The sequence below is a fragment of the Schistocerca piceifrons genome, chromosome 1 (assembly GCF_021461385.2).
Source record: "Schistocerca piceifrons isolate TAMUIC-IGC-003096 chromosome 1, iqSchPice1.1, whole genome shotgun sequence".
Taxonomy (NCBI): Eukaryota; Metazoa; Arthropoda; class Insecta; order Orthoptera; family Acrididae; genus Schistocerca; species Schistocerca piceifrons.
In genome coordinates, this window is record NC_060138.1 from 852,219,148 (window position 1) to 852,795,863 (window position 576,716).

The following is a 576,716-nucleotide window of genomic DNA, read 5'->3' on the forward strand; positions in this document are numbered from 1 at the left end:
ATCTCCAACGTCTGTTTGCGGGTAGCCTCGTTGGCTAACTTGTCGGCGAGCTCGTTTCCCGCTATCCCAACGTGTCCCGGGGTCCATATGAACACCACCGAACGACCACGCTGTTCAAGAGCGTGAATGGACCCCTGGATGGCACCAACAATGGGATGGCGTGGGTAGCACTGGTCAAGAGCCTGCAGACTACTGAGCAAGTAACTGCAAATGACGAAGGACTCTCCAGTGCTGGTACGAATACGCTCAAGGGCACGAAAAATAGCTGTCAGTTCTGCGGTGTAAACACTGCAGCCTTCCGGCAAGGAGCGCTGGTCGACATAGTCCGCATGAGCATAAGCGTACCCCACACGGCCATCAACCATCGAGCCATCTGCTGGCTTTAGCGAAGATTAGCAAAGAATTTATGAACTGTATCATGATTGTTCAGAAAACGCACGATGAATCCAGTAAACTTACGATGAATCTGAGGATACTTTACATGTGAAATAAACCTAAAATAAGAATGAAATACTGTAATTCAGAGTATTACTTGGGGTAAATTTTTAAAGTTACTCACAAGGGCAGCACATAATAATAAAGCTACATCTTGATCTTGTACTGGAATTTCAATGTGATTCTGTAAAAGAAAAGAACCTGAACCCAAACATTTGCTATACAAAAGAAGGAATATTCCAAGTAACATTGCTTGAAGAAACAGTTCAACGAAAAAATGAACTTAACAAAAGTTTTTTTTTTTTTACTTAGGATTTAACGACCACCTTGAGCAATTCAATGGGCTATAATGTTTCCCGTCCCTTATTTAATGCCCCGACCCCAAGGAAGGTAAAAAGCCAGTGTCCTTCGACAAACACAACATCCTTGCGTCACTGGGCCCCGAACCCGGATCCATCTCCGACAAGTGAACAGAGGCCAATCGCTTAGACCACTGTGGCACCGGGGGTGGTTAATAAAAGTTGCAGCACTCTCAACAGAAAATGCAAACAAGGCGTCATTTATTTATTTACTTGCAATAAAGTGGATGCTGAAAAAGATTAAATTTATTTCTCATTCCAAAAATATTTCAAATAAAACAGAAACGAAATAACGCCAAGCTTATCCAGTTGATCTACTTTGGTGTTTCGGTATGTCTTCCATCAGTGTAGCATAATTTCTAAGTTCAAAGAAAAATTCTTTCGCGTCACGTTTAATAATCCATTACCTTACAAAAAATAAAGTTAGATATCAAGGCCAAATTTGATTGCACTGGTATATTAAGTTGAGTTCAAGTTTAAAATGTCCGGTACATTCTTCCTATTTCAATTATTATGGGAAATTCCAAAAATTGAGGGAAAAAAATAAGAAATTGAGGACATTTGTAGTCCTCTATCAGTTTTAAAGGAACTGAGGACAATGCATAAAAACTGAGGACTGTTTCCAGAAAATAACGACGTCTGGTCACCTTAGTTTAGTGGTTCTGGAGCGGGGGATATCGGGGACCGATGATACTAAAAAAAGAGGGGCCGTCACTTTTCAGTTCTCACCTAGGGCGGCGAAACACCTAGCAACGGCTCTGTGACGGATTTTGTACAAGCGTAATTGTTTTTAGTTGCAGCATCTGTCACTTGGAGACAGTTGCTTGAGTGAAAGTTATTGTCATTATAACAGCTTTCGGTGATCCTATGATGATGTTCTTTAGCCACAAAAGAGTGTAGCAAATCAGTCTGCCTCTTTCTTGGAGAAGGTAAAGGGGGAAAATCTCTGCACGCTATAATACACTAACGGGGAAAAAATCGCAACACGAAAAAATAGTTAATGTAGAGTAACTAAATTTCGGAAATACAACTGTCTAGATAATATATTTAAGTGATTAACATTGCAAATTCACAGGTTAATATAAGCGCGAGGTAAATTTGAAATACTGGTACATTAATAACCGGTGTAGCTGCCAGAATGTAGAATACAAGCATACAAATGTGCCTGCATTGTATTGTGCAGGTGCCGGATATCAGTTTGTGGGATGGAGTTCCATGCCTGTTGCACAATACAGGGACGGTTAATGCTGTTTGTGGATGACGCTGGAATTGTCGTCCGATGATATCCCATACGTGCTCGATTGGAGACAGATCTGGAGATCGAGCAGCCCAAGTTAACATGTTGACTCTCTGAAGAGCATGTTGAGTTACAACAGCACTAAGTGGATGAGCGTTGTCTTGTTGGATAACACCCAACCGAATGCTGTCCACGAATGGCTGCACAACAGGTCGAATCACCATTATGGCGTACAATTTTGCAGTCAGGGTGCGTGGAACAACCACGAGAGGGCTCCCGCTGTCATACGAAATCGCACACCGGATCATAACTCCAGGTGTAGGTCCAGTGTGTGTAACACGTAGACACGTTGATTGCAGGCCTGCAACTGACCTCGTTCTAACGAATACACTGCCATTACTGGCAAGGAAGCAGAATCAACCGCCATCAGAAAACACAACAGACTGCCCTCCAGTGAGCTCTCGCTTGACACCACTGAAGTCACTAATGGCGGCGGTTTGTGGTCAGTGAAATGCACGCTGCAGGGCATCGGAGCTGACACTGAAGTAACCAGTTTGTAACAATTCATTGTGTCACTGTAGTGTCAACTGCTGCTCAAACTGCTGCTGCAGATGCAGTACGATGCGCTGGAGCCCCACGCCGAACACAATGGTCGTTTCTCTCGGTAGTGCCACTTAGCCGTCCGGAGCCAAGTCTTCTTGCGACTGTACAATTCTCGTAACCACTGCTGCCAGCAATCATGTACAGTGGCTACATTTCTGCCAAGTCTTTCTGCAATATCGCAGAAGGAACATCCAACTTCTCGTAGCCCCATTACATGACCTCGTTCAAACTCGGTGGGGTGCTGATAATGGCGTCTTTCTCGCCCAACAGGTATTCTTGAGTTACGCAACTCATCACGTCCAATCTCAAACACTGTTACAGTGCTTATTTAAAGCAAATCTGATATGCATTCTCATAGTGGCGCTGCAAGCGTCACTCTTATGCGACTGATGCGAAATCTGAATAGGCATCACCGTTCAGATATAGAAAGATGCCTGCCACCTTTCGTGTACGTCACGCAAGTCCTCCTTGGTGTTGCAATTTTTTCCCCGTCGTTGTTGTTGTTGTTGTCTTCAGTCCTGAGACTGGTTTGATGCAGCTCTCCATGCTACTCTATCCTGTGCAAGCTTCTTCATCTCCCAGTACTTACTGCGACCTACATCCTTCTGAATCTGCTTAGTGTATTCATCTCTTGGTCTCCCTCTACGATTTTTACCTTCCACGCTGCCCTCCAATGCTAAATTTGTGATCCCTTGATGCCTCAGAACATGTCCTACCAACCGGTCCCTTCTTCTTGTCAAGTTGCGCCCCAAACTCCTCTTCTCCCCAATTCTGTTCAATACCTCCTCATTAGTTATGTGATCTACCCATTTAATCTTCAGCATTCTTCTGTAGCACCACATGTGAAAAGCTTCTATTCTCTTCTTGTCCAAACTATTTATCGTCCATGTTTCATTTCCATACATGGCTACACTCCATACGAATACTTTCAGAAACGACTTCCTGACACTTAAATCTATACTCGATGTTAACAAATTTTTCTTCTTCAGGAACGCTTTCCTTGCCATTGCCAGTCTACATTTTATATCTGCTCTACTTTGACCATCATCAGTTATTTTGCTTCCCAAATGGCAAAACTCCTTTACTACTTTAAGCGTCTCATTTCCTAATCTAATTCCCTCAGCATCACCCGACTTAATTAGACTACATTCCATTATCCTCGTTTTGCTTTTGTTGATGTTCATCTTATATCCTCCTTTCAAGACACTGTCCATTCCGTTCAACTGCTCTTCCAAGTCCTTTGCTGTCTCTGACAGAATTACAATGTCATCGGCGAACCTCAAAGTTTTTATTTCTTCTCCCTGGACTTTAATATCCACTCCGAATTTTTCTTTTGTTTCCTTTACTGCTTGCTCAATATACAGATTGAATAACATCGGGGACAGGCTACAGCCCTGTCTCACTCCCTTCCCAACCGCTGCTTCCATTTCATGCCCCTCGACTCTTATAACTGCCATCTGGTTTCTGTATAAATTGTAAATAGCCTTTCGCTCCCTGTATTTTACCCCTGCCACCTTCAGAATTTGAAATAGAGCATTCCAGTCAACACTGTCAAAAGCTTTCTCTAAGTCTATAAATGCTAGAAATGTAGGTTTGCCTTTCCTTAATCTATTTTCTAAGATAAGTCGTAGGGTCAGTATTGCCTCACGTGTTCCAACATTTCTGCGGAATCCAAACTGATCTTCGCCGAGGTCGGCTTCTACCAGTTTTTCCATTCGTCTGTAAAGAATACGCGATAGTATTTTGCAGCTGTGACTTATTAAACTGATAGTAGTAATTTTCACATCTGTCAACACCTGCTTTCTTTGGGATTGGAATTATTATATTCTTCTTGAAGTCTGAGGGTATTTCGCCTGTCTCATACATCTTGCTCACCAGATGGTAGAGTTTTGTCAGGACTGGCTCTCCCAAGGCCGTCAGTAGTTCCAATGGCATGTTGTCTACTCCCGGGGCCTTGTTTCGACTCAGGTCTTTCAGTGCTCTGTCAAACTCTTCACGCAGTATCGTATCTCCCATTTCATCTTCTTCTACATCCTCTTCCATTTCCATAATATTGCCCTCAAGTACATCGCCCTTGTATAGACCCTCTATATACTCCTTCCATCTTTCTGCTTTCCCTTCTTTGCTTAGAACTGAGCTCTTGATATTCGTACAAGTGGCTCTCTTTTCTCCAAAGGTCTCTTTAATTTTCCTGTAGGCAGTGTATTACAAATCCTATTTTCGCTATCACCACAGCCACGGTATGCGGGAGGTAGAAGAATTAGTGTAGATTGCGCACTCAAAACCTGTTTTTGCAATTTTTCCTACAAATATAAAAATTTATAGCGCTATACTTTATTGTTTTCGATGTTGTTGTGGCCTCCAGAGTGGTTCGATAGAGCTCTCTATATTATTCTTTTCTGGTCAAACCTCTTCATGTCCGCTCAACTACCGTATCTGAGGCTGTGCATCCTCCTGAACTTGTGCCTCGGGCATGGATGTGTGTGATGTCCTTAGGTTAGTTAGGTTTAAGTAGTTCTAAGTTCTAGGGGACTGATGACCACAGCAGTTCAGTCCCATTGTGCTCAGAGCCTCCTGAACTTGCTTACTTGATATTTCTGTACAATTTTTACCCCTCCACGCTTTCCTCCATAACGAAGTCGACTATTCTTTGATGACTCAGGATATATCCTATCAACCAGTCCCTTCTTTTGGTCGAGTTGAGTCGTAATGCTGTTCTCTTTCCAATTCTGTCTACTACCTCTTCATGAGTTACTCGCTCTACACTTCTAGTCTTTAGTAGCATTCTGTAACAGCACATTTCAAAAACTTTTATCCTCTTCTTGCCTATACCGTTTATCATCCATTTTTCACTTCCATACAAGCTTTTGCATCACATAAATAACTTCTGTAAAGATGTAACATTAAATTTATATTAGATGTTTCAATATTTCTTTTTTTGAGAAACACTTTTCTTGCTATTATCGGTCTCCATTGTATTTACTATTTAATTCGGCCGTAGATAGTTATTTTGCTGCCCAAATAATAAAACTCGTCTACGAAACAGTGTGTCCGTTCCGTACGTAGCTCCCGTAGAAATGCCTGATTTGATTCAACTGCATTACATTACTTTCTGTTGACATTCATCTTATAATTTCGTTTAAGGCCACAATCCATCCCGTTCAGTTTTCTTTGAAGTCCTTTACCATCTGACGGAATTACACTGTTACCGGCAAACCTTAAACTTTTCATTTCTTCTCCTTTAATACTTGCTCAGCGTAGGAATTGAAAAACATGGAAAATAGGGAACGACCTTGTCAACCTTCGTTATGAACTACTTTCACGTCTTTGGACTCTTGCAACTTCTGTCTTGTTCCTGTAAAACAAATCGATACTTTTCGCTCTGTATGTTTCATCACTGCTACCCTCAGAATTACACTAAAATTGTAATATCTTAACAATCGACAACTTTTGTTGGAGCTGCTCAGTTCACACAGGCGAAACTAATCCGTTAACATGACAATATTAGATTACTTTTGGAAATACAGCAATCATACACTTTTTATGTGACGTTATTTATCCAAAGAAATGTTTCCAGTTTTCATCGATGTTTAATTGGCATAATACATTCACTTGCTCCTCAGTACAATGTTTCCGTCGAGTGCAGTTTGAATGCCGCAGCTGCCCTGTGTAAAATAACAATTCGTGTATCTAGAAGCTTCCCGAGTTTTATATTTGGTTGTAATTATTAATTAGACGCAGTTACTTTTATTCTTTAACTTCATCTTGGTTTTAACTCAAAAGAACTTTTTATTTGTGTATTAAATTAGTCGTAATGTATTTTAGTGTGATATTTGAGTCATCTAGTCTTTTCCACTTCAACATAATAAAAATTATTCAGTTTTTGCGAGTGATTTGTAATATGTGTCACTTTTAAGAGATTATTGTGCAGATCCCAAAAATGGTCTGATATTTTGTGAGTCTGCAATATTTACAAAGTTATGGAGAATTTAACAAAAGGGGCGCTGAGAAAGTTGCTGTTTGAGGGCGTTCCTGCAGCTTATATCCAACATAGCGCGACTCCGATACAGATACATAAGCACCGACATGTAGGCAAGCAATCAGTGTGGCAGTAGTGCCTTTCCGACGCACGTGCTGTAAATTCGGAAACGTAAACTTATACGACTTTATTATCAAATGGTCCAAACAGGACCAACGTGCTGTTATTCTTTTCTTGATTACCGAAGGAAAAACACTGCTAGACATCCATTGGAGAACGAAGAATGAGTATGGGGCAGCTTGTCTGTCGAAAACCCCCTAGTGGAATGGTGCGCCAAGTTCGACGCTGGTCGCGTTTCGACGTGTGATATCAATCGATCTGTGTCGGCAGCAGAAGTTACGCCAACTCGAATGGGAGACACGCGATCGCCCGCCCTATAGTCTTGATACGTCGCCATGTGATTATCATGCCTTCAGACCTTGAAGGGTCTACGATTCCTGTCGGATGAGGATGTGCAGCAGGCAGTTAAGGACTTCCTCACACAGCAGGAGACAGTGTTTCACCAAACTAGTATCTTCAACCTGAATGATTGCCTCAATGCTCATGGTAATCTTGCCTAATTGCTATTTTATTAATATTGATGCATCTAATCCGTTTGGGTTACAGTTCTACGTGTGAAACATGATGTTTTGGTCGTCCAGCATTAGTTGAATGAGCTTTTATTTTGAAAAGTCTTTTCACCGAATTTCTGTATTGCGTCCCAGCTTTTGAAATTAGCTAATGACTAGGTCCCGCCTGATCAGACCGATGCAGCACCTCACATATCGAGAACATGTGACGTCCCTTCCCTCCCTCTCCACTCTTCGGGAGGAGGCGCGACTCGTAATGATGTTCGTCCCCGTCAGTATGACGTGGAACAGCATCTGTAACTCTTGTAAAACACAGCTCCTCGCGTAGTTAAGAAATATTCTATTGTTCGTCCGTAACAGGCTTATCAGTTTGTGTTAACTGATCAAATGTTTATCTTTTATCTTATGCTCGGTTAGTTTCGTTGAGCAGTGAAATCTTAGTTCTTAATCCTATCATTACGGTCGTTTTTCACATCATCCTAACCGAGGATTCATAATTTCTGTTCGTAATTCTTTTGGTGTGCCGTTGCTACGTCAACAACGGTCCAACGTAACTCCAGAGGTCACTTATGTTGAATTAACGTCCTTGTAACACGCCGTAATGCTGATTTTTATATTATTCACCTTTCGCTGTCTGTTATTCCTTTCTTCACACAGTCACTTAAAATGTTTAAAAGACTCAATCACTAGCATAAACATTCATAATATTATTCCTTGAATCATGTAGGCGACACATCTGTTTTATCTCTTGACTAATAGTTTATTAATCTTTTTGTAATTAATTGTTTGCCCCTACCACGCACACACACCGATATGTCATTCAAGATTAACTTCTCATCAGTTCAGTAATCGTGACGTTTGATTGAATGGCGTATTGGTTTTTCTTCATAACTTTGTAATATTGTGTCCTATTCAAGACTACGAATAGCTTTCGTGTCACTGATCCATTACTATAAAGTTCGCAACTGTTCTATAATCTGAAGGTTAAGTCCAGTAAATCAGTATCACTCAATTAAAATCACCGTCGTGTTGATAACGGTAAAGCTTACTTTATTCGGTCGAATGACTGTGTGTGGCTTTAGCCTCTCTCTCCCGAACTATCGAACTTTCACAACTGAAACAATCTAATAGCGTTTGCTTCCAGAAGACTATCGCAATAGTACTCTAGAGCGACTCAAGAGCAAATAACTAAACATTTCCATATCCGAGTTGCATTATAGGCGCATTTAATTTCCTTTGCGACGCGGCTACAACTCTCTTTCATGGTAAATGTAATCTTTGACCGAATTACTTCCTTGGATTTAACCTTCGTTCATATGAATTTAAATTTATTCTATAGATGTTTAAAAGATAATGCATGACAACCCTTCCCTTTTATGTCCTCTTTTGTATGTTACTCTCAGTATTTAAGTGTTATAGTTGTTAATCAAAACATTATCAGTGTAATTAATTTTTTTATCAGTATTGTATAGTATTGTATGTTAAACGGGGACCTAGAAACGACGGAGAGGCTCCGTCCCCGCCGCAGTCGCAGTGGTCCGCAGCCCCACGACGACTACCGCAGTCCACTTCACCCGTCCGCCGCCCCACACCGAACCCAGGGTTATTGTGCGGATTGGCCCCCAGTGGACCCCCCAGGGAACGTCTCACACCAGACGAGTGTAACACCTATGTTTGCGTGGTAGAGTAATGGTGGCGTACGCGAACGTGGGGAACTTGTTTGCGCAGCAGTCGCCGACATAGTGTAACTGAGGCGCAATAAGGGGAACCAGCCCGCATTCGCCGAGGCAGGGGAAAACCGCCTAAAAACCATCCACAGACTGGCCGGTTCACCGGACCTCAACACAAATCCGCCGGCGGATTCGTGCCGGGGGCCAGGCGCTGCTTCCCGCCCGGAAAGCCGTGCGTCAGACCGCACGGCCAACCGGGCGGGCCTTTATCACCATTAGTTGCTGTCACTTTCAAGATGACTCACTTCCCTACTTTAAGTTTTCACAAAATTTGTTAATTGGGGTTTTCTGTCTTTGGAACGTTAGAAACATCAGGAATAAATGTCATACTACACAAAAATCGCTGAAATGGGAATTATTTATTGACATATGCTGTGCAAAACATAAATAATAAAATTGTGACTGGCAGCAAAACACATTAATTTTTCAGGTTTCACCAACCATTGCTAATGGACAGAAGAAAAAATTGTATACAAGGTGCAATGGGTAAAATGCAGATATTTTTACATGTGGTGCCTTAATACATGCACACATATGTGTTGGTTGTTTTTTTCTCTGTGTCGAAGAGTCTTCCCACAAGCACTTCCCATAATTAACTACCTCATGTTTCCTGCACTACTAGATGGACTACACGTTTTGCGACCGTGCATCCACATTTCAACACATGGCTTCCTGCCCATGGCAAAATAAACACTAATGGTGTGGTCTCGTCACAGGTACTTTGAGCTACAACCTAACCTAGAAACAAACGACTTGTAGTAGCTGTAATTATTAGTCTGCAGATGCAAATACTGGTGTAACGTTCAGTACACCGTCCTTAGTCACCAATAGCAGTATCTGCACTTACACCATTTACACGCTGTGTCGGGGCTGAGTATGGATTAGATTACTTTTTCGTTCCATAGATCCGTGCTGAGGAGATCCTCGTGGATGTGTAACATGTCAATTTTTTTAAGCTGAAATAACAGTACTAATAGTATGAATATATACAATACATCATTTGTTTCTATTAAAAAATTCGTCAATGGAGTAGAAGGAGTTGGCCATTAGTAAGTCTTTCAGGCTCCTTTTAAACTGGTCTTTATTTGTAACTAAACTTTTTATGTTTGCTGGCAAATTATTGAAAATAAGTGTTCCTGAGTAGTGGATCCCTTTCTGAACTAAAGTAAGTGCTTTTAAGTCCTTGTGCAGATCATTTTTGTTCCTGGTATTGTATGTATGAACTGAGCTGTTTGTTGGAAAAAGAGATATATTATTTAGGACACATTTCATTAAGGAGTAAATATACTGAGAGGCAGTAGTTAGTATACCCAGTTCTTTGAAGAGATTTCTACAGGACATCCGTGAATTTACTCCACAATTAATACGTATTACACGCTTTTGGACTCTGAAAACTTTTGTTTGACTTGAAGAGTTACCCCAAAATATTATACCATATGACATTACGGAATGAAAGTAGGAAAATTATGCAAGCTTTTTCATTTTTATGTCTCCTATGTCTGCTAACACTCGAATTGCAAATACAGATTCGTTAAGACGCTTCTGCAGTTCTGTGGTGTGCTCCACCCAACTTGAATCAAGTTGTAATCCCAGGAATTTAAGACTGTCATCCTCTTCCATCTGCTCTTCTTCATACTTTATGCATAAGCTGGGTGGAAACCTCTTACAGGTGCTGAATTGCATATAGCGAGGCTTTTCGAAGTTTAATGTCAGCGAGTTGGCTTTAAACCATTTATTAATATCCATGAAAATATCATTAGCAGATCTTTCTAGAACTACACTCTACATACTATTTATTGCAATACTTGTGTCATCTGCAAACAAAACGAACTCTGCTTCTGGCAGTGTAACTGATGAGAGATCATTAATGTACACAAGAAAAAGCAATGGCCCTAAGATGGATCCTTGTGGGACACCACTTGTAATTTCTTCCCATTCTGATGATGACTTAATTCACTAGTCCCTTGCACTGACACCCTTTGTTTCCTATTAGTGAGGTATGACTTGAACCATTTTGCAGCACTGCCCGTCACACCATAGAATTCTAATTCATTTAAAAGGATGTTGTGGTTCACACAATCGATTGCCTTTGACAAATCACGGAAAATACCTGCTTCTTGGAACTTGTTATTTAATGAATTAAGTACATTTTCACTGTAGGCGTAAATAGCCTTCTCGATATCAGAACCCTTCAGAAATCCAAACTGTGTTCTTGATAATATGCTATTTGTAGTCAGATGGTTGAGAAGCTGCCAGTACATTACTTTTTCTAAAAATTTTGAGAATGCTGGCAAAGGTGAAATAGGCCTGTAGTTTGATGGTATCTCTTTATCCCCTTTCTTGAATAGAGGCTTAACATCTGCATATTTTAGCCAGTCAGGAAATGTCCCAGTTATAATTGACTGGTTACACAAGTAACTCAGAATTGTACCAAACTCACAAGAACATGCCTTAATTAACATTGTTGATATTTCATCATAACCACTAGAATGCTTTGTTTTTAAAGATTTTATTATGGAAGTTATTTTTTTTGGTGAAGTGAGTGACATATTCATGTACCTGAAGCTATTTGTAAAGGCTAGTTTCAGATATTCAAGAGCATTATTTACTGATCCTGACAATCCCAGTCTATCAGTAACGGATATAAAGTACTTGTTAAATAGATTTGCCACACTGTGCCCATCGGTTACTAATGTGTCATCTACCCGTAATGCTATTTGCTCCTGTTCCTTGCTGGTTCTACCAGTCTCCTCTTTCACTATATCCCATATTCTTTTTATTTTGTTCCCTGACATTGATATCTTCTTCTCGTAGTGCATTTGTTTAGATGTCTGAATTACTTTTTTTAATGTTTTACAGTATTCCTTGTATTTAGCTAAATCATCAGCATTGGAGCAATTCTTGGTCGACAGATACATTTTCCTTTTTGTCTTACAGGAAATCTTTATTTCTTGTGTAATCCATGGTTTTATTAAAGACTTCTGTTTAATTTGTGTAACTTTTACAGTAAAACAGTTCTCAAACATGGTACTGACATTGTTCATGAATGTGTTACATTTTTCATTCATGTCATGAGCACTATAAACATCTTTCCAGTTCATATTGAGCAGTTTTCTAAAACACATTTTTTTTTTGTTAAACATCGCCCTATGTGTTTGTATTGTCATTCCGTGTGGCCACGTAGCACCCCGTGTATGTGTACGAGTTGTCTGGGCGGTGGTAACATTAGGCTGCGTGTCGCGTGCTGCAGGATGCGGCGGGCGTCGTACGCGCCGGCGACGACGGCGCAGGGCCCCGGCGAGCCGCTGATCGTCGTGGAGGAGTCGGGAGGCACCGACGACGAGGGCAGCCCCGGCCCGCCGTCGCCGCCGCCCGGCTTCAACCCCGACTCGCCGCTGCTCAACCCGGGCCTGCTGTCGCCGTTCCGCGACATGCGCAAGCGCTCGCTGCCCACGCCCGCCTGCACCTCCGGCATCACCGCCTCCCAGGTAGAACACACCACGCCTTGTCCCTCTCTAAATCACGTCCACTGTCTGCCTCCACGACGCCCACAAGATGTACGACGGGTGTTCAAAAACTAATGCAACACATTTTTTCCTGAAAGCAGGTTGGCTTCATTCAGGATTCCAAAACACCATATTATACTACTGGCCATTAAAATTTCTACACCACGTAGATGACGTGCTACACACGCGAAATTTAACCGACAAGAAGAAGATGCTGTGATATGCAAATTATTAGATTTTCAGAGCATTCACACAAAGTTGGCGCCGGTGGCGACACCTACAACGTGCTGACATGAGAAAAGTTTCCAACCGATTTCTCACACAGCAGTTGACCGGCGTTGCCTGGTGAAACGTTGTTGTGATGCCTCGTGTAAGGAGGAGAAATGCGTACCATCACGTTTCCGACTTAGATAAAGGTCGGGTTGTAGCCTACCGCGATTGCGGTTTATCGTATCGCGACAATGCTGCTCGCGTTGATCGAGATCCAATGACTTTTAGCACAACATGGAATCGGTGGGTTCAGGAGGGTAATACGGAACGCCGTGATGGATCCCAACGGCCTCTTATGACTAGTAGTCGAGATGACAGGCATCTTATCCGCATGGTTGTAACGGATCGTGCAGCCGCGTCTCCATTCTTCAGTCAACAGATGGGGACGTTTGCTAGACAACAACCATCTGCACGAACAGTTCGACGACGTTTGCAGCAGCACGGACTATCAACCCGGAGACCATGACTGCGGTTACCTTGACAGGAGCGCGTTGCGATGGTGTACTCAACGACGAACCTGGGTGTACGAACGGCAAAACGTCATTTTTTCGGATGAATCCAGGTTCTGTTTAGAGCATCATGATGGTCGCATCCGTGTTTGGCGACATTGCGGTGAACGCACATTGGAGCGTGTATTCGTCATCGCCATACTAGCGTATCACCCGGCGTGATGGTATGGGGTGCAATTGGTTACACGTCTCGGTCACCTCTTGTTCACATTGACGGCACTTTGAACAGTGGACGTTACATTTCAGATACGACCCGTGGCTCTACCCTTCATCCGATCCCTGCGAAACCCTATATTTCAGCAAGATAATGCACGACCGCATGTTGCAGGTCCTGTACGGGCCTTTCTGGATACAGAAAATGTTCGACTGCTGCCCAGGCCAGCACATTCTGTAGATCTCTCACCAATTGAAAATGTCTGGTCAATGGTGACCGAGCAACTGGCTCGTCACAATACGCCAGTCACTACTCTTGATGAACTGTGGGATCTTGTTGAAGCTGCATGGGCAGCTGTACCTGTACACGCCATCCAAGCTCTGTTTGACTCAATGTCCAGGCGTCTCAAGGCCGTTATTACGGCCACAGGTGGTTGTTCTTGGTACTGATTTCTCAGGATCTATGCACCCAAATTGCGTAAAAATGTAATCACATGTCAGTTCTAGTATAATATATTTGTGCAATGAATACCCGTTTATCATCGGCATTTCTTCTTAGTGTAGCAATTTTAATGGCCAGTAGTGTATTCCCCTCAATTTTGGCTACAAATACAGCTTTTGAAAATAATCTCGGTTTAGTGAGAAGGCTTTACGCAGGTTTACTCTGAAGGCTTGTTTTCCCGCATGGTACTACTGTAATGGTCGACGTCAGTGTCTTGCTGCGCCAGCCGGGGTGGCCAAGCGGTTCTAGGCGCTACAGTCTGGAACCACGCGACTGCTACGGTCACAGGCTCGAATCCTGCCTCGGGCATGGATGTGTGTGAAGTCCTTAGGTTAGTTAGGTTTAAGTAGTTCTAAGTTTTAGGGGACTGATGACCTCAGAAGTTAAGTCCCATAGTGCTCAGAGCCATTTGAACCATTTTTTTTTTTTTTTTTGCCTTGCTGCCTCAGTAACCTCCCAGTCATCCACATACTGCTTCCTATGGTGTGCATCCTTCATTGGCAGAAAAGATGGAAGTCGGAAGAGGCGAGATTCGGGCTGTAGGGTGTACGAGGCAGAACGGCCCAAGGAAGTTTTCTGAACTCTTCTCGGGTCCGTGGACTTGTTCAAAAATGGCTCTGAGCACTATGGGACTTAACATCTGTGGTCATCAGTCCCCTAGAACTTAGAACTACTTAAACCTAACTAACCTAAAGACATCACAAACACCCATGCCCGAGGCAGGATTCGAACCTGCGACCGTAGCGGTCACGCGGATCCAGACTGTAGCGCCTAGAACCGCACGGCCACACCGGCCGGCTCCGTGGACTTGTGTGGGGCCTTGCGTTGTAATGGAGAATGAGCATTTCGTTTATATTTTTGTGGCTACGAACACGCAACACGCTAAAGTCGTTTCTTTCGTTTCCTGTGGGCAGCACAATACATAACAGAGTTGGTCGTTGCGCCATGAGAATCGACAGCAAACGGAATAACTGCTTCAGAGTCCCAGAAGACGGTCGCCATGACTTTACCGGTTGAAGATGCGGCTTTAAACGTTTGCTATGTAGGAGAGGTGATGTCGCGCCATTCCATGGAATGCCGTTTGATTCCGGTTCAAAGTGGTGAACCCATCTTTTCTCGCCTGTGACGATGTTCGACAAAAAGCTGTCACTATCATCCTCTTAAGTCACAAGCAATTCCACACAGATGGCCCTTCGTTGCTCCTTGTGGCCTACAACAGGGTGGGACAAATAAAAGTGGCCTGAAGAACAGAGTTCCATTGTACCAAGAAACACAGCAGAGGAAAGGAAATACAGTACTAATCCGACAATAGCAGATGATGGAAATGACAACTATTCATCTTTCGGTGCATTTGGGGCCTGATCAGCAAGTTACTGAAGGCGGATCGAAGCAGGACTGCTGGAATTGTTGTAGTCTCAACCAAAATGTTCTGTTGCAGTTCTTGAAGACTATGAGGTTCTTAGGCTAGAGGGCTCCTCACACAAGGTAATTGCACGCTGACAGATCAGGTGACCTGGCTGGCCAGCTGAACCGCGGCCAGACAGATCTCTGCTAACAACTCTGCCGTACGTGAAGAATGTGTAAATGCACTCCAAGGTTCGGCGGGCTGTATGGGCAATTGCTCCAGCCTGTTGGAAGTAACTGTAGGTCTTTTCCACCACGATTAACTCTGGCAAAAATGATTTGTAAAATGTTGGCAATGTAACGCATAGAAGTCAGCGTCTGATGAAAGAAGGTGGACCAATAATGTGGCGTGCAGACACTGTACATCATATCCCAACCCTCTGATCATGCAATGGTGTTTCGTGGAAGTTATATGCACTCTTCGGTGCTCAGAACCTGTGACTCTGTCAGTTGACATGACCACTCAGGTTATACCAGACATAACGAACAGATCCAATCCAAGCCATTCATTGTTGTCTCAGTGAACAGCCACTCAGGAAACTGAAGACACTGAGGAGCATCTGCTGGTTTTAATGGATGAACAAGAGACACTCGGTAGGGATGCATGTGCAGGTCCAGATGAAGTGTTCGTCCGCCGGTCTCTTGCGACAGGCGTCGGGTTGATCTGGCAAGACTCTGAGGCATTTTCTGGTGAACTGCAGCCACATTCTATTGTGTGCGTGCACGTTTCGCAATATTTTTTGACTTTTCGTACTAAGCGCCGAGTGGCACTCTTTGCTGGAACTTAGATACCATTAAAATTCTTAGCAAAGAACTAAGCACACTCTTTCCACCACTTTGTTGTCACGTAAGTTTCTTCAACGAAGGTCCACTGCTCCGCTGTGAGCACCATCGTCCCCTTTGCACTGCTCCACTCGCATTGACACTCCCGCACTATGCTCTGAACAGGTGTGGATCACTTGGCGGGCTTACACGTGATATGTGAGTCACAAGGTGTGGTTATATGCGTACATTCACTTCCAATCGTACCCACTCGCACAGGCCACTTTTATTTGCCTCGTCCTGTATTAGACGGCGAGGTACCCAGTGAGTTCAAAAATGGTTCAAATGGCTTTGAGCACTATGGGACTTAACTTCTGAGGTCATCAGTCCCCTAGAACTTAGAACTACTTAAACCTAACCAACCTAAGGACATCACACACATCCATGCCCGAAGCAGGATTCGAACCTGTGACCGTAGCGATCGCGCGGTTCCAGACTGTAGCGCCTAGAGCCGCTCGGCCACTCTGGCCGGCTACCCAGTGAGCACGCACCTTTGAGTGTCCCAACTGGTGGACGAGTGTGTCAGCACTACCATCAGAGGAGGAGGAGATTAGTGTTTAACGTCCCGTCGACAACGAGGTCATTAGAGACGGAGCGCAAGCTCGGATGGGGGAAGGAAATCGGCCGTGCCCTTTCGAAGGAACCATCCCGGCATTTGCTTGAAGCGATTTAGGGAAATCACGGAAAACCTAAATCAGGATGGCCGGAGACGGGATTGAACCGTCGTCCTCCCGAATGCGAGTCCAGTGTGCTAACCACTGCGCCACCTCGCTCGGTGCACTACCATCAGAGACACTCAGTTGAGTAGCGAGGTGTTTCATTGTGATCCATCGATCACCTCGAATGAGAGTGCCCGCACATCCCAACGCTGCAGGAATTACAGTTAAGTGCGGCCAGTTGGTATGCGGGAGATGGGACAGGTTTGCGCGACCTTGCGATGACGACATGCGGCTCGCCTTGTGATCACCGTGCTCTTGTTCACTGCCAGGTCTCCATAGACGTTCTGCAAGCTCCTATGAATATCTGCAATGCTGTGGGGTTCGGCCAAAAGAAACTCAATGACAGCTCTCTGCTTGGAATGCACGTCCGGTACAGACACCATTTTGAATGTTATGTATAGCACCGGAATGTATAAGGCCTGAAGCGAGAATATTCCACGGTGTCCCACAGCAAATTCCGCTTGTTTTCAACATAAATAGGCCAGGAAAGAAATGTGTTGCATTACTTGTCGAAATCCCTTCACATGTAGTAGTAGTAGTAGTAGTAGTAGGAATAGTGGTGAGCTTCTCAGCAAGTATATGACCACATGGGCTTGCTCTAGTGACCCACAGGACAGCAGTAACGTGTGGACAAAGGAGTGTACTCCTGAGAAAGTAGGTGGCATTCCGCACTATCTAAACAGAGGAGCTGTGTGTGCTGTTCGGTCCCTTCCCAAGCGATGTAACGATCAGATATCGGGTCGCATGCTACTGGATTAGGAGGGAAAGACACGGTAAGGTCAGTGAAATAACAGGGGAAGACATAGGACACAAACGTCAGCTAACTTTTGCAGACTGAATGTCTGGCAACGGGAGTGAAACGATAAGTACAAAGGCCATAGTGTGTACAACTTTTTCTCGAGTATCAGGGAACAGGGAACGGTCACGGATGAATAATGCTAATCCCGGCCGTGGCATGGTTCATTTCCTGACTGACCACGGCCTATACCCAGCGCACCCACAGCGCTTCTCACTATCTGCGGACGGCAACGGCACAATCCAGACATGGCGACTGAGACCAAATGTTTCTAAAACCGAGGTAAGCCTGTTCCACCTTTCTAATCGCCTTTCATGAGCAAAGATCAGTCCACAGTTCTGCCCTCTTGGCACAGTCAGATTCAACGAAAGCCCAAAATGCCTGGGAGTCACTCTGGACAGAACTTTAACACACAAAAAACAGCTTTCCAACTTGGCCAAGAAGAGACAAACAAGAGTATACCTTGTGAGAAAGCTGGCAGGCAGTAACGGGGAGCAACCACATCAGTCCTCCGAGGAGCATCCCTTGCACTGGTATACTCTGCAGCAGAATACTGTGCACCAGTTTGGCTCCGAAGCGCCCACGTAGTGAAAGTAGACGTCCAAGTGAACTCAGTCATGAGAGTAATTAGTGGTACAGTCCGGTCTACACCTACTTGCTGGCTACCAGTTCTTTCAAACATCTGTCCACCAGACCTCCGTCGAAAGGCTGCTCTTAACAACCTCTGTCAGCAAGTTTCTGAAAGCAACTCGATCCTTCTTCATGACGATTTGCTATCACTGCCCAGGAAACGCCTCAAATCTGGAAGACCAGCATATGAAATGGGAGTCCAAATGCTATCCACAGTATTCGACCAGGACGCAGAGTGGAAACGTGAGTGGCAAGCTACAAGAACCCGAAACCACGAACTTGTGGACAATCCAACAGTTCCATTTCCAGGCTTCCATGAACCAAGGGAGGTGTGGGTGCAGTTAAACAGGTATCGGACTGAAGAGGGTAGGTGCAAATACAACACGCACAAGTGGCGCTTTTCAAGTGACAGTGTGTGTGACTGAGGTGACACCCAAACAATGAGCCACATTGTGAATGAATGTCCACTCAGACGCTTCCCTGGTGGCACTGAGAAGCTCCATCAAGCATCCCACGAGGCACTCCGCTGGATCGAGTCCATCAGTATCCGAGCGTAGCCTCACCCGTTTTAAAACTTGTGTACTGTATATAATTTCACATGTTCATTTATATACAGGGTGAGTCACCTAACATTACCGCTGGATATATTTCGTAAACCACATCAAATACTGACGAATCGATTCCACAGACCGAACGTGAGGAGAGGGGCTAGTGTAATTGGTTAATACAAACCATAAAAAAATGCACGGAAATATGTCTTTTAACACAAACCTACGTTTTTTAAATGGAACCCCGTTAGTTTTGTTAGCACATCTGAACATATAAACAAATACGTAATCAGTGCCGTTTGTTGCGTTGTAAAATGTTAATTACGTCCGGAGATATTGTAACCTAAAGTTGACGCTTGAGTACCACTCCTCCGCTGTTCGATCGTGTGTATCGGAGAGCACCGGATTACGTAGGGATCCAAAGGGAACGGTGATGGACCTTAGGTACAGAAGAGACTGGAACAGCACATTACGTCCACATGCTAACAACTTTTTATTGGTCTTTTTCACTGACGCACATGTACATTACCATGAGGGGTGAGGTATACGTTCGACGGGCGTTTGTAGGACGTGGAGGACGCATAAATTGGCCAGCCCGTTCTCCTGATCTTACACCTCTGGACTTATTTCTGTGGGGTACGTTAAAGGAGAATGTGTACCGTGATGTGCCTACAACCCCAGAGGATATGAGACAACGTATTGTGGGAGCCTGCGGCGACATTACACCAGATGTACTGCGGCGTGTACGACATTCATTACGCCAGAGATTGTAATTGTGTACAGCAAATGATGGCCACCACATTGAACATCTATTGGCCTGACATGTCGGGACACACTCTATTCCACTCCGTAATTGAAAACGGAAACCACGAGTGTACGTGTACCTCACCCCTCATGGTAGGAAACCACGAGTGTACGTGTACCTCACCCCTCATGGTAATGTACATGTGCGTCAGTGAAAAAGACCAATAAAAAGGTGTTAGCATGTGGACGTAATGCGCTGTTTCAGTCTCTTCTGTACCTAAGGTCCATCACCGTTCCCTTTGGATCCCTACGTAATTCGGTGCTCTCCGATACACACGATCGAACAGCGGAGGAGTGGTACTCAAGCGTCAACGTTAGGTTACAATATCTCCGGATGTAACTAACATTTTACAATGCAACAAACGGCACTGATTACGTATTTGTTTATATGTTCAGATGTGCTAACAAAACTAACGGGGTTCCATTTAAAAAAACGTAGGTTTTTGTTAAAAACATACTTCCGTGCACTTTTTTATGGTTTGTATTAACCAATCACACTAGCCCCTCTCCTCACGTTCGGTCTGTGGAATCGATTCGTCAGTATTTGATGTGGTTTACGAAATATATCCAGCGGTAACGTTAGGTGACTCACCCCGTATATATATACAGGGTGTTTCAAAAATGTCCGGTATATTTGAAACGGCAATAAAAACTAAACGAGCAGCGATAGAAATACACCGTTTGTTGCAATATGCTTGGGACAACAGTACATTTTCAGGTGGATAAACTTTCGAAATTACAGTAGTTACAATTTTCAACAACAGATGGCGCTGCAAGTGATGTGAAAGATACAGAAGACAACGCAGTCTGTGGGTGCGCCATTCTGTACGTCGTCTTTCTGCTGTAAGCGTGTGCTGTTCACAACGTGCAAGTGTGCTGTAGACAACATGGTTTATTCCTTAGAACAGAGGATTTTTCTGGTGTTGGAATTCCACCGCCTAGAACATAGTGTTGTTGCAACAAGACGAAGTTTCCAACGGAGGTTAAATGTAACCAAAGGACCGAAAAGCGATACAATAAAGGATCTGTTTGAAAAATTTCAACGGACTGGGAACGGGACGGATGAACGTGCTGGAAAGGTGGGGCGACGGCGTACGGCAACCACAGAGGGCAACGCGCAGCTAGTGCAGCAGGTGATCCAACAGCGGCCTCGGGTTTCCGTTCGCCGTGTTGCAGCTGCGGTCCAAATGACGCCAACGTCCACGTATCGTCTCATGCGCCAGAGTTTACACCTCTATCCATACAAAATTCAAACGCGGCAACCCCTCAGCGCCGCTACCATTGCTGCACGAGAGACATTCGCTAACGATATAGTGCACAGGATTGATGACGGCGATATGCATGTGGGCAGTATTTGGTTTACTGACGAAGCTTATTTTTATCTGGACGGCTTCGTCAATAAACAGAACTGGCGCATATGGGGAACCGAAAAGCCCCATGTTGCAGTCCCATCGTCCCTGCATCCTCAAATAGTACTGGTCTGGGCCGCCATTTCTTCCAAAGGAATCATTGGCCCATCTTTCAGATCCGAAACGATTACTGCATCACGCTATCTGGACATTCTTCGTGAATTTGTGGCGGTACAAACTGCCTTAGACGACACTGCGAACACCTCGTGGTTTATGCAAGATGGTGTCCGGCCACATCGTACGGCCGACGTCTTTAATTTCCTGAATGAATATTTCGATGATCGTGTGATTGCTTTGGGCTATCCGAAACATACAGGAGGCGGCGTGGATTGGCCTCCCTATTCGCCAGACATGAACCCCTGTGACTTCTTTCTGTGGGGACACTTGAAAGACCAGGCGTACCGCCAGAATCCAGAAACAATTGAACAGCTGAAGCAGTACATCTCATCTGCATGTGAAGCCATTCCGCCAGACACGTTGACAAAGGTTTCGGGTAATTTCATTCAGAGACTACGCCATATTATTGCTACGCATGGTGGATATGTGGAAAATATCGTACTATAGAGTTTCCCAGACCACAGCGCCATCTGTTGTTGAAAATTGTAACTACTGTAATTTCGAAAGTTTGTCTGCCTGAAAATGTACTGTTGTCCCAAGCATATTGCAACAAACGGTGTGTTTCTATCGCTGCTCGTTTAGTTTTTATTGCCGTTTCAAATATACCGGTCATTTTTGAAACACCCTGTGTGTGTCTATATATATATATATATATATATATATATATATATATATATATATATATATTTCTTTGTTTTGTTAAATGTGTATTACTGTAATTGATGCATACGATAATAATAACGGACGATGCACTTCGTGCTGTACTGTGGGTACCGCACAGGGTGAAACATATCAACAATCACAACAGAAACAGTGCAACACACACTCAGGACCTCACACATATGGCGACAACTAAATAAGGTAACAGACCATACCACCAAGACAGAACACACCATCTACACTGAAGCGCCAAAGTAATTAGTAAAGGCATGCGTATTCAAATACAGGCAGAATACGGCGCTGTGGTCGGTAACGCATATATAAGACAAATGTCTGACGCAGCTGTTAGATCGGTTACTGCTACTACAATGGCAAGTTAGTAAGATTTAAATGAGTTTGAACGTGGTGTTATAATCGGCGCACGAGCGATGGGACACGGCATCTCCGAAGTAGCGATGAAGTGGGGATTTTCCCGTACGATCTTTTCACGAGTGTATTGTGAATATTAGGATCCGGTAAAACATCAAACTCCGACATCGCTGCGGCCGGAAAAAGATCCTGCAAGAACGGGACCAACAACGACTGAAGAGAATCGCTCAACGTGACAGAAGTGCAACCCTTCCGCAAATTGCTGCAGATTTCAATGCTGGGCCGAAAGCCCATTCGTGTACCCTTGATGACTGCACGACACAAAGCTTTACGCCTCACCTGGGCCCGTCAACACCGACATTGGACTGTTGATGACTGAAAACATGTTGTTGGTCGTACGAGTCTGATTCAAATTGTATCGGCGGATTGACGTGTACGGGTATAGAGACAACCTCATGAATCCATGGGCCTGCATGTCAACAGGGGACTGTTGAAGCTGGTGGAGGCTCTGTAATGGTATGAATCGTGTGCAGCTGGAGTGATATCGAACTCCTAATACGTCTAGATACGACTCTGACAGGTGACACGCACGTAAGCATCCTGTTTGATCACCTGCACCTATTCGTGTCCATTGTGCATTCCGCCGGACTTGGGCAATTCCAGCAGGACAATGCGACACCCAACACGCCTAGAATTACTACAGTGTGGCTCCAGTACCACTCTTCTAAGTTTAAACACTTCCGATGGCCACCAAACTCCCCAAACATAAACATTATTGAGCTATCTGGGATGCCTTGCAAAGTGCTATTCACAAGAGATCTCCACCCCCTCATACGCTTACAGATTTATGGATAGCCGTGCAGGATTCTTGGAGTCATTTCCCTCGAACACTACTTCAGTCATTAATCGAGTCAATGCCACGTCGTGTTGCGGCACTTCTGCGTGCTCGCGGTGGCCCTACACGATATTAGGCAGGCATGCCAGTTTCTTTGGCTCTTCAGTGTATAAACAAATGAGATCACACAGGCATCGTATCAGACGTCAAAGGGACGGCTGGGTTAGTTGAGATCAGGACTTCAGTCCTAAGGACTCCTCCAACACCGACGCAGAGGATTGAAAACACGAAGAACAGCATGTAGACACCCAAAAATAGGAGCATGAAACATATGCCGAACCAGAGAGACGTAGGTTATAATCGTGGTCAATTATTGTATCAGGCGCCACGATAAACTTGTTACGATAGTAATACAGATTTTTAACGTACGACGTAAGGTAGAATAAGATTCAAATGGAGCAAATGGCTCTGAGCACTATGGGACTTAACTTCTGAGGTCATCAGTCCCCTAGAACTTAGAACTACTTAAACCTAACTAACCTAAGGACTTCACACACATCCATGCCCGAGGCAGGATTCGAACCTGCGACCGTAGCGGTCGCGCGGTTCCAGACTGCAGCGCCTAGAACCGTTCGGCCACCCCGGCCGGCGGTAGAATAAGAGTAAGGACACGATAGAACACAGGAAGAGACACAATACATAGCATACACAACACGTATCATTAGTAATCCTTTATCACTTGGTATAGAAACACTATATGTACAAAGTGTAACCTTGTTGGCAGGTTATTATACCAGGCGCCAGAGTAAACATGTAAATCATTAACCTATAATTAAGTAGACTAGCATATCAGTATAACTTATAAGTAACCTTGGGAGACACTGCATAGGGACGTCGGGCCCAAGGCCACGTTCCGAGACCTCCTTCCCTTATTGCACAGGTGATGGGATTTCCCACTACTCAGTCTATCCCATCTTTCTTTATCGCTCTCCCTAAATCAAAATTTTTTCTTTTATAATTTCATGTATCCATTTACCTATAATAGTTTCCTAAATATAATACAACTGCCAAAGAAAGAACACAAAATATCTCCACGAGGCTCCATTTCCACATGGTGCTTCATGGGCAACGGAGTCCGTGGCCTCTTTTGCGTCGCATGTGAGCTGCACAGGGGAAGGAGAGGGGAGCGTTGGTCGTCCAAATGCAGTACGAGAAATATGGTGGTGGCATTAGTCGTAGTAGAAGTAGTGGTAACAGTAGCAGCAGCAGTAGTAATTTTATTCATTTATTCATCTGTGGATCACTTTCACAATGATGTTGGAGAGTCATAGTATTACAGTTCCTGAACAAATAAATAAAAAACATTATCCACGTAAATAGGAATTTGCACACTTGTAGGTTTATTGACAATGATCGAACAGGTAGTGGGACGTGGCCTTATGCGAGGAACCATACTGGCATTTGCCCTGGCCACCGTCGTGGCCGCCGACTGATCCTGCACATTTTATCATTAAAGCAAATAATCGAAAAAAAGAAGAGAATACCTACAAGATACTGTCTATCATTATCCTCAGACAATTTCAGCTTTTCATAGAGAACGGCATACAAGAATTCGAAGCTTTCGACCAAACCGACCGACAATAGATCACATTTTTCACTATGAGACAACTGTTTGACGGTTTTCAACGCGCACGCGACGGCATCCACAGGAAAGGACTATACAATGCGTTGCGTGACTTCAGAATCTCAGAGAAGCAAGTGAGTGTGGTGCAAACTTGTAGAGATGCATCAAGTGCAGCAGTGCATTTCCGAGGGCTCACAACAGAAGCGTTAGAGATTGAGACAGGCGTCAGACGAGGGGGTGCTCTCTCACGTGTTCTGTTAAGTGCCATCTTATAGAAAGTAATAATGGCATTTAGGCAACAAGAGTGCCCTGGGGAACAGATGGATGGTAATTTCAATTGTCTCGCATATATAGACATGTAATACTACTAAGTGAATGAAACCATGAGGTGAGAGAAATGTGTCAGAAAATCGTCAACTATGCACTACGTTTGGGCTAAATATGAATGAACCAAAACGGAATCATGCAGTTAGGAAGAAGAGAGGAGCAGTAAGAATTTCTTGGGATAGATGGTTTGAGGTTCAAGTGAACTTATAGTTCACATATTTGGGGTGTTGGTTTACCTGTGGCATCAGTATAGGAATGGATATCGACGAAAGACTAGCAGTGGAAATAAAAACCATGTACTCCGTCAGGGATGCCGTCGACTAAAAATCAGTATCACCGAACACTAAGGTAAGAATCTATAACACAGTGTTACGTCCAGAAATCATGCATTTTACAGGAAGCTGGAGCTAAGCTAAACGAGGAAAGGAAAAACTGTCAATAATCGAAAGAAGTGAAGACTTTTCGAGGACCGACCTTAGATAAAGGAGAATGGAGGAGAGGAATAACGAGGAAATCTAGCACACACTGCGAGTTCTGTTCAGTAATAATGTTGTGATAAGGTTAAACAAACTCTTCCTCCTTCGGATCTTGTTATTATTAACCAATAGTGCCAAGGCGTGTGGAGGAGGCCAAGAAACCTCTCCCACTCCATGGTACAATTCTGAAGTAGACAAATAGGAAGGTTCACATGTAGACATGCACGACAAAGACCCGGGCGCTTCAGAAACTAACATTACGAATCAATGAGGAAGCCTGTCCCAAAAGTTTAAACTGAACCTTCTTCTGTAAGATGGCTGCTGAGGCAAACAGCATTTCTCACGCTGAAGCGTTTCTCAAAGGATGCACCTGGCTTACATACTTATCTGGCTTAAAGGATTCTTTCTAGACACAAATAACACAGTTTTTTGGCAGATAGCTGGACCTTTCGGGGTCTCCTGGAGACCGGGAATGGGTGAAGCGAAATCCGTTCGGGGCTGCCTATGCTGAAGCTCAGCTTTTGGCTATGACACATTTGTGGCTCTTCTATTTGCTTCTTTAAGTAAAATATCTTGTCCCAGCCAGCTTGAAAGCTTTCAGCTCTGCACAGTAATAACAAGCACTCACGGTGATAAAAGCAGGGAAGAGAAAAAGCAATTAGCTGGACAGTCACTGGTAGTACTGAATACTCTCTGCAGTTATGGTGCAGTTTAAGAGAGCCACTACTTTGAGCAAAGAGGATGAGCATATAGTAACATGAAATATGTTGAGTGTCAATTTTTGGAGAAGAGCTGCCACATAACACTAAGCGGGGTTTCTTTAGATTATCTAAACATAACTCTCTTACAAGCTTTACGAGTATTATTGCCTTTCACAACCTTTTCCATTACTCATTTCAAGAGGAGCTACTGTCTGAATCACGAGAGAAACTTACTTGAGATAGATTAGAAAAACGGATCTTATAAATTCACAGTTATTGGACATAACGACACACTTTGTATGAACAAGATGACATTGAGCACGTAATACGATCATAATGTCATTATGATAATAATGCTGGACAGAAACGATGCAAATGAAAAACCAGCTTATGAATCTTATGAGAACGTGAGGAGGAGGGTGGCCAGATACACCGAAAACTGAAAAATGATTCTCACACGACTCAAAAGAGGCATGAATCATCATATTCCTCCACCATAGGAACTACTTGGGTGGACTGAGGAGTTCACCAATTCCGAAACAAAGCCTCCCATCGACAGCCAAGGCGCACACGCAGTCGTGCTTAAAAATAAAATACCCCTCACCTCCTATTACACAAGCCAAGTCGAGTAACAGTAACGTCTAAACTCGACTGATTTCTGAGGCTACTTTACTCGCATAGGTAACCGCACATTGACTATTATTTTTCACACATGGCTCACAAGGACGAATTAAACGTTATTTAAAGACACTGTTAGTGAATGCGATTGAGATGCAACTTTTATCAGAATTAATCTGATACACGATTATCAAGAAACACGGCTCGTAATTACTCAAATGAGGGACTATTGCTGAGTGCACAAGGTCAGCTCCATTGCCAAAAAGTCAAGTGCTTGCCCACACATTTCTCTCGTAAATTAACTAAATCGATCCACTGAAAGAAAACAATACCACTCACGAACGTTCTAGAAACTTAATGCAATGAAATTCTCCTATTCAAATAACACTTGACTACACTCACCGAAATACAGTATCTCAATCTGTGTTCAAGAGGATCAAAATGTCTTACGGTTTCAGAAGTTAAGATCACGATTCCCCGTGTTAAGATGGCCAGTGTAGGGCTTAGGCGCCGGACAGCTCTTTTTTTTTTTTTTTTTTTTTTTTACAGGAATATAGGCACGACGGCTCCAAACGCCGGTTGCTTAAAAGCGGGAAGAGCTCTGATTCGTCAAGGAAAGAAACCGCCCGAATGTTCTAGAGAAAGCTACCAGTATCAGAAATCGCGAAATGCTCCTCTCGAAACGGCTAACAGAATAGATGCTACAACACGGACTACTCAGGGCAACCTTTGCTTCCCTCAGCAGTCAATTTCAAACATACAAGATCCCAGACGTAAACCAACCAGAGATTGTCTGTGCGCCTGGTGAGGAGGGGAAAAAGGAAACTTTTCGGCACATGAAATACACATGCGATCACACATTTCGCATTCCCTTCACGATACATAAGCACACAGAAAAAAATCATCTGTGGTGTTTTTATATATGAATCAGCTGATTACCCGGCTTTGCCCGGGTATGCATTTATTCCAGTCTTCTATTAGTTCTTCGTCCCCCTCTCTGTCCATCTCTTCCTCTCCTCTCTCTGTCCACCCACTTCCCCCTCTCTCTCTATCAATTTGCTCCTGCCCTCCTCTCTCTGATCATCTACTCCTCCCCCCCCTCTGCCCATCTCCTTGTTCCCCCTCTGTACATCTCCTCCGACCCCCTACGTCCATCTCCTCCTCCTCCTCCAATTTCTCCTCACCCCTTCTTAGACTATTTTTTCCTCCCCCTCTCTCTTTCCATCCTCTATCTCTGTCCATCTCCTCCTCTTTTCACTTCCTCCTCCCTCAGGCTGCTGATCTCCTCGTGTTTCTCTGTCCACGTCCTCCCCTCTGCTCTCTCTATCCATCTCCTCCTCTCTGTATCTGTATTCACTTCCTGCTTGCCCCTCTCTGTACGTCCATCTCCTCCACCCCCTTCTCTTTCCGCGTTATCACCCGCACTCTAACAAGAGAATGCTGGTTATTATGCCCAAAGAACTTCATTTCATATAGTAAGTAATACGAGTACCAAGTTTGGTTGTAATCGATCCAGGGATTTAGGAGGAACTTTTTACGGTGGCTTTGCCCGCATACGCACATATCACACATTTTTAACACACATCAAAAAAAGTTTTGCATCACCTCGGTACGGAGAGTTCCGGAACCTGTTCAGAACATTTGAATAGAGATCAACATAAACATCATTTCCGCCCTTTTTACTGCTGATGAAAATCACACATTGCGTGTTGTACCACGGTACAACGAGACCTTCAGAGGTGGTGGTACAGATTGCTGTACACACCGTTACCTCTAATACATAGTAGCACGTCCTCTTGCATCGATCCATGCCTGTATTCGTCGTGGCATACTATCCACAAGTTCATCAAGGTACTGTTGGTCTAGATTGTCCCACTCCTCAACGGCGATTCGGAGTAGATCCCTCAGAGTGGTTGGTGGGTCACGTCGTCCATAAACAGCCCTTTTCAATTTATCCCAAGTTTGTTCGATAGGGTTCGTGTCTGGAGAACATATTCGCATATGCCTTCAATCAGACGAGTGGCCGAGTGGTTCTAGGCGTTTCCCGTCCGGAACCGCGCTGTTGCTACGGTCGCAGGTTCGAATCCTGCCTCGAGCATGGATGTGTGTGATGTCCTTAGGTTAGTTATATGTCCTTAGGTTAGTTATATTTAAGTAGTTCTAAGTAGAGGGGACTGATGACCTCAGATGTTAAGTCCCATAGTGCTTAGAGCCATTTGACCCATTTTTTTGATGTCGTTATCCTGAAGGAAGTCATTTACCAGATGTGCACGATGGGGGCACGAATTTTCGTCCATGAAGACGAATGCCTCGCCAATAAGCTGCCGAAATGGTTGCACTATCGGTCGGAGGATGGCATTGACGTATCGTACAGCCGTTAAGGCACCTTCCATGACCACCAACGGCGTACATCGGCCCCACATAATGCCACGACAAAACATCCGGGAACCTCCACGTTGCTGCACTCGCTGCACAGTGTGTCTAAGGCGTTCAATCTGACCGGGTTGCCTCCAAACACGTCTCCGACCGTCTGGTTGAAGGCATCTGCGACACTCATCGGTGAAGAGAACGTGATGCAGATCCTAAGCGGTCCATTAGGCATATTTTTGGCCCCATCTGACTGCTGACAGACGCATCACAGTGAACGAATTGTCGCGCTACGTTGGGATAAGGGAAGGAAGTGTTTGCAGAATACTGAAAGTGTTGGCGTTAAAAAAGGTTTGTGCCAGATGGGTTCCCAGGATGTTGACAGTGGCTCACAAAGAAACGAGAAAAGCGGTATGCAAAAAACTTTTGGAACAGTACGAGAATGGTGGCGATGAATTTCTTGGGAGAATTGTGACAAGTGATGAAACATGGCTCCATCATTTTTCACCAGAGACGAAGAGACAATCAATGGAGTGGTATCACGCAAATTAACCCCCAAAAAAATTCAAAACCACACCTTCTGCTGGAAAAGTTATGGCTACGGTGTTTTTCGATTCCGAAGGACTCTTGCTTGTGGACATCATGCCAAGTGGAACCACCATAAATTCTAATGCATATGTGGCGACACGAAAGAAACTCCAAGCTCGACTGAGTCGTGTTCGACCACATCGGCAAAAGCAGAATGTTTTGCTGTTGCACGACAATGCACGGCTACATGTCAGTCAAAAAACCATGGTAGCGATCACAAAACTCGGATAGACAACACTGAAACGCCCGCCTTACAGTCCTGACCTGGCTCCATGTGGCTATCATCTCTTTGGGAAACTGAAAGACTCTCTTCGTGGAACAAGATTTGAAGATGATGACTCCCTTGTGCGCGCTGTAAAACAGTGGCTCCAACAGGTTAGTCCAGAATTGTACCGTGCGGGTATACAGGCACTGGTTCCAAGATGGCTTAAGGCAGTTGGATGTAAATTATGTGGAGAAATGGAAATATTGTTCCTAAAGGATGTATCTACATACTGTAAAACATTCAAACATGTAGAATAAAAGATGGATTTTAAAAATAATAGTGTGAATTTCTTTTGGAGTGACCCTCGTACATACATTCGTACATCTACTTTTATAATGTGTACGGATATTAATTAATATGAATCAATCAGCAATGACAGTCAGTTCCTACATACGTGTTTCAGGGCGGTATCATGATCCAATGGCATCCGGCCCTTCCCCCATCGATGAGCGCCTGAATGCAACATGTTTCTTTTCTCGTCCAGTTTCGGTTGACTAAATGCGGGTGTTGTTGTGGGACACCGTGGAATATTCCCGCTTCAGCCACTATTGTTTCATGAAGTTCCGAGAGAAGGCGGGGCTGTACGTAGGTTTCAAAATGGCGTCTGTAACGGAGGTGCGTTTCAAGCAGAGAGCTGTCATTGAGTTTGTTTTGGCGGAAAACAGAGCATCGCAGATATTTATATTATAGGCACTTCGAGAATGTCTACGCAGATCTGGCAGTGAAAAAAAGCACGTGAGTCGTGGGGCGATGCATCTGTTATCGTTGCAACAAGGTCGTGCAAACCTGTCCGATGTCCCGCATGCTGGCCGTCGAGATACAGGTGTGGTTTCTGCAATGCTGGAAACTGCGGACACTCTCATTTGAGGGGATCGACGGATCACATCAAACACCTCGCTGGATGTTTCTGTCGGTAGTCCAGCCGTTGGGGTACTCGTGCTGCACCGATCAACTCGGAAGTTGTGCTAGCCTAAGGAAACTGAAGAAACGATTTCAGTGTGTTCGTCACCGGGAAAACACAAACAAACTTCTCTTCCTCCATGACAATACAAGGCCTCACGTTAGTTTACGCACCCCAGAGCAGCTCACAAAACTTCATTGGACAGTTGTTCCTCGTCCAACATCAGTAACGTAGAAGTAAATATCCTCGGGGTAGTGAAGCAACTTAAATCACTTAATAAAAGCAAGTCTTCTGGTCCAGACTGTATACCAATTAGGTTTCTTTCAGAGTATGCTGATGCATTAGCTCCATACTTAACAATCATATACAACTGTTCGCTGGACGAAAGATCCGTACCCAAAGACTGGGAAGTTGCACAGGTCACACCAGTATTCAAGAAAAGTAGCAGCAGTAATCCACTAAATTACAGTCCCATATCGTTAACGTCGATATATAGCAGGATTTTGGAACATATATTGTGTTCGAACATTATGAATGACCTCGAAGAAATCGGTCTATTGACACACAGTCGACATGGGTTTAGAAAACATCGCTCCTGTGAAACACAACTAGCTCTTCATTCACATGAAGTGTTGAGTGCTATTGACAAGCGATTTCAGATCGATTCCGTATTTCTGGATTTCCGGAAGGCTTTTGACACTGTACCACACAAGCGGCTCGTAGTGAAATTGCGTGCTTATGGAATATCGTCTCGCTTATGCGACTGGATTTGTGATTTCCTGTCAGAGAGGCCACAGTTCGTAGTAATTGACGGAAAGTAATTGAGTAAAACAGAAGTGATTTCAGGCTTTCCCCAAAGTAGTGTTCTAGGCCCTTTGCTGTTCCTTATCTATATAAACGATTTGGGAGACAATTTGAGCAGCCATCTTCGGTTGTTTGCAGACGTCGCTGTCGTTTGTCGACTAATAAAGTCATCAGAAGACCAAAAGAAACTGCAAAACAATTTAGGAAAAATATCTGAATGGTATGAAAAGTGGCAGTTGACCCTAAATAACGAAAAGTGTGAGGTCATCCACATGAGTGTTAAAAGAAACCTCATTGAACTTCGGTTACACGATAAATCAGTCTAATCTAAAAGACTTAAATTGAACTAAATACCTAGGTATTACAATTACGAACAACTTAAAATTTTCTGGGGAAGGCTAACCAAAGACTGCATTTTATTGGCAAAACACTTAGAAAATGTAACAGATCTACTAAGGAGACTGCCTACATTACGCTTGTCCGTCCTCTTTTAGAATACTGCTGCTTTGTCGGCAGTTTTCTCCTCCGATTGCGAAAACATTCTGTTAGCACCCACCTACATAGAGAGACCATCGAAAAAGTTCAAAGAAAGGCAGCACGTTTTGTATTATCGCGAAATATGGGAGAGAGTGTCACAGAAATGATACAGGATTTGGGCTGGACATCATTAAGAGAAAGGCGCATTTCGTTGCGACGGAATCTTCTCACGAAATTCCAATCACCAACTTTCGCCTCCGAATGGGAAAATATTTTGTTGACACCGACCTACATAGGGAGGAACGATCACCACGATAAAATAAGGGAAATCAGAGCTCGTAAGAAAAGATACGGGTGTTCATTCTTTCCGCGCGCTATACGAGATTGGAATAACAGAGAATTGTAAAGGTGGTTCGATGAACCCTCTGCCAAGCACTTAAATGTGATTTGCAGAGTATCGATGTAGATGTAGATGTAGACACCCTACAGCCCAAAAGATGGCTCTGAGCACTATGGGACTCAACTGCTGAGGTCATAAGTCCCCTAGAACTTAGAACTAATTAAACCTAACTAACACATCCATGCCCGAGGCAGGATTCGAACCTGCGACCGTAGCGGTCGCTCGGTTCCAGACTGTAGGGCCTAGAATCGCACGGCCACTCAGGCCGGCCCTACAGCCCAGATCTCACACCTTCCCACTTCCATCTTTTTGGCCCAATGGAGGATGGACTCGGAGGAGTGAGGGGGAAGTTGCTGATGCACCAATACGTTGACTGCGACGTCGACCATTAGAAAGGTACCACATGGGCATCCAGACCCTCCCAGTGAGATGGCGTTAAGGCCGTCGCATTGAACGGAGATTACGTGTAAAAATACGGTTTTGCAGCCAAACGAGGTGGGGAATAACATGAAGTATTGGACTCCTGAATAAAACCAGCCTGATATCAGAAAAAAGTGTTGCATTACTTTCTGAGCACCTTTCGTACGCAGAGCACCCATCTACATCTACATCTACGTGATTACTCTGCTATTCACAATAAACTGACTGGCAGAGGGTTCAGTGAACCACCTTGATGCTGTCTCTCTACCGTTCCACTCTCGAACGGCACGTGGGAAAAACGAACACTTAAATTTTTCCGTGCAAGGCGTGATTTCTCTTATTTTATCGTGATGACCATTTCTCTCTATGTAGGTGGGTGCTAACAGAATGTTTTCGCAATCGGAGGAGAAAACTGCCGACAAAGCAGCCGCGTGACCAGCTACCTGCCGGTACACGCGCTCACCGCGGTTGTAGAGGAGCCGATGGTAGCCAGTGACGGCCGCGCTACAGGGAAACGTGACGCAGAGACGGGTGCGGGCGAGCGCCCCGCCTCCAGTGCTCGGCTGGCAGCCGGCCAGCGGCGGTTCCCCAGCCGCCGGACTCCCACGTCGGCGCGCGGCCTTGTGTGGGTCGCCTCCGCCTCCGCAGGGCCTCGCGGACACTGACTGCCTGCCGCCTCGTGCAGCGCTGCCACGCACACGGCATCAGCACGGCTCCACTCCACACGTTACCGCTTTCTCACCCCATCTTTAGGCAATGCACTGACATCCCATAAAACACTACGTGTTTCAAAACGATTCATCTGATTTCACAAGACTGTACGAACTAGCAGAAAAACGCTCCTATCGGAACAGACAGAAAGTGGACGTCCTCCTGTTTATATACTATTGGCCATTAAAATTGCTACACTAAGAAGAAATGTATATGTAAACGGGTATGCATTGCACAAATATATTATACTAGAACCGACATGTGATTATATTTTCACGCAATTTAGGTGCATATATCCTGAGAAATCAGTACCCAGAACAACCACCTCTGGCCGTAATAATGGCCGTGATACGCCAGGGCATTGAGTCAAACAGAGCTTGGATGGCGCGTACAGGTACAGCCGCCCATGCAGCTTCAACACGATACGACAGTTCATCTAGAGTAGTGACTGGCGTATTGTGACGAGCCAGTTGTTCGGCCACCATTGACCAGACGTTTTCAATTGGTGAGAGATCTGGAGAATGTGCCGACCAGGGCAGCATTCGAACATTTTCTGTATCCAGAAAGGCCCGTACAGGACCTGTAACATGCGGTCGTGCATTATCCTGCTGAAATGTAGGGTGCCGTCAATGAGAACAAAAGGTGACCGAGACGTGTAACCAATGGCACCCCATACCATCACGCCGGGTGAAACTCCAGTATGGCGATGACGAATACACGCTTCCAATGTGCGTTCATCGCGATGTCGCCAAACACGGATGCGACCATCATGACGCTGTAAACAGAACCTGGATTCATCCGAAAAAATGACGTTTTGCCTTTCGTGCACCCAGGTTCGTCGTTGAGTACACCATCGCAGGCGCTCCTGTATGTGATGCAGCGTCAAGGGTACTCGTAGCCATGGTCTCCGTGCTGATAGTCCGTGCTGCTGCAAACGTCGTCGAACTGTACGTGCAGATGGTTGTTGTCTTGCAAACGCCCCCATCTGTTGACTCAGGGATTGAGACGTGGCTGCACGATCCGTTACAGCCATGCGGATAACATGCCTGTCATCTCGACTGCTAGTAATACGAGGCCGTTGAGATCCAGCACGGAGTTCCGTATTACCCTCCTGAACCCACCGATTCCATATTCTGCTAACAGTCATTGGATCTCGACCAACGCGAGCAGCAATGTCGCGATACGATAAACCGCAATCGCGATAGGCCACAACCCGAACTTTATCAAAGTCGGAAACGTGATGGTACGCATTTCTCCTCCTTACACGAGGCATCACAACAACGTTTCACCAGGCAACGCCGATCAACTGCTGTTTGTGTATGAGAAATCGGATGGAAACTTCCCTCATGTCAGCACATTGTAGGTGTCGCCACCGGCGTCAGCCTTGTGTGAATCCTCTGAAAAGCTAATCATTTGCATATCACAGCATCTTCTTCCTGTCGGTTAAATTTCGCGTCTGCAGCACGTCATCTTCGTGGTGTAGCAATTTTAATGGTCAGTAGTTTAAGACTTTGATTCAAAAGTGAGGTACCGGCTGCCTAATCCTGCCCTCATCAGCACCTTTAAAATTTTTTCCAAGTTCTTCGGCATGCGAACATATTCGCGCATTTTTCAACATGCAGCGCATTTCTTGAAACTGCCTAGCAGATTAAAACAGTGTGCCGAACTGAGACTCGAACTCGGGGCCTTTGCCTTTCGGGGCCAAGTGTTCTACCATTTGGGCTACCCAAGCACAACTCACAACCCATCCTCCCAGCTCCAGTTCCGCCAGTTCACAGAAGCTCTCCTGCAAACCTTGCAGTATCCTTTCTTCCAGGAGTCTGCAGGAGAGCTTCTGTGAAGTTTGGACGGTAGGAGACGAGGTACTGGCGGAATTTCAGCTGTGAGGACGGGTCGTGAGTCATGCTTCGGTAGCTCATATGGTAGAGCACTTGCCCGCGAAAGGCAAAGGTCCCGAGTTCGAGTCTCGGTCCGGCATGCGGTTTTAAACCGCCAGGAAGTTTCACATCAGCGCACACTCCACGACAAAGTGAAAATTTCATTCAGGAAACTCATCTCTTTTTCCCACAAGCTCCCCTAACTGTAACTCGCTCATGCCCACTAGTTAGTCGCTGTAGTCACTCATGCGCATACTCCAACTTGCCCTTTCTAGTTCACTCATTCAGCCTTACTCATAACCATTATTTCTTTGTGTCTCTCTATCTGCCATTGTTTCCTGTCTCACAGCCACAGTCTCCTTCGTTCTGTCCTACAACATCTGTCTCCTCTCATTGAAACTGCCTCTCTCTTGCTGTATCCTACTGGCGCTATCCCATGGTTGCCGTCTCTTTTCTCTGTCACTGTCTCTGTCTTCTTCGTTGTCATTGTCATAGACTACGTCTCTCATTATCATTGGCTCTCAGCCACTTTCTCCTTCTCTTTATTCCTCTCCTTCACTCTTTTCCTAGAGCTGTTCTGTTACTGTCAACTAGGTTCCACTGCCACTATGTCCCTCTCTTACACTATCGCTATCTCCTGCTCTCTTTCTATATCACAACCACTGTCCAATATTCGTCCGCAGCTCGTGGTCTAGTGGCTAGCGTTGCTGTCTCTGGCTCACAGTGTCCCGGGTTCGATTCCCGGCTGGCTTGGGGATTTTCCCCGCCCGCGGACTGGGTGTTTGAGTTGTCCTCATCATTTGATCATCGTCATCATCATTCGTGACAGTGGCTAGATTGGACTGTAAAAACTGGACTGCATAAAATTTGGGACTTTGTACGGGCGCTGATGACCGCCCCACAAACCAAATATCATCATCAGGATCCAATATTTATTACTTTTTCGTACCTTTCACACTGCCACTGCCTCCTTCCCTTTCAGCATAAAAAAGCGATGATAGCGCCACTGTGAAGATGCAAATCAGGTTTACTTTAATTACACGCTGTAACTGTCCTGATCCTTAGTTAGCTCTGAGATTGAACATGGTGAGTTGATGTTAGTTAAGAATCCATTTAAGGCGACAAAATGCCGTTATCAGCACCTCATTGAGATTGAACAAGGTCGTGTAATACAGCTACGAGAAGCTCGGAGTTCCTTCTGCGATACTGCTGGCAGACGTGGTAAGGATGCAGCCACGGCACATGATTGTTGGCGACGGTGCTCACGAGAATGTACGGTCGCAAGAAGATTGGGCTCCGAAAGGCCACGTGGCTCTACCAGAGGGAAGACCATCATATTTGGCGTATGGCTCTGGCGCATCGTACTGCATCTGCAGCAGCAATCTGAGGAGCAGTCAGCACGACAGTGACTCATCGAATTGTTACAAATCGGTTACTTCGAGGACAGCCCCGAGCCAGACGGCCTGTAGCGTGTATTCCACTGACTCCCAAAACACCGCCATTTGCGATTTCACATGTGTCAAGCGAGAGCTCATTGGAGGGCAGGATGGAGGTCTCTTGTGTTTTCTGATGAAAGCCTGTTCTTCCTCTGCTCTGATAGTGATGGCCGTGTGTTGGTTAGAAAGAGGGCAGCTGACGGCCTACAACCAATCTGCCTACGTGCTAGACACGCTTGTCCTACACCTGGAGTTACGGTCTGGGGTGCTATTTTGTATAACAACAGGAGCTCTCTCTCGGTTATTCCACTCACCCTGACAGCAAATTTGTACGTCACTCTGTTGATTCAACCTGCTGAGATACCGCTCACGAACCGCATTCCAGTGGGTGTTCTCCAACAGTTTAACGCTCGCCCACATACCGCTGTTGTAACCCAACATACTCTGCAAAGTGTCGACATATTGGCTTGGCCTACCCGATCTCAAATCGAGCACATATGGGACATTATTGGACGAGAACTCAAGTGTTATCCACAAATAGCATTAACCGCCCCTATATTGACCGACCAAAGGCAACAGACATGGAACTCCATCCAGCAACTATACAACACAAAGCATGCATGTTTCCATGCTTGCATTCAACATTCTGCCGGTTACACCGGTTACGAATGTATCAGCATTTCTCGTTTGCAATGGTTTTCTCGCGATTACATTAATCACTTAGATATGTTACCTAGATAAATGTGTTCCCGAAATTTCATTACTCTACATTAATTATTTTTTGATATTACATATTTTCCGTCAGTGTATTTGAATGAAAGCGCACTTTTTGTTGTAATGTATACACTAATTGCTGGTCAGTGGCCTCATTTTTTCCACAAAGAGGCTCGCGCAGTTTTCTGTGGCGTGCTAACAGAGTGCACAGAGAAGCCCTGTGTCTGCGTTACGGAGTGCAAAGGGTTCAAGCTCACAGTCGCGTAACATTTTCCATTCTTATTAACTGCAGCTCCTCGATTTATTACACTTAGGTCCTTAACTGACTGTTCTGCTTGAGACATAGGACACACGCTCAAGGATACTTCAAGTCTATAAAGACAAGGCAATAATTACCAATCAAACACAAACTCTGCCTTGTAATTTCCAACAGATTTTATTTAACAATTAATGACAACAGCAAACTGATGTTACCCCAGAATAATATACACAATTGCCCTAGAATCTGAAACAGTACTAAACAGACAAAATATCTACGATCGTCAAAGCCCACCCCAAACAATAAATAATTTTAAAACCCTCTTCACATATATCTTAAGAACGATACAAACAATAAATAGTTTACTGAGAAAATATTACACAGAAGCAGGACCCCTTTTAAGGTATAACAGCAGAAACAACTCACAATTTCTCTTTCAGAGTAAGACATTAAAAGTCCAGTACAATGAAAGGCATCTTTCAGATATTACAAAATTTTAGTGACAAGTAATGGCACATCAGAGGTGAGCAAAAACTACAACGCAGATAGAGCCTGATTGTAAGCTGAAAGGAACGGTGGAGAAGGACAGACGTCACCAGGAACAAATAATAAAATACTCAACTTAAATTCGCGGAAGAACTGGAGTCTACTGATAAAAACAGCGACCGCGCTTTCGGTTACAACTCAAACTGGCCGCCGCCAAGGCGTCGTCCCCCAGTTAAACGACCAGCTACAGAGAACGACGCTCACCGACGATTATACCACTGAAACAACAACATAAGACCACACAGCAAATGGGAAGAATCCAGAGTAACACAATCCTTAAAACATTAGAAAAATTTCAAAACAGGAATACAATTACTCTTTGCAGCCAAATTAAATCTCTTGCAATCTCTGTCTACAACGACAGTTCACACCCCCTTTTGCACAGGAACCACGATACATAAAATTTCACCATGATAACGCTGCAGAATGTGTAGAAACCAGAACACATACTCTGTCTAGTAAATCTAAATAATAATTACATACAAGAAGAAAAACAGAGTCATAAATCTCTTAATTTTACAAAGAATGCGACACTATAGGTGGACTACTCTTAATAGCAAAAGGCAGAAAGAAGTGCCAGAAACTCGAATGTATGGTTATTTCGGAGTGCACAGACACGCAGTACCTCAAGTGCGTCTAAAACAGGCAACCTTATTCACACAGGTAACGACTGTTCAGTAAGTTGTGCACCAGTGATCAACACGAAACAAATAACATGGGCGTCCAAACACTGGGAGAGCCGTTAACGGCAAACACCACCAATTTAAACATACGAGTACATACAGGGTGGTCGGAAATTCCCGTTACAAACTTCTAGGACATGTAGAGGGTAGTGAGTACATAACATTTTGAATAGGAACCCATGTCCGGAAACGTATCGTTTCGGTTCTACGACAGTTTCAATGCAGGTGATTATCTCATCCACACCCACGTGAGGAAGGTACAATTGTTGCAATCCATTTGAAAAGAATACTGACTCATTCCGTTACGTTTACATTACAACTTACATCTTATGAACAACAAGAACCCAGCATCTACGGCACCAGCCCCAACGTACCGGTGCATTACAACAGCGTCTCGATGTGGCAACTACCAACGTTGTTACACACTTTGTACCTCCGAAGCATGTTCTGGTAGACTCTCTCCATCCCACCTTGTGTCTCTTCAGTGTCTTGTGCAGCGGCCAGAACTCGTGCTAGCAGATCTTCCTCTGTCTCTACAGGTGTCTCATAAATTAGGTTCTTCATACGTCCCCAAAAGTAGTCCATAGGGGTTAAATCCGGCGATCGTGGCGGCCACGCGGTTGGACCACCACGGCCTATCCATCTTTCACCATACCGTCTGTTGAGATGTCTCCAGACAGCCAGTGAAAAGTGAGGTGGCGCTCCATTTTGCTGAAACCACATTTCCTGACGGACATTCAGTGGCACAGCTTCCAAGAACGGATCCATTACGTGTCGTAGGAAAACTAAGTATGCCGGACCCGTGAGCTTGGATGGAAGCAGGTATGGTCCAATCACATGACCGTCCAGAATACCTGCCCACACGTTAATTCCAAACCTGTCTCAAAATGCCTGAACATGCGTCGCGTGAGGGTTTTCGTCCGCCTAGACATGGCTATTTCGAGCATTCAGAACACAATTCCTTGTGAGCCTACATTCATCTGTGAAGAGAACTCGGCGTGGAAACAGGGGCGCGTCGATGTAACGGTGCAGGAACCATGTGCAGAAGGTGGCGCGTTGTGGAAAGTCTGCTGGACCCATAGCGCGTACCCTTTGTAAGTGGTCCGGATGTAATTGTTGCTCATGCAGGACGTCCAAGACGGTATTGTGACTAACAGCCATTGCACGCGCGGTTGTTCGCGAACTCGTTGACGGGCTATCTTCAGTGCGACGCAGTACACCTTCTTCAAATTCTGGAGTGCGGCGTCGCCGTGGCGCACCACAGTCCTGCCTCCTCACGGTGAAGGTACCCGTTTTTTGTACTCGTTGTGTAACTTGGGCAAACAGTTTGTATGATGGAGTGTGACGGTGTGGAAAACGTTCGTGATACAGCCGACTAGCAGCGCTTCCGGTACCTCCAGCTTCGCCATACACAAGGAGCATGTCTGTGTATTCCGGAAACGTGTGTGTACTGGACCATGTTACCTCTATCGGTGATGCACAGGTATTGACTCGGTCTCTCAGATAAGCGGTCAATAAGTGACATCTGGGGATCGTTTGACGTACTACACGTCATCGTGTCTGCCCTGTTGTATACTAGGACAGGAAACTCTGAGACGTTTCTCTTGCCCTAAGCAGACGTTGACGAGGTACACATCTGAACTGAAACTGTCGTAGAACGGAAACGATACGATTTCAGACATGGGTTCCTATTCAAAATGTTCTCTACTCACTACCCTCTACATGTCCTAGAAGATTGTAACGGGAATTTCCATTGATAGTGAGCGGGCCAAATATCTCACGAAATAAGTATCAAAAGAAAAAACTACAAAGAACGAAACTCGTCTAGCTTCAAGGGGGAAACCAGATGGCGCTATGGTTGGCCGGCTAGATAGCGCTGCCATAGGTCAAACGGATATCAACTGCGTTTTTTTAAGATAGGAATCACCATTTTTTATTACATATTCTTGTAGTACGTAAAGAAATATGAATGTTTCAGTTGGACCACTTTTTTCGCTTTGTGGTAGATGGCGCTGTAATAGTCACAAATTTATAAGTACGTGGTATCACGTAACATTCCGCCAGTGCGGACGGTATTTGCTTCGTGATACATTACCCGTCTTAAAATGGGCCGTTTACCAATTGCGGAAAAGGTCGATATCGTATTGATGTATGGGTACTGTGATCAAAATGGCCAACGGGCGTGTGTTATGTATGCTGCTCGGTATCCTAGACGACATCATCCATGTGTCCGGACCGTTCGTCGGATAGTTACGTTATTTAACGAAACAGGAAGTGTTCAGCCACATGTGAAACGTCAACCACGACCTGCAACAAATGATTATGCCCAAGTAGGTGTTTTAGCTGCTGTCGCAGCTAATCCGCACATCAGTAGCAGACAAATTGCGCGAGAATCGGGAATCTCAAAAACGTCGGTGTTGAGAATGCTACATCAACATCGATTGCACCCGTACCATATGTCTATGCACCAGGAATTGCATGGCGACGACTTTGAACGTCGTGTACAGTTCTGCCACTGGGCGCAAGAGAAATTACGGAACGATGACAGATTTTTTGCACGCGTTCTATTTAGCGACGAAGCGTCATTCATCAACAGTGGTAACGTAAACCGGCATAATATGCACTATTGGACAACGGAAAATCCACGATGGCTGCGACAAGTGGAACATCAGCGACCTTGGCGGGTTAATGTATGGTGCGGCATTATGGGAGGAAGGAAAATTGGCCCCCATTTTATTGATGGCAATCTAAATGGTGCAATGTTTGCTGATTTCCTACGTAATGTTCTACCGATGTTACTACAAGATGTTTCACTGCATGACAGAATGGCGATGTACTTCCAACATGATGGATGTCCGACACATAGCTCGCGTGCGGTTGAAGCGGTATTGAACAGCATATTTCATGGCAGGTGGATTGGTCGTCGAAGCACCATACCATGGACCGCACGTCCATCGGATATGATGTCCCCGGATTTCTTTCTGTGGGGAAAGTTGAAGGATATTTGCTATCGTGATCCACCGACAACGCCTGACAACATGCGTCAGCGCATTGTCAATGCATGTGCGAACATTACGAAAGGCGAACTACTCGCTGTTGAAGGAATGTCGTTACACGTATTGCCAAATGCATTGAGGTTGACGGACATCATTTTGAGCATTTATTGCATTAATGAGGTATTAACAGGTAATCACGCTGTAACAGCATGCGTTCTCAGAAATGGTACATGTATCACATTGGAACCGCCGAAATAAAATGTTCAAACGTACCTACGTTCTGTATTTTAATTTAAATAACCTACCTGTTACCAACTGTTCGTCTAAAATTGTGAGCCATATGTTTGTGACTATTACAGCGTCATCTATCACAAAGCGGAAAAGTGCTCCAACTAAAACATTCATATTTCTTTACGTACTACATGAATATGTAATAAAAAATGGGGGTCCTATTTAAAAAAACGCAGTTGATATCCGGTTGACCTATGGCAGCGCCATCTAGCGGGCCAACCATAGCGCCATCTGGTTTCCCCCTTCAAGTTAGACAAGTTTCGTTCTTTGTAGTTTTTTCGTTTGACGCTAATTTCGTGAGATATTTGGCCCGGTCACGATTAATGGACCACCCTGTATACTGCAGGACTTTAAGAATCTGAATAATTTCCACCTTTTGTTTCTGTACCGTGTGCCGTTGCAACCATCGCCCTCTCGCTAGACGCAGTACACACTCCCAACCTCACTTACGTCTCCGCCCCCACTGCCCACGTGACACAAAGAGGCAGAGCATGCGCAAAGAGCGACCGCCGAAAACCAGACTACCAACTGGAGAGCCAACCAACGGAACAAAACCAGCCCTCTCCCTACAGCTTAAATAGCCGCAAAGCGACCAACGAGGAAAACCGCGGCCACGTGATACAGAGTCGATCGCAGAGATCTTAAATGAATACAGCGAAGGCCACGTATCAGTTCTATTTTGGCGTTCACGTGGTGACACGTGTAATTAACGCACCGTCACGGCGGTGGCCACGTGGCCGCCTCGCTGTGAATGGGACGGCCCTGTGCAGCGGCCACCTGTGGCTGCAGCCAGCCAGCCGTGCCGTGCTGTGCCTGCGGCTTCCCCCAACCGCACACCAGTTTGGCCTGGCCCAGCGCAGACCAGCCCTGCTATCGATCGCTCGGGTCCGTCACGCGATACCCGATGCAGGTTTCATTGTGACATCCTTTATTCAGTGCGGCCGTGGCATGCCGCAGGACCATCTGTAACAATTCCGGCACTAGGAGGGCGGCTTGTTGTCACCCGGGCCCTACCGCCGATGCCGCTTCAGACATCCGAGGGCACTTGCTGCTTGCCATCGGAAGCGATCGATGTCGTCTCTTGGCATATCTTGGAGACGTGGAGGCCAGAGGAATGGTTCGATTGTCAAGGAGTTCGCTCGTGTCCAGTGTCAGCCATTACCCAAAATGCGCTTGGAGAAAAGATGAATTGCGGAAACGGAATTTCATTCAAGGAATACAGTATTTCCAACCAGTTTGCTCAATAATGTACTAATACGGTCCCAATTCCTCTTCTTTGCTTTGACTGTTTCCAGTTCACCACTACTGATCGGTTAAAACCGTTTTATGAAAAGTCCAAGGGACTATCATTTAGCTACGTCCTCTATAATGATTTCCACAGTGTAGAATATGCAGCTGATACTGTGCCCCGCCTTTTCAACTAGTCTGTAATATCTAAAAGCTCATTACTGTGCATAACCCATAATGGTTCTGTGGCAAAACATTCACCACAACTTCTAGTGAATTTGAATGTCATGTGACTAGGGCCCCACCCCCCGTCGGGTACACCGTTCGCCCGGTGCAAGTTTTTCGATTTGACGCCACTTCGGCGACTTGCACGTCGATGAGGGTGAAATGATGATGATCAGGTCAACACAACACCCAATCTCGGGGCGGAGAAAAATCTCCGACCCAACCGGGAATCATACACGGGCCCTTAGGATTGACATTCTGTCGCGCTGACCAATCAGCTACCGGGGGTGGACACAACTCCTTGTAAACCGCTACGATTAAAGCAGCACGTGCCTGTCCATTTAATCCAACCCTAAGCAGACTGTTTCTATCCTAGACTAATATATATCTGACATTTTCTAAAAGAAAGCGTCTGTCTCTAAAAAAGACTGAGATCGAAATACGGCTCCGAGGCACACTTCAGCCACACACAAATTAAATACGTACAAGTGAGACACATATTCAGATAAAATAAACACCAGTATTGTTTATGTAGCAATAAATAACTCTGGTTTACTGTTTGCTAATGAATGCGGACATATGGGTAGGTGTAAAACTTTGTTAAACGAAAACGTTTTTCACAATGCTACTAAATTTGATGCATATTGGTTTATTACTCTTACCGACTTATAACTGTTAGTACTCAGAATGTCCTTGACGGGAAACTTTAATTATTAAGCAGTGCAATGAACAACAAGTAAATGATCCATGATTAGACCGATGTCAATGTCAGCACCAAGGAATAAGTGATGACCCGGTTCGAAATGACGCAGTATCAGTGAAGCAAAATTACTCAGTCTTTACCCACAATGTCGTCAAAATATCGTTAGTTAGATTGTAGTTATAGTATTACTACGAATTAATTCACGAATATTATCTTTAATAACGTGAGCTCACAGTTTCAGTGGAGAAGAATTGTTCAATCTTTATCCCCATTGTCTTCAAAATATCGTTAGTTATATTATGGTTTTGATATTAGCACGAATTAACCAAGTAAAGGCAATTAGTACCTTCAGCATAACGTATACGTCAACGCACTTTGTTATGTAACAATTACGCAAAGTTCTGACATTGAAATAGCCCTTAACAGCACAACTGTAATTTGATGTGTTACTAGGGGAGAACTGTGGAAAAATAAATCTAAAACTGACTTAAATTCATGTAACACACTTATTAATATTTGTTTATAGAAGCTTGTATTGATGCCCAGCAACCATGAAAAGTCGGATGACAATTGACAGTGTGATTGCAGAGATGCGCATTTTACAACTTCCTACCTGACATGAATACATGAATACTACAAGATCTCTGGTGCAGACGCTCCGTTGTCTCGTTGACCACTAATCTGTCAGAATATACCATAAATAAACTTTCACTGGTTCGAAAGCGGAAGGAGATAAGGCCAGATAAATTTAATATTTAGAACATAGATTTCCACAAGCAACAGTTGACGCCTTCCCGAATAACAGCCCTGACGTGCAGTCTGTCCCTTTATTTTTTTACACTAGCAAAATTAAACTGTTTAGGAGATCGGTCCTAAAGTTCTCTGCCCCAAATGACCACAGTCAGTTTCAGTCGTAGTACTCAGCTTTGCTGTTGCTTACCACCAACACAGTTCACAATCGCCCCTGAATTGTCTCTCTCTCTCTCTCTCTCTCTCTCTCTCTCCGTAACGCTTTTCACAGATATTAATCTTCCTAACGGACCAAAGCACCTAAAATTACAATATACAGGGTGTTCGGAAACCGCCGTTACAAAATTCTATGACTTGTAGAGGGGAGTGAGTACATGATATTTCGAATAGGAACCCATGTCCGAAAACGTCATTTAACGACATTACACAGCGTCAAAGTTATAGGCGATGGCGCCTGTAAATGTATGCATATAGAGGATGATTCAGGGACGATTTTAGAAACGTTCAAGGACAATGGAGAATGATAAATATATCAATTTGAGGTAATGGCCCGTGGTTCGGAAACGAACGAGTCGAAAGTTATAAGCGAAAAACGTTCTGACACCTTTGACAGTGGAACGCACGTACCGGCACTGCTGTTGCTGAGATTTTAGGGTATGTAACTTTTCCACGTGATAGTACAGACCAAAAGACGGAAAAAAGTCAAGTAAACATGGGCTCTAAAATGCATGTCTGAGAAGGTTCAAATGGTTCAAATGGCTCTGAGCACTATGCGACTTAACTTCTGAGGTCATCAGTCGCCTAGAACTTAGAACTACTTAAACCTAACTAACCTAAGGACATCACACACATCCATGCCCGAGGCAGGATTCGAATCTGCGATCTTAGCGGTCGCTCGGTTCCAGACTGTAGCGCCTAGAACCGCGCGGCCACTTCGGCCCGCTGCCTGAGAAGGTGTGAGCACTTGTTCATCTGCGGTAGTGTGAAACGAATCTCTTCGACTCAACAAGTGCTCATAGCTCTTAATGTATGTATTTTTGAGCCCATGTTTACTTGAGATTTTTTCTTTTTTTGGTCCATACTACCACCTGTGTGTACCCGTGGTCTAGGCCGCCGGCATGGTAGCTCAGCGTGTTCGGTCAGAGGGTTAGCAGCCCTCTGTAATAAAAAAAAAAAAACTGAGCTAATCGATCAACAACGAACTTAGACGGATGTCTTAGGACGTCCGCCCCGAGCAGATTCAACGAACGAAAACGAACAAAATGAGATTAAAAATAAAAAAAAAAAAAAAAGGGGTGGCGTCTTTGATTCATAACCAAAACGTCTTCGGTCCCGGGTTCGATCCCCGCCACTGCCTAAATTTTGATAAATAATCAGCATTGGCGGCCGAAGACTTCCGGCATAAGAAGTCAGCCTCATTCTGCCAACGGCCTTGTCAAAGAGGGCGGAGGAGCGGATAGAGGTTCAGGGCACTCTCTTGTCCTAGGTGTGGGAAATTGCCCCCAAAGGCGGAAGAATCAGCAATGATCAACGACATGAGGATGCAGAAGGCAATGGAAACCACTGCATTAAAGACACGTAACGTGTATCCACAGGACATGTGGCCTGTAATTGAAGAAGTGTCATGATGATCTCTCCATTGGCAAAAGATTCCGGAATAGTCCCCCATTCGGATCTCCGGGAGGGGACTGCCAAGGGGGAGGTTACCATGAGAAAAATATTGAATAATCAACGAAAGGATAACGTTCTACGAGTCGGGGCGTGGAATGTCAGAAGCTTAAACGTGGTAGGGAAACTAGAAAATCTGAAAATGGTAATTCAAAGGCTCAATCTAGATATAGTAGGGGTCAGTGAAGTGAATTGGAAGGAAGACAAGGATTTCTGGTCAGATGAATAGGAAGGTAGGGCAGAGGGTGTGTTACTGTGAACAGTTCAGTGACCGGGTTGTTCTAATCAGAATCGACAGCAGACCAACACCGACAACGATAGTTCAGGTATACATGCCGACGTCGCAAGCTGAAGATGAACAGATAGAGGAAGTGTATGAGGATATTGAAAGGGTAATGCAGTATGTAAAGGGGGACGAAAATCTAATAGTCATGGGCGACTGGAATGCAGTTGTAGGGGAAGGAGTAGAGGAAAAAGTTACAGGAGAATATAGGCTTGGGACAAGGAATGAAAGAGGAGAAAGACTAATTGAGTTCTGTAACAAGTTTCAGCTAGTAATAGCGAATACCCTGTTCAAGAATCACAAGAGGAGGAGGTATACTTGGAAAAGACCGGGAGATACGGGAAGATTTCAATTAGATTACATCATGGTCAGACAGAGATTCCGAAATCAGATACTGGATTGTAAGGCGTACCCAGGAGCAGATATAGACTCAGATCACAATATAGTAGTGATGAAGAGTAGGCTCAAGTTCAAGACATTAGTCAGGAAGAATCAGTACGCAAAGAAGTGGGATACGGAAGTACTAAGGAATGACGAGATACGTTTGAAGTTCTCTAACGCTATAGATATAGCAATAAGGAATAGCGCAGTAGGCAGTACAGTTGAAGAGGAATGGACATCTCTAAAAAGGGCCATCACAGAAGTTGAGAAGGAAAACATAGGTACAAAGAAGGTAACTGCGAAGAAACCATGGGTAACAGAAGAAATACTTCAGTTGATTGATGAAAGGAGGAAATACAAACATGTTCCGGGAAAATCAGGAATACAGAAATACAAGTCGCTGAGGAATGAAATAAATAGGAAGTGCAGGGAAGCTAAGACGAAATGGCTGCAGGAAAAATGTGAAGACATCGAAAAAGATATGATTGTCGGAAGGACAGACTCAGCATACAGGAAAGTCAAAACAACCTTTGGTGACATTAAAAGCAACGGTGGTAACATTAAGAGTGCAACGGGAATTCCACTGTTAAATGCAGAGGAGAGAGCAGATAGGTGGAAAGAATACATTGAAAGCCTCTATGACGGTGAAGATTTGTCTGATGTGATAGAAGAAGAAACAGGAGTCGATTTAGAAGAGATAGGGGATCCAGTATTAGAATCGGAATTTAAAAGAGCTTTGGAGGACTTACGGTCAAATAAGGCAGAAGGGATAGATAACATTCCATCAGAATTTCTAAAATCATTGGGGGAAGTGGCAAAAAAACGACTATTCACGTTGGTGTGTAGAATATATGAGTCTGGCGTTATACCATCTGACTTTCGGAAAAGCATCATCCACACAATTCCGAAGACGGCAAGAGCTGACAAGTGCAAAATTATCGCACAATCAGCTTAACAGCTCATGCATCGAAGCTGCTTACAAGAATAACATACAGAAGAATGGAAAAGAAAATTGAGAATGCCCTAGGTGACGATCAGTTTGGCTTTAGGAAACGTAAAGGGACGAGAGAGGCATTTCTGACGTTACGGCTAATAATGGAGGCAAGGCTAAAGAAAAATCAAGACACTTTCATAGGATTTGTCGACCTGGAAAAAGCGTTCGACAATATAAAATGGTGCAAGCTGTTCGAGATTCTGAAAAAAGTAGGGGTAAGCTATAGGGAGAGACGGGTCATATACAATATGTGCAACAACCAAGAGGGAATAATAAGAGTGGACGATCAAGAACGAAGTGTTCGTATTAAGAAGGGTGTAAGACAAGGCTGTAGCCTTTCGCCCCTACTCTTCAATCTGTACATCGAGGAAGCGATGATGGAAATAAAAGAAAGGTTCAGGAGTGGAATTAAAACACAAGGTGAAAGGATATCAATGATACGATTCGCTGATGACATTGCTATCCTGAGTGAAAGTGAAGAAGAATTAAATGATCTGCTGAACGGAATGAACAGTCCAATGAGTACACAGTATGGTTTGAGAGTAAATCGGAGAAAGACGAAGGTAATGAGAAGTAGTAGGAATGAGAACAGCGAGAAACTTAACATCAGGATTGATGGTCACGAAGTCAATGAAGTTAAGGAATTCTGCTACCTAGGCAGTAAAATAACCAATGACGGACGGAGCAAGGAGGACATCAAAAGCAGACTCGCAATGGCAAAAAAGGCATTTCTGGCCAAGAGAAGTCTACTGATATCAAATACCGGCCTTAATTTGAGGAAGAAAATGATAAGGAGAAGGGACAGGATGATAGTACATCTGCTAAGACATGAGGGAATGACTTCCATGGTACTAGAGGGAGCTGTAGAGGGCAAAAACTGTAGAGGAAGACAGAGATTGGAATACGTCAAGCAAATAATTGAGGACGTAGGTTGCAAGTGCTACTCTGAGATGAAGAGGTTAGCACAGGAAAGGAATTCGTGGCGGGCCGCATCAAACCAGTCAGTAGACTGATGACTAAAAAAAAAAAAAAAAAAAAAATATTACCACCTATGAATGCTGCCTGTACGACAAGCTTAGCAGCAACGGTACCAGTACACAGTACATATGTATTCCACTGCCAGAGGTATCAGATCGGTTTTCACTTATAACTATAGACTCGTTCGTTTCCGAACCAGGGACCCTTATCTCAAATTTATACATTCATCCTTCTCCATCATCCTTGAAAGATTGTAACATCATCATCGAATCACTTTGTATATACGAGGGTTGGAAGTTTAATAGTGGCAGCTATTTATTTATAGCTCGTACAAAATATATAGGTGTTTCAAAGTTTTACTGACCTTCAGAGTAGTCACCAGCATTGTGTTAACGCGTTGCCAGCGATGTGGAAGTCGTAGGATACTCTTAGCAGTGTCGGTTCTGATGACAGTTCGAGCGGAGCGGTCTGTTACCCGACGAATTTGCAGCAATTCTGAAGCGAATTCCGTGAAGTGTTTCCTTCAGTTTAGAAATAGAGTTGAACTCACGAGGGCTTAAGTCAGGGGAGTGCAGTAGGTGGTATAGGATTTAGCAGCCCCATCAGTCAAACAAATCACTAACAGCTTGCACTGTACGTCCTTGACCATTGTCCTGCAAAATGATGGTCAGGTCCTGCAAAAGCGTCATCACTTCTGTCTCTAAGATGGTCGCAGGTTGTGTTCCAAAAATGAACAGCATAGAAACAGATGTGATGACACTTTCTGCAGAACCTGACCATCATGTAGACAGTGGTCAGGGTGATAAATGTACGCTACTGATACACCTAAAAAGGCCACTTAAATCAGGAGCAGCGTCATACCAACGATGTAAATATTGGAAATTCGGTGAGGTTGCGATTTTAAATACTGTTTACGAGAAATACCTGTAAGCAAGAAGGGAACTTTAGTGTCCAGCTACGGTCATCATGCAGCGACTTGCAGTGCCCAGAGGCTGTTGATCGTAGGTGGTAGCAGAAGTTGCTGGTATCTGAGCTGCATAGGCGATGTAATCTGATGAATCCAGAGTCCTCCCTCAATGAACTGCCCATTCACTTCCTTTTTTAGAAACTCTCGGATCCCTCTTTCCTTGTAAGTTCCCAGAGAGGGCATCTTTGTCCCGCGTGCCCTCTTCAGAAGAAACGTATTTACGGGTTTTCTACCGCCAAGTACTGCGGCGATGCGAGTGGTACCCCACTAGTTTTTCGTAAGATAGTAAACACAAAACTACTGATAGCCTTAGGATAGCCATGCAGGAAAAAACTATTCCACATGCTGTGCAAGATGTAGGAAACAGGCGAAATACCATCAGACTTGAAGAAAAATGCAATAATTCCAATTCCAAAGAAAAGCAGTTGCGAACAGGTGTGAATATTACGAATAGTTAGTTTGATAATTCATTGGTGCAAAATACTAACATGAATTATTTACAGAAGAATGGAAAACTTGCAGAAGCAGACCGCTGAGCGGGATTAGCCGAGCGGTCTCACGCGCTGGGGTCATGGACTGCGCGGCTGGTCCCGGAGGAGGTTCGAGTCCTCCCTCGGGCATGGGTGTGTGTGTTTGTCTTTAGGATAATTTAGGTTAAGTAGTGTGTAAGCTTAGGGACTGATGACCTTAGAAGTTAAGTCCCATAAGATTTCACACGCATTTTGAACATTTTGAAGAAGCAGACCTCGGGGACAATCCGTTTGGATTCCGGAGAAATGAAGAAACACGCGAGGCAGTACTGACCCTACGATTTACTGACCCTACGATTTGTCTTAGAAGATAGACAAACCTACGTTTATGATTATAAGTGGCAAGGGGTATGAAAGAGAAGCAGTGGGTGAGAAGAAAGTGAGACAGAGTTGTGACCTATCCCTGATGTTATTCAGTCCGTAAGTTGAGCAAGCGGTAAAGGAAGGCAAAGAAAGATTTGGAGTAGGAATTAAAGTTCAGGGAGAAAAAATAAAAACTTTGGGGTTTACCAATGTCACTGTAATTGTCAGAAACAGCAAAGGACTTAAAAGATCAGCTGAAAGGAATGGACAGTGTCTTGAAAGAAAAATATAAGTTGAAGATCAACAAAAGCAAAACGAGGATAATGGACTGTAGTCGAATTAAATCAATCGATGCTGAAGGAAATAGATTAGAAAACGAGACACTTGAAGTAGTAGATGAATTTTTCTATTTGGGATGAATAACTGACTGTGGCCGAAATAGACAGGATATAAAGTCTTAACTGGAAATGGCCAAACAGAATTTCTGAAGAAGAGAAATTTTTAAAATCGGATACAGACTTAAGAGTGAGAAAGTTTTTTCTGGAAGTATTTGTCTGGGGTGTAGCCATGAACGGAAGTGGGACATGGACGAGAAACAGTTTAGACAAGAAGAGAGTAGAAGCTTTGGAAATGTGGCGCTACAGATGAATGCTGAAGATTAGATGGGTAGATCACGTAAATAATCAGGAGTTGCTTAATGGAATTGTGGAGGGATGAAATTTGTGACACAACTTGACTAAAAGAAGGAGGAGGAGAGTAGTGTTTAACGTCCCGTCGACAACGAGGTCATTAGAGACGGAGCAAAAGCTCGGATTAGGGAAGGATTGGGAAGGAAATCGGCAGTGCCCTTTCAAAGGAACCATCCCGGCGTTTGCGTGAAACGATTTAGGGAAATCACGGAAAACCTAAATCAAGATGGCCGGAGACGGGTTTGAACCGTCGTCCTCCCGAATACGAGTTCGGTGTGCTAACCACTGCTCCACCTCGTTTGGTGACTAAAAGAAGGGATCGGTTGATAAGACACATTCTGAGACTGAAGGGATCACCAATTCAGTACTGGAGGTTCAAATGGCTCTGAGCACTATGGGACTTAACACCTGAGCTCATTAGTCCCCTAGAACTTAGAACTACTTAAATCTAAGTAACCTAAGGACATCACACACATCCATGCCCGAGGCAGGATTCGAACCTGCGACGGTAGCGGTCAAGGCGGTTCCAGACTGAAGTGCCTAGAACCGCTCGGCCACACCGGCTGGTTTATACTGGAGGGAAGGTTGGGGGTTAAAATAGTAGAGGGAGACGAAAAGAGTAAGCAGATTAGGAAGTGTGTAGGTTGGAGTAGTTATTCGGAGAAAAAGAGCGTTGCAAAGGATAGAGTAGCGTGGAGAGCGCATGAAGCCAGCCCTCGGACTGAAGAGCATAACAACAGCAACAGCAAACACACAGGATAAAAAAAATGCTCGTCTTTAGGGACATCTCGATAATACCGTGTGACACCGTCTCTAGCCTTGACAATGGTCTCAACTCGGAGATTCTAAAAGTTTCTCGAAGCATGCAGTATCACCTGCAGGCACTCGTTGATGGTTAGATCCCGTAGATCGATTCGTTTGATCTTCTGTTCCAAACAGTCTCAGATGTGTGTATGAGACTGAGATCGGGTGATTTAGCGGGACATTAGAGTTTCGATAGATTTCCTAAGTGTTCGACAAACGACGCAGGCATGTAAACGCTGCAGTTTATGTCTCAGAAGCCGAGAGTGTCCACAGCACATGCATCTTGAAGATATAGAAGGAACGGGAACACGTTGTCACCAAGTCCTGAGTAGAGCCAAGTCATTTTACTGGAAACATCGCCAAAACATGACAGAACCACTTACGGACAGAACTACGCCCTGTAGGTTAAACGCCTCACTGGACCGGCGGTGCACCCGAAGACGTCACCTGAAAACAACCAACCTTCTGTGGTTTACAAGTAGCAAATGATTGAGGTGTGGCCTGGGCTGGTTAGGAAACGAACTGTGCCCCGGCTGTGACTGACGTGTTTCATCCTCAATCGCCACTTGATGTTAGGGAAGAGTGCATATACCCCAGGAGCTTCACAGTTGTCCCACTCCCTTCGCCGCGAACTGACTGCAGCGGTGTGGTGAGCGAGTGCCGCGGTTGCCGGCAGGTGCGGCGACTGTCGGAGCACGGCGTGGAGAGCACGGGGGCGGCGGCGGCGCGGGAGGCGGCCTTCCTGGCGACGCTGTCACAGACGGCCGCCCCCGCGCCCGGCGGCCGCCGCCACTCGGTGGTGACCATCTCGCGCGCGCCGCCCCCCTCCATCCTGTTCGGGCGCGGCCGCCGCGAGAGCATCGCCGCCTTCCCCGGCGCCGGAGGGCCGCCCCCGCGGGTTCTGCCCGGCCGCAGGGACTCCGCCTCCAGCATCCCGCCACGGCCCCCGGCCACCGGCACAGGCACCGGCTCGCAGTTCAACTTACAGCTCGACATCATGGACGACATCGCCGAGATCAAGGTAACAACGCGTACTCGTTGAAGCCTATTTTCCACGTACTCGTATCTGATCAAAAGTACCGGGTGATCAAAAAGTCAGTATAAATTTGAAAACTGAATAAATCACAGAATAATGTAGATAGAGATGTACAAATTGACACACATGCTTGGAATGACATGGGGTTTTATTAGAACCAAAAAAATACAAAAGTTCAAAAAATGTCCGACAGATGGCGCTTCATCTGATCAGAATAGCAACAATTAGCATTACAAAGTAAGACAAACCAAAGATGATGTTCTTTACAGGAAATTCTCAATATGTCCACCATCATTCCTCAACAATACCTGTAGTCGAGGAATAATGTTGTGAACAGCACTGTAAAGCATGTCCGGAGTTATGGTGAGACATTGGCGTCGGATGTTGTCTTTCAGCATCCCTAGAGATGCCGGTCGATCACGATACACTTGCGACTTCAGGTAACCCCAAAGCCAATAGTCGCACGGACTGAGGTCTGGGGACCAGGGACGCCAAGCATGACGAAAGTGGCGGCTGAGCACACGATCATCACCAAACGACGCGCGCAGGAGATATTTCACGCGTCTAGCAATATGGGGTGGAGCGCCATCCTGCATAAACATCGTACGTTCCAGCAGGTGTTTATCAGCCTGGCTGGTGATGATGCGATTGTGTAACATATCGGCGCACCTCTCACCCGTCACGGTAGCAGTTTTGCTGCCCAGTGCCATATGACGGACATTTTGCGAACTTTTCTTTTTTTTTTTTGTTCTGATAAAACCCCATGTCATTCCAAGCATTTGTGTCAATTTTTACCTCTCTATCTACATTATTCCGTGGTTTATTACGTTTTCAAATTTATACTGACTCTTTGATCACCCGGTATTTGGACACCTATTAGTACACATAAATACGGGTTTGTCCACCTTCGCTTTTGTGACGGCTTGAACCCTGCAGGAGACATTGTCTACGACGCATCTGAATGTCTATTTAGGAATGGCTGCCTATTATCCCCCAAGAGCCAGAACCAGAGAAGGTTGGATGCTGGTATCTCGAGTGAAGTCGACTTTCTAATCCGTCCCAAAGATATTCGATTGGGTTCAGTTCGGCATTCGGGGCACGACAGCCCATTTCAGGAATGTTTTCTTCCAACACTTCTTTGCTTCACAGGTGCTACCTTATGACAAGGTGCAATTCATGCCCGATACAAACAATCGACCTCTTCGAACTGTTCCTCTACTGTACGCAGTACATAATGCTGTGAAACTTTTTCATATCCTTCCGCATTCATTGTGCTCTTAAGCACAATAACAGAGCCAGTGACAACAGAAAACTCTATTATACCACAACACTACCTCCTCTGTACATCACTCTTGGCGCCAGTCGCCAACCCAAATCCTTTAAGCGAATTTCCACTCATCACTCCCAGTCACTCGTTTCCAGTCATTCGCTGTGCAGTGGCGTCGTTCTTTACACCATCTCAAGCATTGCTTGGCAGTGTCTACAGAAATATGTTTCTTCTGAGGAGCTGCTCGACCGTTCTACCCCATTCTTTTGAACTCTTTACGTACAGTTACTGTGCTAGTTGGGCGGTCCATAGCATTTTCTAACTCACGACTGATTCGATCCGTTGATTTCACGTCGTTTTCCTTTCAGTCACTCTTCGCAATATTCAACGATCCCTGTCAGTACAAGAGGTTTGCCTGATCTTGATTTAACTACGGTTGTTCCTTATCGTTTCCACTTCACAATGGCGTCACCAACAGTCGAATTGGGCCGCTTTGGAACTATTGAAATGTTCCTCATGAATTTCTTACTCAGGAGACATTCAATGATTACTCAACGTTCGAAGTCAATGAACTTTCCTGGCTGACGCGTTGTGCTGTTACTGCGTCTCTACCGGCAACACAGCACTCCTCAAAAATGGTTCAAATGGCTCTGAGCACTATGAGACTTAACATCTGACGTCATCAGTCCCCTAGAATTTATAACTACTTAAACCTAACTAACCTAGCGACATCACAGACATCCATGCCCTAGGCAGGATTCGATCCTGCGACCATAGCGGTTGCGCGGTTCCAGGATGAAGCGCCAAGAACCGCTCGGTCACAACGGCCGGCACAGCACTCCTCCCCGCCTCCTTTTACACTGGCGGGTTGCTCTCTCCTGACGTCTAGCGGTCAAGTCCGCATTACAGAGGGGTATCCAGATACTTCTGATCAGACAGTGTGGCTCTACATCGATTCACTCCAATATTTAACCATATCAGTCGTCGTAGTCGAACAGCTGTATTTTATCCAGAAGTACCCAGGCCTGGATTCGAGGTTCGCTTTTTTTGTGGAGAGAGTGTGGGAAAGGTCGCGCTCATTATTTGTTAGTCTCCCTTCCCTACCTCCAAATTTAAAACGCCGTCACTCCCACTTTTAACGCGCCACAGCGTACAGAGTGGCAGACTAGGCTGTGGGCGTCACGATAAGAGGATTTAGGGATGATTATCACACTGAATGAGTGGCGCTTCGAACTGAATCCCGATTACCAATTGGACGGAATCTGGCCCGGTATCCCTCAGGAGGGCATCTAACAACTCTATCAATCTATGCCAAGCCGAATAACTGCTTGCGTAAGGGCTAGAGGTGGACCAACGCGTTATTGGTTCAAATGGTTCAAATGGCTCTGAGCACTATGGGACTTAACATCTATGGTCATCAGTCACCTAGAACTTAGAACTACTTAAACCCAAATAACCTAAGGACATCAAACACATCCATGCCCGAGGCAGGATTCGAACCTGTGACCGTAGTTGTCGCGCGGTTCCAGAATGTAGCTCCTAGAGCCGCTCGGCCACCCCGGCCGGCGTTTTCTTTTCTTTTTTTCTTAGAGTGTAGAGTGTTCACTGTACTTTGTTTCTGATTTCGTGTGTGTTGTGAGGACAGACTGGGGACAGTAAGTAGGCAGTGATTATGTCACAGTGTAAGATTAATGTCCGCGAATTTTGCAGGTTGTGGTTATTAACATTCAAAAGTTGGCAGATTTAGCCAAGATAATGTTTTCCGTTGCAAGGGTGTCCTTAGTACTTAGTTTGAGCGCTCATTCGAGCATGGGTACACCGTTGGCGTCAGAGATGCCATTCTGACCGTCAGAAGCAGGCAGTGCTAGCCAACCTAACTTTGTGGCCTGTCTAAAATTGTTCGAATGAACACTGTTAGGTTGACCATGAAAAGCAGATGCTTCCTTGCAGTCCACCGTTTTCTTCGAACCCCGTGGTGTTAAATAGTCCAACAGCAAAAGCTGTGCCTCATTCATACCCGAGTTATGCTGTAGTCAAGACGCATTTCCGTGGCTGGTAGTCAGACCAAACTGTTAGGTCCTACCTCTTAGGTACCATTTGAAGATAGTTAACTGGGTCCTGTAGTTACCAAGAAGTCGATTTGATAATACCGGTTAGTCGGAGAATCAATCCATGACCTTGTTGCCCGCTAGTTGCGACAAATTGACTATCTGAAACTACGATGGCCACTCGTAATGGCAACTGCAGTCGAATCACCGATACATCCACGCAGCTGCTAATATAAACTGTTTCGTTCTATTGCTGAGTGCCGTCATTAGACAGTATCTCTCTTGCTCGCCCTCAACTATGTGTTTTATTTCTTGCATTTGTAAGTTTTCTTTAATAATTTATGTGCAGTTTTTCTCCACTGACCGAGCAAATTCTTCCAGTCTAGTAAGCACTGTCTTGCTTCCAGGCACTTTTGCCATCGATTTAGTGCCTTTTGAATTTAATTATTGATGTAATTGATTTTTTCTTTTTTATTACCAAATTATACATGATTTAAATAGCGTGTGGTTGACTGATATTTCTGTACAGTTATGCCAGTCCCTTCTGTCTTTAATCTGTCATCATCTCGGGTCCATTCCCTTACGATCATGCAGACGAAGTCGAATTACCCCTGTAGAAGAAATGATTTAGGTACCTTAAGCTGTCGCCACACGAACCATGGCATTTAATTGCAACGCGCAGACTTGATCTCCAACGTGCTACGGAGGGCTCAGAAACTACTCGTTACGCATAAAGTGTGTCGCAACGTGCTGCAGCAGCAGTTGTTAGATGTACCTGGCTCGCAAACGACACAATTTGTTTACGAAAGGGACGGGTGTAAAATTCCTATGTTGGCTCTATTAAAACGCACATATACTAGTCATGTTGTTTTGTCTGTAGTGTACATACATAAAAACTTCAGTATAAAATAATAAGGAAAGTCCCTTGTCCATTCGGTAAGGATAACAGCTTACAAGAGTTCCTGTACAAATTTACAATAATCTTCTCACTTTTTAGTAACATACTAATGTCATTCTGACTTGATCATTGTTTCTATTCAGTAGCATACTCTTTAGAACATGTGAAATACAAGACTAAACAAGAAACTACAGAATATCGTATTACATGTCGTACAAGCCCTCTCGTAGATAAAACCAATCGAACAAACTCACTCGTGAGAGAGAAGGCACTGACATTTACATAACATCGAGTATTAGTAAGAATGTCTCAGAACCTATTACAGATTACAGAACGTGAAGGTGAGCAAAACAAAAAAAAAAAGTTTGAGCGAATCAGCTAAACATCACACTTCACTTTTACACTTGATATTCAGCTTAGCTCTAACAGATATAGATGTACTACGTACTACGTGAACCAAAATATAAAAGTTTGTCTCGAACCTGGACACGAACCGTGTTACCCCGCCTATCGCGAGCAGTCGCTTTACCACTAAGGTTATCCAAGCAAGTTTCCCGGATTGACCCACACTTAAGTATGTCACACACCTATCTGTTTCTCCTCATAGATTATTACCTCTCTTGTTTCCCTTGCAGATTTCAAGTATTGAAATTTATACCTGTAATGTCAGGCAGGTAGTTCGTCATCAAATATAAAAATATATATAAGGTGAAGATCGGCCTGTGTCAAAAAACAAATAAATAAATAAAAATGAAAAGACAATGATTGAGTATAATTTCTCTTTGTCTAAATTCCAAAACAGCACGAGAATCACGAGAGTGCAAGTGTTGTTGTTGTTGTGGTCTTCAGTCCAGAGACTGGTTTGATGCAGGTCTCCATGCTACTCTATCCTGTGCAAGCTTCTTCATCTCCCGGTACTTACTGCAACCTACATTCTTCTGAGTCTGTTTAGTGTGTTCATCTCTTGGTCTCCCTCTACGGTTTTTACCCTCCACGCTGCCCTCCAATATTAAATTGGTGATTCCTTGGTGCCTCAGAATATGCCCTACCAACCGATCCCTTCTTCTAAGCAAGATGCGCCACAAATTTCGCTTCTCTCCAATTCTATTCAATACCTCCTCATTAGTTATGTGATCTACCCATCTAATCTTCAGCATTCTTCTGTAGCACCACATTTCGAAAGCTTCTATTCTCTTCCTGTCTAAACTATTTATCGTCCACGTTTCACTTCCATACATGGTTACACTCCATACAAATACTTTCAGAAACGACTTCCTGACACTTAAATCTATACTCGATGTTAACAAATTTCTCTTCTTCAAAAACGATTTCCTTGCCATTGCCAGTCTACATTTTATATCCTCTCTACTCCGACCATCATCAGTTATTTTGCTCCCCAAATAGCAAAACTCATTTACTACTTTAAGTGTCTCATTTCCTAATCTGATTCCCGCAGCATCACCCGATTTAACTCGACTGCAGTTCATTATCCTCGTTTTGCTTTTGTTGATGTTCATCTTATATCCTCCTTTTAAGACACTGTCCATTCCGTTCAGCTGTTCTGAGAAGAAATGGTAGGGTGTGTGACTTATGGAAGTGTGGGTTGGTCCTGTAAACTTGCTTGGATAGTCTTAATGGTAGGGCGACCTCTCGCTATAAGCGGAAAACACGAGTTCGAGTCCCGATCTGGCACAAATTTTCATATGTCGATTTAGATAACAAATCTATGTCTTTCATTAAGCTGAATTTCAGGTCTAAATTTCAACATTGGAACAGTAGTTCATCACTAAATACAAAAACGCTTCACTTTGTAGCTCTGGGTCCCTATTCTTTAGGCTACAGCCAACTTCCGTAATACACATCTACATCTACATCATACTCCGCAAGCGACCTAATGGTGTGTGGCGGAGGGTAGTTTCGGTATCACTGTCTGATCCCTCCAACCCTGTTCCACTCTCGAATAGTGCGTGAAAGAATGATTGTCGGTAAGCCTCTGTATTGGCTCCAAGTTCTCGAATTTTCTCCTCGTGGTCAATATGCGAGAGGTATGTGGGGGGAAGTAATATGTTGACTGACTCCTACTGAAAAGTGCTGTCCCGAAATTTCAACAGTAAATCTCTTCATGATGCACAGCGCCTCTCTTGTAACGCCTGCCAGTGGAGCTTGTTTAGCATCTTCATAATGATCTCTCGCCAGCTAAACAATCCCGTGACGAAACGAGCCGCTCTTCGTTGGACCTTCTCTCTCCCCTATCAGTCCTACCTGATATGGATCCCAGACAGATGTCCAACACTCAAGAATCGACAAAACCCTGTCTTGTATGTTATTGTCTTCTGAAAGCTTTAATCGCAAATATTTTATTGAGTGACGTCTAATTATAACAAATCGTACCAAGAAGAATGTGTTTTTGATGGCTATTCAGTGCCACTTTGTCTTGAAACGGCATACTTTCGCGACACGCAAGTTACAATTCGAAAATTCTTTAATCAACAATATGACCTTTCCCGTCATCTAAAACTAAGGGTTTTCGAGAAATCCACAACTTTCTGTTGTTTTGAAACGGCAAATATTCACAGGATGTAAGTTATACTATGAAACCCACCAAGTATGGGCTTCAACTGAATTACTACGTTCCCCGACTCTGTATACTGAAAAGAAATGGCTTGCATGTGGCGTAGGTGGCGCTCTGCATTGGTCTACGCTCAAACGCACGTTCAGAGTGTCATGCTTGACACTGCACATTCGGAAAGACTCCCCAACGTGCTATTTGCGTGGTATGGCGTCATAAACGCGGTACGCTCAACCTTAACGTTCGAATGCACGCTCTGTATAACGACGACACTATACCTGGCCAGGACAGAGAGGAGGGCAGTGGGTGATTTGTAACAACATTTTAGTGATAGTATTGAACCAGACTGCTGTTAGAATTGATGTTGTTTTATTGCTATAGATTGTAAAGTAGCTCTCTGACCATATTCAGGATACCTGCAGCAAAATACATTTTGTTAGCAGTTGTATAATTATAGCTAATAACAATTTCGTTTGACTGAGTGTTGGTACTGACATCCATACTGCATCGTGGTGTTGTCGCTGTCTTGTAGCTTTATTGCCGCATAAGGAACTTCAGTTCCTGCTTAGTTTCATTAAATTTTCTCTTATGATTGCTCTTGTTGGGAAATGTCAGCTTAAATCTTTTACTGGTGGTATATACTATTATAGTTTTGACAGCTACGATTGACAGCTAAGCCAGAAATGCTGTATGGTTACATTTTATTTATTTATTTGTCTGTGTATCGTAATGATCTGTGGCGTGGTAGTAGAATCTTTGTTATGTCGTCGTGGTGTGTATATCTTTGTTTTTATTTTGTTTTGATTATCCGGAATCGAGCAATATTATTTCAAAAAAGTTATCTACATAAATTTTATGTTCCAAATCCATTTGTTCATTTAATATTTCCTCAGGGTCTGTCTGTGAATGTATATAGATTTCGATTTCTTCCGAAACGTTCATTTTAAATCCCTTTTATGCTGTATGTATTGCGTTTGTTATGTGATCAGCCTCATGTTTTTTTTCTGTTTTTATGTGCTTGGAGAACGGGAATTGGTTTTTGTCGCTATTCCTTGTGAGTCCTCTGAGTATCTAATCTCAAAGTTTCTTCCTGTTTGTCCTATGTAGAATTCATCGCAGTCTTTAGAATTGATTTTAACTTGCCTGGTTGTGTGTGTAGCGGTGTTTTTGCCTTATCGGAATGGCTCAGTGTTTTGAGGTTGTGTTCAGTCCTGTACTCGAGTTTAACTGTTGTTTCCTTAATAATGTGTCAGTTCGTCGGGTATATGTCCTATGTACATTTGCGGTATACATTTGAACTTTCATTTTGTGCTTATTTATTGTGCTTCATATCGGTATTGATCTTAATGTGTTTAAGTTTATTCCATTTTTCACATAGTTTTCTCCCTGTGCATGGATCGAAGCCATTTTGTTGAGCTACATAAGTAAGGTTTGCGAGTTCTTTTTGTTTGGCTGTATATTTTAAAGGTAGATTTACGTTAATCGTTGTGTTAAATTATGTGTGTTGTGTGTTTTCGCGTGGCAAGAGTTTGCCTCAATAATACTGTCCGACACTGTGAGGTTTTCGTATATTTCAAATTTGTGCTCGTTGTTACTGTTTTTGACTGTCAGATTCAAAATATTTATGGATAACTTTATGGAAATCGTATAGTTCGAGTCTGGATAATCGAAACAAAATAAAAACAAAGATATACACAAAATGAAAACATAACAAAGATCATACTATCACCTCATAGATCATTATGATGCACAGACAAATGAATAAACAAATTGTAACCATACAGCACCGCTGGATTAATTATCAGTCTAGCTGCCAAAACTACAAAAGTATATACCACCGATAAAAGACCTAAGTTGAAACTTCGCAACAAGAGAAATCATAAGTGATGTTTGGTTTGTTTGGCGCTCAGCTGCGTGGTCAACAGCGCCCTTACAAACTTCCCATTTTTACACAGTCCAATTCTTTACACAGTCCAATCGAGTCAATGTCACGAATGATGATGATGATGACATGATGAGGACAATACAAACACCCAGTCCTCGGGCAGAGAAAATCCCCACCCGGCCGGGAATGGAACCCGGTATCCCCTGATCCAGAGTTTGGGGTTGGGTTCTTTGGGGAAGGAGACCAGACAGCGAGGTCATCGGTCTCATCGGATTAGGGAAGGACGGGGAAGGAAGTCGGCCGTGCCCTTTCAAAGGAACCATCCCGGCATCTGCCTGGAGCGATTTAGGGAAATCACGGAAAACCTAAATCAGGATGGCTGGACGCGGAATTGAACCGTCGTCCTCCCGAATGCGAGTCCAGTGTTTAACCACAACGCCACCTCGCTCGGTCCCTGATCCAGAGGCAGCAACGTTAGCCACTCGACCACTAGCTGCGGTCGGAACCACAAGTGAAAATTAAATTGCACGATTAATAAAACTAGGCTGTAACTGAAGTTCCTTATGTGGAAATAACATTATAAGACAGCGAATGCGTCATCATGCAATATAGGTATAAGTACCCACACACAATCAACAAAATTGTTATTAGCTATGAGTTTGCAACTGCTAACAAAGCGTATTTCCCTGCAGATAGCCTGAAGATGGCCATAGAGCTGAATAGGCCTATTGCAACTGTATAATCTACAGCACTAAACTAACATTAATTAAAGTATCATTCTGGTTCAATAATATTGTTACAATACAAAGACATCTAGCATGCAGCGGGTCAGAGAGAAAGTAAATAGTGGGTGTTTGTTTCCAAACAACAGAGCTGTGAACGCGGTTGGTTTCCATCTTCTCACACAGTGTCACGAAAGCCGTCGTTTCTCGAGTTCCTGAACAGGTTACCCGGATCGCTGTGCAGACGGTAAGCCGAGGAGTGCGGTGGTGTGCAGGCGGCGCGCAAGGTGCGGCTCAAGATGTGGCGCACGCCGTCGAGGGAGCGCATGTGCGAGGTGCAGCCGCTGGACGGCGCCGGCGCCGGCGCTGCGGGGGCGGCGGGGCCGTCGGGGGCGGCGGGGGGCCAGCAGCAGCGCTACGGCCGCGGGGAGCTCGGCCGCCGCCACTCAGAGTTCGTGCCCAGCCCCACCTCGCCCGCAGCCGGTGAGTCACCGTCAAACCACACCCACAGGCGTTACTGGATGCGGGTATGGAGGTGCATGTGGTCAGCACACCGATCTCCCGGCCGTATGTCAGTTTACGAGACCGGAGCCACTACTTTTCAATCGAGTAGCTCCTCGGTTTGCCTCAAAAGGGCTGAGTGCACCCCGCTTGCCAACAGCGCTCGGCAGACCGGATGGTCACCCATCCAAGTGCTCGCCCAGTCCGACAGCACTTCACTTCGGTGATCTGACGGGAACCGGTGTTACCACTGCGGCAAGGCCGTTGGCGACGCACAAACATGCTTACAACTAAAGAGGAGAACACGTCAAGTGCCATAGCGCGATTTTCCAGAAGCTTAGCTCAGTGGAAGAGGGGTCGAAGTGAGTGACACATGCCTCGACCTATCCGTAGATACCCGACCGTTCGAGAGAAGAAGCTGCCCAAAGTTTTCGAGATACTTTATGTGCCTGTTTTCGGAGTCAAAATGTAAAATCATTCAAAATAACACAAACAACATCCATTAGACATTTTATAATAACCGCAAAATGTACAACAATTTAAACAATACAAAATACCATTACATAGGAACTTGCGGAATCCATTCACAATGTATTAAATTATTAAATAAGATAAAGGCAAGAAGCAAAGAACTAACCTGACGCCCACACTCCTTTAAAGCAGTGAGAGTGCATAGCGCTCTCATAAAGTTTAAAAATCAAGTCACCGATTACACCAATTGAAGTGTAGCCGATTTACCTGTGCAAATAAACCCTCGGTAGCAACGCTTCTGTGTAATCTGTCTGGAAAGTTGGTTGTGGAGACAATATACTAGGTGGTGGTCTACACATGATCTGCGTTTCAGACACTTTACTTGAGCTCTGATTGCTGAATGAACTATTATTTATGGATAGCTTGAGTCCCATCTTTTATAATTTATGTACAAACCAACAGGTAGCCACATTTTGCACTCGGCTGATGTCCTATAACGTAACTGTTCGAGTGCAGTAACCTAACATTGAAGTGACATTAGTTTATGATTGGCAGATATTTAATTAAAACAGTCAGTTATTAACGTTTCCAAATCACTGCCCTTGAAATCAAACAATCAAATCAATCCCAAAACGACGTGCGCAGTAAGCATAATTTGGGAATAACGCAGTACATAGTCCAATACTATTGTCACAGTTTGCAGAATGTATTATCGAAGATTTACGAAGTTGCTCAGATTAATTGCAAGAGTGCAGTCAGTCATTAAAAACAGTCATTGAATTGCAAAATGATCTCCCGGATGCGAAATGTAAACAAAAATCTACATGTTGTATAAGCTGTAATTTGTGCTGACTCAACTGCGGTATATTTTTGGGCACAGATCTTACTCATTTCATATTCCTCCACAGGCTAACTGAAATGGCTCCCAACAGCCTCTCTTTTATGAGATTAAAATAATTAGCAATACATTCAGCTATTGTTGTTTGCTGTCCATTTACAAATTACAATTAAAGGTTTCTATTTCTATATAACTTAACAGTGAAACAAGATTTACTTAACTGAGAACTTTTACATGAAACAATAACTGCTATTGGATTATGTCGTCTAGTTCGCAAAATTCGGGATTCTACTTCAGTAACAATGTTTTAGACAGTAATGCTAATTACTCTGAAACTAAATTAGTGCGGAATTTACTATCATATTTTCAGCATTAGCTGTATGGACATTTCACTTATTTATCTACTTATTTTATCTACTTTACCCGGAAGTTAGCAACTGGTCACATGTTTATGTAGCATGTTTTATAGAAGGTGAACGTTAATAAAATCGACAAAACTGCAGGGACAGATTCCTGACTGGAAATGGGGGAATAAAGGTCCGAAGAACATGTGTCTGGAAATGCACCGTTGCCACCTTAGATGGTGCTAACGAATGACAGTTCCTCTGATCATGTGCTGTGTGTTCCTTGTGTGTTGCAGGCTGTGTGATTAGCGCAGAATAATGTAAGCAGCAGAATGGTCGGGGATCTATGATCTATGTCGGGAACAAGCCGAGATGGTGTCTGTCTATGGTCAGGCAGATGGCAACGGTCGAGGGGCAACATCGCTATACCAAAACAAGTACCCTCACCGACACACTAATTCACACAACATTTCAAGCTGTTTTTGGGTGTTTGTGTGATAATGGGTCATTTCAGACGGATGAACGTGCAGAGAGCCGGCGGACTGTGCTTGCACCAGATTTGGAGGACTGGTTCTCCGGGATATTGAAACGAACCCTAGTACAAGCTTCAGGCAAGTGGCCAGCCGACATGGTGTAAGCCAAAGTATGATTATGAGTTTCCTGCACAACAACCGCTACTATCTCTATCACCTGCAACGAGTGCAAGGATTATCAGCGACGGATTTACCTCTGTGGGAATTTTGTCGATGGTATTTCCACCAGACCATCTTAATTATGGGATGTCTGTCACCAGTCCTCTTTAACGACGTAGAAACCTTTACCAGAACTGGCATCACCAGTCTGCGTTATCGTCATCCGTTGGCTACAAATAATCCTCTGGGAAGGTCGTTGTTGTTGTGGTCTTCAGTCCTGAGACTGGTTTGATGCAGCTCTCCATGCTACCCTATCCCGTGCAAGTTTCTTCATCTCCCAGTACTTACTGCAACCCACATCCTTCTGAATCTGCTTAGTGTATTCATCTCTTGGTCTCCATCTATGATTTTTACCCTCCACGCTGCCCTCCAGTGCTAAATTTGTGACCCCTTGATGCCTCAGAACATGTCCTACTAACCTGTCCCTTCTTTTTGTCAAGTTGTGCCACATACTCCTCCCCGATTCTATTCAATACTTCATCATTAGTTATGTGATCTACCCATCTAATCTTCAGCATTCTTCTGTAGCACCACATTTCGAAAGGTTCTATTCTCTTCTTGTCCAAACTATTTATCGTCCATGTATCACTTCCATACATGGCTACACTCCATACAAATACTTTCAGAAACGACTTCCTGACACTTAAATCTATACTCGATGTTAACAAATTTTTCTTCTTCAGAAACGCTTTCCTTGCCAGTGCGAGTCTACATTTTATATCTTCTCTACTTCGACAATCATCAGTTATTTTGCTCCCCAAATAGCAAAACTCCTTTACTACTTTAAGTGTCTCATTTCCTAATCTAATTCCCTCAGTATCACCCGACTTCATTCGACTACATTCCATTATCCTCGTTTTGCTTTTGACACTGTCCGTTCCGTTCAACTTCTCTTCCAAGTCCTTTGCTGCCTCTGATAGAATTACAATGTCATCGGCGAATCTCAAAGTTTTTATTTCTTCTTCATGGATTTTAATACCTACTCCGAATTTTTCTTTTGTTTCCTTTACTGCTTGCTCAATATTCAGATTGAATAACATCGGGGATAGGCTACAACACTGTCTCACTCCCTTCCCAACCACTGCTTCCCTTTCATGCCCCTCGACTCTTATAACTGCCATCTGGTTTCTGTACAAATTGTAAATAGCCTTTCGCTCCCTGTATTTTACCCCTGCCACCTTTAGAATCTGAAAGAGAGTATTCCAGTCAACATTGTCCAAAGCTTTCTCTAAGTCTACAAATGCTAGAAAGGTAGGTTTGTCTTTCCTTAATCTTTCTTCTAATATAAGTCGTAAGGTCAGTGTTGCCTCACGTGTTCCAACATTTCTACGGAATCCAAACTGATCTTCCCCGCGGTCGGCTCCTACCAGTTTTTCCATTCGTCTGTAAAGAACTCGCGTTAGTATTTTGCAGCTGTGACTTATTAAACTGATAGTTCGGTAATTTTCACATCTGTCAACACCTGCTTTCTTTGGGAATGGAATTATTATATTCTTCCTGAAGTCTGAGGGTATTTCGCCTGTCTCATACATCTTGCTCACCAGATGGTAGAGTTTTGTCAGGACTGGCTCTCCCAAGGCCGTCAGTAGTTCCAATGGCATGTTGTCTACTCCCGGGGCCTTGTTTCGACTCAGGTCTTTCAGCGCTCTGTCAAACTCTTCACGCAGTATCGTATCTCCCATTTCATCTTCATCTACATCCTCTTCCATTTCCATAATATTGTCCTCAAGTACATCGCCCTTGTATAGACCCTCTATATACTCCTTCCACCTTTCTGCTTTCCCTTCTTTGCTTAGAACTGGGTTTCCATCTGAGCTCTTGATATTTATACAAGGAAGGGAAGGTTATGGAATCTTATCAACATCGGTTAAGCATCCAGTTGTGGACAGGTATTTTTGGTGACCATCTCAGCTTGTTTTCGACTTCAATACCGGATCATTCTGCTGCTTACAGTACGCTGCACCAATCACACAACATGCAACACACAAGGAACACACGGCATGTGATCAGAGACTCTGTCATTCGTAAGCGTCATCTACCGTGACAACGATGCATTTCCGGAGCCATGTTCATAGGACCTTTTTTCCTCAATTTACAGTCAGAAATCCGTCCCTACAGTTTGTCGGTTTTGTTAATGTTCACCCTGCATTACGTGTTCGTAATTAGCACGGCTTTTAGGTAAACTGATTACACCAATTCTAATTAACCAAATTAATGTAATGGATAATAAAATCAAGTTGGCCATACCATGAGTTAATATTTTAGGTTTTTGGTACTGTGTGCTTTGTCATGAAAATAACAGTACTGAAATTATCTGAAAAAAATAAAAATTTGGAGAGGGAAGAAAAACAGCTGGAAAGAATCCACTTGCTTTGTTACACGATCACTGCAAAAACGACCCCCACGGGAACTGTGACAGAGCTTCAGTTTAAATAAAAGGGCCGAACAAAATATTTAACGATCAAAATGAATCTTATACGGAATTGCTGAATGTTATCAAATTAACACACAGTGAGAGCCATCTGATAGTGAACACAAGATAACACCAATCTCTTAACGTCAACTAATGATACGTGACCACAATCCGTAATGTAGACATTCGCCTTTCGTGACTGAACACAAGTGCGAGTAAAACAGCGCAGGTTGACAGTATGGCTCAGTTTTTACAGTTTCTAACACACAATTCAACAGAACCCAACATTCTAATTTCACAGGATGGGCATATGATTAGTGAAACTGAACTGTTCAAATTTCTATATGTTCAAATAGATACTAAACTGTCGTGGAAAGCCCACGTTCAGGTTTGTTCAAAGACTGAATGCAGCCATTTTTACCATTCAAACGGTATCTGAAGTACGTGATCGTTCGACACGAAAATTAGTCTGTTTTTCTTATTTTCATTCACTTATATCGTACGGTATTATATTTTCGGGTAAATCTTCCTATTCTCAAAGGATATTTCTGGTTCAGAAAAGGCCAGTTCGGGCAATAAGTGGTATAAGTTCACGAACCTCTTGTCGACCCCTGTTCACGAGTCTGGGTAATCTGACATTGGCCTCTCAACATATATATTATTTACTGTCGTATCTTGTTAACAATATCAGCTTATTCCCAAGAGTTAGCAACTTTCACTCAGTTAATACTAGGCAGAAATGTAATTTGTGCCGGCCGGTGTGGCCGTGCGGTTAAAGGCGCTTCAGTCTGGAACCGCGTGACCGCTACGTTCGCAGGTTCGAATCCTGCCTCGGGCATGGATGTGTGTGATGTCCTTAGGTTAGTTAGGTTTAATTAGTTCTAAGTTCTAGGCGACTGATGACCTCAGAAGTTAAGTCGCATAGTGCTCAGAGCCATTTGTAATTTGCATTTGCATCGCACTTCCTTAACTCTTGAGCAGAAAGGTGTGCATCCATTTTCAATAAGCTACCACAAGAATTCAAAAATCTTAGCAGTAATCCACGCGCTTTCAAATCGAAACTGTAGAGTTTCCTCATGCGTCACTCCTTCTATTCTGTTGAGGAGTTCCTTGAAAAATTGAGCTGACTCCTACGTTATATTGATGACTGCTTATACTTAAACTTGTGGCTTCACTGTTTATGGTTTCACAAACATTTTATTTCATCCATTATTACTTCTGTGTTCTAATTTCATGGACTGACATGTTCCATGACCTTGGAGAATTGCTTCTCAATTTGGTCCTATGGACCTAGACACATAAATAAATAAAGACATAAATAAATAAACAAGACATTGTACAAGTTTCCAGCAGATATTGCATACAGACAAGAGCAACAGAGCACGCTCACATCTCGACATACAGCTACCGATTCTCGGCTCGCGCCAGCTCGACACGTCCAAGAAGGCGCGCGCCCATGTAGTCCAAGTTGTCTCCGCCATTCTCACTTGCTGGTAGCCTCACAGGAGATGAGAACACACGGGGAGACAGCAACGCCGAAGCGCACGCGGAGCGCTCTCTCGACAGGTGTGGCCGACGTGAACACTTCCCTGGCGGTGCGCGCTGGCCACGATGGCGAGCGAGCGTTCAAATCTGCTTACGTCCGCGAGAGAGCTGAACCGTCACGCGTACCTTAAGAGCTTTGACCACTTGTTCATCTTCGCTACTGTGAAACACATCTATTGAACAAGTGCCCATAGCTCTTAATCTATCAATTTCAGAACCCGTATGTATTAGACAATTTGATCTTGTTTCGGTCCACTCTACCTTCTGCACAAAAAAGGCATATATTTTAAGCCCATGTTTGCTAGACATTTTTTCTTGTTTTGGTCCGTACCTCTGAAAATTTCCTACCCTACAGTCTTCGCAACAATAGCACCAGTACACATATGCTACTGTCAGGTGTATCATAACGGTTTTCGCCTATAACTGTCGGCTCGGTCGTTTCAGGACAAGCGCCCGTTACTTCAAACTGATAAGTACATTTATCCTTGTCCATCATCCCTGAAAAATTGCAACGTCGTCACGGGATCGCCCCGTATATAAGAAAGAAGAACGTTATTGGTATTTCATGAATTGTAATGCTTGGACTGCTATATATTTCCTTATACAATTAAACCAAGATAACTAGCTTAGGGGCTGGCCGCTGTGTCCGAGCGGCTCTAGGCGCACCAGTCCGGAACTGCGCTGCTGCTACGGTCGCAGGTTCGAATCCTGCCACGGGCATGGCTGCGTGTGATGTCCTTAGGTTACTTAGGTTTAGGTAGTTCTAAGTCTAGGAGACTGATGGCTTCAGATGTTAAGTTCCATAATGCTGAGAGCCATTTGAACTATTTGAACTAGTTTAGGTTGTTTTCTTGCAATTATCTTCTCATCGTCGACACCCTAAAAATGCGGTAAACATGCAGATTAGCTCTAGTCACGCAGTTACACGTACACTACTGGCCATTAGAATTGTTACACCAAGAAGAAATGCAGATGATAAACGGGTATTCATTGGACAAATATATTATACTAGAACTGACATGTGATTACATTTTCACGCAATTTGGGTGCATAGATCCTGAGAAATCAGTACCCAGAACAACCACCTCTGGCCGTAATAACGGCCTTGATACACTTCGGCATTGAGTCAAACAGAGCTTGGATGGCGTGTACAGGTACAGGTGCCCATGCAGCTTCAACACGATACCACAGTTCATCAAGAGTAGTGACTGGCGTATGGTGAATAGCCAGTTGCTCGGCCACCATTGACCAGACGTTTTCATTTGGTGAGAGATCTGGAGAATGTGCTGGCCAGGGCAGCAGTCGAACATTTTCTGTGTCCAGAAAGGCCCGTACAGAACCTGCAACATGCGGTCGTGCATTATCCTGCTGAAATGTAGGGTTTCGCAGGGATCGAATGAAGGGTAGAGCAACGGGTCATAACACATCTGAAATGTAACGTACGCTGTTCAAAGTGCCGTCAATGCGAACAAGAGTTGACCGAGGCGTGTAACCAATGACACACCATACCATCACGCCGGGTGATACGCCAGTACGGCGATGACGAATACACGCTTCCAATGTGCGTTCACCGCGATGTCGCCAAACACGGATGCGACCATAATGATGCTGTAAACAGAACCTGGATTCATCCGAAAGAATGACATTTTGCCAGTCGTGTACCCAGGTTCGTCGTTGAGTACACCATCGCAGGCGCTCCTGTCTGTGATGCAGCGTCAAGGCTAACCGCAGCCATGGTCTCCGAGCTGAGTCCATGCTGCTGCAAACGTCGTCGAACAGTTCGTGCAGATGGTTGTTGTCTTGCAAACGTCCGTATCTGTTGACTCAGGGATCGAGACGTTACAGCCATGCGGATAAGATGCCTGTCATCTCGACTACTAGCTATACGACGAGGCCGTTGTGATCCAGCACGGCGTTCCGTATTACCCTCCTGAACCCACCGATTCCATATTCTGCTAACAGTCATTGGATCTCGACCAACGCGAGCAGCAATGCCGCGATACGATAAACCGCAATCGCGATAGGCTGCAGTCCGACCTTTATCAAAGTCGGAAACGTGATTGTACGCATTTCTCCTCCTTACAGGAGGCATCACAACAACGTTTCACCAGGCAGCGCCGGTCAACTGCTGTTTGTGTATGATAAATCGGTTGGAAACTTTCCTCATGTCAGAACGTTGTAGGTGTCGCCACCGGCGCCAACCTTGTATGAATGCTCTGTAAAGCTAATCATTTGCATATCACAGCATCTTCTTCCTGTCGGTTAAGTTTCGCGTCTGTAGCACGTCATCTTCGTGGTGTAGCAATTTTAATGGCCAGTAGTGTATTCATAAAGTGGGCTCATGGACAATCCTGCTGCAGTAGTAACACCGGTTCCCATCAGTCACTGTAGTTAAGCGCTGTCGGGCTTCGTTAACACTTAGATGTGTGACCTTCTGGGCCTACCGACCGCTGCTGGCACCGAGCTATTGTGAGGCCAGTCAAGGAGCTACTTGTTTGAGAAGCAGCGGCTCCTGTTACGAAAACTGATAATGGCTGGGAGAGCGGTGTGCTGTCCACATGGCCCTCCACATCCGCTTCAAGTTATGCCTATTGTCTTAGGTCGACACGGTGGGCGGTCGGTACGGTTGGGCCTTCCCTTGTCTGTTCAAACAGAGAGAGACTGAGTGCTGTGGGCCAGCAACACTATGCCATTACGTAGTTTCAAACTTCATCGTGAGCGTGCCGGGTTGTAAACCATAATCTCTTAAGATGATGGTAATGAAGAACTCAACTTAAACTTCCTGGCAGATTAAAACTGTGTGCCGGACCGAGGCTCGAAGTTTCGTATCAGCACATACTCCGCTGCAGGGCGAAAATCTCATTCTGAGAACTCAATTGGCCATTCACCTTGCGAGATTATGGTACAACCTACCTCACTCACAATGAAGTATCCAATGAAATGAACGTAATAGCATGACTACAGCTGACGATAGCTTTTTCTGCATATTCGCCCCTTTTTACGGTTTGGACGGTCTGAAGACGGTTGTAGAAACCAACCGTAACTGTTTATCGTGGTTTAATTGTACGAGGTGCGACAATAAAGTAATGAGACTGATGTGAAAAAAAATTTTTGCTTACCGTTTTAGTCAAGTTTAGTGTTGTCTCCTTCAAAGAAGTTCCCTTCTGATTGCACACACTTTTTGCAGCGCTTGTGCCATTGATGGTAACATTTCTGGAACTCATCTTCTGTAATATCCTCCAAGACTCCCGTCACAGCTTTTTGAACATCTTGTGTTGTTTGAAAATGGTGTCCCTTGAACGCCGTTTTGACTCTTGGAAATAGAAAAAAGTCGCACGGAGCGATATATGGTGAATAAGGTGGCTGTGGTAGTACTGAAATTTGTTTTGAGGTTAAAAATTGGTGTACTGACAGGGCAGGATGGGATGGAGCACTATCGTGATGCAGAATCCAATTATCAGAAATGTTGGCACGGACACGAAGAACTCTTTTACGAAGTCTTTCTAAAATTTCTTTGTAGTAATATTGGTTAACTGTTTGTCCAGGAGGCACCCACTCGTTATGAACAATTCCCTTGGAATCAGAGAAGGTCCGTGAGGTTGATGGTGGATCACTGCGGTCTTCACCTTCAACATTCGTTCTGCCTTCACTAAACATTTTATGCCAACGAAAAACTTGAGCTCTTGACATAACCTCCTCCCCAAAAGCCATCTGAAGCTTACGGTAAGTTGTCGTCTCGTTTTCACCCAATTTAACGCAAAAAGAAATGGCATACCGTTGCGCAATATTATGCGGTTCCATTTCCGTGACGAGAGACACAAACATGTGTTAACCTATTACAGGGCAACTCATGACTGAGGAGTTGCATCGATGTGCCGCTTGGACTAGAAGTAGCTTATAGACCGAGATCAAAGATATCGTGCCTACGCAAGCCTGCAGGGTTGCCACATCTTGCAAAGAAAATCAGCCTAATTACTTTATTGTCGCACCTCGTATAAGAAGAAAATTGCGATCTAGACATTAAGGTACTCACTCCGTCTTCAGGCCACAAGTGGCCTACCGGGACCATCCGGGACCATCCCGTGTCATCCTCAGTTGAGGATGTGGATAGGAAGGCTGTGGGGTCAGCACACCGCTCTCCCGCTGGTTATGTTGGTATTGTCAGTGGCTGCAAATAAAGGCGCTCCAGTCGATAAAAATAATAGATACTGTCTGCAAAGTGTTTTGGAAATAGAGGCAGTAGGGAAGAAGTGATATATTCAAAACGTCATGCCAGATGCTGAAGTTTTACAGCGCCCCATTTCAAGCAAAAGCTTGTTTCTCAAGTATCTCAATGTTTATGACGTCAAATCTCCTGAACTATGAGTTTGTACTCCGTTTTCAGGCCACGAGTGGCCTATCGGGACCACCCGACTGCCGTATCATCCTCCGTGGAGGATGCGGATAGGAGGGGCATGTGGTCAGCACACCGCTCTCCCGGCCATTATGCTGGTATTCTTGATCGAAGTCGCTACTATTCGGTCGAGTAGCTCCTGAATTGGCATCACGAGTCTGAGTGCACCCCGAAAAATGGCAACAGCGCATGGCGGCCTGGATGGTCAACCACCCAAGTGCCGACCACGCACGACAGCGCTTAACTTCGGTGATCTCACGGGAACCGGTGTATCCACTGCGGCAAGGCCGCTGCCCAGACATTAAGGCACATTTTATATTTAGAAACAATTATTAAAAAATTGCATTAAGACCGCCGTCTGCTTACTGACAATGTCAGGTTTCACTAACGTTACTGGTACGGTTGTGAGCAGAATGTAACCCAGCACCGGCGGTTGCTCTCGCAGGCGGTGCGCGGCGCCGCGCCTCGGAGTTGCCGCCGGTGATCAGCGCGCAGCCGTCCACGTCGTCCGGCGGCGGCTCCGGCTCCGGCTCGGGCATCGTCTGCACCAACACAGACCTCATCTCGATCCTGTCGTCGCTGGCGTCGTCGGCCCAGGAGATCAACCGCAAGGTGGACGAGGAGGAGGAAGAGGAGCGCGAGGAGGCGCGCCGCCGCCGCCGCCAGCAGCAGCAGCAGCAGCAGCCGCCGCCCGTGCCGCCGCGGCTCGGCCTGCAACAGAAGGCGTCCAGCGTGGCCGAGCACAAGCGCAGCCGCCTCAAGAGCCTGCGTTCCAACAGCTTCGACGTGTCCATGCTGCTGCCCGGCAGGGGCTCCCAGCAGCAGCCGCAGCAGCAGCAGGCCGGCAAGGGCTCTGGGCCCGCCAGCTGGTTCGTCAAGAGGCAAGTAGCCTTACCTCTCTGCATTCACCACGTATACAGGGGGAAACCCCCGTGGACCTTGCCGTTGGTGGGGGGCTCCCATGCCCCAACGATACAGATAGCCTTACTGTAGGTGCAACCACAACGGAGGGGTATCTGTTGAGAGGCCAGACAAAGATGGGCAGCAGCCTTTTCAGTAGTTGCAGTGGCAACAATCTGGATGATTGACTGATCTGGCCTTGTGACATCAACGAAAATGGCCCTGATCATACAATGTAAGCTTTCACGGCCGGTATTGTCTTCACTTAAAACTTCCGGGCTGATAGGTCATGGTCGAAGTATAAAACTCTCCCCTGACGTTTCGTCTCCGACTGCGGGAGACATCCTCGGAGGTACAGCGGCGAACTGCGAAGAGAACTCGAGGAAGCGCTGATTATATAGGCAGTACAGAGGCCGCTACTGTTGATCACGTGGCGTCGGCTATGAGACTGTCTCTGGTAATGCCAACATTCTCGATTGAAAGTAATCGATCGTCACGCTTGCGGTGCAACGCTGACATCCAAATTTTATCCAGTTTAACACCTTCGTCTTTCCTGTTAAAATTATTACGGTGTTAATCAATCTCGATAGCCTCTCTATACGTCGGCCGAAGCGGAACATGTTTACCAGGAAGGTGATCATGAAATAAAATTCAGCGAGACGAGCGTCATATCAAAAACGTCGCATTATTATGCACGCATGTATAGAGAGGCTATTGAGATTGATAAACATCGTAATAATGTTAACAGGAAAGACAAAGGTGTTAAACTGGATAAAATTTGGATGTCAGTGTTGCACCGCAAGGGTGACGATCGATTACTTTCAATCGAGAATGTTAACATTACCAGAGACAGTCTCATAGCCGACGCCACGTGATCGACAGTAGCGGCCTCTGTACTGCCTATATAATCAGCGCTTCCTCGAGTTCTCTTCGCAGTTCGCCGCTGTACCTCCGAGGATGTCTGCCTCAGTCGGAGACGAAACCTCAGGGGAGAGTTTTATACTTCGACCACGGCCTATCAGCTCGGAAGTTTTAAGTGAAAACAAAATGGCCTTGCTGTGATGGTTCTGCGAAGAACTGAAAACAAGGGGAAACTACAGCCGTAATTTTTTCCGAGGGCTTTCTGCTCTACTGTATGGTTTAATGATGATGGCGTCCTCTTGGGTAAAATATTCCGGAAGTAAAACAGCCCCCCATTCGGGTCTCCGGGTGGGGACTACTCAGGAGGACGTCGTTATCGGTAGAAACAAAACTAGCGTTCTACGGATCGGAGCGTGGAATGTCAGATCCCTTAATCGGGCAGGTAGGTTAGAAAATTTAAAAAGGGAAATGGATAGGTTGAAGTTAGATATAGTGGGAATTAGAGAAGTTGGGTGGCAGGAGGAACAAGATTTTTGGTCAGGTGAATACAGGGTTATAAATACAAAATCAAATACGCGTAATGCAGGAGTAGGCTTAACAATGATTAAAAAAGTAGTAACGCGGACAAGCTACTACGACGAGCATTGTGAACGCATTATTGTAGCCAAGATAGACACGAAACCCGCGCCTACCAGACTGGTACAAGTTTAGATGGCAACTAGCTCCGCAGATGATGAAAAGATTGAAAAATGTATGAAGAGATATAAGAAATTATTCAAATAGTTAAGCGAGACAAAAATTTAATAGTCATGGGGTCCTGGAATTCGACTGTAGGACAAGGAGGAGAAGAAAATGTAGTGCCGGCCGCTGTGGCCGAGCTGTTCTAGGCGCTTCCGTCCGGAACCGCGCTGCTGCTACGGTCGCAGGATCGAATCCTGCCTCGGGCATAGATGTGTGTGATGCCCTTAGGTTACTTAGGTTTAAGTACTTCTAAGTCTAGAGGACTGATGACCTCAAATGTTAAGTCCCATAGTGCTTAGAGCCATTTTTTGAAAAAGTAGTAGGTGAATATGGACTGGGGGCAAGGAATGAAAGACGAAGCCATCTGCTAGAATTTTGCACAGGGCATAACTTAATCACAGCGAACACTTGGTTTAAGAATCATGAAAGAAGGTTGTATACGTGGAAGAGGCCTGGAGACACTGGAAGATTTCAGATAGACTATATAACGGTAAGACAGAGATTTAGAAAGTAGATTTTAACTTGTAAGACATTTCCAGGGGAAGATGTGGAATCTGATCTCAATTTATTGGTTATGAATTGTAGATTAAAACTGAACAAACTGGAAAAAGGTAGGAATTTAAGGAGATAGGACTTCAATAAACTGAAAGAACCAGAGGTTATAGAGATTTTCAGTGAGTGGATTAGGAAACGATTTACAAGAACAGGGGAAAGAAATATAGTAGAAGAAGAATGGGTAGCTTTGAGAAATGAAATAGTGAAGGCCACACAGGATCAAGTAGGTAAAAAGACGAGGGCTAGTAGAAATCCTTGGGTAACAGAAGAGATAGTGAGTTTAATTGATGAAAGGAGAAAGTATATAAATGCAGTAAATGAAGCAGGCAAAAATGAGTACAAATGTCTCAGAAATGAGATTGACAGGAAGTGCAATATGGCCAAGCAGGGATGGCTAGAGGACAAATGTAAGGATGTAGAAGCATAAATCACTAGGGGTAAGATAGATACTGCGTACAAGAAAATTAAAGAGACCCTTGGAGAAAAGACAACCACCTGTGTGAATATCAAGAGCTCAGATGGAAAACCAGTCCTAAACAAAGAAGAGAAAGCAGAAATGTGAGAGGAGTACATAGAGAGGCTGAAATGAAATCAAATGATCGTATGGCATTGTCGGCCTGGAGGTCCCATTCAGCCGACGCCACATTGCGCGACTTGCGTGTCTATACAAGGGCGATGTACTGAGGGCAGTATTACGGAAATGAAAGACGACATAGATGAAGACGAAATGGGAGACATGATACTGAGTGAAGCATATGGCAGAGCACTGAAAGACCTAAGTCGAAACAAGGCCCTGGAAATAGACAACATTCCATTAGAACTACTGATAGCCTTGGGAGAGCCAGCCATGACAAAAGTTTTCCATCTGGTGAGCAATATGTATGAGACAGGCGAAATTTACCCCCAGATTTCAAGAAGAATATAATAATTCCAATCTCAAAGAAAGCAGGTGTTGAAAGTTGTGAAAATTACCGAACCCCCAAAAATGGTTCAAATGGCTCTGAGCACTATGGGACTCAACATCTGAGGTCATCAGCCCCTTAGAACTTAGAACTACTTAAACCTAACTGACCTAAAGACATCACACACATCCATAAAAAAAATGTTCAAATGTGTGTGAAATCTTATGAGACTTAACTGCTAAGGTCATCAGTCCCTAATCTTACACACTACTTAAGCTAAATTATCCTAAGGACAAACACACACATCCATATCCGAGGCAGGATTCGAACCTGCGACCGTAGCGGTCACGCGGTTCCTGACTGAAGCGCCTAGAACCGCTCGGCCACACCGGCCGGCCGTTTAATAAGTCACGGCTGCAAAATACTACCACGAATTCCTTATAGACGAATCGAAAAACTGGTAGAAGTCGACCTCGAGGAAGATCAGTTTGGATTCCGTAGAAATGTTGGAACACGCTAGGCAATACTGACCCTACGACTTATCTTAGAAGATAGGTTAAGGAAAGGCAAACCTGCGTTTATAGCATTTGTAGACTTAGAGAAAGCTTTTGACAATGTTAACTGGGATACTCTCTTTCAAAGTCTGAAGGTGGCAGGGATAAATACAGGCAGCGAAAGGCTATTTAAAATTTGTACAGAAACCAGATGGCAGTTGTAAAAGTCGACGGGCACGAAAGAGAAGCAATGGTTGAGAAGGGAGTGAGACAGGGTTGTAGCCTATCCCCGATGCTATTCAATGTGCATAATGAGCAAACAGTATAGCAAAGAAAAGAAAAATTTGGAGAAGGAATTAGAATCCATGGAGAAGAAATTAAGACTTTGCGGTTTGGCGAAGACATTGTAATTCTGCCAGAGACAGCAGAGGACCTGGAAGAGCACTGAACGGAATGGACAGTGTCTTGAAAGGAAGATATAAGATGAACAACAACAAAACCAAAACGAGAATAATGGAGTGTAGTCCAATTAAATCAGGTGATGCTGAGGGAACTAGTTTAGGAAATGAGACACTTAAAGTAGTTTGTGGGGCGCTCAACTGCATGGTTATCAGCGCCAGTACAATTTTCCAACCTCTGTTCAGTCCAATTTTGCCACTTCCATGAATAATGATGAAGTGATGAGAACAACACAAACACCCAGTCATATTCAGGCAGGTGAAAATCCCTGACTCCGCCGGGAATCGAACCCGGGACCCCGTGCTCGGGAAGAGAGAACGCAAGCGCGAGACCACAGTTTGGTGAGCGAAATAATTGATGATGGTCGAAGTAGAGAGGAAATAAAATGTAGATTGGCAATAGCAAGGAAAGAGTTTCTGAAGAAGAGAAATTTGTTAACGTTGAGTATAGATTTAAGTGTCAATAAGCCTTTCCTGAAAGTATTTGTACGGAGTGTAGCCATTATGGAAGTGAAACATGGACGACAAATAGTTTAGACAAGAAGAGAAGCTTTCGAAATGTGTTGCTACAGAAGAATGCTGAAGATTAGATGGATAGATCACGTAACTAATTAGGAGGTACTGAGTAGAACCGAGGAAAAGAGGAATTTGTGACACAACTTGACTAGAAGAAGGGATCGGTTGGTAGGACATGTTCTGAGGCATCAAGGGATCATCAGTGTAGTACTGGAGGGCAGCTTGGAGGGTAAAAATCGTAGAGGGAGACCGAGAGATGAATACACTAAGCAGATTCAGAAGGATGTAGGATGCAGTAGGTACTGGGAGATGAAGCTTGCACAGGACAGAGTAGCACGGTGAGCTGCATCAAACCAGTCTCAGGGCTGAAGACCACAACAACAACAACATGCCTTAGCAAAAGATTTCTGTTCAAAGTCTATATTTACCAATTGTGTTGCGTCAGTTTCTGTGCAGAATTGTATATACTGACCTGTGAGACTCCATTTGCAGAGAACCACTTAATAATTTTCTGAAAGACATTATTTACAATTTCCTCAGCTTATTTTTGTTTATTGGGTATGATTACTATACTTGTATCATCAGCAAAATGAACTAGCTTTGTATCTTCATGAATATAGAGTGGAACATCATTAATATATAGTAAGAAGAGTAAGAGACCAAAGACTTAACCCTGTGAGACGCCATTCTTGATATCTCTGCTGATTTTTGTAGATTATCTATGCTGTTAATTTCAACCTACTGCATTCTTCCAGTTAAATATGAATTAAACCATTTGTGCACAGTCTCACTCATATCACAATACTTAAGCTTATCTAGAAGAATTTCATGAATCACACAGTCAAACGCCTTTGAGAAATCACGAAATATCCCAATGGGTGATGTTCGGTTATTCAGAGTATTGAATATTTTATCAGCGAAAGTATATAAAGCATCATCTGTTGAAAATCCTTTCTGAAAACCAAACTGACATTTGTTAGTACTTCATTTTCACAAGTATGTAAAGCTACTCTTGAATACATTGCTTTTTCAAGTATTTTGGATAAATCTGTCAGAAACGGGATGAGTCAGTAGTTCTTATCATCAAACCTAACCCCTTTTTTATGCAGCTGTTTAACAACAGCGTATTTCAGTCCATCTGGAAAAATGCTCTGTTTCAGTGAGCTATTACATACGTGGCTGAGAATCTTGCTTATATTTTGGGAACAACCTTTTATGCTCTGTTGGAAATGCCATCAATTCCATGCGAGCTTTTCAGTGAATTTATTATTTTCCTAATTTCAATAGGAGAGGTAGGTTGAAAAAATGTTCAAATGTGTGTGAATTCCTAAGGGACCAAACTGTTTAGGTCATCTGTCCCTAGACTTTCACACTACTTAAACTAACTTATCCTAAGAACAACACACACATCCACGCCCAAGGGAGGACTCGAACCTCCGGCGGGACAACCCGCGCAATCCACGCATGGCGCCTCAAACCGCGCGGCCATTCCGCGCGGCGGGGTAGGCTGAATTTCATTTTTATTAAATTGCATAAGTATTGCTTCTTCCATATACAGCCTTGCATTTTCTAATGAATAGCTGGATCTCATTTTCTCTACAACACTTAAAAAATTATTATGAAAAATATTTTCTACTTCTGACTTTTTGTTAACAAACTTCTCATTGAGCCTGGTAGAAATACAGTGTTCCTGTGCCCTAAGCTGCCCTGTTTCCCTTTCAACAATATTCCAAATTGTTTTAATTTTATTATCAGATGTGCTAATCTCAGATATAATGCACATACTTCTGGACTTTTCAATATCTTTTGTTAACACATTGGAGTAGTTTTTATAATGTTTCACTCTTTCTGGATCATTACTCCTTCTAGCTAATAGATATATTTCCCTTTTTCTGTTTACAAAGTATTTTTATCCTTTGTAGGATAAAAATGATTTATCACGGCTTTTTAGATGGTTTCTTATAATTATGTTTCACTGTTTTCTTAGGGAAAGTGTTTTGAAATATTCTGACAAAGGTATCATGAAATAAGTTAAATTTTAAATTACCGTCAGGTTCCCTGTATACCTCGTCCCTGTCTTAACTGTTGCAAGCTTTCCCTGAAATTTGCAATTATTAAATCTTTGTTTTATGCACCTTTTGGAGGACTGTTTCGTATTACTGTATGAAGCTTTGTGATATAATCAGATAGACCAATCTTAACACGAAAAGTTTTTATTTGATTAAATTTACCTTGGTCTATAAAAATATTATCTGCCAGTGTGCTGCTTTCCAGTAACACACGAGTAGGAAAATCAGTAACTGACCTCAAATTGAAAGGACCAGGTAATGTCTTTCCGTCAGACTCTTTCAGAAAATCTACATTGGAATCCCCTCAAACAATTACGTGTATAGAAAAATGTTTTAAGAAGAAAGGGCTGTTGAAAAGTGTTATCTTGTGGTTAATAATTTAACACAACTTGAAACTTGACTGCTGTTGAGTAAAGATAGTTTAATTCGTCAGCAGAGCCTTGAGTAACATCATTAGGTATTTACCGTTTCTATGCCGAAGCTGTGCAGTGTTTTCCACAGTTCAGGATTTGGCATGCTGCTTACAAACATAGGGAGCATCACTGATTTTGGCATTGCGAACGTTTTGCTACGGTTTGTTTCGCAGCTTCCTGTATGCATCATAGAGGTAGTTAGGACTTGGATTTGTCTTAGATCCTCTACGTCAGAATCACGATTTTGCATCATGTTTGTGATTCTGTAGTCAACCGTGGCGTAGGAGTTCAAAAATGGCTCTGAGCACTATGGGACTTAACATCTGTGGTCATCAGTCCCCTAGAACTTAGAACTACTTAAACCCAACTAACCTAAGGACATCACACAACACCCAGCCATCACGAGGCAGAGAAAATCCCTGACCCCGCCGGGAACCGAACCCGGGAACCTGGGCGTGGGAAGCGAGAACGCTACCGCACGACCACGAGATGCGGGCGGCGTAGGAGTTCTCTGCACTTTTGAGTATCGTTTGGGAGCATGTTTGTCGTACGACGCAATAAGTCTGCGACTTAATTCCCGGAATTTACCGTCTAATGTTGGATCATAGCTTGTATCATGCCATAAAACATGAGAGCAATCCTTTTGTAGGACATGATGATCATGGTTAGCTTGTTTTAAGTTTGTGTAGGTTATTAAGTGAGATTTTTCTCTTGGACTCTACTCTGAGTACATCAAGGATATCACATCAAGAGCAGAAAGATCTGTAGCAGCAGCGTGACTGCTGGCGACAGGTGAGGCCTCGCTACCCAATGCCGAGGAGGTGGTCCGGTCCCGGGATACCGCGGCCAGTAGCATGTACTGATAACGAATGGAACAAGTTTGTTTCCGAACGGGACACACAGCATATCGACGATATTTGCACTGTTGTACAGATATTTTCCCATTCTTGATTATGGTGATGCTGTTCTCCAAGGAATTTTGTACAAAAGCTCATGCCAGCTGGAACTGACGATGAATTCTTGTCTATGTTACATTTGTGACTTACACTGCTTCGACCATATCATTCCTGTCTAAGAACAACTATCATGGCGATAAGTATAGAGACTATCATACTCTACGTTAGCAGAGTTCTCTATTCAAAGTCAGGTTTCTCGTAACAGCCACTGTAACTGTCCTCTCAATCTCTCAATCTTCACTTCTGTCTACTGATTCCGCTACGGATAACAATAGATACGACTTCAAATTTGTTAAACTAACTTACACCATTCTTAATAGCATGTATTATTATTATTAGTAGTAGTAGTAGTAGCAGTAGTAGAAGTAACGACATTTCTTCGCAGTTGCAAATATTTCTGTGTTAGATATGGACATCTTTGGTGGCACATGACGTACGGAGATTTGGATCGGTTCTGGAAGCGTGCACGGATAGGTGATATGCTTACGGCGACCGCTCGTGATAAGTGGGAAATTCAGGTTCGAGTCCCGGTACAGCACAAATTTTCATGTGTCACTAACAGGTATGATTTCCATGTCTAATACAGATGATATCCACAGCTGTTGATCGACACAAATGTCTCTTCTTCAGGCATCCATGCATGTCTGAAAGAACATACATTGTACATAAAACTTATTGATAGTGTCTGTTATTATTCTCATTTTTATTGTTGTGAATGTTTCGCAGTATCTTTGTTATGTGTTGTTCTTGGGACCTTACAGCTCTAACCTGATCAGGCTAAAAAAGCTATTAAATAAATAAAATGGGGATAAGAAATGAAATGAAATTCAGTTGCCCTGTAATGATCCTCCAGAGACCATGGGTTTCTTACACCAAAACATACAGTGAACATCCCTGAACAATGTAAGAAAATCTGTAGGTGCATCATATACAATGTACGCTTTCACGGCCAGTACTGAATTCGCTTGAAACTTCCCGGCTAGTAGGCCGTAGTCGATGTACAAAACTTTCTCCGAACTTTTCCTTTCGAACATCCTGAAACGTAAAGCGGCGAACTGCAACGAGAATTCGAAGGAACGCCGCATGTATGGGCAGTGTAGCGGACGCCACAGTCCATCAAGTGACGTCGGCTATGAGATTACCTCCGGTAAAGCCAAAATCCTCGTTTAAAAGTAATCGATCGTCATTCTTACGGTTCAACGTTGACATCCCAATTTTATCTAATTTAACGCCCTCCTCGTTTCCGTTAACATATATAACTCTCAATAACCTTTCTGTACATGAGCGCACGAAATGAAATGTTTTCGATATGACGCTCACTCACTAAATTTTATTTTGTAATCACCCTCTTGATAAAAGTGTTCCGCTAAGGCCGATTTATCCGTATGTTCCAGATGGAAATTCCTCTTGTGTTCAACCAGATGGGCGTTAACTCTTCTTTTGGTGGTACCAGTATAAATCAGTCCAGAACTACAAGGGATTTCATATATACCCATTGTATCCAAAGGGTGTCGTATATCTTCTGCCGATATTCAAAAATTCTTTTTACCTTCCTAATGGATCTGAAGATAGCTTCCACACCGTACCTGCTCAATATTTTCCCAATGCGAACTGTAATCTTACTAATGAACGAAGGGAAAACTTCCTCCTTGTGCGGCCGTTGTTCCTCGTTGGTCCCGAACGCAAGAGGAATTACTGCCTGGGACACGGTGATCAATCGAACGTAGCCGAACATGTGTACCAAGAGGTTGAGCGTAGAATAAAATTCAGTGAGAATAGCACCATGTCGAAAATATCGCATGCACAGAGAGGTATTGAGATTTATAAACAGCTTAATAAGTGTAACAGCAAAAAGGAAATTGTTCAATTGGATAAAATTTGGATGTCAACGTTGCATCGTAAGAATGACAATCCATTACTTTCAATCGAGAATGTTGTAACTACCAGAGATAATCTCGCAGCCGACGTCACGTGATGGTCTGTGGTTAGATTAGATTAGATTAGTACTTGTTCCATAGATCATGAATACGACACTTCGTAATGATGTGGAACGTGTCAGGTTAATAAAAGGTGTCTATACAAGATATTACATTAGACAAAATATTGCATGACACTCAATTTTTTTTTGGGGGGGGGGGGGGGGCGGTTCGGAAATTACCCACTTACTATATCCAAAAATTCATCTAATGAGTAGAAGGAGTTGCCATTAAAAAATTCTTTTAATTTCATTTTAAATGCTATTTGACTATCTGTCAGACTTTTGATGCTATTAGGTAAGTGACCAAAGACTTTTGTGGCACCATAATTTACCACCTTCTGAGCCAATGTTAGATTTAACCTTGAGTAGTGAAGATCATCCTTTCTCCTAGTGTTGTAGCCATGTACATTGCTATTACTTTTGAATTCGTTCGGATTGTTAATAACAAATTTCATAAGTGAATATATATATTGTGAGGCTACAGTGAAGATTTCTAGCTCTTTAAATAAGTGGTGCTCTCTACACTGCCCATATTCTTTAAGCTACCTAGAGTTATCGTTGAGATTCGCCACTTTACCTCTGAAGACGTCTCCAGCAATCAGAGAAAGTTCTACAGATCAACCACAGTCTGTTAGGCCCTAAGTTTCAAGTGAAATTTATGGGTGCAGTTCGACTTCACGCTGTATATGGACCACCAGACGTGTCCTTTACGTTTTGTGATATTAGCGAGAAGCGGCTTGAATCTTGCTGTAGATTTCGGCTTGTGATGAGATCGCCTTTCGCTCCCTGTATTTTACCCCTGCCATCTTCAGAATTTGAAAGAGAGTATTCCAGTCAACATTGTCAAAAGCTTTGTCTAAGTCTACAAATGCTAGAAACGTACGTTTGCCTTTCTCTAATCTTTCTTCTAAGATAAGTCGTAGGGTCAGTATTGCCTCACGTGTTCCAACATTTCTACGAAATCCAAACTGATCTTCCCCGAGGTCGGCTTCTACCAGCTTTTCCATTTGTCTGTAAAGACGGCAGTTATAAGAGTCGAGGGGCATGAAAGGGAAGCAGTGGTTGGGAAGGGAGTGAGACAGGGTTGTAGCCTATCCCCGATGTTATTCAATCTGTATATTGAGGAGGCAGTAAAGGAAACAAAAGAAAAATTCGGAGTAGGTATTAAAATCCATGGAGAAGAAATAAAAACTTTGAGGTTCGCCGATGATATTGTAATTCTGTCAGAGACAGCAAAGGACTTGGAAGAGCAGTGGAGCGGAATGGACAGTGTCTTGAAAGGAGGATATAAAATGAACATCAACAAAAGCAAAACGAGGAATGTAGTCGAATTAAGTCGGGTGATGCTGAGGGAATTAGATTAGGAAATGAGACACTTAACGTACTAAAGGAGTTCTGCTATTTGGGGAGCAAAATAACTGATGATGGTCGGAGGATATAAAAAGTAGACTGGCAATGGCAAAGAAAGCGTTTCTGAAGACGAGAAATTTGTTAACATCGAGTATAGATTTAAGTGTCAGGAAGTCGTTTCTGAAAGTATTTGTATGGAGTATGGCCATGTATGGAAGTGAAACATGGACGATAGATAGTTTGGACAAGAAGAGAATAGTAGCTTTCGAAATGTGGTTCTGCAGAAGAATGCTGAAGATTAGATGGGTGCGAGGTGCCGGGGCTAGCAGTGTATTTAACACTAAATTCTTCTAGAATCTTCATATGTAAATGATGCTCTAAGCCCCGCCCCCCTATTCTAACTCCGACTTTGCTGTTGTACATGGATTAAAAAGAAACGCGAACTGACTGTAATCGACCCAGCAAGTGAAGTAGAAAAGAGTTTGGCACCTGCAATAATTTAATTTGATAAATAAGTTAAATAAAGGAAAGTTTCGTTAATGTAGTGAGAAATGATAGGGTTGCTCTACCGATTTACAGAATGAAAGTTCTGTCCAAAATAACAATATGATTTATTATGACTAAACTCAAAATAATTAACAAAACACATGAAACAATTACAATAAATCAAATTGGCTCAAATTGGACACTCAAATAAATGCTGTGAAGGTGAAGTCCCTAAACTAGATTGTGACATTTATGATGAAGTGATATGTGGAGCCAATTCCTTGCAACTCAGATCTTAAGAGAAACACACAGCCAACCCAACATTAATTGCTGCTACAGTAGTGAGAACTCACACAATGAACACCCAAGACAGAACAAAGTTAGAAAAGACGAACAGGCGCGCTCTGCTGAGCTCTGATTATCACCTAGCAAAATTGCCTGTTTTGCCGGTGCTGCGGACGTACACTACCAAGCTGTCTTCTTAACTGCAAGGACACGATCTGGCGTCCCAGAGGCGATGGCTGGTTGCTTCGATTTCCCGTCGTGGTAATGATAATGTCGCGAGTATAGCCCGAAAGACATTATCCTGGTCTGGTTGTTCCAGACTAAAGGCTTCCTAGCAATACAAATGCACCTCTGAGGGAGACGAAAAAGGCTCGCCACACAATCACTGACGGTACAGTGATTGATTTTAACAAGCGAAGTCACACAGTAACTCCAATACAGTCAACTTTAGCCAAAACTGCTCAAGACAGACAACATAGGCCGCTTGTACGCAGAACGCTCAATTGCCAACTGTACTCGGAAAGTTACGTTGAAGTCGAAACTTCAGCAACTTCGTCAAACAGTTACAATTAAATAAAAGTATATTAGACAGCCAACGGAAGGCAGGCTGTCCAGAGCAGCGAGAGTCCAGTCTTGTAACCTACTCCGACCGAAAGGCGAGAGCCGACTCCCTCAAGAGCATCCGTACAAACCGAACACAGAACATTCCCGCCCCCACGACAGTGGCCGTGGTTAAACTATCCAATCAGCAACTCGAAAACCGGCGGAAAATTCCACTCTATTGCCGAAGCACTACCATTCCACCAATGGAGATACTTGGCGCCAATTTCTGCGCCGATTTTGCTACGTCACGGAGCTATGCCCTGAGCAAGTCAATCACAATTAGGATTTTGCAGAAAACGCGGGAATTTGCCCGCCAAGACTGCCTGGGAACACAAGTCATTCCCACGCTTCACTGGTAGCCCGCCAGAAACGGTTTTCACTAAGTTTCTGCGAAGTAACGGAATCTCTAGCCCAGCCGCTCCTTCTGGCCCCTTTCGGCGTGTTGCCGCCGCTCTTATGACAATGTCGGCGTCTGGAAAGCATTCACTCGACTCCCTCACACCCGTCGGCTTAACCCTATCAAGATCAGGAGATCCCGCCTGTCACCGGACCACCCGGGTGACGAGAGATGCTCTGTGGTAAGTCCACGTGTGAAGGAATAGCGACTTTTCACCGCATGCAATTAGAGAGGAAGATCGAATTACTCAGAGAAATATGAGAATGGGTTCCTGCCACCTCTCATGGGTAGATCACATAACTAATGATGAGTTATTGAAAAGAATTGGGGAGAATAGGAGTTTGTGGCACAACTTGACTAGAAGAAGGGATCGGTTGGTAGGATATGTTCTGAGGCATCAAGGGATCATCAATTTAGTACTGGAGGACAGTGTGGAGGGTAAAAATCGTAGAGGGAGACCAAGAGATGAATACACTAAGTAGATTCAGAGGGATGTAGGCTGCAGTAGGCTCTGGGAAATGAAGTTTGCACAGGATAGAGTAGCATGGAGAGCTGCATCAAACCAGTCTCAGGACTGAAGACAACAACTACAATAACAATGAGATCGCCTCCCTGGTTTCTCCATTTGCTATTTTTATCATTGATCTCGTTTGCAGACACCAGCCGAAACGTGCAGACTCGACGCTGGCGGCTGAGACGAGCCACACCGCGGCAGCAGCCAGCACAACAGCGCCGCCCCCAGCTACGACAGTGGCCGGCGGAACGGGGGCGGCGACAGCCTCGAACTCGGGGGCGGCGGGGGTGTCAGTGGCCGCGCTGCCCGAGCCGGAGCGGCAGGTGGTCTGGGACGGCCGCAGCGGCTCCGTGGTGGACGCGCAGTTGCTCGGTGGCGCCATAGAGGCCTTCCTGGCGCAGCAGCGCGGCTCTTCCAACGGCGCTGGGGGCGGCGGGGGCGGCAGCGACAAACAGCCGGAGGCGGGGGCGGCGGCGGTTATGGGGGACAGGCCAACGGCCAAAGAGGGTGCCAAGGACGAGGATGAGCCTGCGGCCTGCGACACGTCCATCTGCTCCGCTCTCAAGGACTTGTTTGTCAAGTAGGCAGCCGGCCGCCCGCGTGGGGGCCTGCGAATCTTGGTGCAGGCGCAGACAGCTTTAGCTCGTGGCGCATTTGCAATGTTCTGGGGACTGACATTAAGAAGTCATGTCAGGGGACAGCACGAGAGATGGTTGCATGCTATAGAGTGACACTCATCATCTGACTTGACCAGCTGTTCGACAGCAATTCCCATAAAATATTCTCAGAGCTTTAGTATTGCGTAACAGTTCCATGTGGACCTCGCTGAGCATTCATCGATCAGAGGGAATGTCTCAGAAAAAACTATAAATTGGTGAAAATCAGCTCTTCTGCTACTGATAAACCAGTTTAGTATGTTGTCTTGAGACTCCATGGTAACGATACAAAGCGCGTTGTTTGGGTGAGGATATTAGTGACTTCTCGAGATGAAAGTCTGGGAAGCACTGATCCATAATTCAACAAGTTTCATTTACTGCTGTTGAAGTAAACTAGAGTGCTGTAACACAAACCAGGACGGAAAAATACAGATGAGCTCTGTCAAAATTTCACTCGAATTCGTTCACTTAACTTTTGAAGCTTGATGGTACAAAGTACAGGGCAATTCAAAATGTATATAGCGATTGCAAACGGCTATAATTAGGTAAGACGTAGCGATGCACCTATAAAAATTGCAGAGAATGCGAAAGAAACTTTAATTTTTTGATGTACTTTATAGGTACAAGATCTAGGCGATAATCCATTTCATGCCATACATTCTGAAAGATATGTGGACTCACCGACGTCAGTGCATTAGAAACGCACATTTCAAATTCTGAAATTGTTTTCAGGAAATAAGACACATGCTCAAGACCCTTCACATAAACTCATTAAATAAATCTGTGGGTGTCAGATTTCGAGACCAGAATATAGCGTCGTCATTCCAGTGTGACCAATCCAATGATTTGGAAGATATTGATTTAAGACTCTGGATATCTCCATACCTCAATGTGGCATTGATCCATCTTGCTGAGCTATGTCATACATGCAGTTCTTATCAAGCTGTGACAACAACTATTGTTCGTACAGATCAAGGTAAATGTTTCTTTACACATTTGGCTCAATGAAGAAAATGAACTGCATAATTTTTTTGCATGCGCCGTTTTCCGCTTCAATGCACTATTTAAATGTTGAACCTTATTTTACATTCTCAGTCATTCTTATCTATGTATCGCTGTTCGTTCATTTTGTATTGCCCAGTATATTCTGTTCCTCTTAATAAGGAATTGCGACACTTTTCGTGTCACTTATGTTTAATTTATTTATCCCACGCAAACGCTCATATTTCCTGTGAAAGTCTTGTTGTAGAATGTACTTATAATGTGGAAATGGATAACTATGTCTGCAATGGCATACATTGGATCTGACACAATGATCCATATTACTAATTAAATGCTTTTTGCAAAAGACACTCTTATGAGCAAGTGTCTATTGTGGTTTTTGTAAGTGGCATAATACGTTTCTCCAGAAGAGTAAAACATGTTCTCGATATTCCTAAGTGATTAATTTCTGGCTTTTTCCATTGTGAAGTAAAGATGCCACACTCATCCTGAAAAGTATGATCAGAGCCCCCAGTGAGTATATATTTTTGGTGTTATATATCTGGCAATTTATCTAATGAGACTTCTGTGGACTGGACAAACGACTCCTAGTTATAAACAAATCAGTTTCTAGATTTAACCATTCTAGTCACAACCATTGTATGGTAACATGCAAAAATGTGACAGTTCCACCATATATTAAATTCCATTGTCAACTACAGACAAAAAATATTATTAGAGGACTCATAAGAGCAACATTGCAGGCAAAATATAACGCTGTTGGTGATGTTCTGTGAGAGTACTTCCATGTGGGTACTGACTTCCATTTGACACTAATGATGAAGCACTTTAACTGTTCTATGAAACTTTTATGAATTAATAGCTGAGAATGTTATGAATCGCTCACATTTCCTTATGTTTCCAGATTGCAATAAAATAAATTTAGTTGTAATCCTCTTAGCACTGATATCAGTCTGGGAATGGAATTTTTCCTCAGCCATTTCGTCTTACAGAGTAACCTAGTGAAGTAAATATTAAATTACCAAAAAATTTAAGGCCCGCTGAGACAGTTTTCTTTATATAATTGCCTTACCATTGTTGAAAAGCCTTGAAATTACAAATCCCTTGTTTCTTTTCAGTTGCTTCAACATGGAAGGTACCAACTTCACAGCAAATTAATATTCTGTCAGAAGACAAGATTTTTCATAGCCTACCCCTGTTTGTGATCCCATAAAATTCCAGTGAAATTCAGAGTAATTTCACCATAATCTGTGAAATAATTGAGTCCTATATGAAAATACAAAAGAACTTTTTCTATTTAGTTGATATTGGAAACAAAAAGGTTAACAACTCCTTCAGACACCATGGATCATTATTGATTTTCCTAATACTGTTCTACTGTTGTTAACAACACATGAGGAATCAGTCAGATTTTCTGAACAGGGACCTAGTCCCAGGATATGTTTGTCTGGAGCCTCTTTGAATGTGTACTAATGCATTTGTAAAACTCAACTTAATAACAGCTTGTCACAAACCTGAACTTTCGAATGTGTCCTACTAGATATGGAGTTCTTCAATTAAAAAGGAAGTGATGAAAAAGGCTGAGCTCTGGAATTCTGCAGCATATTAACTAACCATAATAGCATTATTGATAATGAACAGTTTACACAGAATTTGAGCTAAAACGTAGTTTGCCCTGCATGAAGCTCACATAATTGAAACACACCACAAAAAACCCATTTTGTGTTTAATATTTAAGGTCTATCAAATTCTTGACTGTGGAACACATTCACTTTGTTTCATCAAATAAAAATACTGTTATTTCTGAAATGAAATGTTTATGTAATGGTGTGAATAAAAGGTTTTCTTTCTTGGTACCAATGCGCTCCAATAAATCGTGAAACACATGATTCCACAGTAATCTTTTGATCATCAAAATAGAACTTCATAAGTCTTGGAACTGAAGGACACAAATTTCTTTCACACATTTCATTTGATAACGACACACTTATAAGAAATTGATTTTGTTTGATTTGATAATTTCTATGAAGGCTAAAATACTTTAGAGTGTGTCTAAATGTACCAAAACATATCTCAAACAATAACTTGAAATCTTACAATATTCATTATTAGTACAGTGAAAACTTCTTGACTTTTTCTATATAAGTGCATTGGTTAACACAACTGAGAAATTTGTCACTATTTTGTTGATTTGAATTGCATACAACTGCTGCTGAATATCAGTATGAGTAATTTTTTTAAATTGCATATACAGTACATTGCTCTAACTGTATGCACATGTGTACATGTATAAACAAAATTTATTTACAAACCAAAGGCAAGTAACAAAGTGTCTTAGAAAAACCACAATGTAATATAAATTATTACATTATGTTAAACCACAATGTATGGCTCCTGTACTAATCAATCATTATGAAAGTCTTTAAATTATTAGCAGGTACAGTTATACCAGGCCTTGGCATTAACTTATAAGATCCAGTCATATTCAGTAGCTATGAATTGTTAATATGATATAATGCCCCAAAGTCAGCAGGATGGTTGTATAGGCTGTACATCAATCATTTTTGTACTCACAGGTAGTCTCAACCTTCAGCTGTATATTATTTAATTACATTGCATGATTACAGAAGTTTCATCCTTTAGCTCCTATACCTGGAAGTCATGAGAGAAATTATATTTTAATCCTGAATGAAACTACAAATATTTTAAGTGGCCAATATGCTAACACTGCTGCTAGATGATGGAGACATTCCAAGAACAAGCTCTAGTGTATGACAGTATTTAGAGCTGAAGACTTAATTGGACTCTCTCACTTTGTGGATGGTCTGTATTTTATTCTATCGAACCAGTTTTGTAGAGGATGTCACTTATGGTGATTAAAGCAGTTCTACACTCATAGATATTGAAGTATGTTTTTTGCAGGAAAATTGGAAATATATAGCTATTGTCATGTTAATATGCAGTCCTTGTAAACTAGAAGAATCGAAGTCTGTTGAAAATGTAAAAGGGCCTGAAGTTCTTTAACAGTCTGGCAGTCAAACAAAAAAGCTACATTTCCTGAGTGCAAAGGTGTCAGTAAAATATTCCTATAACGAATCATTATGACGTTTTATAACCAATTTGTCTCTTTAGAACATTGGCTCCAATGTAGCAAAGGTACCCTATGTTTGCTTTCCGCTACATGCCACAACTCTTAAGTTTGTGACAGTGAACTGAAAAAGTAAATTCATTTGCAAGGCAATTTCTAAAGCCTGATTTATTTTCTTTCTTTCATGATTATTTGTAACAACGTAATCAAAATAACAATTTCTATAGAATACAAGGGTGTGTTTTATTTTGCAGCAATTATAATATTTCTTTAATTTACACTTTAAAGAAGTAATTACAGCTAGCTGTATTCCCTAAACATGTAGTCTGATAAACCTGTTTTAACAGACATACATCTGCAGACGACCTCCATACAGAATCAGAGATGTTTGCGTTTCTAGGTCTAACATTGTAATTAAATTAGAGTCAAGTCTGATTTATTATGCTTATATGAAACCATCTATAAATATGTTCAACAGATGCTGTGAGTTTTCGTTCCAAATAGAAAAACATGTATGGTTTATTGTCCTTTTAGTACTTGCTATAAGGAGTAACATCATCATACTAGGATGTATCACTAAAAACATGTTTCTAAATATTATTCTGAATATGATCAATAATAACCAGACTCTTATGTAGCACTTTGTGCCTCTTATTATCTAAAAAATATTAAAGATAATGGTATGGTTATTTTATTCATCACTATATTGGACCTTAAGTAATATACTTTTCATATAAATGATACAAAATACTATACATCAATAAATCTCTCAATGTTGTATAGAAGTAAATGTATTTTAAACAGTACTAAATTTTGATAAGTAAAAAAGCAGATAAGAAATCGTGAAACTTTCTGATATTCTCCACAATATAACTTAGAGATTTAATGATTAATGTGTTCTCTATTTTGCAGTGTTTTAGAGTTAACTGCAGAAACAGAAGAGTCTGGTTATCTTGTGTTCAGATGAACACTGATAAGCAAGTGTTGTTCAAAAGTGTAATTTTAAGTGACATTCATAGTGGAAGTATAAATGTTCATGCACTGTCTTTACTTTACACTTATAATATGAGAAGCACAATGGAAAAGTTCATAAGAATAATGTATGTTGCCGTCACACTTACTGAACATAATCAGAGGCTGTTTTATGTAATGTAACATTTTTTACATTGCGTGACATAGTGAATGAAGATATGACCACTATGTGTTATCATAAATACGGTTCAGAGATATTATAACAAGATGAACGAGTTTGCAAGAACTAAAAATCAACGAGCACTCAGCATGCAGACTGATTTTGGAGGACTTTTAAAAATTCATATGTAGGGGAAAAGAGATTATTTGGCTTACACTGATGAATAGAATACAAAATATCGTAAGCATTGTTTTCATTCTTAATGTAAATAAATCTGTAGTTATGAATTATGTAGAATATCAGGTAAATAAATTTTAATTTGTGTTAAATTTTAATTTATTTGAGAAGAATTACAATAAGCGTAAAAACTCTAAAATAAAATATAAATTTATACACAAGTGTTTTTGCTATATCTATAATGTCATATCTAAAGTTTATTGTTAATGTTGATATACCCAGCCTATATGTATATATATGTGTGTGTGTCTTATTTAGTTAAGTATTCTTGTCTACTCAAAGAATTTCTTTTAGCAAATATGTTTGTAGCTGCTACTGGAGGAAATCGAGTTACACATTTATAATAATAAATTAGTATACAAAACTTGACATAGTTGAGCCTTCATAGAATTCTTGTCCACCTGGTATAATTAATTGCTGTATTTAAAGCTTTGTTAAAACAGTGTAAATCATTTACTAGTTGTAATTTAAAATTGATTCTTGAATGACTGGCACCATTCTAAGTGTTTGAAATTCTTCAATCATAGGACGTTGTTTGCTTAGTCACTGTAAATAACTGTAAGAAATAAGAAAATCTTGCTGTTTTTCGTGGATACATTTCAAGTAACTTTTCAGCAGCAAATATTGAATTCAGAAATAAAAGAGATAGTATAATTTTTTCTTCAAGTTAGGTGAATAACTTGTCATTTACTGTCGTAATACTTGTAACCAGTTGATTCTCTCCATTTCCAACAGCATGAGGAAGAAAGAATTCAGCTTCTGAAGATCCTTGTCTGTCCTCCCAATGACTCCCCAATATGTTATATGAGATACAGACATTACTGAAACAAGAATTGTTTATAAATCAGTTTGCATTACTTCACATAATGAAATAGTTTTATTAATGTAGCGGTTTTTCAGTATTATGAGCCTCAAAATCAGTTGTGTAATTGTAATGATAAAAATTGTTTCCTCAAAACATAAGTGTTGTAGACATATGGCCTTCTAACACAAGATATTAAGTATTAGAGATACTTAAGCAACTGTTTTTAGTATGTGAACAAATGTTCTCTTCTTCTCAGAGGAACCTTGGTTAAATATGCTAATGACAAACTTCCCCAAAGGTTTGTTTTTAGCATATTCCTAAAGCAAGATACTTAAGCATTGCACAATACATCTCTATTATAAGTTAATAAACAGAAAACGTTTTCAAAATTTTATATTATGCACTCTAAAATTCAATAATTTATTTCATTACCTGAACAAGGTATGTAGACTTTCAGTAACTCATTAAAAATATATGTATACCAGAATAATCTGTGGTTTATAAACGTCACAGTCAAAAAAATCTTCCTGGATGGAGTGATGCTTCCTCTGAAAATTATTTTCTGTAACTAAATTCAGGACAATACCAAAAAGTTGTTTAAACACAAAATCATATTTGTGCCTCCAGTTTAAATGTCATATCAAATCGATATTTTAAATATTTTACTAATTTTTATCCAAATATGAATCAATTAAATAAGAAGTATAACACATTAGAGAAGTGATAGAAGGCTGTGTTTGTAAATAAGACATTTAAGTAGTACATAAACATGAATTAGAAAATGTTTCATGCGTGAACGTATTGACATTGACATTAGCATAAGGCCTCAATGGTACCACAGAAAAAAAGTTTTGCTAAATATAAAAGCTGATATAGATGTTTCCTCTTATTGTTCATGTAAAAAACCATTTACACTTGTGACAATCAATTAACTGATCTGGCTCTCTGCACTGTAACAAAAATTATATTTAAAATTATACGGAAAATGTAAAATCTAAAAATAAAAACATTATGAAATATACACCCAAACAAATTAGGCCAATTAGAGTGGTCTCTTACAAAGAATCTACAAGCAGTAAGTCTCTAAATTTTTATCAGGGCATCAGACATTAAAAAATCTACATTATTTCACTAACTAAACCAAATAAAGAAATGGTGATGAATACATTAATCATAAACAAGGGAGAGTCAGATCAGTTTAACAACTATCGTTTCATTAACAAGTAGTAACTAGAAAGAAGACTGCTTTCTGTATTACCTGGCATACTTACATTTTGTTAAAAATAAAGTTAACTATGAGGTGTCAAAACCGACATATGTAATTTTGTCATAGGTTATTATACGTTTCTGAATTCTGCTGTAGCTAAATTATTAAGTGTCTGTCAGTGCATCAATAGTGTAACATATGTGTGTGTCTACAGCAGTAGAAAATTCTAAGTACAATCTCTAAATAAAATCAGGAATGTTTGGTGTTGTATCAGAAGAACAATTTTTGTGTAGATCTTTCTGGTGTGTGGCTGGAATATAATTTAGAGCTACCCTGTAAATGCAGAATAGTAAGATCAGTCTAGGGATTAGTCATTCACTGTTAACTCGCACAATTATAACATAAAAAATACTGAGAAAAAGTCTGAGTATTATAATGTACTTAATTTAAGCTTCAGAAAACTAATCCTATAACATGCTTGTTCTGTATATATGGAAATGTAACATCAAAATTTGGTATTAATAATGTTGTTCATTATTTCAAGTTTAATTCCTTTATAATGCAACACATTAATATCACTAAGTATAAGTCCAGGTTTATTGTTTATTGTCTGTACATATAATCAAAAATTTATAATTGTTACATTGCTGTTGTTGTAATTTATACTAAAATTATAAATGTGGATTTTGGTGTTTACTTGAAACATCTTACTTTAAGCGAAATGGATGTTATTAAATAAAAATCTCCAGGGGCTAGATGTTCAGAGGATATTGCGTTGGTTGCCTATGTTCATATACTATTCTTAAAATATTTGTGGATGTATAACAGTTAGTCCTGTATAAAATTGTAAATATTTTCAGAATGTGTGTTTTAAATAAAGATTGTTGAACCGTTTCTATTTACTTGCAATCATCATATGCTGTAGGAGCCTGGCTAAACATCTGAACTGACAAATTCTTTGCAGTTGATTTATTTTAGTTTGGATCAAATCCATCCATATAGGTCCCACTACTAATTCCAGATACATGTTTGGTTACTCAAATGTTTCTAAATGTTCAGAATTATCACACAAAATATACATTTCTATTTTAATTACAATAATGACATTACAAAGTACTGTCCTTTTGACATTTTCTGCAACTTATCTCCAAACACAAATACGAGATGGACTGAAATTAAATGGTATTCATAATCTAACCTGTCCAAACTGATTCAGTTTTTTGCTGCTTTCTCTAAATCATATCAAATGAATGACAACAGAATTTTTATGAAAATCAGTCTGTATCTTATGAGTAGATTTTTCGAGTCACTAAACCTTTATGAGAAAAACGTTAGTCAGTACTAAATGATCATAAGTTTCATAAAGATAACGAAAACTGAATGCCTAAGGAAAGCATTAGAATGAGCTTCTTGTACTGCATACAGATTATTTAATATGATATAAGGTATTATTCATAAAACCCTTTCATTATAATAGTCGTCAGAACCGAATGTTTGTTGCTTCATAATAACTACAATTATACTTTTAATGGTTGAAAAAGTTACTCACAATGTGCTCTCATCATCTTGGATAGTTACAAAATTATTTTTCTACCTAAATATGCTTATCAGTGGCCACTAAGACATCGAATATTGTGGCCAATTTATGCGATTTACATAATTTAGTTACCACAGAAATATCCCCAAATTGCCATGAACAGAGATTAGTGTACTTTTTCATAACGAATGGTGGTTTATTATTCTTCTATCTATTTTTCATTGTCAAATATTTTATACATTCTAAAGGAGTCTATACTTAAAGAAGTGCCAGCATTATAAATAGAAGATCTCCACATCCATCAGCAAAACGAAAGGCATTATCCACATGAAACCGTGAGAGCTTCATATTTCACATACATAGATACAAAGGATAGAACACACTGTGAACTCCAGTATTGATACACAGTGACTGATATTACAGGAACACATTTATGATACAGGTATATTACGAATAAATTGTATTTTTATATAAATCTTCAACCAACATACATTTTCTGAAATAGATGACCAATTTCTTATTGCAGGGAGCAGTGGATGCGTAACAATTGTAGAGGGAGACCAGAGATGGATGCGGTAAGCAGATTAAGAAGAATGTAAGTTGCAGTAGTTATTAGGAGATGAAGAAGCCTGCACAGGATAGAATAGCATGGAGAGCAGCATCAAACCAGACCTAGGACTAAAGACCACAACAGCAACAACAGCCAGCCGAGGTGGCCGTGTGGTTCTAGGCACTACAGTCTGGAACTGAGCGACCGCTACAGTCGCAGGTTCGAATCCTGCCTTGGGCATGGATGTGTGTGATGTCCTTAGGTTAGTTAGGTTTAAATAGTTCTAAGTTCTAGGCGACTGATGACCTTAGAAGTTAAGTCACATAGTGCTCAGAGCGATCTGAACTATTTTTGAGCAACAACAACAACAACAACAGTGCTTCACAGATGATTCATTTAATAAGATCCATTTACTTGTTATTACTGACTGTTTTGGCCATTAAGCTATTATTTGACACACAAAATACTTATTAGTAAACAAAGCCATTTTTTTAAAGTTAGCAAACAGTAGTGTGGGAATGAATACAGTTGCATTAATTATTATAGTCCATACCAATCATGATAAGAGATTTGTGAAACACTCAAAACATATGGTTCAGAGCAATAAGAGAGACAAAAATTTTGTAAAAACATCACTGGGTTTTAGTTTTCTGATTGTGATCCACCATTTGACAACAGTTAGATGATTCAAGGCTAATTATAAGAACTGCATATGAGATAAATTCAGTGTAGGATATAAAATAACTGCAGACAGCTGTAGAAGTAACACAGAGAAAAAAAACAACCCTGACACTGACACTTAAACAGACATGAATGGAGGTAGTGGCCAAACACAAACCTTTCTTGCGCCAACACTCTTACATTACCATATCTCTACCTAATATAGAACATATGGTGACATACAATAATGTATCGACTAAAAAACAAGCTCTTGAAACCAGTTTCATGAGTCAGAAGAGTGAAACGAACTGTACTACAGACAAGTTAATGAGTGTTTACTGTACGACCTCAAATGATGCTTACTGGACTTCCCAATTAGGGAAAGGCTCAAAGAAAGGCAAGTAAACAAAAGTATGAAGGCTACTTGAAATTGAGACTAATACGAAAAAGTTAATAAAAATCGTATTTTACAACTGTGGGAAAATAAATGCGACACTGTCGATACAGGTGGAGAACATACAACTTTCATTGTAACATTCCGAGAAACAAAAAATGAGGTTTCATTTTCCATGGAGCAGACATACATTACCTAACTACTAATGCCCCATAGGTTATGTATGAATAATAGCTCCATTTTCGGCATTGCGGGCATTCCAGTGCACACATCGTAGGGCTTGGGAATCTATGAACATGCAGCAGGTAATGGTTGTCAGGAATTAAGGGCGCTGGATACTAGAGTAGCGCTGAGGAAAGAGTCGGCATGGCGCATCTTTGACCCTTTGTAGCCACTGTGTCTAGGAGGTCAAAGAGGACTTCACCAGACATTCAACCAAATGAAAAAAAAAAAAAAAAAAAAAAAAAAAAACTTGCTCTGAGCACTATGGGACTTAACATCTGAGGTCATCAGTCCCCTATAACTTAGAACTACTTCAACCTAACTAACCCAAGGTCATCACACACATCCATGCCCGAGGCAGGATTAGAACCTGCGACTGTAGCGGTCGGGCGGTTCCAGAGTATAGCGCCTAGAACCGGTCGGCCACACCGGCCTGCAACCAAATGCCAGATGCAGCCTTCTGGAGAAAGACACATCTCGTAGAGATAGAGAGAAGATAACTGACGTGGACGACCACTGAACGTTTTTAAAGACTGTCCATCACAATGGCGCAAGTGATTACAGAAATGTGGATCCTAGACGTTTATAGTGAATCATGAAATGGATTGTCATAATGGAAATGCTGCTGACATGCTACCCATTACTGAATGGCTGTTTATGAGGTTAGTTTGACAGTGCATTCACCAACAGCTAGCTAAAACTTCCTGCAGTTTAAATATACCCTAGTGAATGAATAAAAAGGTACTGATTTCAGTTTCAGAAGCGTTAGTGCCAACTGCAGTATTAGTAGATGTGTAAATGGTTAAAGAATTAATAGGTGATCTGTAGTAGTAGAAACCAGTTTCCTCCTTTTCCCTGTTTTTTGTTGTAGTATTAGTTTCTTGGTCAGCATTGTTACAGTATAACGATGTTTTCTTTGTGGTATTTGTAAGTTCCAGGTAGAAATAATGATTCTATGGAAATTTTATTACACGCAAAAAAGTGAGTTTTGTGACCTACTTTAGCTTTCCAGATAATAGGCTGCAATTGTGAGTAGATGATCAATACAGGTATGAGCACAGGTAGGCAGCAGGCAATGAATCACGCACCATGAATGCTTCTCGGGCAATTACGTGAGGTATAGTCAAGGTCATCATATTACCTGATAGCTGTCATGTGTCAAGATAACCCCTTGCAATGTCACCCATCTAATGTGTGGATTCTGGCTCAGAAATCAAGGTTATCTCCCCCTCTACCTGCCCCTCATCGTTACCTCTCTCTGGGACTATAGGATGACTTATATCAAGACTCGCCTCCTATACCTCTCAATTTCCTTTCTAGTCCAATTATATGAGTCTCTCATTCGTGCTCTGTGCTAGGAGTGTTGATATTTTTGAAAATATCAGGTATCCAATAACGCTGGTTAACAAATATAATTATCGTCCCTTATATGTTGAAAAACATCGACATATTGGCTAAAAAGAATCGGCTGCAAATTGTAAATACACTGCCAGATTTAGAGCTGTATATTTACGTACTGATATATTAAGAGATATTCTGTATATCAACAAACTAACAGCCTGCTTCCCCCCTTCGAGCAAGAACTGAAAGGAAAACGATGCACGTTCATGCTCAGCGATAACGACTTTGCTAACTATGGTAACTGCAGATAAATGACACAATATAAAGTGTCTGATGGGTCCTTCGTTCAGTTTCATCACATATCGGATTTGTCTGGAACACTTTATGTCGACTTCCTCATTTTTTCATTTCTGCAAACGCTAAAGTACTAAAGTTGTTGTGTCAAAATTGTGTGGTGAAGTTAAACGTCGCAGTTTCTGTTGATAACACCAAGAGCCGATTACGTCACCATTTCCCCACAGACGTCTTCGCCCACCGCAAAGAGCAGTCATGTTATTTACATTTTTGTTCATCAGTTTCAGCAACTGCTTTTGAAGAATGTCGATGTGAAGAAACAGTGCACTAGTTGCGATAAAAATTGCTTTATAATGCAACTGGAGTGCTGTTTCTTCACATCAGATATCTTGTTATTACACTCACATCGCCATCAGAAAATGCAGTCAGAATTCTTCTTTGTGCCATCTGTACTTGCTTCACACAGTCAAAGAGAAAAAGCTCAAAAAGTAGTAAGACTCCTTCACATGTTGTTGTTGTGGTCTCCAGTCCTGAGACTGGTTTGATGCAGCTCTCCATGCTACCCTATCCTGTGCAAGATTCTTCATCTCACAGTACTTACTGCAATCCACATCCTTCTGAATCTGCTTAGTGTATTCATCTCTTGGTCTCCCTCTACGATTTTTACCATCCACGCTGCCCTTCAATGCTAAATTTGTGATCCCTTGATGCCTCAGAACATGTCCTACCAACCGGTCCCTTCTTTTTGTGAGGTTGTGCCACATACTCCTCTTCTCCCCAATCCTATTCAATACTTCATCATTAGTTATGTGATCTACCCACCTAATCTTCAGCATTCTTCTGTAGCACCACATTTCGAAAGCTTCTATTCTCTTCTTGTCCAAACTATTTATCGTCCATGTTTCACTTCCATACATGGCTACACTCCATACAAATACTTTCAGAAACGACTTCCTGACACTTAAATCAATACTCGATGTTAACAAATTTCTCTTCTTCAGAAACGCTTTCCTTGCCATTGCCAGTCTGCATTTTATATCTTCTCTACTTCGACCATCATCAGTTATTTTGCTCCCCAAATAGCAAAACTCCTTTACTACTTTAAGTGTCCCATTTCCTAATCTAATTCCCTCAGCATCGCCAGACTTAATTCGACTACATTCCATTATCCTCGTTTTGCTTTTGTTGATGTTCATCTTATATCCTCCTTTCAAAACACTGTCCATTCCGTTCAACTGCTCTTCCAAGTCCTTTGCTGTCTCTGACAGAATTACAATGTCATCGGCGAACCTCAAAGTTTTTATTTCTTCTCCATGGATTTTAATACCTACTCCGAATTTTTCTTTTGTTTCCTTTACTGCTTGCTCAATATTCAGATTGAATAACATCGGGGATAGGCTACAACCCTGTCTCACTCCCTTCCCAACCACTGCTTCCCTTTCATGCCCCTCCACTCTTATAACTGCCATCTGGTTTCTGTAGAAATTGTAAATAGTCTTTCGATCCCTGTATTTTACCCCTGCCACCTTTAGAATTTGAAAGAGAGTATTCCAGTCAACATTGTCCAAAGCTTTCTCTAAGTCTACAAGTGCTAGAAAGGTAGGTTTGTCTTTCCTTAATCTTTCTTCTAAGACAAGTCGCAAGGTCAGTATTGCCTCACGTGTTCCAACATTTCTACAGAAACCAAACTGATCTTCCCTGAGGTCGGCTCCTACCAGTTTTTCCATTCGTCTGTAAAGAATTCGCGTTGGTATTTTGCAGCTGTGACTTATTAAACTGACAGTTCGGTAATTTTCACATCTGTCAACACCTGCTTTCCTTGAGAATGGAATAATTATATTCTTCCTGAGGTCTGAGGGTATTTCGCCTGTCTCATACATCTTGCTCACCAGATGGTAGAGTTTTGTCAGGACTGGTTCTCCCAAGGCCGTCAGTAGTTCTAATGGAATGTTGTGTACTCCCGGGGCCTTGTTTCGATTCAGGTCTTTCAGTGCTCTGTCAAACTCTTCACGCAGTATCTTATCTCCCATTTCATCTTCCTCTACATCCTCTTCCATTTCCATAATATTGTCCTCAAGTACATCGCCCTTGTATAGACCCTCTATATACTCCTTCCACCTTTCTGCTTTCCCTTCTTTGCTTAGAACTGGGTTTCCATCTGAGCTCTTGATATTCATACAAGTGGTTCTCTTTTCTCCAAAGGTCTCTTTAATTTTCCTGCAGGCAGTACCTATCTTACCCCTAGTGAGATAAGCCTCTACATCCTTACATTTGTCCTCTAGCCATCCCTGCTTAGCCATTTTGCACTTCCTGTCGATCTCATTTTTGAGATTTTTGTATTCCTTTTTGCCTGCTTCATTTACCGCATTTTTATATTTTCTCCTTTCATCAATTAAGTTCAATATTCGTTCTGTTACCCAAGGAGTTCTACTAGCCCTTGTCTTTTTACCTACTTGATCCTCTGGTGCCTTCACTACTTCATCCATCAGAGCTACCCATTCTTCTTCTACTGTACTGCTTTCTCCCATTCCTGTCAATTGTTCCCTTATGCTCTCCCTGAAACTCTGTACAACCTCTGGTTCTTTCAATTTATCCAGGTCCCATCTCCTTAAATTCCCTCCTATTCGCAGTTTCTTCAGTTTTAATCTACAATTCATAACCAATAAATTGTGGTCAGAGTCCACATCTGCCCCTTGAAATGTCTTACAATTTAAAACCTGGTTCCTAAATCTCAGTCTTACCATTATATAATCTATCTGATACCTTCTAGTGTCTCCCGGATTCTTCCATGTATACAACCTTCTTTCATGATTCTTGAACCAAGTGTTAGCTATGATTAAGTTATTCTCTGTGCAAAACTCTACCAGGCGGCTTCCTCTTTCATTTCTTAGCCCCAATCCATATTCACCTACTATGTTTCCTGTGATGTCACCGCCAGACACCACACTTGCTAGGTGGTAGCCTTTAAATCGGCCGCGGTCCGTTAGTATACGTCGGACCCGCGTGTCGCCACTGTCGGTGATTGCAGACCGAGCGCCACCACACGGCAGGTCTAGAGAGACTTACTAGCACTCGCCCCAGTTGTACAGCCGACTTAGCCAGAGATGGATCACTGACAAATACGCTCTCATTTGCCGAGACGATAGTTAGCATAGCCTTCAGCTAAGTCATTTGCTACGACCTAGCAATGCGCCATAGCATTTGATAATTAATATTGTGAAGCATGTACCGCAACGAGAGATGTTCTACAATTGTGGATTAAAGTTAAGTATTATATCAACTACATACTTTATTTGCTACTATTAATTCCCTTAACTGTTCCAGACCTCACGACAGTCAGCGTGTAATTAAACGCGTGCATTTCGGCCTCCTCTAGCAGCACAGTGTTGGCTCTTCTGCCTACACTTCATTTCCTTCTCTCCCTTTTCCTACTCTCGAACTCCAGTCACCCATGACTATTAAATTTTCGTCTCCCTTCACTACCTGAATAATTTCTTTTATCTCATCATACATTTCTTCAATTTCTTCATCATCTGCAGAGCTAGTTGGCATATAGGCTTATACTACTGTAGTAGGCGTGGTTTCGTATCTATCTTGGCCACAATAATGCATTCACTATGCTGATTGTAGTAGCTTTCCTGCACTCCTATTTTTTTATTCATTATTAAACTTACTCCTGCATTACCCCTATTTGATTTTGTGTTTATAGTCCTATATTCACCTGACCAAAAGTCTTGTTCCTCCTGCCACCGAACTTCACTAATTCCCACTATATCTATCTTTAACCTATCCATTTCCCTTTTTAAATTTTCTAACCTACCTGTCCGATTAAGGGATCTGACATTCCACGCTCCGATCCGTAGAACGCCAGTTTTCTTTCACCTGATAACGACGTCCTCTTGAGTAGTCCCCGCCCGGAGATCCAAATGGGGGACTATTTTACCTCCGGAATATTTTACCCAGGAGAACGCCATCATCATTTAACCATACAGTAAAGCTGCATGCCCTCGGGAAAAATTACGGCTGTAGTTTCCACTTGCTTTCAGCCATTCACAGTACCAGCACACCAAGGCCGTTTTGGTTAATGTTGCAAGGCCAGGTCAGTCAATCATCCAGACTGTTGCCCCTGCAACTACTGAAAAGGCTGCTGCCCCTCTTCAGGAACCACACGTTTGTCTGGCCTCTCAACAGATACCCCTCTGTTGTGGTTGCACCTATGGTAGTGCCATCTGTATCGCTGAGGCAAGGTCCATGGTTCATGGGGAAGGTCCTTCACACAGTGTAAGTAAAATTATGTTCTTCTACACTTTCAAAAGAACAATTTCAAATACTTTGACAAAACATGTAGAAAAATTGCTCAGGGCGGACTCTCTCCAGAAATAAATCTATTTGCAAGCAAAGACAGATAGAAGAGCTTCAATCTCAAAATGAAACAAACTATTACCACACACCAGCACTACAAGGAACTTGCCCCTGAATTGTCAGTCACCTCACTACAACCCTTCCCCATCGAAAGTATGTAGTTGGGTGACCTTGAAAATTAGTTGAAACTAGATAGTTGATAGTATAGTAATCCCCTTTTCTTTCCTATATGACGTGTTATCCATTGAACTCTGTACCAGATTAAGTTCCTGTTTAGCATTCAGAACAATCCATCACATCTCCTTATAGCATCCCAAGAGAAATTTTAAAGGTATACATGCAGTAAATCTCTTGCACTCTTCCACTGTTCTATCCACTGGCTCGTCAGTGAACCATCAAGCATTTTCTAAACCGTTCAAATCCGAGGGTGAAGCAGAGACAGACTTTTTTTAACACCTCTTCTTCTTCTTCTTCTTCTTCTTCTTCTTCATTGTCTTCTTCTTCTTCAGTGCACAACAAGCAGCATTCATAACTTGTTTGAATTTCATCCCCCCTAACCCCAACTTAATTTTACCACATGTTTTTATCAATACAAATGCAGGAATGTGCTGCCCTAGACCAATATCTTTTCTTCTGCATATCATCATGGCTTTATCAGCTGAAATTCGATCTGTGGCATGACGGTTAGTGTATGCAATGTTGTGTTCCATACACACTTCACCAAGCAGGTTAATCCCATTATCACCCCTGCCAAACGTTTTTGAAGCTTTGTGCCAGGTCCACAGTAGTTGTATCCCAGAATGTGCAATTCCACTAGCAGTTTGTCTAGAATACCACTACCTTCCATAATGCGTCTCCTATCATGCATGTTAGGCTACCGCGCCAGTTGTGCTCTGTGCACCCCATTATGTAGCAAATCTTCAGCGTTAATCCAGCTGTTTTGTGTTGCAGGTCAACCAAGCCATTTAACTACTGCTCTATTCCCTCAGTGTCTCATGACACACTCTACGAGAAACACATGCGGTTCTGAGCTCTTCTGCATTTCCTTGGTGCAAAAACATCCCCAAATTTCAGTGACATTGCTGTCCTTTAAGATGTAAGTTCTGGGATTTGTTCTCTGTTCTTTGGAGACAGTGAATAGCTCACTCGGCCTGTTTGGGACTTGTCAAATACTGTCTTGTGTCTTGAGGTATGTACCAATTCGCCTACATTAAATTTCCGTTTGCATGGATCCAGTATTTTAATACGACAGTACACTGTATCCATGAGTCCAAAATCATGGACATCGATTTTTCTCATTTTCATTGTGCTATGTTTGGCTCGATTATACTGCGCAGTTATTTCTGGGACGATATCTGTCCATTTGTGTGAGCTGTGAAGATTAAAACGCAACGACATTTGACGTTTTATTGTTCAGAAGTTCCATGATAGATGCCTTCAAGTGGGTGATTGTCAAGTAGTGATGTATTCCATATCGCTACATCATAGTCTTGAAATACCTATTGTAAAACTCTCCACCACGATCGGTTTGGAGCTTGTCCAGGCGCTGACTGTCTGCAACAAATACTCAAACACGTTCACAACATTTCTCCCCATTTTTGTTTTAACGGGTAATGCCCAGGCAAATTTGGAGTATGTATCAATAACCATTAAAATATATCTGAATCCATTATTCTCGTGTAAATATTCTCTCACATCTACAATATCAGCCTGCCATGAATCATCCAAACATTTAAGTCGCTACAAGGGTTTGTTTTGTGTGCTGGTTTGTGCAGTTCTCAAACTACTGTCTCTGTACTTATTCAGTTATACCTCTCTCTATAAACTCTGAAATTACCGATACAACCTCATTCAATTGAACTGTATTGCCCACAGCAGCTGATGCCATGAGCAGTCGTAGCCATTGTCTCATATAGGTAAGAAAAGGGGTTATTATATTTTCGACTACCTAGTTTCAACTACTTTTCAAGGTTACCTGACTATATTCTTTCCTCATCCGAAAGTGTATAGTCAGATGACCTTGCAAATAAGTAGAAATTAGATAGATGAAAGTATAGTAACCAACTTTTCTTACCTACATCAACATTGGAGCTGGCTGTGTATGAGGGGATGGGAGGGCTGTGTATGGATGTTCGGAAGGTGAGTCCATGGGATGTGCAATTGTTTCAGTGATCTCCAACATCAGCCAACATCTTGTACTGCTACGGACTGGGTCATGGTTTAAGTGTGTCATGTTAAATGCTTTTCAGCACATCACAGTGGACTCTGTCTTGCTCTGGTGTTTGCTGTTGTCTGTATCTTAACACACAGCAGAACTTTCCTCCTCATTTTCTTACGAATTTAGTCGAGAGAACCAGTTTAGGAATTCTATAGTGCTTTAAGAACCCAATCACGACATCAGATTCCTGACCGATAGTGACCTCTGATATCTAGCCATGACAGCTTGTTACTACAGACTGGCTCATGGTTTAAGGGTGTGTCATGTTTAGTCAATGCATCACAGTAGACTCTGCCTTGGAACAGCATTTGCTGTTGTGTCTGTTCTGTATGTAGGTAAGAAAAGGGGGTTACTGTATTTTCGACTACCTGGTTTCAACTACTTTTCAAGGTCACATGACTACACACTTTCCCCATCCAAAACTGTGTAGCTTCATGACCTTGAAAAGTAGTTGAAAGTAGGTAGTTGAAAGTACAGTAACCTTCTATTCTTACCTATATAAATTGTGAAGTGTAACTTAGACCCATACTGCTCCATTTTCATTATTTGTGTATCAGTCTTTACCAACACAGTCCTCAGCTGCGTGATTACAGCTAATACATCCATTAAACTCCTCCTCCTCTAGCATAGATATCTCATCCACTGAACACAGTAAACAATTAGGTTCGTCCTCCAAATCTGGCAGCTTGACACAGAGTCCTTTTCCCCCATAATGGGAGAGGAGAGGGCGAGGGCCGACAGTGCCCTCTGTTGGCAGTGTTGTGAACTAGGTCATATGGAATCTGGCGAACATACTGGATTAAGCTACTGTCTGTGGCAAGTCAAATTGTTTAAATAAACAATGCATACAAATCAAAGATTTATGTACATCCTACCCATCAGCCCAGCACAACTGAGTCCTTTTTCCGCCAATTTCCAGATGGAGAGGGAAGGGGAGGGAAGGGGGAGGGGAGGAATGGGGGAGGGGTGTTAGGTTAGTGGACATAGGCCAGTTGACCTACTTCTCCCACCAAATTTTGAACTTCCTACCATGATGTAACTGCTATGTTGCCACATCTACAGCCGCCATCTTGGATCCACTATTTTGAATATATTTGGCAACAGTTCAACGTGGTGTGGCATCCCCCTTGTCCCACTAATCATGTGCCCTGTTGATTCCGCTGCATTCACTTAACAGGCTGTTAGCTGCTGTGCTGGTCTCTCGCTATGTGCTATTTTGAAATAGACACAGTTTCTCGCAACATGCCTTACGAGCTAACGAGTTTGCTTGTCTCGCTTCTTTTCTTTCTCTGTCCTCTTTTCTGCTGAACGCTTATTGCTTACTCGACAGACAGTGTCGTCGATCTGACCCACTTGCGACATAATCGCTTGCTTCCGCCTCTGTCTCTGACATGACTTGTATTTGCCTGGGGTAAGTGAGTGAGTTTTAATAATTTTTTTCTAATTTCTATCCCTTACCATTCTATGCTATTACAAAACTATCTAGAGACCTACACATGTTTTGTAGAAACTTAAACAGGATTCAATGAAAGAAATACAGCAGCTTTCTGAGACGATCTGGTGTCTATACGGGGACTGTACCGAAAAATCAGATTCGTCGCACCCACATCCGCCCTTACAGTGTGCGGCCGAGAGTACACTAACAGCCATCCTGTTTCATTCGTCTGGGAAGAATGGTTGTTGGTAAACGTCCGTATTTCCTCGTTGTAGTATCTTCACGAGACGTGTGTGCGAGGAAGTAATATATCGTCTGCAAATGCGCTCCTGGATATTTTTCTCAACAGTAGAAACCTTTCTGTGGTGCGCAATGCCCACCTCGAAGCATCTACCACAGAAACTCTTTGTCAATTGTCCTGTAATATTATAGCGCTGACGAAACGATCCTATGATAAAACGATCAGCTCTTTTATTCAAAACAAGCTAGTAAGGGTCTCAGAGCGACGAACAAATACTCGTAAAAACCATCGGTCTAACAGGTATTTTGTAGCCCACTTCTTTCGGGGACTATGAAATACATTCCCTTAAGATTCTTCCAACGAACCTCAGAATGGCATCTGATTGTCTTACAAGTTGTACACTGATATACAAAACTTAAGAACGAAAAAAGCTTTCGCATGATGCGGCTTGGCAAGTAACATAGCTCGATGGAATTTGGACCATACGTGGAGAGAACTGCTCTAGAATGACACAGAAGGTAACTGAAAGAAATACTCAGCAGAAATGACACTTATCGAAAGACGACAGTAACACCGAAGTCACTGTGATTTATGATGGCCTCTGGACATTAAAGAGGCAGGAGATGGTTCTTAATAGTGTCTATGATCACAACGTACGGCATGATCACAACGCACGCCAACGTTCACCCACGCTGGCCACAAGCTTGGTAAGGGGTTCTTGTGGTAGGACGTTCCATTGCTTCACCAGCGCGTTTGACAACCGCTAGTTGGTCCTCGGTCATATTTTCCAAGAAAATTAGAGTTCCTCTTTCCAAAAATTAGTGGAATTCTGGAAACTTTTAATCACTAAGGGGCCTATGATTAAATAACCTGAGTTTGCCCCGATTTCTGTATAGACCTTCAGGCGTAATGAAAAGAAAATCATCAAAATTTAAGACTTTTTCTGTTTTTTTTTTTCAAATTCCTCTGAAAATAAGCGTTTAATTGAAAACGCCAAGATTACCAGAAATGTAGAGCATGAAATTCCGCATCGATTAGACAGCGAAACTTTACTGTTTGATTAAATTTTCCCATACAAAAGCTACGTGAGATAATGGAAATTTTTCGTACTTGTCGAAAAGCACTCGTATCGTCTTCTCAAACGTGCAGCATCTAGAAACTGGCCAGTTTGACGCAAAATTGTATGGGAGACAAGTTGTAGAGCAACAAATTGTGAAATTTCAAAGAAGGAATCGAGTCCTACGTCTAAAGTGCATGACATTTAAAATCACAGTGCACGACAAGGTTATCCCCATCAACGGCAAAGCTATTTTAGGCTGAATCGCATTCGACAGACAGTTCAAAGAAAAGCTTCAGCGCGATTTCGAATACGAGGTGGCTGTAGGGATTCAGAAAACACAAAAAGACGTAATTTACAAGTTGTTTTATGCCTTTAAAGACCCAACTGACTTCAAAAAGGCAGAGTTGGTTCTACATGGAGGATTTCTGTTGCATAGAGTGGTATAGGTTGGGGGAGGGGGGCAAATGAACTATATTCTTCTGTAAGTACGTAGTACGTAGATTACGTCAAGCGTTTGTATGGCAGAAAGGTCACAATTGTGTTTGATACATATCTTGATGTGAAAAGTAACAGGAGGACGAAATCTGCTGACCGGCTGCGCAGAGCTAAGAGAGTAACAGCACCAATTGCAGTCCTCCTACCTCGGCCCGCTGCGTCTTCCATTCCTTTGGATGATCGTGTTGACGTTTGCAGGCAGATGGTGTCACTTGGCATCAACACTGCTCGCCCCTTCACGGGAACAAGCTCTGGGTAATTAAAGCTCTCCCATTGACTTGGTCGACGTCTTCTCGGCCCTATCGCCGCTAGGAGAACATTTTAACTAGGTTGCGTATTGGCCACTGTCTTTTTAGCCATCACCATTTGTTAAGTGGTGATGCGCCACCACTTTGTTCCCACTGTCGTCAACATTTGACGGTTCGCTATTTCCTGTGCCAATGACCGTTTTTAACCGTTTACGTTCTAGTGTATGTTTGCCGTCTGAGTTATAGGCCATGGGCTGCCGACTGCGTTTTACTTTTTATTCCTCGTAGCAATATGGCGAAGGACATAAGATCCTCTGAAAGACGGGTATTGGGAGAATCCCACATACTGGATCAAACACATATGTGTGGATATCCAGATACAGCACTTACTAGAGGCTTTCCCAGAATGTCTCTCTTGGAATTCAGAGAATCCTGCCTCTATGAAACTCAGGAACCAGGTATTAAATTGTAAGACATTTCCAGGGGCAGATGTGGACTCTGACCACAATCTATTGGTTATGAGCTGTAGATTAAAAATGAAGAAACTGCAAAAAGGTGGGAATTTAAGGAGATGGGATGTGGACAAACTGATTAAACCGGAGGTTGTACAGAGTTTCAGGGAGAGCATAAGGGAACAATTGTCACAAATGGGGGAAAGAAATACAGTAGAAGAAGAATGGGCAGCTCTGGGGGGTGAAGTAGTGAAGGCACCAGAGGATCAAGTAGGTAAAAAGACGAGGGCTAGTATAAATCCCTGGGTAACAGAAGAAAAATTGAATTTAATTGATGAAAGGAGAAAATATAAAAATGCAGTAAATGAAGCAGGCAAAAAGGAATACAAAAGTCTCAAAAATGAGATCGACAGGAAGTGCAAAATGGCTAAGCAGGGATGGCTAGAGGACAAATGTAAGGATGTAGAGGCTTATCTCACTAGGGGTAAGATAGATACTGCCTACAGGAAAATTAAAGAGACCTTTGGAGAAAAGAGAACCACTTGTATGAATATCAAGACCTCAGATGGAAACCCAGTTCTAAGCAAAGAAGGGAAAGCAGAAAGGTGGAAGGAGTATATAGAGGGTCTATACAAGGGCGATGTTCTTGAGGACAATATTATGGAAATGGAAGAGGATGTAGATGAAGATGAAATGGGAGATATGATACTGCGTCAAGAGTTTGACAGAGCACTGAAAGACCTAAGTCGAAATAAGGCCCCGGGAGTAGATAACATCCCAACAGAACTAATGACGGCCTTGGGAGACCCAGTCCTGACAAACCTCTACCATCTGGTGAGCAAGATGTATGAGTCAGGCGAAATACCCTCAGACTTCAGGAAGAATATAATTATTCCATTCTCAAGGAAAGCAGGTGTTGACAGATGTGAAAATTACCGAACTGTCAGTTTAATAAGTCACAGCTGCAAAATACTAACGCGAATTCTTTACAGATGAATGGAAAAACTAGTACAAGCCGACCTCGGGGAAGATCAGTTTGGATTCCGTAGAAATATTGGAACACGTGAGGCAATACTGACCTTACGACTTATCTTAGAAGAAAGATTAAGGAAAGACAAACCTACGTTTCTAGCATTTGCAGACTTAGAGAAAGCTATGACAATGTTGATTGGAATACTCTCTTTCAGATTCTGAAGGTGGCAGGGGTAAAATACAGGGAGCGAAAGGCTATTTACAATTTGTACAGAAACCAGGTGGCAGTTATAAGAGTCGAGGGACATGAAAGGGAAGCAGTGGTTGGGAAGGAAGTGAGACAGGGTTGTAGCCTCTCCCCGATGTTATTCAATCTGTATGTTGAGCAAGCAGTAAAGGAAACAAAAGAAAAATTCGGAGTAGGTATTAAAATCCATGGAGAAGAAATAAAAACCGTGAGGTTCGCCGATGACATTGTAATTCTGTCAGAGACAGCAAAGGACTTGGAAGAGCAGTTGAATGGAATGGACAGTGCCTTGAAAGGAGGGTATAAGAAGAACATCAACAAAAGCAAAACGAGGATAATGGAATGTAGTCGAATTAAGTTGGGTGATGCTGAGGGAATTCGATTAGGAAATGAGACACTTAAAGTAGTAAAGGAGGTTTGCTATTTCGGGAGCAAAATAACTGATGATGATCGAAGTAGAGAGGACATAAAATGTAGGCTGGCAATGTCAAGACAATCGTTTCAGAAGAAGAGAAATTTGTTAACATCGAGTATAGATTTAAGTGTCAGGAAGTCGTTTCTGCAAGTATTTGTATGGAGTGCAGCCATGTATGGAAGTGAAACAGGGACGATAAATAGTTTAGACAAGAAGAGAATGGAAGCTTTCGAAACGTGGTGCTACAGAAGAATGCTGAAGATTAGATGGGTAGATCACATAACTAATGAGGAGGTATTGAATAGAATTGGAGAGAAGAGAAATTTGTGGCACAACTTGACTAGAAGAAGGGATCGGTTGGTAGGGCATATTCTGAGGCATCAAGTGATCACCAATTTAGTACTGGAGGGCAGCGTGGAGGGTAAAAATCGTAGGGGGAGACCAAGAGATGAATACACTAAACAGATTCAAAGGGATGTGGCTTGCAGTAGGTACTGGGAGATGAAGAAGCTGGTACAGCATAGAGTAGCATGGAGAGCTGCATCAAACCAGTCTCTGGACTGAAGACCACAACAACAACAACAACAACCGTTGATTAGTTTCTTTTAAAAATGGGCAGACACGCATTTTGGAAAGGGAGCAGATCATGATACCCAACCTTATCATTAATACAAGCAAACGATATCATGTCTCCAAGAGCACCTCGAACCACAGAGTCACTATCACGCGACGCACCTGATGCTTGTCGTCAGTACCAGAATGAGTGGAGGACCAGCTGCTAGTCAATACCGGCCGTTGTGGCCGAGTGGTTCTAGGCGCTACAGTCTGGAACCGCGCGACCGCTACGGTAGCAGGTCGAATCCTGCCTCGGGCATGGATGTGTGTGATGTCCTTAGGTTAGTTAGGTTTAAGTAGTTCTAAGCTCTAGGGGACTGGTAGACAATTATAGGATTTCGAAAAAGTGACCCTTTAATCGTGTTGCGCAGTGACTATCATCTTTCAAACAGCTCTCAAAACTTTCATTGGTATCAATCCTCACTCAATTGCCTTGTTTCATTGATGAAAAAATGCTGTATGATGAATAAGTCCAGCACTCTCCACATAAAGTTGTAAACTATTGTAATATCATGTCGGTTCTCACATGTGAATGATAAATATTTTGTAAATTCACAAACTCTTGTTTGAAAGCCATAATCAGGTTGTATTATCCCGTGTCAAATGCTTTGGAATCCTAGATTATGTCTGATTCGGGTAAAAAACATCAACCGTCCTAGATCAGCAAAAGGGAGAAGTATTTCCTTACTTGTTCATGATTGTCATTTCCAATATCATCAAACATAAGCACTGTAAAGGGTTTTACCCTTTCCAGTGGCGGGAAATCGCGGTTTCTGACGAATGACTTGCATATAATCCTATCAATATCTGAAAGTATCTCCTGTATATACATGCTCAAAACAAATTTCGTCTGCATGTATTAGCAGTGACATGAGGACACATGCCTAGCCACAATGTGACTGACCTACAATTATAGATCGTATAATTCCTGCAACTAGTAAACCACTCTTCTTATTCTGTTTTCCTGTATTATTTTCTGACCTATCATCTCCAACAATGCCTTTGTGAAGAGGATGTTTTGTTCATCAGCTCATGGTGTTGACTGTATGACTATATTATCATAATGGGGTTTTATAGGAAGAAAGCCGGCCAGTTCTAGGCGCTTCAGGCTGGAACTGCGCGACCGCTATAGTAGCAGATTCGAATCCTGCCTCGGGCAGGGATGTGTGTGTTGTCCTTTGGTTAGTTGGGTTTAAGTAGTTCTAAGTTCTAGGGGACTGATGACCTCAGATGTTAAGTCCCATACTGCTCAGAGCCATTTGAACCATAGGAAGAAACATTCACGTATATTGTACACATACTTTGTAAGGACTGATATATAGCCGGGTCACATTATATGTAAGTACTCAAATAAAAATGCAATTCTGTGCCTACATCTATTTCCTAAGCTTATATGTATTACAGTGTGCAGATGTGCAACACAAGATATATTAGGCTACATTATCTTCAGTGGCATTCAGAGCTTGCTATGACAGTTCTATTAAGTTTTCATAAAATCTATGTGCATGTGGCACCCACCCCAACCTCTGATCGAATGTGTATAGTGTGGCATAACTAGCAAACACTAAATTCTGAAATGTATTCTCCTGAATATGACTGCATTCTGTTCAGTAGATATAGTTTTTATGTTCTGGCCCCATTTTCAATAAAAATTAAACATTTAACGTTTTTCAGTATAAACAAATGTATTTTCTAGATTACAGTTTTCCTAATCCTCTTGCTTAAAATTTAATTTTCAACTGAATATATTTATTCGTTTAAACCAGAATTACAGCAGTGTCCAGGAAGCTGGAAAATTGAAACAAATTTTATTCTTTATTTATTATGGAATTTCAATGGGTAAATATTTGTCTTTGGGAATTGATATAAAAGTAATAAAATTTCACTTGAAATCCATCTTCAAAACCGTTTCACAAAAAGAAAGTAAACTTATTCTGTTAAAACTGCAAAATGTTTTCCATGTAATGCCTTCCTTTCTTTCCAAGTTTCAAGCCTTTGACACTGTGTACACAATGCACTGTAATTTCAGAATTAACTGACGTGCTTCATTTTCTTGGGTCGTTATTAAGTACACAGGGGAGGATAGAAAAAGTTTTGTCACATGACTAGTTCTCTCCATGCATAATGTCGTGGTTTCTTCTTACACCAAATGTAACAGTAACACCAAATGTAGCGGGAAGAGGTAGAAGGCACCATATTAAAACTCGTTCAAGCTTTCCAAGTGATTTATTGTTTCCAACTGCAGTGCCGCGTTCCCCTCGGTCTGTGTCACTGGGTCCCACAATGCTGAGGACACTACTCAGCTGTGCGCAAAATGGCTTAGCACGCACTGTTGTGTGTTGGCCTTGTACGGTCATGATGTGCAAACAGTCGACACACCGGTCCTTGCCCCTGCCACCTTAGCGCCGATCGCCGGGAGCTGCAGGCAGCCCACTGTACACTTTTTCGACATAGTCGTTCAGATCACAGGCTACAAAAAGCGCCTGCAATCCGACATATGAATCTGCACCCCTCGCCTCGGGATGCCTCCAGCGTGTGTTGGGAGCCAAAAAGTCTGCTTGCAGTAGTGAGCCGTGGCGTGGCCCACTGCTGGCTGGCTGCAGACCCCGCATCTGCCTCAGAGGGTCGAACCAGCAACCCGCTGTGGACTGGAACGCTGACGCCCCATCTGCTGCTGCGTGTAGCCAGTAGTGTGACACACCCGCCATCCAGGAGAGCTGTCAGACTTGAATGCTTTGTCAGTGAACCAGCACCTGTTTATATGCGGCCGTGCGCCTCTGTTTTGCTAAACGCGCCGCTCCGTGTCATGTACTTATAACACTTAGGTTGGCCAGTGGGCCTCTTCTGGATGCAACTTGCACCATGCAAACTGCATTGTTTACTCTTTTCAGTGAGACTACAGCCCTGTGGCTATCTATGCTGCTCCATTCTACTTGAAAACACTATAATGTCATCCAAGTAGACAAGACACTGCCATCGTTTCAAACCCCTCAAGACACTGTCTAGTAACCTCTGAAACGTCACCAGAGCGTTTTTCAAACCGAATGGCATTCTGATGTACTGGCAATGGCTTCCAGGAGTAAAGAATGTAGTTTTTGGACTATCCTCTGGAGCCACCTCTAACTGATGATAACCACTTGTCAAATCCATCGTAGAAAAGTATTGGCACTGTCCTAAGTGATCCAAAGTCTCCGATATGTTTGGCACGGGGTATGCGTCCATTACTGTTTTATTATTGAGGTACCGGTAGTCACAACAGAACCTGTATTTCTTAGTTCCATCCATAGATTTTTTAGGCACAACGACAATGCTTGCTCCCCAGCAACTATTACTATGCTCTATAATACCGTCTGCAAGCTGCTGATCAATGAAATCCTCCACGATGGGCTGCAAATACCTCGGTATTCTGCATGATTTACGGTAAACAGGTGCTTCATTGCCAATTGGTATTCTATGTTGAACTAATGGAGTTGCTGGCAACGGTCCTTGCGGAAAAAACAAATTCTTAAATTCACACAATAATTCTTCTATATGCTCTGTTTCTCCTCCTTTCAAATGCTTAATTTTGTCACGCAGTGCAGTTCTATCGGCGGTTAGTGGTTGATCACTTCGCCTACCTCTTGAGCAGCAGTCTTCATCATCTGGCACATCAACCGTGGCAACTAAAGACTCCTTTTCTCAAATTCACGTCTACAGTGCTAAAATTATCCACGTTCTCGCCCGTCATTTCCCTCTTGTATGCGTACAATAGCACGTTTCACAAAACAAGCCAATGGACCCAAAACATCATTATCCTCCAATGGTTCAATAAGACATACTGCACCCACAGGTAGACTCGACTCCACACTTACCCAAAGCGGCTTTCTGGTGCCACCAGATACACACTAGCCTTAATGCTAATGGTTCAGTTGGTTTGTTCATTACATTGAACGCCCTTCGCAACAGCTCTGTATCGACAACAGTTTCCCCCAGCTGAAGTAACATTCCACCAAGTTCCACAGTTCGTTGTCCATGGCCAATTTTGGCATGATGCTGATGCAAGAAATCTAATCCTAGGATCATGTCGTAGCCCTCGCTTACCCATGGTACTAACTCCATGAGTGGACTTCCCCTATGCAAACGTTAACTGTCACTGACCCCAAAGGTGTGACCTACTTATCCCCCACACCACACAACCTATAATGTGGTGGGTCTAAGTTCCTTCATCCCATTAAACTCTTAGTAGCTACTGACACTTGCGCCCCTGTGTCCAACAAAATCTTAAACATTTTAGTTCCTATGTATCCTACCACTGAACATTCCACCTCTGCATATGTATTAGTAGCATTGAAATTAAATGGGAGGTCCTTTACGTGGGTCTTGGGCCCCCTCTGCCGTTTAACGATTGTCCACCTCTACTAACTCCACTTCTCCATCCTCTACGCTGCTGATTTCTATTCCTTGGTGACTGGGTACATTGCTTCTGCACATGTCCCGTACTACCACACTTATAAAATTTTATACCCACTGTAAACACTGTTTGTTTATCATGTACTCCCATTCCCGCGTCTATTTCCGCACATTTCATTGCCAGTTGAATGGCTGAACACAAATATTTCGGAGTCCCTTCACGCACTTTCCGCGATATATAACCCCCTCAAAAATACATCAAGTGCCCTTTGCTCAGCCTCCTGCAACAGCACACCACCCGCTTCATTGTTCTGACCCATCTCTTAAGTGTATACGGCAATTTCTCTTAATCTGTCCGCAAATTTCTCTACCGTCTCCCACTGCCTCTTCGTCATTGTACTCAACTTCTCCCTGAACCACCGAGCGCTCTTCTGTTTCTTGTACCTCCGTAAAAGCCCTTCCTTCAACTCCTTAAACTGTCCTGCCTTCCTTAACGTCTCAGAACACCTGTTAATCTAATCTTGGCTACATGTAACAACTGTTCATCCGACCAACCATTCATCACAGCTGAAGTTTCCAAGTCCTCCACAAACGAACAAACATCCTCAGATGCCTTGCCAGAAAACGGAGTAATCAAACTCACGGCAGCTGGAAAAATCTCCTGCTGCAGCATCCTAGGCAAAAACGACTGATCCCATGAGGTTCCCCACTCACTTCTAGATGTTAATTCATTTCTCAGCTGCGTACTGTCTGCTGTCAATTGTGCTACATCAATTGTGCTAGCCTGCAAGAGTGGCCGAGTGGTTCTAGGCGCTACAGTCTGGAACCGCGTGACTGGTACGGTCGCAGGTTCGAATCCTGCCTCGGGCATGGATGTCTGTGATGTCCAACACAAAAGAAAACTGTTCAAAACTCACCACATCTCGTGACTGCACACTTCTTTGCTGTAGTGGTTGAGATCACGGGTGACAACAAGTGCCTGTGATCTGACATCTGAATCTGCAGCCCTTGCCTCGGGATGCCTCCAGCGTGTGATGGGAGCCAACAAGTCTGCCCACAGTAGCAAGCCGTGGTGTGGTCCAATGCTGGCTGGATGCAGACCCCGCGTCGGCCTCAGAGGGTCGAACCAGTGACCCGCCATGTGCTGGAATGCTGGCGCCCCATCTGCTGCTGTGTGTAGCCGGTGGTGTACACGCCCTTCCGTCCAAGAGAGATGCCACATTTGAATGCTTTGTTAGTGTACCAGCACCTATTTATATGCAGCTGGGCACCTCTGTTTTTCTTAACACAACGCTCCGCGTCACTCACTCATAACACTTAGGTTGGCCAGTGGGCCCCTTCTGCATGTGACTTGCGCCATGCAAATCGCTGCATTTACTCTTTTCAGCGGGTCTACGTCCCTGTGGCTTCCATTCTACTTTCCAACTGCTGGTAGTGTAACTCACTGTAAACAGGCCCGTGCAACTATGCTGAAATTAGAATTAAAAAAGAATTATTTACGTTTGAAATGAAACATGCTCCCGTAGCAAAGTGAATGGACATGGTTTCATTGCCATCTGCCATTTACATGGAAGTCTTGGTTTGATATCTAGATGTGATGCTTGCAATCATACTTACCCACTAACGCATACTACGTGGTGTTCAGTCAACTTAGTGATTTCACAGAAGAAAGACCTGTTATGTTCTTACATCAAACATACATCATTTAAAATTTTTGGTTGATATTCTGTGTTGGGCATAGTAAGTTATATTCTATTTTCCAAGGAAAATTACATAAGCCTAAGTATCATTCGGAATTTTATCATTAAAAGTGGTACCTAATTTCATGGTTGTTTTCTGTGTAGTCAAAATATTCATTCTTATTGACATATTTATAACATAGATCAGATGATTTTCTATAAAATTGGACAGGTTTACATTAACATCATTATTTAATTATATTACTCTTTTAAAATCAGAAATAGCATCACAAGCTTTCAAAAATTTCTGTGGTGGATCTAGCTTCCATAATTGTTGAGGAAATATTTCTTTTCTTCCATTGTTTATTTAGACTTTTGTAATTTAATATGATCAAATAAAGACGAATCAATTAACTGATTATATTTTTGATTAGTTTTGAAAATAATGAAAATAAAGTAAGGTGTATCAGATTCTGCTGAATTACAATAATTAGTAAAATCTAGTTCAAAATTTCTTTTCCTACTTCATCCTGCAGTATCTGTTGTTTGAAGTTCAGAGAAAGAAAATGGAATTTAAGGATTTTTCAATATTTCTTTTTCTAGTTTGAGTGAATATTTTGGTTCATATTTAACGACTGGAACACAAATTTAATTTCTATCGATTCTATGACAATTTTACCTTCTTTTGGAAGTGTATCTTTAGTTTCAACTCCAAGTGGTCAGTCATCGAAAAATCGAGTCATTTGAACTTGAACTTCAAGTGACTATTACAGTTAAATCTCCTTCCCACATTATTTCTCTATAATCTTTAAAAATCTGTCGAATTATTTTAACAGATAAAAAATTTCGTTTTTCTTACTTTTTATTTTCTATTATTAAGAATATGTTCTTCCATACATATTTCATCTGCTAGAGACGAAGTCAATGAAGAAATAAATGAATGTTTAATTCTCAAAAAAGTATAGTTTGTCTTTATTATAGTGAAAACATTAAACAGTATTGTCTCATAGTTGTCAATTAATTTTTTATTGGATTTTCCACTGTATGAAGGGTAATCTCTTCCTTCAGTTCCAATAATACTGAAATTCATATAAAGTTGTGGTGGATTGGATGAATTCCTCCATCTCCAGTATTAATATTTGTTTCTGTTTCTTTCTTTGCAAGATTTAATATATTTTTTGTTTTCTTATTCATAGGGAAAGAGTAAAACTAGTAATCTAGATTCTGTTCATGACTTCTAGAGAAAAATTTTATGAAGACATTCTCAAAATAACTGTTAGAGTGGCTTCGCTCAAGTCAATCAGATTGTTATTTTCATCAGTTATAGTTATTTTCAGATCATGTATAGTATCAAAAATTGGAGTACAAATTGGATAATTCAGTTCATAAATTATTGGTCACCCTAGTTCAGCATCCCATTTAAATGAAGAAATAGTATTAGTTTCTTGATAAAAATATTCAGTATGTTCAACAAACATTCCAAAATCTATATAAAAATTTATATTGGTTAATTGGTATGTTATTATTTTTGGTAAATATTTTGTAACTCTTTTTACTAACTTCACTAATCTATTTATTAAGTCTAAAACTTAACCAATACAATCTTCTTTCTCCAAATATAACTCAACATCACTATTGATAACAACTCTTTTTGAAATTTTATTTGATTTAATGAGTATATTAGGCTTTACCAAGTTTTTCGGAGTATATTGACTGTTATTTCTCCATCACAGGATAATATATTATTTATCGATGTAATATTGCAGTCAAGAAATTGAATGAAAACCAACTTATGTAACATTATTAGAAGTTTCTCTTATCAGAATTCTTAATACTTTTTTCAGAACAAACGATTAAGTGGTCAGTTGACACAGATGAGTCATTTATTATTAATAAAAGTTACATGAATAAATGAAAACTGACTGGGGACTTAAAATAAGTATTCAAGAGAAGAAATCGAAAAATAAATATTGTAAGCTTCTACCCAATTGTTCTCAGTGTACAGTAATATGACCCAAAGGTTGTGGAAATGCAAAAGCGACTGATAATTATATTCTAGCCCAGGATTGTTGAAATGGTATAAAATTAACCATATATATGTTTATTCTAAAACCTAACATCAAAACATCAAAACGTTATGAAAAGGTGTGGAAAATGGAAGATAAATTAATGAAAAAATTACTACATTTATTGAAAATATTGAAGAAATTATTCCTTTAGATGTATGTGAAGACAAGTAAGTTGCTATATTTGACGATTTTATCTTTGATAATGAGGATATAGTTACAGAATATTTTACTAGAAGTAGACACAAAAATAGATTGTTTTTGTTTGACTGATACACATTCAAAAATACCTAAACAATTAGTTAGACTAAATCTTAATTTTTTAAAATATTTTCAAACAAGATGACACATATTTAAATCATATTTACCATGAGTTCTTTGGAGGTGATTTTAAATTTGATAATCTAAAGGAACTCTGTAGTAAGTTGTAACCTCCCCCTTACTAATCGACCTACCCTGCTTACGATATATGACCATGGATGCCATGTATACCTAATAGCAGTTTTCTAATTGGATAAGGCTATCTTTCCCAAAGAAGTAATACTGATAAGTAGGGGGAAAGTGTATAACCGATCTTTCTGATAGAAAAGTCTACTAAAAATAAAAAAGTAATTAAACCAAACAGGGCCACAATTTGGAAAAATGAAAGTTATTTTCACTCACGAACAACACTGGAAGAACAAACAAAAAGGGAATAAATACGGTCGCCAGCCCACTGGGGCGATTTACATCCAAAATCCTGTACAAGATAATGGGAAACAAAAACATTTATTATCAAACACTGGCGTTGCAACTGAAGGTTGTCACGTTTTTTGACACTAATTTTAAGTGAGTATGTAATGATGAAGCAAACTGAAAAGTCACTTTTGCGTTAAGTTTGTCATTAAATTTTGAAAAAGGCAGTCGAGTAATGATTTGAAAATATCCACTTAAACTGTATGTTAGTATTAAACAATGTTACCTGAACAACGACTTTCAGAGACCTCAACATAACGTCATCAAAGAAATTTATAGAAAGGCAACCAAATTTTACTTTACAGTTACTTAATTTTCAAATTGGATTTCGTATTATTCTCTGAACAACTGAACCTTTTTTACTGGCTTGAACAGAATTAAATACTAGAATACATAACAAACCAAACATCCATGTGCTCCAAGCTATATGTAAGATAAATAAAGCTTCTGCACTCTTAATTTGTGCATTTTCTTTAGATCTGGATTTTTTCCAGTGATACATTCTCAAACTTTCGTTGCATATAAGGGAAAAAGAGAACAAGGACCCTGCTTGGTAACAAAGTCTGGGGGCAATGAGGACACAATCGCCCCTGAATTTATCTGATTATCATTTAAATAAAGATAATTAATCAAATCACATTCAATTGTGCTGCTGGGTTAATACCTTTCTACCAATGAACAGTCTTACTTGAGTGATGTGCGTGCAACGAAACTCGGAGCCGACGACGAAGCTGTGCTGCTGGAACTGCTGGTGTTGTTGAAGACAGTAGCATCTTGTGGGGCCACAGCTAATTACAGAAACAGGCAATCGTAATTAATACAACCTCTTCTGCCCATCCACAGTCCTTCCTCGTCCTTCCTCCTCCTACTAGTCATCTGGCTGGCGTGCGTACATGATACCACCAAAAATGGTACTCTCTACTGCGAGAGCGTTAACACCACACTTCTGCACAGTACAAGCGCTGGAACCCATCTCTCGCTGTCTCCGTGCGATCTGCACAACAACCCCTACCCAAAGATTTTACAATGCACAAGCACTGCAATTATTGTTGCTAGTCAATGCAAATAACAATTCCTTTGGATTTTTCCCAGAGCTTATAAGTTTCACAGTGAAACACAGGTAAATACAATGAAATGTCAACAGACTTCTACCTAAATGTACACAAAGTGTAAAACTATGTCCTTACTTATTAAAGAGGAAGCATTGAAATTACAGATATTTGCATACAATTTAAAAAATTATATGTCGGTAGTAGGTGCCATGCATCCTGCATTTTTGGTGTTATGAAGTGTTCTAATAATGACTAATTTCCTTTTATTAATATAATTATGACAAGAAAAATTAATAATGGTAAATATAGAGAAAAGATTAAGAATTTGTTACCACTGAACAAGAACTTTGAACATAAACACTGAATATAAATAGTGAACATAAACAATGAATGTAAATAATGAATGAAAACATAGGTGAACGTAAGTGTTGAACATTGAATAAACATAAAAAAGTAATAGATTATCCTTTTTTGTCGGTAAAAAAAGCTAAACAAAAAAGAAAAACAAAAGAACAGTTAAAAGATGAGTTTAAAGAATGGAAAACCAACCAAGACTGGAATTTGAGAAATTTAAAAAACAAGATCAACCAGTTATCGATGAATCGAACTAGGTAAACAAGGAATCAGAGGATTAGGTGATAATGTTCTGAAAGCAACTGCAGAAAACAGAGAAGTTGAAAAACAACTTCTTCCCCATCATCAATATTATTTAGAAGAATTTAAAGATATTCTACCAATAAAACAACATGATTATACGTTAAGTGAAACAGAAATAAATAATTAGTTAGAGAATTATGAAGTACAAATTAATCATAGAAAATTAAAAGACAAAGACTTAAAAAATAGATACAAGTGAAAGATGGTTAGAATTTATCAACCATAGCAAAGACACAGTTTTTGAGTTAAGACCCATTGGTAATTTTAAATACATTGGTAAACATCCAGTTGAATTCAGTGGTAAATTTAATAATTGGTGGAGGAGAATACATAGATGGATTAATGAATTCTTTAACAAAAAATATTACTATGGACGATTTAGGTGAAAAATTCGATTCCATTGGTTAACAAAATTATGCTAGGATTTAATTTGATTACAACATAGTAGATAATGAATACAATCCAAATTAAATCAAATCATGTAAAGGGCATAAATACAATAATTTGATAAACACAACCATTGGAGAATATTTTCTTAGTTTTTCTGAAACAAATACTAGCAATTAATTAGAAAAAATGGTGATTAATTGAAAAATATAAAGAAGAACCAATTTAATATGTTTGGGTGGCAAACTGGAAATTTGATTGATAGATTAACAGTAATTCATGGAGAAGAATTAGCTGAAAATAAAAATGATCACAGTGACAAAATTGGAATACCATCAATGTTAACAAACAGGTATTGTCATTTAATAGTGTGTAACGAATTTCTATCTGATTAGATTTTCGAATGATTTTTCTCACGCGTTTTGGAAATGGGAAAAATATGGAAAAGGTTTGTTGAATACATTAATTACCAAACTACATATTCCAAGATGTAATTACTGTGCTCCTGGAACAAGGTTAGAAGCAAGATTATCTTGAGGTGATAAAGAAATTAATCCATTAGACAAAGCTTGTAAGATACACGATAGTTTTAGTAGAGATAATAAGGATTAGGAAAAAGACATGACATGCTGATAAATAACTTCAATTAACAGCAAAAGAACGATTCTTCAGTTTGTGATAAATTGACTGTAACATACAGGAATAATGTATTAAATACGAATATTAGGAATGGGTATGGAAACTAATGATAAAGGATAAAGCTTATAAAGAAGCAGTCTTAAGACTGCTTCAGCTTTTGCAAATTCTTTATGTTTTATTTTTATAAATAAATAACTTTTCACTTGATTGTATGATACTTCCAAGTAGTGAACTTAAACAAAATTAAATTATGTTAAATTAAATAACAAACAATTAACACTATCAGTAATTTTTAACAAACACTCAAAAAAGAGAGAGACATAGAAACAAAATTTCAAGTACCTATCATGGTGATTAGAAAACTGACAGAAACATAGTTACCATAATAGATATTCCCACTGTGAAAAAATATTCAATAGCTACTGAAAAAGAAAGAAAGTTCCAGATTAACAAAACAAGAAGATTTTTTACTAATTTTACAAGCAACAATTGGTGCAATTCGTTCACTAGCCAGTTGTTCTGCAGCCATCGCAAATACAGTAATAAACAAGAAAAAAGTCAATAAAGAACAAAAACAAGAACAAAGAGATATGATCTAGGAATTAAAATAAAGAAAAGGACTGAAAACAGAAAAAAACGAAAAGAAAAAATAATCTACTATAAATAAAAAATTGGATATTAATTTTTTATTCACTCCATGGAATATACCAAAACAAGCAATAAATTATTTGAGAATAAATGACTTGTATTATAACTTCGAAATCATACAGAATTTTAACGAAATTTTTGCTCATTAGTGCTTATTTGGCTTAAAACTGTTATCAAACATTTACAACCTCAATTGAATTTTAAATTTATTAAATAGTATTTATTAATTAATATCAATATGTTATGTCCTAAACACAATGAAGAATTCCAAAAATCGAAGTTATTCCATCACTAGAACCGAAAATTAAAAAATAATTATCTAACATTATCAAGACAATAAACATATTGGAATCAAATATCAAAGATCTTCAATCACCATTAAATCTAAACTTAAAAGAGACAATAGAGTCGTTGGAATCAAAAATAGAAGATATAGAAAGTTCTCAGTCATCATTAGATCCAAAGATAAAAAGCTTCATTATACAGTTTCATAGAGAATTAGGTAAGTAGCAATTATATTGGTTTTAAAGATAAAATATTAGTTGAAATAAAAGATCTAATAAATGGTTATGACACTGTCAATAAACAGTACACAGAAAAAGAATTAAAAACATCTAGTTACTAAACCTGAATAAACAAGTATTTTAACACAATTCAATAATTATGTTGATAAAACAGTTTTTGGTGAAAAAATAATCAACTTAATAAAAGTAACCTTACTAATTACATTAATAAGAAGGAGGTTGAGGCAAGGCAGATTTAACACGATGTATACGTCAAATAAGTGATCATGAAAACAGAATGTGCTGTAAACATAACATAAAATTTCGTTTTTTAGGGGTTATGAATATATTGAAACATACATTTCATTATGATGTATACAGTAACATAATTACTCTAGTTTGGGGACAATATAGATAGTGATCTGCCATCTACTAATTTTAAAATAGACACAAAAAGACGTAATTTTGATAAATTGGAGATTTTACATCCAGCATGGTTCAATAATCCATCATTTGAAATGAGAGGGAACGATATGCTATTTATATCTCTAAATCAATCGATTAAAACTGTATCTGTTGAAGGTGAATTACTCACATTTGGTGAACTGATTTTAGAATAAAAATTAGAACAATAATTTAAAAGTTTGTAACTTGTATCTATATAAAGGAATGATTATCACATCTCTTGTTTCAAGTGTAAAAATATTACTGAAACAAATAATCCTCAGAGTAACAATTAAAAATTGAAGGCAAAGGATTCTAGGGCTTTTTCAAATTGTAAATCTAAAATGATTAACTTAGTTAAAAACATTTTTTGTGAATATAATCGAAAAGAAATTATTGACATACACAAACCGATGATAAAAAATTTTAAAAGATGAAACATCGTTTCTTTCAGAAAGGTGATTTATGACAAGCGGATTTAATCTAAATGGATTCAGGTAATTTGAAAGGAATTTCAACAATAAACAAAACAATTGTTAACTGTTAATGATTTTTTCGAAATTTCCTGCAGCTCCTCCATTACAAAAATAAAATAAATAACAATATAGCTGATTCTTTTGAAAAAATATTCAAATTGAAAAATGCTAGAAATTTACAAATAGATAATGGTAAAGAATTTTATAACAATGTCTTTGTAGAACTAGTGAAAGAATATAGAATTAATGACTATTCAAAGTTTTCTGAATTAAAAGTATCTGTTGTTGAAAGTCTTATAGAACATTATAAGAAAAGACATAGAAAAATTTTGGCTTACAAGGTAATTATGAATGGATAGATTAAGTTAATAATCTAGTTGATCAATATAATAACACAAAATATTCAACAAAAAATGAATCCAAACGATGTAAAAAAATAAACTGGAAAACTGGTTAATGTAACAAATTTGTCAGATACTGTTCCTAAATTAAAAACATGCAATAAAGTAAGAATGAGTAGATATTGTTTCTATGTATAAAATAACTAATACAGTAAGAATAAGAAAATTTAAAGGCATATTCGATAAATGATATGCTGTCAACTGGTCAATGGAAATCTATTACTCAATGTGTTAATCATTCTAATCCAGTCACTTACTAATTAACAGATTTTAATGGTCAAGAAGTAAAAGAAAACTTTTATGAACAAGAACTGTTGAAAATGAATTATCCAAACATTTATCTTGTTTTTGGAAAATGAAAGGTTATAAGAAAGGTTATAAATACTTTAGATGGTTGGAATTTAATAATCCACACAAAAGTTCGATCGATAAAAGGAAATTTGTCTTCTAAACATTTTTTACACGTAAATAGATTAAGTTACCGAAAATTTAAACACGTTTGGTACTGAACATAATACTCATTATGCTTATAGCTTTATTAAAGAAGATATAGCATATTTTGATATTAACATAAAAGTTAATAAGAATATGCTTATGCCAGAATTATTTGAGAATTTTAAATTAGAATTAATTGAATCAGGTTGCTGTAATCCAATTAGTTTATTATAACATTACAAAAATTTTAATGAGTGTTGACCTAAATTCGAATATGAAAAAAGCAGTTGTAAATTCAGTTTTATTTTGCAAGAAATGTTACTAAGACATGAACAAGTGTCTGAAGACGGTTTCTGCAGTCGTCAGTGTCAAAACAGTTTCAGCAGTCACAAAATTAACAATTCTTCTCATGAATAATTATCCCAAATATTGAAATAATTTCAGTGACAAACTTCATCTCTTCCTTTCGTTCTTTGAAATCAATTTATTGAATTAGAAACAATTAATTCTTAAAATGTCTTCACATTTGTATGTCTATTTCTAATAGTATTTATTTGATTCTACAGATTTTTAAATTATGTACGATTAATACAGTAATCATAATCAAATTTATTATCATATATCTTAAAAAACAAAAGAATGTCTTAAATTACCATCAGTTATTGAAGCAACAATATGAGGTAATAATCTATTTATTTCTTCATTTCTTTCCAGTAAAATTTCTATAGCTCCATCATACATTTCATCAGATTATTTTTGATGATTCTTACTTTTATTTAGATCTTGTAAATGATTCATTAGAGCTTCAAAGTGTTGTTTTACATTGTCTTTTATTTTATATTCAACATGTATTCTAACTGATGGAAAAACTTCATAAATCCAGTGTTTAAATTTTCTACAAAATGCATTTTGGAAATCATGATTAAAGTATATGAACTGGTTTCATTAACAAATTTGATATAAGGATGAATATTTTTAAATATTCCAATATGTGGCCTACTGAAATTTTCCCATTTTTAAAAAACATTTTTCTTTAACATGATCCGTAATTGATTTCCTAGGACGTTCATATCCAAAAATTTCATCCACATGATTTTCATAAAACCAGGGATTGTTTTTTCATCAGTAATTTCATTTGTACATCATTATACATAAATTTGTTATATTTAAAAATGAAACCAATCACCCATAATAAAAATTTCTAAATTTTTCCTTTATAAATGAAAAGCACAAATAAAGTGATTTCCCACTGTGTAAATAAGAAAACGAAATTAATAAGGAAATGAAAGTTAAACAAAATAATTCGACTTAAAAAATGGGTTGTATTGACTGTTTAAAAAAGAAACAAGGCAATGTAAAGTAAATAATCTAGAGTGCATATAACAAAATATTAAGAAATGGAATAATGAAAAATGTAGTTGACAAATATTTTAAAAAGAAATTAAAAAGTTTCTAAACTCTCCCACAGTTGTGACAAAAAACCTGAAAAAATGAGCCAGTTATCAAAAACATAAGGAAAAATATTATCAAAAAGTTGAATCTTTCTGCGAAAAGTTTGTTTGTAAAATATATTTACAAAAATATCACGAATTAAGTTATCGAAAAAAATCTTACAAATTACTCAGATGTGGATCAATTTTTTATTCCATTAATTTCGTAATTCTTTTTAGTTCATCTTATCTGTTCAAAAAGCTGTTTAATTCACATAAGAAATCATCATTTTTGTTTCGGTTTTTGGATAATCTTTCCAAAATTGTTTAATTCATGTAAGGAATCACCATCTTTCATTTCGGTTTTCGGATAATCTTTACCACAAGTGTTTAATTCATGTAATAAATCATCATCTTTCACTTCAGTCTTTGTCTGGCCCAATAGCTGAGTGGTCAGAATCATAGATTGCCACTCTACGAGCCTGGGTTCGATTCCTGGCTGAGTCGGGGATTTTCTATGCTCAGGTACTGGGAGTTGTGTTGTCATCATCATTTCATCCCCATCCAGCTCGCAGGTCGCCCAATGTGGCGTCGAATGTAATAAGACCTCCACCAAGGCGTCCAGACCTGCCTCGTAAGGAGTCTCCTGGAAAATGACACCCACGGTCATTTCCATTTCTTCCACTTCAGTATTTGGGTGATCTTTACTGCAGTTGTTTAACTCACATAAGAAATCAATATCATCATCATTATCATAATTCATGACTGTTTTCTTCATTTTGTTCACATGTAATTCCTTTATTTTATAATGGCCATATGGTAAAGTATTTATTCCATCTTTTAACATAAACCTTTTCCTGTCATAATTTAAGACAATGTTATTACATTCAGTAATATATAATTCATGTTTTAAGGCCTAATCAAGTTCATTTTCTATATTGATTTATTTTGTCATTTAAACAATTTTTAATTGTTGAAAGTAATCTCAATTTTTTAGGGATTTTTCAACTTCTAGAGATTTTTTGCATTTATTCTACTTTAGAAGCAAATACTTTCGATCATAAACTAATGCGTTCTAACAAAATTTTTGCACTGTCATTTTTTCTAAAACCTTCTTTATTTGTGGATTTTCATAAATGTAATATTTTGGATTATCAGTTGTCCTAAATTCGTTTATTATCGATTACATATCTTTACAAAAATCTTTGGTTCTCATATCGTAAATAAAAGGATCTGTATCCACATAATGTAAATAAATATTTTCATCGTATTTTCGTTTCATTATATTACAATGAAAATCATACATTTTTATTTTTTAAATATCTAAAATAGTCATTCCAATAGAAATTGGTTTATTGAAATTTACTGTTTTTTTCTGTATTAACTGCCATTAGATTTTCTGAAAATACAGTAGTATGATCATAATTTGGTTTTGAAAAATATTTTGGATATTTTTCTGGATCTTTTATTATTTTAGTATTCTATATAGTTCTAATATATTCGATTGTTTTATCGAAAACGGATTTATTCATCAGTTTATAAAAATCCGGTTCTAATTCATTAGCTACATTTTTTCTTGCTTTTATTAAAATCAGTGTATTTTTTGAACCAATTAGACTGTTCAAAAGGCAAGATTCTACGGCTTTCATTAATTTTAATCCATGTTTAAATTACTATTTAAGATTTCTGTAATGTAAAACATATTTTTCTTAGTTACTTAAAGTTGATAATCTTTTTCTCCTCCTTTGGGTGCCAATAGTAAATTCTTCTGTACAACATGTAATTCTCTAGGATATTCTAAATTGGCTTGTAAAATATAACACTAATTTATTTTCATCTGGTATTTCAAGTATTTTTCTAGATTTACAATATTTTGGCTCTAACCAACTGACATTTTATATGGTAAAAATTGACTCATAGACCAACCATATAAAATATTTGTGTGCAAATTCATGTTGTAATTTGATTGTTTTTCTGGATTAAAGTTTTTTGTATATTAATTATTAGGCTGGGCCTATCATTTAATACCTTCAGAAATTTCTCCCTGAATTCCTTTTTCGGTATATATATATAATCATATTGTAACCATTCAATAAATCCAATTCGATTTTCCCCATTTTTAACATACAATCTCAAGAAAAACCAGGTGGAGTAAAATGCCAAGCTGGATCGCATTTATAAGATTTAATACAACTGTTGAACCTTTGGTTTGGTTCTTTGGTTTGAATCTACTACAACTACTACTATACTAACAATTAATACACATCTTTATAAACTTTTATTTATTGTTTCCCTGCATATTTACTGCCTCTGGGGTTAGGCGGAACTATGGTATGTGAATCGCAATTACTCTCCTCTTTTGTTATATTTTTCTCTCTATTTATGCCTCTGCAACTTGAGTTTGTGCCTTTAACTTTTCTCTGATAACTTCCACACAAATCACAACCTCTTTCTGTATGGTATTAATTAATAATGTTGCCTCAACTTTAAATATATGTTCTGCATGGAACCTAGAACTCCAAGCAGCTGAACCTTGCAACAGGTAAGGTGAATTATACCTTGAACCCACACATTCAGCTGAGAGGGCAGTAACTGTTTAGTTTTGCCATGATCATAGTTAAGCTACCATTGACTTCTGTTCCATTTAAGCTTCAACTTATTATTCCTGTAGTCTTTTATGTCACCTTTCAAATCGTTCTTTTCAGTGACATTGATGACAATCTGCATTGAATGAGGAAAGGGACTGGTGATGTGGTTATATTGATTTCAATATGTGATTCTTTACAATTATATACTTTTATTATTCTAGAACACACCTTTCAATATGACATCGTATAACAATGATCTTGTGGTATGGTAATCACGTTTCAAATAATGACAACAGTTAAGAATTTTCTCTTATTTGGTGTCCTATGTACAAAAGAAACTTCAGTTACACTATAGGGAAGTGACATAGATTAACTACAGTGCCTTTCAGCATAGCAGAATGCAACATAATATTCACACAAGAACATGTAAACACTACAGGAGAGAGAGGAGGGATGCACATGGTTAGTACTGAGGGATTGAGACAAACTTGGATTAACAAACACACAATGCAAGAATACTTGGAGTCCATTGGCATTCACAAAGGCAACTCATCGAAAATTACCGAATTGTTGCATAAAATGTGACTAAGGGCTATCAAAACCATTATATCACTCAGAAAAAAATTAAACTCTTGATTTAGGTACCACATGAACCACTGCTACATACATGATCAGGCCTCACTCACAGAGAACCATATTAATTCAAATGGAAATCCTCATGTAGTGGGTACAAAATTTCTCAGAATCATTTTTAAAAAACATTAAGACATTTTAACACCCTCTGATACCTTATAAGGACTTACAAACTTACAAGAGGTTTCACATAAAAAATTGAGCACTGTAGTTCCAGAACAAGTCACAAAGATACTACCCAAAATTCATAAGAAAAGGGAATAAAAATACTCTTGCACAACTTATATTTTCTTTAGCAAACATTTAAGGGGGGGTAGGACATCAAATGGGCCGACTCAGAGCAGGAGAGGCACTACAGGACATTTTAATTTCCACTGTCTATACTTTTACTAATAAATTCATAAAAGTTTGTCAGTATGACCGGGAAGGATTCAGGGTTGACATACATAGCAGTGGAAGTTCAAAAACGTAACAAAACAATTTATTTCCATGTGAACTTTCATTATTTTTTTCACTTACTATTGACTGCATTTGTTACTACAGGTACACTTTATTTCGTAAGTAAGAGAATTCTTTGATGAATTTTGCACAGCATACAAGCCATACTTGCAGGTATATCAAACTCTAGAATTTATTTAATTTATGAAAAAATGAATGAGATGCTGCACTTTAAACTTCATATCTAGAAAAAACTCGAATTATCTCAGTTTTTATCACAGTTTTTAATAACTTTAGAAAATTCTAGAGTTTTGCTTTAAGGACTTTGTGTTTAATAAGCATACCAAGTTTGAAAGTAATAGGATATTTATTTTGGATATTACATGTACTTTAGTACAGAACTTTGTGTTTTGCGGAAAACGGCTGTTAAAGTTTCTGCTTATATTTGGCATTCTTTTAGAACTATGCTGCACCATAAGCATGTTCTTGTTCATTTTCTTAACCAGTTTCCCTCCTTTTCACATTCCTATGATGCACACTTCTTTGTTTTATCACCTCCAAAAATGATTTATCTGCTTTCACTACACGCTCTCTGTCTATCGCAATCAAAGCTTTGATGCAGTTCACTCTGGGCTTAGTTCCCATTTTCTATGAAACATATTTCCTGTTCTTCACACCATCGTTGAAACATGAAACTGCATCATAAAGACCAATAGCAAGAGCATCTCTTCCCACAAAAATGATTTTTGGCAATCTTTCCCATACACATTGGTTAAAACTTTCATTTGTGTTTTGGGTTCCGCCATGAAGACATTTCTTCAGTAATTTTTCATTTACAAGGCCCCTGAATGTAGGTTTGATGGCTTCCATTATAGAAGTTGGTAGAGAATTCATGTGGTGATATTCTGCACCACCAGCAATTCACCTTTAGTAGCCACACCATGATTCGCTTCTTTTGGGCACAAGTCAATGATAGGGCTATTGTCTGTGGACATTCTGTGGAAGTATAAGGCCCAAATTGCTTGTTCATATTTTTCAAATCCCTTGTGTTCCTTCTTATTGCCAAGCCCTAATATGTCTGTAGTTTGTCAATTTCTGCATCTGTAAGTCACCATCTCCCTTTTATTCCCTTCCCAACAGATAACTTTTTTCCTGACAAATCTTGTCTCAGCCTTTGAAGTCTAGTGCCATGTCTGTTTTGTACATGTCCCACACATTCTAACCTCTGCACACATCGAGCACACTTTTGAACCTCAAGGAAAGCTTTACAATCAACAACGCCTGGGTACTTCACATGTAGCAGGCCTCAGGAGGCAACAGCTGACAACTCCCTTCACTTCTATACTTCCACTTGAGCCTTTATAGATCATATTACATTCAAGATTTGTAATCCATTTCACACATTTATGACAAAATTTGCTTAACACTTCAACATCTAGTATCTTGCCAGTGTCAACAGATGTTGTAACAACCCCTTTCAATGAAGTGTGTCCACCTTTTCGCCAGGTACCATCAAAAGCAGCCACTATGTCCGTGTCACCATCATTTGCAATAGTAGATTCTCCTGCAGCACTTTTCATTGATGATTCTGCAACTTCTATTACAGCCCTAAACAGTAAGCCATAAAGTCTATCAAATTTTAGTGTAGAATGTGGAAGATTCATCACTGTACAAAGTGTTCTTGCTGCCTTCTGTCCCCTATCAATACAGTGCATGCCACATGCTACCCTCAAATTCACATCATAACCCTTGTTTATGATTTTAGATGTAACACAAGACGCGCCAACGCTGCATTTGCTGCATATCACAGATAAATTCGTAGCAAAGACTTTCCTGACACTGTCATCTTCCACCACAGAAACACACTGCACACCAAATTAATGCTTCTATATAACATTGTTCAATATTAACTGTGACAGTATGTTAACATCAGCAATAATATTGCACAAACATTCAGATTCACAGCCTTCATTTCCATTATCACCGAAAACAAGTTCCCTTCTTGAAACACTCGGCAGTGGTTTGTTTACCGGCTCTGAGAGTTTGCAGTCTTGAGCCACTGGTGTAACATTTGTTATAGCAACCTTTACTGTGTATCTGTTGCCCTGGTGATGTTGCTTACGGTTGAAGCAACGAATTCTAGGCATCTTGTTCGATAATATGCCACAAACTAAAACAAAACAACACAGCCAAATGAAAATCGTTTTGAAATTCACAACAAACACTGCAAGCCTTTCAAAACAGAGAACAAACAAAATCGGCGACCAAAACAATGCACGTCGATAGCAGCAGAGAAAGTATCGATACCAATAGTCCTTTGTTTCACATATGGCGATCTCTAGCGCAAGTACGAACATTCGAATTCTACACAGCGAAATACGCTCACATATGATAGAAGAATCCTATGCATAGGGATGTGGCGCTGCATCTCGGTGCACGTAAGACCGAATAACGTGCCTTAGAATCTCTTAAATATATATGTTTTATACATCAAACTATTCAGGAAGATGGCATATTTTTGAAAAATTGAATTTTTTTTAATTTTTGACATCCTGCCCCTCTTAACATGCTGAACGACCTACAAAACTCTGAATTTCTACTTGTTTATCTTCACTCACAGAAATGGCGCAAGTATGTGCTCATGGTCACAGAACAAAGAAAACTGCACAAGATTCAATTTTATCCCACAAAAACTATAGTAATAATGCAAAAAACCGAATCGTTCTCTCGGCTGAACAAGTTTCATCTGCAGTTATTCGCTTTCTCAATAATCATGACCGCAATTTGCCAGTTACTCTATACCATAAACATTATGACAATGAAACAGTTTTATAACACTTCACTGACTACATTGACTCTAAACGACACGTTACAAACATTATTCACGATGACATAATTCATTTTTGTACCTTTTATTCACCATAACACCAAGAGCTGCACAACAGTGTCAACACCTCAGGTCAGCTGGTCTGACAGCAGACCTCCATGGGCGGAGGGTATTTAAATCGGCCGCCGCCGCGACCGAACCCAGTTCCCTCTGAGCAGCCTTAGCGTACGGATCTCCGTGCCGGCACGTTCACAGGAGCTCAGTCCGTCAGTTCACCTGATGATGGCGACATGTATGATCACCGAAATATTGTGCCCGTTGGACACTAAAGACCGGCAGCACACCCGTGGATATTTTGAACATCTCCTTGTTCGGACTACTCGGAGAGGAACGTGTCCTACTGGCTGTAGCTCCTTGACACCCTCTTCTTTGGATTCTGTCGATCTTTTGAAACGTTCAGGCAATCTCTTTACTTAGCTTTCCCCACAAGTTATATTTTGGCAAACCCACTACACTCCAACCATCTTTGGTTAGTCCCCCATCTTTCTATATCCCATCACATTCAAACTTCAAGAGACCACACACTCTTGGAAGGGTAAAGACAGAAAATGGGGAGTGTGACACACTAAAATAAAAGAAAGACGGATCCATTTCATATCCAATACGATATTTTATGAGTATTAAAATAGAAAAATTCTTATTATGCCACAGAGTACCACAACAGCCTAGTGACACTCAAATATCACTGCCACACAAATGGTTTAAATGTAGCTTACTAACCATACCGCTTCATTCCTACTGTACAGTTATCACTGTCACATTTGTAGGTTTTCTAGCTACACCAATATCTGGAAGTTTGCTGAAGGATTATTGTCTTTGTTGATTATGTGTGAAGCTCTAGAAAAACCATGGCGCTAGAAAGTACTTCTTTACTTTCCTGGTGAGTGGTTTTTTATTTACAAATAGAACTGCGGAAGGTATGTCAGGAAGTGGGATGTTAATAGCATGGTACTACTATGTGCTTTCATACATCAAAGAGCCACATAACCGGCCGGTGGAAACATGTTTGTGTGCCATAAATACTGATGTTGCTAAATTGGGAAACTGTTACAGGTTTCATCCTGCAGTGTAACAATGTAGGGAAAGTACACTAGAAATAGCATGTTTTTACATTTGTAAGTGGTTTCCTATGTCAGAATGTCACATTCCTGCATCATGAATAGTATGTTCAGACATCTCTGTGCAGAGGAGTCACGGTAAGGTAAGGAGAAGAAATGTTTGTCCCTCAAAAATATTTTCCTATGTCAGCCACAAATAGCACAGGGAGAATCCTAGTGTCACAAATATCATACAAATATCAGACAAGTTCGGTTTCGTCTGAAAATAGTATCATACAGGTTCCACCCTATCAGCATATGTGCAGCAGTGCAGTGTGTCATGTGTTCGCCACTGGTTGATGATGCCGGCTACAGACACCTCATTCACGTGGGCTAGCGACCGTCGTGTTATGACACGAGATCTGGCGACCATATCTAGTGATCTACACGACACAGACGCTGCAGTGGGGAGGGGGAAGGGGGGGTATGCAGAGTGTGTGGTGTCCAGCCACTCATGTCCAAACTGCTGTACTGAAAGATGTGACTGGCTGCAGAGCACAGCAAGACATCTAGCCTAACCAGCTTGCAGCACAATGCCTGCAAGGGATTCAGCAGTGGCTATTTGCTAGTGAACCCACCCCCCCTCCCTCCTGGCTGTCCCCAGCAGACTGGAATGTGGACAGTGAAAGTGGGAGTGGCGGTGAGGGCAATGAGGGCAATGAGGGTGGCATGTGGCTGTGGTGCAGGCTGCAGAAGCCATCTTTGGTGTGAAATTTGTTTAAATAAGAATGCAATTCTTCCTACACAATCCTACTATACAGGGTGTAACAGAAAGATGTGTATAAACTTTCAGGAAACATTACTCATATATAAGAGAATTATACATGCTATGTGGATCAGGACCCAGAACCACCTTATATGCATGTTAGAAGTCATTTTCTACTTCTCTTCATAATCACATTACTGATGGGAAGCACACAGAAACAGAATGTACCAGCATTATATGAAAAGTTTTCTTACATCAAGTGCTCAAAGTACTTTCTTGGTTATTTTTAATTGGAATACACAGTAAGGTGTAATTTTTAGATTCACTACCAGTGACTGTTGTTGTAATTGAATGAATGTAATGTTGACATGTGGCTCACTTCACTGTTTGTGTTGAAATGTAAATAATTTCATTGCTCTGCTAGTGTCATGCACTTAGGATCAACTATTTAGTGTTCATCACAGACTTATGCAATGGAAATGTAGTCAAATGCAGAGTTGGCAGATACCCATTATCTATGTGGATTAGAATATACACTCCTGGAAATGGAAAAAAGAACACATTGACACCGGTGTGTCAGACCCACCATACTTGCTCCGGACACTGCGAGAGGGCTGTACAAGCAATGACCACACACACGGCACAGCGGACACACCAGGAACCGCGGTGTTGGCCGTCGAATGGCGCTAGCTGCACAGCATTTGTGCACCGCCGCCGTCAGTGTCAGCCAGTTTGCCGTGGCATACAGAGCTCCATCGCAGTCTTTAACACTGGTAGCATGCCGCGACAGCGTGGACGTGAACCGTATGTGCAGTTGACGGACTTTGAGCGAGGGCGTATAGTGGGCATGCGGGAGGCCGGGTGGACGTACCGCCGAATTGCTCAACACGTGGGGCGTGAGGTCTCCACAGTACATCGATGTTGTCGCCAGTGGTCGGCGGAAGGTGCACGTGCCCGTCGACTGGGACCGGACCGCAGCGACGCACGGATGCACGCCAAGACCGTAGGATCCTACGCAGTGCCGTAGGGGACCGCACCGCCACTTCCCAGCAAATTAGGGACACTGTTGCTCCTGGGGTATCGGCGAGGACCATTCGCAACCGTCTCCATGAAGCTGGGCTACAGTCCCGCACACCGTTAGGCCGTCTTCCGCTCACGCCCCAACATCGTGCAGCCCGCCTCCAGTGGTGTCGCGACAGGCGTGAATGGAGGGACGAATGGAGACGTGTCGTCTTCAGCGATGAGAGTCGCTTCTGCCTTGGTGCCAATGATGGTCGTATGCGTGTTTGGCGCCGTGCAGGTGAGCGCCACAATCAGGACTGCATACGACCGAGGCACACAGGGTCAACACCCGGCATCATGGTGTGGGGAGCGATCTCCTACACTGGCCGTACACCACTGGTGATCGTCGAGGGGACACTGAATAGTGCACGGTACATCCAAACCGTCATCGAACCCATCGTTCTACCATTCCTAGACCGGCAAGGGAACTTGCTGTTCCAACAGGACAATGCACGTCCGCATGTATCCCGTGCCACCCAACGTGCTCTAGAAGGTGTAAGTCAACTACCCTGGCCAGCAAGATCTCCGGATCTGTCCCCCATTGAGCATGTTTGGGATTGGATGAAGCGTCGTCTCACGCGGTCTGCACGTCCAGCACGAACGCTGGTCCAACCGAGGCGCCAGGTGGAAATGGCATGGCAAGCCGTTCCACAGGACTACATCCAGCATCTCTACAATCGTCTCCATGGGAGAATAGCAGCCTGCATTGCTGCGGAAGGTGGATATACACTGTACTAGTGCCGACATTGTGCATGCTCTGTTGCCTGTGTCTACGTGCCTGTGGTTCTGTCAGTGTGATCATGTGATGTATCTGACCCCAGGAATGTGTCAATAAAGTTTCCCCTTCCTGGGACAATGAATTCACGGTGTTCTTATTTCAATTTCCAGGAGTGTAATAATGATGTTGTGCTCAGTGTTTGTATTGGGAGAGATATCCAGAACAACAGTGCCCTGAAAGGAGGATGTGGTCTTCATCTTAGGGAGTAAGGGATATTTAGCCCTACTACTCACAACTATGGGAGATGTAGAAGATGAGGACACCTCAACTAGAAGAGGAAATTCTTCATGCAGTTGATGACAACCCTAGTGCCAGCACAAGACAATTATCTGCAATAAATAATGATTATCTGTCGAGTGCTACATGAGAGCCTGTTGTACCATACCATGTCCAGCATGTACAGCATGTATAGCCACTATCAGCAGTTGGTATCCTCTGCATGAGTACACTTCTGCGAATTTTTCATTCTCTCACTTTGGTGCAAAAGTATTGTTCATGAGACAGGGATTTGTTTCAGAGTAGATGATTGATGCCTTGAAGAGTTGTAAAACTGAGGTCCAAAATGGAAATAAATCGTTTTCAAGACCAGGTACATGTAACATAAAATTGCATCCACTACATAAGGTTGCCTGATACAACAACTGTATGTAGAATATATTAATTAAATATTTTAATTAAAAAGTCTTGGTTGCAACTTATTCTTTTATTAACAACACGTTTCACCTTCATGGTGTGTCTTCAGATTATCTATAGTGATAATAAAATAAGCAAAAGGTAGATTATGGTCCTGACTTGCTCGATTCTGTGAATATTAAATTTTTATGGGCCTTACAATTTTCCTTCTACAACATTTAAAAACAATAAAACAGCTCCATGCTAGACTGAAAAACACTCTGAATCAGATGGACACACTGAGACATTTTCTTTTTCCATCATTTTAAAACCAATAAAACAGCTCTGTTTTAGATTGAGGCACATATCGAATCAGGTTTTGGTTTTATTAATTCCCCAAGTGATTCATTTCTAGACATTACACTTTTAAAATAGAGTACGAACTTTCTATTTTAAGAATTTGTTTTATTGCCAGTTATTGGGATGATGCCTGTCTTTGTCTAACTGATTTACTTAGTAGTCATCAATCTACCATGTCCAGAATGAATTTTCATTCTACAGAAGAGTGTGTACTGATTTGAAGTTCTTATATTGAAGAGTAATATTTAACTTTCTTTGGCAGTAATCACTGGTATAGCAGCACAAGATTGTTTATTTGCAACTTGCTTCATTACAATATTTGCCATACTAGATGAATGTGTGTGGTGTGTAGTGTAATGTTTGTATTGTTTGATGATGATGATGAGAGAAGGGAGAGGGTGAAACCCATTGTTGGCACATAGCCTACTCCTCATGAATAGCACCAAGGAGGCCGCCAAGCTTAATGTCCCCATGTGACAGATGGATTATGATCAGCAGTGTAACAAGCCCTCACTTCAAAAGACACTGCAGAAAGGTTTGGAGTTTAAACCAGGACCTTGGTGCAAAGTCTAGTGACCAGGAAATTTATACCACATTCTCTCCTCCCATTGCTGACCATATGTTGACAGTGAAAATTTTGTCCACCATGGGGATTCGAACCAGTATACCACAGGGTCGAGCGCCACAACACAAGTGTGCATTAGTTACCTCCACTGCTTAGGCGAGTAGCTAGAGCCTTGGTTTTTCTATGGAAAGGGATGTGTACTTATTTGAAATTCATATGCTTACCCTTTCTTCAACACCTAATGAAGACTTCCATATACGCTTTGTGGGCTATCACTTTTATTATCATCTTCCCTAAAATTATGTTTCATCTTCTTATGATAGCAATCTTTTCTCTGACATACAGTGTAAACTCAATCAAATGAATTATTGCTGATCCTACAGAATTTCCAAAGAACATACCTAAATTTCACCTGAACTGTGTAATTTGGAGCTATTGGTAAAACACACTTGCAAACACACACACACACACACACACACACACACACACACACACACACACACACACACACACACACATCTGAAGAACATATTATGAACACTTCAATGACCACGAGAGAGAAAGAGACAGAGAGAGAGAGAGAGAGAGAGAGAGAGAGAGAGAGAGAGAGAGAGAGAGAGAGAGAGACCTTGCCAATTACGAGAGAGAGAAAGACCTTCTCACATCATCATCCTGAGATGTTTTATAATTCAGTTCAGTTGCAGAGGTGATGCATGTTATGCTCATCACCCTCTCTCTCTCTCTCTCTCTCTCTCTCTCTCTCTCTCTCTCTCTCTCTCTCTCTCTTTCTCTATACCCCTTTCTCTCCGTCCCTCTCTCCTACACACACTCTCTCGGTCTAGTGGAGGGGAAAAGCAATGAAATCAAAACTAATCTAGATAAAATTTATAATAAAATGGATAAAACTAGTCTTAATTGTAAAGAAACAAAATTTCAAAAATGTTGCTTATAGAGCTTGATTGACTGCCTTATAACTTCATCAATCAATTAATCAGTACATCTTCATGAGCATTATACCACAATACCATCTTTATCAATATCGTCATATTCTGTTAGATTAATAACTACAAAAGAAAGAATAAATCATGAGACAATGCATTTTCCAGTCCAACTGTAACAAAATGTGAACTCTTATATAATTCAATAAAAACAGCTTGCCTTCAATGTTTCCACTCTCATTCTTTCCACAACTACATATATGATTGGATGTTTCAATAATACTGTCATCTTCTTCTTTCTTTTTCCCCTCCTCCTCCCCCTCCTCTTCCCCCTCCATGCTATCAACTGTAAGATAGACAAATATAAAGAAAAAACAAATTATAAGATGATGCATTCTCGAATCATGATCTTAAGTCGAATGCAATATGGAGTGTAGCCATATACCGCACTGGAACATGGACGATATGCCGTTCAAGATGAGAAAAAATACTAAAAAATTGTTAGATGGACAGATGAAGTAAATAATGAGAAAAGGACTTTGTCTCATTACTCTCTTTGCAAGCTCTTCATATCACACTATATAGTACATGCTCCCTCTTTTGCCTCTTAATGGAGTCATTGTCCTTGCAGCAGGATGGCGGAGCTCAACAGCCAGGTGAGCGACATGCGGTGCAGCGATGAGATTCCGACAAACGCACAGCATTGGTTCAGCTTATCCTGGCGCATTTACGAGTTCGACTGTGACACTTAACTTTTACCACAAAATTATGGTTATTGTCAGTCAATGTAAATGTGATGCAAAAATTAAAACGAAAGATATGCATTTGAATCTGTATATCATCGAGATTGTGTTTCCCGTTACTCATGATGTGCAAGCGAAATACAATGCATGTGTTGACAAGACAGGACTTGTCGCAACTTGCTAACACTTTTTTGCCCCTTGGGACAAGTCTGAGCACAGAATGAGATTTTCACTCTGCAGCGGAGTGTGCGCTGACATGAAACTTCCTGCAGATTAAAACCGTGTGCCACACCGAGACTCGAGCACGTGACCTTCGCCTTTCTCGGACAAGTGTCCTACCTTCTGAGCTGGGAGGTAGGAGACGAGGTACTGGCAGAATTGAAGCTGTGAGGACGGGTCCTGAGTCGTGCTTGAGTAGCTCAGGTGGTAGAGCACTTGCCCGTGAAAGGCAAAGGTCCCGAGTTCGAGTCTCGATCCGGCACACAGTTTTAATCTGCCAGGAAGTTTCAAGTCTGAACACATCAGAACAAGTTTGGAACTGGTGGGTACTTGTTGATTGGCCATTTCACACTCTCGCATTCAAGCGAGATAAGACAACGTCTTGAATGTACATGGTACAGATTCTCGCTCCCCACCACCACTTTCTGATTACGATGGGTCTTAAAAGCAGAAGGCTGCCACTTGAAGCAAGGTACTAATGTCATGCCAACATTGTCGTTCAACGTTTTTGTTTCTAGGACACAGACGCAGCTCGCCAGAAAATACTAAGTCTAACATGTGTGTATTACTACTAACGATTTTACACCGAGGTGACAAAAGTCATGGGATAGCGACATGCACATATATATATATATATATGGCGGTAGTACCGCGTGCACGAGGTATAAAAGGACAGTGCGTTGGTGGAGCTGCTACTTCAACTCAAGTGATTCGTGTCAAAAGATTTCCGACGTGATTTCGGCCGCACGACGGGAATTAACAGGCGTTGAACGCGAAATAATAGTTCGAGTTAGGCGCGTGGGACATTCTATTTACGAAATCGTTAGGGAATTCAACATCGTGAGATCCACTGCATCAAGTGTGTCCCGGGAATACCAAATTTCAGGCTTTGACTCTGACCACAGACAACGCAGTATCCGATGTCCTCCATTTAACGACCGAGAGCTGCAGCGTTTGTGTAATACTGTCAGTGCTAAAAGACAAGCAACACTGCGTGAAATAACCGCAGAAATCATTGTGAGACGAACGACAGAGGTATACGTTAGGACAAGGTGGCGAAATTTGGTGTTAATGGGCTATGGCTTTAATAGCAACATGTCGCTTATAGTGCCTCCCCTGGGCTCATGACCAAATCAGTTGGATCCTAGACGACTGAAAAACCGTGGTCTGGTTAGATGAGTCCCGATTTCAGTTCGAGTGTGGCGCATATCCCAAATAATCATGGACCCAAGTTGTCAACAAGGCACTTTGCAAGCCAGTGGTGGGCTCCATAATGGTGTGGGCTATGGTTACATGTAATGGACTGTGTCCTCTGGTCCAATTGAACCAATCATTGACTGGAAATGGTTATGTTCAGCTACTTCGAGGCCATGTAACCAAACAATGATGTCATGTTATCATGCCACAATTGTTCGCAATTGGTTTGAAGAACATTCAGGATATTTCCAGATCGACTGAACATTCACGGGACATAATCGAGGAGTCAGTTCGTGCACAACATCCTGCACTGGCAAAACTTTCGGAATTGTGGACCATTATAGATGCCGCAAGGCTCAATATTTCTGTGGGGACTTCCAACGGCTTATTGAGTCCATGTCACGTCGAGTTGCTACATTACTCCTGGGTCCAACTAAATAAGAAGTATCCCATGACTTTTGTCACCTCAGTGTATATCTTCCACCTACTGATTACTTACTGTACCTCGAGCATGCTTTACTTAGTAGTCAGTGTTGCAGAATCTGCAGTGGATGCCGTCTAGTAAATTCTGCATTCCAGTAGGCTGATTATTTATGGATGGGCATAAAACTCAAGAGATATGAGAATGAATTTCGGATTGTACTGCTGTATGCTGTATTAAAAAGCACCGTTAAAATTAATCTTGCACTAGTCTGCAACTTTCTCTTGCCCAACTCAGGTAAAGTAAAACAAGGTAAGGTTCAAGCATATGCAATAGGCTCCCAGGTATGTGAGTAACAGAACCCAGTATGTTGTCCTCAACAGCGAGTGTTCATCAGAACAAGGCTACCATCAAGAGTTCCCCAGGGATGTGTGATAGGACTGCTGTTATCATCTACATACGTAAATGATCTGGCAGACAGAGTAAGCAACAGTCTGTGGCTGTTTGCTGGTGATACTGTGGTGTATGGGAAGGTGTCGTCGTTCAGTGACTGTAGGAGGATACAAGATGACGTAGACAAAATTTCTAGGTCGTGTGATGAATGGCAGATAGATATAAATGTAGAAAAATCTAAGTTAATGTAAATGAGTAGGAAAAACAGACCCATAATGTTCGAGTACAGCATTAGTAATGTGCTGCTTGACGCAGTAATGTCGATTAAATATCTGGGCGTAATGTCCCACAGCAGTATGAAATGGAATGACTATGTAAGGATTGTTGCAAGGAAGGCGAATTGTCGACTTCGGTTTATTGGGTGAATTTTAAGAAAGTATGATTCATTTGTAAAGGGGACCAGCACTCAAGTATTACAGAAATGCTTCGGGAACTCGAATGAGAATCACTGGACAGAAGGCGACGTTCTTTCCGAGGAGCACTATTGAGAAAATTTAGAGAACTGGCATTTGAGGCTGACTGCAGAACAGTTCTACTGCCACCAACGTATATTTCGCGTAAGGGCCACGAAAATGAGATTAGAGAGATTAGGGCTTTTACGGAAGCGTATACACAGTCGTTTTTTTCTCGCTGTATTTGCGGGTGGAATAGGAAAGGAAATGAATGGCAGTGGGACAGCGTACCCTCCGCCGCGCGTCATACAGTGGCTTGCAAAGTATGCATGTACATGTACATGTAGTACCTGATCGGAACAGTGGTGGAAGGACTGCAGCAGCTGTCATCTATCCCCAGATGGGGCCTTCCGGCCATCAATGCCACACGATCATTTCATCCAGTATCTGATCGTGAGGAAATTCTAACCCCTCAGACATGCATGGTAACTCTCCAAAACAATGTTGAGTCTGATGTCTTTCACCAGCTAATTCTTCTTCTTGAAACGTCCTTTTAGAGGACTGATGTGAAGCACGTTTGCTATTGTTTGATTTCAAATCCCGTCCCTTCCGTTCTGATTTTTTGTAGGACAATTCAGGTACTTTTCTCAGTTGCATTCCTCTTGACACTTTCCAGCCCATTCAGACCTTGGCATCTCTCTTCCATTATAACAGTGTCATAAGCCTTCCTTATATCTACGAATGCAACTATGATGTCTTTCCCAAATTCATCTACCGATTGCTTGCTGTAAATTAGGGATGCGTTTCTCATTCAGTGGCAGCAGCTGCCAGCTGGTACCTGATTGGAGCACAAGTAGAAGGACTGCAACAACTGTCATCGAGTACCTGATCTGGGAACAGCGATCAAAGAAGATTCGTGAAGACCATCGACAGACAAGTTTCTTGGTAGGCTGAACATCATTGACTTTGAGCCTAACCTAGCAGCATTGTTACATCAACACTATGCCATCCTGCGACACCACACTGGTGTCGCCCGCGAAATAGCTGTCAAAGGCCGGTGACACCACAGTGGTGTCGTCTGCATAGTATCGCTCAGTGGCCGGCGACACCACATTGGTGTCGTCTGCATAGTATCGCGCAGTGGCCGGCGACAGCACGTTAGTATCTTTTGCATTCTGTTGGTGTTTTGTTTAAGTAACAATAAGCTACCCACGTCAACAAGTGTTTTGTTTTTATAAGTACTTGTGCCCTTTCATCATGGCGGACGAAAGAGACAATAGGATTATTTACGATGAATGCGCGGACGTCTTGTCTGACGTTCCGGACGACTTGGCCGATTGGGAAGAAGACGTTGGATATATATTTTAAAAAAAATGAAAGCGAAGCAGAATCGTAGGATGATTGTGAAATACGTCCAAGAAGAATTCGACGAACGCTACGATTGCCAACTGATTCGGCTGAATCAGACGAAGAAGACAGTGCACAGTGGTCAGACTTTGATTTACCGAGGACCAATAATAAATTTGAAGGATCCCCGGGTCCAAACATATTTCCCAAAGATACACAGAGCGTCGAGGATATGGTACAATTATATACTGGGAACGATCTATTTGAATATATTAGCAACGAAACCAAAAAGTACTACAGTCAAAATTGCACTAGAAGGAAACTGGATTAAAAAAATGCCAAATTTGTCGACGTTACAGGACCTGTACTTAGAAAGTGGTTTGGGCTTGCTATCTTTAATGGAATTGTAAGAAAAGCAAGGATCAATGATTATTGGTCAACGAATCCGTTGATAGACACACCGATATTTCGCAAAACGATGTCCCGCAACCGATTCAGACAAAGATTATCATTTTTACATTTTTTCGACAGCAACAATAAACTGAATTGTGCCGACCGGCTTGTCAAAGTGCAAATCGTAATTGATTATTTTTCCAAAAAGTTTAAAGAAACGTTTAATCTAAGTCAAAACATGTCAATTGATGAAGGAATGATACTGTGGCGTGGACGGTTAAATTTTAAAGTTCACAATCCGTCGAAAATTGCGGAATACGGCATACTCATTCGGATGCTGTGTGATTCGAGTACGGGATACATTTCCTCATTCAAGATATATTCCGACGCTGGACAGCCTTTATCAAAAACAGTGACGGAACTACTGACACCTTCTGATGGAGAGTGACATCACCTCTGCATGGATAATTATAACAGTGTAGAACTTGCAGAGTAGTTACTTGAAAAGAAAATTAAAGCGCACAAAAGTCAATGTGTTTGAAGCTTGTCATCAACGGAAAAGTGACAAGCGGCCGGCGACAAGCCGACTTAGCGCTGCCGGCGCCAAGCTAATGAATTTGTATGAGATGTGCGGACGGCAAAGTGTTAATGAATCTGCATCTCAAGTTCACAGGATTGGATGAACTGGCATCAAAATGCATTAAATTAGTTCCAATCAACGATCTTGAATGGATTGCTGCTGAGTCTTCATTTAAAGGTCTATTATGGAATGTGAGAATTGTCTGCCTCATTTTAGTCAAAAGAAAAATCAGATACACATTCAATAGGCTACACAAGTTTATGCCAGTCAGTGTAGTATCCACAGTTTTTATTACAATAACCAAAGACACGAGAAACGCATGGCAATGTAGGGCACCAGAATTATACACGCACATGATAAGATTAACAGAAGAATAACAGCCCAGGCCGAGTCCGACAACGGGCAGAGTTCATTATAGGGCTGAGGTTAAAGAGCCTTTTATTACTTTTTGAGATCAGAGTGCATCTAATTAACTAAACTCTTAAAATTAGTGTTTCACGTCTTTCTCTTGCCCAGCTCAGGTGAAATAAACCAATATACCTCAATACAGAGAATGCAAGTTTAATGTCATTCTAAATTAATAATTACTGGTACTCGACTAATATTACTGACAAGTTGCTAAAGAAACCTGAGGCTCTTCAAGAGAGAGATTCCAAATGGGTATCGAAAGCAACAGTATAACTGCATGTTACTGTAAAAAAAAAGCAAAGGGTTTTATGCAGGACTACACACAATACTGGTCAGGGTGTTAGAAATTAAACATACAATAATAAATGTTCAGTCAAAAGACTATTCCTGTTTCAAGTCGTCAGTTTTACACAGACTATATCCTGTAATTCAGAATGCGAATGTGTATTTAAATATATCCTATACGCAAACAAATTAAACTATGGTAACATACCGTTTCCTGCAGACTTCAAGTCTGTTCACATATGTGAAAAGCAGAATGAAGACTTCTCAGTAAATGTCTATGACATCCAATATTCCGAATATGAGTGGATGGTCACAGACGAAAGGAGATACGAGGAAGAATTTTATGTTGTACTGCTGTATACTATACTACAAAGGACCATTGCTAGAAACCCATAAATCCATTAATATTGAACTTACTAATAGAAATATACACCATTTCTGTTGCATAAAACCTCGTCGAGATTAGAAAATTACAGCACTACTGCTCATCACCGGTCTATTATGGAATGTGAGAATTGTCTGCCTCATTTTAGTCAAAAGAAAAATCAGATACACATTCAATAGGCTACACAAGTTTATGCCAGTCAGTGTAGTATCCACAGTTTTTATTACAATAACCAAAGACACGAGAAACGCATGGCAATGTAGGGCACCAGAATTATACACGCACATGATAGGATTAACAGAAGCCCAGGCCGAGTCCGACAACGGGCAGAGTTCATTATAGCAAAATTACGGAACTGTGCCAGTCAGTGAGTAGATGGAGCCTTCACTGAGCACCGCTAAGGCAAGAGAGAGCAGGGCGGGCACCACTCGGCCGGCTGAGGCGCTGATAGCGAGTTGGCAGTGCCGCAGGTGTCGAAACCTATCTGTTACCATTTTGGGAAGAACTAAGTGAGCTGTTGCTGTTTGTTTCTACTAATGAGCTAATACAAGGGTCGCCAGATAAAAATGGCTCTGAACACTATGCGACTTAACTTCTGAGGTCATCAGTCGCCTAGAACTTAGAACTAATTAAACCTAACGAACCTAAGGACATCACACACATCCATGCCCGTGGCAGGATTCGAACCTGTGACAGCAGCGGTCGCTCGGCTCCAGACTGTAGCGCCTAGAACCGCACGGTCACCCCGGCCGGCGTCGCCAGATACCAGGACATCAGTGGTTAATAGAAAATGAAGGAATATATCCTATGGCCCTTAGGCTGTTCAGAAGCTATCTCTTAATTAAAAGAAGAATTGCACCACAGAACTGTCATAACAAACGATGTCCCTCACATATAAACAGCCTGATGGCCTTGCTTCACCTATTGGTTCAAATGGCTCTGAGCACTATGGGACTGAACATCTTAGGTCATCAGTCACCTAGAGCTTAGAACTACTTAAAACTAACTAACCTAAGGACGTCACACACATCCATGCCCGAGGCAGGATTCGAACCTACGACCGTAGCGGTCGAGAAGTTCCAGACTTAATCATTGATGTTCAGGCATCTGGCAGCCATTGTATTGAATCATTAGTTGAAACAAACAGCAACAGCTTACTTAGTACCTCCCCACATAGTAATAGGTTTCATTTGGTGGTCCTACCAGGATGCTGAGTTTCTCCCCATATATTCCTCGGTAACAGACATCTTTCATTAGGAAAATCCTGTTTCAGGAGTTATGAACCAGTGCTAATCTTCTGATAAGTAGTCAGGTTGCAACACACTTTATTACTTAGCCCAAGGATGTCTAATGATTCAACTTTTTCTCAGCTTCAAATTTTTATGGTCTTTCAGCATTGTTTGATACTATGCGCCTTGTTAGTCTGATGTGTTCTTTTTATAATACTTCTGATTAGGTTGCGAGTTTGAGGTTCTCATAAAATTTTGTGCGTACGGTGATTTTTAAGGGGCAAGTGTAGGGAAATTGAGAGGTGTGTGTTACACATTCTTTTTGTGGATTTTAACATGGTAATTTATTGTGCATACAACCAGCTCATCTGTAGTTTGAGGTGAGTGAAGTGTGATCTGGGGAAGGACTAGCAGAATTAGAGGATGCATTAGCAAATGTGCACATCGGGTTCAATGAAGCAAACAGTGCACAGAAAACCGCTTTCTTGTCCAGGGGGGCAAGATACTGCAACTGTAAGTGAGGAAATTGAAGCACTTAGCGATTGTACAATGATGGATATTGGTTGTACACAAGAGGAGCCACAAGATTTTGACTCCGATAACACGCAAATGCTGAAAACGGAAAACAATCACTAGCAGCTATGAGTCGAAAATGGTACCTACAGTGTTTTAACAAATTAAGCTAAACTTTAAGAGGAAAAATGGCTGAACAAAGCAACTGGAAAGTTAAACAAAAAATTGATGAGCAAGGTTAAAGGTCAAGACAAAAAGTTAAACCAGCTGAGTAAACTGCAAAAAAACATGCGCCACGAAACAGGGAGAAGGTTACTAATAAAACCGAGGAGACTGGTAACACTTTAGATGAGCGGTTCCAAACCCTTAGCCTTCAGCTCAGAGAATAATTCCGGGCCAAACAAGATCTAAAATTTATAAAGATAGAGGAAAGGGTTGAAACCATAGAAGTAGAACAGAATAAATTACGTGAAGAGGTTAAACGGCTTGTGGAAACAGTACAGCAAGATACCGAAGCAATACAAGCGCAACAGATAAATGATTAGGTACAGATTACAGTTTACAGCACTTCTATACAGACTGTGGAAGGTCACTTGGAATCCTCATGATAAATACCGAGAAAAACAATTTACCTTTGAAAGGTGAAGCAGATAAATTAACCGAGAGCCTGAGGGCATTAGCGGTTGTGAATAAAAGCAGCGATTGTACGGCACCTCTTGCGGTGGCCGACAGTGCCGGAGTTAAAGTCGTTGTTAAAGTTTAAAGGAGGACAATGTGGAATTAATCGGCGGCATCGCAGATGGACGCATGAGCTTCAAGATCGTATAACAGAGATAGATGGGAGATTACGCCACATCCACAAAAGCGAGGAACGCATGGTAAACGATAAATGTTGGGCAGTAGTCCCACTGATTCCAGACAGAAAGACGAATGAAATTAATGACCAGAAAAGTAGGGCCCATACGCGGCACGAAAAGTAACAGGATGGGAAGAAATGGATGGCTTCAATTATAAGCATTTCTTGTCCATGCTGAAGTTCGAAGTGGTCTGTAATTCCTCAAACGTTGTCCATCCCAGCGCTTGTTTAAAAGTATTCAAGTATTCGCTGCCTCCTACATGGCCTAGTGATAGAGAATCGAATTCATGGGCAGTTATTTAGAACAAGAACCGGCCCTCTGAATGAAACCAGTTCTGTGAGAACGTCGCATATACTGAGAATTTTGCCAAGCACTCTTATCAGCGTACTAGTCAGAGGCTGAGCGAGATCGCGTTAACCACAGCATCATAATGTTACCGAATTATCACCAGTTAGGATTCACAAGTTCGGCAAGATTCTTTCAGCATATGCTTCAGAGGAATCAGTTTCTGTACAGTCCATACAGGCTTCCCCAGCTGATCAGGATTTGCATCACCAAACCACCAGTACATCTGAGGCATATCATTTTAGCTGGGAGATGCAAAGATGACGCTAAAGCATTTCAAAGCCTACACCAAGAACTGAAACACAGTGCAGCAGAAAACGTGATGTGAAATGACCAATAAGGTCCGAATATTAAAATGAACCGCCACATAATAGAGGATGCAGTAGGAGCTCACAGAACGGGCACGATAGGAATCGTGGAAGTGATAGATTTGATGAGTGATAACAATTCTGCTCTTCAAATTGGTGGAATCGACAAAATAACGGGCACTACGAATACGGGGGAATCGTCACCAGCAGAGCACAGTGTCGAAATTAGATCAGCAGACAACAGGAATAATGTGCATGCCGGAGAATGTGACAGAATACTCAGAAACTGACGAACAGAAAATGAACAGGGCACCTCCACCATAAACAATGGAGAGCCAAAACAAATGCATATGGAAGACAGTGAGAGTCATAATGACAATGATGATAGTGAAGAATGAGAAGATGTGGAGAGCGATGAATCAGAAACAGGGAACAGGGTGTTCCGATCTGCAACTTGATTTGCGAAGGAGAGAATGTATCACTCAGTCAAGATTAGAGAGAATTTGTCGGTAGAGTATTCCTGGCGACATATATGAGGGGGTGGAATCCATGGTGGGCGGGGGGGTATTAGTAACAGGATGGACACAAGAGTGTGAGAATGACATTGGTTTATTCGATGAAGAAATTGGGCAAGAAAGCGACAGTGAACTGTAACAAAGTTGTGGTGAAGTAAATATTTCTCTTATTCCTTGTATATTTTGCTTACTTCGTTTTATTTTGTGTGATTGCCTTAAATACATGTATGCAGTGTGATATGTGCACAGGGTATTTTTTGATGTCTATGGGTTTCCTCAGAATGAGATTTTTCTGGAACAGTATTGTTAAGTTGTGGGATAAAGTGGGATCTGGTGCATTTTGTTTGCACAGGGCAAGTATATGTTCAGGGGCAAATTATTCCCCAACACCTCCTCTTAACCCATCTTCTGCTAAATGGTTTATGATCACCTGAGGTTTGATTTATGATCCTCTGGGGATAATCCATCCTTCTGAGAAACCCCCACCCCTTCCTCTCCCCTTCCATCTCCTCCACTGTGAGAGGGATCACTCTTTCGTCATCTCTCCCCAGTTCAGTTCCAATCCTCTTTTCATGTCCTGTAAAATCCCCCATGCCTCACCTGCCGCACTTCCCTGATCTGGAAACTTGTGGGGAAAAGACTCAATCTGTGATGAGCTGCTAGAGAGAAAGAATGAAAGTAGTGTCTTTATTTATTTACTTTACTTATTGTTTAGTGTGTTGTCCTGCTGCTGGCTTGTCCTACAGCTGCATCATCAGTTCATCACCTTGCACCCCCACTTTCTGCCAGCCTCTTCCCCTACGTGTTAAATGGCCAGAAAATGGCTAGAGTCAAAGGTACTGTCTTCATTTTTGGCTGGAGATGTAATCAATTGTTGAAATGTTGGTGTTGCACATGGAGGAGTTTAATAAGTGTATTACCTGTAAGCATACAGGTGAGGACTGCATCTATAGCCTACTACATGAGGAGTGAAAAAAGGTGATAATGGATGAGTGTAGGTGGAATACTTTACAGCAAATAATGGTGATGTAGCAGGATCAACTGAGGTTGCCTGTAATGGAGCTGTTCATATTTTTTGAAATGGCTGGTCAATCCACAGTGCAGGGGACAATTTCGTCATATTCCACTACCACAGACTGAAGGAAGCAGATGTGCTCACCTCAGTGTATGGACACAAACTGAGGATCCTTGAAACAGGTTTTGTTCCCTTTCTGAATGCCTTGCTCTATGCTCTAGTCCACACCACCACTCGAAATTGGCAGGGAACTGTCCTACTACTGCTGCTGCTGCTGGAAGAATTGCATGCTGTCAATGTACAAGCGTATAGCTGCTGAGGAACTTGTACATAGATACATGGTAAGAAGGGATATGGCAGCAAACATTTCCTTGAAGTGTAGGAAGGGGCTACCACAACTGATGGAAAGGGCTTCATTCCTCTATTTAAACATCGAAATCGTCGTGAAAAAAACACCACTCATAAAAAATGAGTCATAATGCAACACGGGCACCAGGAATAAACAAAAATCTTTGTAATAACACAACTACTGCAGAAAACTGACCCCATAAGGTCTCACCAGAAAAAGTGGCAGCAGCTCGTGTGTGTTCACCTCGACGTGCAGATACACTCTAACGAGCTTAGAAAAGATTTTACCTCTCTTCCCACCTCGCCTCCTCACACCCTCTCCTCCTCCTACAGGTAGGAACACTTGTTTTTCAGGCCTGTTCCAGCCTGCCACTGGTGGTACACAAAGAGATCAAAGAGTGATATACTGCTTCTGGTTTGCAGAAATCACAGATGGACAAAAGAATCGAGAACAGGACGCTTCCTGCATGCCGTTAAACATATTTTCTGGAATGACTGCCCCCTGGAACAACAGTGAAATACTTGCTCGAACAGTCCAAGGGAATACTGCCGGTTCATAGTGTCCAACGGGCAAAATATTTCGGCGATCAGACATGTCGCCATCGTCAGGTGCGCTGACGGACTGAGATCCTGAGGGCGGGCGGCCTATTTAAATCCCCTCCCCCCGCGGGCCGCTCTCTTCGCCGTCGCCGGCCAGTGTGGCCGAGCGGTTCTAGGAGCTTCAGCCTGGAACCGCACGACCGCTACGGTCGCAGGTTCGAATCCTGCCTCGGGCATGGATGTGTGTGATGTCCTTACGTTAGTTAGGTTTAAGTAGTTCTAAGTTCTAGGGGACTAATGACCTCAGATGTTAAGTCCCATAGTGCTCAGAGCCATTTGAACCATTTCTTCGCCGTCCGCGTCCGCGCGCCGGCGGTCGCGAAGACGTGAGCGTGAGAATCTGTCGTAGCGTCGATGTGTTTGCTACGTCCGCCCTGGTCGCTAGTTCGTACTTCTTCCTGAGAGTCTTCTTAATTACATTCAATGCCATGTCCCAAGCCTTGCTGAGATCGTAGCCGCAATCTCGGTTGATAAGATCTTCCCTGGTGCGAATTTCGATAGCCTGCCTTAAAATGCTGTCCCAATATTTAGAGGTCTGAGCCAGGACCTTAGTACGCTCATAATCCATCTCGTGTTTCTCGGACAAACAGTGCTCTGTTACCGCCGACTTATTTGGATATTTCCGTCGAGTGTGCCTTTGATGTTCTCGGCAACAATCTTCGATGGTGCGTACTGTTTGTCGGATATAAGTTTTCCCACGCTCACAGGGAATTTGGTATATGCCGGCCTTCCTCAAACTGAGGTCATCTTTCACAAGAAGTCCCATAGTGCTTAGAGCCATTCTGTACAATAACCACAACTGTAGAAGTGATAGGGGCCAGAATCAAGTAAATATGGTACGTGGAGCGGAATGATACGTCACGGCAGTCTGGTAGCAACAGGTCTGTCGGAATTAGCCAGGGAAACAACTAGCTGCGCCCGTTAGGGGCCCACCGGGAGTGGGGAGACCTTGGCGGCCCAAACGAAAACCTAGACAATACCGCAATGATAAATCCGAAAGGATAACTCAGCGTTGGGAGAATGTGCGAGAGAGTAAAGAGAGCGACGCACCTAGAGTAATGATAACTGAGCTGGAAACGGCAGTCGACGCATCTGTCACTGCTCGTAAAAGTAATAATGATATTAGTGTACCGGTAGAGGAGAAGGAAGCGGCCGCTGTTGAAGCAACAACGGTTACGCAAGTTTCAGTAGAGTATGAGTCGCCAGCGGAACTAATAGAACCGATCTCGAATAAGGTTTCCGTTACCGAGCAGGGAAATGCGGTAAGCGAGGAGGTGTGGTTAGGTCAGTTCGATCGGATGTACGACGAACTGAAAAGTTTTAGAGGATTGTATGGGAGGTGTGCTAATGGGGAGAGCGGACAGAAATTGACGCTTCTCAGCCCGCAAGAAATTAACGTTATTTGAAACGGAAAGCTCTGTACCTGAACGGCAGGCTTGTCCAAATGAAGTTTTTGAAGTAGCCAACTCCAGCGACGCTAACCCTATTGAAAACAGAGGCGGATGTTACGAGGAGTGGCGAGATGAATTTGGCGATGATGACCAGGTACAACTAATTGAAAGTCACGTAGATTACAATATTTACGAGGTCAAACCTGACGTTATACAGTCAGAAGAGAGTGATGAGCGTTGCGTGAGCACGGGTGATGAGATAGAAGAAAAAACAGAGCACTTTTCTCCAAAAATCTCTGAAGATGACAGCCATATTTCCGTAGAATACCTACCTGACCTGACAATTAGCGAACTATTGGTTAAACAAAGTTCATTAATCGATGAAATTGATAGTAAGATTACGGTGTTGAGATCGAAACAAGTTCAACTACCACAGGACAGACAAATAGCGATCAAAAACATTTAAACACAAAGAATTAGAAAACCGCCGGATAAACCGATATCGGCATCGGAACTGGACAGATTTTTCTGGGACGACCTGGAGGTAGATGAGGATTTGTTGTGGGAAGACCAAACCATTGATAATGACAGGTGTAGACAGATTGTAGTGCCCGTTAATATGCAAGGCCTACAAACGCAAATTTTGGTTGGTTGGTTGGTTGTTTGAGGTTAAAGGGACCAAACAGCAAGGTCATCAGTCCCTTGTTTCAAATAGACTCCATTCTGCTAACGGGACATCTCAGTATAGTCAGAAAAATAAAACGGATAAAGGGGAAACGTAAAAGGGCAGTCACGATGTCATTAGTAAAAACAAATGAGGGAAGTTGGCAAGAGAACGAACCCAACGCTATGCTGAAACAGCATAGGCAAGACCACCTGTGACTTAAAAGGTACAACTGCTATAATGCAGAAAGTACGTATGGGAACAGAAAAACTAACCAAGCCTTAAAAAGAAGGGGTAAAAACAGAGTAAAAGGGAAAGAAAAGAGGATTCCGGTCAGGGAGGTGAATCGGGAATCTCTGAACACTGCCTACAGTGGAAGACACCCAAACACTCACCGCCCTGCCCCAACACCAGAGGGAGATTAAAAACTTTAAAACTGAGAATAAAAACCACTCTCCCGGAGGAAACCTAGAACCAGAGAGACCATCCGGGAATCGTCAGCCAACATCAAAGGTAAAGTGTGGGGGAGTCTGTACTTAGCACGCAGAGCCAAAAGAAGGGGGCATTCAACCAAAATGTGGGCCACTGACTGGAAGGCTCCACAACCACATAGCGGGGGTGGCTCATCACGCAAAAGGAAACCATGGGTCAGCCTGGTATGGCCAATGCGGAGACGACACAGTGTGGTAGAGTCCTTGCGGGAGAGGCTAAAGGAAGAACGCCATGGGCCTTTATTCACCTTAATGGCACGAAGTTTATTAGACAGTGGAGTAGCCTCCCAAGAATTGGCCCATGACTGTGCAAAGTGGGATTCGATGGGAAGCCGTAAATCCGCTGCAGGAGGGGTTACGGAAAACGGGGGGTAAGTAACTGCTCCCCCAGCCAAACGATCAGCGAGCTCATTACCCGGGATACCCACATGGCCCGGGACCCATAAGAAGTCAATGGAACAAGCAACACGGTGAAGATCAGCGAGATGGTCATGGATGGCAGAGACCAAGGGATGGCGCGAAAAACACCGGTCAATAGCAAGAAGGCCACTCATCGAGTCCGTACATAACAAAACGCGGTTGTGTTGGGATTGTTTAATAAAGGTAAGGGCCCGGGAAATTGCCATCAATTTCGCAGTAAACACCCCACATGTGGGTGGCAGCAGATGATTTTCCGTTCCAACAGAGGACGTGAAGGCATACCCAACATGATCAGCAGATTTAGAGCCATCAGTGTAAAAAATAACAGCATCCCGAAACTCCCATAAAATTTGGCGGAAAAAGGTACGGAACACCACCGGGGGGATGGAATCTTTCGGTCCGCGGCGGAGATCCATCCGAAGTCGAGGCCGAGGAACTAACCAAGGAGGGGTGGAGGGGAGGGAGCGAGGAAGACAGGACAAAGAAGGAAGCCGAAAATCACGGGTAAGAGACGCAAGGCGCAGCCCAACCGGTAAACCCGCCCGAGGGCGGGAGTCAGGCGGGCGACGTCCATGGTCTGGGAATAGGATAGAATAGGAAGGATGAGCGGGAGAAGAACGGATAGTAAGGGCATAAGACACCAGAAGCTGGGACCGCCGAACAGAAAGGGGGGGGATCCCAGCTTCAACCAGGAGACTATCAACAGGGCTAGTAGGGAAGGCACCGGTGGCCAAACGGATACCACGATGGTGGACTGGATCCAGCACGTGCATCGTGGAAGGAGCAGCTGAACCATAAACTTGACAACCATAGTCCAAACGTGACAGAACTAGAGCACGATAAAGACGGAGGAGGAGGGAACGGTCCGCACCCCAGGAGGAGTGGGCAAGGAAGCGAAGGACATTGAGTTTACGGAAACATCCTACCTTCAGGAGTCTGATATGGGGCAGCCAAGTGAGCTTGTTGTCGAAAAGAAGACCTAGGAAACGAAACTGTGGAACCACAGGCAATCTTTGTGCAGCGAGATAGAGCTCTGGATCAGGGTGGACCGTAGTACGGCGACAGAAGTGGACCACCCGCGATTTTAAAGGAGAGAATTGAAACCCGTGGGAGAGGGTCCATGCAGAGGCACGCCGTATAGCCACCTGGAGCTGCCGTTCTGCAGATGGCATCGAGGAGGAACTAACCCAAATGCAGAAATCATCCACATACAGGGCAGGGGCGACCAAGGGACCGACAGAGGCCACAAGTCCATCGATAGCAATGAGGAAAAGAAGGACACTCAAGACAGAACCCTGTGGGATGCCCGTCTCCTGGGTCCGTGGAGAACTAAAAGCAGTACCAACTCGAACTCTGAATGACCGATGGATCAGGAACTGGCGGATAAAAATCGGGAGTGGGCCCCGAAGACCCCACTGATGAAGGGTTAGTAAGATGTGATGGCGCCAGGCCGTGTCATAGGCCTTGCGAAGGTCAAAAAACACTGCAACCAAATGGCGGCGCTGGGAAAAAGCCTGCCGAACTGCGGATTCCAAGCGAAGCAAATGATCGATTGGAGATCGTCCCTCTCGAAAGCCACACTGGTAAGGGGACAATAGATCCCGAGATTCGAGGACCCAAGTGAGCCGACGGGCTACCAGCCGTTCAAGTAACTTACAACCAACATTGGTCAAACTAATTGGCCGATAGCTGTCAACAGATAGGGGGTTCTGACCAGGCTTAAGGACAGGAACCACAATGCTATCCCTCCACTGAGAAGGGAAGTCACCCTGGAGCCAGATACGGTTAAACACCCGAAGAAGATGGTGCCGTTGTGGAGCACTGAGATGTTGAAGCAGCTGGTTATGAATGGAATCTGGGCCAGGAGCCGTATCATGAGAAGCAGATAGAGCAGAAAGAAATTCCCATTCAGTGAAAGGTTCGTTGTAAGATTCTGACTCACAAGTGGTGAAACATAAGGTGACAGCTTCAGCCTGCTGTTTTTGATGAAGGAAAGCAGCTGGATAGGAGGCCGACGCTGATGCCACTGCAAAATGGGTCGCAAGATGTTCTGCAAGAACTAATGGGTCTGTACAAATGCCATCTGGGAGGTGAAGGCCTGGGAGGGTGGACTGCCGATGGCAACCTTGGAGAGAGCGAAGTGTAGCCCATACCCGTGACAGAGGGACAGTGGAACCAAGGGAAGAAACGAATCGTTCCCAACATATCCGCTTGCTCTGTTTGATTAAATAACGGGCTTTAGCGCGAAGGCGCTTAAAGGTAGAAAGGCTGGCTACAGATGGGTGCCTCTTAAAGTGTTGCAAAGCTCGACGGCGATCACGGATGGCAATGGCAATGGCCGTACTCCACCACGGGACTTGCCGACGACGAAATTGTCCAGATGAGCGCGGGACAGCAAGGTTAGCAGCGCGAACAATCGCGTCAGACACGTCACGTAGGACGTCATCAATACAACCCGACAAAGAGGGAGAAAACTCGACCTGTGCAGTATATAGAGGCCAATCGGCGCGGTGGAAAGACCAACGAGGTAACCTCTCCATCGGGGAGCGGGAAGGGAGCGTGATAATCAACGGGAAATGGTCACTATCACAAAGGTCGTCGTGTGGCGACCAGTGTAATGAAGGGAGGAGAGAGGGAGAAGAAAGAGAAAGATCAATGGCAGAAAAGGTACCATGACCAGCACTGAAATGAGTAGGGGAGCCATCATTAAGAAGGCACAGGTCGTGGTCTGCAATAAATTGGTCGATAAGAAGACCTCGTCTAGATGGAAAGGCACTGCCCCACAAAGGATGATGAGCATTAAAATCCCCAAGGAGGAGGAAGGGAGGAGGAAGTTGCTGAAGAAGGGTGGTTAAGGCAGCAGGTGTAAGAGTCCTGTCAGGAGGGAGATAAAGATTGCATACTGTGACTGCAGAGTCTAAGTGGACCCTAACAGCAACTGCTTCCGATGTAGTTTGGAGAGGAATCCACGTGCTAGCAATGTGTGTACGGACCAACGTACAAACGCCACCAGAAGCCCGCAAGGGTCCGACCCGATTTCGACAGAAAACACGGAACCCACGGAGGGTCGGTGAGTGAGCATCAGTAAAATGAGATTCCTGGAGAACCACACAAGCTGCTGAGTAGGACGAAAGAAGGGATTTCAATTCCGGAAGGTGACGATAGTAGCCATTACAATTCCATTGGAGAACCACAGAACGATGGTTTAAATGAGGGCTGAACACGCTAAATCCAGTCATACCGCCGGGTCCCCACCCGTCACCGACAAGGAGGGGGCGACATCCATAAACGACAGGTCAGAATCCGGTTGTGAAGCCGGGGAAGGGACCTCCGGTGACACCAGAGGCTCTTTGTCCCGGGACTTATGTTTCTTCTTCTTTTCAGGCTGAGTTCGAGGAGGGCTGTGTGGCATAATGGAGCCAGCTGCAGCAAGATCAGGAACAGAAAGTGACCGGGCGACCTGGGGGCCGATAGACCGCGGCTCTCGCGGTCGCCGCGCTGCAGCAGACCTTTGACCTGGAAGGTGCCGGGAAGGGGCATCCCGGGAGAGGCGCCCTTGACCGGCAGACGCCGAAGGAGTGGGACACTTCTCCGGCTGGGGAGGGGGAGCAGCGCCCAGGGGAGAAGGTGTGGGAGCCGCAGGGGAGGGGGGAAGGAGAGGGGTCCGGGATGGGGGTAAGGAAGGGGGAGGAAGGGATGAAGATGTAACCAAGGCGTAACTAGATGTCATGGACACAGGGTGCAATCGTGCATATTTCTTACGGGCCTCTGTGTAGCTTAAACGATCAAGAGACTTATACTCCTGTATCTTTTTTTCTTTCTTATAGACTGGGCAATCTGCTGAACGTGGAGAATGACTACCATGACAATTTACACATACAGGAGGGGGAACACAGGGACTCCCCTCATGGAGTGGACGTCCACAGTCACCACAGAGAGGGTCCTGGGTACAGCGAGAAGACATGTGGCCAAAACGCAAGCACTTAAAACACCGCATAGGAGGTGGGATGTACGGCTTCACATCACAGCGATAGACCATAATCTTAACTTTCTCAGGAAGGGTATCCCCTTCAAAGGCCAGGATAAAGGCACCAGTATCAATACGATTATCTTTAGGACCCTTCTGAACACGCCGAACAAAGTGAACACCCCGCCGTCCGAGATTGTCCCAAAGTTCCTCATCAGTTTGAAGGATGAGGTCTCTTGAAAAATCACACCTTGTACCATATTTAGAGACTGGTGAGGGGTAATGGACACGGGAATTGTGCCAAGATGGGTACAGGCACGAAGGGCCGCAGATTGGGCAGCCGAAGCAGTTTTTATCAGTAACGAACCCGACCGCATCTTGCTCAGGGAGTCCACTTCGCCGAACTTGTCTTCAATGTGTTCCACAAAGAATAAAGGTTTGACACTGGTGAAAGTATCTCCATCAGTCCTGGTGCAAACTAGATAACGGGGGAAAGGTTTTGCCCCTAGACGACGGGCCTGACCCTCCTCCCAGGGGGTAGCCACGGAAGGGAAGGCCGAAGGGGCAAGAGAAGCAGCACTTGAGGAATCAGTACCACGCAGAGAGACGGCCGCAGAAGAGCGGCAAACGCAAATTTTAATTGATACAGGGGCAGAGCTAAGTGCTGTGTCGGGAAACGCTTTTGAATTACTGAAGGATAAACCAGAAGTAGTAGTAATGCCAGTAATGGGAGTCAAAATAATCAGTGCTAGCGGAAGGAATAGTAAACCGATAAGAAACCAAATATTTGTATGTTTAGAGATTCAACAAGGACCATTCGAACAGGAATTTGTCGTTGAGCCAGATCTGTGCACCGATATTATTGTGGGTTTAGATTGGTTGTTAAAATATCATGCGATTATTAACTGCAAAAATAAGACCATGAAGTGCACTTTCAAAGACGAGACCTAAGTACATGTGATTTTTGATGAAACGAGTGATGATGTGAGTAATGAATACAAACCTATTCATCTTGTTACTTGTCCTAATGAAACTGGTTTAGGCCGAAAAATGGAATACTATGGTATCTGCAATTTGAACATCGACAATTGTTTGGAAGACGAATTAGAGAGATTGTTAAACAACCCACCTGAACAAAAACGAGACCTATATGACGTAATAATGAGAAACAAGAACGTGTTTTCAAATAAACTGGAGCTTGTTACTGGGTATCAGTGCAAGTTAAATGTAATACCCCATGACCATTCTTTGTAAGACCATATGTGGTACCACTGTCCAAGAAGGCGGCTGGCCAACAAGAGAGAGATCGGATGTTAGAATGGAATGTTATAGAGAGGAGTACCAGCCCCTATAACAATCCCTTAATAATAGTAGGTTAGAGAGATGGTAGTGTCAGGATTGTGATACACACACGCATATTGAAAAAGGTAGTTCAACGTAAGACAGATAGATCATAAAGCATGGAAGAGATACTGCAAAGATTTCACAATGTACACTTTATGTCTAGCCTTGACCTCAACACCAGGTACTAGCAAATAGCCTTAGAAGAAGAGTGTAGGAAATATCGGCGCTTTTATATGCAGGCCGATGTTACCCGTACAAGGTAGTGCCATTCGGCCTAAATATATCTGCTTCTGTCTTTATCAGAGCCCTGGATAAGGTGTTAGGCGCTGCCCTGAGCTCAAAACTGACAGCGTACGTGGGCGATAGCTGTAGGGCAACCTTCGTGTCAGCCCACTCTCCATTGTTGCCAAATTTATTCAAGATGGCGGCGATGACGTCATCCAAGATGGCGGCATGTAGGCTTGACAACAGCGCATGACGTCATCCAAGATGGCGGATTTTGGCGGGAAAATAGGCCTATTGTACTATGTCCAATAACCTAACCTCCAGAAAAAGTGGCGGAAATATAGGCCAATCGTGCTATGTCCACTAACCTAACCTCCAGAAAAAGTGGCGGGAATTTTGAATTTTGGCGGGAAAATAGACCAATTGGGCTATGTCCACTAACCTATGCCTCCAGAAGAAAAAATGGCGGGAAATTTGAATTCCAGCATATTCATTATCATTCATTGTCATTTATTATTATTTATTGTTATTGACCTGCCTCCACTAGAAAATTCCCTCCAAATTCAAATTCCAGCACGATAGTTGCTGCAAAACCGTTCTGACTTTATTATTATTGATTATTATTTATTATCATTCATCATTTATTATTATTGTTGTTATTATTTAATGGTATCGTCATACCTCCACTAGGAAATTGCGCCAAATTCAAATCCCAACACGATAATGTCTCGAAAACTGTACTTCTACTTATTATTATCATTTATTATTTATTCAAGATGTCCGATTTTCTCGGCGGGAAAGCCATTTGCCTTGTATCCATAACAAAAATCTATCGCAAGTTCAAATCCCAACACCATAATCGATCACACGTACGAACTTTCGCCGTCACTTATCTTTTTTCACTGGTAAACTATCTGAATCGCGTCAAATAATAAAGTACACTTATACTAACCAAAGTCACATCCTTTGATTTTGCAGGGGGTAAAGGGACTGAAGTCTTTATTTCAAGCAGTACGGTCATCACGTGTTCTCCAACACAATCAGTACACATCGTCGAGATCCCAGTGCAGTCGACCTGACGTCCACGCTACAACTGAATTAGTTGAAATCGTCGCCGTACCCGGCCCCGTCCCCCAAGCGCCACAATCGCCGAGCGAGCGGCTGCATAGCCCCACACACCACGGGTATAAGGTAGCTATGGCCCCACTGGCCAGCACGCGTGCTGTGGCCTACGGCGGTGCGCTGGGGGCGGCCCGCGCTAGCTGCTGGACCGGCGATCGCTCCCACATCGTAAACATGTTTTCGCTGGACACGCTGGAACTGGCCGAGTTTGACATCACAGCAGTCCCTTGTCCACTCACCATGTGTATTCGTCGCCTCCGCACGTTTCCCGCCAAAATTATTTGCCTCCGAGCTCAATCACACAACGGTCAGCCATTCCTTGCCACACTTTTGGCGCCAAAGTTTGCTCGACAGTGGAATCCACCATGACTGTATAACAGCACGTTTGGTCGGCACTAGAACACTCGCTAATTGACTCTCTCTCGTGCGCGCGTTATAACTGGACACTTGCCGTGCCACCGCCTCACTTACGTCACACACCCTCCATACATGCGACAGACATTGTCTTCTGTAAATATACTAACTCCCACATCGCTCATCTATCCTATCAATTACCTAAGTACTTAATTCCATTTCAATTTTAATCATATTAAATAATTCAATTTAAAATTTCATATACGTATGCAAACGTGTTCAACTACCTAATTTCAACTACTTCTTGAGGACGAGACAGCCTCCTTTTCCTAGGAACCAGCGCCGAGTTTGAATTCTGGCTGTAAAGAATGGTCACTTCCGCTTTCTCTACCAACCTAAGAAAATTGTCGGAAAGAAAGTTCACTTGTACTAAACTTAACCACCTGACCGCCACTCCCTCCTAGGAACCAGCGCCGAGTTTGAATTCTGCCAGTAAACAAAGCTCACTTGCGCTTCCGCCACCACCCTAAGAAACTTGTTGCAAACGAAGCCACCAGGACTCAACCTCTTCCTACGCGTTTTGGGTAAAAGGACTCACCCAGCACTAAGCTCATGGATGGAGGAACGAATTTACTTTATTTAGGAATGGAGTATATGTATCACACCGACATGTCCCACACCATACAGACCTGTAAACCACTCCTACATAACTCATTTATAATGCTCTAGACACACGCTTGCTAATTGTAAACAGTTAAAAATAACGCATAGCACAGCCTACAGACATGCAAACCGCTCGTAAATAATGCAAAACGTTTACATCCAAATAGCCAAACAACTCCTAATTTTCGGAAATAATTTCAGTGCATAGGCTGACTGAAAGAGAAAGGAGTGTACTTTATTTATTTGGGACATATCTTTTTGAAACTTTTGCTTCTCATAGGTTTTGATATGTAAGGCTGACCTAAGTCAGGTTCTGAACTCCAGTAGTGCACTATACTTGGTAACACAACCACACCCATCCAGATATTCATTCCAATCCAGACCTGTAACTCCTCTACAGATAAATTAGTCCAGTTATTTGTCGACTCATTCACAGTCTGACCAGATTGCCGTTATTGCGCAAAAACCGTTCAGACTGCGCTGTGCTGCTCAGGGAAGCAAAGAAGGACTGCACTCTATTTATTTCAAACCCTTTTATTTAGTCGTGGAGAATATTTGTCACAAAACCCCCGCACTGATCCGACTGTGGTCATCTGACACAGGCCACAAACACGTAAACAACTCCTAATTTCACCACACAATAGCAAACTGCTCTTAAATAATGCAGTACACAATATCTGCAGACGAGCTCTGTACTCCTAAACTCTCCAAATAAAGCACAGCACAGTGCACAGACATGCTCGCAAAATGGTGCAACAGACGCGCCCAAACACCCCCAGCTGCCAAACCGACCAAACGTCTCTGCTCGGCCTCCCCCAAACATGACCTCAACACAGTCGCATTCGCGCCTAACACCGGAGAAATTGATATCGCCTATGCGCCTTAGATTACGCTGCAAGGCAGGCCGCTCACGCGTGCAGTGGCGGGAGAGGGGGTTTCATAGCCTCCAGCCAAGTTCAGCTTCCTAGCGCTCGTGACAGCCAACCAGAAAGGGCACTCTCCTCTGACACCTGTGAAAGCTGCGCTGTTCTTCTCATGTATACCGCCGGCGTCTCAGGTCTGGATCTGCTTTCACGTCTACTGTCAGAATAGTCCATAGCTCGTTGACACACACGATTAACGCGGCCGGGAAAAAATTTACTACTCGCATGCAACCGAGATGGTGACCGAAAACCAATCACTGATCTGCGCTGCAGGCACGTGTAATGATTGAGAACACTCTACTTATTTTTTCAAACAACTTATTTAACCATACAGTATATCTATCACACTATCACAAAACACCCACCCAGATGTGCCATGGGCCATGTTGCACAGCCCACAGACACGCACCAAATCATAATTTCAGTACACACAATAGCAAACTGTTACTAAATAATTCTTCACACAGATGTGTAGATATGCTCAGTACTCGTAAACTATCCAAATAACACATAGCAGAGCCTGCAGATCCGTTCGCAAAATAACTCAGCAGACATGTGCAGGTACCCCCCCCCCCCCCTCCGCACCCTGTCCACAGGATCGTGAAGTCACGCATACCTCGCACATCCCCTGCTCAGCTTCCACAAGCGTGAGTTGGCGCGATCGACGCGCTCGTCAGCTGTCAAAGCACACACAGACGTCCGTCCAGGGCCGCGATCCATCACAACCCCGAGCCGCGACCACTGAACACAGGTGAAAGTCAACTTTATAATTCCAAAGCGCAGCCTCCATACGCTAGACACATCATAGCAGCACATGTCTTTACCTCCTATGACACAATAGCACACTGCGCATTGTTCCTGACATGACATTAGATGGCCCTTTAACTAAACATAACTACACATCCCTGCTCTCGCCTCATCGCGTGACCAGCCATCTAAAACCTTCTCAATATTATTCTTACTTTACAACTTTTTTTTTTAATATAAGATCTAATTTTCTCCTCCCACCGCACCTAACGTCACACCTGTCCCACCATCAACATACGCAAACGTCCTCAACGCTGTCTTGAGGCTCATATATCACCCCACAAACCAAGCCCATCAATCAATTTACCATTCTCATCCCCTCTTTTCGAATTACAAACATAGCCTCTATCTAAACACTAATCAACTCATTTTTCTCGCACTCTCAACAGTAAAAGTAATTTTACACACACCCCGAAATACCAAACGCAATTAAAGAGTCAACCTTTCCTACAGAGTATCAAGCACATACAACACTAACACCACTATTCAAAGCCTGGTCCATATTTACCACCTCCACATTGACTTAAATATTATTACCATTACCGCAACATTCTGCAAGCTCTCGATTTGCACCTATTTTTCCACTCTTAACTGTTGTCACTAGCAATCGAATATCACTTTAGAGACTCCTATATCCGAACATATAGCATCATTCAGCAACTATCACTTGCTCTTACCTAATAACTCATCCATCAGGTCTGGAGGCAAGGTCACCCCTTTCTTTCTTTCTTTCTTTCAGCAGCAGACAGCTATTTTTTACAGTGGTAGCTAAATTGCGCGATCAACTTAACATCACCAATTCAGAAACATATCTTCAAATACGTAAACACTCTCACTCAATTACACAGCGTTCTCGCTGAGGGCATGACCTTCAATATTACAGTTCTTAATCTAATAACCACCAAAACAAAATAAAAGGGCTTGAAATAAATAGAGTGCAGTCCTTGCTTGCTTCCCTGAGCAGCACAGCGCAGTCTGAGCGGTTTTTGCGCAATAACGGCAATCTGGTCAGACTGTGAGTGAGTCGACAAATAACTGGACAAATTTATCTGTAGAGGAGTTACAGGTCTGGATTGGAATGAAGATCTGGATGGGTATGGTTGTGTTGGCAAGTATAGTGCACTACTGGAGTTCAGAACCTGACTTTGGTCAGCCTTACATATCAAAACCTATGAGAAGCAAAAGTTTCAAAAAGATATGTCCCAAATAAATAAAGTACACTCCTTTCTCTTTCAATCAGCCTATGCACTGAAATTATTTCCGAAAATTAGGAGTTGTTTGGCTATTTGGATGCAAATTTTTTGCATTATTTACGAGCGGTTTGCATGTCTGTAGGCTGCGCTATGCGTTATTTCTAACTGTTTACAATTAGCAAGCGTTTGTCTAGAGCATTATAAATGAGTTATGTAGGAGTGGTTTGCAGGTCTGTATGGTGTGGGACATGTCGGTGTGATACATATACTCCATTCCTAAATAAAGTAAATTCGTTCCTCCATCCATAGACCTAGTGCAGGGTGAGTCCTTCTGCCCAAAATGCGTAGGAAGAGGTTGAGTCCTGGTGGCTTAGTTTAGTGGTGATGAGCTTCTTTTGCAACAAGTTTCTTAGGTTGGTGGCGGAAGCGCAAGTGAGCTTTGTTTTCTGGTAGAAATCAAACTTGGCGCTGGTTCCTAGGAGGGAGTGGCGGTCAGGTGGTTAAGTTTAGTACAAGTGAACTTTCTTTCCAACAATTTTCTTAGGTTGGTAGAGAAAGCGGAAGTGACCATTCTTTACAGCCAGAATTCAAACTCGGCGCTGGTTCCTAGGAAGAGGTGGCTGTCAGGTCCTCAAGAAGTAGTTGAAATTAGGTAGTTGAACACATATGCATACGTATATGAAATTTTAAATTGAATTATTTAATATGATTAAAATTGAAATGGAATTAAGTACTTAGGTAATTGATAGGATAGATGAGCGATGTGGGAGTTAGTACATTTACAGAAGACTATGTCTGTCGCATGTATGGAGGGTGTGTGACGTAAGTGAGGCGGTGGTATGGCAAGTGTCCAGTTATAACGCGCGCACGAGAAAGAGTCAATTAGCGAGTGTTCTAGTGCCGACCAAACGTGCTGTTATACAGTCATGGTGGATTCCACTGTCGAGCAAACTTTGGCGCCAAAAGTGTGGCAAGGAATGGCTGACCGTTGTGATTGAGCTCGGAGGCAAATAATTTTGGCGGGAAACGTGCGGAGGCGACGAATACACATGGTGAGTGGACAAGGGACTGCTGTGATGTCAAACTCGGCCAGTTCCAGCGTGTCCAGCGAAAACATGTTTACGATGTGGGAGCGATCGCCGGTCCAGCAGCTAGCGCGGGCCGCCCCCAGCGCACCGCCGTAGGCCACAGCACGCGTGCTGGCCAGTGGGGCCATAGCTACCTTATACCCGTGGTGTGTGGGGCTATGCAGCCGCTCGCTCGGCGATTGTGGCGCTTGGGGGACGGGGCCGGGTACGGCGACGATTTCAACTAATTCAGTTGTAGCGTGGACGTCAGGTCGACTGCACTGGGATCTCGACGATGTGTACTGATTGTGTTGGAGAACACGTGATGACCGTATTGCTTGAAATAAAGACTTCAGTCCCTTTACCCCCTGCAAAATCAAAGGATGTGACTTTGGTTAGTATAAGTGTACTTTATTATTTGACGCGATTCAGATAGTTTACCAGTGAAAAAAGATAAGTGATGGCGAATGTTCGTATGTGTGATCGATTATGGTGTTGGGATTTGAACTTGCAATAGATGTTTGTTATGGATGTAAGGCAAATGGCTTTCTCGCCGAGAAAATCGGACATCTTGAATAAATAATAAATGATAATAATAAGTAGAAGTATTGTCTTCGAGACATTATCGTGTTGGAATTTGAATTTGGCACCATTTCCTAGTGGAGGTATGCCAATAACAAAAATAATAATAATAAATGATAAATGATAATGAATAATAATCAATAATAATAAAAACAAGAACTGTTTTGTAGCTATTATCGTGCTGGAATTTGAATTTAGAGGGAATTTTCTAGTGGAGGCCGGTCAATAATAATAAATAATAATAAATTACAATGAATTATAATGAATGATAATAAATGATAATGAATGTTAATAAATGACAATGAATAATAATAAAGAAAAGTAAGGTTTTGCATGCATTATGCTGTTGGAATTTGAATTTGGGGGTATTTTCTAGTGGAGTCTGGTCAATAATAATAAATAATAATAAATGATAATGAATAATAATAAAGAAAAGTAAGGTTTTGCATGCATTATCCTGCTGGAATTCAAATTTCCCGCCATATTTTCTTCTGGAGACATAGGTTATTGGACGTAGCCCAATAGGTGTATTTTCCCGCCAAAATTCAAAATTCCCACCATTTTTTTCTAGAGGTTAGGTTAGTGGACATAGTACAATTGGCCTATTTTCCCATCAAAATCCGCCATCTTGGATGACGTCATGCGCTATTGCGAAGTCTACATGCTGCCATCTTGGATGGCGTCACCGCCGTCATTTGGAATAAATTTGGCAACAATGGAGAGTGGGGTGACACGAAGGTTACCCTACTACTGGCGATTTGCTGCTGGCGAATTTGTCTTGGCCGGGTGGAGTGGCCGTGCGGTTCTAGGCGCTACAGTCTGGAACCGAGCGACCGCTACAGTCGCAGGTTCGAATCCTGCCTCGGGCATGGATGTGTGTGATGTCCTTAGGTTAGTTAGGTTTAATTACTTCTAAGTTCTAGACGACTGATGACCTCAGAAGTTAAGTCGCATAGTGCTCAGAGCCATTTGAACCATTTTTTGAACCAATTTGTCTTGGAGAGAAATTGCGAATTGTTAGATGAAGTTTTCAGTGCGTTACGCAAAAGTGGAATGAGGCTGACACTGAAGAAGTGTGAGTCTGAAGAAAGAACTGAATTTTCTTGGTCACATTGTGAAAACAGAGAGTATCACTAAAGATCCACAGAAAGTGGAGGCAATAAAGAACGCTCCTCCGCCCAAGACTAGGAAACAAAGAGTTTCCTAGCGCTCTCAGGATTCTATGGCAGGTTCGTGCAGGGACATGCCTTCAATGATCCAAACCTGAACAATTTGTTGAGAAAAAATACGCCATTTGTGTGGACTGACGAGTGTCAGGCCTCATTAGAAAGGCTGAAAAATGAATTACTACAGAATAACATATTGTACCATCCTGATCTTGCGTTGCCATTTCATATGGGAACGGACTCATCTAATTATGGCTTAGGAGTAGAATTGTTTCAAGATGTAGGAGAACGAGAAAATAAAGAACACAGAACAATCGCGTTCGCAAGCCGAAAGTTGACGAAATGTGAGCGAAACTATACGATTTCTGAGAAAGAATGTCTCGCTATCATATGGGGTTTCAGAAAATTTAAAGGTTATTTGTGGGACCGAAAGGTGGTAATTCACACGGATCACAAGGCGCTCACTTATCTAAAGGATTGTCGTTTACTGCATGAAAGATTGGCACGGTGGTCTCTTTTCTTGCAGCAGTTTTATTACGACATTTGTTACGTGAGAGGATCCGACAACTGTATAGCGGACGCGCTGTCATGTTTGCCTGAAACCGATCATCGGCCTGTGGAGGACGAGTCTGAAGGCGTACTGAAATTGTACTGTTTTCAAGATGCAGAAGGTCGTAAGAATAGAGAGCATCTGCAAACACATGCGTCGTCATCAAAACGAGAACGACTGTCTAATAACTGTTAAGAACAAGTATGACGAAAAGAGTAGAGAAGAGGAGAAACTGATAAAGTATTACAAAATATATAACCATATCTTGTACATATGTAAAGGTGAAGATAATAATAATTGGCGAGTGTGTTGGCCAGCCAAGTACGTCACAGAGATAACTGACTACTATCATTTACCTTATGGTCATTGCAGACCAAAGAAGTGTGCTGAGAAGCTAGCGGAAGTTATTAATTTTAATAATATACAAAAAAGAGTTGCTGAAAGAATAAAAACAAGTGCTAAGTGCCAGAGGGTGAAGGTAACGAATTGCACGAACCGTGGCCCTATGCAGAGCATAAGACCTAACCATGTGCTGGATTTGATTTGTACGGACCTCTATGATCGACTGCCCAAGACTTCAGGGAATTTCACGTACGTATTAGTGGTGCTAGGAAAATTTTCTAAGTTCAAGTAATATTCGATAAGAAAGGCCACAGCTAGAGCGGTTTATAACAGATTTGTTAATGATTACTTTGTGCACATCGGCAAACCAAAAGCGGTTTTGTCCGACAACGGAGCTCAATTTACTTCCAAATTATGGAATGAAGGAATGGAAAGTAATGACATTGAAGTAATATATATTTCGGTCTATTGCCTAAGCGAGAATCCCGCGGAACGGTACATGGGTGAATTACGTCGGCTTTGCCGAACGTATTGTCACCACAATCACATACCGTGGGGCAATTACGTCGGTGATTTCGAGAAAATAATGAACGCCTTGACGTATGAATCCACGGGCTACACTCTGGAAGAAATACTATTAGATCATAAGTCTGAAAGTTTGGTGGAAGAAATGATTGATTTCCCTCCGAGAGTTGATATTAACCTTGAAGTAAGGAAAGAACACCTACGAGAAATGATGAAACAGAAAGCTGAAGTGCGAATACGGCATCATGACGCTAAAGCGCGGTTTGCCAAATTTGCTACTGGCGATCTTATACTTGTTAAAGCACATGAAAAGTCAAGCGAGATCGACCATGAAATTTCAAAATTTAAATTCATTTACAATGGACCATTTGAGATTATCAATGTACCTCATACTAACACTTCCTGTTTAGCTTTTCCTAAATCAGGCAAGCTGTTATGTGTGCATAATATCGTCGACTTAAAATTGTACCAGTCAAGGGCTAACAAGTCAGAAATGAGAAAATAGAAACCAAGCCATTACGTGCAATTCTAGTATTAGTGAGTTCGTGAACTTCATGTATGTATGTATGTATGTATGTATTATGTTAAAATTTTATTGTAATCTGTATGATGTGAGTTATTACCGATGCACTTAGACGAACTGAAAGTTTCAGGTCTGTGTACACGTGTGGGTTAACGGACAGTGTTGGGTTACCCACTGTGATGAAAGTAAAAAGAGAACTCCTTGAGACTACTCGGGAGTGAGTAGCAACAATTTGAGGCAGGTGGACGTTCTGGAATGCCACTTAACAATGCTCCACATGAACTGAGTCGCTGCGGCGTTCTTTGTGAATGTGCGTGTGCAACGCGAATTGGTTTTCTTTCAGCGCCAGCTGTTAAAGGTTTTGATGTAAATGTTTACGTTTGGTATCGAAGTTATTTAAAACACACTCACTCGAGCAATGCGAAAGGACATTTGGAAAAAAATTTCATGTTCATTATAGACATTTATGTAATGAATTTTGTAATTACTATTTCTTATCCTGTACTGAAAGTTTCTTTTACTATTCTTTATGCAGCTTTAAACGATGCTTGAATTTTTCTATGCCAATATTGAGTAAGTTTTTCATAATATTTGTAGTAATTTTAAACTTGCTTATTTCTTGAAGGAAATGTTTATTTTTAAGATGTGTTGTCATACTATAATGTTTTGAGTAACAATGACAGAGTCGTCATGTAAATAACGTGCCCCCTACATAACTACAATAATTATTTGAATTGATAACCCAGCGATTATTGGATTTTAAGCAGACAAAATTGTTTAACTGTATGCACCTGCATTTCCGTTTGTTTAAATTTCAGGACATTCCCTGAATTTTTTCCCTCTGGAAAAGAAAGTCATGAAATGTGTGGCACGTAAACACCGAAAATTCAGGATGCATGGCACCTGCTACCGATATATAACTTTTTTTTTTAATTGTAGGTAAATATTTGTAATTTAAATGCTTTCTTTTAATAAGTAAGGACATTGCTTCACTGTATGTGTACATTTAGGTAGAAGTCTGTTGACGTTTCACTGTATTTATCTGTGTTTTACTGTTAAACTTACAAGCTCTGGGAAAAAGCCAAAGGAATTGTTAGCAACGATAATAGCAGTGCTTGTGCGTTGTAAAATCTTTCGGTAGGGGTTGTTGCGCAGAGAGCGCGGAGAGAGGGAAAGACGAGTTCCAGCGCTTGTAGTGTGGTGTTAACCCTCTCGCATTAGAGTACCATTTTCGGCGGCATCATGTGCGCGCGCCGGTCAGATGTCTAGAGCAGGAGTACGGACAGTGGACAGGCTGAAGAGGCTGTATTAATTACGATTGCCCGTTCCTATAATTAGCTGTGGCTCCACAATATGCTACCGTCTTCAACAACGGCAGCAGTTCCAGCAACACAATTTCGTCGTCCGCTCCGAGTTTCGTCATGTGCACAGCACTGAAGTACGACTGTTCATTGGTACAAAGTATTAACGGCTAACCCAGCAGCACAACTGAATGTGATTTGATTGATAAGATTTATTTAAATAATAATCAGTTAAACTCAGGGCGATTGTGTCCCCACTGCCCCAGTCATTTTTTCCAAGCAGGATCCTTTTTCCTTTTTTTTTCCTAATATGCTAACTGAGTGTCATAAGAAACAAATTGAATAGTTACAGCCAGTTTATTACTGAATAATTTCTCTTTTACGAATTTTAGCCTCAGTCTACTTTCAATTAACTGTTGTACAACAGATGCTTCGGTATATGACTAAAGTAACGCAATTTAATTTTTTAAGTTTGAGAATCAATCACTGGAAAAAATCCAAATCTAAAGAAATGCGCGAATTAAGAGTGCGGAAGGTTTATTTATTTTACATATAGCTTGGAGGACATGGCTGTTTGGTTTGGTACGTATTCTAGTATTTAATTATGTTCAAGTTAGTAAAAAAAAAAGGCTGAGTTGATCAGAGAATAATATGAAATCCAATTTGCAAAATAAGTAATGGCAAAGTAAAAAGTGCTTGTTTTGTTTCTAAATTTCTTTGATGACATTATGCTGAGCTCACTGAAAGTCATTGTTCACGTAATGACGTTCAGTACTAACATACAGTTTAATTGGATATTTTCAAATCAGTACTCTATTGCCTTTTTCAAAATTTAATGCCAAACATAACATAACAATTGCTTCTCAGTTTTCTTTAACATTACATACTCATTTAAAATTAGTGTAAAAAAAACGTGGCAACCTTTAGTTGCCGCCGGCCGCGGTGGTCTAGCGGTTCTAGGCGCTCAGTCCGGAACCGCGCGACTGCTGCGGTCGCAGGTTCGAATCCTGCCTCGGGCATGGATATGTGTGATGTCCTTAGGTTAGTTAGGTTTAAGTAGTTCTAAGTTCTAGGGGACTGATGACCTCAGATGTTAAGTCCCATAGTGCTCAGAGACTTTAGTTGCCACATCAGTGTTTAATAATACATGTTTTTCTTTCCCATCATCTTGTACAGGATTTTGGATGTAAATTGCCCTAGTAGGCTAGCAACGGTTAATTACTTCCTATTCGTTCATTAGTGTAACTTTTGGATTCATGATCAGTGGTACCCCATTCTGTCCAGTGTTGTTCGTGAGTGAATGCACAAAACAACTTTCATTTTCCAAATTATAGCCCTGTTCGGTTTATTTACTTTTACTTTTAATAGACTTTCCATCAGAAGGGTCAGTTGTACACTTTCCTCCTACTTATCGGTATCACTTCTTCGGGATAGATAGCCCTATACAATTCCATTAGGCATCCACACGATCCACGGTCATATTTTATATCGCAAGCAGGATAGGCCTATTAGTAAGAGGGAGGTTACACATTTCTGAACACATTCTAAGTAGATTTCTGAACGAATCGTAAGTTGATTTTTGAATGCATGCATAGTTTACATGATGTCTCTGCAAGGGAAATCCCCGCCACTTTAGAAATAAAAAACCCTTCCCGAAGGCAAAAGGGGACGAGACTATACGAGCTCACCCGAATAAATCCGGACGGGTGAATGCCAGTCTCTGTTTATGTCGTTGATTGGGGCGAGAGTGATAAGTGTTGTCAAAAAAAAAAAATGGTTCAAATGGCTCTGAGCACTATGGGACTTAACATCTATGGTCATCAGTCCCCTAGAACTTAGAACTACTTAAACCTAACGAACCTAAGGACATCACACAACACCCAGCCATCACGAGGCAGAGAAAATCCCTGACACCGCCGGGAATCGAACCCGGGGATAAGTGTTGTCATAATTATTAGCGAAATCCATAGATTCAGAGTACCAGAGTGGAAACGAAAGACGAACAGGAACAACGGGTAAGAAAAACTACACAGTATCTTCTCGATGTATCCAAGAAAATGAAATTTTGACAAAAAAATTTGGCCAGATCGCTACTCTACTAAAAGAAAGTTGTACAGTCTCTGGTTAGCAGCCGCGCAAGTTCTATTCTCGGAATAGCGCGCAAAAAACGTAATAACGCCCAACGGGAGAATAAACGCGGGAAAACTAAACTGGTGAATCCGGGGGGGGGGGGGGGGGGGGCGGTAGTGGAGTTAGCCGGAAAAATCAAGTGGTTCAAAAGGCTCTGAGCACTATGGGACTTAACATCTGAGATCATCAGTCCCAACCTACCTAATGTAAGGACATCACACACATCCATGCCCGAGGCAGGATTCGAACCTGTGGCCGTAGCAGTCGCGCGGTTCCGGACTGGTACGCCTAGAACTGCTCGGTCACAGCGGCCGGCTGCGAGGTTGAGTAATTATGGTGTACGCGTATGTGGAGACAGTGTTTGCGCAGCAATCACCGACATTATGTAACTGAGGCGGAATTAGGGGAACCAGCACGCATTCGCCGAAGCAGATGGAAAACCGTCCCCTAGGGCCTAGAACTTAGAACTACTTAAACCTAAGGACATCACACACATCCATGCCCGAGGCAAGATTGGAACCTGCGACCGTAGCGGTCGCGCGGGTCCAGGCTGAAGCGCCTAGAACCGCTCGGCCACACCGGCCGGCCTTTAAGGGTGGGGTTTGCTATCTTTGGCCCGAAAAAAGCATATTCTTTGAGATCGGTTGTAGGTATCAATGTTAAATTTGGTCAAAATGTATATTGATATTTCCTCTACAAACTGGAATTTTTTCGACCGGAAATGTCGAAAAGCAAAGGCGGAAGTGCCGTCGGAACGAAACAAAATTTCGATGTAGACCTCCACGCGCGGTATGTCACAGGTCAGCCGGCCCGTCTGAAATCAAAACTGAGTTGACGTTAGCGAAGTATCTAAGATTCTTTAGAAGTTGTACCTCGCTGAAATTATTTGGACCATAGGAAGCAAAATGGCGGCCATTTGAAAAAAAACAGGGTTTTTTCATCTATTTTTCGATTTCGTCGGCCAAGTCAAAATATTTATAGTTGATGGATCGGAATAAAAGTGCTACAACTCCTAGACAATTTAGTTAGCTTCGTCGGAAACAAAGAATCATGTCAATCGGTTCAGTAGATTTGAAGTTACCATACCACGCGATAAAAAAAAGTCAGTTCGAGAAAAACGAGTTTGAAGTTTTGGCTACATATAAATGCAATATTATATAACTTACGTTCACTTTGCTATTTCGGGTCCATAAACTAGTCCTTTCTCTTCCTCACAGAGGGCGTTGTGCTCGATCTGGGCCTTCCTGCGCTGCTCCAGAGCCGCTCTTACGGCCGGTGACAAGCGGTTTTAGGTCGCTTGAATCCTGTGGTCGTCCGAATGCTTGGCGAACTGCGTCGGATAGAGTCCCAGGGTGACGTACAACGTTGTCATGGTCTTCAGAATTGCTGAATACCCTTCGTTGAAGCTGCTCACCGCCAGGAAAGTCGCAGTCTCCACAGTCTTCGCACCAGAATGCAAATGCTTGGGGGCTAACTTCCAAACACACGCGTTCAAACTTCCATTTGAATTTTGTGTGTTTCCTCCCACGCACCGGCACAATAACTCGTCCTCCGAAAGAAAAAAACTGGTACGTGAAAAAGGCCGATTTCAGGGAGGGGCATTTTTTCTGTTCAACCGCGAATAACAAACATTTCCATTCCGTATTCGGAAAAACTGTTTCAGGGATGGATTCTAAACACATATGGATCCAAAAATGCAATTTAAAAAATCGATTTTTTTACGAAAAGACAGTAAACCTCCCATTAACAACCATCCACAGGCTGGCCGGCACATAGGACCTCGACGCTAACCCGCTGGGCGACCGGCACGCCTTCCCGCTCGTATTATTATTGTTACGATGCTCGTAACAATATTTTTACTGAGAAATTACCATGAATTACTATTATTAAAACTTCACAATCAAGTGATCACTCTCAGTCTTGACTAGTCTTCACACTTGCACTTGCTACAACTAGGACTTTTTAGTTATTCATTCTTCAGTCTTAATATTTCTGCTTCTGTACGTAAACTACCTTCCTATTCGGTAAATAGTCGGTACTAATAACGCTATGTATCGAAGGTTCTCTGTACAAGAAAACAGTAGCACATTCGCGACTTTTCTCGAACAAATGCCAGATAGAATAATGTGTAGACATCGCTAGAATGGCCGCGACTTTTCTCGTAGGTATGTGTTAGCTATCTATTTGCCAGAGCAGAAATGTATAAAATACGATGACGCGGACGCTCGATTTGCAAAGGAAAGTACAACTACTCGATAACTCGATTCAGTCGAGTCGACTGACGAATGGAACGAACGAACGAACGAACGAATAGCGTGCGGGCTGACTAGTGGGTCGGCGCGGGTGCCACAGCAAGGGGGGGGGGGGGGGGGGGGCATATGTATCCGCCACTGGTTACAATTGCTGGAATATTAGAAAGGCTTGTTTCGTTTTATCTATCAGACAAAATAGACGTAATCAGACCGAGAAACCACACCAGCCTTGGAAACAACTTGTATTAACAGCTTTTGCAGCATTAGTCAACGTCATTGATTTTTCATGTAGCAAAACGTTTGACGAACTTTGATGCGGTAATAGATTCTTTCGAAGAAAGGAAAGCACGCCGCCTGAAGCTGTAGCAAGATTAGAGAGATAAAAATGGTGGGACCTAATATTTGAAGAAATACATACTGCCTTGTTTGTCTTTTGTCTTTGCTGGTTTTCGTGTTCCTATATTTAATTTTATGTCACACAAAAGAGAAAGTTATTAGCTAATAGGCAATAAAGGGTGCAAATTTTCTTAAGAGTTCTTACTTTCCCGGTCACAAATCTCCTCACCCAGTATTAACCGTGACTTTTTTAAAGAGGGGTAGGATGTCAAACCAGCCGACTGGGAGCGGGAGAGGCACCAAAGAACATTTTAATTTCCACTGTCCTGAATACAAGTTTGACGGCTTCCATTACAAAATATACATGTTTGAATTCCACAGAGCGAAATTAAGTGATATGCGATAGAAGAATGCTGTGTGAAGAGGCGTGGCACTGCACTCTGGTACAGTTAAGACCAAATAACATGTCTTACATTTCCTCTAACATATGTGTTTTACATATCACACTCTTCAGGAGTATGTGCGCTACAAAATGACCATATTTTGAAAAATAGTTTTTATTTTTATCTTTGACGTCCCATCTCAAACGCTCGAGGAGCGGCGCCTCAATAAACTTTTTGCCCTGGTTAGAAATATCGTAGATCCGGAGCCGGTGGCCTACACAATCGTTGTAGCTTTAAAAGACCACAACCTGAAAACTGATAATCTGAATAGAATACAAACGACGGAGCGACAGTCATGACAGGAGCCAGCCAAATCTCGTAGTTGTGTCTTGCGTATGTGATTCTTTACAACTGGCAGAGAGTTACACTTCAGAAAACACTATATCCCGAAACAGAGAATGTATGGAAGGGAACCTACAACTGGTTTTGTCTTTCTCTAAGTCGTCAAGACGAATCAGAGAAATATCTAAAAAAATAAATTGCAGTACAGCACCATTGAAAATACTTAAAAGTAATGTGCGACGCGAAGGCTTTCCATACCTCCACCTGTCTGTTGCATTTGACAATAGGATGAACCGAAATTGCATTTCTCCATATTAAAACTAGAGAAAACTGTTACATAGCGGAAATGCTCCATTTTATGCTTGAAGATCCTAACAATTTGCTGCACTTAACTCAATTACAAACGTTTTTAGGTGAAGTCCAAATAACAATTAAAGCGTTTGAGAGTGAAAACTACGATCTCACAAAATTCCTGGACCCGCTTGTTTTTCTTTTGCGATCAGTCTGTAAAAAATTTATTTACTATCCTGCCATTACCGCGAACGTCCTAACTACATCTGCACAAGAAAGACATCTTAATCCCTATACTACACTCTGTTATGCTTTTGAAACCTGCTCCAGCAAGTTGTACTTACCTGAGGACAGTATCAAATTGGTAACAAAACAATGCACTGACTTCACAGTGAAGCTTTCAAAAGAAGTACTACACTTATTTCCACCCAATGCGGAAATTTTTGCCAAGACGAACAAGTTGTCTGTAAGAGAAGTTTTGTGAACTAAAACAAGTCCTAATGATGTCACTGACCCAGCAGAAGAATAGGGATATAATGATATTAATGGGCTGGAAAAATCCCACAAAAATGGATTAATATCAACTTCATTCGATGGCAAAACATCGAGAAGTCTATTTTTGGATTGAAATACGATCATGTAAAGATGCTGGAAATCTAAATACGTTCAAACAATTGTGCGCTTTAACTTTCAAATACATAGAACGAATTTTTAGTGCCATGAATATGGTCAATCAAAACTTCGCAATCGCCTTGGTCTTATTTCTTTGAATCCTATGTTGATAATCAAAAGCATCTTCGAAAGAATGAATAAAAATGTTTTGACTAGTTACCGACAAACGTAATAAGACTTATTGAAACCAAAAGATCCTACTCATTTAGGGGTAAAGATTATAGTGATGCACAGCCATCAGCTTCAGCTTTGGGGCAACTTCGATACTCGTTAATCTATCTGATAATTCCGATGAAGATGATGAATAAATTGTTTTTCTGTTCCTTCCTTCGTTTACTTTACATACGTAAAAAACCATAAATAATTATATACCTTCAGTCTAGCGACATTTGGTTCAGTTCTCAGGTAACACTGTTGATATCCTCTCAGTTCCCTGCCCTTTTCAGTGTTGCGTTAGCTGTGTGCGGACCAACACACGTATTTCCGTAGCTGAACGTGTGTTTATTCTTGCGCATTAATCCAAATGGTAATCTTTCTTAAAATGTCAGGAAGACTGTAGGCTAGCTACTCCAGAAAGGATGCCTACCCATTCAATAATTTCACGTATACTCGCGCTTTTCAGAAGAACTGGTAGAGGGCATTAATGTGGACGTTCCCGCCGACCTTCAGTGTCAAGTGGCGTCTCATTGGAAAGTACCCGCACATCCTTGCTACTTTCACCAAGAAAGTCGATATGAAAACTGTCAGCGAACTAGAATATCTTACACAAGTCACAAGGAAGCTGAAACTTCGTATCGCATCCACGCATTAGATGAGCTTCGAGAACTTTTTAGAGGGAAAAACTAAATTAATGTCAATGGATTTCTGCGTTTTATTCGCAACTATGTTCGGTCTTTTACTCTGATTAAGCATGGTTTCATCTGAGATGCTGTGTAAACATCCAGAATGACATATTGGAGTTAAGAAAATCCTCACGTCCCCACGAGAACCCATTACACGAACAGAAGGTTGGAGTTTGGTGTTCAATTTCGCGAAGAAGAATTGTAGGCCAATTTTTTTCCCCCTCTGAAACCATAACAAAATAGCGATCATCATCGTGTAATTTGTAGCATTGTTACAGGCTGATTAACGACACTACCGGCTGCAGCGCCCCTATATCCCCAGATTTAGCTGCCTAAGTTTTCCATTCGAGACGTCTGAAGGACATCTCTAAAAAGGGAAACTCCCCATCGCACCCCCCTCAGATTTAGTTACAAGTTGGCACAGTGGATAGGCCTTGAAAAACTGAACACAGATCAATCGAGAAAACAGGAAGAAGTTGTGTGGAACTGAAGAAAATAAGCAAAATATACAAACTGAGTAGTCCATGCACAAGATAGGCAACATCAAGGACAAAGTGAGCTAGGAGCACCGTGGTCCCGTCGTTAGCGTGAGCAGCTGCGGAACGAGAGGTCCTTGGTTCAAGTCTTCTCTCGTGTGAAAAGTTTAATTTTTTTATTTTCAGACAATTATTATCTGTCCGTCCGATGCGAGATAACTGCGCCGTAGTATGGAGACGCTACACCTAAACACACATCGAAACACACGACGTCACTCGACTACAACGCACGGAGGAGAGAGTATTCCTGCTAAAGAGGCTCCCTGGCTGGTAGTTGACTGTTCGCTACTTTGGACGAGAGTACATTAAATACGTGTGGTGTATTCCGTGGGCAATATGAATGCAGCAAATATAGCTCGCGACTTCAATAATAATCGCACGGTTTTGCGGTGCGGTCGCAAAACACAGACACTAAACTTATTACAGTGAACAGAGACGTCAATGAACGAACGAACAGATCATAACTCTGTGAAAATAAAGAAAGTAAACTTTTCGCTCGAAGGAAGACTTGAACCAAGGACGTCTGGTTCCGCAGCTGCTCACGCTAACCACGGCGCTCCTGAGTTCAGGCCATCTGTGATGTTGCCTATCTTGTGCATGGACTACTCAGTTTGTATATTTTGCTTATTTTTTCATAGTTCCACACGTCTTCCTGTTTTCTCGATTGACCTGTGTTCAGTTTTTCAAGGCCTATCCACTGTGCCAACTTATAACTAAATCTGAGGGGGGAGCGATGGGGAGGTTCCCTTGTAAGAATAACCCTCACACAATCGGCCAACTCAAGCACAATATCGACAAGGAAATATGCCACAAAAGTATTATCAGCTATTATGAAGAAACGTGTTGAGGCATGTTTTGCAGCACACGGAGGGTATTTCCAGAATCTGTTACGAAAAAATGTGTGTTCTGAGTGTACAGACTATAACTACATTAATAAGGATTTGCATTTTTGGAATTTAGGGTTACATAACCCCTGGCTCACCCTATACCTTAACCTTATAAATTAAGGTAGGCTTAAGAGGACTAATGCGGGTGAGTATACAACAGAGGGTCGTAACGTATGGAAGAGTGGAGTAGACTTTCATCCAGTTGTAGTTGTTGTGGCCTTCAGTCCTGAGACTGGTTTGATGCAGTTCTCCATGCTACTCTATCCTGTACAAGCGTCTTCATCTCCCAGTACCTACTGCAACATACATCCTTCTGAATCTGCTTAGTGTATTCATCTCTTTGTCTCCCTCTACGATTTTTACCCTCCACGCTGCCCTCCAATACTAAATTGGTGATCCCTTGATGCCTCAGAACATGTCCTACCAACCGATCCCTTCTTCTGGTCAAGTTGTGCCACAAACTTCTCTTCTCCCCAAGCCTATTCAATACCTCGTTATTAGTTTTGTGATTTACCCATCTAATCTTCAGCATTCTTCTGTAGCACCACATTTCGAAAGCTTCTATTCTCTTCTTGTCTAAACTATTTATCGTCCACGTTTCATTTCCATACATTGCTACACTCCATACAAATACTTTCAGAAATGATTTCCTGACATTTAAATCTATACTCGATGTTAACAAATTTTCTTCTTCAGAAACGCTTTCCTTGCCAGTCTACATTTTATATCCTCTCTACTTCGACCATCATCAGTTATTTTGCTCCCCAAATAGCAAAACTCCTTTACTACTTTAAGTGTCTCATTTTCTAATCTAATTCCCTCAGCATCACCCGACTTCATTCGACTACATTCCATTATCCTCGTTTTGATTTTGTTGATGTTCATCTTATACCCTCCTTTCAAGACACTGTCCATTCCGTTCAACTGCTCTTCCAAGTCCTTTGCTGTCTCTGACAGAATTACAATGTCATCGGCGAAACTCAAAGTTTTTATTTCTTCTACATGGATTTTAACACCTACTCCGAATTTTTCTTAGTGGGACGTGAAATCACTGTCTGTCGAACCTTATCTACATCTTCCTAGACATCCTACGAAGTGATAAACGCCATTGCAGGGAAATGGGACATATTTCTCGTAAAGAAACATTAGGAGAGCTGGAGCCATCGTGCACTCCTGCCGTGTTGCTAACACGAAAAGGCTAAATACTGAAACCCATGGATTTGGACGATTTGAAGCATTGCCAGGGGTAAGTACAAAAGGCAGAATCTCCTTAATCTTTGGGCCTAAACATACCCGAGACGGGACCGACGACTGTCGCAGTCTGGTCCCTTTAACCCGCACAAACCAACCAACCCATACCCGAGACGTTAAGACGTAAGTAGTTTCACACCTCAGTTCAGCCACTTCTGGACTGTTACTGCAACCCTTTCATGTGGAAGGCCTCGGACAAAGCCAACGGTTTTGGGAACTCGCCTGTGTACAACACAAAATGAAAAAGTATTTCGGCTCAATCCCACACTTTTAACCGGGCTCAATGTACAATTGAAAAATACAAATAAAAACGTGAATACACTTGCGAATCTAATAGGTTCTCTGCTCCCAGGCAGATATATTTGTCGCTACACCAGCAGCACTTTCATTCCACAGCTTTTACCTTATGGGTACGTAAGATAGGAGGGGCAGTCTGAAAAGTTCCCTCAATTTCTTTGTAAATTTGCATCTTCAGAATCCACGTATGGCAAAAAATACTCAGTCTTCACTCTCAATCTCATCAATGGCATGTTGTGAACTTCTGGGATGGTTTTCTCAAGTCATATTAGTCTTTCATTTTAGGCTGTACAAAAGTGACCTGCCACATCAGTTGGCCATGTCTGAAGTCTCAGTGTAACAGACTGACAAACGTCTTTTGGTAACATCAGACATGATTTTATTCTGGGGTAACTCATCTACAAGAAAACTACTTTGCACAAGAAACATACCATAAGATTAACATGGTGCTCTACCTCCATATTTTAGGCAACTGTTTCAATTGACAGAGGAACAGTTACCTAGTGTACTAGCCGACAGAGATTTGCTGTGTAGTGAGGACGAGGCATACCACGGAGATGTCATATAGAGGCTACAGAAGAATTGCAGAGTGATGATAGCGTGGAAGCACAGCTTTCGAATCTGTTTCGTGACAGTTCCGAATCTGACGATACGGATCACGGCGATTGTGTGGAAATCGACGACGAAAAAGAGCCCGACCTGTCACACGGAGATAATCTAGGTGAGTCCTGGCATAAAGAACCACATAGTATGCAGTATCACCCATTTACAAAGGAAGAAGTTTTGTAAATTCATCCTGCTGGCAATTTTCCTCTGGGTTTCTTCAGATTATTGGTAACAGACGACTTGTTGCAACTTATAGTTGACAAAACGAACGGTAACGCAGTCAACATATTGCTGAGCGAAAATACAAAATAGGGATCTAGAATCTCTAATGGAAACCTCTAAGTATAGGCGAATTACTAGTTTTCCTGGGTGTTTCGTTACATATGGGTAACGTTAAATATCCGCGATTACAAGACTACTGGAAGAAAGGACCGCTGTTTGAGAATAGAGGAATAGCGATGAGTGTAAGCAGAGACCGGTATTTGATCATATTACGCTCTCTGCATTTCGCAAAAAATCCACTTCCAGGAAACCAGACGATCGTTTATATAAGATACGACCTATATTGGATTATTTTAACACGAGAATGTCTCAAGTGTATTACCCGGGAAGAGATTTATCAATAAATGAATCAATGATTCTTTGGAGGGGAAGATTGTCATTTAGACAATACATTGCATTGTAAAGCGTTCACTTCAGTTTTTTGCGAAAGAATTTGTTGTGCTAAATTTGTTTTAATAGCACCACAATTGAAGTGATGGGGGACACGAGAGAAGCCTCCACGTAGGGTGTGTTTCGCTTAGTAATTTCAACACATCCGGGCGTCCCCGATAAATTTAGACGGCTAATTCTCTCTCATACCAGGAGCAAACATTCTACTTAGTCGACGACCTCTATCAGAGTCAATCTTAAAAATGTGCATTTGAAGTAAATATAATTTCAAATGAATCTAGTTTCCTTTTTTTCCTTCTTAAGAATTTGCGTTTTGTAATCCAAATTTTTCCTCAGTGCAGTGGATTTGTTGCTTGGTTGGATTGTATTTTTTACATTATCAGTAAATCACGAACATTTGAATGACGCATGTGACCCCTACAGGTGTCAGATAGCAAACGGACTTTAAAACATGACCACAATAGTCGAAGCTTATTTGAAGTAATGCATCGAAGGTGTTATTAAGTCAGTAAAGAACATGATTCTACAGATCTTACAAGGTCTTGACGTCAGCCTGTAGCTCAGATGTGTTTAGCAGCGTCGGCTCCGAGCTGTACCTGCCGTTTCAGTGTTACCGGCCCGCACTCTAACGTTGCCGGGCCGTACTGGAGAGCTGCATGCCTGCACCGATGCTGCAGCGAAAGTGTTAAGGAGCTACATATTTTGACGGCAGCATCACACAACAAACCTCTTGAATTGGTTGTAAGCATGCCACACAAGTTCAGAAGGAATGATTCCTATACATAAAAAACTGCCCTTCATAATAATTCAAAAGGGTGAACACTATCAAAACTGTTACCAAATTACAAAGCTAACTTCAAAGCTAAGGAAGTTCTTTCTGTATAGCTTCTATTTCGTGTAATAGTGTTATATTTGCTATGTGAACACTTCTATAAATGGTCAGTAAGCAGCCACATTTAATCTTCTGTAAAATGGCTCCTTACACATTAAAAACACAGAAAATTTAAAACTTGCAGTTTCTGTTTTTTAGCATTTTTACGAACGTAGATTCTCATGAATTTGTTTTGCTTGACAGCACATCGGTTCAGTGTGGTGTCTGCCCTAGCTATTTAGGAATTTAAATTCAATTCAGCTCTTACAGTGACAACTATAATAAGTTTGCAACAGCTGCACTAATCAATCCTCGGTTTTGTTCCATACATAGTATTTCAACTGAATCATATTCTGTGATTACTGAATTGCCCTTAGAACACTCATATGCAGCAAATTACCATCACAACAAAAATAATTATTGGTAAACAGATCCTCCTCCTGACAAGAGTTAAAGCAGCCATTGGCTCCAAAAGCTTGTAAAACTTAAATCCTTGTTTGTGTGTGTTTTTCCCCTGCCACCACTTGGCAAGTAGATCTTTGACAGCTACCCATTGACATTAAATTACCATCTCAGCCAGAGCTAGGTGCACAGTAGATGGAAATTCTTGCAAAGTGGGGGGGGGGGGGGGGCGCAATGCAACTCTTCGTAACTGAAACAACATAGTTTGAGATTGAACTATTTTATTGTAACCTTCAAATACGTGAGCAGTAAATCTTTACATTCCAAAACTGCAGCAGTCCAATCAGCTCTGATGTGGTCATCTCTATAATAAAAGTATCAGCAGTGTTGAGGTGTCCCGAGTGTGGAAGTTACATACCACACAGCATTATTGCAATGAAAATATAAAAAACTGAAGAATACCTCTAATTGCATCAATTTAAAATGGCTGCTACCCTCAAGTTCATTACAGAAATCTTGGGATTATAGTAGATGAAGTTCAACCTCAACAAAATTTTGGGATGTGTTTTATTTTCCCGATATTCTGATACAAGGAATCTGCAGTACTTGCTGGATGATAATTTTATTCAGTTATTCTAATTAACTGCATCTGTGAAAATGCCTGAACACTGAAAAAGCCTAATATGTAATCCTCAAAATGAACATCAAGGAACAGGTTAATGTGGCAACTCTGCAATGCGAAAGTACTGTGATGCAGCTGCCAACACCGCAAGAAACAGCATAGTGTTGGCAGGTCACTCACTATGCATTCAGTGACTTCATAAACAAACCTTTTGCATATTGTTGTACATCGCTACTTATGTATGATTAAAACTACCGGAGAAAGGTCAGCTGAGCAAACGCAAACTTAAGTACGAGTTATGGCATCATTCCCACAGTATAACTGCCAGCAATTTTTTTTTTTTAATCTCAGACAGCATTAAGAGCGCCTACAAATCAAATCCACATTTTAGATGAACTTTAACATTTGTCAAGAAATTGCTGCCATTTCTGAGGGAACTGAAGAGTGTAATGAGTAATTTCCTAAGCAGGCATTACAGCTTGATCAATGAAGAGAGGCAGTTCTGGCATCTCTTTGCTTAATATACTCAAGTAATTCACTTTTCTTTATAACTGGTGCATGTTGTTCACAAATGATACATCTTACTATACTTACTGCAGATTTCCTGTCATCTGCACCACAGGTACAGCAGCCTACCACAAAAGTGGTTGTGTTAATGATTGATCATGCATTACTACTCACTACAGAACTGCTTTGTTCAACCATGATGAATTATCTAATTTAACAACCAATATGCAGCCCAATTGTATAAAAATGGTATTCCAGGGTTGCCACAAGTTTCCCTAAGTGAGATTCCCTGATTTACAGACAAATTTTAGCATTTTTTCCTGACATTTTTAGATCTGAAGCATAAGTAAAGACCTAAGTTACTTCCATAATTCTTCCCTTGTGAGCAAAAATCTTAAGTACTAACATCAACATCTTTTGTAACTGTTTTTAAATGGATAAAGGAAGCAAAAATGGCATACATGTTTTGTTAAGACCACTTAGATTTCAACAAAATGAAACATTGTGACCTACACTACAGGTGATCAATAAAATGTTGCTTCTACTACGTTCATTAATGTCAGTTATTAGTCACTGTGCTATATCTTATTTCACAGGGACTGTGTGAATTTTCTTTCAAGAAATATTTGAGTACATAAGAGTACAAACAGCCAGCAACTGCCACCATTTTCTTATCTATAATTTCGAGTATATAAATTATTTTCAAAGTGCCAAAAAGTACTAAAATAAATACCTATAAAATGCGGCACACTGTATGATGTACTTGCGACGAGACAGTCGATTCCCGAAATCCATAACCCGTGGCCTCTACCTGCCGAGGAGCACCACAATCCCAGGTCCTTGGATAAATGACAAATATCTGCTCACACACACACACACACACACACACACACACACACACACACACACACACACACACACACACACACAGAGAGAGAGAGAGAGAGAGAGAGAGAGAGAGAGAGAGAGAGAGAGAGAGAGAGAGAGACCTCACCTGCAGGCAGATGAGACTAGATCCGAAGCTGCTTGGCTAGTGGCAAGAAGTGGTGGCAGCACTGACTGCAAGCAAGGGGAATGGTAGGAAGAGAAGCAGTAAGAATGAGTGACTAAGAAAACAGGACACATTCTCAGCTGCCCTATCAGCTACAATGCACGTCATCTCAGTAGACAAACCATTTTGTCTACTGAGAAAACAGATTTTCCAGTGTTTTTCGTATTTCCCCAACATTTGAAATTTCAATTTCAACTTGCGGCAACCTTTTATTCCTATAACCAAGAAAGTAATTCCATGTTGAACTGACATTTTTGAATAACTCTAGAACACACATACTGACAAGAATGCAGTGGCAAGATCTGTATATTTAAGCTTTTTGCTATCAGATTCACTTACACCCAATGTCTTTGGCAAACCCATAAATTACAAGCAGGGTCAAAACTCAACACTTCAGTGCTACAATTCATTAAATTTCAACATTAGTGTTGAATGATCATAAGAACAATTTAAACCACCAACCTACTCCATACTACCAAAATCTTTGTTAAGTATTCCTCATTTTACCATTTAATGTTACGTACTACAATGAACTCTACACACAGTTCCTATGACAAAGCATGCAAATTCCTTGGAGAAGGGTGTCAAGCATGCATGTTGGCAGTGATCTGCAGCTGGATCACAGTATTGTACGATTAAGAAAAGTAATGCAGTTCCGATCCAATGAAATAGAGCAATAGATAGCTTAATATAACGATCACACATACAAAAGATTATGTGTCACTTTACTGTATTTGGCAAATGTTATACCTGTGTAATTAGTACATTCATTTTAATTCATGGTTATGATTGCCTGACAAAAATAATCTACAGGAATGAAACTTATTGGTAAGACTAAACGTATTTGTTAACCATTACACTATCACTGCCTCTGCCCACACCAAATTGTTACGAACTACCCACAGCAAAGGAACAGCAGTTGAACGGAATGGATGGTGTCTTGAAGGGAGGATATAAGATGAACATTAACAAAAACAAAATGAGGATAATGGAATGTAGTCGAATGAAGTCGGGCGATGTTGAGGGTATTAGATTAGGAAATGACACTTAAAGTAGTAAAGGAATTTTGCTATTTGGGGAGCAAAATAACTGATGATGGTCGAAGTAGAGAGGATATAAAATGTAGACTGGCAATGGCAAGGAAAGCATTTCTGAAAAAGAGAAATTTGTTAACATCGAGTATAGATTTAAGTGTCAGGAAGTCATTTCTGAAAGTATTTGTATGGAGTGTAGCCATGTATGGAAGTGAAACATGGACCATAAATAGTTTGGACAAGAAGAGAATAGAAGCTTTCGAAATGTGGTGCTACAGAAGAATGCTGAAGATTAGATGGGTAGATCACATAACTAATGAGGAAGTATTGAATAGGATTGGGGAGAAGAGAAGTTTGTGGCACAACTTGACCAGAAGAAGGGATCAGTTGGTAGGACATGTTCTGAGGCATCAAGGGATCACCAATTTAGTATTGGAGGGCAGCGTGGAGGGTAAAAATCGTAGCAGGAGACCAAGAGATGAATACACTAAGCAGATTCAGAAGGATGTAGGTTGCGGTAGGTACTGGGAGATGAAGCTTGCACAGGATAGAGTAGCATGGAGAGCTGCATCAAACCAGTCTCAGGACTGAAGACAACAACAACAACAACAACAACAACCCTTCCTGTATAATTTCAAGCACTTCATCTTTCAATTTAATATACTGAATAACTTTAGCTACTACCTGCTGAGATGTACACTAATGAGATCTTTAAGACATCACAAAATTAAATTTGTGTGTATGCGCATACACATTTTTCCAGAGCTCACTAGGGTATCATTTCCTTGTCCAGCTATGGTACAACTTAAATCCTGCTTGTCCCAAAACAAATAAGGCTAGACTGGAAACTGACATTCAGTGCAGCCAATTAAAGTGAATACAAAATAAACACTAGCGGAATAACATGTCTGATTCCTATAAAATTGATTCTGTGTCAGATAAACAGTGAAACTTTACACAGAGCCATCAGCAAAATCTATGATGGTAGAACAGCTAAATTGTGAATCAATGTTTCTCAAATTTTTTTTAAAAAAAACATTGGGCTAAGGAGATGCATCAAGGTCAGTTTTGTTTTAACATTTGCTCTTAATCACACACAAGTGTTGCCAACCTCTGTACTTTAGTGTCATATGCACAACAAATTTCACTGCATATTATTCACTATACATCCACCATGAAAATTAAGTAACTCTTCTCTTTGTTCTGATTTTTGTTACCTTTTAGTACCTGATTTCATGGCAGTTCTGATGTCATTACTATGAGTTCAAAATGAAGTATTTTATGCAGGAAATGTGTACAACTGTACAATTTACAGCTAACTGAATTCATTTCAGAGCAAAATTTTAATTTAACAAGTATCTTAACCTGCCAATGCTAAGTATAATTATGTCTACTGAAGAGAGGAAAAAACTGTACATAGTTTAGTTTCACACACATCCCTGCTCTGCACATTAAGATATCAAATGTATTAGAGGATGTTCTGTTTGTGGGGCACTGAACAGCACAGTTATCAGCGCCCGTACAAATTCCAACCTTTGCTCAGTCCAATCTTGCCACTTTCCTGAATGATAATGAAATGATGAGGACAACATACCCATTCACCTCGAGGCAGGTGAAAATCCCTGAACCCAACAGGTCAAATGTATTAGACACCATTTACATTTCAGTAATCTTAAGACATTAAAAGGGCCACATTTTAATGCTCAAAGGTTATTACTATTTGATTATGTCACAGAGTTGCTGCAAAAGGATTTGACATGACTGTTATTGTATATTATTTATTCACCTGAACTAGTGACAAGAACATTACAGAAAAAAGCAATATGAACTTTTGGAGCAATGAACAAACAATTCAAGGAATGCGAAGTCAAATGAAAGTTCTTCACAGATTACATAAATGCCTATTAGATGAGATTCAACTGTTTGAACCTGACAGAAGCTAAGTTCACATTGCACAACTATCTACAACATTCTAACTTCCAACTGTCAAAAACATTAGCTCGATACTGAAACAGTTGTGGCATTTCATCTAAAACAGGTTACTGGAATGATAAGACAAAACGTGTCTTCCATGAATTCGAATTTGAACACAATGCTGCAGTTCAACAGTATTAGTCTTTCCAGGATATTAAATGAGCTTTTGTATAAAGTACCAGTTTTCTTTCTCAAAATGCAGCAGGTAAAAGAAATGTTCTGCATAGAAGACAACATACTTAAAGTTGACCACAGTCATTGACTACAATCTTCTTGCTTGTTTTGCCACTTTGAGAGCCAAAGGATTCAATCTGAAAAGAAATTTGGTTTTCAAGACTTGCAAAATGTTTGATAACTTAAGTATAGGTATGTATTATGCATCATCAATTTACCTTTTTAACTACATCCATGCCTTCAACGACTGATCCAAATACAACATGTCTATTGTCCAGCCAACTAGTCTTTGCTGTCGTTATGAAAAACTGGCTGCCATTTGTATTGGGGCCAGCATTAGCCATTGATAGAATTCCTAGAGAAGAGAGATTGTTAGTATCCACACACTAAAAACATATTGATAGACATTAAATTTTAATTACTCTACCTGGTCCAGTATGTTTTAGTGTGAAGTTTTCATCTTCAAATTTATTGCCATAAATAGATTTTCCACCAGTGCCATTATGGTTTGTAAAGTCACCTCCTTGGCACATGAAATTTGGGATAACTCTGTGAAATGTGCTGCCCTTATATCCAAATCCTTTTTCTCCAGTGCAAAGAGCCCTAAAATTCTCAGCAGTCTTAGGCACTACGTCCGCACGTAGCTGTAAAAAGTTTAATAGTTTCAGAAATAAAAAATATGCTACAGCAAATGTGTGCTGTATACTGCAGATTTGTCATTTTACACCAACTACTTGCGCTCAAATTACTGCTTAGTCAAGATTGGCGGAACCACCCACAGTCAACTTAATACTTCACAAATCAACAAAATGCCGACTTCGGTTCTATAATTTTCGCTACAAGATACTAAATTGCTACGCACGGAACCGAAATAAGCACTATCATCTGGCCGGGCTGTATCAGATTCTGCAACCTAACGGTCAACCCTACACGTGCACTTCCTACATTAACAGTTCCAATAAATCCAGCAAAATTTTCCCACAGTTCACCTTTCGTTAGACTTTAGCACCACATTTACATAAACATTATTCGAGGACGTTGTCGAATCACCAGCACCCCTTTAATTTCTCTTCCGGCTGTCCCACCCGATGCTGGAATTTGGTGGCAACCTTCCAATTATCAATCACGTGTCTCGTTAACATGTTAAACAGTTGCTGTAGATTTGACTGGAATGCAACAGCTCTGCACATACTAGCAAAACAGGAAGGCAACATTTCACTCAGCTCTGAATATTCCGCTTTCCTTTTTCCGCGTTCCTATTACATATAGGCACAAACAAGTTTACCGCTGACGCACGTGGGCTAACCTACGAGCAAAAAGTATTTACTTTTTTTTATTAATTCCTATTTTTTAACTTTTTTATCGCTGACCTATTATGATCCACCCATTACTTAAAAGATAGTCAAATCATGCTAATTATCACTGCAATTACTTTTTATGCACAGGGGGCTACTTTTATACACACCTAATGTTGAAATATGTCAAACGAAATTTAAATTTTGGTAACAGTAAAAGTGGAATAATACATTATTTCCACCGACCTTGAAATACGTTCATGAAGAGCAGAAAAAAAATCCTTTGGCTTAGATAAATATTGATTAGGATTTTCACGGTAAAAATCTCCCACACGACCCAGAAGACTTTATATTCACGATACATTTCACAAAGCAGCATTTCCACGCGACATGCCGGCAACCTACTAAACCACGCTGCAATGGAGAAATGCCTGGAACGAGATACTACTATAAAAGTAAATTAAATCTACTGGAAACATACCTCAATCACAATTCGTCCAATGGTCTGGCCATCAGCAGCCATATCGAAGAAAACTTTCGGACGGCTCATTTTCGTAGCAAAATAACGAGTTACGTTACTGCTTAAGCTCAACTGCAAACCTCGACTGCCACCGATTCTCTGCAAAGAGGAGCCGGATTGGCGGCATAGGTTCAACACTGCGAGAGCCATAACTACGTACTGACTGTTGACGAAGTAGTTCTAGGGAACACAATACTATCGTAAATGACACACCGAATATTTTTCAAAAAATAATTTTACAAGGAAACAGATTAATTAATTTTATAAGACAGTATACATAGTCGTGTTCATCGATAAATATATGTACTATTTCCTTGTGCGGATGAACATGGTGACTAGTAGCGTACATAGCGGAATCACATAAATGGAAATTGGGGCGTTTTTATGCGTTATATCATAAATTAATAGTTGAAACAGCTGTTATTTCGGCTGAATGTTTATGGCAACTCCAGTTATTTTTCAGAATTATCCATGGTTTTTTTTAGTTAATGATACTTGTATTCACACGCATGCGTATAGTCATCTGCACTACGTGATTCAAAATATAATCATACGTCTCGTCACTTTTCCGTTCTAAGTCATATAGATTATCAATAAACGTACGGTTTCCCTATATTTTCTATGTTCTAATGTATATTTACCATTATATAATTTATACATAAAATTAAGGAATATCAAGCTATGATTCTGTCATGACTGCCCAAATCAGCGCCTGTGTTTCCGTGTATGTTGATGGCTGAAAATTAATTACGAGAAGAATTTAACTTAGGCAGATTTTTTTTAAGGAATTAGAGATTCGCATTGGTAAGACTGGCTATTACTGCAGTTAGTTTTGCTGCTTATTTTGTAAATATCATTGTTGTTGATGTTGTTGTTAGTGCTGACGAAGTATGACTTCATACTGTTATAAACGATGTGTATTGTGTAGGCGGATTAGAGAGAAATGCGAAAGTTCAACCACAAATAATTCCATATTTATTTTGAAATATTAGGTAGCGAATTCTATTCTTATGTTGTCTCTTGTTCAAAAAGTTGTTTGCACAAACACACATCTATAATCAGCGAAATGCAGCAGACGCTCTCCTGTGGTTCTAGTACTTGACAGCGCATGTTGTTGCTAGGTAAATATTTTTCAGTAGTGGACTTCTTTATAGAAACGTCAATCTTACAGTTTAAAACTACAAAGCGGGAAAATATGGAATGCTCTAGCAACCAATCTGTCATTTAACTTGTCCAAATGTAATTGGTGTCAGGGGATAAAAGATACAAAGATAGTTTAACCATCAGAGACTGAAAGCGTAAAATATTTAGTGCGTTATTGGAATGAAATGTTAGGCTACAGGTTCGGAATATTAAATATTGACAACTTAGAAAGGCAACCACTGACTTCATCTTGTGTATTGGCAGTCTTTGCATAATTTGACAATGTGGTATACTGGAGGCAATTCCTATTCATTTTATTATTTTATTAGATCCATTTTGATTGGGATATTTAAGTGCAGAGCACAATATCTACCCCTTGCATTTTACAATGTAGCATATCAGACTAAATAAAACCATGAATAAGTAGAATGACTCACTCTGTGCCCAAGGTAGTAACCTCCAATCATTTTTGTAGGCCCATTGGTGAATCACTTGTTCACTAGTGTGTAATTGCACAGATACATGGAAAGTTAAAGATGCAAAATTTGCTTGTCATTATATAAGTTATTTTACATTCAATTATACTTGTCCACAATTGTCATCACTCTTGAACTCTGCAAGTGTAGAAGGGCTCTACTACCTCTCCCACTTGTCAGTCAGTGCTTGCAGTAAATAATCTTGCAGGAACAGACCTTTCACAGAATGGTAAAGGCATTGTATCGAAGACAGGCACACAAAAAAAGAATAGAAATTTTACTAGCTTTCGGAGGAATCCTGTAACGATCGAGGGGAACCCATAATGAAGTTTGTCAGTCTTAAATCATATGCACTGCATACTTTTACTTTACCTTGTTCATTGCATCACTGTTAAGTGTTATTAAATAACACTATATTGTGTTTTGCAGTATTACGACACATGTAAAATGAAGGTTGCAATTTTGGTATGTCATACCATTTAATTTTTTATTTTAATATGATTTTTCTGTGATTAATCCATGGTTTCTAGAAAGTCAGTAAAACAAGACAAAATAATTATCAGTAGCTAATAGAATCCACCATTCATCGTTGCTGCTGACCTGTGCTTGGCTAAGTCATTTTAAGACATTGTGCCACTTGAAACATTGTGTACACCCCAGTATTTTAGATCCAAACATAATATGAAATATCTTTTCTATTTTTAATGCTCTGAACTGTAGTTTTAATGATCATCTATATCTTTAAAAATGCAAAAACATGATTTTACATAGTTCTTAAGATCCACTGTTGTCATGTATGGGTTCTTACAAATTAATTAATTATGGAAAGCATGCATGTTGACAATTGTAGCTGAGGTTATTTTCACACTTCCTATGCGATTTTCTTATGCTGTTGTTCGCTATTTTAATAGTAATGATTTCTTCTTAGCCATTCCTAATTTATTTCATCTGTCTGCAACTGAATAGTCAAATCGAAAATTTAGCTATAACCTTCCTTCCTTCTCGTGCAAAGTATTTTGGCCAGTTTTATGTGTTTGTTTGCTCTTGTAAGGACAGTTGAAAAGTACCATAAAAAGACATCAGAGGTACTATTTTATGGAGAAAAATACAATGAGGAGGCATTAATGTTATGAGACATCATATTGCTCCTTTGCCATCCCCTATTTAATGCATACTACACAGTAACAAGTAGCAGTATCAATACAGTACTGCTTCCCACCTAAAAATATAATAGGCCTACCTCTGAACATTAGTGTCGCCTTGTATGATGGTGGAGTTTATTTAAGTATCTCCATTATTGTGAAAAATATTGACAGGAGAGCGTGAGACATCCCTAGAATACTTGTTTTTCATGATTAAATGAATGTTATGTCATAACACTTTCCCAAGTGTCTTGCCGAACTTGTATATGGCAGTTAATTGATATCATCTCTAATTCCATTTAGAGTTGGTTTTGGTACCATATTCCTAATTACTGCAGGGCACATGTTATCAGTTCTTGCCTTAATTTTAAATTTGTCTCAAATTTATAAAAAAATAAAATAATGGCGCCTAATTGGTATAGCCCAGTGAGTGCTTGTTTTTGGCCTTTAGTAATGTTTGGCTGCGTAACAACCAGGTAACATGTGGAGTATGGTTTCCCTAAATCACACACAGTTTTAATCTGCCAGAAAGTTAAAAAGTGTGAATAAATTTATGGCAGAGCCACTCTATGGATGGAGTTTGCCACTCTAAGAATAAGGAGGAGAAGAATAGGTCACTGCACGTCAGCAGTTCTATGTCACTGTCATATCTAGTCTTGAGACTCATATTAATTGTACCAAAACACTTAAAACTTTCTGCAAAAACTTTTCTATAAAGTTTTGTAACTGAATATAATTTCTTATCCAATGAAAGAAATTATTTTCTATGAATCTACTTATTAATTCCAGATAAACATGAAATAGCCACTAAAAAGTGGCATGGTAAGTTAGTTCAAATACCTTAATTAGCAGCTGTGAGTATTAATAAAGCAAAACTTACTCTCTCGTCAACAAATGTACGAGGTATTCACTAAATTTATCATCCGCCACTTAGAAAACATAAGAGATTTTTTTTTAAAAAAAAGACAGGAAGTAACTTGCTCTAGAAATGAATTAGTACAGTACAGTGAGCCATTTGCAAGATGTACTGTAGACATAATTGTTGGAGGAGTATGAATTACAAATTTATCTGGGATTTTCAGATTTTGAGAAAGATTTTGACTCAGTTCCAGCTAAACTTATGCTGACAGCTCTTGAGAAATAAATATATAAGTCAGCAGTACAACTTCTGTGATGGTTCACCAGGATAGTGAGTAATTCAGAACAAAGAGAGGAGTCAGGTAATAAGTCGACATACTGCCAAAATCTTACTTGGTAATCCTAGAGGAAGTTTCCAGGTCCTTCAACAAAGATCGAACACCTGCTAATGAAATGTGTCTGAATCACATTTGTTGAGTTTATGACTTTGTACTGTTTTTTTCTCTGGTGCAGATAAACTTCACCATGAATGGAATAACACAGTACAATAAGTGTGGAACTAGCCTTGAAAATCAATTAAACAAATTCTGGAATATGTAAAAACAACGTATCAGAAAGGAAATAGTACTAATAAATAGTGCTGCCATGGAATCAGTTGCTGGGTTTTTGTATTTAGGGAAGGGTTTTCAAAACAGATTTTCCAATGGATCTAAAAGGAGAGAGAGTAATCAGTGTGTATTACCACTTTTATTTAAAGGGAGTAGACCCTGAATGCTAAAAACATTCAAAAATTCATTAACTATCGAGTGGATGCACAACACTAGCAAGCTTGTGGCGTACTCTGTACAAATGAAATGAATACCTGCCTTTATTTTATCAAGATAAATGTGTATTAACAGAATTGAAGTTAAATGTTAGTTTAATTACACAATGTCCTCCACCAGTAGCTGAGCAGTCAGGGCAACAGAATGTCAATCCTAAGGGCCCAGGTTCTATTTCCGACTGGGTCGGAGATTTTCTCCGCTCAGGGACTGGCTGTTGTGTTGTCCTAATCATCATTTCATCTCCATTGACATGCAAGTCGCTGAAGTGGCGTCAAGTCGAAAGACTTGCACCTGGCAAACAGTCTACCCGATGGGAGGCCCTAGTCACATGACAAAAAAAAAAGATTACCCAATGAAAAAAAGGAACTTATGAGCTAAACTACTGTTTAACTAAACAATAATAAAATAAAATTTCATTGTATCACTCTGTTGCCATGTACAAATGTTCTTCCCCCTCCCACTGTCCCCCATGACCCACTCGAAGCACTAAACAGTGCAATCGCACCAGATCCATGCCAACTGCTTATTTGATTACTAATAATCTTGTAGATAACAGCCTCACTGTGGGATTGTGCTGCTAGCTCAGAATCTGGGTCATTTTCTCACACAGATCACAATTTTTGTCTCGCTTAAGTACGCTGTTTATGGTATATTACTGTTGCTCACATGGACATATGACAACATAACTTGTATTAGCTGAAGCAGTAATGAAGGAATAGGCATGGACTTGCAATTGTAAACTGTCAGTGGAATGATACAAAACGTTATTTATGATAGGTGGACTTCATATGTAGGTGTGCCCATTTGAGGGCTAGATATTATTTTGTGCCAGTCTGCTGAAAATTAGAATCCAAGCAACAGAAGTTTAGTTCCTCGGAACCACAAATGTGACAATGTTGAGAAATGATAAAATTCTACTAACTGGAAAGAAAAGTATATTAAAATTTTTGTATATGCAACCCTTAGCTGTAAATTCTAGAGATAATGAAGAATGCAATGAAAATGGATACAAGAGTATCAAAACTTGACAGTTAAATATAAATGAGTGGAAAGGGCAGGTACAAACCATAAATTGGTAGAAACTGTGAATAACTGATGAACAGAAGGCCAAGAGCATGCCCCCACCACAAATCATAAATAAATTACTGTAAGAGACTGAAGTTTGGAGGTGTAGGGTTCAGATCCCACCCAACTGGCCTGATTTAAGTTTTCCATGGTTCACCTTTATGAACTGATGTAAATGTAGTGTTGCTGCCTGTGCAAAGGAACTAATTTTCTTCCTCCTCGCTCCCAATTCTTCTTCAATCTAAGTTTCTGCTCTGTCTCCAAATACCTTATTGTCAGTGACACATTAAAGTGTGACACTCCATTTATTGACACCTGAAGTTGTCACAGTTACTGGATAATGGTGGCATCCAAAAGGATATGAGACATTAAATCATAAACATATAGTCATCATTTCAGTTGTGTCTGATGCTACTCTGCAGATCCATTGTTTGGAATTGTGAGTTACCAGGAATGAGCAAATATTGGTCTTATTTGCAGAATGTATTTGTTGCTCACTGCATAATAAAAGCCTTACCTTGAGCAATGAGGTGTGAAAAATAAAGCACCTGTGTGAGGGGAAACAATTCAACCACACTAGTAATTGATTGTCCTCGCTACCTTTAACTGGTTCATCATGTCACTGGGACTGTGAAAATACAAATTCTTGTACAGAAATATGATGATGATGATGTAAGATGTATGACCTTTTGGTCCTGACTTACTTATAAATTGAGGAGGTAGGGGGCAGTGTATTTCCTAAACATTTATATGTAAAACTGATATTGTTCAATGTACAAAGGTCTCTTTAAATAAATAATTTCTCTGTGTTGTGATTTACGCAAGTGAAGCACATTTTTTTTATTATCACTGCCTATGTCTGTAATTTTTTTTATTTTTCAGGAACAGACGTTTGAAATGTCGCAGTTTGGACAAACCACAAAAAACCCTCCATGGGTGAGGACTACAGGTAAGGCACTTTATCTGCTGCTCTTCTGTATTACTGACTTCATACAGAGAAAAAAAAATATATATATATATTTCTTTATTTATTAGAGGGAAACATTCCACGCGGGAAAAATATATTTAAAAACAAAGATGATGTGACTTACCATACCAAAGCGCTGGCAGGTCGATAGAAACACAAACAGACACATACATACACACAAAATTAAGCTTTCGCAACAAACTGTTGCCTCATCAGGAAAGAGGGAAGGAGAGGGAAAGACGAAAGAAAAACCCACTTCCTTTCGTCTTTCCCTCTCCTTCCCTCTTTCCTGATGAGGCAACAGTTTGTTGCGAAAGCTTAATTTTGTGTGTATGTATGTGTCTGTTTGTGTTTCTATCGACCTGCCAGCGCTTTCGTATGGTAAGTCACATCACCTTTGTTTTTTATATATATATATATATATATATGGTTATAATGAAAGTGCTGGCAGGTCGACAGACACACAAACATACACACAAAATTCAAGCTTTCGCAACAAACTGTTGCCTCATCAGGAAAGAGGGAAGGAGAGGGAAAGACGAAAGGATGTGGGTTTTAAGGGAGAGGGTAAGGAGTCATTCCAATCCTGGGAGCGGAAAGACTTACCTTAGGGGGAAAAAAGGACGGGTATACACTCGCACACACACACATATCCATCCACACATATACATATCCATCCACACACACACACACACACACACACACACACACACACACACACACACTGTGTGTGTGTGTGTGTGTGTGTGTGTGTGTGTAAGATTTTTTTTCCATAAAAGTAATGTAAAACTTTTCATTGTGAAGTTGATCCTATTCTGTAGTTCTACATTCACTTAATGGTAAAGCATTGCTAGTCTCGTATGTTCATAGTTGAAACTGGATCAACATTTGCATTTATACATTGAACAATGTAATTTTATAGTAACATTACATGTTCAAAATGTATAATTGTGCCAAATGATACCATGTATGACAACTAATTTGTGCAGATAATAATGCTACATGGCTACATGAATTTGATCGGGATTGACATATAGGGCTGGAGACACATATAAAGAAGTTTATAATTTAACAGAATCTTCCATCACTTCTTGGTAGAACAACATTATAATAAAAGAACAAAAGCAAACTGGTGCTTTTCATTTATTATAAGTTTATTATAATTATTCTAAAAATAACTTTTACACCTTTCATTTGTATCGCTTCACTCATCACTACCCCCCCCCCCCCCCCCCCACACACACACACACACACACACTCACACCACAGAGAGAGAGAGAGAGAGAGAGAGAGAGAGAGAGTGTTGGTGGCAGCGGTCCTCAGTATGAAGACTTGTTTCATGCGCAATACAGTTTTTGCCCTCCACACTAACTTCCATTACATAAGTGATATTTCCTTAACACTCCACACTCCAGGATGTGTCTTACCATTTGATCCTTCCTTTAGGTCAAGTTGTGCCATAAATTTGTGTTTTCCTAAGTTTATCTTCATACCTCCATATTTGTTATTTGATTTGCGCATCTGAACTTCTTTCCTCTAGAGCATCCCATTTCAGCTTCTACGCTCTATTTGTCTGAACTGCTCATTGTTCATATTTTGCTTGCGTATGAGATGACACTCCAGACAAATACTTTCAGAAAAGACTTCCTGACACTTTAATTGATATTAAATTTGAACAAATTCCTCCTTGTCAGAAATGCTTTTCTTGCTATTGCTAGTCTGCATTTTATATCTTTTTTACTTCGGCCATAATTAGTTATTTTGCTGCCCAAATAGCAAATCTAATCTACTACTTTTAGTGTCTCATTTCTCAAATTTAATCCCTCAGCATCACCTGATTTAATTCGACTACACTTCTTCACCCTAATTTTACTTGAGTTGATGTACATCTTGTGATCTCTTTTCAAGACACCATCTACACAATTCACCTGCTTTTCCAAGTCTTTTGCTGTCTCTGACAAAATTACCATTTAATTGGCAAACCTTCCATGAGCTTTAATTCCCTTTTCCAAATTTGCAACCCAATCTCATCTTTCCCGGTGTTGGCTTCTTCCTCTTTCCAGTCGCCTGTAAATAATTTGTGTCTTTTCTTTTTAGCCATGATTTATAAAACTAGTACTTTGGTAGTTTTCACAAATGCCATCTTTCGAATTTGAATTATAACATTCTTCCTGAAGTGAGAAGGTATTTTGAGTGTCTTGTACATCTTGCACATCATGTTGAATAATTTCATCATGGCTGGCACTCCACAAGATATCAGTAATTGTGATGGAATGGCATCTACTTCGTGGACTTTGTTTCCACTTAGGTCTTTCAGTGCTCTGTCAAATTTTTGACGCAGTATCATATCTGTCACCCCATCTTCAGCTACTTCATCTTCTCCTTTTGTAATATTGTCCTATGGTTTGTTTCCCTTAAATTGACCTGCTGTATATTCTTTCCAACTCTTAGCTTTCCCTTCCTTGCTTACTAATGGCTTGCCATCTGAGCTGTTGATACTCGTACAGCTGCTTCTCTTTCCTTCAAAGATCCCCATTCCTTCTTAACCATTTCACACTTTCTGTCAGTCTCTCCCTTTTAAGATGTCTCAATTCTTTTTCATCTGCTTGATTTGATATGTTTTAATATTTTCTCCTTTCTCCAATTAAACTGAATTTTCCAGTGTTATCCAGGGATTTTTACTCTGTCTTGTCTTTTTACTTATGTGATCTTCTGCTGCTTTCTGTATTTCATCTCTCAAAGCTACCCAGGTGTCATCTGTTGTATTCATTTCCTCTGTTTCAGCCCCCATTGCCTAATGCTCCCTCTGAAACTCCGTAACAACCACTTACTTGCATTTCTGAAATCTGATTAAGCTCTGCAGTCACACATCAACACTCCAGGATAGCTTGGTGGATGTTCTTTTGGACAGGTCCAAAAGAACAGCCAGTAAACAAGAATCCATAGTTGTGATACACATTATATAAATAGAAGATGGAGGGGGGGAGAAAGGAAAGGGAAGAAACTAATGATAAAAGTTGCATCGGGACTTTATGCGGAATCAGCGATGATGAGTGAAGTACCGGGCTGGGATTTGAACTTGGGATCTTCCGCTTACAAGTCATTTGCATTAACCTCTTCGCCACCAGAATATAATGTTTGTTGTCCTTGTATGGACTATCTCGGTATGCCTCTCAGCTGACCCACATTTCCACCTAGTGCCACCTATCAACTGTCCCTGTATGGGTCCTCAGTGGTTGCTACTATGAGATTCCCACAGGAGGTTGGCTGTAATTGTGCATCTGCACTGTATGTGGTGGATTCATTGCCCATTGAGACGAATCAGTTGTATGAATCGTTCGTATAATTGATTCACCTCGATGGGCAGTGACTCGATCACCTTCATTGTGAATCTCAAAGTAGCAACCACAGAGGACATGAACAGCGACTGTGGATAGATGGCACTAGGTGGGAATGTGGGTCGGCTGAGAAGCATGCCGAGATAGACCGTACAATTACAGTTAACAAAGTGTGCGGATGATGCACTGGTTAATGCAACTGCCTAGTAAGCAGGAGATCCCGCTTTCAAATCCCAGTCTGACAAACATTTTCACTCTTCACCACTGATTCTGCATAAAATGCTGATGCAACTGATATTGTTAGTTCTTTCCTTTCCTTTTGTTTCTCCTCCCCCTCCCCCCCTTCCACCTTCTGCTTACATAATCGAATAAATTATAAAAAATTGTTGAGGCTTTATATCCTCAGATTTGTTTGGTGTGCATTCATTACAACAAATATGTGAAACTACAAATGACACTCAGTGTGTGGGACTGCCACTTTACATTGACCCTGCCTACGACAATATGCAATGTGTTCTTCACTTTGCAATGATCTGTCACTCCTAGTTACAACTTTTCAGACTCCTATCATGTCAGACAAGCCATTTCACTAATATTTTCATTTTGAATAGTGTAGTGTCCTAGACTCGTTCCCCCAATGAAGTCTCATTTAGAAGACTTTTTGGGACACTACTCGAAATAATTTTAACCTCATATATATCCTCTTTCCTGATGAAGCAACCGTTGGTTGCAAAAGCTTGAATTTTGTGTGTATGTTTGTGTGTCTATCAACCTGCCAGCACTTTCGTTTGGTAAGTCACATCATCTTTGTTTTTAGATATATTTTTCCCACGTGGAATGTTTCCCTCTATTATATTCATAACCTCATATTAACTCGTAAAAAAAAAAACATAATTTTCAGGTGAGTTGCAAACACATGCAACTAAAAGACTGTTCCCCTTCCCCAACCCCTCTACATTACTGCATTCATTCAACATGACAGTTGCATTCTGGTCTGAGCTACCAGAGATGGTAGTAATTTATGCATGAGGTGTGCCTGCTTGTGTGAATGAGTGTGTGGTGTCTTCTTTCTTGAAGAAGGCTTTGGCTGGAAGCTACATGTCTAACAGTCTTTTCATTGTGCCTGTCTGCAACTCAGCATGTCATCTTTATGGTGAATGCAGTCTATCATTTTCCTTATATTGTTGATATCCCAACCTGGAATTTTTATTGTTTAGTTTTCAGATGGACTATTTTTCTTTCTCCTAGCTTCAGGTCTTAGGATGTGTCCACCACTGTGAACTGCATTTAACTTTTAGTTCTTTTCCATTGTATCCTTATGCCAGCTCTCAGAAACTTTCCAATACCACACTCCAAACCCCCTGCAATGATGACCTGGCATTTCTCAGGCACTCAGCTGCCCACTGCTTGACAATGGTTGACTTTGACTTTTGCATCTACAGAAATTCTTATTGCAGTGCTTAATCAGTATTGAAGTATCTCGTTATCATGATGCAGCTTGCACCAACCAATCTTAAATAAAAGATTGCGCGCGCACGCGCGCACACACACACACACACACACACACACACACACACACACACACGCGCGCGCGCTTTACCTTTGTTTTTAATCTTAATCATTTATTACATTTCCAGAGCATAAAAAATTGAAAGTGAGTAAGGTAATTGAGATAATATATCACTGCCACATCTCAGTCTGCTTCCTTGTGTAGGTCCCATCTCCCTAATTTCCTGCTGAAAGCCAGGTAACAAGTTCAGGGTAGAAAAGGATCAAATATCAACATGTGGAAGGAGACCCATCAGGCAGTTTTTTTTTTTTTTTTTTCACCAAATTAACATTTATTTAAGAAAAACATACTAATCAATTAAATTCCAGATTATAACAACATGGAAACCATCAGTATAATCCCTCATTAGTCGTTTTACTCATTGCTGAGTGTCGTGACCTCATTCATTCTTACGTAGTTGAAACTTCAGACAGATGTCTCCATCCACAGCGATCTTTGGCCTTTCTTAATATGATGTGAAGAGGCAGGCTGGTAATCTTGTTCGCTTGACCCAGCCATCTGTTTCCTGCTGTCCCATGTGGTCTTCTGCCCTCAATTTTTCCCTGCAAGATGGTCTTCTCTAAATTATCCCCTTTCCTTCTCAAGATGTGCCCAAGGAACTGAAGGTATCTTTGGCCGACATGTGAAGATAACCTTCTTGTGATTTTAAGTTCATCTATTATTGAAACATTTGTTCTTTTTTGTGTCCACGGTACACATAGCATCCTCCTCTAACACCACATCTCGAAGGCATCCTTTCATGGTCCAGGTCTCGCATCCGTATAAGAATACAGGAAACACCAATGCGTCTACCAAGCGCATCTTTTTTGTCTTGGTTATTGCCCAATTCTGCCATATCTGAGTGAGTTTGACCATTGCGGCTCGGCCAAGAATAATTCATCGTCTTATCTCTTTATCACACTTTCCTATGCGATTGATCAGAGAGCCTAGATATACATAATCACTCACTATCTCCAGATTACTTAAGTTTCCTGTAAGTTGGTTTTGATCAATGCCTTGGCAATTTGTAACCATTAGTTTTTTTTGTTTTTTTTTATTTTTTCGCTAGGTCAAGCTTTAGACTAATATCTTTCACTCTTGAGAACAGATTACCAAGTTCTTCATCACTTCCTGCTATGAGTGTAGCGTCATCTGTGAAGCGAAAATTGTTGATTTCCCTGCCACCACTTGAAATACCACCATCCCAGCCACCCAGTTCTTTCCTGATTACACACTGTGTATAGATATTGTAGAGCTGAGGTGACAGTATGCATCCTTGTCTGACACCATTTCTCACATCGAAAAATTCCGAGTGTTCATCATCTACTTTTATAGTTGTGGTTATAAAGACGTTTTAGTAAGGATACTAGGTGTTTTCGAACTCCAGACTCATTGAGCACGTGCCACAACTAGTCCCACATGACACGATCAAAGGCCTTGTTATAATCTAGGAGACAGAAGTAGGCAGGGACACAGAACTCATAACATTTTTCAATTATCTGCCTTAAATTTAAGACTGCCTCTCGAGTACCTTTACCTGACACGAAACCCGCTTGTTCTGCGGAAATCTGAGGCTGCAGAAAATTTTTTAGGCGTTGATTTATTATATGCAGAAGGACTTTACTAGCCTGTGATATTAATGCTATGGTCCTACAGTCAAAGCAGTCCCTAACTGATCATTTTTTGTGCAGAGGAATTAGGACAGGTGTAGTTCAGTCTTTAGGCCATTCACCTGTTTTCCACACCTTATTACGTATTAAATGTAGGGCATGCATGCCTTCCTCTCCCATCGCAGTCAGCATTTCTCTGAAAATACCATCTGTACCTGGGGATTTGTTGTTTTTCAGATGTTTGATTTCATACAAATGTTATCTTCTTCAATGTTGTTTCCTTTGCAATACAGTGTTTCACAGTGTTCTACCATCCATGTGCTCAGTTTGGACTCTTGGGTGATGCTGTTTATCTTCTTGATAGGTCATGCATTTTATTTAGTTTTTGATGATGTTCTCTGTCATCACAGATACTGTTGAGATAATGTGTCCTGTCCATTCGGCAGCTGTGCTGTATTTTGTGGCAAAGTTCTTTGTATGCTTCTTCATCTTGAGCAGTTCATCTGCCACATTGCTTTAGTGTGCTCTGTTCTTCAATTAGTAGTAGAGTGTTGTTCGAAATCCAGGGATTCTTCGCTTGAGGGGTCTTAGTAACCTGTTCAGGGAGAGATGAACTGATCATTTCTTTCATTTTGTCCCATATTTTGGGAGCTGCTACTTCCTGTGTTAATTTTTGGAGTTTGGGTCTTATTCTTTCTCCAAATTCTTTGAGATTAATTTTATCTGTCAGACGAATCTACCTTACTCTTTTCTTTTTGGTCACTTTCAGTTTTATCTTCATTTTCATATACAGCATGATATGGTCACTGCCGCAGTCTGCTCCAGGATAGGTCTTGCAATCTAGGATCGAAGTACGTCAGCGTTGTCTCACCAAAATGAAATCAATCTGATTTCTAACCCTACCCCCTGGAGAAATTCATGTGCATCAACGCCATGGATGATGTTGAAAGAGGGTAATACAGACACATAAGTTGTTATTCATGCAAAATTCCAGTAGCCACTCCCCACGTTCATTTCTCACTCCCAAGCCATGAAGTCCAACCACAGATCTCATATGTCCATCATCTACAATCTCACCTATCTTTGCATTAAAGTCACCTTGGATGACTAATATTTCCTTTTTGGGTGTTTTTCTGATAGTATTTTCTAGCACCTCATAGAATTCATCTATTTCTATGTCTGATGAAGCTGTTGTGGGAGCATAAACCTGAATGATGTTGATATTGCACAGAGTAGCTCTCATTTTAATGGAGATTATTCTGTCACAAACAGGCTCATAGCCCATAACAGCAATACAGAGGTTCTTAGAAATCACTGTAGCAATGCCATTTCTACTCATATCCTCACATCCGGAAAAAATACTGTATTCTTTGCTGGAATCATGAAGTGGCCACATCTTCTCCAGTGTGTCTTGTTGAGTCCAAATATGTCTAGCTCATGAAGATCCATTTCTCTCTCCATGATAGCAAGCTTTCATGTCTGCAAGAGACCTCGCACATTCCAGGTTGCTATCCTTTTAATGCTTCGCAAGGATGGTTTAGATTGATCTTTGCATTCTGAGGCTCCTCTCAACGCTGCCGTCAAAGTGGCTGCCCAGAAGTCATAGCTGCAAACACCAAGGCAGACTCGCGTGTTTTGCAATCAACTGTGAACGTAAATCACATGCAAGGCAGCACCCTCAAAATACAACACAATATACATTCGCAAATGATGAGACTTGCTTTAGCAAGTTAATATAAGTCACAACCTTAGATAAAACAAATAGTTAAAGCCAAACTTAAATAAATAAACTTACACACACACACACACACACACACACACACACACACACACCTTCACAAGGCTTTTAATCAGATCAGGGGAAACTCGCTAAGATTGACAGAGATAATTGGAATGGTTCCAGAATGAGATTTTCACTCTGCAACTGAGTGTGCGCTGATTTGGTAGGAGACGAGATACTGGCAAAAGTAAAGCTGTGAGGACGGGGCATGAGTCGTGCTTGGGTAGCTCAGTTGGTAGAGCACTTGCCCGCAAAAGGCAAAGGTCCCGAGTTCGAGTCTCGGTCCGGCACACAGTTTTAATCTGCCAGGAAGTTTTATAATTGGAATGGATTTGGTCGTACACAATAAATACACTACTGGCCATTAAAATTGCTACACCACGAAGATGACGTGCTACAGACGCGAAATTTAACTGGCAGGAAGAAGATGCTGCGATATGCAAATGATTAGCTTTTCAGAGCATTCACACAAGGTTGGCGCTGGTGGCAACACCTACAACGTGCTGACATGAGGAAAGTTTCCAACCGATTTCTCATACACAAACAGCAGTTGACCAGCTTTGCCTGGTGAAACGTTGTTGAGATGCCTCGTGTAAGGAGGAGAAATGCATACCATCACGTTTCCGACTTAGATAAAGGCCGGATTGTAGCCTATCGCACTGGCGGTTTATCGTATCGCGACATTGCTGCTCGCATTGGTCGGGATCCGTGCTGCTCGCATTGGTCGGGATCCGATGACTGTTAGCAGAATATGGAATCGGTGGGTTCAGGAGGGTAATACAGAGCGCCGTGCTGGATCCCAATGGCCTCGTATCACTAGCAGTCGAGATGACAGGCATCTTATCTGCGTGGCTGTAACGGATCGTGCAGCCACGTCTTGATTCCTGAGTCAACAGATGGGGACGTTTGCAAGACAACAATCATCTGCACAAACATTTCAACGACGTTTGCAGCAGCATGGACTATCAGCTCGGAGAGCATGGTTGCGGTTACCCTTGACGCTGCATCACAGACAGGAGTGCCTGCGATGGTGTACTCAACGACGAACCTGGGTGCACAGATGGCAAAACGTCATTTTTTTGATGAATCCAGGTTCTGTGTACAGCATCACGATGGTCGCATCCGTGTTCGGCGACATCGCGGTGAACGCACATTGGAAGCGTGTATTCGTCATCGCCATACTGGTGTATCACCCGGCGTGATGGTATGGGGTGCCATTGGTTACACGTCTCGTTCACCTCTTGTTTGCATTGACAGTACTTTGTACAGTGGAAGTTATATTTCAGATGTGTTACGACCCATGGCTCTACCCTTCATTCGATCCCTGCGAAACCCTACATGTCAGCAGGATAATGCACGACCACATGTTGCAGGTCCTGTACGGGTCTTTCTGCATACAGAAAATGTTCGACTGCTGCTCTGGCCAGCACATTCTCCAGATCTCTCACCAATTGAAAACATCTGGTCAATGGTGGCCGAGCAACTGGCTCGTCACAATACGCCAGTCATTACTCTTTATGAACTGTGGCATCATGGTGAAGCTGCATGGGCAGCTGTACCTGTACACACCATCCAAGCTCTATTTGACTCAATGCCCAGGCGTATCAAGGCCGTTATTATGGCTAGATGTGGTTGTTCTGGGTACTCATTTCTCAGGATCTATGCACCCAAATTGCGTGAAAATGTAATCACATGTCAGTTCTAGTTTAATATATTTGTCCAATGAATACCCGTTTATCATCTCCATTTCTTCTTGGTGTAGCAGTTTTAATGGCCAGTAGTGTACATATGCCTCTGTCTAAGTAAGATGATAAGTGAGCACACATAGCTGACAAGGTGCAGGTACAACAGAGCAGTTGCAGTCAAACCCTTAAGCAAGGCAGAAAATTTCATTCAGTAGTAGCCCTATGTAATTAAATTATGACTAAAACACATTAACATAGGCTAGAATGAATACTTTACTAAATCACAATTAGATTTCAAATTCATACGCTGTACCTGTTACAGTACCATGACATTGCCACCGGGTACAGTGCCAGTCACTGGTGTTACCACTTCAGTTCATAACATCGTACCCCAAGCAAGGGGTTTACAACGAAAAGAATCACGTGGCTTCAAAGAAGACACACTAACAACCATAGGCCACTCTCAAGCCAAGGCACACATGAATTATCCTTTTAACTCCTCTTCAAATAAAAGGATGCGGCCCACGTCACCAGAGCACGACCTTCGTCACCTTGTTTAGCGGCTGCCCAAGATTGGACAAGTCGCTCAGCGATCCGGCTGGGTACATGTGTTATCCATCCCAATTGTACCCAACCTAACCCCACCGCAAGGCACTGCTACTCCAGCCCCCCCCCCCCCCCCCCCCTTCCGTCATGTGTGGTTCACAACTCTCCCCACTGTGCTGAGCCTCCACACCTCAAGCAGGAAACCCAAAGATAAGTCACAAGGTGGGTGACTACCGACACTAGTGCCAGATGCAGTTAGACCAGCAAACCGAGCTGCCACGGCGGAACTGCCTTTTTGCAGTTTCTTCAGATTGTAATGGCACGTCGTTCTGTAAGGGGATGAGCAAGGGGCAAATCCTGTCCCACTCAGTTTGGAAGCAGTTGATTTGTTTGTTGGGTTCAGTCTATAACCTGAGATTCTGTGCCCGCATCCAGCAGATAGGTAGTGGACATTGAACCCACAATCCTCCTACATCTGCATACATACACCGCAAGCCACTGTATGGTGGAGGGTACCTTGAACCATTACCCATCATTAGTTTTGCTGTTCTATTTGCAAATGGAGCAAGGTAAAAAGACTGTCAAAACACTTCGATATGACCCCTAATTTCTCTTATCTTTCAAATTCTCATATGAAATATATGTTGGTGGCAGAAGTATCCTTCTGCAGTCATCAGCAGATGCAAATTTTCTCAATTTTCCCGATAGTGTTTCACTTTTTTAGAGCAAGCCGTGATTCATTGCGCCAAATAGAAATTCTGTCTGAATCAATCCTTCACCCTCGTACAATTACTCAATGACAACACTTCTCCATACACTACAACATCAATAGTGAACAGTTATTGATTGCTGCTCATTGTATCCGCCAGATCATTTATGTATATAAAGAGCAAGCAGTCCTGTAACATTTCTCGGGATCTCCTGATGAACACTTGCTGTCTTTTATTCTCTGTCGGACATAGATACACAGAACTGGCTTGTAGTGGATTTGCAAAATGTGTAACAGCTTGTACACCTACTACATTAAACAAGCTTTCAGCATTCAGTTGCTTCACAGGCAATATGTGTATTACCTTTTTGAAAGGAGCAAGAATACTCTGAATTGTGAATACATGTGCACTAGTTGCTATGTTGGCAGTATCCAAAGTCATTCCAGTAATATTTCCTGCCTTATAATCTATATGTTGCTTCATGTGATTCTCATCCAGCATAAAGATCACAAGCAGTTCAGGTGGTTCCAAGCATGAAACTCCATACTTCAATTTGCTTGAGAAATTAACATAACTTGGGTCACATTTATATTGCAGTTAAGCTTCCTTTATGATTTTGAGTGTGGTAGAATGAGAAAACTACATGATTGCAAAAACTTACAAGCATGTAGAGAAATAGTAAAAAATACAGAACAAAGAATGAAAAGCTTTGGATCAAATGTATGGTGAGCCTTGGATTGAATAGACAATGAAGTTTGTGACTTCAGGAATGAAACAACCTTCATCTTACCTTCTTTAATTGGTAATGTTTCAAGAAGGGAGTAAAAACAGGCATGTGTAAATCACTTTCTCTGCTTCTGGTTAAGCCTGTAAATAACTGTCACTTAAACTGCTAACGGTCTTTTTAAGTGTGTTGGCAACAATCTTGACACTCTTCATGCACTGTTTTAATACTGAGGTTTGTGCAAACCATTTTATACCCATTATCACGTGGAGTTTGAATTAAAATACAGAAGACTACATAATCTTCTTTCACAGCTTAACTCCGGAGTTCATTCACTGTAATATTTTCACTTTTTTTCACATATTCATCATGATCTTGAAATTTTTTTTCCCTTTGTGTAGAAGTGGTTTCTGTGCTTTTGGATGTAGCTGTTCTCAAACCATCTACTTTCCAGCCTCTGACATTTGTACTGACAAGGGAACCTCCCCATCGCACCCCCCTCCGATTTAGTTACAAGTTGGCACAGTGGATAGGTCTTGAGAAACTGAACACAGATCAATCGAGAAAATAGGAAGAAGTTGTATGGAACTATGAAAAAAATTAATAAAATATACAAACTGAGTAGTCTATGAGCAAGATAGGCAACATCAAGGAGTACATATACTCAGGAGCGCCGTGGTCTCGTGGATAGCGTAAATTGCTGCGGAGCGAGAGGTCCTTGGTTCAAGTCTTCCCTCAACTGAAAATTTTACTTTCTTTATTTTCGCAAAGTTATGATCTGTCCGTTCGTTCATTGACGTCTCTGTTCACTGTAATAAGTTTAGTGTCTTGTGTTTTGCAACCACACCGCAAAACCGTGCGATTAGTAGATGAAATGACGTGCCTCTCCAATGGGAACTGAAAACATTTGATCTCGAGGTCATAGGTCAACCGATTCCTTCACAGGAAAACACATCTGACATATTCTATGCGACACTGGTGATGGCATGTGCGTCACATGACAGGAATATGTTGTCGACCCACCTAACTTGTACGCTTAGAGAATGGGTAAAAAGATTCTTCTACCTTGCCCGATTTAGGTTTTCTTGTGGATGTGATAATCACTCCTAAAAAAGTGATGAAAACATAAGAGTTTGTCACATAAACTGAAAATAAAAAATTAAACTTTTCACTCGAGGAAAGACTTGAACCTAGGACCTATCGTTCCGTAGCTGCTCTCGCTAACCACGGGACCATGGCGCTCCTACACTCCCATTGTCCTTTATGTTGCCTATCTTCGCATGGACTACTCAGTTTGTATATTTTACTAATTTTTTTCATAGTTCCACACAACTTCTTCCTGTTTTCTCGATTGATCTGTGTTCAGTTTTTCAAGGCCTATCCACTGTGCCAACTTATAACTAAATCTGAGGGGGCTGCGATGGGGAGGTTCCCTTGTGAGCACCATCCTCCATGTTCACTGGTTTGCCCAATCTTTAAGAAAGGAAAGAAGATAAAAGAATAACAAGTCTATTGACCGCTTGCCACAGATGGAGGAGTAAAAAAAAATATGGATGCTTACATTCTGTTAACATGGGATACCTCTCCATAGAAACCTACAGATTATCTTAATCCGTCCCCACACCCATTGCAGATGTGCCCGTGCTAGAATCTCAGGCACCATAGGTTGCAGTCGAAGAGTAGGACGAGAATCGAGGTGAGGCTATTAGGCTATTCCAATAACTACAGAAATGCCAGAACCCCCCCCCCCCCCTCCACACACACGCACACACACACATACATACATACATTCGGATCTGAACCAATCTTCATTGATGTGGTTCCATCCACACCAGTGACAGGCAGTGATTCTGGGGTGTGACTGATCCACCTAGCCTCTTCACGTCTAACGAAGACAACCACCTCTTCCTCTTTTGCAATGTGCATTGCACTAAAAGAACCATGCTTCACTGATGACCATTCTCCAACACACAGTGGCACATTATGTTGGAACCGTGCTGGCCCCTAGAGGGCATTTTCATGGGTCTGTACATTGATTCGCATAGATGTCATCTGTGATTCGCCTTTGCGTTGCATTGGAAGCAGTAGTGGAGCACATTTAAACAATCCCAGCGATCACCATTTATAATGTTTATTTACCTCAGGCAGGCCCCTACATTGAGGAAACCCCTTAATCCAACAATTTCTTTCTCCTCACTCTCCCCCCCCCCCCCCCCCCCCATTTATCCCACTTGTGAACTTCACTGTGCATCCTCCCCCCCCTCCCCCTCTCCCCCTGTGGGAGGATTGCCAGTTCATCAGCAGGGGCCTTCTCATTGCATTGACCAGCTTCTCATCGACACTGATCTGTCTCCTCTGTAATGTTACTGTAGCCAACTTCAGTGTTGCCCATGACACCTTTTCAGCTATCATTACAATCTCTTCCTCCAATTTCATGGCTTTGCTTCATTGGTCATACATAATGATCCTCGTGATGGTGACCACTTTCTAGTGAACCTGTCACTTCCTTGTCACTGCCTGACGGACCAGTTACCATGCTGGGTGCTTCAAGGAGCCAACTGGCAACTGTATGCTTCTTCTGTTACGTTTGCTCCGTCTGTGTCAGATTGCGTTGATGAGGTTGTGCAAGACATCATAGAGACACTGCACCACTGGAACTGCAGTTCCCTTTTGTACAGCTCCCCTCTATCGCCATTTGGTGCCATGGTGAATCAAAGACATTTCCGTAGCTGTTCAGGATTGTCAAAGAGCCCTACAAGCTTTCAAGCAGCATCTTCCGCAGACCAACCTTCTCATTTTTAACTGACTTTGTGCTAGGGCTCCCTATCTAGTTAAATGCAATAACAAGAAATGCAGGAAGTGTTGTTTTTCCTCCCCAGGAACGTATGCCTTTCATCCCAGATGGGGAGCAAGCTAAAGATACACAAATTTACCGGGTCTCGTACTGCAGGGTGGTCTTTGTACTGATGCTTTGCTTTTTGCTGAACATCTTGAGACCCATTTTGTAATGACAACATTGTTGTTTTCTTAAATAGCTACCTTCTGAATGCATAAGTGACAAATTGAAGACATCCCCCTTCCCTTCATCCCTCGTTACACCATATTATATAATGAACTTTCCACTGGCTGCAAACTGCTTCAGGCTCTTGCCTCCTCTCACGATATGGCCTCAGATCCTGATTCCATTCACAATCAGATGATTGAGCATGTGAATGTTACTCAATGGCTCCATCTTACCAGTGTCTTCAACCATATTTGACTTGAAGGAATCTTCTCTTTGCAATGGAAAGATAGTATCATCATCCCCATCCTTAAGCAGAGCAAAATCCAACGTCAATCAACTGTTGCCAGCTGATTAGCCTCATCAATGTGCCCTACAAACTGTTCAAAAGGATGATTGCGTGCCGATTATGCTGGGTTCTCGAATCTTGAGGTCTTTTGTCCCCCTGTCAATGTGGTTTGAGACATGATCCACAACCGGCCGTCTGGTTAGGTTGGAAACAGCAATTTTACAGTTTCTTTCTCTGTGCAAGAACCTCATTGCAGTCTTTTTTTATGTATCCAAGGCGTGCAACTGCCTGGCGCCATCACATTTTATTTACCCCTCTATGACTGTGGCTTTTGAGCTTCTCTGCCGATCCATATTCATCATAGCTTCCTTTATTTATTTTATTTATTTATTGTTCCGTGGGACCAAATTAAGGAGAAATCTCCGTGGTCATGGAACGAGTCAATACACGAAATTATAACACGATAGTAGAAACAGATAAAATGAACTATAAGAAACATATTCAGGTGACAATTCGTAAGTTTAAATAAAGAAAATCAACAATGTAACACTGGAATTTGCCTAATTTTTCAGCTCTCCCAGGAGCTCCTCGACAGAATAGGAGGAGGGAGCCATGAGGAAACTCTTCAGTTTGGACTTCAAAGTGTTTGGGCTACTGCTAAGATTTTTGAGTTCTTGTGTAGCTTATTGAAAATGGATGCAGCAGAATTGTGCACTCCTTTCTGCACAAGAGTCAAGGAAGTGCATTCCACATGCAGATTTGATTTCTGCCTAGTATTAACTGAATGAAAGCTGCTAACTCTTGGGAATAAGCTAATATTGCTAACAACAAACGACATTAAAGAAAATATATACTGTGAGGGCAATGTCAGAATTCCCAGACTGTTGAATAGGGGTCGACAAGAGGTTCTCGAACTTACACCACACATAGCTCGAACAGCCCGTTTTTGAGCCAAAAATACCCTTTTTGAATGAGAAGAATTACCCCAAATAATAATACCATATGACATAAGTATATGAAAATATGCGAAGTAGACTACTTTTCGTGTTGAACTGTTACTTATTTCAGATACTATTCTAATGGTAAATAAAGCAGCATTTAGTTTCTGAACAAGATCCTGAACATGGGCTTTCCACAACAGCTAACTATCTATCCGAACACCTAGGAACTTGAACTGTTCCATCTCGCTTATAATATGCCCATTCTGTCTGATCAAAATATCATTTCTTGTTGAATTGTGAGTTAGAAACTGTAAAACCTGAGTCTTACTGTGATGTAGCATCAAATTATTTTCCACAAGCCATGAACTTATTTCATGAACTACATTATTCGATACTGTTTCAATATTACACACAAGATCCTTCACTACCAAGCTGGTGTCATCAGCAAACAAATATTTTTGAATCACCTGTAATACTAGAAGGCATATCAATTATATAGATAAGAAACAGCAGTGGCCCCAGTACCGACCCTTGGGGAATGCCCCACTTAACAGTGGCCCATTGGGACTGAACATCATTACCACTCTCAATATTGCGGAGAATTTCCTTCTGATTTCTGTTCTTAAAGTAAGAGGTGAACCAATTGTAAGCTACTCCATAATGGTCCAACTTTTGCAGTAATATTTTGTGGTCAACACGGTCAAAAGCCTTCATTAAATCAAAGAAAACACCTAGCGTTCGCAACCTTTCATTTAATCTGTCCAAAACCTCACAGAGAAAAGAGAATATAGCATTTTCAGTTGTTAAACCATTTCTAAAACCAAACTTACATTTGACTGCAAATTATGTGAATTTAAATGCTCCAGTAACCTCGTATATACAACCCTCTCGATAACTTTAGCAAACACCGATGGCATAGAAATAAGTCTATAATTGTCAACATTATCCCTGTCTCCCTTTTTACAAAGTGGCTTCACTACCGAGTACTTTAATCGGTCAGGAAACCAACCACTCCTAAAGGAAAAGTTACAGATATGGCAAAGTACTGGGCTAACATACATAGATCAATACTTCAGTATTCTGCTAGATACCCCGTCATACCCATGAGAGTTCTTGGTCTTTAGTGATGTAATTATTACCTCAATCTCCCTCTTGTCAGTATCATGGAGGAGCATTTCAGGCAACAGCCTCGGAACACTTATTTCTACGAGCACTATATGATTCCCTGTTGGGACTAGGTTTCTATTTAGTTCACCTGCTATATTCAGAACATGATTATTAAATACTGTACATACATGCGACTTATCAGTAACACGGACATTCCCACTATGCACTGATTCTATATCCTCGACCTGCCTCTGCAGACCAGCCACTTCCTTTACGACTGACCATATGGTTTTAATTTTATCCTGAGACTTAGCTATTCTATCTGCATACCACATACTTTTTGCCTTCCTAATAACTTTTATAAGCACCTTACAATACTGTTTGTAATGGGCTGCTGCATTTAGATTTTGACTGTTTCTAACGTTAAGATATAATTGCCACTTTGGTCTACAGGATATTCTTATCCCTCTAGTCAGCCACCAAGGCTGCCTGTTTGTGCTAGTACCCTGTTTTGAATGTTCTAATGGAAAGCAACTTTCAGAGAGCATGAGAAAAGTCTTGAGGAGAGCATTATATTTATCGTCTACTGTATCAGCACTATAAACGTCTTGCCACTCTTGTTCCTTGATAAGGTTTACAAAGGTCTCTACAGCAACTGGATCAGCTTTCCTAAGAAGTTGACAACTATATTTAACATGTGTTGCAGCACAAAAATCTTTTAGAGTTAAAATTTGTGCATCATGATCTGAAAGGCCATTCACCTTTTTGCTAACAGAATGCCCTTCTAGTAACGAGGTAGGAACATAAATGTTGTCTGTAGTTGTTGTACTGTTCCCTTGCACTCTCGTTGGAAAGAATATGGTTTGCATAAGATTATATGAATTAAGGAGGTCTACCAGCATCCTTTTCCTTGCACAATCATTTATACAATTAATATTGAAGTCACCACATATAACTAACTTTTTGTATTTCCTATAAAGTGAACCAAGAACCTCCTCTAGCTTTAGCAAAAATGTTGTGAAATTGGAGTCTGGGGATCTATAAATAACAACCGTAAGAAGTTTAGCTCCACTAAATTTAACCACACCTGCACAACATTCAAACACCTTTTCAGTGCAGTACTTTGAAACATCAATTGACTCAAATGGGATACCATTTTTCGCATATGTGGCTACTCCCCCACACCGCAGAACTCCTAGAAAAGCTGCCAGCCAACCTGTATCCTGGTAAAGGAAGCCTCTGAATTATCTCCTTCTTTAAGAAGTGTTCAGATATACCAATAATTTCAGAGTCAACATCTATAGGCAGTTCACTAACTTTATCTCTAATACCTTGTATGTTTTTATGAAATGTACTAATTCCCTCATCAATCGGCTACCTAAGCTTTGTCGAAAGTGGTTCCTTTGTTAGAGAGATTTCCCTTAAGCAGGAATACCTATCAGCTGACTTCAATCTAAAAAAGGTACAGCTCTAACACCCACTACTACACTGCTGATCTTTATCCCACTGGTTATTAAGGGGTAGAACTGGTGCTACTCTCTGCTCTCCATGGATCCAAGAGAATGGTGTCATCATACCAGGGTTCATCCAGACCCAGACCTCTACTTGGACCTTGTTGCATGTTCACGATTTTTGGGACTTCATCTTGACAAAAAATTGACTTGTCTCTTCCATATTTGTCGTCTAAAGGCTAACTGCATGTTAAAGCTTAATGCTTTCTGCTTCCTTGCCCACACCTCTTGTGGAGCGGAAAGTGCTAATTTTGTGTGCGTCTACTGGTTGCCATAGCTCAGCGGCACCTTCAGTTTTTTCAGTTGTTAGACTCAGTCCATCATTGTGGAGTTAGACTGGTCACTATCACCTTCCAGACTAGGTCCATAGAAAGTCACATTGCCGAACCAGTATCTTCCCTTTTCAGTTGTGACAGTATCAACTTTTAGTCTCTTATGCAATCGCCATTCAACAATGACATGATCATTTAACATATCCTATTGCTATTAAATGAAACAACAAGTTCACTGTTACCAGTCACCATTTTATTTTTATTTATAAAACGGTGACTCGTAACAGTGAACTTGTTTCATTTAATGTCAGTAACAGTCACGGTAAAGCCTAACCTAAAAATGTTTGCATTTAAAGTTAATCTGCCCAGTCAGGCAATCAAGGCTATTTTCGAGTACAAAAACAGTGCAGAAAAGGTCACAATGACGACACAACACGTACACTTCAATAGGAATTGTCTCAAGAATAACGTCATCCCAAATTATGTCAAGATTGACATCAAAACAAACACGACAACTGCGAAGAAAACACTGGAAATCGCACGAAAACTCTGGGTGAAAAATGAACTGAAAGAACTTTATATTAAAAAACAAATGTTCAACACTCAGCTTTATAATGCGGAATTACAGTTGGGAAAGTTGCTTCCATAACCAAAAAAGTCAAAGAGTACACCGAGTTCATCATACAGAAAACGAAAGCTACACAGAAGAAAAAACGAGCCAATCTTATGAAGCAACAATTACCTCCCAAACCGAACCAAAACAGCCAAAGGAAACACACATTCTACACTCCTTTCCTCAACAACACGAACATAATATTGACTGCAGAAGAAGAGGCACCACTCTGCAAAGACTTAAAACACAATGTTCAAGCTCCACTGGACCAAAAGAACCAAGAAAAGCTCATCACTTGTGTCACACAGATCTCGACCATCGCCTTTAAGAAGCAAACTGACAGAATATCAGCCTGCCACAAAATTAATGAAGTCATTGAAAAGGAAATTGCAAAACCATTCCCAGCATACAAGAAAAGAGAAGAAGCCCTTACACGTACTATTAAGACTAAATTAAACATGAATTATGCAATAATTGTAAAAGCTGACAAGGGCAACACAACTGTTGTAATGGACAGAACAACATACATAGAAAAATCTTTAGACTTCTTCCAAACCAGCAACATAACTGAAATACATAAAGATCCAACAGCCAGCATACAAAAGGAGATTAAACACATTTCAAACAACATTAACTTTCTACTCACCATCCAAGAAGCAAGAAACATTGTAACAATGAGCCCACAAGCACCTTGCCTTAGATCACAACCAAAGATCCACAAAAATGGGACCCCCATCAGGCCCATAGTGAACTGTAGGATCAGCCCAACATTGAAGCTCAATAAAATACTCTTCAGAATTCTCAAACAAGTATACACATTCCATAATGAGAGAACACTTAAAAACACAACAGAATTCACACAATATGTCAAAAACATACAAGTACCTGATGGAGCCACACTTGCCTCATTTGACATACAAGACCTTTATTCCTCTGTGCCAATAGGTCCCACACTACAGATAATCAGTGCCAACCTACATAAACACAAAAAAATCCCTTCAACTCACATTAATGAACTAATGGACCTGCTTGAATTCACACTTTCACACAACTATTTTAAATTTAACAATAAAATCTACAAACCAACAGATGATCTGGCAATGGGCTCAAATCTTTCCGGATTGCTAGCAGAAATATTTATAAGTAACCCATAAGACAAAATCCTGAATTCCAATCACCACGTCCTCAAAAATATCATCTACTACTACAGATATGTAGATGATACCATCATTTTAATCAAAGGCACCAAAGATGACATCAGTGAGTTGAATCAGTTTTTCAACACATACTACAATCCACAACTCCTCTTGCCACCCCGCAACACACAAAATGGCAGCATTCCGGTACATGATTATAGAGCTATCCAACTACCACTCTCAGAAGATAAATGTGATCAAGAAATTGAAATAATAAAACAAACAGCTATTGAAAATGGTTATAACAGCTCCATAGTAAACACCCTAAAACACTCAGTAATGGCAAAGCAATCACAACACAAAAAACAAAAAGAAAATAACATCTTCAATACAATCCCCTTTCTGGGTAACATTTCATACCAGATTGCCAATGTCTTCAAATGAAAAGGCATAAGCATATCCTTTACAACAGACAAGAAGATTGGACAGAAGTTACCCCACAACATCGGCACATGAAACCCACTTCATCACACGGGTGTCTACAAAATTGAATGTTTGGACTGTGACTGCTTCTACATAGGCCAGACAGGCAGATCATTTGAGATTAGGTTCAAGGAACACATGACAGCACTAAAAACAAAAAATACCACACATCAGCAATAGCTACCCACCTGCATGAAACAAAACACCATGTTAACAACACAAGTATTAGCATCCTACGCATCCAATCAAAAGGCAGAAAACTAGACATCCTTGAAACACTCCAAATATGCAAACACCAAATAAAACAACCAGAATCCATCTTAAATGACAAAAATGACAATAGTATCATCTCTGTTTTCAGCAACTGCCTACACTCTTAAAAATGCGCGCGCGCGCGCTGCGCGCGCGCGCACACACACACACACACACACACACACACACACACACACACACACACACACACACACTTCCTCTCTCTCTTCCTCTCCTTCTGCCTCCAGCCCCTCGTATCTGTTTATTAATCCCAATCAAAGAATGTCATCTATGTATGATTTTACTGCTGTAGCCAGTATGATCATTGTAATTTAAGTCTGTAACATTTCACCTAATTGTTATTAACAAGTATGAAGTTTAAGCCATTTTGACATTTCACCCGATTGTATAAACGAGTATGAATGTTTAGCTGTTTTAACTTGTCAAAATTGGATTTATATACCACCTGAAGTACACACACATATATTCGACAACTCAAAACAAACACCTCCAAATGCTTTAAACAATTATTCTGTAATAATGTTGTTACAGTGTATATTCTTTGCACTTTGCTATTATGTCTTCTCTTCGGCTATATGAACCTTGCACCCAGCTGATTCCAGACGCCATATTTGTTTACAAATGTGGCAGTATACATGTGACGTGTTACGACAGCAAAAGGAACCTGTGACCACTGGAGGTACTCTAGTTTACTTATTTAATGTTTACCATTAGAGATCAGTTAATTTTTTGTCAAACGTAATCCTAAACCATATTCTGAAATAGTGTCTTGTTTCTCCACTAGGCAGTGCCACAAGTTCCTCCAAAAATCATAACACAACACACACACAAATGTAATACTAACTAATGTAAATCCACCCGATGATGGAGGTTTAAACCTTCGAAACGTGTCGTGAAAATAAATAAAAATAAAACGGTGACTGGTAACAGTGAACTTGTTGTTTCATTTAATGTCAGTAACAGTCACGGTAAAGCCTAACCTAAAAATGTTCGCATTAAAATATCCTATTGTTTTTGATAGATAGAAGGCAGTTAAATGGTAAGTTGCTAGGATTAGTTTTGGCCAAGTTATTAGCACAGGGTTTATTTAGCTTAGTCTTTTACCAAAATGACAAACTTGCTATTCCTTGAATAACATTTAATCATGAAAGAACATTTACTCAGTTCAACAATCAGGCAGTCTCTGTGAGGTTGATGCGAATAAAGCCTCTGACACACAAATTTAACTAAACAACTTTTACTGCAAGACAACAGGACATCTTTCTGGTTCATTGATATTGACTTAAACCCACTGGAGCCTTGAATTAGGTATAACAATTAGTATAAATAAATACAGAATCATAACAGACAGAAATAAACACAATCAAAAAGGAGAATTCAGATTGTTAAAACATCAGTTTAAACAATACCTCGAAACATTTAAAGCTTACAAAAGAGAATTAATATTAATTGTGGTTAAGTGCTGCAGAAACCATGTTCTCCTTTGGCACTCCTTAGATTATCATATGTCATAAGAAACAAAAACACTGGTTATAAAAGCTGAGATAATAAGAAACGTTTGACAGTATTAACCCATTTTGATTCCACTCAGAAAGAGATGAGGTAAATGTTATGTCACAATAAATACTATTGATAAACAGGCATATGAAATTTTAACTGTGGCAAGTAGCAATAAGTAAATGTTCAGTGCCAGTTTCCAGGTGAGATCTGAAGTGACAATTTTAGCATAAAGTTCTCACCAAGTAATTTTCACTGTGAATTGTCTTGGAGTAACAGATCCATAGCCTCAAAGTTGTGTACCAAATTTCACTGACTTACACTTTCTTCTTGAGGCACTTCTCAAAGTTAAAAGAAAGACCTGGACTGCAGGAAGCACATTGGACGTAGAAGGCGCCAAGTAGAAGTTTCACACTTGACCACCAAATCAAATTATATGGCAATGTAGCACCTCTAGGTCATCAACATTGAAAATGTCCAACTAACTCTAGCAAATGGCTGATTCAACAAGTGTGACTGATCCACTTAAGACGACGTAGTGGAGGCTGCTCCTGTGTGGGCACAGAAGGTTAAACGTTTCTCAGAAGTTGTGAGAAGATACAGTAAGACCTACTATCAATCTCACACCTTCGCACTGGTGACTTTTTGCATACAAGGGGCATCGTCCACCTGACACCCCCTCTCAGGTGGAATGCATCTCACAATCCTCTGTCCAGACCTCCACCTTTTGTTTTCCTAGACACTTCTCATGTTTTCCCAGACACACTGCTAGGTTGCAGTAGGTACTGGGAGATGAAGAAGCTTGCACAGGATAGAGTAGCATGGAGAGCTGCATCAAACCAGTCTCAGGACTGAAGACCACAACAACAACTGCTTTGTTGGTACACAGGCCACGAATTAGGACCTATCTGTTTCAAGGTCCTAAAGTTTGTAACTCCATGACCTGTTGGCATATCTTCCTGTCATTTCTTCAGGAGTTTCAGCATGCTGCCATCTTTTACACTGACAGCTTTAAAACTGTGGATAATACAGGATATGCTTTTGTAATTACCTCCACTAATCAGGGACACCATTAATTGCCGGGCTGAGCTGTAAGTCATTAACAGAGCCTTCTGTTTTATTAAACAGGCTTCCCACAATTGTGTTTTAGTATGTAGTAACTTAACGAGCAGTCTCCAGGTGACTGATGTTACCCTTGCCAACCTGTGATCTTTATTCATTAGCTTCTTGTTGAACTTGGTTGTACTGCCTGGTCAGATGTCTTTCTGTGAGCATCGCAGAAAACAAGCTGGCTTACAATTTGGCTTGAGAAGTGATTATTCTTCCCCCATTAAGTTTGATGACCCCAAATGTGGATTTTCTAGTGTAAATAAGACCTCTGCTCACTCAGAAATGGAACATCGTGTGGTGGACTACCACCTCCTCTAATAAAATCCACACCATCGAGGGATGGAAGGCTGATTAAAAACCTATACCTCCTACAGAAAATAAGAGTACAGATGGGGAATACAATTGGAAGAGGAGTAAGGTAAGGCTTCTCACCCCCCCCCCCCCCCCCCTGTACTGCCTAACATATATTTGGAGCATATCATTCAGAAATGGTTGATACAAAACAGAGGAGTGCAGGTTGGTGGTATGAGCTTAGAATGTATTCAATTCGTGGACGATATGGTGCGAGCAAAAGAACTGGTATGTTAAAAGAATTAAATAAAACCTGCAAGGAATTTAGAATGAGAAGCATTATTACAGACAACATGAGATTTAATAAGGGGGTGAAAACACATACAGCAATTGCCAAGGAGGTATTTAATAAGAAGAAGCTTCTATGTGGCTGCAAGGACAAGGACCTGAGGAAGAGACTGGCGAAGTGCTTCATATGGAGTGTGACATTATACGGAGCTGAGACATAGACACTGAGGAAAGAGGAAGAAAGAAGAATAGAAGCATTTGAGATGCAGATATGGGGGAGGATGGAAGGGATAAAAAGGGTAGACAGAGTGAGAAATGAGGTGGTGTTGAGAAGAGTGGGGGAAGAGAGAGAAATTTTAAAGGTAATCGGGGAGAGAAAACACAATTGACTTGGACACTGGCTTGGGAAAGATTTTTTATTTACTAATGGATGCTATGGAAGGACCAGTGAATGGCAGAAGAGGAATAGGATGCAGAAGATACCAGATAGTGGATAGTACAAGGATAAGAAACAATTATGAGGAAACGAAGAGGGTATCAAATGACTCGACCTTATGGAGAGTTACATGTGCGGCCCTGCCCTAGAGCAGAATGAAATGATGATGGTAGTATCAAGGTGACCACTGCTACATGACCATCATCCTTCTGCTCCTCCCAGAAGGAATCCACTGTCATCTGTCACCTCCGCATATCAGACTGGTGCATGGTTTTATTTTACATAGTGAGCCATCCTCACATTGTGGTTGTGGAGCCTTGTGGACAGTTGCTCATATTGTGGTGGAATGCTCCCTCCTTCTGGTTCATAATTCCTTGCCTCTCATGTTGGCAGACAATTCACGGACAATTGACTGGTTTGCCATTTTCTTCATGACAGTGGTTTGTATTTTCAGATATGATGTTTTAAACTACTTTTAGGGCAAGGACAGTTTGGTTGGGGTTGGAGGCATCTCCTGCTACTTGTTGGGTCAGGGGACTGCTACACCCTGTTTTACATTTTAGGAGTAGTGCTCTGTTGAATAGTGGGTGTTCTCCCCCATTTTAGCACTTTGCCTATGATGGACCAGGGGTAGGATGCTGTTGGAGGACCTGCTGGCTCCGCACACAGAGTCCTGTGGGCACCCACTTGCTATTTTATTTCTGCCATCTTGTATTATTGTTTATGGTCCACCAGTTTTTCATTACAGTTTTAGCCATTTCCTTTTCACTGTTCTGGATCCCTCAACTAGAAGGCATTTTTTGCTCTGTAACTGTCTTCACTCTTAATGGGGTTGGAGGGGGTCAGATGCGGGTTGGGCTTCCGTTGCCATGCTTGAGCCATGGGAGACCATTTGTCTGCTCTAACCTGTGTACTGGTCCATTCCATATACTTGTACATTTCCGTAAGTCATTTTTCAGCTCTAGCATCAATATTGCTTTCATTGCTTCACTTTTACCGCTGTTACTTATTTTCCTCATATGATCGCATTCCTAGTGGATGAAACAACCTCCGGATGAACAAACTCGTGGTCAGGGGACTGATGACTATGCTGTTTAACATCAAAGCAATATTTTGAAAAATAAACACACACAAAACACTGTTATATAAATGTCTCATCAACTTCTTCTGAGATTACAGAAAATCATTTATTCTCTCAAAAATAAAAGCTCACTTGGATTTGATGGTGTTTCCAAAGGAGTACTAAAGACTTGTTTCCCTATAATAAGAGCTATATTTTCTTAAATATGTGGTTCAGCAATAATGCAGGTCATTTTCCCTGAGAGATTGAAATATGCCATTGTTAAACCGCTCTATAAGAAATGTGATAGGGGAGATGTCCGTAACTGCTGACCCATTTCATTACTGATACCATTATCCAAAATTTTTCAGAAGATGATGTATTCTACACAGTCCAGTCACATTAATGTGACCACTGCCTATGTTTGCACGTACAATAACCACTCACAGACACCAGTTGGCAGCACTAGTAGTGGAGGGTTATATAGCATGGGGGGGGGGGGGGGGTGCTGAAAACAGTGCATTCGTTGTTGTAATGTGGAAACAGAGCAATGTATCTGACTTTCAGAAGGGCACTACCATTGGCTTTAAGGCAAGGGTGGAAGCATTTCTGAAACGGCTAAGTTCGTAAATTGTTCATGTGCCACCATGACAGATAGCCATTGGCAAGTACGGTGTGAAACATCTGAAAGCAAATGCCGTGCAACAGTTGTCAGAAGGGTCCAGGCCAGAAGAGGAAGTGTTATAGTCTGGGGAATATCCTTTTATTATCTGGGTGATCTTGTTATTCTGGAAGGCAGAGTGGATCAACACAGGTATGCATCTACTCGTATCGTTGGTGCCAGAATGAGGCTTTTGACAGGTGGTCACATCAATGTGACTGAATAGTGTATAATAGTATCCAAACCTGAGCAACAATAGTATCCTCAGTAAATTATAGTTTGGATTTGAAAAGAGTTGCTCAACTGAGATTGCCATTTACACATTCATTCATCAGATTTTAAAAGAATTAAATGAAATAGCAGTGGGTGGTATTTTCTGTGACCAATTTAATTCATGTGACTGAGTGAATGTCAATATTCTCGTCAAAAAATTGAGGTAATACGGAATTGATGGTAAGCCAACCAGTGGAAAATGTCTTATAAGGTGCAGAAAGTTATAGTCAATCATTTAAGTAATGTAAGCAGAAGACTTTCTTCAACTGTGGAAAAATCCATTATAGGGTTCGACAAGGCTCTACCTTACATCCACTGTTGTTTCTCGTTTATGTAAACAACCTTCCTTCTAATATACAACAAACAAAATTACTTCTTTTGCGGGTGACACAACTGCTGTAATCAGTCAAACAGCAACAGAAGAAATAGTAAATAATGTTCTTAAAAGTATTATTGAGTGGTTTTCTGCAAATGGTCGTACTCTAAATTTCGAAAACACACAACATATTCAGTTCTGTACATCTAGAGATATTACACCATTAATAAGTGTAACATATAACATATTGCAAGGAAATAATAACTAGGGTGGAAACTTCAAAATTGTTTGGTGTCCATGTTGATGAGAATTTACGCTGGGGGGGGGGGGGGGGGGGGGAACCAACACATTTTAGAACTCCTAAACAGTTCAGTTCAGCCACATTTACAATTCAATTTCTCTCCTGGAGAGAGACAAATCAGACAGTGGAAAGTCCAGGTTGGAATATCAGCAGGATAGATTGCTACTCACCATAAAGATGACAGCGCATTGCAGACAGAAACTATGAAAAGACTGTTACACATTTATCTTTCAACCAAAGTCTTCTTCAGAAAAGAGTATACACACACACACACACATTCACAAATGCAAGCACACTTCACCCATACGACCCTCCCTCTCCCCCTCCCCCTCCCCCACCCTCTCGCTCCCTTCCATGCCCCTCCTCACCTCCCTTCCTTGCTCGCTCAGCGTTTGGGTGCGGGTGTACATTTTCATGTGCATGTGCACGCGCACGTGTATACAGTGATATAAAGTAAAACCTACTCAACAGAACCATGTGGGACTAAAATAATTTTGCAAATTGGACAAGTTTCCAATTACACAAAACACACTAGCCTACTTAGATTTTTTTCTAGTACTATTCACAAAAGTGTAAATTTGAAATTATGTATGTATTTATGTACCTTTTAATCCTATACAGTAGATGTTCACTTACTGTGTATTGTACTATAGAACATTTGGCTATTACATTAATTGATACATAATATAGCACGTCTGCAGTTTACTGTACCCTGTCTGAGTTTCCTGTTCAAAATTGTTTCCCCTACAAATTTTTTTGCACTGTAAAGTAGTTTGAAGAGCTTTGGAGAATTTGTATGTGCTGCAAATTGCATACATGCAATAGTTTCTTCAGTCATATTAATTTTGCTGAGGACATCATTTCGTTCCTCTTCTTCTTCCTTTGTTTCCTCCTCATTATCTTCTGTGCTGTGGATTTCTATTAGATCTGTTGCTGAAGTAAAAGTGGAGTGAGCTTACAGAAAGTCATCAGTTTGAATGAAGTCATCAGTTCAAAAATAATGATCTGGACTACATGAAATGTTGTGCATTTGAATTAATTTTTCAATTGCTGCTCCATCTACTTGAGCTCCAATGTACAGAAGTGTCTTGTTCATCACCTTTGAAACCTGCTTTGGTGAGGCACTTGGCGATAGTTTTGGGATGTATTTCTCTTACTGTCAAACCAATCCAATTTACTGTATCCAGGACAGAAACTGACCATGCAAGAGGAAATGTTCTTTCAGCTTCTTCAGTGCTAAGAATCACAAATTGCATCAATAATTGCATATAATGGAACTTCAATGTGTAAATAACCCCCTGTTTGATGAATCGTTGAAGCTGGCAGGATCAAAACCAATTTCACATTGATGACTTGACTTTTGGGTGGCAGGTTGCACTGTCTAGGAAAACAACAACTTGACCTTTTCTTATTTTGACATTCAAAGAGCCCAGCCTCTCTCCCATAAGACTACTCACCGTCCATGCCTTTCTGTTGCTTCATCATGTGACTGGAACCTTACTGACATCTTTTGTCACTGTTTGAATCACCAGTGACTTATCCATTTCGTTTAACATGTTTCCACACAGCAGTATAGTGAGTCTTTCCTCGGAAATTTTTCCACTTTAAATTGCTAGAGATTTTGAAGGAAGTGAATGATAATGTAGTCTCGTTTCATTGGCACTGAACATGTCTTTTTTTCTTCTTCCATTCTGTTACTACACGTCACTGCACATCCTTAGCTTCCCCACAGATTGCATTCCACATGATGCTGTGTCTAGCTTTGAAACTGTTCAGTCGTTCTGTGGATGCATTAAACTCCATATTACCAAGCTCTTTAGCAGCTTTCAGAACCTCACTCTACATCATGGATTTAGCCAAAGTTGCTTGCCCATGCACTTACAAACTTTTCCCACACTATCTCGTTAATTTCTTCCTTTTCCACCTTCTTAGCTCCCCATGTATCCTTGTTTATTAAAGTTCCATAAATTGTTGTTTTACCACATTTAAAATGTAACATTATTTCACACACAGAGTGTTTCTTTCTCATCCCCTTTGATTACCTTAATCTTTTTGTTAAGTGTAAGGTACGCATACTTCTGGTTCGACATCATGTTGTCATTAAAGTGCTATGGGTCAACAAAAACTGGCAGAAAATAATAAAGGTAGTGCATTTCTTTGGAATGCTTGACCTTGCTGCGTAAACCCACTGCTTAACGCAAAAACAATCACATAAAAATAACAGTATTGTCGGGGCTGTACAATGTTCATGTTAAAAGTAATGTCCATGTATAGATGTGAATATGGAAGATATGCTGTAATACAGTAGCACTGTATAAGCTTCTTTCCCACATTATACAGTGAATTATTAATTAAGTCTTAAAGTTTGAATTCCGTTTCAGCTTTAGGCACATACTGCTTTATACAAGAAATCAGCGTATAAAAGTCTATTTAATGCATCAGGACTGAAATATTTGTACAGTTTTGCCAGATTTCCAAGTTATACAAGTTCTATTTTGATCATGTTTTATATGAAACATTGTAAATAGTGAGCGTGTAGCCATATTTCCAAATTAATGTGTAATGTGAATGTAAAATAACTCATTCCACATCTTATGATTAATTGTAGAAATTATTTGTGGAACATGAACTAACTAACTGGAATGGAAAAATCAGTTAAAGTACAATTATATGCCCAAACTGTATTACATGTAAACCCATTTCACTATACACTGTATGACACATATGAGAGTGCTGAATGTATGCATAACTATAAAGATTTTTTTGACATCTTTTCCACTGTTGTCTTCCCAATTTTTATCTGCTATATGAGCTGAGAAAATTGTTGGCTGTGATAAGAGAGTCTTGTTAAAGAACTTGACAGAATGCCAGCTTCCACATAAACATTTTTAAGGAATACATTTAAGAAGAACTTTTCTCTCTTTAACTGTAACATTTAGGCTTTTGCTAGACATAATAATGTAATTATTGCATGAAGTTGTTTGTTCTTAAAGTAATATTCAGTTTATTAGATTAAAAGAAAGAAAGACTTGCCAATTGTTTCTTCTCCTAGAACAGTCTGTCATAAAAGCAATAAGGCAATAAGAATAGTTTGTTGTTTCACTGTCAGTGCCCTCACATGTGAGCCTTGCACACAGCTTCAGTTCTGCCAGTACCTGTCTTCTGTTTCACAAACTTTCCAGAACCTCCTGTGCATACCTTGCGGTATTTGCAGTGCTGGAAACACGGTTATCAGAGAAAAATGACTTCATCTCAGTAAAGGGATTGTTTCTAGAATAAATATTTCATTCTTCAGAGAAGAGTGGACTGGTTTGAAAATGCTCACTATGCTGCAGAGCAAAAGATTCAGCCTCAAGACATATTTGGCATTGAACAGTAGTTAACTAAATTACAGCTAGTACTAAATTTCTGGATCCTCTCAAATCTTTGATAGGAGTTTCTTTTTATTATGTTCCAGCACAAACACTCGCAACAGGAGTTGGACAGCAACAGCAGCAGCAAATGCAAACACAAATGATTGGCCAAAATACAATGGGAACTTTGGGAACTCCTACAATGGTGCAGTATCAGCAGCAGCAGCAACCAGTGTTTCAAACTCCAATTGGCATGCAGCAGGTGAGAAATTGTGGTGTCCACATTATAGTGGTCTCATTTTAAAGGATCAAACAATTTTTCTGATCAAGTAAGTGTTAATTGATTAGTTTCTCCTGTAGCTTTTAAAAATCTTTGCACCATAAAATAGGTTCCCTTCATAAACTGCTACACTAGCCTCATGGAGTTACAGTCATTATCAAAGTATTTGTCCATTTGTGACTAAAGATTTGTGACTCTGCCTTAGAGGCACTCACTAATCCTGTAAGTCATTGCTGAACATTTGGCCTGTGACTCCATGCTAGTGTGGGCTTCTGTTAACTGAGACACTATGCACCAAACATTCTTGGCAAATGACATGTCATGAATTCTAGTCTTGGAGAGAAGATTGTAGTATTCAGTCAGCTTCCTTAATTCATGAGAAGTTCATACGATTCATGTTTCTTTCCAAATTTCATCAAAAATTTGTTCTATGGAGGTACAAAATAGTTAACCAAATGATGTGAAGCTCAAGAAATGTGAAATTTCAAAATATCCCTGATGCTGTGGAAAAATAAAAGAAAGTAAATTTGTTTGTTAAACTTTGCTGATTGTGTTAATTCTTCCGTTTCTCCTTCAAGTTGCGTTGTATAAAGTGATTTCACCTCAAATATCACAGATAACCTGTAAAATCATTCGTTACATCTTTTATTTAACTTTCACATTTCTTTTGTGATATTCCAGTTTAAAGAATTAATTTCATGGGTTTCATCTATCAAACGGTAGGCTAGGCATCAGATCTTGGTTTATGCCAGCTTCAGAGTCAATCCAGTTCCACTACTGAAGAATGTGGACTAGACAATAAAAAATTTTAGAGGCCACATATTACCAGTACATCCGAAACGTGTTCTTGGATCAACAGCAGTGACATGAGAAGTGCAGTAAATCAGGTACCAAAGTACCAAATCTGTTTTCAGGAGTGTTTTTAAAGATCCTGGAAGGCAATCACAATATTGGGACTGTCTGATTCCTAGAGGGGTGTGCTCTTCCAGAAAGTGTGTTTTCACTGCAAACACATTGCCACAAATAAAAAAAGTATAGCACTGGAATATGCCAACCAATAAGAGGTACAGCATCTGGTAAGGGGTTAGTCTTCTGCTCTGTCTTATAACGCAAACTACTGTATGAGAAATGCATTTGTAAGATAGGGACCCCAGATTTCATCACCTCCTTAGGTTGGGACCTTTATAGGCCCTGAAAGGTTACGGAAAAGGCTAAAAGTTGGTATATATATATTCCTGAATTTATCTTCACTTGTAGACAAGTTACACTTAAATTGGGTCAGTCCATACCAAATGGTCCAGCACTGGTTGCTTGACATCTCAGAAAAATTTTATATTTGCTGGGTAAATTCCCCAATGTTTAGTAGTCATAAAAATATTTTTTTTATAAATGTACGAGGTACATTCAAGTTCTAAGGCCTCCGATTTTTTTTCTCCGGACTGGAAAGAGATAGAAACATGTGCTTTGTTTTAAAATGAGGCCGTGTTCATTGTCAATATGTCCCAGAGGAGGCAGCACTGTACGGCTGATGGAATTTTACCGCCAGCGGCGAGAATGAGAACTGTTTTAAGTACTTAAAATGGCGGCGTTTTCCTTACTTGAACAGCGTGCAATCATTCGTTTTCTGAATTTGTGCGGTGTGAAACCAATTGAAATTCATCGACAGTTGAAGGAGACATGTGGTGATGGAGTTATGGATGTGTCGAAAGTGCGTTCATGGGTGCGACAGTTTAATGAAGGCAGAACATCGTGTGACAACAAACCGAAACAACCTCGGGCTCGCACAAGCCGGTCTGACGACATGATCGAGAAAGTGGAGAGAATTGTTTTGGGGGATTGCCGAATGACTGTTGAACAGATCGCCTCCAGAGTTGGCATTTCTGTGGGTTCTGTGCACACAATCCTGCATGACGACCTGAAAATGCGAAAAGTGTCATCCAGGTGGGTGCCACGAATGCTGACGGACGACCACATGGCTGCCCGTGTGGCATGTTGTCAAGCAATGTTGACGCGCAACGACAGCATGAATGGGACTTTCTTTTCATCGGTTGTGACAATGGATGAGACGTGGATGCCATTTTTCAATCCAGAAACAAAGTGCCAGTCAGCTCAATGGAAGCAAACAGATTCACCGCCACCAAAAAAATTTCGGGTAACCGCCAGTGCTGAAAAAATGATGGTGTCCATGTTCTGGGACAGTGAGGGCATAATCCTTACCCATTGCGTTCCAAAGGGCACTACGGTAACAGGTGCATCCTACGAAAATGTTTTGAAGAACAAATTCCTTCCTGCACTGCAATAAAAACGTCCGGGAAGGGCTGCGCGTGTGCTGTTTCACCAAGGCAACGCACCCGCACATCGAGCTAATGTTACGCAACAGTTTCTTCGTGATAACAACTTTGAAGTGATTCCTCATGCTCCCTACTCACCTGACCTGGCTCCTAGTGACTTTTGGCTTTTTCCAACAATGAAAGACACTCTCCGTGGCCGCACATTCACCAGCCATGCTGCTATTGCCTCAGCGTTTTTCCAGTGGTCAAAACAGACTCCTAAAGAAGCCTTCGCCGCTGCCATGGAATCATGGCGTCAGCGTTGTGAAAAATATGTACGTCTGCAGGGCGATTACGTTGACAAGTATGGCCAGTTTCATCGATTTCGGGTGAGTAGTTAATTAGAAAAAAAATCGGAGGCCTTAGAACTTGAATGCACCTCATATTGTTTATTATTTTGAAATGGCGGCCATATTTGTTCCAGACCACATGTGTTTTTTCGTATTTGCAAGCATCTACATTTTTTACAATTATTCAGTAGTGGATTGTTCTAAGCCTTTCAGATAAAATGCATTAGTTTAACACACTCTGGGCTACAAATTAACATCATTGTCACTTATCTGAATGTATTCTTTAATATATTTTTAACAGTTCAAAGCTGTCAGCCACAAATTAAAAAACTCAATTTTTGAACAGTAGTTTTCCAAAGAAAGATTAATTTCTCAGCTTTAATATTTGTTCTGCTATTACACTGTATAGTATAGTTACTTTTTATAGAGTATCAATGGAGAGCTGCTTACACTTAAAAGAATACACTATTTTAAAAAATGGATTTTTTTTAAAAAAAGTCCATTTTGTGGCCTGCAATATTTTAAAAAATGAATTTTTAAAAAATTTTTCCATTTTGTGGCCTGCAATATCTTTGTTGGGGGGACCAGATAAAAATCTGAAAATTTCACAGTTAATAGACCTTTATGATATCAAACTTCAGTATCAATTTCAACTTTGAGATTCAGTTGGAAGTTATGGGAAAAAAAATTACAAACACTTGTCAAAAATACTTTTTTTAACATCTGCGGTATCTGGTAGGCTAATCTAATAAAGTATACCAATTGCATAATGTAACACACCACATTACACTAGCTAATGATTATTTGTCGAAACAATTCTGTGGTAATCAGCAGGCTAACAATTGCATCTGCAAGTCTATACAAGTCTGATTGTTGTCTTCCCCCTTACACCAACAGTTGTCTACTCACACTTTATTAGCTAGAAGTTCTTGAAGTGTGCAGTTGCAAAATGGTGTCTCAGTGTTCTGTTGGTGTTATTATTAATGAAGCAAGTCATAAAAGTGTGTATGGATTGTATCCTAAAGACATTACTTTAATCAAAGATTACAGTGAAGAAGAAAAAGTGTTTTACTTAAGAGTCGGCCCAGAGGTCAAATCAACATGCAAGTACCATGAAATGAAATACTTAAAAAAAATTCATCACCTTTTTGGTTAGTTCTGCATGTACCCTTTTGGGAAACCTATAACAGAAGGTCTGCAAAAATAACATTTGATCATTATTCTAAAAATAAAAGCCATTTTGTCAATTTCATACCAGGAAAATCAGTGTGTCCAACATGTTATTCGAAGATATTTGTAATTCACAAGAGAAAGGATAGTGAAATCTCTGATACAGAATTTTGTGACTTATCAGCAACCATTAAAAAATTTTGTAGATACAGCTTGTGAAATCCTGGTTGTATCGCCTGGTAGTAAAATTAGAAAACTAAGTCAAGATAAAAGACCAAGTGCCTTGAATACAAAAATTGAGAAAGTGGCAGCTACAGTCAGAAAGAATTTGGAAGTTTCATAACAGATGGAAGTTCTAAATCTTCACCAACCGATTATGATGATTTGATAGGAAAACTTAAAACTAAATGCAGTACTTCAAACAAAGAGTATAAAATTATCAGTTTACTGCCGAATTCTTGGAGTCAAGCAAAAGTTAGTGATGAATTCAATTTGTCAGAACGTCTTGTTAAATTAACAAGGCAATTAGTAAAAGAACAGGAAATTTTACCAGCGTTACAAAAGAAAAGTGCATCTAATTTGGCAGATGAAAAGACAATCAATAAAGTTATTAAGTATTATGACGATGAAAATAACAGCTGTATGATGTCTGACTAAAAAGACTGTGAAATTTCCTGGCAGATTAAAACTGTGTGCCAGACTGAGACTCGAACTTGGGACCTTTGCCTTTCATGGGCAAGTGCTCTATCAACTAAGCTACCCAAGCATGACTCACAGCCCGTCCTCACAGCTTTAGTTTTGTCAGTACCTCGTCTCCTACCTTCCAAACTTCCGGCACACAGTTTTAATCTGCCAGGAAGTTTCATATCAGCGCACACTCCGCTGTAGAGTGAAAATTTCATTATAAAAAAAGACTGTGTTTCTGTGAAAGAAAATGGTTCTACGTTTCAAAGACAAAAAAGGTTAATATTGTCTAATTTAAATGAACTAGTCACTGAATTTAAAAAAGAAAATCCTGACATTATAATTGGAAGATCAGAGTTTTGCGAGTTGAGACCAAGATGGTTTATTTTTGCAGGGGCATCTGGCACTCGTAATGTTTGTGTTTGTTTGTATCATCAGAACATAAAGTTGATGATAGGTGGGGCCAATCTTAGAGTTGACTATAAAGACCTTTTGGAAGTTATGGTATGCAATATTGACAGTTACAATTGTATGATCAATGGAAAATGTGAAGATTATCCAGGCAAAGAAGCCTTACTTGACATGTTTGAAGAATCTGAAGAAGACAATTTTATACCTGACAATATAAAACACAAACAGTGGGTGACACAAGACAGAACTGAAATGGTGACAAGTCATAAAATCACAATAAGATTTTTTCAAAGTGGTGGTGGCTAACCTTGAAAATCTGAAAATGCATCATTTTATTGCAAAAGCTTGAAGTAAATTTTTGAAAGACAAGCAAACCTTAGTTCTTGCTGACTTTTCGGAAAATTATTCCTTTGTTGTTCAAGATGAAGTACAAGGGCACCACTGGGTAAACAAACAGGCGACTGTTCATCCATTTGTATTTTATTATAAAGATGAAGATAAACTAATGAGCCACAGCTTTTGTGTTATAAGGTATTACCTTGAACACAACACTACAGCAGTGCACATTTTTCAACTAAAATTAACAAACTACATTAAACAGCACCACCCTTTCATAAAAAAACTGATTTACTTTTCACATGGGGCAGGAAGTCAATATAAAAGCAAAACAAATTATTAGCATATCCTTTCATAAAGAAGATTTTGGGTTTGATGTAGAATGGCACTTTTTCACTTCATGCCATGGGAAGAATGCTCGTGGTGGTGTGTGGGTACAACGAAGTGAGCTGTCACAAAAGCAAGTCTGCGGTGGGCCGATGACAATCAGACAATCATATCATAACACCTTAGGAAATATTTGAATTCTGTAAAAAACATATGAAAGGAATTACCTGTGTTTTTGTACAATGTGAGGAAATACAAGAAGTCTATGGCAGTGTCTTGAAGGAAAGGTACAACACTTGTCAGAAGATTAAAGGCACTCGATCTTTTCATTGTTTTGTACCCTATTCACACAACTTACTGACGTGTAAGATCACATCAACTTCGCCTGATAGTGAACTTCATCAGAGTGGAAAACTTGTGCAACTGGTTCTTCAAAATAAAGACATAGTGGCTTCTGTTTACGATAAACAGTGGTGGATTGGTGAAGTTGATAATATTGACTGTCAAAACCGAGTTATACATGTTGTATTTTATCGCCCTCCAGGACCAAGGACATCTTTTAAAAAAATTGAGAAGGATCAAGTTTGGATGCCACTTAAAAATGTAATAAGGAAGCTGTCTCCCATGGAATTTACAACTGTGACTGGGTGAACTTATAAAGCCTAGATATCGCAGATGTTAAAAAATGTATGTTTGACAAGTGTCTGTAATTTTTTTTTTCCATAACTTCCAATTGAATCTCAAAGTTGAAATTGATACTGAAGTTTGATATCATAAAGATCTATTGACTGTGAAATTTTCAGATTTTTATCTAGCCCCCCTAACAAAGATACTCCAGGTCACAAAATGGAAAAAATAAAAAAGTCCATTTTTTAAAATAGTGTATTTTTTTAAGTGTAAGCTGCTCACCATTGATACTCTATAAAAAGTAACTACATTATACAGTGTAATAGCAGAAAAAATATTAAAGCTGAGAAATTAATCTTTCTTTGAAAAACTACTGTTCAAAAATTGAGTTTTTTTTAAGTTGTGGCTGATAACTTTGAACTGTTAAAACATATTAAAGAATGCATTCAGCTAAATGATAATGATCTTAATTTGTAGCCCATAGTGTGTTGAACTAAATGCATTTTATCTTAAAGGCTTAGGACAATTCACTACTGAATAATTGTAATAAATGTAGATGCTTGCAAATACAAAAAAACGCATGCAGCCTGGAACAAATATGGCCGCCATTTCAAACTAATAAACAATAAACTTTTTAAAAATATTTTTGTGAGTACTAAACATTGGGGAATTCACCCAGCAAATATAACATTTTTCTGAGATGGTCAAGCAACCAATTACTTTTTTCTTGGACCACTTGGTATCGATTGACCCTATCCTATTCAGTTCTTGCCATCGTATCGTCAGGTGGCTCCTTTGGTCTTGAAATTTCAAAATCTTTCACTACTGTAATCAATTCTTGCCCCAGCATTGTATTATCTGGAGAGTCTTTCTTCTTTGGTTCGGTCTCTACTGCTGGATTTTGCTTTGAAAAAACTTCGTTTAGCCTTTCATATTCATTTTCGGTCAAGTTTTGCTCTGTTTCCTGTATTTCTATATATCCTTCGTCTGAATTATCACTGAGTTCTCCTTCACTATCGGATTCAATCATGAATGCAACCCTAAGACAACAAGCTAATTCATCATTTGATCTTTCATTATTTTCGGTTTTCTGATCATCTCCTAAATTCCACACTTGATTTACTGTCACAGACACATCTTCAACATTACCTTGGATGATGTCAACTCCCACCTCGTACTTGGTATAGTCATTGTTGACTTAAGCGGTTCGCATGTAATTGTCAAAATTGACATCTTCATCATTATTGCTAACAATTGTTTGTGCGAGATGTTCATCAGTCAGGATCGCATCTACACTGTTGAGGATTTCATCCTCCTCCCGGTTTTTACTTATACTGGCCATTTTACTATTTCCTATACCACTTTCCCGAATAATGGCAGCTCGCGCACTTTGCACAGTGCCTTCTTTTCTCTCACTAACTTCTTCTAAAGTTGCTGCACATACACCTTGCACGGCACTTCCTATTTCCACCTCATTTCTACCTATGGATAACATCTTTATTCCAATGTTTCCTTCTTTTATCACATTTTTGGCCCTATAACTTTCTTTAACACTTCCCTGTTCAAATTGCTTTACACTGTTAATTACATCATCCCGCTCTTTTTCGATCTTTGACAATTCCTCTCCACACAACAACATCCCCCTTTTCACTTCTGCTAATTAACACATCTGATTTTTTTATTTAATTCGGTGATATTCTCCAATTAAACAGTTCCACTGACCTCTTCACGACATCATCTCTTTTTATTGCAGCTATTTCAGTCTCACAGCGGCCAGCTGATCGCTCCACAAGGTTCAAATCACACTGAGGCCTAGTTCCCTTGCTACTGCCAGTCGCTTTGTAGCCCATGCGTGACTCATACGTGTTCGCACCTGTCATTTTGCATACACCAGCTCGTGACACGTTTCTACCATTAGCTCCAGTCTTGCATTTGTCCTCCTTAACCCAGTATGGTTTCTCCAGTTCGGGCCCAAAATAATTATCCGTGCGAATCTGCCCCTTAATACACGCAGGTCTCAGTTTTCCATGTAATTTCTATTTTTAGTTTCACGGTACAAATCCCCTACCGCAAAATGATATGTTACCGCGTCCTCTGCATCTACCTCTTTGTATTGTATTTATTTGGTAACGTTCGTTTTTGGTTTGTTCGCTCTGTTCATGATTTTCCCATGTTCGATTGCTATTATTGTTTTGACGATAGTCACGGTTTCCTCTTGTCTTCTATTCTCTCCAAAAATGATGATAAGCTTCTGTGGTTGCTTCCCATGTATCATTTAAAATCCTCTGGGGCTTTTATTCCATAGCTCCCACACAATCTCAGTTTCAGTTCATGTAGTTCTTAAATGGGTCAACTTCTGGTACCACATTTTGCAGAATTCTTTCGTAGAGTTCCTGCCTCTATTAGTGTATAGTCTGGCCGTAATAAATTCTCGCCATAAATAGTCTGGCATTTGTTTCAAACAGTATTCCAGTACTTTTGCTTAAACCCTTCAAATGACAGCCGGTTCATTTCTAGATTTAATCCCCACCTGTTTGCATCCCTGCACTAATAACCACATTAATTTTCTCTTGATCTGTCAAATAATCAGGAAAATTTCTTTCACAGTTTTTCTAAAAGTCTAAAGGATGCCATCCATTATGTCTTTTTGCCGGGTCGAAAAGTTCTTTTCCCTCCAGTAATCTGCTGTAACTTACTCTTTCAGTAGTATAATTAGGTTTTTCTCTTGTCTTTTGTTCAAGATCGCACATTTTGCCTTGAATCTACAAAGTGTGTTGTTCGCATTTGTGTTCGCATGTTGCTACTTGTTTGCTCAATTCTCTTTCGGACTCAGTCACCGATTGTCTCAATTGAGAAACTTCTTAGTTACATTTAGTTATTACTTCGGTTTTGAGACCAAACACTTTTTCTTCATCTTTAGTTATTATCAAAGTTCTACTTTATCTTGAATTTTCATTATTTCGGTGTCAAATCTATCGTTAACTTCATCAATTTGTCCTCACATAATGGCAACATTACTATTAATAATATTCATTTTACTTTTTAAATCTCTAATTACATTGCTCACTACACCTACTCTTGAATTTACTTCAACAATTTTTTACCGATCTTAACCCCTTGCATTTCAGTTTGCTTACTTTGTGTTTTCTCAAGTGTTTTAATTTGGTTGTTAATGTCACTACTCAATGCTTTCATTTAATGACCCTGTGCTGCAATTTGTTTGTTAATGTTCTGACCTTGTTCTGCAATTTGTTGGCCTTGTGCTGAAATCTGAGCAGCCAACATTTTTGACAATTCAGTCATATCTAGTGGTTTTTCACTTTCCTGTTCTGATGCGTCCTCATATTCAAATTCTGCTCCTCGCGACTCACCCGTTTCACTTTTGACCTACGATGAATTAAACATATCCATCAATTTGTTGATATAACCACTGTCTTCGATCATGTCCTCTGTCCTGCCTTTTTTCATGTGCGACAAGTTCATTATTTCAATTTGATCGTTTACGTGTGTATGATACTCCACGTAAGCCTGCCGCCAACTCGTGGCATCATCTGTGTTGGCACCTAGTGAACTACTGCCACCTAATGCACTGTGTACTTTCCCGTCCTGCTCTACTTCAGTTTTTGTATCAATTTTTACTTTGTTACTATTTTATATCTTTAACTTTCAGATCTGGGAAACATTCTGCTAACTATTTCACCTGATATATTACAAGTTCGTGCCGCTGTACATTCAATAATCTCCTTGCTATTGTTTTTTGCCCAATATTTACGTTCTGAACTATTGTTGTAATTAAAACTTAAAATAAATGTCCTGTCACGCGGTGCCAAGTGTAAGACCTGTGTACGTATGTTGTGCCAAATATGACTTTAACATACAATTAGCGCTACCTTCTGGGAGGAATTTTGAAGTCTGACCATGCGTTTACCTAAAGGACAGAGGGTATCGAACATGGATTTCGTGACTATGGCAGTTAATAGAGATCTGAAAGACTTTTATTTTGTAAGTAATGAAAGTAACAAAGTTCACATAAATGAAATACTTAAACGGTTGCCAGCCTAATTAGGCATAATACTTTGAAACATTAAGTTTAAAGAAAAATGAACATGGATTGCTGGAGACTTCCATTAATGCTCCTTTTAAACAGTGCAATGGATACACATAACTAATGAATGAACTACGTAGTGGTTAGCAGTAGATAGCTTTTTATACAAACCAGCAGACATAGAGAACTAAATAATATTTCACTCATAGTAATAAAAATTACTGTTGCAATCATTAATTAGTTCAGTACTAATTCAACATCAAGATGTTACTAAAGACACACTGGACTGAAATTGGGCATGGAAAGAGTTCTGATTTCTGCTAACACATACATACCACAAATAAAATTAAATAATCCTGCACCTATACTTATTATGCCTTCATTATTAGCAGTGAAACGTCACTCTTTAGTTTGACTTTCTCATAGTGGAAAAGAATATAGGGGGAGCCCCATAAACTGTCATTTACTCTGTAGTAAATTCTGTAACTATTTCAGAGACAATTTCATTAACTAATGTTGATTTCTAACCCCCACTTGAATTTGTTTATATTTCAACACTATATAGCAATTTACTCAATTAATATTTTCAAATAAAACTTCAGAAATTAGTTCCTAGTAGTAGTCACAACAAAGTTAAGTTTCATGAAAGTTAAAATTATGTGCCTCTTTCATTACCTGTGAAGCAGGTGGTTTAACTAGCGTTATTTATACACTCTAGCACTGAAACTTTGGTACATTCAAAGTAGAAACAAATCACTGATTATTCAGAAACAGGATACTCAGTCTTTAGCACGTTTAGGACAGGACCCTGTGTAGGTTTCATGACCAGGGCAATTTCAAAGTCCAAACACACAATTTTATCACTGAAATTATTATTGAAAAAAAAAGTGCTGGTTCATACTAAAATACATATCTGATTTCCTGAAGTTAGCAGAGCAGTGGCGCAATAGTGGTAGCAAGCACATGGCGGCTATCAGGTCTCACCTCTTGCAATTTAGGGCTCTTTTCAAATTTGTTCTTGGCAATGTATTAATCATTTCAGAGCCATTCCATAATACAACAGCACCACATTACAGCCGAAACCACATCCAAGGCAATTTCAACATAAATCGGCTTCTGACTGCCTCACTTGGCACCTACGGTATTGACTGTATAACTGCTGGCCACTGGCTGCAGAATGTGCTGTCTGTCTTGCCACTCAGATTGACCACCAAATCTACCTTTTCCCACGTGCCAAGCCCCTTCCGCAGTGGAGGGGTTTCTGCACACCTTTTCCTTTATATAATACAGTTTCCCTAAGTATGAACTAGTATTCAAAGCACAATTTCTCTTTTACGAGCATACATATTTTATGAAGTTTCATTATTTTTGAATATTATTATATCTTTACAATATATACATCATAAACTTCCACTTTCTCTCTGACAATTCAAAGATCTTAATTAGTACAGAGCAATCACTTCATAGTTAAATACACATAATAACACTGTATAAACTACATACAATCACTAATGGTGTTACAATAGCCTCTGGGATTTGTAATGATGAACTTTCAGTTGGGGTCAACCAAGTTTAGGCAGGGCATAGGAGTGGTGTCTCATGTAACGGAGGTCTAACGTATGACTTAGGATTAGACTTTTTGCATCAGAATCATTCCATAATTGATCTCCAATTATGTGTGTTGGAATTTAGTGAGAAGACATTCTGCCTGGGGGAAGCTGTTGTTAATGATGATTTATCACAGAACCGTCTATCATAGCAGACAATCCTGTTGAATATGAGCAGTGAAATTAAGGCTTAATTTGAAGGTTTTTCTCGAGAGGCACTGGGAAGTTGCTGTGTGTGAGTGTGGAGTCTGACTTGCCAGTTAGTATGTTGTGTATAGTGAAACCATTGAAGAGTAGTGATTTTTTAGATGCAGGATGTTGTTTTGTGAGAAAGTGTTGTTTGTGCACAGGAAAAGGATGGAGACAAGGTAATATCTATCAGAATGGATAATTTCGGCACCGAGGAGGTTAAGTTGTTGGAGGGAACATTAGTAGCAACATTAAGAGATTCCAGAAGAGGAAGATTGCTGCAGAGAAGGCATGAGCTAAGAAGAAGCAGAGGACACTGCTAAGTCTGCATTGTATGAGAAAGTTTAAGCATTTGAGGAACAGAGAGGGCGCATATGGAAGAACTGTTCTTGGTTTTTCAAGATTTATTTTTTTCCATGGGAGCCATTGCCTGCAAAGTCCATGACTCAACAGAGGATTCCTTTGGGGAATGAATTGCCAGTGTACTGGAAACTGTACAGAAAGAATACCACTGTATCTGTAGCTGATTGTAGAATAATTTATCAATCAGCAGTTAGCTGACAGGATAAAAGAAGAAAATAATAGCCCATGATGGGCAGAGATTGTAATTGTACTCGAAAAATCTACAGACTGTTCAAGGAGGTATTGATACTGCTGCAACTATTGCAACATCGATGATCACAGATGCTTACCCCATTCCAAACATCATGAAACAGTTGATAATCTTGGGCAGTGCTGGTGGTTCTCGATGATGGATTTAAGGAGTTGATACCATCAGTTTGCAGGTGAGTCCAAAAGACTGTTTTTTTGCCTTGAGGACAGTTTCAGTATAGAAGAATGCCATGTGGTTTGAAGAGTCCTTCAACAACATATTAGCATTTGTCATCAGATTGTTGAAAGAATTAAAGCCTCATCAATGTGTATTGTACATTGACAATGTAATTGTCTTTTCGAGAGATATGCAAGGGCATAGACAGTGACTAGAGAAATATTCAGAAGATTGCAGGCTGCGCATTTAACAGTGAGTTCTGAAAAGTGTCATTTTGTGGTGGAAGAAGTGAATTACTTGGGCTTTGTAATTAGTATGGATGGTGTGAGGACCAAACCAAGAATGATACAAATTGTGTGTCTTTTTCCAGCACCAGGGACAAGCAAAAAATTACGATCTCCTTGAGCCTCACAAGTTATTGTAAGAAATTTGTGAGAAGGGTTTGCAGGTATAATGTTGCTGCTTTAGTAATTTCTGAGTAAGTGTATGAAGTCTGTGAGGTGTGAGGAGTGTCAAAAGGGGTTTGATGAACTGAAGGAAGTGTTGATGTAGATTCCATTGCGGGTGTTCCCAGATTATCGGAAGGAATTTATACTGTTATGTGATACATCAAACCATGCTCTCAGTTCCGTTTTAGTCTGGAGGTCAGTGGGGAAGAAAACTGTATTGATTTTGCGTTGAGACAACTGAATAGATGTGAGAGAAACTATGTTACTACAGAGAGGATGATGCTTAGCATGATGTATTGAGTAAGATATGTCCAGTGTTGCCTTTACAGGAGAAAATTTAAAGTAGTGACTGGTCATGCTGCTTTGACGTGGTTACTAGATTTGAAGGACCTATCCAGTAGACTGATGAGATGAGCATTAAAACTCAACGAATTTGAGTCCGAGGTAATCCACAAACTGAGGAAGAAACACGGAAATGCAGATGCATTAAGCAGGTAGGTAGCAGTGATACAAGTACTAGGTCTAGACCTTGCTGGATGGCAAGCAGCACAGAGCACTGATAGAGAATGTAAGCAATACAGTAAAGGACAACAGCTCACCATATGCGACAGGTTGTTATGTAAGGAGACAAGATTGATACCACAAGTGGTAGTACCAGCTAAGCTGAGCGAAGAGGTGATTAAAGAGATTCAGTATCACATTTTGTCTGGCCATGGAGGATGCAGAACAATGGATTGGAGGGTAACAGAGAAGTACTGATGGAAAGGAAGCTTGACCGGATGTAGGGGAGGGGGCGGGGGGGGGGGGGGGGGACAAATTCATATTCTTTAAGAAGAAGGGGAAAAAAAACTTGTTTCAAAGAGAGCCTAGCATTCAGCACATGTTGGTCTATCGATTATTCATATGATTTTGAAATGCATCCCTGTTGGTTTTCGAACATTTTTGAACACATTCTAAGTTGATTTCTGAAAGATTCATAAGTTGATTTTTGAATGTGTACATAGTGTACGTGATTTTTTTGCCAGGTGAACCCCCGTCGCATCGAGAAATAAAAAACTTTCCCACAGCCAAAAGGGGACAGGGCTATAAAAGCTTAGCTGAATAAACCTGAATGGGTGAATACCAATCGCTGTTTGTTTATGTCGTTGACTGAGTGTGCGAATGATAAGCATTGTTATAATTATTAGCGAAATCCATAAATTCAGACTACTAGAGTGGAAATAAACAACTAACAGGAATAACAGGTAAGCAAGATTACATAGTATCTGCTCGGTGTACCATGAAAATGAAATTTTTAACAAGAAAGTTTTGCCAGATTGCTACACTGCTAAGGGCCAGTTTTAAAGCCACAAATAGCAGCTCAGAATAGCATGGAAAATGATTTGTATGAACACGTAATAATGTCTAATCAGAGAATAAATGCAGAATAACTAAACTGGTATTCTGGCATGGTTAGTGAAATTAACCGGAGAATAAGTTTTGACAATGTCAGGAATAGTTACATAATTAGCGATGATGAGATTGTTTGGTAGAATGAGGAAGGAGAAGAAATGTGGACATGATATTAATTATACAGGGTGTTACAAAAAGGTACGGCCGAACTTTCAGGAAACATTTCTCACACACAAATAAAGAAAAGATGTCACGTGGACATGTGTCTAGAAACGCTTAATTTCCATGTTAGAGCTCATTTTAGTTTCATCAGTATGTACTGTACTTCCTCGATTCACCGTCAGTTGGCCCAATTGAAGGAAGGTAATGTTGACTTCGGTGCTTGTGTTGACATGTGACTCATTGCTCTACAGTACTAGCATCAAGCACATCAGTACGTAGCATGAACAGGTTAGTGTTCATCACAAACGTGGTTTTGCAGTGAGTGCAATGTTTACAAATGCGGAGTTGGCAGATGCCCATTTGATGTATGGATTAGCACGGGGCAATAGCCGTGGCACGGTGCGTTTGTATCGAGACAGATTTCCAGAACGAAGGTGTCCAGACACGAAGACGTTCAAAGCAATTGATCAGCGTCTTAGGGAGCACAGAACATTCCAGCCTATGACTCGCGAGTGGGGAAGACCTGGAACGACGAGGGCACCTGCAATGGACGAGGCAATTCTTCGTGCAGTTGACGATAACCCTAATGTCAGCGTCAGGGATGTTGCTGCTGTACAAGGTAACGTTGACTACATCACTGTATGGAGAGTGCTACAGGAGAACCAGTTGTTTCTGTACCATGTACAGCGTGTGCAGGCACTATCAGCAGCTGATTGGCCTCCACGGGTACACTTCTGCGAATGGTTCATCCAACAATGTGTCAATCCTCATTTCAGTGCAAATGTTCTCTTTACGGATGAGGCTTCATTCCAACGTGATCAAATTGTAAATTTTCACAATCAAGATGTGTGGGCTGACGAGAATCCGCACCCAATTGTGCAATCACGTCATCAACACAGATTTTCTGTGAACGTTTGGGCAGGCATTGTTGGTGATGTCTTGATTGGGCCCCATGTTCTTCCACCTACACTCAATGGAGCACGTTATCATGATTTCATACAGGATACTCTACCTGTGATGCTAGAACATGTGCCTTTACAAGTACGAAACAACATGTGGTTCATGCACGATGGAGCTCCTGCACAATTCAGTCGAAGTGTTCGTACGCTTCTCAACAACAGATTCGGTGACCGATGGATTGGTAGAGGCGGACCAATTCCATGGCCTCCACGCTCTCCTGACCTCAACCCTCTTGACTTTCATTTATGGGGGCATTTGAAAGCTCTTGTCTACGCAACCCCGGTACCAAATGTAGAGACTCTTCGTGCTCGTATTGTGGACGGCTGTGATACAATACGACATTCTCCAGGGCTGCATCAGCGCATCAGGGATTCCATGTGATGGAGGGTGGATGCATGTATCCTCGCTAATGGAGGACGCTTTGAACATTTCCTGTAGCAAAGTGTTTGTAGTCACACTGGTACGTTCTGTTGCTGTGTGTTTCCGTTCCATGATTAATGTGATTTGAAGAGAAGTAATAAAATGAACTCTAACAAGGAAAGTAAGCGTTTCAGGACACATGTCCACATAACATATTTTCTTTCTTTGTGTGTGAGGAATGTTTCCTGAAAGTTTGGCCATACTTTTTTGTAACACCCTGTATGGTAGACTGTGACGATTCCAAATTTTTATGAAAAGTTCGTACTGCTATAACTTTTCCATCTCATGCTTGAAAAATGAACATATTAATGAAATGAGAAACTATTTCCTAACATATTACTTTTTGCTTGTAATAGGCCTAATAGGCATTTGATATTGGTACTTTGTGAATTATATGGGGTTCAACAATAAAGTAATGAGACTGATGTGAAAAAAAATGTTACTTACCGTTTTAGTCAAGTTTAGGGTTGTCTCCTGCAGAGTAGTTCCCTTCTGATTGCAAACACTTTTTCCAGTGTTTCGGCCATTGATGGTAACATTTCTGGAACTCATCTTCTGTAATATCCTCCAAGACTCTCGTCACAGCTTTTTGGGCATCTTGTGTTGTTTGAAAATGGTGTCCTTTGATTGTTGTTTTGACTCTTGGAAATAGAAAAAAGTCACACCGAGTGATATCTGGTGAATAAGGTGGCTGTGGTAGTACTGAAATTTGTTTTGAGGTTAAAAATTGCTGTACTGACAGAGCAGTATGGAATGGCGCATTATCGTGATGCAGAATCCAATTATCAACAATGTTGGCACGGACACAGTGATCTCTTTTATGAAGTCTTTCTAAAATTTCTGTGTAGTAATATGGTTAACTGTTTGTCCAGGAGGCACCCACTCGTTATGAACAATCTCCTTGGAATCAAAGAAGCACACAAGCATGCATTTCACTTTTGACTTTGACATGCGAGCTTTTTTTGGTCTGGGTGATCCTTTTGAGCACCATTGCGAACTTTGGCATTTTGTCTCTGGATCGTACTGAAAAAACCAACTTTCATCACCATTGATAACACGGCTCAACAATTCTGCATTCATTTCTGTTTGCTCTAACAGATTGGCTGCCACATTTTTCCATGTTTCTCGCTGTTGTGGTGTGAGATTTTTGGGGACCATTTTTGCACAAATCTTTCTCATACCAAGATCTTCAGTTATTACTAGACAAACCGTTTCTCGATTGATGTTCAGTTCTTCTGCAATCATTTTCACGGATACTCTTCAATCAGATCGTACGAGTTCACACACCCTGGCCAAGTTGACATCCGCCTGTGAGGTTGATGGTCATCCACTGCGGTCTTCGTCTTCAACATTTGTTCTGCCTTCACTAAACATTTTATGCCAATGAAAAACTTGAGCTCTTGACATAACCTCCTCTCCAAAAGCCTTCTGAAGCTTACCGTAAGTTGTCATCGCGTTTTCACCCAATTTAACACAAAAAGAAATGGCATACCATTGTGCAATATTATGTGGTTCCATTTCCGTGGCGAGTGATACAAACACATGTTAACTTATTACAGCACAACTCACGACTGAGCAGTTGCATCGATGTGTTGCTTGGACTAGAAGCAGCTTATAGACCAAGATCAAAGATATTGTTCCTATGCAAGCCTGCAGGGTTGACACATCTTGCAAAGAAAATCAGTCTCATTAGTTTATTGTCACACCTCGTATTCTGTTGTATTATTTATGTGAATGAGGAAGATAAAAATGACAATTTGTGCCAAAACAGCCTTGCTTATTTGGTGTGTGTTACAATTGCTGCTATATTAAAAAGGCCTATTTAATTTTATCTAGCAGACAGTGACAAAATAGATCTAATAAAATCGAGAAAACACACCAATCTCGGGCACTATTCGCATTAACAGCTTTTTTGGTATTAGACAGCAACATTTTGATTTTTCATGTAGCAAAATGTTTGACGAACTTAGATGAGGTAATAGATTCTTTTGCAGAAAGGAAAGAACGCCATGTAAACCTGTAACAAGATTAGAGAGAAAAAATGCTGGGATATAAGGATTGAAGAAGTGTGTACTGTCTTGCTTGTCACCTGTCTTTACTGGTTTTAGGTTTCCTATATTTAATTTTGTGTCACGCAAAAGAGAAAGTTATTAACTAATAGGCAATGAAGAGTGCAAATTTTCTGAAGAGTTCTGATTTTTTTATATATATATATATATATATATATATATATATCAAACACTTCAGCAAAATGATCATACTTCTGAAAAATTGATACTTTTTAAATTTTTGATATCCTGTCTCAAATGCTCAAGTGAGGACGGGGTCGGGGGGGGGACCACTATCAAGTTTTTGCCCCAGTTTGAAAATATTGTAGATCTGGAGCTGAAAGGAAGAAAAAAATGATGTTCATTAGTGTGTCAAAAATCGTGTTCAGTGTGCACAGTGTGCAGATTTGAGTTGAAAATGAGTATGTTGCAGAGATTGCCAGAAAGTACAGAACTGTTGTGGATATTTGGGGTGGATTTGTTAGGATGGTTTAACCAAACTCCAGCAGGGAATCATTTTGTGCTGACTATAATAGACCATTTCTCTTGTTATATCGAGATGATGCCAGTGCCGAGCCAGCAGGCAGTCTCAGTCATGCAAGCATTGGTGAATAAATGAGTGTTGAAGTCTGTGGTGTCAGAGGCAATAATAATTGATCAGGGGACAAACGTGATGTCGGATCTGATTAAGTTATGTCAGTTGTTGAGAGTGAAGAAATTAAGAACTAGTCCATTTCATCCGCAGTCGGATGGAAGAGTCAAGTGGGTTCATAAAACAGTTGAAAGGATGCTCAGTTATTACATCAGCTCCCACAATAGTGATGGGCATACGTATTTATCTTTTGTGGTGAGTGAGTATAATTTGAAAATATGCATCAGCACAGGACTGTCACTATTGTAGGTGGTGCTTGGTAAAAAGATGCCATCACCATTCAGTATGATAACGCAGAAAGGGAGGAGAAACAGTGAACCAGTACAAGAGCTCATGAGAAATGTGGGAGTAGTTTGGAAAACAGTTCAAAAAGCAAATACTAAAGTGTTGTAGAGGAAGGAGGAGACAGAGAAGCACTGGGAACCTTACCTCAGTACAAGGTGCCCAGTACTGCTGTTATTGAGTTCATATACTCGAAAAGGAAAACCGAAGTAGTTCATGACACAATAACAGGACCTGTACCAAGTGATTGAAAACACATCACCTGGGAATGCGAAGCTACAGTTACCAATGAGGTCAGCAATCATACATTCAAGGGTGCGCCAGGATTGGTCCCAGGAGGAGTATCAACTGAACAAAAAAAGACAGTGAAGAAGAAGGAGCAGGAAAGTGTGTAACACAAGGAGAAGGACCGTGTACCCCTTATACCAGATCCATTAAGGGCAAGAAGGTAGTTGATGTATTTTGTTTTATTGTGTTTCTTGGGGTATTTTGTGTAGTCTGTTAAAGTAGTGTTAGGTAAAAGCATTTTTGTGTGTTAGGGTAAGGATTATCTTTAGTTCTTGTGTGAGAGGTGCTGACTATCAGTAGGCCGGGGGCACTGCAAAATCACCTGGAAGTAGAAGTTTTATTTTCCAGGCAACAGGATGTGATATTGTCTAGTCACCAATGTACATCGAGTTTTATATTTAATGTCTGTGAACTACGAAAAGAAATAAGGAGATTGGAAGAGGTATTCTTGGATTTACAGCAGTTAGTGAGCAGCGTTAGAGTATTTAGCGAGGTGTCAGTGGAACACAAGAAGTTACAAGTGCATATGCGTGATTGAGGGAACAGAGGCAAGAAGTAGTAGTGGCAGCGCCATGAGAATTGTAGATGAAAGAGAGGGGATGGATAGATGCTGGAGGAAGGATACTCAAGACAGTACTTGAGACAGTGGATTGGACATTGCTTCGTTTGATTGACTTATCGTGGCATAAGCAATGATAGTCTGTAGTTCTGCTAGATGTACTGGGCACTCTTAGACTAACCTTCTGTCCAAGTAGTTCACAAAACGTTGATAATCATGTTCTTCACTTCCAAGGATTAAGGCATCTACCTGTTCCATTTGCAAAGGTTATTGTTGAGCTTATCTCATTTTGTGCCATCCAGGTTTTTGTATCTCAACAGTTGTTTCATCAGACTTTCTTATTGTGTTCTGCTCACAAGCTCTCTTCACCTTTTTTTATATTTATCTGTTATGTTGCTTATCCCTTTGGCTTTCAGTTCTTCTCTAGTTTATTCATTCTTAATCCAGCCTTAGGATGTGCAATAATTCTTAATGTGGTCTTAGGATGTGCAATCTTTCACTGTTCTTATAAATCCCCTCAGGGGCTCAGCACCCATTTTCTGAATATAAGCTTTGCGAACCCGGGGTTCCTGAGCTGGGAACTGGTAAGCGCCACCAGTCCTGTCACCATAAGCTCTGGGAATGCTTCAGCAATGACTGTATGGTGCAACAGTGGAACATTGCGTGTCACGGGGATCTTGGCTTGATTGTCCAGCTCGTAAGGATGGTACCTTCTATTAAAAACCTCAGTCTCAAGGTGTGCCGTACACTAATGAGGTGCATGGCTGTTGAGGTGGAACAGTCTGGGGACCCTGCTGCGCCTCAGTTGTGTAAAGCTTACTCGGCATGTGGGGCTCTGTCTGAGTGGACTCTTATTTCCGTAGCTGCTCATGGTATTGAAATGGAGCTCTCAAAGTTTTCTCCTTCTCCTCCCAGTGGCAAGGATGAGCCGCTGGTAGGTACTAACACCCAATCAAATAAGAGGGCTCATGTAGTCAGTCCTCCAGACTCAGGGGTGATACAGAATTTGTCCATGAACAGTAACAGAATGCATTCTGCCAGTCAGAAAGTGATTTTAATTGTGAAATGGAAAAAGGGCAGCTTTGAAAAGGTTTTTGTATTCAAAACGGTTTGGAGGGAATCACAGGTACACAGAAATCCATCAAGTGTTTGCTTAATGGCACACTGTTGGTTGAAACTGCTAGTTCCCAACAAGCAACAGACCTCCAGGAAGCTAAGTGGCTTGGAGAATATGTCATCGAAACGGAGCTCCACACCACCTTGAACTACAGCAAAGGTGTTGTGTGATGTAGAGATCTGGTAGACATTCCTAAGGAGGAATTGAAAGATGAGTTGGCTCAAGAAGAGATCGTCAGTGTGTAGAATATACTGAAAAGAGTGGATGGGGATCTGGTAAAATCTGACTCCTTCATCCGTACCTTCAATAGCACAAAACTCCCAGAGCATATCAAGGCAGGTTTCCTGTGTACAGCCCTATGCCCCCAACCCAATACACTGTTTTAAATGCCAGCACTTTGGGCACACCACCTTGGGTTTCAAGGGTGAAGTCACCTGTGCCAAATGTGGGAAGGCTGTCCATGATGGTGTTGGACTCTCATCCCCTCCAAAGTGTGTAAATTACTCTAGAGATCACCCTGTTTGGAGTAGGGATTCAGCGTCTTCCTTGAAGAACAGAAGATACAGGAGATTAAGACATCGAAACGCTTCCCTTGTGGAAAGGCCAAGAAGATCTATAAGGATATGCAGCTTATGCCCTTAAAAGGTCTTGTACTTGTCAAGCTGCAATTGTTTCAGAGTCCATAGCCCCACTGAGAACTTCAAAGAAAGCCACAGTTACCACCGTTGCAGAGTTCATAGTACCTCTTGTAAAAAATTCAGCACCATCTCTCCCACTTCTGCGGTATTTCCCGCAAAGCCCTCCCAAGCCAAGAAAACAAATGGGAAGTTTCCACCACAGGCAAAAACTGGCGGTAGAGTGTCAGACCATGTCTATGTCAAGCAAGAAAACAAATGGGAAGTTTCCACCACAGGCAAAAACTGGCGGTAGAGTGTCAGACCATGTCTATGTCATTCGACTTGACGGCTCTGCTGCTTCTGCATCAGAGCCAAGGGACTGCGAAGTCTGCCCAAGGCAACCATCTTGCCACAAGGCTAAAACTCCAACTGTTGTGGGCTCCCCACCCTGGCGGAAAAACGGGGTGAAAACACAACCCCCATTATAGGTGGCTCTCATCCTACAGTGGTACATGACTGGGTTCAGGACTCGTGTGGAGGAACAAAAACTCCTGGTAAAGGCCCACCCCCTGTGCTTGCATTTACAGGAAATGCATTTAAAGCTATTGACCTCCCAGTGCTACGGGGCTGTATCCTCCACCATAAGGTTGACCTGACCGTGACTCAAGCCAAGGAGGTATTACTGTGTTTATCAGTACCATACACATCTCCTCTCCTCTCCCCTTAGTTACTGACCAAGCAGTGGCCATTGCAGTTCATGCGAGTCAGACGATCAGTCTGCTCCTTGCACTTACCTCTACAGGATCCGATAGATTCTGAGGCTCTTGCAGGCCTCATTGAACAACTCCCCTGCCTGTTTCTCTTACTGGGTGATTTCAATGCCCGTAATGTATTATGGGGCTCAAACTATACTTGCCCCAGGGATCGAGTCTTGGAGAATCTCATTATGTCTCAGGAGCTGTGCATCCTCAGCACAAATTTCTCAGCTGCTAATGTGTCATCCTCAGCCTTTGACCTCTCATTCTGCTCTCCAGCTCTTGCACACTCCACGAAGTGGGAAGCAACTGATGACCTTCATTCCAGTGATCACTTCCCACTATGGATGACCTACTGGATGGAGGATTGTAGGAACAAAAGCCACCAAAATGGGACAATCAGCAGTGCTAACGGTGCTGTTCAGCCAGTTGGCTGTGTTTGAACATCATAGCAATGTCCAGGAATGGGTGGATCACGTCATGCGTGTGATTCTTCATGTCACTGGCTTATCAATATCACAGCCTTCAGGTCATCTTAGGAGGTGACCTGTACCTTTGTGGACAGATGAGTGCCATCCACCAATCCAGTACAGGTGTGTGGCTCTTCGACAGTTTAAGTGCCACCCAACAGCAAACAACCTCACAACCTTTCGAGTGACGAGAGCTAAGGCTCAATGCATCATTAAGGAGACCGAGAAAATGTCATGGCAACCAGTCCTAGACTCCATCAACCATTCCTCATGTTCTACAAAAGTACGGGAAACCATCCAGAGAATTTCCAGTAAACACAGTCATTTACTGTTAGCAGCAGTGCTGAAACAAGGGTTGTCTCCAAACAATGCTCAGAGATGTTGCTCAGACACTGGCTGATCATTTTGCAAAAACTACATCTGATGTAAGCCAGGATTCAGCATTTTGTTGCTCCTGTGCAACTGTAGAGAGGGGCAAGTATAACTTAAGATCCAACAGTTCTGAGGCCTACAACTCTCCTTTATCTGTGCGGGAGCTGGAATCAGCACTGTCTGAGACTTGTGGCACTGCACCCAGTCATGACCAAATCTAGTACTGCGTGCTTAGACATTTACCACCAGTGTCAACAGGAATCTTCCTCAAATATTTAATATTACATGCTACACAGGCAACTTCCCCGACTCGTGGAGGGAGACGATTCTGATCTCTCTCCTAAAGCCAGGAAACGACTGCACATCTCCCAGTAGTTACAGAGCCTTAACGAACTGTGTAGGAAAGTCCCTGGAGCGATCGGTTAACCATTGCTGGTCTCAGCGATTTTTTTTTTGAACTCGACATATTGACATGCTGTCATATTTTGGGGGGAGTGTCACGTCTGTGGTAAGGAGTTCTGTACAGTCTCCTTATTTGTGTACGATTTTGGTGGCGACTAGAGAAGTGGCCTCCAAAAATGGGTTTCCAGTTTTCTACAGATGAGAGAGAGAGAGAGAGAGAGAGAGAGAGAGAGAGAGAGAGAGAGTTTAATTTACCTGACTTGTAGCTGAGGGACACCAGACACCATCCTCCATTTTAGTGACTCAGCAAGGTTTTTCTGGGTCTCATTTTTTGCTCCAAATTGTTGTGGTTGCCTCACATGAAAGCCAGATCTCTCAAGGCATCAAACATTATCAAGTGCCTTAGACGCAGGACGTGGGGAGCAGACAGGGCACATCTCATCCAGTTTCATAGCGCTTTCGTGCATTCATAGCTGCACTATGGATGTGCAGTGTGTGGATCGGTGAGGCCTTCTTATTTGAAGGTCATTGATGCTGTCCACCATGAGGGGATTTGGCTGGCCACCTGTGCTTATTAGGACCAGTCCCATACCCAGCCTCTGTGCTGAGGCTGGGGAACTGGTACTTACCATCCAGTGGCAGCTCCTCATGGTACATCAGGCATGTAAGTTCCTCGCAACTTGGACTTAACTCGCACACTAAACTGTTGCTCGTTCACCTTTGGAGTGCCTTTTCTCCAATTGTCCACGAGTCATGATGCCATTTGGGATCCATGCGCAGCGTTTGCTGGAGTCACTCAGTGTGGAGCAAGTATGACCCCAAGTCCAGGATTTTAACCATCTGCCACGCTGGCCACTGGAGAGGCCCAGAGTAATTTTAGATTTGGTGCGTCACTGGAGAGACTGCACTCCTGCTTTCATTTTAAATACAATATTTTCTGACATTTTATCTGGGCGCCACATCTATGTAGCTGTTTTTACACATGGTTCAAAACAGGGGGACTTTGTTTGTTTGTTTGTTTGTTGTTTTCCCAGATTGTGTCCTCAAGGTCCAACTGCCTCAAGACGTTACTGACTTTGAAGCAGAATTATGTGCAATATTGCGGGCACAGAAGCAGATGAGACATTCTTCAAGTACTGAATTTCTTGTCTGTTCAGATTCTTTGAGTGCCCTTCACTCTCTGCAATGTTTGTACCCAGCAGACAAAGTAGTCCAGACTGTCCAGGTTGCTTTCCTCCAACTACGATGACTGGGGCAGGAGATACCCTTCTGCTGGGTGCCAGGGCACATGGGAATTTTGGGGAACGAAAGGGCAGATCTAGCAGCCAAGAAGGCGTCATGATCCTCAGGTATTTCATTGTGCCATCTCTCTGCATGCTATAATCTCGCTGTTTAGCTCCAGAGTCTTGCATTGGTGGGAGGATGAGTGCTTTTAAGTGACAGACAATAATGTCCATCTAATAAAGCACACAATGCAGCAGTGATGTACTTCCTTCCAACCAAGTAGCTGGAATGAGGTTCTCATCACTCTTCTTCACATGGAGCGCAGCCCTAAGACGCCTTCTTGCTCCAACGAAGGGCCCCTCCAATTTGTGGAGCTTGTGGCACACAGTTCACAGTGCGCCACATTATATTGGACTGTGTTTTGTTTCCCAACCAGTGGGCCACGGCTAATTTGCCGATGGATCTGCAGTCTATTATAGGTAATGTGCAAATAAATGTGGTTAGAGTTTAACATTTTGCGAGTTGTCCAATGTTTTTTTCCAAGATTTTAGGAAGTGGTTTTAATGTGTAAACAAGGTAACTCCCTCACCCATGTTTTACATAAGTGGCCAGCCAATGACATTTTTCTTTGCCTTCCTTGTAGCTCCCTTGTCGTTTTACTTGTATTTTAGTCTCCTGTACAGCATCTTTTATTCTTTCCCATTGACTTAACATGTGTGATCACATTGTAGTAATTTTATCCACATTCATTTCTCTTAATGTGTTTAAGGGTGCTGTTAACTTCGCCTTTGATTGCCTGTAAGCAACACACACACACACACACACACACACACACACACACACTCACTTTTTGTAAGAACCTAGTTTTCACTCCCATACAGCAGAGAAGTCACAGCCATATTTTTATAAAATTTTATTTTTGTTTCCTTTCTAACTCCATTATTTAAGGTACTATTAATAGCACCACATGTGTACTGAAATGGATAAGACTTGTTGTCTGTATCTCTGTTATGCTGTAACTTACTTAGTTTCCTAATTAAAGTGTTAACTTATTCAATTATTCTGTTATCAATAACAACTTTTGATCTGATTGGCTTAACTTCTTCAAATGTCGCTGCCCTTGTTTTAGTAATTGAGATTTCCATATTGTATTCTCTGCCCAGCATCTGTAACTTATATATGAATCATTGTATTTTCTTTTCATTGTCAAATACAATAAGCTCATCACCAACAAAAAGGCAAGTGCTAGGGTTCCTTTGTGAGGTAGCTGTGCCAGAGTGTACTTCTTGTTTCCGTCTTCATAAGGATATCATCAATATATACAGTAAATAACTTCTCAAAAATACAAATTTAGTTCTTGCAGCATGACACGTTTTTAAATTCACAGAATAAGTTGTGTGACAAAGTGAAATTTTGGAATTGTATCCACTCTTTGATAACTTTCTGTGGATACCCATGACGTAAACCTCTGCGTGACACACGTAGCCCCTCTTGTTCAGTCTGGAGTTGAATAGGCACCTCTATAATTTTATCAGGCATATATGCATTTAAAAAAAACTACCATGAAATGTGTGTCTTGTGTTAAGATTTTCTCTATATCCTCTATTAATTCTAACTGGTAAGCATCCAAGACAGACAATCAAACTCAAAAATCAAACAAGGATTTTTGTAAGAAACTTTCTTCATAGGTGGATTACATTCCTGAGTATTTTTCAGATCACTTAATGTAGCATTGAACTTTACTTCAACTATTTTCTTGATCATTCTGTTTTAAATAGCTCTGAATACATGCTTCTAGGTAATTAATAATAAATTTGTATTTAATTGTGTATGTATATTTAATGATAGATATATAAATAATAATGTACCTTATCAGATTTTGCACATTTATGTGTTGTTTCTGTCACAGACATTGAAGTAAACAAAACGATTAGTGTATATCATTTACATTTTAAATATTTATGTTTTAGCCTGGTATGGCAATGACAACAATGCCTACTGGAATGGCCACAGCTGGTGTAGCCATGCAGACAGCTCTTGGAAACACACAGGTATGACTTAAAAAAAATTTCCATGTATTTACATCTGGATGTTTCTGTTTCCTGTAGTTACTAAGCATATTTCATTTCAGTGCATTGCTTTTCAAGATTAGGAAGGTGGCTGAAATATAAATGGGCTAATATTGACAGTATTTTTATGTTTTTCATTGAAATGAAAACTCCATTTAGTTTATTTTTCAAAACAGTCACTCAACTTTTTTGTACTGTTGTTGTATTAGCCAGATAATTTCTAAAGTATTTTGCACGGAATATACAGGGAAAATTATTTGTGTCAAGACTGTTGCACTTTTCCATGGCTTTTGGACCAAAAATGTTTCAGCTGTGGAAGTGGATGTGTTAAGTCAACCCAATGCCTACCATCCAAAGGTTTTTGGGCTGTTGCTACAATATGACATATTATAGTAGCCCTCCAGATGAGTGACATGGAGGGACAAGTACTGGTATCACCTTCATAAAGAAGCTTACAGTAGCAAGGTGTACTTGCAGCTGAATATTCCTCAAAGAACTTAATTGTCAAAACATAGTGATCAAAGCCTTGACTACCAACAATAGCATCACTTATTCCACTGATTTTCCCTCAGAGCTCTTCTGGCTCTCTTTATTATTCATCTTTGACTGGGGTTGTAAACTGATGTGTGTCTTGTAAAATGTGATGATTTTCAGCAAAGTGTCCCTATTCATCAAGTATTGGATAATTTTGAACCCCATTGAGTGCCCTCTTTCTAGAGTTCTGGTACCTTTCAATCACTTCAATACTACTATAGTTGATTTGTACTTCCAGTGAGAGTGTAGGCACAACTACTCACTGATTGCTTTCAGTGCGTTCTTGAGGATCGTCAGTGTTCTGCTTTGTAGTGCTGGTGTAGGGACATACGTATCATGTTTCCAATTCACTAAAGACCTTCTTTCAACTGTTTCCACTATGCTTTTATCCAGGCCCATATCAGTTTTCTTTCATTGAACTGTGACTGTAAAAGGCAATGTCAGTTGCACTATCAATTGCGCTCACAAAGAAGTGTGTTGTGTTATGTACTCCTGTTGCACTGTAGACTTTCTTTTTTCTCGTCATAACAGGTATTTTACAGTAGTTTACATTAGATAAACATGGCATCCCTTAGATAAAGATTCTCTCCACACGGCATTACTTCTCAAAACCTGGAACCATTCGCAGACCCAAAGTACACTAAATTTAAAGACCTATCTCTGTTTGCTCTGCCCTCTTTATATTGTTGGAGTGTTGGAGAACAGGGCAGCACGGGAGGAGAGGGGAGGGGGCAGACTTAATTGCCGGTTTAGCCAGACTTACATTCTTATATGTTACTTTTATCACTTTCTCTGTCGAACTTGCTGTCATACGTCAAGACAGAAGAAGACCTTTACTTTTCATTTGGGCATGAGGTAAATTTGTATACAAATGTGATGCAGATGGGGGGAAAACAAATTCAAGAAGAATGCACAAAAAAACAGCGTCAGGCTGAAGCATTGTACATAGAGCATAGAGGAAAGAAAAGAGTGATATAATTAACTGGGAATTAACGTACATGGTGGCTTAATAATTTCATGAAGATTCTGAAGTATGCAAAAGATATAGTTGAGAAATAAGTGCCTGTTTCCTGAATAGGATGTCAAAGTTACAGAAGCTGGAAAATTGCATTCACAGGGCATTTGATTGTGTCAAGAAAAGGCACATAAAAAGGTTGTGCAACCCAAACTATACTGCTCAAGGACAAACAGCCAAATTGGGAAAATCTCTTTCATAATATCAAACTATTAATAGAGGTGAAGAATAACGTTAGCTATCATTGGGAGTGATACGGCAAACTCACAATGAGGTGGTTCACCTCGGAAAAGAGCATATGTTGTTACAGTACCTCATACTTGTGGGCATTATCAGTATTGCTACAAACACTAACAAGAATGTGAAGTTTCATAGTCTTTCAATTTTATGCATCTTCACATCGGGACTGCATCACCAACAAATTGGGCTCTTTGCATGATGTTCCTGTAACTGTGCTGGCTACTACTTTTCCACCCAGTGAATGAGCAACAAGGATTCTGTAAAGTGAACCAGGATACATCTGAAGAGCTCATTAATTTCTTCATTCATGGCAAAATCACAGCGTTGATACATTCACAAGAAGTACGCCATGAGTGAAATGTTCATGTAAACGTCGTGGTGATGTGTGTCAGAGGGTACTTCGGGTACTGCTAACAGATCTCCCCCCCCCCCCCCCCCCCTCTTTCCTTTTTCCAAACCCCCTGCGGGTCCAGGGCTTAAAATAGGCCCAAGGTATTGCTGCCTGTTGTAAGAGGTGACTAAAACGAATCTCACATGTTTCAGCCTTTAGGTGATGGACCCCTGTCGCATTTGACCTCCATCTTTTTAAATTTTCCTGAAGAGCCAGCCAGCTGGGGAAGGGCACCTTACGTGGTGCATCGTGTACATCATGCATTAAGATCCGTAGCCCACTTTCTTGTCATCACATTACAGTCCCACTCATTCTCCATCTTTTGGGCGAGGACATCTTCCTGAGTGTGTGTTCCACCATGCACTATGCAGTGTTTCTTTCTATGCGAACGATGACCATATCGCCGTTTGAGTGTCGTACAGATTCCCGTATGGAGGATATAGTGATAGACATCCCTGGGGTTGTGAAGCAGCTGAATGGGTTGAAAATAAATAAATCGCCAGGTCCTGATGGGATTCCAGTTCGGTTTTACAGAGAGTACTCTACTGCATTGGCTCCTTACTTAGCTTGCGTTTATCATGAATCTGTTGCCCAACGTAAAGTCCCGAGCGACTGGAATAAAGCTCAGGTGACGCCTGTATATAAGAAGGGTAGAAGGACGGATCGTCAAAATTACAGAACAATATCCTTAACATCGGTTTGTTGCAGGATTCTCGAACATATTCTCAGTTCGAATATAATGAATTTCCTTGAGACAGAGAAGTTGCTGTCCATGAATCAGCACAGCTTTAGAAAGCATCGCTCCTGCAAAATGCAACTCGCCCTTTTTTCACATGATATCCTGCGAACCACGGATGAAGGGTATCAGACGGATGCCATATTCCTTGACGCCCGGAAAGCATGTGACTTGGTGCCCCACTGCAGACTCCTAACTAAGGTACGAGCATATGGGATTGGTTCCCAAATATGTGAGTGGCTCGAAGACTTCTTAAGTAATAGAACCCAGTGCGTTGTCCTCGATGGTGAGTGTTCATCGGAGGTGAGGGTATCATCTGGAGTGCCCCTGGGAAGTGTGGTAGGTCCGCTGTTGTTTTCTATCTACATAAATGATCTTTTGGATAGGGTGGATAGCAATGTGCAGCTGTTTGCTGATGATGCTGTGGTGGACCAGATGGTATCGTCGTTGAGTGACTATAGGAGGATACAAGATGACTTGGACAGGAGTTGTGATTGGTGTAAAGAATGGCAGCTAACTCTAAATATAGATAAATGTAAATTAATGCAGATGAATAGGAAAAAGAATCCCGTTATGTTTGAATACTCCATTAGTAGTGTAGCGCTTGACACAGTCACGTCGATTAAATATTTGGGCGTAACACTGCAGAGCAATATGAAGTGGGACAAGCGTGTAATGGCAGTTTTGGGGAAGGCGGATAGTTGTCTTCGGTTCATTGGTAGAATTTTGGGAAGATGTGGTTCATCTGTAAAGGAGACCGCTTATAAAACACTAAGACGACCTATTCCTGAGTGCTGCTCGAGTGTTTGGGATCCCTATCAGGTCAGATTGAGGGAGGACATAGAATCAATTCAGAGGCGGTCTGCTAGATTTTTTACTGGTAGGTTTGATCATCACGCGAGTGTTACGGAAGTGCTTTAGGAACTCGGGTGGGAGTCTCTAGAGAAAAGGAGGCATTCTTTTCGTGAATCGCTACTGAGGAAATTTAGAGAACCAAAATTTGAGGCTGACTGCAGTACAGTTTTACTGCCACCAACTTACATTTCGTAGAAAGACCACAAAGATAAGATAAAGAGAGATTAGTGCTTGTACAGAGGCATATTGGCAGTCATTTTTTCCTCGTTCTGTTTGGGAGTGGAACAGGGAGAGAAGATGCTAGTTGTGGTACGAGGTACCCTCCGCCACGCACCTTATGGTGGATTGTGGAGTATGTATGTAGATGTAGTAGATGTAGATGTAGACTTCTTAGCACCTCATATCCTGCATGATAGCCAGTCCGTTGTGGTGGGGCCGCCATGTACCCTGTTGTAGCCCCCTGACAACACAGGGATCACTCTGCTGATGCCTGCACCATTAACTTCCCACATATGCCTTGGAGTAGATGCTCATCTCCCTGGGGCATCGGGACTCCTGGCAGTGGCCATCCTGCCAGATGGCCCTTGCTGATGCTGGGTGGCGCCCGTGGCGTCATCACTTGCTGGTGATCAAACACCAGCAGTCCGTACGTGTTCCAAGTCTCAGTACAATGCAAAAAAGTATGACCCTAAATCATTCCCCTCCCTAGCCACACCATGGGAGGAATGCCAGGCTAAGGATGGCAGCAAACCTTATTCACCCCAGTACCTCGTGTGTACAAGAACTGATGGGCACTCCTTTGTATCGGTTAAGACAATTTTTTGTAGAGCAAAGTTTGGGGAGTTGGAGGGCTTGTCCAAAATGCGATCTTGGTCGGTCTTGATAAAAACAGCATCCTCTGCCCAGTCACGGGCTTTATTCACTTGTTACAAGTTGGGGGATCGCCACATAAGAGCTTAAATATGGCCCAGGGTATTATATTCCACAGGGACCTTCTTTTGCAGTCTGACGACGAGCTGCATGCCAATTTAGAGCGGCAAGGTGTTCATTTCGTGTGGCGTGTCCATTGGGGTCCGAGGGATAATTAAATTGACACCGGTGCCTTCATCTTGGCCTTTGAGGGTGACACCTTACCTGAAAAGGTCAAGGTGATGATCTACCACTGTGATGTCAAGCCATATATCCCTCCCCGGATGCGGTGCTTTAAATGCTGGAAGTTCAACCATATCTCTTCTCGCTGTACTTCCAGTGTCACATGTTGAGATTGTGCACGTCCATCACATCCCAATACTCCATGTGCCCCGCCTCCCATCTGTGTCAACTGCGGAGAGCATCATTCACCTTGCTCACCAGACTGCGGGATTTTACAGAAAGAGAGGAAAATCATGGAATACAAGACCCTGGACCGACTGAGCTACACTGAGGCTAAGAGAAAATATGAGCACCTGCATCCTGTGGCTATGACCTCCTCATATGCTGCGAGAACAGTTGTAGCCCCATCAGTTCCACAAATTGCAGTCAGCTATCAGAGCCAGAAGGCTACACACCCGACCCCTTGATGGTGGGGGAGCACTCCCCCCCCCTGTTGCTCCCGCACCATCTACCCCAGTAGCACTGTCTCCCCCCCCCCCCACCCCCACCCCCACCCCCACCCCCACCCCCCACCCCAACCATTGGGGACGCCAGACTTCAGTCCTAGAAGTGTAAGTCTTCTTCAGATCCTCTCGCCAGGAAGGGAAAGATGATGCTCACCGGTGGCTGAAGTGGCCAAAGCAGCTGGTCGTAGGGCTTCACGCTCATTCTCAATTCTGGAGACTGAATTAGTGAAGCCCTCCCAGCCAGAGAAACCCAAGGAGCAGTGAGAAAAGTTCAAAAAAAAGACCCTAAGACCAAGGAAATTGCAGTGGCACCCACACCACCACTACCTACAAGCTCTGCATCTCGGGATAAGATGGAGATTCCGAGTTCACTCACCGGACGCCCAGACATAATGGATAAGTGGCAATACGTGGCTGACAGCAGGTGACCCTGAGGCGTAAACTGCCTCATTGAATGTTCCATGCCTTCCCAGTCTCATGATGACGTCATCCTCTAGTGGAATTGCGGCAGTTTTTTCCACCACCGGGCTGAGCTATGGCAGCTGTTAAGCTTTATGCCTGCTTTCTGCATTGCCTTCCTGGAAACCTGCAACCTGGTTCCTGGCAATGCGGACCCCCACCCTCTGCAGCTATAAGGGATATTACAGGAACTGTAGTGACTATAATCGAATGTCAAGTGGAGTTTGTGTTTATGTCCTAAACTCAGTCTGTAGTAAAATTGTGCCCCTTCAAACCCCTCTGGAAGCTGTGGCTGTCAGAATAAGGACGACGCAGGAAATAATGTCTGCAATGTATATCTTGCTCCCGATGGTGCAGTACCCCTGAATGTATTAGCTGCACTGATTGATCAACTCCCTAAACACTTCCTACTTTCGGGAGATTTTAATGCCCATAACCCCTTGTGAGGTGGCACTGTACTTGCTGGCTGAGGTAGAGATGCCGAAACTTTACTGTCTCAGTTCGACTTCTGCCTCTTAAATACTGGGGCCACCACACATTTCGATGTGGCTCGTGGTAGTTATTCAGCCATTGATTTATCCATTTGCAGCCCAGAACTTCTCCCATCTATCCGCTGGAGATCATATGATGACCTGTGTGGTAGTGACCACTTCCCCATCTTCCTGTCATTGCCCCGGTGTCAGGCTCATAGACGCCTGCCCAGATGAGCTTTAAACAAGGCAGACTGGGGAACTTTCATCTATACAGTCACTGTTGACTCTCTCCCACATGATAACATCGATGTGATGGTTGAGCAGGTGACTAAAACAATAAATACTGCGGCAGAAAACGTGATCCCTCGCTCTGTTGGGTGCCCCCGGCGAAAGGCGGTCCCATGGTGGTCGCCGGAAGTCACTGAGGCAATTAAGGAGTGTCGGCGAGCCTTGCAGCAGCATAAGCAGCACCCTTCCCTGCAGGACCTCACAGCCTTTAAGTGGCTCTGTGCCCGCATTAGCCAGCTTATCAAAAGATGGAAGCAGGAGTGTTGGGAGACATATGTCTCGACCATTGGGTGTCATATGTCACCTTCCCAAGTCTGGAAGAAGATCAGACGTCTTTTTGGGTACCAGACCCCAACAGATGACCCTGGCATTAACGTCAATGGCGTGTTATCTACTGACGCAAACGCGAGTGCTGAGCACTATGCTCGTGCCTCTGCATCAGAGAACTACCCCCCAAGCATTCACACCCTTAAACAGCGGATGGAAGGGAAAGTCCTCTCATTCGCTACATGCCACAGTGAACCCGGTAATGGCCCATTTACAGAGTGGGAGCTCCTCAGTGCCCTTCCACATTGCCCCAACACAGCTCCTGGGCCAGATAAGATCCACAGTCAGATGATTAAACATCTCTCATCTGATTACAAGCAACATCTCCTCATTATCTTCAACTGGATCTGGTGCGGTGGCATCTTTCGATCGCAGTGGCAGGAGAGCACCATCATTCCACCCGCTTGATGTGGATAGCTGTCAGCCCATCAGCCTTATCAACGTTCTTTGTAAGCTGCTGGAACGTATGGTGTGTCGGCAGGTGGGTTGGGTCCTGGAGTCACATCGCCTACTGGCTCCATGTCTGGACGGCTTGTGCCAGGGTCGCTCTACCCCTGATAATCTTGTGTCCCTCGAGTCTGCCATCCGAACAGCCTTTTCCAGACGCCAACTCCTGGTTGCCGTCTTCTTTCATTTATGAAAAGCGAATGACATGACCTGGATACATCATATCCTTATCACATTATAATCTTGTGTCCCTCGAGTCTGCCATCCGAACAGCCTTTTCCAGACGCCAACTCCTGGTTGCCGTCTTCTTTCATTTATGAAAAGCGAATGACATGACCTGGATACATCATATCCTTATCACATTATGCGAGTGGGGCCTCCGAGGCCTGCTCCCGATTTTTATCCAAAATTTCCTGTTGCTCCAGTGTCCAAGTTGATGCCTCCAGTAGTTCCCCCCATATACAGGAGAATGGGGTCCCACAGGGCTCCGTATTGAGTGTTTCTCTACTCTTAGTGGCCATTAATGGTGTAGCAGCAGCTGTAGGGCTGCCGGTCTCACCTTCTATGTATACATTTCGTACTGCTCCACCAGTACTGTTGTTGCTGAGCAGCGCCTACAGGTAGCCATCCACAAGGCACAGTCGTGGATGTGGTTGCCAGTTTTCGGCTGTAAAGTCGAGTGTTACGCACTCCTGTCAGTGTCGTACTGTTCATCCGGAACCAGAACTTTACCTCAGTGACGATCCACTCACTGTAGTGGAGACATATTGATTCTTAGGACTGGTTTTCGACGCCCGATTGACTTGGCTTCCTCACCTCTGTGGAGGACATACGGAACAGCACTCCTTGCCAGATGGCTGCATTGTTTTCACTGCAGAGCTGGTGGCCATATCTCTTGCTCTTGAGCACATACACTCATGCCCAGGTGAGTCATTTCTCCTGACTCCTTGAGCAGCCTACAAGCTATCGACCAGTGCTGCTCTCGTCATCCTTTGTTAGCGACCATCCAGGAGTCCATCTATGCCCTGGAACGGTCCAGTCATTCAGTGGTGTTTGTCTGGACACCAGGTCACGTCAGAATCCCAGGTAACGGAACTTTCCGACAGGCTGGCCAGTCGGGTTACGTGGAAACCGCTTATGGATATCGGCTTCTCTGCAACTGAACTGCGTTCAGTATTACACCGCTAGGTTTTGCGGCTTTGGGAGATGGAATGGAAAAACCTCAATATGCACAACAAGCTCCGTGCCATTAAGGAAACTACGAATGTGTGGAAGACCTCCGTGTGCGCCTCTCGCAGGAACTCTGTGGTTCTCTGTCAGCTCTGCATTGGCCATATGTGCCTGACATATGGTTACCTCCTCCGTCGCGAGGACCCACCTCAGTGTCGCTGTGGCTCACAAATGACGGTCGTCCATCTCTTGCTGGATTGCTCTGTGGCAGATTTTTAACTTTCCCAGCATCCTACCTTCGGTGTTAGGCAACAATGTCACAACAGCAGCTATAGTTTTATGTTTTATTCATGGGGGTGAGTTTTATTGTTTGCTCTAAGTTTTAGCACATGTCCTTTGTCCCTGTGTGCTCTCCACCCTAATGCTTTCAGGGTGGAGGTTTCAATGTGTTGCAGAGTGGCTGGCTTTTCCTTTTCATCCTCATTGTCAGCCAGCCATGGTAACCTGCTTTCTTGTTTTGACCTCTTCTACCTGTTTCTTGCATCTTTGTTGTTTTCTTGTCCCCTTTTGTCCATTTAAGTGTTTGTTGCCCTTCAGTCATTGTTGTGGGTTTTCCTTTCATTCTGTTTTGTGTTGTAAGTCTTATTCTCACTCTCACCCTTGTGACATTGTTTGCTTCGGAACAAGGGACCAATGACCTCTTAGTTTGGTCCCTTCCCCCCCACCCTGCCCACCCGCCATTGCCTCTTTTAACCCGACCAACCTTTTCCCAGTCACAAATGGTACATGGCACGAATGAGTGTCAGTAAGTGTATGTATTAGCTCTGATTTTTCAAATTTTCTCGTCATTGTCATTTCACGAAATGTTTGTGGGAGGAAGTAATATGTTGTCCAACTCTTTGTGGAACGTACTCTCTCGAAGTTTCTATAGTAAACCTTTCCATGATCCACAATGCCTCATTTGTAGTGTCTGCCACTGGAGTTTGGATGAGTTACATTTCCTTACACATGCTTTTTGTACTGTGCATTTTCTCCACTTACAGTTGCTCTGGATAGTTACTCCTAGATATTTTACGGCAGATGTTGTTTCCAATGATTTGTCATCACATGTTGTCACAGTAGTGGATTTCTTTTCCTATGTATGTGTGATACGTTACATTTATTTACATTCAGGGTCAGGTGCCAGAGCCAATACCATTCATCAGTACTCTGTAGGTGATTCTGCAAAAAGTCACTTCCAGTGCTTGTACTAAGTCATTTATATACATTATAAACAGTAAACACTACAATGGCCTTTCTTAAGGGTACTTTGGAAGTTACCTTTACATCTGTTGATTTTGTTCCATTAAGAGTAATATTTTGAGTTCTATCTGCAAGTAGGTCTTGAATCCAGTCACAAATCTGGTCGGATACTAAGTAACCTCTTATTTTTTAACCAATGGCAGTGAAATCAAGGAACCCAGCATCAACCTAAGCACTATTGTCTACCATGCAGTGGATCTCGTGAAGGAACAGAGAGAGTTGGGTTTTGCAAGATCTCTGCTTGCAGAATCCATGGTCATTTTTATAGAGAAGATTTTTGTTCTCCAAAAACCTCATAATTCTTTAGCATAAAAGTTGTTCCATAATTCTACAACAAATGAATGACTTCAACAATTTAGGCCTATAATTATGTGTATCAGTCCTGCAGTCCATCTTCAGAATGGGAATTACCTACACTTTTTTCCAGACACAACATATCCGTCATTGTTCCATCAAACTACGAAAAAGTGTTACTAGAAGGGAGTGAGTTCTTTCATATAATATTTGTAGAAACTTATAGATATCTCATCTTATCCTGAAAGGATGGTTTTAAGATCTGCTGTGAAACACTTTTGGAAGACCGAATTCAGTATTTTGGCCTTCTCTGTATTATCGTCCCTTTTGGTGTCAGTATAGTCACTGACTAAGTGAATTGATGATTTTAAACCACTTACTGATTTTATGTAGACCAAAACCTCTTAGGATTTTTGGTTAGACCAGCTGACAAAATTTTATTTTCAAAGTCACTGAATGTTTGTCTCCTTTGCCTCCATATACTCATTTTTTTTTGTTTTTGCTTCATTCAGCCTTTGTTGTCAGCTGGCTTTTGACTTCTCGTGAATCGGTGATGAAGCTGTCTTTGTTGATGTAGCTGTTTTCTAACATGGCTGTTAAATCATGGTGGGTCTTTCCCATCCCTTCAGACCTTGCTCAGAACATACCAGTACTTGTCTATGGCATATTGAACAATGCTTTTGAATTTTTTTCATTTGTACCCCACATCTTCATCCTCAACACTGAGTGTTTGATGTTGACTACTCAGATACTCTGCAATTTGTATACTATCACTCTTGCTAAGCAAAATTATTCTCGTACCTTTCTCAACATTCCTTCTAATACCTATAGTTGTGCATCACAGCCTTATGATTACTGGATACCTTCCTCTGTGTTAACTGATTTGGTAAGTCAGGTCTGTTTGTTGGTTGGTGGGTGGTCTAAGATGTTACCTTTATGAGTTGGTTTCCTGTCTGCTTGAAATAATTTTCATATGAGACATAACAAATTATTTAGGAATAAAGGAGATGACTCACTGAAAGGCAGAAGTGCTGCTTTGTCGATAGGTACAGAAACAAAAGTTACAGACTTGGCTATCATTAACAATGAAACTTCTTTTTCAAGCTAGTGGGAGAAACATGCACACATACACTCATTCACATGCACACGCACGTCTCCCTGAATTGTGGTCAGTCGTTTGTGTACCTGTCAACGACGCAGCACTTCTGCCTTTCGGTGAGTCATCTCCTTCATTCAGAATAATGTCACAGAAATCCTTAACTCTGGCACCAGTTTTGGTAGCACAACTTACACAGTCTATATATGGCAATTCGCCTCCTAATATAATGACATGTTCAGGAAAGTTATTAATGATATTCTGCAAGTTTTTGTGAAGGGCTCTACCACTACAACTCCTGACCTCTATGCTATAAAAGCATCCAGTTACCATTTTTGACTTACCTGTGATGCTTATCTTCACCAAGATTAATTCACGTTCAGAATCCATGATAACCTTGCTGATATTATCATATTCTTTACTGTAATAAATACGCTGCCACCATTGATGACTAATCTATTCTTACGATAAATATTCCAATCTGAACTTTGGATTTTGGTGCTCTTCATTTATGCTTTCAAGTAGCTTTCTGTTCGTAATACTATCTGAGTATTGTAACATTCAATAAACAGTACTGATTCTGGGACATTCCCGTGTATTCTCCTGCAGGTTACTAATATCATACAGCCATTTTCTATATCAAATCTGTGAGGATAAGCTTTCTTTGAGAACATTGTGAATAATGTTTCTTTGATTTTAGCAGGCAAGTTGTTTCTGATCATAGTGGGAGGACTTCTCCAACCTAAAAATAAAAAAAAGGAAAGAAACCATGTGTACACAACAGGTACTCCTCTACTCTAGTAGCTGCTTCCTGTGTGTAGCGTATGCACGACCTGTTAAGGGGAGCCCTACAGTTCTCTAGCCAATAACAGAGTCAAGAAATTCATATCCAATACCTGTGCAGAATCGCCCGAGTCTCTGGTTTAGACCATCCACTCTGCTCCAAAGTATAGGACAGCAATTGACCCTTAGTACTATGCTACAAATAGTGAACTTATCCTGCATGCCACGTGCAATGCTAGTTGCCTTCACCAAATCAGCCGTCCACTGAAATGAACAGAGGGTGGCCTCAGAAACCAAGCAACAGGTGTCATTCTGCTTATGTGTCACTACTTGCAGCCAGTTGCACACAACGGATTTGATAATCACCAGTAGAGCCTCCTCCACATCTTGGACAAGATCTGCCAGCAAATGTACTGAGTATATGCTGGCATTCATTCCTAAGGGCAGGGCTTGCCAACCTTTTCAGCTGGCGGACCCCTTCTTCAGTCGAAAATCCATGGCGGACCCCTATTCAGTCAAGAGCACAGTAACTTAAAATTTCAGAGCGAAACCCATGGGAACTGAAAGCTTCTTAATGCAAGTATCATGCTCCCAATTACGCCCCCCCCCCTCGAAGTATCATTAGTCTTTGGTTTAGAGATGGATGAAAACAACTTGAAATTAACGATCCAATTTGAATTCTCATTGTATCCAGACACTTACTAGTGGATTTACTTACTTTGTTCAAAACACTATAGCCTGATTAAAATTACTTGGTAGTTGAAATTTCACACGATGGAGCTGTCTTCCTCCAAGAGCAATCAATGTCATGTCCAAACTGCTCGCTGTTGACAAGCTGCCGCTTATGATCTGTTCACTTCCACTATTTGGCTACTGCTGTGTAAGGAGCATGCATATTTCGTAACAGTCGTGTGTGTGTGGGGGGGGGGGGGGGAGGGGGGGGGGGTTCGTGAAATCCGAGGAGGAAAAATGTTCAAATGTACGTAAAGTCTTCCTTTGGTCGTCCTCCCTCCTCATTCATTTTAACTGGAAACTTCCCTTGTTGTGAAGGTGATGGAGAAACTGCACCCTTCTTCAGTGATCCTACCTTCAGCCACCGATCCATGATAGAAGTAATAAACTGGTCAAAAATCGACTTATGAAATAGGTAGTGCACTGACAAAGCAAGTTTAACATTTAATAATGCCTGGGACCGCATAAATGCCAGCGAGCGCTGTGATTGGTCGACAAAGCTCGCTCCGCGCATGCGTAAAAGGTTTCAGCGCATCTAGCGCCGTGAGCCGGCGCACAAACGACCCCTGTATTGTTGCGAAACAATCAGAGAAGCCGCATTCTCCGGCACTAAACTGTGTATACGTTCTAAAAAAAAGTGATGAATTTGATTTCACATTTTTATTCAGTAATTTTACTCATTATTTTACACAATTTGGTGAAAGGTGGCTGCGGACCCCCTAGAAAGAGCTGGCGGACCCCTAAGGGGTCTGCGGACCACAGGTTGGGAAGCCCTGCCTTAGGGGCTCAATTACCTACCTAATGTTGGATCTCCCAATGACTAGCATACCTGTCCTCCACACTTGTTCAGACTGGGTAGGAAAATTGGCCACTGACCCAACAGGAGAGGTATCCAAGGCTTGCTCTGAAGTATTAGCAGCACTGGCTGGCACCTCATATCTGTTGCTAAGACATAAGGAACAAGCTGCGCTTGTCCATTCTCTCTTTCACATTCCACTCAGTGACACGCGAACCCACCACTGTCTGCCACTCACTCTCGAGTGAAGATGGACCAGTCAGGTATTCTGTATCAGAAGACGCAGTGACAACCAGGTCACCAGGGGATTCCAAGAGCACCATAAATTCAAAATATTCCATCACCAATGCCACGATGTTGCTGTAGCTTTGAGCAACAGCCAGAAGCCCGCCAACCATGGCCAATCCAGTTTCCAGCTGTTCACAGACAGCAGCCAATTGTCCTTGTGTACACTCACAACAAGCACTGCCTCTATCCACATAGCACTGTGTAAAATAATGTATAAGATTTTAAATATGAACAAAACACTCAAGAACAACTGAGAAGGCACAAGCACACCTCCGCAAAAGAAAAAATTACCCGATTCTGGCACTAGTGAGGTTGGAATGTATTCAAATTATAAAAGAGGAGAATAAACAAACACTAAAATCTGTTCTGCAGAGTTCTCAGTATAGCCTAATATCGCAAGATCCGCAAGCTCGTAAAACAGAAATAAATTTCTGCACTGAAAATAAATGCATCAGCTGTTATTTTTACTACAAACTCTTCTTTCACAAAAGCCTCCGCAGGACATAAATGTGCAAACTCTAAAGCACTGATCTAAACTATATGCTGTGTACTAACATGAGATTTAAGCAGTCATGTGACTTGATGCTTCTGGCAGCAGAAAGCTACATGAGAAAATCGCCTCACACTACTGTATGCAGTAAAATTTATGCAATAAACTTAGAGTAAGTTAGTAAACACTAGTCTACGTAGTAAAATACACAAATTCTGTTCACTCCCTTGGAGAAGTACATTGCAGAATAGCCTATGCTGAATAGTTTGCTGGGAAACAGCAATTCCTGAGACAGCTTGCACATATTGTTGACTTTCTCACACATTTAAGGGCAGATACTTGGTCCTCTTATTGGGTTGAAAAGCTTCAACCTTTGGTGATCTAGAGTAAAATTTCCTGTGTTTAGAAAACTGTCCTCCAAATCTTTAAATGGCACTCTGTAGTGCATTCAGCATTGCTGATGCTGTGATGGATGTGGATTTTCTTCAGGTATCAGAAGATTCTGCCATCCAATACAGGGTCCATATATTTGTGTCGTCATATTGTGAACTTTACCAGAACACTCTGCTCACGATGAAAGTGCAAATGCAAGTGAGACATTATATATGTCATGGTCTGCTGTTCTGTCATGCCCTAACACAGGATAGAAGGAAAACAGGGGGTTACAAGTCAGTCTGCAATTTCTGAGCAGTTACGAGCAAATGCAGAAAGACAAACTTCAAGTTAAGGCAGCTAGTTTACTGGTGCTGATTGTAAGTCTCAATAGGATGCTCACAGCAGGAGACTCAAGGATGCTCAGGGAGTCTGATTAACACTGTTTATTAGAAATCAAACTAACTATTACACAGAAGACCAATTCTAAATGTTAGAAAAAGCAGAGTGTGCAACTGGATGCACAACAGAAGTCATTGTCTGAGCTGTTGGGGTGAGTGCTAACACAAGCAGTGAACACTAGCAGCATTTTAAGTCCAGACTTTGAGAGCAGCACTCAGAGCGAGAGAAACAGACTTGTCGGAGCTTACTGAGGCTGGCAATGAGTGACACAAAGTTGGCATCTCGATGATCTGATTGAGAACTCTGTCTGAATACAAAAACATGGGTTTTTAAAGGATTGTGGTGACCCACTAGTTCTCTCTTGCTATAGTCGGGCCCCTCAGTTCACTGGCACTTTATAAGCTTCAGCCAGTCCAATGAGAAGCTCTGCACCTTCAGGGCACCTCTGGCCAGCCACTTTCAGAGTCCTCTACTTCTCCTATTTGGTAGGTAGGGATATTTCTGGACTTTTACATTAACAGACTCCATGCTTGGTAGCAACAGTGTTCAACTGACTGCCCTTCCTCTTATGGCTAGCAATAACAGTGTTTTACCCCACGTGGCTCCACCCAGAGGGCTTTTGAGAGTGGAAACTCCTTGCGTAGCACTCTGACAGTGTAAACCCACTGATGTTGCAGTTCTCAGGGGCTAGTATCAAGCTTGCTGCGTTTGCTAAGATGCGCATATTTGTGATCACCTTCTACTATGACATCTTAGAACAGTGTCTAGGTGGTGGATGGAGTTACAGTTAATTCCGTAATGTGAAATTTCCCCCCTGGGACAGCTGCTCAGTGTGTCTACCACTTTTGCCTGCTGTCTACTTTGTCACTCTGATTGCCTATCTTGAAGTGCCCTTACTGGTTTCCAGCAGCTGGACAGTGTACAAGTCATTGCATCGCCAATATGTAACATTGCATTATCTTCGAATCACATTCCTGTTTGAAGTGGAGGGAATGCAGTTACTGGTAGGGAGCACAATTCTATTTTGTGAGAAATTTTCATGATCATTTTCACCTATTCTGTTGTCGTCATATACTTTTGTTGATTAATTAATTTAGGGAAACAGATGTGAATGTAACTTTTATTTTCTTTCTACAGATTATCATTCACAGCTACTCTCCTCAATACATAGCCATTGTGTTGGTTCCCTCTTTGACATACTGAGTGAGGTGATGCAATGATAAGACCCTAGACTCATATTCAGGCGGAAATAGTTCATATACCCATTTGGCAATATAGATTTAGGTTTCTAGTGATTTCCCTAAATCACTTAATGTCGGGATGGTTCCTTTGAAAGGGTGTGGCTGATTTCCTACTCCATCCTTCCTTGATCTGAGCCTATGCTCCATGTGCGATGCCATTGTTGTGGATGGAATGTTAAATCCCAATCTTCATTCCTCCTCCTCCTCCTCTTTGATCTATAGACATGTGGGAAACACCAGTCTTATGCTCAGGACCTGAAGCATCACGTAGAGGATCTGCTGAGCAGGCAAGTGTAGAGAAGCTTATGTATGCACATTAGCCACTACCATTCTAACTTTGGGGTAGCAACTTACCAAGTACTATGCTACATTTCTTCGACACAAAACACATACAAGGAATTTAGTTGAGATACTTTGAATTATAATGGGCATTCTGAAATCTACACGGATTCCATGGTCATACACCATCAGTTATGCAGTCACATGAAAGTTATCAGCAAATAGGGCGGAGGAGGAGTGAAGTCAACTGCGGTAGTCATCGTGGGGTTGTGGACCACAGCGGCTGCGGCAGGGACGGAGCCTCTCTGTCGTTTCTAGGTGCCCGGTTAACATACAGTACAGTACAATACAATACAATATCAGCAAGTAACCACACAAGAATAGGAAGACCTACAATTCTCTCAATGTCACCAATATGTCACATTTCACTATGCTGTACAAGATTTGTATTAAACCCAAATTGTGAACTACACTGTAGTAAAATTTGATAAATTTGCAATGAAAAAAATTTTGCTTGCCTCACATAAACATTACAAAGATTTGTATCAAAGCAAAATGACAATTCAGTTATTTTTTTGCACTGATCATTACTTTTTGTTAATTAGATGCCATTTTGGCAGCTTTTTTGTCAGAGATGTATTAATAAATGTTCAGGGGTTTGCAATGAGCATAGTGTCATATTTATACTGTTGTTGTTAATCATCAGAATGAAGGGAGTGAATGAATCCTGGTGCCATCACATATCGTATGTCTCTCAAGCAACACAAAGTGGACTACTGAGCTTACCAGCCCCCTTTGATAAGTGGATCTTTATATGCAGTGTAAATCCCATCCTTCCTCCCATGAGATACTGGAAAGATTTGGAATTTAACCCAGAGCTTTGGCACAAGATCTGATAACCAGAACTTTTCCAACCCCTGTTGATAAAGTACCATTGTTAGAAATTTTGCATGCCACCAGGAATCAAACCGACTGCCTCCAAGTTGAACCCTGATTTATGCTTTGGCTATGAATGAGTTCACTGAAGCTTGTGTATTTCTTTCCTGCGGTAAATCATGTTTTATTATTGAACAAAGTGCATGTGATGCCAAGGATAATGTCAATAATTTGATGTATTGTGTTGCAGATGTTCCCACAAGTTGCTACTGTCAGCTACCCAACACCACGTTCTTTGAATCCTACTGCTTTCCAAAGTGCACCAGTGACAGCTGTTCCACCAGTGCCACCTGCAAATCCCAACCCATCACCTAAGCAGCGAGTCTTCACAGGAACAGTTACAAAAGTCCATGACAATTTTGGCTTTATAGATGAAGATGTTTTCTTCCAGACAAGGTATCTTTTCTTCAGTGAAAGTATTTTATTATAACTTCAAAATATAATGCTAATCAATGATATTTGTGTCATTTTGTTTTTAAAAAGTCTCTCTAGACAGACATGATCTCAATAAGTGCAGTATTGTGTATCAAAAATGAAGAATAGTGTTTCATCCATAAGACAGGAATTGTGTTTGAGCTTCAAAAGAAAGAAGGGAGGGAACCACTGTTGCTCATGATGAGTTTTGAGATACATACTTCAAACTAAGCCTGTTTATAAATATCTTTCTAAGCTCACACTTTGTATCTCCGAAGGGTTCCAAAAGAGACAAATACTGCCTGACTTATAAAACTAAATTAATATGATCTTGATAAAGGAGTGTGAATCAGGTACAGAGCTTTTTGGTAAAGTCAGGCTGTTCAGTCATATAAACTACATTCATAAAAAAATCTTTTATTGCCAGTTTTAGTATCCCACAAACCTACTTCACATTTCCACATCCAAGCAGTTTTCAGAACATTACACTATTTCCTTCAACCCCCTGCATAGAAGTCTCCAACTGAGAATTGAACCAGTTGACAACAACGATCTTAAGTTCTACGTTATCTCTAAATTATTGTCCAACAAATCTTATCTCCCAAAAGCGTGAATAGGTAATACTTCCTGAGTGCAACGTCGAGTATTGAGGATGGATATTTGAAATGTTTGCAACAGAAATGCTGACTAATATCCTTAGTACAGGTAGCAGCATGTGGAACCACGTTTTCGATACCTACCTTGCACACAATTTGCAGTACCAGAGGTTTCCTGTGATAATTGCTAAAATAGTGGTGTGTCCAGCATGAGGAAATTCATCAACCAGAATGAAAACCATCAGTCCTGGATCAGATTGCAGTTTTTGTCCACTTCTTGCACTGTTTCACCTTTCTGAATACTGAGACTTCCACTTTGCTTTTCACCATGCACATTTATTTGTATGGCCACTTATAGTTATCAGTCTAATATTCCCTTCACACATTACTGTGGGCTCAATTACTAGACATGGACTCCTGGAGAGTATGAGCACCTGTGTGTTCTTTCATGCACAAAAATTTAATTAAAGCATGCACTTCACATGTGCTGGGAGCAACACTTTCCAAAGTCACTGTTGTTTCTTTCCCTCATACTCAAATGACTACTCCATAAAAATGATGACTGCTGTGCCTTTGTAAACAGTGAATAGATGGTGCAGCGTATGTGCAACTTCTTGTGTCTTGCGGCCGACAGGAAAAAGAACTAACAGTTAGTTTGAACGCACTTTATTATAATTAAAGAAAAAAAAGCATTCTTAGCATATAACAAGTTTTAAATGCAAGAACAACAACAAAATCCACAGCTCTTGTGGTGACAAACCAAATAAGGAAACAAGACATTGGAAGAAAAATAGTGACCAACATCTACTCTACACAATACAAAATACAACGTGCTACTACAATGCTGCAGTAGTGGCTGGAGCTGCTCCTAGTGGTTGGTAAACACCGCTGGTCTGACGGTCATGGCATGCTTATAAAGCCAGGTCAGTGGAGTGCTACATCAGTCATATGAGTTCTGATTGGTGGAACACTGTTACATGTTGTCTGGTGAAGTAGTTCCTTGTTTATTTGGAAATTCTGTTATTGTTTCTGTCCGCTGGCAATGTTTCTCTCCACACTGCTGAAAGGGGGTTAGAAACCCATCTCGCATGTCAGTTCTGCGGGCCCTCTAACAAAATGGGACCGCTACGACATTTCTCCCCCTGGAGAAAAGAAATGCACAGCACCACAATTATCCATAGGAGTAGGGGCGTCCTGGTCGACATCCATAGGTTCGTGGCCGGCATGGACGGGAGGCGGCGATGCAGCACGGGCAGCTGGCAGCGAAGACAGCAGCTGAGGTGGAGGTGGAAGTTGAGGCTCTGCCACAGGGCAGTCGGCGATAATCACTGGCAGCTCCCCCAGGGGTCGTGGTCCACCAGTCGGGGGCAGAGCTGGTTGAGACGCCAGCAGGCAGCGGAGCCATCAGCCCACCGGAGAGACGTCACCCGACCACAGAGCTCAGTGATGACAGCGGGCACCCTATGTGCCCTCGGATCAGAGAAGGTCTGCGCCCAGACCTTCTGCCTGACGTGAAAGGAGTGCGTCGGAGGGCGGGCGGGGGAGGGTGAGAAGCCTTGGGTACCAAGGCAGATAACAGGGAGTGAATAATCGACTGTGAAGTATCTCCGCTGAACTTTTACTGGCATGGGGGCAGTATGGTACGTAGCCAAGAAAAGAAGCACGGCCTCCAACAGGTGACGGCTCGGCAGCTTATCGAGCTGGGTCTTGAATGTCCACACAAAACGTTCCACCCGGCCATTTGATGCAGGGTGAAATGGGGCGGTATGGACGAGGAAAATGCCATTGGCAGTACCATAACCTGCCAAGTTTTCTGGTTTTCCCAGAACATTTCCGGATTTTGGAGTAGTTTTCCAGTTGAACATCGTTTTTTTCCAAATTTTCAACTCCCAGGCTTGTTCCCACCCTCTGCATTCATAACGCATTTTGACTTTCGATAATAGCTGTTATTCTCAGATATCTGTGTTTGAAATTCGACTGAAAGTAGACTGATAATATTATCAATAATCCCTTCTCACAGAATATCACTGCGTTGTCATAAACTCTGTGTTTGAAACACTGCCGGCAAAAGTCAACCAAACATTCTATTGATAAACACATCTCACAGATTATTGCTGCATACTCTTTGTGCTTTGACTACATGTTAGTGACCTAGCGGGAAAGCTTTGTTTGTGCTTGGTTTTATGCGGTGCTTGCTGTGGTTCTGGTATTTGTGCAATTGTGTGATGAATTTTTGTGTGATTTGGTGTTTTCGTGATGAGTTCTTGTAAGGAGTGGTTCATCAGTCTTTCAGGGATAGATATTCTGCTGAATTTCCGTGTATTATGTGATCGTGGAAAGGCAAAACATTCGCATTCTGTTCCATTTGTTCGTGTGATACAAATATTGCTTATAGAGGAAAAACTGAATTAATAAATCATATTAAATCCATTAAACATATCTGCAGTATGAAAATGAATGATAGCAGTAGGAAAATTGATTCATTTTTTACCACTCCTGGATCTGACCTAGATGTTATAAGAGCAGAATGTTTGTTCACTTCAGTTTTATTTGAACATAATATTCTGTTAGCTGCTGCGATCGCGCTGGTGCCCTTTTCGAGAAGATATTCTCTGATTCAGAAGTAGCAAAAAAGAATACAATGGTGGTTGTACAAAGACTTCACATATTTTGAAAGAAATGGCTATAGATTCAAGAACTGAGGTCATTAGTTGTATGCAGCGGGAACCATTTACTTCGGCTACAGGTGGGAGCAATGACAGTGATGCTAAGCATTGCTTTGGTGGGTGATTCAACAGGACACAATACTGGGGATTTGTTAATTTCACTGTTGTAGTATTACAAAATACCAATTGAACACTGTGTAGTGTTCTGTTCACACAGTGCTCCTAATGGCTATGTTTCGGAAAGTGTCTGCAGAGACTGTTGGAGCAGTTGAACCCTTTAGTTGGCTTCTTTAAAGATGAGGTGCGTGTTAGTGCTCAGTGTGCATCGAGTAGCATAACATCGTTTACAATCCCAAAAGCTGAGCTTGGTGATTCTAAAGACCATGGAAAGAGGAAAGCTATCGAGTCATCAGAACTGGTTGCCCCAAGAGATTTGCATCTGCCATAAAATCTGACACTCCAGTGCTGCAGAACAACAACATTATTCAAACCCGTGAAGAGAAACTGTTTATGTTTCTCTCTTCAGATTTAAACAAGGCATACTGTGCTTTTCTGTGTGCTGTCATTCTTTTATTTGAGAATCTCAATTCTGTATTTCACAGTGCTTCCCCTTAAACTCATAAACTGTTAGAACTAATGACGAACCTATTACAGCAGCTTCTTTCCAGGTTTGTTAAACCTAAAGTTACAAAGAGTTCCTTGTTACAGGAAGTTCAGTACCATCTTGTTGAATAACAGAGAGAAAATGTTGAATTAGCTATTGGCATTCAGACAATGGATTTGGTGGAGAAACGTAATGATAAAGACAAATCAACATTCTTTTCATCTGTCAGGGCTTACTTCTGCTCTGCGTGCGATTATATCATAAACAAGTTTCGCTTCAGTGATGAAGAAGTTTCCAAAATTGAGGATGCCAAATTTTCTTCTGTAGAATTTCTTATAGAAAGGTTTCTATCACTTCTGCGAAGGAAGGGAAGTGAGTCAGCCGAGGACGCAATGAATGTGCTTCAGAGCCAATTTGTGGCCCTGCAGGTTTATGACTCTGTTACTGTGAGAGCGAGAATTTGACAGATTATACCAAATGGGCTCACTTTGATGAGCATTCGTGGAGCTAGTGGTGTTCCTAAGTACGATAGCTTATCCAGGCTAATGCTCTCTGTTTTGACTCTTCTGCACAGCACTGCTGAGTTGGAGCGTGTGTTCAGCTATGTGAAAAAGAATCGCAATCAGTTTAGGTCCTCCATTTCGAATGAAACTCTGGGATCCATTTCTGTTTTGAACACAAGAAACAGTGGTCTATGTTACATGAATAGTTTTCCTTCAGAATTTCTTCAAGAAAGCATAGAAAGCTACTCATCTTTATCTCTCCTCTGCAATCTGTGATGGGATGTGAGCGGTGTTCTTTGAATTTGAGAAAATTTTGTAAATAAATGTTCAGTATAGTAGTTTTGACAGTGTCATTCATATTGTGGCTTGCAAGATCAAGTGCAGGAAAGCTCATTTTTGTGTAATGCGTGAACTGTTCTCAATGTTAAGTGACAACAAATGAACACTCATCAGTAAATAACTTGTGTAAGTACCTAACTTCAGAGTTCGAAAATAGTGATCTTAAAATGTAGCCCACATTATTGTGTGTTAACATTACTTGTAATCTCTTTGTGTGTAGTCTTTCCTCACTATGTTTGAACACCTTGCAATGAATGAATGCATTAAATTTTTGCGATTTGGGATCTCCTGGATTTTTGTATTTGAAAGTTGGCAGGTATGCAGTACAGAACTGCTTAAACTCGGTCGAAGTAAATTGTGGACCATTATCTGTAACAATCGTTTTGGGGAGTTCCTCGACAGCAAAGAGGCGCTGGAGAAGTTAATAGTCTCAGCATAAGTGGTGTTCATCATGCAGGACATGTAAGGGTATCCCGACTCGGAGTTGATCAGTATGAGCCACTGGAAACCATGAAAAGGCCCTACGAAATCCAAATGGAGACATTCCCATGGAGCAGCTGCATCCAGCCATGAAAAATACTGGTGCGGGGGTGCTGCCTGACGTGTTTGGTACGTGGTGCAGAATGACACGAGGGAGGCAATGTCTTTATCCATACAGCACCAATAAAGGTGTCAGCGGGCCAACTGTTTGGTGAGGACGATGCCCCAATGGCCAACATGGAGGAGGTCGAGGACATGGCGGCGCAACTCATGCGGTATGACCACCTGGGGAATGTTCAGATCACTATGCAAAAGGATGACTTTGACGGTGATCCCAAAAATGCTGGACCTGTGCATTGTGAACGCTATGACGGCTGGTCGGCGAAGCTGCAGCGATTTGGCGGCAGAGAGCTTGCAGTGTCTGATCCTGAGCAGTGACCTGCTAGACCGCATCGGCATCCAACGCAAGCGCATCCAGAGCTGCGTCCACGTCCCGTCCCATATGGAAACAAACCAAGGGAGAATTGTCAAACTCACGGTCCTCCTCGGCAGGCAGTCAGGACGGGAAGTCGGCATTTGCATGCCTTTCAGAGGTATGGTAGACAATATCAAAGTCGAACATTGCCAGGAAAAGCACTCAGTGCTGGAGTGGAGCGCCATCCAGGTGAGCACTGTAGCACTTGGGTGAAACAAAGAAACAAATGTTGGTGGTCAGCCTGTAGCGTGAAACGACAGCCATACATGAAATCGTAGAATTTCATCAGGGCGAAAACCAATGCCAAAGCTTCATTTTCAGTTTGACTATATTTGGTTTGAATGTCGGTCAATTTTTTGGATACGAAAACCACTGGACTCTCAATGCCGTTGACCACTTGCAAGAGGACCGCACCCAGGCCATAGTCCGAGGCATCAGCGGCAACAATGAGGGGCAGGGAAGGATCGTAAGCGGCCAGACAAGGTGGGTGGGAGAGAGCTGACTTGAGACGTGTGAAAGCCTGTTCACACACCATGTCCCAAACCCAACGCACAGCCTTGCGCAATAACCTGCTCAGGGATATAAAACGCTGATAATAGTTGATTTGACCGAGGATGTATTGCAGTTGCTTCACGTTGGTAGGAGGAGGTAGGTTTTGAATCACCTTGACATACTTCTTAGAAGGGTGAAGGCCGTGGGCATCAGTCATGAACCCAAGATAGCTGACATCTCATGCAAAAAAGTCACACATTTATTTCCGACAACACAGGTTAGCCTCAGCAAAAACTTGAAACTGCCGATCCAGCTAGTCCGCAAGTTTCATAGCGGACGAGCCATTGACGATGACATCATCCATATAATTGGCTGCCCCCAGGCACCTGGCTTATGAGACGTTCCAAATAACGTTGGAAAATGACAGGGGCACTGGCAATGCCAAAAGGGAGGTGGTTGTACCGGAAAAGACCACACGGGATATTGATGACTACGATCTGCTGTGATTCCTCATCCAACGGCAGCTGCAAATTAGCATCACACAAATCAGTTTTGGCAAAAATGGTCAAGCTTGCAAGACTTGTGAGTATGTCATCCACCAATGGGACAGGATAGGCATCGATGATGGACTGAGAATTGACAATGAACTTAAAATCCCCACAGATGCATAAAGCGCCATTCGGCTTCTTGACTATCACGATAGGCATCGCCTAGCAACTGTGTGTGACAGGAGAAAGGATGCCTTCATCTTGTAAGCAGCGAAGTTCCACCTGGAGCCTGTTTCAGAGAGCAAAGGGATCCAGGCGGACATTAAGAAAATGAGGAACAGCAGAGGGGAGAAGTTGAACATGCACAGTGAAACCCTTCGCCTCCGGTGTGGAGGATGAGAACAATGTTTCGTATTTACTGAGCAACGGGGCGAGGCGGGTATCGGATGAGGGAATTGATACCGTGTCCTGCACTGATAAACCCGGATGACCAAAAATGTCCACACCCAGAAGGTTAGTAGCGCTGGGGGATCTGACCACCAAAAACTGAGCAGTGAAGGAACGACTGTTGTAAGAGATTTGTGTGGAAAAAAACGCCATTGACTGATATAGAGTGATTACTGAAACTGCACAAGGCGTGAGTGTACAGGGATAAAGCTGGTAAGCCCAAGCTTTGGTATATGGCACCATCCAGAATAGAAACAGACGATGCCGTGTCAATTTGGAAGACCACCAGAATATGTGTGACCTCCAAGATAAGGAGAAAACGGGTACGCAACTGCGGAATGATGGAAAATACTTGGCTTTCAATGGAATGCGAGGCATCCATGTCCTGAGGTGACAATTCGCGATGAGCCTGTGCATCCATAGGAAGCGTGCCATCTACGCTATGTTTCTGTGAAGCCTGACACACCACGGTGATGTGGCCCGCTCAGTTGCAAGCTGTGCATTTTGCTCACTGATTGGGACACTCCGACCGTTGGTGAGTCCGGAAACAGCCTGGACAGGAGGGAAGCAGGGAGAAAGACTTCCTGTCATGGGATGGACCGGCAGATTGATGAGACTCCTGCTTGGCGCTAGGCAACTGGTGAGCCACGAAAACAGCTGGAGACGTGGTGGTTGTAGCTGGTGGGACTGTTTAAACGTACGAATGATCAGCAGACAGGTATCAAGGGAAGGTCCTGTAACTTCAAAATATCAGCCTGAAGACCCTTGTCTGGTGCGTGAAAGACCACCATATCGTGAGTCAATGAAGAGGCACAAGACCGCTTGCAGGCAACGTTGGCACACCAGAATTTACAATCGCAGGAGAGACCCTGGAGTGTCGTAATCCATTCCCGATAAGTCTTACCTGATGACTTGCGACAAGAGAAGGAAGTCTAACGGGGGGAGGTGACATGTATTTGTGTGTCGAAGTACTCAAAAAGGCAGCCCATAATATGGGTAAATGAATGATGGTGACTATGCTGCTCAGGGTTCAGTTGTTGAATTAAACGATACACCTGTGGACTGACTGCTGCTAAAAAGAAAGCCCAAATTCAATTTTCGTCGTGGATACCATGTGCCAATAAAAGTTGTTCCCACCGTTCTAAATAATTTGACCGTGGTTCAACAGACCTGTCAAACTGGAAATATCAGTGGAGCCATGTGCGAAGTGTTCAATTTACCTGTGATGGAATCTACTTTATGAGCTACCTCTTGCAACTCTGTTGAGTGAGAGCAATCTTCTGATCTTGTGAGTGCTGCCTGAATCTGCTGTACAGTTTCCACCAAGAACTGAGGAAGTTCCCCTGAGGAGGCCATTCTGTTTGAAAATGAAAGTTTTACTCTTGTCGCCAGTAACTGTTGTGTCCTGCGGTCAGCAGGAAAAAGAACTAGCAGTCAATTTGAACACACTTTATTGTAATTAAAGAAAAAAATGCCTTCTTGGCATATACTAAGTTTTAAATGCAAGAACAGCAAGAAAATCCACAACTCTTGTGGTGACAAACCAAATAAGGAAACAAGACGATGGAGGAAAATTACTGACCAACATCTACTCTGCGCAATACAAAATACAACATGCTACTACAGTGCTACAGTGAGTGAATACATTGCTAGGGCCAGCATAAGTACTGGCCAGAGCTGTTCCTAGCAGTTGGTAAACACTGCTGGTCTGACGGTCTAGGCGTGCTTATAAAGCTAGGTCGGCGGAGTGGTACATCAGTCGTATGAGTTCCGGTTGGTGGAACACTGTCACATGTTGTCTGGCCAAGTAGTTCCGTGTTGATTTGGAAAGTCTGTTATTGTTTCTGTCCGCTGGCGATTTTTCTCTGCGCGCTGCTGAGAGGGGGTTAACAACCCATCTTGAGTGTCAGTTCTGCAGGCCCTCTAACAATAAGAGGTCGCTATGACACAATTTTTCTTAGCTGCCAACATTTTAGTATAAGCAGCAGCCTTTACTTTTCACAGAAGCCTTGTGAAGTCACAAAATAACTTTCTGCATTAGCTATTTACCTATAGGCTGATGACAACTCTTGAGTTGCACAGGTAGTAAGAAGACTCACATGACTAAAATAAAATTATACGTAACACATGACTAAAATAAAATTATACATAACACTGCATTATCAAACTTTAAAAAAAAAAAATAAAAAAAAAATACATCCTTGTAGATTTAGAAATCGCACTCCTTTTCTTATCAGTAATATTGCAGTTTTAAGTGTGCTTGTATTTGGATTGGCATATCCCTGCTTCCAGGTAGGTTTTTATGCTTTATTAGGCTTATCATGGTAATTCATCATAGCACTTCTAAGAGAGCACATGGTAAATCTTTGAGGTTATGTAGGAGGATACCATGATGAAGTTACAAACTCGCAGGGATGATGAAGAAGGGTAAATGCATCAATTTGAGAAAAGGGACCTTGGTCTGGAAACAACCAAGTTGAAAGTTATATTTGTTCACTAGAATAGATGGTTTCACAGCAACAAAGATGAACAAGCAGTCATAACTCTTAAGGTAAACACTTCAGAGCCCATGTTGACTGGACTTTTTTCTTATTTTTGTCGAAATTACTTCCTACCAAAATATGGAAAGCAGAGATCTACTGTCAGAAAGATCAGAATGATTTTCATGTATAACTTTAGACTCTGTCATTTCCAGACCAGAGACCCTTACTTTAAATTGATACATTTACCCTCCTGCACCATTCCTGAAAGTTTGTATCATCATCACAGAAACACCCTGTATAAACTTTATCAGTGCAGAGATTATTATGCATCAGTTGTTGTCAGTGTGTGATTTATTTTACAGAGCATGTTTCGGGACTATATTATCAAGTTCTATAAAACGAAGATAACACTATGTTCTCATTACTACAAATACTACACTTGTGTAATAGAAATCTATATACATTGCTGTGTAGTATTAGGTACGTTAAATTAATATGGCATTAGGCACAGAATTACCTCATCAGTTGGTGAGGTTATTAAATAACAAATAAGTTAAAATTGCTTTCTGAGCAGATAATTAAGTGGATCAAGGCTGAAACGTAAGATTACCAAGAGGAGAAAACTTGATCTAAAAAGTGGAAATATATGAAATAATGTCAATATTGTGAGATGAGTTGAGTCAGATAGGAAGAAACTTTAGAATAAGATCCAAAGGACATAATAAAGAGAATGGTTCATCACCAGTAATCAAGCACAGTAAGAGTGAGCAGCTTTTTTTTTGGAAGCATCATGGACAGCTTGAATGTATTACATTCAGAGGCAAAAAGTTGGTTACTGTTAGATGTAGAGGAAGTAGAAATATTTTGCACTTTAAAAGATGGATGTTATATCATTGAATATTATGCTGTCTCGGTTCTCAGTGCAAGCATTATCAATATAAGTGCAAGATTATTTTCAGAATTTTCTATGACATGATTCCTAAACATTCACCGATTTTATTGTTGACAGCAGTATCGTTGATGGATCTGATATACAGGGTTATTACAAATGATTGAAGCGATTTCACAGCTCTACAATAACTTTATTATTTGAGATATTTTCACAATGCTTTGCACACACATACAAAAACTCAAAAAGTTTTTTTAGGCATTCACAAATGTCGATATGTGCCCCTTTAGTGATTCGGCAGACATCAAGCCGATAATCAAGTTCCTCCCACACTCGGCGCAGCATGTCCCCATCAACGAGTTCGAAAGCATCGTTGATGAGAGCTCACAGTTCTGGCACGTTTCTTGGTAGAGGAGGTTTAAACACTGAATCTTTCACATAACCCCACAGAAAGAAATCGCATGGGGTTAAGTCGGGAGAGCGTGGAGGCCATGACATGAATTGCTGATCATGATCTCCACCACGACCGACCCATCAGTTTTCCAATCTTCTGTTTAAGAAATGCCAAACATCATGATGGAAGTGTGGTGGAGCACCATCCTGTTGAAAGATGAAGTCAGCGCTGTCGGTGTCCAGTTGTGGCATGAGCCAATTTTCCAGCATGTCCAGATACACGTGTCCTGTAACGTTTTTTTCGCAGAAGAAAAAGGGGCTGTAAACTTTAAACCGTGAGATTGCACAAAACACGTTGACTTTTGGTGAATTGCGAATTTGCTGCACGAATGCGTGAGGATTCTCTACCGCCCAGATTCGCACATTGTGTCTGTTCACTTCACCATTAAGAAAAAATGTTGCTTCATCACTGAAAACAAGTTTCGCACTGAACGCATCCTCTTCCATGAGCTGTTGCAACCGCGCCGAAAATTCAAAGCGTTTGGCTTTGTCATCGGGTGTCAGGGCTTGTAGCAATTGTAAACGGTAAGGCTTCTGCTTTAGCCTTTTCCGTAAGATTTTCCAAACCGTCGGCTGTGGTACGTTTAGCTCCCTGCTGGCTTTATTCGCCGACTTCCGCGGGCTACGCGTGAAACTTGCCCGCACGCGTTCAACCGTTTCTTCGCTCACTGCAGGCCGACCCGTTGATTTCCCCTTACAGAGGCATCCAGAAGCTTTAAACTGCGCATACCATCGCCGAATGGAGTTAGCAGTTGGTGGATCTTTGTTGAACTTCGTCCTGAAGTGTCGTTGCACTGTTATGACTGACTGATGTGAGTGCATTTCAAGCACGACATACGCTTTCTCGTCTCCTGTCGCCATTTTGTCTCACTGCGCTCTCGAGCGCTCTGGCGACAGAAACCCGAAGTGCGGCTTCAGCCGAACAAAACTTTATGAGTTTTTCTACATATCTGTAGTGTGTCGTGACCATATGTCAATGAATGGAGCTACAGTGAATTTATGAAATCGCTTCAATCATTTGTAATAGCCCTGTATATGTAACAAGATATTCCAGTCTTTGGTACATGATGGAGAGTTGACTTTCATTTGTAAACATTTGGTGCTATACACCACTGTGAGATGTGTAAGCAAGTGTCTTATATGTTTGATAATGCATATTCGCTGCTTGCTCATTATTTGTGACTGTGCCTAATGACATTAATATTAAGGTGTGTAATGTGGACAGATTTCCATTACTTGTTGTTAGTAGGTGTAGTAATGATTTATGTTTTCCTTGTTTTATAGAACTTAATAATGCAATAACGTAGTTCTGAAACGTGATAAATAAATTACACATTTCCAAAAATTGGTGCATAATAATCTCTGTACTGATTCTGTGATACAAATGTACAGTGGCTTCATAAGAGGTAATATATAAACTTTGTTTTGATGTTTCATAATCTTGCTTTCGTCAGTTAAATATTTAAGATGTAATATGGAATCACTCATTTGCTTGGAAAATGTTGAAAGACCTGCCAATCATTGGCTTTTATACCAGAATGCCAGATTTTTCAATTTGTAATTTTTGTAACCTAAGCAATTAGAGAGCTAATGTAGTTTGTGAGAAAAAAGTTGTTTTGCTTATGTATCTCAGAAATGTTATAAATTAAAAATTTTAAAGCACAGTTGTGTTTGTGAGACAAAAAATTTCAAATGTAATTATGATAGCAGCAAGTTTCACAACATTTTGAAATCCATAAAATGTAGTTCATTTTAATGGATTTGCATCTAGTCATTCATACAGTTACCATATAAATACTTCCAAGAATATGTAGGAAGTACATGGTGTTCCAGGATGTGATTTTAGGAAGTGTTAGTGTAGTCTAATTTGAATAAAAAAAAATTTCAATTTTTCCGTCTCAGAGTACATTATACCAATTAAATAATGTCTTCTATTTCATCCACTCACTGTTCATTTTCACGTTGAGATGAGGTATGTCTGCTGGGTTCTGCACCAGTATGACACAGTTTAGTGAAAATAGGAGTAATTATTCTTGAATGTGGTACTCTGTAATTAGAAAATTATCTACTATACCCCCTAAAACCAGCAGCAGTGTTTACCCCACTAAAATATTTACTATTCCTTGTGAAACATTCTGCTTTCCTTAGACAGTGATGATCCCAGTTTGTAGAGAAACAGTATTCCTTAAAAGCAAAGCAACAGAACTTGTTTCACAAGAAATTAAAAGGGGGAGAAAGAACTTATTAGACCAATCAACATCCTTTCTGAGGTGGACAACTTACTCACAAAAGTTTACATTATATAACCGAAAGAATAAGGGAAAAAGGTCAATAGATTTGCTTTTCATCAAAATCACAGTGTCATATTCTTCGTTTCGCGTAGGTATGAGTTCACATTTCAGCATTATGTTGTTTTTGTTGTTGTTGTCATCATCATCTTCATCTTCATCTTCTGTCTGAAAATTGGTTTGATGCGGCTCTCCACATTACTCTATCCTGTGCAAGCCTCTTCATATCTGAATAACTATTACAACCTACATCCATTTGAATGTGCTTCTTGTATTCGTCTCTTGGTTCCCTTCTACATTCCCCCCCCCCCCACACCCCCCACACCCCCCCTACCCCCACCTCCACCACCACCCTCCTTTCCCACCAGTACTAAACTAATTAATCCTTGATGTCTCAGAATGTGTTCTATCAATGGATTCCTTCTTATAGGCAAGTTGTGCCACATGTTTCTTTTGGCCCCAATTTTATTCAATACCTCTTCATTAGTAACATGATATACCCATCTAATCAGCAGCATTCTCCTGTAGCACTACATTTGAAAAGCTTCTATTTTCTTCTTGTCTGAACTGCTTATCGTCCATGTTTCACTTCCATACAAGGCTACACTCCAGACAAATACCTTCAGAAAAGACTTCCATATACATAAACCTCTATTCTGTGTTGACAAATTTCTCTTCTCCAGAAAGCTTTTCTTACCATTGCCAACCTGTATTCTATATCCTCTGAACTACATTTCATTACACATGTTTTACTTTTGTCGATAATCAAGACACTGACAGCCACGGCTTACTAAACCAATAATTTGGTAATATTCACATCTGTCAGTATCTTGCTTTTATTTCAATTGGTATTGTTACATTCTTCTTGAAGTCTGAGGGTATTTCGTCTGTCTAGTACATCTGGCACACCAGATAGAATAGTTCAGTCATGACTAGCGCTCCCTGGGATATCACTAGACCTCTGAGGAAATGTCATGTATTCCAGAGGCCTTGTTTCAACTTAGGTCTTACAGTGCTCTCTCAGAGTCTTCTTGCAGTATTGTATCTCCCATCTCGTCTTTCTCTTTCTATAATGTTGTCTTCATGTTCAGTTTCTTTGTGTAGCACCTTAATATACTTATTGCAGTTTTCCATTCTTTGCTAATACTTGTTTTCCATCTGAGTGCTTGTTATTCGTACAACTGCTTCACTTTTCTCAAAGGCCTCTTTAATTTTTATATAGGTGGTATCTATCTTTCCCTTTGTTATACATGCTTCTATAGCCTACATTTGCCCCCTAGCCATTCCTGCTTTGCCATTTTCCACATTCTGTCAGTCTCATTTTTAGACGTTCATATTCCCTTTTGCTTGTTTCATTTGTTGCATTTTTGAATCTTCACCTTACATCAACTAAATTGAATATTTCCTGTGATATGAAAGTATTTCTATGAGGCCTTGTCTATTTGATCATCCGCTTCCTACAAGAGAAGTGTTTCAAAAGAAAGTTTATCTTTGAAGAACTCTCTGTGCATGCATAGCAAATCGGAGGTGAATGGGTGGGTTTGTTCAGCGCTTGCTTGGCCTTTAGGAATTCAGTCAATATGGAGCACTTCTTGGGAGTGGATCATGCGTTTTGTATGCGAGAATGTTATAAAAGCAGTGATTCGGCAACTAGCAAGGAGAAAACTTTGCAGTAACTGTGGATTGCACAATATAAATGATGCTTCAAGTGTTCCTCATATCCGGTAATGGATCAAAACATTTGAGGAGACCATTCAACACTGGCCAAACCAAATTTGAGACAACCAAGGTCATCAAGATCAGGCAAATCCGCAGAGAGTGTAAATCAGTCTGTTCGTGACGTTCCTATCCTCTCCATTCGTAAGTTTGCAATTTCTTTAAATGTGCCTAGATCATCACTGCACCAAGTTCTGCAGAAAGACCTTAAACTGCACCCTTACAGAATCCAATTGGTGCAAGAATTAAAGCCCCAGGATGCCCAACATAGGCTGCGGTTTGTTAATGATGTGACTGAGTGGTCTTCTACATCTACATCTACATCTGCATGACTACTCTGCAATTCACATTTAAGTGCTTGGCAGAGGGTTCATCGAACCACAATCATACTATATCTCTACCATTCCACTCCCGAACAGCGCGCGGGAAAAACGAACACCTAAACCTTTCTGTTCGAGCTCTGATTTCTCTTATTTTATGTTGATGATCATTCCTACCTATGTAGGTTGGGCTTAACAAAATATTTTCGCATTCGGAAGAGAAAGTTGGTGACTGAAATTTCGTAAATAGATCTCGCCGCGACGAAAAACGTCTTTGCTTTAATGACTTCCATCCCAATTCGCGTATCATATCTGCCACACTGTCTCCCCTATTACGTGATAATACAAAACGAGCTGCCCTTTTTTGCACCCTTTCGATGTCCTCCGTCAATCCCACCTGGTAAGGATCCCACACCGCACAGCAATATTCTAACAGAGGACGAACGAGTGTAATGTAAGCTGTCTCTTTAGTGGACTTATTGCATCTTCTAAGTGTCCTGCCAATGAAACGTAACCTCGCCTTCCCCACAATATTATCTATGTGGTCTTTCCAACCGAAGTTGTTCGTAATTTTTACACCCAGGTACTTAGTTGAATTGACAGCCTTGAGAATTGTACTATTTATCGAGTAATCGAATTCCAACGGATTTCTTTTGGAACTCATGTGGATCACCTCACACTTTTCGTTATTTAGCATCAACTGCCACCTGCCACACCATACAGCAATCTTTTCTAAATCGCTTTGCAACTGATACTGGTCTTCGGATGACCTTACTAGACGGTAAATTACAGTATCATCTGCGAACAACCTAAGAGAACTGCTCAGATTGTCACCCAGGTCATTTATATAGATCAGGAACAGCAGAGGTCCCAGGACGCTTCCCTGGAGAACACCTGATATCACTTCAATTTTACTCGATGATTTGCCGTCTATTACTACGAACTGCGACCTTCCTGACAGGAAATTAAGAATCCAGTCGCACAACTGAGACGATACCCCATAGGCCCGCAGCTTGATTAGAAGTCGCTTGTGAGGAACGGTGTCAAAAGCTTTCTGGAAATCTAGAAATACGGAATCAACTTGAGATTCCCTGTCGATAGCGGCCATTACTTCGTGCGAATAAAGAGCTAGCTGCGTTGCACAAGAACGATGTTTTCTGAAACCATGCTGATTACGTATCAATAGATTGTTCCCTTCGAGGTGATTCATAATGTATGAATACAGTATATGCTCCAAAACCCTACTGCAAACCGACGTCTATGATATAGGTCTGTAGTTCAATGGATTACTTACTCCTACTACCCTTCTTAAGCACTGGTGCGACCTGCGCAATTTTCCAATCTGTAGGTACAGATCTATCGGTGAGCGAGCGGTTGTATATGATTGCTAAGTAGGGAGCTATTGTATCAGCGTAATCTGAAAGGAACCTAATCGGTATACAATCTGGACCTGAAGACTTGCCCGTATCAAGCGATTTGAGTTGCTTCGCAACCCCTAAGGTATCTACTTCTAAGAAACTCGTGGTGGCAGCTGTTCCTGTTTCAAATTCCATTCGCCTTCCCTGGTGAAGGAATTTCGGAAAACTGCATTCAATAACTCCACTTTAGCGGCACAGTTGTCGGTAACAGTACCATCGGCACTGCGCAGCGAAGGTATTGACTGCGTCTTGCCACTTGTGTACTTTACATACGACCAGAATTTCTTCGGATTTTCTACCAAATTTCGAGACAATGTTTCATTGTGGAACCTATTAAATGCATCTCGCATTGAAGTCCGTGCCAAATTTTGCGTGTCTGTAAATTTTAGCCAATCTTCGGGGTTTCTCATTCTTCTGAACTTTGCATGCTTTTTCCGTTGCCTCTGCAACAGCGTTCGGACCTGTTTTGTGTACCATGGGGGATCAGTTCCATCTCTTACCAATTTATGAGGTATGAATCTCTCAATTGCTGTTGCTACTATATCTTTGAATTTGTGCCACATCTCGTCTACATTTGCATAGTCAGTTCGCAAGGAATGGAGATTGTCTCTTAGGAAGGCTTCTAGTGACACTTTATCCGCTTTTTTAAATAAAATTATTTTGTGTTTGTTTCCAGTGGATTTGGAAGAAACGGTATTGAGCCTAGCTACAAAGACCTTGTGATCACTAATCCCTGTATCAGTCATGATGCTCTCTTTTAGCTCTGGATTGTTTGTGGCTAAGAGGTCAAGTGTGTTTTCGCAACCATTTACAATTCGCGTGGGTTCGTGGACTAACTGCTCGAAATAATTTTCAGAGAAAGCATTTAGGACAATCTTGGAAGATGTTTTCTGCCTGCCACCAGTTTTGAACAAGTATTTTTGCCAACATATTGAGGGAAGGTTGAAGTCCCAACCAACTATAACCGTATGAGTGGGGTATTTATTTGTTATGAGACTCAAATTTTCTCTGAACTGTTCAGCAACTATATCATCGGAGTCTGGGGGTCGGTAGAAGGAGCCAATTATTAACTTAGTTCGGCTTCATTTAATAACACCTTGTTTTCTGATGAGGCTAATTTTCACCTTAACAGTCACATCAATAATCGAAATTGCCACTACTGGAGTGCAACGAATCCTGAACAGAAGTGTGAGAAACCCCTTCATTCGCCAAATGTTACCGTATGGGCTGTGATGTTGGCTCAAAGAATAATTGGCCCTTACTTTCTCGAGGATTAGAGCAGTTGTGCAGTTACAGTGAATTCAGAACATTATGTGAGGATGCTGAATGGATTTTTGGTGTCTGAATTGCAAAACTTTCCCAATTATTACCAAAGAACATTGCTTCAGCATGACAGAGTGACAGCACACATGTCCAAAGCATCTATACTGCAAGTTCATGAAACTTTCTCTGGCAAATTGATCTTCAGGAGGGTTGACATAAATTGGCCCCCATGCAGTCCAGATTTAAGCCCCAAGGATTTTTTTCTTATGGAGATATGTCGAGTGTAGAGTGTATGTCAATAATCTGACATCTCTGGAGCAACAGAAAGAAAATATCCACAGTGAAGTGGCAGTCATCAATGTGTCTGCATGCGAAGTTGTCATGGGAAATTTTGTTCATCGTTTACATTAGTGCCATAGGGGTGCTGGATTGCATTTAAACGACGTTATTATTTTTAAGAAGTAAATTACTAAACTGTGTATTTCAGTAATAAATAAAGGTTTTGTCACTAGACTTTAACCTCCATTTTATTCTGACACATCAAATATAGACTTTCTTTAGAGACATGTTGTATTTCATCCAACTACATGGCTATATCCCAAACAGATATCTCCAGAAAAGATCTCCTGGCATGTAAATCTGTATTCAGTGTTAACAAATTTCTGTTCTTCAGAAACATTGCCAGTCTACATTTCATATCCTCTCTACTTCTACCATCATCATTTATTTTGCTGCCTAAACAGCAAAAGTCATCTACTATTTTTAGTGTCTCATTTTCTAAGTTAATTCCCTGAGCATCACCTAATTTAATTCAACTACAGTACATTGTCCTTGTCTTACTTTTGCTAATGTTCATCTTATATCTCCTTTCAAGACACTGCTCTTTGAAGTCTTTTGCTGTATCTGAGAGATTTACGTCAGTGGCAGAACCCAAATTTGTTATTTCTTCTCCCTCAACTTCAATTTGTACTCCAAATTTTTCATTGGTTTCCTTTACTGCTTGCTCAGTTCTTCTAAATCATGTATACACGCACTAGCTACTTTTTTGTTGCGCTTGTCTACAACTCAGTCTCTCCCTTACATGGTGAGTAGCAGTGTATCCATTTCATAATATAGTTGTTATTTCAGTCTGGATATTCCATTGTTCACAATAAAAGTGCCATACTTAAAATATTGCTATGCTCAGTGGTTTGTGTGGTTGCAATGCCGAGGACCCTGGTTTGATTCTCAGTACTGCCAGGATTCTTCCTTGGTGGAAGTACTGAAACGGGATACACTCACCTCTTTATACTAATTGAGGGGCTACGTGAGTGAATTCAGAACATTATGTGAGGATGCTGAATGGATTTTTGGTGTCTGAATTGCAAAATTTTCCCAATTATTACCAAAGAACATTGCTTCAGCATGACAGAGTGACAGCACACATGTCCAAAGCATCTATACTGCAAGTTCATGAAACTTTCTCTGGCAAATTGATCTTCAGGAGGGTTGACATAAATTGGCCCCCATGCAGTCCAGATTTAAGCCCCAAGGATTTTTTTCTTATGGAGATATGTCGAGTGTAGAGTGTATGTCAATAATCTGACATCTCTGGAGCAACAGAAAGAAAATATCCACAGTGAAGTGGCAGTCATCAATGTGTCTGCATGCGAAGTTGTCATGGGAAATTTTGTTCATCGTTTACATTAGTGCCATAGGGGTGCTGGATTGCATTTAAACGACGTTATTATTTTTAAGAAGTAAATTACTAAACTGTGTATTTCAGTAATAAATAAAGGTTTTGTCACTAGACTTTAACCTCCATTTTATTCTGACACATCAAATATAGACTTTCTTTAGAGACATGTTGTATTTCATCCAACTACATGGCTATATGGCTATGTGGCAGTTTCAAGTTCTAGAAAACTGACAATGGTCAGGAGAGTTGTATGCTGATCCCCCCCACCTCTCCACCCCATTCCCCTATACTGCATCAAAATGACACCATTGGTTGATGTGGTGGTCAGTCAGTCCTGAACTGTCTGGACCAGGATGTGGAGCTTAACTTTGCTTACTTGAAATATAGGAACTATCCTCATATGTTATTTTTATGTTGTGAATATTTTTTTAGTATGACATAAATTTTGATTCACGTATTTCATTATATTTTTAAATTTGCAGTTGCTGTGTCAAGGGATCAAATCCAGTCGTGGGGGACAGGGTTCTTGTGGAAGCATCATACAACCCAAATATGCCATTTAAGTGGAATGCAACCAGAATCCAAGTCCTGCCAATGTCTACAGCAAACACTACTCAGCGGCCCCAGAACAAGCAGAGTTTCACTACTGCTCCTAGCCAGAATACTTACAATGCAGTCCCTCCACCAGGTTAGAACACATATTTATTGTTACTGTTAAAGACCACATAATACTTTAAAATAACTTTGTCAAATATGTTTTTATAAACAGTGTTTTGTAAAATATTTGACAGTGTAATTCAGGCCTATAGATGACAATGAACCATTTTGTTTTGTTATGTTTACATGTATAGATTGTATTTGTTTAACTGTAGTTGCTTCATTTTTTAGTTTTGTTTGCTATTCATTTCAATGGCTTTTATTGATTAGTATTTGACATTCACTTTCACCTACATATTGATGTACAAAAGATATGGCTCTTAGGTTAACTTGTAACAAGTTGATTAAATAAGTAAATAAACTGTGGTTTTAGCATCAGACACAAAGTACTTTCGCATATTTTAGAAAGAAGAGTCTGATATAGCATGGAGGGGCGATGTGTATGCTAGCTCTAAAGCTTCCGAAATGAATAAAAATTTGAAATGGGCATCTTTAAAGGTTTGTACATTATAAGAGATGAATCAGAAACACAGTTAATTAGTAACGGGAATAATGGCATCCTAGAAGTAATGCAGGATAAGATGTATAAATTTATTTGAGGTAGGAAGAAAAGAAAGACAACCTGAGGTGATAGTATTTCAGTTGAAATTGTCAAAGCTAGGCGAAATTTAGTACAAAAGGAACTTGTAAAATTACTTAAAATATGTTTATGAAGAAATACATTTCCTCAAAACAAGAACAAGAACATGGTATTCATGTTTCACAAAAAAGGAGATACGGACAATTGAAAAATCTGTAGACCTGTAAATAGGTTTACCAACTTTCGTGCTTTTTCCGGACCCCCAGCTTTTTGATGCTTTTTTTAATGTCAAGCCAGATTTTTTATATATAATTCTAGCTCTTTGGTAATGAGGTCACATTTCATCATCTGACAAGTTTCAGTGTAGCATAACTTGACTTTATATTTCTGCATGAGGTTCGCTACCATTGTTGTAATCATTGGAGAAATGTTGCTACTGTAGCTGATGTACCGTATTTACTCGAATCCAAGCCGCACTCGAATCTAAGCTGCACATGAAAAATGAGACCTGAAATCAAGGAAAAGAAATTTTCCCGAATCTAAGCCGCACCTGAAATTTGAGACTCGAAATTCAAGGGGAGAGAAAAGTTATAGGCCGCATCTCGAAATAGAAACAAAGTTGGTCCATTGTAATATGAGACCAATTTAGGTTGAATGAATGACGACGCAGCTACAGCAGTTTGGTTCGAGTCGTAAGCTTAGCAGTTAAGCTTTACCAGGTAACCATTGCTATGCGTCAGGCGCTCTGTGCGTTTTTATACAGGTACCCTTCCTTTTCCACGTGCTTCATCTGGTTTGAATTGATTGCTTATTTTCCTTTGATCTGATAAGCGCAGTTTTCTTTGTTATAGGTGTTTACGTCACTCTAAGCTGAAAATGAATTACTGTACTGTATCATGCATTGTTTGTCGCATTCTGATAGTGCGTGTTTACGGCCTGTCGCCGCTTGCGGCATGGCTTGCTTTTGTGTGCGCTACTGCCGCTTACAATTTAAAAAAAAAAAGAGAGAGAGAGGAATTGCCTCATTAGCGAAACAATGACAAGAAACTGCTATTTGTTGTTACTTACACTGCTGCTTTCTTTGATAATGATCAACAAGAACCAAATAATAGACTGCGTATGATAGAAGAACTTAGAACTACTTAAACCTAACTAACCTAAGGACATCACACAACACCCAGTCATCACGTCTGAAAGAGAGTTTAGCGAAAATTTTTCTCCGTTTGAAAATCTTTGCAGGCGCCTCTTTAGTACATTACATTCTACACAGAAATTAGTCATCTTAGATTTAAAAATGTAGTCAATTGCCGTGCTTCATTTCTGACTGTACCACTATTAAGCATAAGAATAATACGAATATAAACATGACATGATATGTATATTCTTCCACGTTTGCTGTTGTCTCACTCTAGTTTAGTAGTTTATTAGGAAGACAGGATTTAAATGAGATAGCAGCAAACATGAAACAATATATAGCAAAATGTTTATATGCGTATTATTCTTATGGTGATGAGAATACTGCATGTGATTCACAATTTATAAAAGTTCCTATTAGCAGCCATCTCTTCTCACAGATATGAAAAAGTTCAGAATGTAGAGTTGGCCATATTGACAAACATCCCAAACAGTCTTGCCAGTCGGATTTTCGTAGTACATTGAAATGCTGCTACATTCAAAGATGAACAATTCGAAATTTGTATCTACTTTGTTGGATAATGTACGAAAATGCAGTGCTCAAAACTCGGGGCAGAGAAAACAGCTCGTCTTCCATCTTTTTCTTTTTTTTTTAAATTTATTTACTGACGCAGAGGTTTTGGCGCCAGTATTTATCTTTGTGCCTACAAAGCGTGCCTGTGTAGCGCTACGTATATTCGACGGCAGAAGTAAGTTGTGGCAGCACCCACCAACTTTTTTCAGATCTTCCGCTTGCTTTGCACTCGATTCCAAGCCGCAGGCGGTTTTTTGGATTACAAAAACCGGAAAAAAAGTGCGGCTTAGATTCGAGTAAATACGGTATATGATATCTTGATTCGAGATATTGTAGTTTGTCAAGCACTTTCTCAATATTTTCATAATCAAAGTATACGATATCACGATTCAAGATACTGTAATTTGTGTAGCGCTGTTCTGATATTTTCATATTCTGAAACAAAAGCTTCTTAGTTAATTTCTGATTTGAAGTATGTCATCTTCTATGTCTGAATACCTAGATAGCCGAAAAAGGCAGTGCAAGTTCTCAGATAATTAAAAGCAAAATAGCAGTGTTTTTTATTTGGACAAAATGAAAGTGAAGCTAAATGTGCAGTGTGTGATAGTTACATTGATATGGGATAAAGAGTGCCATGGATGGAAATGCCATGTGGCGAGAGCCTCTCATCAGGTAGACCGGTCGTCTGTTGCAAGTGTTTAGAGTTGACTTCACTGTGATGACTTGCGTGTTGATGGGGATGAAATGATGATAATAAGGACAACACAGCACCCAGTCCCTGAGCGGAGAAAATCTCCGACCCAGTCGAGAATTGAACCCAGGCCGTTATGTACGATATTCCATCGTGCTGACCACTCAGCTACCAGGGACGGACAGGTGCCATGGATGTGGAAAGACTACTGAAAAAAACATAAAAGGATGGTAAAGACCAGCTCCACTTGGCTTAACACTTGATTTCATACAACATTGTTTTCCACCATCATGGCTTAAAGCTTGATTTCATACAACATTGTTTTCCACCATCATGGCTTAAAGCTTGATTTCATACAACCCAGTTTTCCACCATCATTCACACAAATCAATGGATTGTACAAGCATATTAATTAAACTATTTCCAAAATATGATAGTACTCAAAATTTGTCTCGTGAAAGAACTAAAACGGAAGCCATTGTAAATAATGTCGTTGCACCTCACACTGTAAATATTTTTGTCAAAACTTTGAATGACAGAGTTCCATATTTTTGCCTGGTGACAGATACAAGTAATCATGATGCATTGGAAATATTCCCAATTATAATTCAGTATTTTGATTATGAAAACAGTGAAACATGGTATTAAAACAAAGGTCCTTGACGTATAAAATTGTCCAAATGAAACTTCATAAAATATTGCCTATTATATTGCAGATAGTTTGCTAAAGCATATCGTGCTAAATCTAAATGCACTGCTTTTGTTCATAACAATGCAAATGTTAACTTTGGTGGTCTTACACAGAGTGGAGAATAACGTGTATTCTGCTCTCAAGCATAAGTTATATGAAAGCATAACAGGAGTTGTATACATTGCACATATATTACATAATACCTTACAACATAAATTGATTCTCTACCTTTCAATATAGAATCTTTTGTAATGAAAGTGTTTTAAAATTTTTCACGTGTATGCAGTATACACGGAGGAATTGAAATATTTCTACTAATTTGTGGATAAATTACCAACAACTGCTAAATCATTCCAGGACCAGATGGCTACCATTGTATTCAGCAATAGAAATGATTCTGCAGTTGTACCCAGCACTGAAATCTTACTCCCTCTCTCAGGATAGGAAATCTAAGCTAACAACAATTAGAAATTTTCTGCAGAACGGCTTTTCGGAGCAGAATCTTCTGCTACTCTCCTCTACCATGCCCACTTTTCATTGCACTATGAAGTCTGTTGAAAAGGAAAACAATTCTATCATAGAAGTGCTTAACTTATTAAAAACTTTTTTAATTTCTCTGAAAAACAGTCTTGAGAATAATTTCATCTCTCGCAAAGTCAGTCCTTGAATACCTTTTTAGAATCTGGCTTGGGAAAAAAATGCCAGGCATATGTGACATGTGTACATTATTATTGTACATATGTACATATGTGTACATTAAACTTGCACTGAATACCTAGAAAAATTGATACAGCCAATGGAAGAATTTAAGTGCTTCAAGTGGCTTAAATTCAAAGAGTTGAAGGACCTTTGTTTTGTGGACATTCTTTCATGTACTTACAAACTAAAAGTGTGAAAACAGATGATTCAAAATATTTGATCAGTACAGCAACATCAAGAATTGTGCACAATCTATAATGCCGGACAAAAACTCTAAACTACACCAACAATGGTGTTCTTTGTTTAAAAAGTGTCAAAATGTTGAAACGTTTTTTGAAATTTCGAAAATTTGCCAATTTTTTCTTGCAATTCCTGGTAGCAATGTGAATCCATATTTCCTCTCATAATTGCTCAGTGGACAAAAGAGATGAACCATTTGTTGACAGATTCAGTCAAAGTAATGTTATTGGCCAAGTGCAAATTAAAGGATATGTCTTGTGAGGAATTTTATAGCTACATGCTTCAAGATAATAATTTACCTCTTCTCTCAGCAGTATATTCTTTCGAAAAATACACTTTCAAAGGATACATCACTGAAAAATACTGAAAATAACTTCAAGGTTATTGTATTGTGTTTGTAACAATTAAATACCATTGTTTAACAGTAGTATTATTTTCTACTCATTTTGAGATTAGAGCATGTTTATAACCCCACTATGTAAAATATAAACAATTTATTGGTGCTAAAAATAGACTGTCAGGCTTTTTCCAAAAATGTCAGGCTTTTATAAAGCACTGTCCTACTTTTGATAATTTTGAGTTTGTAACGCTACCTATAAGTCTCCTTTCTGAAATGTAAAAGAGATTTATTAAAGTTATCACAAACCTCATAAAAAAAAAAGGATTTCAGTCAGCCGAGGGAACAAGCTTGCTTTGGAGATAAGTATCGATAAATGGAATCTTCAAGCCTTAACAGATTATAGAATGAAGCAACAAGTATGAATGATCACTTTCTGTGGACTTATATATACAGGGTGTCCCAGGAGGAATGGAGTGTTTCAAGAGATATTACAGGAATGATTAGTTGAAGCAGAAAAAGTGCATAGACACACAGAATGTAACTAAATTCTCTTTACAGATGCTGAATGGGGTCCAGGACGGTTAAGTTTTCCATAGGAACTCATGTCTAGAAACATGCTGTTTTTCTGCTACACACAAAATATCATAACACACATTCAAATCTCCTGCATTTTTGGGATCACTGACTGGGGTATTATGTACGCCATTCAGTGATCACCTGATGTCGAGTGCTCAATACATGTTTGTTTACATGCCATTCAATTGAGTTTGAGATTTGCCCCCATAGGTTCATGCCTGCTGTTGTGCTTGTGGTCTTTGTTCATACTGTACCATTGTACATACCCACATAGGTTTGTAACTGCTGTTGTGGATGTGGTCTTTGTTCATACTGTGCAGTAGTAATCATTCTTTATTGTATAGAATGCAAGATATACATAATTTCGTTTTTAGTGTGTTTGTGTTGACCTTGATGAACTACATGTTTGCAGAATACACTGACCTGATGTTATTGTATAGTGAAACTCGGTGCATTGGGAGGAGTACTTGTCGTTTGTATGCCAAGCATTTTCCACACTGCCAGACACCTTCACACTCGCTATTTGCTATGATGAATCAATGGGCCTCGGAGACAGATACATTCACCACTAGCAGGGCCACCTGATGCTCCATGATGGTCCCGCATATCCCGATTTAAAGAGGCTGTGCTCCATGCAGTGGAAGAGGATGCACCAATGGGTACCATAAATGTAGCAGGTGCAGTGAATGTGTGTCACCACAGTGTCTGGCATGTTCTGCATGAGCAGCAGCTACACCTTATACCACCTCCACAAGATACAGGCAATGCAGCTACAGGATTTTGCATCATGAGCCCATTTCTGCAGGAAGTTCTTGCACCATTGTGTGGACGATCATGACTTCCAAAAGCGGATTCTTTTTACTAATGAAGTCAAGTTCTCTAGGAAACGTGTTCTCAGTTCCCACAACAGTCGTATGTGGGCTGATGAAAACACATATCCTATGTGCCCATCTGAACGTTTGAGCAAGGTTCGTGGATGGGCTTTTGGTTGGTTCATATCCTCTTCCACCAGATCTCAAGAGTGCCGCATACTTTGATGGCATACTGCATGGGCTTTTGGAACATGTGGCAGTGCATGTGCAGTAAAACATTTGGTTACGACACAATGGCACACCATCTCATTTTTCATGTGCAGTCCGAGATCATCTGGACCAATAATTTTTGCAACAGTGGATAGGTAGTGGTGGCCCAGTTGCTTGGTCTGCATGTTCTCCCAACTTGGATCTGCTAGATTACTACCTGTGCGGTCACGTGAAATCCTTGATTTACGAGACCCCTGTGGCATCCAAGGAAAACCTACTGGCATTGGTTATAACTGTGGCAGATGCTAGGAGACAAAAGATTGGTGATCATGTGTACTGTAACATGGTACGGAGGAACTATATCTGTGTTGTCATCAGTGGTTGTCATATATAGAGCCCTGCTTGTAAGTGGAGTGACAAGCAGGAGGAGTCAAAGAGAAGTATGGTGTAGTAGTATTTTGCGTTTAGCAGGAAAACAGTACATTTCCAGATGTGAGTTCATATGCTAAACTTGATCATTTTGGTCCCCACTGCAAGTCCTCAAAGTCTGTAAACAGAGTGTATATGCTCCGGCAAAACCCCAGTAATCTTTTTGGCCTGGAGAAAACTGGGGAAAACCCGAGAATTCTTTTAGAATTTTGGGAATTTTTCATTGTTTTAGTTTTTGTAGTTTGGACTGGTAAGAACCGATACACCAACAAAGAATTTTACTTTAGCCCACTATTGGAAAATAATGTTGTAGCAGTAAAACATAAACTAGGGAAAAAAATAAAGCTTAAGTTGCAAAGGAAATGTGCCATTTACAACAATAAAACACAGTGCACACACAAACGTCTGCCAATAGCAAAATGTGTCAAAGGCTTTAGGATGAAGACTATGCAATACTTCATAACAACAACTGCTTCCAATGGACATGACATCACAACGGTTTATATTACAGCTCGCATCACGTAAGACGATGCTTCTGCACGTAGAGACAGAGCAGTGAAGGGATGAGAACGGCACTTGCGGGGCAGCAGAGAGCGGGCAAATAAGGTCCACATTGCCGACAACAGGCTCATTTGCCTACGGTACATCGTATTACGTTCAAATCTATGAGGGGAGTAGTAAATATTCAAACCAATTTCGATCAGTCATCATGTGAGAAATATTAATTCACGACATTGCGTCCACTGCTCCACAGATTTACTCTGCATGACGTCAGGAGGTGAGAACAGCTCACACAGTTTTGTGAAGACGTGAAGTACAATTTTTCTCAAAATGACAATTATATTGAAACTGCTTGCAGTAATTATCATTTATTGCTATTTGAACTTACTACAAGTAAGAATTTAATACACAACAAAATTAACTTCAAGCATAAACTGAAACCATTACATTTGCTTGACAACTGCTTCTACTCAATAGAATTTTTAAAAATGTGTATTAGGTGCGCGTGTTGATGTGTTTGACTGTAGTTAAGTGTAATCAGTTATTAAGTTGTCATATTTTTCTCTGTTGACAGGCATTATCAGTGTAAACTAACTCGTTCGACTTTACAGTGAGAGACCGCATTTATAATCCATTGTACAAGCAAACAATTAATCATCATCAGTGAATAACTCCAGGGAATGATGACCTATAACATCGAAAACCACCGATATCTCGACAAGTAATGGTTACTGTCATTTTAGGGCCTTGTCCAGTTTGTGCCTTGAAAATGACATGAGTTTACATGTGGAAATATTGGACTTTTGACGAATTTATCCAGCTGCAGTCTTGCGTGTTATTAGAGCAATATGCTGAACATTATAGTCTACATAATTCAAAGGATACAAAGTTCTAATGAAAAAGGCTAGGAAGTTCTCATTATTATGTATGCAGCAGATATGTTGACAAAACACATTTTTTAAACCACAAGTCTTCAAAACTAAAAAATATACTACTTTGTTTCAAAGTCTACATTGCAATACCACCATCACTTCTATTTGAATCTGTTTCCGAACAATCTGATTGTAAATTTACAAATATAGGTTCAAGGCTTATATCCATCATCACCTACCTATCAAATTATTCTTTCCGAAGCTTCTCAGCATGCCACATAGACTGTGGCCACGCTACAGGTGGGATGTTCTCTATTGCCTCATGCCAAGCGATTCAGTGAATGTTATCTTGAATGTTAAGCCCTATCCTCTGCCCAGATTAATTCCATAGGGAACACTGACAACAACACGAACGTGGGTAAATGCAAAACTGTGTGACCCCATTCATGTGCAAGGAAGTCAAGTTTGTACGTTCTATCGCGAGACTTGTATAAATTAACAAGCTACAGGAGGTTGGCACAAATTTGGTTTATACTGTGCTTAATATTTTTGTTTTTAAGCCAGGAAAATATATCCACTTTTCTGGTGTTTACAGGTGTTCTCTATGTAACAGTTGAATTATAACTGGCAATGACCAACTTCGAAACAAGGTATAACAAGAGTTGTGGATCACATCACAAAACTGACAGCGTTCATTTCTGAATGGTAGTCACTGCTGTTTTTTTTTACATGTAAATACAAGTTTGCTCTCAGAAACAAAACCAGAAGAAGAGTCAGCATGCAGAATAATTATCTGAGGACCTTATCCTATGAAAACTTTAAAACCGCCAGTACCATCACTCAGTTTCCAGCAGATATTTCTGGAATGATTCTAATTGACCCAGGTTTCATCAAGGTAATACACTGTTGAACTCCCTCCTTCTCATGCATTGTGAAGCTTTATATGGGATGTAGTTCGTGCTGCACCTGTCACTTCTTTGAACCTAAAGCTCTCTTCTTAACATATCAGGAACCAACTTCTTTTAAAATTCCTTCACTGACGAAGCACTTACCATTGAAGCTAATTCTCACCTGCATAACTGTAATACATTTTTGTGATGTCGGCCATTCGCCATTCATGTGGAGTACTTTAGAACATCGTTGTTGAAACCATCCATTTGTTTTACAGGTTCCTTGCGATTTCGATGCTTTTCAGGCAACACGAAACCAACTTTTTCTACGGTTCCTACAGCTCTGACACTTTCATTTACAATTCTCTTTACAGTTCTCTTGCCAACACCACAAGACAGTTGAATGAATAATTCTGTTGTCGCGAAATACGGCAGCAGTGCAGCATATAGTTGTGAGATTCTCGTAAGTTCGTTTGAGCAGTTGCCAGACAGCACCAGATAACAGACTGTATTGCATATGCGCAGCTACGATGATGTAGGCAGCCCGTGCTTGGTGCTTGCTCTGCTCGCATTTCTGTGTGGAATTTCGTGCGTGGTGGGACATCACATAACCATGCGCAGGCCTGTGGCATGTTCTTTAGAGGACCTAGGGAGTTTTACCTGGTGCAGTTGTTTGATCAATTCTACCCAGATAAGGAATGCAAATAAGGAAGCAGTTCTTGGCACATTATTCATTTCAAAACTAGACTCCACAGCTCAAATACCAAAAGATTTTGCTATGTGGTGACTTTGACAGATATTTTTTTTTTTTTTTTTTAATTCGTACTCTGCAATATTGTTATGTAGCATTTCCAATCAAGTTTACATCTACACAGCACTGCAAAAAGCTAGTAAGATGGAGTACAAATTTTTTGAAGGAAAAAAAAGTTTCTTGTGTAGCTTACACCAGAATGAAGGACAATAAATTTCATAACTATTTCAAAATGTGTAAAAAATTTGCATGGTTGTCTGTGAAGCAAAGAAACTGTACAACTGACAGTTTATATTCTACTCCAGGAATAAATATAAAGCAACTTGCGGAGTTAAAATGATAAAACACGGTATGCTGCCAGTCTACAATTTACCATAGAATGTCATTCTATAAATTTAAGACGTAAACACAAATTTAAGAAATAACTTCAGGCCTAGAGGAAGTACTAGAAAAGTGCCTCGTGATCGAAAAACAGTTTCACAGAAGGCAGATTTGTAAAATTCTGCTACAGCTGTCATTATATTTGAAACAAAATATTTAGTTCAAAACTACTGACCAAATTTGCCTGCTTAGCCATCTTCAAGTCAATGTTTACATATGTTCGTACGTATACAACATCAAGAGATCTTACAGTGTCATAAAAGGAACTGGACATCAGAGAGTACTCCAGCCAGCATCGGAATTTCATAAACCATACTAAAATGCTTCATTCCGCTCTAATTGCACATTTCTGTGTCCAGATGCACTCTGAAGTACCTGATATTCAACGTGGAGATCCAGTACTGTATTCTCATGTTTGGTTCTTTATTATGGTATAATGTCATTCGTCCCAGAAAATTTTGTACTTGAAATTGAATGAAATTAGTGCAGAATGAAACACTTTATTTGAAATAAACTAACTGCCTCAGTGGAAAAAAATTAATAGAAGCAAATTTCTCTACAAAACTGACAGAAATAGCTTCAGTAAGACCTTAATGGATGATTGCTAATAACGTGGAAATAATATAAAATCAGCAAATTGAAACTACTAACTTATTTTGGTCTTTCATGTTTATGAGAAAGTATATTAATTCACTTGATGGCTCCCGACCACAGAAATCAGTTTTGATTTCATTTGACGTGGGAGCTGTAAACGAAAAGACCAGCAATATTAGGAAGACACGAAACATATACACGGGTCACGTGGGGTTGGAGCCCCCCCCCCCCCCCCCCCCCCCCTCCTCCACTATAATTCAGCTTTCTCTGCGCATGTGCGAAACTGGCAGCTTGTTCGCGCCGGAAGCTTTTTTCCGGGTAGCATCTGGCTACTTGCTGCTACTGCAAGCAGCCACGCTTCAAGTAGCCAGAAGCGAGAGGAAGGCACTGCTCATACACGAATTTATCTCAGCACATGCACATGAACCCGCTGGCAACTGCTCATATGAGCCTTAGGTTGCAGGCAACTATAGGTTCGTTTGAGCAGTTACCAGACAGCACCAGACAACAGACTACTGTGCATGCGCAGCTATGACGACGTAGGCAGCCCATGGTTGGTGCTTGCTCTGCTCATACGCTTTGCGTCACTTTTCTGGTGGAATTTCATGTATGGTGGGGCATCACGTGACCATGTGCAGCCCTGCGACATGTTGATGAGAGGACAAACAGAGTTGTATTTAGAGCAATTGTTTTATCCCACCCAGATAAATGATTCAAATAAGGAAACCGTTCTTGGCAAAATATCAATTAAAAATTACACTCCACAGCTCTAAGTACCATAATATTTTGCTATGGGGTGAATTTGACAGATTTTTTAATTCGTATTCTGCAATATTGTTATGTAGCATTTCCAACAGGTTTACATCTACACAGCACTGCAAAAAGCTAGTAGGATGAAATACAAATTTCTTGCAAAAAAAAAAAGAAAGAAAGAAAGAAAAAGATAAAGGAATAGTTTCTTGTGTAGCTTACACCGGAATAAAGGACAATAAATTTTATGACTATTTCAAAATGTGCAAAAAATTAACAAGGTTGTCTGTGAGGCAAAGAAACTGTACAACTGACAGTTTATATTCTACTCTAGGATTAAATATGAAGCCATGTGTGGAGTTAAAATGATAAAACACGGTGCGCTGTCAGTCTACAATTTACCATAGAATGGCTTTCTATAAATTTAAGACGTAAACACAAATTAAGAAATAACTTCAGGCCTAGGGGAAGTGCTAGACAAGTGCCTTGTGATCGAAAAACACTTTCACAGAAAGCAGATTTGTAAAATTCTGTCATTATATTTGAAACAAAATATTTAGTTCAAAACTACTGACCAAATTTGCCTACTTAGTCACCTTCAATAAATGTTTACATATGTTCGTATGTATATAGCATTAAGAGGTCTTACAGTGCCATAAAAGGAACAGGACATCGGAGTCTACTCCAGCCAGCATCGGAATTTCATAAACCATACTAAAATGCTTCATTCCGCTCTAATTGCACATTTCTATGTCCAGATGCACTCTGAAGTACCTGATATTCAGCTTTTCGTATAGTTTTCGTGATACCAATTTTCTCGGAGGTCCAGAACTGTATTCTCATGTTTGGTTCTTTATTATGCTATAATGTCATTTGTCCCTGAAAATGAAAATTTGCATTTGAAAGTGAATGAAGTTGAAAGTAGCCAATAGTGTGGAATGAAACACTTCGTTTCAAATAAACTAACTGCCTCAGTGGAAAAAATTAATAGAAGCAAATTTCTCTACAAAACAGACAGAAATAGCTTCATTAAGACATTAATGGTTGATTGCTAATAATGTGAAAATAATATAAAATCTGAAAATTGAAACTAACTTATTTTGGTCTTTCATGGTTATGAGAATGTATATTAATTCACTTGATGGCTCCCGGCCACAGAAATCTGTTTTGATTTCATTTGACGTAGGAGCTGTAAACGAAGAGACCAGCAACATCACGAAACATATATACACGGGTCACGTGGAGAAGGATTATGTAGCAATTCCATGCAACTGGGTTTAACTCCATCACAACTCGTGCAACGTGCAGCTGCCAAAAGTTTCATTTCAGTCACGACAGAGACCCTCAAAACGACGAAGCTTAAGTGTATACTGGTGGCGCCGTGTCTACAATCAAACATGAAACCATTTGCGTGCAACTCATTCCTCCCAACGAGTGGCGCAAACCACTTTCGTCATATAAACTAGGCTTTAGCTATATCAGCAATAGCAACAAGCAGCCAGATGCTACCCAGAAAATTTTTTCTGGCACACCCAAGCTGCCAGATTCACGCATGCGCAGAGCAGTCTGAGTTGTAGTGAGATGAGGGGTAGTCTCCACGTAAATCGTGTTTAGTGATTTTGCTGCTTCCTCTTGATTTACATCTCTCACATCAAATGAAAACAAAACGGATTTCTGTGGCCGGGAACTATAAAGTGATTTAAATTACATTCACATAATTATGGAAGGCTAAAATATGTTATTAGTTTGTTTTATTTCCAGGATTTAGCCAGTCTTGCATTAATTGCCGTGCAGAACGATGAATTTAGTTTTGTTGATTTGCTAAAAAAAATTTTGACTTTATATCATTCCCGCAGAGGCAGTCAATTTATTTGAAACGCTATTACTAGTGTCAAGCGTTCCTGGAATTTCAAGTGCACTTTATGTCCTGGGGCGTATGGCATCATACCATAATAAAGAAGTAAACATGAGATAATACAGTACTGGTAATCCAAGAAAATTTGCATCCTGAAAACCACAATGAAAAGTATAATATCAGGTTGGGGCCTACTTCTTTGTGAATCTGGAAATACGAGCCCTTTAAGTTGAATTACGCCTTTTTAGTATGGTTTACAAAATCCCAATGCTCTTGGAGTATCCTCCTATGTCCTGTTTCATTTATGTCGTAATGTAAGATAAGATCTCTTAATGCTATATACATATGAATATATGGGCTACCTGCGTCATCATAGCTGCACAGGCACAGTAACGCTGTTTCCTGGCTCTGACAACAGCTGAAACGGATTGCAACAGGTCACGGGAAAATATTGCAATTGGTGGTTTGAAAAGCATTACTTTCAAAGTACATTTCATATTATGCAATGTTCCTTGCCTGAATGTGCTTTGAATTTATTAAATCACAGAGTTATTGATCCTCAGCTTAACACGTTGAGGGCCAGTCACTTAGAAGAATTTCGAGCCCAGAACACTAGGCATTCAGGTCATTACTTAACATTTTGCTGGCACATTTGTGTGATGTATTGAAGTGCAACACATGCAAAAAGACAAATATTATATTTAAAATCTTAGCTTTTCTTGTAACAGTACTATGTAAATTTAAACCATTAACTTTCCATATTTGTTTGTTCGTGCTTCTTAACAGTCGTGTTGCTATAGGCTGACTGCATCATCTGTCCTATTCTCTAAATCACTACACATGTGACACATCTTCTGAAAGATGAAAACCGAATTTCAGAAACCGTCTTTCGCTGTCATGTTTACGTTTTAAGGTCTGAAGCGGATTTGCTAGCCCAGTTAACGACGGCGCCTGGAAAACAACTGATATAGTTCAAGTCAGCACAATTGCTATTTCCCTTCGAGGTGTAAACAGCTTCAATCTAATGCTTCTACTTATCCTTTACTGTGCAAAAAGCCACTCCGTCAATATCAGCTGAAATTTTTAAAAAAGCAAGACGAAACCTGAAAGCCCAAGCAAGTTTCAATACCGGCTGTGTTTTACATAGGAGTGAAAAACAATTGCGGAATTGGAAAACCGGCAACCAGAAGCGGATTTCCAGAATCGATTTTGAGGTGTTTACATGACCACCCAGAAGCATTATTAGGAGATCGGTTTACGAAATCCGCTTTCTGGAGCCCCATGTAAAGCGGTGAATATCTGTTATCATTGGCTGACAAGATCACATGACATGAGCTATGATTGGCTTACAAAAGCGCTTCACAATCTCGTTTTCAAAGCGTCAGAAACTTAACGTTCTGTGTTTGGTGGAATTCGAATATGTACTTTTACGAAAGTACGATTGGCTTACAAAAGTGCATTGCAATCTCGATTTCAAAGCTACAAAAACTAACGATCTGTGTTTTGTGGAAACATCAAAGATCTTTCGAAAATGCAGACCTATATCACTTTCCTAAAGTGGCGGGAGGTTCTACACCAGTTTATAAAATCTTAACCATTCAAAGGACTGATAAGTTTTACGATTCCGAGGGAAAGTATACCATCACTTAACACGGAAAAAGCATATTTTCACCCGGGAGAAAGTGTATTTTTTAACCGGGAAATCTGGGAATTTTTTTTGTCTTTGTCCGCGTATACCCCCTGGTAAAGGGAATTTAGTTACATCCTGTATGCCCTATTCTGAACGATTTCCTAGATAGAACTCATTTAATGTACGTTCTTATTTATTTTCTGTGTTCTTGAATACATTGTCCGGTTTACACGTGCACAATGATTAGTGAACATTACAACATGTGTTTTACAAAATATTGATTGAAGAACACATATTTTTAACATATTCACCTCAAAGCATTGTCGTACACGTAACATTACAACTGTAGTACAGGTCCCAATAAATGAATACTCCACTGTCAGCTTCAGTGCATTTGTGCACTCTTTGGAAAACATGTTGTGTTGCTTGTCTGAGTGCCTTTTACATGCACTGATGAGGGCAGCAGCATCTGTGATGCGACAAGTAATTCACATTTTGTTTGTACCCCTAAGATTTCATCCAACCTCGTAAAGAATAATCTAAAGGCATAAGGTCTGGCGATCTTGATGACCAGTAAGTTGCACTACCACTACCAATCCAGAGATTAGGGTAAATGAGGAGCTGAGGGGCTCTGTCATGCTGGCAGTATATTGCAGTCTTCATGGTCAAAGGAATGTCCTCTTGAAGAAGAAGAAGGGGGGGGGAAAAAAAAAAAAAAAAAAAAAAAAAAAAAAAAAAAAAAAAAAAAAAAAAAACAAGTAATTCTGTCCCATCATTCGCTCTTCTAAAATTGCTGGACCTATCAACATGTTACCAACTGTGCCATATCAAACATTGATCAAAAAAAGAACTTGGAAATTGGTTTTCATTGTTGTGTATGAATTTTCTTGTGATCATCGAAGTCATATGGCATTGTCACCAATGTGAAGATTGTGGACACACTGTAAGTGAAATGAGTACAAATTTTCCCCATGCAATGTTCATCATGTATGTTTTTGTGTGACATTGATATGTGCAGAAAGTCTCCATATGCTGATAATAGGATTACGTTTCACCATTTCGACAATGTGTTGCTGTTCCTGCAGAGATTGTTGAACTATATATTCAAACTAAAAATGGAAACTTTGAAGACTACCTTTTTCACACAGTGTGCTGAATACTTTGGTAAACACTTCACAACCAAGAATTTGGCTTTTTAGAAAGTGCCAACAGTATTCTTTGGCAATATCGGGAGCACTCCCGTTGTGGGATCATGTAAACATACATGATGTCTGCGTGTTCTTCATTAGTTTAGATGTGTGGCATTTTAGCCAGCACATGTAGAAATACAGTTAACCAATGCTTCTCCTTGATACGCTCTCAATCAGTCACACTACTTCACTTGCAACACACTGTAATCAACTATGCATCCAGCAAGCTAGTTTAATACCAGATACACAGCATAGAGTTGAAAACAATGTAGGTTGGGCTAGAGTAAAACAATAAAGAGGTTGTGCGCCACTAGCCCAAAACCAAATGTGCATTAAATATTCTGTATTTCATTAAATGTGTTCTATCACAGAAACCATTTGGCATAGGGCATATGTCCATAGAAACTTTTTGTTGTTTCAAATGAGCATTCATGTCATATCCATGAATACTGGCCATTCCTCCTGTGAAACAAATCTCTTATACTGCAAGCTCTTTGCTTTCCATGTTTTGAGAGCTGGTAGATCAAAACAAGAGAATGAAAGTCTAGTAAACTTGGGCTCTAAAGTGCAAGAGTCACACAAGAAGATACCCAGAATAAAGAAGCTTTTCAATCTAATGCCCATGGTAACCAGGAGAAGAAGGAAATAAAGAAGACCAGAATAATTTGGTCTGAAGCAAGAACACAAGCTCATAGCAAAGAATGAGAGAGATATGGGCACAAATACTTCCAACCAACATTTTTAAGTACTTTGTGCGGTTCTAAATAGGCTCATTCACTTTTTTATGTAAGAATACACTTGAGATTTATTTTTCAAATTTATGTGCACAGAATACATCTTAGAAACATTCTAAAACAACCAGACTTTTGTCCTATTGTTATGTGATGTAATGTTCTAAACTACTCCAAATAGAACATCCAAACAGTACTTCTGTATAATGTACATTTCATGATTTTAAAATACAAAATGACCATTTAGAATAGGAAAACATGCTTCCTCAAGGTAGTATTTGCTCTCACAGTTAACAACATACAGTCTGTTGACTACTCTTCTTATGACCTCACAACAACATGTCACTAGCAAATGACAGTTAGATGGCTAAAGGAATTTATGGAGATGGAAAGTTTATGTTCTCAGCCAAAAACCTTAATGCTGCAGTTTTACAGAACCTTTCTATTATTCTGACTTGATTATATACACTCGATTTGTTAGTCTGCTATACTATATTGTTGCAATGTATTAGACAAAGTCATCAATAGGGACGTAGGCTGGCCACAAGAGCATTTCAGTACCATCTCTGTTACATGATTTGGCAAATGTATAAGATCTACCATCATTGCAGACCCAGTTGCTCATCCAGTAATGAAACAGATTCCTAATACACATGTGCAAGTAACAACTCCTTTTGAGGTTGCCTTTTAGATTCGATGTGACAAATATCAGTATTTTCACTGAGTTGAAGTAGAGAACCTTCATTGGTTCATTCATTCATGTTCTGTAGATCCCATAAATAAGAAGAAACTTAAGTAATAGTGACTGAGTCAAATTATACAGAAATTGTAAATTAAAAGACAACACAGAGTAGCTAGTGTACCCTTACTTTCAGAAGGCAAATTTCCAAGTGCCGCCATAAAAATACTTAAAAGTGAAAATATTATATGAGTACCCACCTTCTGAAACTTGTACTTCAGGGGAAAGTTGGAAAGGAGGTGCATCTCACTTATACCCCATTTTGAGTGACCCATTTGTTATTAATATGATGAGAGACCAAGATAAAGCTGAAGGGGACAGATAGTACTTCGATAATCACTGTGTCAGTTTAAAGAGAGAGTGAATTGTGGATAGGGGAGCGGGGGGGGGGGGGGGGGGGGGGTGAGAGGTGAAGATAAATGTAAGTTGCCCATGGGGTGTAGCAGGCACTCAGATCCCTTGACTGAAGCTGTAGAAAATGCTCGAGAGCTGGTTACTAGGTATACCCAAGGTAGAAAGTTCTTCCGTGCCCATGCATGCACTCAGCTAATTCAGTGGTGGTCATTCCATTAAAAAAACCTGTGCCATAAACATAAGTTAGTCGGTAACAATTTCTGTGCCCTTGATGTTTTTGGCTTTACAGGTGGCGGGCATACACTAACTGGTACTAGGTGGGTGTATGGGGTAGGTTTTTCAGTGGGAATGGTTGCAGATATTTACCTTGGGGAGGAATAACGGTATGCGACTGCCACATGATTTTACAAGGATATTATGGAGTTTAGGAGAATTCTGGAAGGCAACAATGGATGGTGTGGTAAAGATATCAGGGAGTAATGGGTAATGTGTTTCTTGTGTGGGCTTTACTTCTTGACAAAGTGGGTGCTTCCTAATTTTTTTGAAAGTGAGAGATGTGTTCGTTGGAGAGTGAGGATAGGAAACAGCCCAAGAGATCCATTTTTAACAAGGTCCGTAGGGTAGTTTCATTAGTGGAAAACCTGGGAAAAGTTATTGAAAGATATGACGTTGGCACAGAAAAATTTTCCACCAATTCCTAGCCATTAATGAAGGGAGTGTTTTACAAGGAAGGGGTACCCTCTGAATACTGGAACATGGAGGAATCCCGAGAAATATGCAAGTAGATATAGCCACCACTGAAAATTGTCATGCGATTGCCAAATTGGAGAAACATCCAAGAAGCAAGTGAAAGATGGAACAGCTGGCGTTGAGGAGTTGAGGAACAAGTAGATTTGCGTGCGTGCGTGCGTGCGTGCGTGTGTGTTGCGTGCGTTCGTGTTTTGCAGATATGTTATGTTTTTATCGTGAGAAAAATATTAATGTTTTATCATTTTTAAATCTCTCTCAAATTATTTTAGTAAATGCTCTGAAGACTTCACACATCATCATGATAGAGCATTTTGTCTTTTGATATGAGTACATAAAGTTTGTTGTAAGGGTATAACTATTTTTTTGTAGATATTATGCATGCTGCATTGTATCTTGTATTCTTACTGTGTTAGCCGAAAATTCAGGAAGTGGAAGCAATTATGGAAATCGGAGCAATCAGCGCAAATCCAGCCGTCAGGATAGAAAGGACAGAGCAAGAGAAACAGATGATGAGGAAGTTGATAGAAAGAAGAGGAGGGAGGAAAGGATCAGGTATTAAAGCTGTTATATTGTTCACAATATATGTATTTTCCCTTTATTCAATACAGTTTAAAGCTGTCATTCTTATTCTTTCACCAAATAGGAGCAAATAAATGATACTTTTATTTTAGGGAGAGAGAGGAGAAAGAAAAGAGAAGCCCTTCTGTCCGACAACGGAGCAAAAGCCCTAGACCTCGCAGAAGGCAGCGAATTGTTCCACGTTACATGGTTCATATACCGAAAATGGCACTTGATCTGTAAGTTCTTTTCATTGAAACTGCTATGATGTAAAGGCGTTACTATTTTGCAGTAAGTCAATAGCATGTGAATAATATCTGTGGCTTTGTTTGAGTCGTATGTGCTTTGTGTGTTAGAGAGAGAGAGAGAGAGAGAGAGAGAGAGAGAGAGAGAGAGAGAGAGAGAGAGAGAGAGAGAAGAAATTGGTTATGATTCCTAAGCAATTAGCTCTCTTCCAACGAAAGCCGAACTTGAGTGGTAGATAAGGATGTACTGAAGGCATTGTACATTATCAGATGACTATCCTAACCAACCACCACCGTATACAGATGTGTGTTAGAAAATTTCTGAGCTATGAGCAATGGATTCTGAGGCATTTGCCATGTCATACTGCAAGTGTTCGTATTTCAGTATACTAAACAGCCATTGCATTGCAAAATGTGTTGCTAGAACATTAAAAAAATGCTTTGTCAAAGTACCTAAGTCACTTGAGATAAGCTTCAGACTGCCCTGAGGATTCTTGAAGACTAATTTCTATAAATTAACTCATACTAACTGTTACCATTGGTATTGCATGTTCCATGAATAATGATGTGGAGTAAGTCAGTTTACAGAATAAAATGGCTACATGCTGAACATTTACAGTTGATTGTCAATATCATTGAAATTCGCCACCAGCTGTGTCACTGAGATTTTATTTTATTTTGTTTTGTCCACCAGTTTTGGTATTCCACTGTGCCATATTCAGTTCCCTGAATAATAAAAGAGTATATATGTAGTGTATATCAGAGTGTACAAAGCAAACTCACAGAAAGTGACAGGTAATTATGTTGTTGTTGTTGTTGTTGTTGTTGTGGTCAGTCCAGAGACTGGTTTGATGCAGCTCTCCATGCTACTCTATCCTGTGCAAGCTTCTTCATCTCCCAGTACCTACTGCAACCTACATCCCTCTGAATCTGCTTGGTGTATTCATCTCTTGGTCTCCCTCTACGATTTTTACCCGCTGCCCTCCAATACTAAATTGGTGATCCCTTGATGCCTCAAGTAATTATAAAAAAGGTTAAAGCTACAAAATGAAAGTAGTGGGATTAAACCATATCTATGTGTACATCCAGCACAACAGAATAAAATGTGTACATATTTGTTATTCTTCAGGCAGAAGGGTTGAAGGGAAAAGGAGGGTGAAGAAAAAGGACTGGAGAGTTCTAGGAAAAGGGGTATATTTTGGGAACAATATGAATATTTACAGCCTAGGTACTGTACTGTTGATACGATTAGTTGTCACGGCATCAAAAATGCAGCTTGATGCAAAACCCAATGGCAGATGACTTATTCATAGAAAAACAGCATGCAAAGTGCACTGTAAGAATATTCATAAAATACCTTGTGGGCCTAGGTTACATAGCAAATCAAAATAAAAACATTTGATTTGGAATACTTTATATCACTTAATAGGTCAGCACTACCACAGTGAAACAAACCAACAAGGATCTCAAGTCCTACTTAACCAAGGGGAGTCCTCGAAGTTCTATTTCCCTGGGAGTGGAAGGCAATACACTAATTACCTATCTATAAATGACAAATCCATCTAAATAATAAGACATAGTGGGTTGTGTCGTGATAGATAATGTGGGTATGGAAAAGATAAAATGTAAGTTAATATCGAAGATTACCGTATCATCAAAGTTGAATCCCACTAAATGAGTAACGTATTTGCGTGCCGAAGGGGGCACCGATTGTGCACGAAAAAGAGTTTATTGACTGGAACCATATATTTAGATGGGTTGCTGATGTGTTAAGTGATATAAAGGATACCAAATCATATTGTTTTATTTTGGTTTCCTGTGTAACCTAGGCTCACAAAGTATTTGTGAATATTGTTAGCATGCTCTTTGTATGCTGTTTTTCTCTTAATATGTCATCTGCCATTGGGTTTTGCATCAAGCTGCATTTTTGGTGCCACGGCAACTAATTATATCACCAGTTGTGGTACTACCTAGGCCGTAAATATGCATATTATTGTACTTCATAGAATACAGTGTGTCATTTTACTTTAAATGAAGATAGGTCCTCATATATACCAGCGGGTTCTTCATCTATAAGAATTACATAGGATTTTATATTTTTAAAAAAATTCAGTGAAGCTCCCAATTATATACTGTCTGGCTCTGATGTTTTTAATGTTTTTGCATATTCTCTTGAAAATTCGTGGTGTTAAAGACTTTTTTGACTAACAAATATGTACATAATTTTTTTCTGTTGAGCTGTATGTACACAGAGATTTGGTTTAATGCAACTACTTTCATTTTGTAGCTTCAACCATTATTATGATTACCCGTCACTGTCTATAAGTATGCTTTGTAGCCCTGATATACACTATGTGTGTATACTCTTATCATTATGCGGGGGCCTGAAGATGGCACAGTGGAATGCCAAAAATAAAGTAATATGTCAGTTACATGGCTGTTGGTGAATTTCATTGATATTGACAATTACTTAACCATCTGATGTCCTCTGTCCGTGATGGATCAAGAGAGAATTTACAGTTGAGTTCACACAAAAGAGAACAATATGTAGTTCAATAATACAAGTATTATATACAACTTATGCATTAGATTAGCTGTTAGTTTCTAAAGAAACTTTCTTCTGTGTGACAGGAGAAGTCACCCATAAGGAACAACTTACTTTCAGATTAAATTTTGCTACTTGTCAGGTAATTAATATCCATGAAAAATGAACAAAGAGTTGGGAAACAACAGTATTCACCCCATTTGGAGCTAAAGTAAGTTTTAATCACAAATAAAGCAGGACATTTTTTTCTGTTTTTGTAGTTTTGAATGTCGTTATTTGTTCAGAACTCTGATGGATTATTTACGACGAGTTTCATGACAGAGAATTTGTACTGTGGTGCCATAATTAAAATACCTCCGTAAACAGTTGTCTGAAAGGTAATTAAGGGTGGGCACCATGTTTCATTTGTCTCTCCTCAAAACTTGCAATAATGCGAAGTGCAGAAGTGGCTGGAACTAAGTCAGAATGTCAAAAATACAGATTTGTTTCCCCAATTTAAATTCTAATCATTGTGTCAGAAATAAATGACCTTTGCTTGATGTGTATTAAATAGATTGGAATAATATATGAGAAATAAAGAGGAAGCAATACTGAACTTTGCAGTAGTCCATTGATGATTCCCCCCCTCGAATCGAAAAAATATTCCCCCATCCCACCTTCAGTTCACGAATTATGAAGTGCAAAATTTTGCTTACTTTTTGTTAGGTATGACTTGAACTGTCTGTTAGCAATATTATTAATTCCACTTCGTCATATGTGAGGATAGGGCAGACCATGCCGAGATGGGGGAGCAGGAAAGACATAACCTTTCATGCTCGCATTGCAGCGTTACACATGCCTGCTATTCTGACAATGCATCTACAGTCTTTTGCCTTTGCATCAGATGCACATCCACAGGGTCCGTAGACAGTGGCCATGTGTGCGTGAGTTCAGCTTGAATGAGTGTGTATGTGTTTCCTATTTCCAATGGAGGACGTTTTTGTCTGAAAGTTTAATGTTTAGCAGTCTTTTCACTGTGCCTGCCTGCAACTTAATGCCTTCTCGCTGTGGTAAGTAGCAATCTATCCTTTTCATAATATTATTATTGTTATTCCATCCGGGACTTTCCAGTGTTTGGGAAGACTAACAGACACAGGTTTGTTATCTAATCATTGTAAAATCTGGTGATTGAACATATTGACAGCATTAGCAGTTGAACAACCTGTCTGAAATCAAAATAGTGGTATGATTTTTAGTACCAAAATAGGTCATTATACTGAAGTATATCATTTACCCAAAAATTCTAGAAAATGATATCGTGATACAGCTCAATAATGATTGGCATCCCTCCTGTCGCATTTTTTATAAATGTGTTTAACAGATTCATATATTTTAATCTCTCTAGAAAACAGACTCAACTTAGTGTCACATTAAATGTTACCATTAAATCCATATAAACTTTTATATTTGTGAGGTTTTGTTATTGTCTTAATTTCAGATGGAGGAGTGAGTGAGAGTACGAGATCTCTAAACTTTATGGAAATTGCTTTGTGAACATACTGTCTTGATTTCTTTCTGCTGAACTCATTTACTGTACTGTCTCTATTATATTCAAGAAAATATTATCAAAAATACCTGCTACATGTGAATGAACATTTATAACCCTTCCGGAGGAAAGACTGACACAAGATGCAATCAGGAATCGAAAAAATTTTATGGTGAAAGTTGAAAATTTATGGCAGACCAGGCTTTGAACTCTGATTCTCCCGCGTAACGCGATCAGTTGCCTTAACCACCTCAGCCATCCAGACATGCTTCCTGTCCAACCCAAATTCTCAACTTGTCACACGCTAGTAATGTCCACTGGCCATTCACCTGCTTGCTAGCAAGACACTGGCCCCTGTTGTGCATCTGTACTGAAGTTATCAAGGCAGCCACAGCTGCAGAAATATATGTATTTCTGACATTGTGCCAGAACAGCGGTGACCTGCAGTGTAATAAACTCAGAAGAAAAACTTCAATAACCCAAGATTGCCAGCAAAGCATTCATTTCGATAACCTATTTCAGTAAGATTACATTATCATCTTCAGATCTTACACTCTACAAATAGAAATAATTTCCTCTTTCTGTGCTATGTATTGTGTCTCATCACGAATATGCATGTGAAGATCACAAAAATTACTAGATATCAGCATATCAAATTTAAAATAAATAATATGTACCAACATAAGGAGAGTGTGCCAAATACAAGTGCTCATGCTTGCACAACAGTTGACTACAGCCTCAGATCAGTGACTGTTTTTGAGCTGCTTCTGCATTCTTGAGATAATTGTACTTAAAGCACATTAATGGAAAGTGTCAAACAGCAACTCATCTTAGTATTACTTTTAATGCTAATTTTTTGCACCAAGAAAGCCTACAATTATACAGTATGGCATGAGCTCTGTCTTTGGGACTGCTGTGATTGCTGTGTAGTAATCCAAACCATGGCCAGTTGTATCTGAATTTGTATATACATACAAGTGTTCTGTCTCAAATTGCTTACACATTGTGATGTCTGCTAAAGTCGCAGATATACTAACCTCTCACTGACAATGATACCCACAGCCTTATTGCCATGTTTCACAGGTGCTCTGAAATAACTGTATGTGTTTTCTCATGTATGTACATAGGCCAGAAAAAATTTTCGGAGATGGTTGTTTGTGAGGTCGTGCATAGAGATAAACTATCACAGTAACTGAGGCTGCTAAGTTATGTGTGTGTGTGAGTTACACTTGGACTCGGCACAAGCCAGTTTGAATCCTGATGGAGAAAAAAAAATTCGCATCACCATTATTTAGCTGGCAATGGAAGAAGAAGATGATTATATTTGGTTTGTGGGGCACTCAACTGCGTGGTTATCAGCACCTGTACAAATTCCCAGTCTTCACACAGTCCAGTCTCGCCATTTTCATGAATGATGATGAAGTGATTGAGGACAACACAAACATCCAATCCCCAATGGAAGAAGAGATGCGGCTGTAAAATTGCTATTCACCAAACGCCAGTGTCTTGAGTTAAATTCCAAACCTCTCCCAGTGTCTCACGGGGTGGGCATGGGATATTCTTGATGGTAATCTATCCATTGGATGGGAACATAAAGTCTAAAGGCTCTGTTTGTGCGATTTGAGATAAGTAAGCTGTGTGCTGGCACCTCTCCCGTCTATCATGATCATCATCAACATCAACAACAACAACAACAACAACAACAACAACACAAAATGTCACTACACTATTCATGAACTGATCAGTCACTTATTCAAAAAAATTACAGTCGAGACGATCGATATGCTAGCCGTCCAAGTGGTATCACCTAGAAAGTCTTCTGTCATGCTGTAATCCACCTTAATGACTAAATAAATAGTGATATGCTCATGCCATATCAGCAATATAGGTACACAATGTTACTTTTTACGATAATAAAGATACCTTTCAGAATCTCTCAATGCAAGGTTTACTAATAGTTCAAATATTTCTTCCTTTCAGTCCTGAAGCAGATGTGTTGGAACTTCGCCGCAGATATTCAAACATGTATGTACCATCTGATTTCTTCTCTGCCAACTTTCGATGGGTTGATGCTTTCCCACCAAATACCCCATTCACTTTAGATCGACCATGCTCCTTTCATGTCATGCATAAGGAAGTGGATGCTGTCCTTGACAATAAGGCTGTGCTGGAACCACCAGATGCTGACTACTTGTTCTCAGCAAAGGTAAGTGTCACAGTTACAGTGGCTGTTTATGATTTTTGTTCCATTAAAATAAGGAAGTCCCTAAAAATCCATTCCCTGCATGTATTTCATTTATAAGATAGTGATGTAAGTTAGAAAAAAAAATTATGGACGTAGAATAAAATATCTCACATCTGCAGTGCCATTATTTAGAGAAACTCAAGAACCAGAGTAAAAATTACAAATTTTTAAGTGCATGTATGTCATTGTTCTCTATAGTAGTGGGCAATGACAATATACAAGATAAGAAATGAAACCAATGTGTAAAAATATTTCATTGGAATGAGAAGCTAAGGGCTTCATATTCTTTATTTCAGCTATCATCTAAATCACACCTTTAACTCACCTAATTCAAACTGCATAGCTTGTTTCATCATGCCACCATAATCAGATGCTATTAATAAATTTTACTTCAATCATAGCACAACATAAAGAGTCATGACCATGGGTATGTGGCCTCGTCAATCAAAGATGGATTGTGCATTCTGTGTAATCTGTGTTACCTTTACTATGAAAGTAATGATTTGTTTTTGACTCTTGATGTAACAGATATAACAGCTGCTATATGTTTTGTACTTTAAAGCAAAGACTTGAGTGAACAGTATCTGATGATATTTGTATGCTGAACCTTGGTAAGAATTGGAAATAAATAAGTTAAAGATAAGGTATACAAGGATATTTGAAGAAAGTTTACAAACATGATTACAGACTCGTGTGGAATTTATTTCCTTTGTTAACAAAAAAAAGCTCGTAGAGTTTAAAAGCTGAAGCAAAGAGAGTGTGGGTAGAAATTCACTAATTTTGAACGTGAGTATTTTAGTAATTATATTATTTGTCTTGTATGATGACATCTATTATGGCTTCTTCTTGTTCTTGGCACAGTGTCAGAGTATGACTTACGTTGAGCAAAATATTTTTGGACTCGTTTTGTCCTCAGTACAACTATTAATCAGAAGATGCAGGTGCTTAAATTGAAGCACAGTACTTTAACTTCACTGTTCCAAATATGATATTGCAAGTAAATATCCTCAGCAAAAACATAATACAAATAACTTTTAGTGCAACTTCCTGCTAACTGCAAGCAAAACAAGAACAACAAAGATAAAGCATGCATCAAAGACAGTTTTAACATTAACAAAAGTGTCACTTTTCAACAAGATTTTCCCTAAATTAATTTGAGAGAGTTTTTAACTAACAATCTGAATGTCATGGTCTTCAAATGTTATTGCATCAGATAGCATTTCTGGTTAAATTCTTTATATGAAAATAATAAGTTTTTTGAAAAATCATAAAATTAATATGATTAACATTAGATTCTTGTTGAAACACACATTCTGTACATAAATACACACAGCCAAATTATCTTTGTAATTCAAACTATAATACCATACATTCGTAAAAAAATTAAATTGTCAGTTGCTCTATATTGGATTCTAATGTAACTTTTTGAGATGTACCAAGTTACTCAATAAGTGACAACAGTTGTTCATTTGTTACTTCCATTACAAGCGGAATTGAATCATAAGTCAGGGTCTGTGAGTGTAAGTACATTTGGAAGCCATCAGGAAACTTGTCTAAATAATTTATATGCATTGAGATTACATGAAGAAATTACACTGGGGTTTTGTTTAGTGATGCTGTTTTCTCAAAGTAATATATCATACATTTAATACTGACACTTGGAAAGTGAGGTACTGTTTATTTATTGCTTCAGCATCGTTGTTGTCATCGTCATCATCATCATCATCATCATCAGGGAATTCTTCAGCAAGTCAGGTAGGATGTTTCGAAACGATGTACCTCGATATGTTTCAGTCATAGTAGATCTGTCATAGTAGATGTACTCCCACATCACATCATCCCATATCTCTCATTTTCTCTTGAGGTCTTCTTTAATTTGGTCCAGCTGTCTCTTGGTAGGATATCCAACTGGCCTTCATCCTGCCATGTTCCTTTTCAAGTACTGACAGGGAATTTGGTTAGGCTGCAGTCATTGCATATGATTAAACCCATCCCCATCTCACTGTACTCAGCCTTCCCTCCATGATCATTTCCACTTGCATGTATTTCCTTATGTGCAGATACCCGAATTTTATGTATTTCCTTATGTGCAGATTCCTGAACTTCTCTCTCATCTTATTTTGTAGAACAATGCTAAGGAATTTGTTTTCACAAGCTTTTAGTTCACTTAAGTGTCTTCATGGGTGGAATTTAGACTATCTAATAAGAAAATAGTGACTACAAAAATTGTCTTTCACATTCACTTCATAATGGAAAAATAATTCAGAAGAACTTTGATCAGTTGTGTAAAGAGTAGCTTAAAGTTAATGAAGCCAAGGAAATAACAGGAACATGTTCACTTTATTACACCATTTTGCTCCCTCATGTCGAAATTTTGTGTTAATGTAATTGGCCACTCGCACGGGCTTCAGATTTTACATTCAGCAGCATATAATGAATTTTATCCATAGTGGATGCTGTCGAACTCCGTGGCTGTTCCTTTATGGGCTGTAGAAAATTATCCGCTACCAGTCACAATAAAAGCTTATTTATTTGTCACACGACCGGCTTCGGGCTTGCGCCCATCTTCAGGTGTTTATACATTCATGTACATGTTTGTACTTTTGGAGATCAATAAAGATGAAGCACCATTGTTACAGTTATGCTGTGGTGATAGTTTTGCCACTTAGTTACATACTTATGGTCATTTTCATGTCCATATTTCAGTTTTACCAAGCTATATGGATGTATAAACACCTGAAGATGGGCGCAAGCAGGAAACTGGTCGTGTGACAAATAAATCACCTTTTATTTTATTGATATTTTTCTACACCCCAATTCAGCAGCATGTTTTCTAAAGCAGCTGATTAATAATGTGCCTGGCAGAGGGTTCATCAAAACTTTTACAGTATTTCTTGACTGTTCTACTCTCAAACAATGCACAGAAAAAAACAAACGTTTAAAACATTCTGTGTGAGTTCTAATTTCTCTTGTTTTATTATGAAGATCATTTTTTGCCCTGTGTAGATGATTATCACAAAATATATCTGCATTCAGAGGAGAAAGTTGGAAACTGAAATTTCATGGAAAGATCTTTCCACAGTGAATAAGGCTTTGCTATAAAGATTGCCACCTAATTTGTGTATCATCCATGACAATCTCTTCCCTACTTCATGATAATCAAAATGAGCTTCCCTTCTTTGAACTTCTTTGATGTCCTCCGACAATCCTATCTGGTAGGGATCCCATACTGCACAGCAGTACTCTGACGGAGGGCAGACAAGTGTCATGTAGGCAGTCTCTTAAGTGGAATTTTTTGCATCTTCTAAGTGTTCTGCCAATAAAACGAAATCTTTGGTTCACCTTCCCCACAACATTATCTGTATAATTTTTCCAGTTCAAGTTATTTGTAATTGTTATTTATTTGAATTGACAGTCTTTATATTTGTGTGATGTATCGTGTAACTTAAATTTAATGAATTCCTTTTAATATGCGTGTGAATGGGCTCACACTCTTCATTATTTAGAATCGCTTGCCACTTTTCACACCATACAGATATCCTGACAAAATAATTTTGCAATTGGATTTGATCTTCTGATGACTGTACTAAACGGGAAAAACATCATCATCTGCAAACAATCTAAGAGGTTTGCTCAGATTTCTCCTAAATTCATTACTTGGTTTGAATAAAAAGCTAGTTATGTTGCACAAAAAAGATATTTTCTGAAGCCGTGCTGACAATGTGTAAGTAGATCATCACCTTTGAGTTGATCCGTTATGTTCTCACGCAGTATATATTCCAAATTGTACTGCAAATTGACACCAGTGATATGGGTCTGTAATTTAGCAGATTACCCTTATTTCCTTTCTTGATTGCTGATGTGACCTGTGTAACTTTTCAGTGTGTGCATAAGGATCTTTACCCAAGCAAGCAGTTGTATATATTGTTAAGTACATAGCCTGTGATACCAGCATACACTGGAAGGAATCTATTTGGTATACAATCTGGACCAGAAGAATTGCTTTTATTAAGTGATATTAGTTGCTTTGCTGTTTTAGGCAAATCTACTTCTGTTGTTGTGGTCTTCAGTCCTGAGACTGGTTTGATACAGCTCTCCATGCTACTCTACCCTGTGCAAGCTTCTTCATCTCCCAGTACCTACTGCAGCCTACATACTTCTGAATCTGCTTAGTGTATTCATCTCTTGGTCTCCCTCTACGATTTTTACCCTCCACGCTGCCCTCCAATACTAAATTGGTGATCCCTTGATGCCTCAGAACATGTCCTACCAACCGATCCCTTCTTCTAGTCAAGTTGTGCCACAAGCTCCTATTCTCCCCAATTCTATTCAATACCTCCTCATTAGTTATGTGATCTACCCATCTAATTTTCAGCATTCTTCTGTAGCACCACATTTCGAAGGCTTCTATTCTCTTATTGTCTAAACTATTTATCGTCCATGTTTCACTTCCATACATGGCTACACTCCATACAAATACTTTCAGAAACGACTTCCTGACATTTAAATCTATACTCAATGTTAACAAATTTCTCTTCTTCAGAAATGCTTTCCTTGCCATTGCCAGTCTACGTTTTATATCCTCTCTACTTCAACCATCATCAGTTATTTTGCTCCCCAAATAGCAAAACTCCTTTACTACTTTAAGTGTCTCATTTCCTAATCTAATTCCCTCACCATCACCCGACTTAATTCGACTACATTCCATTATCCTCATTTTGCTTTTGTTGATGTTCATCTTATATCCTCCTTTCAAGACTCTATCCATTCCGTTCAACTGCTCTTCCAAGTCCTTTGCTGTCTCTGACAGAATTACAATGTCATCGGCGAACCTCAAAGTTTTTATTTCTTCTCCATGGATTTTAATACCTACTCCGAATTTTTCTTTTGTGTCCTTTACTGCTTGCTCAATATACAGATTGAATAACATCGGGGATAGGCTACAACCCTGTCTCCCTTTCGTGACCCTCGACTCTTATAACTGCCATCTGGTTTCTGTACAACTATCAGACTCCTTCAACTGAATATCGAAAGCATTAGCAGGGCAAAGTGTGACTACCTGTCAAAATTTTTGCTGGACAACAATATCGATGTCGTCGCCATTCAAGAAACTCGTGTTTCCAGCGAAGAAATATTCTGAAGCCGAGGTCGAATTCCTGGATATTCTGCACTTGGTGTAACTTACCACGAGGTGTATGGAATTGCTACGTATGTCCGTAACAACATAAACGAAGCTTCGCTGATTTCTGTAAGTGTGGAGGCAGATATACATACAGTTGTCATACAATTGCACGGCATTACTATTACAAATGTTTACAAACCACCCAAAACAACATGGCCCGATTTTGTCCTACACACAGCAGAACATCCTGCAATTTACATAGGAGACTTCAATAGTCACCATGAACTTTGGAAGTACTCTCAAAATGATGAAAATGGGAGCATGCTTGCAGAATGGATCGAAGAGAATAATCTTCATCTAGTGTTTGATGCCAAAGATCAAGGCACTTTCAGGTCAGCTGCTTGGGACAAGGATTCAAATCCTGACTTATGCTTTGTTAGCTGCAACGAAACTGGCTTTCCCATCAACACCACAAGGAAAGTGATAGATGCCTTTCCTCACAGCCAACACAGACCTGTAATAATACAAATTGGCTGCACTGTTCCTGTCATACGATCAACTCCGCATGCTCGATGGAATTTCCAGAAAGCCGACTGGATGAAGTTTTCAACGGAACTGGATAAGACCATTCGATGGATACCTCCATCACATAATAACTATCAATGCTTCATTGGTGCAGTAACAGCAACAGCTAAAAAGTGTATGCCAAGAGGATACCGAAAAGAATATGTTCCAGGATGGAATGAGGAAAGTGAAACACTGTACCAATACTTTCAGCAAAGTGGTGACCCAGAGATAGCTACGGAACTATTGTCCAGCTTGGACATGTCTCGGAGGCAGAAATGGGCAGAAACAGTCAAAACTATGGACTTTACCCACTCGAGCAGGAAAGCATGGAGTCTTCTGAGAAAACTGGGAGGAAGTGCACCAGCATGCAGAAAAAATTCCGAAGTAACACCAGACCAAATTGCTTCCCACATCATTACCACCTCAAGAGTACCTCCTGACAAGAAACATACAAGACATATCAGACGACAGCTTCGTGACCTTAAAAAGAAGGCATCTCCCTCATCTGAGTATACCCATCCCTTCACAGTTTCAGACATTGACTCTGGACTGAAGGACCTCAAACCTCTTAAGGCAGCTGGATTCGATGGTATCCACCCAGAGTTCCTGATCCATATGGGAGGAAAAGCTAAGAAATGGCTGGCAGAATTCTTCACTGACATCCTGCTGACTGGTCAACTTCCATCTGAGTTTAAAAAGGTGAAGATAATATCTGTTCTGAAACCTGGCAAACCCAGCAACAGGGTAGAAAACTATCGCCCCATTTCCCTACTCAGCTGCTGCTACAAGCTTTTTGAAAGGCTAATATATAACAGAATAAGTAGCGCTATCTTAGAGAACGTTCCAGTTGATCAGGCAGGCTTCAGACCAGGGCGTAGCTGCTGCGACCAAGTATTGTCTCTCACATCCTTCATAGAGTCAGGATACCAAATGAAGCAGAAAACATCTGTGGCATTTGTTGATCTAACTGCCGCCTTCGACACTGTGTGGAGGGAAGGCCTTATCTACAAATTTCTCCGCATCATACCCTGCAGAACAATGGCTCGACTGATTAACAGCATGCTAAGTGATCGGAAGTTCCAGGTAATCACTGGAAGCAACATAAGTAAGGAGAGGAAGCTGAACAACGGATTGCCTCAAGGATCAGTTCTCTCACCCTTACTGTTCAACCTATATCTATCTGATCTACCTTACACTTCGTCCAGAAAATACTGCTATGCCGATGATCTGGCTCTAGCCGTCAAACACCAGGAAATGAAGACAACAGAAGAGATTTTAGCCAATGACCTGTCTGCATTAGACAATTACTTCAAAATCTGGAGACTCCAACCCAGTGTGAGTAAAACAGAAGTGTGTTGCTTCCATCTAAATAACCAGTTGGCGAACGTAAAACTGGAGGTAAGTTTCAGAGGCAGAATTCTTCATCACAACTGGAACCCAAAATATCTTGGTGTCACCCTGGATTGTACACTATGCTTCAAACAACACCTTCTTAACTTAGCTCAAAAGCTGAGGACTCGAAACAACATCCTCCATAAGCTATGCGGAACTACCTGGGGATCTTCAGCAACCACCCTGCGAACTTTAGCTCTGGGCTTGGTATACTCAAGTGCTGAGTATTGTGCACCTGTTTGGATGAATAGTCATCATACAAGGCTTGTTGATACCCAGCTGAATACGACAATGCGCTTAATATCTGGCACAATCAGATCTACTCCAGTTTATTGGCTTCCACTATTAACTGGTATAATGCCTCCTGATCTACGCAGATGTACTGCCCTTATGAGAGAATTCCACAAGATCTCCAGGAATTCTAACCTACCCGTGCATAGCGACCTGCCACTTTTAAATCGCAAGAGACTGAAATCACGTCATCCAACTCTGTGCGATGCTGCTGACATGGTGGCTAAGAATTTCAAATCTCTTGAAGAATGGAAAGGTCGGTGGGAAGCAGTGACAGATGTGCACCTGCATAACATCTTCTCAGGTGCTAAACTTCCAAGTGGATTCGACTTACCACGCAAGACGTGGTCTACTCTCAACAGAATCCGTACCAGCCATGGGCGATGCAGGGATGCTCTCTTTAATCTTTAAGTGGAACAAGCTGCCTGATCCAGCTTGTGACTGCGGGGCTCCATACCAGACTGTTCACCACATCGTCAGTGAATTCAGGATTCGAGCCTATCACGGCGCCAAAGAGGACTTCCTGCTAGCAACTCCAGATGCAGTGTGCTGGATTGAAGGACTGGATATTCAGTTGTAAAAACAAACTTAAGTTTCTTGTGTGCCAATATGTACATATATATATGTAATTTCATGATATGTCTGTATTAGCCATACGCTAAATAATAAATATAAAGAGCCTTTCGCTCCCTGTATTTTTACCCCTGCCACCTTCAGAATTTGAAAAAGAGTATTCCAGTCAACATTGTCAAAAGCTTTCTCTAAGTCTACAAATGCTAGAAATGTGGGTTTGCCTTTCCTTAATCTAGCTTCTAAGATAAGTCGTAGGGTCAGTATTGCCTCACGTGTTCCAATATTTCTACGGAATCCAAACTGATCTTCCCCGAGGTCGGTTTCTACCAGTTTTTCCATTCGTCTGTAAAGAATTCGCTTTAGTATTTTGCATCCGTGACTTATTGAACTGATTGTTCGGTAATTTTCACATCTGTCAGCACCTGCTTTCTTTGGGATTGGAATTATTATATTCTTCTTGAAGCCTGCGGGTATTTCGCCTGTCTCATACATCTTGCTCACCAGATGGTAGAGTTTTGTCAGGACTGGGTCTCCCAAGGCCGTCAGTAGTTCTAATGGAATGTTGTCTACTCCCGGGGCCTTGTTTCGACTCAGGTCTTTCAGTGCTCTGTCAAACTCTTGACGCAGTATCGTATGTCCCATTTCATCTTCAACTACATCTTCATCTACATCCCCTTCCATTTCCATAATATTGTCCTCAAGTACATTGCCCTTGTATAGACCCTCTATATACTCCTTCCACCTTTCTGCTTTCCCTTCTTTGCTTAGAACTGGGTTTCCATCTGAGCTCTTGATATTCATACAAGTGGTTCTCTTTTCTCGAAGGTCTCTTTAATTTTCCTGTAGGCAGTATCTATCTTGCCCCTAGTGAGATAAGCCTCTACATCCTTACATTTGTCCTCTGGCCATCCCTGCTTAGCCATTTTGCACTTCCATTTTGCACTTCCTGTCGATCTCATTTTTGAGACGTTTCTGTTCCTTTTTGCCTGCTTCATTTACTGCATTTTTATATGTTCTCCTTTCATCAATTAAATTCATTATTTCTTCTGTTACCCAAGGATTTCTACTAGCCCTCGTCTTTATACCTACTTGATCCTCTGCTGGCTTCACTACTTCATCCCTCAAAGCTACTCATTCTTCTTCTACTGTATTTCTTTCCCCCATTCGTGTCAATTGTTCCCTTATGCTCTCCCTGAAACTCTGTACAACCTCTGGTTCTTTCAGTTTAGCCAGGTCCCATCTCCTTAAATTCCCACCTTTTTGCAGTTTCTTCAGTTTTAATCTACAGTTCATAACCAATAGATTGTGGTCAGAGTCCACATCTGCCCCTGGAAATGTCTTACAGTTTAAATCCTGGTTTCTAAATCTCTGTGTCACCATTATATAATCTATCTGAAACCTGTCAGTATCTCCAGGCTTCTTCCATGTATACAACCTTCTTTTATGATTCTTGAACCAAGTGTTAGCTATGATTAAGTTGTGCTCTGTGCAAAATTCTACCAGGTGGCTTCCTCTTTCATTTCTTACCCCCAATCCATATTCACCTACTACGTTTCCTTCTCTCCCTTTTCCTACTCTCGAATTCCAGTCACCCATGACTATTAAATTTTCATCTCCCTTCACTATCTGAATAATTTCTTTTATTTCATCATACATTTCTTCAATTTCTTCGTCATCTGCAGAGCTAGTTGGCATATAAACTTGTACTACTGTAGTAGGCGTGGGCTTCGTATCTATCTTGGCCACAATAATGCGTTCACTATGCTGTTTGTAGTAGCTTACCCACACTCCAATTGTTTTATTCATTATTAAACCTACTCCTGCATTACCCCTATTTGATTTTGTATTTATTACCCTGTATTCGCCTGACCAAAAGTCTTGTTCCTTCTGCCAGCGAACTTCACTAATTCCTACTATATCTAACTTTAACCTATCCATTTCCCTTTTAAAATTTAATAACCTACCTGCTCGATTAATGTATCTGACATTCCACGCTCATATCCGTAGAACGATAGTTTTCTTTCTTCTGATAACAACGTCCTCCTGAGTAGTCCCCGCCTGGAGATCCGAATGGGGGACTATTTTACCTGCGGAATATTTTACCCTAGAGGATGCCATCATCATTTAACCATACAGTAAAGCTGCATGCCCTCGGGAAAAATTACGGCTGTAGTTCCCCCTTGCTTTCAGCCGTTCGCAGTACCAGCACAGCAAGGCCGTTTTGGTTAGTGTTACAAGGCCAGATCAGTCAATCATCCAGACTGTTGCCCCTGCAACTACTGAAAAGGCTGCTGCCCCTCTTCAGGAACCACACGTTTGTCTGGCCTCTCAACAGATACCCCTCCGTTGTGGTTGCACCTACGGTACAGCTGTCCGTATCGCTGAGGCACGCAAGCCTCCCCACCAACGGCAAGGTCCATGGTTCTTGGGGGAAGCTTTCTCTAAGTCTACAAATGCTAGAAAAGTAGGTTTGCCTTTCTTTAATCTCTCTTCTAAGATAAGTCGTAGGGTCAGTATTGCCTCACATGTTCCAACATTTCTACGGAATCCAAACTGATCTTCCCCGAGGTCGGCTTCTATCAGTTTTTCCATTCGTCTGTAAAGAATTCGCGTTAGTACTTTGCAGCTGTGACTTATGAAACTGGTGAAGGAATTTCAGAAAAGTTTTAGTAACTTTGTTGTAGCAGCAGAGTTTAACACTGCATAATTAAGGTGTCCTCTATTGTATCCAGAATCTTAACTGTTTTAAACGTAAAACTTCACAGTTTTGGTCTCATTTAATTTATTTGAAAAGATAACCAGATTCATCTTTGTAGCCATCATTACATCTTATAAAAACAATGATGTAGATAAGGTAAAGCTGTTAACTGAACTAATTAACAATTTAATGATGCCTAAAATTCAACCCAAAAGTGGTTATCTGTTCAAATAAATTAAACTGCAAGCAAGACTGTGAGTTCAACTATTTACACGGATGTCAATGCCACAAATTTCCTCCAAAGGTCAAAATCCTCTCCTCTTATCTTTGCTGTTTTCTTGGCCTGTTTGTTCACAATCTATATCTATACTCGACAAGCTGTCTAATGAAGCATGAAGGCAGGTACTTTGTGTACTGCTGTAATTTCCTCCCTCTGATGTTCCAGTTGTGGATGATTTCTGGGGAGACCATGTTTGTTAAGCTCCTGCATGAGTTTAGATTTCTGTCATATTACTGCCATGTTCATTTTGCAAGCTTTGGAGTAAATAATATCTTGGTTTGACTCCTTTTGGAAAACATACTTTAAAAATTTGTATCAGTAGGCGTCTCTGTGATGTGCAACAACTGTCTTGTATCATCTGCTGCTGGAGTAGCTTGCTCACCCATGTGATGCTATTATGCTTACTAAATGAACCTGTTCCAAAACATGCCGCCTTTCTTTTCTCTGTTAAGTCAACCAGGGAGGAGCCCAGGAGTAGAGAATGTCAGAATATGGTTTTGTAAGTTACTACCTGTGCGAGCAAATTACGTATCCTTAACATTCTTTCAGTCCCTTTCAGATTGGCATCAGTCTTCTCTTTGTTGTCCTCCTGTAATTCAGTCTGTACACATACCTTCAGATATTTAATAGTTGTTGTTGTGTTCAGTGATTGACTGTCTATGGTGTAATCAAACAATAGTAGATCCTCCCATCTGTTCGTGTGCAATAATGTATGTTATGTTAGTTTATATCTAGTGTCAACTACTAGTGTTGCTTTATAAAATCAGTCCTTCCAGATTACCCATCAAGAAAAGTCATCTTGTGTATTGCACTTACAGTATTCCTTTTTAAAGTATTTTATCATATGCAAGTCTCGACAGTTGACCTGTTGAGCAGAAAATGAACAACTCATATGTTTTACAAAAATGAAATGCCATTCTTTGGCCCAGTTATCTGCAAACGGAAAGAATTTTTTGTTGTGTGCCTCCAGTGAACATGAAAACTAAAGAAAAGTGGTCTCGATGCTGTCTATAAACTTGAATTTGCACCATAGCTTACTGGTAATATTATATTTGTGAGAAAGCAGAAGCTATAGGTATTTAACAATGATTTACTGTGCTCACTTAACTTTACTATACTTAATGTAATTAGTTAGGCTTTCACGGCCCCCTCCCCCTTTTTTGTTGTGGAATTGCCACGGTGGATCATTCACAGGTATATTTGCCATTGTTTGGTAGCATTTCTTGTTTCCAGTGTCTTGCTAGCGTACTTGGCTTGAAACATCATGGGTGAAATGTCAGGAAGAAGAACCAATAGTGGATAACGTCTGTTATGCTTAGAATCGTGACCAGATGAATTCTGCATCACCATAATTAATAATAAATATTACAATACTGGAAATTACAGATGTAAACAGCAAACAGAACGTGAGGATAGCCAGCTGCTTGTGAGCTTCCTTCTATAATTGGTAGGTGGTGTGTTATCATATCTCCTACTGTAAACTAAAGAGGTGTTATTCATTATTTTGAGACAACCAGAGTAAAATCGAGAAAGACTAACCAAGCAAGCAACCAACCAGAAAATGGGAGCTGTAACAGAAAGGGACAAAGAAACCAAATGAGGGAAAGATGTTGCAGTTAGATGTACAGTGAAAGGGAAGAATATACTAATAAAAGGGGATACAGATGAGCGGGGAAATAGCAGTTACAAAAACTAAATAGGAAGGAACAGAAAAGAGAAAGTAACATAAAGGATTGAAGGAAATCATTGTAAAAGTGGATAGCAAAATAATGATAACCATTATGACTTTTTTTTTCTCTTCGTATTTTTCTCTTCTTTTCAAATCCATCATATGTCAAGAGCATTTTCAGCACTATGGACTTCCCCAGATGTTTCTACATAATTCTAGTCTCATCTAATAAAACCTCTCCCATGACCCACTTCATGCCTAAAATTAATAAACATTATCTTGTGCAGGTGATGTTAATGAGTATGCCATTGATGGAAGAGGTGTACCGCAAATGCTGTCAACTTGCAGAAGAAAAAGACAAGGACTCAGATGATGGGCGTGATTTTGTACACCCAACACGGCTCATCAATTTCCTTGTTGGACTTCGTGGGAAGAATGAAACTATGGCAGTAGGTGGTCCATGGAGCCCATCACTCGATGGTCCCAATCCTGACAAGGACCCTGCAGTTCTCATTCGTACAGCCATCCGTACGTGTCAGGCTCTTACTGGCGTCAATCTCAGCAGTTGCACTCAGTGGTAAGTTCTACCATTTCATTCTTTTTGTTTTGGGCACTGAACTGTGATAGTGTCAGTAAGATGTGGTACTTTTTGTAACTCCTGCAATTTAATTCATTATTGCTAACATTGCTCACAAGGGTAAGAAAAGTAAAAAAAGAAAGAAACTACTTGATTTATTCTCAGTGCAACAGACTGCAAGAGATGTACAACAGAGAGGAAAGGTATGTGCCATGAGATTGCTTTGTAGTTTTTCAGCCCTGCATCTGAATAGAGGAAAACAGCTGCAGATTGGAGGGTAAGATACAAGAACCTTTTAAAGCAAGGACTGCACCCTCCCCCCTTCCCAAAAACCACACACACACACACACACACACACACACACACACACACACACACACACATTGCAGGCTTATACGACTGGAACAAGCCTGCAAGCCTGACAAATACACTATTATATTCAGTCGTTTCTCATTTTAGTTATCTCTTAGCCCTCCACTGACTATTAAAATGTTAATTATTAAAAGTGAGGTATTGAAACAAGCACTTCTACATCTTACACATTATTTGTTTATTACCATGGATAAGAGTGATAAAGACAGCTTGAAATAATGACTTGTACACTCTCCAGATATTTCCAAAACAAAATGCTGAATGTAAGCACACATAAAAATAGTTTTTCTAGTGACACTTTGTTTCTGCCTTGGGTAGAATCTGCTGTGTAAGTCTTTGTGATGGTAAAAATTGCTTGATAAAAAGTGGTATGTGGTCATAAGCTGATGACTCCAGTGGTCCCCTTTTCTGTTGACTTGCCTTCCCTTGTCACTTTAGAGCCAGCATGATATAACAAAGATGTTACTCCAGGACCTGTCATCAGTATTTGAGGGTGTTCTGTTATTCTTGACATTTGAAGGCTTTATTTGAGTAGGATGAAGATGAGATCTTGATACTGAAATTCCAAACTGTCTCCATTCACATGACAGTCTTTTAATGTTATGTATGTTACGTCTGCTCCCCCACATGGTCATTCGGAACAGTAGCAACTTAAAACATCTACATTTTCTCATCAACTTTTAATGTGTAGTTATTTTAATAGCATCTTATGCTTGTTCCTTGTCTGAATCATCTTTAGTAAACACTTCATTAACCTGTCATACATTGATGCATGTTTAAGTGACATGAAATGCTCTTCATGTTAATCATTGAGAAATTTCAGCCTCATGTACACTGATAAGCCAAAACATTATGGCCACTACACACCACAACCTTGGACGCCACCCAGTGGCGTTGCGGGCACATTACGCGGTAAACAAAAGTATATAAGTGGAGCAGATTCAGGCAGGGGATCACCTCAGTGAGAATATGGGCTGCAAATGGGGAAATCTATTTAGTTAAATGACTTTGACAAAGATCAGATTATTATCACATAGAGCCTGTGAATGAGTATCTCAAAAATGGTGAAACTGGTCGAATGTTGCATGTGCTAGTGTCATAAGGGTCTATGGAAAGAGGCAGGAAACTACCACTAGGTGCTAAATGGGTGGGCATCCATGACTCTTCACAGAATGTGGGGTTTCGAGACATGTTTGCTCTGTGAAGTAGGATGGGTGGATGATGACCTGTGGCATCTCTACTGAATGAACTCAATGCTGGTGCACGCACAAGTGTTTCGTAGCACGCCATTCATCGCATATTGTTGAACCTGGAGCTCTGCAGCGAACCACCTCTATGTGTTCACATGTTGACCCAGCAATATCATCAGTTGTGATTGCAGCAGACACAGAACATCGGGAAATGATCATTGATCTGTGGAAATGGGATGGCTTTTTGTGTGAGTCACACTTTTGCTACCCTAGGTTGCTGGTCATGTCTCGGTGACCAAATTTACCTGATGTAAATCATATGGAACCCACTGGGGTCGCTATTGGGCACCATCACTGGGTAAGCAAATCAGCGGCCCTTTATTATTTATATGAATTACACGACCTGTATGTAAACATCTAAAACCACATACCTCCACAAACCTACCAACAAATTATCGGATCCCTAATATGCAGAATCAGTATGTATTTCATTCCAAAGGTGGCCAAACAAGCTATTAAGCAGGTGGTTATAATGTCTTGGCTCATCAGTGTATAGATGATGATAGAGTAGTGACCGTCAACAATGGTAAGAAGCTACTTGGCGTATTAGCTATTGAAAACTGTGGTAAAACACACTTAGTGTTTCACTATACTTCCGCCCATTTGTGTACTATATAATACAAATTTTGATAACTTTTTACTAACAGTCCAAAGTATTATTGTGTAGATGAAAATGATAAAATAATAGAAATTGTGGGTGATTTTTATCTTACATTCATTACATCTCTGTTGTAAAAAAATACATAGGTGAGGTGAGTAAACGCACATATTTGCACATCCCAAACAGTATTTTTGAAATTTTCCCAGCAGATAGAATATTCCATTGTTTTTCTGGCATGCATCTGGCCATCATAGCTTCCTCTTCCTTACCAAACACTACCAAAGAAAATTTGTGACTAATTCCTATTGTAATTCGAGCTATACTTCATGGGGGGGAGGGGGGGGGGGCTCGTTTGTGTCATCTAGATGTCATAATTGTTATAGCAGCACAGTAACAGATAAAACTTATGTATCAAGGAGAGAATGTTCATGTCGAGTACAAATAAACATAGAGCTGCCTGAGAAACTGAATACCCACACTGCTTTAGAGTCGAATGTTGCATCTTTCAAATTGATTATACGTGACAAAATGCCAGGCAATGAAGTGTAAGCCTTCAAGGACACACAGTACACCTTTTGGTGAGCAGGTGGTTTCATGTGGCTGGAGGTTGACAAGTTTGGAACTTGTCTGCAGAATCAACGTTCCAAAGATGTCATAGGCTTGAAATTATATCTGAATTTCCAAAAGTGGTACATTTCATAAAGCCTGCTTGCCACTTCCAACAAGATTGCAGTAAAGTAACTGCAGCACTAGTGTAAAAGAAAAAAAAATTGATACACCTAAGAGATGTACAACTTGCATTTTGTCATAGCAGCTCATCCTTTCCCATTTGCTTGGAAGTTTGGAAGTATGCTGATAATGTAATCCAATAAAAATCAGACTGTGTCCATAAAGACTCCACCACAAAACAAGTCACAAAGTTCTGCAACTGACAGTTCTTTCAAAGACAGATTTTTTAAAATTATTTATTTAAGTTCTGTTATTAACTTAGGAAATTAGAATAAAAAGCAAAATATGCTAACAGAGCTGGAAGATATCCTAGAAAGATGGAAAGAGTATTTCTCAGAAATGTTAAATTGCACCGATCCACACATAACCTTCAATTACACAATGTCTGAGAGTGATAGCATTAATAATGGTGAATGTAGAATGACAGAACAGGAAGTGATCCACACCATTCAAAAGCTCAAAAACAACAAGGCAGCAGGTGAGGACCAGATATCAGCAGAGATGTTAAAAGAGGTCAGAAGCAAACTACACAAAGAAATTTATAACCTTATCACAATGATCTGGAAAACTGAAACACTGCTGGAAAATTGGAAAACGGCAATAATTTGTCCAATACACAAGAAAGGAAACAGAATGGAATGTGGAAATTACAGAGGAATCAGTTTGCTGAACATAACATACAAAATCCTCTCAATGATCATTCTGGAAAAACTTAAACCTTACGCAGAAAACATTATTCATGGATTTCGAACAAACCATTCCACAACTGATAATTTGTTTACTATACGACAGATCTTTGAGAAATACTGGAAATTTAACAAAAACATCCACTGCCTCTTCATTGACTTTCAGCGAGCCTACGACAGCATCCACAGACGTCGCCTCTACAACACATTATGAGAATTTAATATACCCAGTAAAATCATTAGGATGATACAACCGTGCTTGGATGGCTCCCAGGCAGCAGTGAAGTTCAGAGGATCCATATCCCCCACCTTTCCAATTAAAACAGGCTTAGGACAGGGAGACGCTCTTTCATGTGTCCTCTTCAACCTTGCACTGTAGAAAGTGGTTCGAGAGAGTAATGTACATCTATACAATGGTCTCAGATTCAAACACAGTGAAGTATAACTCCTGGCTTATGCAGTAGTTATTGGGAGCTCCCACGTTAGGCGGGTGATGGAGCCCCTTAGGGAGATAGCGGAAAGATTGGGGAAGAAGGCCAGTGTTCACTCTGTCTGCTTGCCGGGGGGTCTCATCCGAGATGTGGAGGAGGCCCTGCCAGCGGCGATAGAGAGCACTGGGTGCACCCGACTGCAAATTGTTGCTCATGTCGGCACCAATGACTCCTGCCATCTGGGTTCAGAGGTCATCCTCAGTTCGTACAGGCGGTTGGCGGAATTGGTGAAGGTGGAAAGCCTCGCTCGCAGGGTGGAATCAGAGCTAACTATTTGTAGTGTCGTTCCCAGAACCGATCGCGGTCCTCTGGTTTGGAGCCGAATAGAAGGCTTAAACCAGAGGCTCAGACGATTCTGCGGAGATCTGGGGTGCAAATTTCTCAACCTCCGCTATTGGGTGGAGAAATGTAGGGTCCCCCTGAATAGGTCAGGCGTGCACTACACGCCGGAAGCGGCTACAAGGGTAGCGGAGTACATGTGGAGTGCACATGGGGGTTTTTTTAGGTTAGAGAATTCCCTCCCTAGGCCCGACAAGACTCCTCCTGAGACGCGGCAAGGTAGGAGTAGGCAAAATGCAACAGGGAATAACAGTATTAATGTGCTAATAGTAAACTGCAGGAGCATCTATAGAAAGGTCCCAGAACTGCTCTCATTAATAAACGGTCATAACACCCATGTAGTACTAGGGACAGAAAGTTGGCTGAAACCAGACGTAAACAGTAATGAAATCCTAAACTCAGATTGGAGTGTATACCGCAGAGACAGGCTGGACAGTGAAGGGGGAGGTGTGTTTATAGCGATTAGAAGTGCAATAGTATCGAAGGAAATTGACAGAGATCTGAAATGTGAAATGATTTGGGTGAAGGTCACAGTTAAAGCAGGCTCAGACATGGTAATTGGATGTCTCTATAGGCCCCCTGGCTCAGCAGCTGTTGTGACTGAGCACCTGAAGGATAATTTGGAAAATATTTCGAGTAGATTTCCACACCATGTTATAGTTCTGGGTGGAGATTTTAATTTGCCAGATATAGACTGGGAGGCTCAAACGTTCATAACGGGTGGCAGGGACAAAGAATCCAGTGAATTTTTTTTAAGTGCTTTATCTGAAACTACCTTGAGCAGTTAAACAGAGAACTGACTCGTGTCGATAACATATTAGACCTTCTGGTGACAGAGCGATCATAAAGCGGTTACGGCATCGATGATTTCAGCCGTAAATAGAAATATTAAAAAAGGTAGGAAGATTTTTCTGTTTAGCAAAAGTGACAAAAAGCAGATTACAGAGTACCTGACGGCTCAACACAAAAGTTTTGTCTCAAGTACAGATAGTGTTGAGGATCAGTGGACAAATTTCAAAACCATCGTACGGTATGCGTTAGATGAGTATGTGCCAAGCAAGATCGTAAGAGATGGAAAAGAGCCACCGTGGTACAACAACCGAGTTAGAAAACTGCTGCGGAAGCAAAGGGAACTTCACAGCAAACATAAACATAGCCAAAGCCTTGCAGACAAACAAAAATTACGCGAAGCGAAATGTAGTGTGAGGAGGGCTATGCGAGAGGCATTCAATGAATTCGAAAGTAAAGTTCTATGTACTGACTTGGCAGAAAATTCTAAGAAATTTTGGCCTTATGTCAAAGCAGTAGGTGGATCAAAACAAAATGTCCAGACACTCCGTGACCAAAATGGTACTGAAACAGAGGATGACAGACTAAAGGCCGAAATACTAAATGTCTTTCCAAAGCTGTTTCACAGAGGAAGACTGCACTGTAGTTCCTTCTCTAGATTGTCGTACAGATGACAAAATGGTAGATATAGAAATAGATGGCAGAGGGATAGAGAAACAATTAAAATCGCTCAAAAGAGGAAAGGCCGCTGGACCTGATGGGATACCAGTTCGATTTTACACAGAGTACGCGAAGGAACTTGCCCCCCTTCTTGCAGCGGTGTACCGTAGGTCTCTAGAAGAGCGTAGCATTCCAAAAGATTGGCAAAAGGGCACAGGTCATCCCCGTTTTCAAGAAGGGGCGTCGAATAGATGTGCAGAACTATAGACCTATATCTCTAATGTCGATCGGTTGTAGAATTTTGGAACATGTATTATGTTCGAGTATAATGACTTTTCTGGAGACTAGAAATCTACTCTGTAGGAATCAGCATGGGTTTCGAAAAAGATGGTCGTGTGAAACCCAGCTCGCGCTGTTCATCCACGAGACTCAGAGGGCCATAGACACGGGTTCACAGGTAGATGCCGTGTTTCTTGACTTCCGCAAGGCGTTCAATACAGTTCCCCACAGTCGTTTAATGAACAAAGTAAGAGCATATGTACTATCAGACCAATTGTGTGATTGGATTGAAGAGTTCCTAGATAACAGAACGCGGCATGTCATTCTCAATGGAGAGAAGTCTTCCGAAGTGAGAGTGATTTCAGGTGTGCTGCAGGGGAGTGTCATAGGACCATTGCTATTCACAATATACATAAACGACCTTGTGGATGACATCGGAAGTTCACGGAGGCTTTTGGCAGATGATGCTGTGGTGTATCGAGAGGTTGTAACAATGGACAATTGTACTGAAATACAGGAGGATCTGCAGCGAATTGACGCATGGTGCAGGGAATGGCAATTGAATCTCAATGTAGACAAGTGTAATGTGCTGCGAATACATAGAAAGATAGTTCCCTTATCATTTAGCTACAAAATAGCAGTTAATTCCACAAATTATCTGGCAGTACGCATTAGGAGTGATTTAAAATGGAATGATCATATAAAGTTGATCGTCGGTAAAGCAGATGCCAGACTGAGATTCATTGAAAGAATCCTAAGGAAATGCAATCCGAAAAAAATGGAAGTAGGTTACAGTACGCTTGTTCGCCCACTGCTTAAATACTGCTCAGCAGTGTGGGATCCGTACCAGATAGGGTTGATAGAAGAGATAGAGAAGATCCAACGGAGAGCAGCGCGCTTCATTACAGGATCATTTTGTAATCGCGAAAGCGTTATGGTGATGATAGATAAACTCCAGTGGAAGAATCTGCAGGAGAGACGCTTAGTAGCTCGGTACGGGCTTTTGTTAAAGTTTCGAGAACATACCTTCACCGAAGAGTCAAGCAGTATATTGCTCCCTCCTACGTATATCTCGCGAAGAGACCATGAGGATAAAATCAGAGAGATTAGAGCCCACACAGAAGCATACCGACAATCCTTTCCACGAACAATACGAGACTGGAATAGAAGGGAGAACCGATAGAGGTACTCAGGGTACCCTCCGCCACACACCGTCAGGTGGCTTGCGGAGTATGGATGTAGATGTAGATGTAGATGTAGATGATATAGTGTTGCTGAGTGAAACTGAAGAAGAACTGAAAGACATGTACAGATCTCTCAGGCACAGTGCCAGTAAAATGGGGCTTTTGATTAACCAAGAGAAAACCGAATATATGAAAATAGGTCGAGTCATAAACCCAAATCCTTACTTTGAAATTGACCAGCATTCTAAATTCGTAAAAGTTCTCCAGTTTAAATACCTTGGATCATGTTTCAACAGTAAAAATATCATAACAATGGATATCAATGAAAGAATAGCCTCAGGGTCAAGATGTCTGTACTCACTAAGCAACCCACTCAAAAGTAAGGCTTTGTCAATCACCACAAAGATGAAGATATACAACACTATCATAGTACTGTACAGCTCAGAAAGCTGGATGCTTACAAAGAATGAAAGAGGAAAACTGAATGTTTTCGAAAGAAAAGTAATGAGAAAAATCAGGGGACCTGTGTTGGAGAATGGCGTATGGAGAATTCAAGGAAACAATGAAATTTATCAGTTAATGAAGCAACCCACTATCATCCAGAAATTAAAAATTAGGAGACTGTAATGGGCTGGACATGGTGGCTAGAATGGAAAACAACAGAATCACCAAGAAAGCATTTGAAGGATCTCTCCAGGCAACAAAACCATTGGGCTGACCCCGTACAAGGTGGAAAGATGACATAGAAAAGGACATTGCAGCATTAGGAATTGCCACAGGTTGGAGAGAGGCTGCGAGAGATACAAGGCGATGGAAGCAGATTGTTGATGCAGCGCGTGGGCTACAGGGCCTGTGATCGCTGAGAAGAGAGAGAAATTAGAATATGTATGAATCAGCTCTGACATCAAAATCCTTACCATTATTCATTTTATCAGAGCCATTTTAGAAACCTGAGGAAGCTGCCTAGTGACTGGTAAGAAAATAAAATGTGACACCTTTTGAGGTGGGACTTCCATGTAGACAGTAGATGAAATGCTGGCATGTCACATTTTCACTATCACAGTAGTTTCTATTCTGAGACTTTGCCACTTGATATTCTGCTATCTGCCACAATTTTCAACAGTGAATGACAAGACTTATCATTGTGGATTTGCAGGTTCTCGAACGACTGCATTGTTACTTTATATTCCTGCTTCCTACATTTTATATTTGACAGACAAGTGTTATCCATTACTGACACTGTTGTGCCAACTATTTCGTTTGTGATCTTCGGGCTTTGTAATCCCCTGTAGAGCTTGAGTCATGAAGTTTTGTCTCTTAAAATGAAGAGACACATTTTCTCACCCAGAAGTCGATCACCAGCTTCCCTTGAGAAAGTCTGGAAGATTCTCCACCAAAATATTGGAAGGGAAAGTAATGATGAGCCAAATTTACCCTAAAAAGTAATGGTATAAAGCACTTTCTGGCTCCATCTGATGCAGTGTTGGCATATAATATTATCTTATACAAGTGGCGATGTGTCCACAGGGATCCTATAGTCCCTGGGACTTTCGCTGCATTAGGTTGTCATTGATCCGTTCTTCGTGAACAACATGATAATCTTGTGGAGTTTATTTTTGACCACTTGGAAACTCAGGACATGGCTGTTGCGTTGTATATATCCAACTGGGTATAGCATTATAAATACTCTTTTTTTTTTAAAAAAAAAAGAAAAAGAAAAGAAACATTGCTTTACTTTTAGTGTAGGTTACCACTGCATCAGAATTTGGGGTCACTGAGCACAGTACGGTATTCCACCAGTAAAACTATTATGTCTCAAGGAGTTATTTTGCTTGCATGAAATTGTTATACTTACCATATTTTATATATGCATGTTTCTTTTTTTCTGGTATCTAACTTTGTAGACTGCTTTTGGAAAGAATCTCCCCTACTTCTTTCCAGCACGCTCACTCTCTCTCTCTCTCTCACACACACACACACACACACACACACACACACACACACACACACACACACACAGAGAGAGAGAGAGAGAGAGAGAGAGAGAGAGAGAGAGAGAGAGAGAGAAGGGAAACATACAAAACTAGGAAGGTGTGATTAAGGTAGAAAATAGAGACCAGTAGAGAATAAGATCAGGGTGATTACAGAACTATATGCCTTGTAAAAAGGTCAGTTCCAACAAGTGTAGTTCAGAGAAACTTGGTTTGAAGGATAGAAGGGGTGCTTTAATTTCAGCAAAGTTGATGCATTGGATGAATGAGGTTGGTGACATAACTGGGACATGTCATGCACCGGGTCTTTTAAGGGACATGATGCACAGGAGTAGTTGTGAACAGCAATGACATAAAGATGAAATTTAATTTTTATGTATATAGACTGAAGTGGCGAGTGAAAATTTGAATCAAAGCCGGGAATCAAACTCAGGTCTCCTGCTTACTAGACAGGTGCATTAGCCACCAAGCCACCTTGGCACAGCAGTTCACAAAACTGCACAGATTACCCTGATATGTCTCCCTTCTCGATCCAGATTCTAACTGACATCCCGGTCTACTTTAAATTCCCACTTAAGGCACTGAAAATTTGGATTGAGGGGAGAGGTGTGCCAGGGTAATCTGTGCAGTTGTGTGAAATGCTATGCCGAAGTGGCTTAGAGGCTAACACACCTGCCTCGTAAGCAGGAGACCCAGGTTCGATTCCCAGACTTGGTACAAATTTTTGTACACCATTTCAGTATATATACATACAATCATGTCTTTATGAGACCAGTAAAGGCTCTGAAACTGTGTAATTTCATATGAAAATTAGTGTTGTGTGGGTTGCATGTGTAGCGGAGTACCGTTTTGAGAGATCGCAGAAGGGACTTTGAGGAAGATTCATCATTTTAGGGGTAGAAAATGGGCAATGAGGGCATTAATGGAACATATGGTTCAGTTTTTTGCAAGCTGTGACGATAGTTTGCTGCCTTGTGGACTTTTAAAGGAGTGTATTTAGTCTTAGGAATAAGGAAATTTGTGACAGTGGAGCAAAGTTGATGGACCAAGCGAGGATGACAGTGGCTGTAAAGGCAATAACAAGATCTTTTCCATGTTGAAAGTGGGACTACAATATAACCTCGCTTTTACGTTCCCGGAATTAACATTTTCCTACCGTTTACGACATATTTTTATCGTTCCCGTCAAATTTCCAATGTCCACAATGCTATTTTGCATCAACATACTGATAATTTTCCTGCGATTTATGCATTACAAAAAAATATTTCTGGAGAAAAAGATGACCGTTCAGTAGTGTTTATAAATATTACGTGGTTTCTTGACGCCAGGGCACTCAGCGAATTTGAACTGGTAAATGTATAAAAGTGGGAACAATTCATGCTGTATTTCCTGCTGCTGTCAAGCTCTACTTGGCTGATGGGAGTAGCTAGATTCGTTCAAATAAAGATTCATGACCAATCACAACTATTTCCAATCTGTCTCTACTTCGCAAATGCAGTTTCATGGTTGCTGTGATCGTCGCGACACCTTTGTCTAATCATATTTAGCGTGTTTCAATGTTTGGCCACTTGTAGCGCTAGTTGACACCGTCATTCACTTTGCATTGCTCAAATGTTTTTAGTTCAAACACAGCATGATTACGTACGTTTTTCATGTTGAGCAAAACATGTTTTGAGAATTTATTCTCGTTGTTGAGTGCAGTATTTATATATGTATTTTTTTGTGATGTTAAACTAACAAACAATATGAGTGATAGTTTGCATGTGTGTGGTTTTCCACACAACTGAGAAGGAACAGTACCTGATAAACTTAAAAAGAGAATTACAGTGCAAGAGATGCAGAATAACACGTATTCAAACACCACACAAAATATCTATGCACATATTTGCACTTGACAACGAGAAAAAATACTCGAAACACTTCATGCTAAACATGAAAAAATACGTAACTAGTGCAGTATTTCATTATTTAAATAACGAATGACAGCTGCGGGCTTTCAAAAACATTGATTATGACGTATGTTCCTAATTTCCAGACTGTTATCAGTTGCAGTTACATCAGCGGTTTTTATTAGATAATAAACCTTTATTAAATAATAAACAAGTCCCTGACAAGTCTTTTGATGCCTGTTATGTACATATATCATACGTAAAGTGCGAAAATGCAAAGGGGTATCCTATATATAAGATTATGGCTTAAAACGTTATTTCCCACATTTACTTTTTCCTGCATTTTACACCACTTTTTTTTAAGGTCCCTTAAAAGTGTAAAAGTGGGGTTTCACTGTAGCTTTTTTGTTTTTAATGAAAGAAGTTCATAGGAAGCATCACAAGTGGGGAAGGTGAAATGCAGGAAGGTAGTTTGCAGAGCAACAAGAACAAAGTGAAACAAATTTGAGAAAGATATTGAAGCTCCGAAAGAATGAGGTCAGAGTAGCTTGAGTATATGTGGAAACTGTAAAAATTACCTCATTGAATCAGTACCAGATGAGACATTTTGATATACATAAACAGCAGTGTATATCAACAAGTTAGCATCAAAATGATCCTTATAAGCATCTTCTTATGTTTATTGCGTTAGTATTTGAAGGAAAAATTGTTGTGGTAACTAAAATTTCAAGTCTCATAAGCCTTTCACTGAGCTGAAATACCCTATTTGGGCTCTGCGCTCTTTGTAGAAAGGAATTCATAATTGGGACATTATTTTGATTGTAACATGTGTCAGTAACACTTTTTGTTGCAAAATTGTTGAGAAAATAGTGTTACTCTTTCAATGTATGAATCAGCTTTGCATGAAATAGCTTGTAGAGCATGTCACTGCATATAAATTAAATCAGCAACACTCTATAATTGGTATGGCTCGTATCTTAACACAAAAACAGAAAACTTATCTCATGTTTCAAAATGAATATCAGGGTTTTATGGCTTTGCAGCATTTATTACATTCATCTTACAATTGTAAATAATACTTCAAATTAAAGAGCACCTCAAACAGCTTTTCATATAAGTGTTCAGTATGAACACCATTCCTCACACGGCACACATAGAGTTGATAGGCAAGTTCTTCCCAAACATTGTTCAGTATGTCAGGAGTAATTGTTGTAATAACTGCTTAAGTCCTGTTTCTTAAGTTGGGTAGACCACATAGTATTATAGGCGCATACACATAATCCTTTATGAATCCCCATAGGTAAAAATCGCTCAGTGTCAGATCAAATGAACTGGGGGGGCCATGCGAAACAAGTTCTGCCATCCAACTCCTTGTGGGCAATTGAGTAGTCAGGTACACCATTGTTTGCCCAACCACGTTCTGATTTATGACGATGACACGGCACGCCATCTTCCTGCCAAATAAAGTTGCTTGAGCTGACTTCTTTCAATTCAGGAAAGAGCCTTAGTTTTAATACATCAAGATAAGAAACACCAATTACAGTTGCTTCACCGAAAAAGAAAGGCTCATAAATTTTGTGCTGGGATATGGCAAGAAAACATTAAATTTAGTGGAGTCTCATTGCAACTGTATCATCTCTTGGGGATTTGCTTATCCCCAGATGCACACATCGTGTGTTTTCAATTTAGGTGAAATGTCGATTCATCGTTAGAGATGATACAATCCGGAAAATCTTTGTCATAGTCATGTAGTGACATTTCGTTTGAAAAGTTGGCACTCAAACAATAGTCCGTAGGCTTTAGTACTTGTAAGAATGTAACAGCTGTAAACAATAAGTATGTAATTGTAAGAATCTCCTTAAAAATATCCATACAGACGTCACTGGAATTGCTAATTCACAACTAGCCTTCCAAACCGATTTCTTGGGGCTATGTGTGAAAGACACTCTGACTCATTTTACATGTTCTTCGGACACTATTGGGCATCCTGTACTCTTCCCTTTACAAAGATAGCAGGTGTCTTAAACTGATGAAACCATCCGTTGTTGTTATTGTCACTTGGAAGGTTATAATGGAACTAAATATGGAACGCACATTGCACTGTAACAACAGATTCAGTCCTTGAAAACTGTAAAACAGAAAAAGCTTTCTGTTCACTAATTGCCCTCTTTGCTACTAGTGCTTTCTAATGTAGGACAAAGGAATCGGTGTTTGTGCATGCGCACAACTGTACAAACAAAACTATTTGAGTTGCCCTGTCATTTGATGTATTTTTTGTAATTGTGAGTTGAATGTAATAAATGGTTCAAAGCCTTAAAATCCTGATATCCATTTTGAAAGACACGATATTTGCCCAATTCATTATTGAAACTGTTACATATAACTGAAACAGTACCTATCTGATTACCATAGTTGACAGTGTTAGTCTTTCTTTCAGCTTAAAGGAGCCTACCACAAATTTGCAGAATTGCAATTGACTGGTAAAAGCAGATCATACACTTCATATAAAAGATGTGGACAGTCTAAAAATTATTGTAGTCTTAGAGTATTTAATCAGAGTGTAAGGAATTTTGTACCAAAGAACAATGCCTCCGTTTGCTATCAGAGTGAGAACTTATAGGGATGCATAATCCATGTGGATGTTACAGAACCACTCTGGAACAAAATTTTGTGTTTGCAAAGGGTACTCAATAGAGAAAACTATGTGCAATCTCTCTATTGAAATTCTAAGTCTGTTGAAGCAGAGAGAAATAAAGTGATGCTTTTCTGTTATCTTTCTAAATCATGCACAACCATACATCCATGGAAAAGCTTACAGGATTTGTTATTTGCTTGCTTACATTCTTCTATGAATAATTGGCTCTGCTCTGTCATAGTACGATTCCAAACCTTGTAATGCTTTATCACTACCTCGTACTATAGCAAGTGTTAACCATGAATTACCAGGAACAAGTTCTGTGGTAGTACATGAAAAGTTGATCTTGCAGTTTAACAGGTCTAATTTGAAACAGAGACTGGGCAAGCATTAAATAAAACATCAGTTGGTGGAAAATTCAGCACACAGTGTAAAGATTGATCTACAGTATGTGCTTAGATCACTACTTGCTGCAGAGAAGAGGTGTTCAACATTCAGCAGCACACTTACATGTAGGAAATGAATATTACTAGCCGAGTTTTCAATGTCCTCATTAAGAGTGCTGACAAGCACAAACATCAAAGTTCAAACAAATACAGTCACAGACTGGGACAAGTATTATTTTCAGGTCAGAGATGTATTGGTGATATCGGTGAGACACGAGGTGGAGAAAGTGAGGAGCAATAGGGAAATGAATTAGCAGGGATTGTGCCACTGTGGAGCTGACAGGACTACATAGTGGAGATGGTTTGCACCTGTGCAAGAAGTCAAGGGAGGAAACCACTAGCAGAGAAAGAAAACAGTACTGGAAGATTCAGAGTATGAGAAAGAGAAATGGAAGATAAGTGTGAGTCAGAGTGGAGGATAAAAGTAGTAGCTAAGGAGGGGTGTCAGCAATTCGAGGACAGAAGCTAATGGAGATGTGGGCTGGAGGAGGCAGGGAGGGAATAGGGGTGGAAACAAAGAATATGTTGATGGAGAGTTCCTGTCTGTATGGTCATCATTCCCCCCCCCCCCCCCCACCCCCCCCCCCCACCCCCCCAAAGTCATCCATTGACCACACAATAGCTCATAGAGATGAAACAACTGAATTTTCTCCATCAGGGTTACAAGTACCTCTCATTATGTCCTAAAGTGAAGAATGTCCATTATCCTGCTCCTTCTTGTCCATCACTAATGATTTTACCAACCACCTTCATAATGTCTTTGTGAATCTGCACTAGTCCTGCTCCCAGTTCTCTGTTGCATGAATCCTATCCATATGGAAATCCCAGTACAAGACCTTACCATACATCTACCCACCACCTCCTATCCAGCCCTACCAGTGACATTTCACGTCCATTCGGGGTAGGGACACACGTGAAAGCAGCCCTATTGCCTAGCATCTGTACTGCAACTGCTGCACAGCAGTCTTAAGGGCAAATTACAATGAACCACCTATCCACACAGATGGATGGCTATGCTTAAACTATGCTAGAGAATCAGTTGTACCGCATACTTTTTGAGCTTCCTGTGCAGTGTAATTGGGATTGATTTTAATAGCTGTGTTATGACCACCCAGCCACCGAAAAATACCCAGTGCCTCTGCTAGTCCAGATAATGGCAGTGTGGTTTGTGTCAGCACAAACACCAGCATCAGAATATGCTGCTGTGGCACCCAGGCACTCTGTCTCCATGATTGAACAGCTCTCATCCTTGCCTGGGTGTCATGGCTGAGCCAGAAACCCTGTACCTATCCTCTTAGAGTGTGGCTGGCTACGCCCTCAAGCACTAATATTGGTCACTGTGTAGAGTGCCAAAGGATAACAGCCAGTAACCATCATTGCAGTAGAGCCTCAACAGCTCCATTTGTCCACCGAGAGTGGCTTAGTTGGTGATAGAGGACTCTGTTGGACACAGCAGGCCACAAGATCGCATCCTGGCTCCACCCTTCCGGAAGGCAATGTGCTGTCTGTTGGACAACATCACCCAGAGAGCAGAGGCTGGCTGCCCCTGTGTCTACCAAAAGCCTCTGTTTTCTGCCCCTTGCCTTGCCCACTAAGTAGCATTCCATCTGTGTACTAACTGGTGCAGCAATGCGGTCTGTCCGGGACTGTCTTCTGATGGCCACAACACTCTTGTTCGTGTTTTACAGCTGCTTCCCTCGCCATTGTTTTCCACATTTCCTACTTCAACAATCAGAATCCTGGTGGCCGCCTCTGCTACATGCATAGTATGTCTATAATACCTGATTTCATAAGTCAGCACCTGATGATCCATTGTTGCTTTGTTGTAATATCCACCTCCTCTATATGTGTTGAGATCCAAGAGCTTACACTAGGTCCTCTGGTTTTTCTATTTATGCAGCTCTGTGGACATACCACACACAAAAATGCCCACAGCTGTATTTCCTCCTCTTGCAATAACACCCTATTAGCTTCTGCATTCTGGGTCTGTACATATGTATCTGCATTCTGTTTACGGATTCTATCCAAGAATGCTTCCATAGACTCATAGCACTTGCATGGCACTGCTGGCACAGTCCAGCGGCCCACTTCCGAAATGTTTGTGCTTCATTCAAGGTCTCATGGTATACAACATATGTTTTGCCATCCTCTGCCAACCACATGTTAGCAACATGCAGGATTGTATCATCTGACCACCTATGTGCTTCCTCTGCGTCCCTAACATCCTTAATAAAAATTGTCATGTTTGCCATTACCTTGCCCAAGAAGGGATTAATTAATGTCACCACTGCCTGTTCACATGGAACAGAAGGCACGCGCAATCCAGATTTATTTTTCATCTGACACCAATTGCAGCTGAACCTGACTCGCTTTCCCAGCTTCTAACTTAAGAAATTTCTCCGCCTCTCATGCTCCAGTTCCTTTATTAACCCATGCACTCACTGAGCTGAAACAGCAACTGCTTCCATGGTAGTAGTAGCACGTGTCTCCACCATTTTGCATACTTTACTTCTATCTTAATTCAGCTGTTGAAAAAACCTCCTGTTTAATTACCCACACACAAAAATCTAACCACAAATTAATTCTTCTGGCGAATCTTCACCCATCTACATGTAGTATAGCTAGTAGCCAGACAGTTCACCTCCACAGTTCGACAGCTGCTACAATTCTGGGACATAGGAAATTGTGCACAGACAAATTACAAAATGGACACCTCACTAACACTAAATTATAATGTCCACCATAACCTTTAAACAAAGATAACTCCACAGGTTCCTGTGGCTTTACAAAAGTAACTGTAAACAAATCGTACTCTAGCTCACACAGTTAACTCTGACATCTGAAAAATAACACAAATAAAACGTGACTCACTATACCACAATCTGTTAAGGTGAAACCACCAAACCCTCATCAAGTGCTGCTGCCTCACTCAACAACAACTCCCACACCAAACTGTAGTGTTAGACACAAACGAACAATTTCCTATACAACTTGTGTTGGGAAGCGAAACAACCATTCTGACACCAAATTGTTATGACCTGCTGGCCTCGGGGGATGTAACCCTCCACGATGATTGAAAGAGTTTGGAATTGACTTTCATTCTGCCGAAGAACACACAGTGCCTCTGTTGATCTAGATGACAGTGGCACGGCATGTGTACATGGGTCTGTGTAAATGCCAGCACCGGAATCTGCTGCTACAGCACTGCTGCTCCGTCTCCTTGACTTAATGTCTCCCTCCCTGCGGGTTCAGGGGTTAGAATAGGCCCGAGGTATTCCTGCCTGTCGTATGAGGTGACTAAAAGGAGTTTGACATGTTTCGGCCTTTATGTGATGGTCCCCTGTAGGGTTTGACCTCCGTCTTCAAAATTTTCCCAAAGAGGGGCCAATTGGGGAAGGGTGCCTTACAAGGTGCACCGTGTCCATCGTGCATTGAGATCTTTAGCCCACTTTCTCGTCATCACACTGCAGCCCTGCCCATTCTCCATCTCTTAGACGAGGACACCTTCCTGGTTGTGTTTTCCACCATGCACTATGCAGTGTCAATTTCTGCATCAACGATGACCGTGGATTACTTTGCACTTGATATCCAGCATGGTAGCCAGTCCGTTGTGGTGGGGCTGCCATGTACCCTGTTGGTTGTAGCCCACTGATCGCACGGGGATCGCTCTGCTGATGCCTGCACCGCTAACTCCCTACGTATGCCAAGGGGTATATGCCCATCCCCTTGGGGCATCGGGACTTGCGGCAATGGCCATCCTGCCAGGTAGCCTTTGCTGTGGCTAGGTGGCGCTCGTGGGGAGGGCCCCTGGTTGGAGTGGGTGGCATCAGGGTGGATGACATGCAGTGAAGTGTAGTCCATCATCTCTTGCTGGTGGTGAAACACCACCAGTCTCTAAGTGATATTGAGCTCAATTCAACGCACAGAAGTACGACCCTAGATCGTTCCCCTCCCTGGCCACACCATGGGAGGAACGTAAGGCTAAGGATGGCAGCGGATCTTATTCGCCCCGGTACCTTGTATGCTCAAGAGCTGAGGGGGGATCTTTCATGATGATGAAGCCTCAGCTTTTGTTGAGCATTTAGAGGACAAGTTTGGGGAGGTGGAGGGCTTGTCCAAAATGAGATCTGGGTCAGTCTTGATCAAAACAGCATCCTCTGCCCAGTCATGGGAGTTACTCGCTTGTGACAAGCTGGGGGATGTTTCTGTAACCATCACGCCCCATAAGAGCTTAAATATAGTCCAGGGTATCATATTTCACAGAGACCTTCTTTTGCAGTCTGACGATGAGCTGCGCACCAGTTTAGAGCGATGAGGTGTACATTTTGTCCGGTGTGTCCACTGGGTCCGAAGGATAGTCAGGTGCCTTCATCTTGGCCTTTGTGGGTAATACATTGCCCGAGAAGGTCAAGGTGATGCTCTACTGGCATGATGTAAAGCCCTATATCCCTCGCCCATGCGGTGCTTTAAGTGCTGGAAGTTCTACCATATGTGTTCCCACTGTACCTCCAGCATCACATGCCGAATTTGCGGACGCTCATCACATGCCAATACTCCATGTGCCCCGCCTCCCATCTGTGTCAACTGCGGAGAACACCACTCGCCTTGCTTGCCTGACTGCAGGATTCTCCAGAAAGAAAGGAAAATCATGGAGTACAAGACCCTGAACAGACTGACCTACACTGAGGCTGAGAGAAAATTTGAACACCTGCATCCTGTGTGTATGAAATTGTCTTACGCCGCCACTACAACAGTTCTGGCGCCATCAGCTCCGCCAACCCAGGTCACCTCTCAGAGCCGGAAGACTACACCTGCCCCCTTGATGGTGATTGGCATCTCCCTCCCTATTGCTCCTGCACCACCTGCTTCGGGAGCAACACCAGCCCCCCCTCCCCCCCCCCCCCCCCCCCCCCCCCTTCCAAGCATCGGGGATGTCCGTCCCCACTTCTAAGCCGGAGAAGCATAAGTCTTCTTAGACTTCTCTCACTAGGAAGGGTCCCCTTGGGTCACTCTTTTCCCAGGTTTCTTCTAGTGGGAAAGACAACACCCGGCAGTCGTTGAAGAGCCCAAAAGCAGCTGGTCATAGGGCTTCACACTCATCCTCAGTCCTGGAGACAGAGCCAATGAAATCCTCCCAGCCAGGGAAACGGAAGGAGCAGCGAGAGAAATCCAAAAAGAAAACCCTTAAACCCATGGAAATTGCTGTGGCACCCACACCACCGTTACCTACAGGCTCTGTGACTGTGGATGGGGTGGAGATTTTAGCATCCACTGAGGACCTAGATCTCGCCATACCCCGAGATACAATGGATGTAGACTGCTCAGGCAATAAATCAGTGGCAGCAGGTGACTCTGAGGCGTAAACTGCCTCATTGAATGTCCCATGCCTTCTCAGTCTCATGATACCATCCTCAAGTGAAATTGCGGCACTTTTTTCCACCGCCTGGCTGAGCTAAGTCAACTGTTAAGCTTTACACTTGCTATCTGCATTGCCCTCCAGGAAACTTGGTTCCCAGCAATGCGAACCCCTGCCCTCCACAGCTATAAGGGATATTACAGGAACCATAGTGACTATAATTGAGTGTCAGGTGGAGTTTGCGTTTATGTCCTAAACTTGGTCTGCAGTGAACATGTACTCCTTCAAACCCTTCTTGAAGCTGTGGCTGTCAGAATAAGGACAGTGCAGGAAATAACTGTCTGCAATGTATATCTTCCTCCAGATGGAGCAGTACCATTGAATGTATTAGCTGCATTGGTTGATCAACTCCCTAAACCCTTCCTACTTCTGGGAGATTTTAATGCCCATAACCCTTTGTGGGGTGGTACCAGGCTTTGATTTATCAATTTACACCCCGGGACTTCACCCATCTATCCACTGGAGAGCACATGACGACCTGTGTGGTAGTGACCACTTCCCCATCTTCCTGTCTCTGCCCCAGCGTCAAGTGCACGGACACCTGCCCAGATGGGCTTTGAACAAGGCGGACTGGGAAACTTTCACCTCTCCTGTCACCGCTTAATCTCCCCCACACAATAGCATCAATGTAATGGTTGAGCAGGTGACTAGCACAATTGTTTCTGCGGCAGAAAACGTGATCCCTCGCTCTTTAGGGAGCCCGAGGCGTAAGGCAGTCCCTTGGTGGTCACCTGAAGTCGCTGAAGCAATTAAGGAGCATCGGCGAGCTCTACAGCAGCATAAGTGGCACCCTTCCCTGGAGCTCCTCATAGTCTTTAAATGGGTCCATGCCTGTGTTTTCTGCCTTATCAAACAACAGAAGAAGGAGTGTTGGTAGAGGTACGTCTCCACCATTGGGTGCCACACGCCACCTTCCCAAGTCTGGGCAAAGATCAAACGTCTTTTTGGGTACCAGGCCCCAACATCTGTCCCTGGTGTTACCATAAATGGCAAGTTATGTACTGACGCAAACATGATTGCCGAGCACTTTGCTCGAGCCTCTGCAACGGAGAATTATCCACCAGCCTTTCGCACACTCAAACAGCTGCTGGAAGGGAACGTCCTCTCATTCACTACACGCTGCAGTGAATCCTATAACACCCCATTTACAGAGTGGGAGCTCCTCAGTGCCCTTGCAGATTGCCTCGACACAGCTTCTGGACCTGATCACATCCACAACCAGATTATTAAACATCTCTCATCTGACTACAAGTGACATCTTCTCGTTATCTTCAACCGGATCTAGTGCGATGGCGTCTTTCCATTGCAATGGCGGGAGAGCACCATCATTCCGTTGCTCAACCCAGTAAAAACCCGCTTGATGTGGATAGCTTTCGGCCCAACAGCCTCACCAACAATCTTTGTAAGCTGCTGGAATGTATGATATGTCGGCGGTTGGGTTGGGTCCTGGAGTCACGTGGCTTGCTGGCTCCATGTCAAGGTGGCTTCCGCCAGGGTCGCTCTACCACTGGTAATTTTCTGTCCATCGAGTCTGCCATCCGAACAGCCTTTTCCAGACGGTGACACCTGATTGCCGTCTTTTTTTACTTACGTAAAGCATACGACATGACTTGGTGACATCATATCCTTTCCAAATTGTATGTGTGTGGTCTCCAGGGACCACTCCCGATTTTTATCCAAAATTCCTGTCACTCCGTACTTTCGATGTCGAAGTTGGTGACTCCCATAGTTCCATCCATATCCAGGAGAATGTAAGTCCCGCAGGGCTCTGTATTGATAAGTGTCTCTCTATTTTTAGTGACCATTAACGGTCTAGCAACAGCTGTCGGGCCCTCCGTCTCACCTTCTCTATATGCAGACGACTTCTGCATTCCGTACTGCTGCTCCAGTACTGTTGTTGCTGAGCAGTGCCTCCAGGGAGCCATCCACAAGGCACAGTCATGGGCTCTAGCCCACGGCTTCCAGTTTTCAGCCGCAAAGTCGTGTGTCATGCACTTCTGTCGGTGTCGTACCATTCATCCGGAACCCGCACTTTACCTTAATAACAATCCACTCACTGTAGTGGAGACATATCAGTTCCTAGGAGTGGTTTTCAACACTTGATTGACTTGGCTTCCTCATCTTCGTCAGCTTAAGCGGAAGTGCTGGCAGCAACTCAATGCTCTCCGTTGCCTGAGACATATCAGTTCCTAGGAGTGGTTTTCGACACTTGATTGACTTGGCTTCCTCATCTTCGTCAGCTTAAGCGGAAGTGCTGGCAGCAACTCAATGCTCTCCGTTGCCGGAGCAATACCAATTGGGGTGCAGACTGCTCTACGCAGCTGCAGCTCTACAGAGCCCTTGTCCAATCTCAAATTGACTATTGGAGTGTGGTTTATGGTTCGGCAGTGCCTTTAACATTGCATTTACTTGACCCTGTGCACCACTGTGGGGTTTGATTAGGGACAGGAGCTTTTAGGACGATTCCGGTGGCCAGTGTACTGGTTGAGGCCGGTGTCCCTCCGCTGCAGATCAGGCATGCGCAACTGCTCGCCCGTTACGCAGCACACATTCATAGTTCCCCTGAGCATCTGAATTACCGTCTCCTTTTCCCGCCTGCGGCAGTCCATCTCCCGCATTGGCGGCCCAGATCGGGGCTAAAGATTGCGGCTTGCATGCGGTCCCTTCTCTCCGAACTGAAGTCCTTCTCTTTACCACCTCTACTTGTGTTCCGTTCATGTACGCATCCATGGTTTACACCTCAGCCGCAGCAAGCAGCACTCTTTGCCAGTTGGCTGCAATGTTTTCACTGCACAGCTGGCGGCCATATCTTGTGCTCTTGAGTACATCCGCTCATGCCCTGGCGAGTCATTTCTCCTGTGCACTGACTCATTGAGCAGCCTACAAGCTATCGACCAGTGCTACCCCCGCCACCCTCTGGTAGCGTTTGTTCAGGAGTCCATCTATGCCCTGGAACAGTCCTGCCGTTCTGTGGTGGTTGTGTGGATCCCAGGACAAGTCGGAATCACCGGCAACGAACTTGCCGACAGGCTGGCCAAACAGGCAATGCGGAAACCGCGTCTGGAGATAGGCATCTCTGAAGATGATCAGCATTCTGTCTTACACCGCAGGGTTTTCCAGCTTTGGGAGATGGAATGGCATTACAGCACGCACAACAAACTGTGTGTCATTAAGGAGACTGTGAATGTGTGGAAGTCTTCCATGCAGGCCTCTCGCAGGGAATCAGTTGTCCTCTGCCAGCTCCGCATTGGCCATACGTGGCTAACGCATGGTTACCTACTCCGTCACGAGGATCCTCCTCAGTGTTACTGTGGCTCCCAAATGACAGTCGTCCACCTCTTGCTGGACTGCCCACTTTTAGCTGCTCTGCGGCAGACTTTTAACTTTCCCAGCACCCTGCCTTCGGTGTTGGGCAACAATGCCTCCACAGCAGCTTTAGTTTTACATTTTATCCGTGAGAGTGGGTTTTATACTTCTATTTAGGTTTTAGCGCATGTCCTTTGTCCCTCTATGTTCTCCACCTTAGTGCTTTGAGGGTGGAGGTTTTAATGTACTGTAGAGTGGCTGGCTTTCCCTTTTTATTCTCATGCTTGGCCAGCTACAGTAATCTGCTCTCATGTTTTACTCTCTTCTGTTTATAGTGTTTCTCTGTTGTTTTCTTGTCCTCTTTTGTTCCTTTTAGTGTTTGTTGCCTTCCCTTCGTTGTTGTGGTTTTCCTTTCTTTCCGTTTTGTCTTATGTGTTTCGTTCATTTTATTCTCACACTTATGGCATTGTTTTATTAGGACCAAGGGACCGATGACCTCGTAGTTTGGTCCCTTCTCCTGCCTCTAAACCAACCAACCAACTTAATATCTCCAATCCTCACCCGGATGGCATGGCCAGCAGCCTGTGTTAGCAGAGCTGGAAGTCACTCACCTTCCCTCTGAAGTATGGACAGCTATTTCCTCGAGTGCTACTCGTGGTCACCATGAAGAGTGCTGAAAGGTAACACCCAGCAGCTGCCATTGTGGTTGAGCCTCAGCATCTCCAGTCACATGCCTTGGACAAGTTGGTAGGTTATAGAGGGTGGCCTCAGATACGGTAGGCCGCAAGATCACGACAGGGCTCCACCTTCACAGTTGGCAGCTTGTAGTCTGCCAGATGATGTCAACCAGAGAGTGGAGGCTGGCTACCCCACTGCTCCCCGCATCTGCCCAGTGCCAAGTTTCAGACCAGCCTTGCGATGGCTGTAGTGCGTCCATACCACGGAGCTTGACAGCTGATTGAGTGAGCCGGTTGGTCGCCAGAATTAATCACCAGATGATCAGCATGATTGGCCTGCAACTTAAACAATTGTCGTTCTCTCCAGTTCCAGATGCGGATTGACTGGTGACACAAACTACTTTGCCTGGTGCCTCTAGGTTCCCTTATTTATGCTCCATTTCCTATGCCTTTGACATAGTCCATCTGGAGGTTACGAGTGGTAATAATTACAATGTCAATTTCTTATAGCCTGCTTTGACCCCCACATATAGGTTGTTAGGCACCGTTGTAAAAGCAATGTAGGGGTTTTTCATAGCACATCAGTGTCGTGTGTTGCATCTGGTTATCCACATCTGTCTCCACACTTGTTTATAGTGCCCACCAGGCCGTGCATCCTCACCTGTGATCTGTGTCGTAAACCTGCCTCGCAGCTTAATAACAACATTGCCAGCTTCTGCTACCTCTATTGACACACAGACAACACGAATTTAGAAAACATCGTTCTTGTGAAACGAAACTGGATCTTTACTCACACGAAGTGTTAGTGCTATTGACAAAGAATTTCAAATTGGTTCCATATTTCTAGATTTCCGGAAGGCTTTTGTCACTGTACTAGACAAGCAGCTTGTAGTGAAATTGTGTACTTATGGAATATCATCTCAGTTGTGTGATTGGATTTGTGATTTCCTGTCAGAGAGTTCACAGTTTATAGTAACTGATAGAAAGTCATCAAGTAAAACAGAAGTTATTTATGGCATTCTGCAAGTTAGTGTTATAGGCCCTTTGCTGTTTCTTATCTTTCTAAATGATTTGGGAGACAATCTGAGCAGCTGTCTTAGGTTGTTTGCAGATGACGTTGTTTATCAACTAGTAAAGTCATCAGAAGATCAAAACAAATTGCAAAACGATTTAGAAAAGATATCTGTATGGTGTGAAAATTGGCAATTGACCAGAAATAACGAAAAGTCTGAGGTCATCCACATGAGTGCTAAAAGGAACCTGTTAAACTTCGGTTACACGATAAATCTAAAGTCCGTAAATTCAACTAAATATGTAGGAATTACAGTTGGGAACAACTTAAATGGGTGGGAACACATAGAAAATATTGTGAGGAAGGCTAACCAAAGACTGCGTTTTATTGGCAGGACACTTCAGAAATGTAACAGATCTACTAAAGAGACTCCCTACACTACACTTGTCTGTCCTCTTTTAGAATACTCTGGTGCAGTGTAGGATCCTTACCAGATGGGATTGATGGAATACATTGAAAAAGTTCAAAGAAGGGCAGCACATTTTGAATTATCGTGAAATTGGGGGGGGGGGGGGGGGGGGGGGGGGGTGTCACTGAAATGATATGGGATTTCTGGTGGACATAATTTTAAAAAAACGGTGTTCTTCGTTGCGGCAGAATCTCATCATCAAATTTCAATCACCAAGTTTCTCTCTGAATGCGAAAATCTTTTGTTGAAGCTGACCTAAAGGGGGAGAAATGATCACAATAATAAAATAAGGAAAATCAGAGCTCACACGGAAAGATACAGGTGTTCATTTTTTCTGTGTGCTATACAAGATTGTAATAATAGAGAATTGCAAAGGTAGTCCAATGAATCCTCTGCCAGGCACTTAAAAGTGATTTGCAGAATATCCATGTAGATGTAGATTTTCCAGATGTGTCCACCAGTTCCATAACTTCACATTCCATATATAGCTGTGCAAAATTTTCAAGATTTTCATACATCTATGTCTATACTTATCTGTGGCACAGCAGCTGCTTTTCAACCCATACCAATCCAAATCATCCTTTTCAGACTCAGCATGTAGGGGATTTTTTAACCCGGGGACTGGGTATTTGTGTTTGTTCGCATCATCATTCGGGTAATGGCAAAACTTGTATGGGCACTAATGGACATGATGTTGAGCATCCCACAAACCAATATCATCATCATCATCATCATCAAACTTAGCATAATGTCACAATGTTATTCTTAACATGATTATTTTGCAAGAAGTGGTGTTCAGATATCTATTCAACCGTCCAGATTTATGTTTGCTGTGGTTTTCATGTATCAAAATAAGGCATGTGCTGTGAAGTTTCTTTGGAAAAGGACACAGCTTATTTTCTTCCCCATCCTTTTCCTATCTTTAGCTTGTGCTTCACATAATAGTACCATTGCCAATAGGATCTTAAACCTTAACCTGTCTTTCTACCCCAGCATTCAGACTGTCTTAGTTGCGAACTCACTCCAAAATATACTTTGGTCCCACAACCCATCCCTGCTATCCCACTCTATAGTAGTCCCGTCCTCTGGTTGTCTGCGCACACACTTTTTTCCACCCAAATAGGTGGTCACACACACACACACACACACACCACACAGGGGAGGGGGATGGGCAACTGTGCAGAGCATAGGGCAGTGCTGTAGCTCAAAAAAGGACTAAACTGTAAGATAAAGAAGGTGTCATTGATTTTTGGGTGCCTGTCGATGACCCAGTGCTTCTACTTTTCAGTAATTTGAACTTTTACTCCTAAATTATTTAAATTTCTTTTTCACACTCTGTATCCTCCACCATCCCATGTAATAACTCCTTTCTCTGCTGATGACCTCTTTTCTCCTTATTACCTGCACAAAACTGATAATTAGTGTTCCAGACAGTGAATATCACACATTCTCAAGAAATTAAGTAAGATTCACCTTACAAGCTGGTGTTCATCATTTTTATAAAAAAGCAAACTACAAAGGGCGTTCAAAAAGTTTTGCACAGTCTTCCCTATTTTTTTTGCAGGAGGAGAATGAAATTTTTTAGGAACATACTTGGAACATTTAACTATACATTGAGCCTACTCCATGTAGCCTCCATCAGCTGTGACACATCTGGACCAATGTTCTTTCCTTGATATAAATGCACTTTGGTAACATTCTGGGGATTGACTTTTAAACCATCACTTGACACAGGAAATAAAGTCTTTCTCACTATCAAATGTTTCACCATGCAGGTGGGCCTTTAGACAACCAAAGAGGTAAAAATCAGACTGAGCCAAGTCCAGACTGTAGGGAGGATAAGGAACAATTTTCCAACCCATTTCCCTGATTTTCTCCTGCGTCATAAGGGCTGTATGGGGTTTGGCATTTTCATGGTGTAGTCTGATGAGATGACCCTGAAGCTGTGGTCTGTAGGTCTTGATGGCACGTTGCAGCTTGTCCAATGACAAACAGTAACGCTCCCGGTTAATTGTGGAGCCAGATTCCAAAAAGTCACTGAAAATGACACCACACCGATCCCAGAAGAAGAGGGTCATCACCTTTCAGCCTACTGTTTGTGAAAGTCTTGGTTTCTTTTTCCAAGGGGAACCCGGATGATGCCACTCCATGGATTGGATTTTGCTCTCAGGTTTGGACAAAAACAACCATGCTTCATACTGGGTAATGACGCTGTCAAAACACTATTTCCACTCTTCAGTACAGGTCTTCAACCTGACATCTACTTCATGGTCCATTATGGCTCATCTGTAACATTATGGCTCATCTGTAAATAAAAGAAATTACTTTTTTATACCCGCATATAGCTAAATGTTCCAAGTATGTTCACAAAAAATTTCATTCTCCACCTGCAAAAAATAAAAAAATTAGAGACAACTGTGCAAAACTTTTTAAATGCTCTTTGTACTTAAGGAGCTACCCTCCAATGTTAGACAGTAAATTAACAACAAAAAGCCTCAAAAATAAACAAAAAACTGTGCTTATTTAGATATTACTGTTTACAAATTAAGTGTGTTTTAAGGGAGATGACGCAGAACCTAACACAATCAAGATTCATGATTTATATGTTTTCTTTAAAATCACATGGAAAACACATGGTAGGCTTCCTTACCTACCCTTCCCCACTCCAAGCTAGTGCTGTTTCTCTAACCACAGCACCAACAACAAGATGACAGAAACCAATCTTCTTCCCTTTTTCTTCTTCACCTACCAGTTGGACATAGCAATTTTCATTCAGCGGTTGGTTTAGTTTAAACAAAATATCTGTTTACACTTAAAATACTCAGAGGAACTGTTATGTTACACAGTGTAATCAAATAAGTTGGGTCCAGAAGTTTTATTGGGCTACACAATTAAATACTGTCATCAGTTTGTTCTAACTAGAAAAATAATTCATGAACTTTAGTTGTTTCCCTTTCATCTTACACTATTTCACTGCAGTAGTATTAACTTTTAATTCACTAAACATTCTAGTTGTCATTTCTAATTGATTCTTTTTATTTTACACCATATACTGCAGAACTACAGTTTCATATAATTTAATTATGTGTAACCACGTGTTATAGTTTGGCCCAGTATAGATTTAAAAAGAAGGTGAAATTGTTTTTAGTCTGTAAAATAATAGAAAGATGTGTCTCACGATCTCATATAAAAGGACATACTTGTCCTAATGGTGTGCTGTTAGTAAGTTCAGATGTAGGTTAATTTATTTTGTTACTTACCTGTGGTTCACATGCAAAATAATTCATATTGTTGTGGAATATTTCGATAAACAGTAGAAGAGAGAGACACCTTTGAATGTGCCTGTGGTTGTGTGGTGGCCATTTACACATTTGTGCTTAAGATTGTTTACCCACCCATTGTGATAAATAATCTTCATTTTATGTTCAACATTATAGAGAAATCATGAATTAAAACTTCCAGGCTAAGAGGCCGTGGTTGAACAGCAGAAATTCGTCCTGCTGACATTTTGTTGCCAACTGCGGGCAACATCTTCCGAGGTGAGTCAACTACTGGCTTCTGTGTCATGGAGGTCTCGTTTATATTAGAATACATAGAGGGTGCTATAACTCATCAGTCTGTCAACAGTAAAATTATCTCTGACTAATATCATTACTCTCGATCAGAGGTAATAGATTGTCACATCATTGGTACAAAGTGGACCACCATATCTTATCTAACTTTAAACCTTCTTTTCTGTTAAATTTGTTGTGGTGTTTATAAATCTCTGTGGCTTCTCTGTGACATAAGTGTATAATAATGTGATGTCTTAGCTAGCACGCTTATCTCCCTAAATTTGATTTCATGATCACCAGCATTCAGTTGTTGACTCACCTTGGAAGATGTCGCCTGCAATTGCCAACAAAACGTCAGGGGGAAGAATTTCTACTGTTCGACCATGGCCTCTTAGCCTGAAAGTTTTAATTAGTGAAGGTGCTGGCCGTGAAAGCCTACACATTATGATTGTAGAGAAAAACACACAAACTTGTGTGCAGTACCACCCATTAAGAAAAACCCTTCATAGTGCATTGATTACATAGCTTTCCTATCTGATTTACTTTTATGGAAGAGACACTGTATTTTATGAACTATGATGATTGTTGGCAAAAAAGTTCATAATGCAGCAAAGAAATTGTAAAGCCATGGTCAACATGCTTAGCGTTCTAGAGAAATGTATACAAGGAACCAAGGTTAATAACACATATCCATATTACATGTTTTTGGTCATTTATATACTGTTTCCCAAAAAGAATTTCCCCAAATATCATGCATTAAGAAACCACTGAATGAAAATACAAATAAATGGTTTCTGTCTCTCTCTCTCTCTCTCTCTCTCTCTCTCTCTCTCTCTCTCTCTCCAAAGTGTGTTGTCATCCATAATGCAAAAGTCATTCAATTCAAGGCATTTGATAATTAGTTCTTTGTAATGTGGTCAGTTGCATACCGTACGGTGAGGTCTTGGTCAGTCAACAAGAAAAAAGATTATTAACAGCATAGCTGTGTACTATCAACTGGAAACCCATGCTGTGTTCATACAGTGGGCAAACAAAAAGAATAGCAAACATAAAAGCTACTGGTTATGTCTACTATGAATAGCTGAAACACGTTAAAAACAAAATAAATATTCAGTTGTAAAAGACATATAATATTTATTCCTAAATACGTGATAAATCTAATAGAAGTAGCGACTGAAGAAGAATGGCTGCAAATGTTAACAAACTCAATTTCATTTAGTTATCTTTGCCCTTGTTTTACTGTTAAGCATGATGCTAGGTTTGCTGCAGTACAGAATTGAAACTATTGACATTTTATCTGGTGTTAGTCGCAGTCACTTTGCGGAGCCAGTTAATGATTTCCAGGAAAATTTCATTTACCTTTTCCATGGTTAAATTACCATCATTGAACATTATTACAGCACTTGCATCATCAGCAAAACTAACTGCTTCAGCATTTTAAATGTGTAATGGAAATGTTTGTGTGCAACAATAATGAATTTTGGAGTGAGTATTTACCATTACCACATTCCAGTTGTGATATTTTCTGACTCTAAAGAAGTTTTTCATTAGGCATGATACTAAAATTTCTTAATGTTGCCGTCACTTTCTGTATAGTAAGATGAAAATCAGGTACTTCTTACGTCTCTAATAATAATATTTTAGTTAATGAACAATAATAATATTTTAGTTAAAGAACACTAAATATTGTCTTCTGTGAGATCCCATCAGCCTCAAACATAGCTGCAGTGACCTCTTCAACATGCCCTGTTTAATGAGAATGTTGTTTGGTGATGTATTGCAGAACTGCCAACAAAGACTATTCTGTGTAGATCTGTGTGGCCATTGTCGTTGAACACAAAATCTTCTAGGCTATTAGGAAGTGTCATGTTCCTCTTTCAGTTTCTTCTTACGTAATCAGCTTTTGAACCACTCTGCTGGGATCTTCTTCATGATAATTTGGTGTACCCAGTTAATTGAACACTGTGTTTAGCTAACTGAGAGCATTTAAGAACCTGAAGAAGATCCCATAGAAAGGTTGAAATGTCAATTGTGTAAAAAAAGAAACTGAAGAGGAGTGTAATGCAGTCTAACAAACTAGAAGATTTATCTTCAGAGACCTTTCTATTCAAACAAGCATTAAACAGACATGGTTGGTCATTGTTTTGTCAATTTTTAAAGTTAGTTCATTCAGGGAGATGCTTATAAGTATACTATGAACTTTATAATGTGTCGTACCACTTTCCAAAATGTTTTGTGTAATGTGATGTGTCTTCCTCCTATTATCAATCTATATTCAGATTGGTAACTTTCATTGCATTAACATAATCATATTAAAAGGCTTATCCTAGTGCATGGAAGGCTCTAACTAAATGAAAATTCTCTGATTATTTATACTCTTTGTAGATGAACCTTGTAGAACTTGACTATTTGTCCATTGTTATAATATAATTTTTTATTTCACTATACTAGAAGATATATCATACAGTATCATTACCAACTGACACTATACGTAATTTTTGAAAATATATGAATGAATATTAATGGCTCTCAGCGTCTTTTCTCTTGAAATTACTGTATGTAAAATAGATGTGTAAACATACAACACACAACAAATTTCTAAAAGTAGTTTATACAGTTATGAGTAAGCTATACAGATTGTGTACAATTTTCTATAAAATCATATGCAGACAAAATAAAACTGTTGTCATTCTCATTTCATTCCAGTGTAGAAGTTGGAAATGGTTCAAAATATCTTTCACTATCTGTGAAATTTTATAATAAAATAAAATACGGAGTGGATATAATGGACCAGATGGTTAGCAAACATTAAGTGAAATCAGTTTTATGGTGTTGAATTGTGCAAGTTCTTTACAGTATAATTCACTTTGCAAAAAAGTGCATGAATTCTTTAAAGTGCAGTTACTGAGAAATTTACCAGCCTTAGGCAGTGTGTACAACATCTCAGTGAAGAACTAATACAAATATGTATGAAAAATAGGTTCTAGAAAATACTTCCTGTAATGAACAACTGGTCAAAAAGTGAAGATGAAACTGCTAGTAAGAAACATAAATGGAAGTGCAGAGTATCAGAATGCAAGGCCAAGTCAGTTGAAACGTGACAGCTGTAAGAAATCTGGATCTGGAAAATATATGAAAGTGGTCTCAAAGCAATGTCTTGTTTGCATTCAGAACTTGCAGTTATAAGAAAACACTATTTTACTTGCTACTTTATTCTAAAATGAATCGAGGAACAATCCAATAACAGTAAAAACTATAATTATGTATGAAAATAATATAAGGCGTTAATTTCGACCTTCGAGTATCAAAGATAATAGAACTTGTAGTGGTACTAATTATTGCATAGACCACATGTTAATCGTATCAAAAATTGAAATAAAACTCAAAAGAAAGTTAAATAGAAATAGATTGGAAATTACTAGATACAATGTAGGAAATATGGGGGGGGGGGGGGGGAGATATAAGAGAAAACTTCACAAAAGAAGTAGAAAGTAACCAAACAAACACTATACTGAGTCATAGGGAACAAGATGATGTGAAAAACAGAGGGAGACACTTGATGAACGGTGTTCAAGAAGTAACTTCCAAATTTGGTTTAACATAAAATGGCAAGAAAAAGTACTGAAAAGAGGAAATGTGAGGAAATTGGGGTTACACAAAGATACTATAAAATCTTCCAGAAAACACAATTAACTCGAAAACAGGGGGTACTACAACAATATCAGGTTACCTTCCATTAGGAACATGGGTGCACTCAGTGACTGTGACATGACTTTCAGATGATAGAGCACAGCAATCAGTCATACTTTGCTTGCATGTATTATTCAGAAAATTCAGATTTTGGCTAGTGCCTAACCATTATCAATGCTAAAAATACAAGAAGTACATGGTCAGGGCATAAAAGTTTCAACTTGTGGCATAAACCTATATGGCTTATACATTATATTACACATCAGTATTCCATAGTATCAATGCATGTTCTAGTGCCTCAAACCCCTGTTGTTCAGGATTCTGTCATAGTTCTTTCAAGATTACTGTATGATTTAAGGTAGGCATTGCAGGGAACACATCAATTGGCTGTATGGTGCCCTCTATATGAACTATATAATGTGTAACACTCAAAGGAAAGCAGTTATTGTCGCTAGTAAAAAACTTCAAATGTGCATATGAATAACACAAAATAAAATGCAAGCAAAATTATTTATGTTGCTGTCCCACTGATTTCCACATTTAACAGTAAACATAGAAATTATAAAAAAAAATTCATATTCACTTCTTGTGAATCAGTTTTTTTGTTATTCTTTAAAACACATATGTAACGTCATATTACTAAAACTTAAAAAAAAAAATTTCCAAAACACTAGTAGACACAAGTTATATGCTGCAACTACTAGGATTGATTTGATTTAAATGTTTTTTTATCTTTTGAACTATAATTCTCTTTATTTAATCATCATGATGGGTATATGATTCCTTTTATTTACTGAATAGTTCATAGATGGCGCCAAATGTCAACAAGATGGAGAGTTGATGTGAATTGCCATTTCATTACAGATGTAGAGAATACTAGCCTTTGAGTCACTTCAAAGAGATTTTATTTCTAAATTAATAAAACCAATATACTGAATTGCTCTTATTAACAATGGACATGCACCTAAACTAACGTACCATGGAGAACGTTCTAAAGGTTCAATGTTATAACCATCATACTCATACAGTATTGTGTTAATGGCTGCTACATATTGGCAAGATGGCAGGTGCTACTTTGTTCCCCCTGGGCCAAACCATTCACTGTTTCCCAGCAAGAAGTTTTCAAACAATTCCCAAAATTTTTCATAATGACCTGATCATTAATCAGGTTGCAGTTGACATTTTTGTGATGACAAAAGATTTCCAACTCTTTTAAGAGGTCGAGGCACCTGCCCTTCTCACACTTGTGCAGCAACCTCACATTAGATGTCATATTCGACAAATAATGTTTTGTTGTAAGTAAATGAGCAACCATACTCAACTTCTCTGTGGTATCTTTTCTGCCCAATGCAACATGTTCACTAAATGTAATTTCCAGCCTCCTCCTGTTTGGTCAACTTAACAGGCCCCACAGTCTGGACAATCAATTTTATAAACTCCTAGATGATTGATAATTATGTCAGTGAACATTCCAGATATTGAGCTCCCCATACCTAGACTGTCTTGTTGCAAATAAGTTTAACTGTTAAATTTAAAGAAGTTAAATTTCAAAATAATGGTAAGTAGCGCAATGAATTCATCTATTTCTCTCATAGAAAGCTTGTTTTGTTCCATTAAATTACCCTGATTATCTGCACAGTTTTGTCAATAGGTATGTTTATGTGTAAATTGGCAATATCAAGAGAAGCAAGTTTCATTTCATCAGTTATTTGTGTATATCTAATTTTATTGATAATTTCAAAACTCTTTTTATTGGGAAATTGGTTATAGAATTTGTAATGAGTTTTAAGAAACCACAGGCATTTTCCAACTACTTTATAGAAAGGACTGCTCCTACCATCCACAACCAGGTATATCAGATAGCCATCTTTGTGTACCTTTGTTTGTGCCTTAAGTGTGGGTGGGAGAGTTTCTTAACCTTTAGGCTCTGTACCTCCATTTGTGATATTGCATTGTTTGTTAGTTTACCTTACTATGGGGAAATGAGTACAAGGATAGCAACTGTCTTTAGAAAGTACAATGTGACAGTGTCTTTTGAAACCAAAAATAACGTAGGATATATTTTGCAACATACTGTAGATACAAAGAACCTAATTCATGCTTCTGGAGATTATAAAATTGATAGCCCAGACTGTGGGGTCTGTTACATTGACCAAATAGGAAAGAGGCTGGAAATTAGGTTTGGGGAACATGTCGCATTGGGCAGAAAAGATACCACGGAGAAATTGAGTATGGTTGCTCATTTACTTTCAACAAAACATAAGTTGCCAACTTTGACATCTAATGTGAAGTTGCTGCGTAAGTGTGAGAAGTGCAGGTTCCTCGACCTCCTAGAAGATATGGAGATCTTTTGCTGTGACAAAAATTTCAACTGCAACCTGATTAATGATCAGGTCATTATGAAAAATTTTGGGAATTGTTTGAAAACTTCTTGCTGGGAAACAGTGAAGGGTTTGACCCAGGGGGAACAAAGTAGCACCTGCCATCTTGCCAATATTTAGCAGCCATTAACACAATACTGTATGAGTATGATGGTTATAACATTGAACCTATAGAACGTTCTCCATGGTACATTAGTTTAGGTGCATGTCCATTGTTAATAAGAGCAATTCAGTTTATTGGTTTTGTTAATTTACAATTAAAATCTCTTTGAAGTGACTCAAAGGCTAGTATTCTCTACATCTGTAATGAAATGGCAATTCACATCAACTCTCCATCTTGTTGATATTTGGCGCCATCTATGAACTATTCAGTAAATAAGAGGAGTCATATACCCATCACGATGATTAAATAAAGAGAATTATAGTTCAAAAGATAAAAAACATTCAAATCAAATCAATCCTAGTAGTTGCAGCATATAACATGTGCCTCCTTGTGTTCTGTAAATATTTTTTGAAACGTTTTACCATCTGACATTCATATGTGTTTTAAAAACTAACAAAACAATTGACTCACGAGTGAATCTCAATTTTTTTAAATTTTCTATGTTTACTGTTAAATGGGGAAATAAGTGGGACAGCAACATAAATAATTGTACTTGTATTTTATTTTGTGTTATTCATATGCAAATTTGAAGTTTTTTTTCCAGAGTCAGTAACTGCTTTCCTTCGAGTGTTATATATTACCTAGTCCATATAGAGGGCACCATACAGCCAATCGATGTGTTCTCCGCAAAGCCTACCTCCATTATACAGTAGTCTTGAAAGAACTGTGACAGAAGGCCAAACAGCAGGGGACTGAGGCACTAAAACATGCATTGATACTATGAAATGGTGGTATGTAATCTAATTTATAAACCATATAGGTTATGCAACAAGTTGAAACTTTTTATGCTAGCACCTGACCACGTACTTCTTGTATTTTTTAGCACTGATAATGGCTAGGCACTAGCCAAAATCTAGATTTGCTGAATAAAACCTGCGAAAAAAGGACGGCTGATTGCTGTGCTCTATCATTCAAAACTACAATATGATAAGAGAAGCAGAGGATGATTTTAAGCACCACAGGGCAAGACAGATGTATCACAATATTAAAAAACAGCTTTTGGTAAGTCACTAAAAGGGGACAGTTGGTAAAGGACCAACACAGCAAAATATTGGAAAAGAGTCACATACAAAAAAGATGAAAGACTGACTTTTCATGACTACTCAACTGCAGTGACCCATAGTCTACTTTAAATCTGAAGAATGTAGTACAGTTGATGTATGAATCACCACCACAACAGTAAATAAAATACAGAAATTAAATAGGAAATTGAAAATAACAAGGCTTGTGGTGAAGATCAGAAGTATGATGTGCTATTAAAAAAGTGAGGACCGCTACTAGAATTACAACTATAGTCTTTAACAGAAGCAATTTGGAATACAGAAACTAACTCCCTAGACTGAGGAACCACAATTTGTGTCCCACATTTAAGAAGAATAATCCCCTTGTGTGCAATAACTACATAAGAATTGCTTTACTGGGTGTAATGTATAAAATCCATCCATTTGCCTATTAAACAAGCTGATATGTGCAAGAAGTAGTAAATGGTGACTAGCACTGCGGCTTCCACAGAAATACACTAGATCCCTCTTAGAACATTTATTTACACTAAGACAGATTACTAAAATGGCATAAGAACTCAAGTGTAGATGTTCACATATTATTTCTAGATTTTAAAAATGCCTATGGCAGCATACACTGGCACACACTCCTCAATAGAATGCAGGAATATGAAACAGTCCCAAAGTTAATTAGATTATTTAAAATTTGTGTATACGAAACTTTGTCATATTAAGACACCTATAGGAGAAAGTGAAAAATTTAAGGTGCATACATATTGAGATAGGGGGATGCCATTTCGCATACTTTATTTATCCTCATCGTAGAGAAGATTGATAGAGAATTAACTAAAACTAATGTTCAAATGATCCAACTGCAGGGAACGAACATTATTAGACTTCTTTATGCAGATGATGTAACATTAATGAGTGGTTCTAGAACAGAATTACCCAAAATTATTACAATATTCCTGTGAAAACAGGATTAATGGTAATGAAGAAAAGACAGAATATCTGGCCATATACAAGAAAATCCAAGGCGAAGCACCTTTAGCTGTAGATGGATTTGCTTTCAAGACAGTTGAGAGTACTTCAAATAATGCCTCAGCTAGCAAGTGCAAACAAAAGACTTTTCAGTTTTCTCAGAATCTTACGGAAAAGATCACTTAGTACTAACTTCAAAATTTGCTTGTATCAGTAGCCTATTATACCAGTACCATATGGATGTGAAGCATTAAGTTGAAGAAAAAAATATTAACATTGAAAGAAAAATATTAAAGAAAGTTTTTGGACTTGTATAAGATGAAAATAATATTGAGGGTAAGAGGAAATGAAGAATTATAATAGCTGTACAAACCCTGTAACATTGTCGAAGTGTTACAAAAGAAAGGGTTGAACTGGCTTCACCATTTGACAAGAATGATGGAGAATATACTACCTACTATAGCTTTCTGCTGGACAGTAGATGAAAAGACAGGAAGACTCAGAATTAGGATAACACAGCTAGGACGAACATTAACACCAAAAAGACAAACCATCCACTTGATAGAAAGAAGAGGAAGAGGCTCATAAAGCAGGCATATGGTTGATTAAGCACTTGCCAGTGTAAAGTAAAGTAAAAATTAAAGTGGCTTTTAACTGTAAGCAGATAATTTAAGTTTTGGGAAAGTTCTACAGAATTCATTATCTGAGTATTTTAAGTGCAGTTTAATTTCAGTGTGCAAATATTGAGGTATTAAGCATGGGCTGTAGCATTGAGTTACAGAAATCTATAGCAGGAACTTAATTTAATTAATGAAAAATAATTTAAAAAATCTTTACATCAACAGGCATGATGGAGGAGGCTGGCGTGAAAACAAATGCAAAGGCAAATTAATATTTGGAAGATGGTGGATTTTATAAAATAATTTTAGGGTCATCCAACTCATTTGAATGCAAGAATTTAGCAAGAGTGAAAACATAGCAGAGGAGAAGAAACAAAAATATGTGAATTGATGGCCTGGAGGCAATGGCAGGATTAATTATTTAAATAAACAAAATTAACAGCAGCAACAACAACAACAAAAAGTGAGATGATCAGTAACATATTTATCGAGAAATTCTAGTGGAATGATGCCAGCCTTTGCCGTAGGACCTATTTTGGCTAGAATAAAAAAGATACTAAATTGATAGAAACTCACTGACATTGGTGATGTAATCAGAAAGTACAGGTTTGCATGAAAACTGCGTATGACCAAAATGGAACTAATAGTTAACGACGATTGCAGGTATCTCTCTCTCTCTCTCTCTCTCTCTCTCTCTCTCTCTCTCTCTCTCTCTCACACACACACACACACACACACACACACACACACACACACACACACACACACACAAAACGAACTTGTTTTCTAGAAAAAATGGTATTTGGGAAGGAAAAAACGATTTTTGGAGGATGTATGCAAAGTAAAAAGATAAATGAAGCAATAAACAGGGATAAGCAACTGTAGGGGAGTAAGAGCTCTGAAACAGTCACCAGTGATGAAAGAAAACACTGATAAATTCACACACAATAAAAAGGGAAGGAAGAGAGTTGTAAGTTAGAGAAGCACAAATGGAAATAAAAATAAAAGAACTGGTTGAAAATAAAAGATCTATAGTAGAAAAGGGGGAGGGGGTGAGTGCACGTCTGTGCTCTGATAAAGAATATTTACTTTCTTTTTGGATGGCTGTCATTTCATTTGCAATGACTTCATCATCAGCATGAGTGTTGATATCCCCTGAATGAGTGTTGATATTCCCTGGATGAAATTTTATTTTCTCATTGTCAATTTCCTTAGTCTTTGCTATGATCCATGACTAGAGTGTAGATTTTGTGCATGCTGTAGGAAGTATAAGAGAGAAATAAAATAATATGTGTAAAAAATGAAACTGATAATTTGAAGATAAAATAAAAATAAACAAAACAGGGTTCTCTCTCTCTCTCTCTCTCTCTCTCTCTCTCTCTCTCTCTGCCTGTGTGTGTGTGTGTGTGTGTGTGTGTGTGTGTGTGTGTGTGTGGGGGGGGGGGGGGGGGGGGAGGGGGGGCGCGTGCGGCGTGTGTGGCGTGCGGCGTGTGTGCGTGTTATGTATGTTTGAGTTGCATCTGCATGAATGTACATGTGTCTTGTATATTTGGAAGAAATGCTTAGTTGTTTACAGTCTTTGTGTTTTGACTATCTCCTGCTGAACATTTCCACTATATAGTGAGTAGAAATCTGTCCTTTTCATAATACTTTCATAGATATTCTCATCCCTGGATCTGTGGTAGGGACCTGGAAACACACGCCCTGAAAGCACTCAGTATTTTAAAATTCTTACAAGGTGGCTATCAAACTTGTTGATCAGAGATTTTGATGAATCTCAGGTATGTTGTAGAGGGACCTGTCCCAAGTACCTCCTGTATTCACAATGTGTACGTTTCGACCAAGCAAGTGTAACACAGTGAGTACAGTCCACAGCTACCACACTGGAAGTATGTGTTCACACGCTGCTCAAGTACTTCTTCTTCTTCTTCTTCTTCTTCTTCTTCTTCTTCTTTTCATCATGTAGGATATAATTAAAATAGTCATTTCTGCCATAGTGATTTAATTAATAAATCAACCATTACAGCACTCTTTCTTCAAATGTGGATCCCATTTGTAATTCAAATATTTGGACAGCTCTAAAGAATTTGCAGTGATGTACAAAGCATTAGCAGCTGCAGAAGAATCCCAGATACAGACAAAAATTCTCATCCCTAATTTTGACCTCAGCTATATAATTAATACTGAACAAAATGGCTGCCAGTACCAATCTATGTACAATAGATCTCTTGTGGAAAAAGGAGTGAAATCCATACCTGTACTCATAAAAGTTGTGAAAAAGATTAGACCATCCTTCACAGCAGAATATACTACAATTGCAACAGGAAAGATACTCTCTTGTGTTTTCATATGCATGCAAGAATCATTCAGGAAATTTGGTCAGATTGTTCAAAAAAGAATTGACAAGTTCACTCATAAATTAAACAATGTAATTGTGACCTGCACAAAATCAGGGAAGTTCATTAAAGTGCTGTACAAAGATTTTTTAAACTTTGTCTTTCTTCCATAAGTGGAACAAGAAAATCTTGTTTACCATATTGATTTGTGGGAAAGGCAGACTGATCAGGCACTGTGCGATCAAATTGTTGCAAATGGAAGAGAAATGTGCACCTGCAACGTAGAAATTATACCATCCAAATGTACTCCACTTTGCCAGCCCCTGCCAGGTTAAAATTTTCATGAAAACAATTCGAAATGTTCCTGACTTGCTGCAAACTATATAGAGAAATCTCTTTAAGGGAAGATTCCAGAAAAGTACATTCTTTAATTCTATATCAATTTAGTTCACCTGTTTTCACAGGAATTGATCAAATATGCATGGTTCGCATAAAAGTTGATCAAAGAAAGAACAATCTTCAGTAATAAACAAAATACACATTTGAGAAAGTTTGCTGTAATAATAGATTTGTTAATGAAATTAACAATGGCAAAAATTATTACTTTTAAATAACTTGGCATGATGTATGGTATTTAATGATATTATATATGATAAAAAAAGTAGGTGCTCTGGAGTTGAACATGTACTGCCAGCGTGGTAGCCATGAACCTTAGCCACTACGCTATGCTCACTTGGTCAAAACATGACAAATGTTACAGATATAGGAAGTACACAAAAAACTTTAACCTCTATTTTTCTTGAATCTGGAGGCCATCACATTAAACGCCATTGGCCAGGTACTTAGGACAGGTCCCTCTACAATATACCTAAGACTTATCAGAATTGATATGCCATATTTGTTTACAAAATATGACCATACGCATGTGATGTGTTATGGCAGTGAAAGGAACCTGTGACCACTGGAGACAGTACACAAGTTCTCCCCAAACATCGTAACACCACTCACCACACACACACACACACACACACACACACACACACACACACACACACACACACAATATTTAAAATATTGTGATGTGACTGGACTCTAGCCTAAGCTTTAGGCAAGGCGATTTCAATGTGTTGAAGAGTGGCTAGCTCAAATCCTTTTCTTTGAGCAACCAGCCACATGTCTCTGCTGTCTTCTTTCATTATTTCTACTGCTTTTTCCTTATTTTACTGTGTGTTAGATTTGACAACATGATTTTTATTGTTTATTTGTGTGTGTGTGTGTGTGTGTGTGTGTGTGTGTGTGTTTGTTCAGCTTTCCAGGATTTTTTTCATGTTTTTATTTGCAGTTCTCATTTTAGTAATTTTATGATAGTCACCCATACTCATCTCGCTACATTTTAGTACGGCCGCTGAAGACCTGTCATGGGCCCACAAAACCTCATCATAATCACTATCGTCATCATCTGTAATAAGATCATCTCTCCCTGATATCCTATCCTCACCACCCATTTCTCTTGCACCGCTAACCTCTGTAACATCCTAGTCAAACCAGATGACATTCCCAGACCATTATCCCTACCCAAAGTTTTCCTCCCCTTCAATCATTCCTGCTAACCTGGCCCTTGCACACACCCACTATTACCTGCTCCAACAGCACACTGGTAAATTCTATAATATCAAAAGCATAGCAACTTGCAGAACCAAATATGTTGTTCACCCTCAGAAAACATTTGTCAACTTCCACCGTATTATATGGGAATTGCCACTTAACTGATTACTTTGTTGAAGTGTTCTTTCCAAGAATGTCATGGTCTGCTGCATTTACGTCTGCCAGGTAGTTTTGGTTCAAACATTTTCTTTGGCCACTGATAATCTGGAATTCTCAGCAAATGTCACCACCACTTAAAACAATTTTCTTTCAATCCTATCTATATCTGTTTCATTTTCCCTTATTCTACCTCTTACTTCATCATCAGTTTTATATTGATCCTTGATATTCCAGAGCTGTCAGTCTTCTTTAGAGGTCAGCATTTAAAATTCATCGTTCTGATCCATAATATAGGACAGATCCAACTATCAGCTTATCCACTCTCATCTTATTGTTGTTAGAAATGTTCCTGTCTCACCAAAAAGAATTCATGAACTCCATTACAATTTCTGCTTTATAGTATTCTTAATTTTACTTCCGTATTAGCCAATGCACGTTTGTCAATATATGCATCTAGGTATTAGTTTTTTGTACTGTCTGATAACTGCTCCATCGTTGATGCATATTTCAAATCTAGTGTCACTATTCACCACCAGATATTCAGATTATGTTAGACTCATCTGTAGTCCACGTTTGTCATATTCCTGATTAAACATCATATCATGAACTCAAGATCACATTCATCTCATTCTAGAATGACTGATCATCAGCAGAACTCACTGAAACACGTGTACATCATTAACAGTGATTCTCATTCCTCCATAGTGTTTCTTTCATATCATCTCTAAGTTCATAATTGCACTACCTTTTTTCTTTGAAAGTTCCCACAACTTATCCCTGTCTCGTCCACGAGGAAGGAACTTGTATTATGTCATTACTAAATACTTCGTTGGCCAGCAGTTCTATCTCAAAAATTTATAAATGGATATATTCAGATGCTTTTTGGGAACAATGTGAGGTATGTTCCTAAAAATGACAAAACATTACCTGGTCCCATAACTTCTCCTTGCTTCCATGGTTGTGATCTCTGGTCATTAAGACAGAGGATAAAAAACGAATAGAAGCTCAGAGATGAGATTTTTGTCAGTACATGGTAGTGACTTTGGTATAATTTTGCAAACAACACAGTCAGGGTGAATTGTTATAAAAAGTATGTAATGGTACTCACTAGCAGAGGTAGTACTCTTCAAAAGATGAAGAATCACCATGGCAGACAGAAAAACTTGACACAAAAGTGCTCATGTAATCTCAAGTTTGATATAAGAGAATGATACACAAAAAATAATTGAGTATGTAGGGTTATGCATAGGCCATAATGCAGTCGTAAGCTGCACAGACAAGCTGTTGTGGAAGTTCTTAAGAAGGCAAAGAGCCAGCAGACAGGACTTGGAAAAGCCAAACTGATAAAGGGTAGGTATGGAGGCACTAACAGCCTTGTATTAGTTTTGGAAAACTGTCTTGTTACAGGCTTCAAAACATAACGGTGCAGTATTTAAAGCACTGGACTTGCATTTGGAAGGAACAGAGCATAGATGCGATTTTTCAGATGTTTTCTTTAATCGGTTGCACTTAAAATACTTGTACATTAGTACGGTTGCACATAATACAGAATGTGTTTTGTATTTATAAGTAAAATGCACCCGTACAGCATCGTGGATTTTGTTTGCGGTTGTGCTAGTTGTACACAGGCAGATATTGTGCTGAGCAGCACATGGTGCATGTATGAGAATGTAAATGCAAGAGGATTTTCCACCATGATTCAGTGAAAATATGACTCACATTCCAGCTTAAATGTATTGTGATTTTTTTATAGCTGTAGTTCAGCAGCTGCAGAATATTTCAACAAAGATCATAAGTCAGTTGTCAGCTGCATAAGAAAACCTTTGTATAGTTCACTTGACTGGTATAGACAGTTTAAACTCCCATCTTCAGAAGTAAAATAGACTCATATAATCTCTGTCTCTCGGTCTACACAAGATGCAAAACATGCTACTTGCATCTCAGTCAGTACACTGCTGCCCGATTCTTATTTTGACATTGTCTTTCCAATTATTTGAGCCTGTTTCACTTCTAAAGATGACTGTGTAAACTATAAAACCCAGTAAAGTGAAGTAAATAAAGCTTTTCTTGTGCAGCTGACAACTGACTTTCTATCTTTGTTGAGATATTTGTACTGTGTACAGATGTTCCCAATGCGAAACAGTGACAAATGTAATTTGGGTAATAAACTTGAATAATTACTCTGTAACAAGGCTAATGTAAAAAACTTATTAAACCATTCTGACAAACCTCTAGCAGTCCGTCAGTGGAGTTTGGGTTCCCTATGTTTACCACTTAGGGTGTTCATAAGTACCAAGAGTGGTCAAAGTAGCCGGCCGAAGTGGCCGTGCGGTTAAAGGCGCTGCAGTCTGGAACCACAGGACCGCTACGGTCGCAGGTTCGAATCCTGCCTCGGGCATGGATGTTTGTGATGTCCTTAAGTTAGTTAGGTTTAACTAGTTCTAAGATCTAGGGGACTAATGACCTCAGCAGTTGAGTCCCATAGTGCTCAGAGCCATTTGAACCATTTGGTCAAAGTAGTTCAGTATAACTGAGGGTGATAGGATAGCTAATCTGTCTGAAAGAACATATTCCATAGGAATGATGTCAGTCATTTTATGCATGTACAGTTCAGTTCAAGAACTGGTTTAATTAAAGGAAGTTTGGAAAGGTAGAAGATCCAAATGTATGTTTAAACTGGACATAAAATAGTGCAAGCCAAAATGGAACACTGAAAGAATAAGAGTTTGTATCAACTGTAATGTAGTCTACCATACAGTGGAGTACTTTGGCGATAAGTTCACTTCAAAAAGTTTGTAGTGATCTTGTTTCCATTTCTTCCCATGTCTTTAAATATTGGTTTTGCATGTTTTTATTCACAATAGAAAATCCTTCTCTAATAATTGTCGGGCGTTCATAATATTTCCTCTTTCTTTTTAAATGTTCTTTCTCCTGTTGTGTAAGTCTTTCCAACAGTAAGTTTATTTAGATGGAGACCAATCTGTGGAATGCAACCACCTTATGAAAAAGCCACTTCTCTTAGATACATTGTAAATCCCACTTGTGAATAGACTTCCTTTCCAGTAAGGCATCAACTCAGAGTTTCCTTATAGGCATGACATTTGTATTCTAGCAAGAAGTGAATTCCTACAGGGTACATTAAAACCTTTGTGAAATAGATGTTTTGCTTTCACATAATCAGTTAGGATATAATGCTGTTACTTGTTGCCATATGCAGAGAAATTTCAAAAAATAAAATAAAAATAAAAAGGTTGTAATAAAGATTCAGTCTTAGGTAGTGGATGCTTCTTATTCTAAATGGTATTATTTCATTTGTGTCATTGTTCAGAATTTAACAGTTGATAGTTATTACTTAACTTTAACAGTAGCTTTCAAGTAGTTAGGACCAAGGCAGACTGCTCAGTGTCTCATAAGAGTCACAGTACAAAATTGAGTCATTCTGCTTTATTTCATAATAGTGCATCAATGAAATTAATATATGTGCATGACATGTGTAACAGATTGAAGAACAGCTCAAAACATAGTTAAGGAATCCAGTTAAGCTACTTAACTAAGGATGTTACTTGACCCCAGTAGTATTGAGATTGTAATGTTTGACCCAGATTGCATTAGTTCATCTGAGTGAAAGAGAGCATTGTTGCACAGTACCAGAGTAACATTACCACAGTTACATGTTTGCTTTTGTGTATCCTTCGATCATTGTTATAGTCAACAAATAAAATGTGTTGCATGTACATTCATTCAGTTTTGCAGTGAAAGAGAGGATTGGGAAGGACGTTAGAAGGTAGGAGAACAATAGATAGGTGTATGTAGACAATGCAAGGCGTTAAAGGATAATGTGAAGCAAACGAGTCAGGGTTCTTTAAGACATCATGGAATTCAAGAATGAAGAATGAGATATGAACAGAACCAGTTCTGTTTCAGTTGTAAGATACAAATGATGACAAAATTTATTGCACACTAACAAATATTGTTATCAGTATGACAATGTAAAATAGTGGTTTTCCATGTGATAATGGAATAATATGTCATTTTAACACATTTGACTGTTACTATAGCACTGTATCTGTTGCCAATATGGCTGTTACTAGCAAGTGAAGGCCTGAGGGGTATTACTTATTCTAAAGATGCCTGTAACAAGTACTGTTTTCTTTGCAGCCATTTTTATTTGTAGTAAATGTTCATCAAGCGAAGTAGAGGACTTGTGTAAACACATATAAAAGCATGTATACATTGAACCTCATGTAGTTCTCAAACAGAGAAACAGAAAAACATATGGAGAATGTAAGAGTAAAATCAAATATACAGGTCCATAGTCTTCAGCATTGTCATACACAGCTTGACTTTGGCGTTGATGAACAATATAGGCTACACGTTGGCAAATGTGACCTTTAACCTGCCTGTGGTCAAGTTTTTATTTTCCTTGTCTCTTCCCCTTTCCTGTTTTTAATATACCTCTTTTCAGGACTCCTGGCTCCGTCCCTTTACAGTGTCTTATGTTTCCTCTGCTTACTTTATTATTTATGGAAGTTTCACTGAAAATAACAATTGTCAGTTATCATTAATACAGTCTTTTGGTGTAATGTTCAGTAAATCCCATCTTGAAGGAGCAGCTTTTGGGATACAAAACAGATCATTTTTAATTTGTCTTAACATTGTACTTATAACGATAATCAAGAACAAATCTTTGTTAAGAAAGATCAGATAAATTTCAAATGTAGCCAGAAACATTTAAATCTACACCTACATTTGTGCTCTGCAAGCTGCTTTAGAGAATCAGTAATTAGTTGCAAAGCACAGTAAACAGAAACAGTGCTGTATTAGCTGTGTTCTGTTTACAGAGGGTTTTTTTCATGTATGGAATCAATAATGACCTTGGCTGGTCCAAAGTAGGATGAGGTTGCTGTTCGTACTATTTACATTTAACGAAATCACACTCTTCACATTTGTTTCTTTCTTAAACAATTTCAGTTGCACTGTTCAGTGGTAATACAATTTTCTCCTTATTTTCCTGTTATTCATTGTATCTTTAATTTCTGAATAGCATCTGTAATTAAACATTTCTCTGACCTTTGCACAGATTTTGGGACTGTTGTTCTTGTGTTCCTCCCTACATTGACTGACATGATAACTGAACAGCTAATATGGCAAGTGTAGTTATGAGTCAAAGTCTTGAGGAGGAAAACAAGATGAACTGATCCACACTCATATGAAGTTTGTGAAAAGTCCTTGTGTGGATGGGTCTCAAAAGAGGTAAGGAAAAAATCTGAGTGCATATGACAGAACAAAAAAAGTTGGAAGTCTCAGGAAAACCAGTACACTAATCTAGAAAAAATGAAGTCTGTATTTAAAAGGAAATCATAGAACACATTTATTAAAGAAATAAATTGCAGCAGCACACACCTTGATAATCTCTTATATCATATTAGACTTGCAACATGAAACACTGACATTGATAGATATAATGAGAGCTATTAGTCTTTACCAGGAGATGATAAAAGGATGATAGCAAAGTTTCCAAATGATGTGTTAATACTACAGTGTAATCGTGTTGTCATCACTCTTTACATCACAGCATTATATCTGCAGGATATGGCATAACATAAAATGTCTAAGGAGTTTAAATATAAATTCTCCCTTCACTTTTCTATCTGAAACCAGTGTTTCCTCTGTTGATATATTAGAACATTAACACATCACTTTCTCATACACACAGAATATGTTCACCTTTCTTAAAGTGTTAGTTTTGATTATTTACTCTAAAATGTATTCATGCAAGACCTTTCTTTGTCTTATCTATTGTATTTGGTTTTATGGTGAGTGATACTGATTTATTTAGTCCACTTAGCATTTCAGTGTCTGAAAAGCACCTAATTTGTTCCTGCTAGTGATTACAACAAGTAAGTATTCTGTAATTGTTTTGTACTGATAAGCCATACATTGTAATCCCTCCATTTTGTCGTATTGAAACTGAATGTATTCTGGGAAAGCACGGACACTGCAGAATGTGCAACCTGAGGTAAGCTGCTGCTCAGAAATTTAACATTATTTTCTGTTTTTCCAGGCACTACTTATTTTTTTCAGAAAGCTTCCAAATTTTTGTACCGGTATCGTTTCTTCTGGCTATGTAGAAGTTATTCAGTTTCTAGCTCCAGGTGTCACAGGAAAAAAATTCTGTGAGGGATGCAAGTAACATTATTTGCTTCTTGCTATGTCAGAAATGCCATGCAAGTGTCATCTTGCTGGTATTGCCCACTATTTACGGTGATATCAGTTGGCCTGTACGGGCATTTGTTGTTTTTAATTAGAGGGTTACTTTGGCCCTCACAGGTATCGGTTCCTGGAGATTTACTACCGACGCGGAGAGACCACGCACAAGGGTCGAACGGTGGCGGCGCGGGTTGAAACAGTGGTACTATTTCTCCCAGATGTTTGGAGCTGTGTGCCAACCCGTCTTGAATGGGATGGCTTGCATCTCAACTACAAGAAGCAACTGGAACGCAAGCAGAAGGCTGACCAAGACGCGGCCAACGGCGCTACGGGCGATGAAAAGGCACAGCAATCAACCCTATATTTTCTCTCTTTCTCTTCCCCTTGTTCCTTGCCTCGAGTGTTGTGTCCATTCTGGAAACATAATGTATACCATATCTTGTTTTTCTTTATCAGGCAGCACAGTGTGGAATGAGTCATGTGACAGCGGATCGAGGTGGAGCCAGCATTTTGGGGAAACATTATGTCCAAACCTTTATGTCGTTGTTTTACAGATGATCTGCTTTTAACTCATATGTTCTTTTTTTTTATTTTTTTTTTATTTGTACTTTATAGGGACTGTCAGCTTGTAGAAAAATAATCACATTAAAATAATGTGCATTCACTATATTCTTCACACTCCTCTTCCCTTTTCATATTACACTGCTCATTTCGTTATGCTAAGAACAAAGTAAGCCATAAATTGGGTACAATTCTGTATTCAGCCCATTTGCAGGGTGTGCTCTTGTAGTGGTGACATCACAATTTTGTGGAAAGTCACATGATGGTTTTACTTATAGCTGTGAAATTAATTTGTGTTTGTTTATGTTATTCTGATAGTCAACCAATAATACTCTTAACTTCTTTGAAGGCTATGTACATTACATGAGAGGAAATTAGACGTCATTATTAATTGTGTTGTGTTATTTCATTGAGTGATCATTTCATTTGTAACCAGTTGAACAAATGCATAATGTGCATGCAGACAGTCCACATACGTATCAGCTGTTTCTGAATATGGACTAGCAAGTTTTTATTTATTTATTTAAATATTTATTTTGACTGAGTTTAACTAGATGTACATGTAGACATATAATCAAAATAGGGAAAGACCTACAGGCTTCAGACCTGCTGACAGTCTCATCCTGTTGTGACAAAACTGCAAACTATTTGACATAGTTGGTTCCCCATCACTGGTGAAGCCGTGACATTCTCATCTTCAACCACAAGATCTGTACCCCAAGGAGTTTATTGTGTGATAGACAGCCAACAGAGCGTTACAGATTGCTGCAGTTCATGTGCATAGTAGGGAAGCAACTCCTGTATGGAGGATCTGTTTTCATTGTGTGATACTCCTGGAGGTGGAGCTGTAGGTAACAGAAGATGACCAACCAATTGGCGGATTCCAGCTGTGCAGGTGCAAGAGCTTCGAGTGATGTAAGGAATTCACAGAATGTTCCAGATGTGTGTGTTCTCGTCGTAAGTTTTATTTATTAACTGCTGCCTAATTATGGTGTTGTGCCATTATTAGAGGATTAGAGCAGTTGGCTGTTCCCTTTTAACTTGTCATCTGTTTATTATTTCAAGAGATACTGAATTCTTACACAGCATTTTCTAACTACATATCGTGCAGCAGTTGTATGCTGTTTCAGTAAGGCAGTGCCATTTCTTTGAAAAATGCTGTTTTGAGAGTTCAGTCTCTCAGGTGGCAACTGACAGCATATGATAGATGCTGGCATAAGTAAACTTTTTTTTTTTTTTTTTTTTTTTTTTTTTTTTTTTTTTTTTTTTTTTAAAAAAAAAACTTGCTGACACTTCTTTTCTTCACTTTTTAAGTTTTATTCATTTGCCCAATCAGTGCTTTTTAGCTTTTTTGTTTCTCCCTGCTCACACCATTAATCCAGTCCTGCAGTAGTGCTGTGCTAGAATCCCAGATGCAAGAATGAATTAAAACATACAGTACTTAATTGCAGGAAGTTGGTGAAGAAACACAAGATGTCAAAAGAGAACCAACACATTTTTCGGAACTTGACCCAAAAACAATGAAGGTAAGTTAAAATTCATTCCCTGCATGGGATACAGATAACAGTGGTGATGATTTATTCTCTTACCGTAACATATAATGTTCCTTTACAGTTTACATTCAAGCCTAAGTGCCAATTTTTTAATTGTGAAAGTAGATACTGTCTGCATGGATTTCCAAAATTGTATCTTGTACTGTAATGTAGATAGATGTATACAGTTAATAGTTAGATAACTGGTAGTGGATTGTGACTGGGAACTTGGTTTTTAAATCTCAAAAACTTTTGCAAAATAATTTGAAACCCACTACTTTGATGTAGTTGGGAACAGTAATGAGGGTACAGGGATGGTAGAGCAATATAAAATGCCTCACAGAAAGTGTGTTGCTGTTGCAAGGTGAAATTATTCAATATCCTGTGTCAGGGGTCGAGGTCCCCAAACTTTTCCTCTGACAGAGTACTTACAGCATCCTGCTGCTCTGTTGGAACACCTTGTATGTTCTGAAGGTTAGAGAGAGAGAGAGAGAGAGAGAGAGAGAATCTCATTTTATGTACTGATTACTTCAATTTTAAGTCGTAACTAATAACACAGAAATTATAATAAAATAATTAGTATTATCAAAAGTCTTAAAAAAAGAACTGCCATGTTCTTAATAGTTTTTTGCCAAGCGAGTACTCACTTACCTCAAAACACCAGTGCTCTGTGGAACACAGTTTGGGAAACTCTGTTCTATTTTCCTTAATAACTTATTGATTCATCCTCATAAATATTAGCAAACTTCAGTTTATTTGTTATCAGTACTTCTTTGATTGCTATCTGCATATAATGACATATGACCTGCATTGCAAGTGCTAATAGTGTATATATGTGACAACCGCTGCTAAAATCAGAAACATATGTTTCAAAGTCTTCTTTGAAAATGCTTGCCACTTTTTTATGTGGTGTCACATGCTGTACTAAAAGCGTTTTGTAGGACTGCCTTGGTTCCTCTATTTGCCTCATACATAGCAGAAACATTATTTCAGAGCAGCACTTTGTCAGTTTCATGGTTTATTTTAAACTGTTGAGATTGTCCTTGATGATGTGAGATGTGTAACTATGTGCTGTCTCTTGAGGCAATTTTTATTTATTTATACGTGTCCAGAACATAACATATTAAATATGATTTATCATTCATAGCATATCATACATATATATTACAAGTATTACAGAGAATATGTGCATATTTAATATATTACAAGTATTACAGAGAATATGTGCATATTTATATTCCATGTACTGCTCAGAATTCCATTGCACAGACTGCCTTATCATTGGTGATAGTCAGATCGTCCGTGTACACAGGTTCCGACAGTTTCCTGCAGTTGAGTAGGTGGTGATGGTCTTCAGGTTCACCACACTCACATAGTTCATCCCCTGAGATGTATCCCCATTTCTTCATGTTCTCTTTACACCAAAATACTCCAGTTTCTCAGTCTATTGAGTAACTTCCATGTCGTGTATGGGAGATGATGACCTATAGCAAGTTCTTCCTTGGGGTTGTCCCAATATTTCTCTCATGATGAGCTATGCCAGAGTTGTATCCTACAGTCTGCAGGTGATGTCCTCGACTTGAGCCTTGGTGTTTGATTTTTGCATCCAAACAGGGGGTGTGTCTGATCCGTCTCGTGCTTCTTTCTTTCCGCTTCAGTTGCTGTTCTCTTTCGAATGTCTGGAGGTGCTACGCCCATGAGGTGGTAGATTTTATCAACAGGGGTTGCCCGCAAGCAGCCGGTTACTATTCATCCTGTTTCATTTAGGGCAATATTTACCTTTTTGGCATGGCTGGAGTTCTGCCATACAGAAACTGCATTTTCAGCAGTGGAGAAGCACAAAGTGAGGGCAGATGTGCGGAGGACCTGTGGGTGTGCTCCCCAGTTGTTGCCTCGCACTGACTTTCATTTTTGTATGTGTACAGTTGTTCTTGAAGGTGAGGGACTGGTCCAACTTCACTTCGAGGTACTTTCGGGTGTCACAGTGGGTTAGCTGTTGACCTCTCCAGGTTATTCTCAGTCTCCTCAGTGCCTCTCCGTTCCGTAAGTTGATTGCACACACTTGTGTTTCGGAGGGGTTTGGCTTCAGGTAGTTGCTATTGTAGTAGTTAGATAATACCTCAAGACTTATTGTGAGTTTTTCTTCCACCTCCTCATAAGTTCTACCTTGCGCGGCAAGTGCTGTGTCATCTGCATAAATGAAAGATCTTGTGACAGAATTAACTTGCTGGTCATCAGTGTAAATATTAAACAGCAGTTGGGCTAGCACACTTCCTTGGGGGATACCATTTCTCTTTGCCCTCCTCCGGCTCCTCTTGTTTTGTAGATTAACAAAGAAACATCTGTTTTGTAGCAGGCGTCTTATAAACTGTGTTAGGTGGAAGTCTTTCGTGATGGCATAGATCTTTGTTAACATTTTCCTCTCATCCTGTAATCCTGTATGGTGTCATATGCAGCAGTAAGATCCACAAAGGCGACACCGGTGATCTTCCCACATTCATATCCATCCTCTATGTGTTGTGTCAGGTTCAAGATCTGTCCACAACACGACCTCCCAGGGCAGAACCCAGATTGTTCTCTGATCAGTGTTTGATTGACTTGGTCCGAGATTCAATTGATGATCATTCTCTCTAAAACTTTGTATAGATGACATAAGAGTGATATGGGTTGGAAATTTTTGGCATCTGTTGGCTGTTTTCCCGGTTTCGGTAGGGCCATAGCATGAGGCAGTGAAAAGCAGTCTTATGGGAAGCGGTAGTGAGAGTGAGTTCCTATCTCCTTTGTGCGAAAGTAAGGACAAGGTACCCAATTGTGATTCGTGCCCATCTGGGTTTGTTGTTGCACCATTTCACCTTCCAAAAGTGTGACCAACAGCAGTAATGACAATGAAGATGGTTGCTTCCAGTGAAAAAAAGTGAAGCCTGTGCTTAATTTTCAACAGTACAGGAGAGAGCTCAGGGTTGACAATTTTGATGGAGAACATTCGTGTGTGAATCTTACACAGCAAATGCTAGTGCACTAGAAGTTTCTCTGACATTATTCACAAAGGAATTGGCTTCAATTATTGTAGGTTTTAAAGTGAAATACCTTCAACCACGGCATATAGCGCAGAATATTTTATTAATTGTGACAATTCCAGCTGTGAAAGTTAACATTTTACAAACACGTTTAACTTTTACATCAAGTATTGGTACCTAAGTTTTCAAAGTGAATTTATGTAAAGCATGTGATTTTACTTTAAGACAAAGGGAATTCCAGGAGTCAGAGTATATACATAAATGTAAGTAAATAAATGTGTGAATTGCACAGCTTTTGCCACTTATCTGATTTTGTGTCCCCTTTCACACTAGAGTGTCCAACTCATTGCAGTTGAAGCATCTCCATCCTTTGCCGTTACACATGCAGTCACTTGACCATTGGCTACTGGCTCCAGAATTGAAACACTTTCTGTTTGGACCCCATGCTGCAGTTTTAGTGTGTTTGTTACTAGAGTTTGTAGCTGTCACCTGATAGTATGCTGAGACTGCTTTCTTGGTTCTATTCTCCCATCACTACTTAGTATAGTACCAAGATATTCATAGTTGTCTGCTTTTCAAGAGGCTTTCCATTACGTAGTATATGGAGATGTTCTTTCTGTTATATCTGTTTTGAAATGCACATTACTTCGGTTTTATCTGCACTCACTGTCATTCCTTTTCTCTTCTCATCTTCTTCATACCATTCCACTATGCCCTGCTGAAATCTTTCATGTATATCAGTTAGTGGTACTATATCACTTGCATAGGACAGCATCTAATCAAATGATCAACACAGTATTATGGAAGAAAGAGATAAATATGAAAACTAAAATGCAAATTTATAATGCAATTATGGTATCAGTTACAGTGCATAGTATGAAAAGTTTAGCACTACAAGAGGAACTAATAAATGTGATTACTAACACAGAAATAAAGTGTATGAAGAAAGTGATGGGAAAGACAAAACGAGATTGAGTTAGGAATGAAAGAATTAGAGAAGAGACACGGCAGAAGAAAGCAGTGAGTCTGGTGGCAGAGCAGCCTCAGTTGAGGTGGCATGGTCATGTTACGAGAATGGGAGAGAAAAGAAAAGCTAAACAAGTATTTGAAATGTGTGTGCAGGAAGCAGCTGGTTGAGGAAGACCCCACACTGTATGGAAAAACAAGGCGGAGAAGCTGGGAAAATGGCGAGGAAATGAAGATATTGTGCGTGAATAGAAGGGAGTGGAAGAAGTGGATAGAGTGAGATTATCCTGACACTTGAAAGCATAAAGGAATTGAAGAAGAAGAAGAAGAAGAAGAAGAAGAATAGCAGTTTCAGCATGTTACTAGAATTTCCAAAATTTTTGCTGTTGTGACTTCACAGCTCTTTCATGGTACCACATTTCTTTCCTGAAACTCCTTCATATCTTCACTGTTATAAAGTAAAAATTTTGTTCCTGAATCATCTTGTATCCCATCAGGCACATAGTGGAACTAAAAGTCATTGACAGTATCAGCACAGCTGGCACTCTCTTTCGTTCTGAGACAATGTTCTTGAATACACACTTCCTGGGTCTTCTTTCATCAAGACAGCAGTTTGTGGGTCTCTGCAGCATTTGTCTTCACATCAAATTCTTCTTCCAAAACTTTCTTCAGTGCAGCCCATGATGTTAAGACCCTTCTCATGCTGTGTAAAAAGCTTAACCAATGCAAGCATTTTTTTTTTATGAAAGTAAGCATTTCAGTTGGTCCAGTTAATTACAAATGCTGTTTCCTTGAAGGCAGGGATCCACTTTTTAACTGAGTATCCGTAACTGCCACTAAATGACATCGTGAAACAACAGAGAAAATTTGCGTTGATCCTATGCATGTGATGAAAATTGTGTTTTTTTTTTTACCCCATCCTCTTTTCCAGTAAACGCATCTTTTTATTGCTATCCTTTTGGATTGCATCATCATCATCATCATCATCATCTTCATTTTCAATGTCATCATTAATTTTCAAGTCAAGCTTATCTCTTTTGGAGAAATAAGAACAAATATAGTTATTCATTTCATTTTTCATCCCATTATCTACACAATAGATTGCAGATAGCTGCCAATTCTGTTTTTGATAATGCCACTTCAACAATTGACTTCTTAGCTGCAGATTCACCAGCTACTAATTGAAAAGTAAAGCCAGAAAATTCTCAGAGGCTTTTGCATTTTTTTTCTGTCATTTAAACTTTTTTGAAAATTAACTTATATGATTTTAATCTGTGCAGAGGCTATATTTTTATTTACTTTTTTGATTTTGCTTAACATTACTATTATAGATATTTTATCTGCCTCCTTTACTTTTCACAACGTTCCAAAATACCAAACAAATCTGTTATTTATAATGGCTCAAAATTGATGCATAGATAAACCAACCATTATGAATTATAACTGAGTCTTCCACATCCGAACATGTTTTGTCAAGTAATTGAATATATTTCTCCTTTTGTCACAATGGTTAAAATTTCTACCTGCATAATTCTACTACTGCTAATCATCATTGAAATGTGCATCCTGGTTATATAACCAAAATCCATACACTCATATATTGTTACATTGTTGTGGGTAAAATGGCCCTCTGAAAATTTCATGGTAAATATTAAAGATTAGATGGCCAAATCAGCATTGCTCCTCATACTGTTGTTCATGGTGGGGCCTCCAAAATCTGTAGAAAAAGGGGTCCGATTTTCATGTAAGCAATTCATTACTCACACACTGTTACAAACACTAACAATGATGAACACAAAGAAACAACAAAGGACAGTCACATGCAACTCTTATGTTCTCTGTGTACATAGTTTCTCCATACATACACAAAACTACTCTGCAATATTCATCGTGTCTTTTGCCTCTCTTGTCTCGTTGTTGTTGTTGTTGTGGTCTTCAGTCCTGAGACTGGTCTCACTGGTTGGAAAACCTTCAAATCCTAAGCTGAAATTTCATTCTAGATACATCCCCCAGGCTGTGGCTAAGCCATGTCTTCGCAATATCCTTTCTTTCAGGAGTGCTAGTTCTGCAAGGTTCGCAGGAGAGCTTCTGTAAAGTTTGGAAGGTAGGAGATGAGGTACTGGCGGAAGTAAAGCTGTGAGGACGGGGTGTGAGTCACGCTTGGGTAGCTCAGTTGGTAGAGCACTTGCCCGCGAAAGGCAAAGGTCCCGAGTTCGAGTCTCGGTCCGGCACACAGTTTTAATCTGCCAGGAAGTTTCAATGAGTGTGCTGTTTACAATGCACTCAGTGGCAATAGGGCTAAAAATAATGTTTACTTTTATAATTCACAATACCTCACTATACACTTGGTGGTGGTGTGCTGTCACCAACATATGTTTAAGTGTGTAGAGATGCCAATTATTTTCATCTTTTATGCTAATAGTTCTGCAGCTGTTTTATTGCCTTATATTTACAGTTTTGGGTTGATGACTGAGAATCATAGCTTGGAGTGACACACTCCCAATTGTCATGTGAATAGTCGGGAGGAAGATTTTGATACAGTGGGCTGGAAGAAACCGTTCAACAGACATGCAAAAAGTCACTAAACGTATTAATGTTTCATTAACGTGTGTGGTGAACACTGCATCTTCTGTATTCATAAAATGTGGTAGGTACAGTGTTAAACATTAACAGTTCTGCTGTGTGTTAAGAAATATTCTTTTTAGGCTTGTTTTTTAGTGATATAACCGTTTTCTCACAAGATAGAGTATATGGTGTCAGGTTCAGTTATTTAGGAAAGTCATATCAGTGAACAAAAAATAAACATCAGCTATTTATGTTAGGTACCTTGCCAGAATTGTTGAAAGATAAAAGATGTGTTCATAAAGTATTGTAAGTGATTATATTGTGAAGTGAATATTTGACACAGTGTATTCACACCACTTGGGCTTTACTGCTTCAAACAATGTTTGTGTCAGTATTGTCGATTTTCTGAAACTTGACTCAAAGGCTGTATTACAGTGCCTCATGGAGCAAATGACTGAACAATGGTACACGATCATCTTCTGGACCAAAGTTATACTGATACTTATCAGCTGATCCAACAAGTCTATAGGAACTAAGCTATATAATCTTTGAAAATTTCAAGATGGTTGAAGATATTAAAGTAGAACCGGGAAGAAGTCATTGACAGTCCCTACTGCGGATGGCCACCAACCAGCCATGTTGATGAGAATGAGTGTTAAGATGATTGCTGGCACACTGAACCATCAAGTAGCCATTGTAAACAATGTATGACAAGCATCATAATATGCACAAAATGTACACCAAGTTGCTTCTAAAGCATTTGTCAGACAAGCAAATGGCCAATCAAAGGACAGTAATGAATAAATTTCCAGAAGTGTTCAAATTCAGCCTGATTTTTTGACAGTGTTATACTGGGATGAAACATGATTATTTGAGTACAATCTGAAAAAAAAGCGCCAGTGTGCTAAATGGCACACCTTGGCTTCTTTCAAACAAAAAAATTCAAGACTGAACTAGACAAACGTGAAAACAATGCTGGTTGTCTTTTTTGACAACTAAGGGTGTGATCCAGGTCCACAAGAAGTTAGTAATACCTATAGGATAGACCACTGAAGCTGCCTACTTGCCTATTACATTGAAGTTCTCAAAATACTTTGTTAAAAAAAGTGTCCTTGGCATGTGAAAGGAAATCTCACTATCATGACATGTTGCTAAACACACCGCTCATTGTGTCCATGAGTTCCTGGCCAAGCACACTTCATAACACCGCCCAGGCCCCATTACGTTCCCCAGTTGGCTCCAGCAGACCTTTTTATGTTTCTGAGGGTTTAGACTGCCTTCAAAAGACACCATTTTATCAGAGAGGCAGTCCACACTTCTTTGATGACCACTCTGAACAAATTTCCCATTGAGACCATCCAGGTTGCCTACCATGTCTGGGAAAATCTCTGGAAAAAGAACATGTATGTGCACAATGGTAGTACTACAAAGACTGTTAAACATTTGCAGCTAAAACTTTATTAATAATAAGTCTGTAAAAATGCTGTGTCTATTTGTCTGTCTTTGAAAAAGCTTATCTCCAAAACTACTAGACAAATTTTCATGGAGTGTTCGCAGGTAACTTGGGCATAGTTTGGGACACCATATAGGCTTTAGGTTATCAAAATTGGATTACAGAAAAAGATATCATAATTTACATTGAGGCGCCAAGTCATGGGATAGTGATATGCAGTTATACACATGGCGATAGTATCACATACATGAAATACAAAATGCCAGTGCTCTGTTGGAGCTACCTCAGGTGTTTCTTGCGAAAAGGCATCAGGCATGATTATGGCCACATGATCGGAATTAACAGACTTTGAACATGGGATGATAGTCGGAGCTAGATGCATAGAACTGGGAATTGTTAGGAAATTCAGTATGCTGTATTCTAAGCTCCACAGGAGTGTGACTTGAATGTCAGAATTCAGGCATTACCTGTCATCATGGACAACTCAGTGGCAGACCGCCTTCATATAACAACCAAGAGCTGTGGCGTTCATATAGACTTGTCACTGCTAACAGACAAGCAACACTGCATGAAATAACCATAGAAATCAATGTGGAATGTACGACAAACATTTCTGTTACGCTCGTGCATTAAATCTTTACATCTTTTCTCTGGAGCTATCCACCACACACACACACACACACACACACACACACACACATACACATAATGATGAAAGAAAAATATTTAATCGCTTACTACACTGTCACTGTTCATTTTTGCGTCAGGCATGATATTTTCATTTACCACTTCTTTAGTACTAACTATACTCATGGCGGATTTCACAGATAGTGTTCATATATACCACTGAATGTACCTGCAAAATTATATGTATGTAAGGCACATAGTTCAGGATATATGACATCATCAACTCTGAGATGTGTGAAAAATTGCCACATCATGCACAACATTTGGATTTATTATTGCTAACTCGCTGAACCGATTTCAGTGAAGTTTGGCAAGGAGATAGCTTGGATCCAGAGAAAGAACATTAGGCTACTTTAGAAAGTGTTTAGTACAATATACTTATTGATTTGAAGAATATTACTTGAATTAGAGAAAAATATTCTCTCTTTGAAAAATGTATTTAGGCCTTGACTTTTGAACTTTTATAATGTTGTTGAAAATTCTTTTCATGGTTCGTATGTGTTATATGATACAATGCAAAGTAACCAATAAATGATTATGCAATCTTTAATGTGTTTATTCCATATTCCACACAATTTGTTGCATAATGTGTAGATACTATGCACTTTTTCCAGTATTTCAAAATGGGAGAACTTAAAGACTTGAAACAACTCTACACATAATTTTAAACCCTTATGAAACTTTTTCTCACTAGCAGCCCCCTCAGAATGATAAGAGGGAAAAAGTTTATTACTTGCTGCATTTTTGCTGGTCATGCAGTAAAACTGTCATGTCAGCCATGGCATCATGACATTTACATTTATTGCTTCTGTGCTAGTAGCTCCATTCATGACACATTTAGCAGACAGTATCCACATATGCTGCTGAATGTACCTAAAAATATATACCATATATATCATTGTATGATGCACTGTTCAGGAGGTACAAGGGAAGGATAAGGATGAGATGGATGCCGGGGGGGGGGGGGGGGGGGGGGGATGGGCAGAGGGAAGGGCAGGAGTAGATGGACAGTGTATGGGGGGATGAAAGAGGTGGACAGAGAGAAGGGGGGAGATGGAAATGGACAGAGAGGAGGAAGGAGGAGATGAACTAATAGAATTGAAATAAATACATATCAGGGCAACACCAGCTACTCAGATAGTTTTGAGTAATTTTCTACAATAGTTATATTACTTTATTTATTTGTCTGTGAGGCTGATTATATATTTTTAACTATGATAAAGCTCTTTTCCTGTATTGGAATATTGAGAATTAAAGATAATTCTTCACTATGTCATAGTTAGTAATTAGTGTGCTATTTCTTAATTAATATACTATTTTGAAATTAATGTACTGGTCATAGTTGTCTCATTTGACCTGAACACCCAAATCTTAAGACTTCATTACTTACAGTTAAATTACTGTTTTTTGGCTGGCTGAAGAGTATGACCTGCACAAATAAAAGTAATAAAGCAAAGAACTACTTGCTCACCTAGTGAGTGCCTATCTCTCTGCAAAGATTTGCAGTGCACTTCCCTTTATGCAAGCTGCCTTCATGAATAATTTTGATGATACAGTGGTGACTCTGGGGTCCACAGTATGTTCTCTCTGAGTAATCGAATGTACTGCATATATTTTTATGGAATTTTACCTCTTATGCAGGTCTTTGATAATGTAGATTTATGCATTTTGTTCATTTGCTTTTAATTGAAAATAGCAAACTAATATATTTGAATTCCCCAAGTTCTTTCAGCTGTAACTTTTTGGCTGTTTGCTCAGACATCAGCTCGACTCCAAACATCTCCGCCTTTTTCAGCCACATTTGACATACATGCAGAAAATACTGCATCTTCATGAAATGGGGAAGGAAGGCTGAAGCTTAATAGTGTTGGGGGACAGAAATAGACTTTTGTGTATGACAGAGTGATATCAAAGTAAAGTGACAAACAAGTATCTGTCTGCTGTATCTTTCAGATTATATAGCAGATAAAAGAATGTTGCATGACATTCCTAGAGTCAGTACCACTTTTAATTGAGTAAAATATACAGGACAGATTGGCAATTTTTGTCTGTTGAAGGACATTGCATTTCACTCATGTAATATAACACCCACGTTAATAATAATAATACATTATTATTATTATTATTGTTATTATTATTATTATTATTATTATTGCTGGAGAAGTAGTAATAGGTGTGTTTGTAACATATGGTGATGCTTTCTTTGCAGGTAAGTGAGCTGAGGCAAGAGCTAGAGGCACGCACATTGAGTCCTAAGGGACTGAAATCGCAGCTAATAGCTAGGCTTACAAAGGCAATCAAAACAGAAGCTGAGAAGGCAGAAGAATTGGAAGAAGAGAAGAAGAAGGCTGAACCAGAACCTCCAAAACAGGATTCGGATAGCAGGGAAGATGAGAAGAGAAACAGAGAAGTATGTCATTCCAAAGACAGTTCCTCAGTGTATCTTGATCAAAAATAACATACAGATTACTGCTTCACTGTTTTAACTCTTTAACTCCTGAGCTACCTCTCTTATATCCACTTCAGAGCTGATAATTAAGAATTTGGCCACTGGAGAGCATCCAGTCCAACATTTAGAGCCTGGCTGGTGTATTTTAGTTTAGGTAGTTGCCACCAGATATTGCCTTTACTGTGTGCAGCTTTTGATACTCCACAACAAACCATGCACTTTCAGCCTGTGTCCTGTAATGTTGTTTAGGCAGTTCTTCCAAAAATGGACGATTATAGTGGCCCTGAGTTAGCTATTGAATTTAGTGCCTCAGAAAGTGCATTACAACATGATGTTTGAGATTGAAAGTGACGACTGTTCATCAGTTGGCTGACAGTTGCTCACCAGTGGTATAAGATAAGTATATCTACTGCACTGCAACCACCTCTTCCAATACTTCTGTTCACAAGAAATCTTGCAGCTCATTTCACGAATAACTGTGCAGATATATTGTCTTATGTGGATCAGGTCATTGACAGTGGCTTGATAAACATTAACATCACAGAGACAAACACATATGCTAAAGTACAACATATTTCTGAGTGAAAATACACTATCAGCAACAAAATAAGAGTATTTATCAGTGTTGTATTGGTTCAAAGCATTGTGATGTAGCCCAACTATCAAATGTGTATAAGAAAACACATATTGCTCGTTATTCCGATATTTGTACAGGTCTTGAGTTATTGCAGATTTCTGATGCCAAATATGTGCCTTAATTTTTCAAGCAATTTGCTGTAGAATCCTATGAACCTCCCACAGATGAAGGTAAATAAAATTTGGCTAGACTTTAAACAGTTTAACAATAAATTCAAATGTTTATGCACACCAGACAGAGGCTTGAACTCACTGTGTTCACAGTACACGAGTTTCTAAATAGGTATGTGTGGTCTCACATTGTAGGAAAAGGAATGAAATTCAATAAAATAGTGAATGATATGCAAGATTCAACTCAGATTGTAATGATGCTGAATAAAGGCTGTTGTCTTATTGTCAATGACGACAAGGGTTGTTCAGTAAATAATTCCCCACATTTTTTTTAAAAAAAAGCCATTAATATACATAGACAAACATCCTTGTTGGTGATTCCAATTTGATGTTGGTTCTGTGTGCCAGTGAAGTTTCGAACTGCTCTGACAGATGGCAGAGCCGTAGTACAGCGTCAAAGTGGCATCTACATACAACTCATGTTACAAGCAGTGTGCTATTATTGAATTCTTGTATGCAGAAAAAGAAACCGTGGTGAATGTGTATGGTGATGCTGTAGTTGATAAAGATACAGTTGTGCAATGGGCAAAGAAAGTTACAGCCTCAGGAAATGTAGAAACAGAGCTCCATGATCAGCCACACTCGGGATGTCCTATAGCAGCCACTGCTCCAGACATGCTGAATCATGCAGATACCATTATTTGTGCTGACCTGCGCATCACAACTCAACAATTGGCTCTACAGTTGTCGATCAGCATTGGAAGTGTGTCTGCGGTGATCAGGACTCTCGGGTACTCAAAGAGGTGCACATCACCAAATTGTGTTGGACATCATTTCGTCATCCACCCTACAGTCCAGACCTGGCACCCTCGGACTTCCATCTCTTTGGCCGCTTAAAGATTCTCTACCCCTTTGAAGATGACGAGAGTGTCAGCCATGCAGTGAAAACATGGCTATGCCTACAGGACAAGAGCTTTTACCAGCAGGGAATATATGCTCTTCCACAATGTTGGCGTATGGCCGTAGAACATGATGGAGACTACATAGAAAAATAGGACACATACAAGACATGTTGATGTATATTGTTACTAGATTCTGACTCTTAACAATAAATATGTTGTGAGGAAAAAATGTGGAGCATTACTTATTGAACAACCCTCGTACTACACATTTCCTAAACTTGCTGACTTTCCAGTTGCTGAAAGACCTGATATATATGGAACTGTGTGTGTGTCTAGAAGAGGCATGCCTCCATCATTTAGTCATAAAAACTATAGAAGGCAGAAATCGTTGCTTTTCAGAGGGGGAAAGTGAGAACAGTTTATGGGAAGGACAAAAGAGATGAGTCTCTCTTGGCAACAGTTCGCAGTGCTTAAATGAATGCTGTAAAGAAAAGACACAGGGAAGTGTTGAAGCCAGTAGCTATGATGGCACACAATAACACAATGGGCGGAGAAGGCAAGGTAGATCAGCACTTAGCTTGGCAATCCGCCAGTGCTTAAGAGGAAAGAAGTATTACAGGAAAATCTTTCTCCATCTCATTAAATTTGATTTGTGAAACGCATATGCCTTGATCGAAAAATATGCAAATAAGAACAATTGTCTTGAGTTTCGTATTGTTGTTATCAAGAATGCTATTTAAAAACATCAGAAAGAGGAGTTTGTGTCAAAAGTAGCATGTTGTCAAGCACCAAACCCAGGTGACTGATTTGCCAATGTTTTCCATCCACAACTACAAAACATTCAAATCCATTGTAAAAACCATGTTTTGATTTCGTATCTAAACAGAAAATAAAAAAAATTACTTTTAAGTTTCAGGATACTTTAGTCAGAGTCTAGTATATGAGTGTACTCGGGATTTTATTTATGGTTTCTTTAAAAATTTGTGAATCGTTATTAAGTTGTAAGAGCTATCTTTATACATCTGCATGTAATGTTGTTCATTAAAGTACATGTTTCATTAATTTAGAAAAAACTATTTTTGGGACATAATTTGTAAAAAAGAAAAGAAAACAATCTGTTAAGGGGTTAACATTATTTTGTTGCACTTGCACTGACATTAATAATGCATTCTTTCTCATAAAATATTTATCTCACGTATTTTAATTCCCACCTTCTTAATATATAAACAAGCAGAAAAGTTATTCCCCAAATAAGACATGTCAGGTTGCAGACAGGCACAACTAAAAGACACTCATATAAAGCTTTCAGTCACAATCTTCATCAGTAAAAGTAAGTGTCTTTTATTTGTGCCTATCTGCAACTTGATGTGTCCTATTTACCGCAAGTAGCAATCTGTCTTTTCCACATGGTTGATATTCCTACCTGGAGTACCTGGAGTTTCCATTGTTTAATTATTCCCCAAACTTATATTAATGCACTTTCATGTTCAAATCAAAGTGTTATCTTTCTTTCCTGTATATACAGGGTGGTCCATTGATCGTGACCAATAAGCGTCAAACGAAAAAATTGCAAAGAACGAAACTTGTGTAGCTTGAAGAGGGAAACCAGATGGCGCTATGGTTGGCCCACAAGATGGCGCTGCCATAGGTCAAATGGATATCAACTGTGTTTTTTTAAAATAGGAACCCCCATTTTTTATTACATATTCGTGTAGTACATAAAGAAATATGAATGTTTTAGTTGGACCACTTCTTTCGCTTTTTGTGATAGATGGTGCTATAATAGTCACAAACACATGGCTCAATTTTAGATGAACAGTTGGTAACAGGTAGGTTTTTTAAATTAAAATACAGAACATAGGTATGTTTGAACATTTTATTTCAGTTGTTCCAGTATGATACATATACCTTTGTGAACTTATCATTTCTGAGAACGCATCCTGTTACAGCATGATTACCTATAAATATCATATTAATGCAATAAATGCTCAAAATTATGTCCGTCAACCTCAGTGCATTTGGCAATACGTGTAACGACATTCCTCTCAACAGTGAGTAGTTTGCCTTCCGTAATGTTCACACATGCATTGACAATGCGCTAACGCATGTTGTCAGGTGTTGTCGGTGGATCACGATAGCAAATATCATTCAACTTTCCCCACAGAAAGAAATTCGTGGGATGTCAGATCCAGTGAACGTGCGGGCCATGGTATGGTGCTTCGGCGACCAATCCACCTGTCATGAAGTATGCTATTCAGTACTGCTTCAACCGCACGCGAGCTATGTGCTGGACATCTATCATATTGGAAGTACATCGCCATTCTGTCATGCAGTGAAACATCTTGTAGTAACATCGGTAGAACATTACGTAGGAAATCAGCATACATTGCACCATTTAGATTGCCATCAATAAAATGAGGGCCAGTTATCGTTCCTCCCATAATGCCGCACCATACATTAACCCACCAAGGTCGCTGATGTTCCACTTGTCACAGCCATTGTGGATTTTCCGTTGCCCAATAGTGCATATTATGCCGGTTTACGTTACTGCTGTTGGTGAATGACACTTCGGCACTAAATAGAAGGCGTGCAAAAAATATGTCATCGGCCCATAATTTCTCTTGTGCCCAGTGGCAGAACTGTACATGACTTTCAAAGTTGTCGCCATGCAATTCCTGGTGCATAAAAATATGGTACGGGTGCAATCAATGTTGATGCAGCATTCTCAACACCGGCGTTTTTGAGATTCCCGATTCTCACACAATTTGTCTGCTACTGATGTGCGGATTAGCCGCGACAGCAGCTGAAACACCTACTTGGGCATCATCATTTGTTGCAGGTCATGGTTGACGTTTCACATGTGGCTGAACACTTCCTGTTTCCTTAAATACCGTAACTATCCAGCGAGTGGTCCAGACACTTGGATGATGTCGTCCAGGATACCGAGCAGCATACATAGCACATGCCTGTTGGGCATTTTGATCACAATAGCCATACATCAACACGATACTGACCTTTTCTGCAGTTGGCAAACGGTCCATTTTAACATGGGTGATGTATCATGAAGCGAGTACCATCTGCACTGGCGGAGTGTTACGTGATACCACATACTTATACGTTTGTGACTATTACAGCGCCATCTATCACAAAGTGAAAAAAGTGGTCCAACTAAAACATTCACATTTCTTTATGTGCTACATGAATATGTAATAAAAAATGGGGGTTCCTTCTTAAAAAAATGCAGTTGATATCCATTTGACCTATGGCAGCGTCATCTAGCGGACCAACCATAGCGCCATCTGGTTTCCCCCTTCAAGCTTGACAAGTTTCGTTCTTTTTAGTTTTTTTCATTTGATGCTTATTTTGTGAGGTATTTGGCCCGGTCATTATCAATGGACCACCCTGTATATGTGTGTGTGCTGATATTTTGATAAGTCAATGTGTCTAGAATCTAAAACAAAGTTTGTAATGAGTGCACAGTGTGAAAGAAGGAAAAATTAACTATGAAGAGAAAGTTTCCATTCTTCATACTGGTTCTTCTCATTGTCAAATAATTTACCTTTGCATGATATTCTTAGTATCAGTGTGAAGGACACAAAGTCACTTACTGTTCTTCCCATCACCAACTAGTTGTACACACTGGAATGTTCTTAAGACTCCTTTTCTGAATGAACCATGCAGTTTAGTTACAAGTGATAGTAGAGACAACAAGCCCTTAAAAGGAAGTGTTAAAATTCCATTTTGTAATACATTACATTATGAAAAATCTCTGAAGCATTAATATCTTACAGGCACAGTAAAATCTAAAGTTATCAGATAATAAATGCAGCTAATTAGACATAAATGCATCTCATCAAATAGTAAAATCAATCACATCGTGAATAAGTTACTCACTTTCCAATAAGTATTGCAAAAACTTTGTTATGGTTCTTGCTTAGTGTCTATACTAACTCACTGTGGATTGTAGTGTGAAGGAGAAGATACATTGAATTCAAAGAGTTAATTAATAAGTTAGGGGAGCAACTGTCAAATGTTGGTAGTGGTGTCAAGCTGCTGTTAGTCAGTGGTACTTCCTACAGTCTTTCAATCTTCAGAAGAATACAGTATATATGTATGTCTTATTGCTTCATGGTTCATTCCAGATATGTACGTAAAGTCTCTATACAATATGTTACAATTTTCTCTTCACTACGTACGTCACAGTTCAACAGAAATAATTTGTATTTTTGACTGTGATGACTTTACAAACATAATCTTACTGCTCATTTTCACCAAATAAATAAATTGCAGGGATAAGATCAGAACACACTGGAACCAGAAATATAGGTGAGATAAAGATGAGTATCGATAGTGAAATGCTGCTGTTGTGGTCTTCAGTCCGAATACTGATTTGAGCCTCCAGTACTAAAACGGTGATCCCTTGATGTCTCAGAATGTGTCGTATCAACTGATCCCTTCTTCTAGTCAATTTGTGCCAAAATTTCTTGTCTCCCCCAGTTCTGTTCAGTACTTCCTCATTAGTTGCATGATCCACCCATCTAATCTTCAACATCCTTCTGTAGCACCACATTTTGAAAGCTTATAGTCTCTTTTTGTGTAAACTGTTTAAAGTCCTTGTTTCGCTTCTGCACATGGCTATATTCCAGGCAAATACTTTCAGAAAAGACTTCCTAACACTTAAATCTACCGGGTGATCAAAAGGTCAGTATAACTCTGAAAACTTGATAAACCACAGAATAATGTAGATAGAGAGGTAAAAATTGACACACGTGCTTGGAATGACATGGGGTTTTATGAGAGAAAAGAGAAGAAAAAAAAGTATTGCTAGACATGAAAAATCTCTTTCGCACGTCGTTTGGTGATGATCGTGTGCTCAGCCGCCACTTTCGTCATGCTTGGCCTCACAGATCCCCAGACCCCAGTCCGTGCAATTATTGGCTTTAGGGTTACATGAAGTCGCAAGTGTATCGTGATCGACCGACATCTCTAGGGATGCTGAAAGACAACATCTGACACCAATGCCTCACCATAAGTCCAGACATGCTTTACATTGCTGTTCACAACATTATTCCTCGACTACAGCTATTGTTGAGGAATGACGGTGGACATATTGATCATTTCTTGTAGAGATCATCATCTTTGCTTTGTCTTACTTTGTTATGCTAATTATTGCTATTCTGATCAGATGAAGCCCCATCTGTCGGACATTTTTTGAACTTTTGTATTTTTTTTGGTTCTAATAAAACCCCATGTCATTCCAAGCATGTGTGTCAATTTGTACCTCTCTATCTACATTATTCCGTGATTTATTCAGTTTTCAAATTTATACTGACTTTTTGATCACCTGGTATATTCGATATTAACAAATTTCCCTTCTTCAGAAATGCTTTGTTGTCATTGCCAGTCTACGTTTTATATCGTCTTTATTTCAGCCATCATCAGTTATTTTGCTGCCCAAATAGCAAAACTCATCTACTACTTTAAGTGTCATGTTTCCTCTAAGCATTGCCTGATTTAATTCAACTACATTCCATTGTCCTTGTTTTGCTTTTGTTGATGTTCATCTTATATCTTCCTCTCAAGGCATTGTCCATCCCATTCAACTGCTCTCCAAATTTTTTGCCGCCTCTGAGAGAATTACAATGTCATCAGCAAAGCTCAAAGTTTTTATTTCTTCTCCTTGGACTTTAATTCCTCCTACTCCAAATTTTTCTTTTGTCTCCTTTATTGCTTGCTCAGTGTACAGATTGAATAGTATCTGGAATAGGCTAAAACCCTGTCTCACTCCCTTCTCAACCACTGCTTCCCTTTCATGCCCCTCAACTCTTATTACTGATGTCTGATTTCTGCACAGGTTGTAAATAGCCTTTTGCTCCTTGTATTTAACCCTGCTTCCTTCAGATTTTCAAAGCGCATTCCAATCAACATTGTCAAAAGCTTTCTCTAAGTTTACAAAAGCTATACATATTGGTTTGCCTTTCCTTAACCTGTCTTCTATGAGAAATCGTAGGCTCAGTATTGCCTCACATGTTTCTACATTTCTCTGGAGTCCAAACTGATTTTCCCCGAGGTCGATTTCTACCAGTTGTTCCATTATTCTGTAAAGAATTTGTATTAGTGTTTTGTGACCATAACATGTTAAACTGATAGTTCAGTAATTATCATACCTGTCAGCAGCTGCTCTTTTTGAAATTGGAATTAGTACATTCTTCTTGAACTCTGAGGATATTTTACGTGTCTCATCCATCTTGCACACCGGATGGAAGAGTTTTCTCATGGTTGGTTGTCCCAAGGCTGTTCCCTGTTCTGATGGAATGTCATCTGCTCCCGGGACCTTGTTTTGACTTAGATCTTTCAGGGCTCTGTCAAATTCTTCTTGCAATATCATATCTGCCATCTCATCTACATCATCTTCCCTTTCTGTAATATTGTCATCAAGTTTATGTCCCTTGTACAGACCCTCTATATACTACTTCAAACTTTCTGCTTTTCCTTCTTTGCTTAGGACTGATTTTTCATCTGATCTCTTGATATTCATTCAGCTGCTTCTCTTTAATTGTCCTGTAAGTGGTATGTAGATATGCTTCTAAATCCGTACATTTGTCCTCAAGCCATTCCAGCTTAACCATTTTGCACTTCCTGCCAGTCTCATATCTTAAATGTATGTATTCCCTTTCACCTGCTTCACTTGCTGCATTTTTATAGTTTCTCCTTTCATCAGTTAAATTCAATATCTCTTGTGTTATCCAAGGATCTCTACTAGGTCTTGTTTTTTCATCTATTTGATCCTCTGCTGCCTTCACTATTTCATCTCATAAAGCTACACATTCGTCTTCTTCTGGATTCCTTTCCCCTGTTCTAGTCAACTGTTGCCTGGTACTCCCTTTGAAACTCTCAACAACCTCTGGTTCTTTCAACAGGCCCCATCTCCTTAATTAGCTACCTTGTTCCGATTTCTTCACTTACAATATGCAGTTCACAACCAATCATTTGTGGTCAGAGTCCACACCTGCCCTTGGAAATGCTTTACAGCTTAAGACCTGGTTCCTAAATCTCTGTCTAACCGTTATGTAATCAGTCTGAAAACTTTCGGTGTCTCCAGGTCTCTTCCATATATGCAGCCTTCTTTTAGGATTCTTGATCCAAGTGTTGGCGATAATTAAATTATTCTCTGTACAAAACTCTACCATGCACCTTCCTCTTTCATTCCTTTCCCCACAGTCCATATTCACCTATTATTTTTCCTTCTCTTCCTTTTCCTACTGTGTATCTACTAGTGAAATAGGAAGGGGTAAATAATGGAAAAGTAGTTGACAGAAAGAAGACAGAGTAATTAAACAAACAACACAAAGCATAAAACGGGAATTCAAAAGGGACAGCAAATAAATAAGCCACTGAGTAGTTGGTGGAGGCAAGAGGAGCAATAAGGGTATAGATAACAGGCGAAGACATCAGCATAAATTGTGAGACCGAAAGGGAGGCAGAAACCAATCGCATACTCCAGACATGTTTCACACTAGCGAAGTTTTAGGCTACTGGAAGACAGAATCAAAATTGGATGAGGTCATACACCCTTTGTCTGTGTCTACTCATCCTTGATAATAGATTAGTGGCCCACTGTTAACTTCATTTACCAGACATTTTTATCACCCCAAATACTTGTAGGATTATTCTTTGGATTATAGTTAAATTGATAGGTGCAAGAACTTACATTAGGTGGTTGTGTAGGATGGTGGGATGGAGATATTATCGTTATTATGGTATCTTGATCAGTTTCAGAAGAAGAATGTGAGTTTCCTGCATTTCTTGTCACTTCATAATGGTGCTATTAGTCTTGAACCAAGCCTAAATTGTGCCTTCTTATAATAATAATGGAAATTCATGGATGGAGCAATACATACCGTATTTACTCGAATCTAAGCTGCACACGAATCTAAGCCGCACCTGAAAAATGAGACTCGAAATAAAGGAAAAAAAAATTTCCCGAATCTAAGCCGCACCTGAAATCTGAGACTCGAAATTCAAGAGGAGAGAAAAGTTTTAGGCCGCACCTCCAACTCGAAACAAGGTTGGTCCATTCTAATATGAGACACAATTTAGGTATAATGAATGACGATACAGCTACAGTAGTTTGGATGGAGCCGTAAAGCTTAGCAGTTAAGCTTTACCACGTAGCCATTGCTATGCGTCAGGCGCTCCGTCCGTATTTATACGGGTACCCTTCGTTTTTCACGTGCTTCGTCTGGTTTGGATCGATTGCTTATTTTGCTTTGATCTGATAAGTGCCGTTTTCTTTGTTATAGGTGTTTACGTCACTCTAAGCTGAAAATGCATTACTTTGATGTGTCATACATTGTTTGTCGCATTCTGATAGTGCGTGTTCACGGCCTGTCGCCGCTCGCGGCATGGCTTGCTTTTGTGCGCACTACCGCCGCTTACAATAATAAAAAAGAGAGGAATTGTCTCATAACCGAAACAACGGCATGAGACTGCTATTTGTTGTTACTTACACTGCTGCTTTCTTTGATAATGATCAACAAGAACCAAATAATAGACTGCGTATGATAGAACATGTTCTGAACGAGAGTTAGGCGAAAATTTTTCCCCGTTTGAAAATCTTTGCGGCCGCTTCTTTAGTACGTCAAATTCTGCACAGAAATTAGAGTCGTCTTAGATTTAAAAGTCTAGTCAGTTGCCTTGCTTCATTTCTGACTGTATCACTATTAGGCATAAGAATAATATGTAAATATGACATGATACGTATATTCTTCCGCGTTTGCTGTTGTCTCTAGTTTCGTAGTTTATTAGGCAGACAGGATTTAAATGAGATAGCAGGAAACACGAAAGAATACTTGGTAAAATGTTTATATTCGTATTATTCTTATGGTGAAGAGAATACTGCATGTGATTCACATTTCATCAGGTTCCTATTAGCAACCATCTCTTCTCACAGGTAGGAAAAAATTCAGAACTTAGAGTTGGCCATATTGACAAACATCTCAAACAGTCTTGCCAGTCGGATTTTCGTAGTACATTGAAATTCTGCTACATTCGAAGATGAACAATTCGGAATTTGTATTATTTCCTTGGATAATGTATGAAAATGCAGTGGTCGAAACTCGGGGCGGAGAAAAAAAGCTCTCGTCTTCCATCTTTCCCCTTTTTTTTTTTTTTTTTGCTGACGCATTGGTTTGGCACCAGTATTTATCTTTGTGCCTACAAAGCATGCCTGTGTAGCGCTACATATATTCGACGGCAGAAGTTAGTTGTGGTGGCACCTACCAACATTTTTCAGAACTTCCACTTGCTTTGCACTCGATTCTAAGCCGCAGGTGGTTTTTTGGATTACAAAAACTGGAAAAAGTGCGGCTTAGATTCGAGTAAATACGGTAAAATAAGGAAAATGCAACCACTTACCTATAGCGGATCAATGCATCACACACACAAACACTCAGTAGAAAACAGCATTCAAATCGGGTTTTGAGCACTAGCTCTTTTCTAGCAAAATATTACAGAGTCATACTCGCGACCACTCAGACATCTAAAGTCACTCTTCCATGGCTATTTTTGCTAGAAAAGAGCCAGTGCTCAAACACTTGCGTGAATACTGTTTTCTGCTGTGTGTTTCTGTGTGCCACACGTATATCTGCTACAGGTCAATGGTTGCCTTTCCCTTATTTTACGTATTGTTCTGACATCTTTTTACAGCTCAATTCCAACACTTCCCTGAAAGAATGGATTCATGACACACTGAATGATTTGGTCAAATACAAGAAACTTTTCCTTGAAATATTATCTGTTTAAATGAGGAACTGCATTATTGTTAAAAAAAAAATGAATGCCATAACCTACAGACAGATATAAAAGTAAGCTCAGATGCTGCTAACAGCAGAAGTCAAAGAAGTGAGTATTGAAATGTGCAGATTATACAAGAGGAAGCAAAAATATTTACTGAAAACCACACTGCAGTAGACTAACAGTCTTAAACAAATTCAAAAAGAATTTTCTATTTCTGTCTGAAGAAACGATTTTTTCCATTGTGCTGAAGACAGAGTTTGTATTGTCAAATAGAGAAGCAGCTCTGCATGATATGTGCCTTAAGTTCAAGCAGAATAAACATTAAGTAAGAAACCTAAACTTATGTGTAAGATCAAACTATTATCATTATATTTGAACAGATAAGAGCAGGGAAGTCATAAAGGCTTCTGGCACAGATAATCACTTACTGGTCATGCCTGGTGTACAAGAAATTGAGTGTATAGCTGATACAGTGTCTTATGTGGACTGAAAATATGGTGTCTTAAAATATATTCCCAAACAGAGTCACTAAGATGAATAAGTCCACCATAAAATGTGACTGGAAAAAATTGCATCATTATTTACAAAGGTGACTGTGAGAAACTTCAGAAAGCATTGAAGAAACATGTTTGATTCAAAGGATGCCTGATAGAGCATAGAAGTTATTGTAGGTTATAATGAATGTATCAAAATGTGTGAGGGTAACATGCAAAGCAGGGTGAAACCTATTATAACATTATAATTATTTGTAGAACCTGAATTGAATATTAAATCAGTATATTTATTATTATTATTTTTCCTTATGTGGAGCCAAAATGGGCAGCAATTTAGTGATATATTATTGTCTATATTACCTTAGTGTTAATTGCCTGAACATCCAGCTTCGTGCTGAAACAGTGAAACTTACCATTTACTGTCTCATGAGACCATACTTATGAGAAAAGATAAATGTGCAGACCACACAATTTATAGGAAGCTAGCATACAGAGATCATTAATGACAGAGGCTAGAAAAGAGGCATTATCAGTCTGTTGGTGGCTCATGCAAAAACTAAATCTGGCCCACAATGTCATGGAGGCCAGCTGCAATACTTCAGCTGTGTTCGCAGAGTAAATGCCCCCCCCCCCCCCCCCCCCCCACACACACACACACACACACACACACACACACACACACACACACAGAAATTAAAGATGACTATGAGAACTTAGACTGCTTCCACAGCAAGGAAAAATAATCCACCATTAGGACAAACTTCTGGTTCTTGTATTCCTTGAGTAAGTGGCACAAGCAGTTAGATTTTGCAAAATTGCATTGTAAACATTGTGTACTTACTTTGGAAGAAAATATGTACAAAATCGAATCACAGTAGTGGGAGACTGTGATGTTTAGTGTACTAGTGGAAATTACGTGATGGGAGATTCTGTAAAAATATTAAGATTCTAAAACATAAAAGACATTGTTGACAGGGACATGCATAATATTTCCTCAAGGGCTGAATATACATTATAAGTGGTTGTGATTGTGCTGTTTAAAAAACAGTTATTTACGTAGAGACTTTTGAGAGATCCATTGAATGTCAACAACTTGCACAAAAAAATGAAAACATATGGTGCATAAATGCCAGTGTTAAGTCAGTCCTCTGCCAGATGAAAGATAAATGAAAAAGACCAGCACTGCATGTTTCCATCATTGCAGTCTGTGGCAACAGCATTAGTCTGCTAAGAGAAATTAGTGACATTGGTAAGTTGTTCCTACCCTTCTACAATGCTGGATGTGTGTGTGCCAACAAAGCATCAAACCATGTAAAAAACACATGTTGACCAGAAAAAATGTTAATAACGTTTCATTATGTTGTCATGAAAGCCCAAACAATGTGATACTCAATTTGCTTGGTGCACATGGGAGAGCTGTCGAACTCAAATTCGAGATAATACAAGGAGAGTATTGCATATCTCTTGAAAGGCTTCTTGAAAATTTCGGAACCTCGTAGAATCAAATGGAAATCACCCATATACTATATAAATAGCCTCTGGTAATGCATGTTTGTGACTTGTATCGACCATTGGTGTCTGGCCACCTCCACACCCTTCTACAATGATCATCAGGCAACAAATAAATCTTGCTCTCATCAGTGAAGAGAATGTGACACTAATTGGTCCAGATTTCATTATCAAAATTTGAAGAATCTGATACTTATTTCTGTTCGTTCTATGGCAATTTGTCATTTGCGTGTGTTCTCAGAAAGATGAACAAGAAATTTGAGAAATGCAATGCATCTATATTAAGTGTGTCTTCTTGTATTTGTTTAGTGATACAATAACTGCCCCTATAGTAAATAGCAGTAATGATATGAAATTTTGTTGTCTGAAGTTCAACAACAAGAACAGCAACAAATGATATATTGTGACAATTGAAGTATCCTTTCATAGACAAAAAAAAGTTTTTTACCAGCTACATATGTGTGAACATGTATGGTCTTCGATTCAAGGGGAGCAAGGAATGAAGAAGCAAGCTTTATGAAACTACAAAATAAGTTTGTATGAAACATTCCTTAATCAGAATGTAGGCAATCTGTTCATAAGTGGACATCTGTGAAATCAAAATAGTCCTTGGTATGTCACCTATAAGATAATGGACACATTGCTGCTCAAACCTATCCCATACTTCATTAGTGACTCTCTCAAGCTCATCCCACTCATGATGCAGCATAGGTACAGATTTCACTCCATAGTGTGACTATATGTTAACCAATCATTGCCCATGTATGAATGGAGCACATAAATGCACTACAACCTAACGCCACATCTGCACTTGCTAATCCAGTAAAGTAGCATCCCATAAATAGTTTATCTCAGGGATAGTGTAGTTATCTGCCCTTGTAATTGGAAAGACCAGGATATTTTTAAATTTAGTATAATAATTATGAGTAGTATTAAAATTAATAATGCACGGAATGTACTAGTTTGGAATAACGAATTATTTAGGAATAAAGGACAACTCATCGAAAGGCAGAAGTGCTGCGTTGTCGACAGATACACAAACACGAGGTACAGAGCTTTGCTTTAAAAGTTTTCGGAATGAAAACTGTTGGAGAAACACACACACACACACACACCTGTCTCCCAACATGGTGTTCATTTGACTGCCAACTCTTTTCTGGCTCTTCGTGAGTGTACTGGGGTGGGGTGGGGGTGCAGAGTGGGATAGGGTGAGGGATGGAGAGAGGCGGGAGACAGGAAGGGGGTTGGGAAGGGGGGGGGGGGGGGCTCGTGGGAGAGTGGGAAACAGTCCTTGGGCTAGCTAGGGGCACAGGTAAAGGGGGAAGGTGGCGAACGGCTGAGCACGCAATCTCACTGACTGAGGCATGAGATGGCAGCACACAACTAGCTGACACATATTGGGTGACGGTAAGAGGGGATGGTGTACACACACACACACACACACGCGCGCTATTGGGTGAGGGGACAGCAATTTATCTTAGGTTTAGGCCAGGGAGGTTACGGGAGCGTAGGATGTGCTGTAAGGATAGCTACATCTGCATTTACATCTACATCTACATGATTACTCAACAATTCACATTTAAGTGCTTGGCAGAGGGTTCATCGAACCACAATCATACTCTCTCTCTCTCTCTCTCTCTCTCTCTCTCGCTCTCTCTCTACCGTTCCACTCCCGAACAGCGCACGGGAAAAACGAACACCTAAACCTTTCTGTTCGAGCTCTGATTTCTCTTATTTTATTTTGATGATCATTCCTACCTATGTAGGTTGGGCTCATCAAAATATTTTCGCATTCGGAAGAGAAAGTTGGTTACTGAAATTTCATAAATAGATCTCGCTGCAACGAAAAATGTCTTTGCTTTAATGACTTCCATACCAACTCGCGTATCATATCTGCCACACTCTCCCCCTATTACGTGATAATACAAAACGAGCTGCCCTTTTCTGCCCTCTTTCGATGTCCTCCGTCAATCCCACCTGGTAAGGATCCCACACTGTGCAGCAATATTCTAACTGAGGACGAACGAGTGTAGTGTAAGCTGTCCCTTTAGTGGACTTGTTGCATCTTCTAAGTGTCCTGCCAATGAAACGCAACGTTTGGCTCACCTTCCCCACAATATTATCTATGTGGTCTTTCCAACTGAAGTTGTTCGTAATTTTAACACCCAGGTACTTAGTTGAATTGACAGCCTTGAGAATTGTACTATTTATCGAGTAATCGAATTCCAACGGATTTCTTTTGGAACTCATGTGGATCACCTCACACTTTTCGTTATTTAGCATCAACTGCCACCTGCCACACCATAGAGCAAACTTTTCTAAATCGCTTTGCAACTGATACTGGTCTTCGGATGACCTTACTAGATGGTAAATTACAGCATCATCTGCGAACGACCTAAGAGAACTGCTCAGATTGTCACCCAGGTCATTTATATAGATCAGGAACAGCAGAGGTCCCAGGATGCTTCCCTGGGGAACACCTGATATCACTTCAATTTTACTCGATGATTTGCCGTCTATTACTACGAACTGCGACGTTCCTGACAGGAAATCACAAATCCAGTCGCACAACTGAGATGATACCCCATAGGCCCGCAGCTTGATTAGAAGTCGCTTGTGAGGAACGGTGTCAAAAGCTTTCCGGAAATCTAGAAATACGGAATCAACTTGAGATCCCCTGTCGATAGCGGCCATTACTTCGTGCGAATAAAGAGCTAGCTGCGTTGCACAAGAACGATGTTTTCTGAAACCATGCTGATTACGTATCAATAGATCGTTCCCTTCGAGGTGATTCATAATGCTTGAATACAATATATGCTCCAAAACCCTACTGCAAACCGACGTCTATGATATAGGTCTGTAGTTCAATGGATTACTCCTACTACCCTTCTTAAACACTGGTGCGACCTGCGCAATTTTCCAATCTGTAGGTACAGATCTATCGGTGAGCAAGCGGTTGTATATGATTGCTAAGTAGGGAGCTATTGTATCAGCGTAATCTGAAAGGAACCTTATCGGTATACAATCTGGACCTGAAGACTTGCCCGTATCAAGCGATTTGAGTTGCTTCGCAACCCCTAAGGAATCTACTTCTAAGAAACCTATGCTAGCAGCTGTTCGTGTTTCAAATTCTGGAATATTCCATTCGTCTTCCCTGGTGAAGGAATTTCGGAAAACTGCGTTCAATAACTCCGCTTTAGCAGCACAGTCGTCGGTAACAGTACCATCGGCACTGCGCAGCAAAGGTATTGACTGCGTCTTGCCGCTTGTGTACTTAACATACGACCATAATTTCTTCAGATTTTCTATCAAATTTCGAGACAATGTTATGTTGTGGAACCTATTAAAGGCATCTCGCATTGAAGTCCGTGCCAAATTTTGCACGTCTGTAAATTTTAGCCAATCTTTGGGATTTCGCGTTCTTCTGAACTTCGCATGCTTTTTCCGTTGCCTCTGCAACAGCGTTCGGACCTGTTTTGTGTACCATGGGGGATCAGTCCCATCTCTTACCAATTTATGAGGTATGAATTTCTCAATTGCTGTTGCTACTATATCTTTGAATTTGAGCCACACCTCGTCTACATTCGCATAGTCAGTTTGGAAGGAATGGAGATTGTCTCGTAGGAAGGCTTCTAGTGACACTTTATCCGCTTTTTTAAATAAAATTATTTTGCGTTTGTTTCTGGTGGATTTGGAAGAAACGGTATTGAGCCTAGCTACAACGACCTTGTGATCACTAATCCCTGTATCAGTCATGATCCTCTCTTTTAGTTCTGGATTGTTTGTGGCTAAGAGGTCAAGTGTGTTTTCGCAACCATTTACAATTTGCGTGGGTTCGTGGACTAACTGCTCGAAATAATTTTTGGAGAAAGCATTTAGGACAATCTCGGAAGATGTTTTCTGCCTACCACCTATTTTGAACAAGTATTTTTGCCAACATATTGAGGAAAGGTTGAAGTCACCACCAACTATAACCATATGAGTGGGGTATTTATTTGTTATGAGACTCAAATTTTCTCTGAACTGTTCAGCAGCTATATCATCGGAGTCTGGGGGTCGGTAGAAGGAGCCAATTATTAACTTAGTTCGGCTGCACGGCTCAGAAAAGGTGGTGGTGGTGGTGGTGGTGGTGGTGGTGGTGGTGGTGGTGGTGGTGGTGGCGGCGGCGGTGGAGAGAATCCATACGGCACGGGTTGTGAAGCAGCCTTTGAAATCTCGCGTGTTGTGCTCTGCTGCAAGTTGTGCCATTGGGTGGTCTACCTCGTTTTTGGCAACAGTTTGATATTGGCCATTCATTCTGTTTGACAGCTGGTTGGTTGTCATACCAATGTAAAACACTGTGTATGGGTGGCAGCAGAGCTGGTATATAACATGACTGTTTTCACAGGTGGTCCGGCCTCTGATGGGGTTGAATAAGCCTGTGATGGGAATGGAACAGGAGGTGTTGGGTGGGCGGATTAGCAAGTCTTGCATTTTTTTTGTCTTCCACAAGAGTATGATCTTGTGGGAGGGGGTTGGGATGCGAGTGGCGTAGGATTGGGCTAGGATGTTGTGGAGGTTGAGTGAGTGGTGGAACAACACTTTGATATGGAATGAAAGTATCTTGGGCAGTATGTTCTCATTTCATGGAATGATGATAGATAATCAAAGCCCTGAAGAAGGATGTGGTTCAGTCATTCCAGTCCCAGGTGATATTGGGTGATAATCGGGATTATTTCTTTGTGGTTGGTTCTTGGGATGCGTGTGAGGATCAGGTGAATGTGGGGATATGCCACAGAAGATCTGTTTGTGTATTAGGTCTGGGGGAGCTTTGCATACAGCCTGGCCACCCATGGCAGACACATCTGCAGTGATGAGAACCCCCTCACACAGTATGCTGTAGGCCTATCCTACAGCTTGAGGAAGGAATTTCATTCTGAAAGTTAGCAAAGCAAAGCTCTGTACCTTTTGTTTGTGTATCTCTCGACGACGCAGTGCTTGTGCCTTTTGGTGAATCATCTCTCTGTTCTTAGTATGTAATTAGTATTAAATATAATAATTAGTATAAAAAATTATATTTTTAAGTTCAAATTTTGTGATGTTTTAAAACAGAAACATTATTTTAAAGTTGTATGCATGTACAGGTCTAAGTAGGAGATCAACATTGACCACACTATCATTGTTGCTAATTATATATTCAGGATTCTCCCCCCAAATGAATCTCCTGTCTTTGGTGTTGAATTTCATGCATACCAGAGGTAGTGGAGCAGCTGAGAAATGGTCAAGAGAAAAAGTTCCTTATCTTGAGTAGCAATCTATCCTTTTCTAATATTGTTCCAATCTCTGAAGAGCTAGCCTTTTACACAGAAAACAATACTGATCATAAATCCTTGATACCTTTTCCCAGCTTCAATAATAAGAGAAGCAGTAGCATTCCATGTGGTACCTGAGGAAAAGAAACAATTGCGAAAACAGATAGAGAGACTTGGTCAGAGCCAATCATATTATGGTGTGCCATTTCCTTGCATGCTGGTATCACGCTATTGAGGCAAAAAATGATGTGCCAATGGGAAAAGATTTGCGTAAGTAACAAGAACTTAACACTTTTTAAGCCCACAGCAAGATCATGGGCTATTTCCATCCTGCTGCAGAGAAGAGATGGAAGTTGTTCTTACACACTTTCATCATACTCCATAATGCATGGCTTCCTGCACTGATGTGTTCCGCTATTTTGGGCAATGATAGGAAGAATGTAGTGTGTATCTTACACTTGTGATTCTCACCATAGTGGCTCTCTCTCTCTCTCTCTCTCTCTCTCTCTCTCTCTCTCTCTCTCTCACTCACTCTTTTAGTGCTCAGCCAATTCCTCGTATCTAAGAAATAGTTCTAAATACTTTTAGTACTATTGGATCATCAGTTGAGAAGTATTATATCTTCTGACTGTTTCTATTGTCTTGGAAACAAATATTTTATAAGGTTTTGACTTACTTGGAGTAAACTTACGTTCATATTTCGGATCCTCTCCACACACATTCTGGACGTTGAGTATTTGGTTTCAGTCTGTGATATAAAAATAAAAGAAACCCTCCCCTGTGTAGTTCCCATCTACACAGTTGCTATGCAGTGTATCCATAGGTAATGATTGTATTGTAATTCCAAAAGGTCTAGAATATTGACTAAACTGTTTTCACATGGGTGCTGCAATATAAACTGAAAAACGGTCATGTTGTAATTCATTTCCCTCAGTGCTCAACAGGACTTCATCTCAGGGTGTGATATCTGCCGGACAGTTTTGGGGTTGTTAGGTGCACAAGTTTTGCATAAAAAATGCACAATATTCTGTGCACAATCCCCATCCCAACTTAAATGCATAAAATAACACAGGAACTCAATGTCCTTAAATTCCTTTTTTTCTTTTAAATACATTTCTTTGCGAACTTAAATATACAGAAACTGACATTCTTATTATAAATTTAACAGGAGGAAGATCGAAAAAAGCAAGATGAGCGAGAGAAACTGGCACGAGAAAAGCGTTATACATTGCCTGATGGGCCACACATCCTCGTTCACCCGTCACGTACAGCAAAATCTGGCAAATTTGATTGCACAGTAATGTCATTGTCAGTGTTACTGGACTACAGGCCTGAGGACACAAAGGTAATAATTTGTGCAACCAATTGGTGTGTTGTTGGTATTACATTATTATCGAAGTAATATAGTACTGTTTTGAAGAGACAGGCTAATGTTGTTACGAGGGATGTTCAATAAGTAATACAACATATTGTTTTTCTCAGTCAGTTTTGGATGAAAAAAAAAAAAAAACCGAATTCTTTGTGGGGCTTAGTGAAATATTCCCGCTTCATCCCCTATAGTTTTATGAAGTTCCAGTAGGTGGTGCGCTATACAGGGTGGTCCATTGAGCGTGACCAGGCCAAGTATCTCATGAAATAAGCATCAAACGAAAAAACTACAAAGAACGAAACGTGTCTAGCTTGAAGGGGGAAACCAGATGGCGCTATGGTTGACTCGCTAGATGGCGCTGCCATAGGTCAAACGGATATCAACTGTGTTTTTTTATATAGGAACCCCCATTTTTTATTACATATTCGTGTAGTACGTAAAGAAATATGAATGTTTTAGTTGGACCACTTTTTTTGCTTGGTGATAGATGGCGCTGTAATAGTCACAAACATATGGCTCACAATTTTAGACGAACAGTTGGTAACAGGTAGGTTCCAATGTGATACATGTACCTTTGTGAACTTATTATGTCTGAGAACTCATGCTGTTACAGCGTGATTATCTGTAAATACCACATTAATGCAATAAATGCTCAAAATGATGTCCGTCAACCTCAGTGCATTTGGCAATACATGTCATGTCATGTCATTCCTCTCAACAGCGAGTAGTTTGCCTTCCGTAATGTTCGCACATGCATTTACAATGTGCTGATGCATGTTGTCAGGTGTTGTCGGTGGATCACGATAGCAAATATTCTTCAACTTTCCCCATAGAAATAAATCTGGGGACATCAGAGCCGGTGGATGTGCGGGCCATGGTATGGTGCTTCGATGACCAATCCACCTGTCATGAAATATGCTATTCAATGCCGCTTCAACCGCACGCGAGCTATGTGCCGGATATCCATCATGATGGAAGTACATCGCCATTCTGTCATGCAGTGAAACATCTTGCAGTAACATCGGTAGAACATTATGTAAGAAATCAACGTACATTGCACCATTTAGATTGCCATTGATAAAATGGGGGCCAACTATCCTTCCTCCCATAATGCCCCACCATACATTAACCGGCGAAGGTCGCTGATGTTCCACTTGTCGCAGCCATCGTGGATTTCCCATTGCCCAATAGTGCATATTATGCCTGTTTATGTTACCACTGTTGGTGAATGACGCTTCGTCGCTAAATAGAACACGTGCAAAAAAATCTGTCATCGTCACATAATGTCTCTCGTGCCCAGTAGCAGAACTGTACATGACATTCAAAGTCGTCGCCATGCAATTCCTGGTGCATAGAAATATGGTACAGGTGCAATCAATGTTGATGCCGCATTCTCAACACCGACATTTTTGAGATTCCTGATGCTCGTGCAATTTGTCTGCTACTGATGTGCAGATTAGCCGCGACAGCAACTGAAACACCTACTTGGGCATCGTCATTTGTTGCAGGTCGTGGTTGACGTTTCACATATGGCTGAACACTTCCTGTTTCCGTAAATAATGTAACTATCCGGCGAGTGGTACAGACACTTGGATGATGTCCAGGATACCGAGCAGCGTACATAGCACATGCCCGTTGGGCATTTTGATCACAATAGCTATACATCAACACGATATCGACCTTTTCCGCAATTGGTAAACGGTCCATTTTAATAGGGTAATGTACCATGAAACAAATACCGTCCGCACTGGCGGAATGTTATGTGATACTACGTACTTACACGTTTGTGACTATTACAGCGCCATCTCTCACAAAGTGAAAAAAGTGGTCCAACTAAAACATTTATATTTCTTTATGTACTACACGAATATGTAATAAAAAATTGGGGTTCCTATATAAAAAAACACAGTTGATATCCGTTTGACCTACGGCAGCGCCATCTAGTGGGCCAACCATAGCGCCATCTGGTTTCACCCTTCAAGCTAGACAAGTTTCGTTCTTTGTAGTTTTTTCGTTTGATGCTTATTTCGTGAGATATTTGGCCTGGTCACGATCAATTGACCACCCTGTATATAGCCTTCGAAGTGATGTCTGTAAAACAGTGAATTCCAAGTATAGAGCTGTCATTGAGTTCCTTTTGGTGAGAAACCAGAGCACTGCAGATATTCAAAGGCACTTGTAGAATGTCTATGGAGATGTGGCAGTGAACAAAAGCATGGTGAGTCATTGGGAGATGTGTCTGTTGTCATCACAGCAAGGTCTTGCAAACCATTCCAGTCTCCTTCGTGCCGGACGACCCCCATACTGATGTGACTCCTGTAATGGTGGAATGTGCGGACACTCTCATTTGAGGCGATCAACAGATCACAAACAAACACCTTGCTGTACAACTGGATGTCTCTGTTGGTAGTGCTGCTACACACATTCACCATTTAGGCTGCTCAGAGGGGTGCGAGTGCTTGGTTCCTTACTGGAAAACAGAAGACCTTACTGCATAACAGAAGACTCTGAAGAGCAATGAAGGACCATCTGTGTGGAGTTGATTGTACATTACAAATTTTTTGTTGAACATCTTCATAGGCGAGGAGATGTGGGTTCATCACTTCGAACTAAAAACAAAACAGCAATCCATGGAGTGTTGCCACACCACCTCTCCTCTAAAAAGTTCAAAGCTGCACCGTCAGCTGGTGAAGAGGTGGTTCCAGTCTTCAGGGACTCTGAAGGGGTTACTCTGTTCGATGTCTTCCCTCGTGGTACAACTATCAACTTTGAAATGTATTGGGCTACTTCCCTCAGGAAATTTGGGAAACAGCTTCAGCTTGTTTGTCACCACAAAAATGCAAATGAACTTCTCCTTCTCCATGGCAACACAAGGCCTGAGACAAAAACATTGTTGGGCTGTTCCTCATCCACCCTACAGTCCAAATCTCTCATCTCCCAATGTCCATCCTTTTGGCCCAATGAAGGATGCACTCTGCGTGAAGCAGTACGTGAATGATGGGGAGGTTATTGATGCAACAAGACATTGGCTCCAAATGGCGACCGGTAGAGAGGTATGATGCAGGCCTAGTGGCCCTCCCAGTAAGATGGGGTAAGGCCATCACATTGAATGGAGATTATGTTGAAAAATAGTGTTTTGTAGCCAAAAGAGTGGGGAATAATATGGTCTACTGGAATACTGGATAAAACCAACTTTCTTCCAGAAAAAAATGTGTTGTATTACTTGTAGAATGCCCTTTGTATATTACTCACCTATTACTAAAGGCCTGAGGTAAAGAAGTAAAATATTAAATTAAAATTGTGTTTCATTTTTCAGGAGCATTCTTTTGAAGTATCGTTATTTGCAGAACTGTTCAATGAGATGCTTATGCGTGATTTTGGATTTAGAATCTACAGAGCTCTACATGATGCACCAGAGCGCCCAAAAGAAGAAGAGAAAGACAAGGTTTGTACTGGGCAATTTGTTTCCATCAGTGTTCCTTTTTTGTGTTGGTTGTAACTAACATTTTTTTCTGCTGAAGGACAAAAAGAAGGACAAAAAAGATGACAGAAAATCTGACAAGAAGAATGGCAAAAGAGAAGAAAGGGATGAAAAGAAAGAAGACAGACATTCAAAAGACAAAAGTAGAAATGATAAGGAGAGGAATGAAGAAAAAGATGAGGATGATGAGGATGATGAGGATGAGGTAAATAGTTGTCATATTCAATTTAAACACAATAAATATTATACACCATAGCAAACAAATCGTTTACATCTGTTGTTGCAGGATGATGATGACTTGAAAGATGACAGAAGAGATAAAGACAAAGATGATAAGGACAGAAAACGAGATAAAGACAAAAAGAAGAAAGATAAAGTGAAGCTTTATACAGAAGATCCTTTGCTACTCCTTGCTTTTCTCTATTTTGATCAATCACATTGTGGTTACATTTTTGATAAGGATATAGAAGAATTACTATATACATTGGGTTTAAATCTCTCTAGAGCTCAGGTGAGTTGTCTGACGCTAAGACACGCTACCTAAGGACAATGGTAGATTAATAATGAAAGTAACATCTTAAATATACGTATTCTAGAAATTAATGGTATGTAGAACCTGGAAAAGTATGTCAACTAGGAAAGAGGATTAATGTGTAACAACCCCAATTGTCACTTCCAGCCGGTTATTTGCATTCACATACCTTTGAACTGTAGCCTCTTATCAAAAGTTTATAATGTTGTTGAATACTGAATGTCAGCGACGGCACAGTTCACTATTATATAGTTTTACTGGTTTCCCCACATAAAGAGCCATAGTAACATAAATTACTCTCTAGCTCTACAAGTGAATATCCTGCTATGTAGTAGCATGTAGAGTAACTGGAAGTATGTACTTACTGTTCTTGGACAAAAGGGCAATTTTTTATTTATATATAAATGAAATTTGAGTATTAAAAAGCAAGGTCAAAATGAATGTTAATAGTATACGTACAACCTTTTGTTCACACAGATCATGTCAGCTCGATGGTAAGACACTGAACTCTATTCAGAAAGACCAGGGTTCAAATACCTGTCTGGCTGTATATGTTCCTTTGTTTGCATTAATTCCAAAAGATACAGCCAACTTGCTTTACTACCGTTCCACAATCCAAGCTTAAGATCTGTCCCTAATGACCCCAATTTTGACAGGACATTCAACCCTAACCTTCCTTCTTTAGTTTTTTTATGAAGACTAATGTTAATCATTAGAATTTAATTTAGAAGATTAGACCTGAAAAACTTGAATTGAAACACCAATTGTGATTCATATGGTTCTGGAAACAATTGTGAAGTACATGGTCATTTATTTGCGCCAATAATGATAAATTCAATTTATTGTGTTGTCTTTCATTGCTTGAATGTTATAATTGTATATATATCTGGAACAGTGTGTCTTTTTCTAGGTCAGAAAACTTGTTCAGAAAGTTGTGACAAGAGATTCCCTCCACTACAGAAAGTTAACGGATAAGCCAATTTCTAAGCAAGAGGAAGGAAAAGAGAAGGAACATGATAGACAGAAAGAAGAACTGGCATCAGTTCCATCTAGTGAAAACTTAATTGCCTTAGCCTACGGTAAGCAACTTTAATTGTACCTATCAAAAATGCCATAGATTGTGCTAACAATTTCATAAAGACACCAGAGAAATTCTTATAATGATGAATGGAAAATTATAACTGAGTTGAAGTTTTTACTAGTGCACTTTTGTAGAAAAGGTAATGGTATATTTAATTTGATAGCATACATTCAGAGGTGAGTCATAAGTTTAGAAAGGATTTAATATAACTGATGAATAATTTAACTTTTCATGGCCACCTTTTCAGATAATTCCTACATAAAATTCATTTAAAACTAAATCAGATCAGTAATCAGTACAGTGATACACCACAGTTCTAATAGTCATATAGTCTCAACTTTCCTGTTGGAGAAATTATTGCAGAGATGAAAGTAATTTTTATTCTTGTGTTTTGGAAATAATGTTTACACAAGGGAAATGTGCACATATTGAAACGTGTGGTAAACATGAAGCAGTATTTGAAAATACAAATAAAACAGAGTGGTAATTGTTCTGGAAAACCTGGAACTCTCAGAGAATTACATTTCACTTGGCAAAATCTGAGAAATCTCAAGGAATTTCATAAAATCTTGGGCAATTCTGCATTTTTAACCTAGCATTGAAATTGAATTTTATGAGTTTTATAAACCATAAATTTTAAAATACTTAATATCTCAAAGCATATTAATTATATGAATATTATTCCATATAAATTATAGAAGTTTAAAAGCTGCCGTTAAACTACTGCTTATGGCTGGTATATAGCTCAGCTGAGAGAAAAACAGTAATTATTGTGGTATGCTGCCCCCCCCCCCCCCCCCATCCTCCTTCCTCCTCACTCCTGCTCACCATTAATTTATCAGGAGCTTCTTGACACCATCGTCCTCCATACACCTGAAATTCTTGTAAGTTTGAGTTGCAGCCCTGTAAAACTATTACAATAGTGTCAGTATGATGGAAAGGATAGATTGCTGCTCACTATACAGAGGATACATAGAGTTGCGGATAGGCACAACAAAAAGACTACTATACATTTGAGTTTCAACACAAGGCCTTCTTCTAAAGCAGGAAACGCACACTGGCCTCAGTGGTCAGAGAAAGTGGTCATGTATGTGTGAGCTGTGCTTGTGTGAATGTGAGTGTTTTATCCTCTGTATGGTGAGTAGCAGTCTGTTCTTTTGGTTATATTGTCTTATTCCATCCTGGATTTTCCATTGTTTTATTAGAACAGTGTACACCGATGAGCCAAAATATTATGACCATGTGCTTAACAGCTTGTTTGCCCATCTTTGGAAAGAAATATGTAAAAGTTTCTCCATGTCAGGGACCTGACAGTTTGTTGGTAGGTTTGTGGAGGTATGTGGCATCAGGTGTCTATGCACAGGTCATGTAATTCATATAAATAATGGGCCGCTGATTTTCGTACGTGTTGATGGCACCTGATTCTGACCCATATGGGTTTCATAGGATTTACATCAGGCAAATTTGGTTGCTGAGACATCAACATGAGTTCACTAGGATGCTCCTCAAACCAATGTAGAACGGTTCTAGCTCTGAGGTATAGACAATTACACTACTTAAAGATGACAGCACTGTTGGGGAAGACATAAAGCATAAAGGGATGCTGGTGGTTCACAGCTGTCAGTGTGTCTCTCTGATTGCTATTACAGGTCCCATGCAAATGCAGGAGAATATCTCCCATAGCATAATACTGCCGCCACTAGCCTGCGTCTGTAGCATGCTGCACATTTCAAAGCCGCCATTCACTGCAATGACAGCATTTGTGGAGACGACCATCAACCTAGTGTAACAAAAATGTGATTCATCCGAAGAACCGACATGTTTCCATTGATTGACAGTTTAATCCCAATGAACCTGTGTCTACTGCCATCATAATTGACGGTGTCATTAGATCAGCATATGACCACCTAGGGCTGGTCTGTTGCAGAGCTCCATGTTCCACAATGTACAATGTGCTCCAAAACACTTGTGTGTGCACCAGCATTATGCTCTTTTTGCAGAGATGCCACAGATCACCGTCCATCTGACTTAACAGAGCAGACAAGCCTCCAAACCCCACATTCTGTGAACTGTCGTGGGCGTCCAACCATTTAGCGCCTAGTGGTAGTTTCACTGACTGTCTACCTCTTTCTGTAGATGCTCATGACAGTAGCACATGGACATTTGACCAGCTTCACTGTTTTCAAGATACTCATCCATAGGCTGTGCGTAATAACAATCTGCCCTTTGTCAGAGTCACTTAGCTCAATGTATTTCCCCATTTGCAGTCCATATCTTTGCTAGGGTGATCCCCCATCCATGTCTGCTCTGCTTGCATACTTTTGTTACCGTGTCATGTGCCACAATGCCATCAGGCAGCATCCAACATTGCAGTGGGTAGTGGTTGTAATGCTTTGGCTTATCAGTGTACTTGTGCATACTGAGTAAGTGGAAACTGTTTCATGGTAAATTTGTTGTTGATTGTGATTTTAAAAAGTAAACTAACAATATTATTGACCACTTACAACCCAGTATCAATGATTAAGCTCTCTAAATTGCAGTTTCATATTACAGCACATCATTTACACACCATTTTTATACATGTTAACATTACACACCTTCATTACACTTGCAAATGATGAATTAAGATAGAAATTAGTTCAACTAATTAGTGAGCCATCAGGAAGAACTTTAAAACATGTGAACATTACAGTGAGCCAAATCCTCATCTTGACAAGAGTGTCTGTGAATTTGTATCCTGATTTTAAAACAATGTTATTCAAGAAAATATGTAAATAAAATGTTCAGGGAAACCTTTAGCTTGCAATGCATCCTAATGTTTTTCAAAAGTGACAGTAAATTTATTATGCTAACACTGTGAAGTGGATGAAAATATTGGCATTAGTCCTTAGTTTAGTATGGTATAATGATAGAGAAATTTCAGAGAAAACTGTTTGAGAGGGGCAGAATTACTGCTGAAGTGAATGAGATCATCATAAATGGCATTAAACATGTAGTATAAACTGTCCGTAATCAGATTTTAAATATAGAATGTGTTAAAGTAATACATGATTAATGTAATTGTGTATATGTGACGTGTTTATTTCAAACGGTAAAGATGACGTGTTGAGTTACAGACAGGTATGGTGAAAAGATTCTTACATATGGGGGTGGTTTGATAAGTCTGGTAAAAAAACAAGCAAAAAATGTTTGTTTCATAATAAAATCTCCTTAGTTCTTGACAGCATCTCCCTTGAGGGATAACTGAGCGATGTGGCACAGTGGTTAGCACACTGAACTCGCATTCGGGAGGATTACGGTTCAATCCCGCGTCCAGCCATCCTGATTTAGGTTTTCCGTCATTTCCCTAAATCGCTCCAGGCAAATGCCAGGATGGTTCCTTTGAAAGAGCACGACCGACTTCCCCGTCCTTCCCTAAACCAATGAGACCGATGACCTCGCAGTTTGGTCTCTTCCCTCAAAACAACCCAACCCAACCCTTGAGGGATATACAGTCGGTCCGACAATCTACCCGCTTTTTCATCCCATCGGAAAAATAGGTTCTGTCAAACTCCGCAAAATACTCGTTGACTGCAATTATCACTGCCTCATTTGATGAAAATTTCTTCCCAGTAAGCCAAAGTTTCAAGTTAGGTAACAGGAATGAGTCACTTGGGGCTAAGTCTGTTGATAGGATGGATGAGGAACCCATTAAAATCTCAGTTCATGCACTTCCATTACTGTTGTCATTGATGTGTGAGATGGTGTTGCATTACCCTAGTGAAAGAGCACTTTTTTGTGTGCCAACCTTGGTCTTTCACAGAAAATGTAAGTTTCAGACAATACAATAATGAAGAATTATAGGGTCAGTTATGGTTCTGCCTTGGTCTAAGTAATCTGCATGGATTATTCTCGTGACTCACAAAAAACAATGGGTATCATTTTACCAGCTGACAGCATAGTCTTTGCCTTCTTTGGTTCACTTTCACCAGCCTTTGTCCATTATTTTGACTGCCGTTTTGACTCTGGTGTAATAATGGATCCAGGTTTCATCAACAGTCAGTCACAAATTGGCACAAAAAGCCTTGTAGATTGAGATTACACATCACCAGACATTACTTTGAAATGACGTGCCGGATGAGCTTTTAGTCAGCTGTGAGCAATTGTGGCACCCACATGGCACACAGCTTCTTCATAGCCAATTCTCTGTGCAGGATATAAAGCACTCACTCAGCTGAGATGCCCAGAGTCTCAGCAATCTCACAATTACTTTTTTTATGGTCTTGTACTATCATATCATGGATTTTGTCAGTGGTTTCCTTTGCAGCGACCTCAATTGGATGGACAGATTGCACTTTGGTGCTTGTCTGACCGCGTTTAAATTTATTATTCCAAAAGTAAGTGGTCTTCAATGATGGTGCAGAGTCTGCGTGAACTTCATCCAGTTCTGTTTTTATTTATGGAGCAGCCGAACCCTTAAGATAAAAGTGTTTTTTCCATTTTCAGTCACAGTAAACACACTGACCTGAACTATTTGCTATACAATGTTGAAATTCTATTTCAATCCTTGGAACAATCAAGCTTGTAAACCATGATAGTGCAGCAGAAATGTTCAATTCTTTTGTGGAAATTTACCATTCTTAACAAACCACACTTACTTAAGCTTTTGGCCCAAGCCTTCTTCAGAGAAGAAAAACACACACATGTTCACCCACCCAAGCACCCTGCAAATACATGTGATCACTGCCTCTGACCAGACTGTAACAGAAATGCATTAAATGGGACCAACAATCTAGAGTGGGACAGGGAAGGTGGAGGGATAGCAGGGTACACTTGGGGGAAGAGGAATCAGCACTACCTGGCAGAGCATGTTGTGACTAGAGGTGGTAGGACAAGGGTGGCAGGTGCAGCAGTGGGGGCTGTGGCAGAGGGAGAGGAGGAGAAAAATAAGAAACAGGAAGGAGAGGAGCAGATAAGTGAAAAATATCAGTGAGTGCACTGGCAGAGAGCTCTGCGCAATGAGGGTGTGGGAAGCTAAACTCTGAGGTGATAACAGGACAGAGGGGGTGAAAACAAGTTTAGCAGAGGGTGTGGGGGCAGTAGGTTATTATAGGTTGAGGCCAAGATAATTTCAGAAGCAGAGAATTTGTTGTAAGGAGAACTTACATCTGTGCAGTTTAGAAAAACTGGTGGTGGACAGGGGGATCCAGATGGTCCAGGGTGTGAAGCAGCCATTGAAATCAAATATGTTATGTACAACTGTATGTTGTGCCACAAGGTGGTCCACTTTGCTCTCGCCCACAGTTTGGTGGTGGTCATTCATCCTTGCGAGCAGCTAGTCAGTAGTCATACCAGTATAAAAAGCTGAACAATGGTTGCAACAGAGCTGTTATATAACATGGCTGCTTTCACAGGTGGCCCAGCCTCTGATGGGATTGGATAAGGCCATGACAGGAAGTGTTGTATGGGTGGATTGGGCAGGTCTTGCACCCGGGTCTTCCAGAGGAACGTGATCACTCTAGCAAGGGGTTGGGATTGGGAATGGCATAGGGAAGGACTCATGGTCTGGGGGTAGTGTTTTTGACTACTAATCAAATCTTCCTGGGTACCAGGTTCGAACCACACCACTGCAGGTACTCTCTTGGCCCTTAGGTGGGAAATGGCCACTAAAAGATGGAAGAATGAGCAATGATCAATGGCACGAGGAGACCACATGCAATGGAAACAACTGCATTAGGGAGACATAATGTGCACACACAGGACATGTAGCCTGTAATTGAAAAAGTGTCGTGATGATCTCTTCATTGACAAAAGATTCCGGACTAGTCCCCCATTTGGATTTCTGGGAATGGTCTGCCCAAAACGAAGTGACATTGGAGGTGGGGAGGGGACATTGTATAACCAAAGAAGGGATAGTATTCTATGAGCTAGAGCATGGAATATCAGAAGTTTGACCTTGGTAGGAAAGCTAGAAAATCTGAGAAGGGACGTGATAAGGCTCAGTCTAGATATAGGGGGGTCAGTGAAGTGAAATGGAAAGAAGACAAGGATTTCTGAGTAGGCGAGTGTAGGGTAGTATCAATAGCAGCTGAAAATGGTGTAACGAGAATAGGATTAATTGCAAATAGAAAGGTAGGGCAGAGAGCGAGTTACTGTAAATAGTTCAGGTATACATCCCAACATCACAAGCACAAGATGAGGAGACAGAGTGTGCAAGGATATTAAAAGGGTAATTCAGTACATCAAGGGAGATTAAAATCTAAAGTCATGTGAGACTTGAAAATGGGTGTAGGGGAAGGAGTAGAAGAAAGGGTATTGGTAGAATTGAGCTCAGCAATAAATTTCAGCTGGAAGCAGCAGATGCTCTGTTCAAGAATTACAAGAGGAGGAGGTATACTTGGAAAAGGCCAGGGGATAGAGGAAAATCCAGTTAGATTACATCGTGGTCAGACAGAGATTCCGAAATCAGATATTGGATTGTAAAGTCTACCCAGGAACAATAAGAGTGCAATGGGAATTCCTCTGTTAAAGGGCAGATAGCTGTAAAGAGGACATTGAAACTTTTTGTGAGGGGGGGACTTTTCTGATAATGCGATAGAAGAAGAAACAGGAATCAACAGGGAGGACACAGGGAATCTAGTATTAGAATCAGAATGTAAAAGAGCTTCCCATTCAGTGAAAATTTTCGGTTTAGGAAACAGGTAGAAGTCCGCAGGGGCCAAATCAGGGGAATATGGTTGTTGCGGAATTTGGTCAAAAATTCAACGATGGAGAAGGCATGATGAGACGGAGCATTGTCATGGTGTAGCACCCAACTCCTATCTTTCCACAATGCAGGCCTTTTCTTCTGCACCTTTTTGCACAAACCCTCAAGGACACATTTGTAGTATTCCTGATTAATTGTTCCTCCAGGGGTAAATTAATGCTGCGCAATACCGGTAAAATTGAAAAAAATCACGAACATTGTCTTCACTTTCAATCGATTTTTTTTTTCCGTGGTGAACCTGGAGTCTTCCACTGCGAAGACTGCACTTTGGTTTCAGTATCATATCCATATACCCATGATTCATCACCTGTAATTACCCTATTTAACAAATCTGGGTCATTTTTAGTCCAGTTAATCAGTTCTTGGCACATTTCAAGTCGGTATTGTCTCTGGTCACTTGACAACACTTTTGGAATGAATTTTGCGGACACTCGACGTATGTTCAGATCTTTCAGTTAAAATTGACTGAACTGCTTAGAAACTTGAATTAAGTTCATCAGCCATCTCCCTAATTGTAAGTCTACACTCAGAGCGCACTAAGTCGCGAACTTTCACAACATTTTCATTCATTTTTGAGCTCGAAGGACGGCCAGACCGAGGTTCATCTTCAAATGATTCGCAGCCATTTTTAAATGTGTTGAATCAAATAAAAACATTTGACTGGCTCATACAATTATCACCAAAAGCTGTTTTTAATAGTTCATAAGTCTTAGAAGCTGATTTCCCGGTTTTAAAACAAAATATCATACAAACTCATTGCTCCATTTTTATGTCCATTTTCACCCAGACAGAATCCGCCAACAAGCCTAACAGACCCGCACTCAACCAGCTGCCACAACAAACTGAATAAAGGAAACACAGTTTCCTGTCAGAGGGCATTCAAGGACAAGGCAACGACTCACTCCCCACCCACTGTGTACCTGCCTGCCAAACCAGTAAGCAGTAGCGGATCCGTCCTTAGAACTTTCCAATCACACCTCGTACATCCAGCAAATAATTGATAACATAAATAAAGACCCCTTTTTCTCAGCACCACACAGATGTAACAAGTTGAAATGTATGCCACATGTTGAAGTTCATAGTTCTTTTGTGATGTAAAAATATTAAGCTTCTAAGTCAGTGCAATCAAAAGATATGGGCATTTATGTCACTTATTTCAGTACTTGCAAACTCATTCATTAAAACTTATAGCTTACTTCCCCTTGATGTAGAATCAAGAAATTTTGCAAGCACAAATAAGGGATAAAAATCAAGAAGTTGTTAATTTGTAAACAAACAAATATTTCTTTTATCATCTTCGAACTTGAAATTCAAACATTCTCTAGTCTTGGAATCCCTGGCACCAGTATATATGAGTCCAGTCATAGTTTCCTACAGTCATCAGGAGAGATCCAAGAGGGATTCAGTGTGAGGACCTAGCTATGTCCAAGATTGCCAATAAAACATAATTGACAGTAACACATTTATTAGGCAGTAATCAGGAGTGTCCTCCAAAGTGCCATGCCACAGCTGGTCTGATGGAGCAGCACCTCATCAGCAGCAGAAGGCTCACATTTGCTCACCTTGCAACACTGCCAGTGCAAGAGGCTTCAGGTGGTGGCTGTTATTTCATGGAACAGCCGTCAACCCCTGGACTCCGGTAGCCTACAACTCTTATTTATGGATCACCAAAGGCACTGATTGACGTCAAAGATTTGCACTCAGGTGTCAGGCTTAAGTCCAGCTGAAGTACTTGCTGGCTTACAGGAGTTGGCTCTCAGCCTCCACTTAGGAGAGAGGAATCAGCTACATCAAAACCTGCCACAGCAATGGGATGAGCAAGAGCAGTGCCCCCCCCCCCTTTTCTCTCTCTCTCTCTCTCTCTCTCTCTCTCTCTCTCTCTCAAAGGTGGATGATGGACAGCACCCATGTCATGCAGATCGAGCCTCCAGCAGACCTGCAGGTTGATCACTGCCTCTGTGCCCCATCAGTATTGCCTCGGAAGTTGGCAACAGTAGTGTGTTTTCAGCTGGACTTGTGGTTACACAGACAATCGAAGACAGCTAGATGCACTGAGTGTCGACCTCCATAGCCTCTGCTCACACTGGATAACTGCAGCTCACACAAAGCTGAGACCATGCACTGGGCAGTCAGCACTAAGCAATAAGGCATTTGTTAAGAAGGGTGGGGTATTTATGTTGCCACTTCTTGTGTGCCCTGTGGCATCGTGGATGGCTATGACATCATGTGTCCTGGTTTTCCGTCACCGTTAGCTCTCCTATTGATTTCATACTTTCGCATTTTCACCCCCTCAGAGGCTCTTTTCTGCTGGTTCGGCACCTGAAAAAGTATTGTTGTGTTGTACCTAGCATTGCTAATGACACTCTCCTTTGTCACAAGTCTATCAGTATCTCTTGGCTTCCATGATGTCATTATGTTTCACTTGCAGACTTGGGCACTCGCTCATTTCCCCATGCTGCTGGATACAGTCAGAATGCTATGGTGTTGTCTGTCACAGTGTTCCTGTATGTGCTGGATTTGATCATCTGTAATTCTCCCTTTTTGTGTTGCTACTAGTTTGTGTAGTGAGCATAGAATGTCTGGGTTCAGGGTATTATTTAGGAAGATTAAATTTTGGGTAGGCAGCATCTCTAGTGGCTTCTCAGGCCAGTACAACATAGGTTGTTCCCACTTACGTGTGGTCGTACCAGTGATCATGGCTGGTAGATGAAATGTCACGCCTAGTAAGTCACAAGTCGTACTGTTTATTATTATTTCACTATCCCATAATTCCATTTAATTCATACTTGTTGGTTGCCTGTGTTCGTAACAGTTTAAATGACTACTTCTGGTGAAAAAACTGAGTAGACCCAGTGGGTGCCTACTATCTGGAAATGTGGATATGGCCTTAACACTTCCCTTTGACATTCACTTGCTTTGGCTTTTCCCAATAATAACTGGACCTTGCATGCCTATACACCAGTTTGTATCATCCTACTTGGGCAGATAGTTACGCTTTCCCCCTGTCGTCTCTTTAGGTCTTCCAGTGACATTAGAGTGCAGCCATCTCTTTGCTCTGAATTATTAATACGTCTTTGGTCCATACCTGTACCCATTTTGGTATGTGACTTGAGATAAAGGAACCTTTGTCACTATCTCCCACTCCCTTCAGAAAGCAAGATTATCAAGACAAAACTATACTCCAATATACAGAAATAACACTTTATCAATTCTCAGTCATGTGGAGGAGAGAGAACTTTAAAACATACTGTAAATAGAACAAAATAACACTGGATGACTTCCTAATAACTGACACCAGAACAGGTAAATTACAGCATAAGCAAACAACAATATTAAATCATTCCTAATGACATGGCCTCGTGGCTTAACGGCATAAGGTGTTTTAGACATCTCTGGTCATCAGTCATCTGGTTCTTCTTTGTTCCATGAGGCTTTGCATTCTATACTGTAGATGCTGCAGGTATCTGCAGCAAAGCATTGACAGCTCCCTTAAAAGGTTTAATATGTCCCAAGTGAATAATCAAAGTCTTTGTTGGTATCACCTACATTTTAACATTGACAGGTGATGTCATTTCCACTACTTGTATGGTCCATGGTATTGGGTCAGGAATTTCTTTGCTTTGTATTTTGGTGTGTACTGATTCATCACTAATATCCAATGGCCAACCTTGTATTGCGATAACTTCCCTATACATTGTCATACCTGTTCTTGTCATTGTGAGGCTTTTGTCTTTCATATTTGCACTTTTTACTTGTTGCCAAATGTCTCACAATTTCTTGCCAAACTTTTTTCCTGATTCGACATCAGAGCCAAGCTTTGGCTCAATAACTTCAAAATGTGACAGCATTTTTCCCCAAATATTACCTCATGTGGCTATAGATCAATAGCTGTATGGACTTCAGAATTGCATGCTGCTGGTACAGAATCTAAATAAATGTCCCAATTAATTTCTGTGATTCCTCCTCACGTAATAGCTCAACATATTCAAAAATATGCAATAAACTCTCTGTTCTCCCACTGGCTTGTGGGAGGAAGTGGCTTGTTCACAGCCTGCATATTTGGGCAGTATACATAATTACTTCATAAGATCAGACATGAAATTGGTACCCAGGCATGTAATTAACATATCTGGCATGCCAAATGTGAGCAACCAATTATTTATTAACGCTTGAGCAACTGTACTTGCTTTTTGGTAAAGAATTGCAGCCAGTACTATATGATGTGAGAAATGGTCAATTATAGTCAATACTTATTTGTTTTCTACTGGTGTTTTATTAAATGGGTGCAAAATGTCCCTCTCAAGTTTTTCAAACAGTTTAGATGCTTCCAGTAGACATAGCGATGGAATCAGTTGGTGACTAAGATCAGTTCATTACAGACAAAGTATGCAGTTCTTGACATATTGCTCGACATCTCATTTTCAAGTCTTCAGCAATTCACCTATCAGTTGCCCATTGCCCACCATGCCGTGACATCATGTGGTCAAGTACTTGTGCCAAGACTTCGTACTGGGAAGCTACAGGTACTACCACTCGTAATCCACTCTTTTGTTGTGCTGCACAGCAAGCTGTAGTGCATCAAAGACTGAGGTTGTGACTTTAATTGTTGACAGTCAGCATTGCTTTTTATCTGGCTTGTGCATTACCTTGTAATCAAATTCACTCAAATGGAGTACACATTTTGTTAATGTGCTACATGGGTCCTTCAATACTAATAACCATTTGAGAGTGGCGCGATGTGTCAATACATTAAAGTTTTGTCCATATTAGAACAGCAGAAGTACATAACAGCTCTGTTCAACTGTTGGAATTTGTAGGTTACTGGATGCTCTTTACCATCTGTATTCTGCCGTAGGACAACCCTCAGAACAATATTACTTGCATCGCAAAACAAAGTAAATGCTTTTTCAAAATCGAGGAATGTCAAAACTGGATTTGATGTCAGTGCTCACTTAAAAGTATCAAAAGCCATATGACATTCGGTAGGTCATTCAGATTTTGCTCCTTTCCATAACAAACAGTTCAGAGGTCTGCCAATTTCAGCAATGAATCGACAATAATAATTACAGAGACTGATGAAAGGCTTCTGTGGTGGAAAATTCTGAACTGAACTTAAAGTGTGGACCTTCCTTGCTAATTATATGTCCAAGATAATTTGCTTCAGTTGCTGCAAAATGACATTTATTAATGCTTAGCGTAGTTGTGCTGTTCTCAGTGTTTTGAATACCTCCTGTAACCACGATGTTCTTACACGTCCTTTGAAAACCCTGTTATGTCATCCAGATGGACCAAACATTGTTTTGATATCAGTCCCGTATGTATGCCATCCAGTAAGCTGTGAACATGGTGGGTGCATTCTGGAGTCTGAAAGGCTTTAGATGGTATTGGAAATGACCTCCTGAGATGGAAAAGGCTGTCTTTGGTGGATCTTCTGGTGCCACTTCTATTTGATGATATCCGATCTTTAAATTAATTGTAGAGAAATAGTTTTACTGACACAATGTGTTGAGATCTCTGTTACATTTGGTATCTGATATGCACTTGTGATTGAGCATTAAGGCATCAGTAGTCACAACAAAATATGTATTTTTTATTGCCTTCTGGTGACATTTTCAGGCCCAAAATTACGGATGTCCTCCAGGGACTATTGCTACACCCAATAATACGATCAGCTTGTTGCTGTCCATAGATTCTTCCATTATCAGTTGCACACACTTCAGAACTCAATATGGGATCTTGTACACTGGAGCATTATTCCTTACTAGTATTCTGTGTGTACATGAGTAGTGTTGCTGGTGACAAACTATTCAGATTGAACAATTCCATGAACTTCAGTAACAAAGCTTCCACTGCTTCTCTATCATTTTCCTGTAAATGTTTCACTTTCTCATGTAATACAGATGCATTGACAGTTTGCTTGTGCCAGAGGTCCTCACTTGACCTATCCGTGTCATCTTCCTCTAAAACATCCAAATTAGCAATCAGTAAACCCTTTGGTAGACTCACTGTATAATACATCATTTGGTAGGACTTTATCTTTGCTCACCCAGAAAAACTTTCCTGTACCTTGCAACATCATATCAACCAAACTGATCTTTAGTATATGTGTCCATAGTTCATTGGGTACCACCTTCATGATCATTGACTCTTGCAATAGCGTAACACTTGTAGCTGTTGCCCCTAGCAGAAACAATGTCCTGCTAACCTCAGTTGTACACCCCCTAGCAGAAACAATGTCCTGCTAACTTCAGTTGTACACTGCAAAGGTCAATTTTTGCGCGATACGTAGCAAGAAGGTACAGTCCCAGGATCACGCAGTCTCCTCACTAAACATGCTCTCACAAAAACAAGCAGCACTGCTTCTCTGCATACATTTCTGCAGTGTTGTGTTATACTGGGAATGCCACCCAATGGATGAGGCATCCCTGTTCCCGATTAACACTCGATTATTAGGATGTTGCTTTTCCCATGCTCTCTTCTGACAATCACACACTTTATGGCCCACCTTCCCACGTTTATAACATTTGAGCTGATGACAGTGTTTCCGGATGTGGCTCATGCACCCACATTTAAAACACTTCACTTCAGAACAAAAAACACCCGTGATCATTAAGTCTTCATGTAGCAATGTCAGTCTCCTCCAATTGCATAGCAATCCTAATGGCAGCAGGTAACTCACTTGGGTTCTCCATTCTCACCCTCCGTAACATATCAGCAGATATACCTCTTAGAAACACATCCAGAGCCCTACTCTTTGCCTCACTCAGAATCAGTCTATTGGTCTCCGCATTCTGTGGTAGTTCATATGTTTGCGAGTTCAGTTTCCTAATCCTGTCAGAGGAGGAATCCACTGACTCACTGTTCATCTGTGATATCGCATAGAGTTTTTCCTAAAGAACCCCATGCTGTTCTGCTTCCGATAGTGTTGTATTAGACTGTTAGCCAGATAATCTAATGTTTGGACCTCCTGAGTGCATCAGAGTACATAACATATGCTTTAGTGTCACCCACTGACCTTAATCTAGCTGTATTCAAAGACATTCCTTCTGACCATTTTCCAACTTTGGCAGCAGCCTTTATATCACTAATAAAAACTTGGTTGTCTACCCCAAAAATTGAACTATGAGGTTAGCCACTGCGGGATCGACAGGATGGATGGGTACACTCAACACGGTGTTATTTTCTCCTGAATCAAGGAGTCTTTGCCCCCAATGGCTTCCCATTGCTCTATTCCGCTCTGGTATGCTTTGTGACCAATCCTTCTACACATACTAGAGGCAACTGACACAGCTTGAACACATTGCAAGACATGTCAGATAAATTACAGTACAGATACCTCACTGACTGCAGATAAACTTTTCTAGTGTCCCCACAGAACTGAGACAAGTCTGTAGGTTCCTGCGGCCTAGCAAACGGCACTTTTAACATAATGTCCCTACAGCTCAACATGGCTATAAGGAAATACAAAACAAGAAAGCAAACAAGTATCAATCACGCACCACACTGCATTGGTACAGACTTCAACTTGTAGCTGTTGACCCCACATTGAAGCTGCGTAGATGGTCAACTGCTGTTGTCCTAGATGTGTGGATATGGCATCAGGTGTAGACATTTCTACCACTGGCAACCACTTGCCAACACAAGATCTAACAGTCCAGTCCCTGTACAGCAATCAGAAGAGAGCCAGACAGGATGCGGTGGTGAGGCCCTAGGTATGCTCAAGAGCGCCAAGAAAACATCGTTGACAATAACACACTTATGTGGCAGTAAGACAGGATTGCCTTTTGAAGTGCCACCCCACTGTGGGGCTGTCAGAGCAGTGCTTTGTCAGCAGTGGAAGGCCGGCATGCACTGCGGCATCAGTGTCTGCCATTCAAAGGTGGACGATGGACAGCATCCATGTTATGCAGGTCAAGCTTCCAGCAGACCTGCGGGCTGATGATGGCTTCCATGCCCTGTCAGTGTTGGCTCTGAAGATGTCAATGCAGCTGGCAGCATCTGAGTCCTTCCAGCCAGACTCATGCTTCCATAGACGATCAAAGACAGCTAGATGTACTGAGGTCGACCTCCATAGCCTCCCCTCATGGTGGATAGGTGCAACTGGCACAAGGTCTGAGACTATGCACTGGACAGTCTGCATTCAGCACTCAGCAGTAAGACATTTGTTAAGAAGGACGAGTTATTCATATTGACAATCCCCATGCACTCTGTGATGGTGTCGTTGGCTAGAACATCATGTGTACTGGTTTTCCCTCACTGTCAGCTCTCTAGTGACTTGAGACTTCTGCAGATTCACCTTTCAAATGCTCTTTTCTGCTGGTTCGGCACCCAAATGCATAGTGTTGCAGTGACCTAGCCTTCCTTACAAAACACTGTTATGTCCTCACACTTCACCTGCAAACCGGGTGCTCAATAGTTCTCCCATGCCATGATAGCTTCCATTTTTGCCAGAGCTTTATCAGCATTTCCCCATAGTTGTCACTGACACAGGCAGTTTGTCTTCCGCGAGCTGCCAAGCTAGAACTTGGATGAATTTTTAGTGTGTCCTGGGACGTAGCAGAGATCTTGCCATTATCAACGCCGATAAAGGCAAAAATCATCAAGAGACTTGATTCCTGGAATGATTGAACTGTCTGTATACATAATTTTGTACAGAATCCTCAGTGTGCGAGTCCTACTCGCACTTGGCCAATTTTTTGTGTGCGTGTCAATGGCTCAAGAGTTCTATTATGTAGTGAATTGTTTCCATCGCCTCTAATTTTTTACATGCCAGAATTTCCCTTGCCATACTTATTAACAAATAACTATCACTAAACTACTGTGTTCTATTTGTGCTTCCGAATATTAAAACAAATGTATTGAAATTATCAGTAAAGTCAATAGTTTTCATTCATCCATCCACCTATCCATCCACCATGTTTTGTATAGCCCATCTTGTAGTATCTTCAAAACCTACATTAGTAAAGAAAAATAACTATGAAAAAACTATGTTAATAGTGATTTATAATTACACTGTTATTTATGCTTATGCAGGTTAAATTAAATTTAATAACATTAATGATAATTCCACTGCTTGGAATTGCATCCTCAAATACAGGTAATAGCATCTGTTAACCTCCTGCTACTGTCCAATTATGTGATCACATAGAACAACAGTTAACTACATTTGAAACAACAGAGGCTTGTCTACAGTGAACATTGCTACCTGTCATACGACGAGCAGGAATTGTCAACCTTTGAATCTAGATAACCAGATAATAAGTAAAATGAGTAGTTAATAAGTTAAATTTTTTATTGTCTTTTGAATGTTTAGGGATTAATAGTTTACTCCTGCATGTTTGATGGAATCTTGTTGTGAGTTCAAAATCCCACTTCAAACTTAAGCCAAGCCGGCAAAGCTTCCATGCAAAGTATTTTTACATCTTGTATTCATAACTGCAGTTAGGAACCATTTAATGCATGCTGCTGGAGACGTCCTCTAAGCTTTACCATGTATCATCATTTTCAGCTATGTGTGTTCATGTTGGTTGTACGTGTTTTCTGGTCATCCATTCATTTACCATTAAATAATTGCATATGTCTTTTGCAAACAGAAAAGAACTTCCGTGGTCTATCTAGCATACATTGGCTTGCCTACATGTTCAACCCACCTCCTTTTCATTGTGATCATAATTATTATATCATCCTTCAAGTATGTTTTCTGGTCCATTTCATTGTTTTTCTTTCTCTCCTAGTAATTCCTAATATGTGTCTCTCCATTTAACACTGAGGAAGCCTCATTTCATTAATGGTCTTGACATTAAAAATCTATGTCTCACTCTGGTAATTCAAAATTGGTAATACAAATTGATTGTATACTTTCCTTTTTAGATACATCGTGAGCTTGGTTTTGGAAATTCTTTTTAGTTTATCAAAATCATTCTACTCCAGTTTTATTCTTCTGTTTATTTCCTTTCGACTGTCTCAGATACAACAACACATTAACAGGTTCTAAGACTGCATTGTTAATTTCTGGTATTTTCAGTGGATGATCACTTGTTTCATTCAGCCTTATTCAAAATACACTGAAGCGCCAAAGAAACTGGTATAGACATACATGTTCAAATACAGAGATATTTAAACAGGCAAAATACGGCACTGCGGTCGGCAATACCTATATAAGACAACAAGTGTCTGGCGCAGTTGTTAGATCATTACTGCTGCTACAATGGCTGGTTGTCAAGATTAAAGCGAGTCTGAATGTGGCGTTACAGTCGGCGCACGAATGATGGGACACAGCACCTCCAAAGTAGTGATGAAGTGGGGATTTTCCCATAAGACCATTTCGCGAATGTATCATGAATATCAGGAATCCGGTAAAACAGCAAATCTCCGACATCGCTGCAGCCAGAAAAAGATCCCGCAAGATCAAGACCAATGACAACTGAAGAGAATCATTCAACATGACAGAACTGCAACCCTTCCACAAATTGTTGCAGATTTCAATGCTGGGCCATCAACAAGCGTCAGCATGCGAACCATTCAATGAAACATTATCGATACCGGCTTTCGGAGCTGAAGGCCCACTCGTGTGCCCTTGATGACTGCACAACACAATGCTTTATGCCTGACCTTGGCCCGTCAACACTGACATTGGACTGCTGATCATTGTAAACATTTTGCCTGCTCAGGCGAGTCTTGTTTCAAATTGTATTGAGCAGATGGATGTGTGCATATGGAGACAACCTCATGAATCCATGGACCCTACATGTCAGCAGGGACTGTTCAAGCTGGTGGAGGCTCTGTAATGTTGTGGGGCATATGCAGTTGGAGTGATACGGGACCCCTGATACGTCTAGATACAACTCTGACATGTGACAGAGATGTAAGCATCCTGTCTGATCACCTGCATCCACTCACGTCCGTTGTACATTCCGACAGACTTGGGCAATTCCAGCAGGACAATGCGACACCCCACCTATCCAGAATTGATACAGAGGGGCTCCAGGAACATTCTTCTGAGTTTAAACACATTTCCGCTGGGCACCAAACTCTCCATACATAAACATTATTGAGCATATCTGGGATGCCTTGCAATGTGCTTGTTCAGAAGAGATCTACGCCTCCTCATACTCTTATGGATTTATGGACAGCCCTGCAGGATTCATGGTGTCATTTCCCCTCTAGCACTACTTTAGACATTAGTTGATTGCATGTCATATTGCAGCACTTCTCCAAGCTCGCAGGGTCCCTACATGATATTAGACAAGTGTACCAGTTCCTGTGGCTCTTCAGAATATATAAAAAGGGGGAAACATTATTACCAAAAAAATTTCTGACCTGATTTACTTCAGGTTTTTACATGATGCTCTAATAAATGTTCAGACAGAAATAGACTACATAATTTTTAAATACACAATGGGGAAACATAGCAAAAATTTCTTTACCAGTTTACTTCAGATTTGTACAAGGTACTTAAGCTATAAATTTTTTTTTTTAAATAACAATGTGCCAGTTGTCTTTTAAAAATGACTCCGAGAGATAAAATGCTGTGCTTTACTGTGAAAATGTGCTGTTTCATTTTCTTCCTAGCAGTCAGTTTCAACTACTATAGCAGGGCATGTAAACCGTTCCCATAAAAGTTCTTTTTTTATGTATATAATTTTTAATACAAATTGTATGCACAACAATGTGCTGTCTTGTTTTCTTTCTCATCATTGGTATTATAGAAAACAGGACAGTTGAATTTATGGCTTATGACTAGAGCACTTCTACAGACTTGAATCGAATCATCCAAAACTTTGTAATCGTATCCATTTGCAGATTAAAACTGTGAAATACTGTCACTGAAACTACTATCCTCACAGATCCAGCAGCTGGAGAGATCTCTCACACACCCCATATACCAATGATACCAACTGATTCATCAGTTTATTTTAAGCAACTTCAGTTCCCAATCAAGGTTTCATTTGCAATAACAAAAAACAAGGCTCAAGGCCAAAGAGAGAGAAGAGGAGGTGGATAGAGAGATGGGAAGGAAACAGACATAGGAGGGGAAGGAGAGATTGGGGGGGGGGGGGGAGGAGGAGATGGAGGGAGAGGGTGGGGGAGCATTATCGGGTTTGTTACTAGATTAATGAGAAAAAAATTTTAAGTGAATACAAAAAAACTGAAACTAGCTGAAGGAAAAATAATTTTTTAATCTCAAAAATCTCAAGGAATGGAAACCATGGCTCAATAACAAAGCTCAGAAAATGCTGAGAAAACAGAGACTGCTTCAACTTCAGTTAAAAGAAGACTGCAGAAATTTTGGCAGGCGAAAGTTAGTAGAAATTCTTGCATTGATAGAAAGGTTAATGTGCAAATCATACATCTGCTTTCAACGTCATACCATAACAAAAGAGCACACCGAGAACCCCAGAAAATTATGGTCCTACATAAAATTGCTAAGTGAGTTGAAGGCTTGTATCTAATTACTCCTTGACCAGTTTGGTGTGAGAAAGAAGCCAGCCAAAGGAAAGCTCTAGTTTTAAATTTTGTGTATTTAAAAAGAAAAATAATTCATGTGGGAGGCTCATACACACACACACACACACACACACACACACACACACACATAGCATTGTTTGATCATCACACAGACTCCCATATGGAAAACATAGAAATAGACATCCCTGACACTGAGAAGCAATTGAAAGAGTTGAAAACAAATAAGTCACCAAATCCAGAAAGAATCCCAATTTGGTTTTACAGAGTGTGCTCTGCAACATTTGCCCTTCACTTAGTTTGCATTTATCACAAATCACTTACCCAGTGTAAAGTCCCAAGTGACTGGCAAAAAGCACAGGTGACTCCTGTGTATAAGGAGGGTAAAAGAAAAGGGCCCACCAAGTTACAGACCAATCTTCCTAACATTGCTTTGCTGCAGAATTCTTGAACATATTCTAAGTTCCAATATAATAAATTTCCTTGAGGCAGAAAGCTTGTGTCCACAAATCAGCAAGGATTTAGAAGATATTACTCATGCTAAGCTCAGCTTGGTGTTCCCTCACATGATACCCTATGAACCATGTGAACCATGGATGAAGGGCATTACTAAGGAGTGATGGTGGAAGGTGTATGTTTCACACACTGATTTTCTTACAGACACATGAACTTCTATTAACTTTTGTCAGGCAACATTTGCATGTTCTTTTTTGAACTGAGAGTGCAACAACCTCTGTTTCGTCAGCTCTTTCCAAATTTGATTATCAAAGCTGAGAGTGTGTTTTCCATCCTTAATCCACTTAATGTGCACATACTTTTTAGTTTGTGATTTATAATCAGTTTAAACGATGCTCATAATTCCTCTACATCCATCATTTGGGAACTATATGATATCCATTTATTGTCTAAGTGGGGTGCCAGCAGCTGCTTATCTGCTTTTTCTGGCATAAGTAATCTCCTAGCCTTCTTCATGAATTTATTAGCAACATTCATCATAATGATGACCTTATTATCACTTATCCCCGTCTCTATACTGACTTTGTCACATAAGATCAAGCCCATTTATAGCTTCCATTGCATGTGGGATGTCTAACTTGTTGTTCAAGCAGTTATCCAAAAAGTGTTCCAAAGTACTTCAAAGGACTTGTGTCTGTACAACATGCAATGAATCCGCTAGACATTCCAGTCTATAGTTGGTAGATTAAAGTTGCTTCCAACTAATACTGCATGATCTAAGTTTTTCCACACTACCGAATGCAGACTTTCCTTAAACTATTCTACAACTGTTATTCCAGAATCATGTGTCTGATAAAAATATCCAATAATTAACTGGGGTTCACCTAGATATGCTACTCGTGTCCAGATAATTTCATTCATACTCAATTTTGACCATGATTGACACAATATTTTTGTCAACTGCAATGAACACTCTCCTTCCCGTGGTGTCTAACATGTCTTTTCAATATCTGTTCCTTTCCTCACTAAGTATTTGGAACTTCGTGCTTTGCATTTCTGTCAGCACTCTGGGAATAATTTGAGCACAATAACTTTCCTGGAAGGCAGTAAGTTCAGCAACTTTGTTACAAATACTAGAATGAAATTTTCACTCTGCAGCAGGGTGTGCACTGATATGAAACTTTCTGGCAGATTAAAACAGAGTGCCAGACCGAGACTCAAACAAGGGTCTTTGCCTTACACGGTCAAGTGCTCTACCAACTGAGCTGCCCAAGCAGTACGAGGTACTGGTGGAATGAAAGCTGTGAGGACGGGGCACAAGTCTTGCTTTGGTTGCTCAGTTGGTAGAGCACTTGCCTGCGAAAGGAAAAGGTCCCGAGTTCAAGTCTCAGTCCAGCACACAGTTTTAATCTGCCAGGAAGTTTCTTGTTACAAATACTTCGACAGTTTACTTCAGTTTGATAGTCAAAATGCTCTACTTCTCACAAAGTCCGCTTTCACTTTCCACGTATCAACTGGCAAGTGTTCATCAGACAACCTCAGACTACTGCCTAGCCTCAAAAAAACCCATGCCCACAAGTACTCTGCTAATTTAGAAGCTGCTTCTTTTGTTTATTGCACATGTGGCCTATCAACGGTGTTCCTACAGGACCCCGATTGCCTCTGGACATAATGCTGCAGATTATGAGCTGTGCTAGCACCTCGCAACAAGGCCAGCAGCCTTCAGCTCTTCTGCCCACTGCCCTTAGGAACTGAGGATCGTCTCAGAAACCAGGCAATAGGCATCATTGGTGCCACCATGATCAACAGCTTGCAGGCTGCAGCACCCTTGATAGCTGCAAGTAGTGCTTCCGCCACATCTCGGATGAGGCCCCGTGGCAGTCACACAGAGTACACATTGGATTTGTTTCCAATCCCGGACACTATTTTCCTAAGGGGCTCCAAAACGCAATTAACAGAGGAACTTCTAGTAATTAGCAAACATCTTCCCCCATTTGTCTGCTGGGACCGTGCAGAAGCAGTGACCACCTGTACACTTGCAGGGTAAACGGGCAAGGTCAGATGGCGGGCCTGCACATTCTCTCCCCCCCTTGAGTGAAACGACTGTGTAACAACCTGCCAGTCCCCCTGCAGTGAGCACAGATCCCCTGCATCAGGTACACTGGAAGGTGCCGCAACAGCAGAACCTGTGGGGAAATGAGCAACATCTGAAATGTCTCGTGCTCGGTGCGCCAGTTTCTCCTCCAGTGCCTGATCCTGAGGCAGCAGCCTGCAGATGGCTGACTGTGGCCATAAGTGACTTCAGTTGTTTGTGAACTGCAACCAGTTACTCCTGTATCCAAACACAGCACACACACACTCAATCTGTCCTACTGACTTAGAATTAAATTAGTAAAACAAACAGAAAAGCTAAGTATATGAATTGCTGGTCTCCTGGTGCTGACAGTGAAGGCAGACAGTTGTTTTTCCCTTGCTTGATTTGTGAATAGAACATGAAAGGCAGTGAGTGGTACAAGGTACCTTCTGCCATGCTCTGTATGATTGCTTGCAGAGTCTGTGCGTAGGTAGAGTGGTGTAAGAATTAAATTTGGGTAGTACCCTTCAATTTTCCTGTGCAAAGCAGTATATGAAAAAGTTCAGCATCTGAGCGTTTGCTTTGATATTCTCAATTTCAGTTCCAGTATTGTTCATGAGCGTGTGGACACTAAATTTGGTATCATTTTTACGTATTGCCAGATTTTCTTATGTTTTTTTGTGAGATGTCCTTTGATACCATTCTTCTATGATAGTCTGTGAAGGCTTCATGTATTGCTGTCTTTGACAGAGAAATGTCTTTCATACGACATCTATCTTATCTCTAGCCCTGTGATTTGTTTTACACCTGTTTGCAGTAGTCACTGTTCTTTTATAAGTTCCTTTACAATGACTGTCCCATGGATGGTCCCTCCCATTTTGAACTGTTTTATTAGGTACATTTCTGTCTAGTCTGTGGTCAATTATTATTCTGAGTGTGAGTCACAGTTCTTCTACATGCTCTCCTCCATAACTAAATGTTTTCCTTTTCGATATATGACACTACTGCCTCTTTATCTAGTTTACTGAACATATAAATCCTTCTACTTCTTTTAATTGCCCTTTCTGCTTTGATAATCATTGTTGCTAAAATTGCCTCATGGTCATTGATGCTGTATCGCCAAGCTACTGCCTGCAGCAGAGCAACCGACCATACAGTTGTGTAATGCAGGTTACCGAAGCTCTGGCCCACTAATAACACTACCTCTGGAGATTCAATAAAAGTAATCTGACAGCAACGCACAAGCCAAGTTGTTTTCAGCCAAACCTCCAGTAGCTGCCAGACTGCCATGCAACACCAGTCTTACCTCCAGAGGCATAAACATTGGCACAAACAGTGCTGCCATCATGGTGTTACCTAACTCCTGTGAGTCAATATGCCCTGGAACACCAAGCCAGTATCCTTCCAGCGGGTTGGTATTTAGGTCACCACCCAAATGCTCTGCTCCCATGTCACAATCCGGGTGTACACTAGCTAGGCCTAGCAGCTCATCAGTTGGAATTCACATCACGGTGCCAACAAGGAGTATTTCAACACACTTGACTGGACTCTTTATCTTCAGTTCATCCTCAAGCAATGTACCACTGTCCATCAACCATGGCCTTGTGGGCTTCATTTCTGTAGGAACATTCCAGTACAACATAAGTGATTGACTTTCAGCTTGAAACAAGTAGTGCAGACTGACACCAAAGGAAACTGCTTTATTATATTCTGTAATGTAGTCTTAATAAACATACAGTTGTACTTTGCTACCTGGACACTTCAATTGTAGTATGTTCTCCTTCATCATAAACACTACTATGGCAATGAAAATAATTGGCTTAGAGGTAAGTCCCAATAGTGACTAGTATCCAGACTGTCAAACTTTCCATGCTGTCGTGCTTGCCCAATGCAGCCTTCCAGACCTGTGCTCTGCTTTGGACTGTTGCCAGTTTCTCGCTGCATACTCGTGCTCTCGATGCCCACTGTGTCTTTTCGGTATGGCACCACAGTCTTCTGACATACCAGTGCAGCTCCTGCTGCACTTACAGTGTCTGCAACGTACAACATGACTCTGAGCTTCTACCTGGATGCTGCCCTCACCCCAGCCACTGCTACTTCAGAAATTCAGTGAAATGTTGTAGCCTGGCCCACCTTCCTCACATGGCTGGACAGTCTGATTACTTCAGGGGCCCTCTGCAATTCATAGTGATGCTGAATGATGAGCCTTTCTTCATGCCTAAACTGGTGCTCCTACCTATTGTGTTCTTCACTTACTCGATCCTGGTGCAGACATTTCTACCCTGCCCTTCGTTCATTTACAAGACCAAATCAGTGTCTGTTATGACACTTTCTGTGCTCCTGCACAGACTCCCCATTCCAAGGCACCTCCCTTTACGCTGAATTTTCGTGCTTTCAGATGTACCTTTCTTAGTGCCAAATTTTCATGCTCCTGCACACACTAACCTTTTCCGAGACACCTTCCTCGGTGCCAAATGTGCGTATTCCTGTGCGTATTCACCATTCCAAAGCACCTCCCTCGATGACACGAGACTCGTTCCTCATCCTACCTCCTCCTCCACTCCTCTGTGCTCCTGCACATACTGCACAACCTGTGTTATCCTCCACACTGCTCTTTGGCTCCTTGCCTGTCTTTAATTCTCGTCAGTACACCAACACATCTGCTGCAGGCACATCCGCAGCCAGCCCAGCCATAGCCAGCCCCATGCCACAGAAGCCACATACTTCTGTTTTAGCCCTCGGAGACCAACACCTCTGTTTATGCCTGCCCACAACTCACACTTGTTGGGTCCCTTATGCTCCATTCTACAGGATCTTGTGCTTCTCCCGTTATCCCTCTTCTTTCCTCCCAGAAAGGCCATACATCTTATTTTCTTGCACTGTTTTCAGACAAGCAACAGTGCAAGCTACTTCACACCTTCTAATGATCCACTGCCTGCACTACCCCTGCCAAGCTGCCTTCCTAGGAACCCTCGTGCCAGTGGAACCATTTGCAGCCACAGCCACCTCTTGTGCCATGCAGGGCTACAGCCTTTCCTCATCAGTACACCCTCTCTGTCTATCAGCTGGTCTTACCTCGGCCTCTGGTTGTACTCCTGGTAATTTTGACACAAGCCTATGCCAGTCCAGATATTATACCAGGCATCACTTTTGACGGCCCAATTGACATTCCACTATGATGATGATATTCTGCCTGAGGGGACAAGTTGTCTTTCCCAGATGACAACAGTGCATGTCGCTGCTACTAGTTCTGGTCCAAGCCGGACCAATCTGTCATGAGCACATCTGGGCCACCTGCCTTCGGCTAATGTTCCCTATGTCCAGGCCTCCTCTGTCACGAGCTCTCATTTGAAGGACTGCTTCCCCGACCCCGGGGCACCTCCTCCCTTTGACATCCCCAAGATAGGCTCCACCATTCCTCACTTAGGCAGCCAGGGATGCTTGCGACACAGCAGGTAACCATAAAGTCGTGAACCACGGATGGTGAAGCTCCAGCTCGCTAATAACACTGCCTTTGGAGATCAGACGAAAACAATCCAACGAAAATAAAAACATACCAGATTGTTTTCAGCTGAATCTCCAGCAGCTGCTACATTACGGTGGGGTGCCATCCTTGGCGTGAGCGGCATCACCATAAGCAATGCTGCCATTGCAACACTTTTCCATGATTCGCGTGCCCCTGGAACGCTGAGCCAGTATCCTTCTACCAGGCGGGCATTTAGCTCAGCACCCAACCAATCTACAGTCAGTTCTCACTCCAGGCTTAGTGCCAGCGGTGACTAGCAGCTTATCAATTGGAGTTCAAATCGCCGAGTCATCAAGGAGTACTTCACCGCAGCATCCATGGACTTTGACGGTCTTCAAGCTAAACCTCGTTGTACATTGTCTCAACCGCATTTGAGCTACTGCCTCGCTGGACCTCATATTGGCCATCTTATAGGTGTACTGCCTCATTGGACTCCATCCTCACCATCCTCTAGCTCACCTCCTCACTGGACCTCATCCTCACCGTCGTAGCTCACCGCCTTGTTGGACTCATATCTTCAGTCTGTCCGTAAGCAGCGTACTCCTCCCCCCAAGATGTCGACCTCACAAACTTCGTTTGTGTAAGAACATTCCAGTGGATCATAATGATTGACTTTCGGCATCAATCAAGTAGTGCGGACTGATGTCCAAGTAAATTGTCTTATTGTATTCCGTTCCTTGGAGTTAATAAACTTACAATTGTTCTGTGCTGCCTGGGCACTTCAATCATTGCGTGTATTTCATCGTAGTCACTAACGCTATAACTGATATTAGTGTCAATGTGGACATCATGAAAGGAGTTGGGTCTGTTTGTTGCCATTAGATCCGATATGTTTCCATAATGAGTGAGTTTCCAATCAATCTGTTCTAGGTAGTTCACTGAGAAGGCATTTGGTAATATTTTGCAGGACTCCTCATTCCAACATCAGAATCCTGAAACTTATTTTTCCTGTTGATTGTTGGATGATTAAAGTCTCCCCTGATGATTACAGTATGATTGAGGAACTTAAGCTCACTAGCACTTAAGCTTTGCTTATAGGTTTTGGTGACATACGAATGTGAAACTGATGCTCAATAGAAGGATCTGGTTAGAAGTTTATGCCCAGCCTTGTTACGGAGTGTTGCTCAGAAAATTTGCATTGTTTCAATTTGTGTGTGGATTTGAATTTCTAGTCTGCTACAGTAAATACAACATCTCCACTTACCATTATCCTAGTCTTTCAATAAACATTTAGATTCACCCCAAAATTTTCACTGTTATCAGTTTCAGGTTTTAACCATGTTTCTGTGCCTAGTGTTGTGTGAGCTCTATTGCTTTTTAGGAGCACTTCAAGCTTTGGCACTTTGTTGTGAATGGTATGGCAGTTAATTGCTAGAATTTTAATACTCTTGCCTGTACAGGACATTTCTTTGGATCTTCTACTGATGCATCCGGGTGCCACTATGGCTGTTGTTATCTGGGCTGGATGGAAAGTTACCTAAACTAAAAACACTTGTGTACACACACACACACACACACACACACACACACACAGTTGGCTATCTGTGTTGCTGCCTCTGATGTGTAGTGCACACATGACCCATTTAGGAGGACCCTATAGTTCTCAACTTCATAGTGCAAGTCCAGGAAATAGCAGCCTAGCTTATCACAGAAGCTTCAAAGTATCTGGTTCAATCCTTCCACCCAACCCAAAACCAGGGGTCCACAATTGGTTCTAGGGATAATGCTACAAATTGTGAGCTTCATTGAAACCTTATGAGTAAGTATGACCTTGTAATCTTCTCTGCCAAGTCACTGAATGATCCAAGTATGACTTTGGAGCCCAGATGACAAACTTTGTTTTTCCCAACATGTGCGACAGTTGGCAGTTGGTTACACCCTGTTCTATCTATGGTTGCCAGGATAGCCTCTTCAACATGTTGAACAAGGCCCTCAGGCATACACATTGAGTGCACCTGTTGTTCCTTCCCATCCCTCACTGCCTTTCCGTAAGGGGTATCATTATTTGCCATATGTTTGAAGTGCCAGTGAGTAATGGATCCTTATGCTTTTGCATTTTCCTCCTCTTCGCACAGCACACAGAAAGTTCCCCACACCTCAGAAATGTTGGTTAGGGGGGTGGGTACAACACATCTAGTTTTCTCTGGTCCCGGTCTACCCAGCAGAAGCAACTTAGCCATGTTGCTGACACACCACTCGCAGTCAAGTGAGTGAGTAGTGACAGAGCCCATTCTTCCCGTAAAGAAGACAAGATGCATGGGAGAGAAAAATACTTGATGTGTGTATTATGTGGCTCTAGCAAACAATTCTTGGAAGCTCCCGTTAAGGTTATTGTAAATGATCAAACTTGTTTGTCAAATTTGCTCGTTTATACCCAAGGTTTTGTCAAACAAGCCTGTACAGGTCAGCATTGTGTATAAAGAAGAAAAAGGAAACAAGGTGCTGTTCCTGGGAATGATTGAATTGATAGAGAAATATATCCATGAAAACGTGCTAAAGGAAATATTACACTCAGAACCTGTTGGTTACATCAACTTTCTCCAAATGAAGAGTTAAAGTTGTAAAATGAGCCACTTCACCTTCACTTTGAATAAGGTGACACAAGTATGCAAAAATTTGCTCTCCTCTACTTGGTCCACAAGGGGCATTTTATTAAAATATCACAATGTGGACATACAGCCTGCATCTTCCGTGGGAGAACTGGAGAAGTTCACTTGATGCCATGTGTAGAACACTGAGTTTCTTCTTAACCTCTTACCTGCATAATATATGGCTGGGAAAGATGTGACACATCTGTTTTGTAATTGCCTGTGCTGTTTTGTTCTTATTCTTGATTGTAGTTTCCATAATCATGGAATCTTACGACACAGTGAGATAAATTGTAATAACATTATTTTTCACTGAATACCTGCAGAAAAATGTCAACACAATGATCACCATCTTGTCTAACTTTCCATCAATCAGAATTTCTGCCAAATATATCAGACACATTCTATGTTTGACAAACATGTCAAACAGCATAGTCCACTATCAAATATTTGGCCAACATAGTATGTTAGGCTAAACACCCATAATTTCCTTAAATTCTCAAAAATATGTCTATTCGTGTTGATATACACTGAAATTCGGTGTGAAGAATCCTTAGAATAATAATACTAATGCTAAAATTCTATAAAACACAAATGGTAATTACAGCTGATGCTGTAGCAGAAAACATGTTATTCACTGTACTCTGTATACAAAAATCCATAGTATATCTTGACATGGAAAAAGAAATTTAACTTTACATTTTGTTGCCAAAACAAAGTTTTAACTATAGGAAGTATCGAAAATGGTCTTATACACATAATTGTAAGTAAACAAACATGTTTATTGCACAGGTTTTGCGTCTAGTGAGTTTCATGACACCTTGTACCCTCTGCAAGATATTTGGTTACCTGCTTCGCACAATATTTGTAGTGCTTGATTTTACTGAATAAATACATTTTTTTAAGCTGCATTGCCCCAGAAAATAATTCTATAAGTTAAACAGGAAGTGAAAGGACACACAATAAGCTGCTAGTTCTTGTATATGCCGGCTCCATTTTAATTAGATATGCAGCTCAAAATAAGGTTTTATTTTAACACTGTTTGACGGAGTTAAAATAATAGACCTTTGTTTCAGTGTTCATGAGGAAGTTTAATGTTTTCTGCCATTTGAAGGAACATTCATTAATATTGATAGCCATTGATTACAATGTTTCATCATTTCCATCACAAGTATTATCTGCAACTCAGTGTTGTTTACCTCAGAGTATGGACAAAGCCTAGATAAGCTCTATTGTGTTCAGGCCAGTCCTGCAAGTTGGTGACTGTTTTAACAAATGCCACCATTAAGGAGTATTGCTTACTGGGCAAGCTAGTTCCAAGCAAAAAGAACAGACGGGAAGTGAAACCACGAAACTTAGGGACAAAAGTAACATTTACTTGTTAAGTCACTGCCATGTGACAAGCTCAATGAAACTTTGACTGTGCATAAAAGGAACTACTACAGTATAAATCAGAAAGTATCTGGAAGAAGTACTCAGTGAGACAAACAGAATAGACACTTTTATTCAAAGACAATAATTACAGCTGTGTCATCAAATTTTATGGTGGTCCCCTGGATTATACAAAAGGCGGAACATGGTTCTTCATTGGTTCTGTGGTCACTACAGATGATAATGCATGCTCTGTAACATGCTCCCATACTGCCACATGGTTGGTAAGGAGTTATAGTGGCAGAGCATTACATTCCTCCACCAGCATGGTTGACAAGCAGGCGGGTCATTGTCACATGTGGGCATGTTGCAGTACGTCTCCCCAACACATCCCACATGTGTTCAGTGGGTCTAAGTTCAGGAGAATGGGCAGGCCATTCGATTCACAAAACATCCTCTTGTTCCAAGAGCTCCTCCACCCACGCTGTTCAATGTGGTCGCACACTGCCATCCATAAAAATTAAGTCAGGACTGAATACACCCCTGAAAAGACACAAGGGGAAGGCGTGCAGTGTCACAATGATGTTGACCACTGGGAGTACTGTGTTCAAAGATGTGGAGTTCCATGCACCTATACATTATGCCACCACACACATAACACGTGGACCACCAAAATGATCATGTTCAACAATGTTCCGGGGTGTATTACGTGTTCCTACCTGTTCCCAAATGAGGGTACATCCAGAATCACTACACAAACTAAATCTGCTGTCATCTGAGAAGAACACGTGACCCCACTCCTCGTTTGTCCAGTCCCAGTGTTCTTGGTGCCATAGCGAGTTGTGCTGCCAATATGTGTGTGTGTGTGTGTGTGTGTGTGTGTGTGTGTCAGTGGAACACAGCATACTGGTCACCAGGAAATGAGACCACCCCCATGCAATCACCAAGTGAGTGCCTTATGGTTCTGTTAAATATGGTTGCAGTTGCACCTACTGTTTGACATGGATCTACACAATGGGGCTACACTCATCACAACAAAATCAACAGCAGTTACAGTTGTAATTGGAGAGCTTTTTGTGGTTTTGTTCATATTATTCCCCTTTTGTTTGACATGTTAATATTATACCAGAAGACTTTCTTTCAAATTTCATCAAACATTTATTTAGTCCAATTCAACTTTCATGGATAGGGAATTTATAAATGTCATAAAAACAACTTTATTGCAATAATTCAAACAAAATGTTGTAGGTAATAAGAGATTCCTGCCTGTATTCACACACTTTGGTTCTGCTGGTTCACCACCTTCAAAACGTGCAAGGAGAGACATAGCTGATGAAGGAAAGGAGAGTTCATCAACTCCTGAGGGTATGTGCAAATTGCTCTTCTAATCTGTATTTAAGATAGTGCAAAATTGCCATTGGCTATTACGTGTATGTTCTACAAGAAACCTCATTTGTAGAGTGTAGTGTTCTTTAGTTATACAGGTTATACAGCATTTTGCTCCCACTCACAACAGAAAACATGAATAATGTAACAAAAATATAGTTTAATAACAATAATAGTAATAATAATAATAATAATAGTAATAATAATAATATCCTACAAGTTACTCAAGGAGCTGTTTCAAAAGTTTGTTCCAGAAATTCAGGAATTTGATCGTCAACATATCCAGTAAACATTTGTATCTGCAACCGAACATTTTGAGATAGAGTATACTTTTAAACAAAAGGCAGTAAATGAGGAATTAGTACACAATGTACATCAGTGTGGGGAAGATAGCACATGCATTTCTTATCATTACAGTTTTTGTACTACCTGAGTAGCAGTTGGATGACCTGATCAACAGAAAGTATTTGTTGATTTACTTCATTGTATGGGAAACTTAATTATTCTGGTTAGAAGTCCCTGACAAGTGGACACAAATTAGCAGCTGTTGTGAATTTCAGTCTGAAAGCCAATTGAGGAGCTACTTGAGTGTGAAGTAGTGGCTCCAAGATATGGGATGCTGACAAATGTCCAGTAGAGAGTAGTACTGAACTCATACCCTACATACTGCATCCAAATATTGCCTTTGGCATATTATAACATAGTGGCCGCACAGCACAGTGGTCTGACAGGGCCAGTGTGGGGAATTGGTAATGTTACAAAGTATTGAAAGTGACAGTTGAGGTATCAGCATTTAGCGTGTGTTCCTTGCTCACAGCCTTATGGGAAAGACATCACAAAATGTGAACTGACATGTCATCGACCGCTACGATCGCAGGTTCGAATCCTGCTTCGGGCATGCATGTGTGTGATGTCCTTAGGTTAGTTAGGTTTAAGTAGTTCTAAGTTCTAGGGGACTGATGACCACAGATGTTAAGTCCCATAGTGCTCAGAGCCATTTGAACCATTTGACATGTCATCCAGTTAGACCACAGTGACAGTAATTGGAAACCCTATTTCAAATACTGAGGGTTTTCGGACTTTTAATGATCTTTATCATTATCATCACTTTTGACAAAGCTGCAAGTTTCTGGTAAAAGGCAAACTAACTCGGCTTGCTGCTGTGTGGTAAGGAACAGCGTTTTCTATTTTTATGTGTCTGGAATTTTATACGGCAGATCATATCCCGTATTAAAAAAAAAATGTGTTCTCATAGGATTATGTACTGAAGCTCCAAGTTAGAATTTACTAGCGTTTTTAATTTATGTGTGACTTACTTCCATAGTGAGAATAAATAGCTGCTATTGCAGTGTGCTGAGATTACAACTAAATCATTGTGTGTGTCTCAAATTTCACAGGACCTGTTGTTAATAAAGTGAAGTGACAGTGTGACAAATTGGAGATAATATTACCATCTTTAGGTAAATGAAAGCCTTTCATTGTCTACACAGTATTGTATGAGTAATTTTGAGATACTTATAGAAAATGTTGAGGCTGAAAATATAGTACTCATGTAAATTGAGCTCAAAGCCATTTCCAATTTAGCACAAATAATCCATGGCTGTTCTCTTTAGACACTAACAACTAGGGATTGTTTTGTTATTAAATGTGCCAGGAGAAAATGAAGAACCATATCACACCAAAGTTGGTAGTGTACTGGAGTTTGTTTTTCTTTGTGTCAAATCCACACCATATGAAGACTCCTCATTCCAATATCAGAATCCTTAAATAACTTATCACCTTTAATGCAATTCTTCTGGATTTTCAGGTTTCATAATGTATAAAGGTTGCCTTCTGGATATAGAGAAGCTGATGCAGCAGCTTCAGAGGAGTGAGAAGGCACGCCTTGATACCGAAAACAAAATGATGAATATTAAGCGTGATCTTGGTGTGATGAAAGAACACACTAAGGTATTGACAAGCACAGCAAAGGAACTAACTCAGGAACTCCATGATTATAGAAGCAAACTAGCAGAAACTGAAGAGGAATTAACAAATGTTAAAGTAAGTTCCATGGAAAACACTTCATCTTCTTCTTATGTTTTCTTCTTCACCTTCTTCCACAAAGGTTCAGTAAAAATATCTGATTATAAAACTAATGAAATTGTTGATTTCACTTGGCTTACAATCATCAGATGTTTCATCTTGCTTTGAGTTTATGAAAGAATGTGAGTCAAGGGAGACACTCTTCAGTCATCCATAATCTTTGGTGTCTGTGTAGTTCATTGGTCATTTTATTAAGCTAAGGATACCATCACTTTTAATTTTACCTAGTAAAATCACTCACTTGATCTGTCATATAAATCTCATTTCTGGTGGTTGATTCATTCTCTTGTCTTGTTACCTTGATACCTTTGTCTCACATCAAGAAAAAACAGGAGTTCCTCATAAGCCTGTACTTGCAATTCAAACTGTACCTGGCTGTCCAGATTTAGATTTTTCCTGATACTTGAAGGTGCTTTAGGCAAATGCCATGATAGTTCTTTCGCAAGAGAACACTGCCAACTTCCCTCCCCATCTTTCCCTGTCCTGTGTTTCCCGAAGTGCCTGGTAATACAGCAATTCAGTTAGTTATATTTCTGGACATTGAAAACACTTCAGTTTTAAAACAAAAGAGCAAAATTGTTAATTAAAAGAGACTCCTCATTTTTCTAACGTAAATCTCTCATAATTGAGCTTTTTGAATTAACCTTCACATCATTGCCTCCACACCATGTTTTGTGAGGTGTGTCACTGAGCAGAGAAAATCATGATCATGACCATGATCATTAACAGTCTAAAGTTACAGTATAGTAGCGGAATTCCATTCAAGACCTCAGTGAACTTTTGGTCTCATCAAAAGCCACTTCTTATCTGAACAGGCAATATTGTCATTAACCATTCTTACCTCATTTTATGTGTTAAGCTATTACTTACAGTTCATTCATGTCTTGTTTAGATGATGGTATGCTGCAGACTTTCACAGTTGGTTTACATGTTTTTGTTATGTGCTTATTTATTTTCGTATTGATTTACTTGCTTAGTAATAGTAGTAATAAAATATCTAGCAAATGTATATCAATTTATTTAAAACATGTGTACCGTGTCCAGTGGAAAACAAAGTAAATTTATAACATTTGGTAAGCATGTTCTATTGTAGTAACATTTAAAGAATATTGGTTATTGCATTAGCTAGAACATAACTTGAGTACATTTTTAAGTCATGTTATCAGCATTTTAAATTGACTTTCTGATTTATACCTTACAGGCAAAGTCTGATGTATTTTATTCTGCCTTAAAAGATGTCCAAATAAGAATTGCACCAGTAATAGCATCAGAAAACGCAGCTGAAAATTCTGGTGCAAGACTGTCAACTGGCAATAAGACGCTGGAGAAGTCTAAAGCATGCGCCTCAACGCCAGAAGACGACGACGACGATGAAAGGAAGTTGCAGCAAGTGCTTAAGGACGAGGAGAAACCTGTTACTTGCCTAACAGTTCAAAGTGATTTGACAAGTAATTCTGTAGAATCTGACATCCCAGATGAGGCCACAGTAAAACTGGAATGTCATTCTGAGACTGAAGTCTGTATTTATTTGGATGATGAGATCACAGAATTGAATGGAAGTGAGTCAGTTAAGCAAGGACAAGAAACAGTAAGTGAAACTGCAGAAAGCACACTCAATCTAGAAACAGTAAGTGAAACTGCAGAAAGCACACTCAACCTGGAAACAGATTCTGCTGAGAAAGCAGAGGATTCAGAAAACAGCACTGCAGCTTGTATTCAAAGTTCAGAAAAAGAATCTGTGGCTACAACGCAGAGTCCTGAAAGTGAAGAAGTGGAGAGCTCAAGTCAAATAGCAGAAAGTAAACTGGAAGCTGAAGAGATTTCTGAGGCTACAAGAGTGGATGAAGATACACAGGCTGGTGAACAAAGTGAGATAGATGACAGGGCGAAAATTGAAACTACTGTAGGAGAAAGTGCACCTTGTGAACAAATGGAAACTGTAGAGAATACAGAAAATGAAACAAGCGAAACCTCAGGTAGTGCAGTTCCTATGGAATGTGACTGATCCATGTGGGAAATTTGTTTTTGGAACTGATGTAGTGTCACGTTTCATCCTGTCATCAAGAGAAACATTCCTGCAGAGGATATATTTATTTACTGTGTGTCAGTCAAGAAGTTCTATTTAATTTTCTAGATTTTACGAGTGAATGTAGTAGTGACTATGTCAAACTAATCCTCTGTGGGCTTGTTTCACGTGCATTTGGTAAAAGGTATATTACACAAATGCATAATGTGCAATGTCAAGTACAATAATTAATGCAGTGAAGGAAAATATAAATATTAGTGACTTTATGCATAAGTTGAAAGAAATGTAGTAATTGTTTAAATTTGGGTAGTAGCCTATGTGTAACTGTTATGCTTTGTGTGTACTGTGGAGAGTTTTATTACAGCAAACATTTTTATATGTAAATATCCCTGACACTATTTTGTGCATACAATTGTAATATGAGTATAGCATTACAAGTGACTTTGCTTGAAAGTACAAAGGAGGAGGAGTGTTGGTTTTGATGTATATTGCAACTTTAGAGATGTATGTATGACACAGAAGTGGTTCATGAAATCCCTATCCTCCATTTTTAGGGAAATAAAGAAAATTTTTAACTAATGTGTTGCAACAGTTATATTTACTGGACTCTCATATAGATTGGTACGCTGTTCTGTTTAGTGGTAGTGTAGAGGGGGAACGTTATGTAAAAAAATGGGATTTTGAACGGCAGTTGGGTAGTTAAATTATGGAAGAGTCTCGGATTCTGATAAACGTGGACAAGATGCAAAGAAATTCTGAATAGTATGAACTGGTTGAAACTCAAAACAATATGCATTACATATTGTGTAAAGAATAGCCATGTAAATGATCACAGGGCTTTTTAATGGGTCTTTTACATGCTCAGGTTTGTCTGGGCAGACAATGTTCACAACAACTTTCTGCTCATCCGGTGTGCAATATTCAGTTTGCATTGAGATCTTCCAATTGCAGTACAGTCCTGAATCAGTAGTCTGAAGGTGCAGAGTATTTTCTGGCCATGTCCGGATTAATTAAATGTGCTTATGTAAGCTAGTTATTCTGTCTATTGCTATTATTTCGAAAGGTGTAATGTCTTCTAAATTTGTAGTGTTTTCGCATGTTAAGATTTTGGAGGATCTAAATATTGAAAAAGAGGACTGGCTTAACTCTCTTGGACAAAGAGACATTCTTTTTGATGTTGCAGTATATTACATCATATATAAGTACAAATGATACTGTAGTGAGCAAATTAATAAGTGTTTATGAAAGGTCTTATAATTAAATTTTCCCTGAAATATTTAAGCCTCATATTTATCTATGATAATGATGGAAGCTGAAAAAATGAATTAAAATTTGTGCCACGGCTGGGACTCAAACCCAGGTCTTCTTGCATACCAGCAATGCTTACCATTACACCACTGCAGTGCTATGGTGAACATTGCTGCACAAACTACCCAAGTCAAATGCCCTCCCAGACACAAACTTCAATTTGTATCTTCAGCTTATTTTCCCCCTACATTGTTTCTATTGCCAGGGTTCTCCGGCATTGGAATAGCATCCCAACATTGGACCTAATGGGGAAGTTCTGTACCTTAGGTGATCTTATAATGCGGCATTGTTGACCATAGTGCTGTGGTGGTGTAATGGTTAGCATTTTGGCCTAGTAAGCAAGAACAGGGGTCTTCAGCTTCCGTCATTATCGTAGATAAAGTTGAGACTTAAATGTCTCGGGGGGGGATTTGCTTATAAGATCACTTATGATACAGGACTTCCCCATTACGTCCAAAGCCAGGGTGCTATTCTGGTGCCGGAGGGCACTGGCAATAGTGACAATGTAGGGGGAAAATAAGGTGAAGATATGGATTGATGTTTGTGTTGGGGAGGGCATTCAACTTGGGTAGTCTGTGCAGCAATGTTGACCATACTGCTGCGTGTTGTAATGGTTAGCATTTATGGCTAGTAAGCAAGGAGACCTGAGTTTGAGTCCTGGTCGTGGCACAAATTTTAATTAATTTCTTCAGATTTCCATAATTATCATAGCTTATGAAAGACTTAAAGTAATGCAGTTGGTGGATGCTATGCAGATCTGAAATTTTCTGCTCTTTTAGCACCTTCACCTTCATTATTCACTCAAGTATTGTGGAAACATTTGCCATATAGGAAGTATAAAGCACTTTGTCTGGTCTGCAGCAGTTCGAGAATTGCTAAACTTCACACAGGCTGAACACAGGAAGTAACATGAACGGTGCCTGTGGTGTTAAGAAAAATGAAGCAGTGTTCCTTCAGACATGCATACATTCATTGTCATCATTCCCATATACAACTGATGGTTGTTCATATTCTCAAATGCAAACACATTTCATGTAGACCAGCATACCTTAAAATAAAAAAAGGTACCCTCTGCTACTTAGCCTTCTATGATTAGCAGAGTACAGCTGTAGGGATGGATATTGAAGGAATGAGCAAGTGTGCTAGCCTGAATTTACATCTACTATTCAACCTTTATTCCCTCTCTTATAAAACTGGTTTACAATATCATTCATATTAATAAATCATTTCAGGAAATAAATGTGCACGTATCTTCTCCCAAAAATGACACAGACTATTTCTTCTCGCATATTAATAAATCATTTCAGGAAATAAATGTGCACATATCTTCTCCCAAAAATGCCACAGACTATTTCTTCTCGCATCCTTGTCAATGGAACGTTAAAGAATGCCAGAAAAGAATAAATTAATTGAAAAATGTCTCTTTCTCTTTACTTTTGTTTCAGCATTTAACCTAGCAGGTTTTGGGCAAATGATGTTGGTCCACTTGTGTCATGTTGCTGCAAAAACATTAATAACTTCCATTTTAATGTGCTACATTTCTGAAGTTTAGTAAAAGAACTATTCTGGAATTAGCCATGTAGTTGTACAATGATAATGAACACAACCAATTGTTTTTAATTTCTTTTCCTGGTGCATGAGATAGCAGTACTCGGTAGTGTTGAAGTGCATTGGTATATTATCATATTCGTACGCCTCCATTGTCTTCTGTTTTTGATGATGCTAACAAATTTTAAAAACTGCATAAAAATAACCTTTCCATACAAGCAATTTTTTGAATATGTTAGCCAGCACTTCAGTTGAAACTAACAGGAAAAATAGTGTAATATGTTATTAAACCATCGAAGGACAAATCATGTCTTGTTGATTATCTTTGTGATATGTAAATTCAGGAACTCTAAATTAAGCAAGTAAGAACTTTTTCTCACTAGTCTACTTACTTCTTAAAAGATAACAAAGTGCAGATAACACTTGAAGTCTAAAATAATAATAAATTTTATTTTCACCTTCTGTTTCAAATATTTAAAGCTACAGATAAATGGTCAAACTAATAGCTTAAGACATTCTCATTCCTGTAAGAATTACCTTACTAAGAAGTACAACGCACTGGGATAGTACTGGCACAAGTTACTACCTTCCATTTTTACATTCCTTTGTGTGGTAGTCTGCAAAAAAATGCAAGAATTGGCACTCAGTTTCATCGAGGTTTCATTGCTCATGATGATAACTGTTGAAAGCAACTTAGTTTTGTTTCTGTATTGTTACTTTTTTTTCGAAAGTAATGCTGTGAAACATCATTCATATAATTAAAGACTAAGTTTGAAACTACTATGTTTCGTTCAGCTGAGGTGTCATTTCTACAGCAAGTGACATTATATTTCCAACAGAGGCCATCCAGAAAGGTTTGATGTCCGAGGTTCTGTAAAAACAAAATACTTACAACATTTTGGGAAAAAGTGTTAAACTTGTGTATAACCTGCTGAAAATTGTAAAACCTAAAGATGATATGTGCCAGTTCTGCATTATTCCTAATCATATTTCATTCATGTATATATCAGATTTTTCAAAAGGTCTACCTTACTTTTTTATTGTGACTGTGAAATATCTGGAACTAGACAGACTTTCTGTTATTAAATAGATTACTCTCAGTAGGAATCAACAGAAATGTGGTACGAGGATGGAAGTCATTGCAGATACAATTCTTGGAATAAACAGGTTACCGGTTCCACATACTTTTTTTAGATGAAACTGCAAATGCAAAGCCCATCACTGAAGTAATTATTCATTATAACATTCCACTTGTGAGTTCCTCAGTTACTATAGCAGATCTACAATAGGCAAATACAACATTTAGAAAAAGTTGATGTTTTATTTATTCTATAAGTGACTCAAGTGTTTCAAATACTGCTCAGAAATACAAATGTATAACTTTACTATGCTGGAGTGCTGATCTAATTACAATTAAAATGGTGTAAGAGGTAAGTGACAGCCAATATTCCAGGAAATGAAAATAACAAATAGTGCACAGGTAGGTAATAGTGCTCAGTATAATGCAAATAAAGAATGAGAAATATACCTACTGTCTAAATCAGTGTGTTTGTAGTGCAGTAGAGTGAGAGAAGCAGTGCAGTGATTGATGGTAAGATGCTAAAAGTTAGAATATGAAGATCAATATCAAATGATAAAAAAAGAGAGGGAAACCTAATGGAGGCTTGTCTGCCAGGTGATAAATTTTAGAAGAATATAAAAACGATCAAAAAAGAGTGGGAAACTTAATGGAGGCGTGTTTGCAGGGTGATAAATTTTAGAAGAAAAGAAAATAACGTATCTAGAGGAGCAGTACTAATAAAGCTGAGCCAAGAAATCTCAGACATGTTGCTATTTATGGCAACAGAGCACGTATCCCCCTTGTTAAGCAGCTGCTGGTAAGCTTGAAAGCAGTATATTTGATGCTCTGATGTGGAACTGCATTTTGCACCAATTCTTGGGCCTGACTGATATGTATGCCATCATAGAAGGCATTACGAATTGCAGTTTAATATAAAATAGAGTATTTGTCTTAGATAGCTGTGCAAGTCAAACAATAAGTGATAAAAAGTTACTCACAACAATGTAGAGGAAGTATTGAGCAGTATATAGCACCATTGCCAAGGAACTGAGCTTCATAGCTCAACTGTGGCACTTGAAGTTTTATGTGGATTCGTGGGGGTGGGGGGGGGGGGGGGGAGAAAGAAAGGGAAGGGCTTACTGATGTCAGCTGCATCAGGACATTACGCAGAATCAGCAGCCGTGAGTGAAAACGTGTGCCTGGCCGGGGTATGAACCTGAGATCTCTTGCTTAAAAGGCAACTGCGTTAACTCCCTTTCTTTTCCTTTCTCCTCTTCCACCTTCAATTTACATAATGTTTCACAGCTGCAGATTCCATTTGGTGTCTGTTCTTTCAGACATGTCCAAAAGAAAAGACACCACACATTCATATGCTTAAATTTTTCTTCACAACATTCATTTATATATGACATGTACGCTCGATGCCACAAAAATTGACTGACCCTCAGACATCTGGCCATCTGCATAATCTGGCAACACTGTAGCATGCGGAAGTGTCTCGAGAAAGTGTTGTCTTCCACTCGAGCAGTTACAGTGCTGTATCTGTTAGTGGTCTAGTGGTAGACATCACGATCACACAGTGTAGATGCATAAAGTTGTGAGTTTGAGTCCACTCATTCTTTTATTTTTTAAACAGCATCCTGGTTGTCTGCTGGAGATATCAGTGGATGAAATCTCAAAGATAATTTTCTTCATTTTCTAACTCACTAATAATAACAAATCTTTCCATAAAAGAGCCCTTGGCTGTGGGAAGATTGGAACAGTTTAGGTTTGAGCATTTCCTGACCCAGCAGCAGACTATATGTGCCATTGCATTACACCTTGTTAATTCCCTTATGAATATTGTAGTAGCTAGAGGCATTGTTCATATGACACCATCAGGGACTGTGTGCCGACCAAGAGGCACTGCATAGAAAATCAGCTCCTCACTTACATTGGTCAACCCTTTACTTCAGGTTACGGCAAGTTGAAAAGCTCTTTATCAGAGGCACTCTTTTCTTTTATTGCCAAAGCACCAGCAGCAGCTACATTGTAATCATTACAAGTAGGTGATACTTGGTGTTCTTGCAGTATTTTTGGGCTGAGTAACAGTTTTGCTTAACAATGGCATATTCTAGACATTAATGTCAGCATTTTGTGTTCCTTGTTCCCTATTCTGAATTGCTTCTTCTTCTGTGGTAGTAGAAGCTGGAATCGAACTTGCGCTGCACACATTCGCTGTTTTCATTTTCTTCCTAGCTTTTTGAGCAAGGGTTTTTGGTCATTGCATGTGGTTTTCTGGCAATGTGGCACAGTAGATCTTCTTGATTTGGAACTTTATGTACAAAATCTCTCTGCGAATGTTCACATTCAATGCTGTGTTGTTGTTGGTGTTCCTCCCCCCCCCCCCCCCCCCCCCTCATTTGTGTTTGTTCAATGCTGTGTCATTCTTGCATTGTGTTCATTCGATATTCTGTTGGTTTTTTTCATTTGTGTTCCTCTGTTTTGGGGTTAGTGCTTATGACAACATTCTTAAGAAAAGTATTCTCTGTGTCCATAATGATCAAAGATATGTGACCTACTTGTAATGTTTACAGTATAACGACTGGAGATGCTCCAGAACTGTGAATGGCATCTTGTGAAAAAGCTTTTCAGTTCTCAGACAAGAAAACAAAAGTTATTGTGACAGTTGTTGATTTATGATGTTCTGTTTGTAGCCAGTGCATCTGTGAGTATTATTAACTACACTACAGTCGCTAAATCTAATTACAGAAATGGGAATAAATTCCTTGGCATATACATCTGATATTCCCACACTCAATGGCTGCATCTTTAAAATGAAAACTATGCTCACTTCTGAGTTCACTCAAAGAACAGATTGGCTTGGAAATGTATTCTATTGCTGGTAGTGTAACTGAAACTTGACAACAGTGCAGAATGTGTTCAGTAACTGTGTGATTATCAAGTTGCTCCCAGGAGGACACAGAATTATCTAGCTAAATTTATTACTTATTATTTCCGTTGAATATCCTGAGTGATTTTTCACTTCAGGTGCAACAGCAAGTTATCAGTTTGTGGTTTCGAGACCGTGAAGGTCATTCCAAGTGCAAATTTCAAATAAGCTTGTCTTTTACATTGCATTATAGCTGTCCTAGCCATCACTGCTGCAACAAGGGAGAGAAAATTGCCACAGTTCTTTGATAGCTCAGAGCTAACAGACTTGCATTATAAAATAGAGTGCATTGGCTATCAGTTCACATCTCGCTCAAAACCAGCATTTTACTTGGTCTGTGACAGAGCTGCAGGCAGCCAGATTGAAAATGAATAAGGAAGTTATAAGAAAACTTCTCCAACACATCTTCTTGTTACTCCCAGTACCCCATAGTGAAAGTGTGATAAACTTGTGATACTCCACACTTGAGAGTGCCCTTTTCTCCTTTTGCCTACATTTTATTCTATTGTGAATACACACTTTCTTTATTCATCCATTCCAGATGCCTCATTTCCATACTACTTGAATATGACAGGACAGCACATCAACACAGACCGTTTCAAAGTCCTAAATGTGTGATATGTTAATGTATAGTGCCAATATAGCCACATTTCCAGAATGAGATTTTCACTCTGCAGCGGAGTCTGCGCTGATCGCACTTGCCCGCGAAAGGCAAAGGTCCCGAGTTCGAGTCTCGGTCGGGCACACAGTTTTAATCTGCCAGGAAGTTTCATAGCCACATTTGTCTGACAATGCTTTATATTTCATTAAAATAGACTTTCATTGTGAGATTATTGTAGGAATCTATAATTAATTTGCAGTAGTGCACTGCATGTTTTAATAATGTTTAACCTTTATTTTATTGAACACAATAATAAACATAAGAGAGAAACTTAGTTCATGCCTGTAGAAAACTATTTGTCTGAAGCTGAAGATGCCATCAAGCCTGGTTTGAAGTGCATTTTCATCTGGAAAGGAATTTTCCAGACTGTTGTCGGATAAGATGTGGGAAAAGTGAATATACAAGTGCAGTGAAGTTTGCATTCTCTTGAAAATTAGTTTCATTCATACGCACTAATTTAATCTCCAAAATTATAAAAATAAAGTGTGTCATTGACTTATATTTGTTTAATTAGAACACTAATGACTACAAAAACAATTTACTACTCAGGTTATTAATTAATCATGAAATCAATTTTATAAGGTTAAGAAGTTTGAATAATTTTAATTAAACAGAATTCAGTTTCTGAGGGAGTTTTTTGTGCTCATTCTAATAACTGCCTATTTCTATAGTCTAGTTTCATGTTAATTTACTTTGAAGTGTATAAAATCTGCTTTTTTCTGATACTCGTAATACACACAAATGATTAAACCACTTAGTACAAATTTAAAGTAAAAAAGGAAGACTGCAGTCGCTTTGTTTTGCCATACCACTAATCACATTAGGGACATCAATACTTTCTGCTCCATGAACTGTCATCATTTACATGTGACTCACTATCTATTTTCCCAAGGTATGTCTTTGATTCTCTTAAGGAGCAGAAACTGATCTCATTCTTGGCTGTTGTCACTGGTAGAGTTGCCAAGAGCTCCAAAAACTGAAACACATTAGGATGGAGCTGACAGTCGCAGACAGACAAAGCTTCCATTGTGTTTTGAGGCAGCCACTCCGGTCGACTCAAACGTTGATGAAAAAGTTTCAGCTCAGCCATTGTCATTGGTAATTTGGCATCTAATAGATCTAAAGAATAGAATGAACAGTGTTTTGTAACTCCATCAGTGATATCTATGTCTTTGGTTTTTTGTGGTAGAAGACAATTAAAGCTGTTAAGAAGATTCACAGTGTGTCAAGAACTAATAGACTACTGAAGCAAAGTAAGGAAGGTATTTAGAAACCTTGCAGAACTAGCTCTCCTGGAAGAAAGGATATTGCGGAGACATGGCTTAGCCACAACTTGGGGGACGTTTCTAGAATGAAATTTTCACTCTACAGCAGAGTGTGCGTTGATATGACGGGGCATGAGTTGTGCTTGGGTAGCTCAGTTGGTAGAGCACTTGCCCACGAAAGGCAAAGGTCCAGGTTCGAGTGTCGGTCCGGCACGGTTTTAATCTGCCAGGAAGTTTCATATCAGTGCACACTCTGCTGTAGAGTGAAAATTTCAATCTAGAAACATCCCCCAGGCTGTGGCTAAGCCATGTCTCCGCAATATCCTTTCTTCCAGGAGTGCTAGTTCTGCAAGGTTCGCAGGAGAGCTTCTGTGAAGTTTGGAAGATAGGAGACGAGTTACTGGCAGAATTAGAGCTGTGAGGACGGGTCGTGAGTCATGCTTGGGTAGCTCAGTTGGTAGAGCACTTGCCCGCGAAAGGCAATGGTCCCATGTTTGAGTCTCGGTCCGGCACACAGTTTTAATCTGCCAGGAAGTTACATATGAGATACTCGCAGCCTGGTGCTGGATTTTCAAAGCTTGATGTGTCAGTGAGAGATGTTGATTTTGCTTCAAGATCCAACACAGGTGATTTTGAATTAACAATAATGCTTCAATTGTTTGAAAACTGACGTGGCAGTGCGGTGTGGCAGGGTTTGACATTCCATGTGCTGGCTGCAAATTAAAATTCACCTACCTCAGAGCGGCGACTGTTTGATGTCCCTTCACTCGGCAACATACTTACAAGATGATGTAAAAGCAACATTGATAAAAAACACCACCTAATACCTACAATTACTGAGGCCACAAAATTCTATTAATGAAATAAAGTTCTGTAGAAAAACTGTCAAAAAATTTATCAGGCGGTAAGATAATGGATTGGCTTCTGGAAAACAATGTCTGAAATTTCCACGAAAAAAAATGTTTATTTGTTCTTATAGCCAAGGAAACGGTACTATTCAGTACACATTTAAACTATTGATTATTTTCGTCAAGTTCACATTTCGTACACTCATTTCACACGCACAGCAGCCAGAAATCTGTCCAAACCCGACCTGAGTTAAACAATGTTTTCACAGTCATTAATTTCACCACTAATTTGAGTTAATACATTTGGTCCTTCTTATGGATTTCTGAAAAAAGAAAACTGCTCGCCATAAATGCTCAGTCATACCTCACTAACAGGAAACAAAAGGTGTCAGTGCAAGGGACTAGTGAATTAAATCATCAGTCATCATCAGAATGGGAAGAAATTACATGTGGTGTCCCACAAGGATCCATCTTAGGGCCATTGCTTTTTCTTGTGTACATTAATGATCTCTCATCAGTTACACTGCCAGAAGCAGAGATCGTTTTGTTTGCAGATGACTCAAGTATTGCAATAAATAGTATGTCGAGTGTAGTTATAGAAAGATCTGGTAATGATATTTTCATGGATATTAATAAATGGTTTAAAGCCAACTCACTGACATTGAACTTCAAAATGACTCACTATATGCAATTCAGAACCTGTAAGAGGTTTCCACCCAGCATATGCATAAAGTACGAAGAAGAGCAGATAGACGAAGTTGACAGTCTTAAATTCCTGGGATTACAACTTGATAATAAATTCAGTTGGGAAGAGCACACCACAGAACTGCAGAAACGCCTTAACAAATCTGTATTTGCAATTCGAGTGTTAGCTGACATAGGCGACATAAAAATGAAAAAGCTTGCATACTTTGCCTACTTTCATTCCATAATGTCACATGGTATAATATTTTGGGGTAACTCTTCAAGTCAAACAAAAGTTTTCAGAGTCCAAAAGCGTATAATATGTATTATTTGTGGAGTAAATTCACGGACGTCCTGTAGAAACCTCTTCAAAGAACTGGGTATACTAACTACTGCCTCTCAGTATATTTACTCCTTAATGAAATTTGTCCTAAGTAATATACCTCTTTTTCCAACAAACAGCTCAGTTCATACATACAATACCAGGAACAAAAATGATCTGCACAAGGACTTCAAAGCACTTACTTTAGTTCAAAAAGGGGTCCACTACTCAGGAACACCCATCTTCAATAATTTGCCAGAGAACATAAAAAATTTAGTTACAAATAAAGATCAGTTTAAAAGGAGCCTGAAAGACTTACTAGTGGCCAACTCCTTCTACTCCATTGACGATTTTTTTAATAGAAACAAATGATGTATTGTATATATTCATACTATTAGTATTGTTATTTCAGCTTAAAAAAAAAAAAAAATTGACATGCTCCACATCCACGAGGATCTCCTCAGCACGGATCTATGGAACGAAAAACTAATTTAATCTAATCTGATATGGTTGAATACTGAAACATGCCACGCGGATACTACAAAGGCCAAATTTCACATGCCAATATTTGTCCAATTAAACAGTTCTTGAATTTCCAAACTTCACAAAACTGTTCTTAACTACATCAGCATTAGTCACGACACATACCAAACACGACGAACTTAATATTCCCTCATTTTACACATAATGAGAAACATCACATTTAACATTCCTTTCCACGACCGAAGCTGGCGAGCAACTCTTTTCTTGCAGCCTCACTCCCAGTGTGACTATCAGGTAACGAGCGAGAACCGTCTCAATTCTAATTGGCTACCGAGCGAGGTGGTGCAGTGGTTAGACACTGGACTTGCATTCGGGAGGATGACGGTTCAATCCCACGTCCGGCCATCCTGATTTAGATTTTCCGTGATTTCCCTAAATCGCTCCAGGCAAATGCCGAGATGGTTCCTTTCAAAGGGCACGGCCGACTTCCTTCCCCATCCTTCCGTAATCCGATGAGACCGATGACCTCGCTGTCTGGTCTCCTTTCCCAAAACAACCAACCAACCATCTAATTGGCTAACCATTTTCGCTGCCAATCAGTATGCTTGCTCATGATCATACTCGCGCCAAAACTGGTCTGCACCATCCTTACATACAGACCCATCTTCATCATTCTGATATACCAATATTATAGTAATGTTCAATAAATGAAAAAAGGCAATAAACCTGGAAATATCCTTTAGATACAGATAATACTTCAGCTGACTTTCTGGCTGCTCTGTTACAATAGCAATCACACCTAGACATACGCCATCAGCAAAGTGGGTAAATTCCCAATGACCATTTTCCCACTACAAGTCTGTGTAACTCTTGCTGCAGCATACAACCCACTTCATTATATACTGAAGCAGAGGTGTTGTTAACCCTTGTTTTCTACCCGTATTATTATGATATTGTGTGCAGATGTGTAAAAAAAACATGTCTATAATGCCACATTTGGGGGGGATTAAGCCCAGAATCCCTCGCTCCCATAAATACGGCACTGTACGAGGGCTTAAGACCAGAAGAATAATTATGCGGGGGATTATTTCCCTAAAAAGTTTTGTCTGTAAAATCAACGGAGTGCATTATCGTGTAGTAGCAAGACTTGGTGCTGTTTTGTTACTTTGTGACTGAACGATGTTTGAGTTGTTGGCAACAAAAGCCAGCTGCAATGGCCACACCACTGGGAATAAGTTCATATTACACAAATACCCTTTCTGTGCCAAGAGATGTTTAGTATTATCTGTTCAGACTGTCCTCTGCTCAAGGAGCTGCCCTTTGTTAGGGCTCAGCCAGTAACACTTCTGCTACCAAGGGGGAGGGGGGGGGGGGATGATAATGGGATTTCCCTAGTTACCATTTTTCATGTATTTTCATACTTCCACTCTTGCTTACATTTGGAAAGTCTGTGTATATATTCATTATATATCCATTGGTGTTTTTCACTTTATGCCAGTTATCCATAAATTAAAGTTCCAGTTACTGTAGAAAAAGAATCACTGCTGTGAATGACATCAAATTTGAATAACGTATTATTGATGCAGGGTGGGAAATGTCATGAAATTAAAAGAAAAAAATAATGAAATTAAAAGAAAAACATAATGAAAATTTTATCTGTAGACGGCACTGTAAGTGTCTTAACGTAAATGAGGTCACCTACAAATGACAGATGAATCGCAATACGATAGCTATGGTGTGAGCTGCACATTACACAATCTGTGCTATTCAGTGTGTATGACTGCTCAAGACCAGCAGTCAACATTGTGGCACTGTTATGTGGGTAAGTCCACCTATCACAACAAGGTCATTCCACATCAGGTGGGAAAATCGGTTTTTAATTGCCCTGAAGCCAAACACCACAAAACAAGCAAAATGACATTAGTTTTTAATTGTCATGGAGCCAAAAGCTGTATAAAAAGGAAAATGACATCAGTTTCCAGTTGTGAGACGCGCAAGATATGTTTGATATGCTGTCTGCCGTTTTCTGCCACATGTTGAAATCGAGAAACAGCATGTTCCATAACAGATCGGACCATCTCAGATGTCACATTCAGTATACGTTGTGCAGTGCATGACTTCAACTCAGGTGTGTTTGTAATTTGAGCTCTGAACACATCTTTTAGATAACACCACAGCCAGAAATCACATGGATTAAGATCAGGTGCTATGGACAGCCAGGCTGTAGGGAAATGATGGCTGATAATTCTAGCAAACGTCTCTGCATTAGCTGCTTCATTAGCTGTGCAATGTGTGGTGGAGCAGCATCTTGGATAAAAAAAGATCCCACCCACACATCGATGCTGTCAACCCACACCATACAATCACATTTGCAGCATGAAGTGGTACCGGTTGATATGCATGCAGATTTTCCATTGAAACTTCCTGGCACTCGGGACCTTTGCCTTTTGCGGGCAAGTGCTCTACCATCAGAGCTACCGAAGCACAACTCATGCACGGTCCTCACAGCTTTATTTCTGCCAGTGTCTCGTCTCCTACCTTCCAAACTTTACAGAAGCTCTCCTGTGAATCTCATTCTAGATTTTCCATTGCTTGTATTCTACAATTCTTTGTATTGACGTATTTTTGGGGATGGAAATGGGCATTGTCTGTCTACAAAATGTTCCATGGCTATTCATTGTCCACTTCCATGCAAGCAAGAACTTGCAGAGCGAATGTTTGTCTTGCTGGCAGGTCAGCAGGAAGGGACTCCTGAACATGGGTGATTCTGTATGAATAGCAATGCAGGATGTTTAGTTGGATTTTATGCACCGTGCTTGCACACATGCCAAATGTTTGGGCAATTCCCTGTGCATTGCATGTTTACGTACCATCACTTGACCCCTTTTGTAATGCTGAGGCTATGTCTTTGACAAGCATCAGATCATCTGCTTTCCTCCCTCTCTCACATTGTATTTATTTTCCTTTTTTTTCAAAATTTGTTATCATTTTCTCCAGAATCTTATCAGATATTGGACCAGTGCCTTGTTTTATACCTTTGAGTGTCAAGAACTTCTGCAGGGCTGCTGGTGCACTGTCACCATTCTTGTAAAATAGTTTTCCCAGCAGCATGCAATCCTTCATGGAGACAGTCATGTTTGGCATCTCACGCACAAACTGACGATCAGCCATGTGCCTCATGTTTGTTGGTGTGCATATTCAGATGCTTATAGTGCCATCTATTAGTCAAATTTTTGTTAAACTCCTTTTGATCCATGACTTTTCTGCCTTCATCAATGATGTACTATGCAAATTTGATGTCATTCAGAGCAGTGGTTCTCTTTCTACAGCTCTTTGGAAATGGAACATTAATTTTGGGCACCCTGTACATCCAGCTGTCCTTACCCATGTTTTATTTATTTTCCATGATTGGTTTAGAGTGGTGTTACTACCCTTGGTAGTGCTTGCTATGAAATTTGTACCAAATAGAATTTCATTTGTAGCTTGTTACTCCTCGCAGAAGCAACGAAAGTTACATTATTAGCAATATTGTTGATATGGTGCAATGAGTTTTATAACAGTTCTTTGTTATTCTTTTGATCTGTGGCATTTTTAGCTTGCACTTCTGAGTACATGGACAAGCATTACAGTCCGAGCGAGTTTAAAGGATTGTAAATATTGCTAATCAAGATTATCTGTGTGATACAGATCAGAATATGTGGATTTGCAGTATGATGGTGATGAAAATAATGATGTTGAAATTATTGAAGAAGTTGTTGATGTCATAGGAGTGAGTGAAATGCGTCGAATGACAGTCACCAGGGACAGAACATTTATGAGAAAACATCAACTAAGATGAAGATCAACTCTTTCATGTATGTTCAGTTCACCTGAGCGAGAGGGGGGGGGAGCGCTCACTATCGATTTCATCTGCCTTGATTTTGGGCATTATTCACTATATTGGCAGTGCGAATCAATTGTAGCTTGTTGCTGATCATCTCTGGCACAGCGAGTCCTAAAGTAGGCTTTAAGCAGTGTTGGTGGGGCAGTAAGAGCAAGGCAGCGAGTGACACTGGACTAGAGGGCATCAAGGGCTGAGTTCCAGACGTAATGGGTCAGTTGGCCATTAGCTCTGTTTATGTCAAGAATTGATTTAACTGGTGAAGTCAGTGTTACGACACCTAGCTGGATATAGCATCCGTCTGTTCACGCCCGCTTATTTATTCGGCTTTGATATTCCATGCTGTGTGGGACTGTGTGCTGGGAGCTGTACTGGGTATTTCCAGGATTATCAAATATCAGGCACATTGCGCATTTATGGTCAATATTTCACACACTATGGTCGTGTGGCTAGGGCCTCCCGTCGGGTAGACCGTTCGCCTGGTGCAGGTCTTTCGATTTGACGCCACTTCAGCGACCTGCGCGTTGATGGGGATGAAATGATGATGATTAGGACAACACAACACCCAGTCCCTGAGCGGAGAAAATCTCCGACCCAGCCGGGAATCGAACCCGGGCCCTTTGGATTGACAGTCTGTCACGCTGACCACTCAGCTACCGGGGGCAGACACACACTATGGTACGTCCACCTCTATTGCCTGCGGTTTGTGGCTTCCTGAAATACACGTTTGAATGTAATTATCTGAGATAAGACTCTGTTGCTGTAGATTATTTATATTTCTGATCAGTTAAATATTTGGCTGTAATTGTAATTATGTCTATATTGGGGATCTCTGTGTACCACTGAGAGCTTCATTGTAGTGTATCTGTGTTTACTGCACACCATCTGAAAGACTAAATTCAGTGGTTAACCTCACCATTAGATTTTCCTGTTGATATGGCCATTGACTTTCTTCTGCTGTATTATTCTGGTAGTGTTCTGACAGTAATCTGTTGCAGATTAAGTTGTTATCTAACGTGTTTTTAAGGATTTTGCATTTAGTCTTATAATTATATATTTTTTTTTTACTTTAACAGAAATTTCCTGTATTTAATGTGTGTGCTAAAACTGAGTTGTAGATTTTCATGTCTGAATTCCATGGAAGGAAGCATTGCTCGTAAGATCCAATTATTAAGTACCGCCTTGTAGAGGTAAGCTTGTCATTTTCTATACACAACTGTTGGTTCACACAAGGTTCCTTGCCATGTGATGTGGCTAAATTACTGTCACATCTTATTCTTTGGGCATTTGTTAGGTTTCCCTGTATCAAGCTTCATTCAGCTAAATGATTTATGAGAGATAACCTTCGCCATTACTATGCATTCTTGATATTTTGTAAATTTGGCTAAAGATAATTTTTTGAAATTTGGTGGCATATTAAGATGCCTTGTGTTGAGCATTTCTTGAGAAAGTGGTCATTAATATTTTCTTAACCTACTTCGTTTTCTGAGATTTGTTCCCTGTATTTCAGTGGCCAGTGGCCACGGGGTCTTGTTGCTCCTACGCAATGCCTTGGTGTTTATTGGCTGCCTTTGAGGCATGTCCACTATAGCACTTAGCTCGCTGGTTCATGCTGTCTGCTCATAAATTTTTAAGTTAAGTAGTGGCTATATTACTTAATGTTCTGATCAATGTAAATTTGTTTAAGATTTTACTTAAAGCTGTACATCTCCTTTGGAATATGCTTGTATTGCCCATGTTATGAATTTCAGGTAGATAAGTTTTTTTCTTAACTTGCTTAAGCACAAGGTACTGTCTTGATTACTATTTTACGTGAATATTTCCAAAACATTAACCATAATTGCTGGTTTGAGCCTATTTTGGGATTATACTTACCTGGCGTGTGGATGACCTTAATCTGTTTTATTGTTTCGGTACTTGACAAAATTTTCAGTAGATTTTATGCTGATTTTAGCAGTGTGTTTGCCCTCTTGTGTGTTAAAGGCGTGTTTGATTTTTTTTTTTAAATTAATTATTTTTTCAATAATGTTTTTAAGGTCTTAAGCGACCTTTCCTTATATTGTCTTTAGAGATTTTTGCTGTTGCCCTTTGAACAGCTTCTGTTTTATAAGGAAAGACGCTTTTCATTTTAAAAAATTGCTGTTTTATATGTGTTCTGGCGCTGTGTCTTGTGGCTTATTGAGTTAAAATGATTTGTTAAAGCTGATTATTGCTGTAATCAACTAATTAGTGTTACCCTGTCACTCATAATTATTTGTGATTAATGTATTTATTTATTCATGCTATTATGTGGTGGTTAAATAAATGTAACCATTCAAATGACATATGATCTACATCTACTTACATACTCCGCAATCCACCATACAGTGCGTGGCGGAGGGTACCTCGTACCACAACTAGCATCTTCTCTCCCTGTTCCAGTCCCAAATGCCTATATGTCTCTGTACGAGCCCTAATCTCTCTTATCTTATCTTTGTGGTCTTTCCGCGAAATGTAAGTTGGCGGCAGTAAAATTGTACTGCAGTCAGCCTCAAATGCTGGTTCTCTAAATTTCCTCAGTAGCGATTCACGAAAAGAATGTCTCCTTTCCTCCAGAGACTCCCACCCGAGTTCCAGAAGCATTTTCGTAACACTCGCATGATGATCAAACCTACCAGTAACAAATCTAGCAGCCCGCCTCTGAATTGCTTCTTTGTCCTCCTTCAATCCGACCTGATAGGGATCCCAAATGCTCAATCAGTACTCAAGAATAGGTCGTATTAGTGTTTTATAAGTGGTCTCCTTTACAGATGAACCACATCTTCCCAAAATTCTACCAATGAACCGAAGACGACTACCTGCCTTCCCCACAACTGCCATTACATGCTTGTCCCACTTCATATCGCTCTGCAATGTTACGCCCAAATATTTAATGCTGCTGCAATGATGCTGCTACTCTAGTTACACCCTTACATGGTTTCCTTGTCTTATCCCATCCTGCGTTTAGTGAGAGCAATTTGCACATAACAAACAGATAGTGGTAGTATTGCACACACGAGGTATAAAAGGCCAGTGCATTGGCGGAGCCTTCGTTTGTGCTCAGGTGATTCGTGTGAAGAGGTTCCCAGCATGATAGGACATTCTGTTTTGGAAATCATTCAGGAATTCAGTATTCTGAGAATCACAGAGACAAGAGTGTGTTGAGAATACCAATTTTGAGGCAGTATTTCTCACCACGAGTGACCTAGTAGCCAACACCCTTCACTTAGCAACTGAGAGCAGCAGAATTTGCTTCGAATAGTTATTGCTAACAGACAAGCAACAGACCACATGAAACAATCTCAGAAATCAATGTGGGATGTACGAGGAATGTGTTCGTTATGACAGCGCAGCGAAATCTGACGTTAATGGGCTGTGGGAGCAGAAAACAGACATGATTGCCTTTGGTATTGGTACGACATCCCCTGCAGCACTACTCCTGGGCTCGTGACCATATCGGTTCGACCCCAAATGACCGGAAAACCATGGCCTGGTCAGATGTGTCCTGATCTCAGCTGGTAAGAGCTAATGGTCCATTTCGAGTGTGGCACAGACCCCATGATATCATGGACCCAAGTTGTCAACAAGACATTGTGAAAGCTTGTGCTGGCTCCATAATTGTGTGGGCTGTGTTTACATGGAATGGACTGGATCGGATCCTCTGGCCCAACTGAACCATCACTGACTGGAACTGGTTATGTTTGACTAGTAGGAGACCATCTGCAGCCATCCATGGGCTTCATTACAGTGTACCATGTCATCAGGCTACAATTTTTGCTGTTAGTTTGAAGAACATTCTGGACAATTCGAGCAAATGATTTGACCACTCAGATAGCCCAACATGAATCTTGTCGAAACATTTATGGGACATAATCGAGAGGTCAGTTCGTGCACAGAATCCTTCACCGGCAACAATTCCGTAATTATGGATAGCTACAGAGGACTTCAAACGACTTGTTGTGTCCGTGCCACTTCGAGTTACTGCACTACACCAGGCAAAAGGTCAGACACGATATTAATAGTTATCCCAAGACTTTTGTCACCTGAGTTTGTAAGGTCCTGAAATTTGCATGTGGTAGCAAGGGTTGTGACTTTTTAGTCAGCAATCATTTTCCTCTACCTTCTCAAAGAACACTAAGAAGGCGACTCCAAAATCTCAAGTTTGATTCTGGAATTTTACATCAAGTTTTTGATCTTATGATGAGCAAAGTGAAAGCAATGAGTGACTGTGTACGTGACTGTTGTTACTGCTTGACGAGATGACAATAATTCCAAATAGGGAAATTGATGTGTCAACAGGCTCTTTCTTTGCAAATGTAACTCTTCTCTCTCATGAAGGCACTGGAACGTATGCACGTGTTTTTATGTTAAAGAGGTATAACACACTTAAAATGCATTATTTGAGGATAGAAAGAGACAAATTGTTTACCAATTTCTTCAATGAATATCCGCACAGAACAGTCTGAAATGGCATCATGTACTCTGAGATACATTAAATTAAACTTCTTTTTCATATTAATCAGTTGTCAATTCTTATACAGCATCATGAAATACAAATGTTGAAATTCAGCAGTCATACACACTGCTTCACGATGCTTCCATTTGCTCACAAATTTAGTAGCCCTATATAAACATAGGCGAATGGCATTTGTTTTAATCATGTACCGAGCATTAAGCTAGAAGATCTGCTTCGGTCTCATGCGTCAAACACATGCCTTATTTTACCCGTGAAGTGGCTGGCTTTCTGCTTACATCACTACCTAATTGCATGTCTCGCACGCAATGTGGTAAAATCATGGTGGCCACGGGCTGTGACACCTAGCTCTGGCGTGCTTGGGGTTACAGTAAATAGCCTACAGACCTGCAAACTACTCATAAATCACCGAAATCATGCAGTACACTGATGCACAGACATGCAAGCAACTAGTAAATTGTTGAAATAATGCATTGCACAGCCTACAGATCTGTTCACAAAATAATGCAACAGACACGTTAACTAGTCGCAAAATTTTCATAAATAAGACATGTATTATGCTCTGTAAACACGCTTACAACGCTTTAACAGCCGAAGAAATGCACTGCACAAACACTCATTGCACTTAACAACACTTTCGAATTATCAATAAGAAATTCGACAGCGACATATCAGTGAACTGTTCCCTACAGAGTTCCAAGGTGGAATGATGACCAGATGCATTCTCCATAGTGATCCTAACAGGACAGCCCGTCCCACATGCGAAATGTATCCAGGCACGCACGTGTTTACCGTGGCTGACACAAAGTTACAGAGCTGTGAGTCCAGTGCTGAGCGAATGTTTGCATAGCAGCTCACCCTCACAGACAATGCTAAAAGGTTGTCAGTTTTATACTGACGTCATATGTCTATGTAAATAAGAGCCAAGTCTGTCGCTGAAATAGTTAAGGGTCGCTTTTGTTGTTGGTGTAGTAACTTTCGTGATGCCTCAGCTTGTCTGCTTGGACATTCTTGTCCTAACAGGACCTGCTTACGAAAATAGCCCAGAATAACGCCAAATGCATTCCTCCTGGTGGTCCTAATGAGGCACCCCATCCATCACCCTTCCTGGAAATCGTGACATCATGCCTTCAACAAATGTCTCCGAAAAGGTAAACGTCCTCACCACTATTTACAGATTTCTGTGTCTCAGCACAAATGATGTCTTTGAATGAATAGAACATTCTGATTGGCTCTTACTGAATTTTCCGCCAAATTACTGATGCTGCCTTTTTCTTTCTGCAGACGAGACTTTCAGCGGCAAAACTATTTTGTGCAGATTGTTGTATTGCACTGACAGTTAAACCTTGCAAAAGTGGTCTACAGATCGTCATATATGGAAAGACACTCTCTCAATTACACTGCTCTGCTGCTGACGACAGAAGATTGAATATTTAAGCATGAATCTGATCTCCAACTTGGCTATATCTCACCACATACTGTATCGATGTAGTAAACACACAGTTCGTATACTGCGCCATACAAAATCACCACTTCTGCATCTTGCATATAGCTATCGACCATCATACAGTCTTACATATACTGCGAAGACAGACAGCACAAGCACATGGACCGTATATAGCCCTCACAGCACTAGATATTTCCCATGAGATCGGTAGGTCATCCACCACAGCCGACAGTCACAAGTCATCTGCCCCCACACACACCCTGGCCCAACATGTGACCAGAGCACCCTCAGCCTACCGAGGTCACTCTCCGAACTGTTGTTCAAAGGCTGGGTCGCTTCCTTCATTACAAAAGTGTTACTGTTTCTGGCACCAACCTGCTTGCTTGTTTGCTTTCTACACCCATCTCCACACTCTGAGATTACAAGAACACATGTATTTTCACATGGTTTACAAGAATATCATACCATTTTCGCGATACTTCTTGATATCAAGCTCACAGCAATATTGCTTGCACAGAATGATTTCAAAGATATAGACTGGAAATTACATCTCTAGAAACCCAATACTTCAGGTAGGTGGAGCATGCTGTAAACCACTGAGTAACTAAAATCTTATCTTGTCTGTGAAGACCTTTATGTGAAAACTCAAAAAAATAGAGGAAACTAATATTTCCACTCACGAATGTCGATGTCGGTGATATAAAATATTCTAAATCATCCTTATAATTTACAAAGACAACTAATGTGTTTCTCATGTCTAGAGAAGCAGCAAACGTGTCTTCCACCCGTCTTTCACCTGCTAGATACACACACCACAGTCGGTGCTCTCTCAATGAAATAAAGATGGTAAATATGCAGAAGCAGTCAACCGGACAATTTACATGGGAGGGCATGATGGTGCAGTGCAAACATATATCCATATTCAATTTTCTCAAATTTCCACAGGGAACACACATGATCACGAAGACTGTCCAACACATACTGAGTATTAGTTCGCTATTCAGCGGTCTAAGAAGACGGTTAGGTCAGCTATTTTCCTGCATCCTAACGGGTCTTTCCATTCGGACAGCTCTTGCTGTTAGCTGTAAGTATGAATCATTCCCACCACAGGCCATCTCCGCCGCTCACCACGCACCCCTAGACAGAATCGGCCTAGGAAACTGACCACATATATATTTGATCGCTATACTTACAATTAAATACTAGCATTGCAGTCTCAATTGGACAGCATCGACAATGAGTGAAGTATCAGAAATACTCCATGCTGACGGCAGTGGCTCTGGAAATAGAAATACATGTACCATTCTTATGACTTAACATACTTTTCTAAGTAAAAAAAAAAAAAAAAAAAAATCTTCCGTTCCCTTTGCTATCGCAGAATTCCACGTCAAATCCATACCTTCCTTACGAATAGACATAGTCATTTTCTTTGCACGTGTCAGAACACACACACAAAAGTTCTTTATAAGCCTGATGCTCAAGGCGAACCTATTTCACATCCCCTACTACTAAGTATAATACTTCGCCAATAACTGATTGCTGGCAATACGGAACAATATTGAGCAAAAATCAGCGATGGGTGGACATGTCTCATAAGTTTTTCTTGCGAGTGTTACCACTGTGTCTTAGAAAGAGAGGCGTAATCGTCTCACATGTCACCAGATGTTAAAAACACGATTGCAATGACCTGTTTCTGTCTCAATCGGTCTTGGTTCTACCAGCACACACAAGTATCCATGTTAAAAACTATACTGACTTTATAAATCCAGGTATTGCATTTCCTCCTAATGAAATGGTCTTTTCCAGACAAATATCACGACACTGAATATAGATGGTGATCACAGGAGTGAATATTATCAGACCAACATTGTGGTTACACGTTGCTGACGGTGCAACCTCATAATAGAAATCACCGAATTTAGAAAGTGATTCAGATAAGGAATACGGTATGAACCTTTTATTTACAACTCCCTCACGCCAGAGCTAGATACTGTATTTCTCCAGTATTTGTAACGCGTTATGTCTTGACACTATGTCAGAGGTTCTGCATTATATCCACTGGGTTATAGGCGATGGTTGATTGAGAAGTATCACATACAGTAGATGCTGTGCTGATTGAGGTCGTAAGAAATGTAACCAAGCTTTTCAGATCTCTAGTGTTATGCTCTCCGGTAGAAATACTGTCTGCGATTTGGAATCAAGTCTTTCCATTCAACCTCATACCTGTGTTGGATCCTATGGAGTAGTCTTTTAATGATTACAGCCACTAGTGAATCATATTTCCGGCACACTCATATCTCGAAACGGGTCACGTTTTTCGAACCTATCTGCTACAGTAAAATATTAGATAGTCCCTATGCATCTTGCAACTACCCTTCAAGACTGTGCTGCCACCCTGCGGCTTTGCGCACGTGATCGTTCCAGTTTAAGTCAGAACTGAGCAGACGTTGGAGAGAGCTATATCCACCACATTCTGCAGGCTAAGCTGAGTTAGTGTGAAGGACCGTGTTTTGACCATTCGATGGAAAAAATGGTTCAAATGGCTCTGAGCACTATGGGACTTAACATCTGTGGTCATCAGTCCCCTAGAACTTAGAACTACTTAAACCTAACTAACCTAAGGACATCACACACATCCATGCCCAAGGCAGGAATCGAACCTGCGACCGTAGCGGTCACGCGGTTCCAGACTGAAGCGCCTAGAACCGCACGGCCACACTGGCCGGCCATTCGATGGAAATGGGAACATGTTGTCATAGCTCCGCCAACAGTGTACGATGTGTAGGTCAGCGCCAAAGGAAGCCCTCTCCTGGAACACGAGGCAGTATACAGACAGGACGAACAGTTATGGTGGTGTCTCTTATCAGGAAAATTAGGAAGACTCAACATCATATAGGTACTGCAGTCCAAAGCAGATCCGCATCTCTCAGGGTCCGTCCACGTCTATCCCCCCAACATTCTATAATCGTTATTCCGTACCATCCAACAAAGAAAAATCACGAACTATAAAAGCTCTGCTAACTTCATCCGATGGAGAACTTGACAATATTTTTACTGCATCTCTCACTTCCCATATAACGAAAACAAATACCATCTACTTGCTGGCATCAAGCACATCTGGTGATCCTATTAAATATACAGGTATTGAACCATTGGAGCAGGTGGCCAGTGAGCGAAGTCGCTTGCACAGACCAGTGTAAAGTGGCAACGCCCATACTGTAGTAGGATGACCGTAGCCCACAGACAACACTATCAGTCACAAGAGAGGCTCCCTGTGTCATCGTTTCAAACATTGTGGTTATTCTGCTGTAACACACTTTGTACACTGTCATACATTTTGTTTTTACCGCCACGACTTCGAGGTCTGTGTCAGGTCCTAAACTGACATTAACACGTTCCAATCCATTACTTCTCACAGAAAACAAATGTCGCACAGTGTAAATCAAGTTGTTGTTGCTGCTGCTACCAAAATACACACACACGTGCAAGTGCACACACACAAACACACACACACACACACACACACACACACACACACACACACTGTATGATTTTAAATAAAAGTCACAACATAAGGACACTGGAAGAGTTTTGCGGTCTTGTGGAGCATTTCCAAACTACTCTCACTCATAAGATGATTTACAACATCTACATTTAAACTCATCTGTCACAGTCACGGGATAGCTGATGACTCAGTGTTCCATTTCGATTGATTCTTCATATTGCAGTCATGTACGTGATCACTGTTTTGGTGCTAGCTACCCCCAGAGGGTGTTGGCCGCCAGCAACACTCTTCCTCCATCTCAAACAAGTGGTGACAGTCAGTCATTATGTGGTAATCAACAGCGTACCTGTGGACAGATGGGATGGAACAGACACCATTGATGTACTGTAATAATAAACATCACAGTTGATAGTACAAACAGTTTTAACAATTTTACAATAATTTCAGCACTGACCAATGATGCGACAGCATGCTTCCCAGTTTCAGTGTCGTCGTAAAACCACCCCTCCTCTACTTTTCAAGTACCACTGCGAATGTAGATAGATGACTGTGCAGTGTGTCCATTCATTGTTAATCCTCAAACTTATACATCATCAAAGTATATGAGACAGTGATCTACATACTTCTAACACCTCGAGCATAGTGCGTAATTTACGATCTGTCTCTACGCAGATGGCAGTCACAAGAAATTCTCGCGTTCTTAGGATAAAGTTAGAGACTGAAAGACCCCCTCACACTGTCTTTGACCAACCCGCCATGCAGCACCATTACTGATTTAATCTGCAGTTGACCAGGAGTAGACCGCTACATTCCACGTCTCATGAATGAATGGAGCTTGCCGAGTAAGCACCCATCCAAGTGCACAAGATTTCTACAGATGCACACATGTCGAGGAGGTTAGAAAGTCTTGTCGGTATACAGTAGTAGATTTGAAATTGTTGTCATGTAATAGCAGACTTTTTAGAAGAACAAGCAACTAAAGTATTGTTCTAGTGTTTTGGATCAGTACCAGGAGGGTATTGGTAAGAGAGAACATAAACACATGCACTCCTAAGGCTACACGGTTCTGCACTTAAAACAGGCTATAATGTTAGATCTTTTTAGTTTCCAAGCTTTTAGTCATGTGGAATGCAGCGCTGTTAATATTCCAAGTAAGAAATATATTTCCAGCGCATGACACACATTCTTATCGCATTTTTCTCTACGATAAACTACGGTAACAAACTGCAAAATGAAGAGACAACTTCCTTAAAACATCGGTTCTGCCTGATACATGCACAATATAGCTTTCCAGAGATGTATAACGTCCACATCTGATCATGGTTCAGGAATTATACTATGCCCACATCAGTCCTATATAAAATGATGGTTTGTAATGGAGAATACCTGTTACAAGGAAACAGATAAACACATGGAGTGGCGTTTGACATGTGAAATTAAACACCATGCCACCACTAAGCCACTAACTATGTAAATAGGACATCTATGAAGCAAATGTACACATGGGGATTGCAGTGCCTCAGAAACACCCATCGCTAACTTAGAATCATCTTAGTTAAGAAACTGAAGTCTCGATTTTATACCCAAGATGCAACAGCAGAATGGAGTACATCACATAAATCTTGGTTCGTTTAGAGGAATGCATCGAAACAGGATGGTTACATTTCATCACACATGAGATGGAAGTCCTATGATGACCATGAGGTTAGCTATTAACGATTGCAAGTGCTCTAAGACATACGTAGAACATGCAGTTGTATACGAGTCAAACACAGGGTATGTCACACAACTGAAGCATCTTGACAGAACATTGGAAAAAAATGGTCAAATGACCTGCAGCAACAACTCCCTCTCTCTCTAGAATGCATCATCAGTCTACTATTAAATCATACCTAGTTACAACTCTGTCTCGACCGATCACTCCGCCAACTCTTTGTCATCCTTTAACGCAGATGGTTCTCTGTTTTTCCAGGAAAGCATCAAAGACAGTAGTCAACTTACGTGTATCTGTATTACCTCAATAGACATACAGTAGAATGCTGCCTCAATGAAAAAAATGACTGTTTTCTTGCTTCCCGATGCTTCCATATCAACATTTTCTCGCTTCTCTCTTGCTGTCACATACTCGTTTCCAAGTACAAGAATTCTTCTGCACCATCCAGAAGGCACGCAAGTACGTTCTCAATTTCCCCACATTTCGGTGTATTTTCCTCAATTTGTACGTATTTTACGTCATTTTTCGAAACTTTGTCGATTTTTATGACACTTCGATCCATGCAATCATGACTACACATCTCGTTCTGTGTTCTAAAATTGTTTGTAAATGTAGTACACCTGCCAACACCTAGTGTAAATGCACTATTTTTCTGGTTGGGTGGCATAGTATAGCACTGTATTCGAATGCATCCAGTGCCCTCCACCCACATACCATACATTTGCAGTGCACTTGGTCTGTTTTCTGTATGTCTGTGTCTGTGCATGGGTCGTGGATGGCCACCACCCAGGTCCTGGTCTTCCTGCTGGTGGACCCAACCTCACGCATAGAACACATCTTCGGATGTACAGCGTGGTTGGTCCACCTGCGAGCCCTTGCCCAGATATGATGTGTGGTGGATCCACCTCTGAACATCACTCTGGATATATAATGCGTGGCAGATCCACACTCAGACACAAACTGAGATGTGGTATATTGTGGATCTGCATCCTAACATTGGACATTGTGCTTGGTGGATCCACCTTCAATCCCTATCTACACATGGCATATTGTCGATCCACATCCCAACATCACTCTGGATATAACGCATATCAGATCCACACTCGAATGCTAACTCAGGTCTACTGTGGGGTATTCAAACATCTCTCGCTAGGCGCTGGACACGCAGCTCTGAAAATATGCATCAGCCACAGTAAACATGTGCATGGCTAGACGCATCTTGCATGTGGGACAGGCTGTCCCGTTAGAAACGCTAGGGAGAAATCATCCAGTCATTATTCCGCCTTGTAACTCTGTAGGGAACAGTTTGCTGATACGTCACGGTCGAATTTCTTAATTGTAGTTCGAAAGCGTTTTTAAGTGCAATGAGTGTTTGTGCAGTGCATTACTTCGGCTGTTTAAGCGTTGTGAACGTGTTTACAGAACGTAATACATACAATTTTTTTACGATTTTACGCCTAGTGAACATGTCTCTTGCATTAATTTGTGAACAGTTCTGCAGGCTGCACAGTGCATTATTTCGACAGTTTATAATTAATGAGCGTGTTTGCAGAGTGTTTTAGAGGGCTATTCAGAAAGTAGGGAACATTTACGTCTGACGCCGCTAGGCGCGCGCCGATCGCGTATATTTTGGTAAGTGCGCGCTTGGCAGCTTAGTCGGCATCCATTCGTGACAGCGGGAACATCTCTGAGCGTCTGGTTTCTCCGATATTCGAATTTGAACGTGCGCTGCAATCGAAAATCCCGCCAGTTGTGAGGTGCGCTCTGTGATACGGTTTTTGTTGGCAAAAAACCTAAAACCTATAGAAATTTATCGTGAACTGTGCGAAGTGTATGGAAACAATGTAATGAGTGAATGTTCCGTCCGGAAACGGTGCATTCGGTTTTAAAATGGCCGAACCAGCGTTCATGATGAAGAGAAGAGTGGACACCCGAGCATTGTGACTGACGATCTTGTCGCTAAAGTTGATGAATCGATTCGTGAAAACGGTCGCTTCACAATAACGGAGCTTTCGCTTTCTTTTCCACAAGTTTCCATGACTTTGTTGTTTGAAATAGTCATTCAAAAGCCAGGCTACCACAAATTTTGTGCACGCTGGGTGCCCAAAATGCTTGCAGAGCACCGTAAAGAACAGCAAATGGGGGCAACGTTGATATTTCTGGATACCTACCACAAACATTCATTACTGGATCGAATCATAACCTGTGACGAGACTTGGGTGAAACATTTCAATTGCGAGACAAAATTACAGTCCATGGAGTGGGGGCACACAAGGTCCCCCCAAAAACCAAGAAAATGTTTGCAAACCTTGTCAGCAACGAAGTTGATGGTGACAGTGTTTTGGGATAGGCAAGGCGTGCTTCTTATTGATTTTCTCGAAATTGGAGCAACCATAAATTCTGCTCAGTAGTGTCAGACTTTGCACAGCCTTAGAAGAGCAGTTCAAAACAAAAGCCGGGGAGAGCTTACGTTCAAAATTTTGTTTTTGCACGACAATGCTTGATCTCACACAGCAAACTGCACTAAGGAACTTCTTAATTCATCCAAATGGAAAATCTTCCCTCATCCGCCCAACAGCCCCAATCTTGCACCAAGCGACTTCCATTTGTTTCTCAAGATGAAGAACTGGCTTGCTATGCAGCGCTTTGATGACGACGTAGAACTCCAGGCAGGCGTGACTCACTGGCTGATGTCTCAGGCGGCATAATTTTATGGCAAAGGTCTTTCAAAGCTTGTCCACTGCTATGTTAACTGCCTCAATGTGTTTGGTGTCTATGTGGAAAAGTAGTATGTCAGTCGCTCTTTCAGATGTTTATAATAAAATGTATTTAGTTTCTTTTAATGCCAAAACGTTCCCTGCTTTCTGAATAGCCCTCGTACAAGCATTATTTTGACAATTTACGAATTGTTTGTGTGTCTGTACATGAGTGTACTGCATTATTTCGGTGATTTACGAGTAGTTTGCACGTCTGTAGGTTATGTACTGTGACCCCATGCACGCCAGGGTGAGCGTTTTGTATCAGTGTAATAAATGAACTATGTGAAATCCGTCACTTAGGTTAGTGGAGGTAGCCCAAGTGACCTTTTTTACCGCCAAAGTTTTCCCGCCATTTTCTGAGGTTAGTGGAGGTAGCCCAATTGACCGTTTTTCCCACTAAAATTTGAACTTCCCGCCATTTTCGGGTGCGGGGGGGGGGGGGGATGGGCATTAGATTAGTGGTGGGACCCCAATTGACCTATTTTCCCACCAAAATTTGAACTTCCCGCCACGGCGTCATTACGATGTTGCCACATCTATCGCCGCCATCTTGGATGAGCCATCTTGAGTAAATTTGGCAACACTGCAACATGGGTGGCGCTGTTATTGCCCTACTACGTATATGCACCTGGTGTGCCAACGTCTATTTGCGCAATATGTGTTTGATTCTGTCCATAACTTTGGTAAAGTATGGTAGAAAGGCTGTACCTGACATTTCTTTTTCCGATGCGTCACTTCGCCGAGTATTTGGCCCTGTGACAATTCTTATGATACTGGTAGAGCAGCCATTACTGCGGCTCATATTTGTCTTCTCGCGTTTAAAGCGTATTAATCATGCTTCTTTACTGGCTCAGATGGTGATGTGACAGTCTGTGCAGGTATTGGTTCGTGTGTTTCGGTTTTCGACACACGCTATGTCCCAAGTTTTTCACCATTCCTCATCAGAAGTACGTCTAGAAAGGGAAGCAGCCAGCCGGGGTGGCCGAGCGGTTCTAGGCGCTACAGTCTGGAACCGCGTGTCCACTGCGGCCGCAGGTTCGAATCCTGCCTCGGGCATGGATGTGAGTGATGTCCTTAGGTTAGTTAGGTTTAAGTAGTTCTAAGTTCTGGGGGACCTATGACTAAGAAGTTAAGTCCCATAGTGCTCAGAGCCATTTGAAAGGGAAGCTGTTTGTCCTTTTCTACCTCCATGCTAAATTTTATATTGACATGGACACTGTTCAAGTGTCTTAGAAAGTTACTGAGCTGTTCTTCACCATGGCTCCACACAACAGAGGTATCATCGATGTACCTGCACCACACTTTAGGTTTATGGGGTGCCAAGTCCAGCGCTTGCACTTCAAAATGTTCCATGAAGAAGTTGTCCATAACTGGACTAAGTAGACTACCCATAGCGATGCCTTTCAGCTGGTCATAGACATTGCTGTTCCACATGAAACATCTAGTGGGAAAACATGTATGTAAGAGCTTGGTTATGTCTTGCAGGAAAGTGGAAGCGATGTGCTCCAAGGAATCAATGAGGGGCATTTTGGTAAACAAAGAAACAACATCAAAGATGACCAGGATGTCATTTGGTCAAAGTTTTTTTTTTCTTTAGCTTTTCAATTAAATGTCCTGAGTCCTTTATGTTTGTGTCAGTTTTTCCTACATGTGGCTGGAGCAGAGGGCCAAGTAATTTGCTAGTTTACACTTCATTGAGCCAGGAGGGTAACAATCGGTTTTAATGGAACATATTCTTTTTTGGATATTTATTAGTCCTTACAGCAGAGGTGGTAGTACTCCTGTGATGTGCAAATTCCTCTGTATGTCCGCCGAGAGGGAAGATGGCTTCATTAATCGATTTCTATTCCATGTGATCCTCTGCGCTGGTCATCAGATCTAATAGCTCTCCGATTTTCTCCTCATAATCTTCGGTCTTCATTACGATTGCTGCATTTCTCTTATGGGCTGCCAGCACGAATATACTCTTGTCGTTTTAACTCTTCTTTCTTCAGGTTGCAAGCTGGTGGTTTAGCTCACCAGAATACCATGGCAATTTCAATGCGTATTTCCTCAGCTCTTCCACAAGGAAGGGACTGAATGGCTGCTTTGGTATTAGCAGTTATGTCCTCCATAGGTACAGTTACTGGGATAATCCCTGTAGAGCCATGATACAAAATTGTTAAGGCTTTTGTGGCCACTTGTGTACAGACAATGGAAATGCGATCGTCGTAAAGAAGACTGAAGATTATTGATCAGTTGTCGTTCAGCAATGTTGACAACTATGCATGACATGTCGGAAATCGCCCCGTCCATTTGCTTCCCCGAGTCTGACCAAGTATTTCTTCTGTCACTCAGTGCAGTGCTCAAGTTTATTGTGCATGCTTCTGTGAGTGATGCTGTCGATTTTGTGCCAGTCGTCTTGATGCAGTCTACTACTTAGTTGATAGAAAATGTCCAAAACTTTCTTTTCTCTTCTTGTTAAGTATCTCTGCGTTGCATGAATTTGCTCACAAAGAAAAACCCATTCCACTCTGTCGTATATACGATGTACTTGGCGAGTGGTAAATAGGCGGTTACATTTCAAGAGCTTTGGTGTCGCATCTTCATCTCAGCACCACGACAAAAAGGCAAGAGAAGACACGAACCACACTTTCTTCTTCCATCATTGGTCAAGGCTTCAGTACAGTCTGCAAACCTCTTCCCTATAGAGGCATGGTACAAAACAGTTAAGGCTTTTGTGGCCATTTGTTGACAAGCAAGGATAATGCGACCGTCGCAATGAAGAACGAAGATCATGAGCGGTAGCTCTGGGACCTATTAGATCCGACGACGCACCATAAACTAAGAGCAGATGCGACGCAACGGATCACAAGGAATACAAATCGGTTAATGAAGGCGTCCTCTCTGTTGGCGGACATACAGAGAAGCCTGAGCAACACAGGAACCCTACCACCTCGGCTGTATGGATTACCAAAGATCTATAAAAATAATGTTCCATTAGGGCCGATTGTTAGCCTCTTGGCTCACCCACGTATAAAAACTGGCGAAAAACTTAGCTCCTCTGCTATAGCCACACGTGGGAAAGGCTGACACATACATAAAGGCCTCAGGACATTTCATTGAGAAGCTGAAGAAACTAATACGTGGATCAAACGTCAGTCTGGTCGCCTTTGATGTTGTTACTTTGTTTAGCAAAGTGCCACTCAGTGACACTCTGGAACATATTGGTTCCATTTTCCTGCAAGACATCACTAAGCTCTGTAGAATACCAACTTCTACGAATGGCTGGAAGGCATCGCTATGGGTAGTCCAGTGATGGTCACCTAAACTGTGGTACAGATACATCAATGATACCTTTGTTGAGTGGAGCCATGGCGAGGAACAGCTCAGTGACTTCCTAAGGCATTAGAACAGCCTCCATGCAAACATAAAATTTATCATGGAGGTAGAAAAGGACAAATAGTTACCCTTTTTAGGTGTGCTGGTCACGAGGGATGGTGAAATCGAGGGACACCATGTGTGTCGAAAACCGATACACACGAACCGATACCTGCACAGACTGTCAAATCACCACCCGAGCCAGAAAAGAGGAATGAGTAATATGCTCTAAAAGCGAGCAAGACGAATATGTGAACCACAGTACCTCATACGCAAGATGCAACACCTGGAAAGCGTTCTGAGGAACAATGGGTACTCCATCAGTTACATAAGAAGTGTCACAGAATCAAACAGTCGTCGAAGTGAGACATCAAAAAAAGAAATGTTGGGTTCGTCCTTTCTACGATACATTCCCAGACTGATGGACAGAATCGTCCATATATTGTGCAAATACGGCATAAAGAATACGTATAGACCGACAAAAAAGTTAAACAGTGTCTCAGATCGGTAAAGGAGTAAAGGACCCATTTGCAATATCAGGAATAGACCACCTACCATGTAAATGCGTAAATGTTTATGTTGGAATGACTGGACGATCCATCAACACCAAGATCACCGAACATAAGAAGCATGGCAGGTTGCTGCAGTTGGAGAAATTGGCTGTGGCAGAACAGGCACTGTGTGAGACCGACAACTCATAAAATTCGCTGACACTGAAGTTCTTGCTTCAGAGAAGAGCTATCCCACACGCTTGTTCAGAGAAGCTATAGAAATACATAAACGTGGCAGTAGCTTCAATTGGAAAGAAGAAAACCTCAAGGTAAACAGACCACGGATTCCCGTGCTGAAGCAAACGACTATTGCAGGTAACAGGGGGAGGCCTGCTCAGGTGACCATGGAAAAGCCCTTGGACGTCGGCACACCAGGTTCATACAATATGTAGCAGCGAGCTCTACTCCAATCCACCACCAGCAATGGAGGGTGAAGCTTTGACAATGCCAACCACTCGTGCTGGCGAAACGTCAGAAGAATCATCAGACGAATGTCAGCCGAAGAACCTGAGACAGAAGCCAACAGGTGGTTTGTCATTTCCTAGCCATCAGGACTTTTGAAATTACCTTCCATAAAGAGTAAATTAACAATTGTAGAACATAATAAAAGATGTCAGATTTAATTTGAGTACCAGCAGAAAATGGAGCCATTTTCAATGCACCTCCACCTTGTCGTTCTTTTTTAAGCCTGACATTCTTGCATAGCAAAACGAAATATAGTTTTTAGGTAGTTTAGAATATGGTCTTTGTAGCAAAAACTATTTTTTAGAAAAATCGTGTTTTGCCATCGATTTGTAAACTATTGCAAAGGAGTAGGAGAATGATATTTTATATTTCTAGATCTTGTAATCGTAAGTTATACATGCAAATTTTCAGGGTATTCCTTATTTATTTCTGGAGATATAAAAAGTTAAACTTCACATTTTTTTCGAGCATCTGTTTTTTCGGCTGACTTTGCTTCAAATTATCCACATGCAGATCACTCACGAAATCTTTTTTGTTATTATTATTTCGCCTAAGGGAGCGCTTAAAGTACTGCAAGGTGGAATAGATTTGTTTCTTTAAAAAAAATATTTCGGGAGACATTATGACTCAAAGTGCCATGAACTCACGTGTGCGCTGTTGATAGCTGCCTATTGGGGTCAAACAAATGACTATACCTCTGCAAATATTAAATTGGCGAAAGTAAAAATTTACCAACGTTCATTGGGAACATGTGCGAATGTTCATACAAAATATCAGCTGTTCAATACAAAATGTCGAATCAAAACACCTTCAGGTATCTAAATTTCCAATTTTGTTGTATCTGTGCCACTAGTTTCAGCATAGCAATACGCGATCTCCAGGCTCCTGACTGACTTGTAGGAAGAATTGCACCCCTTGTACATTCGAAATAGGGGCCAGCATACAGTAACTGGTATCCGAGACATCTTCTTAACACAGTGATTCCTTCGATCAGCATTTGCAGGTGATGATCGAAGGGATTGCTGCGTTCTACATCGACATGGATAGTCCGCAAATCACAGTTAAGTGCCTGACAGAGGGTTCATCGAACCACCTTCACAATAATTTTCAGGTAGTCCAATCGCTAATAGCGTGCAGGAGAAACGGACACCTATATCTTTCCATGCGAGTTCTGATTTCCCTTAGTTTGTTATGATGACCGTTTCTCCCTATGTACGTCGGCATCAACAAAATATTTTCGCCTTATGAGGAGGAAGTTGATGATTGAAATTTCGTGAGAGGATTTGTTTTAATGATGTCCACCTCAAACCCTGTATCCCGTCAGTGACACTCTCTCCCCTATTTCGCGATAATGTATTCTGTTAATCCTATTTGGTAAGGATCGCACACCGCGCAGCAGTACTGTAAAAGATGATACACAAGCGTAGCGTAATCTGTCTCTTTAGTGGATCTGTTACATTTTCTAAGTGTCCTGCCAGTAAAACGCAGTCTTTGGTTGGCCTTCCCCACAACGTTTTCTATGTGTTATTTGCAATTTACGCTTTTCGTATTTGTAATTCCTAGGTACTTAGATGAATTTACAGCACTTACGTTTGACTGATTTATCGTGTAATCCAAATTTAACGTATTCCTTTTACCAATCTTGTGTATGACCTCACACTTTTCGTTGTTTAGGGTCAACTGTCAATTTTTGAGCCATACATATATATTTTCTAAATCGTTTCGCGATTTGTTTTGATGTTCTGATGACTTTACTATACGCTAATCATCTGCAAATAACCTACGGCAGCTGCTCAGATGGTCTCCCAAATCGATTACGTAGGTAAGGAGCAGCAGAGAGCCTATAGCACTACCTTGGGGATCACCAAAAATCACTTCTGTTTTACTCGATGACTTTCCGTCAGTTACTACAAACTGTGACCTCTCTGACAGGAAATCACGAAACCAGTCACAGAACTGAGACGATATTCCACAAGCACTCAATTTCACTACAAGCCGCTTGTGTAGTACATTGTCAAAAGCATTCCCGAAATCTATAAAAATGGAATCAGTCTGAAATTTACTATCAATAGTACTGAACACTTCGCGTGAGTAAATAGCTACATGTGTTTCAGAGGGAACAGTGTTTCCTAAATCCGTGTTGAATGTGCCGGCTGCTGTGGCAAAGAGGTTCTACTTCAGAAGTAGTCCATGGATACCAGTGACTATATGCTGGTCATGTGATGCAAGTGATGATCGAAGGGATCACAAAGTTACGACGTAGTCTACGGACACCAGTGACTGTATGCTGGCCTATAATTCGATTATACAAGAGATGTGATTTTTCTTAGATGTCGGTGGGACCTGAAGATGGCGTAATGTAACGATGAAACTGGTAGCACAAATAAAATAAACTGGAATTTTTTCCAAAAATGGTCAAAGTTTTAGAGTGAAGAATCTACAATACAACAACCTTGTGTATTATATTGATACATACAACTCCAGAGGAGTAATGTACATCTCTATGTCTTCTTAACGACAAATGATCTCACAGTTAAAAGTTATAAAATAAGGTATAAAATACAGACTAACAAATAGTGGGCAGGGATGTTATTTTTATTTTGCATGTGGCGATCTGTGTAGAAGGACGACACTCATCTTCAATGTGGAACACCGGTTGCAGCAAATCCACAAGCGGAAACACATGCTCAGATCTGGAATTATACACCCCATGGATTGCTGGCCTGCCTTGAAGATATGCAGATTTCACAAGCGTAACTAACCAAATAATGGAAGTTACTCATAAAAACGTTACAAAAATTCTTGTTTCTCATTCCAGTTCTGTATATTGAATCAAAATTGTGTTAGTGTAATCTGGTTAATGTATGTATTTGTGAAGAGAACACACAAATTATTAACTGAAATTTTGCATGGTATTTTGTAGAAATGTGGTGCAGCAATACAAATTTTAACACAATAAGAGACAGAGCTGAAGTTCGAGAAACATCCAAAGGCACAACTCATAACTAAAGATAAAGAACATATCAGTTATTGGCACATTGAACATTACACGTCATTTCTGAGACCCCAGTGCAAGATGTAGATCAGGTGATAACTGTTTATTCCTGAAAGTAAAGCAAAAACTTAGACTTCATTATATAAGAGATTGATGAAAGTGAAGAATATTAAACAAATTGAAACAAATTGGTGAAGAAGGGTACTGGAAGAGAAACCTGTTTTTTTGTGAAGAATTATTGTACAACGCGTAAACCTAATACCTAAAGATAGTCATCACAAAGACATTTGTCGCTGATGACTCACATTTAAACATCACTGCATTGAATCCAACAAAGAAGATTTTTGAAAAAGACAAAGGAATGGAATCAAGACAACTGATTGCTTTGACCAACAGTGTCTGATTGCAATGAACGACTGGGGAAAATGCAGCAATTTACAGTTCAAGAAACAGCTGCGCAACCAATTCACATGCCTTTGTTTGTAAATGCGTTATGAAAGGTACTGTGGTTGCACTTCTTTCAAAGATATACTTTGGCTGTCTCCAAGGCATCGATTGATGTCTCTGTTGTCAAGGAATCATTACGACTGGCGCAGCCATTCCAGCAGACGAATTAAAGCAGCAGGTCATTACATGTTCTGTTGGTTCATTCATTGGAAATTTGCTATTTATTTTCTTTCTTTGAAAGTGAGAACCTGCCCACTCCACACTTGTTATTTACATGATAGTACATAATACAAAAGTACTTAAGAATTTCCTCCAATGCTAAATAAATGTGTCAGTTGTGTGAAGTGTGTTCTAAGTTGCACGAAAAACTGCAGTTCACTGCCAGAAAAGCAAACTGCTGAAACAACCAGAGAAAACACCAGCAGGAATACGCCTGTACCAGTACGATAACGTATTCTGTCTGCGTATGTGCTTTATTTGGAGATGTTCTTCTCTGGGAAAAAGTCTCCTAGAATAACTAGTTTTGAAATTTCTTTTTCTAGTTTATAGATGGTTAGCAGTGAGACTAAGTCAATTTATATTTCTTTCTCTCATGTGTCAGTCTTTTCTACATTTTTTGTTCTAAGCAGTAGTTTGGTTCCACCAGATAATCAGCATGTTTTGAATATTCACTCGCATTTCCATGTTTCATGGTTAACTTGTAAATTATTGACAATGATAAGTCCCAGAAGCTTCCAGAAAAGTGAAGGCGAAATATTTACCAAGGCAGTTTTTGTATTCGCAATTTCACCACTTTTCCCATAACTGAGAGGTTACCCACTACACCATAGTGACAATATACAACATATAACTTCGTCTTGTGTCATAAATCTTCTGAACCCTTTAAGACTAATTCACACTGTCTGTCATGTCCTGTTACACCTCATCAAAACATTCTGCAAAGCATTTCAAATGGTGTCATCCACAGTGGCAATCCCAACCCATCCCGTCATGTCACAGCACCATCCAGGTTTCAAGAGAAGAAAGTTTTGATGGTTGACATCTTCCATTCGTTGTTGATCATGTGATCCCTAAGCTCATTTCTGCTCTATACACAGCTATGCACACATCTCCATATTTAATTTCATTGTGGTTTTTAGGTTGCTGTTAGTTGTTTTTCGTTCATTATTTGTTATAATTTGCTTTGTTTCGTTATTTCTTTCGTTAAGATTTATGATTTGACAATAAATGACAAAAGATCAATTGAAGCAATGAGGCAGCAGTCTGAACTGCACGACGTGAGTGTACTAAATTACTTGCCCTCTGCTACGTGCATAAAGCTCATTTTTGTATGTACCAGTAACATATTTAATATTTTACAATGAGGTGGTTTTCAATATGGCTGCAAGTTGAAATGAAAAAGAAACTGTGGGTAGAACCACATTCATTAGTAAGTTGAATTTATTTAATTTATGTTCTGTCAGGCATCTGTGATATTTCATAAAGAAATGGACTAGAACTTCCAGGCACTGCAACAGTGGAATTTTTTAAAAAATATACACCAAATAATGTATTAGAGTTGTTTAAATATGGTTTGTGGCAGGCTCATTTATTGTTAAATAGCTCTGTGGTTTGTGAGTGAAACAGGTTTGCAAGCATAAGTAGTCAATATTTATGGGGTTTCACTAGCTAAACCCAGTACGAATAAGGCATCTGAACTATTAAAAACAAAATACAAGATGTAAAAAAAAACACTATAAATCTTGAAGGAAAAGGTTTTGTGGGAGATGTGGCTATTTCACAAAAATCTGCACTGGACTGGCAACTAAACCTTACACAAACCAATTTTTCACGTTATGTGATGGCAGCTCATAACACTGTGTCCTTTGTAGTAATTCTGGATGCTATTTGACGTAAAAAAAAGAAACATCTGGCGCTTCGACTTCCTAAGATATTTATAAAATGCAGATTCATCGGCCTCGAGCTTCTTGTACAGTCTGTGAAATTCCCCTTCTGTATCATGTAATGACAGTTTTTGGGCACACATTATTTCTGCATTGTTTTGCGCTTTTGTCTTTCCTCTCTAATATACAAGCTGTTTCTCCAACTGCACCTCGCACATAAAACCAGGTGAAAATCACCCTGCAAAGATCGCAATTCACGAATTGACTTGATGTTCCGTGACATGATGGACGGTGTGAATACATCTGGATGTGATGGTGACGTGACGTGAGGTAACTATGCTTTGGCGGCCAGTACAAATTGGCTTTAAAGGCCAATAACTGATTACCTGACATTTAACGTGAATAAATTGTACCCTTTCGAGAGATCCTGAATATGCTAGTTATCTGGAACAGCATTTGTCAATATCACCTCAGTTATTATGTGGTAATTATATAAAACACACCGAGTACACTCTAGATGAAATCAATATGGCCTCAGCAAGGTGTCTCAGACAAAGTATATCTTTAAAAGGAGTGCAGCCACAGCACATGTCATAACATATATACAAACAAAGGTAGGTGCGTTCAATAAATATACGTTAATGACAGAATTACACCACTTCTGTTCAGGGCCAGAGATTATTACACCACACTGATATCATCTTTGACTCGATGCAGCAGATGCCTTATTCATTTTGGTGTATTTAAATGTTTTGTATTATAACCTGCAGTATGCCATTTCAAGAACTGAAGAACTGTCGCAAACATGTCGCCCTTATCACTAAATGTCAGTTAATCACACATCAACAACACAAGGCTTACAGAGATACTGTGATGACCAAGAGAAAAATCAAAATTTGTATGATGTTGATGTAACATAATGGATTACATCGTAGACTGCGGTGTCGAAGGAAGTAGGTTTGTGTGCTGCTGTATGCAAATAGTTTTCATGTTGGCATCGTTAACTATTTGACGATTTTCTTATGAATGTAATACAATTACATTCTGCCATATTCTATGTTATTTACACTTCCACCTGATTTGAAAGCAAAGGATGAAATAAATATGATTTCTGAATGTGTAGTTAGGCTGGAACCTAAGAGGACAGCTTAAATTGCTGCAAGAAAAACAAGGAGCGATAACAGTGATAATTCTTCCTGCTCACAAATAGTTGGCTGTTTATTTCTTAGTGTATGCAAAGATCATAAAGAGACATGTTACATCCAATGGCACTTCTGATTGATATATTTCTAAACTAATGGCATGTCATTTGGTGCTGGCTAAGCGAGCTGATATCGTTTTGAGGTTCTGTCTAATGCTGAAGCCATATTGATTTCATCTAGAGTGTACTCGGTGTGTTTTATATAATTACCACATAATAACTGAGGTGATATTGACAAATGCTGTTCCAGATAACTAGCATATTCAGGATCTCTCAAAAGGGTACAATTTATTCATGTTAAACGTCAGGTAATCAGTTATTGGCCTTTAAAGCCAATTTGTACTGGCTGCCAAAGCATAGTTACCTCACGTCACGTCACCATCACATCCAGATGTATTCACACCGTCCATCATGTCCAAAGTAACAGGCACTGTAGCGACTACAGCTGTTATGAAATACATTAAATGAATTCGCTATTGCGAATACGGACAAACATCAGTTGTAGATGGAATGACGAAAATGAAGATTTGTGCTGGTCCAGAACTCGGACCCGGGTTTCCCGCTTATCACGAGTGGTCGCCTTACCATTTGTCTATCTGTGCACTATCCATGGCCCCACTCAAACTTCCATATGTCGCCAACCCTGCATCTACGACCTGTTCATGCACATCCATTATGTATAATCCTATACAGCTTATACATTGTACTTGAAAGTCGCAGGCCCGGTATCGGCAGATAAATACGATTTTGCAGTGTCCTTGTTATTCAGATTACGATGAAAAGTTCCTTTGGACATGCATGCATGTTCAGTGGACGCGTGGTTGACGACATATGGAAGTTTGGATCTAGCCGTGGGTCGTTCACGGATAGCCAAATGGTAAGGCGACTGTTCGTGATAAGTGGGAAATCCTGCTTAGAGTCACGGTCTGGCACAAATTTTCATCGTTGTAATTCCATTCTATAGCTGATTGATGTCCCTATTCGCAATTGCGAATTGATTGTAATGTCATCTGAAGTTACATCTTGTTCTTTGTTAATACTGGAAATTACTAGTTAGTTCGGTGTGTAATAGCAATTTATTACTTATCTTAATTTCAACCACAATCACAGTACAATGATGGAGACAAGACGCAGAGAGAAGGAAAAAATAGGCAAAAGCACTTACAGAAAACAAAGAGAAAATAAGTCTGAGTGTAATTATTCATTTGCTATTATTTCAACAACGATTTAATAATTTCATTAAGTATCTTCAAATTTCACTACCCTGATCTTCAGGCATAGTCTACTGATCCGTAACTCATAGCTGCTCTTGTTAAAACATTTGCCACTTGTTCTTCAGAGCTAACATATTCACATTCAAATGTCCTTTGTTATGCAGCTGACTTACGAAATGGCATTAAATATTCACGTGATTCAGTTCTTTATTTTTCCAATTCTCTAATAGATGTATCATATCTGATAAGTCCGATGCAGTACATATCAGTTATTAAGCTGATAAGAACTGATACTACTTTTGATCCTAGCCAAGAGGCATGACTGATTATTATCTTCATAAACTGTTGAAGTTTTCACAAATATTTTAAATTCTTCAAGAAGATTCCTTATTAACAAACTGTCTGCTCCAGCTGTTACCTAAGCTGCTTCTTTTGACTATAGTGAACATATGTCTGTCTCCTTGTAGACCAACAAAGAGTATTTCCAAAAACTTGGCATATGTGTCCTGTTGTTGAACTTCTTTCTTCTTCAGGTCCCTAATCAGAATCAACATAGCAGAGAAGAGCATTTATTTTTCCCTTTTTGTAACACAGATGAACATCAAGCATTCGTTTCAAACCTTTCCAGTAGAATTATGGTGGTTTATTTCTATGTATACTAAATAGTTGATTAATGCACTTATGTCAGGTGTTGTAGCTGTCATTATATACATCAGACAACCTATTAATTATCTATATGGTTTATTTACAGCCATTCACACAAGCTTTTTCACTAGGCTTGGCTTCCATTGGTGTTTTACAGGGCTTACAGTCTTCCATGTTCAATCTTTTCAACAATTTTTCAAGATAAACACGTTGACTAATAGAAACATTTTGATTTTGGTCCTGTGTATATTTGTTCCAAGGAATGGAGATTCTCCAAATTCTCACATTCCAAATTTTAATTCTCACTTCTTCTTAATATTGATTTTGTTTTTATAATTCTCAGCAATTATGATATCTACATACAGTTACAAGTAAGTAATATAACCAATAGTGCTTTCAACATGGGGATATCTTTCAACTTTGGATTGTCAAAACCCAATTTCCTACATAAAGTTGTCAAATGTAGATGTCCAAGCTCTTGGTGTCTGAGTCCATAAAAAGCTTTATTGAGTTTGCATGCAAGTCCTTCCTTAATATTTACACCTTGAGGAACTCTCATATCAAATTCTTCCATCAGTTCTTCATGTGGGAAGTCATTTTGTATATCCATTTGCTCCACAAAAGAATCATGTTGAGTCATCACACTAAGAAAGGTTTTCATTGCTGTGAGTCGAGTAACTGGAGCATATGTCTCCTCAGTAGTCATATCCCTCTACCTGAGTGCGGCCTTTAATAACCGGATGTGCCACATACCTTTTATTGATTCCAGATGCACGTCTTTTTACGTTGAATACGCGCTTTTTGTCGATGGCTCTTTTATCTACTGGAAGCTGTGCGTAAGTCCAATTCCCACTACATGAGAGGTAGTCCAATTCTTCCTTCAAGTGGCATTGTTAGCTGCAACAGGCGGGAGATGTGCTTTGTTGGTGCTGCTGCACATTTTAACGATTTTGACCGAGAGAAACTTACACTGCAATGTTCTTCTTCAGTACACCAGTGTAGAATTGTACAGAGAAACTGCTAAGCGAAAAATCCGCGCAATAGGCACGTTTATTTATATATAAAAGCCAATTTCGTAATTTTCCTTTGTGTGAGATCGCGCGTACCAGATTCATGTGTCGAATTGAAGTTCTAGATTCGCATATTTTACTGTTTGCGTTGCTTCTACATAATCTTTCATTAATTGTATTAATACCCGTTTATTTTGCGATACATTGTGAGATTTCGAACATTCGCGAGTGCCACGATAAACTCGCACCATTATCGTCAATTACATGCTTAAACAAACTTAATTGTGATCTTTTAAAATTTTTGAGAACAGTAGGTCTATCCTCGTTTGAAACAATTATCCTTTAATTTCATTGTACCATTGCATGAGAAATAAGTTATTTTTGAGAATTTTTGAAGACTTACAAAACTATTTTTTCGTAAGTTACTGGCACAAATGTTTTGGATATGTAACTTGTTTCATAGCAAATCAACATTTGTGGTTCACAGTTCTGCCAAAGAACACATCACTCATGAATGTCATTGTACACCAACGGAAATAAACGTGCGTTTTTTTATAATTTTCGGAAGTTACCATTATCCTTGCATAATCTACGAGCAGTTTGTAGTAAATTGACGTTTGTGATTTAGTTATTGTAGTAGATATACTAACTAACATATTGTGTCACATCTAGTCTTCCCTTAAAGAGGAGTAGCCCTATATATCATCTGCATTTATTGTAAATTACTCTGTTTTCGAGTTTGCTAACAACTATAACTAACCACAAAACGTTTTAGAAACTACTCATTTTTACCACGGGTTTTTGTGTTGCCTTAATAGAAATCTCGTTTAGAGTATTTGATTCATTTGTTATAGGGAATTAGCAACTTTTTAGCGCAACAGATTAAAAGATAATCAGCAGGCTTAATTCAAAGTTCTTTGATGACTGCCTTGTAATATGATGCACCAGCCAAAATTCAGCTCCACTCTGAATGCTGTTCTCAAACATGGGATGAGTTGGGTGACATTCGTAGGCAGCTGGAAATCCCCTTGACTTCTGCCAGACTATTGTCAGCTGCTCTAATCAGTGTGTTGGAAGTGCTCACAAGATTCATGTACCTGTGGTACTGGTACCAGAGGTACCTCAAGTACTACCCTCTCCTCTGGACCCTGTCTTCTCTGCACAAAGTGCAGGATCTGTCTTTTTCGTCCACTTGACTGCGAATGCCTTGTAAATGGTAGATCTAGGCGTCCTGTACATGGTGGACAGGGACCAGGAAACACTCAGGGTGTTGTATCGAGCACCCTAACCAACAAGTCTGAGGTGTTGTCTTTCACTGAAACTGAAACTGAGTCAGTGGGACTCACTTCACCTGTTTTTGGAAAACTTCTTTTGTCTGTGTCAAGAGTAGACAAACGCAAAAGGGTAAGGACCTATTAATCGTTTACAGTTCAAACATATGGCGAATGATTGTACCCCTTAGGGAAATGGCAGCAAGAGACAGGAAAGGGCCCAAGTGCAGCCACTGTGCATACCTGGAGGCCTCATTCAACATGTTGAGGAGGCTATTTCAGCAGCTGTTGAGTAAACAGGGTACAATCAACTCCACATTGTGGTGCATGTTGGAACAAACGATGTCTGTCATCTGGGCTCCAAGGTCATTCTTGATTCATTGTAGCAACTGGCAAAGAAGGTTGAGAATACCAATCTTGCAAACGTAGTTTCAATGAAGCTCACAATTTGCAGCATTGTCCAAAGAACTGATCATGGCTCTTTGGTTCTGAGTCTAGTGGAAGAACTGATCCAGAGACTTCAAAGGTTCTGTGACAAGCTAGGTCCTGATTTCCCATACTTGCGCCATAGGATTGAGAACTGTAGGGTACCCCTAAATGGGTCAGGTGTGCACTACACATCAGAGGCTGCTACTCAGGTAGCTGACCGTGAGATGGGTTCACACAAGTTTTTTTTAGATTATGCGACTTTCCATCCAGTCCACAAAAGGGTAGCTGTAGAAAAGCTAGAAGTATCAGTGTAAAATCTAAAGAAATGCCTTCCAATGGCGAGAGTATTAAAATACTAATGGTCAACTGTTGAAGCATTCACAACAAAGTGCCAGAATTTGAGGCACTCATGAAAAGGAAAAGCAGTCAAGCTCATATAATACTAGGTACAGAAAGCTGGTTGAAAACTGAAATTGACAGCCGTGAGATTATTGTGGGAAATTTAAGTGTATATCGAAAGGATGGACAAATGGGGAATGGTGGTGGTGTATTTGTCACAGTAGAGAAGAAACTCAAATCCACCATCAAATCCACTGAGATGGAAACTGAAGCTACATGTGAGATTGTTTGGGAAAGAGTCAGTATCAGGGGTGGGCATAAAATGATAATTTATTCCTTCTATCACCCACCAGACTCATCTCCTAATGTGACCAAAAACTTTAGAGAAAATCTCAGTTCACTTGTACGTAAGTTCCCCAGTCATATTAGAACCACTGATGGAGACTTTCATCATCCAGGAGACTTTAATCATACAAAAATTAATTAGAAAAACTAGTATTTTGTTAGTGGTGGGCGTGTTAAGACATCCTGTGATTACTAAATTTTTTCCTGAAAACTGCCTAGAACAGATATTTAGGAACCTTATTCATGATGGTAATATTCTGGACGTAATGGCAACAAAAAGACCTGACCTTTTTGCAGATGTCCACATTGAAACTGGTATCAGTGAACATGATGCAGTTGTGACAACAATCATTACCATAGCACAAGGGACAACTACTACAAGCAGATAGATATATATGTTTAGAAAACCACATAAAATAACAGTAGCGTCATATCTCAATGAGGAACTTGAAACTTTCAGCACAGGCCAGGAACATGTAGAGGAACTATGGCTCGTGTACAAAAGAATAGTTGACTATGCACTGGATACATAGTACATTCGGCTCAAAACATAGTTCAAATGGCTTTGAGCATTATGGGACTTAACATCTGAGGTCATCAGTCACCTAAACTTAGAATTACTTAAACCCAACTAAAATAAGGACATCACACACATCCATGCCCGAGACAGGATTCGAACCTGCGACCGTAGCAGTCTCGCGGTTCCGGACTGAAGCGCCTAGAACCGCTCGGCCACGCGGCTGGCACGTTCGGCTCAAGCAGTCGCTCTCGCTTACATGGGTTGGCAGAGAGCTGACAAGGCTCGCCTGTGATGTTACGCTTCTGAGGAGACGATTGTCGTATCTGTCGCGCCACAGTATGGGCAAGAGCAGCAGCTCACCGCACGTGAAAACCGACACTGTTAAGGATGGTTCGATCGTTCAGATTGCCAAATGCGCCTATCGGAAAGAAGTTGACCTTACACTTGCCCCGCCTCTCTACATTCAGTGCAGAGACACAGCATGGACAACACTGTATGACATCATTACTGGCTGCTGCAACCAAAAAGTAGTTGTTTCGTCCATGGGCGACAAAATCACTATCGAACTGCAGGTGACGAACATGGCCAAACACAGAGCAGAAGGACAGCGACAAGCAGGGTTGAGTGATGCGTCAGTTTAACTGCATAACAAGACCAACCGCTAGTAGCTGCAGCTCTTCATTGTCACCATGCACGCGTCCGACCATTCGGACGGCATCCTCGACCTGCAGAAGCAACTAGCTTTCCCTGCCAAGTTCGAAGCCCTCCTGCCTGACCTAGGTACAAACCCACAGTGCTTCAGGCACCAGGAAGTCGGGCATGTGGCCAAATACTACCGCAACAGCGCGAGGTGTATCAAGTGCTCCAGAAAACACGCCATTCGTGCTTGCGACAGGAGCAAGCAAGATACTCCTACGTGTGCTCAATGCTCCAGGCCTCATTGGCGAGGCTGCCTGAATTTCTCAAGCCGCAACCAGACCAGTGCAGGATGATGGCCCCAACCGTAAAATCATGCAGGAGAAGAAAAGGTTCGCGTCAGGCGACGAAGAATCCAGGGGAGCAGCAAGGAGAACTGGCGGCGGTTCCCGCCGTCCACGACTGGCCTGAATGCCCCACCAGCTGTAGGGAGGTTCGGCAGCAGGCGGGAGGAGGTGAGGCAAGAACCTAGACCAGACAAGACGACACAGCAACAGACGACCTAGAACATGCATGCAGTTATGTGTGATGTCGTCAGCCAAGCAGTCACGGTCCTTAAAGCCGCCATGGTGGCAGAGAGGGCCACATTCATGGCTGCTCTGGCTGTTGAGAAGGAGGAGGCCCTATGGCAACTTCATGCAGAGCTTTGCGGCTTCCAAGCAGTTAGATTGGTGCCTAACCCGGTGTCTGCACCAGCAGCAATTCGGACACAGGCGCCGCCAAGAAGACAGCCATTATTCGAGTGCCTGCCCCTGCAGCTTCACCAGCAGCAGTGCAACAGACAGGCGCCAACAAGAAGACGCCCATCACCCTTCTGGCTATGGCAGCAACGCCTAACGCCGTGGGGCCGACCACCGACAAAGAGAGAAGAGCAGCAGCCATCGCCAAAGCGTGAGAAGCTGGCGTGCATCTCACAGAAGTATCCGTAGCGATGCTCCGTGAGCAGAGGGGACTGCTCAAGGGCCACATGCAGAAGAACGGTGCCATGCAGTAACGAAGACGCCGAACACCAGGGAGATGCCGCTGGCTAACGTCGGCCTAATATTGCACGAAGTCACCAATGACACTGCACACCTGAATGTTCATAGCACCACACTGCATTGCTACACTGGATTGCTCTTGCTATAACAACCTTTGGCTCTGACACGGTATCAATGCATGATACCCATTACTAATATAATCTATCCTTGCATGATCTGCTGCAGGCAGCAAGAAATCCACTACTGCTCTTACTACTCATCCAGACTATCACAGAGGTTTCTTTCCCTTGGCGCTTGTCTTGGCACTTTTTCCCCTTTGCTACTGAAACAACTACCATTCAGTTCCTTTTCGTACATTATCTATCTCCTCGATGCAACCATATTAGAGAGTAACAATACCCAGACATTTGGACAACATCACAGCCCCACATCCTGTGAAATCCTCGATTAGTAGCTAATAAATACAAGGGTGACAGTAGGTCTTTTGAGATAGTCACCATGTCGATGTGGGCGTGAAGAGCGGACACCCTTTAAGAAAAAAAAGCGCTGGATAGATAGGTACCCAGCAGAACAGTTCATAATGGGAGAGAACTTCCATGGCATACACTCACCATGAAGAAACTTCTGAAGAAGCAGACATTACAGCGTAATAGGTGTAAAACAAAGCGTAGGGCTACAGATAGAGAGATGCTGAATGAAAAGTATTTGGGTGTCAAGAGAGTGATGTGCGATGCCTCCAGTGACTACCGTATCAGAATATTGCCAAATGATATTTCATAAAACTCGAAGAACTTCTGGCCATATGTAAAGACTGTTAATGGCACCAAAGTTAGTGCCCAGTCCCTAAAGAATGTCATGGGAACTGAAACTGAGTGTAGTAAAGCAAAAGCTGAAATGCTTAACTCTAATTTCAAACATTCCTTTACAAAGGAAAACTCAGAAGTGCCCAAATTCCTCATACCACTGAAAAGATGAATGAAATAAGTATTAGTGTCAGTGGTGTTGAGAAACAGCTGAAATCGTTACAACTGAACAGCGCTCCAACGCTCAGTGGAGTCTCTGCCAGATTCTGTACTAAATTTGTGGCTGAGTTACACCCTCTTCTAACTATAGTCTATCGTAGCTCCTCTGAACAAAAAACAGTGCCCAGTCCTTGGAAAGAGCCACAGATTACATCCCTCTACAAGAAGGACAGTAGAAGTTACCCACAAAACTACTGTCCAATATCCTTGACATTGATTTACTGTAGAATCCTAGAACATATTCTGAGCTCAAACATAATGAGTGAAGTATCTTGAGCAGAATGACCTCCTCAAATGCAACCAGCATGGTTGCCAAAAATATCACTCATGTGAAACTCAACTCGCACTTCTCTCAAATAACAGACTGAAAGCTTTGAATAAAGGCAACCAGGTAGATGCAGTATTTTTTTGATCTGCAGAAAGCATCAGACTCAGTACCACACCCATGCTTATTGTAAAAAGTATGATCATATGGTGTATCAAATGAAATTTATGACTGGAATGAGGCTTTTCTTCCCTTTTTATTTATTTATTATTTCTTTTTGGTGTTTTGGAGATAGAAATTCATCATCAGATGTAGAAGTAACTTCAGGTGTGATGCAGGGAAGTTTGTTGGGACCCTTGCTGTTCATGTTGTATATTAATGACCTCATAGACAATATTAATAATCTCAGACATTCGCAGATGATGCAGTTATTTATGATTAAGTACTATCTATAAGCAGCTGCTTAAATATTCAGTCAGATCTTGATAAGATTTCAAAGTGGTGCAAAGATTGACAACTTGATTCAAATATTCAGAAATGTAAGACCATGCGCTTCACAAAACGAAAAAATGTAGTATCCTATGATTATAGTATGAGTCATCACTGGAATTCGCCAACTCATACAAATACCTGTGTGTAACACTTAGTATGGATATAAAATGGAATGTCATATAAGCTCAATCATGGGAAAAGCAGGTGGTAGACTTCGGTGTATTGGTAGAATACTGGGGAAGTGCAATCATTCTATGAAGGAGATTGTTTACAAATTAATCATGGGACTGGTTATGGAATATTGCTCAAGTGTGTGGGACCTATACCAGATAGGACTAACAGGGGATATTGAATGTATACAGAGAATGGCAGGACAAATGGTTACAGACTTGTTTGATCTATGGGAGAGTGTCACAGACATACTGAAGGAACTAAACTGGAAGACATTTGAAGATAGATGTAAACTGTCCTGAGGAAGTCTATTACCAAATTTTCAGGAACCAGCTTTAAATGATGACTATGAATATACTACAGTTTCCTATGTGTCACTCGTATAGGGATCATGAGGATAAAATTAGAATAATTACAGCATTCACAGTGGCATTCAATCAATCATTCTTCCTGCACTCTGTACATGAATGGAGCAGGAGGAAACCGTAACATCTGGTACATTGGGATGTACCCTCTGCCATACATCTCACGGTTGTTTCCAGAGTATAGATGTAGATGTAGATGTTATTGCTGTTGTCCATTCTTCTTAATCATACCGACCCTTCACATTCAAAATTCTGAGGTAAATTTTCCACAAATGCTTCTGCATTCAAGGCTAACACTACATAATTCTCCGAGTATCTAGGTTTTCTTCTTGATATATTAGTTTTACGTGGAGGTTGCGCTTCCTTAATTTCTTCTGAAGTCATAGGCTCTAAATATGTTCAATAGTTTTTTTCAGTTTCCTCAAAGTTAGTTTCATTCTGATGTACTTGATTTTCTACATCGTTCTGCATTATGTTGTCCATTTGAATAACCTCTTTCAAGATCCAATCATCGCTACTTGTTCATTCAAATAGAAACTTAGCTTCTTAAAAAATTGCATACCTTCAAAATACAATCTTACGTTGTTTGGGACATCATAATCTGTAACCATTGGGACAATACCCAGTTATCAAACATTTTAATGACTTGGTGACACACTTACATGTGAATAGTTCCTTCAGAAAGTGCAAGTATGGAACACATCCAGACAGATGTGGTTTCTTCAAATTTAGCTTCCTTCCATACCATAGGGTTTGCTAGTTTCTCCTTCTAAAGGTGAAGCAGGATTACAGTCAATGATAGAAACAGTTGCCAATACCATCTCCAGCCAAAATTGCTTTCCATGTTTGCAGCCAGGAATCTTTCAATGAGTCTTTTCAATGATAGTACGATTTAGTCGTTCTGGCGCTCCATTTTACTCAACTTCAAAGAGTTTCAACATTTCCTTTGAAACGTATTCACAACCATTGTCACATCTAAATCTGCTGGTCTTCATGTTATAATGAGCTGTAGCCATTCTGCAGCATACTTTAAAATATCGAAATGCTTCTGCCTTTGATTGAAGACTATAGGCAGCTGTAAAGTGTGTATAATCAACAGTGAAAGTCACTATATATTTCTTTCCATAAAAAGGGATGGCGTTACAGCACCAAGCACATCGCTGTGTAACTGATCAAGCTGTCATTTGGTTTGAACATGGAACTGAATAAGTGGTCATTGTTTATCCTCTACGCAGGTAAAACATTTATTTACAAGTTCAGAAAACTTTATTTCAGCCAGTACCTCTGCTCGATATTTTTCTTCATATTTTCAAGGTTCAAATGTCCTAAGCATGTACGTCATAAGTCTACATCACTGTCTGAAACACAATCACTAAACATAGAACACTTGGTACGTTTGAAGAAAAGGTTATACATGCCTGAATATTTTCTTTGAGCTACAGCTATAGCTTTATCACCCTTTTGAGTTGAACCTACTGAATTTTCAAAAACAATGCAGTAGCCAGCTATCTAGTTTACACATTGACAATAAAGTATTTCGTAAATCTGACACTACAAGAGCAACTTATATATATATTTGAAATTTCTTACCACAAACAGTGTTTTTAACTTCAGCTTCTCTAACCTTTCTGGAAACAAAGATTTATGTATTTTGGCAACCTTTATTCGTATTGGATTTTCCAGTTCTTTCACATTCATGAAAGGAACAGATTCATTAACCAAGTGTTGTGTTGCCTTCGAATCTAGGTAGCACTGTACTTTATCATCTGTAAAACATCTAATAACAGCTGAGAAAGAGAACTTATCTACACTTTCATATATTTCTTGCAAATGTTCACTACATTTGCAGAATTGTCAGTTTTATGCTTTTTTTGGCGATGTAACTTTGCATTGTGCCCAAATATGACCTGGTTTTTACACCAGCAACAGGTATTTAAATAGAGCTTTGTTTTCATTATACATACATTGAGACTTAGCTGTCACTTGATATTTCCTTTAACCTTGTTGCAAGACAAATGCTGTCAGCAAAGACATTTGGTTTAATGACCTTTTGTTACGGTTTAGAATTACTGTATTAAGTTTTGCTTCTTCATCTGCATTTTACAAAACTCAGTTTCAACTACTCAGTTGATGAGGTTTCCGGAGCAGTAAAACAAATTTGTATTCTACAGGTATTGTTAGTAGCAAACTGTGCAATATATCAGTTTCTTCACTATTACCACAGAATGCTTTCAAGTCACGATAACTCAGTTGGTGAGATATCATCAAACTTCAGAAAATGATTTTCAGCAGTATCGTCATTTACATTAAACTTCATTGCCAAAAGAATCTTTCTTGATAAAAGTTGATTAGACATACCTATCCATGCAGAAGTTTGAGTTAATGAATTCTACAGATCATAGGCACTTTCCTTGTCCTTGGCATACTCCAAGTAACTGTGTGAAATTCTTTGGGTTATTAGTAACTTACACATCCCATCTTTTTGCTAACTTCTCCCATAAGAGATTCCTTCTGTACACGTTGTTCAGCTGTCATACTGAGTAGACTCCACCACTTCTATGTAGGGATTTTCCACAGAACTCAATAATTCCATCTCACATGTTTCAATCCTAAATTTTCAGTGTCTGAAGTTCGCGCCAATCATAGAATGGTATCCTGTACTTCTCTTGAGCCATGACTGTGAATTATCTATTGAATTAATAAGTTTTTCAATTTTTATTTGTTGTACTGTAAAAGATGGGCCCATAATCTGTTTGCTAAGCTAGAAATTATCAGGTATCTAGATAAATATCATCAATTTATTACTTATCGCATTTACAATTACTACCCACAGTGCAATCATGAAGAACAGGTACCGACAGAAGAAAAAACACAGAAAAAATCACGTACAGAAAACAGATGGAAAACAAATCAAAGCATAATTATGAGACCGACGTTACTTCAATCAGCACTCCCTATAGAGGTGCTGCTTCAACATGTTCCGTTGACATCTAGTGTGAATCGGCTTAAGTCATTCTGGACATCTTTCATACATTTCAGACGTGCTATTTTATGAACACCTAATCACAATATGCTCTACGAAGTTTGTGTATAAAATTACGAAAATTCAAAGGCATCATATTGTTTATTTATTGTAATAAACTATTTAAACCATGGATACATTATGCTGGCGCCAATTCATAGATATTACGTGCAACACAGTGTGCTTACATTACTGATGTGTTCTCTTTGTCGTGAGATCTTTGCCTCGATGCTATGTGACAGGTGGTCTGTTTGTATTGAGAGTTCAAGAAGGGAAAGGGTGTGTTTCAGGCGCGGTGGCGAAGTTTTGTTTCCCATGGTCAATAAAGCACGGAGCTATGTGTAATATGTTTGAAAGTCATATTTTATGTGCTCACGACTCATTAATTGCCCCATGTAAGTAAACGATGTGGAACTTTGCTTGATTAGAATTAGGCATGGATTTTCAGTTAACTTCAATAAAGTTTTTCTACGAACACCTAACTTTTACAAAGCTTTCTTCTTACAAGAATCGCCCTTACAGTTCCTGGATTTTGTCCAGGACCACATAATTTAGATAGCTAAAACAATAGGTGGAAAATTCGTATGTACAGTTTTGTTTATTATGATTTGGCAATGTATGTGGAATTTGTATCTCTAGCTGGTTGCAAAAATATTTTGTTTACAGCGTGTCATTGCCCTTCGACTCCCAAGAGTCCAATCCGAGTTACTAATTTTTCATATTTGTGAGTATTATTTCAGTTTTCAAGCCTGCTGCATCAGTGTCTGCTGCATGGTGGAGGAATGGGTGCTTGGAAGGGGCATGTGGAATTATTGATAATCGATAAATTATTAGTTGAATGTGGTGCATTTTCGATCTCGAGGAGTGTGTATTCCCTTTCAACAGAATTCTATGCCCGTGTGTACTTCGTGTGTTCATAGCTGTAGCGTTTCTGTCAAATGAATAGTTTTGTGCATTCAGTTGACAGACTTACATTGAGTGTTGTTTTCGTGCAACAAACAATATTCATGTTGCGCTGACGTAACCAAATGGACTTTTTATGGAGTGTTAGTATCTTATTGAATAGCAGGTTAAAGAGTTCCACAAGTGAAATTTACGTGTGGGCTACATCAGACATACGTGAAAAAACGAAGTTCATCCGTGCAATTGAGACCTCCCAAAGAATTGATTTGGTTTTTCATAGTTAGCAGTAAGTATCTTCTTCATTTCTAAATGCCTGGAGATCGAAAATAATACCACTAATGTCATGATAAGTGAATATTTCTTGCAGGTGCTGGGTGTTTAATTTTCTTCTGCGATGAAACTGTTTGTGTGTGTGTGTGTGTGTGTGTGTGTGTGTGTGTGTGTGTGTGTGTGTGTGTAAAATTTCCCATGTAAGCTGAGAGGAGAAGAATCATGTAGTTGTATTGTATTGGGAGAGAATTATAATTGGCACCGGAAAGAGCTGCTGCTTGGCCTTTCAGTTTGGTGCAAATATTATGCTGTCTGACCGAATACAGTTCATCTGTTTGGTTCTATTTCAATATGATATGGTATTGACTTCAGTTTTTCTAAAACTGTGTTACTTTATTTAAATTGGCATCAGGATGTGTGTTTCAGTCTAAAATAATTGTAGCAACAAACTTCATACACTGTCTGAAGTCATGTCCTCATAGTGACTTCATATTTTGCCCATCCTCTAACCTGATGTGCAGAATGGTACAATATAAATAATTGTAATATGTCTATTTAAATTTAATAATTTATTGAAAGTAAGAACTTAGCTGCAGAGAAGAAAGAAAAAGAAACTTAGTGCATTTGTGCAGTCTGACTCTTTCAAGGAGCAACAAAGATAGGAGGGATCATCAACAAAAGCATTTTACATCCCCAGTTCATATGATGCACCCAGTTAGATTTGTAATATTAGCCAAGAAATTGAATCCCAATGACTCATCACTATTTTTACTGAAGTTATCATCCACGTTTTTGTCATGTAGGTTTATAGCAATATTCTACATTTCAATAGCATCAGTGATTGTGAAAACTGAGGCATTAAGTGAATATCTTAAATCCAAAATGGGCTTTTTTAAGATTAGAAATAACTCTGGCATTACTCTAATAATTTTCTGCATCATTTTGTCGCATTTGTCATTACTATGATTACCAGTGATGTTCAAATTTTGAATGTCTTCATACTCTGTGTAACTGCAGTGAACCCTCAGTTTTATGTGCTGTGTGCAGCCTCCATATGTAACTAATGACTTCGAAGACAAATGTGATAAGACTGCAACAAAAACTATTAGAATAATAATCTGTTTTGAACATATATCCACATGACATGCCAAACTTTCATAAACTGTGGTGGTATTACAGAGGGGTCATTACTTGCATGTCTTTCATACAGGCACTTCACACGTCAATAGCCATGCATGTTACAGCACCACTTGTGGGACAGGGAGGTGCACCGGTCACAGATTGTATCTGCCTGGCAGGTTAGTGATGTGGGTCAGTGTCCCAGCCAGCCTGGATGTGGTTTTTAGGTGGTTCCTACATCCCATTAGGTTAATTTCGGGCTGTTACCTGAGTCCTGCATCAGTTACATAAGTTGCTAATATTTAAAAAACTCACTTTCACATGAATAATACCACACATAGACAGTTGCGGTACATTTACTCCATCCCGGGGATTATGGGTTGGCAATAGGAAGTGCATCCAGCCACCTCTTAAATTAACCCTGCTAAATCCGTTAAAAACCATGCCAACCCTGTGCAAATGTGAGACAAAGGCACAACAAAAAAAAAGGCTTTAACACACAGTCACTGTTACAGAGATTGTCATATGAATGAAATAATGTTTTGCACGGCCTGTTATTATTTGGTACATAACAGTTTAAATGTATAACATGCCTCATTATCAAGCTAATATGCCATTATTGTTAGTGCATCTGACAGACAGATGCCAGGTAATACAATAGTGAAACATACAGCTGTAGCATAGCCTTTTTTCGAATGCTCTTAAGCAACCTTGTATGTTTATGTGGCAGGTATTTATTATTATTATTCACATTCTCAAAGAGAGTTAGTGGTTCAGTCTCTGCCCAGAATTCCTGTCAGTAACTAAGTTCCAGTGATTGGCATTAGTGGTGCCTAATTGGGAAGAGTAATTTTTGTACAGAAATGTCGGGGTATTGGTTGCCCACATTTCAGGCTTCACTCTAGACATTTTGCTGCAGTGTGTGTTATATTGTGAAAACTGGCATAGACCTTTCCTTTCATGTAGGATAGGGTCTCACATGTGGAAGTTGATGTTCAGGTAAATGGGTGGTAGACTGTAGCTTTCAGACATTATTTCTGGTTCTGCGTCATTTATTGTCAGCATCCAGTTAGTCAGATTTTATCTTTTCCTCAACATCTATGCGTTTCCTTTGCACTAGCATTGATGTTTGTAATAAATCATTTCTTTCAAAAAAAAAAAAAAAAAAAAAAAACTGCAGCACTATGATGTTCATAAATTACACATAGAACTTCAGAGTGAATTTTGACTTGGCAGTGGAGTGTGTGCTGTTATGAACCTTCTTGGCAAATTAAAAATATGTGCCAGATCGTGACTTGAACCTGGCACCTTTGCCATTCACAGGTAAGTTCTCAACCAGCTGAGCTACCCAAGTACAACTCACAGATTTACTTCTGCCAGTATCTCATCTCCAATCTTCTAAATTTCACAAAAGTTCTCCTGGAAAACTTTCAGGACTAGTACTCCTGAAAGAAAGGATATTGCAGAGAGATGACTTAGTCACTGCCGTGTCAGATGTTTCCAGAATGAATTTTTTGCTCTGCAGCAGTGTGTGTGTACTGATATGAAAATTTTCGATGGATTAAAGTTGTGTGCCAGACTGAGACTCAAGCTCAGGACCTGAGGAGATGAGGAACTGGACATAAAGCTGTGAGGACAGATCATGAGTTGTGTTTGGGTAGCTAATGTGGTCAGCACTTGCTCGTGAAAGGAAAAGGTCCAAGGTTCAAATCCTGGTCTGGCACACATTCATCCACCAGGGAGTTTCATATCAGCACACATTCTGCTGCAGAGTGAAAATTCGTTGTGGAAACCTCTGCCAAACTGTGGCTAACCCATGTCCCCATAATATCCTTTCTTGCAGGAATGCTAATGCTATATCTTCTGGTAAACCTTGCGGGATGTAAGGTCGTGGTCCATGAAACTCTTCAGCTCCTAGCGTTTCGTCCAGTGCTTCGCTGGACATCTTCAGAGGGGTGTTTCTCCTCCGGTGAGTCTTGCCGGCAAGACTCACCGGAGGAGAAACACCCCTCTGAAGATGTCCAGCGAAGCACTGGACGAAACGTTAGGAGCTGAAGAGTTTCATGGACCACGACCTTACATCCCGCAAGGTTTACCAGAAGATATGTCATCCAGTCGTGAAAGCCTTCATACTATGAATGCTAATGCTGCCAGTTACAATGGGAAACTTCTGTGGAGTTTGACGTTAAGAAGGCAGGAGATGAGGTACTGATGGAAGTAAAGTTGTGAGGATGGGTCATGAGTCACACCTGCCCCCAAAAAGCATTGGGACCAGGTTTGAGTCCTGGTTTGGCACTCAGCTTTAAGCTGCAAGGAAGTTACATTCAGAGTTGCTTAGTGGGGACTTTCCATTTAATTTACTCTTAGTAGCTCATGTTTTTATTAAGTTCTGGTGCTGTTTTAATACAATGGTGCTGTTCATGGCTTGTATTGAGGGCAAATGTCCACCATAACTTAGATGTTTCATGGTGTCCATATTATGGCTTTAGACAAATTCTGGGATGGTCCTGTAAGCAGGCCATAATGAGTTCTGTCTGAAATCTTTTGTTCAGCTGAGCTACTGAGAGATCCCTAACCACCTCAGTGTGAATGACGTTTCACTTTTATTTGCCTTCTTTGTTGCTATTGTTTGGGTTTTAACTCCTGCATTCCCTCTCCTTTTTCAGTGGGAGAAACTTTTTTCAAGACATAAATAAAGTACTTGCAGTTGATGATAAAGTCCTTCATGGGAACTGGGGAATGTAAGAGAGAAGTATTGATAGTGAGAGATCAGCTATATTTGCTACAACAGAAAGATGTAAATATCAAGTATGAAGCTGCAGTAGAGCTGTTCAGCACATTACAGGGAAATCACATAAATGAAGTAAAGATATTTTAACCCATTAAGTAGCAGGCCTATGAGTACTGCATCTCCGTACAAGTCATCGTCACATTTAGGGAAAGATAAAGTGTTTTTAGAAATGGGAAATTAACTGAACAGTGTTTCTGATTTGAATTTGTATCTTCCAAAACTGAACATGCTTGGCAGTAAAAGAGTGATCTGCAATCTTTTTACATAGAAAAAACATATTTTCAGCCAGTCAGTCATAATTTATTATTTGAGTTTACTAGTTTCAGACACTGTCACCCAACTCCAGATCATATTCATAGTTACACAGTTACCAGCCTTACAGGTATTATTTTGTAAATATGAGTATGATTTGTGGGTGAGCAATAGTATCAGAGACAGGTAATCATGAAATAATAAAAAGCAACTGACAGACTAAAAAAGGTGTTTAAGAAAAAACCCTTTCCTTATGCTGTGTCATAGGACAACCGCTACACTGTTATCTGATTGTACTGTAAAAAACTTTGTGTCCAGATGTTTTTCGTTTAAAACACAAAGAAAAATATTCAGCAAATAATGTGTTGAAATTGTGTTTGAAAAAGTTAATAAAAATTTAAAAAAATAAACCCATGGTTAATCAGCTTTCTCTTTTTCCCAAATTTCACAACTTTGATAATTTTACCAAAATATATTTAATTTAATGAAGCTTGTTCCTGCTGATCATGGGAAATAAAAACAGTGTTTTGAAATTTGATCTTCAAGCATATGCAGGTATTTCGCAAATGAAAAAAAAACTCATACACATCCTCTGGACGTGTGGTTTTTTCCCTGGGAACCTTATTTTTTGTTTTGGGATTAAAGTGGGAAAGTTGGGCTGTATTGATATGCCTAACATGCATTGCAACTACATGGAAAGAATGGTTCTGTCTATATTCTCAGGTAATACATGTGTAATAGATGCTGAAATGTCAAGTAAATGCTACAGATCAGGTGTTGTAGTCGTAAATAAAATTGTATTTGAGGGATATTAATGTGTATTGGCGCACTTTTCCTGTGCTTCCTTGTTTCGCCCTTATATTTTATTTTTGGGTAGACCTGAAGATTGTGTAACATAAACATCGCCGAAATTTGTTTATTACAGTTAACACATTCAAATTGTACACTGGTTAGTCGCGATGTTGTCATCCAGTACACGGTAACTTATTTGCAGGTATTGTTTATGTTTCCATGTCATTTGAAGGCTTTGGATCTGTGCAAGACTTAAACACGCTTCACTGAAGACGTTTTTTTTCGTCCTATACTTGTCGCGAAATCAAAAAGTAAAGGGAATTGATACTCGGAACAAGAGTCCTGCAACCGCCTAGGAATATCTGGAGAAATGCTGTAGGTGATGCTGCAGTTAGTAGCCTAAAAAGTTTTATCCTGTTTTACCAGCAAGTCTGCTAAACATTGTGAAAGTTAGTCATACTATAACAGGTTTCTAGCCCGGGTGGCCGAGCTGTCTTCTTGAGCATTGCCCTTAAAGCAATATCACACGCTCGGATGTTACGCATGCAGCTGATTAAACGAAAGTCCATCAATTCCGCGAAAATTTCTGAAATTGACCTTTGCAGTTTATTCCTTACAGAACGTTTGAAGCACTGCGTTTGAGAAAGACACTCGATCATTTTTTATCAGATCTTTTGTTAACTGTTTCCTGATATGGGTATCTTCTTGGTCTTATTTTAGAGATAGACGAACCTTGCTAAATATCTGAACGATAACTGAGAGAAGGCTAACTTTTGGTCAAACTAACATGGCTCTGGGTTGGTGCAATCCCGAAGTCTGAACGCTACAACTCTTTAATTTGGAAAGTTGAATACGAATGTCCTCCTCTTATGGTTTACACCTAAATAATTTCTAGCGGATTTCGAAATTACACTACAGGCCATTAAAATTGCTACACCACGAAGATGATGTGCTACAGACGCGAAATTTAACCGACAGGAAGAAGATGCTGTGATATGCAAGTGATTAGCTTTTCAGATCATTCACACAAGGCTGGCGCCGGTGACGACACCTACAACGTGCTGACATGAGGAAAGTTTCCAATCGATTTCTCATACACAAACAGCAGCTGACCGGCGTTGCCTGGTGAAACGTTGTTGTGAAGCCTCGTGTAAGGAGGAGAAATACGTACCATCATGTTTACGACTTTGATACAGGTCGGATTGTAGCCTATCGCGATTGCGGTTTATCGTATCGCGACATTGCTGCTCGCGTTGGTCGAGATCCAATGACTCTTGGCTGAATATAGAATCGGTGGGTTCAGAAGGGTAATAGGGAACGCCGTGCTGGATCCCAACCGCCTCGTATCACTAACAGTCGAGATGACAGGCATCTTATCCGCATGGCTGTAACGGATCCTGCAGCCACGTCTCGATCCCTGAGTCAACAAATGGGGACGTTTGCAAGAAAACAACCATCTGCACGAACAGTTCGACGATGTTTGCAGCAGCATGGACTATCAGCTCGGAGACCATGGCTGCGGTTTTACCCTTGACGCTGCATCACAGACAGGAGCGCCTGCGATGGCGTACTCAACGACGATCCTGGGTGAACGAATGGCAAAACGTCATTTTTTCGGATGAATCCAGGTTCTGTTTACAGCATCATAATGTCGCATCTGTGTTTGGCGACATCGCGGTGAACGCACATTGGAAGCGTGTATTCGTCATCGACATACTGGCGTATCACCCAGCGTGATGGTATGGGGTGCCATTGGTTACACGTCTCGGTCATCTATTGTTCGCATTGACGGCACTTTGAACAGCGGACGTTACATTTCAGATGTTTTATGATCCGTGGCTCTACCCTTCATTCGATCCCTGCGAAACCCTACATTTCAGCAGGATAATGCACGACCACATGTTGCAGGTCCTGTACGGGCCTTCGTGGATACAGAAAATGTTCGACTGCTGCCCTGGCGAGCACATTCTCCAGATCTCTCACCAATTGGAAACGTCTGGTCAATGGTGGCCGAGTAACTGGCTCGTCATAATACGCCAGTCACTACTCTTGATGACCTGTGGTATCGTATTGAAGCTGCATGGGCAGCTGTACCTGTACACGCCATCCAAGCTCTGTTTGACTCAATGCCCAGGCGTATCAAGGCCGTTATTAGGGCCAGAGGTGGTTGTTCTGAGTACTGATTTCACAGGATCTATGCACCCAAACTGCGTAAAAATGTAATCACATGTCATTTCTAGTATAATGTATTTGTCCAATGAATACCCGTTTATCATCTGGATTTATTCTTGGTGTAGGAATTTTAGTGGCCAGTAGTGTACTTCAGTCAGATGTCGGCTTGACACGGTCATTAGGGCATCAACAGGTCCCATCCACCGCGACTGCGTCAATGCAGCGCGACAACTTGAATGGCAAATGCAGAACATTATATTCTGAAATTGATTACAGCGTACGGCAACATGCGATTGTCGTACCTCGTAAGCTGTCGCTTTTCGCGTGTGCTATTATACGGCCACAAATACTGCTAGTTGTAGTTGTATCTTCACGTTCTATTCTAAACGCTTGAGTCGTTATTACACTGTGTAATCGTGTGTACGGGTCTGGATAGAAAGACATGGGGGGAGGGGAGGAGAATCATCGGACCGAGAAACCGCAGACGCACAGCTGTGCTTGCACAAATCAAATCAATCTATAAAACTTGTGGGGGGATATCAGCACCACGGGAGAATAACAATTTTTAGTCTCATGTCGGCAATGAGTGACACTAAGATCGCTCACTAGGAATATCGTTCCACTACTTCAAGGAGGTCAACAGAAAAAGTTTGTAAAGATCAAGAAGTACTTTGAAGAAAAAGTTATACAGAACGAAACTTGTTATAGAACAACATTTAGAAGAAGATAACACAGTGTTTAGGGTTCCCACTAGGCGGAAACAGCGGCCGAGGAGGAGGGAAAAAAAGGCAGGAAAAATGAACGAGAGAAAATGAATATTGGCGCTAGAGTAGGCTGAAGAAATGAAGGCAGAAACAGCAACCAGTTGCGAGAGCTCTCTTGAAATTATCTTCCCGTGAGCTAGCTATCTCCCCATGAGCTAGCTTGCAAGCCTGTGGGAGTTCATACTCAGATGGTGATATTTTCAGAAAATTGTAGCTCGTTAGCTCTGTGAATAGTTTGTGTTGGACTACAAACCCATAGTGGGGCGGGGAGGGGGGGGGGGGTTCGATCTGCAGTGAGTCTAAGGACGTTTCTGTCTCTTATAGCTTCTTTTACGTCTGGCCGTGATTTGTCTGCGTGAAAAATGGTGTGTTACTTAGCCGGTTCTAAGTCTACAGTAAAGTTGGTTCGGAAGTGGGGGACAGGGAAGGCATACCACGTTCAAGAGGACCACGTCTACTGAAGCACTGCATTGTTCAAACCAACCTTAGCTTTTCATTTCTGGTAGAACTATGTGCATACCGTCACCGAGGTAGTGACCATGTCCTAGAAGCAAGAAATGCATGCGGAACACCCGTGGTTCACTCACTGTATAGGAAAATGGTTTCAGGCACACGACAGTGAAATCCCTTAACACTGTCCCCTCCATATCCGACGCATACCATATTATACCATATATGTCGTACACATTATAACATCATCGAGCTCCAAGTTTCAACTAATAACCCAATACTTAGTGGCTTACAGCAATTGCGTGACGTCTTCGTGAACACCTAGTCTCATCGTCCTTTAATCTTCGTACATTATAATTTGAAAAAAATGCATGTAGCGACAGTTTGCATCTACAGCTAGCTATCTGGGTGTAGAAGGTGGTGCCCCTAATGTTAGATTATATTATCACAGTATATGTTTCTAGTTAAGATCTAATAGCTGTTTTTGGCAAGGTCGGTTAGTGGCTTTATGCTTGATCAAATTTGGCTGTGGCTAGGAGGGAGGTAACTGTAACCTGTTTCAGGAACGACTCCAGCTTTAACGTTGACTGACTGAGGGGAAATGACGGGAATCTTGATCGTTATATCTGGACAGACATATGAATCAATGCCAAGGTGTAGGTGCTCGTCCGTTTGTGGGCACTGGGACTTCGGACACTGGCGATTATGCTACGTGGCCTTTGTTGTGGTCGGATGACGCCCATGGGGAGAGCCCTCAGTCGGAGTAGGCAGCATCATGATGGATACGCGGTGTTATGAAATGATCAGAGTTATCAGACAAGTGGATGCGAGACTCTGACAATTCCTTCAGACAGACCGCAATTTGGTGCAGATTGTTACAATGCTAGGAACTTCTCCCCCTTGGCCACGCCGTGGGAGGAAAACAAAACCAAATGAGTTGCAGACACTTTCTCCGCTCAATTCGTGGTTTGTATCCGAACAGATGGAGTCTCTATTAAACCAGTGTTGTTTGTGGAGACTACTGAAAATGTATTTGTTGAACTCCTTTACCTTAATAAATTACAAAATAGTTCTATCTATTCAGTCCTGGACATTACTCTCTTGTAAACAAGTTTGTGATGTACCTGTTACTATAATAAACCTAAGACGCTAAACATGGTGCAGGGTTTAATTTTTATGCGGGACATAATATGACAGATGGATGAAAAACTGCCCAAAGAATTGGAGAAGTGAGGAATCCACTTTGTCCTAGTGAGGTTCAAGACCTGTCAGATAGCAAGGTTGAGCAACCCTCCTCACTATTGAGGGATATTCGCTTCCATATAAGGTCAAAATCACGATTTATCACTGCTATGTATTTTGCAATCTAGATGGGGTCTTCCTAGTGTATGTATGACTCAATTCGTGGAGACTGTGGCCAGCCACCAAACAGAAATTAACCATTCACGGTGAGTTCAACTTTCTGCGTCGGTTGCGGGAAAGATCGCCCTCCCCGATCCCTGAACTGTGTTACCATAATTAAGGAACACAAAATACAGGAACTGAAGGTCTCTGATCACGTTTCATATTTTGAAGCTTGGAAAGAAATAGATGGTCTATATACTGTCTCCATGATATCGATTTTTTTGCCATTGCTGTGGGCACGTACCTGGTGCATTTACTCCATTGATGTCGAGCTCTGATAGTCACGCAAATAAATTACACTGTGAGGGCAATAGGTCCTTACTTCTCGTGGTTCCAGCAGAGTCATATTCAGGAACCACTCCCTGCACCCAGCTTTCCCTTTTGGGAACCCTGTCCTTGGAAATCCACAGATAAACAACCTGACGTCAGCCCGGGGATGAAGGAGCCACGGACTGTTTGTCCCAGGGCTACTCACTCCTCTTCCACTCACACATACACAGTGGATAAGCATTCAGCATTCGCAAAATCCTGGCTGCCTAAAACAGTGAAAGAGGAAAGGAAGAAATCTCGGGAGAACGCTACCCCTGAGAGGCGATATCCGCCGCCCCCCCCCCCTTTCCATCGTCAGACTCCGAACTAACGTTCGTTGATGTTTCACCCCCCCCCCCTCCCCTCCAATAACAGTTATTCTAGGCTATGACCTGCTCTCCTGACCCCTTCTTGTCTAACCAAAGCAGCCTTAACGCCATAATTCTTTGGAACTGCACTGGACAGTACTGTCACCTATCAGGTCAACTACTAATTTTCTCCTATTCTGAGATCTGTGTTGCTTTTGAAGAAAAACAGCTCTCTAGCAATCATTCTGCATTTTCTTGGAACCATACAGGTCCTGAGAGAATTTCTGGAGGGGCCTGTACATTTGTTCGTACAGAGGTCATCCACGTGTTGATTCCCTCCCCTACCATAATGGAAGCAATAGCAGTGCAAATGCAAAGCCCAGCGATCACCATTTGTAACGTTTATATATTCCCAGGTAGGGCACGTTAATCTGACAACTCCATGATTTAGTTCAGAAGTCGTATACACTGACAACCGTACAGTTGACAGATAAACTGATTTTGCCTACACAAATGAAAGTTGCAGTGAACTACACTCCCTACCAAACTGATGCAGTTTATTCATTGCAGAACTGATGGTCATTGCTCGAGGCCTAAGTCATGTTTATTTTTGCACCAGTGAGATGTCCTTAATTAGCAGTGATTCCTTGAGCAGTCTTCAGGCTATCAATCAGTGCTACCTTTGACGTCAATTGATTGTGACTGTCTAGGATCTCTCTTCCAACCTCCGTCAAGCTGGATGGTCGATTGTCTTTGTCTGGGCCCCAAGTGTCGTTGGGTCCCAGGGAATGAACATGCTGACCAGTTGGCTACCTATATTCCCCTTCAGAGCGGGAATACTGGATCCAGACTTTGTCAGCCCTATGCCCTCAGTTATTGGAAGCATGGAAGAAGGATTGATGTACACTGGTTTCTACAAACAAAAAATGCAAGCAATAAAGGGGGCCACGACCATGTGGCAGTCTTCCCTTCATGCTTCTTGCAGGGAATCTGCCATCCTGTCAGCTTCACAGTAGCCACATTTGGCTGGCTCATGGTCACGTTTTATGTTTTATGACATGAGAACCTTCCTCCTCTCTCCCCCCCCCCCCCCCCCCCCTCCCCGGTTGGTGTGGTGCCCATCTGATTATGACACCCATCTTACTGAACTGCTGCCTCCATTTGGCCACCTTAAAGCAAAATGTTAAAACTGGTGACACGCTACCTCTGGTACTAGTGGGTAATGCGAAAGTGGCTGGTCTGGTGGAGTTATATTCCACCCATGAAGGTGGTTTCTGCTCCTCTGTGAGCTAGGGCACATTGGCCTCTTCAGCCACATGATGGATTGGAAGGAGGGTCCATCACCTGCTCTGACCCAGGGGACCCATAGCTGTGCTTACTTGGTGGTCTGGCCTGGCTCCAGCACTTCCCACCTTTTTAATTCATCATATTCTGTTACCTCTGCTGTCGGTTTTCTGTCTCGTCGTCATTGTTCTCTTTCCTGATATTTCATAAAGTTACCGATGTTGTATGTTTTCTTGTGGTAACTGAGAGTGAGAAAACACTGGTCAGATGCAAGGCCACGACTCCCATTGCATAACATGTCCCAGGGTCCTCCAACTCCACCCTCTTATCCTCTCTCACTTTTGACCCTCTTATCCTCTCTCTCTTTTGACCCTCTTATCCTCTCTCACTTTTCACCCTCTTACCCTCTCTCACTTTTACTAACTTCTATCTCTTTGTTTTTTTAATTCTCAGTTACAAGGGGATTCATCAGGATTTGTCTTCTTGACCCTTCCTCTCTGGTGACTTGCCAGCTTGATGCATATAGTATGAAGGGACTGAAGGCCTAATACTTTGATTCCTTTAACCACCTCAATCCAATCCATTCTGGTGTCTGAGCTGTTACTTTCTCACACATGCCAAGTAATAGACGTCTACATTCTACGGGCATTGTGACTACAGAGAATGGCGGTTGTGTCAGATGACCTTTGCTGCGATTGAGTGGCACCCAGGGGGAGAGATCGTGAATGGAGCAAGTGGGCTTTACACATGAACCAAAATAATAGCTGTACTAATCCGGATGTCTCCACAGAGGGTCGACAGTTTGTTCAGCTGCTTTCCCTAACCCGGCTATCTTATGGGAAGAGGGACAAGCAATAACCAGAAGAATGAGAACAAAACAATTTATTCAGTACTTTGTACTAGAACAGATGGAGATACCATCTGTGAGAACAACTTATTTCCTCTAGTTCTATGATCTGCATTGCTCTCCACGAAACAAGTCACTGGTGACCATTCTCTGACTCTGCGAGGTTACTGTGCATATTTTCAGAAGCTTTCTGACCTCAAGAGGGCACTTGGAGGGGCTGTACATTGGTTCACACAGATGTCATCAGTGAGTCACTATCCTCCATACTACTGAGTCACTATCCTCCATACTACAATGGAAGTAATAGCAATAAAAGTGCAAACTGCCCCAGACCCCAGTGATCACCATTTGTAACGTTTATTAACCTCAAGGCAAGCCACATTCCTTGATTTGACCAACCCCCCCCCCCCCCCCTTCCTCCCATTTTTCTCCTACGCCTGGCTTTGTGTGCACACACCCTGTGGGAAATACTACTTGGTATGATAGGGGGCCTTCTTTTCAATCTTGATCTGTATCTCCTCAGTTATGGTACTCCTAGCATCTTCAGTGCTGTTCGTAGCACCTTTTCGGCTGACAACATTAGATCCCTTTTCACAGGCTTGTGGTTCTGCTACAGCAGTCGCTATATGACGATTTTTATGACAGTGACCACTTTCTGGTGACCCTATTACTTCTTTGGTACCACCTAACGGACTAGTTACCATTTTGGGTGCTACAAAGAGCAATGTCTCAAGCGACGTCTTTCATAGATCGCCTTCACTTTTAAGTTACTTCTCACTGTCCCCCTATCTGACTAAAGGCAGCAAAAAGGAATGCTGGGAACGCTGTGTCTCCTCCTTGAGAATGTATGCCTTTTCATCCCATGTGTGGGCGAAACTCCATGGTCTTCTGGGTCTCTCTCGCTACAGGTGAGTCCTGGGAGAGCCCTTGTCTGTCGTCTGCTGCATACCGGCACAACAAGTTTACTTTTACATTTCTTTAAATTATTTCTCCAATCTTGCTTCAGTATAGAATTCATTGCCTCGAACTTGCCGCTGCTACATACCTTCGTAATTTGATCGAATTTCTGGCCGACGTCACTAACTCCAGACGACCCATCTCTTGAGAGAGGAACTGATGGCCTCACTGTTTACTCCATTAACCTGCCAGTCAACCAACCGACGAAGTTTCCAAATGTACATTACCCTAAAAGGCAGACTAGTCTTTAAAAGTCAGAACGTGGTACGGGAGAGACAGAAGGTGAGTAGTCAGTGAAATGACCGTTACGGTTTCAGCTGTACAATCTGCAGGAGAGTAGAAGTCTTTGCTTCGCATCGACAAATCATTCACCCAGATGGCAATCAGTGCACGACACCCCAGATGTCTCAGTGGTGTTCTGGCTACCATTGTGAAGAGAGTGTAATTCTTCTGAAGTTTGCTGGTGATGGTAGAAAGACGCCATTTGTAGTCTTTCTACATGTAGGATCCCTCCTTGAAGCAGGCCACACACAGTCTTCTTAGTGCGGTAGATGCGCCACTGGATATGGCTTCAAGGCTTTTGCAACAATTTTGAAACGCAGAAAATCTTCGTAGTAGGCTAGTTCAGGGTTAGCCAAGAGTAACACCTCTACGACAGGACCTATATCTGCCCGTAATCACATGACTAGGTATACTTAGAGAACTGTTAGTGTTTTTTAAACACTCGGGATGTGATGCCTCATGCCAATAAGGTCGACTTTTTATTCAGATGCTGATGTCTGGTGCAGTTAATCTTTTCAGTACACACTGGTAATAGTGTATGTTCGTTTACTGCTTTTGGTACATAGCCTGTTGTAAGCAATTTTGTGGATTCAAACTTTGCCGCAAGTTTATTGTATCATCTGTGTGCTTTAGTAGTTTAGTTTCTTGAGTTTCTACATGTAAATTTAATATCTAATAGCCACTGTTCTCGCGTTTTCGTTTGCGTCGGAAAGTAAACCGATTTTGTGACATATTACAAGTTCCTAATCAGGGACAAATTATTTAGTTTCACCTGAGTGCTTCGGTAGTTAGGTTTTTGAATATCTGCGTATTATTAGACACAGTTCCTGCATTTTCGTCAGGGTCTGCAGTAGAGTTGCGCAGCACGTGCCGATAGTCCATTAATCTGCATAGTTAAGTTTTCCACGGTCTTTAGTATGGACGGGGACTGCGATTGTTGTGTGCGGTCGGCCGCTGTGGCCGAGCGGTTCTAGGCGCAGGTTCGAATTCTGCCTCGGGCATGTATGTGTGTGATGTCCTTTAGTTAGGTTTAAGTAGTTCTAAGTCTAGTGGACTGATGACCTCAGATGTTAAGTCCCGTAGTGCCTAGAGCCATTTGAACCATTTTTTGTTGTGTGCGGATGCGAGCCCAGTTGGTGACACTTTGTTCTCAGCTTCAGGCTGTGATGGCTTCTGTTACACAGCTTGAGGCTGCAGTGGATCGACAGCACTGTTGTGGACCGGCCGTGGGGATCCAACGGACGTCCGGCACGTCCGAGTCCTCTGATCGGTCCTCACTGACGGCCAGCCCAGTTACTGCTCGCACTGAGGCTGACCCCTCACCTGTGGTCGAGTGGGAGGTCGCCCCGGGGCGAAACAGGCGGCGAAAGACTTCCCAGGCGGCCGCACGTAAGGCCTCCACGGTTTGTCCGACAAACGGGTTCCAGGTACTGTCTGTGGCTGACACTGTCACTGAGCCAGATGATGTCGCAGAGGGTGGGATTATTGGTAGTTGGGAGCTCCAACGTTAGGCGCGTTATGGGCTCCCTTAGGGATTTGGCTGACAAAAAGGGTAAGAAAACCAATGTACACTCCGTGTGCATACCGGGTGGAGTCATTCCAGATGTGGAAAGGGTCCTCCCAGATGCCATGAAGAGCACCGGGTGCAGTCAGCTGCATGTGGCTGCTCACGTCGGTACCAATGATGCGTGTCACTTTGGATCAGAAGAGATTCTCTCTGGTTTCGAGCGGATAACAGAAGTGGTAAAGGCTGCCAGTCTTGCTTTCGACATGAAAGCAGAGCTGACCATTTGCAGCATACTCGACAGGACCGATTGCAGACCTCTGGTACAGAGCCGAGTGGAGGGTCTGAATGAGAGACTCAGACGGTTCTGCGACCGTGTTGGCTGCATATTCCTCGACTTGCGCCAAAGGGTGGTTGGGTTTCGGGTTCCGATGAATAGGTCAGGTGTCCACTATATGCAGGAGGCGGCTACACGGGTAGCAGGGGCTGTATGGCGTGAACTGGGCGGTTTTTTTAGGTTAGAGGGTCTCGGGAAAACATAAGAAGGGCTTCAGTCACAAAGGGAGCAGGCTGAACACAGGAAGAACGTAGATACAGGAAACACTGGTATAACAGTTGTAAATTGTCGTAGCTGTGTTGGGAAAGTACCAGAGCTCCAACCGCTAATAGAAGCACTGATGCTCAAATCCTTACAGGCACTGAAAGCTGGCTAAAGACGGATATAAGGTCAGCCGAAATTTTTGCGAGGAACCTAACGGTGTTCCGAAAAGATAGGCTAAACACGGTTGGCGATGGCGTGTTTGTTGCTGTCAGAAGTAGTTTAAATTGTCGCGAAATTGAAGTAGATACTTCCTGTGAGTTACTATGGGCAGAGATCAATGTTGGCAACCGGAATAAAATATTTGGCTGCTTTTACCGACCTTCCATTTCAGAGGATACAGTTGTTGAAAGGTTCAAAGGAAACTTGAGTTTGATTTCAAACACGTATCTGAATCATACGATAATAGTTGGTGGTGACTTCAATTTACCCTCGATATGTTGGCGACAATACGTGTTTAATTCCAGAGGTACGCATAAAATATCCGAAGTTGTGCTAAACGCATTCTCTGAAAATTATTTCCAGAAGTTAGTTCTTGAGCCCACGCGAATAATAAACTTGACCTCTTAGCAACAAATAATCCTGAGTTAATAACGAGCATCAAAACCGATTCAGGGATTAGTGAACACAAGGTTGTGGTAGCTAGATTGAATATTGTAATCTCCAAATCCTCGAAAAATAAGCGAAAAATATACCTATGCAAAAAAGGAGATAAAAATTCACTTGACGCCTTAACGAGACACACTCTCCACTCTTTCCAAATTAGGAATAGAAATAGTATCGGCAGCAATTGAGAGATCTATACCAAATAAATTAACAAACGACGGAGCTGATCCTTCTTGGTACACAAAACGGGTCGGAATACTGTTGCAGAAACAACGAAACAAACATGCCAAATTTAAACTGACGAAAAATCCTCAAGATTGTCGATCTTTTACAGAAGCACGAAATTTAGCGCAAACTGCAATGCGAGATGCTTATAACAGTTTCCACAACGAAACTTTGTCTCGAAACCTGGCAGAAAATCCAAAGAGATTCTGGTCGTATGTGAAGTACGTTTGCGGCAAGAAACAATCAATTCCTTCTCTGCGCGATAGCAATGGAGATACTATCGAAGACAGTGCTGCCAAAGCAGAATTACTAAACACAGCCTTCCGAAAAGGCTTCACAAAAGACGAAGTAAATATTCCAGAATTCGAATCGAGAACAAGTGCCAACATGAGTAACGTAGAAGTAGATATCCTCGGAGTAGTGAAGCAACTTAAATCACTTAATAAAAGCAAGTCTTCTGGTCCAGACTGTATACCAGTTAGGTTCTCGTCGGAGTATGCTGATGCATTAGCTCCATACTTAATCATATACAACCGTTCGCTCGACGAAAGATCCGTACCCAAAGACTGGAAAGTTGCACAAGTCACACCAATATTCAAGAAAGGTAGTAGGAGTAATCCACTGAATGACAGGCCCATATCGTTAACGTCTATATGCAGCAGGATTTTGGAACACATGTGTTCGAACATTACGAATTACCTAGAAGAAAACGGTCTATTGACAGACAGTCAACATGGATTTAGAAAACATCGTTCTTGTGAAACACAACTAGCTGTTTACTCGCATAAGTGTTGAGTGCTATTGACAAGGGATTTCAGGTCGATTCCGTATTTCTGGATTTCCGGAAGGCTTTTGACACTGTACCACACCAGCGGCTCGTAGTGAAATTGCGTGCTTATGGAATATCGTCTCAGTTATGTGACTGGATTTGTGATTTCCTGTCAGAGAGGTCACAGTTCGTAGTAATTGACGGAAAGTTATCGAGTAAAACAGAAGTGATTTCTGGCGTTCCGAAGGTAGTGTTATAGGCCGTTTGCTGTTCCTTATCGATATAAACGATTTGGGAGACAATCTGAGCAGATGACGCTGTCGTTTATCGACTAGCAATGTCATCAGAAGATCAAAACAAACTGCAAAACGATGTAGAAAAGATATCTGAATGGTGCGAAAAGTGGCAGTTGACCTAAAATAAAGTGTGATGTCATCCACACGAGTGCTATAAGGAACTGGTTAAACTTCAGTTACACGATTCGTCAGTCAAATCTAAAAGCCGTAAATTCAACTAAATACCTAGGTATTACAATTACGAACAACTTAAATGGGAAGGAGCACATAGAAAATGTTGTGGGGAAGGCTAACCAAAGACTGCGTTTGATTGGCAGGACACTTAGAAAATGTAACAGACCTACTAAGGAGACTGTCTACACTACGCGTTGTCCGTCCTCTTTTAGAATACTGCTGCACGGTTTGGGATCCTTACCAGATAGGACTGACGGAGTACATCGAAAAAGTTCAAAGAAAGGCAGCCCGTTTTGTATTATCGCGAAATTGGGAGAGAGTGTCACAAAAATGATACAGTATTTGGGATGGACATCATTAAAAGATAGGCGTTTTTCGTTGCAACGGAATCTTCTCACGAAATTCCAATCACCAACTTTCTCCTCGGGATGCGAAAATATTTTGTTGACGCCGACCTACATAGGGAGGAACGATAACCACGATAAAATAAGGGAAATCAGGGCTCGTACGGAAAGGAATAGGTGTTCATTCTTTCCGCGCGATATACGAGGTTGCAATAATAGAGAATTGTGAGGGTGGTTCGATGAACCCTGTGTCAGGCACTTAAATATGATTTGCAGAATATCCATGTAGACGTAGATGTACATTCTTTTGCTTACAAAAACCTACAGAATTTGGTTCCATGTAACATTACAGCATGTGAAAGAAGACAGCAGACTACCCTTGTCGGCAAGTGTTATCCTAACATGGTAGATTCCTTATTTTATGTATCGTCATCTAGTCTATTTGATTAGTACATGATAGTAACCATTCCAATTCGTATTTGCGAAAGAAATCTTTTTTCCATAGAATACACTGGTTGTACCTGTTCATACCTTCTGTTTGCATGTTACGTGCAATACACTGAGATGCTCCTGAATACACTAGCCCTGAACCTGTGAGGAAGAAACTAATTTTCTCCATGGAAATGTCGGAAATCAGGTCTCTTGTAGCTTTCTGACAGGCTGCAGTCACCCAGTCCCTTCTGCAGAGAAAATTTGATTGCCTGTACTTTGCGCGGACAGGACAGGACCACTGAGGCTGTTTGCGATGGGTACATTCAGATGGCATACCTCCTTTTAAAAGCAACGGCGAAACATTCGAAGTGTATCAGCATGTTTACCAGTTTTCGCTGGATCATTTACCGAAGTTCGTCATACCATACTCTACCGTGCTCATTCGACTACAATGTTGACAAGAAAAAAAATCTGTGAAAAATCCGCTTTTTGTAAGGCAGTCACTTACTTCCACTTAACTTGTGCATGTTTCAGCACCTCGTGTTCTGACCATAAAGATAATTTCTAGCGTAGAATGTTTATAATTAACCACAATCCAGTCAGTTCATCACAATAAAATGCAACAGTACTTGTGAAGAAGGATAAAGCACCGAAAACTAAGGCAAGCTGCAATCTCGTGGTAACATCGAAACATAGCAGTTGATGTAAGATAGTATAAAATGTGTTAAAACACCTATAATTAAAGTAGGTAATTCTCTTGAACAGTACAAAATTTCCATGCCAACTAAACCATTTCTCTTCGTTCCTGGGTGTGATACAAGTGTAAATTAATTTTTCTGAAGGAAGGAAGATAGGGTTTAGCGCTCCCTCGACAATTTTCTCATTAGAGACAGCAGAAGCTCGGATAGGACAGGTACGTGGATAAAAGTCGATCGCGTACCTCTTAAGTATTTGAGCTGGAGAGCGGAATGGGGATTAATAAAACCTTGCTAGTTCTGGAAGTAATTTCTTTGACTTTCAAAAGCAGACTTTCATAGCGTACGCTTAACGTGGTTGTGCAAAACGAGAGTACAGAAACGCAAATAACCAGTCCCAAATAATTTTATTAATGCTGTACGTCGCGTTTCGAGATTTACTACTTATCTTCAGGTCTTGTTTACATTTGATCTAAAGCAGCTGCTGAGATGTCCTTCGGACTCATACCGACTTGCTCTTAGTGAAAAATTCTCAGTGAGATGTTGGAACTCCAATCGCAGATAAATTATAAATATATGTTTGTCACTGCTAGATGTTTCCAGATACACGAGGACTGTTGAAAAAGTATCCGACATTTATTAATAATATTAGTCATTGTGTCTGATTTGATCCATTTTAAATGGTTTTGAAAGCCTGCGACCGTGAAAACAATAGGTTTGTTTATAAATAAATCTTCTGCTATAAGTCACAATTTTTCTTTATTTTACTTTTCGCACGACGCCTTTCGGAAAATGATTCCCATTTTCAAGTGCGTTTTTTGTGTGTATTAAGCCATTTCTGTTGAGGTTGTCAATGTGTGAGAGTCTGCTTCATTTCGTTGACTTTTAAGTTTTCTAATGGTCCATGTGTGCAGAGTCTCACACACACTAAACATCACACACAACTTGTACACATTACACATCGAAAATATCTTTGTAACTGTTTTGTTTATATATTTTCGATGTGTAAAGCGCACAACAAGTTGTGTGTGATGTTTAGTGAGTGTGGGACTCTGCACAAATGGACCATCAGAAAACTTAAAAGTCAACGAAATGATGCAGACTCTCACACATTGACAACATCAATAGAAATGGCTTAATACACAAAAACACGCACTTGAAAATGGGAATCATTTCCCGAAACGCGTCGTGCGAAAAGTAAAATAAAGAAAAATCGTGATTGGTAGCAGAAGATTTATTTATAAACAAACCTATTATATTAGTTTTTATTAATATACAATGGTTTGACACTAGTCACTGTCAAAGCCGTCCCCTTCAGCTTCTGCAAACCTCTCCCAACTGGAAGCATCGCTCGAAAGCTCCTATTTGTTTGGTGCGCAGCTGCTTCGTGGAATTCTGTGTAATGTCTTCCCTATTATGAGTCTTTTTCACTTTAGGGAAAAGCCAGACGTTAGTCGATGCTAGGCCACGGAATAACGAGGCTGACAAACCACAGCCGTGTTGTTTGGCCAAAAAACTGTGAATTAATTAAGAACAGTGAGCGGCTGCATTAGAGTAGTGAAGGTGCCAATTGCCCATTATCCACAAGTGCGGCCGTTTGCGTCTCACTGCTTCACGAAAGCGACGCATATGCCCTTGGTAGTACTCCTTATTGACACTAGTACCTTCTGGGGCGAACCCATGGTAAACACGCCACCGGAGTCAAAAAAGACGATCAGCATGACTTTTACATTGTTGTGCAGTTGTCTTGCTTTTTTGTTTCCAGAGGATGGTGGATGCTTCCATAGCGATGGCTGGAACTTTGTTCGTGAGTCGCACACACAAATCCAGGACTCACCACCAGTGATAGCTGTGTTAAGAAAGTTGGGATTACTGTTCACAGTATTCATCATGTCATGTGCTATCTCCAGACTAAGTTGATTCTGCTCGGTTGTTAGCAGCTTTGGTACAAATTTTGCTGAGAGCCTGCTGAGGTCCAAATTTACATTAAATGGAGTGAACGGATCCAGTACTAATTTTGACCTCGACTGTAAGCTGTCTGATTGTAATTAGTCTATCCTGCATCATCAGGGTCCTTACATGATCAGTAACAACCTCATTTTCAGATTCTGACGGCCTTCTCTTTTCAATGACGAGCAGCTATCTCTGAAGCAGTTGTACTACTTTATCTTTGTGGTACGCATTGCTTCGTCCCGAAACACTTGTCGAATCTTGCGGAATGTTTCAACTTGAGGATCGCAAAGCTTAAAATAAAATTTTGATGCAGTAACGTTGTTCCACTTTTTATGTCATTTTGCCCACAACACAAAATCCGACGACTACCATTTACACGTGTTAACTTGTCAACGCGTAGCCAACAACTGGTTGTTTCTGCAGTCGTGAAAAAAATTAAGCATGCGTACTAAGTGCCCTACGAACATGGAGCGCGCGCGCACGCGCCCCAATACCATTGTTAGTTTCAACAGAAAATAAGGTCGGATACTTTTTGAACAGCCTTCGTACAATAACCTCACTCCCATTCTCGCACCTCCAAGCAGATATTACATTGTGTTTTTTCTCTAAGCTGTTGGGCAAATTTAAGCTCATGTGTAACTAAGAATTTCGAAATTGCGAAGCGACACTCGCGTCACTGTAAAAGTTATATGTAAAATTATATGCACAAAATCCTATTCGGTCATAAAAAGGACATTTAGCGCCCGTGGCTGTGTACAAAATATAAGTTGACTCTTAAATAGAAGATAACAGCAACCAGCTTCTGTTTACAATGCTATTTATTTCTTTAAAAAGCGCCATTACCGGTTTCGAACCGACAGGTTTATCTTCAGACGGCTAGTTCACGTTTTACATTAGCTTTCGCCTTTTGTTTCCCCAACTGACGAAATTTCCTTGTGGTGGTGGTGCCTTTGAAAAATCCGTGTCATTGGTTCCAGTGCAGACTGCTTATGATCTTAGAGCAGCGAAAACTGTATGATGCACTTTTTTATGTATATGTATGCACATAATGTAAAACACTACTCACAAACTATCAAGTTTCATCACATGGAAGTATGTATACAATACATGTAATTCCGCCATCTTTGTATACACACCTCCATGTGCTGAAACTGCTTAGTGTGTGAGTGGTGCATTTTGTGCATAAATATACATAAAAAATTGCATCATACAGTTTTCGCTGCTGGAGGACCATAAGCAGTCTGCATTGGAATGTAATGGCGCGGATTTTTCATCGGCTGCACCACCCCATGGAAATTTAGTCAGTTAGGGAAACAAAAGGCGAAAGCTAATGTAAAACGTGAAGATGAATCTGTCTGCTCGAAACCGGTAAGGACGCTATTGAAATAAATAGTATTGTTAAAAGTGACTGACTGCCGTTATCTTCTATGTAAGAGTCAATCTATATTAGGAGCTTCAGCCTGGAACCGCGCGACCACTACGATAGCAGGTTCGAATCCTGCCTCGGGCATGGATGTGTGTGATGTCCTTAGGTTAGTTAGGTTCAAGTAGTTCTAAGTTCTAGGGGACTGATGACCTCAGATGTTAAGTCCCATAGTGCTCAGTCATTCAATCTATATTATGCACAAAATATCTTGGCGACAATATTCGTTAGTTTACAACCGTCTCTGTATTAGTTTGGTGCGCAAGTTCGTAGCGTTTTTCCGTAAGTTTAATAAGCACAACAGGTACAGATAAAAGAACTTCAGTCAGCAATAGTATGTTCTCCTTCACTATTTGCAACAGTCTGCCAATGCTGCGGTAACTTTTCGGTTCCGCGACTGTAGAAATCACTTGGTTTTGCGGCGAAGAACTCGTCGAGCCATGTTAGGTGCGCATTCTCATCCGGAGAGAAAATTCGTTGACGGTTGTTTGATAGACAACGGGGAAGGTGAAAAATCTGAGGGCACATGATCAGGTGAATAAGTTGAGTGCGGAATGACTTCTCACCCCAACTCCTGTATAGCGTTTTTGTCTGTCTAGCAGAACGCCGGCGGGCGTTGTGGAGCGGCATCACTTCACGCAGTCTTCCTAGTCGTCGTGTGCGAGACGTCTCAGTTGCTGACAATAGATGTCAGCAGCGATGTTGCATCTCGGGAAATCAATTGGTAGTACACCACACCGTTGTTTTTCCACCAGATGCATGAAGTCTCTTGAGGATTCGCTCAAGTCTGTGTACGGGGAGTTGCTACTTTGTGCTCAACCATTCCTTTCTTTTCCTTATGTTAGGTAACGATACAGGATAGAGATGATCGGTGTCGTTCACGAGCCAACTGATGACGAGCAAGCAGAGATGCACAGATGGCCATCCGCTGATCTTAGTGAAAGGGCATGCGGTACCCGTACATCCGGTTTTTGGACCTTCACCATTGTACGAAAATGTCGTACGAGAGTAGAATGATCACAGTTCATCACATTTGTCACTTTCGAGTACATACGCGTGGAGCATGGTGGATTAATTCGTTAAAACGATCTTCAACAAACCCCGAAAGTCCTTCTAACATGGAGAGTCACAAATGTCAAAAGATCCTCCTTAAAACGAGAAAACCATTTTCTTTCCATGCTCTGTCTAAAGGCATTATCTCCACACACGGCGCAAATGTTTCTGGCTGCCTCCGCTGCTGTCACGCCTGTATTGAATTCAGAGGAATCTGTCGGAAATGTTCCGATTTCTCCTCTTGGCACTCCATTTTGTAGCGTCCGCAGCTTCACTCACTATATTCAAATGACAACATGTTAACACTGATAGCAACAGTGAACTACAAATAAAAAATGACAATCGATAAATAAACCCGTAGCAACGGAGATACCAACATGCAAAACAAAAACGCCACGAACGTACGCACGAACACAATAAATCGTAACTAACTTGTTAAAGTTGTTCGCCATTAGATTTGCATTTAATATTTTAGGTTTTTCGGCCAACATATCTTACTGAAACGTGTACTTGCAGCATACAAGTCTTTGGTTGTTACTAAATGGCTTACGTTGAAATCGTTTGCAGCGTTCGCCGGTGCCACAAAACCAGTCATTTATGGGCTCATGCATGTCGTGTAAGGCTGGGAAGGAAGCATATGCATACACCACCTCTCCGGCTGCGCACAGGTTCCAGTCCTACTGCACTATGGACGACGTGCTACCCATCGCGGAAACCAAGGTAAGAGCTGCAAACAAAGCTGAGAGAGCACACTACTCGTCTGTGTTAAAGGGAACTCTGGAGGCTTTCAGAGATAAATGTTATTAAGAAATTTACACACGTAGCAGAGTGCATTCATCGTCCATCATAGCCACATAACTATTTGCCTGTGGAACAGACACCTCTACCATGAAACCTAAATTTAAAAAAATTACGAAAACAGCAATAAGTTCAGAACAATAGAGTACCTGACAGATTAAGTAGGTATGCAATTATCATAACAATGTTGCACAGAACCACCATTGCCAAACAATTTACTTTAATTTCCTCCACCCGCTTTTTAATTTCAGTGACGAATTGTAACAAGGAAGAAAAATCGTCGACATGTGTGTGATGTGTGTTGCAGGAGGAGATGTGTTTCATGACTCGTATTTTACGTGAGTAAAATTCTCCTTGATGGTGTGGCGGCTCCCACTGGCGTTTGCGGAGTATGTTTGTGAAGTGTTCGTCTTGCATCTTCTCTGTCGCATCTGATAATCCAAAGTGGTTATAGCTCTAAGTTTGCCTCCGTAGCTGAGTGGTCAGCACAGCGGGCTGCCATATGGAGGAACTGGATTCGATTGCTGGTATTGCCAGGGACTTTTCCCAGGATGGAGCACTGTTACTGGGTGCACTTAGCTTCGTGGTGCCAATTCAGGAGTTGGTTGACCGACTAGTAGCGGCTCCACGGTCTGTAAAGTGTGAACAACGGTCGGGAGAGCGGCGTACTGACCGTATGCATGATGCCTGCAAGTCGAAGGATGACACGGCGGTCGGTGGACATCCCTAGGGCCTTTACAGCCTGGCGAGGACCTCGTTAAGAGTCCCAGGTAACGATCAGTAATCCAGTACCCGTCGTGGGTCAGTCATGCTTTATTAGGTTTCTTTACCTAAAATATCGATGTCGTATTTGCTTCCTCTACTGCTAGAGTTGGTAGTTGTTCCACTATAAGTTACACTGGGGAGATACTCCTTCATACATGCAGTGATGAACCAAAGCATTATGGCCACCTGCTAAGTAGCTTGCTGGTCCACCTCTGTAACACAATACAGCAACTACTGTGATTGGTATGGACTCTGCGAGTCCTTCGTTCATTTGTGCTCACGAAGCTCGTGCCCAATCATTCCAGATACACTCTAAGGAAAAGAAGCTCCATAAAGAAACTATCTGAATGCCCATAATGCTCCATACGTTCTGAATTAAGGAGAGATCCCGTGACCTCGCTGTCCAAGGTAGGCTATGGCAAGCACGAAGACAAGCAGTAGGAACTTTGGCCATGTACGGTCGGGCATTATCTTGCTAAAATGTAAGCCCAGGATGGCGTCTTCAGGTACTTCTTCAGCCTGGAGTCTCAGTCACTGGAGTAGAAGAGTCTTCAGTGATGAGTCCCGCTTTGAATTGAGGCCCGATGATCAGCGAAGACCTCCCTGGAGACGCCCTGGACAGTGGTGGGATACCAACCTGTCTGTCACCCGCCACACAGCCCAACAATCAAGTGTGATGGTCTGAGGTGCCACTTTTTTTTTTCTTAGCGGGACCCTTACAGCACAGCGGTACGTCGACGATATTTTACGGCACGTTTTGTTGCCGTTCATAGCAATCAATTTGGGCTTACATTTCAGGAAGATAATGCCCGCCCGCACACAGCGAAAGTTTCTGCTGCTTGTCTTCGTGTTTGCCAAACCCTGCCTTGGGCAGCAGGGTCGGCGGATCTCTCCCAAGCTGAGAACGTTTGTAGCGTTATGTGCAGTGCCCTTCAACCAGCTCGAGATTCTAACTATCCAACTCACCCATTGGACAGAATTTGGCACGATATGCCTGAGGAGGACATCCAACAACTCTATCAATCAATACCAAGTCGAATAACTTCTTGATGCAATAATTTACCAACAGCCGTATGTATTGTAGGAATTTATTTTATGAACTTACATGTGCTTCCTGTTTCGACATTACATTGATGCCATCTTCAGGGCCCTGTACAATGAGTAGAAGAAATGTACTATTATAAAAAATTAATAAAAAATATAGAACATACGTTAACAATTGACAGGTATCATGTTAACTATGTAAGTGGCTTGCGTAAGGGTCAGAGGAGGACCAACACGTTATAGACGTGCTCAATTTTTAAGCTCTTTCGCGTAAATAAATCTTGAAATTGTAATCATTTGTCTATCTGTAAATGTGCATTACATCTACCGATTTCCGTCCCATTCGGATTTTCGCGATGTGCCTTTTTCTCTCTCTCAGAGTGTATTTTCCATCGGATTAAGGGGAGGCGAATTTGGTAACCAAGACGTCAATGTGAGTTCACTATCCTGCTTCTCAAACCACTGTAGCACGGGCATTGTGATGGGGACAGTTATTCTGCTAGAAGATACCAATGACGTCGGCGAACATGGAAGGATTCAGCTGGTCCACCAGAATGTTCATGTAGTCCATAGCTGCCATGGTGCCTTCGATTACTATCACACGTCCGATGAAAGCACAGGTGAGTATCACACGTATTGCCCCATCAGCCTGCTTCCATGGAACGGTGCATGTTTCGAGCTCGCGTTCGCCTGAACGACGGTGTATCCCCACACGCAATTGACTGGGTTCAACAAGAAACGTGATTAATCTTTCGAGCCGACAGGTTTCCATTGATCTACGCTCCAATCTCGGAGACCCAGCGCCCATTGAAATCGTAATTGACAGTCTCTCTCAGTCTGCATGGGAACTCGCAGGACCATTCATCTGCGGAACCCCACATACAACAATGTGCGTTGAACGGTGTACTCCAAAATACTTTGCCAATATCTGCGGCGCCGTACATGGTTTAAACAACCATTCGCCTAGATGACGGGTATCCAGATACAATCATCAACCTCGTGCGATAAGAAACGTGCTTTATCCGACCAGGTGATACGTTTTCACTCATAAACTGTCCAGTCTCCGTGATCACGTGGCCGTAGCAATCGTAACTAATAATATGTTTGGTTCAATATGAAAACACGTACGGGTCGCCTGCTGCGGAGTCGGATGTTCAGCAGTGTGCGCTGAACGGTACGCTGCTAAACACTTCCAACTGCACCAGCGTTGTACTCTGTCGTCAAATTTGCAACAAATTGCCGACTACCCTGCTTTACAGAGCGGGAAGCTTCGACATCCACTTTCTGCAAAGAGGCGAGGACATACAACCCCTTGTCACCTACTCATGGTTTCATTGTAGTACGACAACTTTCCATAGGTTTACACGACAGTATTACACGGACAGCCGACCAGCTTCGTTGATTTAGAAATGGCGGTTTTCGGGCGCCTGGCCAAAACAGTCTGACCTTTGTCCAAGTCGCTTATATAAGTGCTTTCTCTTGTCATCGCTAGAATCATTCCCCATTCTCTCTGCTCTGCTTATACACCGAGGTGACAAAATTCAAGGGATTTCGATATGCACATATGCAGATGTCGGTAGTATCGTACACATTGTATAAAAGGGCAATGCATTAGCGGAGCTGCCATTTGTACTCGGATGATTCATGTGAAAAGCTTTCCGACGTGAATATGGCGGCACGGCGGGAATTAAGACTTCGAACGCGGAATGGTAGTTGGAGCTAGACACATGGGACATTCCATTTCGGAAATCGTTAGGGAATGCAACATTTCGAGACACACGGTGTCAAGAGTATGCCGAGAATACTAAATTCCATACATTACCTCTCTTCGCGGACAACGCAGTGGCCGACGGCCTTAACGACTGGGAGGAGCATCGTTAGTGTAGACTTGTCATTGCTAACAGACAAGCAACGCTGCGTGAAATAACCGCAGAAATCAACGTTTGACGCACGACGAACGTATCCTTTAAGACAGTGCGGCGAAATTTGGCGTTAAGGGCAGGTTTACTATCATTTGGTTCAAAAAATCGATTTTTTAAAAAAATGCATTTTTGGATCCATATAACTGTTTAGAATCCACCCGTGAAACGGTTTTTCCGAATACGGAACGGAAATGTTTGTTATTCGCGGTTGAACAAAAAAATGCAGCTGCCAGAAATCGGCCTTTTTCACGCAACAGTTTTTTTTCTTTCAGAGGACGAGTTATTGTACCGGTGCTTGGGAGGAAACACAAAATTCAAATGGAAGTTTGAACGCGTGTGTTTGGAAGTTAGCCCCCAAGCATTTGCATTCTGGTGCGAAGGCTGTGGAGACTGCGACTTTCCTGGCGGTGAGCAGCTTCAGCGAAGGGTATTCAGCAATTCTGAAGACCATGACAACGTTGTACGTCACCCTGGGACTCTATCCGACGCAGTTCGCCAAGCATTCGGACGACCACTGGATTCAAGCGGCCTAAAACCGCTTGTCACCGGCCGTAAGAGCGGCTCTGGAGCAGCGCAGGATGGCCAGATCGAGCAGAACGCCCTCTGTGAGGAAGAGGAAGGACTGGTTTATCGACCCGGAATAGCAGACTGAACGTACGTTGCATAATGTTGCATTTGTGTGTGGTCAAAACTTCAAACGCGTTTTACTCGAAATGAGTTTTTTTTGTATCGCGCGGTATGGTAACTTCAAATCTACTGAACCGATTGGCATGATTCTTTGTTTACGACGAAGGTAACTAAATTGTCTAGTAGTTGTACCACTTTTATTCCGATCCATCAACTATAAATATTTTTACTAGACCGACAAAGTCGAAAATCGATGAAAAAAATCCTATCTTTTTCAAATGGTCGCCATTTTGTTTCCTATGGTCCAAATATCTTAAGCGAGGTACAACTCCTAAAGAATCTTATATACTTCGCTAATGTCAACTCAATTTTGATTTCAGACAAGCCGGCCGACCTGTGACGTACCGCGCTTGGAGGTCAACATCGAAATTTTGTTTCGTTCCGACGGCACTTCCGCCTTTGCTTTCCGACATTTCCGGTCGAAAAAAATCCACTTTGTAGAGCAAATATCAATAAACAATTTGACCAAATTTGACATTGATATCTGTAACATATACCTAAAAAATTTCCTCAAAGAACATGCTTTTTTCGGGCCAAGGATAGTAAAGCTCCCCTTAATGGGCTATGGCAGCAGACGACCCACGCGAGTGCCTTTGCTAAGAGCACGATATCGCCTGCAGGGCATCTCCTCGATTCGTGACCATATCGGTTGGACCGTAGACGACTGGAAAACCGTGGCCTCGTCAGATGAGTTCCTATAACAGTTGGTAGGAGACCCCACGAAGCCAGGGACCCAAGTTGTCAACAAAGCACTGTGTAAGCTGGTAGTGGCTCCATAATAGTGTGGGCTGTGTTTACTTGGAATGCACGGGATCCTGGTTATGTACGGCTACTTGGAGACCATTTGCAACCATTCACGGACTTCGTGTTCCCAAACAACGATGGAATTGTCACCGGGCCACAACTTTTCGCGACTGGTTTGAAGAACATTCTGAGCTGTTCGAACGAATGATATGGCCACCCACATCTCCTGACGTTAATCCTATTGGATATTTACGGGACTTAATCGAGAGGCCAGTTCGCGCACAAAATCCTGCACCAGCGACACTTTCGCAGTTATGGACGGCTATAGAAGCGGCGAGGCTCAATGTTCCTGCATGGGACTTCCAACTACTTGCTGAGTCCATGCCATGTGGAGTCGCTGCTTTACGCCGGGCAAAAGTAGGTCCGAAACGATATTGGGAGGTATCCCACGACGTTTGTCACCGCATTGTATAATTTCCTAACCGCGTCACGCGTCTGCAACGCCACCAGGCGGCATTGTGTCTCGCGGTGGGTAGTGGTCATAATGTTCTGGTCCATCAGTGTAAACGCTGCTGTGAATTATTCCAATGACTGATCGTCGATCATCTGTCAAAGAAAGTTAAGGTCTTTTGCGTGTACTTACACACGTTATGTTGGATTCATTTATGTTGAGAGACCATCATCAAATGTTCCAGCATCTCTTAACCACTTATTAACGATACGCACTCACGGCACACAACTGCGTCATCTGCTAACAGCCTGACGGCTGTTATATGTCGTGTAACGTTAAGTTGTATGCAGGATGGCTTCTCGAAGTGAACGGAAAAGGAAGCTGGGTACAGGAAATGCTGAAATCGAAAGGTTATGTAGCATGTTTCACGCAAACCAATATTTGCTGAGCTTTCTACATTCTCGTGTAGCTCACAAGCAACAAATCGAAAGAACATAAAACTAACTAATTCACGAGTAAAATGGGCGATGTTATAAACATTTCATGGAAGTTTCACAATCTCCCATGTAGTCGCGAATGAAACATTGATTCAGAAAGTGTACAATAAATATCGTTCATGTCCGTCTTTGGTCACACAGCCGGCCGGAGTGGCCGTGCGTTTCTAGGCGCTACAGTCTGGAGCCACGTGACCGCTACGGTCGCAGGTTCGAATCCTGCCTCGGGCATGGATATGTGTGATGTCCTTAGGTTAGTTAGGTTTAAGTAGTTCTAAGTCCTAGGGGACTGATGACCACAGCAGTTAAATCCCATAGAGCTCAGACCCATTTGACCCATTTTTTATGATCACACAATCTGTTAGTCCTTAGCTTACCACTTTCGGTCAGCGATGACCATCTTCTGATCCGCAGCAAAACATGGAAGAACTAAAACGACTAATGGACAGTCTACATCTTAATAAAATATGCCGTAATTACGTGTGTATAACATGTGCCTAAAACTCGACGAGGCATACCTGCTTTAAAACATGTCCTAATATAGTAAAGCCATATTGGCACCGCAAAAACTGCTTATCATCGTTGCACATATTTAAAATGACAGCAATCTGCGGTTGTTTGCTAATGATGCTGTGGAATACGGGAAGGTGTGGAGGTGAGTGAGTGTAGGAGGATACAAGATAACGTAGACAAAGTGTCTACTGTAGTTGGGGTGATGAGTGGCAACTAGCACTAAATGTAGAAAAATTGGAGTTAATGCGGATGAATAGCAAACGAACCCGTAATGTTCGTATACAGCGTTAGTAGTGTCCTTTTTGACACTCATCGTTCAAATATCTGGGCTTAACTTTGCAGAGCGATATGATTTGGAACGAACATGTGAGGACTGTGGCAGGAAAGGTGAACGGTGGACTTCGGTTCATTGGGAGAATTTTTGGGAAAGCGTGCTTCATGTGTACAGATGAGATTGCATATAGGACACTATTGCGACATATTCTTGAGATGGAGTGTTTGGGATCTGCAGGAGGTTGGGTTAAAGGAAGACATCGAAGCAGTTCAGAGGCGGGCTGCTAGAGTTATTACTGGTAGGTTCGAACAACATGTAAGTGTTACATAGACTGAACTGGGAATCCCTGAGGGGAAGGCGACGTTCTTTTCGAGGACACTGTTGACAAAACTTAGAGAACTGGCATTTGAAGCTGATTGCAGAACGGTTCCAGTGCCTTCAACGTACATATCGGGTAAGGACCACGAAGATGAGAGACGAGAAATAAGGTTCAACCAGTGGCATACAGACAGTCGTTTCTCCCTCGTTCCGTTTGTGAGTGAAACAGGAAAGAAAATGACTAGTGGTGGTACAGAGTACACTCCGCCACGCACCTTACGGTGGCTTGCGGAGTATGGATGTAGATGAAGATGACACATTTAACATATGGTGGAAACTAGGCCACAGTGCCGGCAGAGTGATCCTGTTAACAGCGCTACTGTTCATAACAAACTGAGGTACAAGGGTCTGCTTCGGCTAAACGAATCGTGTTGGTTGGAAACTGAAAAAAGTTTCAGTAGAGAACCGAACGAAAGAAGGTCGTAACATTGAACATGTCGCACTGAGTCTGACAACTGCTCGGCGAGTCCCGTCAAGAGCCTGTGGCGTATGCATCCGCCGCGTGTTGTCAACACGAACAAGGACTACCGCGTGGGTCCGGATGTGTCATCCGCACGCGGCTTCCTTTCCTAGCTACACGCGCTTTGTGAAGATAGTTCCTATAGACAAAACATCTTGGTGTTAATTTTTGACTAAACGTTGGCCAAGCGGGAAAAAAATGAAATTATCGTCTGCAAATTGCCTGTACTTTCTGCAGGTATCGTTTTCTCGCGCATGGAAGAGTGACCCTATTGTTTATAGCTCCTGCCACACTACCAGGAGGTAGAACACTTAGAAGACGCTACAAACCCACTAAAGAGACAGCCTACATTACACTTGTCCGTCCTCTGCTGGAATATTGCTGCGCGGTGTGAGATCCTTACCAGGTAGGATTGACGGATGACATCGAAAAAGTGCAAAGAAGGGCAGCTCGTTTCGTGTTATCGCGCAATGGGGATGAGAGTGTCCCTGATACGATACGCGAGTTGAGGTGGCAGTCACTGAAACAAAGGCGGTTTTCATTGCGGCGAGATCTATTTACGAAATTTCAGTCCCCAACTTTCTCTTCCGAACGCGAAAATATTTTGTTGACACCCACCTACGTAGGGAGAAATGATCATCATGATAAGAGAAATCAGAGCTCGAACGTAAAGATTTACGTGTTCCTTTTTCCCACGCGCCATTCGAGAGTGGAATGGCCGAGTAGTAGTATGAAAATGGTTCGATGAACCCTCTGCCAGGAACTTGTGTGAATTGCAGAGTAACCATGTAGATGTAGTGATGGCCCTAATGAAACCTGTACGTTAAGAACTGAATACTGAATTCTGTTTGCTTGGAAGTCGTCACCTATACCGCCTGCCTTCTCTGTTATCCTCTACGAATGGCTTGTATCTGCTGTGCGCCGCTGCGGAACTTACGGAAGTCGTTTTTGATGATGACCAAGAAGTCGAAATTGGCCGACAACAAATTTGAAAACTGTGCAGTCGTAAGAGAGAATGTTTTCATTTGAAAAACATATCGAGGCTGTTGGCACATATGCAAACAAAATTATGTTATTTGTACGCCAATTATTCATCGCACAGCAAAAAATCATATCGTCACTTCACATACCGGGTGATCAAAAAGTCTGTATCAATTTGAAAACTGAATAAATCACGGAATAATGTAGATAGGTACAAATTGACACACATGCTTCGAATGACATGGGGTTTTATTAGAACCAAAGAAATACAAACATTCAAAAAATGTCCGACAGATGGCGCTTCATCTGATCAGAATAGCAATAATTAGCATAACAAAGTAAGACAATGCAAAGATGATGTTCTTTACAGGAAATGCTCAATATGTCCACCATCATTCATCAACAATAGCTGTAGTCGAGGAATAATGTTGTCAACAGCACTGTAAAGCATGTCCGGAGTTATGGTGAGGCATTGGCGTCGGATTTTGTCTTTCAGCATCCCTAGAGATGTCGGTCGATCACGATACACTTGCGACTTCAGGTAACTCCAAAGCCAATAATCGCACGGACTGAGGTCTGGGGACCTGGGAGGCTAAGCATGACGAAAGTGGCGGCTGAGCACACGATCATCACCAAACGACGCGCGCAAGAGATCTTTCACGCGTCTAGCAATACTTTTTTTTGTTCTAATAAAACCCCATGTCATTCCAAGCATGTGTGTCAATTTTTACCTCTCTATCTACATCATTCCGTGGTTTATTAAGTTTTCAAATTTATACTGACTTTTTGATCACCCGGTACATTGATCTATAAATTATGTCCAGGCGACCGACGACGGAGTATCCTGCCGAAACACGCAGTGCCAATAAATATTGGATAAAAGTGACTGAAACTGGAAAAAAACGTATTTTGTAAACAACACATTTGTTGTGTACGTGCCAGAAATGTCTCACTTTCTAAGTTGTGTTATTTTTCTAATCTTTTTCCACGATGCATCGAATATAGAGTAAAAAGATTCAAAAAGAAATACGCCGGAAGTTTTTGACCATGTTGTGCTTCGTCTCCAAGACGAAACTTTGGAACAGTATGTGCGAAAGGCATTAATGTTCTCGTCCTTGGTGACCCGTGTTGAAGTATTGGTAAGAATGCACGGATTCGCTGGAGAAGAGCAGCAGCGAAAGTGACATTTCAGTAGAGATCTGAGAGAAAGCAAACAGTGCGGGGATAACTCACGGCTTTCAGCAATCTTCTTGCTCGCAAATAACCGTGACAAATGCCGTCGTATTGCTGTCGTATTTAACAACAGCTTTCTGCAAATGTAATACGTTCCCGAAAAATAATCCGTCAATGTTTTCCGTTGTGTGTCGAGCGTTTTTCTTACCGCCTGTTTACTTGTTTTAATTTTCCCGCTGTTCATAATAACTTCTATAGTGAAAAGTGATGCAATGACGTTTGTGCATTAATTCATCCAGTAGCATCGGCACATTTCGCCTGGAACAAGCTGGAGAGACGGTGATCCGTTGTACTTAACGAACATTAGTTCCGATCCCTTTTTGAGGACAGAGACAGTCGTATCTTGTCCGTCGCCCGCAAGCGGGCACTATCTTGGTGCTCCCAGCCGATGTTGAAGTTAGGCTGACTAGCTGTTCCAATCCTAGCATTCAAAAATTATTTAGGGTATTAATTTTATAGAATATTTATTTATTGTCAGAGATACAATACGAAAAGATATAGCCAGTCACCCAATTTCAAAAATAACAAAAATTTTAACAGCAAATTTAATTTCCGAGCTTTCGTATTCTCAAAATCCTTAACTGTGTCAGTAATATGTTCCAAAACGCAGAGCATAAAAATGGGCTCTTACCTCCGGTTCTATTGGAGATAGGTAAGGTCGAGTGTTTTGGATAGTCCTAGGGCTAGTGACCATTTGGATACCCAACCGAATGATCGTCTTGCTGTAACCATCCTACATTATAGGCTCAGTTTTTTAACATTGCACACTCCCTCCCGCATAGTAAAATGCAGTAAAATGATTGGTTCTTTTTCCACCATTAGCTCATGGCTTTTCCTGAGAAAAACCGAAAACAACGTTATTCCTTTTTTCGTCGTCAGCAGCGGCTGTCTAAATAATAACTGCAGCAAATTGCTCCAATTTTTATCGGTATATTCTCTACGCATTTATCTAGAAGTGCCATCTTCCCGCCTTCAAAAATCTTTATCCGTTATAGAAAACCCCCCAAAAACATGGTTTTTAGGTACCAAAACCAAGCCGCCGATTCAAAGATGGCTGTGCATAGCATACGGCGGTAACTTTTACGATATATTCCGAAGATTCAGATCCCAGGAACAGAGGTTCAGAGTTACCCTACTTGTGTACCAAAAAACGGCATGAGGCGAAAACAGTTTATGAAGTGACGTAACACGGGGAAATATGGTGTAAAGTGTTTCCGTTACATCAGAAGGGTTCTGGGAACCCCATGTTGAAGTGCTGAAGCTCATAAGAAATTTTGTATACGTAAAATTCGGTTTGAGGTGTAAAATTAATTTTGCTTGATTTAGGTTTCACATAAATAAACGATCAAAATTTTGCTGACCCATTAAAGTTCTTTTCGTGCAAATGACATACCCTGCTGTTGCAGAGAGAAGAAGGGAACCAGTAGAAAAATACTCGTATCGGAGCACAAAAAATGCTTATGTTCTTGTTTATCAAAAAGACTCCGAATGAAAAGTGGGGCACCAGCTGTCTCATTCTACCTTTCTCAGCTTCTTTCAAAATGTCCCAAAAATATCGGCATGCGTTCGTATGCTTGCTTCTTTATGCCGAGAGAGAAGGAAACAATGGGAGTGGGAAAGCGAAGGAAAAGTAATAAATACTGGAAGATAGTACACAGTGGTTGAGTTATAGAAAGAGCGAAGGAGACAGCGGCAGTTTGAGAGAAAGAGAGGACCCCCAGAGGCAGTGGAACATAGTGACAGAACAATGTTAGGAAAAGAGTGAAGTAGACGGTGCCAGAGGGGAGGGACAAAGAGAAAGAGAAAGTGAAAGTGTATGAGAGTCAGTGGTAATGAGAGACAGAGTATATAACAACGGCAACGAGGGAGAGAGACATAGTGACATGACAGTGGGAAGAGACTGTAGTAGTAGGACGCAACGGAGGAGACTGTGGAAGTTAGATACAAAGACATAATGTCAATGCGCTGGGATGAATGAGTGTGTGAAGACTGGCAAGTGGGAGTGGATGGGTATGAGCTACATACAGCGATTCACTTGTGTGTGAGAGAGTTACGGTTAGGGGAGCTCATGGGGGTGAGAGGTGTGCTGCATGTTAAAAAGAGCGCAAATATGTTCGCATGCCAGAATCTTTAGGAAGTTTTTTGAGGGTGCTGAGGAAGGTAATGAGGCAGCTGGTACCCCACTTTTCAGTCCGTCTTTTAAACAGGAGCATATTCGAATTTTTTGTACTTCGATAGCAGTATTTTTTCGCTGGTTACTATTCAGCGTGGAGGAGGACTCAAACATGTGAGGCACGAGTATTTATAAGCAAATCACTCGTTTGAAACGGATCTGTTGCCAATATTAATATATAAAATTAGTAATATTGGCGTTGAATATAATCGTCTTAGTGAAGAATGCTGTGCTTAGCTAGCCTTCGGTGACCCCTGGAGCCGGTGCATCTCATCTTCTGGTTGGCAGAGACGCTGTTTGGTCTGCGTTGCATGTGAGAAGTACTCATGTTACCTTCAATTGCTTTCATGCTTATTGCTGAACGAGTTGTATTGTCGTCAGAGGAATACGTCGGTTGTATCCATGGCTATTTCACTCGCAGTTTTTCGGTAATATTCTGTAAAACGAATTCAAGTGGCATCATCGCAATGTGTAGGCTGTGTCTTATCCGGGCATCAAACATTCTTAGGCAAATCCTGTCATATTTGGCGGTAGCCTTCCTTGCTCTTCACCACGAGTATCTTCGTTTTCAGAATTTAAAAATTCCACCGGCTCATGAATCGTCCATTAACTCACTACCTCGTCTACGTAATTTCAGAGTTGATGATACCTACTGTTTTCATGTTTTCGTGCAGTAGGCCTATGACATTCTTATTGTTTGAGAATATCCCGATTTAAATATTTGTTCAACAATTTTTATTTTTTGACGCAATCACTCATATATTTGTACATAACTTGTTACAATCGTATAAAAAATCTTCATTTAAATGTGAAACATGATAGTCTTACCTAGTTGAGAAACATGCATTGCTTCTCTTTCATGTTTCGTAATTGCGAAGCGGATGAGTTCCCAGTATCACTTGTAGCGATCATTTCGATTCTGTTTGTCCTTAAAATCCTCATCTCTCTCTCTCTCTCTCTCTCTCACACACACACACACACACACACACACACACACACACACACACACACACCTAAAAGCAGTCCCGAAATGACCACCATTCCGGACGCATAATCAGAATCGCAGTAGCGCTGTGATATTGGAAGTAACTAACGAAACTATCATAGCTGCCGTACCGTGTGTAATTGCGCAAACGTCTCATTTTTTTGTTTTTAGGTATAATTGTGATAAGTTTGTGTGCAATACCTCCCTTTGTGGAGGAAATGTCGTTCCACTAGCTCTTATTTTCCTCTTCCCCTCAAATAATGCTAGCGTTATGTGATAAACTATGACGTCTAATTTTCGGTTTGCTTGATATCTAGAAATTATTGATCGAAGATCAACGAGTTGTTTCTTGCGCTCCTACGTAACCTCACGAGAATAAATTTTAACACAGTTTATAGAGCGGCAACAAGTAACTAGTGAATTTCTGAAATGTTTTGAGTGTGATGCAGCGGGCATCATCGTGTAAGGAAACGCCTTACAAAGCATACAGAAATGGCATTTGAAATTAATTGCTCTGTACGATTTAGGAACACAACACAATCATTATTATGCTATATCGTATCAACGTGCTATAATGTTTGAGGTGTAAGTTGATTCAGTGATAGCCAGGAAATAAGCATATACTGTCAAATTTTTAATAATATTTCATTGCACCCCTTGCTTAGTTCTTTAAGAAAGCTCGAACCTTTCTGTATTTGAAGTTGATTTTTCCATTGTCTGTCCATTGTTTGCGATATCGTAATCTTAGAAACAAAATCAAAAACCTTGCTATAGATACACCGGGTGATTCAAAAGGGAAGAACAGATTTCAGCTTTTTATTACAAGCTGTGAAAGAAACACATTGCACCGGCCGCTGTGACAGAGCGGTTCTAGGCGCTTCAGTCCTGAGCCGCGCTGCTGCTACGGTCGCAGGCTCGAATCCTGCCTCGGGCATGGATGTGTGATGTCCTTAGTTAGGTTTAAGTCGTTCTAAGTCTAAGGGACTGCTGACCTCAGATGTTAAGTCCCATAGTGCCTGTTGTGACTCCCTGAGTGCCCTTCAGACCATGCAACACTTGTACCCAGCGGATACGGTCGTCCAGAGCATCCATGATGCCCTACTCCACCTGCAACGGCAGGGGAAGGAGGTTTCTTTCTGCTGGGTGCCGGGGCACGTGGGTATTAGGGGAAATGAACTGGCGGATGTGGATGCCAAACATGCATGTTCCCTCCCTCACGTTGTTGAATGTGCCGTCCCACTCCATGCTGTTACCTCCCTTTTGCGTTTTCGTGTTATGCGTCAATGGGAAGAGGAGTGGCTGGCAGTCGGTGAAAATAAGCTGCGTCTGGTCAGGGCCACCACGCGGCCATGGCGTACGTCCTACCAGTCATGCAGACGGGATGAGGTTCTCCTCACTCGCCTCCGCATCGGGCACAGTCCCTTAGCGCACGGTTTTTTACTCCGGCGGGAGGACCCCCCAATCTGCAGTGCTTGTGGCGTCCAGATTACTGTCCGCCATATTTTACTTGACTGTCTTTTATTCTCTGACCAGTGGGCGGTGGTTTCCTTGCCACTGGATTTGCCCTCTATTTTGCAAGACGATGTAAAGACTGTGGTTAAGGTCTTACGGTTTTGTGTCCTGTCCAATTTGTTGCCTCGGATTTTAGGGAGAGGATTTTAATGTGCTGCTGTGAGACTGGCTCACCCAGGTTTGAGGTAAGAGGTCCGCCAGTCACGATTACTTACTTGTTTCACTTCGATTTCTGTTCTCGTTTCCTTTTCTTTTTCGTGCGTTTCTTCTCTTGTTTTGCCTCTGTATTTGAGGATTTGAAACTGCGTCAGGTCTGTGTCTTTTAGCCCTTCACCGCATGTGTTCCTGTTTCTATGCGTTTGGGCGCTGATGACCATGCTGTTTAGCGCCCGAAAACCTCAAACCACACACACACACACACACACACACACACACACACACACACAGAGAGAGAGAGAGAGAGAGAGAGAGAGAGAGAGAGAGAGAGAGAGACATTTGAAACACATTGCGCATGGACATCGTTTCATTCTGCACGACATACTACACATATTGCATCACAGTTTGCAACAAAGAACCAGAAATCCGGAAAATGGGAAAATGGTAGTAAGTTCCCAATTGCATTAGTACATCCAGTTGATCGCGGCTGCGGCTGTGATAAGATATAGAGGTGTAGCGGTATCTTGGTGGAGGGTAGCTTGTTAGGCTGGTGAGGTGGGACGGAGAGGCCGCTTGCCGGCTGGCGATGGCGCCGGGCCGGGCCGGGCCTGGCCTCCGTGGGCGGCGCTGCCTGCCTATTGATCGCCGCCTCTGCCAGTAGCAGCCGTGGCCGGCAGACACTTGCCGCTGGAGCTGGAGCCGCCCGCTCCGCTCTCCACACCACTGCATCTGCTCTGCCTAAATAACTCGTCGTCGCTGTTTGTTCCAGTCACACAGTTTAATTTCGTAGTCTGTCTTCTCAGCACGGTTACGCCTTTCCATTCAACACCTGCAAGTGATAGGATGCTGCATCACAGACAAGCGTTGCCATGACGTATTTCACTTTCGAGTAGCACTCATCCACACTGACACAGTCTGTAGTCTTGTGTCGTTGCGCATGTTGCGGGTGGTGCGCCATGTTATCTGAGGACGCCTAGCCCCTTTCTAACATTAAAATACACTACTGGCCATTAAATTTGCTACACCACAAAGGTGACGTGCTCCAGACGCGAAATTTAACCGACAGGAAGATGATGTTGTGATACGCAAATGATTAGCTTTTCAGAGCATCCTCACAAGGTTGGCGCCGGTGGCAACACATACAACATGCTGACATGAGGAAAGTTTCCAACCGATGTCTCATACACAAACAGCAGTTGACCGGCGTTGCCTGGTGAAACGTTGTTGTGATGCCACGTGTAAGGAGGAGAAATGCGTAGCATCACGTTTCCCACTTTGATAAAGGTCGGATTGTAGCCTATAGCGATTGCGGTTTATCGTATCGCGACATTGCTGCTCACGTTGGTCGAGATCCAATGACTGTTAGCAGAATATGGAATCGGTTGGTTCAGGAGGGTAATACGGAACGCCGTGCTGGATGGCAACCGCCTCGTATCACTAGCAGTCGAGATGACAGGCATCTTATCCGCATGGCTGTAACGGAACGTGCGGCCACGTCTCGATCCCTGAGTCAACAGATGGGGACGTTTGCCAGACAACAACCATCTGCACGAACAGTTCGACGTTTGCAGCAGCATGGACTATCAGCTCGGAGACCATGCCTGCGGTTACCCTTGACGCTGCATCACAGACAGGAGCGCCTGCAATGGTGTACTCAACGACGAACCTGGGTGCACGAATGGCAAAACATTTTTTCGGATGAATCCAGGTTCTGTTTACAGCATCATGATGGTCGCAGCCGTGTTTGGCGACATCGCGGTGAACGCACGTTGGAAGCGTGTATTCGTCATCGCCATACTGGCGTATTACCCGGCGTGATGCAATGGGGTGCCATTGGTTACACATCTCGGTCACCTCTGGTTCACATTGACGGCACTATGAACAGAGGACGTTACGTTTGAGATGAGTTACGACCCATGGCTCTAGCCTTCATTCGATCCCTGCGAAACCCCACATTTCAGCAGGATAATGCACGACCGCATGTTGCAGGTCCTGTACGGTCCTTTCTGGATACAGAAAATGTTCGACTGCTGCCCTGGCCAGCCCATTCTCCAGATCTATCACCAACTGAAAACGTCTGGTCAATGGTGGCCGAGCAACTGGCTCGTCACAATACGCCAGTCACCACTGTTGATGAACTGTGGTATCGTGTTGAAGCTGCATGGGCAGCTGTACATGTACACGCCATCCAAGCTCGCCCTGACTCAATGCCCAATGCCGTTATTAGGGCCAGAGGTGGTTGTTCTGGGTACTGATTTCTCAGGATCTATACACCCAAATTGCGTGAACATGTAATCACATGTCAGTTCTAATATAATATATTTGTCCAATGAATACCCGTTTATCATCTGCATTTCTTCTTGGTGTAGCAATTTTAATGGCCAGTAGCGTACAAACTACAAATACGGAAGTGGAAAGCGTCACACCATTAAGCACCAGTCCGATAATTAAATAACTTTCTTGATATGTTCATCATATAACGGATAATAAGTGATTAAACTTTTATTCCATTTGGAACTAACATTCATCATCATCAGTATGATGGCAATACAGTCCTGTGTTCGTTGTGACATGGAAGCAGACAGCTCCCGAATATCACGTAAGTAATCTCTCGTCGTGGGAAGTATATTCTTTGTCACGGCATGAATGTTGCTGGCTGTAGATTGGTATGAGACCGTAAGTCTTGCCTCCACATTCTAGACATACACTTATGGGTGACAGGTGAGCACACCGAGCAGGCCAGTCAAGGTTCTGTACATTGTACGAGGCGTTTGTGCCGTGAGCTGCTGTCTGGAGTCCTGTGTTATCCCACTGGAGCATGCCATTTAGTACCGCGGTAATGAAGGGAACGACAACAACCCTTCACCTATCACTAAATCAGTCATGTTGTCATATCCTATACCTTCTCACAACAGGATTCTTGGAGTTGGAAGTTATTGGACTATAGAATCACTACTTCCTGCGATCATTCCTCAGGTCATCTAGAAACACTTCCGTGTCGATCTGAAATGCGACAGACAAAATGGTTCAAATGGCTCTGAGCACTATGGGACTCAACTGCTGAGGTCATTAGTCCCCTAGAACTTAGAATTAGTTAAACCTAACTAACTTAAGGACATCACAAACATCCATGCCCGAGGCAGGATTCGAACCTGCGACCGTAGCGGTCTTGCGGTTCCAGACTGCAGCGCCTTTAACCGCACGGCCACTTCGGCCGGCCTGCGACAGACAGAACTGAAAATAAATTATTGCAGGTAAGCTGCAAATAATTTAAGCAGTAATGCTTCTTTTTTTACTAAATGCTTGTTTCGGCCGTAGCACCATTCTCAAGCAGACCTGTAGATGTTAATTTGATGAGTCTACGTGGTTTAGACATTGAAGTGTCAAATGTCATGGTATTCCTCCCAATATCGCGTCGGACCTCCTTTTGCGTGGCATAGTGTAGGATCTCGACGTGGCATGGACTCAACAGGTCGTTGGAAGCCCCTCGCAGAAATATTGAGCCATGCTGTCTCTGTGAGCTGCCCATAATTGTGGGAGTGTTAACAGTGCAGGATTGTGTTCACGAACTGCCATCTCGATTCTGTCCCATATATGTTCGACGGGGTTCATGTCGGGCAACCTGAGTAGCCAAATAATACACTCAAATTGTCCAGAATGTTCTTCAAATCAATCGCGGACCATTGTGGCCCGATGCCATGGCGCATTGTCATCGATAAAAATTCCAACGTTTTTTTGGGAACATGACGTCCGTGGACAGCTGCAAACGGTCTCCAAGTAGCCAAATATAACCATTTCTGATCAATGATCAGTTCAGTTGTACCAGAGGACCAACTCTATTCCATGTAAACACAGCCCACACCATTATGGAGGCACCACCAGCTTGCGCAGTACCTTGTTGACAACTTGGGTCCCTGGCTTCGTGGGGTCTCCCACCAACTGTAATCGGAACTCATCCGGCAGGGCCACGGTTTTCCAGTCGTCTAGGATCCAACCGATATGGCCACGAGCCCAAGAGAAGTGCTGCAGGCGATGTCTTGCTGTTAGCAAAGGCACTCCCATCGGTCATCTGCTGATACTGCCAACTTTTGTGGCGGCGTTCGTAGCGACAAACAATTCGCTGTAGAAACGGCTTACGAAGTCACCGCCACACTTTTAATAGCGGGCCGACCGGTCCGCTGGAACAGTGAACAGAAAGGTGAAAACCCAAACACTCTGATTAAATAAAAGTCGGTACTTATCTTTATTGATGAAGATACAGAAACACAATAGTGAACTCCGTGTCTACAGAGATCTGTCTAGTTCGAGTCGGAGCGGCTAGGTCAGCGTCGGCTGACGACAAACAACAACTCTGCTGCGATGAACACACAACTGACTAGCAAGTACACAATTCGGTGGCGAGTATACAACTGAGCGGCGAATACAGAACTGTCCTAGCGCTCGCGACTCCAGCGCTTAAGAAGCCAGAAGCCAGCGGTGGCGCGCGCAGACTTGCGGCGATTTCCTGTCTCGCTGGCGCTGCTTATGCGGACGGCGTCCGGACTTTGATGCTGCCAACCTATGGACATCAAACACATCCATGCCCGAGGCAGGATTCGAACCTGCGACCGTAGCAGTCGCACGGTTCCGGACCGAAGCGCCTAGAACCGCTCGGCCACCGCGGCCGGCCGAAAAGAAGAATAGACTCTTCAATGAACACAACAGATAGCCTCTCAGTGTTTCTGTTGACTCTGACTACTAAAGCTCTGGATATTTAAAGTATGGCCATCCTTTCCCTGCCGCGTGCCGATGTTTGCAGTTCGTGATTGGCTGAATTCGAGTCACGTGGTATTTCTAGCATACTAGGGTTCATAGTTTTTTCCGGGATACGTAATGCATTTGTTTTGCGCAGTATTTTGCTTCAGTAAGATTTCCTTGTCAAAAACACACAGGTATTACTTCATACAACAGTATATGATATATTGTGGTTCTGCCCTAATAATAAATCGGAGGTTATGAAAGCTCTGTAATAATAATTAAAAAAAAAAGACAGGAGCTAAAATCTCGTCCGTTATAAAAACTTGCTGCCGGAAAAGCTTGGCTTCTGTACTAGTATATGTTTTTTTAGTGACCTTTTTTGTTACTGAAATTGCTTCAGAATTTTCTTGTAAACACGATCGTTCGCGATCTGGTTAAATTAGCTTCTGAAGATTCTATATGATCAGCTGAAAACCACAGTTATTACACAAAACATTTGAGCTTGCTGTTGTAGCAGTAACTACGAAATCTGTCGCCGTCGCTATTGACAAATGTTAATATGACGAAAACTGATGTTTGGGCTAGTCAGGAAACACACTTTTTCGGCACAGTATACTTAAATTTCTTTGTTGTCCAAATCTGGAGACGTTTAGTGTGAAGCTCGTGCTCTACCTTAGCAAAGCATATGCTATCTTAGCTGAGTTAGTTAATGTTGTTGTTGTTGTTGTTGTGGTCTTTAGTCCTGAGACTGGTTTGATGCAGCTCTCCATGCTACTCTATCCTGTGCAAGATTCTTCGTCTCCAAGTACGTACTGCAGCCTACATACTTCTGAATCTGCTTAGTGTATTCATCTCTCGGTCTCCCTCTACGATTTTTACCCTCCACGCTGCCCTCCAATACTAAATTGGTGATCCCTTGATGCCTCAGAGCATGTCCTACCAACCGATCCCTTCTTCTGGTCAAGTTGTGCCACAAGCTCCTATTCTCCCCAATTCTATTCAATACCTCCTTATTGGTTATGTGATCTACCCATCTAATCTTCAGCATTCTTCTATAGCACTACATTTCGAAAGCTTCTATTCTCTTCTTATCCAAACTATTTATCGTCCATGTTTCACTTCCATACATGGCTACACTCCATACAAATACTTTCAGAAACGACTTCCTAACACTTAAATCTATACTCGATGTTAACAAATTTCTCTTCTTCAGAAAGGCTTTCCTTTCCATTGCCAGTCTACATTTTATATCCTCTCTACTTCGACCATCATCAGTTATTTTGCTCCCCAAATAGCAAAACTCCTTTACTACTTTAAGTGTCTCATTTCCTAATCTAATTCCCTCAGCATCACCCGACTTAATTCGACTAAATTCCATTATCCTCGTTTTGCTTTTGTTGATGTTCATCTTATATCCTCCTTTCAAGACACTGTCCATTCCCTTCAACTGCTCTTCTAAGTCCTTTGCTGTCTCTGACAGAATTACAATGTCATCGGCGAACATTAAGGTTTTTATTTCTTCTCCATGGATTTTAATACCTACTCCAAATTTTTCTTTTGTTTCCTCTACTGCTTGCTAAATATACAGATTGAACAACATTGGGGAGAGGCTGCAACCCTGTCTCACTCCCTTCCCAACCACTGCTTCCCTTTCAAGCCCCTCGACTCTTATAACTGCCATCTGGTTTCTGTACAAATTGTAAATAGCCTTTCGCTCCCTGTATTTTACCCCTGCCACCTTCAGAATTTGAAAGAGAGTATTTCAGTCAACATTGTCAAAAGCTTTCTCTAAGTCTACAAATGCTAGAAATGTGGGTTTGCTTTTTCTTAATCTAGCTTCTAAAATACGTCGTAGGGTCAGTATTGCCTCACGTGTTCTGTAATTTCTACGGAATCCAAACTGATCTTCCCCGAGGTCGGCTGCGACCAGTTTTTCCATTCGTCTGTAAAGAATTCGCGTTAGTATTTTCCAGCTGTGACTTATTAAACGGATAGTTCGGCAATTTTCACATCTGTCAACGTCTGCTTTCTTTGAGATTGGAATTATTATATTCTTCTTGAAGTCTGAGGGTATTTCGCCTGTCTCATAGATCAGAGTTTTGTCAGGACTGGCTCTCCCAAGGCTGTCAGTAGTTCTAATGGAATGTTGTCTACTCCCGGGGCCTTGTTTCGACTCAGATCTGTCAGTGCTCTATCAAACTCTTCACGCAGTATCATTTCTCCCATTTCATCTTCATCTACATCCTCTTCCATTTCTATAACATTGGCCTCAAGTACATCGCCCTTGTATAGACCCTCTATATACTCCTTCTCCTTTCTACTTTCCCTTCTTTGCTTAGAACTGGGTTTCCATCTGAGCTCTTGATATTCATACAAGTGGTTCTCTTTTCTCAAAGGTCTCTTTAATTTTCCTGTAGGCAGTATCTATCTTACCCTTAGTGAGATAAGCCTCTACATCCTTACATTTGTCCTGTAGCCACGCCTGCTTAGCCATTTTGCACTTCCTGTCGATCTCATTTTTGAGACGTTTGTATTCCTTTTTGCCTGCTTCATTTACTGCATTTTTATATTATCTCCTTTCGTCAATTAAATTCAATATTTTCTGTCACCCAAGGATTTCTACTAGCTCTCGTCTTTTTACCTACTTGATCCTTTGCTGCCTTCAAGACTTCATCCCTCAAAGCTACCCATTCTTCTTCTACTGTATTTCTTTCTCCCATTCTTGTCAATTGTTCCCTTATGCTCTCCCTGAAACTCTGTACAACCTCGGGTTTAGTCAGTTTATCCAGGTCCCATCTACTTAAAGTCCCACCTATTTTGCAGTTTCTTCAGTTTTAATCTACTGTTGATAACCAATAGATTGTGGTCAGAGTCCACATCTGCCCCTGGAAATGTCTTACAATTTAAATCCTGGTTCCTAAATCTCTGTGTCACCATTACATAATCTATCTGAAACCTGTCAGTATCTTCAGGCTTCTTCCACGTATACAACATTCTTTTATGATTCTTGAACCAAGTGTTAGCTATGATTAAGTTGTGCTCTGTGTAAAATTCCACCAGGCGGCTTCCTCTTTCATTTCTTACCCCCAATCCATATTCACCTACTACATTTCCTTCTCTTCTTTCCCTACTACCGAATTCCAGTCACCCATGACTATTAAATTTTCATCTCCCTACACTATCTGAATAATTTCTTTTATCTCATCATACATTTCTTCAATTTCTTCGTGATCTGCAGAGCTAGTTGGCATATAAACTTGTACTACTGTAGTAGGCGTGGGCTTCGTATCTATCTTGGCCACAATAATGCGTTCACTATGCTGTTTGTAGTAGCTTACCCACATTCCTATTTTCCTATTCATTATTAAACCTACTCCTGCATTACCCCTATTTGATTTTGTATTTATAACCCTGTATTCACCTGACCAGAAGTCTTGTTCCTCCTGCCACCGAACTTCACTAATTCCACTATATCTAACTTCAACCTATCCATTTCCCTCTTTAAATTTTCTAACCTACCTGCCCGATTAAGGAATCTGACATTCCACGCTCCGATCCGTAGAACGCCAGTTTTCTTTCTCCTGATAACGACGTCCTCCTGAGTAGTCCCCGCCCGGAGATCCGAATGGGGGACTATTTTACCTCCGGAATATTTTACCCAAGAGGACGCCATCATCATTTATCCATACAGTAAAGCTGCATGCCCTCGGGAAAAGTTACGACCGTAGTTTCCCCTTGCTTTCAGCCGTTCGCAGTACCAGCACAGAAAGGCCGTTTTGGTTAGTGTTGCAAGGCCAGATCAGTCAATCATCCAGACTGTTGCCCCTGCAACTACTGAAAAGGCTGCTGCCCCTCTTCAGGAACCATACGTTTGTCTGGCCTCTCAACAGATACCCCTCCCTTGTGGTTGCACCTACGGTACGGCTATCTGTATTGCCGAGGCACGCAAGCCTCCCCACCAACGGCAAGGTCTATGGTTCATGGGGGGAGTTAGTTAATAAAAACAGCTAAATACACGTTAGTAGTAAATGCATAAGCGTCAGCGCGATAGGCCCAATATGGCCGCCTCCGGCAAGTTGGCCACCCTTTCTCCAGAAACAACCTTATTTGTACGTAAATACATAAAATCGCAGTCATTCACTTTTTTGAATATTTATTTATTATTTCATGAACCGGTTTTCTAACCTTTTCAGGTTCATCTTCAGATGGATTTGTGGAAGTTACATCACTGTTTCTAGCATATTGCTGGGTGATGGCTCTGTGGCAAGAAGATGGAACACGCCACAGATGCACCCAGCAGTATGCTAGAAATAGTGATGTAACTTCCAGAAAACCATCTGAAGATGAACCTGAAAAGGTTCGAAAACCGCTTCATTGATTAATAAATAAATATTCAAAAAGGGGCTGGTTACAATTTTTGTATTTGCATTCAATCAACAGTCACGTGTTCTAAAATATCCGTAATGGATAAGCTTAATAACAGCTTTACTGTTATTTTGTGGTGTGGTGTCAGCGGTAAACAATACGACACCTCTGGATCCCAATCTGGCTCCCTCTAACATGTTCCCGACGGCTCATGGGTAACACCTGTGCTCGAATTTCAGTTGCTGTCCCCCGTCTGTTCGTCAGGCCAGCTGAACAATGGTACAATTTTCTGGCGGTGTAGTCCTCCTGGAAGTATCCATGTGTACCCTTGCTGTCCTATCTAGCGGGTAGTTGTAATTAAAGTGCAGCTACTCACGGAGGTCCAGAGTGGCTGTAATTATCGTATGGCAGAGAAATTTCATAGATACGATAATGCGTACTGCGGAACCGATTTACGCCGAAAAAAAAGGTCCAAATTTTCGCCAGCAGGTGCAAATGTGGCGATATACAGCATCTCGTCGACGTCTCTGGTGCTCATCTTGAACGAATTGTGTAAGCAGCAGTTAATAATAAAACCAACGTTATGTTTTTCTCATTCGTTTGACCTTTTCTCCCCCACGTCCCGTAACTAATCCATTATATATGGAAGCATTTCTATACGTCTTTCTAGCATTCACAGAGCCGGATTTGAAACTGGTGGCAAAAATTGAAACTAATATTTTTCCAGCGTAAATCGGTTCCGCAATAACGCATTAGAATATCTACCAAGTTTCGCTCCCATACGATAATTACAGCCCTCTCTAGACGCCTGTGAGATGCCGCACTTTAATCACGGTGTGTGGTGGAGGATACTTTTTGTAACAGCGTCACTTCTCCGTTTTGCAGTTCCAGTCGCGAATGGTTCATGGGAAGAACAATTGCTGGTAAGCCTTCCTGTGGGCTCGAATATCTCTAATTTTATCTTGGTGCCTTTTTCGTGAAATATACGTAGATGAAGCTATATATTGATTGACTCTTCTAAGAACGTATTCTTACGGAACTTCAACAGTAGTCTGTAATGTGGTGCAGAAAGCCTCTCTTGCAGCGTCTGTCAGTGAGCTGGCTGAGCATCTCTGTCACACTTTCGCGTTTACTAAATGAATCTGTAACTAATCGCGCAGCTCCTATCTGGTTAGGATTCCTTACTGACGAGTAGTATTCAAATATTGGTCAAACGAGTGCCTTGTAAGCTATTTCCTTTGTTGATCTGTCTGGCATATGCCTTACCACTTATTAATTTTATGTGGTCATCCCATTTCAGATCGCTAGGGATAGTCCTAGATACTTTACGGACGTAACTGCTTCCAGTGACTGTTATGCAATTTTGTAATGGTACAATAAATGGACTTTCAGTCTATGTATTCGTGTCTTTGTTGAGGCTCAATTGCCACTCTGCACCAAGCATCGATACTTCGCAAGTCGTCCTGCATTCCGCTACAATTTTCTAGCGTTGCGACTTATCTGTATACAGGGTGGTCCATTGATCGTAACCGGGCCAAATATCTCACGACATAAGCATCAAACGAAAAAACTACAAAGAACGAAACTTTTCTAGCTTGAAGGGGGAAACCAGATGGCGCTATGGTTGGCCCGCTAAATGGCGGTGCCATAGGTCAAACGGATATCAACTGCGTTTTTTAAATAGGAACCCCCATTTTTTATTACATATTCGTGTAGTACGTAAAGAAGTATGAATGTTTTAGTTGGACCACTTTTTTCGCTTTGTGATAGAGGGCGCTGTAATAGTAACAAACATATGGCTCACAATTTCAGACGAACAGTTGGTAACAGGTAGGTTTTTTAAATTAAAATACAGAACGTAGGTACCAGAATGATATTTTCACTCTGCAGCGGAGTGTACGCTGATATGAAACTTCCTGGCAGATTAAAACTGTGTGCCAGACCGAGACTCGAACTCGGGACCTTTGCCTTTCGCGGGCAAGTGCTCTACCAACTGAGCTACCCAAGCAAGGTTCGCAGAAGAGCTTCTGTAAAGTTTGGAAGGTAGGAGGCGAGCTACTGGCAGAAGTAAAGCTGTGAGGACGGGGCGTGAGTCGTGCTTGGGTAGCTCCGTTGGTAGAGCACTTGGCCGCGAAAGGCAAAGGTCCCGAGTTCGAGTCTCGGTCCGGCACACAGTTTTAATTTGCCAGGAAGTTTCAGAACGTAAGTACGATTGAACATTTTATTTCGGTTGTTCCAATGTGATACATGTGCCTTTGTGAACTTATCATGTCTGAGAACGGATGCTATTACTGCGTGATTACCTGTAAATACCACATTAATGCAATAAATGCACAAAATGATGTCCGCCAACCTCAATGCATTTGGCAAAACGTGTAACGACATTCCTCTCAACAGCGAGTAGTTCGCCTTCCGTAATGTTCGCACATGCATTGACAATGCGCTGACGCATGTTGGAAGGCGTTGTCAGTGGATCACGATAGCAAATATCCTTCAACTTTCCCTACAGAAAGAAATCCGGGGACGTTAGATCCGGTGAACATGCGGGCCATGGTATGGTGCTTCGACGACCAATCCACCTTTCATGAAATATGCTATTCAATACCGCTTCAACTGCTTCCAACATCCATCATGTTGGAAGTACATCGCTATTCTGTCATGCAGTGAAACATCTTATAGTAACATCGATAGAACATTACGTAGGAAATCAGCATACTTTGCACCATTTAGAGTGCCATCGATGAAATGGGGGCCAATAATCCTTCCTCCCATAATGCCACTCCATACATTAACCCGCCAGGGTCGCGGACGTTCCACTTGTCGCAGCCATCGTGGATTTTCCGTTGCCCAATAGTGCTTATTATGCCAGTTTACGTAACCGCTGTTGGCGAATGACGCTTCGTCGCTAAAAAGAACGCGTGCAAAAAATGTGTCACCGTCCCGTAATTTCTCTTGTGCCCAGTGGTAGAACTGTACACGATGTTCAGAGTCGTCGACATGCAATTCCTGGTGCATAGAAATATGATACGGGCGCAATCGATGTTGATGTAGCATTCTCAACACCGATGTTTGTGAGATTCCCGATTCTCGCGCAATTTGTCTGCTACTGATGTGCGGATTAGCCGCGACAGCAGCTGAAACACCTACTTGGGCATCATCATTTGTTGCAGGTCATGGTTGACGTTTCACATGTGGCTGAACGCTTCCTGTTTCCTTACATAACGTAACTATCCGGCGAACGGACGGACACTTGGATGATGTCGTCCAGGATTCCGAGCAGCATACATAACACAGGCCCGTTGGGCATTTTGATCACAATAGTCATACATCAACACGATATCGACATTTTCCGCAATTGGTAAACGGTCCATGTTAACATGGGTAATGTATCACGAAGCAAATACCGTCCGCACTGGCGGAATGTTACGTGATACCACGTACTTATACGTCTGTGACCATTACAGCGCCATCTATCACAAAGCGGAAAAAGTGGTCCAACTAAAACATTCATATTTCTTTTTACGTACTACACGAATATGTAATTAAAATGGGGGGGGGGTTCCTATTTAAAAAAAAAACGTAGTTGATATCCGTTTGGCCTATGGCAGCGCGATGTATCGGGCCAACCATAGCGCCATCTGGTTTCCCCCTTCAAGCTAGACGAGATTCATTCTTTGTATTTTTTTCGTTTGATGCTTATTTCGTGAGATATTTGGCCCGGTCACTATCAATGGAACACCCTGTATATTCTCTAATAAATAAATTATTTTTCTGAAATTTTTGGATGACAGTTTTCTTATTCTTTCGATTCACAGGAGTGTAAAGAATTTATCAGATGACGTTTGACAAGAACCTTTACTATAAGTTCTACTTTAGACATTAATAAACTCTTTATCGTTACTTGTTCCTACATTTTGTACTATATTTCAATTTGTTTGTAAAAAGGGTAGTCCCTCATAACCTTACTTTCAACGTGCGGATGCCAAACTGCACAGCACACCGCTCGCACAACATACGCAATTTTGCGCTGACGTTTAGACAAAAAAGACCACTCGAAACAGACGAGACTCAGTTCAGGACTGAAGCACCAGGGGCGCTGCAGTAGTCACTTGTCTAGTGTAGTCAGTTGAGACAAGGGGCTTAACGTAACGTAACGGAAGCTGTGAATCAGTGCGGCTGGCCGTCGCTTTAAAAAGGAGCGCCGGTCGATGCTGCCTGCCTTCCTCAGGCCGTTGTTCTCCACAGACTCCGCGATCCCAGCGCCGGGGTCCCATGGCGGCGCATCGCCGAAGTTACCCTTCACTTGTCCAAGTAGGATAAGGAAGTTCGTCTTTTTGTAGCAGTAATAATTAAGTTAGCAAGGTGTATTGAAAATCAGCTATTAACATAACAACGACATGTAATTGTAATTATATTAGACTAGCGAACTCGGCAGAGCTTCGCAATTGCTAAATATGTTTGGGAACAGGATATACAGCCTAAACTACTCCCCCTCCCTCCCTCCCGCCCTCCCTCCCTCCCTCCCCATCTGCTCCTATCTTTGTCCGCTGCTCCTCACCTCCCTCTCTGTATCACGTCCTCCTTTCTGTGTCCATTCTCTCTTTCCCCCGCCTCTGTTCTCCTTACCCCTCTATATGACAAGACTTGTTTATTGTTATTCCAAACGAAGCGTTAACTGGGAACTGAAGTCGCTTGAAATGAATGGGTAAATCTACTGGAATCACTGCCATGCGGGATGTGAGAGTCCTCTTGAACTGCTGGCTCTGTGAGGATAGTAGCTTCAGTGGCAGTATCTCGCATAGTTGTAATCTGCGAATGGTTAGGATTGTAAAGTTTCAAGTCATATTCTGTATGTGCTGTTAGTGTTATGTCACGAAAATTTTGTAAAGGAAAAGGATTATTCTACGATGGTGTATAAGAAAATACTTATTGGCGAAACATAACTGCATGTGGTCTAATAAAATTAGAATCATTGAAGTTGCCAGAGAATATTGTTGATGTAAATGAGAAGTGAAGCTGTACAACGCTTTTTTGTCAGATTCATTCTCCTGCGTGATTCCGCATGTTCGAGATGTTCTCGTTTCCTTTTTTTGTCGCTATCATGAGAGGAGACCAATGATATATATAGTTAGTATGAAATTTATTTGTGTGTCGTGGATTTATTCATCAAATAGTAATACAGCAAGTCAATGTTAAATCAAAACAGCGTAACGTGTGTGTGTGTGTGTGTGTGTGTGTGTGTGTGGGTGTGTGTGTGAGAGAGAGAGAGAGAGAGAGAGAGAGAGAGAGAGAGAGAGAGAGTAACGGTTTATCTAACGGTGCACATGTCATGTTGTAGTTGAAACTGATTGCAAGAAAGAAAATGAACCCGCGCATTTTCACAGCACGCTTTGACGGTTTTTACTTCGCAGTCAGTTGTAACGGATAACTTGTACACTGTCGTGTAAAAAAAAGTCTGGTTGTTTATTAGTGTATCGTATAAAAATTTGAAGTAAATCGACGAAGAAATCGTCGAGATTTTTGGTAACAATGTTTTCCATTTATGTGTTGCGTATACATTTTTTTATATTAAGAAATGTAGCGTATGTCCAACCGAATGTTCATGACAGTATCGTCTAATAATTTGAAGTACCTCGAAAAAGAACTTTTCAAGATTTCTGGTAATAATATTAAGACGACGACTAGTCTTTATATGGCGATATAGACGACTATATAATTGGCTAAATAGCGGGGCAGCTAGGGCCAAATAAATACAATAAATAAAGACGGAGTAGAGCTTGCTCCCATGGCGTGATTAAAAGTCTGCACGGTTCGGATAAGGGAATTACTGAAGGAATACCTTGAGCAAACGTACGCCAGACTGGCTCTTTCCACCCTGTGCGAATTGTACGGTATAATGGAACTTTCAGACAGATTAAATCTGTGAACCTGAAACTCGCTGACAGGACCGCCCATTTTGCTCAGTCGTTTATTGCGAAAGGAGGAATACGTGTTTTACAATGCCGATCCGGCACACATTTATGATGAATCGGAGCGAGTCGAAACATGTGCGTTTTAACAACTAATGTTTTTGTCCAACAAATAATAATGTAGACCACTTAATGTTACTGAACATACCTCACGGGGAACATGAAAGTTAATCGGCTTAGATTGAAATCAAATCTTCCAAGCGGTTATTTCGCGGCAGTATATCTTTAAAGACTATGTCAAGTGCTTTGAACATAAAATAATGAACGCCGTTGCAGGGCTCCATCTCGCTCTAAAATCGCGCAACGCGACCCAACACGCCGAGGCGGCCTGCTCAATGGGTTTCAATCGATAACGAATATAATCGAATTTTACGATAACAGCTTCATGACTTGCGTAAGATAATGAGCTGGTTAATGACTGATAACATTTCTTGTTTCAGCTGAATTAATAAAATCTTTATTAATACCTCAATCGTTTCTTGGTATTGCGAGTAGTGTAAGATATTAATTTTGCTTTCGCCAGTACAGCTACTCGTTTCTTCTTTGTTTTTCTTTTCAGGTATGGAACAAATCATCCCCTTTGCATAAAATTAAGTTGTGAATATAAACCCACAGATATTAAACTGAACGCCTCTGACTCTTGAAAAGTATCGAAAAATACTAAACCTGAGAACAATTTAGTGTGTTCTGGTAGAAATTTTATTGTGGTAGAGATAGTTTTTCTCACGCTGCAGTGGAATCAATTGCGTACTGATGGCAACGCGGCGTTTGTGAGGAAAAAACTGAAATAATCTAGTCTGGCTTTTATTTTATACGTGATGACTGGGTGTTGTGTGATGTCCTTAGGTTACTTAGGTTTAAGTAGTTCTAAGTTCTAGGGGACTGATGACCATAGATGTTAAGTCCCGTAGTGCTCAGAGCCATTTTTTTTAAATTTTATAAATAACAATCAGACTAATCTTCGCCTTTTGGTTTAAATCTTTTTTCTCAATTCTTATCCCTAAAAGTGATCTTAATGGGCGTAGCATCGTTAAATAACTTTGCTTTTAAATCTCAACTTCAACGCTCAGACAAGCTTACAGTACATTTAGTGCCCACACATTCTAATTACGACGTTAGCTACTATTGTGCTAACATTTCCCACGCGAGGTTCCTTTAAAATAACGTTCAAAATTTTAATCACCGATGTAATACAACCGTGCTGTAGCGTAATAAGCGTATGGCATCATGTGCTTTTTCACCTTGCCTCGTCGTTTCCCTAGAAAGGAACAATAAAAGAAAATATCTAGTTGTAGATGCCAGTTTCTGCCTATCAAACGAAAAGAATGGGTCTACCACTTCAGGAGTGATCTGTCTAAACTGACTCTCTCCAAAAGTTCTTACCAAATAAATTACAAATGCAAATGCTCAGTAGCTACCCACCGAAAACTTAGGACAGAACAAGCTCTGCTGTTCGCCTATACTTTTCTGCAGTACGGTAATAGGTGGCGCTTACCACCAAACACGTACGATAATAAAGGCAGAAACCAAGCTTCCTCCAATTCGTTAATCTGTCAAATGAACAGCGGTTTTCCGCATTCTCAAAAATCACTAGCATTGTAGCATGACTTTTCATCAATGCATCTAATGGTTATTAATTATTTTAATTTCCTTCGACATTTACGTTATTCTTTACGGTGCTCTGCCTCAGTTGTTTCCTGCTTTAGTACCAGGTGTCTCGACCTGCGACTTTATTGCTGATGGTGGGCGCCGTGGCTCATTAAGACATGTGTTTTTGCTTTGGACGGCTAACCATTAACAAATGTGTAGATCTAACATAATGAAAAAAAATTCGAACCGTTCCTACTATTGTATCTCTACATTAAACACAGCAATTACAATAACATATGTGTACGTTTGTATTGTAAGTGTGAAATTAATCTGTCACTTGTCTATCAAGAAGACTCACTAAATATCTTTCTCTAAATTCCATATTTATCGAATATTGTTGCCCTGAGGAGTTTGCATTCACCAGTACTGCATGGCATGTCTACACTACGTAAAGACTGAAACTGCGGTTATACAGCTTGTTAGCGAAGCGATTATCTTTGGTTTTTTTGTTGCATTTTAATAAAGAAAAACGGAGTTCGCATTTCTGTGTCAGTACGGAGCACAGCATGGAGGTTGAACGGATTTGAATTATGTTTTACCATGACATGCAGTTACGATGATAATAAACTTACGCAGAACTGCAAGGAACGTGGAGAAGGGTTCTACTAACCAGTCAACTTTCACACATTCCTGCAACTTACCATGAAGAGATTAGTTATGCATAAGATATGGCCCAAAGGGTGTTAATTATCAGTTCACAATCCCAAACGACGTCCTTAGCAATTGTTACAGATACTCGGCCTCATACTATTTCATTACTTTACAATTTCTTGCATCATGGCTTTCTATAACATAACGCAGAATTAATATCGATTGCTTTAATACACTGAGTTATAATGCGTCACATGCTGAAGCTCGACTATATGCCCCTTCGAATATTCCGTCTTTTAATTCTAAGGAGTAAGACTCGTTTAATGTCCAAAGTCCATGCAGTTAACTTTCTAAAAATCATAACATCTCTGGATGCGTTCTATCGCGTAGCATAAGCTTACATAAAATATGAAAAAGCTGAGAGGTTCTGTATCCTCAATTCAATCATATTCCCAGATACATTTGAAATAAAATTTACTGGGATATGGGGATAACACACTACTCTTGATAACTTTACCTGTTGATTCTTAGATGGTACAATCCAAAAAAACTAGAGATGCTTCCTCTAAGCCAAATGAAATCTGCACGTAAGAATTTTGTCAATTCGAAACCATTAACGTTGTCTTTAAATTAAGTGAACCAAACTGCGGATGCTTGGTGCTGTTTGTCGTAAATATTCTGCAGAATAGCATGTCGGTATTTGTCAAGTTGCGTTTCTATTCCGCGAGGAAGTTCAAATGCATCATGCATTCTGCTGCAGAGTTAAAGATTGAATGAGTATCATCTATGTGGCCGTATGTAAACTATTCTCTTCGAAGTGGAAATCCAACAAGATATACTACTGAACCTCTGTGGAAAATTAGGAGACAGGTATTAGCAAATCAAGCGGTGAGTGAATCGCGAAGCGTGTCCTCATAGCTGCTGCATGTAAGCAAGTACATTGCGCGGGAAAGCGATAGTCCGGGTTCGATTCCATTCGGCACATCCAGTGCAGTCCTTAATGAAGAGTACAATGAGGTTTCTCGTTAACTGGTATGATCTTAAAGTTCACTTTCATTCTGATTCCTGCTGCTGTCCTGAAACGCACAACGCTCCGAACGTATTTTCTCTGAACTTAGTCACAGCTTGTTTGAGCCGCGGTTGTTACTGCGAATTACTGAGTTTCTAAACGACTATTACCGTTTTTGGTCTTTCAGATATTTTTGGTCCTTGGTTCACATGCAGTTTCTTTGGTACAAAGATATTTTGTTTAGGAACCTCTCCTGAAAAATGAAGATGAAAATACAATTTTATTTCATAAGTGCTTTGTGTGTAGGTATGAAGTTTGAAGAAGAGACTTGCGCAAATATATTTCACTACGATGTTGCTAGCCCGCATATGCATCCAAAGACTCTAATTGTTCACATCAATAGTTTGTTAGAGGTTATGTAGTAAAACGGTGTGTAATTTAAGGTAACAAAATAGTTAGTGATCAAAAGTATCCGGACACTTGTTGGTGGCCCTTATGACGGCTCGAGAACCGGTATCGACACTTCCAGTGACATGTCTGAATGTCTGTGGGGGAGTGGCAGGCCATTCTTCTTCAGGAATCCGAGAAGATAGTGGTGTCGGGAGCTGGGACCTGAAGCGAAGTTGAAGTTGTAACTCATCTCATAGATGCTCCACTGGGTTTAGGTGGGTACTGTGGGCAGACCAGTCGGTTTCAGGGAAGTTATTGCCCACAAACCATTGCCTCACTTTTATTAGTCGATCACTTTGTTGTTGCACCTGGGAGTGAGGGCGCTTCGGTCGGCTTATTGTGATATTTCATGAGGACAAGCTGATCCACTTGATAAAATATGCTCAATTGTCTTAGGATCATTCTCAGTGCGACGCGCTTTTCTTAAACACTACTCTCCATGTTTGCTGTAACGGCACCACATGTTTCCTATAAGGGCCACGGGAGGAAAAATGCAGTAGTCTCATGGTTGGGTAGTAATAATACTGAATGGGTGTATTGTCATGCTGATACAGTAATTATCTCTGAACTGTTCCTCTACTGCGCGCATTATACGATGCTGTACAGTGTGTTGATATCGATCTGCGTTTGACGTTCCTTAAATGCAATAAGGGAACACACTTGTTACGTAACACAACCTCTTCCATACTTCACTGCTGGAACTACGCTTGATGGTAGGTAACCATCTCCAGCCATTCGTCAAACCTCAACGCTTACACAACTGTATTTGTAGTGTGTTCAGTCTCGTATATTTTTTAAATGACCTCATATTTGCCGTCGACTGTAGTATTTGTTACAATATCCACTAGTGATGATTAGACCGTAGGTTATTTTCAAGTGGTTACAGGTGCTGAAAAAACAGTGCCTTGGAAATATTTGACTCCCGACGCCTCTGAAATCCCAGGCAGATTACGACTATGCGCTGCCGCGTCGATACTGAAATTTCTCCATTTGCGAGCATTGCGCGTACCGACTCGGCTAATCAGGTAGAACACATGATGCGCGTAAGCAGCTTCGGTTCTGTCATATCACTGTCATACTTTCTAAACTTCAGACTCTCTCCTGCAATGTACCATTTACAACCTGACATGGTGTGGCCCAGCGGTTCTAGGCGCTTCAGTCCGGAACTACGCGGCTGCTACGGTCGCAGGTTCGAATCCTGCCTCCGGCATGGATATGTGTGATGTCCTTAGGTTAGTTAGGTTTAAGTAGTTCGAAGTCTAGGGGACTGATGACCTCAGATGTTAAGTCACATAGTGCTTAGAGCCATTTGAACCATTTTGCAACTCGTCACGCTGTTATGATTACTCGCTTCAGTGAAAGCTTGTTCACAGTATCTGACTTAAGAAGTACTGTCGTACATTCACGAAATATTGTGTCGATTTTTTATTGCTGAGCTGTGGCAATAGACGAACGATTTCGCACGGAGAAACTATGCACTGGAAGTAACAGAAACCTTCGGATCGGGTTGTTTTGCTGTTAGAGCTTTTCGTCGTCTTTCGACTACACTAGCGAACATTTTACTAACTCTTTCTCGATCTACGAATATGTCTCGCCTTTCTCTGGCGGTAATGCAAGCAGAACTGGGAATTCTGGTTGTCATTTGAATGCCTTTCTTATCTTACACACAAGCGGTAGTTCAATTAACGTTTCTGATGTAACGGTCTTCAAAAACCTAAAGCAGCGCGTGTGAAACTTCACGCGTGCGGACGCGATTCATTGTTCTGCACATCAGGAAGCACTTTGTGCTAAATTTGTAGACATGGAGCACGTGGTAAATTGGTGGTACGAATAATAAAATTTTTGAAGTCAAACGCATTATTCCATTGTCAGTGGCAATAATTTTCGCTGGAAGTGAACGAAAAAGTATGGAGACTTTATGTATTACTGAAAAGTGCTTTCAGTAAATCAAAGGGCACGACTGGAACGATTTTTCATTTTAAAACCCATCATTGTTGAATTTATAAAGGAAAAAGGAGTGCGGGAACGAAAAGTAGATCATCCGGAATGGGTTGCAGACCTCGCATTTGAAGTGGACTGCACAGTGCCCACAGTAAGACACTGGAAACTGAGAAACAACTGTCCGCAGCTCGTGGTCGTGCGGTAGCGTTCTCGCTTCCCACGCCCGGGTTCCCGGGTTCGATTCCCGGCGGGGTCAGGGATTTTCTCTGCCTCGTGATGACTGGGTGTTGTGTGCTGTCCTTAGGTTAGTTAGGTTTAAGTAGTTCTAAGTTCTAGGGGACTGATGACCATAGATGTTAAGTCCCATAGTGCTCAGAGGCATTTTTGAGAAACTACTTCTTTGTGATCTGATAGGGACGCATTTAAGAATAACATCGTGTTGTAGAAGGAACGCACGAATTACAAGGTTGGTTTCCTAAGCGTTTTCAGGCCACTGCCAATCAGTCTTACATCTGTTTTAGAGACCATTTGCCATTTCAGTTGAAAGCGCACTTTGTGGATGTGCAGAAGTAACTGACTGATCTGCAGTGTAATGGCCGTTTTAAAGACAAAACCTTTCACGTTAAAACTGTCCGGGATGTCTATACTCTTTTCGTCAGGTAGAGTTTCCACATCTCCACAATGAGGTTGCAAAAGTGCTGCAATGTTTCGAAGAACATATGTTTGTGAAAGACTTTCTGTAGATTTTGAAACAAAGAGAGTCACGATTACATGGCAACTTGAGTGCGAAAATCTGTGAAATGTCTGTGTTTGCCCGTATGCCGACAGTTTGCACCAGATAAAAACTAAATTATGTCTTCGGCGTGCCAAAAATAAATATTGCCGAAAATTTGTTTTATTTATGATCTATGTTTTTGAGAAATGTGAAATATAAAACCGAATAGTATGCAGTGCGACTGCATTGCCATTTACATGCGGAACGTTCACAGTTTCCTCCTCTTCTTCCTCGTACTCAGACAGCGTACTGTGGCGATGAGGGAAATGTGAGAGCGTGGCGCTAAGGTATTCGTGCCAAGGCACGACTCGCGAGCCAAATTCTTGGCCTCTCCTACGCTGAAGGGAAACCATGTAAAGAACGAGCAGGATTTGGAAAGCGCTTTTCCATAATCAACCATTTGAATAAAAAAGAGAAATGCCAGGAATAGAATTGGACATCATACTGTATGTACTTTGTCTGTAATGATCTCTGCACCCGTAGATTATTAAATTTTAATCATTCCTCCAGTTTTGCTGTGATTCAGCTTATCTGTTCACCTCGGATATTTGGGGAACCGTTTAACATATCGTAATTCCGTTTTTACCAAAATGAATTGCGATCAATTCCTCATTAAATGACGCATAGCCTCTTCCTACTTCCATGTGAATTGCAGAGATATCGGTGTCAACTTCACTTTTTCAAGTGGACCTAAGTCTGTAGTAATAAGTAGATATCGGTATCCACTTTGCTATTTCAAATGGAACTAGGCCCATAGTAATTTCTGCTGCTAGTATCGTAAATATAAAAGAGGCGAAATTCCGGCCGTTGTGGCCGAGCAGTTCTAGGCCCTTCAGTCCGGAACCGCGCGACCGCTACGGTCGCAGGTTCGAATTCTGCCTCGGGCGTGGTTGTGTTTGATGTCCTGTGGTTAGTTAGGTTTAAGTAGTTCTAAGTTGTAAGGGACTGATGACCTCAGATGTTAAGTCCCATAGTGCTCAGAGCCATTTGAACCATTGAGAGGTGAAATCAGTGGCGTTTCGTTCCTCATAATGCGATTAGTACTTTCGGGGAAATTATATTTATCTGTTCTGAGCATGAAACCGATTCTTGTCTTACGCGGAAGTTCGTGATTTCATACTCAAATAAGGAAATACATCATGTCAAATAAGCAGGAAACCGTGTATCTCAGTGCCGCGATGCCAATAGTAAAGAGGCACAGCAGAAATGTAACTTTAAGTCGTGTGTCAGGTACTGGTTAGTTTGAAACAATAAATTAATTTAAGGGGAGAACGTACCGTCTGTCTCCGCCATGTTAAATTGACGGTTTTCACTGTACCTTATCTCAGGAACTGTAGATCAGTGAAATTTTTTCACATACATTTACATTATTTGCTAACAAGAAGACATCTTGTAAGACTAGTGTACTGAAATTGTAATTTTGAAAAATATTTTAATACTTAATCGTTACCCGGGCAATTTTTTAAAATAAAAAAGTTGTAGGTTCCTTTATAATAAAGCTAGAACGCTAAAAAAAATGCCACTTCATGCACGTGTACAAAGAGAATTGACTGCTAGATTTTCTAGAATAAATGGTTTCAGAGAAAAGGTACGTAAGGCTGGAAAAAACAAAAGTTAGGGGAAACTGAGTTTAATGTTTCATTGCACTTACAGGGTCTTAATGAATTCCTGCTACGCAGTCGTCATTTAAATTGACAGCTTCTTTCTAAGCGTCTGTCATAGATTACTGTGGCACGAATTTGGAAGCAAAATGCAGTAAAGAATTATATTCCTGAAATTTTGTAGCTTCGTAATTTCACAATGGCACATAAAGTTGCCCTGCTGTTAAAACGTTTCCAATAGTATGCTTTCTATCCAGAAACTTAATATTATTTTTATGATATTTACAGGTGCCTCTCCTCCAGATCTTTTCTTGTCAACTTTGAACGTCGTTCTCGGCATTTGTGTGCTCAGAAACCAGAAACATGCACGTTACGGTATTACTATACAGGAAATAACTGAGTGTAAGACACAAATAGTGCAGATAATAGTTCACAGCTCAAATAAGTGGAAAAATTCTCACTATACTTAAGAATTCGAGGAAGAGAAGTCAAAGACCAGCAATTGGGTGTGTACGACTCTGAATGCTGCAATTGAAACTCACATTTAGGGCCTTTAAATAAAGATTTGTTGTAAAATACTTTTATATTCACACGAAGCATACTCAATCATAATCACCAACGAAAAGAATTTTGATATTTTCAGGATTTTCAAGGTACCTTCTGCCCTCGAAAAACCAAGAGGGACTGGATAGACTACTTCTTTACAAAGAATACAGAAGGAACGCGAAGGGAACATTAGAGACCAACGCAGAAAAGTATCGCGACGGTCTCTGTCCAGCAAGAGTGACAATTCAGCGAATGTGCAAAACATTTTTGGAAGGCTCTGGAATACTAAGCAGTGGGTAAGGAACAAACCTACAACGAGCAAAGCGAACGAAGTGATATTCTGGCAGCTGTTGCTAATGACTCATGTGTTAGCTCCAGAGAAAGAGCGAGTGCCTCTGGAATAATGCAGTCCAGCGTTGTTCGCGTTTTGCCGGCAGACAGCTTCCATGTCCAACATGTCACTTCACCAGCAGGTTAACCAGCGGGACTTCAGAAGACACATGGAATTCTGTCGGTCGTTTCTGGTGCGACATCAGAACAGTAGGTTCTTAATTCAAATAGTTGTCTGTACCAATTGCGCTAGCTACCTTTACACATAATGGAAAGCTGAATGTAAGAAATACGCATTATTCGACCACTCAGAATACGCCTTGGCTGGGGCAGCTGAGCTTCAGCAGTAGTGGATTGTGAGAGTTTGGTGCTGGATTATTGAAGACTGTACGTACTTCATTAAAGAAACGTTACCGATA

The 576,716-nt window shown here is 40.9% G+C and overlaps 4 protein-coding genes, 1 non-coding gene and 2 pseudogenes across 6 annotated transcripts in view; 4 read left to right on the forward strand and 3 right to left on the reverse strand.

Moving 5' to 3' along the window:
* The first annotated feature begins 12,223 nt into the window (after window positions 1-12,223).
* LOC124775951 lies at window positions 12,224-94,774 on the forward strand. Its single transcript, XM_047250797.1, has 6 exons — window positions 12,224-12,460; window positions 53,685-54,029; window positions 63,709-63,916; window positions 75,076-75,511; window positions 89,251-89,549; window positions 94,767-94,774. The coding sequence occupies exons 1-6, from the start codon at window positions 12,224-12,226 to the stop codon at window positions 94,772-94,774; spliced, it is 1,533 nt and encodes a 510-aa protein (XP_047106753.1).
* LOC124726322 lies at window positions 64,086-64,203 on the reverse strand (annotated as a pseudogene).
* A 98,743-nt stretch (window positions 94,775-193,517) lies between the features above and the next one.
* LOC124791457 (peptidyl-prolyl cis-trans isomerase) lies at window positions 193,518-196,082 on the reverse strand. The gene is made up of 5 exons (XM_047257862.1): window positions 196,026-196,082; window positions 195,680-195,898; window positions 194,331-194,547; window positions 194,122-194,258; window positions 193,518-194,040 (listed from the first exon to the last, which is right to left on the reverse strand). The coding sequence occupies exons 1-5, from the start codon at window positions 196,065-196,067 to the stop codon at window positions 193,969-193,971; spliced, it is 687 nt and encodes a 228-aa protein (XP_047113818.1). The 5' UTR covers window positions 196,068-196,082; the 3' UTR covers window positions 193,518-193,968.
* A 322-nt stretch (window positions 196,083-196,404) lies between these two features.
* LOC124715625 (cell division cycle and apoptosis regulator protein 1-like) lies at window positions 196,405-459,770 on the forward strand. Of its 2 annotated transcripts, none has more exons than XM_047243109.1 (21): window positions 196,405-196,522; window positions 202,109-202,175; window positions 233,452-233,609; window positions 260,552-260,632; window positions 278,385-278,590; window positions 298,689-298,894; window positions 318,241-318,379; window positions 318,499-318,624; window positions 324,681-324,906; window positions 337,825-338,114; window positions 386,156-386,378; window positions 388,048-388,122; window positions 399,026-399,226; window positions 419,175-419,351; window positions 422,692-422,820; window positions 422,897-423,061; window positions 423,143-423,367; window positions 424,299-424,467; window positions 454,943-455,059; window positions 456,888-457,123; window positions 458,367-459,770. In XM_047243109.1, the coding sequence occupies exons 2-21, from the start codon at window positions 202,124-202,126 to the stop codon at window positions 459,168-459,170; spliced, it is 4,005 nt and encodes a 1,334-aa protein (XP_047099065.1). In that variant the 5' UTR covers window positions 196,405-196,522; window positions 202,109-202,123; the 3' UTR covers window positions 459,171-459,770. The 2 variants fall into 2 exon arrangements, with proteins under 2 accessions (XP_047099065.1, XP_047099066.1); XM_047243110.1 differs by lacking the exon at window positions 196,405-196,522 and adding an exon at window positions 196,630-196,839.
* Window positions 210,687-210,761, forward strand: Trnal-caa. The gene has a single exon. It is a non-coding gene; the product is annotated as a tRNA-Leu (tRNA).
* A 40,670-nt stretch (window positions 459,771-500,440) lies between the features above and the next one.
* Window positions 500,441-500,544, reverse strand: LOC124721540 (annotated as a pseudogene).
* An 11,495-nt stretch (window positions 500,545-512,039) lies between these two features.
* Window positions 512,040-576,716, forward strand: part of LOC124715651 — a 622,306-nt gene continuing 557,629 nt past the window's right edge. Inside the window, exons 1-3 of the mRNA XM_047243112.1 lie at window positions 512,040-512,182; window positions 512,454-512,511; window positions 537,331-537,483. Of these exons, the coding sequence (XP_047099068.1) occupies window positions 537,373-537,483 (111 nt within the window). The 5' untranslated portion in view covers window positions 512,040-512,182; window positions 512,454-512,511; window positions 537,331-537,372. The remainder of the gene's footprint in view (window positions 512,183-512,453; window positions 512,512-537,330; window positions 537,484-576,716) is intronic.

What these genes read in the sequence shown, in the direction of transcription:
- LOC124775951 (XM_047250797.1), top strand. Translation starts at nt 12,224, where the DNA reads ATGCGGCGGGCGTCGTACGCGCCGGCGACGACGGCGCAGGGCCCCGGC. An exon ending in CCGGCATCACCGCCTCCCAG is followed by an intron (nt 12,461 to 53,684) that starts GTAGAACACACC and finishes GGTTGCCGGCAG; the next exon opens with GTGCGGCGACTGTCGGAGCA. An exon ending in GCCAGCTGGTTCGTCAAGAG is followed by an intron (nt 75,512 to 89,250) that starts GCAAGTAGCCTT and finishes TCTCGTTTGCAG; the next exon opens with ACACCAGCCGAAACGTGCAG.
- LOC124791457 (XM_047257862.1), bottom strand. Translation starts at nt 196,067, where the DNA reads ATGTACGCTACTAGTCACCATGTTCATCCGCACAAGGAAATA. An exon ending in ACTAAAACATACTGGACCAG is followed by an intron (nt 194,259 to 194,330) that starts GTAGAGTAATTA and finishes TCTCTTCTCTAG; the next exon opens with GAATTCTATCAATGGCTAAT. An exon ending in GCATGGATGTAGTTAAAAAG is followed by an intron (nt 194,041 to 194,121) that starts GTAAATTGATGA and finishes ATTTCTTTTCAG; the next exon opens with ATTGAATCCTTTGGCTCTCA.
- LOC124715625 (XM_047243109.1), top strand. Translation starts at nt 202,124, where the DNA reads ATGTCGCAGTTTGGACAAACCACAAAAAACCCTCCATGGGTGAGGACT. An exon ending in TTGACCCAAAAACAATGAAG is followed by an intron (nt 388,123 to 399,025) that starts GTAAGTTAAAAT and finishes CTTTCTTTGCAG; the next exon opens with GTAAGTGAGCTGAGGCAAGA. An exon ending in CTTAATTGCCTTAGCCTACG is followed by an intron (nt 424,468 to 454,942) that starts GTAAGCAACTTT and finishes AAAATGTTGTAG; the next exon opens with GTAATAAGAGATTCCTGCCT.